The sequence below is a fragment of the Falco cherrug genome, chromosome 5 (assembly GCF_023634085.1).
Source record: "Falco cherrug isolate bFalChe1 chromosome 5, bFalChe1.pri, whole genome shotgun sequence".
Classification (NCBI taxonomy): Eukaryota; Metazoa; Chordata; class Aves; order Falconiformes; family Falconidae; genus Falco; species Falco cherrug.
Genome location: NC_073701.1, coordinates 24,670,996 through 25,243,103, shown reverse-complemented (window position 1 = coordinate 25,243,103; position 572,108 = coordinate 24,670,996). Strand labels below are relative to the sequence as shown.

General features: G+C 46.1%; 11 protein-coding genes and 4 long non-coding RNA genes across 51 annotated transcripts in view; 6 read left to right on the top strand and 9 right to left on the bottom strand.

Annotated features, from left to right (window-relative positions):
- LOC102055775 (zinc finger protein 501-like) overlaps window positions 1-28,242 on the top strand; it is a 46,470-nt gene extending 18,228 nt beyond the window's left edge. For 2 of the 12 annotated variants that reach the window (XM_055712923.1, XM_055712918.1), the window contains 2 exons: window positions 23,997-24,103; window positions 24,559-28,242. In XM_055712923.1, the coding sequence (XP_055568898.1) occupies window positions 25,393-26,811 (1,419 nt within the window). In that variant the 5' untranslated portion in view covers window positions 23,997-24,103; window positions 24,559-25,392 and the 3' untranslated portion in view covers window positions 26,812-28,242. Of the gene's footprint in view, window positions 14,519-15,439; window positions 15,520-23,996; window positions 24,104-24,558 lie in introns of those variants that run through there. The other 10 variants (XM_055712914.1, XM_055712917.1, XM_055712915.1 and 7 more) reach the window with 10 other exon arrangements.
- Window positions 28,243-28,317: 75 nt separating this feature from the next.
- On the top strand, window positions 28,318-47,173 carry DDX11 (DEAD/H-box helicase 11). Of its 4 annotated transcripts, none has more exons than XM_055712904.1 (26): window positions 28,322-28,605; window positions 28,822-29,064; window positions 29,429-29,515; window positions 31,085-31,242; window positions 32,377-32,422; window positions 32,973-33,080; window positions 33,635-33,722; window positions 34,196-34,398; window positions 34,972-35,124; window positions 35,230-35,276; window positions 36,081-36,160; window positions 37,447-37,491; window positions 37,614-37,681; window positions 38,217-38,255; window positions 38,722-38,845; window positions 39,373-39,510; window positions 39,972-40,084; window positions 41,407-41,479; window positions 41,855-41,958; window positions 42,757-42,906; window positions 44,864-44,932; window positions 45,110-45,210; window positions 45,635-45,719; window positions 46,307-46,382; window positions 46,561-46,715; window positions 46,836-47,173. In XM_055712904.1, exons 1-26 carry the CDS (start codon window positions 28,414-28,416, stop codon window positions 46,863-46,865), a joined length of 2,775 nt encoding a protein of 924 aa, XP_055568879.1. In that variant the 5' UTR covers window positions 28,322-28,413; the 3' UTR covers window positions 46,866-47,173. The 4 variants fall into 4 exon arrangements, with proteins under 4 accessions (XP_055568877.1, XP_055568879.1, XP_055568878.1 ...); XM_055712905.1 differs by having other exon boundaries at window positions 28,326-28,605; window positions 39,376-39,510; XM_055712902.1 differs by having other exon boundaries at window positions 28,318-28,605; window positions 46,561-47,173.
- An 871-nt stretch (window positions 47,174-48,044) lies between these two features.
- WASHC1 (WASH complex subunit 1) lies at window positions 48,045-94,895 on the bottom strand. Of its 9 annotated transcripts, none has more exons than XM_055712912.1 (11): window positions 94,764-94,895; window positions 80,741-80,894; window positions 59,577-59,707; window positions 58,721-58,867; window positions 53,659-53,795; window positions 52,595-52,730; window positions 51,272-51,476; window positions 50,614-50,778; window positions 50,098-50,256; window positions 49,383-49,451; window positions 48,045-48,826 (listed from the first exon to the last, which is right to left on the bottom strand). In XM_055712912.1, exons 2-11 carry the CDS (start codon window positions 80,784-80,786, stop codon window positions 48,675-48,677), a joined length of 1,347 nt encoding a protein of 448 aa, XP_055568887.1. In that variant the 5' UTR covers window positions 80,787-80,894; window positions 94,764-94,895; the 3' UTR covers window positions 48,045-48,674. The 9 variants fall into 9 exon arrangements, with proteins under 9 accessions (XP_055568887.1, XP_055568882.1, XP_055568883.1 ...); XM_055712907.1 differs by having other exon boundaries at window positions 59,577-59,688; window positions 94,764-94,893; XM_055712908.1 differs by lacking the exon at window positions 94,764-94,895 and adding an exon at window positions 93,566-93,697.
- Window positions 94,896-102,776: 7,881 nt separating this feature from the next.
- LOC114016302 (uncharacterized) lies at window positions 102,777-107,706 on the bottom strand. 2 transcript variants are annotated; one of them, XR_003560689.2, is made up of 3 exons: window positions 107,633-107,706; window positions 106,873-107,098; window positions 102,777-105,726 (listed from the first exon to the last, which is right to left on the bottom strand). It is a non-coding gene; the product is annotated as an uncharacterized LOC114016302 (long non-coding RNA). The 2 variants fall into 2 exon arrangements; XR_008732662.1 differs by lacking the exon at window positions 107,633-107,706 and having other exon boundaries at window positions 102,777-105,353; window positions 105,485-105,726; window positions 106,873-107,180.
- Window positions 107,707-113,986: 6,280 nt separating this feature from the next.
- IQSEC3 (IQ motif and Sec7 domain ArfGEF 3) lies at window positions 113,987-220,963 on the top strand. 5 transcript variants are annotated; one of them, XM_055712196.1, is made up of 15 exons: window positions 113,988-114,588; window positions 160,249-160,329; window positions 179,681-179,969; window positions 186,302-187,395; window positions 192,264-192,425; window positions 203,124-203,246; window positions 203,899-204,065; window positions 206,133-206,272; window positions 207,118-207,243; window positions 208,385-208,484; window positions 210,531-210,692; window positions 211,474-211,566; window positions 212,204-212,247; window positions 212,331-212,410; window positions 214,494-214,617. In XM_055712196.1, exons 1-14 carry the CDS (start codon window positions 114,101-114,103, stop codon window positions 212,403-212,405), a joined length of 3,144 nt encoding a protein of 1,047 aa, XP_055568171.1. In that variant the 5' UTR covers window positions 113,988-114,100; the 3' UTR covers window positions 212,406-212,410; window positions 214,494-214,617. The 5 variants fall into 5 exon arrangements, with proteins under 5 accessions (XP_055568170.1, XP_055568171.1, XP_055568172.1 ...); XM_055712197.1 differs by having other exon boundaries at window positions 214,477-214,606; XM_055712198.1 differs by lacking the exon at window positions 212,331-212,410 and having other exon boundaries at window positions 214,494-220,963.
- An 8,738-nt stretch (window positions 220,964-229,701) lies between these two features.
- On the bottom strand, window positions 229,702-266,254 carry LOC102050110 (sodium- and chloride-dependent GABA transporter 1-like). Its single transcript, XM_005440854.3, has 15 exons — window positions 266,025-266,254; window positions 256,734-257,077; window positions 251,849-251,980; window positions 251,054-251,154; window positions 248,696-248,805; window positions 248,159-248,291; window positions 246,815-246,949; window positions 244,852-244,955; window positions 244,423-244,547; window positions 243,491-243,603; window positions 238,032-238,163; window positions 237,196-237,298; window positions 236,673-236,773; window positions 235,727-235,894; window positions 229,702-232,908 (listed from the first exon to the last, which is right to left on the bottom strand). The coding sequence occupies exons 2-15, from the start codon at window positions 256,972-256,974 to the stop codon at window positions 232,804-232,806; spliced, it is 1,803 nt and encodes a 600-aa protein (XP_005440911.2). The 5' UTR covers window positions 256,975-257,077; window positions 266,025-266,254; the 3' UTR covers window positions 229,702-232,803.
- Window positions 266,255-278,238: 11,984 nt separating this feature from the next.
- Window positions 278,239-318,188, bottom strand: SLC6A12 (solute carrier family 6 member 12). 6 transcript variants are annotated; one of them, XM_027807700.2, is made up of 17 exons: window positions 318,011-318,092; window positions 312,084-312,202; window positions 309,593-309,704; window positions 308,606-308,802; window positions 304,868-305,002; window positions 303,361-303,501; window positions 301,721-301,808; window positions 299,987-300,119; window positions 297,005-297,139; window positions 294,796-294,899; window positions 293,151-293,275; window positions 292,745-292,857; window positions 291,283-291,420; window positions 289,814-289,916; window positions 283,393-283,493; window positions 282,141-282,311; window positions 278,239-280,940 (listed from the first exon to the last, which is right to left on the bottom strand). In XM_027807700.2, the coding sequence occupies exons 4-17, from the start codon at window positions 308,796-308,798 to the stop codon at window positions 280,797-280,799; spliced, it is 1,824 nt and encodes a 607-aa protein (XP_027663501.1). In that variant the 5' UTR covers window positions 308,799-308,802; window positions 309,593-309,704; window positions 312,084-312,202; window positions 318,011-318,092; the 3' UTR covers window positions 278,239-280,796. The 6 variants fall into 6 exon arrangements, with proteins under 6 accessions (XP_027663501.1, XP_027663500.1, XP_027663498.1 ...); XM_027807699.2 differs by lacking the exon at window positions 312,084-312,202 and having other exon boundaries at window positions 318,011-318,114; XM_027807697.2 differs by lacking the exon at window positions 309,593-309,704 and having other exon boundaries at window positions 318,011-318,094.
- Window positions 307,226-308,423, bottom strand: LOC129736124 (uncharacterized). The gene is made up of 2 exons (XR_008732315.1): window positions 308,303-308,423; window positions 307,226-307,834 (listed from the first exon to the last, which is right to left on the bottom strand). It is a non-coding gene; the product is annotated as an uncharacterized LOC129736124 (long non-coding RNA).
- An 8,030-nt stretch (window positions 318,189-326,218) lies between the features above and the next one.
- On the bottom strand, window positions 326,219-362,313 carry SLC6A13 (solute carrier family 6 member 13). 4 transcript variants are annotated; one of them, XM_055710714.1, is made up of 16 exons: window positions 362,230-362,313; window positions 358,866-358,930; window positions 357,112-357,333; window positions 352,517-352,651; window positions 351,388-351,528; window positions 350,693-350,777; window positions 347,604-347,736; window positions 343,554-343,688; window positions 334,502-334,605; window positions 331,494-331,618; window positions 330,792-330,904; window positions 330,508-330,645; window positions 329,273-329,375; window positions 328,527-328,627; window positions 327,918-328,088; window positions 326,219-326,725 (listed from the first exon to the last, which is right to left on the bottom strand). In XM_055710714.1, exons 3-16 carry the CDS (start codon window positions 357,326-357,328, stop codon window positions 326,606-326,608), a joined length of 1,821 nt encoding a protein of 606 aa, XP_055566689.1. In that variant the 5' UTR covers window positions 357,329-357,333; window positions 358,866-358,930; window positions 362,230-362,313; the 3' UTR covers window positions 326,219-326,605. The 4 variants fall into 4 exon arrangements, with proteins under 4 accessions (XP_055566689.1, XP_005440908.1, XP_027663488.1 ...); XM_005440851.4 differs by lacking the exon at window positions 362,230-362,313 and adding an exon at window positions 361,664-361,870; XM_027807687.2 differs by lacking the exons at window positions 358,866-358,930; window positions 362,230-362,313 and adding an exon at window positions 361,664-361,763.
- A 288-nt stretch (window positions 362,314-362,601) lies between these two features.
- Window positions 362,602-370,148, top strand: LOC114016297 (uncharacterized). The gene is made up of 3 exons (XR_003560684.2): window positions 362,602-363,743; window positions 366,721-366,896; window positions 370,064-370,148. It is a non-coding gene; the product is annotated as an uncharacterized LOC114016297 (long non-coding RNA).
- Window positions 370,149-372,626: 2,478 nt separating this feature from the next.
- KDM5A (lysine demethylase 5A) lies at window positions 372,627-422,407 on the bottom strand. Of its 2 annotated transcripts, XM_055710712.1 has the most exons (28): window positions 421,700-422,400; window positions 419,733-419,810; window positions 418,548-418,670; window positions 416,224-416,394; window positions 415,604-415,738; window positions 410,284-410,389; window positions 409,648-409,736; window positions 407,453-407,611; window positions 404,969-405,088; window positions 403,702-403,860; window positions 401,917-402,098; window positions 399,990-400,152; window positions 399,052-399,171; window positions 397,620-397,814; window positions 397,308-397,489; window positions 396,929-397,053; window positions 396,529-396,679; window positions 393,572-393,689; window positions 390,003-390,358; window positions 389,354-389,492; window positions 388,245-388,424; window positions 386,666-386,827; window positions 385,089-385,640; window positions 384,159-384,302; window positions 380,707-380,866; window positions 380,192-380,412; window positions 377,522-377,932; window positions 372,627-375,326 (listed from the first exon to the last, which is right to left on the bottom strand). In XM_055710712.1, exons 1-28 carry the CDS (start codon window positions 421,862-421,864, stop codon window positions 375,114-375,116), a joined length of 5,079 nt encoding a protein of 1,692 aa, XP_055566687.1. In that variant the 5' UTR covers window positions 421,865-422,400; the 3' UTR covers window positions 372,627-375,113. The 2 variants fall into 2 exon arrangements, with proteins under 2 accessions (XP_055566687.1, XP_055566688.1); XM_055710713.1 differs by lacking the exons at window positions 372,627-375,326; window positions 377,522-377,932; window positions 380,192-380,412; window positions 380,707-380,866 and adding an exon at window positions 381,907-381,985 and having other exon boundaries at window positions 421,700-422,407.
- Window positions 422,408-424,903: 2,496 nt separating this feature from the next.
- Window positions 424,904-446,030, top strand: CCDC77 (coiled-coil domain containing 77). Its single transcript, XM_027807640.2, has 11 exons — window positions 424,904-425,294; window positions 426,658-426,874; window positions 428,162-428,304; window positions 430,283-430,379; window positions 431,703-431,769; window positions 432,546-432,640; window positions 438,109-438,257; window positions 438,555-438,777; window positions 439,675-439,800; window positions 439,886-440,038; window positions 441,844-446,030. Exons 1-11 carry the CDS (start codon window positions 425,248-425,250, stop codon window positions 441,988-441,990), a joined length of 1,464 nt encoding a protein of 487 aa, XP_027663441.1. The 5' UTR covers window positions 424,904-425,247; the 3' UTR covers window positions 441,991-446,030.
- Window positions 430,390-431,555, bottom strand: LOC114016294 (uncharacterized). The gene is made up of 2 exons (XR_003560681.2): window positions 430,971-431,555; window positions 430,390-430,937 (listed from the first exon to the last, which is right to left on the bottom strand). It is a non-coding gene; the product is annotated as an uncharacterized LOC114016294 (long non-coding RNA).
- A 5,164-nt stretch (window positions 446,031-451,194) lies between the features above and the next one.
- On the top strand, window positions 451,195-521,320 carry B4GALNT3 (beta-1,4-N-acetyl-galactosaminyltransferase 3). Its single transcript, XM_055712533.1, has 20 exons — window positions 451,195-451,453; window positions 491,923-492,026; window positions 492,699-492,776; window positions 499,957-500,052; window positions 500,577-500,667; window positions 501,567-501,667; window positions 502,019-502,086; window positions 502,637-502,715; window positions 503,157-503,223; window positions 504,989-505,132; window positions 505,547-505,656; window positions 506,551-506,651; window positions 507,888-507,964; window positions 508,515-509,523; window positions 511,085-511,383; window positions 511,771-511,924; window positions 512,680-512,752; window positions 513,218-513,371; window positions 514,115-514,241; window positions 515,029-521,320. The coding sequence occupies exons 1-20, from the start codon at window positions 451,312-451,314 to the stop codon at window positions 515,135-515,137; spliced, it is 3,183 nt and encodes a 1,060-aa protein (XP_055568508.1). The 5' UTR covers window positions 451,195-451,311; the 3' UTR covers window positions 515,138-521,320.
- A 174-nt stretch (window positions 521,321-521,494) lies between these two features.
- Window positions 521,495-571,276, bottom strand: NINJ2 (ninjurin 2). The gene is made up of 4 exons (XM_005440849.3): window positions 571,142-571,276; window positions 524,248-524,479; window positions 522,707-522,891; window positions 521,495-521,823 (listed from the first exon to the last, which is right to left on the bottom strand). Exons 1-3 carry the CDS (start codon window positions 571,172-571,174, stop codon window positions 522,728-522,730), a joined length of 429 nt encoding a protein of 142 aa, XP_005440906.2. The 5' UTR covers window positions 571,175-571,276; the 3' UTR covers window positions 521,495-521,823; window positions 522,707-522,727.
- Window positions 571,277-572,108: the final 832 nt, after the last annotated feature.

The following is a 572,108-nucleotide window of genomic DNA, read 5'->3' as shown; positions in this document are numbered from 1 at the left end:
TCTTAGAGAGAAGGAAGCACATTCAATGCAGAGTGGGTTTAAGTCTGGTTTCCAAAGGAAACAAAGCTTTTCCAAGCACAACATTTTTGTTTGTCCACATTTGCTGCTGCTTTACCAGCTACTCCCTCATCATTTGTCCACTCGTTTACTCATTTAACCAGATTTGACTGGGGGAGGGTGGTACAGAGGGTATGAAGTCGTAGGTTTTGGTGGCTGTGTCACTGGGTGATATAATGATTGTACTTTTGGTAGATGCAAATGAGATCCACCACCGAGGGAAAGGCTTACGTTTTGCTGCTAGCCATTAGCTACTGATACATAAGCTGTACAGCCCAGCTCAAACCACCCCCAGCAGATGTGGTTTCTAGCCCAAAAAGGAAGGAAGGAAAGGCTAGAAGAATAGCAGGAAAGAGGAGGGAGCAAAGGGTGCTGTGAGTGATGTTTAGAGGATAGGACAGGGTTAGAAGGACCATATGGGAAGAGAAAGGAATGGGAATGATGTGACCAAATGGGAAAACACAGTTTCATTAACTGTGCTTTCACAGGTGCTTGCTGTTTGTGTCAGTGGCCCTCGGGGTGCCATTTCAGCTGACAGAAGTTGCTATGTTTCCAAAAGAAAGGAAAAGGATCAGATAATTTAGATTTATTTTCTATTTATCCTGAGACACATTCTGGCATCTGCAAATCTAGGTTTTGCTTTAAGCTGCCTTTTCTGCCCTCATTTTCCTTTTTATGAAGGTCTGCAAAGTGACAGAGACCCTTTACTTGCTGTCAGTCATTTCCAGGGAACTAACTTTCTGCTTCCTTGCTCTGTAAAGTCACTATTTTGTGTGTCCATTTTTTGGCATGTGTGCTACCCTCTGTCATTTTCTACCAGGCTTGTTTTATGTGTGTGTTTCTTTTTTTCTGTCTCTCTTCTCCTTTTCTATGTTCTGTTGTTCCTTCATTTCACACATCTTTTTTCTGCCTCTTGTCTTCCTGTCATCTGCCACTTCCATTTCAAAATGCCTCTCTTCTACCCACTAGAAGAACAAGTTCAACTAGATCAGGTTGCCAAACTGGCTTTTGAATTTCTCTAAGGATGGAGAGTCTCCATCATCTCTGGGCAACCTTTTCCAGTATCTGACCACCCTCGTGATGGTATTTTTCTTCATTACATCTAAGCAGAACTTCCCACATCACAACTTGTCCATTGCCTCTCATCCTGTCACCATGCACCTCCAAGAGCCTGCCTCTGTCTTCTCCGTATCCTCCAACCAGGTAGCTGCAACCAGCACTGAAGTCACCCCTGAGCCTTTTTTCCTCCAGTCTGCAGAGACGTGGCTTTCTCAGCCACCCCTCATGCCACAGGGGCTCCAGCCCCCTGACCATCTTGGTGGCCCTGCATTAGACTTGCTAGGTATGGCTATGTTTCTCTTGGAATGGGAAGACCAAAACTGGACGTGGTACCCAGAGGTGGCCTCACAGGCATTGTATAGAGGGGAAGGATCACACCCACTGGCAAGGCTCTTCTGAACACAGCCCAGGAGTCTGTTGGCCACCTTTGCTGCAAGGATGCACTGCTGGCTCATGGCCAGTTTGTTCACCAGATCCCCAGGGCCTGTTCTACAGAGCTCCTTCCCAGCCCATCAGCCCCAGGCTATGCTGGTGCATGGGGTCACCTCTGCCCAGGTGCAGGACCTTCGTTTGCTTTTGTTGAACTTCATGTGGTTCCTGATGGCCCGTTTCTCCAGCCTGAGCATGCCCCTCTGAGTGGCAGCCCTGCCCTCCTGCAGGGACTGTGCTACCACTATTACCAGCTCGATTTTGGACCAGGTCATCTTACTCCTTCCAGCATGGTGGCCCAGATGATTTTCTATTCAACCTACATCCTGCTTATTGAGTCCGTATCTCACCAGTTTTGCTGTAAGGACCTTGTTGAAAGCTCTGCTACAGTTAAGGAAACAGCATCAACCACACTACATCCACAGAAGCCAGTCACTGCATCACAGGCAGCAATCATAGACATGGTCAGGCTTTGGTAAGTCCAAGGTCTAGTCACCTTATTATTCATGTGCTGGGATTTGCTTATCAGCCTTCCCAGGGATGGAGGTTGTCTGACTGATCTGTCTGTCCCTGGATCACCATCATCCTTCCTGCTCTTCTTGACGATGAGTATGACGCTTGTCTTTTTCCCGTCACCAGGAACCTCCCAATCTCCAAGATATTTGATGGTGATGGAGTGGTCTCATAAAAATATTGGCCACTTCCCTCCTCATCCTGGGAAGCTGATCTTCCTTTTCTCATCTTTTACCCATTTTCTGCCTCTGTTTTTTGTTTTCCTATCTAAAATACCTGGGTTTTCTCCTGTTTTTTCACTCCTGCATCTACAAAATTTCACAGTTTCCCTGTTTAATTTCTCATTTATATCTCTCTCTCTCTGTCTGGGTTCTCTTCTCTTTTCTGTGTCTTTTCCTCAGGTGAATGATGACATCGAGCCATTCAAAAAAGAACTCCTACAGAGAAGTCAGATTTAAAGTTTTCATACAGGATTTTTCCTCACACTGGGCACTACTACACTCAAATAGTTGTTCTTAAATATTACCTCTTTTTCTCTCCAAGGAGCCATAACACGAAAAGATGTTTAAACAAACAGGCACCCACCTGAGCACCACTAACTTGGGCTTATCTCCCCGATCATACTTCTTTTTTAATGAAAACCTGCTGGCTGCCTCAAAAGATGTTTTCTAAACAAGAACAGAACAGCCCCTTAGAGAGATGACCTCTACAGTTTTATACACATAAATTTATGACTGCATCATACTTCTAAGAAAAGTTTTTCTTATGCTTTTCTCTTTTGCAAAGCACCCTTTCCACAGATTAGTTTTAAGCTTTCATTACAAAAATGAAAAAATCTGTAAAACAAGCAATAAAATGAAATGATCCTGATTTAGTAATGTTAAGGGGCATAGTCAAGCTATGTGGAATCTGATCTTCAAAGTCTAGCCATGGTGTAAGCACTTAAGAAGATCACATAAAAACAGGTGAATCAGGAAAAAAAAAAGTGAAATGAGGTGTGTGTTTAAAAGATTTGGGAAACACCATCATAGGGAGACATCAGCTCACCCAGCTGGAGACTCTCACATTGCCCCTGCTTTGAATGGGTAACAGGATTTTTTCTTAAGACTGGCTGTTTTCAGGGTAAGATTTGGGGTTCCACATGCACCCACAGTATTCTTGTAGCATCACACACACACCCCCACACTAATGCACCGCACCATCTAAGGACACTTTTGAATTTCTGCTCCCTCACCCAAATGGGAGAAATCAGAGTCCCAAAAGGAGCTCTCAGGTTTTAGAGGCTCTCAGGCTGGCCTAGTTGTGGGTAAGGTGCTTAGATGGAAAGTCAGCATTAAATATTTTCTCATCTTCAAACCAGTTCATCTCTTCATTGTCTCAGGAGGAAGACAGCTTTATGCCTAGCCAGAAAAAAGAACTGGGGATACCAAGTATCTGCACGTTTAAACGTTACCAGCCGTTTCCTCTAATTTGTTGCATTAAATTGCTGATGGAGGAAAAGAACAGGATTTACCTGCATAAACGTAAAGACTATTTCTGCTACTAACTTTTTTTTTTCAGACCTCTGAAGATTTTGCTTTCTTCCCTCTCTCTTTTCCCCATCCCAAAATCTCCCTTATTTCTCTCTGCATTGGCTTTGGCGTCGACTGTCTCTTTCATCTTTCATTACAACAGTGTTTTTTTTCCCCTCACCTGCTGGTTACTTCTTTTAAATTCCTTATTGCAGAGAAGAAAGTGGTTTTCATTTGGAAGGAACTCCAGCACTGAGACATCCAGAAGCTCCTAATCATTAGGATCTGCAACTCAGGTTTTTAGTTTTTTCTCCTGCTTCGTCTAAAGACTTGTGCTCTCCAAAAAAAGCACTGCTCCTATATGGGAATGCAACTTGCTCAAATGTCATCCAACACCACGCCGCACACTGAGGGTCCATAGGCAAGTTAGAGGCTGCATTAGAGTATATCTACTGCATTGTGCTGAGAGTGCCTTAAATACGAAAGGTAAGAGTTGAGACCAATTATGTTTGTGAAGTGTTGCCTTGGGTGTGAATTAGTCCTTAATAATGTTTCTATCATTTTTGGGAGGATAAATTCAACTTTTATTGTTGACTCAAAAATCTGCCCACTTTGTGGGAGTGTGGGGCACCCACAGCCCCCTCCTCTCATGGTGCCTCCAGGCAGTGAATAACAGAGCAGCTTCTCTGCAATGCAGTGATGGTTGCATGTGCAGGAGGTACTGCTGCAGATGGGTGCGTTATGGTCCCTTCTCCTCCTCATGGACTCAGAAGAGAAGAAAGAATAATGATACTGAACTGCAGAGCTCTTCTGAAGATACCACATATGCTCTTCTGTAGGGTGTACTTCCTTACTACTGTCTCTTGGCCTGCTTTCCCTCACCATTATGGTCTGTGAGCTGTTGTGGTAGCCTTTGCTTGAGGAGACCACCCCAGTTCCAATTGCTCAGACTCCCTCACTTCTGCAGGTATTTCACAGAAAGGTCAGGGTTGGAAGGGACCTCTGGAGATCACCTAGTCCAACCCCCTGCTAAAGCAGGCTCACCCAGAGCAGGCTGCACAGAGTCGCATCCAGGTGGGTTTTGAATGTCTCCAGAGAAGGAGCCTCCACAGCCTCTCTGGGCAGCCTGTTCCAGCGCTCTGTCATCCCCAAAGTAAAGAAGTTCTTCCTCACATTCAGATGGAATTTCCTGTGTGGTGCTTCGTGCCCAAGCTATTTGTAGCCTCTCCCCTTTTGGTTTCTGTGAGCAGTGACTCCCTGAGGGCTCCCAAGGTCCACGTGCTCAGCAGTGCTTTACTGTGCCGCAGAGTCCCCCCAGCTGTCACCGCTGCAGAGCAGCTCCTCCTCACACAGCCTTCCACAGCCCCGAGTGCCCTCACAGCTAGGTGGGTGCAGGCACTGCAGAGAGAGGCGAAGGAACGGGGGAGCGACTGACACCCTAACACAGGCAGGAATCGCTCTACAACAGCCCACCCTTCCCTGGGCTTCAGCAATAGCCACAGGCACACACCCCCCCCGCAGAAGGCATGTGCGGCACTGTGGGCACGCGCATCTCCGTGCTGGCTCCTCACCCACGGCTCGTGCTTTGCTCATCTCTCTGTGTGGAGGACTTCACGTCAGGTGTTGCTGCTAGAGGGGCTGGACTCAGGACCTTTTGTAGAACGTATCTCCTGGGAGAGAACATGGCTCTACAATGTCACCACATGGCAGGCTTAATATTGCTCCCTCCTTTCAGAGTAAAAACCTCTTCTATTCTGCAGTGTATGTACGCATCCTCTCCTCCCTCCTGAGACCCCATTCTTTTTCACCTGTCTTCCAGGTGAACCGTATCACTTTGGGGATGCAGGGGCACTAGGGTGGGTCCTGCCACCTGCAGTCACAGGGCAAAGGCACCCGTGTATCCGGAGAGATCCAGTCTGCCGTATTGCTGTAGCAGAGCACAGAGGGTGGTCAGCAAGCTGATGGGAGATGACTGTGGATCAGGAGCTTAACTAAGGATGCACAGCAGTAAAGGACATTGTTCTTCCACTGCTCTCTTTCTGTGGAGTAGGTGCCAGCCACCAGAAAGCTCTGTGTAGCTCTTTTTCAGTGCAATGCAAAGACAGGGTGTAGGTGTAAGTGTGTTTTGAGCATAGTAAGGTATTGCTATACAGCATGGCACTGCATGGCTAACTGGGTATAGAGCTGCTGCTAGCACTGGAGGAGCACCTGGGGATGTGCTTGTCATGTTGGTGGTGGATGCAGGCTTAGGATGCTTGAAACATAAAGCTGAACTCCAGCGTTGTTTGGGATTCCTGTACAGACATAGTAGCTGTGAACTAAATTGTGGATGGTTACTGCATGCCTTGGCCAGGATCACAGAAGACCTGAATGAGTGTGCGCTTCTCTGCTTAAGACCAGGATTAATACAGTGCAGACCCTAATTTGGATTCCAGGAGTGAAGGTCAAGAATCTATCCTTGCACAGCCAGGAGGGCTATTTGAGGCAAAAGTGAAACTGATTTGGGTTTAAAAGGGCTGTAAGGGAAGATAGGAGTAAATATGGAGAAAAATAATCTAAAATTTATTAGAAAGGAACCATTACCCAGCAGGCAGTAAACCACTAATATAGGCCATTGAATAACCATGAAAAGAAAATGAGAATGCTATGGTATATACAAACAAGAATCAGAACATTGCACTCCTGCAATGGTATTTTTTGCTTTGGTCCATGTGTCACTCTTTTGTGATCTAGGATTAGAAGCTGCTGTGAAAGACTAGAGATGTGCCCCATAACTTGGAAAAAACTCTGGATCAGGATCAATAACTATCAGAGGGATTTATACCAAAGTTCACCCTAGAAACACAGCACTGGGGACATATTTTAGGAGTGGAGTGCAAGCAGTACTTGTGTGGCAAATTACGTCACAGATACCAAACTGAAGGAAAAAAGATGGATTTTGTACTTGATGCTGGCATGGAAAAGCAAAATCTGGCGGTATACTTGCAATACCTGGAACATACGTGGCGGCAGTGGTTTTAATTACATAGATGGGGTTTACTGAATATATCAGTTTGGAGACTGTAGAGACATTCCCAAGGAATGGCTGTATCACAGACACCAAGTCACTGTACAAATTTTTACTATGTTTTTACAACTGTACGGTGGACTTTGCATCTTTAGTGACGTGGTCTGGGGATTTCTACTTGTAGTTCTCTGTTCAGCCCAGATTTGATACTGTATATAAGGCATATCTAACATGTGAATGAGAAAATAAAATGATCCATTCCACTTTGTCCTTGGAAATTTACAGAGGTTGTATTACCAAATACACCTGTGAACTCCTTAGACTTATGAATTAGTTCCAAGTCAGAGAAATAATTAATGTCTCACCAAGCTATATGTGAGACAATTAAATATTTTAAGAGTAAGAGCCTAACTGCTAGTTCAACCATTCAGCTTGGTAAGAATTCAGATTTAGAATATTGTGTGCAAACCTAAATATTCACAGAATTCCTGAGGGGAAGTGCTTTTAAGATAGCCCTCCTAACAACCAGGACGTTAAGCTTAATCTTGCACCCAGCTGTAATAATATCTACATTTCAAATAATTACATTGATGTCAACTGTTGCATAGGTAAATTATATATCAGACCTGCAATGCCATATAGAATAACTGGGTTTTTTACAACAAAGGTTTAGGAAAAGCAGAGTTTGAGATACTGCCTCCCTACCCCAAGGGGTGGGTACGGCTCGGTGTTAGTTTAGACCCTGGCTCGTTAGATGGTGACCTAAGAGGCAGGAACCACGAACAGTCCAAAAGTCAATGTTTTTTCAGGCCTCTTAAACAGACCTTCCTGTAACAGTGTGCTGTGGCACTTTAGGTGTTGTAAGTGGTACACATGAGAGTATCTAAGAACCCATGGCTTTGGTTTTAAGTAAAGTGTGTTCTCCATCAGCAGAAGTCAAGGACTGAACTTCTCTCAGACACTGGTGATCTCCATAGCATTTCATGCTGCTGCTTTATAGAAATGTGCTACAGGTTACTGCCATGTGCATTATAATAGTGAAGCAATGCATATCTGAATGTGCAGTTATGAACCGATATTCATAGCTGTTGTTCACCTCAAAAAAAAAACCCAATCTGCCTCGCAGCTGGATCCAGCCTCTGCACCTCCCCTGTCCTGCATGTTCCCATGTCAGTCATCTTCAGTCCATGGAGTTATGGTAAGTCTCTGAGGGGGACCAGCTTTTCGCTATATGAAGTAATGTGCTGCAGGGGGATGTGACTGAAAGAAAGGATGGCTTTACAAGCAGCTGGTGGTGTGGGATGGAGAAGCAATGCTTCTCTTTTGGAATTCTTTTTACTTGTGAGACCTTACGTTTTTCTTCAGTCCTTTGTGTCTAAAATTATGTGACTTTGCACAAGAATCTCAGCTTTCAGAAATGGGAAAATTATGTTTTTATTCAATATATATGCATATAGAGGGGCTGAGGAAGGAGTTTTGAAGGGTGTGCTGGGGACAAAGAGATTAGAAGGGCTGTAAAGAAGATGACATTGCCTCCTTCAGAGGAGCAGTGAGAGCAGGTCTAAGCAAGTTAGGCACAGATATATATATACTTCCCCTGGTCTTATGCTCTTTGTTATATATTTAGTTTGTTACAGCTGCTGGAAACAAAGAGCCACTATTAGGTTTGAAAACATGACTTGTATAAGATAAGGGAACCCAGAAATACAATGCACATAAATATGAGGAGAGAGAATTGCTTGCTCTCAGAAATGTGGAATAAATTCGCAGAGGCACAGTAAAAGATGAGAGATTATAAAAAGGCATTAGGGCTGTCACTGTAAAGGAGTCAGGGAATTACACAGCAAGCTCACATTACCAATTCAAACTGGAGTTTGCTGTGAAGAATGGCCTGGTCTTTAGAGGTAACTGAATAGCAGTGCAAAGTGCATTGAAATCTGATATTCTTTGGAGAATTCAGCAGGTTTATATGGGTATAGAAAAATTTAAATGGTAAGCATGAGCTGTGTACATGTAGCAGCTTCATAAAACCTCAGAGATAAAGAAAATTGTAAAACTGAGCTATTTCTTCAAAATATCAACCTAGAAAAGAATAGAACTCATGCTGATAGATTAGGACACATTACAGCCATGGTTTGAAGTAAGCGTAGATATATTTACACTTTGCTTTTCTGGCAGAGACTACACTGCAATGTTGGATCATTATTTGCATTTCACTGTGGTTGTGCTATAGGGAATGTAGCATTAGAGCATCTCCTAACACACATCATATCTGCATGTGCCAGGCAGAGAACCACAGAATGGGGCTGAGTAATGAGCCATGGTTCAAAGAACAGGAATTTCAACCATTTTCAAGGGCTGACAGGGGAGATTCCACTGTGTAACATCTAGTCCCAGATATCCTGTATTGAAAGGTCTACGGAAAAATAGATTTAAGATCCTTGAGATTTCTTTAAAAAGCTACTGGCTCTAAAACAGATTCTTTTGCTGATGAGCTTGAGAAACTGACTTTAAAACAGTCAGTCTCCTTTTATTTTAAAAGGTGGTTGACAACCAGACTTAATAGTATAGGACTAATCTGGGTGCTTATAAATATGGTTGAAGATATGCAAGAGTCATACCATTTTATGGGGAACAAGGATACTAAAGTGCAAGGAGACACAGCCTGCATACAAAACCAAGACTTTGTGGACTCGGAGAGCTCTGCCTGCCAAGGAGGTAACTTCTTTCTCCTTCAGAGTACGAATGCCTGAAGGACAGGCTTTGGGGAGACAAGAAGAATATGGAGATGAAGCCTGGGGAAGTAGCATCTTAAGAGACTGCTGAAATCAAGCAGAGAGCAGTAGAGCTCCTGAAATACGTATCTGTACGCTGTTAGAGCAGCTAATGCTATTTTATTTTTTTATTCTTTATAAGAACCATAGCAGGAAAAAAAGAAAAAGGAAGAGGGAGGTGTAATATGTGCTATTATTAAGAGGATCAGTGAGAACTGCTCTGAGAGGATCAGACTTGAGAGAAACTGGGGCAGAGAGGCCCATTCTGGTACTTATACTTGCTTACTGTATTATACATTTGTATTAATGTTCCCTACCATAAACCCTTCTTAAGGTCTGCCGCCCAAGAAACACAAACACTACTGAAATGGCATTTTGAACTTGTATGGTTGGGTGCTCTTGTGTCTGGTTTTCCTGTTTGTTTTTTTAAGCTGTGGTTCAAGGGTTTAAAGGGCAGCCAAAAGCAACTTCGCAAGTGTTTGCAAGCCTGTATCTTTCCACTTCTGTTAATGTCACTAACGCATCTCTAGCCACAGCCCTGTGCTCTTCAGCTGGCACAAGCACTGTCTCACCAGAGCTCCTGCCCTACCAGGTGGACGACAACAGCTCTCAAGTGTCTGTCCCAGTGGATGTGTGACTGACTCTAAGCCCCAGTTCTCCAGCTGGAGTTTCACCATGCTTGTGAGCTCACTTGCACTCGTGAGCAAATGCCCCAGACCTTTGGAGCCACCTGTTCAGGATCACTGCGTACCCTCTGCTGCTTGTGCTGCCTGTTGTAGGGAAAGCCCGTGTCACATTGATCTCCCCTGCCCAGAAGAGGGTGGTGATTACTAGCAAATCCTTCAGTTAACTCTAACCACACCCCACCTCCATGGCCATCACCTGTCTCACCTCCCCTGGCTTCTCTTTCCTTCCCTGGCCATTCCCACTTCCAGGACTCCCGCCTTTCTGCTCACACAGCTCAAAGGATGGCCAGAGCTCTCCTACGAAGACAAGGCTGCTTGGGGGTGCTGAAGCAAGCAGACACGGTGGGTAGGCAAGCTCTGGAAGGAGCAGATAGGTGTCGCGTTGGGTTGTGCACAGCACAAATGTGTCATCTTGGTAAAATAAAAGGACCGATGTTTTGGATTCTGTGGCAAGGTGTTAGGGTACAAAAGTCTTAGTGAACTGCCTGCTTACCGCAATGCTGAGAATGCATTTAAATTCAGTCTGATTTTTTTGTCTCATCTTTGGCTGTGACTGAATGGTGGCTTTGTTTATAGCACCTGTTTTCATGTACCAGTATAGCAGCTCATGTGGAGGTGATGTTCAGGTGAGAAAGGGTGAGTCTTTCTGGATGAGGAGGCAGAAGGAATTTAATGGGGATTCTCATGGTCAGAAAATTGAGTGCCAAGGGTGTATTGAACCTGATGAGACTTCAGCACCATCTCTGATCTTATTTCACTTTGGAGAACCTCTACAGAGAGAAGAAACTATGTCCATTTGTACCAGACTGTATTTCAAGGAAATACACTCAAAGGGTACCTTTGTTTGGTAGTGCTGAGAGATTAACTCCGTGAGAGATGAACAAAATGGGGATAAATGGGGGGTTTGCTGTGTTAGATATGCAACTCTAGTGGTGTGTTCAACTGCCCATTCTGTCCTGTGGCTTCTCTTCCTTATCTTTGGAGTGGTTACACTGCAATGCTGAAGGTACCCATTGCACCTCCACATGGGACCTCAGGAACCTCTGCCCTGCCTGCTTGTCAGTTGTTTGTAAGCTTTTCTGGAACAGCTGCACTTACTGATGTGAATACTCCAAAAGAAAGAATTTTTTTCCCCTCTTCCCTACTGTCCTCTTGCACTTAAAACTCTTCTGCAACAATTCTAGGAGACTTGCAGCATGTACCCATGTGTGTCGTATTCCTCCCACAAACAGCTTACTGACTACTTGCTAGAGACAACATGCTTGACTAGGTGTATCTTTGCATCTGAGACTTGTCCTCACACCTTTTCATCCTTATCTTCAAATTAAAGAAGGCAAAAATAATTTTGCATGTTACAGTTACACGTGAATATAAATCACAGATCTTTGGGTTAACTGCTTTTGAGTTGACAGGTTGCCTTTCAGCACCATTTTCTCTCACCTGTATGACTTCAGAGCCACGCATGTGGGAGGAATTGCTGCCTAGTTGGCTGCAGACACCTCTGTAATCGGGGATCCGTGGTCACCCAGGGACAGAACATAAATCTCTGACTTGTCTATGAGACATTTACTTTTCTATTACTTGTGAATGTAATGAGAGTCCTCAGCTACACAAATGGAAGTCAGGAAAAATGAGCCTGTTTATTTTAAGGCTATGGAAAAATAAACCTGACTTTCTCCCAGTCCTCAAACGTTGCTCTGGGAGCACAGTAAGGTTTTTGGGAGACTTTTTAACTGCAAATTTCAGTGGTTTAATGCTTCGTTTTCTTTGAAAGTTACCTGCAAAGAAACTAGTTTCTGGTTATTTCTTCCACGTATCTCTTGGTTTTCTGAAAATATCTCAGGTAACATACCTATAATTACAAAGTCAGATCTTTTTTGTTTTGAAAGGCTGTGCCTAATAGGCAAACAAGTAATTAAGATTTCCAGCCACAAAACTGTTCATTTCAGAGGGAGCTGGAATAACTGACTAAACTTTAGTCTGCTTTGAAAAACTTAAACAGTTGTTTCAGAATACTGGCAATAAAAGAAAATTAAATTGGACTCACTGAATCAGGAATTGTTGATTCTGGTTTCATGTTTGAGTTTTCAGAGTTATTTAAGGTATTCCTTTCTAGTATATAGTGGGCTGGGCTTTTTCAGCTCTTAATTAACAAAGAAGATTTTTTTAAAGACTTGAGTCCTTAACTGAAGGAATATGCTCTTAAGATGGGTAAGACTGTCAAAGTTCATAACCATCAGGGAAACTAGAAAACAGTGATCCTATTACCGCTGAGATTAAAAAAAAAAAAGGAAAATGAAGGTGAGGACTTGCATGACGAGCCTGTGAAATACAGTCTGAGCAGACTGACATTTTTGTACAGTCATGAAGCAAAGCAAGGCTTGTTAACCTTTTTCATCGATTCCAGTTTCCTTTACATTTAAATTGGAATTTGTAATGTTTCCTTTTTTTTCATTACTATGTATCGTAATACAGTTGCTGTTGTTATTAACCTTCAGGCAGACAGAAAATCAGTGAAGGCTGATGTGTGATACACTTTTATCTGGAATTAACAGCCCTTGCCCTCAGTTTCAGGGAAAATATTTTAAGACTTGATTTGTGATAAAAGTAGTGGGAATGAGAGGTAATGTGGCTCAGAAAAGCCATTTTCTGTTGTCTGATGGTGAACTTGACTTTTCTTGGTCACAGGTGTCTCAGTGCAGAGGAAGGAGTTAGAGAAAGCAGAGATAATTAAACCCCTACATAAGCTTAATGTTCCATAAATGGCACGCAGAGAAAGCACGGCAGTAGCTGCTTTTGAATCCCCAGTGAAGAAAATCTCCTGTTACCTGTGCAGGGGATGGGAGCAGCAGCAGATTGATAAAGATGTCATGAAACCTGCTTTGTTGGGCTGCGCTCTGCTGGGACCTGTGGTACGCGCCCCCAGTGGGACTGCTGCTGGAAATTGTGTTGAAAAGATGTGGACTCATCCTCCGCCCAAACAGGTGGCAAAATTTCTTTGTTATGCAGTGAGTTTTGTGGGCCTTAACATTCATTTGTAGGCAGCATCATCTGTGGGGAAAGAGATGTGGTTTCATGGGGCTAGTGAGTGGGATGACTCATATTTTCACAATTTCTGCTTTCATGTATGCACGCAGTGTCGTTCACATCATGTGGGTAATGTCTGTGGAAGCAACACGCTACACTGGGCTGCTGAAGATACAGCTGCCAAAAGAATTGTGCAACTGAAGTAGTATGAAACCAGGTTTATAGAGCACACTGGGGCAACAGATGAACTGTAAGAGGTAGGACCATTAGGTCCTTATATTTTGAGTTCAAAACCGGAGGTTTTCTGAATGGTGTTTAAACTAGTCAAGGCTATTTAGCCAGTGCTCTGGTACTACTATGGAAAATTCAGCTGCCAATTCTACTTAAGACACAAGCCAGTCAGGTACAGGACACTGACTGATGTATGCTTTCAGGAGCCAGACAACAACATGCCAATGAAAGGCAAAAATGTAGACAGGGTGGCACATTGCAACAGAGGCCACCGGTGATAACTGCACTTGGGTTCATAAATCATGTGGCAAACTCTGATAATACCAGTGCTCTTACTGTGGAATACCAATTAGCACAAAGTATTAAATCACAACTTAACCCTTTCATAATTTGCTTTTGATACAAAATGTTGTTGAAACAGATTTTTTCCCCTTAAAGTTTCCTGTCAGAGCTGAGCTGCGTGTGGCCTTTCACAGCACTCTCAACAATTAAAGGCAGAGGAGATCTTGCCCTGCCCGCCCATCAGAAATGCTTCCCCTGCCCTTCTTTACCTCTCACTGTTTGGACCTATGTTCTGGTAGCTGGACTCTTTGCACAACTGGTTTGGTTTCCGCTACCGGTGGTATTATTTTTACTTGCCTATGCTACAAAGGAGAGCATCTTCTTCAAAAGAAAGGCAGAGGGAGCTGGGGCAGGGCTCATAAGAAAGAACGTGTGATCTGTGCAAAGTCCTTCCCTTTGTGCAAAGTCTAGATTTGCTCAAGCTCTGTGTCTAATACCTTTGGAGTCTGCAACTGCATTGCTCAGGCGAGACTTGGTATCTAGGAATACCTCTGCTCTCTCTGCCTTTGGAAAAGCTGCTATCCATGGGTAGGAAGGGAAGGCAGTTGGGGTCGTCTTAAGGTGGAGACAAGAATAGTCTTCAGTGTTGCTGAGGGCAATTAGAAATCAAGAAATGGCCCAGTATTTACCGAGTTCTTGGATCATAAAGTTAATTTTCTTGAAATTACCTATGTGGCACGCTGTTGATGTTCTCTGCTTGTGTGATTAATGCTTTTCTATGTCCCAAGATCAGGAGGCTTCTGCGCAAGTTGGCAAGCTACCCATGAGCCACTGAGAAGTCACCCCCTGAAAAATTACGAACTTTTTCTTCAGCTGTATGCCTGGAGGGCCTGGTAAACACTTTCCCACCATTCCTCTCAGAAGCCTGTAGAAAATGTTATGGTAATTACTAGAAACTCATTGCCTCATACCTCATCCCCTTCCTTACTGCTGTATCTCATTCAAAGGCAACAGCTACTCCTGCATTCCACAGAGGGAAAAACACCTGGCTAAATGCCTGTGCATCAGCAGCACTTGCAGGATGTACAGTAACAGGTACACTTTGCCTGGGGTGGATGGATCCTTTGCTGTGGCATAAGCTGTATGCCTGTACGCCCTGGGATGTGCTGTGCTGTATCCAAACAGCAAAAGGTGGTGCGGCGACCAGCATCTCAGAAAAACCTTAGGCACAGTAGCAGAGTGAAGCCTCCTCACCTGAAGGAAAGTGCCCCCAGGGGAGAAAATACCACCCTGTCACCAAGAAAGCAGCTCTAGGCTTTAGCGTTGGTGCTTCCCTACCTGCCAGGGAGGCCGCAGGCGCGGTAACACGCAGCCAGTGCTGGGGAACGCGGGCGAGGAGCACTGCCAGCTCGGGGTGCGTGGTTCCCCGCGCTCTGGGTCGTGTTGTTGGCTGCTGGCTCAGGGGGGACCTGAGCGCGTCCAGCACGGGAGCCCCTCGGCCCCAGCAGGATGCAAACGCGCGCCCCGCCGCCTCCCTCCGCCGGCCTTGCCTGCTCCTCCCGGCGGGAGCCCCGGGCACCGGAGGGTGGCGGCGACCCGGCGGTCCCGCCCGGGCCCTGCAGCCTCCCTAGCCGCCTGGGGCGGGTCTCCGCTCCCCCGCCGCCTCTCGCATGGTGGCGAGAGGAAGCCTCCCTCCGGGGGCGGCCCTGCACAAGCACGGGGCAGCGCCGCCCGGAGACCCCCCGGCCCGGCGGAGGCGGCGGGGCCGCGGCCGGCGCAGACAGGGGTTAACACCAGCGAGCGGAGCGCACCGCACCGCCCCTCGCATCAGCGGCCCCGCAGCGCCGCCGCTCGGCCCCGCCGCCGCCCCCCGCCTCCCTTCGGCCCCGCCGCCCCCGCCTCGGCTCCGGCCCACCGCCGCCGCACACATGGCCCGGGCCCCGGTAAGTCCGCCGGGGGAAGGCGGCTCCTCCGCGCCCGCCGCAACAAAAGCGGGGCGGTGCCGGGGCGGGGGCGGAGGGGGCCGGGCCGGGCGAGCGGAGCCCCGCCAAGTAACGGGCCGGGAGCGCGGGGGTCTCTCGGGGCGGCCGCCGCGGTGGGACTGTCGGGGCGCCCGGGGGAGCGGGGCGGGGCGGGCACCCCGCGGGCTGCGGCGCTCGGTCGGGGCCGGCCAGGTGGCGGGGACCGCGCTCCGGCGGCGGGGAGCGGTCCGGTCCGGTCCGTCCGTGCGGGGGCGAGCGACTCCCGGCGGCCTGCAGCCCCGCCGTCCCGGTGGGAGGGCAGCCGGAGCGCGGCACGGGCCGTGGCGTCGTGGAGGGCCTGGCCGCAGCCATCTGCTCAGCAAAGCTCTTGCGTGCGGCTCGCTGAGCCCGGAGCCGGCACCCCGTGTGTACCGGCCCGCGGCGGGGCTGGCAGGGAGGGCTGCTGGCAGCAGTGCCCCGGCCGTGCCGCGGGAGCTGTCACTGCCCGGCGGCGAGAGGGGACGGGGGCCCCGGTGCCTCAGGCGGGGATGTGGCCGCTTGGGGAGCTTTCTGGGGAGAGGGGAACGCGCTGGTGTGGCAGGGTGAGGCCGGGGCAGCCTGCGGCTTGTTAGGGATCCCACCCGGCAAGGACTATGCCCGGGGCAGTCCTACAGGAAAGCAAGCAAGCACTCTTGCTCCAGGGCTTGCACGTTTCCCCTGTTACCTGCCTTCAGCCTTGGGAAAGGTTATGCTTCCCAAGACAAATGGAAGACTTTGAGATAGCCTTCCAAGTAGCTCTTCTAAGGATTTCCATCAATGGATAGAGACAGAGCCTGTATTTCGCTCACATGTGTTTGTGTCACTTAGGCAGCATAAAAAGAACAGGCGTCCCCAACTGTCTCCACGGGGATGTGCTTGGTGTTGTGCATCCTTGAGGAGAGCTGCCTTTGCCCCTGTCTCCTCACAGCCCTGGGCAGAAGAGATTCAGAGGAGGCTTGCGGGAGGAAAGGTGGATAGGGGATTCTCACTTTTAACGGTGGTCTCCTGAAAGCCAAAACCGACCAGTGCAGTTTAGAGCAGGTCTGAGGTAGCTCTAATTAATTCTGAGTGGAGATTTAGAAAACGGGAGCTGGTTCCTGAAGAGTTCCCACTCTGCTTTTAGCAGCGAGTGCTGCCTCCAGGTAGCTTCGCACTGTTTTACTTACAGATATAGCCAGTGTTTATAAAAGGAACAGCACTTCAGCCAAAGTTCCCATAAATCAGACTCTCTCATTTTCTGAGAGACACAAGAGGAGGTTCCTAATGTGAATGTTTATCCTGTGTGTTTCATAGCATCATTTCAGAAGTAGATGACAACCATGTGCAAACACTAACACAAGGAGAATGCTAGACTAGCAGTTCCCTTGCAGGGTAAGGCCTTCCTGCATTTAGAAAGCATGCCTTGTGTATATATGTATATATATTTATACATATATTCCCAAAGAATATTCTTCCCTTAATGCTTCTGGGCAGAAACACTTCTATTTGATTAAGAAAGGCCAGCGATCTCCCATGACATTCATTGAATGACACAACAAACCCATCTCTCTGCCGAGGACAGAGAGCTAGTCATGGTGACACAAGCAGGAAAAATGGATTATTTTTCCATTTTGCCTTGTTCAAGAATCGCCATTTCCCAAATTGAACAATAGTGAGTGAACAGTTTTATGGGAGAGGGCAATATCTCTTCAATGCAGTTATTTCCAAGCAGATAACATCTTTCTTATTGAATCCCAAGCAATGTTATTTCAGGTGCTTAGGTTTCCCCATGCACTTGGAAAAGATGGGTTTTCCCCTTGTTTCCCATACTGTTGGCATGGGGAAGCACTGTCGACTTTGACAGTGCCTCAGGCCTAGGAAGGAGGACTCCTTCTCTTGTTTTCATCTTCCCCTACATGCCCTCTGAAAGTGTATCTTACTCAACACCGTGTAGAAGAGCCACAACGGTTGATCCTCCTTTGCTGCTCACTTCTCTCTTCTGTTCCCTGTGTCAGCGCTGGTTGTCCACTGAGACACATTTGCATTGTTCAGGGCCATCAGCAGCTTCAGAGCAGCAGCCTGCAACTCTTCATCCCGTGCTGCCTTCCCCATGGTCAACAACTGCTGAAGTGTTTGCAGTGAACTCTGCACATGGGTATCTTGTAGCCTCAGGAGGACATCTTGGATGTCACTGGTGGACAGCTCTCCTTGCTGATGGCCACTGGCTGTCACCTCCATGGCATGTGGGTCAGAATGATTTAGTTGCATGCTACTTGATTGTGGCGTGCCCTTAGGTAAGGAGGTGGAGATCACAGCTACTCCTGTGTCAGGGCTGGAGCGGCCTGGCTGGGTGGTTGTGGGAAGTGTGGGGAAAAGGGGCTGGTTTCTGAAGATGCTGGACAACCCTGCATCACTGCTCGTGGTCATGTCATTGAAGGTTTGTGTGCTGTCCAGCTTGGCTTTGCTCTCTCCTGGGCATGCAATCCTCTGTGGAGGAGAAAACACACCTCTGTAGAGTCGGTGGTCTTCAGGAACAGGCACCCCCATCCTGTTCTGTGGGGTTAGCACTCACTATGTAATCCCATCTTTCCCACTCTCTACCAAAGATGAGCTCAAGAAAGGAAAGAAACCTTCTTTCCTTGTCAAGTCTCCCATAAGTCGTAAGTCATCCCCTGTGACTCTCAGTTGTCTTTACTTTCCTTTTCTTCTAGCCTGCATGAATCACCCATTCTCCTGTAGTAACCTAGATTGTCTCAACTTGTTTGGGAATAAGAGCTGGAGATATGGGCTGAGGTGATCCTCAAAGGTTCATTTTCTTGAAGAATACCTTCTGCAAAGTCTCCTTTTGGCATGTGGGTGCAGGTGCCATCAGTGTAAGCCCACCAGTCAGCTCGGTGATTGCCCCCAGAAGGCAGGCTGCCCATGGCTCTCTTCTATCCTCTCTGTCTTTCAGCCTACTCTTTTCCCACTTCCTCATTTTCAGGACTCTCCCTTTGCCCATTACTTGCCCAGAGCACACCATGGTCCTCAGGAAATAGCTGAATAACTCACCTTAATGAAATATCTTTTCCTAGTACAGCGATAAAAAGAAAAGGTGCAGAAGTTGGGGAAGGCAGAAATTCTTGGCAGTTCAGAGCATACGGGTCCTAGAAAGAGGCAAATAAAGACACAAACTTGGTGATAAACTATAGTGTTGGGGTCCCACTAGCCCTCAGCAATAACCTCACTGTTGAATGACATTGCTCCATTAAAACCCCCATGCCATTTGGGTGCCTCCCTGAACCCTGGTGAGAAACTCCACTGCTTCTTGGTCATCTCCATGACCCAAAGTGTGAGAGGAGGCTGGTCCTAGGGACATATGTGGATGCAATCAAGTGTGAGAGAGGATGCTCATGAGCAGAGGTGTCTTCTCCTCACTGCAGGACTCCTACCCACCCCTCTCCCCCACCAGCTTCTGAGAACCATCCCCACCCAGTGATCAGGTCCAGGGCTGGCCATGCAGGACCACCATCCATCTTGCTTGCCCTTGGGAGTCATGATGGCTTTACCCTCAGGGATGACTCCGTGGTTTTCGTACTTGTCCAGTCTCTGGACCAGGGGGTTCTGGCAGCCGTACAGTGCACGAAGGAGGCAAGCAGTGCTGGCGTGGCGGGCAGTCCGGAGAGACCTAAAGAACTCACGGTACTCTTGGTCAGAGAGTGGTGTTCCTGGCTGCTGCGCCTTTGCACCCCAAGGGCCAGCTGTGCAGCCCCAAGCCATGAGCACTGGTGAAAAAATAAAATGCAAAGAGTCAGAGAGAGAAGGAAACGCTAACCATGGCACATTCAGAAGAGCTGGAGGGCTGAACCTAGATCTCTGTTGCTTTCTCAGGGTGGAGGATCCAGCACAGGGAAAATGCAATAACAGGCTCAAGACAGGGGGTCCAGAGCTGGGGAAAACCTGCTCCACCCATGTTGAAAGGGTGTGGTATTTTGGGGACAATACATGGCTGAGAGCCCTTGACCAAAGCTCTGGAGATTAAAATCTTGAACTGGGAGAAATATCTTGGCAGTCATGGCTGAAACTGCAAATGTACCTCTGCTGTCGGGGCTGGATCAAGGATACTCTTTCCTTTCAAGATTTTAGCCTCTGCAGGTTCTGTTCCTCTGGGTAAGTTGGTCCAGACCCCCTGAGTTAATGGAGCGTGCTCCAGTGGACATGTGTATGCCCTTACAATGGTCCAAGCATTCACTGAACCATTATGCAAAACTTCAAGTCAGTTCTTCCCTGTACATTATGAAAGCTTGTGAAATCAAACCTTTGGAGGTTAGTTGTGCCCAAAGAAAAGCTTCATGTGCAATCATAATTTCACCTCCTCTTGCATACGCTTTTTATACATTTTTTAAATACACAGCAACCTACTCTTCTTTCCTAAAGACTTGGCAGCTCTTTAAGTGTAGAGACTGGACCTGCTCTGGCAAGGAATCAGTTTCCTAGGTTAGGCACTTACTATTTTCAGGACACCTGCCTCATTTCCCACAGCTTGGAAGGTGTATGGAAGAATGAATCAGGAAGACACTGGAAGGGCATGGATAGTTTTGTGGATACTCTTCCAACAAGTAGGTTTTATTTTTGGCTACACAACAGAGGCTCCTGTAGGATGCTAAACAAGTACCAGGTTTCGTAACATATTATTAATGGCATTTTCCTTTACCTTCTGGGTTGCCATTTATAGGAAGGCTGAGCTCTCTTGCAGTTTTGGAATCTGCATATGGTGTATTTTGAATGGCAAGTAAGTGCTACATTAACGTATGTACTCTGAGAAGCCAGGGCTGAGATATCTCAAACTGAGATTCTAGAAGTAGTGGATGTTTTTTACTTTAATCCCTCACTGACCTCATTTTGCCATTTGCAAAATCCCTATAAGCCTATTAATAGCTGTGAAGCTCTAAAACATAGAGTATGTAAAAAGTTCATGAGGAAATGAGCCATTCTGTCTATAGCAGAGTTCAGGTAAATAAATTGGAGTCAAACACTGAACAGTAAGGGTGACATAACGTACTGAATAAGCTGCTCATTAGAAAGGTGGTGTCCATCCAGGGACTAAAGAAGATAAAACCCATGTGAAAACAGTGAAGCCAGCTAATTAAAGTGCTGGGTTACTATGTCCATACATGACAGGAACAAATCTAATGTTCCGAAGTGACTGTGATTCAGGCATGCTCCAAGTTTGACTTTGCAACTTCTGTAAAAGTCTCTTAACCTGTAATATCTTTTTTTTAAAAAAAAAAAAAAAAGAAAAGAAAAGAAAAACTTCCTCGTGGCCTATATCTGGTTAACATCTATGCCATTTTATTAAGACCTATCCGTCTGTAGATGCAGCAGGGTTAAACAAAAGCATGTAACTTTCTTCCCAAGAGGACACCAGGGGCTGTCGCAGTGAGGCAGTAGGAGAGGACAGCACACCGCTTTGCCAGGTGACTGGGGGTGGGGGGTTTGCAGAAAGCAGGGAACGAGGAGACTGTGAGATGTGAGACCCCTCCATGGCCTCCTGATAGGATGTGGCCAGAGCAGCCTGGCCTTTCTATCCATTGCTTTCAGATATATCCCTTTCTGTTTGCCTTTACTCAAGGTCCTCTCTCAGATCCTTTTCTCCTGCCACCCCAGTTGTATCACCTGGCCAGCTCCTCCCTTCTGGCTTTGTAGGTCAAGTCTAATCTCTGCCTTTGTGCTCATGTCTGGTCAGCTCGAGCCCTCCTCCCTGGCTCCTGGGTCACTCTCTGGCCCTCCTCAATGAATAAAATACCAGCTCCAATGGGTGAAGACTGGCAAAATTTTAAACATCCCAGATCTTTCCACCTGAGGTGTTCGAGGGTGCTCCTGTCTCTTCCCCTTGTGTCCAAACTGCCAAAGCTGAGGGGTGATGGGGAGGGGTAAAGAGCAGCCAGGTCGGCTGCCCTTCCTCGCGGCCTGGCCTGACGGAAAGGCATTTCCTACTCACCAGACAGAACCAGACAGGCCCAGTTCGCCCACATCACGCCGCGTGCGGTGCCTGTAACAGCCTGGGGTCCCTGCCCTGCTGGAGGTGTCGCCTCTGCTGCTCGGCCCGCCTCCCACTGCCGCATCAGGTTTCCAGGCAGCGGGCGGTGGCGGTGGCGTTGCTGTGGTGTCACAGCCCCTCAGTGCCAGCTGTGCCTCCCCTCCTGCCCCAGCGCCGCCCGCTGGGTCCGTGCTGGGGGAGGCAGCGGTGGCCGCCTGCCTGAGGCTGAGCTCGGGCACAGGCCGTCCCCGGCGGGGTCTGCCCTCCTCCTCAGTGCCGCTGGGCCCAAACTCAAGATTTATCCGAGTTCGGTTTCCCCAGGGTGACATGCACTGCAGCTTTCTGTTCTCCATGTCTCTCCTGCTTCCTCAAGGCTTGCGGTGGTCTTAGTGGTGGCTCGTCCACCCCCGGCCAGCCACGTCCTTCATCCTTCACGGGGCAGCCCCTTGGCCTCTATCTGTCCATCTTCACAGGAGCTCAGCACAGCCCGTCACCTCCCTGTGCTGCTGGTCACCTCTCTGGTTCCTCAGTCGGCCTCACAAGGACTGGGTTACCTCGTCAGGCCTGGGGACTTGCCTTTGTCCAAACGTGGCTGCTCTGCAGGCTGGCACCTTGTCCCTGTCTGGTGCTCGGTGGTGGTCCAGGTTTCACATCTTGTTTAGGGACAGATCTTTACTACCTGTTGCACAACACGCTTTTCTGTTGTATCCCACAACTTGCCTGGCTCTATGCAACATCAGTCATCTCCTGCAACCATCTTCTGCCTTCTGTAGGTGCTCACCTACCATTTTAGGGTGCGTGTTGACCACGTGCTTACAGTGGCTCTCAAACAACAGCAGGACGGGACTGAACCAGAAGGACACATTTCCCCTAAAATTAGAAGGATGGTTCAGCAGGGTCAGGCTCACCTACAAAGTGGTACTGCCTTGTAGGTGGATGAGTGTTGTCTGGGGAGAGAGACCTCAGGCTTCCCTGCCTCTTACTTGGGATCAGCACCTGCAGCTGCAGCCTGCTGCTGGGAGGAGTGGAAACACCCTCTCCCCAAGGGATGATGCCCACCAAATCCACTGTGGAGGAGGCAGTGGGGAGCAGCAAGGACAGGACTCCAGGCTGAGGCAGAGCCAACAGAACGCCAGTTTTCCATTTTATCAGGAGCTTTCTTTTATCATGGTGGTGTTATGCAGCCAGGGAAATCTTCCCTCTGTCTTTGGGAGGGTCTGGCAACTGACGTCTATTGCAGTACTCTCCTCTGGTACACCACTGAGCAGCCAGTTCAGTTTGTTTCTCACTTTGAAAGGAAAAGATGCTGGTTTACATTTCTTTTTCTTATGAACACCCAGTCATGAATAATTTTACATTCGTTCCTAGTGGCATGGTGGGAATCCACATGACCAAAATGGTGCAACGCCATTGCAGAGCTGGCATTCACATGTGTAGGTTTTAAGCGTTTTCTTTGTGTAACCTGTACATTTCTAGGACATCACTGAGCCCTCAGAATCTTAAAAAGCCTCTGTACAAACACCACTGCACAAACGTAGTGCTAAAGCTAAAAATGGGTGACCTAATTTCCTATCCCTCAAACTGCCCTCCTGCACGGTGTACTTCTGCTTGAAAAAGTGATCCTTGAGAGGTGGGGTTGCATGTTGGTGGTCAAAACTGGCCAGAATAAATCATCTTGGTGTTCCTGCATAAACAGCTGTGTGTGACTGGGTTTTTTCTGCTCACTACCAGCCCTGTAAACTCCATTTGGAATGAGGCAGCCAAATTGCCAGTTTTCTGGAGCACAGGACTGGAAATTCTGCCTTTGGACTGCTTCTGTCAATAATGTGTGAGCAGAGCAAAACCTCTTCTCTTGCCCAGACCTGTGCGTGCTTAGCTGAGCCACTGAGACCAACCAAGCAAAATACGCCTTCAGTAAAGGCAATAAATGGGACTTTAGACAGACGCAGAAAACAGTCCAGTTGTGAAGGTGGCATTTTTTCTCCGGCTGCAGAACAGAACTGCATTAACTACATTATGTTCTCATTTAGTTCACTAGGAAGAAAGGCGATGGAGAGAAAATGGTTTGAGGAATCAATATATTTCTTATACAAAACTTAATAGGAGACATTTTTGGTCTGGAAGCACAGCAGGAGGAACATCCAGACACTTGTGAGTAGGCAGCAAACTGGCAGGCAGCTCTCCACAGCATGTGTAGTTGACCCCATCTTTGCTATGTGAGCTGGTTATGGGACCCAAACAGTGGTGTCACGGTGTGCGTGGCAGAACAGACAGTAGTGACCCTTACTCATCTTTCTGGGTATGATTTTCCTCTGGTCAAGGTTGCTTTTGTCTCCTAAATACTTAGTCTCCTGTAATCTCACTCTACAGCACCACTACTATGACGGGTATTTATTACATCTGTTTTCTTTCCTCTGATCAGGATCTGCAGTCCCTGACTTGGCTTTAAGCTCCTGGATGAAGTGAAGAGAAACAGCTTTGTGGCCAGAAGCAGCTAAACACCAGGACAGTAGAGAGATTGCTCACAAGGTAGGAAATTGAATAGAGCATGTCTGGGAAGGGAAGGGAAGAGCTGAATGCTGAAAATTTGGTGTGTACTGTGCTGCACGCTCCATACACACCCTGCCTCTTCTGCTCCTGTACTAGATAGATTCTGCTTTCGAGAAGATGCATAGATAGGATATGATAAAGATGAAACACACTTCTGGGGTACCTAATACCCTTTCAAAAAGACCCTATCCAAAATGAAATTAAATCCTGAGTATTTTTCAGCAAAGATTATACTCAGAAAGTTAGCAGCATAACTAACCACAGTGTGGCTTTTTCTTCTTTTCACACTGACAACATTTTTAATGTTTTACTGGTCAGTTCACTGCCTTGAGGTGCATGCCTTGGGCCAGTGCTATACCTTTATTTGTACTACAAATGTTTTTTAGCCCCGAGTGTTGTAAACACAGTGCAGTTGTGTCTTCCAAAATCTGCAGATCACCTGAATCAAAACCTGAAGGATTTATCCTGCTGCATTTACCTCATATTCTGACCTCCTACACGTAAGAGGATGATGTTAACTCTGTAAGCGGTACCATCTAGCTAACTGGCTAACCTCATACTCCAGCAGCCATTTCCAAGGTGTCTTCTCCATGAGTATAACTAACAAAAAATCAGGATCCTCTAAATGTTTCAGTCCAAATATTCATTCCCATTCTTGACTAATAAAATAGTTTATCTTTACACTCGCCTGTCTGTTCTGTAGACAAAACCTAGATACAATTTGCTGCAGAATATGTAGGGCTTTCTTTTTAAGGGAAAGGGCTATGACTATAAAGAAGAAAGAAAATAGTCTACTGGGCAGGGGTGGATGTTCCTGTGGTGTTGGCTGCTTCCTTCCTTGATCAAGCATGGGAACGCTGCAAGACGAGCGGCAATTCACAGGCAATAGGAAAAGAAGCAGCTACAGGGGGGTTGTTGAGGAGAGCAGTGGTGGTGCTCCTCTAACCTCGCTAGATGTAGGAACTTTGAGGACAAGCAAGTGACAAGTTTTGTCCTTTAGGGCTGTAACTTTATGATAGGGGACCCTCTTTGCAATCTGTGCCACAGTGGCTGCCCATCCTCGGATCACACTACCTTCCCGCACTCCTCAGTCTCCATGCCCTCACTCTGCCCAGAGAACATACTGAGGGGCTGGCTCCTTTGCTGTTAGCCAATGGGTGGCTGATGTGCAGCAGGTCTCTGCAGTTGCCCTGTTTGGACTTCTCCCTCAGAGAAGAGCAGGTTATTCATTGCTAGTTCCTCTGTTCGTTCCAGCAGGTGACAGGACCATGGGTGACACACAGAAGGGCGAGCTTCCTCTGGAAAGTCCTGTGAGAGCTGAACTGCATCTGTTCTCCTCCAAAAAGCTCAAAGGAGATAACCTCCAGGACACCGACCAAAGACAGGACCACAAGCAGGAGCTGGAGACAGAAAGTGAGGTGGAGACATCTTTTGGAAAGAGACAAGGAATGCTAACTCCCTGTGGGATGGAAGTTTGGGAGTGTGAGGACAGTGGCAGAGCCCACATCAGCAAGGTTATCCTTGCTGGGGACAAGCCACCACCCCTGTGTAGGAATGGTGCCATTTGGACTCAGCAGGTGGGAGAGAAAACCTACGAGTGTCCTGAGTGTGGGAAGAGCTTCAGCCGGAGCTCATACCTGAGCCAGCACCAGAGGATCCACCTGGCAGAGAAACCCTTCAGCTGCTCCGAATGCGGGAAGAGTTTCACCCGCAACTCGGACCTGATCAAACACCAGCGGATCCACACCGGCGAGAAGCCCTACCAGTGCAATGAATGCGAGAAGACCTTCAGCCAGAGGTCCAATGTGATCAGGCACCAGCGGACTCACACAGGAGAGAGACACTACCAGTGCAATGAATGCGGGAAGAGCTTCAGCCAGAACTCGCATCTCATCGTCCACCAGCGAAGCCACAAGGGTGAGAAACCCTTTAATTGCCCCCGGTGTGAGAAAAGCTTCAGTGACCGCTCTTCCCTGATCATACACCGGAGAGTCCACACCGGAGAGAAGCCCCACAAGTGCCAGGAGTGTGGGAAGCGTTTCCGGGACAGCTCGGCCATCATTCGACATCAGAGAATCCACACAGGAGAGAAACCATACGAGTGTACTGAGTGTGGGAAAACCTTCCGGCAGAGCTCCTCGCTGGTGACCCACATGCGAACGCACACAGGCGAGAAGCCCTACAAGTGCCCTGTGTGTGGGAAGGGCTTTAGCCAGAGCTCGGCGCTCACCACTCATCGCCGGATCCACGGGGGGAAGGTCTTGCCCATGTACCATGGTGGCCTCCTGCCCAACCCCTACCAGTGCACTGAGTGTGGCCGGAGGTGCAGTGACCGCTCCACTCTGGCCAAGCACCAGACCACGCATGCCGAGGAACGGCCCTACATCTGCGTGGAGTGCGGGGACAGCTTCCGGCGGAGCTCGGCTCTCAACGTGCACCTGAGGATCCACCGTGGGGAGAGACCCTACAAGTGTGAGGAGTGCGGAAAAACGTTCAGGCACAGCTCAGCCCTCGGTGCCCACCTGAGGATCCATGCAGGAGCCAAGCCCTATGAGTGCAGCGAGTGTGGGAAAAGCTTCCGGAAAAGCTCAACACTTAAAATGCATTTGAAAATCCATGCAGCCAAGAAACCTTATAAATGTACAGTGGGTAGGAGAATGCTCACGTCGTGCTCACTTCTGCCGTAAGGGCTAGAGCAGATGTTCAGAGCAGGAAGCAAAAGCAGTGTTTGGAGGTACGTGAAAAAGGTGGGTGATGAGAACCACGGTGGGAAGAGACTGACTGGAGACACAGTAACTCTGGGTGTCAGGGCTGGGTGCTTAACTCCAGTGGCACAAAACCCCTTGGGAGGTCTGGAAGCAGGGAGCTAGTCCTAAGAGCCGAGCACTGGTGGTTTAGGGAGAGTGCTGAGAGCCTGAGGAACGGGCACCAGCTTCTGGGTGCATTGGGGATTGTGAATTTGTAGTAGAGTAACAATTGGGAGAATCAGGTTTGTAAAATAACTTTACAGTTACAGAGGAGATCAAAATAAAAAGTTCCATGTTGATTCTGACTCAAAACTTTGGCTTGTTAGATACTGTAGTAGTCTTAGGAACTCTCTTTTTTATTACCTTCCCTTATTTTTCATGAATGTAGTAAGTTTACCCAGTGTTTGACAAGGTGCTTCCAAATCTTTTGAGTCTAAGACTTCGGAGCTGAACTTCAATCTACATGTCTCTTCTTGCTTTTTTCCAAATGTTACATGGGACAATGAATTCCTACCTCAGCACACAAAGCCTGAGTGACATGATAGCTGAGTAATGCAAAACTGTTGTGGCTGTTTCCAGAAAACATGGATGCGCATGTCCAGTTGGAATGCTGCCCGTTGTCTGTGGCAGCTTCTCCCAGATTTGTCCTTGCTGGTTTGAAACACCTTCCAACTCGGGACATCAACAAAACATGGGCAAAAATGTGGCCTTACCTTATTTAACCAAAAAAAAAGTACGTCCCCTCCCCTGAAGTTGTAGCGTGAATATGATGAATATGGTATATGATGAATTCCTACTGGTAATCGAGACTGTTTGCAATTTTGTAGCCCTTTTTATGGTGGAGTACTCTTCTTTAGCCCACTATTGTTTGTGAAGTATTGACATACAAAGTTCAGCGTTAACAGTTAGGAATGCTATATTTGCATTTATTACTATGCTACTGACTGTATATTACACAAACCTCCTCTGTATTGCTATGTTTTATTACTAGCTATGTGTTTCCCTCCTGAGTAAAACCTTTTTTCCCCCGCATCTTCCCGCTTTCTGTCCTTGGACCTGACGGGAGCGGAGTTGCGCCGGGGCCCTGCCCCACGAAGCCGGGGCCAGGAGGTCGCTAAGGCCGTCGGGCTGGGGGGGCGGCCGGGGCGCAGCCGGGGAGCCAAGGCCGGGCTTCCTCAGAGCCCGGGGCTGGCGAGCAGCCCCCGCCGGCCCCTGCGGGACAACGCTCGGCAGAGGCGGCACGGCGGTGCTGCTAATGCCGGGCGGGCGGCCGGGGCAGCGGGGCCTGGGGCCGCACCGACGCGGCAGCCCGCGGCTTCCCAGGCGCCGCGTAGCGGGAGGCACGGCCCGGCGAACGGCCGGGGGCCACGCTCGTCCCACCGGCACGGCACGGCACGGCACGGCACGCCCGTCCGCGCTGCGGGCCTTCCCTTCCGCCCCTTCCCTTCCGCCCCGCGCTGCCCGTCACCGCAGCGTCACGGGAAGGGCGGGGGCGGCTCCGGCTCCGGGCGCCCGGTTCGAAGCGGGGCGGCGGCGGGCGGGATGGCGAGCTGGGCGGCGGCGGGCGCGGGGCCCGCGTTCCCGCAGGCGGCGGGCGGCGGGGCGGCGGGCCCCCGGGGAGGCCGGTTCCCGTTCCCCTACACGCCGTACCGCATCCAGGAGCAGTTCATGGAGGCGCTGTACGGCGCGCTGGAGGCCGGCCGGGTCGGGATCTTCGAGAGCCCCACGGGCACGGTGAGGCGGGGCGGCGGCCGCCGGGGCCCGGGAGGCCGGGGCGGCGGGAAGGGGCCGGCAGGAGGCCCCTCGGGGTGGGGAGGGCCGGGGGTACCCGGGGAGGGGCAGGTCTGGGCCCGGGCCCGCTCAGAAGCGGGCTCTGCCACTGCGCGGGTTGTCCCTGTGGAGTCGTCACCGGCCACCGGCGGGGCCTCACTCGTTCTTTTTTTCTGTCAGGGAAAATCCCTGAGCCTTATCTGCGGGGCTCTGACCTGGCTCCGAGACTTTGAGGAGAAGAAGCAGCAGGAGGAGGCGAGAATTCTGGCGCCTGAGGCCAGCGGGCAGGAGGGGAAGACGCAGCCAGCATCAGCATCAGCCGGGTCAGGGCACCCCGAGAGCAGCGGCGCGGCGGGGGAGCCAGAGTGGGTCACAGCGTTTGTGCAGAAGAAAGAAGAGCAGGACTTGGTGGACAGGCTAAAGGTTGAGAAATGCTCATGTGCAGAGATGGGTAAAATAGCGAGGTGTGAGGATCAGAAAGGCTGATGTCCTGGGTGGCGATGGATGGACACAAGGCAAACTTTGGTGGTGGTCTTTGTCTTTCGTAGGACTTTGTCTCAGTTATGAGGGACGAGGCATTGCCTTGCAGGTTGCCTAAGATAGGAAACTGTATCGCTCTGAACATAATAACATGTAATAGGCATGCACCCCAGGAGAAAGGGACAGTGTACTGACAGTTTTGTTTCAGAGTTAATTTTTTACTATACCTAGGGCATAGGAAAGCAATTATACCCAGGATTTTGGACTAAATACGCTTCATCCTTCCTTCACTCTCCCTTTATTTTAGGAAGAGCAGATCAGGAGGAAAAAGCGAGAAGAACGTCTTGAGAGAATTCGCCATAATGTGCAGTTAAAATACGCAGCAAAGAGGAAGGTGAGTTATCTTGCAGAGATTAGAGCTTTCTCTTTTGGTTACCTCAGGTGTTTTTCACTTGATTTTATTGGGAACTTTACACTGAATTTCTAACCCATCTGTTTGGGTAGCTCTGTGTATTAGGTTGCTGAAATTGGCCATCCAAAGTTTTTGGTTAAATATGGAAAACAATCTGTGCATAGAGAATTTTCTGTGACAATGTGTGTGTGTGGATGGAGAGGTGGTGTGTTCTGATGGTCTTCTGGCCTTCTGCTTTTAACAGCTTTAATACTTGGAGTTATTATTTTGAAGGCTCTCCGTTTTATGAGCATATGTGAACACACTGTACTACTGTACTAAAACCTGTAGAACTATGATTAAATTCAAGGTCATGAGAACAGAAGACCCCCACAAAAAAGCCAGGTCAGGCTTTGGTTGTGCTTTGCTCACCACCAGGGAACGAGTGTATTTTGTTTACTCTTATAGCAAACATGATTGTATTATTCAGAAATGTCACTTTTCTACATATAAAAATTCCACATATAAAAATTTCACAGATATCTTTTCCTGATATTTAGGTGGGTGAGCTGGGCTCAGTACTCTTGCCTCTAAATGCTCTAAGGTGGTATGAAGCAAACTTCCCAGAAATACATACTTCAGGTCCCCAAACGGGCAGATTTATTAGGCTGCCAGGCTATTAGTTTTTAGTGTGCTCCATCTCAAGTGCTGTGCTGTGTTTTGGTCAACTTTTGTGAAAAGGATATGGCAGAAGTAGCAACAGTGAATGGCATATAAAAACAAATGGAACAAAGAACTTTTGTCTCTTAAAGAAGAATGAAGATCATGTGAAATGAAAGCATGATAAAAAGCTAGAAAGCAAGTGTGAGAAATACTATAAAGACTTGGAAAAGCAACTAATTCTTTTCCCCTGTTGCTCATTAACTGCATTTCTTCATAATGTCGTGGTGAAAAAAAGCTCATTGACTGGAAGATACTATTTTCAGATTAAAAAATGAAGTTTTCTTTATCAGAACACAAAGTTAATCAGAAAACTATTCTTAACAGTTTAATGGAGTTTTTGTAGAGGGGTAGACCTGTGTTAGAACAAGAACTGCATAACTGGAGAAAAAACAGCAAAAGTTTGGTGCTCTGCATTCTAAAACAGATGCTGAGTTTATCTTGGCTTTGGGTTAAGTGTGGATGGTGTTTGATTATGTCCTTACATGTTTGTTTACACACTTTTTTCTCAGGCAGATGTCTTTTATGGGCCACTTCAAGCAAATAATACTGGATTACATGGATACTGTCATTTCAAGATCTGTTAGTTCTTAGTTGCATAGAAGTTTCCCCTTCATATATGTCTGCGAGGGCAAGTCTTTGGTTGTTGGTAACAGCTGCATTCTGTAGGGCTGAACAGCTTCAGACACCCTGGGTGCATTTCTTGTCCTGCTGGGGGTTTAACCCAGCAAGCCATTCCCTTGGCTACCTGTGAGGAACTGTGCCGTCTTCTGACGTGTTGATGGCATAAAGTGATGGGCGTGCTACCTCTCTTTCTGTGTGAGAAATAATGTGATCACATGTTCCTTTTAGAGGTCTGAGGAGGATGAGACAAAGCGCCTTCTTCAGCTCAGCAAGGAGGTTTTTTCAGAGGGAGATGGAGTGGATGTTCTAGAGCAGCTGGATCACAATGAGGAGGAGCTGATTCTTGCTGAATATGAGAGTGACGAAGAAAAGAAAGTGGTATATAGGTAAGGTCAGGGACTGAGAGGGTTCCATGCCAAGGGAACATTTTCTGTATCATTCTTGGCTTGCCTTGATTAAAGAGATTTCACTTGTGATTGTGCAGATCTGGAGTCTCTCCCCCATTCAAGCTGTGTAAGGTAGTGGTTGTTCTGGGGGTTTGTTTGTTTAATTGGCTGTTTGGTGTTTTGGGGCAATTTTATTTTTGTTTGTTTGTTTTCTAAATTTTTGTTAGACTGAGCAGAGTGTCCTGAAGTGTTTTCTGAGAAAGTGCATCTTTCTTAAAATGTGTGGCAATGCCCTGCCTTTATCTATGTCCAGTTTCCCAAAGAACACTTCTGGTTGCTGAGTGAATGACTTGAGATCAAGTTCCTTACATTAGAAAAGCGAAAGGGAACTCGGGGCATCATAGAAAGCTGTCAGTCCTGTGGATTGGCACTGGCATCTTTTGATACTCTAAAGGGAGAGATGTTCATATTTCTAAAGACCAAGTCTCAGCACGAAAACCCCATGCACACTTCTCTCTTTCATACATTTGCTTTATGCAGAAAGCCAGAAGCCATACTTCAGCATGAAAAGTCAAATACATTTAAAATACAAATTTACTAATTAGTATCTAGACAGATCCTTCTGCCTTAAAAATTGCAAAACATTTAACTACTTAGTTTACATGTAGTTTATCAAACATTAAACTGCTGTTGCCTTTGAGGAACTCTATGGCAGCTGAATATCTTCCTGAAGCTTTTCTGTATGCAACAGCTTGAGGGTGGTAAATTGTCTCTAAAGGGAAAGTTTTACAAAAATAAATAAATAAGCTCACCAAAGAATAGTATAGCACTGATTAGCTTATGCCCAGGGCTTAGAAGCCCCAGATTTAAAAAATAAAAAAAATCTTGAAGTTGCTAAAGACACAGCCCTACAGATATTTTTCTTTTAAAGAGCAAGCTTGACTTGATTGTGCACACTTACACTATTCTTAAAAGGTCGATTTTTCTTGTACCTTGTCAGTTAAGATCTGAGGCTCTTGAGATGACATAACCATCTCTCTTGAGGCCTTTCTCTTGTAGTAGAGCATTGTTTGATTCTAACTGTCAGTGATCTGCTGAAAGGAAACTGAGAAACTGAGCTTTCTCTTCTCTTAGGCTGGAAGCTGACGACGATGATTTGGAAGAAGAGCATGTGACTAAGGTGAGATGAGGAAAGTAAGTAGTGCCACCTCATAAAACGGCATAGGAGCGAGCAGAATTATGGCTTCCTTGCACCCTTCCCAGAGTTGTGCAGTAAAGGAGGATTTAGGGACTAGCATCCAGTACCTGCCAAATGTGTTGGTAATAGCAACCAGTTCTGCTGTGCTCATCTCCTTCTGGACTGCACTGGCTGCCTAAACAGCTTGCTCTGCTAGCACTGCTGAATTTTTGCTGTGGTTTGCTGTGAAAGCATGCTGCAAGAAACAGTTTTTTATTACTCTCCAATGGTGAGTGCCTTTTTGTTTTTTTAATAGGCACCTTGGAAAATTAAATGTAAACAAAGGCAAATGCATAGGAGAAAACAAAGATAAGGCTGTTGGCCTCAGCAGTTGTAAGATGGCACTCAAACATGTGCCTTCCCTTGTGTTTTTGAAGGCTTGAGCAAGATTAACCTTGTTGAAGTGCTTGGCTGATTCCCTGCAGGATTGGTTGTAGGTAGGGGATTGATTTCCACGTTCTTCTAGTCTTCCTTTTGTTCTTCCTTACTGTAGATTTACTACTGCAGCCGCACTCACTCCCAGCTGTCTCAGTTTGTGCATGAGGTGCAAAAAAGTCCTTTTGGGAAAGAGACACGTCTGGTCTCCTTGGGTTCCAGGCAGGTATGTGGTATTGTTCACAAGTGACCCAGACTGCATGTTAAAGTTGATGGGAGAGACTTAGCCGAGGTGTGTGGGTTTGACACCACAGAAGGCATCTCAGGGACTGACTGAATCTCCCATTGAAAAACTAAAGCAGTCACGGGTTGTGACACAGATCTGTGATGTACATTTTTCATTTTTCTGTGAACTGTGTTTTGGCCATTTAACCTTTGGTGTAAATGCAAGAAAACTTTGGGGGTTTTTGTTACCTTTTCTGATGTGGAATATTACAGACATCTGGGTTACTGGGAAGGTGCTCTTAGTATTACTTCTGGTAGCATTTTTTAGAAGCTATTGTGTAGCAGTGAGCCATCTTAGTGCACCTTTTCCCATTTTTATTCTGCTTGCTAAGTTTTTATGGGTTTCAGGCATATTTGTAGCAGTTAGTATGCCCAATGTCTGACTGATAGACTATTCCATTTCTGAGATTGATTTGAAGAAATACTTTCTTGTACAGCAAAGGGGCACTCAGTTCTTAATTGACCACTTACCGCTTTGCTCTTTGCCTGCTAAAGAACCTGTGTGTGAACGAGGAGGTGCAACGCTTGGGGGCTCTCCAGCTCATCAATGACCGCTGCATGGAGATGCAAAAGAATAAACATGGTAGGAACACTTCTGGCCTGGGGAAGCAATCGCTGATAAAGCTGGTATGAGAGTCTGGAGACAGTGGGCACTGCCAGTCAGTTCTAGCAAGACAGTGGTAGGAGCCTGAAAATGGCAGGTTGGAGGAGCAGAGCTGGAGGTCCTCAGCACTTTTCTTGACGTCCAGTCTAGGATGCTGGTACCTGTATGTATTTTCTGAGTGTCTTAAGTTGGTCAGGCCTTCTGCAACGGAAGGATACTTGTCTTTGTAACTCACCACTAGAAACGTTGGAAAATGTCACGTGGCTAAATCTAACTGGTAAGAGCAGCGCCACTGTGGAGATGCAGATGTTACCGCTGAATAATTTTGAAATAGATGATAGGTCAAAAATACATGTGACAAAGCCTGCTTTGAAATCCAGGCGTTTCTGCAAAGTGGTTGTTTCAGGCTAGGGTGTGTGTTGCTCATAGCTCGCTTTGATTTCTGCTGTTAGAAAAGAAGAGTCATGAAGAGAATGAAGGGAAGAAGAGACGTGTGAGTCGCACTGTATGCCCATTTTATTCCTACGAGCAAATGCAGTTTCTCCGTGATGAAATTCTAGTGGAAGTAAAGGATATTGAGCAGTTGGTGGCTTTGGGAAGGGAGACCAAAGCCTGCCCCTATTTTGGGAGTCGATACGCCATTCCTGCTGCTCAGGTAAGGTGTACACAGTTTTAGCAGAATTAATGCCAGAGGCTCTAAGAATAAACCAGTTGCCTGCTCCCTCCAGTACTGTTAATCAATGTTGCCAGAATTTGTAAACGGGCTGTATTTCTGTCAGCTGTAGTTTTACTGAGAAAGCAAAGGAAAATGAGAATACCCACGTGAAGTTAACAGGGAGGCTGTGAGTATTTCTCAGCGTTCTGAAATACTTGAAAGGCTCAATAACTGAGGCGATACTGGCATGTGGGTGTAATCTTACTTCTTGCCACCACTCTTTCTTGCTTGGTTCTCTTATCAGAAGACATGCTTTCAGTGCTTCAAAGGAGAGTCAGAAGGTAACCTGAGCCAACAGGCAATTGTGGCATAACTTACCTTCAGTTTAAATGCCAGTGCCCCTCTCAAGCATGGGCTGTCTCTCTTCCTACCTTTGCCATAAGTGTAACTTACTTGACTGAACTCTGCAAGGCCATCTGATTTGGACCCTTAGTGAGTGGTTGGGGAGTGCCCTAAGTTTGTAAGGATCTAGTTTGTAAGCTAGAATCAGGGCGGCGTGTGCTTTTTCTGTAGCTGGTGGTGCTGCCCTACCAGATGCTCTTGCATGAGCCTACCAGGAGCGCTGCTGGGATCAAGCTGAAGGACCAGGTTGTAATCATTGATGAGGCCCACAACCTCATAGACACCATCACCTGTATCCATAGTGCGGAGGTCAGTGGCTCTCAGGTGAGTCATAGCCTGGCCTGTTAATCCTAAGTGAGCTCTGCATCCAGCAGAACACCCTTCTTGACTCCTGCATCATAACGGCTCCTTTTTTTTTTGTTCATGTAGCTGTGCTGTGCCCATTCCCAGCTGTTGCAGTACATGGAGCGATACAGGTGAGGATCTCAGAGGCAAATGGCACAACAGCGGCAGGCAGTGTGGATGCCATGGCTTGTCTCATGTCTGCAGGGTCTTTCTTGCTTTTCCCCAGTGGAAAGTTATTTGCATTAATACTTCTGCAGTTGAAAAGCCACTTGCTTCATTATCTCTGTCTAGAATCCATCTAAGCCAGACTCCTGGGGCTGGTATTAAGCAGTGAGAAGGGGGGATACCCTGAGGATTCTGGCTTTCCCTTATACTGTCAGTTCCTTTCCCAGTATCTATCTCCCTCTAATCGCTCCTGCTTTGTGATGCAGAGTTTCAAAAGATTCAGCCTTTCATGTCTCTCCCGGACCTTAGTCCTTCATGTGCTTTATGGCTGAGGCAATAAGCTCTGAGGAGGAGGAAGCTATACGTGGGTTTTGGCTCTGCATCGTGGGTTTTGGCTCTGCATCGTCATCCCTGCAGTGGTTGATTATTGTGCTCGGTGCTAATAAATCTGAATTTGTGGAGCATTATTGCAACAGGGACTTGAGACGTCACTGCCATTGTAATAAACAAACTGTAATTAATGTGTGAGGAGAACAGCAATGGTAGGAACAGTATGAGGTGCATGAGTGAGTTATCTGGGGTGACCTTAGGCAGGGTATCCAGAGGTCTATGCCTTGTCACAAATAGGGAGAGTGAGCCTAGGGGAAATCATTCTCGCTTCCTGTCTCCCCAAAATTAAAGGGAGTTCAGATGCTTGCTTCTGCAGCTCAGCTGCTTGAGTTAGTCCCTAAAGGCATTTTGGGGCCTAATACCTGTCTTGTTTTTCACAGGAAACGTTTGAAGGCAAAGAACTTGATGTACATTAAGCAGATCCTGTATCTGCTGGAGCGGTTTGTGGCTGTGCTGGGAGGTAAGCAAACCTATCTCTAGGGGTGCTGTTAGTCTCTGAGCTATTGGTGCTTCCTCAGGCTCTGTCCCCATTCCCCCTCTGCAGAGACTGTGGGGAAGTGTTGCTCATGTATATGTTCAGATGCCATCAATTTTATTTCTCAGGCTGTTTTGTAACATGGGGACGTTGACTGGTGTATGCCTGAACCCCTCTCTTTGATTAGCTGAGGAGCAGCAGATGACATCATAAATTGATAGAGACAGTTTCCTTCTTCTGTGTGGTTTTCAGATTTGATCTCAGTGGGGATGAGGTAGGATGGTAAGTGAGGAATACAGCAGATGTATTACAGTGATCAGATGGCATAAGAGCTGCACAGAATAAATCTCCTGGGTCATCTGGTAGCAAGGCCTCTATCCATCAGGCATGCCTCTGCAGAATGAGTCTTTCTTAAGTGGTGCTTTTCCTTTGTGAGAAAATACTACTTTGCTGTGATTTTTAAATCCGGTGGGATTTGCAGGGCTCCTTTCCTCTAATGACCTGTTTGCTAGACCTCAGTGTGTCTTGAGGAGAGCCTGTTGTATGTTCATAAAGAACTTCCTCCTTGCTTAGGGAAAATGCAGTAATTTGGGGCAAGGGCCTGGTGGTACTCTCTGCCTTTCTCGGAAACATATACTTTTCTTCCTGCTCTGTTCCTGCCCCTGTTCTCTTCTCCACACTCAGTTAAGTGCTTTCCTTAGAAAATGCAGCTTGTGTGCAGCTTCTTGATTGAGGCTGCAAAATGAGGTGTGAGGTGGGTGTTAAATGCTAGGGCTTAAAATGCGGGGAGTGACAGCAATTAATCCTGTTCTGGCTGTTGGGGTCTGGGCATGGAGCTGGCTGGAGGCTTTCCCCAGTTCCCAGTCTCCTGTCAGCCTATGCGCCTCCCAGCTCCCCGCTGCTGCATTGAGGAGGGGTGAGGGATGCATTGCAGTCGCTGTCCCTTCTATCTTTGCAGCATGATGACTACGTAGTGTGTGAGCATTTGTATGCACCCACCCTACCTCCTGCCTCCTGCTTCAGAAGGAATGTAGGTGGTGTTTCTTAGGATGCAGCAGCACAGTTGTCCTACAGTGCAGGACTGTCATACAGAGGAAATGAAAACTGAGCAGGAACTGATGTTTTGTCTGTAATAGCTGCATTTTGCAGATGTACAGTTATTTCTTGGGTTTTGTCCTGGTGTGGGTGTCTGTTTCAGCTCAGTTGTTAGTTTCTTGCTTTGTTTTAAGATGGACTCGTAAGTTTCTTTGAATCGGTTTCATGTTTTACAGGTAATGTGAACCAAAATCCTAGCTGTCAGGCAGTTTCACAAACAGGTAAGACTGGAGTGAACACCTGGGGTATGCAGCCATCAGTCAGGGACATGGTTGTGGGCAGTAAGGGGCTGCAGGCCCAGCAGCTAGTAATTTTTTTTCTCATTTCCCCCCCTTTCTTTCAGGGACGGTGCTAAAATCTATCAATGACTTTCTATTTCAGAGCCAGATTGACAATATCAACCTCTTCAAGGTAATGCAAGTGTTGTAGTCTTCTAGGGCACTCCTAGGTGGTGCTGACTTGTTCAAGGTTATCAGGAAGCGTGTGTGAGAGGTGGAAGTAGAGCCAAGGCCCACATGGTCGAATCTGCTTTCTAGCAGATTCTCCCCACCTCCCCAGTAGGTCGATCTCTTCTGCTGCTGTCTGGATAACAGTGCATTAGAGCTGGATAGGTGGTTTTGGGGTAGAGGGAAGCAAGCAACTAAACATGTACGAGCGCATAAGGTGTTTGTGGGCAAAGCTAAACTGTAAGGGTTGAGGATGAGGAAACTACTACTCCAATAACCTCAACCCATCCCTTGAACCTCCAAACACAGCATCTTAACACCATGTGTTTCCACTCTGGAAGCAATGCCTTTGTCATAAACTGTTGTCTGGGAGGCAACACTCAACAAGGAATGGTGCACCCCTCCCCAAGAGCACACCCCTGCTGGACAGGGATCAAGGACGGCAGGATGGGAGAAGGGGTGCTGAATGCCAGTTCGTTTTTCTGTCTTTCTCCCAACAGGTTCAGCGTTACTGTGAGAAGAGCCTCATCAGTAGGAAGGTACTGCCCCTGAGGCTTAATGGTCAACAGTTTTCAAGTGCAGTATCACACATTGAGTTTGAAGTGGAAGATGCAGCAGCTGGGTCTTCTCCACCCTGCTCCGCAAACAAAATGGTTCCTGCAAAAAGCACTATGTGGGCAGATTACCTTTTGCTTATACAGTAAAGAAATATACAACATGGTGTACCACGGTTTTCCAGTGGGTGCTAACACTGTGCAGCTTGGCCTCGAAACTGCCAGCCCGGTAGGCTGCACCACACTGGAGGAACAAGCATCAGACACTTGTTTTGGTTTTGGTTCAGTGGGTAGAGGAAAGTAACAGGAGCTTGGGGCTGTGCTGATAGATTGTGATTGGGCTGGTTTGTGAACACCTACCAGGGAACTTTATCTCTGGCAGGCCAGCAAACCCGTTCTTGTCTGGTTCCTGCTGTTGGTAATATTAGTCTTTCTGGCTTTTGCTTGGCAGCTTTTTGGGTTCGTGGAGCGCTATGGAGGCACTGCCACAGCTGTGAAGACCAACAAGGAGAACCAGAAGTTGGCTGGTTTGCAGAACTTTCTTCTAACCCTCCAGCAGGGACCTAATAAAGAGGGTGAGTTCAGACATCCTCTACTTGTGCATCTGCAGACAAAGTGAGGAGGTACAATCTGCATCTATCTGCATGGAGAAAGGGGGGAGGCAGATCTGAAGAATGAGAGACTGCAGAAGCTGTCCTGCACAGGTGTTTTTTAACATATCTAACTGGAGGACCCAGGCAAAGATACATGTGATTAGAAGATCTCCTGAGGTCCCTTCCAGGCAAAATGATGATGCCATTCCGTGTCTACACTGCATGCACTCGAGCTTTGCACTGCTGTGACCTGCTGGCTCTGTGACCTGAGCTACCATGGGTAGCTCTGTTCAGTGATGCTGAACAGCTACAAAAACAGATTCCACCCTGCCCGCCCCCAGCAATGAGACAGAATTTGATTTCTCACCTTTATTTGGTCTTTGTTCTCTGCCTGCCTACGTAGACCAAGCACGTTCCTGTGGAAAGGACTCATCTGTATTTCGTGCTTAGTCCCTCTGTTTAGAAGTGTGGCCTAAGTTGCCTGCCTGTCCTTTTTCTCTTCGGGCCAGCAGGTACTCCCCAGAGCCCTCCCATGGAGGCTGAGAGTGACCAGCTCCGAACTGCCTCTCCGCTGATGCAGATTGAAGGATTTCTGTCAGCCCTTACGAATGCAAACCAAGATGGTAGAGTCATTCTCAACAGGCAAGGTACTGGAAAGGGCGAGCTGGGGAGAGGTTGCATGAGTTGCAAGCAGGATGCTTCACTGGCAGGGAGGGAGGAGATCCTGAGCTTGGGGGGAGCCTGCAGCAACGTATCTGCCATCCGTGATGCAGGCTGGCAGGCTTGGTCTGTCTGAGGACGCTCATGAACCTAAACAAATTCTTAACCAAGGATGGTGGGGCCAGGGTTTGCAGAGCTCTGCTCCCACTTTGGATGTCAATTTTTGTCCTGCAAATTACTGCACCTCTTCTACAGCACCAGGAAGATTAGGAAGCAGAACGTAACTTCCAGGTTTGTGTTACCTGCTTCTGTCTCTGGCAGTGCTGAATAACAAGTCCTTGCTTTGAGAGGTGGTGACCTGCCGCAGTGCCCAGGGCAGGGGGAGAATCTCTCGTCTCCGAGTGTGTGTCACAGCTAGCTCCTGATGCTGTTTCTCTTCGTTTCCCAGGCACAGTTGGTCAGAGCAGCCTCAAATTCCTCTTGCTGAATCCAGCTGTCCACTTTGCCAAGGTGGTGGAAGAATGCCGTGCTGTAATCATCGCTGGGGGCACCATGCAGCCGGTAAGGGAAAAAAGATGCTATGCTGAGGCCTCAGGAGGTCTGTGGTGCTATCTGCAAGCAGATGTGGAAGGATAGCAGCTTGGCCCTCTGGAATGTGCTCTTCTCACTTCCAGTGGTGTGTGTGTGGAAAAAAACCTCTCTCCTACCTCCCCTTTTATCTCCCTGGTATGTTTTCCCTGCGTGACATGGGCACACTGCCTGTTGGTGCAAAAAGTTGTAGGTGCAAGGGCAGGATTAACCTTGTCAGCCTTGTCCTCGGGACGATACAGGCTGAGGCTGAGCTCATGGTAGGTTGGGACTAGCATGGGCAGCAGTCAGAGGACCTTGTAAAACCATATGACCTTCTAAAGGGACAGGGATCCCACAGGGACCATCCCACAGAGGATCTTTCAGAAAAAAATCAAGACTTCAGTACTGGTACGGTGGCAGGGAGCTGATCACCCTTTCCCCACTGCTTTAGTGTCTAAGGGGCAGTGTGTCTGCGTGGTACAGGTGCCGTGGGGTGTCAGATACCCCCGTTAGTGACTTTTATCCCGTTCTGGACATGAGTGTCCTGGGATTTCCTCTTTGCCCTTGTGGTGATGAGGGAAGGGGGTTGCAAAGCGCCGAACCTCCTTTTAGCAAGGCCACCGTTCCAACTTTGAGCCCTTCAGGCTGCAGCTGGGAGAGCCGATGGGTTGCAGCCCCAGCCGTGCTCCGTGCGGTGCTCGGGGGTCCTGGGCCCGGGTAACTCTGCAACTGGAGCGTGTGGGCCCGGAGAGGCGGGGTGGTTCCAGGCAGGGCACCTGCCCGGTGCAGCAGGGCCTCGGCGAGGCTCAGGACCGCGGGCACGGACAGGGGAGGCCGCCCCCGCCCCCACCCCCACGCAGCCTGTTGTCCTCGGCCGGGGGGGCCCCGGGGCAGAGCGCGGCCGCAGGCTGGGCAGCGCGCGGGGCCGGGCCGCCAGCAGGGGGCGCTGCCGCCCCTCGCCCGGCCGGGGCGCTGCGGGGGGCTGCCCTGCTCGGGGCCGCCGAGGCAGACGCGCTCCCCGACCGCGGGATCAGGCAGGCCCTTTCTCCTGCCTGCCGTGGTCTCCAGCACGCCTTTCAGCCCTGGCTTGTGTGCTCGGCATTCCCATGCTCTTGGGTTCCCTCCATGATGCGAAAGTCATCCCTCCTGTGGGATGGTTGTGTGCCATCTCATCATGCTGCGGCCAGCAACCCACCTTATGGAGCTGATTAGCTCTCCCCCGACATCGGTGCTCGAGAAGCAGTACCAGTGTTGCTGATGTAGCATCTTTTGGGACACTGGTACTTTACGCCTCTTTGGCTTGTGGTTCATAGGTGGCTGATTTCCGAGAGCAGTTGCTATCCTGTGCTGGTATGGACCCTGCACGTGTCGTGGAGTTCTCTTGTGGTGAGTGTGTGGGGGTGGCAGGGAGAGATCATCTGTCTCTGCAAGACCCGAGAGCAGCAGTTTCTTTGGTGCTGTTTTGTCAGCACTCCATAAGCAACATGGCATCTTTCCTAGAAATCGGGGCAACAAAGGGGTGCTAGTTCCCTTCCACTCTCAGCTTCCTCAGTGGTCTTGGCCAGTATCAGCAGGCAGTGTGCCGTGACTTCCTCCCAGGGGCGCAGGGAATGGAAGCCAGCGCAGCAGAGTGACTTAGGCACTTTGGCTTAGGCAGGGAAACAGGCGCCTCTGTCACTGCATGCAGATAAAGCTTTTTAGCTAGCGGGGTTTGTGCTAACAGCAGCAATGTTGACTCTTACTACTTGTTCTTGTCTCCAGGACATGTGATTCCTCCAGAAAACATTTTACCCATAATCCTCTGCAATGGTCCTTCCAACCAGCAGCTGGAGTTCACCTACCAGACGAGAGACCTGCCCCAGATGGTCAGTCTTTCCTTTGTTCCCTTCCTTGGTATCTCTTTTTTTGCTTCACGTGCTTATGTTTTGTAGGATAGTGTGCTCTCTGTTTGAAAGGTGAGCGGATCAAAAGCCATGGCAAGGGAAATCCATAGGATTTGGGGCAGGTGTGTTGCCAAGTAACTGGGAAAGAGTAGCAGTAAAAGGGGTTTTGAGCTGCCTGCTCAGAGATAGCTGTTGGAGATGAGGAATGCTAGCAACTCCTGTTTGGCTGTACTGAGGTCCTGCATTTGTGTGCTGGGTATCAGAAGGAGATTTGTGACTGTGCTTTGCAGTCTGAAGGGCTCAGTGACAGCGGAGTGTGGCAGCCTTGCAGAGTGCAGCCCAGACCACAGGGGCAGCAGCAGATGTTTCTACACTTTCTCCCTCTTCCTTTGGTGGGTCAGTAAGCACCCAAGGTCAGACACTAGATCTGCTCTGCCCCTGCTGAATCTCCACCAGATGTGCTAGCTAGCTCTCCACATCTGTTCTAGTGTGACAGGTCCCATCCACTGGGACAGCAGACACAAACCCTCCTTTCCTGAATGACCACTGTTCCACAGCAGGAACAGAAATCCTGGATTAGGCAGAGAGGCCAAGCTGTGAAGAGCTATTTCATGATGCCCAGCTCCCCTAGAGAGCTCTCTTAGACCTGGCATATTTCCCACATTTTCCCTCCCCTAAGGTATGTCACAGGGGAGATGTGATCCTGAGATTGAGCGCAGAATTGGAGCGGCATTAGTGGGAGCTCCTGTCAGCTGCAACATGCTCTTGTCTCTCTTACAGATGGATGAGACAGGTCGTATCCTTTGCAACCTGTGCAACGTGGTCCCAGGAGGTGTGGTGTGCTTCTTCCCCTCCTATGAATATGAGAAGCAGGTGTATGCACACTGGGAGAAGATGGGGCTGCTCACCCGCCTGGCAGCTAAGAAGAAGGTAATTGTGCAGCCAGGGGCAGTTGGTACTTTAAATGGAGGCTTCAAAAATCAAACAATTATCTATGCGTTACAGACCTCTCTTGCCGAGTTGTTCTCATACTCTGCACAGCAGAGCAGAGCGGATGTTTATCTAGCCAATCCCTCCAGTAATGAATAAATGATACTTCCCGGGCGGCTGATCACTGAGCTGGGATCTAAATTAGATTAAATGCAGCTATAGATTCTTTTAAGCGTGCAGTCTTGTGTAGTGGCCATGGTGGGAGACAATTCTCGCTTTCCATAACCAGCGAGCTTTTTCCCGTGTGGCTGAGAGGCTGTTCAGGTTGAGCTCTTACAGGGAATTTGTTTTTCCCAGGCTCAGCTTGTGTGCCTTGAACACAGACCAGCACAACAGAGGGCTGGGCAGAGTGGGACTAGAGTGCAGTTCATAGGACAAATGGTGGGTTTTTTCTGGTAGAAGTACAGAGATAAGAACTGAAAGAGTAGCAGCGGTGACTCCCATTGAAGAAGCGATAAGAAACATTAAATCGGGAGATCACTGCAAATATAAAATCTTTGCAATGACTCTCACACAAGTATTTGAAAGTTGGGTATTGAAGGTCAGGCAGTCTGTCTCAGGGTGTGGGGCAGGGATCTTGGATCACGTGCCAGGGGAAGAAAAAAGAATTACCTACACCCTGGTTGTGAATTCTGTTTACCAAAAGCTAAAAAGCTTCCCATGTGGCTTAGGAGAGCACAGTCCCAGGTATTTTACAGCCTCGGTGCAGGCATTCTGGCACCTGGGTATGCCTGTAGGTTTTTGAGGTAGAAGTATCATGCTTCAGCTTCTCCATGTGTTTGTACAGCTAACACTCATAGCGCCTTTCAGGTGTGTTCTGTCAGGGTCCCAACAGCCTGCCTGGTGCCTCCAAGGCTTCATGCCACACAGCTTGCTCTGCCTTCCAACTCTGGTTTGTTCTTGTTCAGCCTTTGCAGTCTGCAGCAAATTGGATATGCATTAGCAAGGCAATTTGGTCGAAGTGCCGCAAGTGTGACTTTCAGCTGCCCACACACAAGATCATATCATAGCAGAGGAAGGTTAAAGTCTTTCCTGAGGTGACGGGTGAGATCACACTGAGATTATATATAAATTATGCAGGGAAAATTAATTTAACTAAGAGGATTAACTAGCTACTGTTACAATAAGTTAAATAATTCTGGCTTATATTTGTAATTGCCAATTATTTTTCTAATGAAAGACTGATTCTGGCTGGTAAAATTTAATAGTACTTCTTGTTAACCAAGACAAAACACGTCCTTTTGGTTCTTCACCGTCACAGAAAAGACAGATGTTGCACCTCTTGTTTACAAGGAAAACAACTTGTGATTTAGGCCAAAGTGCAGCATCTATCAAAATGCTGCTTAATTAACTGCAGGGGCTTTCAGTAACTAATTAGGCATGCTAGAATAACATAAAGAAATACTACTTTATGTATGCTTTCCATAGAAAGCTAGTTTATTCAGTGGGCAAGGGGAGCTATGACATGGAGTGAACTGGTGATTTGAACTGATTGGTCTTGTCACTGTCCTCCAGGATCTTGCAGCTGCAGGGTCTCCTCATCCCACTGGATCTTTATTCGTGAGTGGAAGAGGTACACATTGCCTTCCTGCCTTTCAGCTCTCAGATGACTTGTAACTTCTTGCATAGTTAAGGCAAGCCTGGCAAAGCTGAAAGGGAATGCTGGAGGGGCAGAGCAGCTGCTGGTCCGTTCAGAGCCTGGTTGAAAAGTGCTGTAGTGAGCATGCAGTGTGTTTCCAGGGTGCAGGGGAAAGGTGCTGGTTAAGTTGTTTTTTCAGGCAATTAGTCCTTCTCTGATCTTAGTTCCATGTGCCATTTAATGGCATGGGAGTAAAATGATTTGCTTTCCTTAAACTGCTTCCCTGTTGCTGCAACTGACATGCTGTGCCTGTGACAGATCTTTCAGGAGCCGAAGAAAGCCAGCCAGGTGGAGCAGGTGCTGGTGGAGTATGCCAAGTGCATAAAGGTAAGCTGAGCTGGCAGGCTGGTGGGAGCGTGGCGTCCCAGCTGCACACAGAGTGCTGCTAAAGAGGGCACTGCAGCTTTTAGCAAGGGAAGAGGACTCCAGCCCAGGTGTGGGAGTGTTCCTGAAGCACAGAAATCTTCCCTACTCTGGTTTAAGTTGCTGGTCCCCCTCCTGCAGCGCTGCAGCCAGGCAGGAGGACAGATGACGGGGGCCCTGCTGCTTTCTGTAGTTGGAGGCAAAATGAGCGAAGGGATCAACTTCTCCGATGACCTGGGAAGGTAAGGTGGCTGTTCCTTGGAAGGTGAGCACCGGGCCTGCGATGTGGTGACTCCAAGCAGGATGGATGCATCAGTACTTGCATAGATAGAAAATCCTAGGGAGGACGTGGCCTCGGCTGATGCATAAACCAATGGGACCGAGTCTGCTGGGGGGTGTAAAACCGAGCTTGACCAGACTACTTGTCATGTGAGTGATGCAGTCAGGCTTGCTGTGCTAGATAATCCCTTGTTCTGGCAACCTGAATCCCTCTGCAGCTTTCCATTCAGAATATGCTTGTCAGACTGCTGTGCTTTAATTGCCGCCTTTGGTTTCCAGGGCTGGCTGTCTTTCAGGGATGCAGTGACCTCTAATTCATCAGCCTATTGGCAGGGTGCTCTAGGATGAGACATTAAGAATAACGCAGTCCTCCCTTGCCCCTTGCAGGTGTGTGATTATGGTGGGAATGCCTTACCCCAACATTAAATCTCCAGAGCTCCAGGAAAAAATGACTTGGCTTGACAGAACAATGGTAACAGAGACACGTACACCTCTGCCTGTTTCACTTCTGCTTTTCAGTATTAACTTCCCTCCCAGCACACAAGTCCCAGGGCTGCCTTCGAAGATTTTTTTCCTTTTTTTTTCCTTTGAGCTTGCCCTCATTTCCCAGTCTGTGTGGTACTGACAGCGCAGCCTTCTCCACACTGTCATGTGCAGGGGGCTCTAAACACGGGGAAGAAGCTCAGTGGAGGGAAACACCAGTGGGGCTCGCTGGGAACTCCTTGAGTTCCAAAGGGAGCAAGGTCCCTTCACCCCAGGAGGTAGCAGAAGTCCTCTTGACTCACTTGTTCTTTCTCCCTGCCCACTGGAGATGCTGTTCCTGGGCAGCTGGGGACAAGTTTTCTGCCTTTAAGGGGGCCTTGGGCTGGCTTTTTGTGAATGCTCAACATAGTTTTCTGACTGCAGCCTTTCTTCTGTTGCTGCTCACTCTCAGCTTGGGGATTGCTTGGCTGCCTGCTCGCTCTGCAGGGGTAAAAGCATGTGCCTCACTTTGTCATTAAGACTCTATTTTGCTTTACACCTGGCTCATGTTTAGTCTTACCTATTTCTCCTTTCCAGCCCAGAGCTGCCGGCCAGGCACCTAGCAGAGTGCTGATTGAAAACCTGTGCATGAAGGCAGTAAACCAGTCGATAGGTAATTCATCCTTCCTTGGACAGGTTGGGGGATACAAAATGTGACTGCACTGGAGTAGGAGGGTGGGAAAAGGGACATGTTACAAATCTATCTAAGTACAGATGACAGGAACATGAGTTTCTTTGTCTGAGAACAAACTTTTGACTGGGCCATTTTAATGTGGTTGTACACTGTACAGGCAGAGCCATTCGCCATCAGAAGGACTTTGCCAGCATCCTGCTCCTGGACCACAGGTACACACGCCCTGCCACCTTTAACAAACTGCCACAGTGGATCAGGGAGAGAACCCAGGTGAAACCTGCCTTTGGATCAGCGTTTGCAGAGATAAGAAAGGTCAGAACTTGTATCTTAGATACTTCTACCAAAACTGTTTCCCACTGTACCCATCTGTACTTTTCTCAAACCTTCACTTTAGAGTAAGGCCAGGAGCAAACTGGTTTTGTGTGTTCCTAGTTCCATCGAGGGAAGTTGGATGCTTTGTGACGAGGACCAGAGAACAGGCTGTAGGTCAACTCTGTGAGCTACGCCTCTGAAGAACACCTGAAGCAACACAAGTTCCTGCTTTTCCATACCAAGGAGTTTGTGAATCTCTGCTTCCTGCCCCCCCTGTAGTTGTTTGCTGTTCAATATCTGAGCTCTGTGAAGGTGAGACAAGCCTTCAGCAACATAACTAGGAGGGAAACTGGTTGTAGGCCTGAGGCAGGTAAAGATAGTAGTGGCAGGTTCCTATTTGTTTACAGCTGTTAAGGTTTTATTTAAATTGATTAAATATTTTCAACTCAAACACTTAAGTATGGAGAGTATCATTATTTTGACTGAACACATCTGCCTTTTCCCATCCCAACGGAAATGTAGAGCTTTCCATAGGGTTTGTGTCATGTTGGAATTAGACAGTCAGACTGGCAACTCTAGGTAATATTTCTTGTCCCCTTCTTTCTGACTTGCCTCAAGCAGTCGACAGATTGAAGGGAGAGGTTTGTTCTTTCAAGGGTAATAAAGATATGGCCATAATACAGCACAGCGCTTCTCCTTTGAACACTGTTTAACACAGGATTGCTCTGCTCTTTTTACTGCCTAGGTTTTTTAATTCGAAGTAACTTTCTGTGGAAAATAGTAAGTAAAAGTTTGGGTTTCTAAAGTGTAACCTTCCTGGGCTTCTTTCCTGGGTTGTGGGTCAGTGCTGGAGGGCAGCAATAACCAGGACAGCTCTGTAATCCCACAGCTGTCCTCAGCACTTTCTGGCATCCTGAGCAAGCCTCTTTCCAGGAGCTTCGTTTGCCTCCTTGCCAGTTTCAGCAGCTGGATGCTAACTCTCAAGGCTCTTCACAATGAAGAAAGCACTTATAATTAGATACAAAGCTGGTGCCTGCTCCCTATTGTTAATTAGCCCCACAGGGAAAGAAGCAGCTGCTTCTGAGAAACTTCTGTTGTGAGTCTCCTGCCCCTTCAGTGGGTGCAGACCCCACTGTCTGGCACAAGCTCTGCCTTCAGCAGTGGGCAGCGCCTGCTTGTAACAGCTGATGCCCTGCAGCCCTGCAGCAGCTGGTGGTGCTGGGATGTAAGGCTAGCCCCTGCCTGAGATGAGAATGGACAGCTGGGCTTTCCCTTAATGCACTCGTAATTGAGCGTGCTTCCTGCTTTTACGAAAGTGAAGGCTGCAAGGACCTGCTTCCTTCAACTTTATTGAAATTTTTCTGACAGCAACAGGCAAAGAATTACCATAAGCCAGGTAGAGAAAGAAACCATTGAGTGCAGAGGCACCAGGAATTAGACCTCTGTGAAGGGATGGGGACACACACACACACACACACGTTCTCTCTTCTAGCAACAACCAAGCAAACAGGAGCTTCAGCAAGCACGGAGACAAATCGGGCAAGGGCTGTTTGCCTGCAAGAGATGCTTTTGCAGTCATCACCAGTCACATAGGAAAAACTGAGGGCCCTTTAAATCAGGAGCAATGCTAGTTCTGATCCTCTGAAGCACAGGCTGCCCCACTGCCTGCCAGCTGAGGCAGGATTTATTGCACCAGCATGAGCCACAGCAGTATTTGAGGTGGAATGCAGTAGCATTTAGGGTGGAGAACAGCACAGAGCAGAACAGAAACCCTCATTGGTAACGAGAACTTCAGCAGCAGTTGGCTCCTGTTGTTCCTGCTTCTCTTCAAAAAGAAACTACAGGATCCCCGTGCCATGCCAGTACCCACCCTCTCAAGGGTACTGCCGCAGGCTGGTGTCTCTCAAAGGTGCTTATTTCAAGAGCCCTGGGATTTACACTGATGCTCAACTGACCTCTCTATGACTCCCAGTCATCCTCATCCTCCTCACCCGCGGGCTGCTGTGGGGGTGGGAGGGGTGGTATTGAGTCTGACATACGAGCAAAGGCACCAGCTGGACTTCCAGGAGCATCAGGATTTCCAGAGGCTCCTGGCCCTTTTCCTGAAATACCTGTGAGGGAAGGAAAATCAACAGTGAGTGACACCTGGGGGCTAGAGAACACAGACGCTTAGCAGAGGGGAGGGGGAAAACTGCACCTTGTACTCCAGCTCCCAGCACCCAGGTGACAGGCAACGTGCTTAAATGCTGCCACAACCCTACCTCATGGGCTCATTTAACTAAAGCTCCACCGGAGCAAGTCCATGCCCTCCTCTGCCAAGTGCCGAGGGGGGACACTGGCCCTAAGTGCCCCGGCTACCTGCTAAGGCCTCAGGGCAACTCGGGTCCCCCACAGATGAGGGGCCAAGCTGCCCCAGCACTGAATTAAGACACTGCTGTCCCTTCCTCACAGGTAGCTTTCAGAGTCCATCCTCTGCCTCAGACACAGCCTCCTCCTGTGCCTCCAGCTGGACTTGAGGCAGAGATTCCTCTGCTCACCCTCTGTAAAGACACTCAGGGAAGTGTCTCTGTTCCTGTTTCTAGGGCTATGGCTGACACAACGGTGATGCCAGAAAGTGCTCTCCCTCTTGCCTAGGTGGAAGGAGCAGCCCACCCTGCAGGACAGTACCTTTGCGCCTCAGCACCAGTTTGTTGAAGAGGTCTGACATCAGATCTCCACCTTGTCCTGTAGCTCTCACTGAAACAGAGCAAAACAAGTCAGACAAGAAGAAGCATCAGTCTGAACTCAGCAATACAGTGAAAGCATTCTCCTGCAATACTACCTTCAGTTTAAAGACAACCCCAAACTTCTAATCTTGTATCATACCCCTAATCTTTCCCCCAATAGTCCAGTTTCAGGTCAGGAAAACACCAGGCACCACAGGGTAACGGCATCTTCTGGGGAGATCCAAGAGCAGAATTCCTTGAGGGGCAAGAGGGACAAGGCATTTGCAGTCTCATGCTGCTGAACCAGCTCATCAATCCCTCCACACACACCCCCCGCAGCTACCAAACTGGCTCGGCCCTGTCCCTTTTGGCCCAAGGGTTTTTCTTTGTGTGTCTGCCCCCATGCAGCACACGTGAAACTTCTACCTGTGCCCTGAGACAAAGCGGGTCTCCATCAAGAACATGAATGCTCTTCTGGCCGCTGGGGTTTAGCAAATTCACGGAGCTTTGGCTGAATGGGAAACACCCGAGACCCACACCAGCCTGTGAGGAGGGACAACACCTTTCTGCTCTGTATGTCCACTGTGCTCCTGGCTTGCCCGTCTGCCCCCAGACCCACACCTCCCCAGCCTGGGGCAGAGAGAAAGGAAGATCAGTTCGCTGAAGAGCCTCAGCACCTTGTTCTTGTTCCTTCTGCTTCTTCTTCTCCAGCTTCCTCTCCTTGACACTGCGGAGGTTGGCCTTGCCAATGCCACCAGCCTGGCGGATAGACTCCAGGAGACTGGCACGCCCAGTAGAGGGGTTCACAACCTCCTTCGGGGCTCCCTGGACTGAAGCTGCAGGGACAGGAAGGACAGGCAGCAGCAGCCATAGGTCAGTGCACCAGCTACAGGCCCAGCCAAATCCCTGTGGAAAGGGCTGCTCCCATACCCCGCCAGCGCCTGCTCAGGGCGGTGAGCCAGGCCCAGGCACCTCTCGGTGATGGGCTTACACTCAGCCCAGCCAGCAAAAGCCCTGCCAAGGGGGAGCTGAAGGCTTGCAGCTCCCAGGCAGGCAGAGGCAGCTTGCCCTCCCACCGCAGCCTCCCTGCTCTGCCGAGAGGCTGGGAAACCACAGGGAACCAACCAAGGACATGGGCTGAAGCCAAGGAGTCAGATTCTGCTGGTGAAGCTGTGGAGATGCCCAGCCCTTACCTGCAGGCACTGCACTGCTGCTGTCCTCGCTTGCTGTCTGGGCTGGCTCAGAGAGGGCTGTGGGCTGGGGCAGGGGCGGTGGTGGCGGCACAGTGGTTGGCATAACAGGAGGCGGTGGTGGAGGTGGTGGTGGAGGAGGGGGCAGTAGCTCAGCATCTTGAAGGTCTGAAAGATGAAAGAAGTTGCATCTGAAGAGTCCCAGAGGACAGCACACCGACAGCTTCAGCTCAGAGCTCCGCATGCCGCAGTGGCAACAGATCAGAGTCCTCAGCACACACCGTGCAGCAGAGCACTCCCACCCTGTGCAGCATCTCTTAACAGCAGGCAGGGCCAAGGCAGTTTGAGACTCCCCTACTCTGCCCTCCTCAGCTGCATCCCACTTGCACAAGGGCATCCCACCAGGCTGCCACGAGGCCAGTTCCCGCACAGCACGCTCTCTCACCCCTAGCCATGCAGAAGGTGAGGGATGTAAGGGGCCCAGGAAGTCTGGCCAGTTCTTGAGCAGGTTGCAGCTTTGACTTGGGCCCAAGCACAAGCCAGAGGTATCTCCAACATCCATCACAAAATCTCTGCCAAGGGACTTTCTGCCTTGTCTCCATCTTCTAGCAAGCCCTGCCTTCCTCTTTCACAGTGTCCTGGGATCAGGAATTGGAAATACCTGGTTGCAAAGGCTCCGCCAACTCAGTGTTGAAAGTGGGCAGCTCTGGAATAGCACTGCTAGGGGCAGACGGTGCGATGCCGGGGCCCAGATCAGCACTGTACATGAGATCTGCGGCAATGCCAGGTAGGTCTGGCAGGTAGGATGGCACATCAATCTCGGGGACCTGGCCCAGATCTGGCACGTAGAAGTAATTTTCAGCTACCTAAAAGAAACCCAAACCAAAAAGATAAGGCAGTGACTATGCACTTGCTTTCCCTCGCGGCAAACAGGGGCTGTGCAGGCAACAGCCTGGGTGGCAGTCACAGCTCGGCTTGTGTACCTTGGCACAGTGGCTGCTCATCAGCTAGCCCTAAAACTGTGCTCTTGTCCTGTGGCAGCTTCTCATATGCAGAGGCCATCTCCTGCAGGCCAGGCTCAGAAAAGGCAGGCTGCAGAAGGAGGAAGAGCTGCAGGACTCGTTCTCATTTCTTGCAGGTGGACTCTCTTCTCCTGAACATCTCATGCAACCACCTTTTAGAGCCTACATAAGCCTGCCCCTTCTCCTCCAGAAAAGAATGGTGCCTGAACAGTTTCTGAGATTAAGACGCAGGAGAAGCACAAGCAAGTAGTTACGGAGGTTTGGTTTTGTGTTTAACACACTGGCAAAACAGTACTGAAGGTGCACTGTGAATAAAGGAGTGAGTTTGTTTGCTGTATACCCTGCTATCTTCTCTGGTCCAACAGGATGAGCAAATGGCTTCCAGGCTCCTTTCCCCAGCCCCAAACCACACATTCAACCACGTACCAGCAAAGCTCCAGGTATGGCCTCTAAAAGATGTCGAGTACAAGACCAGCCATGTGCTGGGGCAGATGGGTTGGTGCACTGCCTGCCCCATGCCCACGTTAAGCACAAACCCTTCACTCAGGCTGGCTGGCCCTTCTGTTTGCACCAGCAGGCATGACGGATCAGACCCCCTCCCAGGCACCTTCTAGCAGTGGTACCTCACCCTCAGACTCCTCTTGAGGCGCAGGAGTTAGCACAAGAGGGCTGATCAGGTGATGGAGCCTCCAAACAACTCCTCTACAGCCCTGATGTCAAGCAGCAAGGCGAATCAGTATCACATTTCTCACACCACTCAGCAAATGCTTGAGCAGAAAAACCTGCCAAGCTTGAGGGTTTTGTCTCACCCATCAAACTCACACCAGGACTTCAAGCACAAAACCAGGCAAGGTCCTTCTGATAAGTGAGATGATATTCTACAATCCCATGAGTTGCAGGAGCCTCTCCACCCTACAGGAGCCCTCTCCTCTCAGAACCGAGCGCAATCCTCTGCATCTCACCTGTCGGTCCAGCTGTCCCCTTTTGGTGATGGAAAGAGGAGCATCAAAGAGCTTCTCTTCTGTCTCTGTTTCCAGAGCAACATGGGTTTTGGTCACTGCTCCAGCCAGAGGATCCAGGAAAACATACTTCTTGTACCTAAGGGTAGAGGACGAGTATTTCAGTGATGCCACCTCGAGAGCCAAGGCCAGAAGAAACAGTGTACCCAAGGAGGCCTCGGAGGTGGAGACCTCCTGACTCACAAAAGTGGAACATGTTGGGCTTTGCAGTTTCTGTCTTTTAGCCCCATTTTCCTGCATTTCCTTCCATAACCAGAAGGCAATCAACTCCCCATCCTGCCAGTGCAGCCTCCACATCCATCCTAAAACAAAGCCCCACTGCACTGCCATCATTACCAAGCTCTCCCTACCACCTGGCCTGAAACCGGCCTACAGCCTGCAGCAGGACACCAGTCTTTCCTGGTGACTTGTCACTCAAGGTCCAGGAGGAAAGCAAGTGGAAATAGTCAATGGCTCAGGAGAAGAAAGAAAAGGTTCAGCAGCTGAAAGCTCAAGAAGGGCTTAAAGAAGCTCTTCAATATGAGCAGAAGGAGGAACCAGGAGGCAAAGCCCAACAGGAAAGAGAACTGCATTGAAGAGTGGAGATACTAAAGCAGCGAGATTGGTGAAGTGTTGCTGTGAGGAATCATCAGGAGAAGAGGCGGTATCTAGGCTGGCACATGGGGCAGAGAAGGGCAGAAGTGAAGGCAGCTTTCAAGGCTGGAGAGAAATTAAAGGAGAATGACAGGAAAAACTTAAGTCAGGGAAGGGAAGTGCAAAACTGGGTTGAAAGCAGGTGAGTGGAGGATCAGATGCAGACGAAACAACTCTTCCACACAAGGGAAAGAGTAGGGAGGAAAGGGTTGCTAGCTGGAAGCCAGTGGAGAGGTACCAAACACTGCCCTGTCAGGAGCCTGATATGTAAGACCCCCAGGAATCAGGCAGTTACTGCTGCCCCCAGGGAAGGGAAAGCTCCTCTGAGGAAAAGCAGGGGCAGGCAAGCAGCACAGCACTGCTCCAGCTCTCACAGGTTCTCAGTGGTGTTGAAGAGCAGTAGGGAGCTGAGGGAGCTGATGTTCCTGGGGAGGCTGCCAAGGCCTTCTTCTGCGTCATCCTCCTGGTGAACTTTTGTGCTCACGCACACAGGGAAGTACTTGAGCTTCTCCTGCAAGACAGATAACAGGTGGTAAGACACTAAAACTACAGCTGCTGAGACATCTCTCCCCAGCCACCACAACCGACACTGCTGAATCCACTGCATGGTCTGAGAACCCTACTGCTCCTTCTCCACCTCCCTTTGAGCGAGGAAGCACATAGACAACATTGCAACCCCACACTCAAGGCGAATCTCAGCAGTTCAGACTCAAGGCATTTGCTTTTGGTGCCACAGATGGGTCATATTGAACAGGTGTTGCTGTGGCAAGGATCCACCAAAATAAAACCACCACTCGGGATCTACAGCCAGAGGCAGGGATCAAGCACTGCAGTCTAAAAGGCATTTGTTACAGTGTCTCCAACTACTAGATGTTTTCATGCACGCAGAGTCCCCCAAACATCTCTATTACCTCCCCTCTGCTGCCTTGAGTTGATGTTTTAAGAAATGTGATCCCAGCGGTGGGGTATGCAGGGAAGGCAAAGGAAAAAGAGGTTAGATAAAAACAGAGTGCCTGCACTAGGCAGGAGATCAGGCAGAAGGGAGCGTGCAGGGTGGAACGTGTGCCAGATGGTTTTGCAAAGCCTGAGGGATTTGCAGGAGTTTTCAACTCTAATGAACTGAAATCTCCTCTTTCTTGGTTCTAAAACTTCATGCATAATATATAGAGCTCCCTTTAGAAAAGGACTTATTATATCTGAACTGCTTGACTTTTATAAAGCATGGGAATTGCCATCCCAGATCAGACCAGTGTTTCAGCTAGCGTGACAGTGCCCACTGCCACATCCTCCGGGGAATGAAGCTCAGTGCCCATAACATACTTTGCTGTAGAGGGAGGAAAAGCATCAGCTCCTGGACCCTGAAACAGCCTGAGATGAATAAACTTCCACCCCAGACCTCTCCTCAGCCCCTTCCCAGCTCCTGTTCTTTCTTCACAAACTAGGACAAGCAGCAGTCTGGCAGCTACGAGGTCGTAAGTGTTCATACCAGAAGAAATCAGAGCACTAACCAGGACAGCTTGTCAGGCTAAATAATTGGCCACACTCTTGTGGTTTTCTTCTGTCACCAGAAGATGATCACTGCAAATACCGTCCACAGCTTCCTACTGCCTCACTACTTCCCGCATCCCTGCTCTTATCCCATTCTCTGAGTCCTTCTACCCTCTTTGTACTTATATGGGGGAAATGGAGGCCACCGTTGGTTCAGTTTTAAGACCACATCTCAGCAGCACAAGCAGTTCCTGCTGATTGAAATTTCAGTCCTGGACTTAGTAACCAGAAATCCTGGGAAATGGCTTAGTCACAGCTCAGTTAATCCACTAAGAGTTTGTATGATGCTGTGAGTCTATAAAATGCTCTAAGAAAAGACTTGAGAAGTTTTAATTCCCCCCTCCCCAAATAATACATTCCAACTTGTGAAAAATACACTCAAATAAACATCCTGAATTTTTACAGAACCAAGTAGGCAAAAATATATAAATTGTTTTTTAGAGACTGTAGAAGCAAAGAGTCAAAAATAAAGGTTCTTTTGATCATTAATATTCATTTTCCAATGTTTAATTTTTTAAGCATGAGGGAGTACTGACGTTTTTGCTAGAACTATTCACACACTTAGCCCTCAAGTCATACATATATATTCTTTTAATTCTCTCTTTGTAGATTTCAATTAGCACTGGAAGACTGTGCATCACTTTAAGGGTGTAGTGAGAAACCAACCATTACCTACATTTACTTCTAAGTCTCATCTAAGGCAGTTATAAAAGGACTAAGCATATTACTCTGAAACGTGAGGCTCTACAAAATCCTTCTAATTTAAATGCCACCAAAGTGCTAGTCTTATTCAAGTACCTAGATCTGTTTTGAAATTTAGAACACCTACATACTGTCAATAATATCCTGCAACTGTGAATTCCACAAGTAACATGCCATTGAAAGATTAGTTTTCTTATAGAGACGTTAAGGACTTAAGCCAAAGGTTCCACAGCCTCGACATACTGAAGTCATGGGGGGTGCTTGAATGCTCAAACACCCCAGCCTGGGGTTTGGAACCTGGCAGGATCACACCCCTAAGGATGCTGCATTTCCAGGCATTTTTCTCCCTAAGAGCCTACCGTTAAAAATATATAAATTCACCCTAGCTCTTAAGTTTAATTAAGCACACACTATTACAAAGGGAATTGGCGTGATACACCAGAAACCCCATTCCCCCCATGGCAATGGAGTGCCGAGGCTAGCTCGAAAAGCACTTGAAGATGAGCAAGTGCCAAAAACCTGGTTTGGTCTCCCCATGCCCATGGTGGACTCTGAGGGAGGCAGAACTCACAAGGACACACCAAGTTACTGACATTTTTGAAGACTAATACGGTGACTCCAGCAGCAGACTGTAACTTTTGCTTGGACCTCTTCCCAAGCCCAGGCAGACCCATGTCTCCCACCCTATTTTCCAGCCTCCTGAGGGGCACTTGCAGCACCCAGACACAGCTCCCGCTGCAAAGGCAATGCCCAGCGCCTGAGAAGCCCCACTGCTGGACCCTGCTTAGCTGCTACCAGAGCAACGTGCAAAGCAAGTGACTTTCCAGGCTTAGCACAAAGACTTCGTTTCCATCAGTGCTTACCTTACCAACATGAACAGTGTCCTCGTACTTGGGGTGTGGAGGGGGAAAGGAAAATTTCCCAGGAGGGAAGCGTTTTTAAATAAACTGCAGAACCACACACATTTCCAACTCAGCTGCTTTCCCCCCAGAGCACAAGCCCTAAACATTGAGTACAGGCTGCCACCACATGCCCTCAAACTGACATGAGCAGAGCTTGCTTTCCTGGTGGGGTGTGCATGTGCGTGTGTGAGTGAAGTTACCAAAGGCCACTTCAACTGCTCCCAGCAAAGAGGCCTTTATTAGAAGTGAAAACAGGCAGTGAGCCTCTGCTGAAAGCCCTGAATAATTGAGGAGGGCATAAATGCAAACATTAGACTTCCCTCTGTCACATTTCATTACTGCAAGACACATCAGGCTCCGTGCTCCGCTATGGCTGAGAAGGGCCTGTCCTTCTGGAACATGGTCAGAGCTCGGCCGCTCCGAGCCCCACTCAGCACACCAGCTGCTCCTGGTGCCTGCACAGGGCCCCTCCATTGTCCATCAGCTGACAGCTACTCGCCAGCACAGCAGCGTCCCCCCACGCCACAGAAGAGCTGCAGGAGCTAGTGTCTGTGAGCTTGATCGAGCAAGAGTAACAAGACCACCACATGAGGTAGGGTCAGCAAAGCCAGAGTAAGATCATTAACCTCAAAGGAGGATCGAAAGATGGGTCACAGGAGGGGAAGAACAAATACAAACATCCCCCAGGGCCGGCAGCGAAGTCCCTGTGGTGATGACAGCCTTGGTCACAAAAGGCAGAACGTGGCAATGGTACAGGGACTGTCTGGGAGAGGGAAGTGGTGGCATCACAGGCAGATGGCAGGGGCTGTGGGGAAGGGCACGCAGAGCTTACTGGAGCCAGCAGGCCAGTCAAATGAGCACAGCATTTGCTCTTTGTAGGACATTGCTTTTTACCAGCTCATGCTCTTCTCAGTCCCCTCCCTGTGCAAGGGGCTGTACATTGGCACCAGCCCTTCAGGCTGGAAGAGTATCCTTCCTGTCCACTCACTGCCTGCCTCTGCTCCCCCACCATGCTCTGATGGAATGGGGCCACCAGCCAGACAGCACACCACAGCTGGCCTCCCCTGGCCAGCCAGCAGCAGGTCCCAGGCAGCTCTGCCCTGTACTACTGCCTAAACTCAAAGGAAGCACGAGCCCTGCTCAGGTTTGCCAGCTGTCCATTCAGCCAGCAATCCTGCTTCCTAGGCCTGCCTGAAATATTCATAACTAACTCACTGCGTGAGGTCTCAACACCATTAATACTCAGGAAAGTTTAAGATGATAAATTACTCGGTGGCAGCTTTATTCTTGGGCCAAGGCACACAAGGAAAAGGAAGGAAGTCTCTTTAGGGGTGGAGAGCAGGGAAATTGCCAGGTTGATCCCTAACCTAGCCAGGAAAAGCACATCTGCTACTCCTGGCTCAGCGCATACTTTTAAACTTCAAGTGCAGCAGTTCTTCCTCCTCTCCTTCCAGCCCAGGGATGTTTACCCAAATTGTTGGAGAATCCTTTGCTAGCATTTCCTGCCAAACCCACCACTCCTCAGACCGCCTTAAGAAAGCCCCTCTCTGCCACTAAATCCACAGGCTAAAAGGGAACTCAGTACTTCAGGACCTCCTTCAACACCACCAGCTGCAGACTTCTGTGCTATGGGTACACACGGAAGCCCCAGCTGTGCTGGGTGCTGAGAGATTCAGCCCCTCCGAAGGGCCTGCAACCTACAATAGCTGAATGCAAGGCAAAGGAGAAGCAAAGTGCAAATGAAGATGTAAAAAACCAAAATCATCTTTCTTCACCTAGATGTAAAACTTCGCTGGGAACCAGGGAGAGATAATACCTAAGCGTGATGCTTTCCTGGGACAAAAAAAATGCTCTAATGACTCCTTTTTCTAATGACACACTCACAGGCACTTTTACCTTTCTCTTCTCATCATCACTTATATTACAGCCTTCAGAAACTATTCTTCAAACAGTTATGACCCTGATCCCAGCTGCCTTGCTACGCATAGCTGAAGCCTAAAGCCCAGCCAGCAGCACCCACAGCAGCATTTCAGGAAATGAAACTACTCTGGAGAGTTGGCAGCCACCACCCAGAGCACTCAGCCACCCTGACATGGCCCTCCCAAACTGGTGGCTCCGCAAGCTTCCCAGCCTGATCTCACATACCCCCACCCACAGGCCAAGCTGAAAAGATTTTCTGCTCCCAGCCTATATCCTAAGCCCTGGTCTACTTCACCAAAGAGATGAACAGCCTCCTGGCTTCTCTTTGCTTGTTCATCTCAAGGTCTGTTCTCCTCCTCCTTACCTGCAGAGCTTTTTCATCCAGCATTCGGTGTTTGCTCTGAATCTTGTGCCTTGGCCATTTCTGTTTAGCTGGGTCTTCTGCACCAGCAAAAATTGAACTGTACTCCTGTAGCCGTTCAGGGGCCGGATACTTGGCACTGGAAAATACCTGTGGACAAACAAGGAGGGTCTAAAAAATCCTAACAACTAGGCGATCCTACAATAGAGAAATACATGGAGTAGAGTAAGCACACAATCTGTGCTGCCAGTGGGAATGGACAGCCTTGGAGTCAACAGGCTCCTAAGGGCTATCTGCACAGACTCAGCCACGCGTGGGCTGTCACTTCTCAAACGGGAAACGCCAGAGCTTCTCTCTGTGTGTAAGTACTAGGAGATCATTGTCAAAAAGGCTTCCACTGGCAGGAAGGGAGTTGGCAATAATGTATAAAATGGAGCAAGAATGGGGAAAGAAGGATTTTCACCAGTTTTACGTGGCTCAATGGGATTAAGATGCACTAAGGGGAGGCTCTCTAGCAGCAGCTTTCAAATAGCCAAAGTGTCTATGAGTCTGAAGTGTGAGGGTGTGGGGCTTCGCTCAGCGCATGCCCTTTTTCTTTCTCAGAAAGCAGCTGGGCCAGTGACCTATACAGGCCTCATAAGGCCTGGAGCAGTGTGGGTCATGGGTCTAAAAATCATCAGTTGGCTGAGCCAGGAAGGGGATTCTTATCACAACCCTGCTCAGCTGCAGGGCATGGAGAGGTGAGTGTGCAGCAGCCACAGCAGCCAAGCACCTGCTCTTCTCCAGAGCTCACAGCAGGAGTAAAGAGAGAAGGCAGAAGAAAGAAGGGAGGCCGTGCAGCCTTCACTGAAGTCACTACCTTAATAGCCTTCTTGCTGCCCTTTATCTTCTCAATCTTCGCTTGGGCGAGTGTGACTCTCTCACTGATCGCCTGAAGCTGTGCCCGGCTGGCCTCCACCCGCTGAGAGATCCTAGGAGGCAAGCACCTTTCTAAAAATGAAGAATACAGAGCCAGAGATTTTTTGGCAACAGCCAGTGCCCAGGCCCTCAGGGAAGGATGTGAATCTCAGTGGATTGGATTGTTCCACAGGGCAGAATAGCGCTGGTTCAAATATGCTTGTCTTGGTCCCATTGAGAGCTTTATGTACTCCAACATGAAGGTAGATCTACTCCACGACTCGCAGCACAACATTCCTGCAGCAGTTTGAGGCACAGTGCAGAAAGATGGAGAGCTGCAGCATTTTTGACACCAGACTACCACAAACCCTATGCCTCTCTGCAGGTACTGCTGACAAGAAAGCCACAGCCAGTTATCAACTGCCAACATATTTTTAATAAAAATGACTTGTTACAAATGAAAGGCAACACATTCTAGTGAGCAGAGCTCAGGACTCATGAGGCTTATCCTGTCCTCTACTATACAAGCAGTTTGTTGCACAACTTCTTCCATTTGCTTCACAGCTTTGTGATTTGGTTTCCGTATCAGTTAAACAACATTAGGTCCTCATTTGGTGCAATAAAGCACGCTAACCTGCGTAATTTTTGCATAACTAGATGTGCTGGTTTTGTCTGGGATAAGAGTTAATTTTCTTTGCATTAGCTAGTATGGGGCTATGTTTTGGATTTGTGCTGGAAACAGTGTTCATAATACAGAGATGCTGAGCAGTGCCTGTAGAGTCAAGACCTTTTCTGCCTCTCACCCACCCTCCAGCGAGCGGGCTGAGGGGCCACAAGGAGCTGGGAGGGGACACAGCCGGGACAGCTGACCCCAAGTGACCAAAGGGATATTCCACGCCACATGATGTCATGTTCAGCATATAAACTAGAGGGAAAGCTGGCCAGGGGCTGCTGCTCTGGGTCTGGCTGGGCAGCAGTCAGTTGGTGGTGAGCAATTGTTTTTCATTTGCATAACTTGTCCTTCTTGGGGTTTATTTCTCTCTTTTTAAGTTTATTTTCCTTTTCATTACAATGTTTTTTAAATTAATTTAATTTGATTTTATCTCAATTATTGAACAGTCAACCCATGAGTGCTGTCACTTTCACCCTCCCAATTCCTCTTTCTCCCACATCCTGCTGGCACGAGAGTCAGCGAGCAGCTGTGTGGTGCTTAATTGCCACCTGGGGTTAAACCCTGACACTAGATCAGCATCAAAATGCTTTGAGACTGAGTTGAAAAGCCTCTGTGGCAGCAGGGGATAGTGGTCACTGGTTAAGTACCTCTTCGTTCACCACTTAAGACACATTCCTTTCGCACCTTATAGCAGATACGTTGCAGCCAGGGGCATGACTGAAACTGCCAGGACATCACGCACAGTCACTACCATGCTGCAGAAATTGTCACACAGGTTCAACCAGAGGCTAGGAGGGACATCGGGATCGGGCATCAGCTACAGGTAACTATGCAGTCACCTTCTCAGAAGAGACCTTCATCCCCATGCATAACTAGCGGGTTCTCCCTGGCTTCAAGCTCAAAAGCTGAAAATTGTTCTGAATCTTCACTCCTCTGAAGAAGCCAGCAAAGAAAATTTTTATGGCTATGCAACCCATTAGGAGAGAGAGCACTCCACTTCAGCAATGTTTTGTAGTAATGAGTTCCATCGGATCATTTTGTGCCTGTAAAAATCAGGCTCAAGTATTGCCTTTAAATTTCATCAGAAGTCCCTCTTTGTTTTTGAGTAGAGAGTTCCCATGCTTTATTTCCACTCTGTATAACTTCTTTTAGTAACAAATTTGACATCAGCAGTGAACCGTGATTCTCATTCTCAAACTGTACCAAACCCACCTTTTGAAGCATTTTCACTCTGTGCAGCACATTCCCTATTACAGTACAGAAATGGACTCCACTAAAGCCCCCCCTGCATTGTAGGCAGTGAAAAAACCAGCAAGTACAAGCAGCTTATTCACCTGGTATCACTCTGAAAGAACCTCACTTCTTTCTCTGAACAGTTTTAAGTGTTTCTGACACTTGTTTACAGCCGTGCTCCCCTCTTCCTGGAGGCATGAAAATCCTTCCTCATGCAGACAGCAGGAGAGCACACAGCCTGTTTCTGCTTTGTTCTTTCTGGAGTGGGAGATGAGCAAAACTGAACCTCATGAGATTCTCCCTCTCGGAAATATCCTCCATTTCCTCATCCTTTTATTTTAAACACAGACTAACAGCTTGTATTTTGTACCAACACTAAGTACAAATCTGTTCATGATTTCCTTCCCACACCCTCCCCCTGTCTCAGTGGAGTAAGTCCACATCACTTACACACTTGATAGGTTCTCAAAGTAGTTTCTTTTGCTCCTTTCAGTGTGCATTTCCTAGCGCTTGTCTGCAGCAAATTTCATGTGTCGTAGGGCTGTCCCATTGCCTTGTTTTGTTAGAAGTGTGAGACACCTCTGAAAGACCTAAGTCTTCTCTAACTGGTCTCCCCAGCAAATTTTCCCACCTCACAGTTCACCTCTTTTCCAGATGTTTCATAATTGTATTGATGGACACTATTTCCAGTACTGCTCCTGGGGGCATCTGACTATTTTCACTTCCTTCAAAGCTGAAAAAATTGGTCATTTATTTCTGCTTGGCCACTCTCCCTCAAATCAATGATGCAATTTTCCCTCTCACCTGTGAGCAGACCGCTCTCCTAGAAGAACTCAACAAAGCCTTCCTGAAGCTCCAAATAAAAGCAAGGTATCGACTGCCTTTTAGATAGCACCCTGCTGACTTCCAGACACAATTCTCAGGGGCTGACAAGGCACATGTTTCTCTCCCAGAAGGAAATGTTAAGTTGTGCAAGCTCAGTCCTGGAAACCAGGAACCATTGTCCTCCCTTTCCATGGATGTGAGTGGGTCAAGTGAGGCAGTCAAATGCTTCCCTCACTGCCCCACGTTATCCCCAGTGCTTCACCAGGTATCAACTTCTTCCTCTCCGCTCCCACACTCACTCTTTTGCTAGCTATGAAGCAGCAAAGGAGCTTTTGAGGAATCCCAATTATCCTTACCTTTCACCCTTAACGACTTCCACATTTAACATCCATCCTCTAAGACACTCAGTTTAGGAAAGGAAGGGTGCCACAGCTCCCTTTACACCCTCACCAAACACAGGTAGTGCATGGGCTATTACAAAGCGCTTCTTGGTGCTAAGTATTAACAGCTAAGTATTAACAACACCAGAGGAAGAACAGAAAGCAAAGCACCTCTCAGCCTACCGTGCTGTACACATCTACATCTCTCTCATTTAAGGTTTGCTGGAACCTCTTCTAAAAGAGAAGCGTCCCTAAAAACAGAACATGACTGGCAATTACTGTGTCCTAGCTGCAACAGTAATGGTGCATCCAGAAGGGAACGAGGGAAGACTTCTACAGCTTGATCCATCCCTACTGCCCACCAAATATAACTGGGCAATTACATTCACCCATAAAAGGACAGTATCTGGCAGATGGCCTGCTCCCAGCACAAGCTGGGGAAGCTGTCCAGTGCCAGCTTGGGTGTTTCAAACCATGACGGCATCTGCTCTGAGGCACCCTGTACTTTCCCATGATCCCCTAACTCTAGGATTTGACAGGCCAAATCCCACTGACCTTAGGAGATCTGCCAAAAACCTTCACCTGAGGCGGTGTAGATGCAGACCTGCAACACAGAAGGAATACACACCAGTCTACAGAATTAATTCATTTGTTGCTGAGCAAGATAACGATGGAAAAAAATATTAAACTCCCTCAATCCAACTAATCCAAATTCCATCACATGTACAGGCTCCTAGAAGTGCATGACTGTTATGCCCGTACAGTTCAAGATACGGTTGCATATGTTAGTCAAAAAAGACAATATACCATATCGATACTGGAAAATTACATGGTAAACCCCCCTCCCCCCATGTTCAATTAACTCAAACAACTAGTATTTCTACTGCTGTGAAAACTGGACTTACCCCATGGATTCAACTGGTGTTTGTAAAGAAAGGAAACAGGAAGGGATAGAGAGGGTTTCAAGGGCAAAGTGTTTGAAGCAAGGTGGCATTCAGACCTCAATATTCATTTGAGGAGGAGCGTGTTACTGAGTGGTGTTTGTTTGAAAGGCAACTGCAATCAGAACAGGAGGGGTAAGTGTTAATAAAATGACCCATTACTGCCCCTCAGAACCCTGCGCTCAGCCAGCCAAAACCACCATCAGCATCTGAACCTACCCTGTGCTTATCCTATTAGTCATTTCTGTGTTATTTTGCTCTTGGTGCTCTTTTCTGCTTCAGAAACCCCTTCAGTTAGATCCAATGTGACTTTAGAGTTGCAAAGAAGCAGGAGATGTACAGCAACAGCCTCTCCCTTTGGGCAGGATGCAAGCTTTGGGACAAGTGAAAAGGGAGCCTGCTGAAGAAAGGAGAATACATCACCTGCTTTCAAATCCTGAGCACTGAGCCAAACCAACCTTCCCCTCCCAATGCTTTTCTTTGGGGAAGGAATACATGTGGCAGATTAAATCTGTCTAGTGGATTATCTCTTAATCCATACAGATTTTTATTTTTGATCTAAGCAGATATTAAAGCCAATCTTTCTGCTGCTTTGATTCGAGCTTTCACTTTCTCTTGTCCCTCTGAAATCTTTTTGCAGTTAAACCCCCTGCACCTTACACCCAATGTAGATCTTGTTTCTCCTTTCTCATAAAGCCCTCATCCTGCCGGATGAGAGACAACCTTCCAGAGAGAGGCAATTCTCTCCAACACCCACAGCAGGTCCCAGGAATACTTCTTCCCACCTCACTGCCTCCTTCACTAGCCCCGTATCCTCTGTCCCATTTGCAGCCACAGAGTGCAGATCACATTATTTCCTTATAACTCCTTTGATAACACTCACATTCAGGCAGCTACTGAAAGATCTCTTCTGCTGCATCTCTGTCTGCTTAAGGGGTAAATATAACTGCTCTCTTACTCACACAGGAAAAATATTTGAGGCATTACGAATCCAGGACAATGGACACTGCCTCTCAGTTCTCAGCAGTGGCAATACTACTGTATTTCTACGAGGGTCTCCAAGCACGCCACAGTGCCAAAAAAGAATTGTGATTTTTGTAATTTATATTTGCTAGGTATCAGACAGCATCAGAAAAAAAAAAAGTTTAAAATCCGAGCAGGTTTAAAGACAGGCTGACATTCCCAGAAAGCTAGCGTAGCATGATAGAACTGAGCTAGAAGGAAGCATCACAGCAGCAGGAGACCCTTTGCTGTCTATGTTGACGGTACACAACACCCCAAAGTGACAGGGATGACAAAATTCGGGAAGTGGGACAGAGAAGAAGCAAGCTCCCCACCAAGGTGAAGAAGAAAGGCGAGGAAGCAGAGGCTGGGAGCAAACATCTCTAGAATACCAAAGAACTTCAATTTCATGTCTGAAGTACAAAAGTAAGCAATCAACCAAGAAGAAAGAACATTATGGAGCAGAATGAAAAATGAAGTTGCACAGGAGAATAAGGCAGCCAAAGTATTAAATTACTTTTTCCTTAAATGAGGACTGTATACACCACAGCAAGTCAGGCTTCTGGTCTCCTCCCAGCTCAAGCTCCAGTCCTGAGAGATAGCGGGGGGATGCTTGGCATTGTTGTTCTAAACTTCAGGGTACGTACAGTAAATTTGTTCTGTAAACCCTTGGCTTTTTGCCTAAAAGTCAAGTTGCTTTTTTCAATAAAGCATGCTTTTATTAAATTCCTCCCTTACTGCAGAAGGCATGAATTAGAAGGGATGGAGTTTATGGTTTTGTATTTTATTACGTCCCCAGACTCTCCAAGTGGCTGGTGCTGGAGCAGGTTAACAAGAGAAGACAACAGTGCTGGCTGCCATTCATCTTTCCACAGCACCAGTGCCAAAACCAGCATGATACCATTACTCATGAATGATACCACTAAACCTCTAGGACATGTTTCAGTGGCTTTCCAAAAGTGAGAGAACCACTGCTGAGGTGAGAAGAGACTACCTCCCAGGGGAGGGGAGACAACATCCCATGATGAAAGCAGCAGCAGAAGGTCATGCTGGGAGAGCTAAATGTCCACCTTTCTCCTCAGGCTACTGAGGCCCTTCCTCACCCACTTCCTTCCTGAGACCCAGAGACACATCACTGTTCTCTTCTACTTGTATGCTGCGGAGAAAAGAAAATCTCAATTTCAAGTTTTAATTTGTCCAAGAATCATGAAAAAAGACCATGGGCTTTTATGGCTCCTCAGGCTGCTGAAGTGATGGGGAAACATCAATGCATTGCCCCTGGTACCCATAACTCAAGGCTTTGATGCACAATCCACTAGACTGAAGCAGGCCTAGAGAGCTAGGCTAGAATATCTAAGCATGTTCTGGCTGGCTAACAAAGAATAATGTTTTATGAGGCATTAGAGTGTGCTTTACAAACAGCCTCACCGCATGTGGATGTTCCTACACACTGCAGTGGGCCAGCTCAGAATCCATGCAGCAATGACCAGCACAGTCAAAAACAGACTGTGAGAAGCCCAAGCCCCACTTGCCCCCCTCCCATGCAGTGTCTCTGCCCCAGCAGCTGGCAACATAGCAGGATCAAGATGGAGAGAGCAAAAGGAAAGGCTGCTAAGACATTGCGGTTTACAGTGAACCAGGGAAGCACTCAAAGCCAGTTCACCAAGCGAATTCACCCCAGAAGTTTGCAAGGCAAAAAGCAAAAAAGCATGCTTTCATAAAAAGCCAAATACTTTTTAAAAGTATTTTAACCACTCAAAGAAAGATCAACTTGTTTGCTTTCTGCTCTTCTCTCTCCATATTTAAACAGTTTTAAAAGTCTTACTTCATGTCTGAGTAAGTGTAATCAGAAACTGTCATCATACACCATCTCTGACAGAAAGAAATCCCAAGTGAGACAGTGTAATCAACGTTCCTTCCTCCATTAAGGGTTTGGGTATTATACTAATTAATGTTTATCACACTTTGATTGCTCCTCGAGCCTGATTTGCAGGTGTTTCAGCATTCACATATTGCCCCGCTCCTGTGATGCTGAATGGCTTTGCAGATTAGAGGGTGATCAAGGTTGCCAGGTTATCCTCAGCAGGATCTGGCATACATCACTCTCCACAGGTCATGTTCTCACACAAAAATAATTTCGTTTTGATTTTTAATCTCTCATTTCACAAGGTGCTCTTGCTACTGTGAATTAAGTTTATGTAAAACTGGAAACTTAGAATTTTGACCTATCATCACAGCAACCTCCTCCCTCTTCCCTTGTAGCTTGTTCTCCTCCCCAAAAAAGCAGCTTATCTTTTTTATTTTTTCTCCCCGCCCATGCAAAAAAAAAAAAAAAAAAAAAAAAAAAGGTCACAAATAAGTTCTTCTTTAACCTTCCAACCTTTTTACTTGCCTCCCACCACTGACTGATCTGAAAGCAGACACGCTTTACTTTTTTTAGAAGAAATATCTACTACTAAGTGAAAGGTCTCTATATACTAAGTAGAAAGTCTGTTTGCAAATAAATTACACTATTAGCTCTTCTATTTAAACTATACAGGCTACTTTTGATCAAACTACTTCTCCATTAATAGTGTTAAGATATATAAACACAACAGTTCTACACCATCACGGTGACAACTTTTGAGAAGGATGCTCTAAAAGAAGTCATGGGAAAAAACTGGTTCTTCTACCAGTACTGCTAGAGTTTTGTCAGTGACCTTTTGAGCTCCTTTGCTGGCAGTGTTGGGGCAGATAATGACCACCACCACGGAACTGCTACCCAGAGCAGCAGCCACAGGAACAGTCTCAAGATCTTAGGCAGCAGATGCTGTAAGTATAAAATCGTAGAATCACAGAATAGTTTGGGTTGAAATGGACCTTTCAAAGGTTGTCTAGTCCAACCCCCCTGCAATAAGCAGGGACATCTTCAACTAGATCAGGTTGCTCAGAGCCCCATCCAACCTGACCTTGAATGTTTCCAGGGATGGGGCATCTGCTACCGCTCTGGGCAACCTGTTTCAGTGTTTCACCACCCTCACTGTAAAAAATGGCTTCCTTATATCTAGCCTAAATCTACCCTCTCATAGTTTAAAACCACTGCCCCTTGTTCCATCACAACAGGCCATACTAAAATGTTTGTCCCCATCTTTCCTACAAGCCCCCTTCAAGTACTGAAAGGTTGCAATAAGGTCTCCCAGGAGCCTTCTCTTCTGCAGGCTGAACAACCCCCCCTGTTTCAGCTTTTCCTCATAGGAGAGGTGTTGTAGTAACTAATACTAATAATGTAACTAGTAAAAGTTACTAGTAACGTACTAGTAACTGGTTTGTTATCTATAGAGTCTTCACTCATCCTTACAGAATTCTCACAAGTATTTACTCACTGAAGCTCAATCTTCTGTAGTAATAGCCAGCCTTAAGTGGTTGTGTTTTGGGTTTTTTTAAATCATTTTTGAAAAGAAGGCAATCCTATTTGGACAGAATTTTACAAGACTGTCAGAAGTAAATTTTCTTTCCATGTTGCTTGAAGCTATGGATCTCATTTGGCAGATAGCTTGAGAAGGTGTTTTGGCACCCTGTAACCTTACATTAATCAACTCTGTACACAAACATTAGGTTTCTCTTTCTCCCATCAAAACTCCTTTCTTAGAATAGCCAAAGATCTTCCTCCCTGTCCACACTGAACAGAAAATGTGTATTACTACACAGAATCACAGGTAACATAAGCAGTGGAGGTGACCCTGTGGTGAACTATATCTGGGGGCAAGGAGAGCTAATGCCTTTAAAAAGGTCTCAGATTCCTCTGGATCACCGAGTGTAGAAGAAACTCCCCCTTAGCCTTCATTTGGGCACTGTGTCTGATTCTACACAAACAACGCTTCTGTTATACAACTCACCCTTAATCAACATTACACTCTGCGTTTCCTATCAGCAGTAGTCACAGGAGACAGATCAGCCTGGATTTAAATGTCTGATCTGTGCCTTCTCCCAGCTGGGGTTACAAAACAAATGCATAAGCCACCAGCTTATGTTTCTTCTGAGCTTCACCTGAAGGCAGCAACAGCAGGAGACTAGCACTGACACGGAGCCTCCCCTGCCCTTTTAGCCTGTGCCTCACTTGAGCCAAAGATGCCTCGGTATATCGCCATGATAATGTGGGAATAAAGCATGACACTTGTAGAGCCTTCCTCCCCACTGGCAAGGCAGCCCACATCAACTCCATGCTCCAGACAAGAGGACAGCCTGATTTATAGCAGGAGATCAGGAAGTCCCTCTTTATTCCTGGCTTTCCCCCACACCTTCCAAGTGGTTATGAATCAGTTCTCTTGACCAAGGTATGTAGCACTCAACTGTGCACGTGTGATAAGATTTACTTGATTTATTGAATATCCCTAAAGGTTCTAATAAGCAGCTTGCCCTAATGTAAAGCTGAACGTACCAGGTAAGCTGAGCTCCTGCTCATTCGCTGAGATGGAGGCTTTTTACATCAACATGGCACATAGCACAAATGCTGTTCCTAGTCTGCTTATCTCTGCTACCAAAACAAGCCATTGTCACCAAGAATAAGAATGCTGATCAAAACACAACCACCTCCCGAGCGGAAAATGATTCCTTGTGATAGAACTTCAAACTCTAACCATTCTCCAAGGAAAGCACTGCTTTTCTTTGCATTTAATCAAATACCATTAGAACTTCATAGCTTTTCACTCAAAGATCTCTAAGCAATTTCCAAGCCTTAATTAAGTCTCGGTTGCTTGTGAAACCACAAGTGGAATCATTTGTCCCCCATGACAAAGGAAATCTCAGGAAATTCACAGTACATTCCAGCAGACTGGATTTTCAGTCCTTCATTCACTAGTTTGAATAATTTTTGCTTTAATTCATGGGAGTTAACACCTACATTTCAGTAGTTGTTTAATTTTCACTTTTACTGCATTTAAGACCTCCTGTGCAAGTATTTCTACACTCTTTGGTGCTTCCCCATCACCAATCCATCCCACTGCCAGTCTCTAGAATAAACTACAGCCAGCAAGCACTGATGCAAAACATTGACTATTCTCTCCTACACGGCTTCTTTCTCTGGATCCAAAACATATCCTCTGCCCGTATTTAAGACATAGTTTGAAGGTAAAGGTTTCTGCATTGACTTTGAATTTTCCCCACTTCCCAGTAACTGATGGCAATCACACAGAATTTGACTAGTGTGCTACCAGTTGAACCCTTCAGTCCCCTCCTCCATAACAGATACTCAAGAGCTATTATTTACAAGCCAGTACTCACACAACAGTCACTAACTAAAATCAGTCTCTATAAAACCAGCTGTCCTGAACAATTGGAACAATATTCAGGAGAAGGAAAGCCTAACCAAGAAAAAAGACTTGCTATCATAAAGCAATCTGTTTCATCAACAGTGAAACCCTCAAAGACAACTGCATTTTATCTCTTCTTGTAACTCCTAGTTCCTTTCTGACTTCTGCCACATAATAGGAGTCTGCCTCTGTGGTCTTTCCTCACTTTGTCCTGAACCTAATGAGGTTGTCATCGGATATCTGGTTACCAGCTTTTGAAGGATGACTTGGAATATCCAGGTTGTTTTGTTTTGCTTTCAATACTGTGTTTCTAATCATCATATTTGCTGCAGTGACCACTGTACTTTCAACAGTTTACAACTCAATCAAATTTCTTTTACTATCTTCCACTTTTCCTTCAATTACATACTTCTGACCATACAAACATTGCCACTCGCTGCTTCAGTACAGCAATGATCCTCCTCAGCATCACAGGAGGACCTATGTCAATTCCCAAGATCTCCCGCAAATTTTGCTACAATGAAAACAAGCCCACCCATATAAGATACACTTTCTCAGAAACAGTTAACAGCCTTTTTCTAGTTACAAAACCTCATAGCTAGCTACATCTTTTCCTCCTCTCACCCATGCTTCTAATTTGAACTTCCTTCTCTTTTAAGACGGGGCTGCTTCTCTTAAAGGGAAGATCTTGTTCCATTTTTTTTGCAAATGGAGCTTTTTATTTCACAATATTTGCTCTTCAGAAACAGAGGTTGTTTAGTGTTACTTATTCATTTTCCTACAATCAATTGCAGTGACACTCAAATCTCAAAAGGCACCTTCTATGATATGCCCATCAACAAGCTAATTTGAGCATAAGTGCTTCTTCAACAAATGAGAGTAACTCTTTATGACACATTATCCATCTAACACCTTTCCTGAGTGATTACAGCACTTTCTTACTTTCTTGAGGGAATCTGAGTTACTTTTCCCAAAAAAACTTTGGGCGTCAGGCAGAGATTTTTTTTTTAACAGCATCAAAGAGCAGATGCCTCTGCTTGGACTGACAGCTGGTCTGTCATTTCAATAAAACAGTCTGTGGCACATCAGTGATCAGGTATCACCTTTAGAGCAGTTCTAGACATACAATTTAATTTTCCTCACTGACCTTTAAAAACTCATCTTCCCCATACAGTGACTTGCAAATAGTCATTAAAAATGGAAAAAGCAGCTTTGCAATAATACCAGAAAAAACTTGTACAGTATACTTTTCAAACGTCCTTCCCTAGCCCAAAACTGCCTGGATCATAAATTCACAAATTTTAATAGCTTAACCACTCACCCTGTGACATACTCGCACAACAAACGTTCTCATGGACCAATGCCTCAAGTAGCACATAAACCCTTCATCCCAGCTAAAAGTAAGCATGAAGTAATGAAGGGCATGATTCTGGCTGTGGAGTGGTTTGTGTCTGTCGTCCCGTCCCGTCCCGCCCCGTCCCGCCCCCCCCCCCCCCCCCCCCCCCAAATCATACATGTGCTAGAAAGAACAAAGAAAACTCTGCCTGGTGCTCAGTAACTCAACAGGAGTTGGGAGCTTCTCACATTCCCTCCCTCAAAAAAGTCACACAAAGTCTGAATTTGTTCTGGAATCAAGAAAACCCAGGATGCTACTTAAAAAAAAAAAGTATTGTGGAAACAAAACCAAAGAAACCCAGTCATTGAGCCAAAGTGACAGAACTGAACTGTGGAGACCATGAACTTTCTAGTTTCTTGGTGCTGAGCTACTGGCACGACTGGCATGTTATATGTATTTCATAGATAATCGGAAAGGCTTTTCCTGCTGCACTAGCACAGAGCAGAAGTACAACAGCACTACCTCCTCATCTAAAAGGAATTTTCTATTATGCCTCTTAAGTCCATCAAGCATGTCTTCTTACTCAGCTTTGATGGTAGATCTAAAATAAAAGTCCTAGAAGTAAAATAAAACCAGGTATTTGCATTTTAAAATTTATCTTAATCCAGAACAAGGATCATATTCTTGGATAAATTAAGAATGGAATCCAACTCAGAAGATACTAAATTTCCCACCTGGGGTTTCTCTTCAACACACTTTACCAACCAAATCCTTCACTCCTGGCTCCAAAAATAATTTCTATCCCCTCCCCTCCCTAAATGGCATAGCATGGTAGATTCCCTCAGTAAAATGATTGTCTGGAGGATTTAGATGGAAGAAAACCAAGAATTCCTTCATTAGCATCTGCAAATGGATCTGCTGTCTCCAAAAGCACTGCTCTGTCTTAATTGTTGCATTTATACCCAAATTCTCACCTACCCCATTTGGAAAAGCCCAGCAACAGCACCACAGCTAGTCAGGAAGGATGACCATGGAAAGAGAATTTAATCCGCCAGTCAAGTGTGAAGAACAGTCCTTTGGCACTGGTGTTCCCTCTCACAAGTCCCTTCAGTGTGCACACCCCAACTTACATAGGAGGGAGCCTGTAATACACATTTCAAGCCACTCAGTGTTATTTTCCAGACAGTTTTCTCCACACTAGATCGCTGATGGAAGTCATGCCTGTAAAACAAAGTGACTTATTTTCATCTCTTCCTCCAGGGCTGACTGAGTAGACAAAACTCATCCACAGGAACAGAAAATTACTCCAACACAAGTGTAAGAGTCCAGCATCTGAAGCTGGTTGAGAAGGTAGAGCTATCACTTCGTGTAAGAAAAGAATGACATAGCAATTGTGTCAACAACAGTGGGAGTGGGAGAATCTGATAGTATTTCAAATTTGTGGGCTAAGAAACTAGAAAAAAGGGAACATCTCTTTTGTTGTGAGGCACACAATGACTTGTTATGATCTGCTCCTCCTTGGGTATTTCCAGAGAGTAACAGCCACAGCCACTTGGTGTATGGGCCAAAGGTGGTGGTGTATGGGAGGGAAGGAATTACTCTCTGGATGGGGAAGTGCATAAAACCTTTTCCAAATATCTGTTAATTAATAGCCACCTCCTGCCCTAGTAGTTTATAGACACTGCTGGACAAAATCTCAGCCACTGTATGTCCCATCAAGTGAATCTGAATCCTCCCAACCCACAGCCATCCAGTGTACTTCAAAGAAAGAAAGTTTATTTAGCAGAATTTCAGAGTTCCCCTGGAGAACCTTCTCAGGGCACCACAACTATGGGAAGACATTAAGGAAGCACATGTAACACTCCCATGCTAAAGGACTGACGCCATGAGACCTCTTTGCATTAGTCACTCACAGGTGTGGCTGGGAGATCAGTCCCACCTCTGCTCTCCAGGAAGCCCTCAAGGCCCAGGTCACCGCCTGGACCCTGGATTGACACTGACATCCCACTAACCTACCGTGGGATTGCTAACAGCCGTGGTGCTAAAACAGCCAGAGCTGCACTGTAGCCCAACTCGTTCACCCCTGCTCTCTAAAACTCATTTCCCTACCACAGCTTCCCACCATGCTCTCGCTAAACTGCTGCCTACCTCCAACCCAATGCCACCTTTAAGGCACCCCCAAACATTTCTGAACACCACATACAAGCGATACTCATGTTAACATCTGTCTGAATTGGGTAGAAACCCTGAAACAACACTCAAGAGATGAGCCTAGAAAAGGTGTCGACATGCCCACACAGCTCTGGCTTCAGAATTAACTGAAAATAAACATGCAAAGGTGGATGCTTGGTCCCATTGTGAAGACTTGCATTGCTCACTGGAACAAATCTTTTTGGCATGTGGTAAGGAGGACAGATCACCACCACTTCCACCTTCTCCCACTTTTTTTTACTTCTTTCTCAAAGGGCTCTCAGTGCTCTTGCTATGTAGAATAGCCTGCTTTAGGGTTCAGTGTGGAATTCTCACATACTTTTAGACCATTATGGATACATCATCACTACTATTATTTCTAGAGCATGAAAGTAACATATCCAGGATATTACAACTATCAGCCATTTAAAGCCTCACTGCATAATGCATCAGTATTTCTGAACTCCATAAGCCTTCACAAGCAACAGCTGGTTCAGACCCTGCTGCACTCAGCTTCAAAAAAGGCTATTTCACTGGAATTGCATGGGCTCTGGGCTATTCACACATTGCCTTTTCAGTCCAGAAACAGTTCAGTAAGCAAAAAGTTACATCTTGTCAATAGAAAAGAGGTTCTGTTGGGCTTCCACTTCTTCAAACAGTAAAAGCAGGGTTAATTACATAGCTGTACTTTTTGTTACTAGATATCTTGATAAAAGTTTAAACCAATTTGTAGCAGTTGGGGGGTATACAAAGTAATCCATCCTTCCACTTAGTCACAGCTCTGTCCTCAAATTGACTGTACTTTAAAATAATCCTCGATGAAAGAAAGCAATGTTTATAGAGATAATTACTTCTTACCTATACAAACAGGTCTAACATTTGTTTCTTTTGCCTCTTGCTGCTACAGGCTTTAATTCCGTAGATGATTTTGAAACTGGCTTCATCTGTTATGGAACACAGCTTTCAAATAATAAAGAATGGTAACTAACACATGTGCCATGTCCCACATTAAAATCTTATCTCTTCAAATGTTTTAGAAAAGTTTTGCTGAGCCACAGGGAGTCTATAGATGGTCGTAAATTGATTTTAGCCTACAGACACATGAAAATATGAACAAAAAGCAAAGACAATTAAGTCAGAAGTCCAATCACATGCAGCTCATAGTGGCTCAGATGTTTTTTGTTTAATGATCTTCTTCAAGATGCAAAGTTCTGCTGTATGAGCAGAGTCTGCACAGCAAGAAGTTCCTCTGTTATCAAGAACTCATTTTTATTAAGTGTATTAAGATTTATCACAGATTTTTCTGGGACACATCTCTTCAGGAAATCCGACTCTCACAGTTGTAGACAGCAACGTCCCTGTTCCAGATGATTGGCATTGCCCTAATCAATCCTCTAGAAGCTAAGGTGCAATTTCCCCTTGTTCATGACCAAACAAAGAAAATAAACCAAGTAACTTCAAAGCAAAGCCCTCCTTTACTGAAAACAGCAACCTTGCCTCCCTCTGTTCTCTTTTGGTATATCACTCCTTCACCCTTTGAGAAGCAGCAAATCCTCCTTCTGGGAACAGAATTGCAAAAGCAGAATGAAAGTTGTCCAGAGGAAGGAACACATTCAGGCTTCAGGATGGTCAAGCCGCAATGCATATTCTGCTGGGTATTTTTCTAGCTACTGAATTGCACTTGCATAGGTAGATGCATCTCACACTTCCTACTTTTTCAGGCAGTCTGTCTTTAAGGGCCAGGGAGAGAATTAGCTCACAAGAACTTGAAAGATGCTACTCAATATTGAATTTTCTCCAACAAGGCAACAACTACCCTGTGGGGGTTAAAAAACCACAAACTAAAATAAAACAACAAACCATATGTACCAAAGTTACCTACGTTTCTCCCTACTGTTTGCCCCTCCTACTGCACATATCAAAATAGATGGTCAAACCTTCTCACATTTCCACTAGATATTCCACTACCATGAAAGGGCCTGTAATAGTAGAGAGAATCCTCTGAAGAGCTCCATTATGTCTGAAACGGTTGCCTGCCTCCTTTTGCTAAGCAGCTCTGAGACCAATTCCAGAAGTGGGAGAACACTTCTCTGGCAACTTTTGCATTTTCCTTCACTTTTGTACTGTCACAGCAAATAGATGTATCAGCAGTTTAGCATGATTGCATCTAAACCACTAATTTTATTTTTAGTAACTGAGGGTACAGGTAAGGCTTGTATTTCATTTGTGCTCCTGGATGGCCATTTCAGCATCCTGGACACAACATTCCATCATTTTATTTTCAGACATAGAATCAAGCACTAAGAGCCCTTCCTTCCCACAGAATGTTTTCTGTAGGTAACACAAACTCATCTCATGCTTTGAGCAACATGTTGCATTAATGCCAGCATGGAGGCTTTTAGTTATTCATTAAAATGTACCACTATTTGCAGATCTGCAATTAGGTTTGAAAAGTTTGAGTCTGCTTGGAGGAGGTTATTGCAGGTGAAACACTTCAATTATTTCTTTAAGTTGCTCATTTTAAACAATGCTGAAGGTCTTGTTAGTGTACAGAAGGCTACAGCTCTCATACCAAGCTCAAGCCTGCCTTTCAATCACTTAAGGCAGAACAGATTGATCACCCTCCTTCTGGGGGAATGGGATTCAAAGATAAACAGACTGATAGATAAAACTGATGTGGAAGAGTTGTTAGTAGACTTAAGAGCAAGGGCTTAAGTAACTGTCACTACATTTCAATGACAATGCCATAAAAAGCATTTTGCTTGCAGAATCAGATTTAGCATTCTGTTCCTCTCCTTCAAAAGACACATTTAATTTGTGGAAGTCCAAAAGACAGATTTTCAGCACTGTCTGAGATGAGCAAGAATCCTGTCTTTGTCTGAAACAAAACTAGACCTAGCATCCTCTCAGATGACCTCTGGGACAACTTCAAAGTACCACGAGGTGACTTGTTGCTTAACAAGAGCTGTTATCACTCTCAAACTAACTGCAGAAAAAATTATTCCCCGTGCTACAGCCAGCCTCCTGGTGTAAACTCACTCGAATGGTGACCCATCACAATGGAGCCCTCTTGACAGCCCTCCTCCAAGTAAGATCAAACCCTTATAGCCAGCAGTGTCCAAGCTCCAAGCTGCATGCCATAGCCATAGTACATAACAAACAACACAGTATAGCTTGCAGCCAGACCCCTCTTTGCAAGTTTCCACGAATGTTTAATAATACGTTCCACAGACCTCCTAAATCAAGTACATTCTTACGAATACATTCAGTCACCCATTTCCATTACTGATCATCATGACTAATCACAGCAGTAAGTTTAAAACAAGGGAGGGAACACTCAAATGCACCTCATGATTAAGGTTTTGTCTGTATTTTCAATTTCAGGAGTACTCGCATCTCAACACTGCTGGGCTCTGCTGCCCAGCTGGCTACTCCTTACCTTCCTTAATCACATACTTCCCAGACTTCCACCTCATGCTTAGCAGGATTTCCACAGTGCTTTTGTTTTTGAACTACTGCTTTCAGAAGCGTGGCACTCTGTTAAAACTTTGTTTAATATTAAAGCCCTTTTCAAATATCTAATATGAAATCAATTTGAATCCAGCTGGGGAGGAGCAAGGAGGGTATGTCTGTTTAGCAAAATACTATTCCAGACAAGCAAAAGATGCTGAATAAAGATCTTTAAAAAGATCTACCCAGAAATTCTTCCATAAACTGAAAACAAGCAGCACAAGGATGAGATATTTTGTGTACTGGACAACTTGTAGGTGGATCACAGGCAAAGGAGACCAGGACCTTGTTAACAACATCCCAACCCCAAGTATTTGTTTTCTTTCTGCTGCTCTAATACTCCACGAGATAACTTGCGTAGGCAGTTTTCCACAAATCTGTTATACAAAAGCGTACACTCCTGAATAATGAACTGACGTATTAGCGATTATTAACATCTCCTGGCAACAAAAACTCTCAGAAACAGAAAATCCAGAGGGTAAGCCTAGCTGGCCAGGGGGCATCTCAGGAAAGCTAAACCTGTCACCTATCTGAAGTACTCATCACAACAACATTCCTGTAAAAAATTCCACAGCACAGGATTCCAACACAAGCTCTCACCCAGAAAAAGCTGGTAACAATGAAACTAATAGTTGAAAAACTACTGGTTAATTGAGTGTTTAAATTGGTCACTCTGCCTCCTGTGACCTGTACCAAAAGCCCTCCTTAAAAGTCCAGGAATTAAACTCATATAGATATATATTACATTGGATTGGCTATGTTAGAATATTTATGTTTAAGCAGTAATGACATGTATTAAAATCTCAGTAGCTACAGGCGATGAATCTGATCTTCACTGCAGCTTCCACAGCAGATTAATTACACAATTTCAGTTAACATACACAAGGTTAAAACTTCCATTACTCCACAAAAAAACCCTGGAACGTACGTGCAGCCTCTTGATCTACTCACAGTGCTGATAACAGGACCAAGAGGACGGGACTGTTGACAGTACTGACCTAAGACACCAACCTGTACTGCCCAGCAGCCGAGAGCCTGACCAGGTCAGTGCTCTCCTGCTGCACGATGAGGTACTTTGCTGTTCTCCGTGTGGAAGAGGCCAGATGGGTCCCTGCTCCCAAGGGTTAGGAATATGACAGAGGGGGATGCTGAGCTACCCCCTGCTCTTTCTTAGTGATTCCAAATCACAGTCCAGACGCACTGTTAGCAAGGCAGAGAGGAGGTTTAGCTGCTATGGGTTGCTAGACCTACTTTCCAGGGCTGTTGCCAGTGGGTCTGCTCTGGGTCTCAGACATAGCTTACTTGTTTTTTTACACCTGCACATCCCTTGATTCTCTACAAACTAACGAATTCCACGAAGTGCCTTATTCACCATGTGCCTTGCCACAGTTAATAGCAAGTCAGCTTGTTTAAGAGCATTTCGAAAGAAGACAGCTTGGCACAGACTTGTCTCACGGGTTATTTCCCAGATTCCCCAAACCAGGGGGAAGGGGAGGAAAGCCGCTTATCTTCTTTCTCTCAATTCTCCAAATGCAAATGTGTCTTTCTTCTGTCCCCTTCAGAATGAATCAATTCACAGGCACTTTTCACGACTTCTGCTTCTGCACAGCCACTAACTGGCCAAGCGAACAGTTCTACAACCACAACAGTACCACAGTTGCCTTCAGCCAGTTTCCAAACAAAGAGAGAAAAAGCACACCTTCCTTGCACAATGGACGGATGCATTCATTTTAAGAATCCACACTCAATTTTCATGTCAGCAACAACTCAAAGCAGAAGCTTTGATCAGCTAACATGGAAAAAAAGATTTAGTTGTGGAAAGAGTCCTGTTTCCAAAGAGGGATTCTTTCACTCCACCTTCAACAAATTACAAATTGGCTTGCCACTCTTGAAAGCACTGTACCCATCCAACTGTTCCCACAAAACCACCCGAGAACATCTGCATCTTTGTAGTACTGAAGTAATGAGTTTGACACACTCAGCTGAGTCTGCCACACTGAACAAGTTTCCTCTCCATCAACACTGCAAGCTGTTGTTTTGCAGAACAGAACAGGCAGCTTCCCCAGATAAGGCAGCTCTTTCCTGGAAACGGAAGGCAGAGCTGCCTTATCGCAGGAAAGGGAAGATAAAAGGTCACTCTTCACTAAGTGGCAAAGTTCTCACCTTGAAAGCTTTGCCCCTTGATTGGCATGGAACAACCAAGGTCATGGAACTTTTAATCAGACGCCTGCATAATTACTAAATCATTATTAATTATATCAGAGCACCGAGACCTCAGAGGAAAGGCAAAGCAAACAAAGAGCCTCCTCTGTTGTTGGAAAAAATTGGTAATTAAAAGTCATGAGTGCACCAAAGAGTGAGGGAACAGCATCACAGTCACTCTTCAGGACTCAGGAGTGACTTGCATGCAAAACAGCAGGCTTGTCTCCCTGGGGAAATTACAGGGTACTGCATTACAAAGCAGTGAGTAGGAGGGAAGAAAAAAAAACAAAAAAAGGAGACAGAGAAAGAACCACTCCTGCTTTATCAATAGCTTTATTTGCTCCACAGAGAAAGACAACACTGCCAACCAGTCCCAAGTTTGAGAGGTGCTTTCCACATGTTTCTGGCAGCTACAGACAGCTCCTCCCAGCCTTATATCATGAACAGTTTCCACACTAAGAAGTGCACAAAAGAATGAGACCTTGTGTTCAACCTGATCCAGCCTACACACAGCCCTTGCCCAGGAGGCCCTGCCCAAAGACTATTCCAGTGGAAATCCTTTATTCACCTCAACAATCTGAGCTCAGCCTTAGTGACTACTCTTTCCCCAGAGGCTGCCCTTCGAAGCATCACTATCAAAAATTGAAGAACTTAAATTTGCCCTTAAAAAAAAAACTCAAAAGAAGAAAAAAATGCCATGGTCCCACTCACACCACAATAAATCAAAACTTGGTTGTCATGATCCCCACCGAAAACAAAACAAGTGCTTTTGCTAATTAGGCTATGAGAAGATAAATGCTGATCTGTTCCTATACCAATGATACAACACACTATCTCACAGGGCATTGAGATATCAAAGATGGCATTGGATGAAAAAAAGCACCACACTACCTACCATCATTTGCAGGCAAACACAAGAATCTCTCTGATCTGCTATATAGATAGTCTTAAAGATCTAATCCTAAAGATCAGCATATGCAAAAGGTGGCAAATCTGGGCCAGATCCCTGAAGAGATCAGTTTAGATGGATTATGAGACTATGGTGAGAAGAACAGACACTCTAATGCACTCAGCCCTCCCAACATACAGAAAGAGAAGTACAAAACACCAGAAGCCCAAAAAGAACACTTTGTAAGTCCCAGAGATCAGAACAAAGAGACATTTTCTACTCCACTGCTTCAAGTGCGACAACTCAGAAGGATGTATCTTCAAGATACTCTAAATAAGAAAGTCTCCCATTTAAAACATGAGCAAGAAGGAATAAAAGGTAACTGCAGCAGAAGCAGTAATGCAATTTGTGGGAGTCTGTCAATGAATAAAAAATTAATAACAAACAGCCTCTGGCTAACTGCAGCCATTTCATTATGCTTAACTCTGACAGACCCGAATCCAATACATTTTTATTGAAGTGCTTCTGGTCCTTTATCCCTTTTCTGAGCCTCCACTGCTTGCCAACGCAATGCCCTTTCACTGCTGTTACCTTATCACAGCACTCTGTTTTGTATTGCTGAACGCTAAGCCCCCAACCCCATGTGACAGCATGTACCTGTTGAAGATATCGCCCGACACCTTTTGCAGATACTGAAGTGCATCCGCCACCTGCTGAACAGCCTCCTCCCTGCGTAAGTCCGGTTGGATCAGGGGGACTGAATACATCTGCCCTTCCAAAAAATGCTTCTGGGCTACTGTAGCCATTGTGCCTAAAGGAAAGAGCAAACAGGTCATTACAGTAGACACACTTCCATTTTATCACAGCTTTTATTCAGGGACTCCCACTGTCTGCTCCCCTGATTATTTTTGGAAAGTGTTCCCAACAGAATTGGTGAACTGAGGAGAAAGGCACAAGTAGTAAGGTTGACATACTGGATATTTAATAAATCCAAGGCAGCAGTGAGGTGGGAGTCTCTTGCTTATCTAAATGCCCTTGGGAACCATAATTTTATTTTTAGCATGCTACTTAACAAATCACTGCTCAGTGCTGTGCTGAAAACAAAGACCACACTTTGGAGCAAAGTTGGCTCAGGGTGGGGATAAGACTCATCAGAAATCACCCTGTGTCCTCCTCCTCCCATCTTCATATTCCAGATGGATAAATTTCAGGTCATTCAACCCCATTAGCAAAATGCAGTATTTCTTCTTACACTTCTGCTCCAAGAAACACAACCGCTGCTCCGTTCCAAGAACGGCAGCTATGAAATTACAGGGCATGCATGTGCACACACGCCCTTGCTCCAAGTAGGTTAATAAAGGTTCTTCCATTCTGAGACTCCCAGGAGCTGCTCATTGCTTCTGGTGACTGGATTTTTCCTTAGTAACTATCTTGAAAGCAGCCTCCTTATTTCAGGATCCTTTCATGTATAAAACCTAGATGGTCACTGAAAATCTTTCAGTAATGTTCAACACATGCACCAGAGCAGTATGCATGCTCCTGGATGCAGCCAAGACCATTGCTCTACAGTTCAGCCATGAGAAGGCTATGCATCACTCGTGTTTCCACCCTGCCAGCCTTGCTCACCGCTCCCCCAGCAGTTCCCAAAGGGTCTGCCTCCCATGCTTTTAGTAACAAAAATAGCAACGTTCCCAGACACAGAGGAGGTTATAGAGAAGAAATCCATTTCTCTAAGCACATTAGAAATGGTAAAGTCACAAATACATTACTGTTAGGCCAGTCTGATTAATGAACAGAATAGATTGTCCATAGAATTTTCTAACCCAAACTCTGCTGGTAGGCCTACACAACTCCCTTCAAACTTGTTTTCTGAGTGTCTTGTTCATTCAGACTGTAAAAAGCCACACTCTGCAGCTGCTCATTACAGGGTTTCATCACACAGAGCACTGTAGATCTGTATAAGAAAATATTCATTAAGCTGAAGAGAAGCAAAACAAAGGAGGATCAAAAAATAAGGTATTGGAAACAGACAGAGATATCTCAGGACACAACACATTCCCTCCATGGTACTTGGAGGTCTGCAGGAGCCTAGTCCAGGAAGCCCTGCTGTGTGCAAACTTGTATTCCAGCCTGTACAGCAGAGCAGGCTGAGAATAACATAGAAACACAGCCCATACTGGGGAAATTCACAAAACAAGAGCCTGAAGAGATAGTCACAGCATAAAACAGCAGCTTAATGGGTGAAAGTTAGAGGGGACTTCATTCTTTAAATTCCCTGTCTTGCCTCACAAATAGAAAAGATATCAGATTAGACTTGCCTGCAGCCACTCCCGTACATTTAAGAAACACCATCCACCCCCTCCAAATTTGTCCTTTCTGATCCTACCACAGCAGGCTAGGAAAGACACTCTGTAAATGGGATGTGGCTGTTGTGTGGGTTTGTGTTTTGTTTGTTGGTTTGTGTGGGGTTTTTTTGGTTTTTTTTTTTGGGGGGGGGGGGTAATAATGAATCATATGAGAGGTAAAAAGAGGAGGAAACCCAGGAGCCTTTCAGCAGATAACAAATTTGCAAAATCAAGCCCAGCCATCAGAAGACCTGGCTGTGCTGCTGGAAGCCTAGACCTATTCTGTTTCACTTCATGCATCACGCGCAGCCAGACCCTGTATCCACACTCTTTAGCAGCAATGTTTGCACACTGATTAGTCTTCTTGACCGGGCCTATTCATCAGGCAGGAAATTATTATTTAGAGTTGTAAAGCATACAAGTTAATCTGAGAGGAGTACAGCTAATTTTGAGACGGCATTTTCTGATCTGCTGACCACAAAGAAGCATGAACCCTTTTGCTTTCAAACCTACTATTTGACTAACAACGCCGAACAAAGAGACCAGCTAACATAGCAAGTGCGCAGTTAGGGGATACTTTGGCTCCAGCAGCAAAAAGAGTTTACAGTCCTCCCTGCCACTGGTCACAACTCTTCTGTTGCACCAGTGCTGCTGATGTTTGGGATGCCTATTTTTAACTCAGATCAGTTCAATGACCCAATTTACCGCAGCCAGATAAACAGCTGTAATTGCCCAGTCATGAAACAAAGTGGGAAGCAGGGGCAAGAAGGGGACTTCTTAAACTTGCTTCACTATCAAAACCATTACTGTGTAAAGGTAATCCTGCTCCACAGACTGAGAAAGCCAACTTTTCATCTCTTGAGGGCAGATGAGATTATACAGCCCCGGTAAGATTTCTCAGACTCTCACCAATCCTAATTATCTTAGTGACCTTTCTAAAGCCAAGTTCAGTTCAGCTGCTGACTGATGCTCACACTCAGAAGCAGTACTCCCCTAGCTACTACCAAACTGTTTTCTTCCCTGCAGGCAGAAGCTACAGACTGTCCTTCAGGTCCCACAACTTCCTCGCAAAGAGAGGAGCACACAATAGCAGGGCAAAGCAGGAAAAGCCCCCGGCGCTCCTGCTCCCACTGTCACAGTTCAGCTGTCAGTAAACTTCAGTTTCACGGGTTCTCAATGCAGCCTTTCAAATGAGCTCCAGATTCTCACCTTTCCTTAAAAAACACATTAGAGATGTGGCAGACTCTGTGGGAACTGCTGTTAGAGACAGATAGAAGAGGCAATTCTTTCTGTGCAAGGTAACAAAATTAGAGATTTATAGCAAGAAGAAAAACAGCAACAGCCTTTGAATGACTAGACTCAGACAAAATCATATGCTACAGCTGCTATTTATTAATTGTTGTGACCAAACTAACTGGAGAAACAAGCTAGTTTTACAAACACTGAGTAAAGGCTTGACCATACACTTAGGATAAAAGCAGAATTGCTTCACATTACAGACAGGGACTGCAGGAACAAGGAAGATTTTAATAGAGGAAATTGAAAATACTCCCAATAAAAGTCAGGAAGGAAAGCAAAGACTGAATGTCACTCAGGAAGACTGACTCTTCCTTTATCGTGACCTCCAGCGTAGTGACAAGGAAGCAGCATATTTCCTTGCCATGCTCCATTATCTGAATTGGGCATTACCTAAAATAAGTGTGCTGCAAATTAGAAATATCTCAACTCTACCACCCTGCCTAACAGATGCCAAGCCTTCATGTAGCATACACACTAAAGGTGCAAATAAACTGCTCATTATCTTACACATGGAGTCACTTCCAGCAAAGTAACAAACTGGTTCCAGTATCACTCCAGAATTACAAAAAAGGAGCAGGCATGTTTTAGCAGAAAGTACAGCATCCTGGAATTATGACAGCCAACATGAAATACTCAGATGCTACAGGGAGAAATGGACATATAAAACCCCAAAGCAAGTATGATTCAGAAAAGCATATGTCAGATCACCCAAGAGATTTAATCATTAGTGGTGTGACCACCTGTGGGCGACACAAGGCAGAAAAAACGGCAACATGGCAATTTTTTTGTGATTAAAGAGGCTCTGGAAAAGAGCTGCAGCCACTCTTTACTCAATTAGTTTTTCTATGTCAACTTTCATAATCAAGACAAATGTGCTCTGGTGTTACATAATAACCTCATTTGACTTACTAAATTGCAAACAAAGAAAAAAAATTTTTGTTTTCTCACTGCACCACCTGCTTATGAGTGTTAGACTCTGATTTGGAAGATTTGACTAGGTAGGGCTAGCAACTGCTCAGATTTGTACTTTTGTCTTAAGCTGTCTATGCCTTTAACCTCAAGCAAACTGGTACAAAGCTCATCAGGGCTGGTGGCTCTGTCTGCACCCAAAGCTGATCTCCCCCTTTCAGTTCCAACATTCACACTAGCAAAAGCCGAGCGAAATGCAAAATCAGCCTCCACCAGACAGTCTCACTTTTCCAAAAGACTTACAGCAGGATAGATACAGGCTGAGCATGCCAGGGTTCTCAGGTATCTGGAACCAACAACTGGTCATACTGCTCAATCATCACAGCCAAATCTAATATTCTGATGGCTATGTAGAGATTTGTAGCTCTGAACTCAAAAAAGAAAATATATAATTCACTGCTCTGGATAGGTAGAGAAACATTCCACCTACTTTGCTCACCTCTTGGATTACCTCCCCCTAGAGTAAAAGAGGTATTTTTACCTCTTTTTATTTATTTTAATTAATTACTTCTATTTTATTTAGAGTAAAAGAAGTATTCTTGGGGTACCTCCCCCCAAGAATAAAACTCTTTATGTCAAGGCTAAGCCCAAAAGACCTTGTTAAAAAGCAAACAGAATCTGTACACTCCTCTAACTTCTTTAGAAAATATTGCTCCATGGAGTATCAATCACTGAGATGATTATCAATAAACCAAAAAAAACCCACAATGTTAAAATATCTTAATTTTTTAAGGCAATGTAAACAAAGGCAACATTAAGAAAATAATTTGGCTGTCCTCAACACAGACAGAGACTGTAAAGCTATTTACAAGCACTTACCAGATGCTTACTTTGCTATGAAAATAAAAGGAAAATAAAGCAAATCACCAGCACCACTTACTTCCTTAACATGCTTCAAGGGATTAAAAAAGAGGGCTCAGGGGAGAAAAGGGCTTGAATACTTTGGAAAAAAAAAATCAGTGTGCATTCTTCAGAGACACAAGGGCTGCTTTAGCAATTACTATGCTGCTCCTTCTGTCACTGCACTGGAAAGGCAGCATGAACTAAAGGCCTCTAATTCCCACATGCAGTAACATCTCCAAGAACAAGTGACAGGCTCTCTCTAGCCCTATGTCTCACCTTTGTAGGACTCTAATAAAAGATCAAAGCCTTATAGCCACTGCAAGGATGCAAAGAGCAGCAATACACAAGTCTGCATATCCTTCACCACTACACCACTACCACCAGGATGGTTCCACAGTGGAACAGACCAAGTCACAAATGAACTACAGGTTAAGATTAAACACACTCAAAAAATGGAGTGGAGACAGGCCTTGGGCATAGCTCATCACAAGGTGCTATCTTCTCTGATAAAGTTGCATCCATTACTTGGTTCACAGTGAGAACTCATCCCAAATTCCTCACTGACAGTGATTTCTCACACATAATACTTTCTACCATGTTTATCTGGACACATGTTCTCCCATCCTGGCTGATAACAACAGACCTTTGTTATTCTCACTTTCCTCTGCTCCAATCTAGTATACAACATCAGCACATTGCTCGCAATACCTAAATGCAGCTTTTAGAGCTCAGAAAGCTCCCAGCTGCTACAATGTCTGTTGTGTGTCTCATCATAAACTTCTACTACTATACACTATACTACAGTACTTTGTCGTACTGTACTTAAAATACTACTACATCCTTGTTCTCTACTTTCCCCACAGGCTTCCCACAGAATTTCAAATCATGATCAAATCTGCTCACATATTCAAGTCACACCTTGGTGGTACTAGAAACTTGCCTAGAGGCTATTCAACAAAATATCAGAGTGAACCCTTCCAAGGAAATAAGGGGGGAGGGGGGGGGAGGGGAAGATAATTGTATCACCTTGCCTCCAAAGATAAAGCACACTCCTGGGAGTTTATGAGCTGCGATGCCAGGGAACACTATTTAAAAATGAGACTTAAAATGCTAGAAAAACAAAACATGTCATTGCATATGTTTCCCCTGTTAAGGGACAGGGTAAGGCAGCATGCGCACAGGCGCTTACACAAATGTAGACACACAACTGAAATGAAAGCTAGACGTTGCTTACACTCTGGTGGTAAACACAGTACAAAAGCGTAGATGTAAGTCCTATTTTATTGTGCAGCAAATGAATGCCCTGCACTGGCATTCAAGGGGTTGAAATTCAGTCCTCCAGCAGAGCAGACAATAGGCAGCTATCCTGGGTAGGAGAGCTGGTTGTATTTCTAGCAGGGAGGGGAGAGGTTCACCACAGTCCCTGTGCTAAGCCAACTTTACCTTTTGGGGGAGGGGGGGAGGGAGGAGGAGAGAAGCACTTTGATAAGTTAAGAGGATGAAAAGTCTATTTATATTTTTAATTAACCACATTCTACAGTGTTATTAAGCAGCAATCAAAGATGCAGATGGTACGGATTTCATTGGCAAGAGGTGCACTGTGCTGAATATTAAGGAACTCTGTCCCTTGTGCTGGTTTTGGCTGGGATAGAGTTAATTTTCTTCATAGAAGCTAGTAAGGGGCTATGTTTGGATTTGTGCTGGAAACAGCTTTGGTTATACAGGGATGTTTTCATTATTCCTGAGCAGCCTTACACAGAGCCAAGGCCTTTTCTGCTCTTCACCCCATCTCACCAGCGAGCGGGCTGGGGGGGCACAAGAAGCTGGGAGGGGACACAGCGGGGACAGCCGACCCCAACTGACCAAAGGGATATTCCATGTCAGCACGTCATGCTCAGCATATAAAGCTGGGGGAAGAAGGAAGGCAGGGATGTTTGGAGTCATGGCATTTTGCCTCCTCAAGTAACCGCTGGGAAGGATGGAGTGTGATGGATCCCTGCTTTCCTGGCGATGGCTGAACACCTGCCCACAGATGGGAAGTGACGAATGAATTCCTTGTTTTGCTCTGCTTGTGTGTGTGTTTTGCTTTACTTATTAAACCCATGAGTTTTCTCACTTTTACCCTCGTGATTCTCTCCCCCATCCCACTGCAGGGGAGTGAGCGAGCAGCTGCGTGGTGCTTGGTTGCTGGCTGGGGTTAAACCACAACACCCCTATAAACAGGCCTAATCACCATCTGAAGGCTAGAAGGTAGTGATGAAAGTAAGCATTAATAAGGCCACAATTAGGCCCTGCAGCAGGCTGTACTCCATCAAGGTGCTCATGTTTCTAGATGTTTCTTAGAGTAGGACCCTCAAATTCTGCTGTAGATGTTACTGCTTTGGATGTCAAGACCTCTAATAGCTATTTTAGGCAAAGCTATGACAAGTGTAATTTCTCTGTCTTTGGAGGGCCTGGCATCAGTTCGGATTTTACTTCCCAGTACCATTTCTGCAGCAAGACAGCCCCTCATTCCAGCTGTTACACCCTGCTCGCTCTCAACGACTGAATTAAACTGGGCAGCTGGTGCTCTCCAGGCAGAGAATGGCAAGGGGTGCAGGAAAATGAGAAGCTTTAGAAGCTATCACTCACTCTCCCTCCCTCTTAGAGCAGCAGAAGCACATCATGGCTGCATCTGCATTTTAAAGTTAACCTAGCCACAGCTATAAAAGCCATTTCGGACCCTCTGCACCAGTTTTAGAGAGATATTTACTCACTATCAACCTCATACTTTCAGCCTGTCTTTACACTATAGCGTTACTGCAGAAGAACAACAATAGAAAAAAGTCTGTGTAGAAAATGAATCCTACAATGCATCTCCTGCTACATGCCAATACATCCAAAAGCTGCTCATTGGTATGGGGTTGTCTGAACAGCCTAGAGCTTTCCAAAAGGAGACAGCCTGCCACATCACACCACAGCCCTGCAGAAACAGCAGAGCACTGAGGAGCCTGACCTGATACTCAGCAGGACTCAGGGGTTTGTGCTGCATCTCACACACTGCACATCCTGGCCTTGTGGACCAATATTCTGCTTGGAAATGGCAACAGTGGATTTCATCACTGAAACAGTCTCACCTCACATCCAGGTACCACAAGAGCATTGTATTGCAGCACAATGTCAGCTACAGTGCTAGGTGCCTTTTTGTTAGCTAAAACTATGTATTACTGATAGCCATGTAGTTCAACCCAATATACTCTGGGGTGTGCATGAAAGGTATCCCAGATTCATTCAACTTGAAATATGTTTTGCTCAACCTACTGGCTGCCAACATTGTACTAGAAAAAGGTGTTAAGGTAATGCTTTTTACTCACTTTTTAAAACAGCAAGAGACACTCTGGTATGAGGTTTGCATTTAAAACCCCAAAACTTCCCCGCCCCCCCACCAGTGAATTCCCTAAGTTGCAGAGGGAACACAAGAGTGGCTTACTAACACAGTTTCTGTAAACTAGGTGCCTGATAGAAGCGTGTCTCCTTGGACCATGGGCTGAGTCAGAGACCAACAAACACCCATTGCTACTTATGTGTTTGTCTTATCCTGCTTTTCCTGGAGTAAAAGGCTATCCATATGTGATCCTTCCTGAGCATTCAGAGCTATGAAAGGAAAAGCACTGGCCTGTCAAAAATCTACTTCTGAAAGTGCAAGCCCAGTATTTCATGTAGCCCCTTCTCAAGAAGCCAGGGCTTGTTAACAACTTTGGTGCAGACACGTTGCTGTGAAAGAAGCAGTAGCTATTGCAGCTACTAAAGACAGATGACATTATGAGCAATATGACACTAAGGCAAAGACATTACTGACAGGTAACTAAATGCTCATGAACTGGAGGATTTGGATTCCCACCAGCAGCATTGTCTCTTAGATCAAATAAGCATGGGTCTGAACCAATGGATCAACAGACTTGGTGACCATTCCCAAATGAAGACGGCCCCTTTCCCTAAAAACTACTCAGAGCCACTTAGATTTGTTGGTTTGTCACATTACTACATTGCCCTATTTCACTTAGGCTAAAGAGAAAGAATCAGAACTTGACATCTTGGAGCCCAGCTTTACGATAGCATACGGCAACTCCTTGACAAACTGCAAAATACCTGACATTTAAAGATGGATGATGTAAAATCAAAAGATATCAACTCTCCAGGAGACAGAGTGCTATTACCTTGAATCATTTTTTAAAGAGAATCTGAAAGGTAGAGACTTAAAAGAATGTAGATGTGCACTTCAATCCTTTCAGCTCCACAAGCAAAAATGGCTTCTGAGCTACTACTGTCTTCAGGACAACCTTGCCTCTCAATGAAGAGTTCTGCTTTGCAAAGCACACACAGCAACCCTCACTCACTGCCATGAGGCACTGAATTGCAAGCTGCATCACCTTGCTGAGAAAGCCCTGTCCTCTAAGCACAGACTGAATTTTATTATTTTTTTTCAGCTGGATATATAAAGCTCATTTTGATGGACAAATGTTGGTATCCAAAGTTAATCAGATAATCCACTCTGCAACTGTCACCTTTGGCTCTCATCATTAATGGAGATAATCAGGTACCCTAATGAATGATTGATCTGATTCTAAGGCAGCCATCTACAAATGACCAAAAGCACTGTGCTAATTGCCTGCCTCCCCTTCCTCTCACTATTCATTATAAAAGAAGTCTAAGCAAATAGCTTAGCTACACCTGCAATGCAGACATCAAAAGTAATGCTGAGAATCCCAGCCCAAACATTGAAACACAGGTCTTAATTTGATTTCCTAAATGGAGGTATGTTGGTTTTATATGCCTAAAGCAGACAGAAGCCACTGGCTAAGCCAAAAGTCTGTCCTTTGAAGGGCCATTTCCCTGCAGTAAGTTCTCCTAAATACTGGAGTTTCAAAAGCAGGCTAGCTGAAATGCTGCTGGAGAGCAGTTTGGTTCAGTAAAACGAGGAGCTGCTCAATCTTATTATCAGACCACAGCAACAAATACATACATCCAAACCCATGACAATTTCCTAAAAAAATTTTTTTTACAAAAATCCAGTTAATTTTCCCCTCTAATTTTCTGAGGCAAAATCAGCTTCAGTCTCCTGCACAGTGACCTTAGGTGCTGATCTAACCACTGCCATATTTCACTGCCACAAACCCTAAATAGCAGTGTTCTGTTTTTCACCTCCACATTCAGTATCCTCTGCTCCAAAGTTCTGGAGTTTTACAGCATTCACACTCCAAATGCACTGTATTACAACAGATCCCAAGATATTTAATGAGGGCAACAATCAAATCAAACTCACAACCAAACCAGTTTCTGCCCGTTTTATACATTGAAAAGCAAAGGGAATGCTTGCATTTCTGTATGACAGGAGGGGAACTCACTTACTGTGAGGAAGTGTCTTCCAGCCTGTTCAGGGTGGCCTGGATGACAGGAGCTGACAAAAAGCTGGGTCAAAAGAATGTCACCTGGGGAATCAATAACCCACTAAACAAACTGCTGGCTGAACTATTTTTTAGCAAAGGTTATCTTGTGAATAGGTCTAAGCAGAGTTGATTAGCTACAGAAATTGCTTTTTGATGATAAAAATGATTCCCTTCAGGCTCATACACCACAGCCCCAGGGAACAAACATCACAATTTCAGACATAATCCTCCTCTTCTTCTGCACACTACCTTTAATCTCAAAAAAAAAAAAAATTTAAAAAATCTGCCTTGCTTTCAGGCTTATCTCAGTCCTATTTTTCCCCAGTCCTCAATTTCTACCCTTCTCTTTTATTGCTCAGGCTAAGCATGCAGCAACTACAGCTACCTAGTATTACCAGAACCCAGAAGCCAGACTGCAGAGTAGTTCCCGGTGATTATTTGCTTTCAGTTTTCTTGCCAATGAACTCCTGAATTGAGAGAAGAGAATAGCACTTTTTATCTGAAGGAATGAAGATTAAAACCTCACTTTAAATATCCAGAGTGATAGAAGAAGGGCAGGCAGATGCTAAGACTAGCAGTCTGTTGCTCTGAGAATGCCTCAGGTGTTTTTCTGCCTGACGGCTCTTTGGAGGTGTGGCTGCTTCGCTCCAACCAAAGCATCCCAGGAATACAGGGTTTATCAGGCAGCCTTTACCTCCCAGCTTTACTATGCAGACAAGACAAAGGTAATCAAATATCAGGAGAACTTATCAGACCCTAGCTAACCTTCCTAAAAGAAAGTCTAAGGAAGGGACAGCTGACTGGAGCATCTCAGATTCCCCAGAAAACTAAAATGCAGAAGCCTCTACAAGGACATGCCAAAGTCACTTTACTTCCAGCCCTTGCCTCTGGCAAGAGCAGCACTATCCGCTCCACTTTCTTTCACTGCTCAAGGAAGGCTCTGTATTTCAGAGAATCAGCAAGAAATAGAGACAGTTTTAGCTTCTCCCTCATCTGCTCCAGGATAGGTCAAACCTGTCTGCAAATCACTGCTAGTTAACACCCACCACACAACCTAAATGAAGTAAATAGGTCATCTCAAGCAAACTCCTATCTGATATTTGCCTGAATCATGTGAAATGCCACAACCACAGCTGGCACTATCCCACACTCCTTGTTGGAAGCTGCACTGTAGAAGCCAGCAGTCAAGAATTAGCCTACTCTCCCTAGGGACAAAAAAGCCTCTCTTTAGAAAGAGGCCTTTGGGAAAATCCAGGTGGTATCCAAACATCCAACATTTGAACACTGGCAGGGGGGAATGCGATCCTTACCATGACAGGGCTTTTGTTGATTACTAAAAGAAACACTAACAATGATCATCACTGCTGGATGTGGATTCACAATGTTCACTACATCCATGAGCAGCTTATCTTCATAGGTACAGCTAGGTCTAGTAGCTCTGTGGTCTTTTTACTGCTGGCTGACTCATTATTTTGAACACAGAAAAACATTAATACAATAAACGCACCTATCACAACAGCATTTGGGTTCACTTGCAAACACTGACAATGTGGTTTTTATTTGACAAAACATTACAACAGCACAGTTACCAGCCTGGCAGTGAAGAACATGCCCTTGTGCAAATTAATCTGTATTAGAACTGATTTGCCAGTACTCCAGGTAGCAAACTGTTGATGTGCTGATGGACGAGAAGTTACAGTTTTTATAATCTGTGGTGTCCCTTGAGTTAGCTGATCGCTAATCGGTACTGAACACCCCCCTCCCCCAACTCCATTACAAGCCATTAGTTAACTTCCTGAGGAGAAGTTACATATCCCACATCCCTGAGTCCACTGACTTTCTATCTTGGACACCTTCTTCCCTTTCTCACACCTCCCTTCAGGCTGCCGCACCTAGCTGCCCATCCCTACGGGGCACCCAGCCTACCTGTGGGGATGGCCGAAGGCTGGGCCCTTCCCAGTCCCCAGAGCGCGACGCTCAGGCCAAGCGCCCCTACGGCATCGCCCACTCAGGCCTTCCACGCCTGCCTGGCAGGTTTTCCAACCGATGACGCGGCTCTCGGCACGGAAGCACCACGTAAGAAATGTAATAAAGGATTTTCTAAACCTGTTATCCCACCCGGACAGGTACGGTACTACGACTCCCACTGCACATTACAGGCCCTTTCTACCCAAGGCCTGGCGGGGTCCCCGACGGACAGGGCCTGCGGCCACCCAGAAGCGTTTCACCGGCGGGCGGCAGGCCGCAGGGCCCGCGGCACCCCACGGCAGGCGCTCACTGGGCCCCGCTCGGGCCGGCGGGAAGAAGGGCCCCGGGCTCCGGCTCCTCGCCGCCGAGCCCCACCGCAGCTGCCCCTCGCCTCGCCGTGCCGCGGGGCGCGCCCCACACCCGGCCCCCCCGGCGCCCTCCGCTGACCCGCGCTGCCCGCGGGGGCCCGGCCGGGCCGCCCCGAGCGCCGGGCACAGAACCGCAGGCGGGGGAGGGGGGGCGGAAGGGGAGGGGGGGGGGGGGGGAAGGGGGGGGGGGAAGGGGGGCGGCCCCGCCCCCCGCGGCCGCGCCGAGCCCAGCGCGCGCTCCCTGCCGCGTCGCGCGCCCCTCACCTGCCGCGAGCCAGCCACGCCCCAGCGCCCAGCAGGAAGCGGCTCCCGGCACCGCTTCCGCCCCTAGTTGTGCGTCACTTCCGCCCGGTTAGGGCGCCCCGCGTCTGGCGGCGAGGCCCAAGGCCGGGCTGGGGGTGGGGTCCGGGCTGCGCATGCGCGCAGTAGCGGGACGGGACGGGACGGGACGGGACGGGGCGTGGGGCGTGCGGTGGCCCGCGGCGGCGGTGGGCTGTCCTCCCACTCGTCCCGGCGCCGCTGGGCCTGGCGCTGCCTCGTCTGCACCACCTGAGTCCCTCCCCGGCACTGCTGCGCGCCCCGGCGCCGGCCGGCAGCGCGGGCCGTGTGTGGGCAGCAGGAGCTGGCGGTCCGCCCGCCCCGGGACAGGCCGCCCAGGGGCACCGGCGAGGCCCTGCGGAGCGCTGCTGGGTGCCGCGGAGGCGGGGGGGTGCTGCAGCACGCCTCCGCAGCTGGCTGCCCCGCCGGAGCTGCCGTGAAGGGGGCGATGCTGGCGCGGTCAGCCCGGCCTCGGCCCACGTGTTACAGAGCCACAACCAGAGAAAAGCCCGCAGCTGCTGGGTGCCGGGTGATCTGCGCAGCCCTGCTTCTGTGCTTGGCTGCTTCTCTGCTACCGCCTATCTGGTACAGAGCAGGGCAAGCAAAAGGGGAAATCTCTGCATCACACGCTTGCTTGTTTTCTCTCCAGTGTTCATGTTTAGAGTTGAGCAATTTAAAAATTGACTTCATAAAATAGTGATTTTTTTTTCTGAAGTACGTTCTACTGATTTGTTCTTGTGGTGCTTTTATATTCCCCTTTTTGCACACATTCAGGCAATCACATTCTTCCAGCACAAATGCTGATGAAAAGTGAATTTCGAGAGTGCATTTGTAAATATTAAAACCACATTTTAAAGGAGTATGTGCTACACATGACAGGTATTGGCACGCTCATCTGCTTTAGGATCAGAAACAATTTCTCAAGACTTAAGTAAACAGTTACAACTTAACACTGTCTGAATAGCAAATACCAGCTTTTGAATGCACGCAGGAAACATTTGTGACCGATAGGTAGCATTAAAAACAGTGCACAAGGAAAAAAATGAGGCAAACCTCTTCAAACAGTGAATGCACCTAAAAACATCAGGACCTGCTCATGCATATTCAACATGGGGAAAAAGGGTAAATCCATTACATAAATTACCTGTTGCATGTTCTTTGCTTTTTACTCCTTTGCAGTGGGAAGTGCTGACTGAAGCATCAGAGTGATGTTAGGCCTGGTGAAATTGCACAGGAGATCAGCAATCAGCAGCAGCTTCCTTGTTTCAGAGCCTGCAGGAGGGTGCGGTGCTTGTGCCCTGTGCCCTGTGATGTTTTAATAAGGGGCCTGGTAAGACCCATCAGTACAGACAGCATAAGGGCACAAGGCTTAAGAGCTAAAGATCAGGGTGAGAGCTACTGAAACTCTCTCTAAAAGGAAGAAGGTTATAAAGGAGTAGAAAATCCTGCCAAAAACTCCAAGCAGACAAAAAAGCAGATCTAGCCGAGTCTGAGCAAGGAGCATGTGTGTGGGTGTCAGGACCTGTCAAAAACAAAACAGGGAAGCGGATGTAAGAAGATCAGAATCTATTCTGATCCATTTATATTTATATACTACTGACGGAAAGCCCTCCAAACGCTTTCTGCTGCTTGGCTGAAAATCCAATTCAATGCATTTATAAAATTCAAGAGAAAGCAAGAGGTCATGGCAGACTGATGCAAGCCTTTCCCATATCCCCCTCCCAGCCACCCTGAGGAAGAGGAGTCAGCAGGTTTGCAACATCCATCATTAAAAGGCAAAAAGGGAGTTGACAGAAAGAGAAAGGGAAGACAGCTGGAAGGCAGCTCTGCAGAGAAGGACCTGGGAGTCCTGGTGGACAGCAAGCTGCCCATGAGCCAGCCGTGTGCCCATGTGGCCAAGAAAGCCACTGGTATGCTGGTGTGCATTAGGAGGAACGTGGCCACCAGGTCGAGGGAGGTGATCTTCCCCCTTTACTCTGCCCTGGTGAGGCTGCATCTGGAGTACTGTGTTCAGTTCTGGGCTCCCCAGTCCAAGAGAGGACAAGGGACTACTGGAAAGGGTCCAGCAGAGGGCTACCAAGATGACTGGGAGACTGGAGCATCTCCCTTGTGAGGAAAGGCTGAGAGAGCTGGGCCTGTGTAGCTTGGAGAAGGCTGAGAGGGATTCTTATCAACGCATACAAATACCATAGGGGCAGGTGTCAAGAGGATGGGGCCAGGCTCTTTTCAGTGGTGCCCAGCGACAGGACAAGGGGCAACGGGCACAAACTGCAACATGGGATGTTCCACCTGAATATGAGGAAAAACTTCTTTACTTTGAGGGTGACAGAGCACTGGAACAGGCTGCCCAGAGAGATGGTGGAGTCTCCTCCGGAGACATTCAAAACCCACCTGGACTCTGTGACTGTGCAACCTGCTCTGGGTGAGCCTGCTTTAGCAGGGGGTTGGACTAGATGATCTCCAGAGGTCCCTTTCAACCCTGACCATTCTGTGATTCTGTGAAGACAGTGAATCTTACGCCAGGTGGGCAGAGAGGTGATGGAAAGCAGGGATACAGTGAGCCTCATGTGAGAAGTGGTAGTAGGGTACAAGTGGACTGGACAAAGCACCAGGAAGACCCTATTAGTGAGTGAAAGGCTGTAAATCATAGTGAACTCCTGTGTAACCTTGTTGTATATCAAATGTCTTTCCTGTGCAGACAAGACCTATCTAACTGGGCACACGTAGGTGTGAATAACAGCACAGAAAGAGTCTGGAGGCAAATCAGGAGAGCAGCTGCTTAACACAGTGTTTAATTCAACATTAATTAGAGGCACTAGTCTTTGGCCAGCTGCATGTCTCAGCCCATGCAACTGGCAGGTGGAAACCAAGTAACACCATTCCCAGCCAGTGGAATAGTAGACACTATTTCTTCTCTCTGTGCCCGTGGAATAATGGTCACCATTTCTTCTCTCTCCAGAACAATGCTCACTGGCTACATCTCATAACCTTTCACTAGCTCATTTTCAGTGGTCCTGAGGAAAGGATCCTCTTACTTAAGAACAGGCTGTTTTGGGCGAACCAGCTGGCATCTGTGGCTGCCCAGCTCACCCTGCTGCTGCTTTGCATTGACAAGTTCCAGCCAACAAAACCAAACCCACGCACAGTATTTTTCTCCTTTAACAAAAGGAGCACTGCTACCCACTGTTGCCCAAGTACAGGAATGTTTAGACGGAGGTCCTTCTTCCCATACAGTCAGTAAGATGTGATTTTTCATAGGCTGCAAAAAGCAGTGCCTTGAGGCGTGCTAAGTCATGCGTGACAGCATGGCAGAGACTTTGCAGTTAGGAAGCACACTAACTGCTGGTTTGGAAAATGCCTTCTGGTTTTCCCAGAGCCATTGTACAAGATTATACCAATGGGAAACACTGGCTGGGGGGGCTGCAGAGAGATCCTGTTTATGCATGGTGGCACTGCCACTCTCAGTCACTTTGTTCTGCGGTGGCAAGGTAGTGAGCTGGACCTCCCCCCCCCAGTCGGAACCTGCTTTTGCCCTTGGCAGGTTGAATTAATGAAGCCAGATGTTTCCACCAATCTTCTTGTGGGCTGTACAGAGGCTTTGCATGCTCTGCTTTGCTCTCAGTTGCCAGCAGAATCCTGTAAGCAACTGGCTGATCCAAAGCAGCTCAGGGCACGTCAGGTTTTCTGTGCTTTTGCACGCCATTCTCTGGCTAACTGTCTGGAGTGCTTATTCTTCTGTTACCTTTTCCATCATTGCAATATTCAACCACTTCTTCCTTGCCCAGAACTCTTGCATAAAGACATCTTTTTCTGTAGGCTAGACTCATTGCAATTATCTATACACAAACTGATCACTCATCTGTAGTTGTGTCACAGCCACAAATTCATGTGCAAGAGTCAACCCTTTTAGATTCACATTATATTTGAACTAATTTTCACTTTTCTGAGACTGCATTTTCCCACCAGAGTGCTTTTTCTTAAGTGAAAAAAAAAAGGAAACCAACAAACCGAGCCTTCAAAACATTAGATTAATTTGCTCTTTCTCTTGCTGCAGTATCTTTTACTGAGCAAAGTCACCTTGGGCAAGTAATTAGTGCTTCACTTCCCTCACTAGAAAAATGGAAACAATCATATTTTTCCATCTTTGATATCTTTAGGATGGAAAATGTTGCTACATATTATTTATTATAATGTTTTACACCAAAATTTAATAACATAAAACTCAGAACCTGAAGGGAGAATGTAAAAAGCGAAGATGAGGAGAATACAGAGTGCTGCTGTGTTGTGTGTTTTGAAGATGCTGGAAATTTCTTGAAGTCTGTTGAGTAGTGTTTATCAAACATTCAGGCAGAGCTGGCTGAGTCGCTTTTGCACAAGGGGACAGGGCCAGAAAACAAATCAGGTCTTACTCCAGACATCCCTCTTGTTTTGCAGTTTTTCAGATCTGAGGAATGTTTTGCTACTGTAGTTGGATGTAGGGTTGAGCTCACCTAAGACTTGTAAGTGTTTGGATCTCAAGTTTTGCTTCAGATTTGACTAATGTTTTGCTGGTAGTGTTGTCTTAGAAGAACAGGCAGGATCCTCCCTGAACATCTGTCCCTTGTTCTGTGTCTGGAGACAATGGGCACCCCCTCTGAGTACATGCTACCGATGGGTATATGCTCACAGGATGTTGAAACTAGACATAACTAAACAATGTTCTGTCATTTGAGAGACAAAAGTAATATGCTAAGTACTTCCCTCCCCTCCCCGACATATAGATGTTCTAAGCATAACATTGATCTGTATTACCTCTGAGGTGCCCTTATTGCAGGGGAATAAAATAAGGGCCACCTACAGCCACCTGTCCTTCTGCACAAGCTTTCTTCTGAGTCAGGTTTGTGGACACTTTTTGCACAAACTTCCCCTAGACATGTGGCCTTCCTCTTGCCCTAGTTATGGGGATTTGGGGTAAGATGCAGTGGAGTGGAACAAACTAGAGCCTGAAGTTGACGGAACCACCCTATCTGTCTCCCTTTGTCTTCTCTGCCACTCTTGTCGAAGTCCACTCCTCAACCCCTTCTGGTTCTGCACTTTCTTCCCTAACATCCAAGCATCCTCCTCAGCCCTGAGCTGCCTCACAGCTTTAAACATCACTTACCAGCATCTCATCCCTTATTCTTTATGAATGCCAGAGCCCTTCTGACATCCTGTGCCTGCACTGCCTGTTGGACTGTAAGTTCTCCAGGGCACAACGTGCTGCCATGCTTTGCGTAGGGCTCAGGCTGTGGCTGGTCCTTAGGCAGTGCTGGAAAAAAAAATAATTAACAATAATAACGCAACTTCTTCATTGCATACATGAGTATCAATTACTATCATAGGTTAAAATGGTGCCTTTTTATACAGCTGCACTGAACTAGCGTCTCTTATTGATGCGCCTTGAACTGGTCTGTAAGGGAAGGCTGGATTGCAAAGGTCTCTGTCCTAAGTGTCACTGGGAAGACTGTTATCTATTAATTCCAAAATGCCATTTGTAGCATTACATCCACACAGTTTGGCACACTCATGGTAATTGCCTTTGCTGACAGGGAAAGGAAGAGCAGGGCAGGGAAGGGAAAAGAGAAGAAAAGAGAAGAAAAGAAAAAAGGAGAGGAAAGGAGAGGAAAGGAGAGGAAAGGAGAGGAAAGGAGAGGAAAGGAGAGGAAAGGAGAGGAAAGGAGAGGAGAGGAGAGGAGAAGAGAGGAGAAGAGAAGAGAGGAGAAGAGAAGAGAAGAGAGGAGAAGAGAAGAGAAGAGAAGAGAAGAGAAGAGAGGAGAAGAGAAGAGAAGAGAAGAGAAGAGGAAAAGAAAAGAAAAGAAAAGAAAAGAAAAGAAAAGAAAAGAAAAGAAAAGAAAAGAAAAGAAAAGAAAAGAAAAGAAAAGAAAAGAAAAGAAAAGAAAAGAAAAGAAAAGAAAAGAAAAGAAAAGAAAAGAAAAGAAAAGAAAAGAAAAGAAGAAAAACCTTGCATGTTTATGAAATGATTGTACATACAAGGGAAAAAAGGTAGACAACAAAAAATAGGCAAGAGACTAGAAACTCCCTGGAGTGGAGCATAGATGAGGATAGTGTTTCATATGCATGTTTTTATTCTGTGGCTCCTTTCCACGTCCCCACAGCACCCCTGACTCTGTGAGTCCTGAGCAGGGCTGACCTTGCTGAACATGTGAGATCTGATGAGAGTATAGCACACAGCAATATGGCTGCAGGCTAATGCTTTTATTTTTGTAACTGTATATTCCTAAGAGCATGATAACAGGAGTTAGGGATCAAATCCATGCTTCTTGCAGAACTGAACAGAGTATTCCTGCTAGACTACCTGGCAAGAGATGAAACATCCCATACCAGGCCTTTAAAAAAAAGGAAAGGAAGAAGTATTAAGAACAGCCATGGTCATAAGAGAAAAGCAACAAGTATTCTAAGGCATCCACTTACAGGCACAAATTACTTGTTTAATTTAAAGTCAACACATACAAGACTCATCGAATTTTGAGTACTGTCCTATTTGCCATGCAATCCCGGTTACCATTGCATATTCAAACCAAAATCCAGCTATCCAAACCCTCTCCACTTTGTCGCAGACATGAACCCCATTGCTGGCTGGTCTTCTATTGCTATAGTGAGGTTAGGAGTTGTCATGGACTGACTAATCCCACTCTGCCACGTGAAGAGGACATTAACCCAAGGATAAAGGAGCCAGCTACAACTACCACCTACCATGTTACTCAGTCAGCATGAACATCACTCTTCTTTTGATTCTGACCACCTCTATCAAGTTCCTTTAGAACAATGTGGGTGCTAAATATTGACACTGTTTCCAAAAAAATTGAAGTTTAATATTTTTTTGTCATTCTGAAAGGCTCAAATAAATGACAGGATTCTGATGAAAATTCGCTGTATTCCCTACCTGGCTTTGGATGTGCCTTTTTTTTTTTTTAATTCTTTGGGACTTTTAATTCCTAAAAGAAGAGAGGCAAGGGGAAATAGAGAGAGATATGGAATTTCCAAGAACATTTCTTCCTTGTTAAAAAATTGCTCTTTTAAAAATTAATATTTTTCAAATCACGTATATTTAAACCAGGAGCTTTTAATAGCATTTTATCAGTTACCTATATTAGCTTCACTGTTTTTAAATGTACATTTTAATGCTTCGAGACATAAGTCATTGCTGGATACAAATGAGAGGATTTCTGAATATATCTGGAAAGTTAATAAAAAGAGAAGCATGAAAAGATGCAAGACCCTACATTAAAGATTAGACTTAAATTTAACTGGAGAGAGAAAAAGATGTTCTATTAAAAGCCTACTGAAAATATTAGTGTATATTAAGAACCTGCAGACAAATGCTTGTCTAAATAGTGACAGCAGGACACTCAATACATTTTAGGACTGTCTGCTTCCAAACAGAAAAATGAGGAGTGAAAGCAAAAAAAACCCCACCCAAACCCCAAAACCTTTCATGAAATAATTAGTTTTAATTATTTTCTCCATCAGTTAGGACTCAGTCCTGCATCATTTAATTATGCTTTTGACATTGCCTCCTAGAAAAATATTTCAGAAAATGAAGTAACACATGGTAAAGAAAAACTTGCACTGAAAAAAATCCTTAAAAAAATATCTTGTTCCTGCAGAGTTAGTTTCAAGCTGGAAATGACTTTTCAAATATGAAAACTAAGTTACAGGAATCAATACTCCTTGGGAATGAGACTCACCCTCTTTGCTGTCAATGGCAAGCTCCTATTTTAGGATTTAAGTGGGTGTTCAAATGGTTGGACTGTGTGAATAATTGATTATTCGATTCAGTTGTTGAACCAAAAAATTAAACTCTGCTTTTTTCCAAAGTCAACCCTAAAACACTGTTTTCAGTGTATTTGGTAAATAATAAAACCTCCATATTTTTAGGGTAAATTATTTGCTATTTGTTTGGTTGGAACCAACTTTAGTTCTGCCTTTTTTTCCCAGGTATATGCAATAAAAGCAAAGGACTAGATTCATAGGAGAGCCTAGCCATCACTGTCAGAGATGGTTTTACAATTTCTACTCAGCTGGAAATTGAGTGAAAACTTGAAATCCTTCCCTGAAATATTTTCTTTGTGAATAAGCAGTGAAATACATGTTAAACATTTCCACTGACATTATTACTCTTGCATTTCAATCTTTCAAATGCTTTCTATTGCTGTTAAGTATTCACATGAAGTTATTTCATTTCAAAGCTTACCATATCAGGCTATTATAATTCCTCTGTGCTGCAGGCCAAATTTCCTGGTGGTCTTTAAAATTATGCCATATTAACTACCTTGTAATAACTGTATACCAAGATGCCATGTTAATTTCACAGGATTTTTCTCTAGAAACATGAATTTGTTTTGCATCTGTATTATAACATCAGGTCCCTACTTAATTCTATTTCTAAGACCTACAGCTATAATCTTTCTACTCATTTACAAAGTAGTAGGATATATAACTCCCACTTCAGCCTTTAATTCCCCCCTCTGTTTTAGAGAGATGTGAACAGGCAAAAATAATAGTGTGCAACACAACATCCCTTTTAACAGTATCATTGTCTTTGTTCCATAATAAAACCAGTGCATTTATTTAATAAATATTTCTAACAGTACTTCTATGTGCTAGCTAAACTGCATTGCTCATTCTTTAAAAAATAGTCAAGTTAAGTATCAATAACTAACTACTGCAGGTTTTAATTTCTTCCCTCTTCTTGGGAGAAGACAAAGGGTTTAGAAAAAAACCACCCTCAAAACTCACAAGTCTGGGGCGTTTCATACCAACTGGAGAGCAGGGAGGGAGTGCACCTTATGATCCCATGTTAAAGCCTCTTCTCTGAGAAATGGGTTACTTTGGTGCACCCCTCTGGCATGTGACATTGGATCATTCTGTCATGGTCCATGTGAGCATCCTGACTGGGAGCTGCTGAACAGGACAGTAGCTCAGTGATGGTGTAGGATTCACCTGTGTCCCCATCACCTTATGACTTCATCTAGGGCACCTAAACAATTTGTTTGAAAATACATTGAAAAGAAGCATTTTATCATTTCTATAATATTGTCCTCATTGTTTTAAATGTCCAAAATATTCAGTGAGTGCACCTCAAATTCACAGATTATTTTGCATTGACAGGATATTTATTTTGGCAAACAAACAATTTATGACAATTCACTACATCCATTTCAACACGGCCTTCAGTAGTAAGTGAGCATATCCATTAACATGAGCCGGAACCAAGAATTTTCATCAGGAAAGAAGACAGGAACACAGCCAAGTTCCTAACCTCTCAGCTCAGGCTGAACTTCAATCAGCAATGAAAGGTGTGTTCTCAGATCTGTACGGATCATGAATATGTCCTTGAATTTCCCATTGAATGCAGAGAACCAGGGTTGAGCCCAGAAATCCCTTGTTTGTTCGAGGGGGCCTCTCTATCTACATTTGTCCAAGTATTTTGCTGCCAGGCAGAGATGCTGAGCTGGATTGCTAAAGATAAGCTGCATCCTGCACTGAATGGTGAGACAGCACAGGTGCCCTCTGCCTGCAAAGCCTTGGGGTACTCCTGCCTTTAAAGCGGGTGGTTGTGGATGCATCCGTGTACAGTGCAGGGGACTTAGAGACTTGACCTTTCTGGCATGCAGGGAAGTAGGCTAAGCACAGAGATGGCCAGGACAGGTAAGTCAAACAGCATTAGGAGCAAGAAGCTGGCTTGTAAGGAAAAGACTCAAAGGATTCAGGACCTTCACAAAAAAACTTGCTGTGGGTGGGAAAGAATATCTGAAAGGATCCAAATATATAAACATAAAGGAAGAGAAGGATTTTTGGGGGGTATGTCAAAATGAGTAAGTAGGACTTATCAGAAGGCAAACGAAAATATAAAACCACCTACAAGAATATTCCTTAAAATTCACACTGGCCTGGCAGTGATGGCACTAGCTCCAGTAGGGAATAAGGGCAGCAACTGCCTCTTATGCTGGCTGGTATTTCCAGTTGAGAGTTCTTGATTTTATTTTGGGCTTTATTCCCTATAGCCATGCAAACTGTGGTACAATACTCTACCCTGTCTCTGTCACTGCAAAGTACTTCATATTCACCACTACCTCAGAACCACTAGAAAAGCAATATAGATGTCATGCAGGGTGAAATCTCAGCTGCCACTAAAGTCACTGTGAGTTTTACTCTCTGAAAGCATGTAGTGAACCCTTGCATTTAGCTCTGCTTAGCTTGACTCTTACCCGTAAGAGAGGGTTTTAATCTTTCAGGAGCTCACTGAACAGTTCGCTAGCTGTAGCATAGCTGTTTAAGCAGGACAGGTTCCAATCAGGGCTACCTACCAGTTCAGCCGAAGCAGCAGTGACACCGCTGGAAGTACCAGTAATGATGAAGAGGGTTAACTAGCATGTTGGGTGGTAAAAATGCCAGCACTTGCCAGAACATCTCCACTTTGGGTCCCATCACAATAGCTCCCTGGGTTTATCTCAACCAGCACTATCAGTGATGAGATAGTTTTTGCTCCTACTCCTCTTTGAAGACCAAGCCAGGACAGGCAGACTGTCACATTATGAGTGCCTCCTGTCCCTCTTTGAATATAGGCAGCAGGATCTTGGCATTGGGTATGCACCATTACTTTCATAGAAGGGAAGGAAATACAAAAAATTAGTTTCAGAACCAATACTGTCTCGGTCACATTCAGTATTTTATAGGCCTGTTTTTTCAGTTTGGTGTAATAATATTTATATCCTGAAATCTATGCTGTGAAACATACAGAATGTACGTTACGGAAGAATTCCCACTGCTGCTACAACCTCAGCCTCTCTGTTTCCAGAAGCTCAGGACTGTACATCCATCACCTGCACAATGCACTAGTATGGGTTTGCACTAAGAAACAACTCTTTTTATTTAGCTCATCCTGAAATTTAACTTTGGTTCACTTTTAAAAATGACTGGCTTCATTCTGCAACCACCAGAGTTGAAGAATAAATACTCTGTCACATTTTTTCAGCACACCAAAACTCATGCCATACCAACAAAGTGTTATCTACATCTGAAAGACTGGCAAAAGGAGGTAAATGGCAACTGCAGGCTGATGTTCCAGCTATACAGATTTTTCTGCTTGGCTTGAACCCACTGATTTCAAAATGAGGCCTCTTGCACCTGCTTGCCTGGAGCAGCTTATAGGATTGGGGTCAGAAATGCAGCTACCAGGGGAAGCCTCTCCCTCAACTGTGCCTTCAGTTTTTTCTTATCACCATCATGCTTATATCATCTTTAGTAGCACTAATGCAGCCTGATCTCTCTAAACTATGTCATACTAGTAGAAAGGGAAAAAAAATGCTTGCCTTCTCTCTTCTTCTTTGTACTCTCCTTTATTTTCTTCCCCCCTTTTTTTTCTTTTTTTAATTTGTGAGGTATGATGACCTCTGTGAGAGCGCCAGATTTATTTTGGCAGATTTGGCTGATAATACATATCTACTAGAACTGAGAGACATGATCTGAATTTGGGATGTCTCTGTATTAATCATCTGTTTGTTATCTTAATAAATATTTGTGAAATATTTATCTGACACAGATGACATGTTTATTATTACAAATATGCTTATTGGTCATGATTCAGACCGGTCTCTATTATTTTGGACAGTTTTCATTTATCTGTAGGCAGTTCATGCTGGTTTATATATTCTGTCACAGTTCGTTGTGTTTTGCCTTTTTGTGCTGATCCCTGTAAAAACACAGCACATAAGAAATTAAAAACCAATGAGAATGTTTCCAAAATCATCATTCTACCACATCCATCCAGCAGTAATTTAAATGTCTATGAAACAGAGTACAAACCTGAACAAGAGTACAAACCTGAACAGATGGGAAGCTTTTAAACAAATCGTAACTTAAGACATCAGCAAATAGCTCTGGGTCCTTTAGGATTCAGATCTGAAACTAGGACAGTCAATGGAAAGATGCATGTTGTCTTTTGACCAGGTCCCAGGTATCTATGTGCTCCTGCACAGTGACATCTTTGGAGACAGAATTCTGTTTCTGATGTGTCCTTGAACCCTCAGTCAGGTTTGTGATGCTGGCCTTGTACATGCTCAGTTCTGCACAGAAAGAGTGTTAGGTAAATACAGCTGGAGCAAAGATCTGTTGCTCCCTGCTACAGGATGATACGAATGTTAAAAATGCAGACAAGTTCAAGATGAGACCAGACAAAGTGACAGAACACTACTGAGAGTTCTTTTTTTTAATGCAAGGGTATCATCTCTGGCTCAGGAAGTCTGGTTGGAAGCATATTTTGGGAAAGTATCACTTTGTGCTGCTCTTACTGTAATTCTCTTTCCTAGGCAGCTGATTTTTGTTATTTATATGCTCTTAAAATCTTACGCAGTGGACCTCAACCTAACTTTCAAGTTCTGAGTCTTCCTTTTGACCATAGTCAGTGTGTCTTTATAACAAATACTCATGCATTGTCTTCAGTTTACTGAGAAGCACTTCAGATACCTCCTGCCCTCACACTTTCTGCCTCCTTCTACACATTCACTTTTATTCCACAACTTCCGTCTCAGTCTTGCCTGCAAAACAAACATCAGCCTTCCCCCTGCCTCCATTCTGCCCACACCAGCGACAAATAGCCTAGCATCCTCCGTTCCCTGCCCCCGGTCAATTCTCACCAGTCTCCCTAGGTATCATGCTTCCCAACACACACTGGTTGTCTCTCCCCACCATCCAGCCACTGTTACTGCTTCTGGCTTCTAAGCCCTTCCTTCCTCCAGGGGCAAGACCCTCTTATCCTTTGCTATTTCTCTCTCCACCTTCCCAAGGTGAGCACTGCGGAGTGCTGCAGAGGGAAGGAGTAACTGAACCGTCATCTCTGCACGGGATGGAGAGGAGAAGCAGTGCTGCTGTGAGCTTTTGGGAATTTTTCTCATTTCCCTCTTTTATAAATGAGTGTAGTGTTTGAGAAAATACTTCCGCTCACTATCTGAAAAGGTCTGCTAGATTTCTTTTACTTATGAGATGAGCAAAAAAGCTAGCTAGCTCATCAGCGGGGAATTTCTCTCCAGCCAAATTAAACACTCTGTTTCAACTGCTTGCCTTGTCACCAGATTGGCTTCAACCATTGCCACAATCCCATCAGTTGTGAAGAAATTCACAGGACAGAATGGCTTGCACCCAGATCTTAACCTTCTGTTAAGCTGATGCATGCAACACAAAAACTAGACCTGTGATCTGCCACCATGACCTACCTCCTGGTCTTTACATCTGAGTGTCCCAAAACAGAGTGGTCTTTTGTGCCCTTTGCCAGAGGCTCTGTAGGCAGAGGTTCTACCGTATGGAGCCAGTTGCAGCAATGTGGATGGTGGCAGCTGTCTGAAGCAATTCTGCTATGCTCCTCAAGGAAGAGTCTGGAGCAAGTTCTGTTGGTTTTGTGTCACAGGATCCTTTTTGTCTCTTCATTTGCTCCTTGAAATTCTTTCAGTCACCAAAATAGAACACAGAAATATTTACCACAAGTCAGCATGTCTGAGCACAAGGGATCCTGTCTGTAAGCAGATTTGAAGGCAAAGGTTAACCCAAGCAGAAGCCTGACCCCATAAATAATGATCAACAAGAGACAGGAATGCATCTGAGCAGCGACCTCTTCAGCAAATATTTGGCCTGCCTGTAGTTGGACCACACTGTGTATCATCAAGTCTGAAGGATTACCTCAAAAGCAAGAAAAAAAAACCCAAAAGACTTAAGTTTTAAAAAACTGCATTATTTAGAGTTGAGTCCAGTCCGTTTAGCTTGCTAAAAATAATACCATCAGGTGATCTGCCCAGTCACCTTCAAGGAGAGAAAAGCTTTAGGACTAAGGAGCTCTTTACCCTACTGGAGAATAGCACAAATACTCATGGCTGGAAAGCAAAAAGGATAAATTCAACTGAGAAAAATATTTCAAGTTGTCAACAATGACAGAGATTAACTATAGTGACAAAATGTCAAGGAATTAGACAAATTCTCTACCTTTCACGATCTTCACAGTGGTACCAGAGGCATTTCTGGAGATAGGTTTTTCTTAAACTCATGTTCCAAGCTGTATGAGGTTATATGGCATGTAGCACATCAGGCCAGATGCTTTATTGATTTGTCCTGCCCTTATTTTCCCTGAGAAGTCAGCATCTGCTTACCCCTGTTACACAACAGACTAAACAAGCCACACTTTCAAGGTGAAACAGGACGCCACCGAGGGCCTGTAAGCAAAGTGGGCTCTCTTTGAGTAAAGCCAAGAGGAGTCCTCTGCTGTCTTCATCCTTAGTCCTGCACCTAAAAGCCCGGTGGTATGGTCTGCAGTCCTACCTACATTCTTTAAACTGAAATCTGCAACAAGGTGAATTCCCTCTGTCGTCTTGGGGCTGTTGAGTTGTTAATTCATAGGGATATCACAAAATCAGAAGCACAGGGAAAATATCTTGTTCTATAAATGAAACGTATAGAGCTGAGATGTGGTAAGGACAAATACTTCAGATTCTTTCTATGTTGGTTTGGGGTTTTTTTCTCTTCAGTGGGGTATAGCTAGGTTGACATATAAATATTTTAAAACAGCTGCTCATCAGATAAATGGTATATTGTAGCCTTAGCTGAAATGTATCCTGTTTGCTCATGTTTTCTGTTTTCTTGACGGTATTTGATCTCTGACATTGCAGAAAAACCTTCTAGTTGGACTATGAGTTTAGATTTAACATTATTCCATTTCCCTCCCTCCCCCCCGCTTTTTTTCTGTGTAGCTTATGCAAGGTCAGATTACACAAACCTGTCCCATCGGAAAATCTCCATGTAATTCAGTAGAACTAGTAAGATAAGATTTAGAGAATCAACCTCATATTTCATTTTTTCATTTTACTGCAGTATTTACAAAGGACTGAACAACTGTCAGTTCAAACAAAAACATGACTGACTGAAGAAAATGTCTCTGTGTAGCTTTTGCTCTCTAGAATTAATCAATTAAGTGGTCAAAGCTTAATTTCATGAGAAAGACAGGAGATAATGTAACATTTAGCAACATTAAAAGGAATGTGCATTCTAAAGAGGGACCTTGATTCCTTTTAATGTGCAGTAAATGATGCAAGGCTGCCAATAGCACAGTTCAAATACAGTCAAGATTTTAAAATGTGTCAAAACTACACATCGCAGCTAAAGCTACAATACAGAATTTGTACCTTTTCCCTGATGAGCAGCTGTTTTAAAATATTTATATGTCAACCTAGCTATACTCCACTGAAGAGAAAAAAACCCCAAACCAACATAGAAAGAATCTGAAGTATTTGTCCTTACCGCATCTCAGCTCTTTACGTTTCATTTATAGAACAAGATATTTTCCCTGTGCTTCTGATGTTGTGATATCCCTATGAATTAACAACTCAACAGCCCCAAGACGACAGAGGGAATTCACCTTGTTGCAGATTTCAGTTTAAAGAATGTAGGTAGGACTGCAGACCATACCACCGGGCTTTTAGGTGCAGGACTAAGGATGAAGGTAGCAGAGAACTCCTCTTGGTTTTACTCAATGCTCACCTGAAGCAGAGAAAGCACTGCTGTTGATTCCAACAGTTTCTAATTACAGAGCCTCAGTGGCATCCTACGTGATTGTGGGCAACACACTTTACATGGTCTTAGCTTCATTTTATCCATCTGTTTAACAGGTGTAAGCAGATAGTGACTTGGCTTAGACTCAAGATGGTGAAACATCTCTCATTGATCTGAATAGTTTTGGATGAGGCCTCAAGTGAAAGAAGCGTGAGTGAAAGAAGCATTCAGGAGATGCAGATTTTTTTCCCCCATCCATGAATTATGCATGAGTACATTGTGATTGTCTTGATTCTAACCTCTATTTTGAAATTATTCATCTGATTCCTGCAGATTCTTTTTGGTCTGTAGGCTGTTTGCAAGCAGTTCTGAGAATCTCTACTGAAGCAGCTGCTAACTTCCAGGTGGGGCTGAAAACGCCCCATCTTCCCCCAGAAATCAGAATGGAAGGTGGCAACACAAGACTGTGATCCTTGTGTCTCTTCCCTCCCATCTTTAATTCTGTATTTTTAATATGATTTGTGTTATGCTTCCTTGTACATTTTTCTTAAGAACTGGATGAGAACACATCTGGTGGGAAACTCTGGCTATGGGGATTTCACTCAAGGTTCTGCCATGGTTTTGAGAGGCAGGAAGCAGGGGAGAAAATATTAGGTAAATTAAGGTGGGTTGACCAGCATGAAATCTGCCTTTTCTTGAGTACTAAGGACTTGACCTTGAATACTAATAATCTTTGTTGTATTTGGATATGCTTGTACACAATTCTCCTCCTAAAAGAAAGACAATTGAAACAAATACCTTATAGAAGTACGAAAAACCTTAGCATAAGCTCATAAGCTTATGACAAGAAGACCATAAAATCATAGCTGGGAACCTAAGCTGTATGCCCTGCATCTCAAACTGGTGGGAATTTGGATGCTGAATTACCAGGAGAAAGTTGTTACCTTGCACGGCCTGGGCATGGAAGGTGGAGGAGAATGGGGTCAAATGCATGAAGTGGGAAGAAGACTGACTGGATTTACTGTGGGGAGCTCCTGTCCAGAAGAGATAGAGCATAACTGAAAGGATGGAAGTGCCTTGAACAGAATTTCACGTGTTAAAACACGGGAAGTCTCTACCTGTCAAAAGGCTGGAGTGATTTGTTTGCATCATGTTTCAGTGAACTGTTGCAAATTAAAGTAGGATTAGGACCTCTCAGAAAATGTTACAAGAACACTCTGCAGTGAAATTTTTTCTGCAAATGAAATACGTGAATAAGGTACTACTTTCCCTATCATGTATGCTTATTAGTACACCCTTATTTATGCGTTCATTCTACTCTGACAGAATTCAATAGCTAAATAAATACAAAGTTAAAGCCTGTAGTATTAGACCTTTCCATTAAATCCTGGGGCCTGACTCATTTGCATTTTGTTTTGTTTTTATAATGCATACTTACTTTAATTATGACTGCTGCACTTTATTTGTAATTGTCTGTGCAATGCCCAAGTACCTTGCTAAGTGGATAAGGGAAGCACTTTATTCCATAATAACATACTTAATCCATTATTATTCATTAATTTTTTTCTGGAATGGACTGAAAAGACTCAGGACTTTGAAAAATACAATAACAACAAATTATCTATGGCAAAAATAATTTTTAACAGAATTCATACTTTTCTTATCTTCATCATTGTTTTTCTCTAGGTATCGTCTCTCCTAAAGAGAGAAGCAGCAGTATTTAATGTCCTGAAGATTGGGCTAAATGCCAAAGATGTTTGAAATCAGAGATACATCGTCCCCCAGGCTTCTTGCATGGCTTTTGACAAGTCATTTAACCACTCTGTGTCCTTATTGCCCTGTTTCTGATGGCTGCAATCCTACCATTCACCTTCCATAGAACAGTAAAGCTTACTTCACTAACGCTCAGAGCTTTGCAAATGATGGAGGCTAGGTATTGTAGCAGCATAATCGAAGGGACACAATGATGGCTGGATAAAGAGGAGGTGTTTCCTAGCTATGCAGGATTCTTGCTTATTGAGTGAAAGAAGACATTCAGTTTCTTGTTATATCCTTGCAGATCCCTCCTGAACAAATACACCGTCTTCCTTGAATTTTCTTATTACAGAGGTATTACCGCTTGGAGTTTTGTAAGGAGATCCTTGCACAGTCTCTCATGGTAGGCACAAAAGCATTCTGTCTCATTTTCCTTTGGCAAATGCTCTCTGTAGGAACCTGGAAGGTCAGCGCTGGTCTTACCATTTTGGTCCACCAGTCACCACACCCTCACAGGAAACAGGTTGCTTTCTGATTCTCCTAGCCTGCTTGTTTTTGGCTTACCAATCCATGGCTGTAGGTCTCTGTTTAATTTATGACAAAGATTTATTAGTAGAAACTAGGCTATTGAGGCTGGTCAACCAAATTAAAGGTGCAGAAACTGTGAATACATCACGTCTGCTCCATGGAGTGTGTCACATCTTCTGTCACATCTTCTGATAGGCATTCAAGACTTCCCAAGCTGTTTTGCCCCATCCCCAGTCATCCAAACCAGGATGACTTTTTCTTTATAGTTAGTATTCCCTTAAGAATACACACCCCAACCTGGCTGACCATACCTGGATAGGCCAGTATGATGTCTATCACCCTTATTTCTTCATCGCTTTTATCCAGCTGAGCTGGAAAGGAATGTGATGTCCACTGCAAAGATGAAACACTGCACAAGGCTTGCCTTAAGAGTTAAACCAGCCTCTTCTGTTCTGCAGGATAAAAAAATCTCCGCCTGAAGTCTGTCCTAATAGGGATGAGGTGGCTCTGGGTGTGTGTACGTACCTATTTGAGCATATTCATGGCCATCCCTTGTTGTTTCACAGAATGTATTATGCCAAAAACATGTTATTTCCATCGGTGTCCCTGTACTCTGTTTCTGTGAGGCAAGACTGAAATTATGCTGTTCAGTACTGCCTCTGAAAGGAGACAGCATACCAGCACAATTTCCCAAACAATCATTTCCCCAAATATAGCTTAGGTGTTTTCACCTCCCCTGTCTTTCTGCTTCTGCCTTTTTTCTCATTCCCCTATAACCATCCCTCTCCTTGCTAAATAATGCCAGTTCCTGCTCAGTCAATCCCCTGTCACAAAACATTAAGGCAATGACACACTAGGCAATGACATAGAGGAGGGTGTCTCCTAAAACTTTCCAATAAAATCTTAAGTGCGTGGGATGTGAATGCTCTTGCTCCTTAGAGTTCACTCTGGGGTCTTCCCCCAACACTCAGGGGACATATGGCAGTGTTTCATGATCCCCCAAAGCCATATCTCAGTGCTTGCAAGAGAACTGTGAATAAGCAGTTCTTTTTTAGGAGTTTGTGAACAGCTTCTAATCCTGGTGATACTGTTTGCATCAGTTTACATTCCCAAGGCTATCTGTGAACAGAAAAGACTGGAAATACACCTTTCAGCTCATCTGAAACAGAGATTCTCCTTTACATTTCTTGGTTCCTCACATCAGGAACTCTTTGCTATGGTGCAGGTTTTGCTGATCTGAAAAGGCAAAACAAGAGTAGTTCTATGTTCAAATTCACCTACTTAAAACCAGTTACTTTTTGTTCTGTGGCCTTGCATCTTTTGTGTGCTCAATCAAATCTACTGACATGCTTGCCTAAAACCAGGTCTGACTGCTCGTTACACCTCCTGCATCTTCAGCACCTGCAGTTGACTGGAAAGGAGACTGCTTTTTTAGCCTCTATGGAAATCATCAAAATTCTTAATGGATTTACACAGGAGCTCCTGAAAGTAAGTTTATTCCCCTTAGCCAGGTTACTTATTGGTGAATAATAAAAAGCACACAGATAGTTTCCCAGAACTAAGGTTGTAAGTTTGTGAACTCTGAAGACTGTGGATGAGGAACAGCAAGGGAAGGTATTTCTTGAGAAACGCAGGAAACATGCACGGAGCCTAACAACAAAGGCCCTGCCTGCCACTTCTGTGGTATTATATCCACAGCCCCCACACCTCCCAGCAAAACTCTGCAGTAATCCCTACTTTGCTTCCAAAGAGCCTAAACGACACTGAAGACTCAAAGGAGTGACAAACTTGCAAGGAAGCAGCAGACTCCTCCAACATCCATTTTCCCCAGTAACTCCTTCCCCCAGGTTCAGATTTAGCCCGGCCTTCCGCATGCCTTATAAGAGGTAAGGGGAAAACAGGACCGTTATCAACAGGGCGGACAAAACCAGCCACCACTATTCAAGCCACTTCGCAGAAAAAAACCCAAATCACTAAGTCGCCCTGGAAATAAAAAGAACAGCCGCACCTAAAGTGTCATTCGGGGAGGAGAGAAGAGCGGGTGCTGGAGAGGCCGCCCCGGGCGCCGCAGAGGGGCCTGGCTGGGCCCGGCTGGCACTGCCCGCACCCGGCTCCCGCTCAGGGCTCCCCTCAAGCACCGGCCGCTCTGCCGCGGGCGAGGCGGCACCACCCAGAGGCGGCCGGCGCGGAAGCGGGCGGCGGGACACCGTCACGCCGGCTTTCCCGTCACAAACGCCGGCTTTCCCCGCACAGACACCGCCCAGGCCCCGCTCCGGGACGGGACCCCCCCGCGGCCCCCGTCCCGCTGACCCCTCCCCGCGCCTGCGCGGCCCGGCCGGGGGGCGGAGCTTCTGCGGCCGGCCCCGCCCCGCTCCCATTCCCCCGGCCTCGCCGTGCGTGGCGCGCGGGGGCAGGGGCAGGCGCGCGAGCCGCTCCCCCCCGCCTCCTCCCGCGAGAGCGCGCGCGCGGCGTGCGAGTGAGCGGCCATTGGTCGGGCGGGTGAGTGCGCGCGCGCGCGCGCGTGTGTGTGTGCGCGTGGGGCGGCGAGGCGCCTCCCCGCAGCCCGCGCCGCTCTCGCCGGAGCGCCGGCGGCCGGGCAGGGGGGCCCGGGCCGGCAGCCGGGGCATGGAGAGCCTGCTGGAGAACCCGGTGCGCGCCGTGCTCTACCTGAAGGAGCTCACCGCCATCGTGCAGAACCAGCAGAGCCTCATCCACACCCAGCGCCAGCGCATCGACGAGCTGGAGCGGCGGCTGGACGAGCTGAGCACCGAGAACCGCAGCCTCCGCGGGCAGCAGCCGGCCCCCGCCGAGCCGCCGGCGGCCCCCGCGCCGCCCCAGGGCCCCCCGCCCGAGCAGCCCCCGCCGCCGGGCCAGCCCGACCCGCTCCAGCACCACCAACAGCTCCCGGCGCAGCCGCCGCCGCCGCCGCCGGGCAAGCAGGCACCGGCGGGCCCCGGCGGCGGCGGCCGCGCTGCCGGCCACCAGCACGCCCCCCTGCAGCCCCACCAGCACCCCGCGGAGAAGGACGGCCGGGAGAAGGGCTGCTGCGCCGCCCTGCTCCAGCACAAGACCCCCCAGACCATCGGCAAAGGCGTCCTGAGCCGGAGACCGGAGTGAGTGAGAGGGGCAGGGGGCGGAGGGGGGCAGCGGGCGCGTAGCGGGCGCCTCCTGGGCCCGGGTCCGGGGGCAGCCGGGTCGTACCCCTGCAGCCCTGCACCGGGAGGGACCGTGGGTGGGTGGGTGGGTGGGGAATCCCCCCCCATGCATGCTCGCGGGGAGCGGGCAGAGCGCGAAGAGGAGCCAGGATGCTGCTGCGTGCAGGAGGCGTTTGCCCCCGAGTTCAGCGCCTTCATTGCTCGGTACGGGTGCCCGGGGCCCGTCGGGCTGCTCACCTGCGGTGCTCGCACCCGGCCGTGCCCTCATCGGCTGTCACCAATAAATAAGTCTTTGATCAAAGATGAGTGCGGTTTAGCCCAGGCAGGAGGGAGCTTTGCAAAGGACGGCAGCGTTGTGGCAGTTTCTGTTTGCCTTAAGTCGCTGGTATCTGTCAAAACCCCCACATCATCCCTGGAATGAGCTGGGATTTTCCTGCCCGCCTTGATTTAAGGAGTCTAGGGTATGCATTGTATCGCACATGATGTATATATGTCCATAGAGATACAGCTGCTGTACATATGTTTGACATTTAGGATGCTTATTGCACTTGTGTGTGGGTTGTCTGCTTTTTTTTTTTTTTTTCTTCCTTCTTTTTTTGGTGAGTGGCACCTGACACAGATCCAGCTCTTCAAAAGGACAAAGTATTTTTTTGCTGGTCTTTCCTCTTCAGTGGAGAAAGCATGACTACTAGTACTGAATACTGATAATGCTTTACGTGCATGCATGTATAGTAAACAAGGATGAGCATTCCAGCACTATAGGTGTTGGAAGAGGCTACTATTGAAAGTAACATTTTCTTGGATTGTGTATCTAGTATATGCCATCGGTTCACCAGCTGGTAATTACAGCTGCAGGCAGTATTGTAATTTCCTTTGTTTAGGCACTTTGAAAGCAGGGGAATGTTTTCTGGTTGAAAGCCAGAGTTGGTGAAGTTAGAAGGAGAATGACCATATTTTCTGATGTGGCTTCTTTTGTGTAAGAAGGAAGCTAATATAAGTAGTGAAACTAGATCACAATTTCTTTCCTAGAATGAACTCTCTCGGTTATAGTGATGTCAAAACAAATTAAGTACACAGCACACTGGATAGCCCAAAACATCTTCCTTGTCTCTTTTGACAGTTGAAATAAAAGGGACCTTTCTCTCATGCTTGTTTTGAATACACAAGCATAGCTGCAACAGAAAGCTGGATTTTTCAGATGGTGTAAGTAGAGTTACACCACATAGTAACAGCTAAGCATCTGTCCCATGATTCTATGAAAATCAGGCAAGAAATTAGTATTAAAGGAATATGTATGATCTAGGCACACTTGAATCCCACAAGGTAGATACATATATCTAAAATACTGCGCTGTAAGACTCAATTTTGCAATCACAACTTAAAGGAAGTAAGGCTACTCAGAGAATTAATACAGGTAGTAAGCATTTGCAGGATCTGGCCCTTATTCATCATGCAATAGGTGGAGTTTTAAAAAGATGTAGGGCCAGATCCTGAACTTATGCTGATTGGTGTAAATCCAGAATTGCATAATTTAAGTCACTGAAGTCAAAACAGTAAGAAACCCATCTAAAAATGCATAATCAACCTCATTGTTTTTTCAATAGTGAATCCCTGCAGTGAAAGCTCTGTTAGAAACATCGTATCGGCAAGGGCTTTCCTTTCTTCTGAACAGAGTTTCTAACATACGTCATTACAGAGACCGAAGAATCAATTTCTATGCATAAGTCTAAATGCCTCCTCCTTATCTGAGCATTTTTTGTGGTGGGGTTTGATTGGGAGAAGAATTGTGGATTTTTTTTTTTTCCTTCATACCAAAATGCACAAAGAGAAGTGCATTAAGAACACAGCTGATCACTGGTATATCATACGATAATCTTTGTATTTCAGATAGATAGACGGATGGATGGTTGGAGCCTTTTTGTGGAAAGTCAGGGCTGCTGCTGGGGATAACAGAGCAATCCCTGCAGTGTTCTTCACTCAGGAAGATTAAAATAGACTGCTTCTGTTTCCTTCTATAGCTTAGGCAAACCAAAATCTTTGTATAGAAAAGGAAATATCAGAGAATGCAAAACAGTCTACATTTCTCACTCCTGCAGGTTCTTTTTTTTCCCCCCACTGATTGTATGTACTGGGTTTCATCCTCTCATCTCTGTTAGAAGGAAATCAAAGAGACTGCAGAATCTAACTTAAAGGCAACTTGGGTGGAGGGCAGGGAATCTTTCATCACCTATTGACAGTATGCCCAGTATCCCTTATGATCCAGGTCGCCAACCCGAGAGTTGTATTTTTGCTTTTGTGTGACACCAGGGGACATACTTTAATACCTACACAGAATAGGTATCTGCACTGTCTTCCTTCCTCCCTGTGCCTGAACATGTTTTTCCCTCTAATGTAAACCCTGAAATTCAGTGTTACCTAATTTTTTTTTCTCTTAGCCAAGAACATAGGAACTGGCTGTTCACTACAGAAAATGGCCACTCTAAACAAGAACAGAAAGGATATTTTAGCATGTCAGGATGCGGTGGCTGAAAGCAAGGGTTAAAGCGGCACCTGGGCAGTGCCCGGCTCTCGCTGCCCAGTAATGAAATTTCCTCTGCCTCTCATAAAACAGGAGGTTCTGGCAGCATGTTTCAGTGTACTTGTGCTGGCTCTTCTCACCTCAGACACAGCCCAGGGATTTTGCTCATTTTGAGTCAGGATTGAGGGTTTTTTCGCAGCCCAACTCACCTCAGTCCCTGGATAGAAGTGAAGACCTCAGCTTTTGGACACATGTGGCTATTCTTGTCAGCTGGGGCAGTCTTCTGTAAAGGGCTTGGAATTAAAAACAAATGAAGCATCTCAATTATTTTAAAGAAAAGTTCAGTCTTATTTTTGTCGTCCACCTTTTAAAAAACTGGTAAGTTTTCTTTCTTTAAAGCTTTTTTTTTTTTAAAAAGCGCCTAAATTTTAAAAGGGAACAAATCAAAGCCCATATCTAGAAAGGGAAGAATTCCTGAGTTATGAGGAGGCTCACTAATTGTTGCTGCATGTTGTTGTGTGAAAAAAGTAGCACTGAGCTTACCTGTGAAAGGAGAGGCAAAGAGAGATTTTTGCAGAGCTTCTCAGCAAGAATTAGGCTGATTATTATTCCGCGGCATCTGTCTCTTTCTACCTTAGCAGTCTATTGCATAAGCACCTCACAGCTTTAAAAACAAAAAAATAAGGTCATTCGTCATGGAATGTTTTGCTTCAAAAATACAGGTTGCCAAATTAGCATAGCTTAGATCACCCTTACTAGGCAGCCTCTTGTCTTGAGGGACCATCCCAAAGTGTCATCAAATCCTGTGAGTATAAATTTTCCTTCCCTTCTTTATCAAAATACTACCTTCTTTGCCAATCCCCAGTACCCTTTGTTAAGTATCAGGGAAGTGCCACAGGGTTGAATTTAGCGGATTAAGTCTAAATGGCCCAAATCCTGCTGTTTTTTATCAGTGAAACTCTCAGTAGGAGCTCTGCCTATGGAAGGACTTTAGCTTTTGAGCCCATGTATTACTTGGAAAACTCACTTTGATAAATACAATTAGAATAATAGGTAATAATCTGTTATAGTTCCTTCCATCAAAAGACATGGGTGCAATTTACAAACATTCTGTATTTAAGTGGCATTAAAGTCTTCTTTTAACCATCACTAACAGTGAAAACAAAGTGTAGAAACAGTATTTGTCTAGCATGACATAAAGAAACTAAGTGTTGCCTTTAAATTGTTAGTCTGTGTTTGCTCTACAAGGTATCTCCTCATGTAAAACAAACTTTTAGAATTCTTGGAGGAAATTTTCTAAAATCACATTTTCCCAGAGGTCTTAAAGTTCATTTGGATTTGCATTGTGCTGAAAATGATTTTATTTTGTATTGGTTTAGGACAGTATTTTTTATCTTAGTAAAGAGGGAAGTTTTAAAATGTTAAAGGGACAATGTTAGTCACTTAGTTGCTGTTGTGGTCTGAGGCTATTTGCTATATTTTTGTTTAATTTCAAAAGCTCAATTATATAAATTTAAAATGAATTGCATATGCAGATGTGCTGTTTTCCATAATTTTTCTTTTAAACTATGCATTAATGTTCTATTCTATGAATTATCTCCAGGGTAAAGGCATTGACAAAATCCCACTTATTTCAATGGATACTAACAATAACTATAAATATTATGGCTTACTATTAACATATTTTGCTATATTTGCGCATTGCACCAGCAAAAAAACCCACAACCAAAACACAAAAAACCCCAAAACCAAAAATGACCACCGGAACAACTCTGAATGGCTTATGTACCCCAGATACCCATTCCTTTCACTGTGGGCACACACAGAATGCTACATTTGCTGTCTGCTTTCATTCTTTCAGATTTCCCCCCGCCTGTCTCAGGGTTTAACTCCTTTGAGCTTTCATACCAGAAACAGTTTCATTGGTGCTGTCCTGGGTTCTGCAAAACCCTGTTAGCAATGTACCGTTTCAGCATCAAAAGTTATTTGGAGTCAAGTGCTGTAAGCTGGTTTCGAATGACAGAGGTTTGCATTGGCATAGCTACGTAGATGCTAAAGCCTTGCTTAGATGATTTTGAAATAAAGAGCATAATGAGAGGAAAAAAAGAAAGTAGACTCTGTGACTACATCCCATTTAAAGATATATCCATACTGGTTCCATTCACACTGTAATTGGCCTAAGACATAGTTGGACATGAACACACCTGTGTTGTATCTACATCAGGGCCAGCAAAATCCCAGGCAGAGAAATATGGAAATCATGATTCACAATAATATTTAAGAAATAACAGGTGAAGTGAGAGAAGGCAAAGGTCTCAGCTTAGGAAGGATTCAAAATGAAGTTCTAGGTACAAAATTGCTGAGTAAAGGTGGCATGAGGAATTCCACCCACAGGGATAGCACCCCAATGCGATGCTGTGTAAGGTCCTGGCCAGAGCAGCACAGTGTCAAGTCTGAAAATAATGTTATAGGAAATCTCACTGGTGGGATGGGAGCATCAGGAAGTAATAACAAGGAATCTGTGTGAAATACTGCCTAGTGGTGCTTTGGACAGGTATTATCTGTGTATCTGTGTCCTGAGCCCAGTTAGAGCAGTACCTGGAGTAACAAAGACTCATACCAATCGTTTAAACAAGAGAAATCAAGGGCTGAAAGCAACAGCAAAAAAGGTGAATGTTTTAATACTTAAATGAGGAGGGATGCAAATGCATTTTTTCATTTTTCTGATAAAATGGTGATATTTTTATGTCACTCAGCTATATGTTCTGTTGCAGCCAGGCTGCTCTTCTCGGTGGCAAGGGTACCTTTTTTCTATATGCTTCATATTGGCCCACTTGGTGTCACTTCTGGGCAGATCCAAGGTAAGGCTCTATGAGAGGGCTTTTGGAGCAATGAGCTCACAACGCAACACGGTTAGCATTCAAAAGAATTCATGCATGGCTGTTTGGAAGAGGTATAAATGGAAAAATGTCCCAAATGAATAGGTGTTAACAATGCCCTTGAGAATTCCTGCCAGGGACTCAGTGCCAGGTGACTGTTGGGCTGGCTGTCCCATTCTTTGCAGTATGTACAGTGTGGAAGGACATCCGTTGTTCTGAGATTGAAACAAGCAACTGATGCTTCCATGTCCTTCATAAAATGATGCGCACACAGGAATATACAATTTACACATGGTTCATACATTTTATGCATCCAGAAAGTGGCTACTTATATGAGGCATAGACTGTACACATTCCCACCTACACCATACTTGAAATCATTTGCACTTTTAGTCAGAGTAAGCCAGAGAAATCTAGCCTTGGAATGCAATTCTGGTCCTTAGATGGTGCCAGACCAGAGCCTGTCAGCTCAAAGACTGGTCTTCTGTTAATTATGGCTTCTACCTACTAATTAAAAAAAAGTGTTCATGTGATAAAATGAAGTACACTTCTGCAAGCCAAAATACCTTTAGACAAACAGACAGATTGTAGAAATTTCCCAGTTTTATTTTTTCCCTTCTGCCTTGCAATCCAAGTAAAAACAGTAAAAAAGAGCTACTCTCTTTCCCTTAATCTTTCTGTATGTGGAGTTTATTAATCTTCTGCTTTCCTGTTATTTTCCCTATAAATGCCTTGTTAGGTTGCCTGTTTTCTCCTTTCTTTTCTAGTTCAGCAGTGGTTTATTTCTCTTTTTCCATTCTCAGTTATGAAACCTTTTGTTGTCTCTCCCTTAGGAAAACATTATAGAAAGCCAGAAATGTTTCTCCGTTTAACAGATGGAAAATATTTCATTTGTTATAAAATTACCAGTAGCCTGTGATTGCTACTTGGTCTACATTCCATGGAACCATATAAAAGCAAATAAAGAAAAAAGAAAAGAGTAATTTTTGAAGACAGAGCCTGAAATGTGACCATTTTCCCTTTCTTTCTCATACAATTTTTAAAAATCAGATATACATCTTTTCCCTCAAAGAGGTGTATCTTGAAACAAACTAGTAATATTGTATTCGTCCATTCTAGAGTTTGTCATTTCATTTAGCTAAGCCCTAGGTGAGAAAATGAGAGTCTTGCCTATTGGATTTGTTCTGCCCAATGGCTGTTTAAGATCTCTTAGAGGATTGGACTAACAGTTTTAAGATCAAAGCTTAATTCCTCCTGAATTTATTTTTAACAGACTTGTGATGCTGGACAGTCCCTTTCATCTCTATGTATTTGAAGATCTGTAGCAAAGCAGTTTGAGATCTATTGTTTCAGATTAGAGTGGGCAGATAGATCAGGAACGACCCTTTTTATAAATTTCAGCATAGGAAGCAGCATAAAGCTCCTGTCATTATTTGCAATGTGTACTGCAAGGCAATATGCATATTTGTACATAGAAGAGAGAATATATTTGCATGGGCATTTGTCTACAGTAAGTGTCTAAGAGCAAAGTTGAAACAGCATCTAGTTTCTATGCTTTTTATATACAGCAAAGCAAATCGTCTGCTGGAGGAAATCAGTGTATCTTTACTGACGTCAATACAGCCACGACAATTTACATCACCTGAGGATCTGTACCAGATTTTGTGTCTCTGTCCTCACACACAAATACACGTACATCCACTAGTGTAAATGAGTGTTGACAATAGCAAGTCATCACAGAAATAACAGTGAACAATGGGAAAACCATTAAGCAACATTCTGATTCTTCATATAATAGGTTTGTAATGTTTTCTTACAGTATTTTAATATAAAGTGGTAGGAGTTTTGTTGCTGCAGGGTTATAAAGATATATTTGGTCTGTTTGATAATGTTTTTTCTTTTCTCTACCCTGTGCATGCACCCTCAGTCTGCGGCTTTACAGGTATTATTTTTATTGCTTTTGCTAAGATTATGCTCATTGATCAGGTATTATTTTCTGCTCTGAAGTTGCACTAGCTGAGGCAGATAGGAGGCGATCAATATTTTCCATAATTAGTCACACCTGAGAGTGGACACTTTGGTGTAATTAGAGTGATTTTGAATAAGAAATTACAAATGGCAAACCTTATCCTTCCTGCACTCTTCTAACTGAAAACAAGGGGGTCTGTGAGCTGCAGAGCTAATGAAGCTTGGCTTTGTGTCACGGTTATATTTTCTGATTCCTAACAAGACACAAGTTCTGATTTAGGCTTCACCTGGTGTTGAGGCTTTTGTAACATCTCGCTCCAACACAGAGATTTCTGTGTGGAGTGATAGCTTCAGTTCACATGCCAGCCTTACCCTCGGTGGAGAACCTAGAAAGTTCTCTCTGTCAGGCCACACCAGCTATTTTCATGGGACTTGTTAGAGGTTAGTATCTCTGGGGTCACTGTTACTCACTCAGACCTGGTTGAAACTCACAGTGGGATCTGCAGTTACAAAGTAGGAACCCACACAGATACACATCCACACAGAGAAAGTGAGAGACACAGATGCATAGAAGGAAAAGGGAAAAGATTATATGGTCACAGAAAACATATTTTGCTTAGGAACCCAGGCAATAAAGACCAAGCCCTAGATAATTTTTTTAATTAGGTCACCAGTACATCAAAATGGCAGAACTGTCCACTCCAGATCTGTGACCCTGTCTCGGAGCTGGTGTTCTATGTGTAATAGCTTCTTAAAAGTCTTGGAATATTAAAGTTACAAAGAATTGGGGAATTACTGAGGGCACCTAGGTGGAGGTTTTCCACTGGCAAATGGAGTCTCTTGCTCCTCTTGGCTTTTCATATGAAGTTGACGGATCATTTTAATCCACCTACCAACATGTGCATGGGCACGGGCTGCTGCTGAGACAGTAACTACTAGAAAGGTTCATTTATGTTTGCTGAAACACACTAAAGCATCTATGTCATTCTCAAGAGCAGTAGAAAATTGGCACTGAAATTGTTATGGATCTTAAGGAGGCTTGGGATTTTCTTCAGGTTTTGCTGTACTTTGGATATTTGTTCAAATTCTGACCTTTCTATTAAAGTTCAGGACATTGCTGTCAATCTGTTTGTGATGCCGATTTCAAGGCAGTCCTCTGAAGTGGTTCACACTGTCCTGCTCCAATGGGAGAGTTGCTCTGACAGCATCTCCTGCAGCCTCAGCATCCCGCATCTTGGTCTCGCTGTGGCTGGGTGGGCGCTGACTCCATGGAACATCCTCAGATCTGCCTCCTGGAGCAGTGTGGTTTTGGCCCTGAGGTTCTTAACAGATTTTTTATATGTGATAGCATTTTCCGAAAGAGGGAGTACCTCTCCAGGTACATAAAAGTTATTAATTTTCTTTCTCCTTCAGTTACAGAACCAAACTCAAACCTGTCTTTCCTTGCTTTTGCCCCTCTATCAGGAATACTGTTTCTGCCTCTGCTGGGCTGTTCCAGGCAAAGTTTCAGCTCTACAGTCAGTTCAGAATTCTCACAAATGTCCTTGTCTTTCATTTGCTGGTTTTTAATTTGCAAATCCATTCCCAGTAGAACACCAGTAAATTGCCTGTGTCTGCCTAGGTACTCACATGGCCCCTTTCACCATAGTAACCGAGTATCTGGATTTGTCCTGAGGGCCCATGCTGATATCCATGCACACTGGACCAGTAACCTTCATCTGAACTAGCAAAGAACCTGAGGAAACTCCTCCCTTTTCTCCGAGCATTCCCTGGTTCTTGTGCCAAAGACCTCTTTTCAAGCAGTTTTCTTCTACAATGTTTTGTGCCAATAAAACTATATCGAGTCAGACTCCTGGTGTAGATAGACTGCATGGCTCTGATCAGTAGTTTGCACTATTTTACAATCTAGGTAAGTCTAAGAGTTACCACTTCACTAAATCTGGGTGGCTGAACTCAATTATGTGCCTTCAGATTTGAAGAGACGTGAGGTAACGCTCGTACATGACTTCTGATGTTACAGATCTTCATGAACTGACTTCTGTCCCACCGCTAGAGCTACTTGGTTTGAGTTAGCTATTAGCCTACTCTAACTCTGTGCATACTTGCCATGGCAGTCATTTGGGATGGCACAGCCAACTGCTGTAATGTTTCCCCCAAGAATTCTTTATTACTCGTTTGGGAAAATACCGATCCCCATGTTAGCTGCAGCAACATCCTCTGCTGGTCCCTTGTTTCTGCCAAGAAAGGAGTGAGTTTCTCATCTTTGTAAAGCTGAATACAAAAACACTGACTTCACTAGACATGCTCTGACTGGAACTATTATGCCACCTTTATCACCTCATTTACCGCGGCTCTTATGCAGCTAAGCAGATAGGGAATACCAGGTTGTGTCCCTGATGGATAAAAAGTCTTGGCAAAGAGTTTGAGTCTCAGACATTTAAAGGTATTTAGCCTCCCAGAGGTGGAAGAAAGAATCTACTTGTTTTTAAGGGAAGGATCAGACTTCTGCCAAACTTAATTTGCTTTCAGCAAGTTATTTTACAGGTAGGCAGAAGAAAGGAAATACTGGTGACAGGGGAAGAGGGGAAGAAGAGGAAGAGAGGCATCTACAGTGTATCTTTACTTTCTGCTAAAGGCAACCTTCAGGCTAGTTTTAAATCAATATTAACTTACTCTGCAAATCCCAAGCCTGAAAGCATGGCTGGAGCATTGCCTCAGGATTACATCCCAGTGGTGTGCACATCTGCATGCTCTCTAAAGCCTCTGCAGCAGTTATAAGATAGTGTATACCATACTTCTGGGTTCTGCAGGGGTATGCAGCTGCATACTAGCTGGTGGAAGAGTGGACGGCCATGGGGAGGAGTTACAAAGGGAAGGGGAAAGGGCCCAGTGGAAACTATAGAATGCAGAAGGGCCAGGAGCCCCATAATCTTATCCTGCAGAGGCTGTGAAGTTTTTGAATGCCTAGTTCATTTGCGTGTGTGACTGTAATGATACTTTGGTGTAGCTGGGGGGAGGGAAGGAATGACAGGGCTTTATGTTCTATTTTTATGAAACCTCTTACTCAGGAGAAAATAATAATAAATGGCACACACTGATCATTATCCTGAACGGGTACCGTCTGGCTGAAGCCACCTCCCCAGTAGGTAACTCCTGAGCTTAAGGAAGGAGCCCATTACTGTAGCCCAAAGTATATGTGACTAGTTCTCATCACTATCACTAAGGGATGGGAGGTTTATTAGATCTCATAAAGCGATGCAGTTTAACCTGGTTGGGCAGTGTCTGGCAGATCTCCAAGAAATACCCAGAGCACTAGGAGAGGACAGTGGAGTATCTGCAGACAGCACCATTTTCAGGATATCTCTGCCTGGCATTAGCACCTCTTTTTTCAGATTAGATGTTGGGGACTTTGACCACCTGTGTCCCTTCACAGGACTTAAACACACAGAGAGTAAAGGTGTTATTCTTGTTCATGTGCTGGTGTAAATTTGTCATCCCTGCTTAATTGGCAACAGGCCCCATTCTTCATTGTCTTCTTCTTGTGAAGTTGTTTTCTTTTGTGTGAGATGGGTTTGAGATGCTAGCGAATCCTCACTGATCAATTTACATCCCACTACCTCAAGCATAAACGGTAGTATGATTTATAAACCCTAAGGAATCAGGGCCATTCTTCTGCTGCAGTTTTTTTGCAAGGCTTCATTGCAGGCTGTTATGGCCAACTCTCAGATCTAACACCAGAAACACCTGCATTTCAGAGATGAGCACGTATGTGCAGTAATGTTATGTTTTCTGAAGTGCTTTGTAAAGCAAAGCACTTATTCACAAGTGGAATACCGCTAGCCTATGTCCCTACCAAAGTGCAGCAAGTGTGTAAACTTTTCCTCTAGTACACCTTTAACCATGGCAAGCTCTTGCTGCAGGATGAATGACAGGAATACCATGTAAAAGTAGATGATGATGATGATGATGGTGGTGATGATAATAATAATAATAATAATAATACTGTCTCCTCTGCATTATTCTTTATCACTACTTCAGTGCCTGCAAAGGTAGTCCTCATTTTACAGAAGAGGAGAAAGACATGGAAAGTTTTTTGCTTGAGTTAACCCAGCTAGTCAAAGCTGAGAGTAAAACCTGTGTCCCAGGGCTCTGATCTGTGAAGTAGGCTACAGTGTCTTGAAAGGAAGAGACAAACAGGACAAGAAGTGTTAAATGTTATGAGGTCACTTCTATGGCATAAATTACATTGCTCTAAATCCTGAAATCTGATTCACTCCCTGGACAGCTTGATACTAGGAAGAGGTTTGTCCAACTGAAGTTCTATAACTTGGGCAAAAATCCTTAGCAGCTATTCATGATTGGCATCAGGTACATTAGAAAGAATGAGCAGTGGAGGCTGGAGGTAAAATTGAGTATTGAATTTGAGGAGGAATTGAGACATGTGGTTTCAGGTTGTCCAGTCTGTGGACGTGTATTGCATGCAAGTCCAGCAAGGTTTCCAAAAGCAGCTAGTCCAGTAAGAAAATATGTCAAAGCAAAAAAGTGCTATAAATGTGTTGGAGTAAAAAGACACAAGAAACCACACATGCATGCTGGAGCGTGTTTTGTTTCTTGAAGCAATGAACCCATTGTGAGTTGCACAGAATGATGAGGGGTAGTGAGAGAAGGTAGGTTAAGAGTCTATAGTCTGTTGTTTCAGTCTGGTTTGATGGGAGAAAGCTCAGCAGGCACATGGAAGACACCAAAAATATTCCTGTCGTGGGAGCAAAAGGAAAAGCCTCCCACAGAGGTAGGCACTGCATGTGAGCTAAGGAAGCGGAAAGTAATTATCACATCTGTGCATGCGAATAAGTTGACAGTACCTTCTCCAGAAACCACTGTCTAGCAAGATGTAGTTTCTTCCCACAGCTATATTTTCCCTCTCCCTGTTCTCCTATTAAATACAGAACCACACTGGGTTCTGCTGCCTCCATCCCCTCCTCCCCTGACACAATCACAGCAGTATATGCAATCACCAATTCACGCAGTTTCAGAGTCTTGCTCTGTCAGATTTTTCCTGCCTCATCCAAGGAGAACTCTTGCATGACTGATATGTGTGGCTTAATGGATTCTGGGCCGAGGTTTTAATTTCCAGTAATAAGAAGAGCATTTGCCTTCCCCCATCTGTCCTGTTTCTGGTACGGGACTTGATGGTGACGTTTCATCAGCTCAGTCTGAGGGGACATCACTTTCATAGGGATCCTCCGTCCTGCCTGTTTTTTCATTCAGTGTTGGAGCAGACCCCAGTGTTTACAAACCTGAAGGGTGCTCTTTGACACGCTCTCACGCATGTATGAGAGGGGGGCAGGCTCTGGGAATTCTTACACAACTTCAATACATTTCCCACAATCCAGGGGTACATTCAGTGTAGACCTAGGCTGCATTTGGTGATGACAGAGATGGCAAGGGAGATCTGGAACAAGGGCAGGAATGCCTTCAGGATGTGACTGTGCCTTGGATGTTTCTGGAATTCCTTTCTCTTCCCAGCAAGGAGCTATTTATGTTGGCTACTTTCTCCTCTCAGCTTGTACTGTAGGAGTATACTGATTTCCTCATTTGAAAGGACTTGGCGCATCAGAAGATCAGGACCTCATTCTTTCTCCTTTATTGCCCAGCTCTATTTTTTGTTTCTCCATTCTGGTTTTATTTACTGCTGTTTTGAATTCCCTGAGGTGAACACTAACCAGAGGCACAATTAGTAACTGTTCCCTTGGGATCCAGTATAGCACTAGTTGGAGATATGTCACAAAAAATCGCTAAAATATGACCAATTTCATGACATTTCCCTACTACCACTCCTTTTGTTAAAGTCATGAAGAAAAGTTAGGACCTGAATGGCTCCCGATAGCAGAGTGGCATTTGCAAAGATATCAGCAAGAATGAAACTAGCCTTCAGGAAAAGAGCTTGGAGCCCCTTTCCAAACTTCACTGGCTCCTTCCAGACAGCAGCTCCTATTTATCGCTACTTAGCTCACCCTTTTATGTCTTTCTCACTTGCAGTTACACCCTCTTTTTTTCCCCAAAAAACTTCCATTCTACAGCTCTGCTGGGAGTTTAGGTGGCAGCTATACCACGATGGCAGCATATGAATATAGCAGTGCTGAGAACAAGGCTGTGATGAAGGTTGCTGTCACTGGATTCCCAGATAGCTGTTGGGAGGATGAGGAGTGTGTAGTGCATGTATTGAATGGGGAATTGGTAGGGTAAAGTGGCATGTGAATGATACAGCTGTATCCTCATGAGGACATGTCTTCCTTTCCCTCTAGATATACATCTCTGTGTGGAAAAGTGAAGTCTGAAGGAATGAGGGGTTCAAATGTATATAAACATATACATTCACTCCCAACTGTCTGGGTGAACAGCTGGTGACTTATACAGGTTTCAGGAATCCACTGAATTAACAAAACCTGCAATAAGGAAAGATAGCAGGGAAGATTTGTGCAATTTTTTTTTTGAAAGAACTTAACATTTAATTGTTTTGTTTAGTGATGTATGGTGGTGATGACTACACAAAAAAATCAGTTCTTTTGACCTGTGTTTTGTGCTTCAAAGAGTAAGTGACCCCATTCTGAACCTGGGACTGAGAAGACTCCAGAGATAGTTTAGAAGCTCTGAAGTCATGCTACATCGAGCCTGGGAAACTTCTGCCAGCGTGCAAAAAGCCACAGGTGGGATTGCTCAGGAAGCAAGCAAAATACTGACTGAGGCAAGCAAAATGCTGTCTTATCTGTTACCCAGTTCCTGCTATACACTGAAACAAACAGCCATAGTTACGTATGCTACTAAAATCAAGTGCAGCCTTCCACAGTATCAACCGTCAGACCACAGTCCATGGAGCTAAAAGATGTATTAGCCTTTCTTACACGCTGTTTCTGAGCTCTTGTAGCAGACAGTGTGGCAGGTGCTACAAGATCGGCAGCAGCCACAGCTTTGTTTTGACACAAACTTTAGAGATGTACTTATTGATACTAACACCATAAGAGGATGCTCCTATTTAAATGGAAACAGTACATTTTGTCTACTACCACTACCCTCTCTGCTAGATGGGGAGATCTCTGATGGCAAGCAGTCCATACAGTAGCTATAACACCAGTAGGCTACCATGAGTCCGCCTTAAGATAAACTAGAGTGAGCTTAGTGGTTTGTTTATCCTTTATGTGTGTATTTCCCCAGGTGGCAAACTCATGTTTGCTCAGCAGAGCTGCTGTGCAAGTCCAGAGCTGCATTTGTGAGGTAGGAGTTGCTGGGCAGAACTGAGATGAATGCAAGAGGTCTGGATTTTCAGGAAGGGGCATGGAGAACTGGAGGAAGTGATGCTGCAGGACCCAGATGAAGACTGACTGTTGTGTGAAGGACTAGCAGATGCTGCATATGATGAGACAGGTGAAGGAGCAAGACTGGAATAACATGGGAAAAAGTAAGACAGGATTCTAGTCCATTAGTAGAGCTGCATGGACAATCACACTGGAGTAAGAAGCGATGATTTAGGCAGCTTTCTGCATCAGTAGCAGAGCTATATGGGTGAATAGGTCTGGGCTAGCAGGGTTTGGGTGTACTGGCAGCTGCACTGGTGCTCAGAACTAAGCTAATGAGGTGCTGCAGGTGAGCAGAAACTGCAGAGCTGCACAAAGGAAGGCTGCCTGCCCTCTGCTTGGCACCAAGCAGTTGGTATTAATCTTTCACTTCCCCAAGCACTGATATCCATATAAATCATAAAAAAAAAGTTCCTCAAATGCAGCAGGAAAGGCTCTTTAGCTTCATATTTATGAACTTAGATAAAAGAGAACTTGGTATGAATCTGGAAAAGTGACATCTCAGTTTTATCCTGCCCATCATGATGATGAGTGCGAGCATGGGTTGATAGCTTGCTACTGAGCCCTCCCTTTCCCTCGTCCTTTGTAAAGTTGTGTTTCTCAGGGAACTCCTTTTCACTGAACAGTTCAGGCTGTTCTTTGTCCTTATAGCCTTGTGATTTGCACTAGCACCAAGCCAGAGATTGCCTCATTTGCTAATAGGTATTCTTGTTAATAATAGCAAATCCATCCACTGAGGATATTTCTGGTCTGCTTTGCAAGAGAGCAATGCTGTTTTAATGGCATAGTGCTGGCACAGGAGTGGAAATGCTTGCACCCGTTTGTGTAGCTGTGTGTTGCACACAGTCTGTGCACCCCTGAGAACTTGTGATGCCCCATGTTGCTTACCAAACCATAATTATGACGGTGGGGAGGGCATAACAATTCCATAGATAGCTGAAAATCTCCTGGATAGAAAGACTTGCTGAATTTCCATGGCACAGGACTTCTGGGTATGCGTTCATTGGCTGTTTGGGGATTTAACTATGAAGAATACAAACCAGTTTTCTCAATCAGGCTTTTGATGTTGTTTTCATTATTAATTATGTAAGAAAAGGTTTTCAAGAAAAGATAGATCAAGCCATCTCCCAAACAGCATTCAAACTAGTCTCCAGAATGTGTTTTCTACAGAATGAACTATAGATCTAAACAAGAAAATTACTCACATATTTTCTTTGCTCCCAATGTCTTCTAGATGCTTAGTGTCTAATTCCTGTTTTGTTTACCTTGGCACAGAGAGTAACCATTGAAGGCAATGAAACCAATCCAGTGGAAGCCCACAGCCATGAACAGACAATAAGTGAGGAGAGCAGAAGCTCTCAGAGTTCTAATGGGCCTGCAGGCAGCAGATGCAGATTTAATTAAACTTTTAGTAGCTGGATTGAACAGTTAATAGGGAAGACTATTTCAGCCTTGGTAGAAATACAGACTTCTAACTGAAAAAATATCTTGAATAAGCAAATAAGAAGAAGGGTAGTGCTGTAATCAACAGTGGCTGTTGTCTGTAAGAGAACAATTGGCTGTAGTAATGGACATGGCATGGGTCCCAGTGCCACAGCAGCTGCTCTGTGCACTGCTGCGTATCTCAGAGTTCATGCCCATCCTGGTTCTATCACGAGTGAGAGAGATGCATCAAGAAACATTTTTTTCTTTTAACTTGCCTTTTTTAGCCCTAACAGATTTTTATTTTCCAAACACTGGAAGTATGAAGTCTTTGTTCCCCCATTTCCTTCTTTTTGTTGAATTCAGTCAAGGATATTGGAAAATCCCAAACAGGAATTTCACATGAAGCCAACACTGTCAGTACTTCTTTCCTTCTACACTCCAGTATTGAAATAAAAAAAAAAGGAAATCATCATCATTATCAAAACCCTCCCAAAATGGAATAAAAGTTACTCTACCTTTAGTCCTCATCCCATACTTCTTCCTTGACACACATTGTGATGACCAAAAGCCACAGGTTCCTTTCAATAAGGATCTGAAACAAAAGAAAAAGAAGGTAAGGTTGAATAAAAACTGTAGAGAGGAAAGGAGGTATGAAATTAAAAATACAGTGTAATATGAAGGCAGCCTTTATAAATGCTAAAGAAGCAAAACCCAAACCATTTTATTTTGCCTTGCATTTCCCCAGAAAGCATTTACAGGGGTACACAAGTGCAACAGTCAGTCTGTTGTAATAGACATGTAGTTTTTAGTATACTTACTCGGTTGCCTTAGTTTTTTCTCCTTCTTTAACAGACTGAGGGTCTTGGGGCAAATGCAAGCTCTCCCAAAGAGAGATAATAAAAACAACATTGATACAAGAACTTGTAAGACAAATGAGTTTCAGGAGAGAGATTTATGTAAAGGATCTTGTAATCACTCCAGCCACAACACTGCCTGATAGCAGTTGTTTTTATGAAGGAAGTTGAACATAAGAGTGACTGCTGCATAGTCCTCTCCTTCAGAAGGCTGGGCTAATTAAACAAAACAAAGCCAAACAACAAAACAGCCGGAAGGAGAAGATGAGGTAGTATGCTAATGCTATCAATTCAGAGACGTGTGCCACCCAGGAGTCACAAAGCCTCAGCACATTCAGCAAGATGGTGTTTGGTCATCAAAAGTTTCTGCTCCTGGGCCAGATGGCCTTGTTGCTGTTGTGTGTTGAGCAGTCTATTCTCAGCAGTGTTGGTTTGTAGAGAACTAAGGATGATGTGGCAAGTTTCCCATTCTCAAGTGTACTAGTATTGCTTGATCCTGGAGGTTCACGATTACCTCACAGCTTATTGTATTTCATATGGAGCCCATCAGTGCAGGAGCCTGCAGATTCGTCTTTAAGGGACAACTTCCCAGGTGCGTTTGAATTTTGGTTCTATAAGATTGTACAATTCCCTTTTTTTCTTTCTTTCTGACTGTATCCTCCATCTCCTTCCATTATTAACAATTCCATATCTTGTCTTTCATTGAAGCACTCCTTGGATTGATGTAAAAGCCCTAACTTAATTAGTCGCCAAGGCAGAGTTAGGATGCCCAAACCCCATAACACTCCACACCCACCTCTTGTACTTGCAACACAGTCTGTCTCTTTCCTTTTTTTGTCTTGCTCCTGGTAGGTTTTTCTTCCTGTGAATCTCCCATTGGTCAAAAATATCACATAACCAGAAAGACAGAGGGTTTTTATTTTGTCTGAGGTCAAACAATAAATGTAAGTGCCATACTCTTGATCTTTTTGAGATGCTGAGGCTGCCACAGTCTTTCCAAGCCATTACAAGCCAGAGAAAGGCTGAGGAAAGGGAATGAAGTGCAGACACCTCCTAATTTCATCTTGACACTTGGAGCTCTTAGTATCAGCTGTTACAAAGTCACTGGTGCTAGTTCCTTGCAGACAGAAGCAGCCATGCAGTAGATATCCAGTAACAAAAATCTGCAGCACTTCTATTATGTGTGCACTGCAGGCAACAAAACACTTTCCAACAAACTTGCAGCCTCTAGCAAAAGAACAGAAGCCAGAACTACAAAGTGTCACAGAAAGAGAGCAAAGGAAATCAAGACTATTACACAAGTCTTAATTATTGTAGAAGTGAGGTGTGGTAAGTCAAACTCAATGACCCTAGGAAGCAAGCCACGCTATCCGCTGGAGAGAGGGATGATTAGAAAATAATGATAGGCAGAGGAATGGCATGAAAGAATATGACAAATCCTTTGGGTTTAGAATCTCCCAGAAAAAATTAAAGAGAGTGGCACAGACTTCCATATACATAGTCAAACTCCTCTCTCCCCAACCATAACACCTCAGCAGCCCACAATTAAGGTACCCAAGTCTATTTCTAGGCACTCACAGAATTATGTTCAAAGCACTTAGCACATGAAAAAAACAACCTGTTGAGTTGGACTGAGATGGCCTGCATCTTTCATGTCTACACAGAGACTTCAAAACTTTGGGTACTATATAAAGGAGAAAAAATATAAGCCTTTAGAGATTCAAAGCACTGTCACTCATTTTCTACTTGCTAGCATCTCATTTGCACCTCCTGGCCTCAGCTGTGTTTTAGCTTCTAAAAGTTGAGGAGTCAGTCTAGTTACAGGCATACTATCAGAGGTTTAAGAGTTCAGCTCTGGGTTATGGAGAAGAGGGTAATGGGGAAGGACCCAAATAATTGTCTTTCCCATCTTAAGGATCACGAAGGGAAATGTAAGGCTATGACACTGAACTGCTGAGTAAAGAGTATTGAGGAATATCCTGCCAGCCTCTAGTATCTTACCCATTCCAGCTAGCTACTGCTAGATTTCCAGTCACATTACCAGAACCAGCGTAATGTGGAACTTTACATGTGAAAGTTCAGCTTGTCCCTTAGTCTTCCTGCTATTTAATTTCCCTAGGCAAAGCCTGGCATGCACTTCCCTTCTGTGTGTGGCCCTCAGCAGTGCCCAGCCCCACAGGTCACCCACAGAGCATCCCTTTGACACAGCCATGCTACACCTTCTGTTCCAAGCATGTTGTCAAGGTGCCCATGTCCATTCCAATGGATTCCCCTTCTCCTGCTCTACAGTCCCAATTCTATGGTCTGCTAGAGGCCTTGTTGTGCACTTCACAGGGGCCTTTACACAGCGGTACAATTAAATTTCCACTAGTTTCTGATAGTTGCATGAACTTTAGCAGAGGGGTTCTTGGCATTCATACCCTGCACTGAAGCACTAGCTAAAGCAGTTAAGAAATTCTCTCCCTCCATACGCAGCCCTAACGAGGCTTTTCAGAAGCATTATTCCCTTAGAAAAAAAGAGTTTGTGAATTAAGGAGTTCAGAGGATATGTAATTGGAAACAGTTCCATCAAATAATGGCTGTAGACTGGAATTCCCTTCTTGCCCTGAGAGATATTGTACCTTGTTTCCAAGCCAGAAGAGTATTAATTTCCATTTACAGAATCCCTCTTCTTTCTGAGCACTCAAACTGACCATTACCTGCCATGGAGACACAGCTGCCTCTGGGACAAAAGGCAACAGTCCCCTCTGATCAGAATTGTCATTTCTTCCACAAAATCTGTTGTGCTGAGGTGTTAGGTAACCAACTGAGACCAAGCCCTTACCTGGTGCATATGACCATAGCCCCAGTGATTTCTGTTAACCAAATGGAGCTTGGCAGGAGATTCCAAGTTTAGACATGCAAACATGGAACAACAACAAAAAATCTGTTTAATCTTACTAGGAGTTCAACTGACTTCAGCATTACACCTTGCTAGGGACACTGAACCTTACAGCACTATGCCATGGTACTGGCGCAGTGATGATTCAGAAGGAAGACTACCACTTACTTAATGCAGCACCTCCTTCAGTTTTTATTGGAAGCCTTCAGTCCAGCTGCATGCCTAGACTGGCTCACTTAGCTTATAATAGCTGACACAAGTGCAGCCTCAGGAAGCATAGCTGTAGGGCATTGAGTGTTGCTAAACAGACTTTTTCAACTCGCTGAAGGAGGTCTAGCAACTGCAGCGAGAACTTGTCACAGTCTGTCTGCTTTGGAGTCACCCTGAATCTAACTTTGCTATGAAATTTGTCATCCTAAACGCAGGGATCTCACTCCAGTTCTTTTTAAAGGAGAAAAACATACCCTTGCAGGTGGCAAGAATATGATACAAGCAATGTCCAGTCTTATTCCTAAAACATTTTTTACTGCCAGTCTTGAACTAGGTGAGCCTCAGTTTGTGCCTGTTCTCAGCATTTTCACATTTTTTCTTATATAAAGGCACCTCATGCTGCAGTTTCTACCAGTGAGAGGAAATTAAGCTATCAAACACAAGCAAAAGGGTTATTTCCCTTTTCGTAATCCAATCAACTGCAACTATTCAGTCAGAAGTGTGGAAAGGCTAGTGCAAAGTGATAAAGAATCACATAGAAACTTATGGATGGTCTAAAAGCAGTAGAATGAAATACTCTTGTGGAAACTCACATAATCCAGCCTGTACGCTTTAGGACAGCGGAGCAAGCTTAAGGAAACCAGGTACCTTTCAAGGAATGTTGGTTTCTACAGACACGCTGCAGTCATACGTGGGATCGTCAGGTTACCTGCAATCAAGCAGGTCAAGCTTGTCATATGCACTAGGGGCTATGGTCATATGCACTAGGTAAGAGCCTGGTCTCAGTTGGTTGATTGATTGTCAAGCAGGACAGCCCTCAGTTCCTTTCCAAAATGGCTTAGTGTTCTGAGCATTTATTTTCAAAAAGGGTTCAGTTCAAAGGCAAAGAAACTGACTTCTCAGGAGCTCATGGTGGAGCAGCATATCTCAGATTTGAAATCTGAACGGCAGCGTTCCTATCTGATCTAAATGACTTAAAAAGGCTGAGCCTGCCAAAGTCACCAACAGATTTCAGGTGAGTAGTTTCCATTATATCTCATGGAAAAGGAGCAGTTAGACCCTCCTAGGCAGACTTGAATCCCTAAGTGATCTTCCAGTATATTTTGCAAAAGAAAGGGTTTATTCAGATATCTATCCCTGGCTCAAAGCTCCTCCTTACAGAGGTCTATAGTATACTGACTGCCAGATCAAATCTAAAAGGTGGCTAGACATCAATGTCACTCTCACTGTTTCTCTGTCCCCCCTATCCCCGTATAAAGCACTTAGGAGATTAATGGAAGTATTAAAAAAGTTGCTTATTGTTCTTACTCATAACAGCTGCTCTACCTCAATTTTGCAAAAGATATTAGTAGTGCCACGGAGAGCAAGGTATCTTCACTGTCTTCTTTGGCCAGCTATGCCCCTCACACAGGCTGGGGAGTCAAGACACTTAAGTTTAGTGTGAAGGCATTAAGTTTTATCTCTTTCACATTTTCTCCTGCAATCAGGTTTCTAACATTTTTCCATCCCCAACATGAATGCAGTCACATATGTATCCATGGTCATCGCTACTGCATGAGAAAGAGCACATGCTGTGTCCCAGATCAATGAATAGCATTGCGTCCTGGTTTTGGCTGGGATGGAGGTAACTTTCTTAGTAGCTGGGAGGGTGCTGTGTTTTGGCTTTGGTGTGAGAGCAATGTTGATAATGCACTGATGGTTTTAGTTGTTGCTGGGTAATATTTATACTAAGTCAAGGACTTTTTGGTTTCTTGGGCCCTGCCAGTGAGAGGGCTGGAGGGGCAGGGGAAACTGGGAGGGGACACAGCCAGGGCAGGTGAGCTGAACCAGCCAAAGAGATATTCCATACCATGGGACCTCATGCTTGGTATATAAACTTTTAGGGTTAGCTGGGGCTGGAGGGGGATCATTGCTCTGAGACCGGCTGGGCCAGTGGGTGGTGAGCAGTTGTATTGTGCATCACTTGTTTTCCTTTCTCCCTTTTCCTTTAGATTTTATTCTTCCCCCCACCTTTCCATTATAACTGTTGTTATTATTATTTCCTTTTTATTCTCTTTAAATTATCAAATTGTTCTTATCTCAACCCTCAAGTTTTACATTCCTTTCCAATTCTCCTCCTCACCCCTCCAGGCTGAGGGGAGTGAGCGAGTGGCTGCGTGGTGCTTGGTTGCCAGCCAGGGTTAAACCATGATACATTGCAATGTCTTTCTCCCAGCTACAGCCTGGAAGCAGACTTTGTAATGCCAGTAGATGTGGTGGGTGGGGGAGAGGAGACAGGTGTGTCTTCATAAGTAGTTTTGAATTGTAGTAACACAGCTTTACAGGAAGGTAAACTTCACTTCTCAGGTGAAGTTCAGCCACCCTAAACTGAGATGGATCATGCTACCAAATGAGGGAGAAAATGGTGCACTTGGACCATAATGATGGAATTGTGCTACCAGAATAACAGCATGTAGTAGCTAGTTTCCAAGAGGACAGGTTCTCCATGTTCAGAAGTAACACAGATTACTTAGAATTCAGAAGCCGTTTCCATTGAGCAGAAACATAAGGAGTTCTTGTAATCTTTCTCTGGCACCATTTGAGAATATTTATGAATGCTAAAACTGGCTAAGAAACCACCCACACATTTTCAATGTATGGTAAGGTCTCATGAGAACCTGTATCTTTCAATAAAATGTGGTGATTAAGAATCAGCAAACTGTTTTTTGTTCCTAGATTTTCCATTGGAAGATCATTAAAAAAATTAACCAACATTTAAAAATCTTTAAGTGTTCCTTCTGGGCCAAAAAAGCACTTCTTGCCACTAGAATGTTTGGACTGTAGCAATTTTTGACCAATTGTTGTTTAATGAATTGTCATTCAGACAAAAACTTGAATGCTTTGACTTGTTTTGCTTCAACCAGAAGTGATACGGGTCATGGCATCTTTGGAGCAAGCTGTCAGAAAACGACTCAACAATTTTGCCTCTAACTGTACCCATTAACAGAGCAAAGAAACTTCCTACTCATTATTCCAAGAATAGCAACAATGCCTTTTGAAAGAGGATTAGCTGAAATTTGAAGTGTGCCAGTACTCCTCAACTCTGAAAGCTCTTCCATTGACGCCAAGCAGCAAGATTAGTCTGCAGGAGGAGGGAGCCTGCACAGCAGTGATGTGGTATTCAGGACTGATGACATCAGTTGCAACATGATGAAAACTCCTAGCTATTCCATATGAGCAAGCACAGTTATAGCAAGATGGCCTTCCTACTGGCAGGCTCAACGGAAGAATTAATGCCTGTGGGAATCTGCAAAGGCTAACAACCTTCTCTAATCTAAAACCAACGAGAAGGCACAATGCTAGGACAACATGGAAGGGGGAAAAAGGCTGCTTTCCATTCTGTGTGCATCATATGGCCCGTTGCTTTCATGTTCTTTCCTCATACTGGAAATTCCACATAAAGGAGTATGTGTTGGGATCAATCACAGAAGAGGATAAACTTCATTATGTTGGGGCTGCATTTTGTTTCTCTGTGTTGTTTGGTAAGGAGAGAATGTCTCAAAGGCTTATATGAAAGTTTGTTGGTATTTTTTCCTGTCTGCTGGCTGAGGCTTCCATTCTGCTGGCTCTCCATTTTATTTTTTTCCTTTGCTTGCAGCAGCTATTAGTGCCAATCAGTTAGTAAAAGAGATTTATTATTGCCTGTTAGGCCATGTTGCAACTTTTCAGTCTGATGATTTTATTGTATCAACCCAAATTAAGTATCTTGCTTATGCTGCACTTCCCACCTCCTGATACACCTGCCTGAATGGAAGCAGGGAAGGTGTGAAGACTCAAGTAGGTTGTTAATGTGTGCCTTGGGGAAAGTTAACATTTTTAATGATCCCATGAAATAGACCCAAGTTCTAGACATATCCTTTATCTTTAGTTTTCTCTGTGCATATGTGCCATCTGCTTTTTGTGGTGTAGTAGGAGAAATGGGGAATGTTTGGTTTAAGTAAGCCTGGAGACTGGAAGAAATAATCCCAATGATACCTATGCATTCTCAGAGATCCTCTTTTAGATCAAGCAGGAGAAGGTTCTTTCTCCATAAGAAGACACCAGGGGCTCCATTTCTCTACTCCCAACATACAAGCAGATGTTAAGCCAAGTGCTGTTGTGCCCATTTGTACACTGCTGCAAGACTTCTATAAGTTTAGTGGTGATTTCAGTGGAAAGGTGTGGCTGTTTGGTGTGCTGACAAATAACTAGAGGTTCTGATTGTGGTTTTGAGGCTATATGTTCCCTTCTGGAGAGGAGACTGGTCAAAATACTTGTAAAACTAGCCTATTAGTAACAACTGAGCAGTACAGGTCAGCTTTGCTCCTGTTCCTGTGGTTTATTAGTGATGTGCACCATTTCATTTCAGTTCATTTTGTGTTGCCTTTGCTACTTGTAATTAATGGATTGGTCTGCTGAGCCTGGAAGGACCAGGCTTATACTGCTCAGGTTCAAGGCCTTTTTCTGGTTATGTGAACTCATTTGCTATTCCAGTGACTGGTTACATAGCACCTGCAGCCCCATCAGAGCAAGGATAACACTTAGTTCAGATAGGCTCAGCACAGTGCTTCTGAGACAGACGTAGTCTGCTGGGACCACAGTTTAGGCTATGTAGAAGAGCACCAGGATTCAGATGCCATTCTTTTCAAGGAGAGGTGCCCAGTTCTGCTCCTTGGGGCTGCTATCCAGTAAAGGAGCTTTCAGTGACCTTTAGGGTAGCACTTGGACAGGTGAGCTACTGGGCAGAAGTGACTTACACTGTTGTCTAGAAAGTTTCTTCCTCATTTAAAAAGGCTTTTTGCTCTGGAGATTATCACAAATCAGGGCAGGGGGAAGCAGTATGGGAGGGCTAGATCTGACAACTACATGCTTTGGCAGTTCAGTGTAGGTTGTTTCTGTCTCTTGATCAGTACACATGTTCTTCACCCCTCAGCTTGTTGAATTCTTTGTGCTGGTTTCTTCCTCTCCTGTGAAATTAATTCTTTTGGCTCCGGTTCAATATGGTGTTAAGTACCTACTTAATCCTTTGCAGTAGTTTGAGCTACTGAATAGAAAGGGAGCTTGGGCTATTGCTTAGAAACCAGGACTGAGGTGTTAGAAAGGTAGAAACTTCATGCTACAGACAGCCTTGCTGTGTGACTGGGCAAATTGTATTGCCTCACTTGACTTTAGCAGTGCCCTGTGTGACTAGACGAGTGTTACTCATTTCCCTTGCAGGGGGTAGCACGAGGTGTCTGCCGGTGGGGTTTGTAAAGAACTTTGAGGATGCTGCCTTTGAAACATTAACAGTTTTGCTGCAGTGAGCTCTGGATGACTGGACGTGTTTGACAGCAATTTGTGGAGCAAAGAAATGAGTGGGACTGTGCATTATTGTCACAAAGGGGAGACAGCTTCTGAGACAGATTTTGAGGCTAAATTCTATATATCGTTTTAATGCAAGGATATGTTTTAATTTAGACCCAAGGCACCACAACTTCAAAAATCAGAGTGGAGGCTGAATCAGGCAGCTATACTGGAACATGCCTACTGCTGCCCCAGAGCCAGCACTGAGCTTCAGATCTTGAGAGCCTCTGATGGAGAAAGTCACATACTATGCTTGACAATTCCAGCTTTTCTTTCATTCAGGTTTGGTGGAGCAGTTTGAGGTACAGACAGTGTTCAGTGAGAGAGCTCTCAGGATGGCAGTTTTAAATTGCTTACCCACATTCCTATTTTTCCAGCACTTCAAAGCAAGCATAGTGCTTAAGACATAGGAGTGACAACACAACTTCCTATCCCAACAGGTGGAAGACAGACCCTAAAAAAAGGCAAGAGTTGCTTGGGAAAGCTCAAGGAAGACAAAACCAGTGACAGTGTTCTGCTAGTCTCTGACAAAGATTAACAAACTTTTTGGTATTTAAACATATTTTGATGATTAAATCTGTAGATGGGTGTGGCATTCCAAATGCAGTGGTACAGTTATGCTGTGTACTAATTGTACAATGATACTAAGAAAGAAATGTGGAGACTGAAATTCAGATCCAGCATAGCATTTTTGCAGGTAAGTTTTTTGGATTCAGAGCTCATTTGGGAAGGGAGAGAGAGGCATAGGTTCAAGTCCCTGCAGATTCAGAGCAAAGGTTTTCCTCTCCAGTCACTCTGAATTAGGTAGAAGAGGAACACAGCTCACTCAGTCTTCCAAATGCCATATGAACAACTGGAAAAGCCTGTTATGCAGGTTGTACACCATAATCAGAGGTCTCATTTTTGGCCTTCTGGCACACTCATGGGAGGATGATGTAAGGCATGATATGAGATAACTAAACATAGAGATCATTCCTGCTGCTCTTTTCCCTTCAAATGGAATTTAGCCCTGTGAGAAGTTCAGAACTGACGTTACTAAGGTCTAAGAATTCCTGTTTACCTCAGAAAACAAGCACAGCCCAGGCCATGGTAGCTCAGGCTTCCACAGAGTGCCTCAACAATCATCATCACCCCTCCCCCATGAGGGACCTGCCACAGGAGCATGGGGTAGTATCCTTGCAACCACCACCACGTCGCTCTTTCAAAGTGGCTTCAGCCCAAGGATCAAAGATCTTTCCAGACATTCCTAGATGATGTGCCTAGCATCCAGAAGAGGTTCACTGATCTCAGTGAGGAGATGGGGCAGCTAAGAACTACTGCTTTTTTTTCCTAAAAGCGAAGCACGCACCGCCTTCTACTGCAAGCTGTGTCTGCTCTCTGCATAAACTTAGTGGGACACAGTAAGGTATGTACAACTTTGTGATACTGGCACACAGACTCTGTACAGATAAGTGGGACAGTTCACACCTCTCTTGCTGTTGCTTCAGTCTTTTTGTGGCTTATGCTGGATCATATGTTGTGGCTTATACATGAGCCATAGATTTTTCAGAATTGCATGCCTGCACACATAATCTCACTCTAACCCCATGTTCAAGAAGTGTTCAGGAATCATTAGGGGCTTTTAAGATCAGGCTGTTGATACTGCTAGCCATAGAAAAATGCTACCACTTGAAAGTGGTTAGTTACAAATATAAAAAGATTGAAGACGGAGAGGACAACATAGGCATTGCTAGGGGAGGCTGCTGTGTGAGAAGCCATATTGTTTACTGATTGTCTCACTTGAAATGGCAATAAATGACATTTCTCATGTAACAGACACAAGGATACGATCTGTTCATAAGTAGGAAGAACTTTCATTTGAATGCAGATAGCATTGGAGTCAGGACAGCCCTTAAGAGCTGAATTGGCTAGGATTCACTGCATGGGACTTGAAATCAGATTATATACAAACTCAGTAGAAATACTGTTTTAGTAGGAGCTGGAGGAGATCCCAGATGAATAACAATCAGATTCCATTTCAACCCTTACTCTTGGCCAGCTGCTTCTGTTGTATGTGCTGGGAAAGATTAAGAAGTTTGGAAACAGTATTCATGTGCTGTCTTATCACGGTTCTGGGGCATTCTGTCTCTCTCACTGTACCACAAGTGCTAATAGTTTGATAAGACCAGGGTTTGGGGTTTAAGAGTATGATGTTATAGGATTACATATAGCCAGCCAGGGTACATTCTGTTTCAATCAGACCCATTCTGCCTTGAGAAAACTTCAAGGACAGGATGATTAGATGTAGAATTCATGCCTACACAAGCAAGTAGGTGGTCAAAGACATTACAAGCTGTATTTGCCCTTTTCTGACTAGCATACTGATAGCAGTTATTATGTTTCCTCTGAAAAGAGTAGAGAATTGCATGGAGGCCTCCAAATTCCTCCCCTATGTTCTGAACCTTATATGCTATACAGAGCCCTCCCTGTGCATCATTGGAGACCCTTTGGTCTTCTGGAACCCTTCCAGTCTTCTTGCTTATGGGGAATCTCTTACTGCGTTTATGTTTTTCTTGTACTAAGATAACTTATACTAGAATCTCTGATCCTGTCTCAGAACTGTTGATAAGTAGATTGCACGGAAACATTACCAGGGCACCTATGAAGTTCTCCAGTAGAGCTGGAAAAACTGATTCTAGAGTAAGAAATACCACAAAGTTCACTGAATATGTTATTAATTGATTTTCACTTTATTCACACAGCCACAAAGTGGATAAAAACAAACTATCAAATGACTCGATTATGGCATTTGCCTAGCTACTGTATAAGAACAGAATCATGCTTCTGCTGATATCGAGCTGACATTCCCATTAAACTTGTTGATTAGATAAGAGCTGCAAGTCTCCAAACCAGATCCATCTGTGCATGGGCCGCGTAAATGCCATTGATACCAACAGATTTACAGTAGGGTTGTGTTTTGCCTTAAGTGTCCTTTTAGATGATGGTTCTTCTCCACAAGATCCAGTCTCCCATTGATACCGTAATCTCACTGTAACACAAATTCACCCTGGGTTTGACTACTGATTATTTTTTTTTTAAATAGCCTTGTGTCTTGAAAACAAATGAACTAGGCATTTCTAGCAATGCAAGCTGCGAAAGCTGACTACTCCAGACAAAGTCTTAACAATGGTACCTGAGACATGCAATTGAATCATGGCATACAGTTACAACTGGTGGATGAAGCAGCAAAAGAACCCTATTTTTTTAATCTATTGATGTCTTTTATACAACTCAGCACTGTTTTGCAAAGAGGCTTGAGCTGTCCTGAGAGTAATAACTGAAATCTCAATAAATGCTAGAAAAGAGTGGCCTATTCCAAGTGCGGCCTAACCATGAGCCTCCAATCTGCAATGCAACTTGTTTTTCAAGATGGAAAATTCTGTCTCTGTCCAACTAAGAATGGGTCACTGTTTGGAAGTGAATGTGGAAATAGAATCCAAGTCCTGCTATCATAAGACCTGAAGAGAAAGACAGTCTTTTCCACTTAAGTTATTTGAAGAGCATGATTTTGGCAAGAAAACAAATAGCTACTCGAAGACCTTGCAGGTTCCAAAATAACGTCCTTCTTGAACATCCCAACATACTCTTCCAATGAGCCTTGTCTGTGCTGGGTCAAAACTCTGGCAATATGATTTTCACTGTCTTAGTACTGTATAGTGCAGACATAAGTGGTACACAAGAACAAAATTCTTAAGGCAGTGGTTGTTCCTAGAGATACAGGAATTAAAGTGCCTAGTAACTGAAACAGTGTCTGAAATGTCTTATGTGTTCCAGTTATTCTGTTAATTTACTTTGAAAAGAAGAGATGGTGGTCTTCAACATGCCTGGGTGGAAGAACTTAACTGTTCTGCACAAAGGTGCAAAACCCAAGCAAATGCCCTCAGATTCAGTGGCATCGATTACCCTGAGCTTGGGAATTTGGAAGATATGCTTCAAGTTATGGAGTAAAGCAGAAACAGATAAACAAAACACAGCCAAGTACGACATTGGCCTTTACAGACAGAGAGTCACAAAGTGTCGATACTACAGTTACCCAGAGGATAATTTTGCAAGGGGAAGAGAAAAGGCTTTAGAATCTGCCCTTTCCTTAAAGAGACAAACCTAATTCTTTGTTATGTACTTTCTGCCCCCAGCCCCTACACTCTGCCATGCTTCCTTAAAGGAGGGAGACTGGGAACAGCGGAGGGAATTCCACAGGAGCACAATTAAAAGAAGAGAAGCTTCCGACCTGCAAGAAAAAACTTTTTTCTGGTATTCAACTTTATACAAAATGCCTGTATCATAGGACTGTAACACAGTGCTTCTTTCTACCACATACAGACACACACCAATACCTTTAATGACATCTCTTTGGTCATTTTGTAAACATCACATAATGCATCCTTTCTTGCAAAAGCAAAACTTGGCCTGATAGAAACTGCTTACCAAAGTACTCCACCACATAATCTGTAGTGAGCACTGCTACTGTCCTCTTGCCAAAGTATCTCTTGCTTATGGTGATTCAGATCCCAGTAAAGGCAACTGTGTTAAGCCACATCCCAGTCATATTGTGGGCATAACTGCTGCCACACCGACCAGAGATTAGTCTGTTAGCATCGAGCTTAATTTGAAAATATGGTGGGCAGAAGGAGAAGCAAACACTTAAATGAAGTATGAGTTTATATGGCTCGAGTAAACACTAGAGGGGTGATGAAAGCAATCAACATTCAGCTGAGAAGCAACTGTTAGGTACAATGAGAAGGAGAATAAAATGCAATGAACGTTACGTTTAGACTTGAGCTGGGAGATTTGATGGGGAGGTCAGTTGAGACACACGGAGCTATCAATACAACTATTATCATCTAATCTGGATATGATTTTGGACATTGTATTGAAGTAATCCTGACCAGGGAGTAGACAGAGATAAGGGAAGTCCTGAAGAGATGCCTTTCTAGTTAGAATAGAAGACAAGTGTATAAAAGGTAAATTTGCTTCTCAGTGTTATTTCCTTGTTGGTTTTGCAAGCAAGGTGGAACAACTTTTATCTCAAAAATCAAAAGGATGCTCCTTTCTCACCCCATTTAAGTGTTTTTGTCAGTTTGCTGCAAGGATGGACATTATTCAGTATTACTTGCCCTCCACCATGAATCACCTTGAATTTTTTTTTTTTTAATCAGGTGACTTCTGACCGTCTAGCAATAATTTCACTTTGCAGATGGTCCCCAGATCATTGCCCAAAATGACCGTGGAGGCCTCAGCCTGTAGAGACTAAATAGTGGTCTGCAGCTGCTACTCAAATTCTGCCTTTCTCAAGGACACACAGGCAGGACCCTAGGGCAGCAGTCCCGCTTCTTCATAAATTTCAAGAGTATTTCTGCTGTGTGAACACCCTGGTCTCTGCTAACTGTGTAGGGAATCAGGTGCTAATCCTTTAGAGGAGTAAGTTGCAGCTCTGGGAAGACAGGAACTCTGGCAATCCAGAATCCAAGACACAAGGCATGAAGATACCTATTTCCCTGTAAGGTAGGACTAGGGTGGAGCAGCAGAGCCGCATGTAAACAGCATAGAACTAGATGACCCTGGAGACAGAGTACCCCACCTAGCACAGGAGGGAAGGTATTTAGTCTCTGTGGCACATTGAGTGAGCTCTGCTTCATCGCCATAAAAGAAACCCAGTGACTAATGAATCTCTGTTACAGTCTGTTTGCTCTGGAGTTGCCCTGAGACCAACTATAGTGTGTAGCTACTCCCTGGATGCAGGGGGCTGTGTTTCAGCTACAAGCAAGGCTGATCCTCCTAGCCTAGGAGTGTGATAATTGCTCTTGCCTATTCATACCTGTGCTTAGAGAATAGGAAGACGGCTGTCCTTTCTTATCCAGAGTTTTATGTCTGTGCTTCTCACTGTTTGACACTTGTTTGATTAAAATCTTACTTTAACTAGGTTGTTTTTCCTGTCAGAGGCCTCATTGTCTCTTCCCAATACCTTTTCTACATCTCTGGGATCTCTTCATGCAATTCACTTTTTATGCAGAACAGCAGCTGCCAAAAGTGGAATTTCCCCAACCACACAGCTTCCAAGGCTAAACTAGAGACCAGGCGGGATCTGTTCATCACAAAAATCAAGATTTCAACAGCTCCAAGTGCTAAAGTAACCACAGATGCAGATACTGCCACTGCTGTCGCCTCTTCCCAAGATGGGAAGTATTGTCACATCCCAGCATCTAGGGTCTGGAACCATCACTGATGTAGCTTCACAGCTGATGTGTGAAAGCACAAATAACACTGCCAGCTTATGCTGAGCCACATGGTGTCAGCTTATGCTACAGCCCTGTTGGCACCAGGGTACTGAAGCAAACTCGTTAAATCTCAGTTGGTAGAGGAGATTGCCCAGCTGTACGTACTGCAAGGTTCAGGTCTGCATCAGCCATCTTGTTTCAGGAGCAGAAACATAATCAGGCCCACAGGTCCTTAATCTGATTTCTAGTAATTGTTTTTGCAACTTTCCTGAAATATCTCTGTAGAAATCAGGCTCCTGTAGTACAGGAAAATCTCTTGTGTTTATGTTTCACATGCCTCCTTTTTTTTCCCAAGTAAAGGAAACAAAGGACTCCAGCACATCAGCACATTGTGAGAAGCTGAAAGCTTTATTAAGTAGAGAAGAGTAATGGATTTGTAAGTCAGATTCTTTAGCATGTTAAGGCTCCCCACAAGGCACAAGCTAGCTGCAATAAGGCACTACAGAGAGATCCAGTAGTATAGAGCGACATAAGCAGCTGATCTAATTCAAGGTGAGCTGTATATTTGGTTGCAGATGCAGGCTATATAGGTTCCTGTAGTCATCACGGATTGAAGCTCTGCTGTTTTGGCCAGGTATATGGTTGTAAGCTGACATACTTCATTTCTGAGACAGGGCATGGATGAACAGTTAGTGTATGTGAGGCATCAGGTTAAGAAATTATGCCTTCTCCATTCTTGTGGTGATTTTTTTCCCAGTGCTGCCACACCAGACAGGGAGCATAAAATAATCCAACTCCTGGGACCAAGACTAACCTAAACTGCCATCATCTTGATAAATTGACTTGGCAGTACATTGTATGTCCTACTGCTTTTAAATTCCAGGAATCATTGAACAGTTAAGATGGGGAAAGGGAATAACTTTCATAGCTTTTCCAAATCTTAGGATACCTCATTAATTCCACCTGCTCTTCTGCTACCTTAGCAAGGTTAGGAGTTTATGAAACCTCAAGGAACTGCAATCTCCTCTTAACTAAAGCCCAAGTATCTGTGATGGTCAAGTGCTGAGCATATAAGTTGCATCCTTTCCCCACTTGCATTACTGCCAAATGATACTTTCTTTCCAGAGCAATTACATATGCAAATTCAGCTGCTCTGGGTGTCAACCAGCTGCTGTGTCCACAAGCAGCCTTGAACACTGCCTACTTTCCATATGTCAAGGCCCTGGTGGAACCATGTGGGTGTGTGTAGAAGGGAAATGGGGAAACTGAATTTCCACTGAAACAATGATGACTCCTATCTGTCACCTGAGGCATTAGAGTCATGTCTCCAACTGGTCCTGCTCTTTTCCTCTGTTCTTCCCTTTCCCACAGCAGAAGCTCAGCTCTGAAGCATCAGAGAACAGCAAAATTTAGTCTTGTGTATGCCGCCAAGCAGCCTGTGTCTGGTTCTGCATTCGTAATTCTCCTTGTCTTGCCCAATTAGGAAACCACTCCACTTTCAGCTGTAGGTGTCATTGATACAACAGCCCCAGGTACCTGCAGGTCTGGCAGTAACTGAGTTTCCATAGTGAAGACCCCAAACCAAGGGCCTGAAGCAGCCTTCTGCAAGCCAAGCCAAGCCAAGCCAAGCCAAGCCAAGCCATGCCAAGCCAAGCCAAGCCATGATTTTACTCACTGCATTCAACTGCACCCTTCTTGCTATACTGTTTTGTGTCAAGCCTCAGCACACAGTAGAGTCTCAGCAGCTCAGTACTAGGCAGTAGGTCTTACCCCACAGAACAATCTTGATAATCTTTGATGAACATGCAGAATAAAACCAGTACTTAGATTTAGTGCATCAGCCCAACATGGTAGGAACAAACTTTTAAGCTTGTCTTTAAGAGCTGGTGCAGCTTGCTGTCATGCTACTCTGGTGTCCAGTGTTGAATATAGAGCTGCCTGCAAGGGCACAGAACTGCAGTGATACAAGCAGCAAATGTGGGCATGCATTTCCGTGCAGGAGCAAGTAAGTTTACAGAAGACAGTGTTGCTAAGGTGCACGAAGAGCTCAGTGGTGAGCCATTTCTGTGTATCAGCTAATTTGCATGTTTATGGGATTCTGAATTATTGAACATCACTCCTTCATATAGCTTTGTATCATTCTCCAGTGCTGAGGGACAGTTTGATTTTAGCCTCTCGAAAATTCCAGGACTTTCTTCCTGTATTAAGGGGTTAAACATGAGCCACATGAGTGAAAGGCCAGTAAGAAGTCTAAGCCTGATTAAAAACAGATCTAAAACTCAGTCATAACAAAATTCCTTTTACTGAGTCCAATTCTGACACTTGTTCAAAAACTGAAAATAATTTATTCTTACTCAGGAAGAGACCTAAATTCCATTTATATCTCATAGTCCCAGTAATTACAAAAAGGGTTGCTAATTCCACTTACACAAACCTTAGCCTTTTTGGTAATGTTCATACATGTTAGCCCAAAATAGGAGAGAAGAAAAAAGGTGTTTACTCTGCTGGCAGAGCATTCAGGCAGAGTGCTAGCTCTGGATCTCTTTAGGAGGACCACGTACTCATTGGTATTAGGCTGACAAACTATAATTATTATTTGAAGAACTGGAGGGGATTTGGAGAATGCTTATCAGTATAATTAAAAGTGAGCTTTTGCCAGCTATTTCCATTTTATGTAGTTATAAATCTATTATTTGAACAAAGAAGAAAGGGCCTTTGTGTCGTACAAAACAGAGGAGGTATGAAAAGATGTTTCAAAGCTACAGAAGGTCACTATCAGCATGCATTTGCAGACATGTAATTATTCCATTACATATATAACCTTTATAATAAATGATGATATTGAAGATAGTTGGAAGTGAGGGATACTGTCCTGGAAAAGGTCACATATTTTTGAAAGGTAATTTTGTATCAATGTACTGTCTTTCAATTAAGAAATTAATTAATACAACTTCTGTTTATGGTAATTATTTAATTGAAATTATTCCAGGAACTTACAGGAAGTCCCCCTCACACACTTCAGATTTACATAGCAGCTTTCTAGTTGTGATATCTGAAATAAAGTTTTGGCTACAACTTATTAAACCTCTGCTCACTCCCAGTGAGTGTTCCATGTGTCACTAGAGGATCACCTCCATGTGATTAGCTGTGCACATACACTTAGAATATCATATTGCTCTTTTATACAGTAGCTGTTTACCCTGAGTACCACTAGTCACCCTGTTGGCAAGTCAGAATAAATGGTGTTGTGACTTGTCTATCACAATAAGTCATCAACTGTTTCCACCATTGACAGAGGATCTAAACAAGACTAATGGTGCACTTTGGGCTAATGCATAGCCCAACATACAGCATTTCCTCCCATCATAGCCACTTTGCCGCCTTCTTAGTGCTTATAAAGGATCAATCCAATTAGGAGACAGCCATGCTCTATGTGGCTGATGTACCTCTGGGAGAGAGAAATACAGTTTGAGTGAATGGACTTCCCATTGACATGTGATTCAAAGACATTTCAGGAGAGGCAGTCCTCCCCAACCCCTCTAGCTGCTGACGACAAACTTTTCCACCCAGGAAGATTCTTCCTGGGAATTGCTTAGCAAGTACAATCATTTCCCTCATCCCTGTTCCTACTGTGCCTTAGGAAAGAAATTAATAGCAAGAAGAGAAGCTTCTGAGTGAATCACTTCCACTGGGCAAATATGACAGCATGAGAAGCATCCCCCATAAACTCAAATATTTCCTCAACTGGTAATTCTATAAGAGATGCCAACATAGCTACATCAGAGATACAGGTACCCCTTTACAGAGAGCTTTCAGCAATGCTAGCTTCTCCCAGGCCATCCACGTGTCCCAGATCTGAATGTTTTGTTCCATCCAAGTGGAATACTATTTCCAAATCTCTTCAAGCTGCTGCCTTTACTAAGGCACTGCATGTGTATGCAATACATTATGTTTACTGCTTTAAGGATCAGACTTTCTTTGTACAGTAGATACTTGATCTTAAGTTTCCTCCTTTGGATAATTTCTGTCACTTAGGCTGACTCTGGTTATAATGAATTAGTTCACAGATAATTGAGAATGACTGTATCATACTTAGTTCACCTTAAATCAGTTATTTTACCTCACTGTAGCTGAAGCACCAAGAGCCACAAAACTGCACAAAAAGTAATGCACTCTAGCATGAGAAATGCTGGAAGTGGGTCCAGAAGCTGGCCCCAGACTTTGCTTTGTGCTGTCAAAAGGAGATTATCTGGCAGACTGGACCCAGAAGCCAGCATGGACTCTCCCCCTCCAGTTGATTCCAGGGGCATGTTCCATTCCTTTTTTCTGCTCTTGCCCATTTCTAGCATGCAAGGGAAATCTGGCAGTTAGCCCAACCACTCCTTGTAGGCTTAACGGATCGATTAGATTTCCTTCAACTGTTTCTGGGTAACAAAATGGACTTGTCAGCAACTATTTTCACTAAATGCAGTAAATCCACAGGTGACATCTTTCCAGTCTTCCTCACTTTTGCTAGTGATATCTGGAGCCTAGATGCTTGGGTAAGGAAATTTCTGTCAAGTAGCCTGTCACCAACAGGAGAAAAGAGTGTCTAGGTCTATGGCAGAGGAGCAGACCCCACTGAGCCAGAACACAAGAGGCCACAGATCATTTTCACCCTCTCCCAGACACATTGCTGACTGACTGTAAGCCCATGAATGCCAGCCTCATACTTGCCTTCATACTCAGACCCTCTTTAGTACACATCCACACACATTTGTCCACCTGTTATGTTCTTTGCACTGAAGTTGGTGCAAACCACTCCAAATTCTTTGTGAATTCCAGGCAGTCATCTGCCAGTCATGCCCACACTTTTCTCAGACATTTCTTCAAGGTAAAAATGAGGGTGTATAGGAGAAATGCCTGCCACATATATGGACTAAAGTAAGCTGAGAAACCAACTGTGCAGGAAGGTATGGCGTTAATATCTCCATCCCTACAAGCAGATGGTGATAAATGAATGGCATATTTGACATATCTGTTATAGTCACCCAACTAGTCAACCAAAAAAAGATCAGATCACAGCAGCATTGGCTCAGATCTTTTTCCTCCAACACAGGAAATTCCATTTCCCCAGCACAGTGCCTTGTGCTTATCCTTCCAAGCTGTGCTGTTCTGAAGAACCCACAATAGCTCCAAGACACACACTTGCGTCAGCATGTCACATTGAATTTTCACTTTCCAAACAGTAGTGTATGCATATGGTATTTTGTACTACTGAGGTGAATTTGTTGTGAGATATTTTATAGGGTCTCTAAAATCAACATATTCTGGCAAGAAACTGGAAATATTCTGCCAGGGAGACCTGTCTTTATCCCATCCCCTAGCACTAAAACCCCAAATGTATAATAATACTATACAAAGGATGTATGACTTAAAATGCGTTTGTATCAAGAAACAATATGATGATTAAGCAGGTACTAAGTAGGTTTTAGAGGATGAGCTCCATTCTTTTTTTATCATCACATGTCTAGAGAAACATCATGGAAGAAGATACTCTCTCCAACACTCATGAGGTGTTCAAGGCAGGCCAAATTGAGTTTTCATTTTTGACAGGCAAGCAGAGGGAATAATGGTCCTGGTTAAGTTCTCCCCTCCTCACCCCTCCCAGCTTGACTTTGGGGGGCAGAGGAGGGAAGAAGGAAGAACTGAGAATGCTAAAGAAAGAGCTGTGGCATAATAGGCACTCAAATGGACTGAAAGAAGAGCTATGGGCATACATGTGTATGTTATACATTCATCCATCATGCTGACGCTGCCAGGGGGTTTCTTCAGCAAATTGTATTTGTAGGCAGTAGTTACACGCTGGCATCTAGACATCTTCTAGGCACATCTTCATTGTTTTCATACAACTAATTAGATATCTAAGCCTGTGAAGGGTTACAGGCAGAGCTAGACAGTCCCTTGTCTGAAATAAGTTAAGAAAATCTGGATGATGTAACTGGCACTCTACACATAGATGCATTATGAACATCTGCCCCTGTAGGCAACAGACCAGAAAGTCAATGACAAGCATGTGGAAGAAATATAAAGTGTTTCTGCACAGACTATAGTGGCACATGCAAGCCCTTTACAAATACGTCAGTGACGTTCCAGATAGCTAAAGGACTAAGGATGGCTACTGCCACTTGAGAGGATGTTTCTGATGAGGGAGTCAAGGCAATGATGACTTGGAGAGCAAAGTAAATCTATAGCCATAAAACCAACAGGTGTGAAGTGGCTTATAGGAAGAGGCAGATGCTAAAAAGTTAGAAAGGGGGAAATAAAACCAAAGTAGCCTAAGGTGTCAGTAAGAGCTTGCTGGGTCAACAGACACAAATTCAAAATCATCTTCCTGCCATCTTTTGCTCAATTCTTCCCCCTGCTTCATTTGTTGTAGTTTCATCCTCAAAAATCTACCATGCAAATCTTACTCCAGAGTGCTTCAGTCTCATTCTCCTCTTTGGAGATTAATACTGTGACATTCTTTGACTACAGGAGTCTTTGACAGTTTAGAGAAGATTACCAAATCAGCCAATTCCTAAGATGCATCATGGGGACCCTCAGGTTGGGATTGTTGTGGTTACTGGGAATGTAAAATAAAATTACAGTTTCAGCCCTGTTGCACTCCTACACTTCAGTATCTTGGCTACTAAGCCCCTTGCCCTTTAACACAGGATTTCTCAGTCAGATTTGTTAATCTGGTTTGTGTAGCTGTTTTTCAGAGGTAACCAACACCAAATGTTCAAAAGGGAAGAGCAAGAAGAGTCACAGTAGATAGCCATGGGACACCCATAAAAGCCACCTTCTAATGCTGAGAAGTTTGAGTCCTATACACTGGCTTTGGAAGGTTCTGCATTAAGTATTCTCATAGGGCAGTGTTTTAAATGTCCTGTTCCTCTCTGAACCTTGTCAAATTCTTGCCATCAACCATATCGCCTATCAATGAGGAGGCCACCAGACTTACAAGGAGTTACAGAACTTAAATTCCAGAAATTACATTGAATTTAGTTTTAATCTTACATGGTTTCCCTGCAATATAAAACTCTTCCCATACTCCCCTCCTTCCAAAACACCAGTGTAATGACCTACAATCAAGATGAGTAATTAAGACAGCTAGAAAGTTTTAGTGAGGGTATTTTGAAGTGAAGAGTGAAGAACCAGGGGAGAAACAGCTAGCTGCTAGAAGGTACTCTTTTGGAAACATTGCCTTTTTCAGATTTCACTTCAGCTTTCAATTCGAGGTTGACAGGAGTCAGAAGTAGATCTAGCATAGGAAGGAGATGATAGAAGGACTAAGGTCTGCAGCTAACCTTAGCTAGGTTGTGTCACAGCTCCATTGGTAGGCAGAGGCAGCATTGAGCTATACACTTTGGAGGAGTCAGAAGACTCTGCAGCTGGCCTTTCATAAACTTAGAATTGCTAAATACTTCCTGTTTGTGGTTCTCCAGGCCTCATCTTAGGAAAGATAATAGCCAGTAAAACTTCATCTGAGATGAATTCACTTCTCCTTTGACTCTTTCTGCCTTTAATCTTCCCCTTCTAGGCCATGATTTTCTGTGACTCAATCTGTTCTCTTGGCAGCTGTCTGAAAAAAATGCAAGATAAAGACAAGTAACAAAAGATTCCAGGAAAGCTGAGATATTCAGCACAAACAATGACTTTTGGTCAGTCAAAGCCTCTAGAATTTCTTCAAAAGGATTTTTCTCTTCAAAAAGAGAAACCAGAAAGGCTACGTGAGTTGGACTAGTAATTTACTGACAGAACATTGCTTGAGGGATCACCATTTGCCTTTCAGCATCGTCAGATTTCTAAGAACTGATGCACGCTTGGGCCAAGGGCAAGGCTACTGAACATGCAGGTCAATAGGGCCCAAGCACGAAGCTACAGAGGTTAAGCAAGTACTGGCAGTTGGACAACGCAGTGATCTTAATTGTTGTTGCAGTAGGGGCCACGCCAGCTATCCTGCATTACTGACCAGGGCAGCAGGGGTGATGCAGCATGTTAGAGAGAAGCATGCTCTGTGTACTCATGGTGAGACCAATTTTCATTCTTTCTAGTTTTGGCGTTTCTTGTAGTCTAAAATAATTCATGCAGAAAAACACAGAGCTACTCTTTATGTATGGGAACGGGCCACATTGGATATTTGTTTAATTAAAGCTGACTGCTGGAGAGGAGGGAGAACCACTGTTTTCCATATGCTGTCTGGGTTGGGAGTTTGCTTTTACAGGGGACAGGAGAAGAAGAAAAAGGCATTAGACTTGTTTACTGTAATACAGCTCAGCAGACAGGCATATCTGTTTCAGGACAGCTATCATTAGTGCTAAACTAAGCACTTGTCTGAAGAGAAGATACAGCATTAAGGCAATTTTAGGAAAGTTTTCACTCCTTTGGCCCTGTGATGAGCAATCTAGGTAACTACAGAGACTTTAAATCTTTGGAACTCATCTCTTGTACCCTCTACAATACTAGTTTTTAAGAGAAAAGAGGCTTGGCTCTTTGGGATCCAGAGCTGTAAAGACCAAGGCAGCATGAGTCAGGGGGGCCATCTGCAGCACAGTCCAACTTTCTAAGAAGCCGTAAAAGTAAACCTAACTCCTGAGCTGACAAGACAGCTTGTGCTAGCCAGGAGGTTTGGCACAGGCCTCTCTAAAGTTCATCACAGAGCGGAAAGTGCTGTGGCTGGACAGTTCATTCACAGATATCCCCACTGAGGCTGCAGGCAGCTGGCTGGAGGATACCTCTTGTCAGGAGCAATGTTAAAGACAACTGAGTAAAATCCAGTCAGTTGTCGTCTCTCAGAGGAGAGGGGGCTAATGTTTCAGTTGATGGCATGGGTTACTACTGGGCCAGGCACAGCTTTCTCTGCATTTAAGATAGGTCTGGTCTGTCAAATCCTTGCCTCCGGAGCATGTGTCCCAGCTAGATGGAGCTAGGCACTGACAGGCTCAGGCTGTTCCCAGACCTCCTTTTGCCTCTGTGCTTACCCTTGTGCTCTGCTGCTTCTCCACACAAAACTCACATACTGCAGGCCACATTTATCTCAACAGACACTTCAGCATGCCTTGCCCTCCCTGTTAGCCTCTTCCTCTTTTGTACTACCCAACTACTCTTCACTCCTGCAGAACACCTTTTCTTTCTGGCTTTTCACTTCCAAGCTTTCATCAGGGTGCAGCCCAAGAGATAATAATTTGTTTCTAAAGCAATAAATTGAAAACAGAACAGTTCAATGGTATCCTGACAGACAGGAGAAATCATCTCTCTTCACAATCACCTGCCTGATCTGCTCACAAGAGCATTTGTCTAGCTGCAGTCTCTGCAATGGTTTGCAGGTCTGAGGAAGGCAAGGTGGAGGACATAGAAGAAGAGACAGAAAGGCAAAAAAGCAGGCCCTGGACCTACCCTTTGAATTGGTAGACCAATGCCACCTACCTGAAGTATTTAAAAAGAAAAATATTACAGATCAGCTGACCCCAAAGTAATGAATCTGAGCCAACTGTCACTGGATTGAAGCCACGTTGCCTTCCTCCCTGTTTTTCAGAGGTAAAACAAACCTTATGCTTCTTGGTGTTTAACTCCTCAGAGGCTGCACATTCAAGTTTTGTGTAGCCTTTCTGACTTATGGAGTAAGATTTGTTTAAAAACAAAACTAAAATAAAGCACGGAAAGGAGAAAAAAAGCACCGTCAAAAGACTTACACTGAGTTCAGACAGATACTAAATATTTCAGAATGCACTTTAAAGCTATGACGGTTGACAACGCCACAGGGTAATGAAATCCAGGTAGCCACCAGCCATTACAACCCTGCCAGGCCTTCTTGAATCACAGCAACCAAAATAACATCTTATCTGAAGACTTCACAGAGTTAAGAAGACAGCTTCTTTCCTAGAGCACTTACTTTAGGCTTAGAAGTGATAGTAAGGCCCTAGGCCACTTGCCTTTTGCACCCAGATGAGAGCTGCTGTGTCCAAGTAGCAATTAATACAGCCTCTTCAGGGTGCAAAGAGGTCCGCTTCTTTCAAAGCAAGGTGACCCTCTCCCAGCTCCTATCTGGGCTATGCATGCTATGCTGCAAAGGTGAGGGCATGGATTTGCAAAATATCAGATATATGCAGGATCAAGAGATGGGAAGAAAGAGGAAAAAGGATAGTCTCCATGGTGGAACCCAGTCCCTTTGGTGTATGCCTGAGTAGCACAGAAGGAGAAGCAAGCTGTAAAAGAACGATGCAAATAGACCCAGAGCTCCAACTGCTTTTGGGCTCTGGGGAACTCTGATTTAATAGGAGTAATAAGATGTCCTTCCCTGCCCGCAGTCAGGGGAAGAGCTTTCAGCAATATCTTGGAATACACTTTACACCTCATATATTTACCTCCACGAGGCAGTGGCTGCTTCTCACTACCATGGTGGCTTCTCCATGGGAGTCATGGCCCCCAGAGGGGGACTCAAGGATCCCAAATGTCCTGGAGGCAATTTCTGCCTGTGGGCATGATCAGCATCTGGTAGTGGTATGTAAGGTGCACAACGACTCCAGAGATCTTGGGATCTCAGAGGTTCAAGAGGATTCTGGCTTGGGCAGAAAATATGCAGGTTTAGTGTTAAACGCCCATGAGAAATCATGAAAACCAGAGTCAACAGCTGGCTGTGCAGCTGCAGTGCTCAGAGCATACTGATTCTCTGAAGAGTATCTGTGAGATGTTTTTTCTTAAAACGCCCACAGGAGACTAAGCCTAAAGTCCTGTAACTTCACACCACTCTTCCTTTCCATGCTTCCCCTTTACTTTTCTCTGTGTGTCTATTGTGATAATTAACTAGTGAGGCATTCTCTATATACAGGCTTGTATTTCTCAGGTTTTTTCTGTCCTTGTTCCTTCCTCTTTTTCCCTGTGTTTTCCCTCCCTGTTGTTTGCTTTCTTCATGGGTAATTAGGAATTGGAATGGTGCATCTGCTGTTCCAATAAAAGCAGAAAGCAGTGTAGTTCATTTAGAGAAGTGCTGAGATGAGAAATGGCTGAAATTCGGGGTGTCTATTTTTTGGAAGATTCCATTTGGAAGCAGGTGAAGGGTCTAGAGAACAAATCTTATGAGGCTGAGAGAACTGGGGTTGGTTAGCCTGGAGAAAAGGAGGCTAAGGGGAGACCATATCACTCCCTACAACCTCCTGAAAGGATGTTCTAGCAAGGTGTGTGTTGGTCTGTTTTCCCAAAAAACCAAGTGATAAGACAAGAGGAAATGGCCCCAAGTTCGCCAGGGAAGGTTTACATTGGATATTATGAAAAATTTCTTCACTAAAAGGGTTGTGAAGCACTGGAACAGGCTGCCCAGGGAAGTGGTTGAGTCACCATCCCTGGAGGTATTTAAAAGATGTGTAGATGTGGTGCTTAGGGACATGGCTTAGTGGTGGACTTCGCAGTGCTAGGTTAATGGTTGGACTCGATGTTCTTAAGGGCCTTTTCCAACCTAAATGATTCTATGATTTAAAAGTATGTTGTTACTTTTATTTTGAACTAGGCCCTTTTTTCCCAGTGGTTCCTGTAGTGATGAAATTCATAGGAAATGCCAATAGATAATACTTCTGAATCCAGGCATGCTCCTCAGAATGAATGCCAGCTGTTGCTGAGTCAGCTGAGAGCCGTGTGTATTTCCATACTGCAGCTGATGATGTTTGTGATTCCAGGGCTGCTCTGCAGAGCTGACTGCCTTGACACAGGTGCTCCACACCTCTTGGGCTAGCCAGCTCCCAGCATTGCTGCTTTGGAAGTTGGGAAGAACAAAGAGCTGGGTGGAAAACCTAATGGCCTCCTTCCAAGAGGCTACTTGTATGGCACAGCTGCACTAGAGATGTGAGGTATGGAGCATGGCCCTCCAGCAGCCTGCCAGGCAGTCCAGGTAAAGCCCTGTAATGTGAAGAATCTTCATCAAACCTAAGAAGTTTTCACCAGGTAGTTCAAATTTGATGGATCAGTGGGTTTTTTGCAAAACCAAAATTTTATCAGAAAATTCATGATGGATTCAAGCTGGAAGGAGAGTGCCAAGATGTAGGAGCTGAAGTATTTGTGTGAGCCTGCTTGAACATAGACTCAAATGTGATCCCACCACTTGCTTCAGTAAAAAGGCAACACAAGTAATTTCTGGGCACACCAGTCAGATAGATACTTGCCACCTGAGAAGTTTAAATTAGAAATAACATGAGAACCAACAATAAGCAGGCTGGTAGAAGAGAAGTGAGCTGGGTAGTTATAGAAATGGAAGACTAGAAGGTGAATTTGATTTATCATGCAAAAATGTCCTCTCTTTTCCAGCAGGTTGCATGTCACAGGCAGGGACCAAGGGCACAGGCAGAGGTTAGTGAAGTAAAGATAATGCTTTTTTCTTCCCCCCGCTGTGTTGCTCCTGCCAGTCCTGTTGTTTCTAAGGAAATATTCCTTCTGTGAATGCATTGGAAGCCAAGGAAGTGGAAGAACTAAGCAATTTGTTATATTAAGCTAGCTGGGAGGCCAGAAGGAGGTGGCTGGGAACAGTATCATCATTGCCTGTAATTTAGGTATCTTTGTGGCTACGTCTGTCAGATATTGAGAAGGACAAAGATGATAAGCTTCACATTTCAGAGTGACAGAAAGTATGGTAGGGCCTTTGGAAGAATCTGAGACTCCATGACAAGCCAGAAGAATTAGCTTTACTGCTTATGTCTTGGTGAAGCTGCAAAAATATTTTTAGCAGGAGGTGACCCCATTTGAGCCCTGGGTCTCTGCAGTAGCACTAAGAACAGAGGTCTAAGTGCTCTTCCACTGACTTGGAGACAGAGTGTTCTTATGGCATCTGAGGATTCAGCCTGCTCTATTTCCTCTGCTTTTCTTCTCTTTTTGTTTTCTTTTCCGTTCCCCCAGTACTTTCCCCTTTTGACACTGTTGTCTCTTTTTAGTGACTTCTTTTCATGGATGAAAGTCAGTGTGTTCAAACTTGGCTGTTGATTTGTGCTGCCTATGACACCTCAAGGGCCTCCCTCGTGGTATCTTAAAAGAATCTCATTTTCAGAGGTGCTGAGCAGCTCTTCCTGGGTTCCAATACTGTGATAAGTGTGCAACACGCCTGAAAACCAGGCTCCTTACACATGTTTCCAAGCAAGGAACTCAAGAACAAGTCATTCAATATCAGTGAGCAGTTTTGGAAGTTTGGTTTAGGATTTCTTCCTTTGGATTAATTCTTCTGGCCTTCTTAAGTGATAAACCCATTTTTAGCCTTTTGTTTTTTCTGTTTTGCTCAGGTTTGTTACTTCTTATGGTTTTGCTTTTCTATGCTGTGATGTCTTCCTCTCATGGAAGTCATGATCTCAGTCCCCCTACTTGTGCTTGTCCTGTCAGTTTTCTGCTGCTGTTTCTGGTAATGCCCAGTGCTGACGTGCTGAGACCATTTCTTTGCTCTAGAGAGGTTTCAGGAGAAATGTCTGCAGAGTTAATCTAGCCACTGTCAACAAAAAAAGCTACTTATTTGTGTTACAATGTATAGGAGACATATCTAAGGAAACACATATTAGGAGATGTTTCTGTCCCAAAAGAAATAAAAGTTAGAGATAGGCAAAACTGTTTGTCATAGGATGTATGGGATCATGAGACAGATACTGATAGAAGGAAAACTTTTTATTTGGGTGCTTTTGCCCTTTTCTCTACAGCTTAACAGCAGCAGCAGGACAGGTAAGGTAAGGGAATAGAATTGTCAGCCCTCTTCTCTTTTGCTCTCCACCACCTCGGAGTGCAAATCATTCATGTCATAATCAGATTTCTCTTTCAGCATCACTGGGAGTCACTGTCCCCTTGGAACAGCCCTGGGAAAGGCATTCCCCCTTGAGTTTTCTGCTGAGTGAGCTGAACACTGACCTGCTATGGTTTGTTTTTTCTTACAGGAATGAAACCGTTTTACACCAGTTCTGTTGCCCAGCAGCTGATGCAGAGCAGAAGCCTTCATCTCTGGACTCTTCACCAAGGTGGGAAATAGCTGACAGCAAGAACTTTTCTTTTCCATCCCCTACTTCCTTATCATCCATCAGTAATCTTCCTATCCCAGACAAAACTCACATATTTTACACACCCATCTCCTCCGCCCTCCCTTATGTCCCATGTCCCCAGCACTGCTGTACCTCTCTTTTCTCTCCTAGAGATCACTGTTCATACCATCGTGTAATTGCCCACAAACCTCCTCTGGACTCCACTCACCCACACCCATGCACCTCCAAAATCATACTTTCAGCCTCTCTTCAAACATCTGCTTCCATCAACTCACATTCTTGCTTGTACCTTTTCTTATCCTTCTGCATTACTTTGACACTGACACACACATGCTTCAGTCTTCTGCTTCAGATTAGTTATCCCACATTATAAGGTGCCTGGACACACACCAGTATAATCCATAACCTTTAAGCTACAGCAAAAGTCACCAAAGAAACTCAGGGTTCTGTCTCACACCCTGAGAGATGGTGGGGGGCACGGTTTTACATGTGTGGAAATGGTCTGAGCTTGCCCGTGAAAGGCAGTTATAGACAGGTACTAATAACTATTCCAGATTTTATCCAGTGCAGCCAGATGTGGGTACACCAGCAATTGTCATAGCTGTCCCTCATCAGTGAATGACATCACTGCCAAGACCAAGGAGTTCAAGAAGCTTAAAAAATACTTGAGGTGCACATGCTGCATATAGCTTCCATGCTCTGCCTTGTCCCTCTTTTCTTGCCATCTCCTTCTCCTCTCACAACTCCTTGCACCTCCATCTCACAGGCCTATTCCTTTTTCTCAGGCCTCATCACCATTCTATCAACAGCAAACAGGTTTCTCTTCAAACATTTACCTCATCACACTGCTAGATTCTTACTGCTAGACTTTTACATCTGACCTTCGGCATCTCTGTAAGAATCCTGAGTTACTAGGGAGAGCTCTGGACAGAATTGGGCAGCTGAATTGCAGTAGTGAGGCTACAGCATTTTTAAGTGATGGTTCTCTTGTTTGTTCTGCTCACTGGAGCAGACAGTGGTTTCTGATTTCCTTCCAAGGAAACGTGTGGGTACTGGACAACTATGAAGAGAACAGGGGTGAATGTGTGTGTGTTCAAAAGTAGGGTTCAGCCACACTTGGAGACAGGGTAAAGAAGCAGGACCTCTCTTGCCCATCCATGTATGAAGATAGAGGGGTTAACCCCCATGATGTTTGTGCTGAAAGCTTTCAAGCTTTGGTAAAATTAATTTGACAGCCCCGTGGGACATCTACAGCTGGACCTCCATGGCAGATGGGGAGATGCTAGCAAGGAAGAGGAGACAGCAGAGATTTCTGTGGCAGGGACAGCCACCTCTCACTTGCATTTCTGGAGAGAGTTTTGGTTATGTGCTCTATTTTGTCTGAACTGAGGCTCAGTTTTGTTGTAGTGTTCTATTTTCATACCCTAATCCTTAATCCTGCCCCATTCTTTTCCCAGCCTTCATCTTATTTCTGATCAGTTCCCTTAGTTTCTAGCATTTTCTTGTCCTATAAAGCTGTCATTTCTACAGTGTCTTAAGCTCTAGGGTCATTGTTATGCTTTTTGTCAGGCCTTCCTTTTGTCTCAGTGACTCCCAAAGGTTCTACCCATCCCTTGAGCCTGAGTTTGCCTGCCCTCCTTGTGCTGGGTGCCACACTAGATTTCTCACCTGGGGTTTGGCAGGTAAATTGAAGAGGAAGCAATCATTTGTTGCAGTAATTTAACAACTTTGGCAAGTTGCATCCAAAGATGAGTCTGAACTAGGAAAGTCAGAAGTTGGGATGAATGACAATGACCCCTACAACATGTTGCATCTGAGCTTCCAGTTAAGGGGTTTCTCATACTGATGCCTGTCCATTTCATGCCTTTTGTAGTTTGTCCCATTCTGCAGGCCTCCGACTTTCCTTACTTTTTTCCCAAGGCTTTCTCTTGTCCTCGCCTTTTCTAATGCACCCAGACCCCAATAGCAGTCCTGAATCTGTCCGTGTGTGACACAATATTCTATGTGGACACAGATCGCTGAAGCCACCTTGGTTATTCAAAGGTGAGAAACAGGCATACAGAATTTTCGGTTTTTGAAACGGAGAAGCTTTTATATGCGATCTCTCTATGTGACTGTCTCAGGTGAGAAGAACATCCGTACTTCCCACAGTGTGCCAGAAGAAAGACAGAGCACATGCAAGACTATTGAACTCACCGATCAGCTTTATGCTGGTCAGAAAATACCTCCTAGCTTCTACCAGGTCCTGCAGTCAGCCATGGGCTTCCTTCATATCTGAAGTTACATATACAATACAGTGAGGAGGGCAAAAAAATGGCAGAGAAGGAAAAACACAGGGTCACCATGGAGCTGATGTCCATCGCTGATAGCTGTGCTGCTCTGGAATGACTCAGTACGCTGCTGGGAGAGGTTCATCAGATCATTTACAGAGCCTGTCACCCTGCTCAAATCATACAGGCTTCCCATTGAACCAAGGCAGAACAAAAGTCAATCAAGACTGAAATATGTGGGTCAGACAACCTGAATAGGCAATCAGTTCCTGGGTGAGCCAGGCATATCTCTAAATAAGCTCGTCAGGACTCCTGATGTGAGAGCCTGGGACACAGAGGCTCCCTGTGCAGCTCTCCTGAGCCCCACTGAATGGACAGCCAGTCACAAGCGGTGCTGTGGTGAAATGTGATAAACCAGCTCAGGTCTATTCTTTCTTTTCCCTCTCCATGATCAGGCATTTCTCTAAATGAGATAAATCCTGTCAGAACTGATGCCACTAATAACCATCAGCCGTCTAGTTTTAATTAGAGTTTGCTTCATTAATGCCCCAACTCGTCTCTGCACAGCAGATTAAATAATGTACTTGCAGCTCATTTACACAAACCCCCAAACTGCAAGGCTGAGCTGCAATCCTTTAATTAAACAGCCCAGCTGATCCCTACCGCTGCCTCGGCTCATCAGTCTAAGCCGATTAAAGAGAATAGGGACTAATAAAGAGCATAAACAGGGAAGTGACTCTCATTTCTTCAAGGGACTTGGAGACTCCAGTGGTGATCGGCTGCTTTCTCCTCCTCTACCAGGAGCCTTAGCTCAGCCCACATCACTTCCTCCTGGGACCTGCAAGAGTGGTCCTGCTTTCAGCCTTACCTTGTGGGACAGAAATCCTTTAGGAGACTGAGAGAACATGGGCAGCAGGAGGGCAATACAGCAGGGAAGGTGAAGGTAAAGAGGGACATCAATGCACTAAGAAGAGTGACTGCCTGACTGCAGCAGAGACCAGCAACAATAGCCATGCAGCTCAAGCATGGGGCGGAAGAAGGAAACAGGGCACAACAGTAGAAGGTTGGCAGTCAGGAACACTCTGGGACAAAAGTTTGTCTCTGCTTGTGGTTTGTGATGGTCATTGTTGTTTTGTGTGGTCTTTGCTAATGTTTGTCCTGCAAGATTTCTGACTCTTTCTTTGCTACCTGTCCAGCTCAAGATGCGTTAGCTTCACCTGGGTGGGGATGATTAGGAACATGCCTAGTGTCTAACCATTCAATAGAAGACAACTCGATGAGGCGGTTGCAATTATTCCCACTCATCGTTCTGCTTTGCTTCGAGGACTGCCACAAGCGGTGCTATCATCCTTTCCTCCAGCATGTGAATTCCCTGGGCGGGGGTTACAGCTCCATGAATTCAGCAATGCAAATTTCCCACCTGGTTGCTTAGCTGGGTCGCACCAGCAATCAACGAGACTGGTGCTGAGGCCATGAGTATTAGGAGGCAGATTTGATCCCAGAATCTGCCCCCAAGAAGCTCAGAGCCAAAGTACAGTATGAGGCGATGGCAGCAGCAGACAGATTCCTGTTGCTGAACTCAGGGCTTCCCCATTTCAAAGTACGGTGTAAATTCTGGACATGGACCACCATTGTCTCCACTGGATCTGCGCACCACTGGCTTCATGCCATAACCCATCCTGCAGGTCAGGCTTCCACTGGGGGTGCCAAAGACCGGGTTGAGGGGAATGAGGAGACTCCATGGATGGCAGTAGGAGCTAACCCTGCTTCTTCACGGAGGTGCTGATTAGACTCTGGTTTTAGCCAAACCCTATAATTTCATAAAGCAACTGCTCTTTTTTTTTTTTTTTTCTTGCTGGCTTCTGCCTGTTAACGGCAGGGTTTCATTCGAGGGATTTGAATAGCCTAGTAATTGCATTTCCCACTTCTCCCAGTCTCACACAGAGGAGACTGGCATCCCAGAACAATGACCTTAAAATGTGTCCAGCAGCAGCCCAGCTTTAACAGGATTACATACCATTTTCCTTTGTGTGGGGTAATAGGGCTGAGATGAGAAAGATTTGTTTCTATTAGAGTAATGAGAGGAAATGATGGAGTCACAATTGGAGGGAACAGTATATTCATTCAGTTGCCTTTCATAGGCTTTTCGGAGCCTGCCTCTGGCTTGCCTGCCATGCTGAATAGGAAATCAGCAGAAAATCACCTCTGCTCCAGTGGTGGGAAAAGTTCTATGTACAGTTTAAGTGCCTGGGGCTGGTCCACTTTGGCAGTGGACATGGGGATAGCACCGGAAGGCTAAAGGATCATGTCATGAAGGAGACTGGGTGGGACTGTGTGAAGGGCAGGATCAGATCCCAGATAGCTCTTTGGGAAGGGAGGATGTTCCACCTACATTTGTGGGATAGAGAAGGTCCTTCCTATCTGGAAGACGTGCAGATGAGACCTGACCTGCTTTTAAGGCAAAGGAGACAAAAAGTCCTCCCAGGAAGAGGAGAGGTCAGAGATCTGAACAGTCTTCTGGAAGGGCTTCTATGTGTACTGAGAAGGGCTGGTGTCTGAAGCATCTACGGAAACATCTATGGAAAAGTTGGGCAAGCTCTGCTCATATTTTCCCATAATTTTTCCTCACTTTCCAGTAGGGAGACTGCTGCTTAGATCAGGATTGAAACACAAATAGTGCAACTGGCAAGTGTTTATGATTATGGACCAATTAAATTGTAACTCAATATAGTTTAGACTTCAAACAGCTATGTACTCATTTCCAAAGTGCCTGCTGGATTAGTCGCTGTCACGGATTGGTTACTGCCTGGCATCGCAGCACCAGTTAGTGGTAAGGAGAAATGTAAGCCATTGGACACATCTCCAAGCCAGCCTTCCTCGCAGTTCTGGGGAAATTCCCTCTTGCCCCACTTCTGACTTACCGAAGTACTCAAATGGAAATATGTGTTCTTGTTGGGAGAGGTCCTTTAGGTGCTTGTTGCCCCATTTTTGTATGTGTGAGAGTGAAAAGTGAATGGACAGGTTTTGGACAGTTCTTTGAAATCAAACCTTCAAACATCTTTCTTCCCAGCTCTCTGAGCTGCATAAGAGTATGCTGCACCCTAAGCAACACATGGTTAAAAAGCAAAATCTTATTTCCTTTTGGAGGTCTGCTGTCTCTGACTCTTTATGTCTCTTTATGTGAACTTTCTGTTTCCATTGAGTGTGCATTTGTTCTTCATCCTTTGAAGTCACGCTGGAAGGCACTGGCACAAGAGAGTCATGAATATTATCCACTGCACATTAGCAGCATCACGTCCCTCTTTGGCTCCCCACTGCTGTAACCCAGGAGTATCTCTTCTCCTACTACAGCTCTCAATTTGCCCTTGGGTCACTCTAGGTCCACTGACAGTTAGATCCTCCTGAGAAATCCACAAGACTGCTTGGATTGTGAATGCAATACCCTTAAGGGTGAAGCCCATGAAGTTGATGAGAACCGCTCCCCAAGTTGATTCTCCTTTTAGATACCACTGAAGCATCTTGACAGACAGGTGGGGAATGATGATTTTCCACCAGTATCCATCACTCTTCAAGCATTACAGAAAAACAACTGAGCTACTCATCATTTTGTCTGAACTTGTGAAAGATTGACCTTGCCTTACAGAAAGAATGCAAATCCAGTTCATGAAATGGGAAATTAGCCTTTCTGGTTTAGGATTGCTCTCAGGATATTGGATATATAATCTGGAGGTCAGTGCTTCCTCACAGCTCAGAGGTACTCAGTGGCCCTGGCCCAGGTGTGAAACATGATGGTTCTAGTCTGTATCAAATCGAATCTATAACCTAACACACAAAACAGCATAACAACTCTGACTAACTGGCCCCCAGCTAGCAGTGTCAAGTGCAAGCTCTTACAATTAGTAGACCGTGGAGGATGAATTCTTCTCTGATTATTAATGCAGAACACTCCAGGTCAGGCTTACAGCACCTGGACATGCCAGTGCAAAGCAAGCTTCTACACCCATGGCCTGTGCCTTGTGTGCTCTGAGCACAAACAACTTTATATACAGAGTTCTTCAGTCTGACTTCTTTCATTCATGCTAAAGTCCTCCACCGCACTGTTTCTGAAAACACACAAGAGAAGTTTGAGCAACATTTCTGCTTTGTTAGTGCATCCTGTTTGTGCTCCTTTTCTCATTTATTTTCCTTATTGAGGTCACAGGCATAAAGAGAGGATTTTTTCTGCTTCTTAACAGCTCATCTACTTCTTACTCTTTCCTCCCTGTAGACTTAATAATCCTGTTCAAGATACTACAACTGGAGGTTGTAGGGATGCTGTAAACAGGCAGGGATGGGTCAGTAAAGTCCACATAAATATTCCCCAGGCTCACAGTTGTCAGAGTTTAGATTTTAGTCTGACACAGAGATGTGGATGAGTTGATGTCTAGACCCAGATTTGAACTCATCCTAAACTTGAGTGTGAGTAGATTCCTTGCTTTTTATGGGTGTTTTGTACAGTCTGGACTAGCAGCTTTAATTGCTTTGCAGGAGCCTAGGTCCACAACCACAAAGATGTTCAGTGCATGTAGATTTAGGGGAAATATGGAAACACAATTGTAAGCAAAAAAGTTTTTAGAGAATACCCTTAACATCATAGTTACCAACAACCTTGGGAATCTCTTGCAGGGAGGTATAGTTGGCAATTCTTCTGGTACTATGACCTGGAAGGAATGGCTCTGGAAGCTTCCAAAGAAACAGGAGGTGAGTTTCAGATGCAGTGTGTCAGTCCTCTAAAGGGATCCACCAGAACATTTTGGCACTATCTCCCACACAGGCATTTCTCTGCTCCTTTTCTCCAACAGCTGGTGCAACCACTTTCAGGCAAGATTGTAGAACATGAGGGTGGGGAAGTATAGTGAGGAATAGATGAGCTGTTCAACAGGGAAAAAAATGTGGCAGAAACTGGAACCACCTTGTTACATTGTTTGCTTTATTCGCCTGTATCAACACCTTTCTTCAGGAAGCAGGAAGACAGCAGAAGAGAGAGGCCAAAGAAAACCTGTCTGAAGTATCCGTTTTTGAAACTGCAAAGATACCTGTCAGACATATTTTCTGAGAGCCTGAAGCTGTATCCAGCCATTACATGGCCACATATTACGTCTTCCAGTCCTTCCTGTTCCCCTGTTTCTTCTGTTGTTTACATGAGTCCTACACTTGAGGAATTCAGACTTGGATTCAGGTGCTCTTCTCCCACATGTGGCAGTGCTTGCTTTTTCTTGGGCCACAGCACTGGTAATGTCAGTGAAAGACAATCAATCATGGCCAGGTTTACAGTTGTGGGAGCCACTTTCAGCAGTTATTGAGATCAGTTAGTTGCTTTAATACTAGGTGAATCACTCATGGCTTGCAGATGATCCTCACGTTCTTTCTCCTATATTGCAAAGAATTCCGTGCTGGTAACATGGCAACTTCTTGGTACTGGTGGAATGCAACATAAACACCTACTGTATCCTGTATTTTCTGTGAGATAACACCACAGAGATGCATGAGAAGAGGCTATGCCAGCTGTGGAAATAGTCCTGTATCTAGCACTAGAAAACAGGCACAGACAGTTGATGAAGTAATAGCAGATGGACTGTGGTGGAGCTCACACCCTTCATTCTAATCCTCTATTGATACCATCTGACCTGATCTGCATTAGTCAAGATGCACTCACCCCCAAAACTGGGTCATTGCAGATCTTTTGTACACTAAGGTGTGTTCTGTTGAACTGGACGGATGGTTTCTCTGGACCCTCTGTCCACACACTTGTTCATGGCTTACAAGGTAGAGACAGAGAAGGCAAAGAGATGGAAAAAGCCACTGAGAAAGAAAGGGATACAGACTCATCCCAATGAATAAAACAGTGCTACTGTAAGGAAAATGGATGGCAACCATGCTATACAGAGAAGGAGAATGACAGGAGAGGAGCAGGAAAAGCAGGAAGCTAAAAAATAGTGTAAATGAAAGAAGAAACTGGAGGGAACAAGAACATGTGAACAGGAGATAAATGAGCAGGTCCCTTGGCTGGAATATTCCTTTTCATGCCAGTATTCTTTGGCAGTGATAGCAATGAGGCTGTGACCTTTTATTACACTTTTTCTTGTAGTATGATGTCAATCCAAAGGCCTTTTATCTTTTCTGTGCTCTGCAACACTAACTCACTGCTATGCAGGTTCATCTTCTGACCACTCCCATGGGGCAGGCTCTGTGTTCAAATACAATAACCGCTCCTTTTGGAAAAACATGTCTGTGTCCAGAGTTCATTCTTCCACATGTGGCCCTGGCAGAATTTCTTATGCTCCAGGAAGAACTGAAGAGTCTGAGGTGCTGAAGAGGTGCACACTGTACAGCTGCTCAGGCCACTCTATCTAGGCTCTGCAAACAGCTAGATAGCTAAGAGAGAGGGTGTAAAAAAGTTGGAAGATTTTGAAACTGTCAGCTGGCCTGTTCAGAAACTGCAGAAGAGCTGGAAACCATGTCATCTTCTGTGAGAAAACATCATGCTGAAGAAAAGTATCAAAACATAAACAGGAGCTGAGTTCAGTAAGATTTTGCTTCTGAGACTGAGGAAACGTAACACTGGCCACACCATTTGGAAGTGTGTTCTAGTAACTTCTAACCATCTCTGGTTGGCACCTTGGTTCTTGGCACACAGAGATCGTACCGTCGTCCCACTGGGATCTGTATTTGTCTAGTGACTAGAGCCATGTGTCACCGATGTCATGTCCCCCACTGGTATGTTGCTGCTTTCCTGTAAACAGGTTATGACGCTGCTGTTTTTGCCTGTGTATCTGGGTTGACTGCAATCTCTCTCATTCCATCTTTTGGGGAAAGAGGGAAGATGGGGATAGGCTACCTTGTGTACACATTGCTGATACTCTATTGCATGTCTTTGGGGATGACTGGCGAGATACAACAGATGCCTGAGATTTCCCAGAATACACTAATGTGATAGTGCTAGGTCAAGATGCACAAAAATGGATGGTGCAGAATGGCATTGTGAAAAATATTGCTGTGCTGTTACAGCACAAGTGGATCTGATAAGCATGTTAGATTGTCTTAAAAAATAGCGTATTAGGCTAGATCCTCCACTGACTTTGGTGCAATCCACTGGCATAATGCCATTCAGCACCAGCTATAGTTTGCTCAAACATGTTGTAGGATTGGTTGTTTCAAGGCAAACTTCTATTTTTCTTAATGATCTTGCCCCAAAAGGTCCATGTCTGAGTATGAAGTATGGGAATAGTTTTCGTTCCTCATAGGGAAGAAAAGTTTAAGTGGCCCTAGGGGTATATGAGCTTGTATGACCAAATGTGTAAGTTACTAAGTCACCCTGTTTTCTGAAAGGGGGAATGTAGAAAAGGGAAGAAGGCCTCAGGGAAGAGAAGTGACATGAAATGGATCAGAGTGAAGCAGCAGTGACAAAATAGGTTAGAACTTGGAAAAGCAGATCTTTGTATCTGCTGCATAAGGCTGTGGGGGTGGCCACTGGATTGGAGAAAGGAGGAAGGAATGCTAACCATGCTGGTTTTGTTTTGGTCTTCTGCCGTAGGCCAACCCAAAATCCTAGATCTGAACATACTGCCAAAGTTAAAATCTGGATCATATCTGATTTCCTGTCTGGTGAATGGTGTTTGGACTGTCTATATGGAGGATGGTGATTTGAGGCTGTGTTACTCTATGCTGAGGAAGACCGGGCTTCCTTCTGCTTGGTTTGACATGAGCAGCGGTCTTCTGCTGGGCTGCGGTGATCATAAGAGATGAAACATCTGAGATACTAGAGAACAGAAAGAAAATTTATCTGGGTTACACAAAGATCTTCCTGTGAAGAAGCTCACTCACTGCCATCAGAAATCAATTACCCTGATCCCTTAGGGTAAGGTCCCTTAGGAAGGAACCCAGAGCTGCAGTCCAACCTAGGGTCTGTCACAACAGGTGGGAAAAGATGACCACAGAAGCCCTTGCCTAGGTCTATAAATGTCAAAAGTTGTGTCCCTCACCCGGCTCACAGGCAGCTGTAATAGGAGAGCAACGGGCTGAGGGGATATGCAAGGCTTCCTTGCCTTGTAGAGGTTCTGCTGCCTCCCAGCCCTGAATTCATCTCATTTTAGCAGTGAAATTCTATCTTCTGCATGATTGCACCGGCAGGCTTTTGTCAGCGAATTTGGTGATGTTCAAACCTGCCTCAGGGATGAGGAGCCAAGAGATCTGAGTCGAAGTGGCAGAAAGACTGCTGCTGAGAAGCCAAGTTTCTCTTTCCCGGGGTGCTGAGCAGGCAGTTACACTAATGCAGGATGCCATCTGTTTTTTCCTTCTCTAAAAGGTCGTGTTTACCAAACATTGCAGAGGCAAGAGAGGTCTGGGGTTAAAATGAAAGTAATTAAACCCTGCAGAGCAGGGCCCCTCTATGCCTTCACTGTCTGCTTGGTGCTTTTCACACCTCAGTGATAAGCACAGGTGCCCTGTTTGACACAGCCACATGTAACCCCCTCTGCAGTGGACAGACTGTGGGACCTCCTAGTCTAGCCTGCAGAGACAGAACAGCAGCCAGCCTGGGGCATCAAGTACCGAGCCCTGTGCTCCTGCAGATGGTGAAACAGGAGGCATGACTGGGAAGGGAGGAGGAAAGAGGGTCATGCCAGAGAGGTGACCCAAATGTCATTCTGAGGTGTCACCCAGACACATGTAGGAACTATAAGAAAAAAATCTGTGTGACAACCACACCACCCAGCACAGCCAGCCTTGTACCACAACCCCCACTTCCCATGCAGTGGGAGCTGCCTCGGCTGTTCCAAGTCACCCTCTGGAGGAGCCTATTGTGTCCATGAAAAAAGCAGAGATCCTAGGCTGCAGGTGGCTGAAGTTACTCATAAAGAGCCTGTACCTCAGACACGCAGCCAGCCCAGACTGACACCTGGATAATCATCTTTGCACTGTGAGGGCACAGGGTGCATCAGAAAAGTTTAGCTCCTGTAGTGCTGTTCTGTAGCAAAAGGCACAACAACACAACAATGTGGAAATTACACAGCACATGGGGATCATGTTTAAACACCAAATCTGAAGTGGAGGCCCTGGCTTTGGCGTGTTGGACTGTGCGGGACATGAGGCATTTGGTACTATTATTAAATTTTCTGTCAGCTCAATATACATGCCACCAAAACCACTTTAAGTAATGTTGAAAAGATGTTGCCTGGTTCAGTCTGTGCTAAAGGATGTTAAATATAATTGATTTCCAATATATTTACCTTACTGTACTGTCAAATCTATTTTACAGGTGTGTGTGCCAGCCTTTTTATGAAACAAATGATATGTTCTGGGATGGGTAATGAGCTTTATCATTAATTCCTCTCGGGTAAAACTAGTGTGAGAAGATGGCTTGATGCCACTGCTTTGCAAGGTGTTACGTGAATGTAGACAAAATCAGAATCGTGTTCCTATATTTGTCTCTGTTGGGGGAGACTGTCTGAGAAAGCTGCAGCTTGGCTGGCAGGGGATGATTTGCCAAGATCAAGTTCCAAGTTTTCTGTCTCTCTGGCAGGAGAGACTTTTGCCTTCCATCATTTTCAGCATGCTCCCAGAGAACACTGCCTCCAAGTCACTCTAAAACCTGAACTTAAAAGCAAATAAGAAGCAATTCTTTTGGACTCAGACCCCCAGCGTGTTAGAAATCTCTGAACCTTGCAAAGATCCCATAATATATTACCGAGCCTGTCTCAGCCATGTTCTTATCAAATTCTGATCAGCCCATTCACCATATGTTATGGGTATCCTTAGGGAACACTGAAATGAAATAAAAATAAAATAAACTGAAAAGGCACTTTGGAACCTGCTAACTCAGCAATTGATTTTATATTTTTTTCTGAGTAGGGAGAGGAGAAAGGACAGGGGAAATGCTGAAATGTCTTAAGACAGAGGAAGCACAGGTTCTTGCAGACTTGGGATCTGGACTCTGTTCTCTTGACATTAGCTAGTGACCTCTTTTTCTAATTCTCCATATGGCACTTTGTAAGGATTTTTTATCCTGGCATCTCTGAAGCTTTGAAGTCTCACATAGCTCTAAAGCCATGATAATACTAATAGCTTACAGCACTTTAGAGCATATATACAATAACCAACTGATCCTCAAAAGGACCTCTGTGAAACGGATTCATAAATTTTTGTGGTCCTTCACAACTAGTCCATGTAGTCTTTGCCTCAGTTACAGGTCACAGTCCTGCACACTGACCTTGAACACCATGAAGAAGGCATTTGGTAAGTTATACATACAAAACAGTGGTGTGGTCTTCTCCTGGAGTAACACAAGGACACAAAGAGGAGGTGAGACCAGCCTCTGTAGTACTTTTGCTAACACCTGACATCCATAGCTTCCTCCTGTCCAGTTAGCTAGATGATTGCATAACCACTATAGCTTCCAGCAGGGCATCTGAGCATCCTCTTCTTGAGTGTCTGATTTCTTATACCACTATCCGAGTCCAGAAGAGCCACTGCTATTTTCGTTACTCTGTTATTGCTCTTATTTATCTGCAATATTTTTTCTTGTAGGAGAGAAGGAGCAAAGAAATGAGTTTTGTGTCTTGACCACATGGGAACTGTGTAGCTCTGGAGTGATCAGTGAGAAGGCTGTTTTAATTTCTTACAGGACTAACATTACTGTCCTTGAGTAGTTCTCCTGGCCCTAGAGCCCTGTTTAGTTACTCGGCTACCCTGTAAACACCTTTCTGAGAGCTCTGAAAATTACTTGTAGACCATGAACTGAATCTGGTATTTGACAGTGGTGCAATGGAATGTAATGTCTAGAGCATCCATTTTCTGTTTTCTTGCCTACAGGTCTAGCTTGAAATTGTCTTGAAATATTTGGGGGATAAGGGGCTGCATGTTCTTTCTTGAGTCATCAGATATGGGAACGTTCAAGTTGACAGTCCAGATCCAACAGATAACCATGGTTCAGCAGGCAGTTAGAAGCACAGGTGTGTGTTTCCACCATCAAGGAGGTGGTAAGGAGTATGCAAGAAAGTGCACCATCCTGATGCTGTAGGAACTGAGAAGCAGTCAAATTTCTCCCAGGACAGAGTATGATATGACAACTCTCTACAGACTTGGGGAGCTGATACTACTAGGAATGGGCTGATGGGCTTCTCTGGTTTGATAATGTACTTACTATCACTGATTTGGGCTTTAGGTTTCCAAAATACCTGGAAGTGAGAAAAAAGGAAACAATAAAAAGACCTCTACATAATACCATTTCTCCTCTATCATCTCCCTACATCTTTCCCTCAGTGTACTCCTTAGAGAAAATCTTCCTGAGAAATCTGCACATAGAAGCTGAATATCAGAAATCTCACTTACCTATGCTGGACAAAAATATTTATGGGTGCCCAGCTGAATTTTCTCAGTGAGAGCTTTTTCACCATCCTGCTTTCTTGAAACAAACACTAGGGTTCAGTTCAGAACCCTGATATCCCTGTTTGGAAATGCTAGACTAGATACAGTGTTTTATATAAGTCCTGAGTTGGATTGTCTGTAGTTACCCTCTTTATTAACAAAACTGATTTCTGTCTGCAGCAGGCATATACAAGTCAGCAGTGCAAAAGTAGCAGGAGATACCTGAAACTTGAGAGATGTTTTCTACAGTAGATCACATCTATTTGTAATAATGACTAAGCTAGTTGCTATGGGTCATAAAAATAATATAGGAACATCTAGGAACAACAGAACAGCTGAATTTTTAGTTTTCCTTTTTTATCTGATTGCAAGTGATTTCCATTAATATTACAACTTCCAATCAAACAGAATTCAAAGACATTACAAACCTTCCCTACCTGATTGCATGACTAGCAGAAAATTGCTTCATTTATCATGCAGGAGTAGCTGTGAAAACTGTGAAAGATGGTGGTATATGATACTTTAGGACAGCAATTAAAGAACACTTATTGCAGTTGAAACTGCAGGGGTGATGCTGGGATGCAGAACTAAATTAACCTAGTTGCGGTTTGACCAGGACATTGGGACTCACACCTTAGATTCCGCATGGGACTTTTAATTATTACAAGTGGTTAGAGAAATTTTCTCATCCAAGAAACAACATGCAATAGCTCCATTCCCTTCCATTCCCTTCCTTTATCCCACAGCCAGGGAGACTGATTGGTCACTGGCCAAGAGAAAGCAAGTGGATTGCTATGATTTACTTTGTAACATTTTTTTCCGAGAGATCTTCCATGCTGTAATATCTATCGTTGCCCTACTTACTTTTCTTACTGTTGTTTTTTTTTTGTTATTATGATTATAATAGCTCCTGAGCCTTCACTTATCAACAAAATCTGTTGTCTACCAATGCACATCAACTGTGTCACTCAGGACAGAGGGAAAAAAACAGGTTCATTAAGATTTTAGCCTATATTTCACTGCAGCATCAGTTTTGATCGTTAGCAGTGTGTTTTGTCTCTCATATGGGGGCTTCATTTGTCACTACTACTGGACAACAGAGAAGAGGCCTCCCCGTAAGACTTCCTCAGAAACAAGTTCAAGATGGGAGTAAACCTGGGAGGGATAGAGGGTGCTAAGTGGAACCACAGGGCTGTAATGGTACCATTCAGGCTGCTAAGCAAACCCTGTCTTTACCCCTTTTTTCCATTGCTTTTAAGTCACTGAAGTTTACCAGCTGAAGCTGAAATTTCCTAGGTTTGGTCCCTTGCCCAAAGGTGAATTAGGTTTGTGTCCTGGTTTCAGCTGGGATGGAGTTAATTATCTTCTTAGTAGCTGGTTCGGTGCTGTGTTTTGGCTCTGATGTGAGAACAATGTTGATAACGCACTGATGTTTTTGGTTGCTGCTGGGTAATATTTATGCTAAGTCGAGGAATTTTTGGTTTCTCAGGCCTCGTTAGTGAAAAGGCTGGAGGGGCACAAGGTACTGGAGGGGGACATAACCAGGTCAGCTGACATGAACTAGCCAAAGGGATATTCCATACCATGGGACCTCATGCTTGGTATATATATACATACCTGGGGGGTTGACCGGTGCGGGCAGGCCATTGCTTGGGGTCAGCGGGTGGTGGGCAGTTGCGTTGTGTACCTCGTGTTCCTTCTTTTCCCTCTGGATTTTATTCTTTCTCTCCCCCTTTTCATTCTAACTGTTATTGTCACCATTGTTATTATTGTTCTTTCATTTTTATTCTATTGCAATTCTTAAATTTTTCTTGTCTTAACCCTCGAGTTTTACATTCCTTTCCAACTCTCCTCCCCATCCCTCTGGGTGAGGGGGAAGTGAGCGAGTGGCTGCGTCGTACTCAATTACCAGCCAGGGTTAAACCACAGCAGTTTGTCTTTTCTTTTTGGAGATTTTTTCCCCATTAAGTAAAACTGGTTCCACTTTTTTTTTTTTCTTCACAAAAGAACATGTAGAAACTATTCCCACTTCAGCAAGAGTATTTGCTATTGCTTTCCGAACAGCACAACAGCCAAACCAGCAGGGGGTTAAAAAATTTATATTTAGCATAGAAACATCTAGCTGAAAAATGCCTTTGAGTGCTTCAGTGGAATCTGGTTTTGATTTGACCGAATTTTGACCCTCAGAAAATTCCATGTATAAGCACAATACATTCTGTATGGTTGTATTCACTGGGCTCAGAGCATGCATGGAGGAGAAAGGCAAGGTTATATGTGTACGTGTTGTTAGCTTACATCCTTATCCTAGCACAGTGACTTTAGGGGCTTCAGTTATGTTATGCACTGTGAGCAGGAACACTGAGCTTGGTGGTGCTTTGCACACATCTGTGACTGAACGGGTGCGCTTAGTGCTTGCAGTCTTAGGGCCCTCCTGTGTCTTGAGGAATAACCTAAATGCCTATTGAGGTTAAAGGGGCTTCAGAGCATTTTGGGTTGGTCCAACGCCCTTTGCCTCATTGGCCAGGGTAAGAATCAGGTCCAGGGAGGGTTACCTAGGGTCCGACACAGCCCAGTCATCAATGGGTAGGTCCATGGTGATGAGGCAGGTCCAAGGTCAAGCTGGGGAGTCAGCCTGCGTGTCAGAATCCAGATCAAGTGTGTCCATGGCCATGCACAGGGGAAGGCTGTGGCAGAGCTGGAGACCAGCATTCTACAGCGTTGCTGAGGCAGGGACTGACTGATCTGGGCTGGGCTGAAAAGGGGGAACTGTGAGGGGATACTTGTGGGGACCCCAGGTGAGGGTGGTCAGGCCACTAAGGTCTACTAGTGCACTAAGGGCCCTGACAAGGCTTTCCAGAAAGCCTGGAGAATTTTCATATCTGGAGATATTAAAGAGTTGACTGACTGAAGGCCCAGATCAACCTTATCTGTCTTTGAAAATGGCTCTGCTTTGAGCAGGGAGTTGGAATAGACACTTCCAGTCTTCCTTCCCTGCCTAGATTATTCTGCGATCCTCCAAAGCCTGCTGGTTTTTCCTCTATATTAGCAGTGCATGCAGGATATCCTGTCACTATGAATGTTACGCACTTAGACTCCAAACTGTGTGCGACAGAAAGCCAAACAGGTAGCATATACTAGAGGTGATGTACAGCCTTACAGAGCAATGAGGCTGAACGCTGCAAACTCTTAGGCCCACACTTCACGTTCTACCATGAGCAGTCAGTGGAGGTCCTCAGAAAAACAGAGTTAAGCATATGTGCAAGTGTTTAGAGGACCATCATGTCAGGGAATATTTGCTGGCATTTAGAGTCCATTCATGCTCCAAGGGAAGTCAACTAGCTCCCTAGTCTACTGCCTCGGGCCCTGATCTGCCCTGAAGAAAGTCTGCATAGCACACCGTGCACTGTGGCCTTGACTCAGCAGAGCGATTTGTGCTATGTGTCTTGCTGAATCAGAGCTTATGTGTCTAGCTGAAGTTGCTTTGTAGGGCACAGTCTGTTTCCCACTGAAATACTTGTGAGGCTTTTGGCATGCACTTCAATGAAAACATGATCAAATCTATGTCACCTGGCCACCTCTTGAGCTGAGGATAAAAATTACTGCTCTGCTGGTTAAAATGAGAATGTATAGAACAGGGTCTGACAATAAAAATGTTACAGTGAGAGATGTAAGGGAAATGCCTTTTATTGATGTTTCCTGCAATGTGGATGGACATAGAAGAGATGGAGTTAAAAATGGGTACTTCACATGTACATCTTCAGGTGTAGCAAAAAATATTCAATTATATAGTATCAAGAATAGAACAAGGAAAGATTTTGTAAGGTATACTACCTAAAAGAAGAGTGTTATGGCTCATTTTAATGGTAGTATTTCCTGATTGATGGTTATGCAAATGTCATCTTAATATGCTTTGATAAAGTTAGTTATATAGCATTTATGTAAGAGACTGGTTTCTTCTGTGGATTTATTTTTTAAGTCTAACTGATGACTACATGCATGTGTATAAAAGGACAAACTTTCTACCTTTAAATCCTTCATCTTTCTTAGTTCTGAAGGTGTGGTACTGTCTTTGACTAATCTGATTTGGAGCCCTTTTAGAAACTGTGGGAATATTTCTAAATTTGATTGTTAAATCTACTGAACAGAAGAGCTGCCATTGGAGAGAATAAACTTCCTTTTGAAGTACTAGTAAGTATGCAGAAGTGCTCCGAGGCTTAGGAGGCAAAGTCTATTTACAGTTAGAAGACTTGGGCTCATAAATGCTTACAGCACTTTCGAAAATGAGACTTAAATGCTTCTAAAGTAATTTGGGCACTACAGAAAATCATATCTAATTTCCCTGATTTTGCTCTGACACCAACACCAATCATAAAATGATTTGTTATCTAGATGATAGCAGAACTGGTCGTATGTGGACCAAATCCAAGAGAAAAAAATGGGATTTGGAAGTGAATTAAATAATTTAATGGTGTTTAAATGTGGGAGGCAGTACATATCCTTGGTTTCAATGAAATTAAATGCATTGGTTCTGTAGTAATTATTTCCAAACTAGATGTTGCCGTCAGCTCAATACTCAGCCGCTGGAAACCAGTGGAGCTGTATCTGGTGTACACGGTGCAGTAGAACCCAGAGTCCATGCAGACTGGCCAGGACACTCTTGGAAAACATATATTATTCCTCTGCAGCCACTTGGAAGGAGACTAATATAACAACAAACAAACACTCTCATGGTTCAAACACTGCCCCAGAATACCAAAATGTTGTTTGAAATTGGATGATTTTGGAAAATATTTGGCAAGAGAGGTTAACGACAGGCTTCCTCAGGACTTCAATGGATCAGACCTACGCTAATCCCATCCTGCTTGGGGCAGCGTGTCAGCTCTCTTAGAGTGCACTGTTGTCAGGCCCTGGCTTCACACACTTACTGCTGTGGCTGACAGGAGAAAAGTGTTTTCCTTGCTCCACAAGATCTCAGTGGCACAACAATCTGTGGGTCAGAAAGAAATGGCTTCTTTCATGGAAGCTCTGCAGCCTGCTATGGCTGTGTTGCAGACATGCTTTGAAGAGTCAGGACCTCAGGGCTGGCTGGCTCTGTTGCATTTATATACCCTGAGCTCTGCAAGAGTTCCTCTGGAAACCCTGCAACGTTCAGCTGCCACTGCCCCAATTCCCACATGCCCTTAGAAACTCCAGGGGAAAACTGGATCCTTAGGATCCAGGCCCCATGCCAAATGGGACTCTGGGATGCACAAGGAGATGCTGGGCAGTAGGCAGCAAGGGCATAGGGGTGACTGCCAGCTGCTAGCTACTCCAGAGAGCAGGAGACATGTCCGTAGGCCATGACACCCTCCTTGGCTCCTCACTTCTAACTGCAGCACCTCAAGCAGAGGCAGCCGGGCAGCTCCGGGATTCACAGGACTGGTTCATGCAGTGTGTGCAGCTCAGGTGCCTGCTCTTAGGGAGAGAGGGACCAGGGCTTTGGCTGCATCAACCTAGAGTCCTGATCCATCACTGAGAGAGACCCCTCACAGCCCAGGCTTCCTAAACATTTAAAATGCAGCTCAGTGAATGACTGTAGCAAACAACAATAAACATAATCATAAACAAAACATAATAAAAACAAATAAAAAAAGCGAAACGTTGCGTTTTGTTCACAGTGACGATCCCAGCGGTTCCACAAGCAAGAAAGCCGGGTGTGAAACGGAGGATCCGAAGGAGGCCGGCAGACAGAGTGGCCAGGAAGGCAGGTCCGACACCCTGACGCTAAAAGCCCAGCATGCGGAGCTCCAAGAAGAGCAGGCAGCGGGGTGTTCCCCTCTGGTGCAGAAGGCGAGCCTCCACCACACGGGCTCCCCAGTGAGAGTGCAGCGCAGCAAAGGGACGGCCTCGTGTTCCCATGCAGCTGCCTCCGATTATGAGCTCTCCCTTGACCTAAAGAATAAACAGGTACAGAGGCTTCCTCCTCAGGCTGTGGGAGAAGGGGACGGGGTGGGTGGGACTGCATTGGCACTGTGGTGGGAGTCTTTCAGCAAATACTTCAGCCTTTTGTTCACCTTGAGCTTTCGCCCCGCCTGAGCAGGCCTGGCCCTTTGGCTCTGTGGGGCTGATGGAGGAAGTAGCTTCCCCACCTCTGACTGCAACACCCTTTCTCACAAGGCTCTGCTCCTTGTTGCCTGGGTTCTGTGGTCCAAAATGGACCCAGATACTCACTTGTGACTGTAGACTTAGAGACAGGTTGTGGGCAGCCAAGAGCTGCGGCATCCAGAGATACTGCCTTGCTCACAAGCGTACAGTACCTGTAGGGCTCACAGCAACTGATTGTCCAAAAGACCACCCTCATGGGAGAGGTCTCTGAGAGCCATCTTGCCCTCTTGGATCACGCTGGGCAGGCCCCCAGTGCAGTTCCACGATAGCCTCTTCAAAGCATGAGCTTTCAGGGGAAGTGGGGTTTACTCAGTGAGTATCCTGCGCTGTGTCTTATCATGGTATTTGTGTATTGGTACCATGACTGCCTTCAATCCAGCGATGGATGCTGAAGAGACAGGCAGGTTTACCAGGCTGAGAGAAAAAGATTCAGTTCTTGAAGTTGCAGGCCTTGCCTCCTGTGCCCAAGGCTACAGCCTAGCTCCAGAGCACAAGTGTATCCATCTCTAGATGCATGTCCTGATAGGCTCCCAGCAGGGGATCGCAGAACAGGGGCTAATAGCAGCTGGCCTCCTCACTCAAAGGCAATGAGGTGGAACATGCCCCTCACTACCCTGTGTCTCTGTAAATTACAGCCTAGGAATGCTGTTGTGCAAAACAAAACCTAAAGAATCGTTTCTGACTTCCCTGGGATGGCAGCTCAACCATAGGCTGTTTGATATGCAGACCCTGCAGTATGTGAGATGAAGAAGACAAGCAAACATTAGTGACAGTGTCCAGATTACTTTCAGTGGGAGGATTCAGTGGGAACTGTGCTATTCCAGATGAAGGGTCTTGGCTAATGAGGTTTCCACAGAAGAAGCTCCTGCTTCTGGAACATCTCTCTGCCACTTCCCTCAAGGCTTTGCTGCTGTCCCTAAATGTGCATGTCAGATCAATAGCCCAATAAATTCCCAAGCAGAAAAGAGACCGTGGCTCTTTAGCTCTGTCTTTCTCAAAATACTGCATACTCAATTCAGATGGAATTCTTGCTTCAGACCATGGGAAGAGACTAATTAACTGGCTTCACAAACTAATGCGACATATCCTCAGGGTGGGCGAGATCTTGGCTGCTATATATGGGCTAAGCCTTCTTGATGTCCTAGAGCTGCTCCGATTTGTCTTGGGGAGTGTCTGTCCTGCATTATTTTAGCTTTAAGGCCATGTTGTCCTATCACTGTTCTTGCAGCAGAGGCCAGACCTGCCCTGGATGCATGTGAGACAGAGAGACATGTTAACTGCTCGTTCATTAAATTCTAGTGCCTCACAGTACTGACCTTGCAGGGACTTAGCCTGTCGTAGGTGAAACCACTTTTCTCACAGCAAAAGGGGCTTAAAGTATGTGTGCTGTGTGCTCCTCCAGCCTGATGGATGTCCTCAGTGGATTGCCTCCAGCTCTGGAAGGGGAGATTTTCAAGGAGTGAAGAGTATTAATTCTTCCAGTCTTGCACTCTAGTATGTGTTTTCTTAAGTATTCCTATCAATCTACTTGTAAGGCAGTTCTCTTGAATGGGAATAAGGGTGATAGGACCCTCACAGCACTGTCCCAGTAGTTTCCTAGTCATAGCAAAAATTGTAAGACATTAATAGAACTTAGAGTAAGAAAAACAGGTGGAAGGAGACATTTTTAGTCTTACAGTGTAGTTGAAGTCACTTTTACCTTTTGGGAGAGGACTGGGGAAGGAGAATAGTGTACAGCCTCCTCTGGAGGGCTTGGAGGTGTAGGTCATCTACCAGCCATTGCCTCTCAGCATCATACTAGAGGGTTGCAGGGTGGGGAATGGCTCTCCTTGTTTTCTAACCCATGAAACAGAGCATGCTGACAACACACAGAGCAGAAGTACACTATGCTGGGAGGCTGGAGAGGAAACCCAAGTGCTGAAGTTCCCCTATGTTTTGACTCTTGTAATGTTGGGGAAATGGAGGGGATCACAGGAAAGAGGAGCATGCTTTCAGTCGTTACACTTCTGCAGTGCTGAAGGATGGTAGATGTCCCATGGATGGAGGGAAATGTCCCATTAACGCATGGCCCATATAGCAGTGTCCTTCCATTGTGAAAGATTGGTGGGAGGGAGAGGCGTTAAGAGTGGGTGATAGAGAACATGTATGCTCTGTATGTCTTTTTATTTTTTTATAATGCATGCATTGAATTGAGTGACTCAGATGCTGTCACTGAGCCTGATTCTTTCCTTGTTAACATGGTGGCATGTCGCCATGCTCAGTGGCAACCTGAGTGGAGAACCAGTGCTAACTGAGAATAAGATCAGGCCCATTCTCTCATGGCAGATTTCTGAATTTATGCCTACGGGCAACAAAGCCGTGGGGTGTGCACCTCAAATATTTGGCCATATCCAGGCCTGGCACTTTGGCTTGCCTTAGGCTGACCTTGTTAAAGCTCCTTTCATGTGCAGTCCCTCATGGCAATGGATATTTCCCAGCCATTTCTAATTCAGCCACAAGGCCTGAATTGCTCAGGCTGAGTGTTCATATTGAGGCCCAGAAATGTATTAAGCTAATTATTCTTTGAAATCTCCCCAGCCCCCCTCCTGCTTTTCTCTTGCTTTGGCACCGGCTATCGGATAATTCCCCAGAGAAGAGTAGCTTTAAGTAGGCAATTACTTGTGATTCATAGGGTTTATTAGGAGTGAGAGAAGGCCAATCATGTCTGGCCTTTCTCGCCTCTCGAATGGGAAGAGAAGGTTCCTCCAGCAAGCCAGACATACATCTCCATTACCTGTGACTGCTGTGGTGCTAATGGATGCCCTTTCCTCCTCTGGAGAGGAAGAAAACAGGCCACAGCTGTGTGAAATCTTTAATTCCTCTGGAGTGTCAGTTAGCTCAACCTGGTAGCATGTCTCAGACATCAGTAGACAGTAAATGGCTGGGCTGTATCAAGGAGAGAGAGACAGAGACCCACTCCTACCAAGCAAAGGTGGGGAGGGCACTTATCTGTGGACGTACTGCTTCTAGCCTTGGCAGTCTTCTCAAGCATCCTTTGCACCAGTCTCCGGTCCTTGTTATCCCAGCTGCAAGAGCTGTAGGACTGCCTTTGCTTTGGACAGGGCCGGATAGCAACGGACCACATGCCGCACATGTCCTTGCATGCCTGGTATGAGCTGGAGAACAAGCTAGGTTGGAAGTCCTCTCACTTTACATCTTGTTCTGCTCCTTAATGCCTTAGCCCTTTGGGAGGACTGAGATAATGGACTGCAAAAAGCTGGCAATGTTTCATCAAGGTACTGACAGCTTGCGCTGTTCCTTTAGACTTTTAGAAGGATCTCTCCTCTTAGTAATTATTAAAGTCTGCCTTTTTGGGAGCTGTTCTTGCATGAGATAAACTGGCCTTTTACTTCAGATAAGCAGTGACATCTTGTCTTGGCCTCTAATAAGATCAAGGTATATGAAATTCATGTTCTCAGAATGGCTGTCACCTCCTTGGAAACCTCATTTAATTGTAAGGCTCTTCCTTCTGCCTTATTTTGCATTTTACTATTATTCTGTCCCTCAGATACCTGTGTCTGTCCTTCCCATTTGTTCCTCTTTCCCTCCCAACACAATTAGCTCTACATTTTCATTAACCTGACCATTATATTAAGTGTTCATGGTCAGTTGTCAGTAATAACTGTCTGGGTTGGGCCTGTGCAGGTTACTGGTTTAATTTGCATTTATCTGCATGAGCCTTCCTCATGAAGGGAAGAGCCAAGGGATAGCTCAGTCTCTTTCCAGGGAGGCCAGCTCTGAAGAGATGTGTCAGGAGTGCTGGTTTTATGGTGGGATTTAAGATGGTCATTTTGGAAAGAAGGAAAAAGAACCCAAGTAAAACCCTTCTGCTTGCTACCCAGAATCTCTTTTTGTCCCTGTATTCCTCTTTCTTGCCACATCAAACTATGGGGATAAGCAGAGGCCTTGTTTATCCAAAAAACCTACTGACAGGTCTTGTGGTGAATGTACATGAATCCATGATCATTGTGTGGGTGATTTTTAGCACCAGTTCTGCAGAATGTTTCTGGGAGGGCTGCAGGGCAAGTACTAGGCCAATGTTCTTTAAACTGGGAGTAAGCAGAAGTCTGAGCCAGCTGCTTCTACAGCTGCACTGGCCTACCCCATTGCTAAGCAAATTGCTAGCATGTCTCACTGCTGGGCTTTGATGCTTGCTTTGGACAGACATCAATTCAAGGGCAAGGCAAACAGAAAACCTTACGTTTGAGTACAAGGCAAAGGGTTCCTACTTCATTTCCAGAGAGAGAAATATGAAAGGATGTGCGCTACTCTTCCCCCCACCCCTCCCCCCTCCTTCCAGAAACTGCAGCCTCCCATCCACTGCAGCAAGATCCCTGGACCTGTTGCTGCCTGAGGTGATGGGGTGCCTGTGGATAAGGCCTTCAGTACTTACTCCAGCAGCCATGACGCCAGTGCAGGGACAGAATGTCTGGGGTCATGTTGTTCCTCTGTTCCCATCATCTCCCAAGGTCATATTGTCTTCCCCTACTTCCAGAGGAGTTAGTACTGGAAAGATGCCAGAGGTGATTTGCACTTCTCACAGCTGTCATTCCAGGCCTTCACTTGTACGTAGATCACTCACTGATGGTTTTATCTGCAACTCATGTAGTGTTACAAAAAAAGGAAAAGAAGAAGGAAGCCAATGACATGACTTTGCAAGCTGAGGCTCATGCCTCAGTCTCACTTTGACTACAAAACCAGTTTGCACTTAAACTCAGATCTTCTGTGAGCTCAGTCCTTCATCCTGTGAGTACTGGGCCAGCAAGGCATAGCGAGGGTCAAGTTGTAGATCTGCTAATGAGCTCATACTCACCACATGAATGATGTAGTGAATCCTTTGTTAATTCAGGACTGATTTTACCAGCACTCTCAGTGCTGCACTTCACCTTTTTTTGGCTTTTCCACATCTGCACACACACATATATACACTACAGTCTGCGCATGTGCTTTGCCCTACAAAGTGCCAAAATGCAGAGTTTAGCTCATAGTTCAGCCAAAACCTCACTGGATGTAGTTCCAAGTTTATTCTTCTTTCGTCTTCAGTCCCATCATCCACCATCATCTTCACACTGTCCCCCTTGTCCTCCATCAGTCACTCACTGGAACAAAGTCATCTAACATTCTCCTGTAGCATGCTTGTGAAGGCCCAGCTGCAGAGGAAGAGTGAAGGGGTTACCAGGAAGTATAAATACTAGACTACGTAAGAGAAATTACCATACATACTTGCTTTGCTGAAGCCTGTTGAGGTGCTACTTAGCTGTGAGTCTATGTATTTACATGTGTGTTTGTGGTTATCAGCTCTCAGGAAGGAGGAAATCCTCCTTCTACTTCTTCTTAGTATTTTGTCTCAACATTTAAAATAATATTTTTTTTACCATTCAAAACTGAAAGTCTTTCTTTTCTTGGGTAGTTTTCATTTCGCTGCTGGCTGACACCTGAAAAACTCAGATATCAGAAAGGCAGGCACTTTGGGATTCAGAGTGCTTTTTAAAAGACACGGAACAAACCCAGCCTCCACTAACTTCTATGCAAGCTGGTGATTCTCAACAGTTCCTATGATCAAGCCAACATTTTCTGCATTTAAAAATTAACTTTTCTTCCCTTTTTCTGAATGGTTTCTCCTTTCCCTGAGAATATTTCCTAAGGTGACTAAGGAGTAGAGGAGCATTAGTAACACCCTGAGACAAGGGATGATGCTTGACATTACCAGAGCACAGCTTTGTCTTCGGAGCAGGAAGACACACTGCTGGAACACTGTATTTGCAGTGATGAGCTTGCCCTAAAGGCCAACAGAAGTGGGTCTACAAGGAAAGGGCACCTCCAGGCTCCAGCTTGTATGGCTGCCATTCTAGGAAGAGGCATGGTCATGTTACAGCTGTGAGGAAGCTCAAAGTACTGATGCTTTAGCCAGCCATGCCCAAAGGTGGGGGGGCTTCTGTTGAAATCAGGGACACAGCAGTGCAGGAAAAAGCTAATTCAGTGTTTGACGTTCCTCTGACAGTCATTACAGACTAATCAGCATAGGAACTGGGGTAACAGAAAGCCATCAGAAGTCAATTAGCAAAAAATAACATTCCTGTTTCTATGTCTTTCAGATCGAAATGCTAGAGCACAAATACGGCGGTCACCTGGTATCTCGCAGGGCAGCCTGCACCATCCAGACTGCTTTCCGGCAGTACCAGCTCAGCAAAAACTTTGAGAAGATCCGCAACTCACTGCTGGAGAGCCGCATGCCACGCCGCATCTCTCTGAGGAAAGTCCGGGTCCAGAACTCAGAGAGCTTCTCCGCTGAGAAAGCCCTGGTGGAGGGGTACAACTTTGTAGGCATCCCATTGGTGAGGTCCCCATCTTTGCCAGCCACCATCAGTGGGGCACTGACAGAGTTGGAGGACTCCTTCACGGAACAAGTTCAGTCCCTGGCCAAGTCTATTGATGATGCTCTCAGCACCTGGAGCCTGAAGACCATGTGCTCACTCCAAGATGGTGGCTCATACCAGATAAGGGAGACCTTCAGTGCTAGCTCCATGCAGCCAAACCAAGACTTAGAAGCTGAGCTGCAGGACAAGGAGAAGGAGGAAGGGCTTCTGCCAGATACCCTACCCAAGAGCAGCAGCACTCTCATGATGGCTTTTCGAGATGTCACAGTCCAGATTGACAACAAGAACATCTCTGTCTCATCATCTACCTCGGTGTCCATGGCAAACTGCCTCAGCAGCAATGCTCAGGCGGGGCTCTCTCAGGCTACCAAGGCTGAAGAAAGCCCAGGAGAGGGGGAGGGAGAAGCCAGTGAACCACCAGCTGCTCCAGAGAGCTTACCTGAGTCCGGAGCTCTCCAGAACAGCCACACTTTCACCGAGGTGAATGTCAGTACTAATGGCACAGCAGACAGCAGTGCTGAGCCTGGGCAGATAGCAGTGCAGAAGCTCCAGTTTGATGCTAGCAATGAGACGGGGCAAAGCAAAGGCTCTGAGTCTGAGAATGCAGACAACTCAGAGCAGCTGAGCAGCAGCAGCACCTCCACTTCAGCCAAGTCAGCCTCTGAGGTATCCTCAAAAGAAGCACTTCAGGCCATGATCCTCAGCCTCCCAAGGTACCACTGCGAGAACCCAGCTAGCTGCAAGTCTCCCACACTTTCCACAGACACCATGAGGAAGCGCCTCTACCGCATTGGGCTGAACCTCTTTAATATGTAAGTGTCCTCTTTTGTGTTCACCAGCCTATTTCATGCCTCACAGGAACAGGTGATAGCAGACTCTTGGTCTAGATCCATCTCCAGGAAAGTTCTTTCATATTCAAAAGTGTGACTACATGGGTGTGCAAATGGCTGCCTAGAAGCGTTTTCCTTAAAGTCCTCCAAGTGCTGTCTGGATCTTCTGCCCAACAGAGGAGCAAGCCTAGTACCCCATGAGTAGGGTCCATGCTGTCCTGAATTGCTGTTCATTTGGCATCCACCATCTGAGTCTGGGGTCTAGGCCCCTGTTCCACTCTGCTGCAAAGGAACAAGCATAGCTGGGACAGTAAACCCAGCCCTGGTTACTCAATATGGGGCATTTCCAAGTAAAGAGGGAGACAGAGGTAGAGCTGAGCTTAGTTAGCCCAGATTGAGTGCTCTGGCTGTCATTTTCATTCTGGTATTTGGGTAGATTCTCACCTGACAGACCAGGTTTAGTCATCTCAGTCTCTCACACATCTAGGTCTGATATCCTGTGAAAAGGCTGTAGACGTGAAAGCAAAAGCAGAGCAGCCCAGAGATTACCATCAGAAGAGGTTAACTTCAGGGGTCACACAGAGTCTATTTTGGATTGGCAGAAAGCAGCTGAACTCCTATAAGGAGCTTTAGATTTGTTTGTTGCCTTTCCATGAGACTTTTCTCATCTAAACAGGCCATGAGAAATCCTGGGTTTTCCTTCATCATCACACTCATCTTACGCTGTCTTGGCTTCTATTTGAGTCCCCTGATGAAGGTGCTGGGGATGTAGCGCACCCATACTAGAAGAATGTTTTGCCACACGTTAGCATGGGCCTTTTGGTCAGAGCAAGGACTATTATGCAATCCTAGGCAGAAGTTTTGCACAGACAAGGAGCTATGCACGGGATTTATATATGTGAACTATGGAGGCTGTGGGCTCCAGGAGGCAGGAACCTGTAAGAGAAGTTTTTAGGACTGGGCTCAGAACACATCCAGAACCGAAGTGTTATTAGAGCAGATAGGCTTGGCACTTTCACAGAACCAAGGAGCACATTTTACTAGCTCTGAGATCAGGCTGTGAACAGGTGAGTTCATGTGTATATATCAAAGTCATGTTCATGTGCATGTATCAAAAGAGCACACAGATTGCCTGATGAACACAAGCAGGCTGGAATGAGAGAAGGTAGGAGCCAGACACAGGTGGGGGTTGATTATGATAGAGATAGTTCCAGGTCCACACAGATATTCTGGTGTTTGTGTTGGGACAGGTGCACTTCTGGAGGGGGGACACAGCACTCATGTGTCTGCTGCTGTTTCAGTATTCTCAGCCATGCGTAGCAGGAGTCCCTCCACCGAGCGTGTTTTCCTTTGGTTCCTGCACAGTTGACGTGAGCACTGATGTGAAGATAAAGCAGGAGTGAAAATGTTTTTTCCCAGCATCTCCTCCTCCCTCAGTCTGCCTGGCACACACATTCATGTGATAGATTAGCAGCGCTAGGTCTGTTTTAGGGAAGCAGCTTTGCCATTCTGCTTCATTCAGTGACCTGGGTTCACTGCATCTTGCAGGTCCCTGTGGGATAGACTTACTGTGGAGCTCTGAAACACAACTTGCTAGCTAAGCCTCCCCTGCTCCCTTGAAACTAGCTGATGAAATCATGTGTGGTAACCTGTAATGCTCAGTTTTCCTGACAAAAAATTGGAGGACAGGGCAGGAAGGAACTGTCCTGTTAGCTTTGGGGAGTGAAGCCTTTTTTTTTTTATTCTCTGATCAGGATCTAAGGAACACATGGCTCCCCTTGTGACACCCTAGTGCACCTCCATCCAGAGGGAAGGCCGTTGAGCTTTCTGCAGATATTTAGTTGTTGGTTTCCCTGTCAATTTCTAGCAAGGAGCCAGTTTACTGTCACAGGGTTTGCGATGTGGGCACCAACCCACAGGGCATGGAGCTGAGGCCAGGCGTACATGTGCACACATCCTTTTTGCTGATCGCTCCCCTGAACCAAGAGCTGAAAGCCCCCAGTTTCTAGCAGCATCTACCATAGTCTATCTGGCCTTGTGTTGTCTTTTCAGAAAGCAGTGCTCCGGCTCGGAGCAGGCCCCTGGGAACACATCGATGCTGTGCTGCTATGGCACTTTCCCTATCCCCACTCCACAATGAGGGGGTGGAATCCCTGGAATGGAGAGTGCTTCATTATGCGGTGCTGCTGTAATAACTCAGTGTGTGTGGGCAGCTGGCTGTGTGGGCAGAGGGAAAGCCAGCAGGACGTGAGGAATCCCGCAGCATTTGCTGGCCGTGCTTAACACCCCTGCAACACTAAAGAAAACAGCAGGGATCAGGCTCAGGAGATACAGAAGTGGAGCTGTCTGCTGCACGTTTGGGTAAAAGCTGCATGCTGCAGTACATGGGATACACCTGCAGGTGTTCAGCAGCAGAGATGCTGTACTGCTATTGGGATTTGTGGAGAATAAATTGAATCCTGGGGAAAAGTGATGAAAGGCTGTTGTTAGTGGAAGAATAGTGTGTGCAAGTATATTTGAGTTACAGTCTAGGCAGTGCAGGAGGGCTGTCGTGGCTGGACTGTTTTATCCTACATTCTCCTGCATTGTGTGTGCCATCTTTACTGAAATCTGCACATTCATGCGAGTGTGTGAGCTGCATTTTTCTGGCCGCATTCAGCTCCCAGCTCCTCTGGAGTGAATCCAAAATCAGTCCAGTGGCTTTGGAGTCACGTCAGTGTAGCTGAGATCGTCCTTGTTCTGTGGACACCATACTATCCCTTGCCAAATACCAAAGTGTCCAGGTGGAGGTGCATTTTATGAATCTCTGTTGCTTAGCTTGACTTTAGTCCTGACCATATGACCTTTGCACTTAGCAGAAAACTTTGCCTGTGCTCTTCAAAGGTGAACCAGGAGATCTGTGTGACAATACAGAAGGTACACTGTTGGTTTTCCCTGAAGAAGGCCTGGGATTTTCAATATCAGATCTTGCAGCTCTCGTGCATAAATTTAATGGGCAGACTTGTTCTCCCAGCCACTCTCCCCAGGGATGCCACACTGCCCAGGATATCTTCTTTGTGACATTACAGAGTAAGCAGAACTATTTCAAGCCCATGTACTTTTTGTATACCCAGGAGGCCCCCGTAAGGAGCAGGCCATTCTCCTGAATGCTGATCTCCTTATAGCTAGACATAAGTTGCTCACCCACATCCTTCACCACCCGACAGTGTCACAGTCTGTGCCTGTGCATACCATGCATTCACATGCTCTGACATACCATCCTATCCTTTCCTCACCCCAGGAAACTGCCTGAGCAAACTCACTCCTGAGCCTTGATGGAGATCCTTGAATTTGTGTTAACAGTGGAAGTATGGCATCCTTTCATGGAAAAGCTACCCTCTTATCTCTCCCCACTCACCAGCTCAGAGAACCAAAGGAATATGGAAACCTTCCTGGGGTTGCACTAATTCCCGCTCAGCAAGAGTGCATCATGACAGACACCCGTCGTTGGGGCAGACTGAAATAAAGGAGGAAAACCTCCTGCACAATGCACACACACACTCATTCCCATCTGTACTGTGGGACAGGCACCACATAGGCTCACAGCCACTCACAGGATACATAGAAGCGTGTGTGCTTATAGGAGACATGAGAAGAAAGACAAAATAGGCATGGCTCTGTTGAACATGTAGGGTGCAAGAGAAATCTGCACGTACATAGACACACACAAACATGTGCTTGTTGTGATATGTCCTACCTCCCAAGAGCTGTGTATGTGGGCACAGACACTGGCACACTAACAAGCAGAAAATTGCTCCCACAACCAGGTAGTCAGAGTCAGGCCTTCTCAGCACCAGGCCTGTTCTCAGAGGGGCACTCACAGCCACAGAGGGAGAAAAACCCTCTGTCTGGGAGCTGCACACTGCTCTCTCCCAGCTCTGACAAGGCATTCTCCAGGTGCCTGCTCACATCCAGCATCCACCCACACAGTTTTCTGCTTGAGGGTGTGTATCAATAGGGAAGGAAGGAATGAACAACACAGCTAAGGGCGGGGGAAGTGGAGGAGCAGATAAGCACATCTGAGCATGGGATTTCTGTTCAGGCAGTGGGCACCAGGCTCAGGTGAGGAAGGTAGAAAGTGTCACTCAACACTGAGCACTAAAAATGTATGAAAAAGAGATATTTTTTTTTACTGAAAAAGTACGCACCTTTGGTTATCCCCCTTTGTGTCTTGAGCCTCATTTGCCTGTAGACCACAGCAGCAATGTCTCCTAAGTCTCCTCACAGCCATGTTTTGTCCTTTGCCTTTGCCTGCCCCACGGGAGGTGAAACCCCAACTCCCCTAAAGCAAAGGGTCACGCGCCCAGCTCTCACCCCTGGTCCTTGAGGACAGCTTTCTGTGGGTTGCATTTGGAGCAGCTGAACATACTGGTATTTCCTGTGCTATCTGTGTGGGGGACACGGTCTAATCATGTCCTCACAGGGACCCTAAACAAAACAAGCTGGGCCAGGGAAAATGCAAGAGCCTTTGACTCTGGAGCAGAAGGGTGGCAGGAGAGAGTCACTGATCTGGTATCCTGCAGGATCCTTTGTGACTGTGGGATGGCACTTGTGATTGCCAGGTGACAGCAGATGCTGAAAGTGACACAGCAGGTCCTGTGGCATCCTTTTGTCCTCAGTGGTATCTGGAGGGGAGTCCCCAAAGTCACTTTTCCCTGTTCCCACTGGTCCCATCATGCCACACATATGAGCTTACAGGAGCCCGTACACATACTGAGGGCTGTATTGCTGCAGGCTATAAAGTGAGCAAGAGGCAGTAATGTCTCAATGAGATCATGCAAACTCACCATGTTTCTGCCCTTCCCTTTCAGAAATCCAGACAAAGGGATCCAGTTCCTCATCTCCCGAGGCTTCATCCCGGACACTCCCATTGGGGTGGCACACTTCCTGCTCCAGCGGAAGGGCCTTAGCCGCCAGATGATTGGGGAGTTCCTGGGCAACAGCAAGAAGCAGTTCAACAGGGATGTGCTGGAGTAAGTGTGGAAACCTCTTCCCCTCCTTCCTGCACTGTAAAGGAATTGCCAGCCCACTCTGCCCCTAGCTGCACCAGCAAGCACCCTGTCCTCCATGCCTCTCCATTCCCCCTCTGCAGGAACTTCACCATTCCCACTCTCTGTCTGGCACCTCTCAATGTATTTCCCAGCAATGTGTTTCTCCCTTAATAGCAGCAGCCCTTTCATTTCAGTCTCTTCTCAGAGGACCTGTGATCATCGGGCAGGAACTCAACACTGGCAGGTGGTAGAACTAGTGATGCTGGGAGGTTTTGTGGCTGCGAAGTTCTAACTGGTGTCTCACCCCACCCAGATAAAGCACCTCTGATGCTTTCTGGCAAGTACTAAGAGAGGCAGAAGGGGATAAATATTTCCTCCTTGCTGTGAGACCAGCAGGGAGCAGCGAAAGCTGGCTGCACACCTGGTTCTCTTACTGTCCAGTTTTGAGATGAGTGGCCTATTCAGTTTGTACGACTGTGCTACAGGGATAATAAGAGGTGAGTTGGTCCTGGTTGTGGTAATGAAGAGGCCTGCGTGAGGAAGCATGCTGCTAAGGATTTGTCATTACCACTGCAGTCACAGAGCACTGAGGTACATCCCGACTGGAAAAATTCCAATGGGCTGAGCTGCGCCTTTTCTGAACAAAATCTCAAGTTTCTGCCCTGTTTCTGTTTAGTAGCTGCCTTTGATAGATTGTTCTTTTCAATTCTCTCACTGTGATCCTCTCCTGGTCACACAAGCCATACATCTCTCAGCCTACAACTCTCTCCTCTTTCAAGTCTTGCAATCTGGGCTGCAAAATCCTGTGAATACCTGAGACCCGTACTACCTCAGTGCCTGCCTGTTGCTTTGCCTTCCACGTTGTAACCATTGCTAACTTTTCAGACCCCAGCACCTCAGGAGCAGGGTCTGAAGTGTTGGGAAGAAAAACATCTTGCCTGTTGTTCTGAGCATTGTCCAAGATGACAGGCTTTCAGCAAAGACAGCCTGGGGAACTGAGATGAGTCTTTGTTTCCTGCTTGGTCCTGATCTACTTCAGGTGAGGGAAAAGGAGAAAACACAGCTCTCTTTATAATAAAAAGAGGACATCAGGAACAGGTGACACCACCTTTCCTGTCCTGAGAACTGCTACAGTGAAAGCAGGGAGAGTTTGCACCAGAGTGTGAACGTGAGGGCTGCCGTGGAGGGTGATGTGACCTGTGTAGTCAGGGGGCACCAAGCTCATTCAGAGACCCATTTCAAGGCATGACCAGCACTCAGCTGGGTCTTTATTAGGCAGAAGCACAGTTCTTAGTGGGAGCGGCCTCTCCATTAGGCAGTAAGTTCTGTGCACTGGATCCTTAATTATGTTTTCTCCAGTCTCCAAAATGTTCTCTGTCTCTCTCAAATTTTGCAGCCAAACAGAAACCATAAATCCACACACCATTTCTACTCCAGGGAAAGACTGGAGGATGCCAGCTCAAGAGCCAAATTTGGGCCCAGGTTTCAAAATTCATTCCTGTTGCAATTGCTTCTGCTTATTGCTCCAGGTATCTCACCTTTGGTTCAGCTCTTTCTTTAATATACTGTATGGGTATTGATTTGGCCAGCGACGAGACACATGTTCTCTCAAGTCTCTTCATGCTGAGAGCTACAATTAAAAGTAATTGCATCTTTTTCTCCACCAAGCAATGTGTGGGCTGCTTCCCCTGACAGATACTCTGCTGAAGTCCAAACCTAGCCTCTGCACAGACAGGGAAATATTACAATAGCAATAGGCTGGCACTTCCTCATAGTCCTAAATTTGACATCATCCCTGCAAACGACCACATTCTTCTGCCTCACATGTGACTACAAACTCTTGTGTCACAAGCTCCTGTGAACAGTCCATATTGCAAAGCTTGGTGCCTGCCTCCCAGCCTCAATGCCCAGGAGGTGCTATGTTGCGGTGCCTGTCTTATCTCTGCATCCTGCAGGAGGGCCATTAAAGCAGGTGGCCCTACTCCATCATGCTTATTACTCTCAGTTTCCACTGCACCTCTCAATGTAGCACTCTAAATGTTTGACGGAAGAGTGGCCCTGCCATCCAATTTACACATGTAGAAAGCAAGGCTCAAAGATGGGAACTGAGCTGTTGAAGCTGTGCGTACATGGACATATCTTGGACATGAACTGTGTGTCAATGGACATATATCAAGCAACCGAGCCTGAATTCAGGGTTCAAATCTGTGTCTGATCTCTCCAGGCACCAGACGATGTTCTTGCACTAACAATCTGTGCTGCCATCTCCTCTTCACAATAAATTGCTGATCTGTCTTCCTTAAAGGCAAAGATAAAAGTAGACATAAAATACACACAAAGTGTTCTAAAGCAGGAAGGAAAAACCACACACAATCAGCTGGTTGTAGCTGTGCTGTTTGCAGGTACTTTCACTCTCTTCCTGTGTCAATTCTGAGCTTGGGGATAGCAATGCTTGTTGGTTTTTGCCAGCAAATTTTCATCAACTGCTCATGAGAGCTGGCTGGGCAATGGCTGCACATCCAGTGGTGTGACGTGCATGGAAACAGAGCATTGCCGGGAGAAGTTCTGGCCCAGGATATTTTTCCTGTCCGTGCTGCAGGAAGAAGGCTGGCAGTGTAACACAGTGTGATGGTGTTCCCAGTGCACTGTAGCTCAAGGACTAGTCACAACATCTGAGCTGTTTGTGTGGGAGCAAGGGGCAGCTCAAAGACTTTTTGGTATTTTAGAACTGTCTGAGACCTAGTCTGGTTCTCATTCCTCAACCAGCTCCAATCAAACTAGCTCAGGAACACTGGCACAGGTTGGGAGAATGAACTCTGCAAGGACTGTCTCACAGTTCCCACATCTACTCACACTTAGCAAACTGGTTAGGGTACGTGGTATTCCCTGCACAACGCGTGGCAGCCACGATAGCTCCTACAGTGGCTTCTGCACAATTTGCCCATGTCACAGCCATTTCTGTGGGCCAAGTGGGCAGAAGAAGAACAGGCAGTGCTAGTCCCGACAAGCTCAAGTGCCCAGGCAGGGTGGCCATGAGCAGGCAGTAGTTGTTGGACAGGCTCTGATCACCTGCAGTGAGGAAGCATGTAGGCAGGGGGAGATGCCTTTGCCCTTTCACATCTCAGAGCTGGCCCTGGAGCCTTCCTGGCCCATCCTTTCCCTCCTGAAAGCAATTTCAATTATTGATGCTACTTGCTGTGTTAGTTTAGCTTTCACTTGATGTGAAAATTTGTGTTAGAATTGTGTATTGTAAGCATTGTTTCTATTGCAGCCAGGTTGAATTAACCCAACTGCATGAATAAATAATAGAACAGCTTTTAAAACATCTGCAAAAGTGTCAGCCTCCCTTGTGCGTTTGGAGACATGGCAGAGCTGCCCAGGTTACAAAATCCAGACTCAGCTGTAAATCCAGCCATAAGTCTGCAAACTTCTTTTGGCTTCCATAAGTATTGAAGCTGTGTTGGCTGGCAAACAAGCCAGCCGTTGCCCATCCCTGGAGTCAGGCAACAGAGCTCAGGAGTGCGCAGCGGCATTTGGCACTGTGAAGATGATCCCTCTTTACTACCCACCTAATAAATGTGAAACTCCGGAGAAGCGCCATGCTGGTTGCAAAGCCTTTTATGTACGTGGGCAGGAGGGTGAGAGTAAGCATAGTATGAGGCTTGAGCACTTCAGTATGCTATTTTGCCTTCCCACACCTGCATGCCCAGCACCTAAATGCCCTGAAATTATATTCTTCCTTCCATCTTCCTACTCTGTCTTTCAACCTTTGACTGATTTTCCTGGAACCCAGAAAAGGTGTCTGGATAACTCAGAAGTAATTATACACGCTAGCTAGAGGAACAAGTGAGAGAGCAGGAGATTTTCGACAGTATCTGACTGTAATTGGCACACACGCTTTGATAATACTAAACTGCTCAGGCCTGTCTGTTTAGGGAGATGCAGTATGTCATTTTCTCTTGCAGAAAAGGCTTCAATCTTTAGAAGTAGGATTTATCTCACCTATTGTTAGGCACCACCAAGTTTAGTGTCTTCTATCAATTTATGAATTCCTTTAGTCAGTGGAGAGATATAGTTCCCTCAAGTGTTGTTTTTCTCAATGTGCTAGTTTAGGCTGGACATCTAGCTTTTAGACATTTTATGTTACAGGGGATAAATGCCAGCTGTAACCAATTTTGAGCATCCCACAGTAACACCCACTCACTGTGATCCAGCATCCCACAGTAAGACCCAGCCTCTTCTCCTGGAGATCTGCTCCCACAACCTGCCCTGCAGCCAGCTGAGTGGAGTCACTGGGGACCTACCCCAGGGTTTCAATTTCTACTGGTCCAGGGAACACAGCTGTAGAGAGGTCACCTGAACCATTAAAGCTCTGATACGGTACTGAGCAGTTTTTATCAGATCTACTTGACCAGTACTGCAAAAAAATAATCTTATTACTTGGGAAAAGTCAGGCCCAAGGCATTAACAAATATTTTTAATATGAGACACATCATTCTTGCATCCTTTCTTCATTCCTTTCTTTTGTGTTACATGCTCAGATGTATTGTTTATTTCTTTTTGTGCACTCTTCATTCGGTGTTTATTTGTTGCTTTTGTTCTCCTTCATTCATATTTCCCTTCACTTTAGTTCATTCTTCCCCTCCACCTGTTTCTGACTCAGGAATTGCTTCCATTTATAGTACATTCATGAACAAGATAATGTGAGTGATGCCATGAATGGACTTGGCTGTGCTGCTGATACTGGATGGTTTGTGTTCAGGTTGTGGGACCTGGAAGTGCAGAAGTGTCTGTCCTGTTGTACTTACTGTCAGAGGAGAAAGGGACAGGGATTCAAGCAGAGGAGACATTGTGCTGAGTCAGGGGCTCGTTGGTGTTAGCCTGTAAGTTGCTGTTAGACACACTCTCCCTGTGGGTGAGCAGCTCTCGTGTCTGTCAGGCATGTGTTGCCTTCTCTTTCTCTCATGGGAAGTCAGAGAGAGAAAAGCTGCTCTTAGGAGTGTAAGTGCAGTACTGGGAGCCCAGCAAAGAGGCTGTCTCTCAAAGACTCAAAGAAGTACTAGATTCCTCTTGGACTGGCAGAGTGAACTTGACAGGTTAGCCCAAACTAGCCTCCTTTCCCCTTCTCACTGAGGACATTACAGGGATCAACAGGAGACTTGCATTACAGGAGGGTTTGAGCAGCACGGTGCTGCAGCTTATGCTGTGGAGCAATAGATAATGATGGAAACAGGACAGAGGGAGGAACGTGTTAGGCAGTTCTGACCTCCTGCTACAAGCAGAGCGCTGGCACAGATCAAACTTGTGAACAGAAGCAGCTTTCCCATGCCAGGCTCGCAAAGGCTGAAGGTGCAGCTTGAACCTGGCTAGGTGCCCAGGTAAACAGTGGTTTCCCTTGTCCCCTGGGGGACAAAGTTTCCCAGTGTCCTGTGGGGGGGAGGATGAAGGCTGGGCAGAACCCTCACCTGCATGGCCAGCGTGCCTGGAGTGGGAGCAGCTCTCCACCTTGCTGGGCAGATCTGGTGCAAAGCATGATGCACTAGGCAATTTCTTGCTTAGGAAGGAATAGATGCCCAAGTGAGGAGCCATGTGAGCTACTAACAACCCCGGGAGGGCAGGTAGGTGGTGACTTAGCCCCAGAAAAAAAACAGGCAATGCATGTAGTGCAGCATCTCCCAGCAAAGTAAGACTGGTATGGTCTCCATTGCAGACTACCCTCACACAAGGAGGGCATGGAAGGCAGTACTGGGACACATGCCTGTGCCTGCTGGTTTTAAGGAATCACTGAGTCCCGCTCATTCTTCTTTCTGTGAGCCTCAGTCAACATGTGCAGGGCAGCCTCCTCCCAGGGAGCTGAGCTCTTCCTCTGCAGTCCACCCTAAGCCTGGTTCATCTTCAGAAAGCTGGTAGGGTTAGGGAAGCTGGAAAGAGGGATGTTTCTTATTAATATCTTTGTGCCTTGTGGTTTTAAACTTTAGCTCTGGCTGCCTCCCCACCTTGCCCCCTCCCTGAGTATGGGCTACAGGTTCATTACAGACACTTAGTTGCAGCCCAGCTCCTGCTGCATTGTCACCTGAGCAGAAAAGCTGGAAAATAGGTCATTACGCTTGGGCAAGCAGATCTCAGCCCCACACGATACAGCTGCTTCCTGCCTTCCCTGAACCCTTTCACCACGCTTAGCCCTGGGCTAAATCCTTGCAGCTCTGATGCCACTATATCCACTCCCTTTTGCAGAGGATCTATGCCCCACAGCCTAGGAGACAATATGGACGCCACAGAGGTAATAGATGGGCAAAATGATCCAGCAGGGACCCCACCCTTTGGTTCTGTCACCTGGCACTTGGCAAGCAATTCTCTGCAGCTCTGAAGTGCCTGTCTGCCGAGTGCCCCAGGACAGACCAAGCTCCCCATGTATACAGGTGGCACATGAGCCCTAAAACTCCACCACCTTGTTTATGAGGCAGTGTGTCAGCACTTTGCCTGCTCACTTCAACAACATGATCCAAACATCCAAAGTCTTATCCCTGCAGGTACTGGGCTAAATGCATCTGTGGGTGCACTGTGAGCTCAATTCACATGGCTTGTTGCAAGTCCATGGGAAGGAAGGAATTGAAAGAAGAGTAGATTTAGAATGTGATTACTCTGCTCCTGCTTTGTTATCCTTTAGGCCTCCTGGTGGTCCTGGAACAGGCATCTCACAGGTGTTCTGCTGTTTGTGGAAAAATGAACTCAGCACTGGATTTGACACATGCGCATAAACTGCTGGATTATTCCTTGGATGCAGAGCACCATCCACTCTTAGCTCAACCTTTGTTTCTTACACTGGCAAATCCAATTCTGGGGAGAGACACCCCCCTCACGCATGCAGTTACACTGCCTTTTACATTGCAGCTCTGGAGACTGATGTACTTCCTGCAGTATACTTGCCAGGATATGTCAGCTTCAAGGTCTCTACTTTGGAAAGAAAATACCTCCCTGCTCTGGTTTCACAAAGAAAAGGTGCATTGCGTTCCAGGGGAGCTCTGATATAGGCACCACAGTGCATTCAGCAAGTTAACAGGAGTCTGTACAGGCATCTGAGATCAGGCAAGACAGCAAAACTTGTAGCCACCTAGAAGATAAGCAGGAACATGGCAGCCCAATAGCACAAGGCTCTTTGGCTCTTTTAGTGGACATTGCTGTGTGAAATTTGCTCACAAAAAAATATCAGACAACTATGATCCACCATTCTTTCTCTCTGTCTAGCGGCAGAAAGTAGTAGCGTACCTAATGGCTCCTCTAGAAGCTATTCCTCAGGCGTTTGGCACAAGCTTTGTCAGACAGATCAAATGCAAGCTCAGACTGACTTTGAGTCAAGCTGCCTTCCTAACCTGTCCTTTCTGCCTGGTCAACTTTCCTCAGGAAGCAGGGTGGGGACACCCTTCTTTGGGCTGAGAGATAAATGGAAGGGACTCCCAGGGGTTCATCTTAGAATTTACAAAGTAAACCTTCATCTGTTAGGCCATGAAAGAAACTCTCAAAGGAGAAGCCGAGCGTAACTCATCTAGCAGTGCCAGAGTTTGAAAAGAGCTATAAACAGCTGCCTTGTCCTAATTGTCCTAGTAAAGGTTTGTTGTTTTCTGTATCAAGGGCATTGACTTTATTATTTGAGATTTGTACACAAACGGGAGGACTTGTTAGAGCAGCCTGTGTGGAGGTGGAAGGAATGATCAGTGAGGGAGGGAGTGAAAGATACATCATTTAATGATGGTGGATTGGGTTTACTAGGGTGACCTCAGCAGGTCTCACCGGAGTGTGCAAGGACTCTGCTTTCACGCGTCTGGAAGCAGACAATAACAGGAAAATCATTGGGTTCAATGCTGAGAAACATCATCCATTGGAAAAGATTAAAGAATAATAACAGAAGTCCAACTGCAGAGATGGTTGCAGCTGTGAACACAGTAACAACTAACCAGAGAAAAACTTCTTCACTATCAAAGATAGACTCCAAGAAGCAGAATGCCTTGATGTCAACCCAGGGGACATGTGAGTATCAGTATGAGAAAAATAAAAATAACAAAGGGAAAAGGCAGTGGAGGAAGGTTTTGCTGTTGCCAGAAACCGTTTGTGAGTTTCTGCAGTCTACCTTTGGAGAGGAAAAAAAGATTTTGTGTATGCTTTCCTATGAGAGCAGCCCCATTGATTCTCTGCCTGTGCTCCTCATGAGTTGTTCCTACATTTTGATGATATGGAGTGTGCAGGGAAAGAGCCCATTTCCTAGTTGAAGTTGTAATGGCTCCAGCCTTAGAAGATACTGAACACTTTGTTCAGCTAGAGCTCTTGGTAAGTTTTTTACTACCTAATTCTGTGGATGTCACTCCAGTTAAGCAATGATATCTCAGCTCTTGAATCAACAGGGGAATAGAGGAATGGAGAGATGTCTCTGAGCATTTGAACCCTGTCCCTCACCTATTTGAGACATCATGCAATAGGTTTTTATTCTAGCAAGGCTGCACATGGCATTTGACAGCCTAGCTCACAAAACACTTCCCAACAGCTGACAGCAATCTGCAGTGCTGTAAAGAAGGCCAACAGACACATCTCCAGTTTATCACAGAAAGGAAGAAGAAACTGGTGACAGCACATCCCTTTATTAGCAGAGGTTTGCTTGGTAAGATTTCTAGACAATCCTAGGAAATGGAAGGATCCAGAAGAGAGCTAATCCCCTCCCCCTCTATTTTCCCTGTACTACTCCTCATACAGTTCCAGATAACCTGTCTTGGGGAAAATTTCCTCCTAATCTTAAATTTGGGCTCAGTTTATCCTTTACAACATGAGAAAGCAAACCAAACACAATACAGAGGATAAAGTAAAGGAGGTAGGTGAGAGGGGGAGATAGAATTAACATCCAAGGTATATAGAAGCAGAATGTAGGAAGTCCTTGGATTTTTAATACACTTGTAATGTCAAGGTGGTTGCCATGTGACTGAAGATTAAGAAATTAGTAACTTTGTATTTAAGGAAAGCTTAAAGAAAATGGGATTTTGGCACCTGTGAATTTCTTGGTCTGTCAGATAGAATGTCACCTTTGAGAATTTACTTATGGGAAAGAATAATGGCAGACAGGAAGGTAAATGGTACATACCAAAGCCAGTGGAGAGTAGATTATTTCAGTGTCTGTCTTTGTTAAAATAACTGGTTTTCTAGACAAGGGACGTGCCGAAGGTAATTCTAGACTTCAGCAAAGCATTTGACATGAGAAATTGTTAGTTGAGAGTGGAAAAGAGAGAAATTAGCAGAGGAATCACGAACAGGGGAGAAAATTGGCTGATGCAGACGTTAGTGCCTACATACTCCACTGAAATGGGAAGCTGGGCCTAAGGGAGGTTATGAGCAGTTTTCTGAGTCTAGTCTTTTGATTAATGCTTGCAGTAATGACCTGGACACCAAAGGTAGGACTATGCTAACAAAATGTGATGAAGCCACATGGGGAAGGTGTTGTCATTACAAATGACCAAAATACCATGCAGTAAGAGTAAGAACAACTACATTATTTGACTAATACAGACAGCAGGAACTGTAGTATTAGGTTTTAGAGACAAACAGTAGGGCTTTTGTAAGCTGAGAATGCTTTACTGGAAAACAAGACAAGTGGCATCCCCTGCTTTAGGTACCTAAATAGGCTATAAATTACCAGTGTGCAATCCATCACTGTGAAAGAAAAAGTGATACCAGATGTATGAGGTGAAATATTTCCAGCAGATTACAGAGAAGTGTGACACTGAAATGCAGTGGAAATGGAAAAGATTGTGTGGAATGGGCAGAAATGTATAAAATGAATAGGGGTTTGGACAGAATGAATTGCTGGGGACTTGTGGTGTTTGACTACATGGGCAGTTTTACCCAGCCTTGATGTTACAAGCCAGCTGATGTTGCAATGCTATTTCTGTACAACAGCTTCCATTTCCTATTTTCTCTGAACTGGTTCTGGTCTTTAAAGACATAATGAATGTTGTTGCTGCAGTGGTTGAGTGGGAGTGAAGAGTGGTGAAAAAGGTACGGGTTGCAAATGGAGATGTATACTGAACAGAATGGAAGGTGAGGAGACGAAACGTGCAGCAACAGCCCAGTGAATAGAGTTAAGAGAATGATGAATAAGCAGATAGTGAACAAGTGCATATGTTGAGAGGGAGAGAGGAATGGACAATGTGTGAAAGATTACCAGATGATAGGAAAGGCAGAAACAGATGGATTTATATCTACATTGATAATGGTATTGTTTAGGTGTCTAAATTTCTGTGTCGATATAGATGTCTAGATATCTCTATCTAGATAGCTAAATACCAATACATATAGATATATACTTTCTCTGTCTATGTATATGTGAATATACATGCTGTATATGGTATGATATGAAATATATATATATATCATGGTGTATATACACACACTTTTATTTCTTTCTATATACATATATATGGTTAGACACAGGAATTGCTCACCGGCTGTAGAATGCAGGAATCACTTGTCTGAAATTACTTCCCATTTTAAGTATGATCTGGGAAGCTGTAGTGATGTCTCAGAGCCTCTCTCGTGGTATTTCCCTCGGGGACTGAGCCTTGTTGGCACTGCAGTGAAGGAGCTTCCTGGTGTCCTCCATGGGAGGACATGCTGATGAAGGCTGTGTCCCCCCTCCCACAGCTGCGTGGTGGATGAGATGGACTTCTCAGGTATGGAGCTGGACGAAGCCCTGCGGAAATTCCAGGCCCACATCCGTGTGCAGGGGGAAGCGCAGAAGGTTGAGCGGCTAATTGAGGCTTTCAGGTAAGACAATGAGCCCTGCAGCCCCTCTGCTGCAACCAGCTGGAAGCAAAGAACCCACCCAAGACCAAAACCATGCAACAACCATGCACTGAATGGCCAGAGACCTCCCTTCCAAGAAAGGTGATCATGGAGGGGCTTCTGAAGCATGGAGTCCTCTGTGCCACGGCTACAGCAAAGCCATGACCTTGTCAGATGTTCAATGGGGGCACAAAGTTGCAGAGTGAAGCCAGTCCTGTCATGTCTGCCAGCAAGGGACTCCCTGTTTGTTGGTGACTCACAGGAGGAGCAGCACTGGGGCTTGCAGGGGTGCTGGGTTGCTCCCTCTGTGCATCCAGAGGAGTGCTTTGCCCTTAGCAAGGCAGGCTGAAGTAGACATCTCCTATATTACCCTTACATAGTGACACCAGCTGGAGTAGTCCTCTCTAGTCTCACTTGCTCTTTTGGTTGCTGAGGGCAAGAAAGCTGAAGTGTCAGTAGACTACTTCAGCCACTGGTGGGTAAATTTGCCTTCAGAGAGCAGTCAGTTCCTTCCCATTTATGTGAGAGGTGGAGTGAAAGGAGGAATTTTATCCACTTGTGATGAAGCCATTGCCACCCTGGAGTAGAGGACTCCCATGTTCGATGTTAAGTGTGTGCATCTCTCCTCCTGCAGCCAGAGGTACTGCATGTGTAACCCAGATGTGGTCCAGCAGTTTCACAACCCGGACACCATCTTCATCTTGGCCTTTGCAATCATCCTTCTCAATACAGACATGTACAGCCCCAACATCAAGCCTGACAGGAAGATGATGCTGGAGGACTTCATCCGCAATCTCAGAGGTGAGGGTCCTGCTTTAATTTTTTTTTGCCCTCTTGCTGCGCTGAATTCTGCCTAGGTGAAGGTAGCAAAAACCTAGTGAAGCTGTCTTTCTCCAGGGCTGCTGCTGCTCCTTGTGAGCCAGACATGGAGGGCCCTTTGATGCGTTCTCTAGGATGGTGGGGAAGGGGAAAACCTAAGCATTGTCTTCTGCAGAAAGCTGTCCAGCCTTCTCAGAAACCAACTGTTTTCCTTAAGAGATGGTTTCATCTTGTAACAGATCTCACTGCTTGGAAGCAGTCCATCGTATTACGTTTTGCTGTTGTCTCCATCCTTCTTAGACCCTGCTGGATTGTGCTAAACAAGCCTTTCCCTTCCTTGCTGCTTTGAATATATGAAGACATTTTCCTTCTATTCAGGCTAAATCTTCCCCTCCTTAATTGCTGGCAATTACTTAATAGTAACTGTAGGTGTGACAGAGTTCATGCATACATTACCTCTTCATAATTTCTGATACATCAGTTTCCCAAATCAATTTTCTTCTGTTTCTTTAAGGTCAGTCCTTCCCATCTTGGTAATAGGTTGCTAATAGCACTTTTTCAGATATGGTCACAACATACTCATATATAAAGCCACTGCCTCCTCCTTATTTTCAGGTCTGCTAATGCAACTTAGTATTGTTTGGCCTTTTTGACATCACATCTAGACAAATTCTTGTCTAATTTCCTAGCCATGTTCACTCCTGGGTCATCCTAGGTCAACCGTCTTCCATGTCTTACTGCACATCTGCAATTCACATGAAGCTATCTCAAAGTTTTTTCAGTGTAAATCCCTGTCTAGATTTTGAACTTCTATGGATTCCTTTGAGTCGTTTCTTTGTCCTGACTGCTGTTCAGAAAGTGTCATCTCAGCCTCCCACACCTTTCCTAATTTGTCATCCACTTCAGACTGGTATAATGTGACACTGAGGCCCTCTTTCAAGTTATTTTCTGAGATACTGAATGGGGCTGATACCTGCCATCATCCCCTTTGTTATTACAGCTAATAGCGCTAGCTCGAAAGGGTGTTTTATGTTAACTTAACTTACAGTTGCTTGAAAATCTGCCAGTTCACCTTACAATGAACTCAGCTAACATGAGGATCACTCACCTCCAGTGTGTAACACACCACAACTCGCTAGAGCGAGTGAATGTCATCCCACTACAGACAAGGGGAGACAGTTCATTAGAGACTCACCTTCAGGCCAATGCCCAGGACAGTAGCTTCACCAGCTTGTGTTTGAAAAAAGACAGAATATTCAGGCTGGATATTTGGAAGGATGTCGATGAGAGAGCCAGGAGATGACAATGCCTCTCCATTCATCAGCAGTTCCTCACCTGCATCACTCTACATCTCAGACCAGGGAGCTGAAGGGAAAGCAAAGAAAATCCATATAAAATGACTGAACTAATTCAGTTTAGCGGAAAGACTGACAGTTTAATTTGTAGTATTTGGCTTAGGGAAGGGTGAAAGAAAACTTTCCTGCCAGGCTCTGCAAGGGTCAGAGAGCAAAATTTGGAGAGTTGTTTAAGGAGAAGTAAAAGAGGAGAGGGACAGGGCCAAGAGAGATATTGAAGACAGAGTAACAAGAAAGTATTACTCCTAGGAGACATCACAGAAGCAAAATGGTGGAGGCCACCGAGCAAACAGGAGAGATGACACTTGCATTGGCAGAAGAAGCAGCTGAATCCCGTCATAGATCTCCTCCACATATAGCACTTCTGATGATATGAAATCAATGCAGGGATTGCTGCAGAGTGGCTCAAGATATATGAATGTTAAATTATAGCTATAAAACCTTAGGGAACACATGGAAAGGAGCCACCATGCAATGGAATAATGAAATACTCATTTGCCTTAGAAATGTCAGTCTCTGGTGCATTAGGTATTAAAGCAAGAAAGAAGACAGCCTAAAGCAAAGTATTGCTCTTTCCCTTCAGCCTTCCCACAACTACATGGTGCAGAGGCAGTAGTTGCCTGTCAGGGACCACCAGGTCTTCCCTTTCCTTTTCTCCCTGCCTAGTCTGCCCAACATTTTCTCTGTTTGGTAGGGGTGGATGATGGTGCTGACATCCCACGGGAGTTGGTGGTGGGAATCTATGAGAGGATCCAGCAGAAAGAGCTAAAATCCAATGAGGACCATGTGACTTATGTCACCAAAGTGGAGAAGTCCATAGTTGGAATGAAAACGGTGAGTACCCATAACCCCACCGGCACCCACTCACTCTTCTCACCCCCACCTCCCTCACTGCCCTCTGTCCTGCCTTTTTCCTCTCTACCCCTGTTCCTTTTCTGTAATAACTTCCTTGCTTGTCTTGACAAATTCACTCCTTTTTCTCTAAACACTTTCTTCCTTGCTATCTCATTCTTTCCTAATTTTAGGGATCTTCTTGGCCAAAGTTTACAGTATCTGGTGCAGTAATTGTTTGCCCAAGAATCTTATTGCAGGTCTTGACTGCCAGTGCAGGTCCTGCCTGCCAATGCTCCAGTGATAGCTCTGTAGTGTTTCAAACTTTCAGGCCTTGTGATGGTGTAGGAAATGGAAGGCAAAGTGATAGAAAACAATTTCACCCATCTGTCTCCAGTGAATTCCCTAAGGACTGCAGGGGTTAACAGACTCCCAAATGCAGAGACAGCTTCTTCAGCAATAACTGATCTGTCATGCAAAAACATACATATTGTGTACCCAAAAGGAGCAGAATAATTTCTCAAAGTCCAGGTAACCTGCAGATGTCCAGTGGGATGAGAGAGGATGAGGAGTCACCCAGTGAGTGGAAGCCAGAGGTATATGAAGATGGGATGTGTGAGCAAGAGGGTTGCCTATAGCCTGTCTTACTCCTCTGATTTATCGAGATCACAAAGGCATAGCTCTCTCTGCTAGTGCACCAGCAGGAAAAAGTGATGGTGAAGAGATGATCTGAGTGGGCAGAATTGACTTGTGCTGCTGTCACCAGGCAGGCTTGTGCAGGCTGAGGGTGGGGAGACTCACAGCGGCATCTCCCTCAGCCTCTGCATGCTCTTGTGGATCTTCTGCAGGTTCTGTCTGTGCCCCATCGCCGGCTGGTCTGCTGCAGCCGCTTGTATGAAGTGACTGATGTGAACAAAGTGCAGAAGCAGGCAGCTCACCAGAGGGAAGTTTTTCTCTTCAATGACCTGCTGGTGGTAAGTGTGCTCTGGCAATTAGGCATTGCGATGATAAAACTCACCCCGATTTCTATAAAGAAATTAAGCCCACTCCACAACACCCATTTCCCCCCTGTCCTAAAGACAGACCATCTCCTGGTCCATCAACATTGTAAGAGACAGCTCTGGATCCTTCACTGTTAAAAACCTATCAAAACTAAAACTCTAACCCTTGAAAAAACAAACTGTCCCATCCCACAGCCATCCAAGCAATGTCATTGCTCTCTCATGCCTTTTGTAGCAGGGACGTTCATTTCATGAAAGGGAGGTTCATTTCTTTGTCTGTTTGCACTATAGTAGACAGAGCCCTCCCATGCACTTTAAATCTTTTCTGTCAGACACTTTAAAACCACTGCCTTCTAACATTGCAAAGGCTGTAGGAGACTACGTATTACTTACTGGAGCCCCAAACGTGTGTAGTACTTTTAAAAGTGTCCTGCCCCAGCAACCTTGGAACTGAGTTCAGCCTGGCATAAGGGAGTCCAGAGGTACACTGAGACTGGGAGGAGGCCAAACAAGGTGGAAGTTCTCCTGTATTTAATGGGAAGATGAAACCGGATATTGCAAATGTAAAGCTACACACAAACACTTTTGTAGGAGCAGAGGACAAGAAAGCTTTCCCCACCTACTCCTCTGCACCCACGTGTACAGTTGTGAACCTGGGGAGAGGGTCTGCTCCTTGCTATCCCTCTACTTCATGGGATAAATCAGATCCATAAGAGCTGGTGCTGAGGGAGTGAGGGCACAGCAGCATTCACATATGCTCCTGTTCCCAGCTCTAAGGTATTTCTGACAGGCTCCCCTTCACCTTTTGATCTGGTCCCCGGTAAAGAGAATTACCCTTGCAAAGTCAGAAATGTGGTCATGAAAAAGCCAGCACCTCTGGGAGACAGAGAGCTGAGTGGGTCCCAGGGCTATGCATACAGAATTTCAGAAGTGTTGTTACAAGTGCAGCATGCCAGGCAGCTTTCTGGGCAATGACCCTGTCAGTCACCAAGTGTTACTCCCATGTACAATTAATAGAGCTTGCAAAAAGCTTTTTTACTTTGAGCAGTTTGCATTGTTCTTGCTTCACAGTTCCCCAGCACCCCGCCCAATGATGCTTCTCTCCCTCCAACAGATCCTCAAGCTTTGCCCCAAGAAGAAAAGCTCCTCAACGTACACATTTTGCAAGTCAGTCGGCCTGCTAGGGATGCAGTTCCATCTCTTTGAGAATGAATGTAAGTCCATTGGTCCTTGGTTGCCTGGAGTGGTTTGGCAGGGAACAGGAGGAGGGAGGGGGCTGTGTCACCCAGTGTGACTTTGCATCAGAACAGAGATTCCATCAGGGTTGAAAGTGGAGGGGAGAAAACTGAGGCTTGGTGCTGAGGAAGTTGTTGTGCAGGTAAAACATGGTGAGAAGAGGTTTCTGGTACCTCTCACTAGATATGAGCACCTGCAGAAGGACTGAACTTAAGCTCATTGAAGGATCTGGCTTGTCATGGTGGCAGGGAGAGCACTAGTGGGGAGGAACGAAGGAATCAATCCCCAGATACATCTCACTGAGCTCTCAGGAGCCAACCGCAGGTGGAGAACCTCATTGACAAAACTGCTGCTCATGCCCAAAGTCACAACTACCACCTCTGCCTTCGACATTGATAAAATGTGCTGCTGCAACCTCCCTGCACTGTGCCATACTGTGCTGAAAACTTCCCAAGGCAGAAGCAGAACCCTTGGAACAGCACCCACCAAAGCATGGCGAGAGGCCAGCCCTAGTCAGCCTGACCTTGATGGTCTGGGAATAGAGCCATGATGTGTCATGACTGAGGCTGGTTGTGCAGTGGAGGAGTTCCAGAAACAAGCAGGCTTCCTCCTGGTGTGGGCAGAGGGGCTGCACAGCAGTCCCGGGCAAACATAGCTGATGCCCACCAGGGTTTTTGTGAGCACCTGCAGAACATGTTGCAAGGAAGTAAGACTTAAGCAGCAGCACTATGGCTATACATCCTCCCTCTACCCTATTGGCAGCGTGAGTCACTCTATCAACACCCTGCCCTCTGCAGCGTGGGGAGGCTTTCACATCCCTGTGTGTACCGAAGAGTCATTCATAACAGAGCATCGCCAGGAGGCACCACCAGAGCTGGGATCAGCTTTCAGTGGTATGGTGACTATCCTGTGAGTGCCCAAGGATCTTCTGGCAAAGGCATCCTGTTGGGCGTCCACTGCAGAAACAGAAAAGCAGATGGCCTAAATAGCTTGTGATCTGAACAAATGAGAGAGATACAGGGTGGGAAAAGGGGCCTGGGACACAAACAGGGTAGCTGAGGGCTGACAGCAAATAGCAGGTTGGTTCCTTGACTTGTTTTTTAAAGATTGGTAAAGGAAGAGGGTGGAGAAGTCAGGCAAATGCAGGAGCAGTGGAGGAGAAGAGAATGCAGAATGGGAAAGGAGGGAAATTAAGTGTAGAGAAAGATGAGAGGGAAAGAGAAAAGGGATTGAAACCACTGGCCATTGAGAAGGTAGAGAAAGTTCGGTCACAAGTGTAGCAAGTTCTCTGCAAACTCTCATTCTCCTGCTTGTTGGCTGAATCTCCAGCCACGACCTCCTTGCACCCAGCCTGATCTTTAAAACACAAAGGCTTTTGCTGTGGTATTTTCACACTGTGCATGTCCTTTCATTTACATTCCCGTGTGTTTTGCCTGTTGAGGAGTACTAAGCAGAAGGCTACAAACCTACATCTTTCTCTTTACCATTCTCTCTGCACAGCACGATGAGCTCCCCACCCATGCTGTGCAAACACCCCTGCCGTGTTCTCTGCTGATGGAAGTAGAGACTGGGGAGTAGTCCTGCCACTGTGGATGTTCATGGCTATTCTAGCTTTGACTCCAAGAGCCAGCGTCTCCCGCTGTATCTCCCACAGGAGAAAAAATGTTGTTGGCCTCATATATGCTATTTATTCCTCCACAGATTCAGAAGGGCTTTACAGCCCTACCTCTGTGCTTGGGTTCCTAGAGCCAGTGTTGCATTAAGTGTAACTAAGAGCTAGAGTTTTCTGGGTTTGACAGCACTGTGGTGCTGGTGGCACTTGCCTTGCTGCTGCAGCTAGGCCATTCTGTTCCCGTGGAGGGCTGCAGTGCTGCAGGTTCCCATAGTTTGCAGTGTGACAGACTCTAGGGGTGCCATTCTTTGGACTCATGTTGGAGACTCTCTGTTCTGCAGAGGTACCAAGCAGCCAACTACTCTAGCAAGAATGCCTAATGCCTCTTTGTTTTGTTGACACATCTTTACAGATTACCCCCATGGCATCACACTGGTGACTCCAGTTTCAGGCTCGGAGAAGAAACAAGTACTACACTTCTGTGCTCTGGGTGCTGAGGAAATGCAAAAGTTTGTGGAAGATCTAAAAGAGTCAATAGCAGAAGTGACAGAGCTGGAGCAGATACGAATTGAATGTAAGGACCTCTAATGCAATTCATACTCCGATGCCATCACACTGCATGTCTACAAGGGAGAAAGGGTGAGGGAAATGGGTTCTTCAGGAACAGGGGGAAAGACAATGAACAGCACAAGTCTGCAGAGGATTGTTCTTGTGTTCAGTGACAGGGTAAAAAAGCAACCAGGCTCTGTGATCACCCACCAGCAGGAGAAATAGAAGAATTTAACTACTTATGATGCTTATGAAACAGGGGGTGTGAATCAGTGGCCTGGAGCAGTGAAGCTTGGATTGTCAGACCCAAAAGACTCTTCTCCATCCAATATTCCCTTGACTATGCAAATATGATCTGTAGATAACTAGGAAGTACAAGACTGGTCTGGTAGCCTAGCAGAGATTTCCTTCACTCAGGGAATGTCTAGGGGACAAGCAGTCTGTACTGGGTCCCTCTGTTGCCTGTCTTACACAGATTAGATGTCCATGTAGCCTTTGATGGCCTTTCCATGTATAAACTGATGAGCCAAAGTAGCTCAACATCAGTGGTCCTCTCCCGTGCAGCAATAATCTATTCTGTATAAATGCAGGTCATAGATGGATGTGTGGAGAGATGTAAATTCCTCCACATGTCAAGTCCTCTCCAGTTTCTGGTTTTTTTCTTGGTTGTTCCTCTCTTCTTTCTTGACACTCTCCTGTCATTTTCTTACATTAATTCTTGCTGACTTCCGGTATTGCTTCTTCAGTATGCTGGTGTCCTTCCATCCATCCGTCTTCTCATTCACTTCTGTATGTCTGTCTTGCAGGGGAGCTGGAGAAACAGCAAGGGGCAAAAACTCTCTCATTGAGGACCAATGGAGCCCAGATGGAACTGCAGTCTAAGCAAGGGTCTCCAACAGGTAAGAGGACACACAGCTTCTCTTGGTCAAGCAGTGCTGCCTTCACAAGTGTGTTTTCATTGACTCCTGTGAGCATAACAGCCAAGTGTTCAGTTTTGTATCCTTTAGCCTTGGGCAAATAGTGGAAATATGAGAACATACACATTCTTCAAATACCCTAGAAAAGCCGTGAAGTCTCATTACCCAGTCTGTAGCTGTAACATCTAGCAAAGAGGTGTTACTGATGGAGCATAGGTAACTGCTGGAGAATGTGGCCCACTTTTTCCTCCCTGACCTGATGCAACATAGTAACTGCAGCTTCTTCACCAGCACTTTGGACCAGCCTCTTTGTATCAAAGGCTTTGTGTCCATTCACGCCTGGGCTTGTATGGCAGCAAAAATCAAGTGCAGATGTGAGTGGCTACCAACTCACTAAAATGGCACTTGAAATCAGGACCTAAGGATAGGCCCCCAAAATGGCCTCTTCCTACCCCACTAAGCAGCTATCAGGTTGCAACAGAGTCTGGATTTTTCTTGCAGTCAAGAGTCTTGTTTGGCCCTGCACCTCTCCACTTAGCTTTCCAGCCCAGAGTATGAGGGCCAGCTGTTGACTAGACGTACAGACCCCATGAGTGAGGTCTTTCCTTTTATTTCAAAGGCAAGAAGGATTTGGGGGAGAAGGTCTCGGACAGCACAGTGGAGGTAAGTAGAGTGCAGAGCAGCTGAGGTAAGTAATTCTCTCTCACTTCAGCTCTTCTCACATTCTCTGTTGTTTCTTTTCTCAGGTTTTAATCAATGCCTCCCCAGCCAGACTGACAATTTTACCAATTTCCAGAGATACAATTAAAAGTTACTGCTAGGACGGGTAATACAACTTTCAAATCCAAACTAAACTTCAAAGCATTTTCAATCCGTTTTTATAACTGTAACATCCCTCATGGACCAAGCTCCCAAACGCTGTAGACTAACCCACCCCACTGCTTATGGGGAGACTGAGAACCCACTGAAGACTTCCCTGACATGCTAACTCCATGCAGCATCACATGCAAATTCCCCGCAGCCCAGCTTTCCTGCACAATCTCTGCAGCTCTGTCTCCCATCCCCACCTTGAAGGGGATTAAGCATGGCCTTTGTATACCAGAGACCTTCCCTAGAGCTTCTCTTTCCTTGGTAGGGAGCTTGGCTGTCCTGCGTACATCTATCTTTGCAGGGATGTCTAGCGTCCAGTGGGTTGCCTGTTTCTTCACAGACACCCATGCTCCCACTGCCTGTGAGGAAACAGGAAAATGCAGTCTTCACACTGAAAATCTTATCTACTACTTCCTACTTTCTCCCTGTCTGGAATATCTCCATTGTCCTGAATTTGCCCTTTTCCAGGGTAGTTCTTTCCCCCCTCATCATAGTATATTTACTTGAAGGATTCAGCTTCTCTGTGGGGAGTGGGTGCTGCTCCTTTTTCCTGAAGAGCGCCCTATTTCCCTGCAGACACCCCCTTCCTGGGAAAGGTGCCTCTCCCAGCCAATTTCCTATTCCTGTTGGGAGGAGTGTTTCTTTGTGGAGAACGGCTTTCATGTATCCTAATGTCATTAGCACTTCATGGCCCAGCAACTAGTTTTTCCTACAGCATGTTCCACTGCCTGAATAAATACTGAGACAATATTATGTCCTGCTGTGCAGTGAGTCTGAGCAACCTCCATGCTTGAGTAGGGACAGACAGCTCATCCTTGTTCCAGCATGGTAGGGAGCTTGGCCACTCCACAGCTTCTCCTTCCCAGTTGCTGGTGCTGCTGCCCAACATGCCAGACAATCAGGGCACCCCCGTTGTCCCATCTGCCCATCTGTACCCCTGCCTAGCTGGAAGTGCCATGCCAACCTGCAAGCACTTATTTCCTACTCAGTGTTTGTCATTTGATTGACGTTCTGTTTTGAGCCAGCAACTTTGCTCTAGTTTGAGGTCTCCATCGGCCCATGTCCTTGCCAGGAGGAACTATTACCTCATCCACCATTTGGGAAGCACCATTTTCCTGCAGTGTTTCCCCCACTAGGGACCTCTGGTCCAGTGCAGCTCCTCCTTTTCAAACTGGACCCAGTGAGCTCCCTTATTTGACTCCATTATCAGCATCTCTCTGCGGGGACCCTGATGACCTCCTGCTTCCCTTCCCCCTTTCAGCTGCCCAAGTAATAACTCTGCCAGCAGAGGAGCATTTCCATTTCTTTGAGATTATCTAATCTGCTACCATTTCATCATGAATTTCTTTTATCATTGTATGAGCTAGACGGACATTTTTTCTTTCTTTTTTCTTTTTTTGAAAATCATTTCCTTTCACTGACAAATCATCAAATGGATCAGAGCCTTTTGCTAGAGTATGTCAGATTTCTGCTTTTTCCTTTGTAAACAGATTAACCAGTCATGTGGTGTACCTTCCTACTCAGAAAGGCAGGGATCTGGGAAAGGCTTGAGTCTCTCTGTCTCTCTCTATCTCAGATTCAGCTACTGTCATTTTGCTGAAATGTACAACCTCGATTATCTGAAACCTTGCTGTCTGGTTCCCCTCTCCTTTTTGCTGGTGGGGACAAGGGCATGACCTCCGAGGTCTGTTCATTATCATGAGAATTCACGGACGCCTCCACTCCTAGAGTTGATTTGCGTTCCCTGTGCCGTTTGGATAATCAAAGTTGCACTGCATTTGGGAACGCTGGCCCTGCCGCCTTTGACGTGATGGAAAGGACAGGGGCACTTAGGCCTAGATGGGGGCAATGGAGCTACTGGGGGGGCTGTGCAGGCAGGGGCTGTGCCTTTGCTGTTTTTTTGAGGGAGGGAGGGTTTGATGCATGTGAGGCCGACTGGTGGTGGGGGTTCAGGGCAGCCAGTAGCAGCAGATGGGAAAAGTCTTGTAACATTTAATGCTTCTTTGGCTGTTTCTAAACTAGGTGTCAATTCACAACAGGCTTCAAACGTACCAGCACAACTCCGCCCTGGGGCCCGAGAGTGGAATGCAGCCCAGCACGCGTCTTAACATGCCACGGGAGCGGCTGGAGACAGCACTGGTGCCCTCGCACCCCGCCTCAGCGGGGACACTTGTACAGTGCCAGCAGATTGTCAAAGTCATTGTCTTGGACAAGCCGTGCCTCGCTCGAATGGAGCCGGCCCTCAACCAGACTCTGACACGCTACGTCACCTCCGATTCCTGCACCTCCACCCCCTGGCGTGGTGTGGGCAGTGGGCTCCCCGGGACCCCCATGAAGCTGGTCCATCAGCCTCCCCTCCCACCTCCACCACCTCCCTACAACCACCCCCACCAGTATTGCCCCCCTAGCTCCCTGCTTCAGAGGCGCAGGTACTCCAGTGGCTCACGCAGCCTTGTGTAGCCACACCACCAGCACCAAAACAGCACAGACTTCCCTGCTTCCCTTGCCCACCACCTCCCGGGGACCCTTTCGGCCTACAGAGATCTAGTTTGTGATTTATTTTTTAGTAAAAGAAGAAGAAAAGAAAAAAAAAGCCGACTGACCTAACTCTTACCCTGTCTCCCTTCAAGATGATGCTAATTGTGAGGAGCCATCTATAGAAACTGCCAACCTACACGCTCACACGTCCTCACACCCTGCCAGCCCAGCTGGCCTCCTGTGCTCGTGCTGTCCCCATGTAGCACTTTGCTGCCCTGAGAGGCTTGATGACCTGCTGCTTTCTAGGCACTGTGTCTTCCGTTTGCTACTCCTCAGCCTCCTTCCCTGCCTTGCATTTACCTGGCCATAGGTTTGTACTCACCCCAAAACTTTGCCAGCCTCGGAGAGAAATGGACTCACCTGTGCCAAGGACTCGCCTTGGGGCACTCCCGGGGGTGGAGCTCCCCCTGCCACCACTGCTGCCACCTGCTAAGCTGGAGCTGAGAACTTGTACCACTTGCCGTGCTTTCTCCTTGTTGCTCTTCAAATATTATCTGCTTGCAGCAGCCGGTTCCAAGCAAAGGAGTGCACGGGTGAAAGAGAGCTTGAGAGGAGGAGAGACTGTCTTGAGCTGCAGTACAACGCAAAGATGGCCTCACTCTGAACACCAAAACTCTTTCTGTTGTTATATTGGAGCATTGTACCAGAGACCTCTGCTGAGACCTAGCAGACCTCATCACATGTAAATACACCTGTATGGTAGCGTATGTATGGCGCATGCTTACTAAAGGAAACACCAAGTAGTTCTGAGGGAGCAGAAGGGAGGGATTAAGCCCAGGGATCTTCCTGGAATGGATAAATACTTTTCCAAAGAGACGGCACCAAGAGGTGCCCTCCCACCTCAACACATACACACACACACAAAGATTGTCTTCTCTAGCATAAAGCAGACCCACCTCTGCTTTCCTCCTTCTAGCTAGTTTTGTGTTTCCTGCTCACCTGCTTTCTTATATTCTGAAAGCAAAGCCAAATGTTAGGTTCACCTTCTCAGGTGGATGTTCCCTTCACTTGGGCACCTCCTCCTGTGTTAGAGGGAGGGGGCTTTTTGGAGACCACCCAGGGAGGTCCCATCTGTATCTCTTGCCTGGCTATGCTCTTGCCTCCATCAGCCCTTCCTGAGGGAAAGCAGCCCAGATACCAGATTCCAAGGCTGCTTCTCCTCTCTCCCTCCCTATCCCAGCTTCAAAGTAGAGGGGAGGGGAAGATCCTGAGATAGAGATGACAGCTCCTCTGCTTTATTGGGGACATTGATATGGAGGAAGACTGCATTAAAAATGGGCTATGGAGGTATTTTTAGAAAAAAAAAGTATCTCTTCAAGCAGTAGGGAGGAGAAGGTATTAATTAGCTTAAAGGCTTTGGTCTCACTCTGTCTCCCTTCAAGGCTTGAGAAGATCAACATTAGGATTTTAGAATAGGACAGAATGCCTTTTAGGGCCTTTATTTTTTTATTTTTTTTTATTTTAAGAGGAAAAGAAATAAATGCTTTTCCTTCCCATGCAAGGCTGAGACATGAGCACTGGGTGCTGATGACACAGCTGTTGGGTGAGGAGTGTCAGGAGTAGCTGGCCGTGGTGGGGACGTGCAAAATGTCAGGGAAAGGGGGGCAATGAAGATGGATGCAGGAAACTCTTCTTTTACTTCGTAGGGTAAAAGCCACACAGCAATTTCCCTAGGGATTGCACCAGTATGCTCATCTCTGGGGCTATTGCCAATGACAGCCCCCCCAGTGCATCAGGACTGGCTCCCCTCAGTGCTCTTTGGATGTCTGCTGGCTCTGCTGAAATGTTCCAGTGGAAGAGTTCACTTATTTAACCTGGGCATAAGCCCAGCTGGGGCTAGGGAAGCAGACAGGGGCTGGGGTGAAGGGTCTGCTGTGCTTGGCCAGCCCTCCAGAGCTGGAACCTGCTCAGTTCCAGGTCCCCTTAATTCTGAGCCTGACCCACATACCCAGGTATGCCAACAGGTCTGTCCAAGTTATTTGCTTAGATGGAGCAGGGCGCTAGGCTGCCACTTTTACACACAACAGCAAATGTACTGACTGGGAGCCAACAGGCACAGCCTCAGGGAGGACTGCAGAAGCAGAAGACAGGAAAGATTGTAAGAAAACCCTGATAGAAGCCCAGTCTCCCTTCACACCAGAGAAGCTTTCTTCTAGCCAGTCCCTCAGGACAGTGAGGATGCTCCACATCTCAAAGCTAGGCACAGGGAGAGGTCCTTAACCCCAGCCAGGGCTCAGCCCCACACCCTCCAGCCAGCTGTGAGGCACAGCTGGCCCGATCTGCTGCTGGCTTCCTCTAGGGTGACACCCCACTGCCTCATGGCAGCTGGGATCTCATCCGACCTGCCCATAGCTTCCTGGGAAAGCTTAAGTGTGCCATCTGCCATTGTCCGGCCAACTGTCCAGTCAACGTAGTGTGTGGCCGTTATTTTATTTTTCCTGGCTGCTGCAGTGAAAGGGGTGGCACCCAGCAAGCAGTGGCACTGCCCTCCCTTCTCAGTGGTTGCTTCACTGTCTGAATGGCAGTACTTGTTTGTTTTCTCCTGGAGTGCAGTGAGCTACTGAAGGTCTCTCTGTGTGTTAAAATAAATAAATTAGATTTTACTTGACATTTAACACAAACTGACAACAACAAAAGTCTAAGGTACTTGATGAAATAATTTTTTAGATAAAATATTTATGACAAATCTATGAAGTTCCTACAAGAGAGGTTTGCTGCTTTAATAATTGATTGAGAGAGCTACAAGAATTTAAAGAAGAAATAAGGAAGCTTCCATGAGACTACCTTCTTCATGCTGGATGAAGGGCGGAAGCAAATTAGCTGAAGTGCTGAGGTACCTGAGGCACAGCAGTCTCTCATGGCAAGTTGGCTCCATTTCCCTGCCCTTGCAAAGGCTAATGCTGGCCTTGAGTTTTGGGCAAGAGAAGCAAACGTAGATAATCTTGCTCTCTTCTAGCCTGCTAGTTACAGCATCTTCTGTTGTGTTTAGCTGGAGAGACACCAAACGTCTCTATTCCAGGTTGTCATGGAGCAGGTTGCTCCAGATTCTACTGTCTAACTGAGCCCTTCGGACTTCACTTCAAAATATGGATTATTTTTTTCTCCTTTGAAGGTTGGTCTCGAAGGATGACAAGCACTTTAAAGCATGTCTGCACCTCATCTGATCTATTGTATTGTCTGCTCCCACAGCTCTCCCACACGCAAGCAAGACACACAGACTCAGTGTAGCTGTAGAACGGTGAACAGACACCCTTGCGCACAGAGTGATTGTTGACAGGGTGCAGGCTAAAAGGAGCATGTCAGTGACAATGTAATGAAGGACAAAATGTGTACCACAGATCACTTGGAGGGATCGGCCCAAATAAAAATCACCAGCTCTTGACAGCAGTGATTCTGAAGATAAACCTAGCACAATCTTTCAGGTGGGGGAATCAGGCAGGAAGCTGCTGCAGAGATTAGATCGACCCAAATGAACCAGTGGCTTTTTGCTGCTGAATTCGTATCCTTCTATACTGAAAAAGGAGGAGAGGCAGAGAGAAAAGAGAAATCCAGTTAAAAGTATTCTGCAGTGAGTGTCGGGTAGTCAGTGGCCAAACAAGAAGATGGCTTTGCTGGATGGTAGAAGAGAACAAGGTGTTACTGAGGTCTACAGAGCTGTGTTACACAAACTGTCAGGCTCTGTCCTTGTTCTCTCTTGCTCATGCTGGTGCAGGTCCAGTGAAATTAATCTGTTTACACCAGTAGCAAAGGGATGGAAAACATGCGACAGGAGAATCAAGCTTTGTGCAAACAGTTTGGGTTTAATGCGGTGTTTGTTGGCTGCTGTAGTACTTTTAATGCCATAGTCTGGACCACCGTGGTAGCAACACTTAGTGCTTTCTGCAAGACCTTCAAAGCATCCCACTGTTCACGTTTTTTCTCCTCCCTGTAACTGAAAGGTGTAGGTATGGTCCACAACCAGGATTTCATCAATACTCAAACTTCTTCATAAAAAGGTACCACCAGATTTGGAAGTATTTCAGGGCCTCTGAGCTTGTAAGAATTTTGAATTTTGTTACGTGTTTTTCAGAAGGCTCAGCCTGCAGCTATCTGCACATGTTTGTGAGGTTTCCAAAACAAATCTGAGCCCTAAATCAAGGAAGCTGCTGCTTGACAGAGCCTCTGCATTGAAATGCAAGTTGCTGAGCAGAGTCCCCTGTCTCCCCCTCCACCAGCTGCCTCACTGTGCTATGTAGGCTCCAGGGACTGCCAGCAGTGTTTTGTGAGCTAGAGCTGTCCTTGTCCTTTCACAGCCATGCCTGGGACAGCAGCTTTGAAGTCACTCAGCTCTTCAACACTAGTCACAACCCCATCTGAATGTGTCTTTTTAAAAAACTAACAACAGAAGCGTTACATGTGTGTAGGCTTTTGAAAGCACCTGTCTGTCTGTACCTGTTTCCTGCTGTAAATACCATGAGGAAAAGCTGCCTTTGGGAACAGCGGTGTGGTCACACCTAGCAAAGAGTCCAAATGGCTAATATTTTGCAACAAAATAACAAAAAATAGATCAGAGGTATTTTATCTGTTCAATTAATAGAGTTTTAGAAATTATATTGAGATATGTCACTTGCGCGCTAATGTTTTCTTTGCCTCAGACCCCCCCCACACACACACACACCCCGTGTCCCTGGGCTCCAGTGACATGTGCAGGCACACGGGTGACACACCAAGGGGGTCCTCCCAGGGAGTGCTGAGCAGCATGGCTTCCTGCTGGTCTCAGGGGCAGCCCGCTGCGGCTACTGCTGATTTTTCATCAAATGCAGCAGAAGCTAGCTCAGTGCTCAGGCTCTCTGAGGATCAGATCCAGAGGAAACCAGGAAGAAATAATCTTGTCCAAGAGATGGCAACTCAATGTGAAATTCACCCCTGTAGTGAGGCAGAGAGGAAAACGGTGAGGGGGGGAAGGCAAAGCCCTTCTGCGCTGCAGCTCCTTCCTTTCCATGTTTCTGGCATGCAGCAGAGCCAGCCCCAAGCCCTCTGCTCATGTCTGTGTAGCTCTACACCTCTGTGGGAGGAGGCTTGCACACCCATGCAAAGCACATGCTGCTGTGTGTGCACGCTGTGACAAGGAGAGCAACTTCACAAGCCGCATGTGCCAGTGCATGTGTCGGACGCCAGCTGGCCACAGAGAAACTCATGCACCCGGAGACATCAGCACATACTGTGTGTTAATGCACACACCGTCTGCCAACGTGTAGGATTATATGGCAGATAACATGTAGGCACCTCTACTATCCACAGAGCTGAACACACCGTACAAAAATATCAGGCGTATGCAGCCGTGCTCTGCCTGAGCAGGACAGCTGTGCTGGCTGCAGTTACCATCACAGCACATCTCACAAGCTACGTAGGCTCAGGCTTGGTTAACATTTGGATGGGAGACATGTAAGGAAAATGACATTTCCCATGCAAATCAGATAAACATGCATATTTACACAAAACATAACCCCAAGGTTAATGAAACTGACCTTTGTGAACTTCTGCACAGGGATGAGAGAGATCATCAGAGGCAAACACGTGCACACAAAGCAAGCTCTCCTCTGCAGTGGATGGGGGAAGGCAACCTACGTTTTTGCAGTTGAGTCAAATAGATGCTGGATTCAGATTGCACCTGCTAAAAAAACCCTGTCTATAGGTTGCACATTCCTTGCTGGCTTCAAAGAATCTCTTAAATCCCCAAGCCCATGGTGAAACACTTGGGAGGACAGAAATCCCTCTGAGACAAGGAGTTTCCCAGGGATGCAGAGGCTTCCATTTATGTTTATGTGTGCCACGGATATATTATAAATCAGCCCATCCCAAACAGTCATTTTCTAAGTTGTTTTGAAACAGGAGATTATTGGAGAAGTTTCTGCCTGATGTTTAGATCGCACACCTGGCTGTAAAGATGAAAGCAATAAAAACAGATTGTCTATATGTGAAATACTCCTAACATGCTCCGATGTGCAGATACTATTATTAATCAGAAGATGGCATGTCCCTTTGGGACAGATACTATATAGCACATATAGGTAGTGCTGCTACAAAGAGATTACAGTCCAAAAAGCACGTTACCACAATTGTCACATTGCATCTGTACACCGTTAAATCTCTACAGTGTACATAATATGCAATAACATATATATAGCGTGTTCAGAGTTGATCAAAATACACTGCTCTTTTCCACAGAGAATTTTGAGATGCAGCTTTTCTCTGTAACTTTTAAGACGGACTTTAAATTAAGCACATCCCTCAAGTGCTTTGCTGTGAGTGGGTTCTACCTACCCCCATCAAGCAAGATGCAGAAGACTTGCCACCGAACTCAGCGCTACGCAGCCTGCTGCCTTCCTGCTTTGCAGATGTTGTCCCTGGGGTCAAGTACCCATCCCAAAGCCAACGCGGAGTGGAGCCCTCAGGGAGCAATGTGGTGGCAGGAAGGTTCCCGCAAACCCGAGGCTGCCGTGCCACAGTCCCTTATCGGGGACAGCGAGGGGACAGTGCCTGCCATGTCATTGCTGTGTGCAGGACACGACGGGCCCCTTTCCACCACATCTGGGGTACTCTGGAAGGATTGTGCTGGTGTCTTGGGGGTCCCTGGGGTGCAGGTGATCGCAGAGTCAGGCTCCACCATTCCCCACAAATTCAGATTTTCCATCATCAGCTGCTGGGGCAGAGGTGCCCCTCTGTAAAGTCACTGCTCGGATCCTGAGTCCAGCAACCTGGCATCATGCACATACTCCTGCCTGACCTAAGAAAGGTGGCTGAAATTAAGCGCATACCTCAAGGATGAGGACAGATGGTGGGATTTAACCATTTAGGAGCTCTGCCACACTTGGCTGGTCTTGGAGCATCTTTCCTACAGCTAATGAGTGTAACTGAGGTTAAAAGCTGGCTGAGAAGTTGTGTTTTCTGCCTTAATCAATACAAACCACAAGCCGGGATTGTTCTCCAGCATGTAGGGTAGGCTCTTATTTTATGCAACACCCATGCTCCAGCTGTGGGGTCTGACAGTGTGGCATAGTCGTTAGTGACTTCTTGAAAACAAGAATCCTGTCTTCTTAAGCCTTCCTCCTCATGAAGAGTAGGGTGTCCCAAACAATATGAAGTTAGTTTAAAAAAACCCAAAACAACAGGGAATAGAAGGGGAGAAGGAAGGATCTTCCTCTACAGAACTGTAGGGCCAAGAATTGTAGCAGAAAAAATGATTTAAGTGAAATATACCCATCCTGATATTCCATGTACACCTTCCTATTTCCTCACATTATGGAAGTTTTGACTTTTAAGTACATTTCAATTCTTCATCTCAAATGTTTAGAAGTCTCATGCTGACTACTCGTAGACTTGCTGCAATGTTAGCAACATGACAAATGGCCCCTCTCCTCCTCTTGCCCAGCTGCACACTCAGGATTTCCTTGAGCTGGTGGCCCATCTTTGCTACTCACAAATTTCCTAATACTAAATCAGATGCAACAGAGCAGCTTCCTCCCACACCCTGCTGCGAACTGGTGTCCACCCGCAGGTCACTAAAGTCACCCATGTCTTCCCAGTTGCCACCCCATGCCATTTCCATGGCTGGCTGAGAAAGGGCTGGGTCAGCCCAGGGTGACGCACTGAAAGGCAACGGCTTTGCAGGGCTCCGTGCTGGCAGCAGCCCTGGTGTCCCCTGGGTGTCCTGACGCTCCTCTGCAGGATGTGCAACTGCATGGTGCGGGGATGCTCGCCCCTCCCGTGGCCACCATCTCGCTGCTGGTACACCCCCACCACAGCTGTCCCCGCGCCCTCCTTCCTCCTGCCGCTGCCTGTGGTGGGGGAAGCGCTTCCCCCTTCCTCCCCTTACCACCTGTTTGAAATGAGCTATTCATTATATTTCATAAAAAACTTGGAGCAAAGTGTTCGGGCAGCAGAGGAGGACAACACATTCCCTGTGGGAAAAACACAAAGCCAAATATTCTGAGCAGAGATCTCTGTGCTGCCCCCCGCCAGGCCCGAAACAGCTAAGCCCGGCGCAGGCAGGCAGGCAGGGCACAGCGTGGGGGGCTGCCAGCCGGGCTGTGACAGCAGTTAGCTGGGCACCAGCCCTCCAGGGATGCTACAAGTGGAGCTTTTTCCCCACCAGGACAAGTGCCTTGGCAGGAGGAATAGGTGTAACCTGGGACAGCTGGTGTTACGACTGTTGTAACTACCCGAGTGAAAGGCAAGAAAAGCTGCCAAAACCCTCTTCACCTTCCTAGGGAGGGAGAAGTGAAGGTAAGGGAAAACAAAACAGCGAGCGGTGCCACAGCCCTGCTGTGCAGGGAGCCCAGACCCGCACTAACCCTCTCACTAGGGTAGGCACCACCAGACAGCTCCGTGCTAATCGCACTAAGTGTCTGGGACACTTGGCTTTGAAAACTTTTTAGAACCAAGTACACAGAAAGGCTGCTAAAACCAGGGAAAATAGTCTCTGCAGTAAGCCTGGTCATACCAGGCAGGGCCTGGTGCCGGTGTCTCCACTGAGGCATTGCCACAAAGCAGCTGGTGCCCCCAGCCTCCCCCTGTTTCCCTGGTCTTCACTGTCATGCAAAGGGAAGCTTTCCCCTTGCTCCTGGAGCAGGTCCAGAAGGTTCTGGGTCCTTGTACATCCCCTGCAGAGCCTGGGACACAGCAACAGTGTGGGGAAATCCCAGCTTTAGCTTTCTAAAGCAAAACCTGGCACATCCATCAGGCACACAAGGGCAGGGGGGCGCAGCGAGCCCTCCCAGTGCCTACAAGCTGGCTGCATGAACCGCTCACCCCGCTCAGCTCTCCAGCACTTGAGAGCTGCTTCTGCTCCAGAAAGAACAAGATCTCAGACATTGCAGCCTGCTGAGCTTTTGTCTCAGACTTCAAACAGGGTTTTCAAGTACAATGGCCCAGGCAGATCAGCAGTCAACAGTCAGCATCAGCGGATGTCATACGTGGCTCCGTGGTGCATCTAAGGCAGCCCCACTCACTGGCCAGGCAATCCCTGCCAGCGTTAGCTCTCCCTGTCTTCACAGTCACAGCCTGTGACCCTCCACCTACAGAAGGAGTTGCCTCCCCTGCACCCAGAGGGCCACAGCAAAGCCATGCAGCCCACGGCAGTGTAAGCTGGAGCACAGGTCAGTCTCTGCAAGCCAGGTTTCAGCTGGCACCATTGGGCTGCGTGCTGGCTTCAGCACTTACATCGACTTTCTGTGCACTTAGGAACTGCCCTTAGGACCCAGCATTTGACACAGCCCTTTTCAGCTCCTCATGGGGACTGGTTCCCTGTCACATCTTTTTGTAGGGAGGCAGAGCATTGCTCAGTAAGTTCAGTAAGCACCACATGAACTCAGGCAGAATTATTGTCCCTTTCTGAAGGGAAAGAAAAAAATGCACCCACTGGGATCTGATCTCAGCCTTCACCCTCAGTTCACATCTTCCAGCATCCCCGGTGAAAAGGGCAACCCATCCAGCATCTCAGGACACGCAGCCAGGAAAAAATGTGCAAGAGAAAAGCAGAAGCCCCTATTAAATAGCTTGTTCAAAGATAAAACCCTGACCATCTGTCAACTTGCCCTAGAAGAGGCACTGCTATAATAATTAGCAGAGGGAAGGGCGGCAGAGATGCCAGTGAAAACAACAGCAGTTTGCTAACAATTCACACAGGTCTGCCATGAGCGCAGCAGGAGAATGGAGCTGGGGGAAAAAATGAAAAAGAGGAAAGATCATGGTGCTTCACTTGGGCAGATGCTGCTGGTGGTATGGGGCAAAAAAGCCTCCTGGGGACTGCAGGATGCTTTGGCTGGTGCCATTTGGCACTCGGTATCCTAGGAGCAGATGCTGCCATGGGAGACAGGCAGCAGCCAATCCTTCTCAGATCCCGAGGCTTTGCCTTGCAGAGGAGTTGCCACACCTGGAGGGTTGTCCTGGGTTCTGTGGTGCTGCCGGGGAGGGGGGCAGCCCCCACAGGGCTGTGTACATGTGGCAGCCCACCAGACAGTGGCTGGGATGCTGCCAGGGGGACCAGGCTGGTGCGTACCTCTCACCATGGCTGTGTGGCCCACCCAGAAAGCTCCCATTTAAACAGCCATGGCTAATACAGACTCACTCTCCACCCCCAAAGAAACAGCCCCCTCTTTGATTTCAAAGCTCAAAGCATCTGGTAACCCCTGAAAATCCATCAGTGCAGGCTGACAGTAGCACCTGCCCAGTGCGCAGCTGACACACTCCGCAGTGCCGGTACTCAGACATGGGACCCCCCTGTACCATGGGCCCAGGGTACCCAGACCCCCTGCACACGTACCCTCTCCCCACTGAAGCGTTGCCCCACACAGCTGCTCCTGGAGCCCAGCAGGCACCACTGAGCCTCCGCTGCTGCTGCCCAAGCACCCGTGCTGGCTGGAGTTGTGACAGCTGCTCTGTCACCCACCTCCCCTAGGAGCATCATGCTGAAGTTCCCCTCACAGAGCTGAAAAGCCGCTTTAAAATAAGAATCTTTGATTATAATTCCTAATCCCCTCATTTGCAGTAAGTGCAGAGAGAGGACAGGGATGCTGACTCTCCTTCTCTCCCTCCTACAGGACCAAACACTTCAAAAACTGATTCAAGCGTTTGTACCATGGGCTGGGCAGGCAGCGACCTGGAGCTGGGACATCGTGGCACCATCGGGAGGGCAGGGAGAGGCAGAGGGGGATGTTGTCCACCTCCAAAAGCGTGCATCTCACTCCATCTCACATCCTTCTCCCCACCGAGGACTTTTTTTAAAGGCACGTCATTCAGCTCTGGCACATGTCAGAGGGGATGCGCAGAAGAGGAGGCGGCAGGCGACCAGGCTCAGCCACGCAGACAAGGGCAAGCTGCGGCCAAAAGGCACGTGGACTCCCTGGGGATGGGCAGAGAGCGGGACAAGGGGCCAGCGCTGCCTGCGTGCTCAGACACAAGGCGTGGGTGAGCCTGTATCCCCCCCATTGTCCCACAGGGCCAGCCCAGGGGCTGATGTACCTCCAAGAATATGTATGGGACTTTGGAGCCATTGAGCAGGCAGGAAGCGGTGCTCTTTAGGTTGATGGCAAGGGCTGAGTTTACACTGTAGAACCTCGTACCTGGACAAATATGGGACAGGTTTTATCTGGAGCTGGGTCACAGCATCAGCACTAAACTCGCAGGTGCTTTTCGTTGCGGGGGTATTTGGGTTTCCCCAAACAGCATGATGCAACACAAACCAGCCAAGAGCCTTCTCAGAGCCACACAGCCTCCAAAGGGAGAAAAAAATCCAGGTGGGCAGCCGTGCCCTGCTCTGCCAGCACCCCCTGGGGTTGCAGGAGATGCAGTGCCCGGGCAGGAGTGCCCCTGGGCAGGTTACCTGCCCCATGCTCTGGCTATGGGGCCCTCTGAGGCCAGTCCCCCCCCCAGCTATCATTACACCAGTGACTCAGGTGAGTCCCTTCCTGCTGGGTTGGGTTTCCTCATCTGGAAGCAGAACACCTGGACCCCCCCCAGGTTCCCCTGGAGAAGGGTTCTGTGGTGCATGAGTACGACCAAGATGAAACCCCTCCATAGCTGCTCTGCACAGGGCTGCAGATGAGGGCTGAGGGCTGCTGGCCCCCACAGGCTGTGGTGGGGACACATGCCACCCCGCAAGAGACTGTGGCTGGTCCCTGGGGCCCCGATGAAGGCTGGTGTCATTTCCTTGGCAGTGCAGCAGCAGCATGCCGGGCTGTCGGGAGGCATCTCCATCAGCGTCACGGCTGTCAGGTATCAGCATGGGGAGCACTAACCTCTCCTGAGCATCTCCAGACACAGGCACTTCCTGGCTGACGGCATTGTGAGGATGATGGATGCACGCTTGGCAGGAGCCCCGAACTGCCCTTGGCAGTGCTGCCTCAGACAGCATGGTGGTGTGGACACTGAGAGGCCACCCCATCCCTTGCCACCCCCTGGATGTGTGCCCCAGGGCCACCACCCAGGTATCCCCCATGGCCCTGTGGCTCAAAACCCTTTAACCAGCAGTTAACAGTCACGCATGGGTCCCAGCCCCTTGGGATGTGCCAGGGCAAGCACTAAAGCCGGGGCAAATGCCACACAGCATCACAGGCAACCCTCCTGCTGCACGCCACTGGGGCATGGGAGGGGACATGCAGGGACCTATGCTGAACAGGACACCTAACACTGGAGGGAGAGACACCAGCCCCAGGGGTTGCTCCTGGTGGGGTGAACAAACCCTGAGGGCCAGGGTGGTAATGTCACTGCTGCCATGCAGCTCTGAGGAGGTCCGATGCCTGCCTGGACCTCTGACCACAAGCACCACTTTAACATACTATTAAAGATGCGGAAAGGGAGGAAAGCTGTTAAAATGCTTGGAGTGTACAGTGCTTTGACTTTTGCTTTCACAGCATCTTTGTTCCCCTCCATTAAGGCTATGGAGGGCTGTCAGTAGGGGAGAGGAGAACGCTTGACATCCCCATTAGATGTCAACAAAACAGCACTGGCTTCCCATACCAGGCAGAAGCACTGCTAGCAGAGCCGGTGGGAAGCTCTGAGGAAGAAAGGAGACACAGACCCTGCGCAGGGGTGACTGGGTGAGCAGGAATGTGTCAGCACCTGAGCCTCTGTGCAGAGCCTGCCCCACCACTTGCTGCCAGCCTGCCTGCCTCAGCCCCCCCCCGCCCAGCAGCAGGCACACCTTTGCAGTGATTTGGAGCTGACAGGCCACTGGTGCCGAGCAGGGCTGAGGAGGGAAAAGCTGCCACGAGCAGGCAAGCCTCTCCCCAAAGGGGGAAGGTGAGACAGGTGAGCAAGAGGATGCAAAGCAGAGAAGGGGGGAAGGAGTGACACCTAAGGAGGGTTGCAGTGGCCCGCATGGTGGAGGGGGAGATGGTAGCCAGCCCTCATAGGAGCCTCCATCTTTCAACCCTCTCTTGACATCTCTTCTCTTTCCTTTCTATTAAGCCCTTTGAGGTGTGCAATGATCAGAATGGTCCCTGCACTCATTGTTAAGATCTAGCTCCCAGGTGTCATCAGTAGGTTTCAGAGCTTCCAGACTTTTTCTTCCTACCACTGAGCTGCTCAGTGGATTCTGACCAATAGCTGGAGCTGTACAGAGACAGGATCAGACAGCAGGAGAGGAAAACCATGCTGGGCACACCGCATGGCCTCTAGTGCTAATATTGGCATCCGAAGCTGAGCACTGTGTTTCATGCACTCAGCTCCTGAGGAAAGCAGGCAGTGTGCTCGGTGCAAGCTCCATCACCATGGGTAGGCTGGTAGCCTTCAATCCAGCAAACAACAGCAGACATGCCCCTTAGTGGTGCAGACCCCCTCCCTATTTCACCATCACCACCAAATGGAAACAGGGTCCCCCAATCCAGAGAGAAACCACACACACACACCCTGGGACAGGAGAGGGATAGAGACAAATTGCTCACCCAGAATGATGCCAGCTTTAAGGGCACCCCCCAATGCACAGCACACCTGCGCCCAACAAACACATTGTTTAATGGAGTTGTGGAGAGACTACAAGCTATGTGGTGGTCGGCTAGCCAAAGCCTTACAGTGCCACACGGCATGGGTATCGTGTTGTGGACATTGCACATGTGTTTTACAACCAGCTGCCAGCTGTTAGAGCACATCTGGGAGAATGGCAGCAGGAAGAGTTCCCCTCTCCTGGGGGAGAGGATCACACCCGCTTCTCCAGGGAAGTGGCACTTGAGCAGCAACGAAGCAATCCTGCCTTTCCCATCGCCCCCCTCAGCCCCCGCTGCTGTGGCAGAGGGTGGGGGCAATGGCATTTATTTTATTTTTCACAGCCCTCAGGAAAAAGAGGATTTCGGAGGGATTTGAGCACAGCTCCCTAAATAGCTCCTTAGAATTAAGAGGTTTCATGGGGGATTATTTTGAGCAGCTGCCCGTGGCAGGAGGGAGAGGCTGGCAGGTGCTGGGGAGGCAAGGGGGCAGAGCAAAAAAGGCAGGAGCACTGTGGGTGAGCACAGGGGAGTGGGATCTCCTCATCTGCAGTAGGGGGGAGAGGGGAGTGTGCACTCCTGGCCACGCACATGTCCTCTCTGTTGGGTGAGCCGAAAGGAATGAGGGGCAAAGTGGTGGTCAGCAGAAGTGACGCTCCCTGGGAACAGCACAAAAGCAGTTCTTGCAGAGGAATCACTGGCACTTTCAGCTGGAATCCGAAGCCTGACTTCAAAAAACCAACAGGCAGATATGGCTGCGTTGCTGGAGCTGCCCATAGCGACATTCCTGAGGCCTGGGATGAGCTCAAGGGGCCGTCCCCAGCCCTGTTTTCTTACTAGGTGGGAAACCTGCATGCAGTGAACTAACACTAAGGACAGGATGAGTTCGAAATGCTGGAGAAAAGGATCAGTCAATTAGACAGAGCTTGGCTAAGGGCAAATTCCTCCCCGCAAGACTGCAAATGCCAGACTTCGTAGATCCAAACATTCACAGTGGAAATAAAATAAAAGTGCAAAAACAGGAAAGGCCACAAAATCTTTCAGAACAGGCACAGCTCTGCAGAGACTGGTGGAATATGGGTTGAAATGTCTCTTCTAGTAACACCAAGAGAGAGCATTGCTTGGCACAGCACTTTCTGGTGCAAAAAGGAAGATAGCTGGAACTTCATTATAATTTTGGTATTGGGATGGAAATTGGTTCTTAGGGACCGGATTCTGCAGGAAGGTGAGCTCTTCCATGCCTCTTTCAGCAGGCAGAAGGGGTGAGTGTGTGCACAGTGAGTGGCTGAACCACAGGAGAGCACGTGAGAGAAGCAGGAGTGATGCTGGTAATAATAGAGATAGAAATGAGGAAAGAAGACAAAGGAGAAGAGAAAGGGGGGAGAGCTGTAATTTGACAGCGGTGAAAGCAAAAAAGCAGGAAGTACGCTGAGGTAGATAATTTCTACTGGATAGACATGGGGGAGAAGTGAAGCAAGACAACGAAAAGGAGCAGGGCAGGAGGGAGAGCAAATGGGAAGGTCACAGGCAGGGAACTGAGCAAATAGCTAAATCTCATCAAATATTGTTGTTGTTATGAGCAGCCCGCGTGCAGCGTAGCCACTGCTGCTGTACCTGGAGTGATGTGCGCCTGCCACACGCAAAGCCACAAGTCAGAGAGATGCTGGGATTAAATTCCCAGCAAAAAGGAATTGGAGATTTAGGCATATCCTCAGTCACCAGGGAAGGGACTTTGTTTTCTGGACCCTTCCTTCTCCACTCTCTTGGAGGAACAACCTGGACAGCCCAACCCTTTGAACAGCTCTCCCAACAACCAAGCTTTTTGGCCAAGAGTTTACAAAATGAACACTGATAGATTTGTTCTACCTCTGACCTGAGCTGCCCCAGTGAAGTTGGAAAAATCTGGGTCTTCCATGGTTTTAAGGCCTCACTCAAGAATGGACTTCTTTGGCCATCACTCACCTGCACAGCTCTCAGGGAGGTTATGTGACCTGGATGCAGAGCAAAAGCAGGTTTCTAGTAAAGATCATTGCTGCAACAATCAGAGGCTAACGTCTGTTTTCACTACAGATGTCCCTCTCAGAGGACATATATGTATATGAAGAGTGGTTTCCTTTGTCCTCTGGTTTATAAAAATAGGTGAAGTGAAATAGAAGATTTCAGCTCTACTGGCGCTGGCAATTAAGGGGCAAGGAAAGGCAAGCTGACATGTCTGTGACTGGCTGAGATTAATTATGATGAACTATGATTGCAGCTTTCAGTGTTTGGCTTTCGGCTTTACAAGATCAAGCCTGTAAATTCAGCGTTTCCTCATGTCTATTTAACAGCTGCAATTTTTTTGATGTAAACACCCAAATGATTAGATGTGGGAGAGGGTGTGATCTCAGCTCGTGGTGTTGGAGACCTCAAAACATGCACTCAAGACCTGGCAGCCACAACCACTAAGAGCCAGGACACAGCATGTGCCACATGTACAAATACAAATTGGTTATACATCTAAAGCAATGTTAATTGAGATGCATTGATGAGTTGGTAGGGAACCCAACCCCAAAGGTGACTGAATTCAGCTTTAAACAGACAACTTCTTTCCTCTTTACATTACTGACCCTGAGTCTGGGAGACCAGCAGAAGAGCAGGCTGGCCCCATGCACCAGAGGCAGGCAGCATGGGACCAACCTGCATCATTTTTCAGCTCCTATTGGAGTGCAGGGCAATTGCACACCGGCTCACCGCTCAGCTGGCACCTGTGGTGAGACCCACAGGGGACTTCAACATGGCACCTACAAGACCAGACTCTGGTAGGAAGCATGAGTGGGACACACCTTTTCCTGGGCACTTACTTATGAATTTGTTGTTTCTGAGCTGAACCCGGGAGCGTGAACAGACCTAGCAATGCTGTCAGGGTGCCAAGGGAAGGGAGAGACTAATCTGCACTAAGTTACACCACGTGTGCACTTCTATGACAGGTGCTCATCAAATACTCTGAGTACACAGATACCTCTGCTTGGGGTCACTGGGAAGCTGTCACAAATGGGAGCATCACTATCACACCTGCACATGGTGTTATGATGAGCCACCTCCTTTATCAAGGCTTTAGAACTAAGAAATACGCTGCTGCTTTAGGACTGCTCTGAAACACTTCCCAGCCTTCTCTGAGGTGTTATACACTCCTCCAGCATCGTCTGCAACAGCTCTCAGCCTCCTGTGATGTGTGTGCTGGGAGTCGGGACGTGCCAGCGCCAGCAGCTGTCTGCACAGACACTTCCCAAGGGAAGTCAGCACTGGTTCACAGGAGTGGGTTTGAACATGGCAGCTATGTCCTGCAGGCTCCCCCAGGAGCTCCTGCCTTCCACTAGCTGGGATTTAGGTGTTGCCAGTTCCTGCCAAAGGTAGAAGCTAAACCACCCATGGGCACTATGATGCATCTTACCGCTTCCCACCTGGGGACGCAGCCAGGGAGGGTGTTTGGCAGGAACTACCCTGCTCCGGCTTGGCTTCGGGGGGAGATTTGCACACTGCTGGAAAGTCTCTCCATCACACACAGGTCTTTAGCCTCTGCACAAAGCTGACTGCGGCTGAGAGTGGTCAGTATAGAAGACTTGACAGCCTCTAGCAAAGAGCCCTCCACTTATGTTAGGGTCAGGAAGCAGCTACTGCACACTGCTGCAGAGGGCAGGACACTCCGGAAGAAAAAGGCTGCCTACTCTGCTAGGCTCTGGCTCACAGTGCCAGCCCCAATGGATGCAGTGAAAAGGGCTGGAGACTGCACAGGGCTGAAACATGGCACCTGTGAGCAGCACACACTGTCCTGATGCCCTTCTCCAGTTTTAGAGCGATGTCCTACAGCTACCAGCGCGCTGGGCTCCTCACTGGAATCCCTCATTCTGCGATATCCCCTCCAGTTACACATTTACTAGTGTTGGTTTATGCTAGATCAATCGACAACTGGCTGGGATTTAAACGCGGTGTCAGCTGGCTCCCTGGGGTGACAGCACAGCTGTGTGCTATGGGATGCTTTATGGAGGTTCACCTGGAAAGGCAAGAAGAAGAACAGAAAAATGATCAGTGATCAGTTTAAGCTCTCTAGAGACATCACCACTTGTCATGAGGAGGAAGACCTGGGCACTGAGAGCCTGGACCAGGTTATTGCAGGATGAAGACAGTCACTGCTTGCGCAGAGCTTTGGTAAGCCGGGCTGGGAGGAAGAGATGTGAGAGGGTTCCGCTGCCAGCTCCTCTCTTTGACAAGTAAAAGCCACCGTGGAGCCAGGGACAGCGAGCTGTGCCGGAGAAGCTCAAGGAACAACGTGGCATGAGCATCTACGGGGCATGGTGAGGAAGTCTGGGCTCTTCTAGACGGCAGCATCCAAGACCCTCCCATTCAAGGATGTCTTCGGCTGGAGGCCATTGTTCTGAGCGTGCACCTCTGGCTTGGGCTGTGTCATCTTCTGCAAACGCTGCCCAGGAATGAAGGGAGAGAGCACATCAGCCAGCGGTGGCACCAGTGGGACAGCCAGGGCATGGCAGCAACTGAAGGTTGGGACCCCCAGCCTCAGAGGTGGCCCTAGTTACAGGGCCAGGGGATTGTGTATGTGGCAGGAGTTACTCCTCCAGCATCATTCAGCAACCCACTGCAAGTCACCTTTGCTTTGGTGCTGCGCACAGCACAGCAGCTCCTCTTTTTATCTGAAATACAGGGATCACCCTTATAACGTGGGCAAACTGTTACCAGGCAGTACCAGCTGCAAGTAGGAACAAGAGAGAGCTGTGATGTCACACGCTTCAGAGCAGACCCATTTTCCCATTTCCCCTCATTTTTCGAAGGGGGTTGATGATTATAAAGCGTTACTAACTAGCTAGAGCAGGCTAACAAGGTTACAGTTTGTGCTGCTGATGCAGATCAGACCCGTCCACCTGCACAGACCTTTGCACCAGCAGCAATTCCTGTCACCCATAGCTCATCAAATGAAAATTGCAGAGCCAAGTGAAGTGAAGCAAGAACCCAGAAAAATATATGGAGGGGCAAGTCATTACTGGAGGTGTGTGGACTGAGCAGAATGAATCACTTTTGCCTGTCAGGAAGGGACTGCTGCTGTAAGATGCAGAAGAGAAGGCAGAGGAGAACTGAGCCTGACCTGAATAGACATCACTAAGTCAGGAAGAAGCTCTTTCCAGCAAAGGGAAACAAGCTCCTTCTCTCCAATACCGCTGAAGTGGCTGTTGCTGGGTGAAGTCCCTGAAATGTTCACTGAGCTGCTTCTGCCATTCATGATCTTTTTTTTCCCCCATCACATTCATGCTCAGTAGGATCAAAATTACTTGTAATCTTTCCTGTCTGTCAAAATCACTTTATTCAGCACTGGCATCTAATTTCCCTCCAGCTCCAGCTCTATTACAAACTAATCCAGGATCTGTGCATATAAGAGGCCAAAAATTCTCTTTCTGATACCAACACACACACATCACAAGCCTACTTTCTTCCTGCTGCCATCTGCTGCTCACTCCTTGGTCTATAAATGATGGGGAGGAGGTCTGGGTCTCCTGATGTGTGTGGGCACTGTTAAAGGTAGAGCAAGCCAGGGAAGGTGCACGCCAGCCATCCACGCTGCTGACTGGTACTGCTGGCTTGCACAAGATGCTGAAGGGATGGGTGGAAACATGCTCATCAGCTGCCCTCCGTGCCCCTGGGGCAGCATGGGAGTCCCCAGAACCTTGGAAGTGCTGGTGTTGCCACACTTGCTACATATGTAACCAGCACAAGCCCTTGGTCAGAAGGAGTGGAGCTACTCCTGGGAGGCTGCAGGCCAACTTGGGCGCCCCAGATGCCAGGATGCACTTTCACCATCCCTAGTGAAACAGGATTGAGACTAAGTAAAGGGTTAAACCCATACCTGTATTTGCAGACTTCCCTTCTTCCCTGCCTTTTCCAGCTCATATAATGAGGGAACAAGAAACCCTGTAAACATCTGAGAAAGGATCTACTCTTGGAATTGCTGCTGGCCTTCAACCTAAAATCAGCCAGGTGCTTGGTATAACACCCTGGCTTGAGTCCTGCAGGAACGCCAATGCAGGTTTCAACACCAATGGCAAGAACCTAAACCCAACCTCAGGTGAGAGACCAGAAACTGAAAGCAGATCTGAGACACCAAACCCATCCAGTTCCCACATCAGAACCCATCCAAATGGAGACCTGGGAGAAAGAAAAGTCAAAACCACCTGCAACTTGACCTCAGAGGTGTGGAGCCTGAAGCTGGCCTCAGCCCAGCAATTCCAGCTAAAACATTTCTGAATTAAACATTATTCAAAATACAGCATCCATGAAGTAAACTCATAGGATTTAGATGGCATCTGGTTACTGTTGCAGCTGGGCTGTGAAAGCCATACATCAGCACCCCTGCGGTGCCTTCTGACACCTGTATCTTGCAGCAGACAGCACTGAGCCAGGGACTTTGTGCACAGGGCTCTCGAGACTGCTTGTCAACACTGTAAATAAAACCTAAACAGTAATTTCGAGGTATGACATACAGAGACCCATGATTCACTGCTACATAAACCCCTTCTCAAATTATTAAAGAAAATGTTTTAAATGAGATCGGAGTTGTGGGTATTGTGGATCCTGCATAGAAGTCTTCCTTGCTTCTTAACCCCTCATTCACTTAGTGCCCTTTGCAAAACACACGGCAAACTACCATTGTGTATGCCTGTTGCTAGCAGGTCCTAGCCCCAAGATATTTCAAGCTTTACGCTCAGAGGCTGCTGATCTCTCTGCTGAGAAGTGTCAAGTAACCATGCTTATAGCCAGGGACCACCAGGAACTGGGATTTCTCTGGGTCAAGAAACCTCAAGGATTTCTTCCCAGTCTCTTCCAGGTCTCCAGCCCCCCGCACCAAAGAGGTATTCATGGGAGAAGGGTTCCTGTTTTGTGACAGTGACAACACAAAGCTCAATGAGGGACAACAGACCTGAGGATAGACTAGCTGAAGGTCTACCCACTTGGCCAGGCACCGCCAGTCACATGCTGCCCAGCAGCACTCCTAGCCACTTAGACATGTCAGTGCTCAGTCATGCTAGCAAGTCCTCTCCAGTGAGCCTGTGTTGCCAGAGGCTGATCTGAGCCCTCCTGGAGGAGAGGGCGTGCAGAGCTCCCACCGCACCAACCTGAAGTACTCCGACAACTTTGTCCAAGCAGAGTCTGCTTGGCTCTTCTTAGGCTTAGTTCAGTGCTGGGGTTACTCTAAGCAAAGAGCAGAAGAGGAGCGGTAAAGCTGTTCATACCTGCCGGAGAGTCCCTGTTGAGGTGAAGAAACAGTACAGCATGTATCCTGGAATAAGTACCATGGAGGACAGAGCCATAAGCCAACCAATGCCTTGTCCCCACGCAGGATAAACGTATTTTCCCAGTGTCAGAGGGGTCATTTCCACCACGCTGAAGAAGAACACACCCTGGGAAAAGAGCACCAGTCATCACAGGTGAGGGTGTGCAAAATCAAGGTCCATCCATTCTTCCCTTCACTATCCTCTTAGATCCCAACAGTCTTACAGCAACCCAGCAGCTCCTTAAACTGGTCTAGATACTCTCAGCCCACCAACTGGTGATTTCATATAATTTCTTATTATCCTATGTGAAAAGCTGGAACTTGAACACACCTGAAAACCTGATTTGCTTCTTCACTACACTACTCAGACAAGCAGTGCCCCCACACCAGCTCCTAAGCAGGTTATCAGCACCCTCACAGCTGGCCTCAGGAGCCTTCCTCTTCCTGTCATTGACCTGCTCACACCATTCTCTGTACACTCCTGCTGGAAGCAGAGGAACCAGCAAACGCAAAATTGCTCGGCGGTCAGTTATACTGCATTTACTGATAGCTTGTGCTCTGACAAGCCTATCAGGGGCTGAGGCTGGAGCTAGAGTAGCTGAAAGCCTTCCCCAGAACCAATAATGACTTTTTAGAACAGTTATTTGCTTATCTTTTAGCAACTCAGAAAGCAAAATGAGGAACTGATGGCCTCCTTTATACTACAATAACCAGCTAGAGCTCTTTCTACAGGTGGTTTCCAGCAGGTGGAGTTACCTGTATTAAAGTACCCATCTCAAGTCTGCCTAGGACCACCTTGCACCAGATCTATACTGGGTTGAGAACATAGTGTTTCCCCTACAGCCCATCCAAACTAAGAGGCCCTTCTGAATCCACTCCTGCAGGTAGGATGCCCCAGGTCTTACGAGGCAGACAACAGGAGTGAAGAAGGCCCAGCAGATCTTCCACCAGATGCAAGGTCTGTAGCCAATCATTTCTTCGATGTTCCTGTAAAACCTGTTCACACCTACAAGAGGAAATGAGTATTTAAAACAAACATCCCATCTCAGCACCATGGTCATCACCTCTTCTTATGACACAGCACAGGCCAGCCACAGCAAGAGGGTGACAATACCCCGGCATGAGAAGCATTATCAGGAGTGGCTGGGGTACAGGGACATAAAAGCAAATTCATGTTAGCAGCTTCCATGTTCTTGGTGTCCTCTTGAAGGACCAGAGTGCAGGACCCTAGGCATCTGCCAGTTTGTGTAGAGGTCTCTGTGGGGGCCTGGAGAAGTGAGATGACAGCCTTCTGCTCCTGATTTTCTGGAGTTATCAGCCTAAGTTATTTTCAGTGGCAACATTTTTATTGGCTGCACTGTGGGAGACTTCTGAAATAATTCACCATGCCCATGGAGAAAACAAAGGAACAAGGTCTTTTGTGCTTACCGTAACACCAAGAAATTGAGACGGTCTCGAAGAAGACAAGAAAGAGAAGACACATGCCACTGGCTGAGTAGTAATCAAACAGCTTGAAGACATAAATGCCACCCTGAAGAGACAAAACCAGGGTCAGGGAGTTTAGTTATAGATTTTGGTCAACAATATCAGCCAGCTGCTTGGATTGCTACTGTCTGTGTTTCCTGGCTTTAATGTTAATTTCCTTGGACAGTAGAGCCGGCGTTGCAACGTTACCACTGGAGTCTGGTTCCCAGCAGCAAAACTGATGTGTTCTTGCAGACAATTAGCCAGCCTGTTCAGGCATGGCCAAGGGTAAAAAGGAGAGCAGAGATTCACTAGGATTTCTTAATTTTCTCTGTTCTAGATTGAGTCACTTAATTTAGTCTGCTCTGCCCCTCCTGGGAGCTTTGCTGCCTTGCCTCTTCATGAGCCTACAGTGCTCCACAGTCAGTCTCCAGACCACCCAACGCTAACCTCCACACATGTGAGCCTTGGCTTCAGCCCCAGAGGTTCAGGGCCCCAAAAGACTGGTCTTCTTTACGTTATCTTAACTCTTTGCACCAAGCAATCCCTCAGCTTGGGCTCTGTTGGCTTGAGCCCTTATTGCAGATAGCAAAAAGCCAATCCAGACTGACAACAGGATAGTAGTAAAAGTTATGGAGGCATCCTAAGTCACTTGAGGTGTAGCAGTGGTGAGCAAGCCCATTTATCCAGCATTAGGATGGCTCCTAGGATTGCTGTCACTTCTCCCAAAGCTTTGGTACTGCTGTGCTATGACAAAGTGACTAGAAAGGTGCCACGAATGGAGGTACAAAGCACAATACCTGGGTGATATTGGAGAATCCAATGAGATAAGAGATGAAACAGACTACTGCGATGAAGACCTTCTTCCTGGCTCTGAGGAGATTAGGATATTCATCCATCAGGGCTGTAATGAACCCTTCCACGGTGCAGAACTATGGGAAAAGGTATACACCAAGGACATACATGTAAGTATCTTAGCCTGACACCAACTCCACCTACATTTAATTCCAGTGTAGAGAATCTCATTGCTTTAAGTGCGCTCTGCAAATCCTAGAAAAGAAGGGGGCACCTCTGCACAAAGTTGGTCTGAACCACCTTCTGAAAATGCCTCTCTACCTCCACTGAACAGAGAGGGAGCTAGAAGCACTGGGGTTAAATACCTAAAATTAGCTGAGATAAATCTCTGCCTTTTGCCTCCCGTGGAAAGTCTCCTCTTTCTTCCCCCAAACTCTCTAGGGCTTCCTCACCACTGCCAAGCTCTGTCACAGCTGTGTGTCCATCTGCTGCTGGCACATGTGCAGGACCTTGCTTGCTCTTCCTTTCCCATGTGTGCTCTCAGCCTATTGCAGCAGTGCTTGTGCTGTTCAATGACCTAAAACACTCATGGAGGAGCTGCATTACCCACTGCCCAGTCTCATGTGCGTGTGCATAATAACATCTCTGACTACCCAGTCCTTGACTTTATTTCATTTCTCAAGCACGCTACATTAAAGGCATGTAGCACTTTAAAAGCCCGTCCTCACAGTGCATGGTCTTCCTAGAGCTGAAAACACCTGGATGGCTTGTGCAGTGCTATTCCAGGCACAGTATATTAATGCTGTCTGCACCATAACACATAAAGGAGTACCTGTGAGCATTACCTTCAAATCATTTTTCCTATTAGTTCTGCATGGGGACAATTTGACTGTATATATGTGAAGTGCATCCTTCCCTCCTATTTCTTGATAAATTGTGAGATTCACCTTTCTATATCACTCCCAGAAACCACTGGTAACGTAGAGATCATAGAGGGCACATGATGCCTCTAGAAAAAGTCCTGGGAAGTTTATGACAGCAGCAAGCTCCTAGCTTCCCTGGTCACTCTCAATAAATATACAAGCCAGTGCAACGAAAATGAGAGAGGTTTCATTGCTTTTGTATGTCAGGGATCTCCCTGTCCCTGGACGAGTGCTCTAGAAAGTGCTGGTATTTTTAGATTCAGCTTTGAATAGGGAGACAAGCAGATAAAAAAACCCCGAAAAAACAGGAGCAGAGGTGGAGGTACACAGACTAAAGAGCAGCGGAGGGCTGGAAATATGTGTGGAAGAAAAGTGGGGAGTGTAAGCCATGCCTATAGCTGGGCAGGGATGGTGGAAGAACTTGCACACTGCTAGCTGCTGGGGCTGGCTTCCATGTGGGACAGCACGAGAAAAAGGGTGATGTTTCTGCCCAGGGTTTTATATCCACATGGCACAGTGCAGAAAGCTGGTATTCCCAGAGCATCAATGCTCAACTGCTTCAAATCGAATTTTTAATGAGCTAAGCTTTTTATGCTGGACACAAGTGCTATTAAAGCATCTTTTGCCATTCAGGCATGGGTTAAGCTGCCTTTATTCTCATTGACAGCGAGCGCTTCACCCCGTCCCACCCAGCTCGTTGTCTGGAGGAGTCAGGACTGAGCTGGCACCACAGTGTGAAGAGCCAGCATGACAAAAAGTACACTGTCAAATGCTATTCCTTCCACGTGGATGTGTGGCCAGGCGCTGATGAAGCCATGGGCAGGGCCAGGCGGTCTGCCACCAGGCAAGGCAGGGAGGGAAAAGGGTTCAGAGGGGGAGACAGGGATGGCTGGGGGCACAGGGTGGATGAGAGGGGTGTCCAGCAGAGAAGTGAAGAAAAAGATGTCTCATATATTGGGAGGGAGTAAAACCGACAGCCCTTTTGTTCTGGAAGAGGGATCAAAGTCAGGGAAAGCACAGGGGGAAAGACAAGGAGATAGGTGATGAGGAACAGGGTTAAGAGTTGAAATCTCTTTGCCTCCTACTAAAATTAAGCTGCTGTGTAATCAGTGAGGTGGGGAAGCAAATGGTTGTACACTACTTCTTCTATCCATAAAAGGGGCAACTGCCTTCATACTATTTACTGAAAATTGCCTCATGCCAGCCTTAGGCTTCAGAGGTGATGCAGCCTGGAGGAGGCTCACCTTTCCAACCCTGGAGACCTCAGCTGCCTGACTGGCCTGGGGTCCACATTTCCCAGCCCATACACCCAAACTCAGATGCTCACACAAGGTAAGTAAGCACCCGAGTGAAAGCACGCTGCTTTCAGGAGCGATGAGGATCTGGTCATGGTGCATACAGGTGGATACACACTTCAATCTGCTTTCCAAAAAGTTCCATTTTTCTCACCAGTTGCCTCCAGCCACAATTTTTAGTCCATATTGTGTTCTTCATCTCGCCTTGCCCCAGGATATTGTTTCTCTCCTAAATATTGTATTTCTATTCACTTCTCTCTGTTGCATTTTTAACTCTTCAGGAGCGTAATCATTACACAAGCTACTGGATCCAATAATCTGGGCTTGGGAGTCAATATAGGTGGCACCTTGGTCTGAAGGAAAATCTCTCTCCTACCATCTCCCAGTGTCAAGGGCTTGCTATTCTCTCCTTGGCTATGCAGAGCACCCTGGCCAGGACCCATGGGCCCGTGGGGGGGTTGTCCCCAGCTGCCAGATGTGCAGCAGGGAGCCACGGGAGTGCATCTTACTGTTGGCAGTTGGAAATCCTCAGGAATAACCTGTGAGAGGCGGCCTCACATGGCACGGACACAGGCTTGCAGTCACAAGACTTGCTAGCTCCCCTAGGGAGAAAACGCCTGACCTGGAAACTGGTAGGTTAAAAGAAAGCATTAGCATATTATGCAAGAGGGTCTAGACGCAAAAAAGCTAAAGCCTGGATGGATCAGAGGCAGAGTGAACATTAAGGCACACGAAGCAGCAAGTGGGGGCACAGGAGGGAGGTGCGTGTCTATCGATATAGGTCATTCGTCCTGTTCAAGTAACTGCAGATGAGATGAGCATCCTGGCAGAATTAGGGGGCTGTAGCTGTGCTGCATCTGCAGAAGGCTCACTATCGAAGCTAATGGACGCGGGTGAACCTACTCCCGCCATCATCACGGGGTTGGGGCTTATTGCTGCAGCACAAACACAGATCTTAGCCCTACCTTCCTTCACTAGCCAGGCTTCTGAGCGCCTCTGCTGTGCTTGGAGCCTTGTGCCCCACTGGTGAAAAGCCGCAGCCCCAGCCCAGCAGCCCTGGGGGTGCAGGGTACAAGAAATGTCCTACCGCTCTGCTGCGCCTCATGAACTGGGCTGCTGACCTAAAAATAACTGCTCCTCATTTGCGAAATACCACAAACGATACTTAATCAGCACATAGCAAAACCATCTCTCTTTTTTTTTTAACTGAATGCTTCAAAATACTTGTGCAATTTTAGCTGTCAATGCACTCTGTTACTTGTTTTATATGCATAAGCTGCCATGCTGTTAATAGTGTGTTCAATTGTCAGAGCTCCAGCATGCAGACAGAAAGCGTCTTCACATGTATTTATCTGTGCTTTTTTAAAAGCTTGTTCTCCTTTTGGTGCTTCTTTCCACAGCCCCCTCCTCCTCCATGCAATGATAGCCCCCCATGGACTGCCTGCCCTGCAAGACTAGCTGTCAAAAGGGACCTGGAGAATTTAAAATGATATTTCAAAAGCAAATGCAGCAAATAAATTCCACACGGTGCTTAGAGAGCTTATTGTCATGTCTCAAACTATTTACCAGTGCTGAGCAAATAATCCATAGAGAGTATTTTTTTTCCCCTGTAAATGTAGCCTCTTTTGGAACATTTAGTCATTATTTGAAATTATTTGTCAAATAACATCTGTGATAATGCAGACATGAGATTTATGATATGTTTATGGGAGTGTGCCATAATTGAAAATCAGATTTGGTTGATTAGATTTTCCTGGAAACCAGGTGTGACATTTCAGGAATAGGTCTGAGCCTGATTATGAACTAGACTTGGGTTTATGAATGCTTCCTGTTATCCAGAAGAGCATCCATTTTGTACCAAGGGTTTGCCCTGCAAGGACAGAGCATGTGGGCACAAAGGGAGGATGTGACAGACCAAGCACAGGCTTTTGAAGGAGCCTTTGATTTTGATGCACTCAAAAGGGAGGGACGCTGCAATTCACTGCTTCACTGGGTGGCTACTGTTGTGCTGAATTATCAGGGGGAAAAAAAAAAGTATCACTGCTCATAAAAACACAGACTGTGATTTTTTTTTTTTGGTTTTGTGAGGCCTCGGGAGTGGGCAGGGTAGAGACCTTTTGCTACATCCAGCTGTTTCCTCCTCAAATATCTTGTAAGACTTATCTGATGGTGAAGCAGTCAGAGTACCCAGGCACAAGCCTCTCCCAAGGCATGGCTCTTTTCCTCTGCCAGGACCTTCCTCTGCTCACCTCTAAACCAGTCCAGGGTGTTTCAGCTCTGCTCAGGGCCACTTTTGTTAGCAACAATGCTGAAACACTGCATCAAACCACCATCCTCACACCATGGGAGAGCCTAATCCAAACACCACACGGCTGCTTTTCTCAGTGCAACCTGTGGATGCTGCACCAGAGCGCTGGGTCTGGCTGAAGAGTGGTACCTTGTGCAGAGGTGCTCCTCCCAGCTCCTGGGAGGAGAGAAGATGGAGACTTTCTACCCTAACCTATGACAGTAAGCTAAAGTAATGACATTTTCTTGCCTCGCAGGAAATGCAGTTTGGTCAAGGTGACACAGTAAGAAGATCCAAAGCATTCAAACTGAGCATCTCACAAAATACCAGGAGAGCTGTGATGACCACAAACTATTCCCATGCAGGCATGAAATGAAGCAATTAATACTTACTTCCCTCATTTCACCTATTTTGGGTGTGAGGCAAATAGTGTCTTACAAGAACAAGGCAGTTATTAGTTGAAAGAAATCTTTTTCCCTTGCCCCAAAGTATTTTGGCAGGGATAGTTTGCCTCTAGCTCTACTTAGAGCCTGTGAGCTCAGCTACCAGTGTCACCCAGTAAGATGGGGACATGCTGTGCCCACACAGCAGCACCAGCACTTCACTAGGGCCAAAAATTGATCTGAACAGAGAAAAGTTTTCCAAAGATCCTCTTCTCCTACAAGGAGGTGGTGACTGTCTTAAAAGGCTGACTGGTTCTTCTGGGCTGCTGGAAGCTAGTCATTACTCTTATTTTTAATTGGCAGCAGGAGAAGGGCTGGTGCATTGGGTAGTGGTCAGATACAGCCACGCTTGCAGTACATGCCTACATTAGGGAAGAGCACAGAGGTGAACGCCACACAGGAGATTTTGTTTCATGCAGCTGCATCACATCATGAAGAGCAAGAAAAGACCCTGCTCAGCACTATCCCAAGGTGCAGAGGGGGATGCCACCCCACTTTGTCCCTAGGTCATCTCACCTGACTGTCCAGACCCAACATCATCAGCATGGAGAAGAAGAGGATCGACCAGAGCGGGGAGAGGGGCAGCTGTGTGACAGCCTGTGGGTAGGCAAGGAAAGCCAGTCCAGGGCCTGCAGTAATGAAAAGAGGGATGAGCCCATGTTTATAAAGCATTTGATGGGAAGTCTGAGCTAAGGGCCACAGCTGAGCAGAGAAACAATGACTGCAGTCAAGAATTGCAGGTATTTAATACAGGAGCTAGAAACACCTGAGCCTTCACTGATGACACACCAGCCTGGTGGGGTGCACAGGGGTAGGATGGGGAGGCAGGAATGACTAGAGAAATGCTTTGCCTTTTCCTTTCTGCAAGCAAGAAAGTCATCAAATTATTGCTACCAAATGGAGCTGGAGCACTTTGCTAGAGAAATGAGCTGGTATTCTGAGCTGGTTATAACTTCCCTGATGTCTTTTTTTTTCCATCACACAATGCTTGAGAGAAAGAAACCTTGAAATAAAGGCTTTCTCTGGGAAGCCAGCAATTTCAAAATATGTCTTTGTGCAAAATGACACAGTCCCATCTTGGCTGAAAAATTATTCTGAGATTACCATTTCAGAATTTCACATGGAAAAGGGACTCCAATTTTTTATCATATCTACTGAAAACATAGGCAGTATCTATTCTTCATAGGAAGGTTTCAGAAGGAAAATGGCAAAAGGATGTGAAACTTCAGCACTAAAAGAAGGTGAACATTAAAAGCAGGTGGAGATGTCCCTTGAAGCCAGTGTGATGAACACCAGCCACAAGTGCCCGAGATCCACGTTGGTGGGAGGACACGCAAAGAGGGTTGTACACTTGGGTCCCAGTCAAGAAAGCCCTGGGAGCATCCCATGCTCACTGATGATTTTCTCTCAAAGGTTGCTGTTGCATTTGAACACGGGTTTCGGCTTACCTGAAGAGGCCAGCTCTGAGATCGACTTCTTCGTGATGTGTGACATGAAGCCAACAATAGAGAAAATAACAAACCCAGCAAATATGCTTGTGGTGGAATTTATACAGCAGACAATAATAGAATCTCTGGAAGAGAGAAAGAAAGAAAACACCTGCAGGTCCCTACCAAGAGGCCAAGAGCTAAGGGTGGGTAAACAAAAGTCCAAGCCCTGCCTAGAGCAGTTCCTGTGCCTTGGAGAGGTAGCCCAGGTGATGTGTTAAGTGTCCTGCAGGCAGGGGACCTCTGCTACAATGATCACCATGTGTCCCCGAGGCCACATGTTGCCAGCGAGGGGATGTCGGAGATCAGATACCCCAGACCCACCGTGACCCCCTACCTCACCTGTGAGCACTCCCTGCCACGAAGGCAGCTGGAAAAAAAACAACAGACCTGTAGACATTGTTGTGGAAAGTGTTGTAGCTCCCCAGAGCGATCAGAGAGCCCAGCCCCAGGCCGTAAGAGAAGAAGATCTGCGTGGCTGCATCCATCCAGACCTGTGGAGAAGGAGCGGGGAGAGTACAGCAGGAGGGACTGCATGCTGCAGGTGCATCTCCTACAGCACCCAGTGCAGGGCTAGCAACAGGGCTGGATACAGCTGGTGGGGCTGTGGACTTGGCCATACAGCCCACCGGGGTTGTCAGGACCTGAGGGCACCATGCCACTAGAGCCACAGGTGCCTGCAACACTGGCTGCTGACTCAAGCTCCAAGGAAATGTTTGGGGCAGTGGCTAGAAATGTCATAGGAGCCACCTTGAAACCTGTAGCTGTGTTACTGCCAGCTGGGGTGAACATGTCTGAAGAGCAGACATTTCCATGCCTTTCTGAACACCACCTATCTCCAGGGCGAGCTAGGGCTCAGAGATGGGTGCAAGTGGAGAGGAGAGTAACAGACATGGCGGGTGCAGCCCCGTTTCGCCCATGGGCTGGGGATGCTGTGCACGTGTGTCTCACAGACGTGGTCGGAGCATGCTGCCTCCTGGAGCCACTGCACATCCCACAGCTACGTAAGGCCAGCAGGGCCCCTGTGCCTCCCCACAGGGGAACCAGGCTGCCAGGGGTCTTTACCACAGGGCACTGAGTCAGGGACGTGGCATGTGCCTCTCCTGCTTGCAGTGTCAGGAAGAAGCGTGCTAGAGAGCAGTGCCTCCCCGAGGAGGAGGCAGAGGAGCAGGAGGTCTGCAGCCTTCTCACATGACAAGCACATCAAAAGTGCAGCCTAGCCCAGCACCAGATGTACATCCCCAGCCCTCCAAAACCTGTGGCTCGAGGCTGCTTCCAGAGATGGATGAGGATGGAGGAAGGGTCCTGCATCCCATTTTCTGGACTGTGTCACTCAGTTCTCTTTGCAGGTCAGAAAGGACTCACACATCATCTGAACTTGTGTGTGTGTGTTTGCTTTCCCACAGCTGCCCCCCAAGAGGTGCTGCTCCTCTCGGAGACCCACATCCCATGCTCACCCCCTCCATTCCTATTCCACTAGCATGTCTTTGATTTTCCAACATAGAGTTTCTTGCGCAAACAACTACAGAGAACAGCTTGCAAGGCTGGTCCTGATGCTTTACAGTCTTAAAGCCTAGAATGCACAAGAAAAGGGGGCAGAGTGTTCATTTCTTAATTACATAGTATTTAAACAACTCTTCTGGTCTTGAGGGCTCTGTTTCTAGCATGAGAGCTATTGCAGCTGGCAGTACAGTTACAGTGTGTGTCCTGCAAGAGGGATCATCGAGGCCCCTTGAGAAATGATGGGTGTCCAGTTGTCCCCACTCACATGTGACTGGTGACTCTGGAGCCATGGAAGCATTGCTGCTGCAAAAGGCAGGGTCTGTGTCTCCTGAAAATATTTGCCTTTGCAAACCTCCATGCTCTGCCTGGGTCCCGTCTGTTCTTCCACTGACCAAGGCAACATAACTGGCCACCACTCATCATTCAAGCACTACCAAAAATTGCTGCTGTGTGTGCTGTTGTGTTTGTGTTGCTTCTGAGGCCCCTATGCCAGTACGACTACATCGTCTTTTCTCTGCGACCACCGAATCAAGACCAAATCACCAGCCCTGGGACAGTCAGTGAAATGAGGCATTCCCAGCCCAGAGGGGACTTCCCTTCACTGGGGCAAGTTCTGACACCCTTGCCCATGGGTAACGCTGCTTGAGTACAGCCGAGCTGCTGCACAGGTTTCCACCCCGAAGGGCCTGCTACTCAACTCGGTCTGCACCTGTAAGGGTCATGGCTGCTTGAACAGGGAACGGTTCCAAGGGGGTTTTTAATACTTAAAATATTCAAGGGAATCACCTGGGGAAGACTAATGTGGAGAAAACCAGGAGGTAAGAGCTTTCCTCCACACTAGGCTACAAACCTCGGAGTTGGAGAGCTTTCTGAAGTCAGGCGTGAGGTAGAAGAGGATGCCCTCCTTGGCTCCTGGCAGGGTGACTCCCCGGAAGAAGAGGATGAAAAGCATGAAGTAGGGGTAGGTGGCTGAGAAATACACCACCTGCAAAAGACACCATGGGAGAGAAGCCATCAGCCCACCAGTGCCTAGGAGCCTTCCTGCCTGTGGTGGCATTGCATCCATCATGTGCCCCTGCAAGCAGGACAGGCTCCCCATGCACAGCCACTTCGGGCAGCATTTCCGTGTTGTTTCTGTTTCCCATTCCCATGCTAATAATGTTTCTGGCTGTTTGAGGTTTCTCTCTGCCAATGACACGCAAGGATGCACTAATCACAAAAGTAGCATGTTAAAGTCTGGATGAATTGCCCAAAGACAAGGGAATTGCACAGGGATAAATTTACTCCACCGAAGTAATCCCTTTAAGTCATCACAACCTTATTTTGCAGAGCTAAAGTTGGTGTTTCTCTAGTCCAATGCATCGAGCAATCTAAGTTGTCTTGACTCCACCGCTTCCTTCTCAGCACTTTCAGGGACTCAGGCACATGCCATCCCTCATCACAGGGTCCGTACCAGCCATCGCCAGGGCTTTGCTGCAGCTGCACACCTAACACCTGTCTGAGAGCCACTGGGGAGGTTAACAGCTTAGGTGACCTGTGCCTGAAGTGCCTCTTTCTGATCTCTCCTCTAGATTACTCTCATAGTATTGTCCCGCTACACCACGCTGTGCTCTAAATAACACATCTCAGTACCTCGGCATTGCTGTTTCACTAAACTAAGCAATTACCTCTCCACTGTGCTAGCCTGAAATGTTACACAGCGAATAACAACGTGCTTCTGATCTGAAGGTCTCCCACCAATGCTTAAAGGGCAGCAGGAAAAATTTCAAAGGAAGAGGTGGGGTTTTTTCCATCAGCAGCATTTTACGAGACTGTGATTTTCAAAAGGGGGAGCCTGGAAGAGACCTCACTCTCTCAAAGGGCTCTCCCAAGGTAGAAAATGTAAGAAATCTCTGAAGATCTTTTCCCAAGTCTATTCCCAAAGAGACTGAGCACCCAGACCCGTGACTTTAAAGGGAAGAGCTATTCCCTATGCTTAGAATGAAAATTACCATAAACACGGTAGCAATTTTTACAGCCGTGGAAGGTAAATGTCAGGAATTTAATAGTATCTATTACTGTGATTCTGCCTCGAAACACCATAACCTTAGTTATAGGCACTCAAACAAAATTGAGTCCAGAGGACATTCTGACAGCTGAGACCCAAGCATGGCAATGCAAGGCAGCACCGAAACCCTCAGTTCTTGCATCGTACCTTGCCTGTCCACTCCACGCCCTTCCAGATGGAGAAGTAGACCAGCAGCCAGGCCAGGGCCAGTGTGCCAGCCAGGGGCCAGCGGATGGTGCCAGGCTCCCCCAGGCCCCCAGACATCTGGTGCATGTTCCTCCTGGGGGGCAGAGGTGGCGTTAAGGAAAGAACATGTTAGGGGGAAGTCCAACCCTTGGGGTCAGAGGGACTGGAGAACCCAGAGGTGGCTGAAGGGCAAAGGGCCAGGTGCAGACAAGCACGAGAGCCTGCAAAACCCTAAAGGGACCTGAGGCTCATCGTGATGGGGTAAAGGAAGGAGAAGAGAGGCAGAGAGGCTGTTATCCTCTCTATCCATCTGACCTGCGGCTGTACAGAGCACCCTGTGTGCATGTCCACCTCAGCCAATGGCCGGCTCTGATGCCCTCCTGCCAAGGCTGTCCAAGGAAAGGTGCTAGCAGGCATGGCTGCAGCCCTGGCGAGCAGGCACGATGGCCTGGCCGCAGCAAGGGGGAGAAACCTGGTGTAGGGAGGCTGTGGACATACTCCCAGAACTCGGTGACGGCGCTGGTGAGATTGGTGGTGTCATCCAGGGAGTAGTTGGAGAAGCAACGGTTGGTGTTCCAGGCATTCCCGCAGCTCTGCCATGGCAGGTTCTGTGCCAGCACAAGGACAGCAAGGTTAGAATTAATGTGACATCTCCACAGGGCAGCGGTAAGAAGTGAAATTTTGCTTCTTTAAAACTGAAACTCCATTGTTTTTGCAAAGAGGATGGGAGGCTTCTCCGAATGGGCAGAAACCTTGCAGCCAAAAGCATGAAATGATTTCCCAAAATAATGATAAATAGTGACATGGATTTTCCAGGAAACAATATCATGACGTGATTAGGGCAATACTGTAGCTCTAATAAAATGGTAGCAATTCCCCAGACAGAAAGCCATTTCCAATTAACTGCTGGTAATTAATAGCTACTAATTAAAATAGCTACCAAGGGATATTGTGCTTATAATCATTATAGCTTTTGGCTAGCTTTATTCAACAAGTGGCTGGAATTCAGTGCACAAAGAATAAACAATGATTTGCTTCTTATTTCTCGTTTATACTAAGCTTCAAATGCTTAAAAAGCAATGTGGCATTGAGAATGGGGGCAAACAGTTTGCTACACAAATAAACTACTGTAACATAAGCCCAGGAGTAAATTTAAAGGGTAGTAGCTATTTCATGCTGTCCTCTGCCCTGATTATAAGCAGCACAAAGTGATTCCTGGGAGATGTTGACACTGTAAGTAACAGTGTGACAGCAGCACACCGCTACAGATTTATTACAATTGGCTCTGGCGCTGCAAGCAATGAAACTGCACTGTCAGGGGCTGTGCGAGCACACAGGGCAACTCACCCATGCCGTGTAGTACCACGGCCAAGGCAGCCCAACAAGAGCAGCTCAGATACGTCTCCATGTGCAGCAATCTCATTTCCCAAGTGCAGTGCATGTAGATAAATGCAGAACGGCTATTCTGGATGATTTCCCTCTGCAGATAAGACCTCAGGCTCCAGCTCAACAAAGCTTTAAGAAGATGTTTGTATCCATTCCTATTCATCCACAAACACAGACCCCCTTTAGAAATGTTATCTGTGTTTTAAGTGCTTTGTGGCATCAGTGCCTCTAAGTGCTGCCTTCACCCCCCGCTCTAAATCAGTTCGCTCCAGCAAATGATACCTCCTAAGGTGCACAGTGGCTTGGCAGAAGAAGGGCTATGGGAAGGGCAGGTGGGGACACCCCGGTGGCCACCCAGGCTGTTTGCACCACTCAGTGATTTCATTGTGGACTTGCTAATTGCACTGAAACAAATGCAAGGGCTCAAGCATTGCACAGCAGCCCTTCAACCGAGCAGTTTGCACATCAGAGATGCTGCACAGCTCTTATAAGGAGGGGCAGGCAGGGGGATGGTTCGTTGCTGCTCTATTTCCTTTGAATTTCAGAGGACAGAAACTGCAGAAGGCAGCTGGGCTCCTATTCATATTCAGAATACTCCTAGTCAAATTTAGGAGAGACAGGGGACAGGCATCAGCCTAGGTTTTTTATTCGCATCTTGGCTCCTTTTGGGAATCTGGAATTATCTCTGGTAAAAGGTCTTGAGCTGAACACCTGGAGCTGCTTGTGTAGATATGAGCACTGTCACCAGCTGGGTCTGTGACACCTGAATGTACCAACAGGTTTATGTCTTTAAGGCTGCTGGTTGCTCAGAGATTTACTTAAGGGAGCTCTTCCCAGCTTCTGGGCTGAAATAAATCATTCAGCTATCAAGAAATTAATGCAGGGTGTGATTCTAGCCTTCCAGACCCTCCTATGGGAGAGGAACCCACTATAAACCACAATGCCAAAGCATGTGTTAAGGGACAGTCACAAGCAGATGTCTAAATGCTTTCTGAATAATTTTCCCAGCAGAAAAAAATCCCCGGGATTTCATTTATCAAGAGAAGCGTAAAGGAGGACTAATTAAGGTCAATACCAAATCCTGGGTAATAAGAACATGTGACAAAACCAGTTGTGGAAATGTGCAGCTCATAGATTCGCACAGCTCTAGAAATAGAGCAGAGACACAGGCTGAGCTTTAAAGACTGATGTGAGTGGGGAGCAGTTCCCAGAAAGGGGCTGGGACCATCCCCTTCAGGGGATCATCCTCTCCAGAGGAAAAACATCAGTGCCCATCAGCACTACACAGCTTGCCTACAGGGTCGATAAACTCCTCAGGAAGGGTCCAGCAGGGTGCCGACAAAGGCTCTTTGCACAAACTACCAGCAGCTAGTGCATGTTTTGCAACTTGAACAACTCACTCCCCATAAAGCAGGGAGTAGGGACCCAGAACACAGCCAATGCCACGCTGTAGACATGCCTGTGACTCACCGCAGTGAAAGAGTTGAAGAGATAGTAGAGAGCCCAGGCAATGATGACGATGTAGTAGATGTTCAGCCAGAAGGAGAGAACCACAGCTGCCAGTCCCACTCCTGCAAATGAAGGCAGAGAGCAGCATCAATCCAGGTCTCTGGTACCCAACTGAGCTCACAGGCACCACAGTGAGCTTTGAGGCAGAGCCAGAAAAAGTGAATCAGCTCATCAACACAGCATGTGTTACACCTACACCGTGAGCTGGTCAGCAAGGGAGCCTCATTCCCTCACATCTCTCACCCACCTGTTTCCACTGGGTGAATAGTGCTACACTTCAGTGTGCTACAGAGCTCCAAGAAATCCAAGATCCAGTCACTTCCCTGGCAGAATCTCTTTTCCCACATCCAAGACATTTCTAAATCACCACTGGTTTTCAGAACGCAGTCACTCCAGACATGGCAACAGGTTCACATCTCCTGTCTACAGCTTTCCCATGTATAATTATTAAAGTAAACCTATACAGGGACACTTATGGCAGGTCTTCTGCAACCAGTGCCCCTCTGTCACAGTCCCTGCTGCTCATGAAGCAACTTGTCACCGCACAAGACTGCTTGAACAGAGCACAGCGATGTTAGTGACTGCAGACACCAGGGTCAAGGACAGCTTGATAAAGACAGAAGGCTAAAACTCCCCTTACCTACCACCCCATCCCAGTCCCCATGGATTTGCTGATTTGCTTCCCAAACCATTAAAGGGTTTTTCTCTGTAGTTATGTGCCATTATCTTCACCTTCACAAACTTACAGTACAGTACCTTTAAACATGGGTGCTAATTTCCAGACTCCCAGTCCGCCGACAGAGGTATACTGGCCCAGAGCAGTTTCCAGCAGGAATAGAGGAATCCCAGCAAACACCAGCGTCAGGAAATAGGGAATGAGGAAGGCCCCTGAAAGAAGGAGCAATGTTATCAGATGGCTTCCCCTTTTACCAAGAAATAAATGCTTCCAGCTGCTGTTTCTTGCTCTGCAGCACCCACGTGATGAGGAGCAGATTTGTTCAGAGGCGACAGTTTGCGACTGGAGTTGGTATGTTCAGTGAGTCGCCCACTGAGATTGCCACTGCCTTTCCCTTATCTGTTCACTATGGATATATATGTATCATATATACATACATACTGGCATCACTAGCTACGTGATGCCAGTCTCACTTCATTAGGTATTTAGGAAATGCTAAGCCAAATCTGACAACAAACCCAAAAGCTTGGACACCGACATTGGTAACTTGTTCTTGTTGATCTTTCCTATACTGCTTGCAGCAGCTCCCAGTTCTTCACCTTGAAGGAAAAAGCACAGGAATATCTGGCAATGGGCACTACTTTCTTTTTTTATAGCTATTTCAGTATTCTAAGGAAAGTGTGGTTAAGACTGTATTTGCTCTTGTAACAGCCCTATATACCTCCCCACCCTTGTTCTAGGCTTTACCCTTAAAATTCCTGGTGAAAGCATTCCTCTTTATGGACCCTGTGGAAATCATCTCAGCACTAGAAATGAGGTGGTGCAGCCATTCATTAGAGTTATTACTTGCACCTTGTAATTAGAAGAGCAAATAGAACAGGAGAGCCTCATTGTGTGATTTAAAGTCTGTACATGTTCAGGTCATCCTGACTTCTGGGACTTGGGACAAAACTCCTTTTCCAGCTTCCTCATGCATGTGCTGGAGCGTGCCATCATTCCTGAGGAGAACAAACTCCTGCAGAAGATGCTGGCTGGGGAGAGAGAGGGGACACTCAGTTTGCTCAGAAGCAGCTGGCAGTGTTTGGGACGGCACTGGTTTCTGCACTAGCTGGAGGGCTGAGCTGTCAGTCTGAGTCTTCTTCTCCAGACATCAGTGGGAAAGCAAACACAGATTCAGCAAGCAAAGCCACTCCGGAGAGCTGCAGCTCAGCTTGCACCTGGCAAAGCCAGGCTCCAGCAGCTGCTCTCCAAGGGCAGAGAAGCGGCAAGGCACAGCCAGGGATGCTGGCTCAGGGGACACCCAGCTGGGGATGCCTGCCTGCCAAGCGGGGAGCTGAGCCCAGCTGGGAGAGGCAGGTGCCAGCACCCGGCATGGAAATGCATGGGAGGCAACATGCAAGAGGAACTGGCAGCCGCTGGTGGGAAGAAAACACGCTCCAGGCCAGCAGCTTGATGACCATGAGCCTGAATCACAAGCTGGCGTGGAAGCACAGGCTCTCGGCTTCATCAGCAGCCTGTGGCGGAGCGAACAGCTTTGAGCATTGCTGCAGGAGGAGTGCTGCCTGCTCAGCATCCTCCCCTGCACTCGCGCTCGCTGCCGCAGCATACAAGGTCCAGCCCCCTGGGAGCCCTGCGGGAAGCCGGGGTCTGCTCTGAGGACACAGATGCTGCCTCGCTACTGTTGTGCCTTACCGTAGAGTTTGGACACGGAGCTTATCAGCCATCATAGTGCCTTGCTCGTTTCTGTGCAAGCAGCTAATTAAATTTGGCCACAGCCCTGATGATCCCGCGTTTTTTATCTATAGCAGGCCAGGAAGGTTTGTAGGTGAAAGATTTTATTAGACTGTTGAGAAAAAAACAAACTTTCAGACCCAGGTCATTTATCCTGGCTTAACAAAAATCCTCTATAATAGAAGAAAGTCTACAAACCAGACAAAAGCCTTGAACTGAGGGCAGTTGGCAATGACACTGCCACTCTGGAGAGTCAGCTCCCTGAGCAGGCAGGGATAATATCCCCGGGTGCTGTACAGCCAGAGGGGAAATCAGTTCTGAAATTTGTACCTTAAGTTTTCATGCCTGTGTCTAATCATTGGCACAGAAAGGGATGGTCTTTAATCTCTGGCCCTGGACAGGCTGCTGAAAGGTCTGGTTCAATTCCTGGGCCTGCTACAAATGATTGCGTGTGACCTTGGGAGAGCCCAAACTTGTCTCCAAAGTCCATGGGTCAAACGGGTAATGGCACCAGCCCCTGGAGGCAGGGAAGAATCACGTAGTGCCTGACACTCACTGTGCAGCCCCCCTGTCTGCCTTTAGTCTCCAGCTCCTAATGCTGTACAGCAAGCAATAATAATTAATCCCTAAAATGCTGAACACTGCCCACGATTCAGAAGTTGAGCATTACAAGCTGTTACATGCTGTTGCTTGGAGTCTCAATGTGTAAATGAGAAAAGCATGATGCTTATTTAAAGAAATGTTATTCTCTCAAGTTATTCAAGCTCAGGATCTCACAGACAATTTTTAGCACCTACTGAGCTGCATTTAGAGTCTGTTTAGAGTCCGGTAAAATTCTGTTGACATCAGGACTGCATGAGGTTAGAAACCGGTGTAGAGGCTGACGTGTTAGTCATAACTGGGCACATTCAGCTGTGTGCAGAGCCAGCAGGGAGCCCAGGAACTGCTCTGGGTAAAGCCTGCTCCCTGCAGCCGACGGGCCTTGCGCTAGGCTGCTGTACCCTGACCAAATATCCCCTAATTACGCGCCTGATTACAATGCCGAGCAAATCAGCCATGTGCCGATACAATGTGACAGCAGTAAGTGAGACGACAATATTTCCATTCAGTTCAATTTGCCAGTGCGTAATGGAAGCAGCCCACACGACCGTGCTCTGAGCAGCGCACATGCAGGACGCTAAAATTAGAGTCCCACCCACAGCCTGCTCCTCCGGAGGCACCTCCATCGGGGCACAGCCAAGATGGTGCCCACCCGACCGCAAATGAGACGCCGTGCGGTGCCACCCTTCCTCGCTGCTCCCCATCAGCTCCCGGTGACGCGCTCATGCGTCAGCTCTCCTGCCTGTCTCCGGCATAAGCAGCCTCCACTCGCTGCTCATTATTGCCGGCTGCGGAAACAGTCGTGCCTGCAAACAGCCAGACTGGGTAGGGGTGAGAGGAACAAGCAAGATACAGTCTGCCACGAATGGCACGAACCAGCCGGAGAGGCAGGGTGTTTGAGAGGAGGCAGGCGCTAATTCCTGCGTTTTGTCTGCCTGGTGCTTTTGCTCGCAGCTGGCTGATCCCTCTGTGTGCCTGCAGCTGCTGGGGCAGAGATCAACCTGTGCCATTGCTAATGTTAACAGTAGTGCTCCACACCTCTCCAGCAGCCTCTGTCCTAGGATCTCAGCTGAATTTATAAATAGAATTTATTTTAGTTTCCAAACACCCCTCATCTCATTATATTGTCATCCCCACCTTTATGTGTGAGGAGACAGAGCCACGGGCAGTGCAGATTCGGAATATTTCAGAAGGCGCGGCGATCACAGGGCAGAGACTGGGCTCAAAACCAGCTCTGTGGCTTAGCCATGGGGCTAATGTTGTTTGAGGAGGGCTAGCACAGTCAGGTGCCAGACTGTGGCTAAAAACACCAGCAGACCCTCACTGTGGTTCTAGCTATGGTGGCACAGGCTTCCCTAGGTAGATCTGATTGATTCCCATAAACCTCACCTGGCTCAGCCACATACTTGCGCCTCTGCACAAAATGACAGACCGAATTATAAATCTTGTCAAAATGGATGACTGTCTGGTCTCCCGCTGGGACTCACTCCACACGCTTCAGAGAAAGGGCCAAGATCCCCCTAAATGCTGCGGACCTACACGGATAGGCTGCTGCAGGGAGCTGGACCCCTCTCTTTTTTCCTAGGGTGAAAGGAGAAGAGCACCCTACACCAGCTACATCATGGACAGCAGAAGTGGGCTGGCAACATAAGGAGAAGTCATGAGAGCAAAACCAAAGTGGTTTTGAAAAAGGAATTAAAGGCAAAAGGAAAGGAAAAAAGATGTGGAGAAGAAGCATGAGAAGAGCCCCTCAGAGCAGTGTGAATGAACAAGGCACTGGGGACAGGGATTGAAGAGCTAAGAGGGAAGCAAAGGGCAACATGGGATGACTAAAACATGGGCAAAACTAAAATTATATATACAGCCTTAAAGGTGAGGCAAAGGGGTTTGGACTTGTATGGGAAGCCTGAGAAATGATTCAAGGAGGATCTCTTCAGGCAGGGAGAGAACATTATTTTAGTAACAGGCAAAAACAATGGGAGAGCTGGGCATGGCATCAGTGAGTAAAGAACCTCTGTTCTACAGACACCAAAGCAGCCCACAGCCCCCTCACTAAATCATCTCCCTGCAAGGCTGAAGAAAAAACACCATTTTGGAGGGGTGCATGTATACATGTACATACATATGCATGCTTGTATATGTGTCTGCTTGGCCCTGCTATGGTCCATGCAAAGCTTCTAATCAAAACTCCTCAGACACATGACCCAAATTCAGATGCAAAGCTGTTACCCCTTGAGAATACACTAGACTGAGGAGAACCCCACCATTAGGAGATAGAACCTGATTTCCCTGGGAATGCCCCGGCATCCAGCTGGGTGCCTATGTGCATAGCCCTCCTTGTAAATAAATGAGGTCCCAGACACTCTTTGCTGCAGCCCTGAAAATTAGTACTGGAGAAGCTTGACAAAACTCGAACTCTGCGTTATATTTCTTTGGGCTCCTGCTTCCCGTTCTGCACTTGCTAGTAAAGCCCACAGACCATGGGAACTAGTCGCCTGGCAACTTAATAACTCACATCATGAGGGAGAGCTCTCAGCCAGGGGACCAGCCACTTGTCCAGACCTACACTGAACTGAAGCCCGTTCATGGGAAAAGGCTGCTCAGGGATGAGCGCAGGTGCTATGCGTTTCTCACCTCCTCCGTTCTTGCCACAGAGATACGGAAAGCGCCAAACATTGCCCAGACCGATAGCATAGCCCACGCAGGACAGCAAGAAGTCAAATCTCCCCTTCCAGGAGCCCCTGTCTGGGATCTCCTTCTTCTTCTTCTTAGTGCTCACAGCCTCGGGGGCGATGGGCTCTGACTCCTCCAGAGCTGCTTCCTTCACCTCGGAGGGGGAGCTCAGCTCCACGGAGGTGTTGTCCATCTTGCCCATGGTGACTTAGATGTATGGCCACTCTTGCTCAGGGGCAGGAGGAGCAGGAAGGGCAGTTTCCACCCTGGCTGACCACGGATGAAGTAAGTGCTGGGCAAAGCTCCTGATGAGAAAGTAAAGAAAGAAGGTATCCTGTGTTAGTGTAGCAGGTTTAGGAGCTTTGCTGGGTTTTAGCTGGACTCACTGGATAGACTGGTGCACATCAGGGCAGCCTATCCATGCCTCCCTGCTTTCCCCAGAGAGAAAAAGGAGGGTAATTTTGCCTTGCTCCACAGCTACCATTCTGAGGAGCCATGGTCACATAGGCTGCTAACAACAGGCTCAGACCTGGTTGTTACCAGCACAAAGCGAACGCCTCAACTCTCATCTTTTCTCCTTTTCACCCCAACACCTGTTCTGCAAGAAAGGCTCCAAGACCAGTATGCATGCAGGGAAGTCACAGCCTGTGGGTGACCCACCACAGAGCAGTCCAGGCACAGAAATACATCTAGCATGTATCAGCAACAGTGCAGAAGGGCATGATGGAGGTGCCACATCCCCCAGGTCTGGGGCCCAAAACTGAGTACACCAGCTATAGAGCCATCTGAGAGGTCATGTGGCCCGGCCAGCCATGCATGGCTGTGACAGCATAGCTTTGCAATGGCACCTCTGGTACGGACATGCCCCACATTGCAATCTCGTGCTCTAATCCCTTGTCATGCAGCAACACAGCTGTGATCACAGCTGTGCACCTGCAATGGCTGGCGAGGAAATCACTGATCAGCTCAGCACCCCCTTGTACACCATGTCGCATGTGATATTGTAATCACCATGTGTATTCAGGTGACGCTCACTAGTGACTGTAGCCAGCCTGTGAACCACTGAAATCCCATGACATCAGGACTCCAAAGTCCTGAAGGTTATTTGGATGAGTCTGACTAAAAATTTAATGAACATTTCCATTGATTTTAGGCCCTAAGAAGTATATAACCAACACACCAAAAAAATTTAGAAAGAAAGTGAGAACAGGCTACGTTGTGACACCAGTGTCAAAACCAATATAGCACTCATCTTAAAAACTAAGTGCAGTTCTCCCTTCCCCTTTACTGAAGATATTGCAAAGTCAGAAGGCAGCATGGAGAAGAGCTAAAAGGATGCTCAAATGTGAGGAAAAGGATAAATTTATCAGTATCATAGAATATGAGTATTCACCATTTCTGCCACAAGAACTATGGGCAATTAAATTAAGACAACAGGTGGTAGGTTCGAAAAGAGCAAAAGGTGATACTCCACAGGAATGTACAGCCATGGAGCGTCTGGGACTGGCATAGCAATGGCTCTCACCCAGTTCTCAGCCCATTTTACATAGAGCTGAATTTAAACCTCCACCTGGGGCTATTAGGGCGGCCAGTGCTACAGTCTGCCAGAGAAGTTTGTTGACAAAAACATTCCTAGGTGTATGTTTAAAAAAAAAAAAAAAAAAAAGAAGAAAAAGAAAAAATGAAGGGCTATATCATGAAACAAAGCAATGCTATGAAGAGGAGGCATGCTCTAGCTGTTAAAGCTGGTCTTGTTTCAGCTGCTTACTCTTGGCAGTCTTGTCTCCTAAACAAACAGTACCCATTTGCCCCATGGGGTGCTTGGGGCACTCATTGACTGGTATTTCTAAAGCATACTGAACAGAGATGGTCTTTCAAGCCCAGGCTCGACAGCAGTATCAGCTCCTGCTTACTATAGTTTACACCCCACAATTAAAGCAGATGGGTTTCCTTCCCCCACAGAATTTGTCGCTGAGGTTAGAAAAACTGTGTCAACTGTGAAGGGAATGGGCGAACTAGAAAATAACTAATTCATTCTGGTACGTCAGTGGAGAAGCCAGAAAACTCCTTGCTGTGGGATGAAGGCTGTAACCAGTCCTCTGAGCTACATAGCCAGCCCTGAGCCTCACGCCTGTAGGCCGAAGATGGTTGCAGGTAAGCCCAGAAGTAAGTGGCAGCACAGAAAAGCCTTCTGGGGAGAAAAGACTGTTGTTTCACCTTGCCCGGGAGGCAGATGCCAGAAGAATGCATTTCTGGACACTTGAAGTAAAGGCTTTGCTTAAAAGATCCCCTTTCTATCTTACACCTTGTGACAGTACTGTCACACCAGCTCCTGCTCCTCAGTAAGGCAGGGAGCAAAAAGATTATACAGAAATGTAGGAGGAAAGTAAAATAAAGAAAAATTATAAATCAAAACAGAAGAAATAGCACCAAAACCCCTGGGAAGAATTCAGAGCTGGGCTAAGTCAGGATAATTAGCTATGCCTGGAGACATAACAAATTAAGCTCAGCAGAAGCCATTTTGACTTACTTTTTTTTTCTGAGACAAAAAATGGTAGGTAAGCTGCTATCTTAAAAAGTATGTATATGTCCTGCTCTCCCTGCGCTCTTTTCCTTGTTCTTGCTGCCACAGTTCTGCAGCGATACTGCAGCTAGATGGTCACACCTCGTATTTCATGTTCTCGGGGCAGAATGGCAGAGGAGCAGCAAACTGTACTGGCGGTTTCTTCTTACCTGAGAAGTGAGGTCCTTCATCTCCAGCTCAGAAAGAATAAACTAGATTTATAGGTGTCTCCACAGTCAAGAAATAGAAAAACAGTCAAAAGGACCTGCTGAAGGTTTATCCCACCTACTGTCCTGTCTGCTACAGTGATGGATGATTAGGGCAGAAGGGCTCATACATGTCCTGCAGCCCAGCCACACCATGTCCTTCCCTGGACACGCAGCTCTAACCAGGAAAAGTACAGGCATTGGTCGCTCCAGGCTTAGTGTTTGACTCCTATGTTTAGACATTAGTTCACATGCTGGACAAATGGTCCTTCTGGGACAAAATGCACCAGCCCCTCTACATATCCACATGGGCCTCCTCCAGCACGAGGACAGGGCTCTGCCCTGTACTGACAGCCTGGAGAGAGGAGAGTTGGTTCAGCAGCTCTCTGTCATGTCACATTATTTGTTCTGAAAAGCACACAGCACTTTGAGCACAGCAAAATGCCTGAAGGACTCAAAATGATAATCAATAAGAGCAGAGCTACAAGCTGGAGGTGGGCTCTGCCTTGCAAGGACTTGAAAACAAGGTCAAAGAGTTAAAACATGACACTGTAGCAGGTTCCTCATCCAGCTTCTTCCAAATACATCATATTCTGAAGCCAGGACTTTCAAAACGATCAGTAAAAGCTAGGTTCATAAATCCCTGCCAGTAAAGCAGTGACCCGAGTTTCACCGAGTCGTGCAGAAGGCCTGGTCTGCTGCTGCTCAGGTCAATATAAACAATTGTGTGCTCCCCAGCAGGTGCAGAGCCAGGCTGAAATGCACCCTGGAAAACAGCCCTTCCCCTCCTTTTTTTTGAGGAACTCCACTGCAAATAACAAAATAGACCTGGAAAAGTATTATATCCACTTGAAACACTGCCTCCTGAAGCTGCTAACAGTGGTGACCTTTTTGCTTTCCCCTGCTTCAGTGTGAAATATTAACAGACTCCTCAAACTGGACAGAAACCAAAAATTTCAAGGCCATAAAATTGCCTGAAACGAAACAGCAAAATTACCTGTGGAAACACACGTAAGAAATACTTTCACACCTTCCCACCTCTCATTTGTCAGTGCTTTAACAGCCACACAAATCAATTCTGACCCTTGCAGGTAGAGCCAGAATTAGTTTAATTACACAGCGCAGGCTGCTGTTCAGTCAATTAGACTTTTCCTTCCATCCACACCATTTTAATGACAACAAAGTAACCCCAAGGCTCTTGCGTCTTGCTTAGAGCTGTGATCAGGGCACAGCAGACTCTTGGCTGATTTTCTGCTCACTGCAGTAGCAGCATGTGCTTGAGCTTCCCACATCCATGGAAGCTGGAGGGTCTGGAGAAGACCCCCTCTGTGGGAGCCTGAGGACGCTGGTGGGTCACAGGCCACACCTGGAGCCCACTCAGGGCTGGAGCATTGCTGTCCTGCCCAGCTGGGTCAGGAGGCCAGGGCTTGTGTTTCACAGCCCTGTCTATATGCTGCCTAAGAGGCAGCCAGTGCAGCCTCCCAGCTTTTCATCTCCCTTTCCCTGAAGAGAGGTGACTGCTTGGTTACAGGAGAAATCAGTGCTCACAGAGGACGTGGGCAGAAAATAAATCAACTCCCCTTTGTGATGAAACTGCGAGGTGGCCTCCACCTCCACCCCCCTTTTTGACACTCCTGCATGAGATGTGGGTTGATGTCCAAGTCTGACCTGCAGCTGTTGCCCAACCTCCCTCTTCCGCCAGCAGCCCTGACTGACCAGCATCGCTCCAGACAATTGTGGGAGGTGAGGCTGGCACCACACCACAACCCTATCTAGATACACAGAAGGGGCAAGAGGGTCATGAACCATGTTTCATAAAATATTAAACAAACAAGACAGCCACATGGGGCCAGAATACATCTCGCAGCCCCAGGCTGTGATCCCAGGAGGGCTGTGGCAGTCCCTCATGGCCCTGAAAAAAACCAGGTAAAGAACCGCTGAGCTGCTGGTGCTGGCCACAGCCTACTGTGTGGTTGCTTTGCCAAGCTGCACCTTGATGTTTGCATTATGCACACAGGAGGAATTGGGTCAGCTATTGCAATGCCCTCTCTGGCTACGGATGCCCACTTGAATCTCCTCTGTTTCCTCATCCCTCAAGGGGAAGTAGGGTTGGATCCTGCTCCAGGCCACAGGCTGTGCTTCACCTACCACGGCTGCTCTGACCTCAGTGGCTGGGGCCACCTCACATTGTCTGAAAGGAAAGCCAGGGCTTTGTGTCTTTTTTTGAATAATGCAAATGATGCACCCTCTGAGCCACTGTAGTGCTGTCATTTAAGGTCCATTCTGGCACCTGAAAAGCTTCCCTGGGAAGGGGAGAGCTGGCAGGGCTCTTCCTTGGCTCCCAGAGACTGTCCAGACCTGGCGCGAGTGGTACTTTCACCCATACTTGAAAAAGGAGCACAGCCCTCAAAGACATCAAGTTCCTCAAGAAGCAGGGAATGGAGTGAGGGAAGAGACTCAGGTTAGTGCTTCTCCCGGGGAAGGGCGGTGGGGTGACCCCACGAGTGCCCCACTGCGCATCACCACCAGCCAGCCAGCCTGCACGGGGCAGGGAGGAGGGAGGCAGCTCCTAGGAGGGCAGCCTGGAGACATGGGAGACAGGCAGGAGCACTGGGGATGGGCTGGGGGGGAACTAGAGAGACAGCAAACACTGCCGTCAGGGACCTGTCACGACAGGTGGAGGGACAAGGGACCTTATGAAGATAAAAGCAGGTATCATTAATTCTGCTGAGCAAAAAACCACCCCAACTCACTATTCCTCCTCTAGGACAGAAGCTGATGTTTTGCACATATTTCTCCACTTTTTGTGTACACACAGCCCAGGAATAACTTTCATTGGCCTCCCCTGCCTGCCTTGTTCCTTGCTAAGGGATGATCTCGCTCCAGGGAACCTAATGGAAAAAACCTTCCAGCAACTTCACCGAGAACATCGCTGGGGCAGAAGTGCCTAAAAATGATCAGACAGCAATTTCAGCTGGAATTTCTCACTTATCTTGTACCTCCTGTTCCCTTTTCATTACAGCCCAGCATGACATACAGGCACTGCCACCGCAGTGTGGGTGGGCATCCCTGCTGGCCCCTTCACTTTTTCCCCCAGGAAGGCTGCAGTGTCACAGCCCAGCCGATGCAGTGTGAGTTACTGCTCCCACCAGCCGCTACCTTACAAAAACTGTGCCTCTGAGCTAAGATTTTAGCTCAAACCCTGAGCTGCAGCAACATCCTCAGTGAGACTGTGGCCTTCACAGGGGTGAATTTCCCCATCTCGCCAGGAGTCACAAGTACTTCATACTTGCAGAGCTGGATTTGATGCACCTCCAGAGACACTGTAACTAATGTCAGTGGTTATTTGCTGTATTGGCCTTGATATGTTCTGGTTTTTTTTTTTTTTTAGTTTGTTGGGGGGTATTTTATGAAGTCATTGAACAGAGCAAGTTGGATGAAATTGGTCTTGCAATGGAAAGGGACGACCTTCACCTGAGAAAGTAATCTTGGACTTTATTGTCACAATTTAATAATGAAAGAGTGAATAAAGAAAAAAAATTACATGGAAAGAGCAGAAACAAGTGTGAGAATGACCCAGAGACTGCCTTGAAGTGTCCAGCATGGCAGGGAAGCAATCTTTCCTCACCTTGCATGGCAGAGGAAAAAAGGACTGGGCACTGCACGTCCCCTGCGGCCGGGAAGCTTGCAGCTGGGGACATGACCCACCTGCAGGGCACAGGTGAGTCCAGCCCATGCCACACTGGACAGCACCTGCTGCTCTTGGAGTAAGATGAGCGGGTGAAAACCTGGCACTGCCTCAAAAATTTCTGCTACTGCATTCAGCTGAAAGCACAAAGGGGAAGATAGATGGGAGAAGGAGGAGACAAAACAGAGACTTCTGCTTCTTCTGGGCAGGATCACAGCAGCTAATGAGCACTACATCAAGTCACCAAGAGCTCAATCAAAATGTGGCACCTGTGACACTGCCTGGTGCCACTCTGGCATGCGTATCCAGCTCCAAGAAAGACCAGAGGCTCACCACACAGAACACAATATCATTTTCCTGCTGCAGCACAGCCAAGACAGAGGAAAACTGTGTCCTGCTTTCAGATGCCAAACTCTTTGTTCTCCTTCTCCATGAAACCAGAGACACAATCATGCCCCAGAGCCCTGAGGCTACTGCAAGGCTCCATTTGTTCATATGCTTTTTTGGGGTGGAAAATACAGAATGGCAGAGCCAACTCCCTCTGCAGGAACCACGCATGAGCATTGCTAGCTGGCAGCCCCTTGGCTGACGTTTTCCTCGAAATAGCCCAGAAAATGTGCTCATTACCCAGTAAGGGCACCGCTCCCTGCCGTCTAGGATCAGCCTGCAACTAGCTGGGCACTATTATCTCTACTATTTTAACACTCAGGTCTTCTTCTCCTCTCCCTACTTCTTGGGCTAAGCATGATACAAGTGGTGCAGAAGGAGCATCTCTTCCCTTAGGGCTTGTAATATCAGGAGATAAGACAGATGAAGGAAAAGCTGTTGTCCCTGTTGCCTTGGCTAGAGACCTGAGCCACAGCTCACACAGCCAGTCCGTACTGGGGTGCAGACTGACCCTCCAGGGCCAGGCACAGCCTTTACTGCACGAGCATCTCCACAAGGGCTAGACATGGCACATATTTGCTCTATCCCCAGCAAACAGACAGCAGCATCATGGGGAGGTCCACCCCCAGTATAAGCAGTTCTTATATCAGTCGTTTTCAGTATTTCAGTTGTTTGTTCCTTGTGCCCATTAAGTTTCTCCAGGAGAAAACACATTTCCAGCTGCATGCCTTTGGCCTGACAGAATCTCAAACTGTCACAGAACTTCCCTTGGAGGGAGAAGAACTGAAATTACATGTCCTGGAGGTGTCCACCAAGCATTGGCAGAATTGCAGCAAGGTCACCAGCAAACTGGGGAGCCCCTGATAGCCAGGCTGTGGCTGCCTCTCCCTCCAAGCAGCACTTACAGGGGGTAGGGAGCAGGGTGAAGGTAGGAAGGGAGGGAGGGAGGGGGTGAATGAGTTTGACCAGTTCTCCAGTGCTGTGGAGACAAAGGAGGGATGGGGAGGGCTTCACATAGGGCATGAGACACCTCCTTCAGGGTCAGTGTCTTGGAGATAGAATCATATAGAATCATAGAATCATTTAGGTTGGAAAAGACCTTTAAGATCAAGTCCAACCATTAACCCAGGACTGCCAAGTCCACCATGACCCCTAAGCACCTCATCTACGTGTTTTTTAAACACTTCCAAGGATGGTGATTCCATCACTTCCCTGGGCAGTCTGTTCCAATGCCTGACCACCCACAGGGAGATAGGAAGGAAACACCCCAGCAGCTGTACAGGCAGGTAAGCTCAGCTCCACTGTCAGAGACAGCCAGAGCTTGCAGGACCTCTGTAAAGGGATGCCAAGAGCCTGAAACACGGTGTTTTGGGCTGATCCTTGGGACTGTAACACACAAGGTGGGGAAGGGCTGTCCCAGCCCCAGGGAGGGGCAGCTATACTGATCCCTCCTCTATGCATATCGCCTAGCCCACCCCTTGAGCCCTATCCACTGGAGACCCTCTGCAGGGAAACTTGCCTGGGGTTTCACCTCAGTGCTGTTTCAAGATCTTTACTGAGCCATTATTTAAGCTCACTACATCTCCCCCCAGCCCACAGGCACTGTGAGAAGCTTTTCAGCTTTCAGGCCCCCAACAACACTTTCTGGTGGTGCTGCTGTGGGACAACTGTCCTCCCCTTCAACCCACCTGGCAGCACCAGCTCCCCGGAAGGCAGTGGGGGGCTGCTCCCCCAGCAGGGCAGGGAGCAGCACCTGCAGGTCCCCCCCAGCAGCACAGTGTGTGTGGGGTGGTGGCTCGTGACCTGCTTCTACACTGCAGCAGAAACACCCTCCTAGCCTGGGCTTTTACTGGGGGTGAGAGGGGTTTGAAGTGGAGGTTGGTTGCTGCAGCTGCCTGTTAACACCAAGGGGAATCCAGTTAGCTCTGTGTAGGAGTGACAGACGGGGAAGATGCTGCCTTCCCAGTAACTGGTGTCTTTCTTCACCAAGGGCACATTGCAATGGCAATGGCAATGGTAACCGGCAGAAGGAATTTAGGCACAGCAGTGGTATAGCTGAGGGTGAAGCATAGACAACGCCTGCTCCTGCTTTGGGCAGCATGCCTGCTTCACACTGCCCCCATCTGAGCACCAGGCAGGCAGACCTGCCTCCATTTGCTCACCTCTACAGCACCTTTCAGGAGGCAGAAACCATCCTTCATCCTGCCTTGTCCTCAGGGTGCTGAGCCCCTCATCCCCTCATCCAGCCCAGCTGGGATGGAAGAGAGCTCAGCACCTGCAGCAGCCCTTCCCCAGGGATGCTCATGCAGGCAGGCAGCTGTCCCCTACCACCACTGCAATGCTCCTTTCTCTGACCCCAGCACTCATGTCCCAAGACCAGACAGTGCTGTCCCAGTGGATGCACCTACCTCAGGGTGCTGGCCAGTTGAAGGTCCTTGGGGTGCGCAGAGCCGCTCACGGAGACACCAGCCCAGAGAGGCACATACTGGCCTGCTTTCCCACACAGAGGGTAGCTATGAGCCCCTCCTGCCTTGGGGCCCCTCTACCCCTGCCTCACCCCACGCAGCTCCTCATCGCCTGTATCGATGAGCCCTTAATGAGCTTTGAGCTCACGTCCAGTCAAATCAACACCCTGCATGTCGCGGGTGTGGTGCGGGGGGGATACCCAGAGCCACTGGAAAAACACACGTTGCTGGGAGAGAGGAGTCTCCAAGGGCATATGGGCAGGAGGGAGGGCAGGAGCGCCGGCAAAGGGACTGATGCTGAAAAATGGGGAAGGCAGCAGGTGAGTGGGTTGCATGGCGTTGGTTGCATGCATGTTGCTGCAGCAGTTCCTGCAAGGATGGCTGCAGCAGCACTTAAGAGGCCATGTTAAAGGTGCTGTGCATACCCCTTGCCCTTCGTGTTTGCAGTCAGACAGTGGTCTCCATCTTCTCCGCGAGCAGGGTTGGCCGCAATCATGCAGAGGATGCAGAAGTCCGGCACACCATGCACAGCAGGGAGGCTGGGTCTCTGTGAGCCTCTTCTGTTTTCACACAGCCCTGCCTGACACAGCCCTTGCACAGGGCCAGGCTTGTAAAAGCGCAGTGCTGCAAAGGGGCAACAGGGCAGGCAGGGCTCAGAAGGAATAGTCCCAAAGGACGCTACAGCATCACCAGTCAGGTGCACTACTGGCTGTGGGTCAGGCTTTTGGGGTGAAGGGGGAAGGCAGAGGAAGAGGGATACTCCTCATTTGAAGTGTCTGGTACCAGCCACCAGCCAAGGGAAGGAGCCACACATGAACGACCAGTTGCTTAGTGTGTAAATCCTGTCTTTGGTTCTAAAAGGGGTTGCATGGAGCCTTTATTTCCCTTTTCTTCTTCTTTCTGGGGCCCAAGACAATTTGCATCCACCAGGAACACAAAGAATTCTCTTTCAAAGGCAGCATGCAGGAGCTGCTGGCTCTGCAAGCATCACCTCATTAGCAGCAGCATTTTCAGAGGTGCAGGGGAAAGAGCCCAAGTGAATTAAAGTATAATTCTCCCCAGATGTCACTGGCAAAAATAACACCTTCTCACTTACCAGCTCCTCTCTTTGTGTGAAAGCAGAGCTAGGTATGCTTAAATTAGTGACAAAAGTACACTTAGTGGCTTTCAGCGCTTGCAGAGACAATGCAGCCAGTGACCTGGATTTCCCTGTGTGCCCCAGCCCCTACACAAGGGCTTGCTTCACCCCAACCATGACCCCATACCATCTCCCTGGGTGCTCAGGTGGGCTGAGGATACACCAGCAATCCCACACAATTAGTTTTGTTAATTTCTCATTAGCAAAACTCTCCTTTGAAGGTCCCTCATGCCTCCTTTCCTCAGAGACAGCAATCACACCCATATCCCATCACAGCTAAACCTAATGCAGTTCATCTGCTGAAGCCCTTACCCCGTACAGATGGGAGGGAAAATGTGCTGCCTCACATCTTTGCTGAGATTGGTGCTTGTGGTCCCATCTACATCTGCACTAATATCCTACCAATGGATTATATTTAAAAATCATGTTTCAGGATAAGGCCCTAGAAGAGCATGGGGGAGGCAGTAAGACCCCCCACCAGGTTATCTCAGCCATTAAAAGAGAAAGATGGTGTTGCCAGGAGGGCTGTCCAGGCTGGTGAGAGGGACAGTGGAGAAAGAAAATTATTTTTTCTGGGTAAACCCACGAGGGTGTGAGAGCTGAGTGGGAGGATTGCACACAGGCTGGAAGCATCCTGATGAAAAGGCATCTTCCCTGAGCTGAAGCAAATTCTGTGAGCAGGAATCCTTTCTGGGAGTGAGCTGTAGGTCTGATAGAGCACCCCAATCCCTCTCCTCTGCCAGGGAGCCTGTGTTCCCCATGCCACTCTGTGAGCTTGAGTACCTCTCAATTAGCAGCTAACAAAGTTAAAAGAGAGGTAAACTACATCTGTCTCAGAAATCTTTTCTTTAGACTTTTGTCTGGGATAAAAAATATTGTGCTGCCTTTGCTGCCTAGAAAACCTATTCTGCATTTATGCAGCCTGCACTGCCCAGACCTGCAAAGGCAGGGAGGGTGAAGTGCAGAACAGGGAATTCATTATCGCCTGTTGTGCCACGGTGCTCTGCTGGAACTGCTGCCAGCTGAGTCCCCAGGAGCGAGGTCATGTCCCTGTCTGGTAAGCCAAGGCTCACAGTGTTTCAGAGAGCTTCCTCACAGCTCTTGGTGAAAGCAGGACCGGAGAGGTGCGCTCCCCCTGTCTCCTGGGGCATGCATGGGCACAGCCCTGGATGTGCCAAACCAAGCTCTCCCTCGTCTTCGCTTTGCAGCCACTGCGGAGTCCAAGCTGGGAAACAGGCTTTTTTAAAATGCAATGCCGTATTACCAGGTCAGATTTGCTTCAGCCAGACAAACCAAATTAGAGTAGGTACATGCAGATGGTAGGGTAGTTTCAGCGGGGAGCCAGCAGCAAAGCCCCTGGCCTCCTTTTGTCAGAGGGAATGAAACTTCAGCCACCGAGATATCGTAACTCACCCTTTCCTGAGCATGCCATGCCTAGCGTTAACCTGTCCATCATTGTTCCCTCTTGGTCTTCAGTCTCTCCTCAAGGCCCATTGCTCATATGACACCTCCTAAAATAAAAAGACAGAGAGAGATGGTAGCAGTTTGCTTGCAGGGGCAGGTGCAGATCTCAGGCCTGAAGGAACCAGCCCGTTACATGCATTTTCACAGCTCCCCACACAGTCCTGGCTGAGGAACACCAGAGAACTGCAGTGGGTCAGCTGGAAACACCAGTTGCCATAGGCAAAGACATTCACTCCTGTCGCTTGAAAAATGGCAACCCAGTCTCCCTACCTCATGCACTGCTGCTCTGGAAAGAAAACAAGCCAGAAAGCAGCCATTTCCACTGAATGGATAAAAACTGCATTTGAAAGCAACAAAGGTTTTCTGTATAATATTTGTTGTGCAAGTTAGAAGCAGAAGCAGGCAATGAGTATTGAAGGCACTGGGAAGCAAGTATGTCTCACAGCATCAGTCTGAGCAACGCCTTCCTTTCCCAGAAGAAAGGAAAGTGGGACCAAGAAAAGAAGAGGGTACATGGATATTTCATAACTGGCTAGAACTAGACACGGACGGGTAAGCTCAAATGAGTTTGGGAGCATACTTTAGGAGAGAAACAGAATTTGTTTGGAAGGGTGGGATTTGGAGCTGTTCTGTTGGTTGTTGTCCATAAACATTCATGAGACTGAATTTTGATTCACCAGCGTGTTCCCAGAAAATGGGAGTTTGGCAGATACTTAGACAAATACCCGCTGGCTTGAGTATTTGCATTTGAAGCGTTTGGGCTGCCACCTCCAAAGCTTTCGTTGGCTTGGGAGGTATCCAGCAAATGAGCCCAACCCCACCATATAATCTAGGTGAGTAAACACAAGTGCAAAGAGTGTTTTGTGAATAACAGCTATTGGATGTGATGACAGCAGTAAAAGCAGCCAAATAATCAGGCTAGCCATCTCATGGTTTAAAATTCATTTGCAAAAATCATTAGCACAATCATTGTAAAATAAGCAGAAGCAGAATCACTCGAGGATAATTTGCAAAGAGGAATAGGGCTGCACTCACTGAAAAGAGCTGCTACTAGCTGTGAGGCTGCCTGCCTTTGACTAAGCCCATCAAGTCCACCACCTTGAAAGGGAAGCACAGCTGGCCAGCACAGCAGGTCCGGCAGGCACTGCTTTTTTGAGCCCAGTTCTGAGGCATGGCCTTCACCTCCACAACCTCAGGGATCCTGCCAGCCTGCAGCTGGGGCAAGGTTGGCTTGCCTCCTTCCTCCCTGAGCAGGCTCAGAGCTCAGGTCTGGTCTGACTTCTGCCACCCAAGCCATCCTCCCCCAAACAGTGGTCAGTAGGGTATATTCAGGGAAAATGCATAAGACCAGGGTAGGTAAGGCAGGACAATTCCTGTGCTCAATCCTCCCAGCTTCCACCCACAGGTGCTATAGAGGACTCCCAACCCAGGTGGCCTGTTGAAAACTCCCATGGTGGAGTCTAGGGTTGCTTTGCAGGCAGTGGATGGGCTGTCAGTACTCGGTGCATACTCACCTCCCAGCCTTGCTGGCCTCATCTCCCCAGGAAAGCTGCCAGAACCCAGGCTCCTCCTGATCTTGGGCACCTTGTGCAATCGCCCCCAATCAAGGTGGGACAAGCCAGTCCTAGGGCATAGGGAGAGGTCTCGCCCCACACATTTAGAGTTCTCCACAGGCTGCCAGCCATGCTCCCAGGGCACACAGCTTCTTTGAAATACCCTTCCCTGGGAACCTGTCCGATACTTTCCACAGCTAGCACTTTTATTTACAGTTGCCTTCACCCATAGGTCTTAAATCTACATCTATCCCACTTGCCCCTGCAACTACTAGGAGCCCTCGGGAGCAATTTCATCTGGAGATCACTTGTTTCAAAGTCTGGGCATTTTTAAATCACTTCCACGGCCAGCAGCACAAACAAAGCACAACATGGTGGAGGAACAAAAAATGTTAAAGAAATACAGTAAGAACAAAACTGAAAAATAAGTACGAGAAAAGAAAAGGAATTTCCACCCTGGAGGAGGTTAAAGGTGACCTGCAAAAGAAAAATAGATTGGGTTGGAGCACTTCTGTTCAGGGCTCGCCTATTCATTTTATTCCCCTGTAATACTCTGGAGACAGGGAAAGCTAGTGAGATAATGTCACTGGAGATATGGGCAGTAAGACTTCATCAGCTGTGAAACAGCCAAGTTATGTTAAGCTCAGTGTTTTCTCTGTTGTTTGTCCTATGCACTTCACCTTAACCCATCTGGCTGAAAAAAAACTGTGAGAAAAACTTCCTCTGCTAAAGACTTATCAGCACCAAGTTTTGGTCAGCAAGTGAGACCTGAAGGATCAAGAATCCTCCAGCACAAAATGAAGAAGATCAATCTGACAAGTCCTAAGACATGTTATGCGACGAGGGGCATATTAGGTAGAAGAGAAAGAAAAGGCCACTAAAATATAATCCGTGCATTCAGAGAGGTCAAAATAGCATTTTCCTTACTCTGTCTTTTCAATGAAAGCCTTCACCTCCCGTTTGTTTGGGTAGAGTACTTCTAGGGGTGTGACCAGTTTTTCTATTTGATTGAAATAAATAGGGCTGTGTATGTGGAAGTTTCTGAGGGGAGAGAAGTGCACTGCTTCACACAGGGTATCATGCCTGTAGCTTTTGTTAACAGCTAAAGCACAGTGAAGGCTCAGGCCTCTGCGCCGTCACAACATCTCCTTATGTCCTTCCCTGGCTGCAGCAAAGCTGGCCGCAGTGCTTGCAGGTGCCTGGTACTCATGGGTAGCCCAGCCCATTTGCCTGGTTGTGCTGATAGCTATAGCACCGCACTACGACGCGGGTTCAGTTTCCTGCTGGGCAAAGCCAGACCTGAGTTGCCCTCCCAAAGTGCAAGGTTTAATTACCAGCGCCTGCCTTCCAGGAGCTGCCAGAAGGCTCTTGAGCTGATTGCTGGCCCTTGGCATTCTCCAGAGATGCTCCAAAGGCCAGAGCTCCTGGGGTGCAAGCATGCCTGGGGTCCAGGTGACACTCAGACGCTGGTGTTCCCAGGGGTCCCAGAGGTCCCAGGAGGCCATGTTCCACTGATGTCCATGGTGGGATTTGGGAGCAGACCCTAAGCATGTCAGAGTTTCCTCTTGTCCCCATCTTCCCAGATATCTTCCCTGCCACAGGGATATCTGAGTGAAACTGGGTGTCCACTATCCCTATGCTGTACATCTCCTGGCCAGCACACCAACAAGCGGCATAAGGCCCTGGGAACCAGAAGCAAGAGGGATCACGGACACCAGCCACAGGATTTCTGCAGGGAGAAGGGCTTCTTGCAGGACTTCCTTAACAGCAGGGTTACGGTGCAAGGAGCTCTCGTAGGTCTCGTCTACACTTAAGCAACCAGCATTGTCCATTTAAATCAAAAGCAGTTAGGCTAAATTAAACCAGAGCAGCCTACTTTGCAAGCATGATTATTCCAGTTCAAAGACCATTTGAGTGACAGGTGGACACAGTCACGTCAATAAAAGTGTGCCTGTGTCTGCAGATTCTTTTGATAAATGTAGATAAAAAACCTGCGCATCTTTCTGTCAGTGAAACTGCTCCCACAAGGGACTGTGATGATTTAGCTCTATTGCTTCTAATCCATCCAAAGCAGTGTGAAAAATAACACTGTGTTCAACTTAGCTCAAACTTGATTCTGATGGACTTAATATAAGTTAAAATTAGTGTGAATGGAACATAAATAGAAGTGTCCTCAAATACTTTGGCAGATTTGACTGAAATCACATACTGTGTTAAACCAACCTAACTTTAAAGTAAATGTGCCCTTAGGTCATCTAGTTACATCATTGGTACAGCTCTGACAGGAGAGCATATGATTTTTTCCGTCTTTATTAAGAGGCTTATGCTGATAAAAGCTCTGAGGTATATGCTTTAAATCAGCCTAAGTACAGTTATACTGATAGAGCTTATGCCTCTTCCCAGTACAACTGTATGGCAGTGCTCTTCTATGAGAAGAAGCCTTATTGTGCGGCTGTGTTTGACCTCAAAAGCACAGGGGTATGGGGAAAAATGTGATAGCTGTGGAGGAAAAAAGAGGACAGATTTGGGTATGCGATGCAAGCCAGGGCAAGTTAACAACAGAGGCAGTGTAACCGCTGCCCACCACAGGTGCTCCATCATGGTAAGTACTCAGGCCTTGGGGACAAGAGGAGGAGGAAGAGCAAAGCCCTGGCTCCTCTATGAAGTGCCATGCAGGTGCAATCTCATTTATCACCACATAAGAAGGGACAGTGCCTGCACTGTGAGGGAAAATGTCTCCAGCCTGCAGCCTTGCTGCTGCTTGCTCATGTGATGCGCACAACCAAAACAAGCCCTTGTTTGCAGCAATCGTGTTTCACCCCCCGGGAGATTTGCTTCTATCGATAGAATCGGATGGTGGGAAATTGCTTTGCTGTCGTTCGATGTGCTGTATGTCAGCCCGACTGAGGGACTTTGGCCAAAACAGACAGAAGGTGCTGCTGGTACCTCTGCCCATGGTCAGTAAAACACCCTTCCCTTCCTTCCAGAGAGGGAAGAAATTTTGGAAAGTTTTACCAAGATTACAAACTACATTTACTTACAGTCAAGGTCCAGAGGCTCACAAACTCAACACGCCGGCAGCAACGTGTTTACTCACCAGTCTGTCACAGCATGGACATTAGTGGTGTAATTAAGAAACAAAAACTACCAAAGCATAATTCTCCCTTAGATGCCCTGACACCCCCGTGGAGATGGGCAACATCTGAGATCAATATCTCTAACTTTCTGAAAGGGACTGGCCCCCTTTTGCCTTCCTCCTCATCCAAAGCCTTGAGGGTGCCTCAGGACTGAACAGCAAAGGTTTTGCTGCTGCCACCCCTGACTGCAGGCTGTGAGAGCTGCTTGGAGAGAACCCCCCCGGAGGTAACTGCAAAGGTCAGCAGCCCCTGCCCTAGCAAAGCCCAGCTCCACCTGCCTGGAGACCAGGGAAGCAGGGAAGTGGGACTGAGCTCAACCACCCCTAAATGCAGGGGAAATGCCACGTCTGTCTTGAACTGCAAGAGGCTGGGATAAGGGTCATGCTGAAAATTACATTATGTAAAATTTGAGGCATCAAAGAACTTTTAAAAGCTGGATTTTTTTTACTTCTGGCTACAGCAGGTAACTCAAAAAAAGAAAGACAGACAGAAAGAAAGAAAGAAAGGAAGGAACGAAAGAAAGAAAGAAAGGAAAGAAAGACAGAAAGAAAGAAAGACAGACAGAAAGAAAGAAAGAAAGGAAGGAACGAAAGAAAGAAAGAAAGGAAAGAAAGACAGAAAGAAAGAAAGACAGACAGAAAGAAAGAAAGAAAGGAAGGAACGAAAGAAAGGAAAGAAAGGAAGGAAAGAAAGGAAGAAAGAAAGGAAGAAAGGAAGGAAGAAAGGAAGGAAGAAAGAAAGGAAGAAAGAAAGGAAGAAAGAAAGGAAGGAAGAAAGGAAGGAAGAAAGGAAGGAAGAAAGGAAGGAAGAAAGGAAGGAAGGAAGAAAGGAAGGAAGAAAGGAAGGAAGAAAGGAAGGAAGAAAGGAAGGAAGAAAGGAAGGAAGAAAGGAAGGAAGGAAGAAAGGAAGGAAGAAAAAGGAAATTAATTCCTGGCATTTTCCCAACTAGTCACTGTAAAATCAATATGTTCTTAAAGTGTTCAAATATCCTTATCCACAGACTCTGAAAAACCCCAGCCATGCCTGACTGCACTGCTCACCCACATGCAGACACACATTTCCATGCTTGGGCTCCTGGACAAGGAGCTTTATGGGACAGGACAACTGGAGGCTGCCCCTGGGCTCCGGTTTTACTTAGCCCAGTAGCTTAGGCTTCAGCTAAGCAGCAGGTGTAAAGCTGAGCCCTACAAAAGCAGCTGGGAAGGGGAGAGCCCCGTGTTGGTGACAGGACAGGCACCCATGGGACAGGGCTGCATGGGGCAGTCCTGTCTCCCTGTTACATGACTGACGTACACATCACACCGGTGCCAATGGGAGCCACAGTCCCCCAGCCTGGCCAGGGAATTCATACCTCATCCAAAAGTGTAACACAGAAAACTAACACTGCCCAGACATGTTTTCCCCAAAGGTATGAGATTAAGCCTCAGCACTGTTCCAGTTCCCATTGCCAGGCTGCCTCCTGCCACCCTGAAAAGGCTAACCCAGGGTTTCTCATTTACACCGCTGTGTCTTGCCACTGGTAGGACTTCTCTTCAGTAGCTCTTGGGCCCACCTGTGTGCTACCTGCAGCATCCCAGCACAAAGCCCTCTGCTCCTGGAGAGCCTCGTCAAGAAACACTGGGCTCCAGCTCTCAGATCATCCCCGCTTCAAAGGCTGTGCATGGGGAGGGAGGCTCACGTTGTATGATGCAGTGATGGCCCCTCTCCACAATACGGGAAAGCAACAGGTTGCTTTTTTGTTTGGAGGTGGGTCTATTTCTCCATGAAAGAAAGATGATTGTTTCATCTCCTGTTGAAATACAAGGTTGACAATAGCACTAGACTTCCTGTAATCACTCATCCTTCTCCAGAGACCACTATCTACATCATAACACAACGAAAGGCTCAAACTCAATAAAGCATTGTTTGGAAAAGTCTAGTGGCCACTGGCAAATAACAAATGAGTGTGTGCATGCCTTTGGTCCAGAGCAGCCATCCTAGACAGCTAGTGGGGTAAAGCTCCTTGTCCAGGCTGTAACCCAGGCTGGGCAGGAAACTATTCCACAGCCTGTGAAAACAAACAAACAAACAAACAAAAAAAAAAAAACCAAAAAAAAAAAAAAAGAGAGAGAGAGAGAAAAATCAAGAGACCATTTCACGGCATGGTCTTGGCATGTCACCAAAAGCAGGACTGGATAGAGTTGCCCATGACTGGCTTTTCACTGCCATTGAAAGCACTTATAATCATAGAATCATTTAGATTGGAAAAGACCTTTGAGATCAAGTCCAACCATTAACTCAGGACTGCCAAGTCCACCACTAAACCATGTCACAATTTCTCCCTGGGAATCCCTTTCCTTTCCACATAACTTTCCAAGCACAGGCTTGACAAAGCAGAACAGACAGCTCCAAAAATACATGTCCTCCTTTGCAGATTCAGTCATGGGTCAGGGATTCAATACAGAGCCAGGATTTTGCTCCAAGAACAGTCAAGGGGCCAGGCTTTATTCTGAGTTTAAAAACAAAACAAACTCCCTACCACCCCTGCAAATGCTGTTAGACATGTTTCTTCTTTTCCCTTGGTCTCAGCAAGATATTCAGGAATACAATCTTTGACTTTAATGCCCCAGCTCTTCCCTGCAGCCCTGTGGAGGGAACTGGATAGCAGCATATACACATCTCCTCAGTCTCTCGGATCTTAAATTTTAATCCTTACTCTTTGAAAGCTTACTTTATCTTCTCCTTTGATGAACATTACTCCCTCTTACTCTGTTCAAACCAGACTTAGCTTATTAGTAAGAGGTGACCGTATGTAAGCGTGCATAACCTAATAAAGCAAAGAACAGCAAGACAACCTGATGCTCTTTATACCCTCATGACTGCAGATTTTCCTGGCCCTTGCATGCTGTACTCCCAAGTCGCTTGGCTACTGTCTCTTATTTCTACCTGGGCAAGGCTCACCTCCCTTCAAGCCCAGGAAAGCGCCTCGCCAAACCTTCTTGCCACACACCAGGGAAGCAAAAGCCCAGGAAAGGCCCCAGATGTAAGCACAAACCACACAGCCTCTGCAGACACCCATAACTCACACAAGGCACACATGACTTAAGATCTGAGAAACCAGCCTTCCCTGCTCTTCTTCCACAAATAAAAATGTCCTGTTTCCTCCAGCTCAGTCCCTACTGCCCTGTGTCCTCCCTCTCCTGGCATGCACAGGATCAAGGGAAAATCAAGAGCTTTGGTCGCGACAGAGCTGTGGCTTCAAGTGTAGCTAACCCCTGCACTAGGGCTGTCACGGGCATAGCTTCTCTCCACCCAAAAAGCTAAGATGAGGGCTGGAGGGAGGGCACAGTTGCACCTCCAGATAATTGGGATCTACAGAAGTTCACTGTCCTTTGCCTGAGAGCTACCATGGTCACCTGGGGCAGGAGAAGGTTTGGGAACCAAGCTCCAGCCAAGATGAAATGCCACTGAAATTCTCCTCCCCCCAGTTCTCCTCCCCCCAAGAAATTATGTTGGGTGTTGAAGCCATGAAAACTGAAGATATCCTGATGATGAGAAGAAATACATATTACTTTATGCTGGACAGAGGTAGAAGTGGAAGAACTGCTGTGAGAGTCCTTCAGAGCTTGGGTGCACCCTCCGGAGCCAGGATGGGAAGGGCTTCCCGGCCAGTTCCCCAGGGTCGTGCAAGGGACACCACAGTGTCTCCCCACCTGACCAAGTGCAGGGGGCAGCAGTCCAGCCAGACCAGGAATCACCCTCATTCAGATGAGAATCTAAGGGAAGAGGCTCAAGAACAACACGTGTAAAAGAAACTTGCCAGAAAGGCATGGGAAGGGGCTCTCTTGATGCACAGAGGGATGGACATATCCATTCTGGCTGAGAGGGTGGATGAGTGATGGGGGGAGCATGTCAAACAAATAACCCTTAACAACTTCCTTGGTTTGTTTGCCATTTGTTTTATCTTTCTTTCATTAAATATTGTCCAGTACAAGTTTTCAGCTATCATCTCCTTTTTTTTTCCATTTGCCACTGTCAAAGTAAGAAGGGAGGGAAGGCTGAAGGGAAGGGAATGGGGAAAATGAGAAGAAACAAAAGAGAATGAAGAGAGGAGGAGGAAAATACAAGACCTTTTGGCTTGATTTTTCTTTGCTAACAAACTATTTTCCTGACTTTCCTTTCTGGAGAGAGGGGTGCAAACGGCCTTTTTAATGAAAAAAACCCTGAAAAATCAAAAGTGGTAATTGGGAGCCTGGCAGATGTCTGTCTTTTCCTCTATATACAATGTTTTTCCTCCACCCAGGAGGAGAAGCACAGTATGGCCACCTTATAACTTTCCTTGGACTTCAGCTTCAAAAACATTGTGTCTTGGCATGTTATCAACAATTACAGAGGCAAAAAAACCTTCTCTCTCCTCTCCGTACCACTCCTTTGATAGTGTACTTACACCCTGGTGGTATGCAGGAAGGGAGCAGTTTCCCATCAGACTCGGAGATGTCCAGAAATGCCCACTTCCAGGGGCTGATGGAGACCTGTCAGATCTGTTGTATGCACACGGCGATGACTGAGAGGTTTGTATAAGTTCAGCAAATCATTGCTTTGTCCCTGACTATGCCTGCACACCGAGGGTCTCATAGCAAAAGCCAGCCATTGGTGGCATTTTCTGCTGTTCCCCCAGTTGGGTGCACTTGGGTCACTGAGCTTTCCCTTAAACTTCCTGAGACTCTGTCAATCCCATCCAATGCATCTAGATTAATTTCCCGATCCGGGGAATTTTGTAACTGCTTTCAATGGAGACAGCAATACCTCCTCTGACTTTATTAAAATACGCTGCTTCCTGGCAAAGGTGAGATGCTACTATCAGATCATACACAAGCAACAGAGGAACCAGTTCATGCAGTATTTATTTTTGATAACACAGCTCCATGTCTGTGCTCCAAACTGAAGAGTGATTTATTTCTCTCTGGGATTTTTGCAGTGTTATCCAACTACCTCAGAAAAAGGAGTGAACACATCTCCAGAACTTCTCTGGTAGTAGGAGACTACCTCACATCTTTGAAGGCATGGTAGCAGGAGCAAAGGGGTCAAATGTCCTACCAAGGGTCCTACAAAAAACCTGTGCTAATGCCTAAGACTGAATGTGAATGGCAAGTCCTGGTCCTTTAACATTCCTTTCTGTTTCTTGAAGAAGAAAAGGCAGGTTTCCTTCTCAAAACTCACACCACCATTTTGACCACAGGTAAGTGCAGCCCATGCCTGAAATCAAACCTCTCGTGCACAGCCCTGCCGCAGCTTCAAGCACGGGGAGGCAGCCACAGAGCACCCAGCAGACAGCCAGCACTCCCGGGGCTGGTGGTTCCTCCGGCTAATCTGGATCTGCCACCCTGGCACTGCTGCTCCTTGGTGGCAACCACTGGCTTTTGCTCCAGCTGCATGCAGAGACCTGCTGCAGGTAGCTGCTGCCACCACCAAATCGTGAGTGACACAGCTGGGAGGGAGAGGAGAAAACACCAGAATACTTACCATGAGACCTGACTGCAAGCCTCTGGATGTTAAGCTCTTCCCACAATTATTGTAGTAGCGTGACATTCAGTTCTTTAAAAAATAAAAATAAAATAAATGGGACCTTACGTGGTGCTGCAGTCCTTTGCAGGAAACAAGAATGAGCTTTGTCAGCTCTCTCTGCCTTTTACAGTAAACCATCTGCAGTCAAACGGTAGTGTCCCGGAGATGTACAAATTTTGATATTTGAATTTCAGTGTTCATTTCACCAACAGTCTTTAGTTTTTAAAGGAAAGGAAATTAAGTGGGGGAAAGATTTTCCTATGCTAATTCACCAGTTAAACTCACAGGAAGCTGCAAAAGATAAGGTTCCCATAGTAATTGGAACAGGTACTGCATTGCACAGATGAGGCCTAATTTTCCCACTTACTTTCAGCGCTGGTGGTTTATCTCCACATAGCACAGGGAAAAGCAATTACTTGGAATGAGGAACAAAGGAAAGGAGCCTGTGGCATCTCTGATTCTTTTTAATGGCTATTTGGCATGGTTTGATGCACCACTATTGAAACACAGCCATGCACCAGCGTGTACCCTTGACCATGGCAAAGCTCCTGTGGGGGATCCGGCCACTGGCTTTTCCTGTTTTTAACTGTGAAGTTCTGATGGGTATTCAAGCAGGTTTTGGCAGGGAATTTTACAGCTACAGCCTCCACAGGACAGAGCTGTCTGGCACAGCACCAAACACCGCATCCAAGCGCAATCCTTCTCAGCCATCGCCTCACGTTCATGACTACCCTGGCAACAAGAGACCTTTAATTTGCATTATCTGCTTCCGATTAACCCATCTTACCTATTAATTACTGCTTTATCTTGCCTGAGCTTATGAGAATCGCACCCAATTATGTCTTCCTTATCCCCTGAGCAGTCATCTGCAGCAAAGCAGAGGGAGCACAATCCTTTGCCCACCCTCACCCCAAAGCTACTTTGCAGCACAGAATCATGCCCAACAACTCCTTCATTAATTCATCTACAAAATGCCCCAGCAGTGCAGTTACATCTGTGGGTGTGCATTCCCCAGGGTCTCATTTTCCCCTGCTGTGCTGCAGCTCAATTTTTACCAACTGCTCTGGGACTTTTCCTGCACTCCATGAATTTTCTGAAAGAATTGTCAAATATTCAGCTGTTTCACTCTTGGATGCATTTTCACTGGGCTGTGTAGTTTTGACCAAGAGTGAGTCCCCTAGAAAATTATTCTTCACCCCCTTTCCAGCCTGAAACTGCCTTGAGATCCATCAATAACTATGATTGCATCAAGAATCCTGTCACTCACTTCCCTTTCAGTGACAACTGAGGCTATAACTACTAATGCTGCAGCCTCCTTTTATCATTGCCTATGATACGTTCCTGGCTCCCTCTCCCTCGTACGTAGGTGACCTAGCAATGCACTTTCTTTTGTCATCCTCTAGCTTCTTATGTACTTCCGAACCAACTTACTTATTCCCCATGCTAACACCTCATCATTTTGTGCCTTTGCATCCCTAACTTTGCTCCTGCACACCTTTATTTCTCTGCTCTCTCTCACCACTGTGGTTTCCTTTCCTCCTCCCAACAAGATGGCTGGGTTTTTTTCTTTTTTTTTTTTTTTTTTTTTTTTTTTTTAGTATGTTGTCTTTCTCTTCCCCCCAGTGTCAGTACTGAAGGACACTTTTGACAAAAGTGTGTTGCTCTCTTCCCAGCTGCTGACAGGGAGAGTTGTCCCCAGGATGTCAAAAGAAATGTTGTCCCCAGTGGGTGCAACCAGCTGGCTGAAAGGAGGCAATGTCCCGGATGCTTCTGTCTCAGATGTGAAGGAGAGAAGGGAAGAGCCCAGGAAAGAAAAGAAACCACTTCAGGAAGGAGAGAGCGCATCAGTCCGGGGTGTGGAGGAGACATTCCCAGTGCCTCAGAAGTGGGTTTCTCTCTCTGTGATACTGAGCACCTCCTGGACTGGAGGGGACCATCCCTTGTGCTTCAGTTCGGACAGCCCCACCATGTGCTTCTTCAGCTGCGGCAGGTCCTCCGCTGGGGAAATCAGCTGTGTTAGCCGCTGCAGAGAGGAAGTGTCTGTTAATTAAGCTGGTAAACAAACTGACACCCAATAGTGATCCACAACCATTGCTGGGGGCAAAGGCATCTGGAGAGCTAACTGTCCCAGCTCCTGCTCCCCTCCCACCGAACGGCTGTGAAAGGGAGAGGAAGGAGAGCAGGCTCACTTTAACTGCTCTCAGTGGCAATTATTCCACTCAAACCTGGGCCATGGACTGACAACCCGACAAACAGGGCTCCTCACAGACATGTTTCTGGGAGGAGAATGAATATTCCCTGGCTGTGTTGACAGTGCAGGGTCCTCTTCTCCACGACCCCGCAATGTGACTGTCACACCTACACCACAGCCACAGGGATGCTCCCATCCCCTGTTCACCTGCTCCCTGACCCTACCAGCCACAGATGAGCCTACAGCCAGTGAAGATGGGGAAGGACCAGAAAACAAATTGCGCAGAAATGTATATGTACTGTACATCACTCAGGCCTTTCTTCATGGATCAGGTGGGGTGTCATCTCCATAACACCGTCTTCCTAGACACCATTCTTCCTAGGACAAGGACAAGGTGTCTGCACTGAAAGAGGACAGACCTGGGCATGGCACAGGGTAGGCCTTTACAACTCTGTGAGCATGTCCTCTTTAATAACCATGGATAATTTCTTCAGAGAAAATAACATAGTCCTGACACAGGACTTAAAGGGGAGCAGGAGCAAGGGACAAGAAGTAAGGCAAAACAGATCCTGGTTTTGTACCTGGTTTGCACTGGCACCAGTCAGTAACAAAAGAGCAGGCAAAGGTGGTGGCATGCCACCTTTACTTACATGACCGGTGGGCCCACCTGAACCATAAACCAAATCAATCAGCCTGTGGCCTTGGGTAGCCCACACCGAGGGGGTCCTCTGCCATCCAGTGCAGCCAGCGTCACAGACAATCTGCATATGTCCATGTATTGCCCAGGGCATGGTGGTTACAATGTCTCATGAAGACTCTGGACATTCAATGATCCCCTGGGAGCTGTGCTGAGACTCTCCAGACCCTCCAAATGGCCAATAAGAGCTGCAGGACATTCTGGGCAGGAGCCACCCTCACCCTCCCTTGCCTTCTCTGAGGAGAAATGTGCCATGTGCACCTTCCCTGTGGCCCTTCCCACAAGCTGCCTGGGGGAAGAAACAGCAATTCACCCGGTGGCCACCATTCCAGTACCTGCTTCAGGGGTCCTTTGGTTTTCAGGAGGATGAAGATGGCGTAGAGAGGAATGCAGACCATGGAGGAAAGTGCCATCAGCCAGCCTACCACGTAGCCCCAGGGTGGGTACACATAGGAATTGTTGTATTTCAAAGGTGTGTACTTTATCAGGGAAAACAGGAAGACAGCCTGAGGAGCAGAAAACACAATATAGCTAGAGCAAAGGGAGCAGCCAAGCCAGGCAGCCTGGCCACCCTGTAAGCACCAGCATATGCAAGAGCATACTGTCTTGCATGAGATAGCATGGACCTTGTTAGCTGCAGTGAGGCAGAGCCTGGTGCCTGCTGGCTGTGGAAGAAGTTATCTTAGAGCCAGGGCCACACTTCTCCACAGTGTAAAGCCTTCAGGCTTCCTAAAAGTTCAACCTAAGTAAAGTTGGCAGCAGCTTTGAGGGTTCAGCAATGTTGAGACAGCAATTTCTTCATATCAAAGTCAGGAATTGTTCTCCCTGGCAGAAGCCCTTCAGAACTACTACACAGGCACAGAATTACCCCTCTTGGGACTCTCTAGCCACAGAGCTCTCAGATGATTTGGGTTGGATCAGGCTTGCTTTGAAAATTTCCCTAATAGTCAACTCCTGCTGGAGCCCGAGGACAAAGGACAGGAAATTTTTTGTAAGCTGTAGCTATAGATCCCATCTGTTTTCCCACTGAGGTCAAACAAAACAACCCTCAACATCAGATGCAGGAGCAGAATGTGCCTCGGAATTCATGTAAAAGTCAGTGGAGCAAGACTGGACATAAACTCAAAACAAGCAAGAACTTGCCTGACTTAGGGTGCATTTTCTTTAAACACAGTTGTCACAGAATTTTTAAAAAAGATTTAATAACATAGAAGGCAAATGGCTATGGAAAGGTATTTCTGAACCATGGGAGGTCACAGGAACACAGGCTGAAGCAAATATTTCAGAACAGGATAATTCTCACTGGTCTTCTATTCAAAAGTAATTTGACCAAACCTCTCCAGAATTAAGGATACATTTCCCTTTGCCTTCAATTATAAACAAGTGGCTTTTCAGGCTCAATTAATTTTTCAGACAATAGATAAAGCGTTATAAAGGAAATAAATAGCCACCTCAACTATGGACAAGATTTTGCTATTCCATAGCAGTTTGAAAAATTTACAGCAGCACCTTGAAGACAAATCAATGTTTTCTACTGAGAACCCAGGGACCCAGAATAATATGCTGCATTGTCATAATTGCACTTACCAAGCAGAGACCCGGAGTGAACACCAGCCAGCATATCTTGATCAAGGGCCACGGACGGAAACCAATCATGTCCTCAATGTTGTCGTAGAAGCGGTTGGCACCTTGGCCACCAGCCAGCACAGAGACAAAGTCCCAGGTCAGTTCGTTGTTGTTTCCTTCAACCACTATTCACACCAAATCCCCCAACTTTCTTCATTCTCAGTGTTTACTCCTTGCAAAAACACGGCTATCCTAATAATATAGCGGCAGGTAACAGGCTTTTCTGGCATTGAAAAGGCCCATCTGTGGCTAAATACAGATGGAGCTTTTTAACTTCAGCCACAAGCTATCAGAAAGCTTGACCTAGAAGAAATGCCCTGTCCCTCAGACAGCAGCAGCTGTAAGTGAGTGGGTGCAGCCAGCCCATGTGCCACTAAGAGCTGGTAAGGACCAGCACAAGACACAGAGGGGCAGCTGTTTTATAGGTCAACAAGGGAAAGCTCTTGCAGGTTGAGCACATGGGATTGTGTGAGCCTCAAGTGCTAAAAGGAACAAAGAGCGTGGGGGACACCAAGCAAAACCTTCTCTTAGTAACCAGATCGGCACCCTAGGGAAGTCGTGTCGAGAATCCCCACTGAGCTGGGTATTTCCCCTGTCACCAGGAGCCTGCTTTCCACAAAATGTTTTATTTTTGGCATAAAGCTGGACGACCTGGAAATCCATACTCTTCTGGAAACCAAATTTTCCCTCTGTAAGTGCTGCTGTACTGTCATGGGAGCTGTCCTGTAGGTGCCCAGAGTCCTCCTTCTCCCATTAACTTCACCTACTAAGTGATGTTGTTCACAGTATGTGGAACCCACCTGAATCTCATGGTGCCCCAGAGTGGGATACACCTCTGAATAGCCTCTAAAAGTCCTGCCACTGGCCAGACCCTAACCATTGACTCTTCCCAACCCAAAGCACAAAGAGGAAATACATGCAATGGTATAGAGAGGAGACGATGTAACACAGACGGACTTCAGCAGACCTTGTATTAAGCTCTAGGATGTCTTCAAAGATCAAACACCTCATGTTGGCCAGAAAGAGATGTAAAATGAATCAAAAAGTCATTCATAAGATAACTTATGAGTTAACATAATCTTCCTAACTAGAGCTAACCAGAGGCACCATATCAGGCTGCCTCAGGTAAAATAGGGCAAAAATATTAGACAAAAAAAATATGGACCTAGCCTGTCCAGGAAAAGGGTTCCCTGATCAGCACCTCTGGGATGAAATAATACTGTATTTGCATTATTGAAGTTCTATCATGGTGCTTAGCTGATAAAGAAGGACTCTGCTGTTAGGGGTGTTCATCTAGCTGTGAACTCATGGTCATGCCACAGGTCCCACCTGCAAGCAGGATGAGACCTTGCTTCTTTGCATCTTAACATCAGAAGGCTGGGCTGGGCAAAATACATCTTAGAGGACTGGCAACACTTGCAGGTGTTTGAGGTTTGGTGGGTTTTATTTTGGTTTGTGTTTTTTACGTCTTAGAATTAAATTTCCATATTATGCTTCCTTTAAATATACAAATTCTACAAAGGCACATTATGTGTGCTTTTCTTTTTTGTGATTCTTTCCATTACTTTCTATATCCCATGACTAATGTTTGCAGGAAAGCTCTTTTAAACGCAGCTTTTTGAAGTATTTAGGCTGGCGGGGGGCAGGTTCTTTGAACATCTCATGGTTCCCATCTTGAGTTGGCAAATTAAAACAAGTAGCCTCAAGCAAAGACAACAAGCTGTGGCATATCAAGGGACAGACAGCCTTGTGTGGGAGCTCAGCCTACACCAGAGAACAGAACCCTAAAGCTTCCAAGCTTTAAATATCATGGGGCTTCAGATAGCATTTCTGAAAATATACTGGGGATGAAAGGGAGATGGTATAAAAAAAAATTGTTTTGCCAAAAAGCCAAAATCATCCACCGGATGAAAAAAAGGGAAAAGATATAAATGACACAATTTGCAGTTTAGAATACAAGCATAGCACAGTCTCTTATACCATACAGTGTTTCCACAGAAACACACTGTGATGATACATGATAGATAAATTAATTTGTAATACAACTTTGTTGAAGTCAGAGTTTCACTGCAAATTTGGATCTAGGATCAAGTGGAAGAGACATAGCAATTAAAGAAATACAAAGATACTAGACAAAAAGAATGACAGAAGAAACACCTATCCTCCAGCAAGAAAACATCCCAAAACTTTTGTTGTTAATTACGGTGTGCCTCCACCTGCCCTTATCACTATTTTCTGTAGTACAACGATCAGGTACCGCATTTCCATGTCCACTGTGGCAGTCAGCAGGTGATGTGATGAAACACAATGGGGACTGACATGAATGTCCTCAGAGAGTATATGAACAGGAGGTTTTACATGTTCTGTGTTTTGCAGGCAGATGGAAAAGTAATCAAGCTTAAGAAGTCAGCAGTTCAATCACTCAGCATTGGCTTTTTGAGCAAATTAGAAGCTGGAGGATATGTGCAGTCTCCTTTCCTTCCCAGCACATTAGAAAGATCAGCTAAAACTCCTGCAGAGAAAATCATAAAGATTTCCCCAAAGACATTTTTTGTTGGAATGAACAAAAATGTTTGCTGTTATCCCCAATATCCCAAAATAAGGAAGAATGTATGCAGGCGCAGGGCAGTTATCCATGCGTGCTGGTTCCACTTCTCTTGCGCTGACCAATCCCATATACCTTCCAAGATGTTACACGCTTTTCTGGCAAATCATTCACTTTTCCTACATAATTTTATGGGAACAAACTTCACATGAACCCAACCAGATATTTGCCTACATCCTTACATCTTGTCCTTATGGAGCCTTTTTCATTTTATGGAGCTTATAACAACTGCAAGTAATACTCAAACTGAAACAGGCAAAGATTCTGTTTTATTTTTACAATATCCAGAAAGAGTGAGTTTCACAGATCTGCTAGTTTGGAATCTATGAAAAAGCCCTCCCTTTTAAATCTTTTCTCCCAAGCTGCATTTTTTTGCATTCATCTATACCAAATTTCATCCACGGGATTTCAATAGATGATGACCCTGGCCATAACACTAAGCTTATATCTACTTCCTCTCTGTTTCAAACCTGCAGCATCAACGCCTGTGCCAAACCCGTGCAAAAAAACAGCCGCAGAGGTGTTGTGGCACTGCAACAACTGCGCACACCTTGGGTATCAAGTGCACAGAGCAGGGCCCCTTATGGTCCATAAATAAGCATGTAAGATTGCCTGTAGCCAGTGCATCTGAAAGGATAAAGCACACACAGCCAGAGTGAGCCTGACAGGCAGGATCCAGGCAGAAGGAGGCTGGTAGCCATGCTGCATGTGAGCAAAAGAGTGAGAGAAAGATTTATACCAGCACAACATGGGTTCACCCCAGGGCCACCCACAGGTACCCGCTGGCATCATTTTGCTTTAGCTTTGTAAACAGTCCTAATGGTTTCAGCCTTACTCTCCCGCAGTGATGGAGGCACTCACTTTCTCCTGGAACAGCTAATCCTAATGTGCCTGCTGTGTCTGACTGGAAAATATCCTCCCTGCAGCCCACTTTGGTGGCATCACATTGTGAATCCCAGTGCTCAAAACCTATGCCTGCTTATATGAGGGCTGCCTGTCCCAAAGTGGAAAGGAGAGGAGAAGGGCGGGCGGGAAAAACCCAAACCCTCTAACACTCCCCTCTAAGGAAAGTGATCAGCAGGGCCGATGCTGCACAATCCTTTCACAGGCAGAGTGCAATACGTGAGGAAATCCTCAGATCTTTGCGAGAGCAGCCGCCTGGCAGCAGAGGGAAGCTGCCAGGTGGTGGGTGGTTGGCGTATGTGCTGCGAGAGGGGAAACTCGTAACGCGTATTTGTGTTAGCAAAAATGCTGTAATTCTTCACAATGTAAGCAAGAGGCTCAGCTCTGCCAATTCTGAGGCTGGGGAAAAAGAACAGCAATTGGCACCAGACTTTTTTTTCCACTAAAATGCCTCACCTTGACACTCTGACTACATTTTGGACCAGAATCAGGCCAATAGATGCAAAGCAGAACACCAAGAGGGTAAAATCCTGCTGTGTGGAGTGGGAAAAATGAACTAGTGGTGGTAAGGGAAAGGCCATTTCTCAGTCCTGAGCTGCTCCGTCCCCCTTTCCAGGCTGCTGGGGCAGCATCACCTCATGCTGCTCATGGTCTGCCATTGCTCCTCCCCATGGGTTGTCAGAAAAGGCATGTGGCCTGTGTGACCATAGAAATGGCAGGGGAGGTCTATACATTAAAACATAACTCAGTTTAATGTAACCAAGCATGGTGATGATGAAGCCCTGTCACAGATAAATGAGAATCTCCATCTCCCTGTAAACCCCACAGGGACTGGGTAGAAGGCAACTCTAAATTAAAATGTGGCCAGGGTCTGTTATTCCAAGCTCTGAGGTGAGCTTCCCTTGCAGCGCATCCCTCTAAAATAAATCTCCCTTTCAGATCTGCTTTTCTTGCATTCCCTGGAGGTAAAGCCCAAGCAGTTGGACCTGCTACCATTTCAGTAAGAGAGGTGTCCATCCAGACTAGCAATTGGCTCCTGCTTACATGAAGCATTTGGAGAAACTGATAACCCCTTCCTCAGCAACTGCACTGTAGCCCATGCAACCACGATAAACCTGTAGGCACCAAAGAGAGCACAAAGGGACTGACTGTTCACAGGCTCTTCTTAAGTAAGACAAAGGTGGCACCAAATGAAATTAACATGTGGCATTCAAAACAAGGAAAAGAAAGTGACTCCTTCACACAACACCTGACCAAGCTATTGATCTCTTTGCTGCAGCATTTTGTGGATGATAAATGCTTACCTGAGTCAACTGAAAAATTAACAGAAGAGAAATAAATAGATTTTACTTCAGGCTCTGGAAATCCCTGGGCAACAAGCTGAGTATTGCACCTGGCTCTGGGATTCCCAGCACAAGAAAGACATGGACCTGTTAGAGCAGATCCAGAGAAGGGCCATGAAAATGATCTGAGGGCTGGAGCATCTCTCCTGTGAAGAAAGGCTGAGAGAGTTGGGTTTGTTCAGCCTGAAGAAGAGAAGGCTCTAGGGAAACATTGCTGTGGCCTTTCAATATATAAAGGGGGGCTTGTAAGAAAGACAGAGAGGCTTTTTACTAGGGATTGTAGTGACAGGACAAGGAGTAACAGTTTTAAACTGAAAGAGGGTAGATTTAGATTGGGTATAAGGAAGACATTTTTTACTATGAGGCTGCTGGGACACCGGAACAGGTTGCCCAGAGAAGCTGTGGATGCACCATCATTGCAAGTGTTCAGGTCTGGTTGAACAGGGTTTTGAGAAACCTTATCTAGTGAAAGATGTCCCTGCCCACGGCAGGCAGGGTGGACTAGATGACCTTTAAAGGTCGCTTCTCACCCAAACCATTCTATGGTTCTATAATAAGTTGTTAGAAGCTGGAAGAATATTTACAAAAAGTATTATTGCTAACTTTTCTGCTATTATACTCCTTCCTGAGCATCCACTCCTGGCCATTGAAAGAGGCACAGTGTGATGCCTGACGTCTTTTCCTTAGGTTAGGATGTCCATGCTGCTTGGCATAGCTAGGAGCCAGCAGATTTGTGGTTGTGAAGTGTTGAGGGTCTGGTCTAAGCTGGTATCTAAGATAGCATTGCACTACCCTTGCAGGTACTGAGCCCCTGTAGCTCCATGAAGCTAGGGAGAGAGAGCAGCTGCTCTGCATCACACACATCTAGACCCTTTGCCCCAAAACCACCAGCCCCAGGGTACGAGCTTCAGGGAGATGAACTGCAGCCTGCATGCTCAGGAAGGGATCTTCCATAGGATATTGCAGGATACTCTTCTTACTGCCCAGACTAACAAGCAGTTGGTTTCCTTCTGACAGTTTGTGGAGCTCAGTTTAATGCTGGTCTCAAGTAGTTTAGTTACAGACTTCGCTGAGAGCCATAGCATTCCCTCCCATTTCTTTTAAGAGTGCTGTCACAGCCCATGCAAACAGGAAGCATGTATCATCACAAAAGTAACGCACAGCAAGTCTGCATCCCAGCATTTTGTGTTAAATTAACTGACATGGCTAAATTAAAGGCATAATGTAAGCAGACGGTAACAGAGACCAAAGAATAGCTGTCAGTCCTCTATAGCTGATTTTCTAATTCAAAGGGCAGATGGGAAGAGCAGCCAGGTAGTTCAACATGTGGAACATTCAGAGAAGGAAAAAACTTTCATACTCTACATGTGGAGCAATTAAGAAATGTTGTGAGTAAACAGTGGAAACCAGACAAGAGGGTAATTATAGCATTTCTTTGCCCCTTAAAGATCTTTTCTATTCACTGCCATTTCTCAGCCCCCCCCATCCTTGCCTTGAGAAAAAGCAACATAGTTTTTTGTCCTTCACTTACCATATACCCATCCTACACAGATGACTTCAAAAATGGCCAGGAAGAGCAGGCACGTGCCGCTGGCAGCATAGTAGTCAAAGAGCTGGAAGATGTACATCCCACCCTGTTGAAGAGGTAAAGAAAAGAGAGTTATGGCGAAACTGTTCCATGTCAAGGAAAAATGACTAAGGCAAGTAGAATAGCAGTAGAAACACTGCATCTAGAGAAGTGGGAGAAAGAGAAGAGCCTTCTCTTGGGCTGCCCCCACTCTGTCACAAAAAGGCAGTCAGGCCTGGCTGGTTTCCATAGGAGCAGGATCCAGTTTGTTTGCTTGTTTTCAATCAATCAGCAAGTTTCAAGCATCATTTCAAAACATCACATAGCAGTGGAGAACTTCACACCCAAGAAATTTGAATCCTGAGGATCAGGACATTTAGGTACCTCATGTAAGCTGCATCCATCTTTACATATTGCTCAAGGTCCAAGCCCTGCAACAGCAGAGGCATGTGGTTTCCCTGCTGCCTCTGCCTTCAAGCTGAGCCCTGCATAGTTGCCATCAGCTGCCTCTACAGGTCAGTAGATGACTCCCCTCTCTTACTTTCATGTATTTTCTCAGAGACGGCTTCTCCAACAGGAGTCAAACAGATGCTTTCAAGTAGTGCTGAAGGGCTCTAGACATTGCCAGAGTAGAATACCCTTCATCCTACCACACATGAGGTGACATCCTGCGATGGTGGAACTAGATGCCTCCATGCAAGGGGGCATGCAAAAAACATGGGAACCCTTAACGCAGTTTCACTTAAAGCTCTCTCAATGGCAGTGGGAGGTGCCTTCAGCAAATATTTAGCCAGGATCCTGTTGGAGGATCATTCGGCAGTGCCTAAGAAGTTTAGCAGGAATTACCTGTCACTTACAGAACATAGAGGCAGAGGGGTGCTGAGACTCCCACCCAAGTGTGTGGCACGCACACACAGCGCAGCACACCACTGTGAGGAAGAGGTGCTTGGCTACTAGCTGCAGAGCAGGACAAACACTGTGCACTTAGCATCGTACCAGCACAGCTCTGCTTCTGGTCCCAGGGATCACAGGCTTTCCACTGGTTCAGGCAGGGTTATAGTCCAGCCATTGCCCCCAGCCTTCCCTGCTGCTGAAGAGCTTCTTGTGGAAAGCAGCTAGCAAACAACCACTGCCCTTAGAAGAGCTTCTGCTTGTGCAGCTGAGCTTGTTTTAGTCACCAGGCCTGGTATTTGCATAAAGCTGTATGTCAGGCAGCCTCTTTGGGCTGAGGGACCATCTCTCTGGAAGGCTCAGTTAAGCAGTGAGTACACTAGCATTACACAGGGTAAAAGCAGCACCAGCTGTGAAAGACACCAGATAATGCATCAGAAATTAAGGACAATTAACAGCATCAAAGATTACCTTGCTGTCTCTACCCAAGTCTAGCAGGGTTTCTAGTGTTCAGCCTAATACCCCAGCTACTCTTTTCTTACCTCAGTGACCAGCAATAAGCCCAGCAGGTAGCATGTGACTGCAATGGCCAGGATCAACAGCTCCCGACGCCCCTTCTTCCGAAACACTCCCGGGAACATGTCAATAAGAGCTGTCACCATGCTTTCCACACAGACAAACTAAAGAATAAGACAGGTCAGAAAAATCAGTGTCTCCTCTTCCCCAAGCACGAACTCCTTCTCACTGCCCTTTCATGCTCCAGCTGCCTTATTTTTTTGTTTTCTTTTTTTGTCTGTCTTGCTTCCACCAAGGGCCAGCTGCAGCTGCTAGGGACCCAAACACAGCCTGATACATCAGTGAGGTCTCCTATGGAGTAGACCAAAGGGTCAAAAGTACAGTCCCATGCTGGACGGGTGAACTGTGTAGAAGGAACTGCCTCAAACCAACAGATCATGCTGCAGCACAGCAGGAGTGACCAAGGAATGGGGAGGCAAGGAGCAGACTGTGTCCCTCGAGCAGGATGAGGAAGCACTTGAGGTGGCACAAAGAACCCTTGTGCCAGAGGGGAGCTCCCCCTGCCATTGTGAAGCTAAGGGCAGCCAGGTGACTGTGGGGCACAGCTCAGCCCTAACATGAAGCACACCCTTTGTACAGCAGCACTGGCTGCAAAATACACCACGACTGCCTGGGACAACCCAGTAAAGCAGGTGGTCATGGGTCCCACAGGTGAATTGCTGCCTTTTGAGCCTGCTCATCACCACATGTATGGCTCTCAGTCCCACAGAGCAGGTCACCCATGGGGTACGTAAGAGAACATCAGCCACTGCTAGAAAAGCTCAGCCAGCACAGAGTCATAAGCAAGGTGAGGCAGGAGGGGACCTCAAGCCAGAGAAACAAGGGAAAGAGACCTCTTTCACCAGGTGCAGGGGCTGAGGTGCTGCAAAGTGGAGCCTGAGCAGAGCATCCTGCCTGGCAGACATGCCAGAGCATCCTCTGCTCTCCTCCTTCCAGTACCAGGGTTGCATGCTACGCTACGCAGGGTGCTCTGCTGGATTTTGCTCCTGGCATAACAGGAGTATGGGAGGGTAAGAGATGGGCACAGCAGTGAGGAGAGCACACAGGGCTTGCTCTGGTGAGATGCACCTGAGAGAAAACAGCCTCATTCCCCTTCCCATGCCAGGCCTCACTCCATGCCAGGCCTCACTCCACGGTGTGCACGGTTTCGGTGCTGGCACAGAGGTTGGCGGGGGTGTTGCTGGGATACCCTCATGTACACACCGGGAGAAGGATGCCAAAGAGAGACACCAGTGCACATAACCACAGGCCTCCCGTTGGCCCTGATTCTGAGCTCCCACTGTGTGAAAGTGCTGTGGACAATGTGCAGAATGTGTTTAAGGAACCAGCAAAGCATATAACCATGGTTTTTTTCCTCATGGCCTTGAGGAATGCTCAGGACGGGGACAGGCACCTGGGCATTAGACAAGGAGGGGTCATTTGCTGTACCTGGCTGTCCAGTCCCAAGAAGATCAGCATGAGGAAGAAGAGGCAGGACCAGAGCTGTGACACAGGCATCATTGTTACTGCTGTTGGATATGCTATGAAAGCCAGGCCAGGACCTGCCAACAGATCACAGGATGACTAGGTATGGCCTCTCTACCACCACTGCCTGCCACCACCACCCTGCAGCACAGGCTGAGGTCACATACTGCTTTAAAGATCATATCACCACAGCTCCTTGCCCACACAGGGCTGAAAGCTATGTCAGGGAGCACTGGTCCTGCAGACCTCACTGCAGACACCCATAGCAACAGAGGATGTAGATAATAACCTGGACTTCACTGCAGAAAAGTCCCCTCCCCTTCAGGCTTTCTGTTTTGCCTTGGCTCTGAAATCTCCCAGCAAAACCTACCTGATTCAGCTACTTCTGCAATGGGTACACCCTGCTCTCGAGCCATGAAACCCAGCACAGAGAAAATGGCAAAGCCAGCAATGAAGCTGGTGGCACTGTTCAGGAAGCAGAGCATGATGCAGTCCCTGCAGGGGGGAGACCAGAGAGAAATCAGTGTTTCCCACTGCAGAGTGGGTTCACTTGGGATCATGTCTGTACTCAGCTTCCCCGGTCGGACAGTATGGACCAAGGAATATCGATGCTGCTCTTGAGTTCCCTCAGAAGTAAAAAGCTCAGAAGAGATCCAAAAATAAGCCTACTACCTTGTACCCCACTGTTCAGGAGTTATAGGACTACACGTGGCACAAAGAGAGACATAGGACATCACCAGTGGGTCGTGAATAGGATGCCAAAATGATATATGCAGGGACATGGCAACAAAAAAGTTGACAGGAGTCAAAAGAATAAGAAAAACAACAGAAGAAATGAGGAAAACTGCAAATTAGAGAAAGAAAGAGGTCACAAAAGTAAACAGAGTCAAGAAAGAGGAGAATCTGAAAGCATGAACATGTTTAGGTTCAGCACAAAGACTAATGGGTGAACAAAAATCCTCACCTGACAAGGGTTGTGTCTACACTGCGTTAAGTATACTCAGCTGGAGGCTGGAACACACTATACCACTTGTCCTGAAACATTTGTGCACTTGCTCACTCTGAAAACCGGGCACCAGCCTGAGCCAGCTAGGCTGGATACCCCACACCCCGGGATCCTGTCTGGGCAGCTGCCAGAGCTGAACCACGGCATCAGCTGCTATGGAGCAGCGTAGACACCCAGCACATTTGGGCCACCCAGAGCTAAGCTGCCAGTCCAAGGCACCTAAAGCTTTAGAGGAAGGCGTCAGTGCACCAGTCCATTGGTGACAGATACATTTCAAGAGAGCCAAGGGGAAGTATTAATTGCCTGACCAACAACCGTGGCAGCACCTATAGGAGAACACAGGAAGAGGAGCGATGATTGATGTCTCCCAAGTACCATTACATTTTCCCATTCATGCTGGAGCAATACATGATGGAATAACAAAGCTTCTGCTCCTCGGGGCTCTGTGGAAGGTGTCAGAAATGGTCCTAATGGCTTCACTGAGCTCCATGTCAGGCCATGGATAAAATAGATCTGTAAACCAAGGGCAAGGAGGAGTCCAGACAGACTTGATTAATCTTCTTGATAGGATCGAAATGCCACTGGCAGTACATTACCTTGATGGAGACAGGGGCCGCAGCCATCACCTTTGTACCACCTCTCCTGCCTAGCAAGTGACAGCAGAGCTGGCCATGCCACCCCTGCTCACTCACCCTGTCAAAATAGCCCATGGTGTCTCCACAGTGGCTGGAACAACATTCCATTTTCATTCCTCCCCCTCCTCCAATGTCTCCTATTTCCAGGCTAATTCACATGGGAGTGCACTACTAAAGCCATTTTCTGGAGCTCCTATGTTCTCTCAGCCACTCCCCATCCCTACGCTGGCTGAGTCCTCCAAGCAGCTCCTTAGACAAAGCAGCATGACCCAAGGCTGCCACCTGGGACAGACAGACACTGCCTCAGATGCAGTTCTGTGATGTTTGTCTCTAAGCAAATTTCCAGGATGCAAGGAGTCCAGGCTCCTCTTTACCTGTAACAGTTGTTGGTATATTTGTTGTAGCTGCCCAGAGCTGTCAGGCACCCCTGACCGATGGCATAAGAGAAGAGGATCTGAGTGCCTGCATCCATCCAGACCTAGAACAGAGAAAGTCAGTGGTCTCCAGACCTGGCAATAAAATAAACAAATGCCCTGTCTAGCAGCAATCCCTCCACCCATGCAGAACAAACCCCATGAGACTGAGAGGGACTCAGTGAATGCGGAAACTGGGATACCTCTCTGGGAAAACTGAGCTATAGGACTGGAAGTCCTCTAGGAGAATTCTGGTGGGACTGTTATTTTCACATCGCACTCAAGGTAACACAGCTTCTCCACCCTGTGCCTTTGCATTCTGGGTGAAGACAGAATCCCTGATAGAATGGCTCTGGCTGCAGTTGACACTGCAGGTGTCTGTGGTCCCTACATGGCTCAGGATCCGCAAAGCTACTGGTGAGTCATCCCAAATGAAGGCCAGTGAGTCCTTTGCTTGATCAATGTACTCCCTTCCCAGCTCCCCAGCCTACTTTCCCACATCCCTGAGGCCGTGGTGCAGCATGAATGGCAGAAAATTCCTGGGCTGAGAGATTTCAGGGGTGTCATGCACTCAGGTGCCCCTTTGATCTGGTATTGCATGGGAAAAGCTGAGTGGGCTTGTTCCCCGCTGCTCCAGCCCTCTCCTCCATGGAGGAGTCCCTTTGCTCTGTGTGTTGTGGGCTGAACTGCAGCTCCATTCTCATGCCCTGCCAGGGGTAGCCCTGAGCTGCAAGTTAGCAGGCAGGCAGGAAAACAGCCCACCTTTCTGTTTGTCTGTGTGCTCCTTCTCATACTCTTTTTCATCTAAGCCGTACCCAGTTACAAACATCCAGGCACCTGGAATTTGGCAGCCTTCAAAAAATCCCAGCCCAGGCATTGCTGCTTAAATTCACACGGACGTCTCACAGATGGGCATGTACGTGGGACCCCTTCAGGCACAGGCACACATCCTGCTTTACAGCAAAGCCCCACGTTCTGCCTAAACTCAGCAGCAAGATCTCTCAGTCCTGCTATGCTGGATTGCAGCAGCCTGGAAAGACCATGTCAGCTTTAGTTAGGCTGTGAAAGTCAGGGAGGTTTTCAGTGAATAAGCTCCGACCATAAATAAAACACTCAGCCCCAGTCATCCCCCTGTTATTTATTTTGATATTAAAATGCCATTTACATTCAGCTGGCTCTTTGCATTTAGCACACCACAGATTTTGTACTGACAACACATAATTGCATCTGAAAGCCATTTGGGGGAAAGCAGCGTGCTAATGTGTTTAGCAGCTGGTTTGGGAGCATTTGGGGCTATCTGGGAAGATGCGGGAGGTAAACTGAGACTGTGGGCTAAGCATATTGCTTGGCTGCCTCCACACAAAGATTCAGTGGTGGAATGATCAGCAGCAGTGTCATTTAAATGCTCTTCCCGGGGTGGGGGTGGGGGTCTGCACTAACACCTCTCTGGGATGGCAGAGGCAGCCTGCATAGTGTTGCTGAGCCGATGTGGGAAAGGGAAGCAACCTGCTGCTACAGAAAAGTGCCGGAGCAGACACCCTGGGGGGATCCTCTAAAAAAGGGTCCTCCTGCCTGCCCTGTGCAGCCCTCAAAGGTGCTGCCCACCTCCTGCCAACCTGGGCTACTTTGCAGGTGCTGGGCTTGGCTGCACCCTGTGCCCTCATCTGGACTTAGCCTCCCTGGGTACACAGCATCCTCCCTGCCAGAGTGCAGTTTCCATGGGTTTCAATGAGCGGTGGCAGGGGCTGATCCTCTGGGCAGCTCCTGACCCAGGCAGATGGGACCAGCCCCCAGGGTGGGTGAAGGGAACCTGCTGCCCAGCTGGGGCACAGCCCATATTACCTGTGCACATGTGGTCTCTGCAAGCACAGGAACCCTGCACTCCCCAGGAGGGCCCTGTTGGAGTCAAACAAAGTGCTAACCAAGCCAGAAAAAATTGTAAGTGGTAGATTATTTCACCATTCCCACTTCTTCCTTAATTATTCACATTTAAGACCCAGCAAAACCATCTGCTACCTGCTGAATATTTCATATACTTTTCTGGTTTTGCTAGCCCATGAGTGGAAATGACCTAATATGCCCATATGCTATAGGCACACGAGCAAAAAAGTTGTGCTGGGCAGGGGGACTGGAAACCTTCCGTGTCAACACTTGCTTGACACCCACCCACCTGCGGGTCTGCCAGCCTGGAAATGTCCAGCTTCAGGTAGAAGATGATCCCCTCTGCAGCACCCGGCAGCGTGACCCCTCGCACCAGCAGGATAATAAGCATCACATACGGGAAGGTGGCAGTGAAGTAAACAACCTGCAGGTGCAGGGAAACAAGAGGAGAGAGGGTCAGTGGGGAGGGGGTGCAGGCATCATCTCATCTCATCCACAGGCCCCCACCCCAGCAAATGTCCCTGGACTCTGCTGTTGGCTATAGCTACTACTGCTATGTAGAAGATGGGTGAGAAAGAAATCAATCAAGGTTACATCTCACTGGTGATTTAGTTAATCTGCCCTTTGTTCTTCACCCAAGACTCTGCCACTGGTTGCTTTGCTTTATTTTCTTTCCAGTCAGTGTAATTTCCCTGCTTTCCAGCTGTTCTCTTCATCTTTCTAGAGCTGAAGAAGAAACCCAGATCTCTTCCTGTCACTGAGTTTTAATGAGAAGTTATTAAAATGGTCCTATTCCCAGCAAGAGTTCTCCAAATTAAATAGCAACTTTTGGTGCCCAGTTTGAGATACCTCTAAAGGGGCCCCATTTCCAGGTATGCTCATGCGGCACTCTCATCCCTTCAATACCTCTGAGCTCACAGGTGAAAAATGGGGGTACCTCAAAGCCTTTAAAGAAAATGTAGACCATTATTTTTGTAAAATCTTCTTTTCATTTCTTTTTATGTAAATAAATACGACAGTAGAATTAATCATCTCTAATCCACTGCCTAATGTAACTTTTTTTTTTAATTTGCAAAATATCCATAAGCAAGTTGCAACTTCCTAACATTTATTCATTATTAAAATTCATCCAAGGAATGTGAAGGCTCGTTTACTCTATGGATTCATAGTGAGGGGCCTAAAATTACATTTTTTCCTGGTTACTGATAATTGGTCGAATAAGTCACAGTACGTGGTACTTTTGCTATTCCCCAATTGAATGAGAGTGTGAATGCTTTTGGCACAAGTACTAAAATCTATCTTCAGAAATCACTTCTGGGGAACATTTATACACATCAGCTGAATGCACCAAGGAAAGGAAACATAGAAAGAGCACAAGGGTGGGCAAAATGAATAAAAGAAAAAGGCTTTTAAAGAAAATGAGTCTTCACAGAGTTATTTGAAATTATTTTCCTGAGGTCGCTATTGTTTCTTTAAGTTTGAACTCCTTAAATCACAGAAGCATAAACACAAGGGTCTGGCAGGTCTATCCAGTTAGAGCAGCCCCTCAATCAAGCACAACGTCCTGTTTGCTCTGCAGCTGTTGAAGAAAATTATGCACCTACTCATAATTCCTGGGACCTCCCTACTGTTTATCCTAATCTGTAGTCAGTGAGGAAAAAGAAGGAAGGAGCTGATGTTTTTGACAGTGCCCCTATAGAACTCAAAGTGACAACCTGCAGAGAAGGCAGCTGGCCTGTCTGACCTGTGGTATGTCTCAGGACAGAAAAATCCACCCTGCATTGCTGCACCATGTCAATAACACCTAGCTGGTAAAAAGTAAGCCCTGTATCCTAAAACTTGTGATGGAAAAAACTTCTGTGGTCCCAGGAAAACCATTCCAGCTACTACGTACACTCACTGTTTCCTGTGGCTTTCTGGTCTGATTTTGCCAAACTCTATCAGCCCAAACAGCCTTATCGAACTTCTTTAGCTTTCTCATTGTGCAGGCAAGCTCTCCATGCTGGGGCAGCACCAGGCAAAGGAAATACTTGGTGGAGAGGGCTGAGAGCTGAAGGGAACCTGTGATGACTTAATTACACTTCCATGCAGATCAAACAGCCTCTCAGACCCAATCTCCCAAGATGATACCTCTTGTGAAGATGGTGGTGTGATATTCAAACCAGGGAGCATCAGAGATTTAAGTTTTAAAAGGCAGAGCATCCCCTCTCCCTGTAGACGTGGAGTCTGGCTCTCCCTCCTTGAGAAATAGTAGGCAGCAGGTCAGCACCACCAAGAACCAGAGTCATCAGCAAAGACTGGGAGAAACTTAGTGCACAGACCAAGCTATTGTCTTACTCTGTTAAAACGGGTGCCCAGTCTGGTTTTAAGGTGGGAGATGGGATTTGACACTGAAACATGTGTGTCCAGTACAACAGGGAGCATCTGCCAACAGGAAGGATACTGATTTGAAAGTCTGTTGCAGAAATTGGTTCCCCTCCCTTTGCTATTGGGACATCCCCTGGATACCCACAAGACCCAACCATCACAAATGACCCACCCATCCCACTGCATCTCCAGGAAGGAAGAAGGTCAAGGACATAGCACCATCCCTAAGACCGACCCCAAAGCATCACACATTCGTTCAGTCCAGAAGGATAACCAGTCCACCTGATGTACAGGATCAACATCAGGAGGAAGCATTGGCTCCAGCCTCACCAGCAAAATGCAGAAAGTGATTTGCTGAGCCAAAACCCACAGAGCCGGGGAGAGTACAAAGGGAAGCACAAAGACATGTCTCCCATCCTAAGTATTTTGCAGGATAAAGAAGCAGGAGAGATTCATTATCTATTCACTGTGCTGGTTACAGGCAGCAGCTTGTCTATTTTGCTCCAGTGTTTAATTATTGCCAGAGATAGGAAATTTGCCAGTGTAGAGTATCTTGTTAAAAACTCCAGCAAGCCACACCAGGACAACACACTGGTGATTAGATGATTTCTAACAGCACTTGAAAGGTATCCATCAGCCACTGCATTTCTACAAGGCAAAAGGTGACCCAAGACTCCCCTCAGTTCCCTGTTCTCTTCTCCCTGTTTCACGTACCCTTTTATTCTTCCTCTTATGGGTCAAACACAACTGGTGTAAATCAGTGTGGCCTCACCAGGTTTTAGGTTTGACTTTGGTGCAGTGTGTCTCCTGCCTCTACTTCATGAAGAGGGAAAAAAGATCGGGGAAGAAATGTAAGATGGGTACAAGGAGGCTTATGGAACAGGAGGACAATCTCCATTCCTACTTTGCCTGTGGACTTGACCCCCTTCCAGATGCAGAAGTAGCAGATGATCCACGCCAGCAGGAGACACAGAGCCAGCTCCCAGCGCACAGTGCCCAGTTTGTGAATACCATCCGTGAGCCCCAGGACTCGCTTCCTGCCGGTGTCCAGGGACATGGAGAGAAGCATTAACACCCCAGACCGCACTCATCCATACAGACCTTTCCCATATTATCCCATCCAAAGATTTAACAGACTATCCACGATGCATCTGCCCAGGCTCCCAGCCTTGCAAGTCACCCCAGCTCTGCCTTGGGCTCCCCGTCTCTCATTTCTGCTGACACTGCTCCACCATGTCCTGTAGCTGGCCCGAGCCCTCCCACTCTCCAAGCCCACGGTGCTGTGCCCGTCAGACCTATGCAACACAAAATCACCATATGTTCCCCATTGCTCCCCAACCCTGGCAGTTGCCCAGTGGACACCACTCAATCCAAAGTAGGCCACCAATGCCATCATCACCCCTTGGTCACTGCTCTTCCTCTGGCCTCCCCATATACTATGGACACCCTATATGTAAGCATAAATGGCCTTTATGATTCCCATGCCCTTCAGCCTCATTCCCTGAAGACTCACTGTCATGAAGGTGGGCCACACGAAAGCTCAGCACTGCAGCTCATGCAGTCCACAGAAGCTCAACTCCACACTTAGGAGACCTTTGCACACCCATCTCCATACCAGTCCCCTCAGAGTCTCCTTGCCCTTGCAACCTCTGCAGAAAACCTGAACAGTCATTTCAGATGGGCCACAGCTCTCACTAAATAGTATGGTGCAAAGAATAGGGCAGGAGATGGGGTCCAGCACTGTGCAGACTTTCTGCACCCATGGACACATGTCATCTTCTATGTGCCCTGTGGTGGCTGCAAGGGGCAAAGGACACTCAAGCTTTTCAGAGGCACTTCAGGAGCCATAAATGGGGAAAAAAATCCACCAAAACTGCTGAAGCTGAGCTCCTGGCATTCCTCTTCTTTGTGAGACCTTCCTCAGTTGAGTGTGGAGGTGTAGTGTGGCCCCAGCAGCCATTTCATCCTCTCCAGGCTGTAGTGACGTCTCTCTCTGGAACACCATCTGGCCTGATGCAGGACCCCTCAAAGGTGTCTTATTGCCTCCAGCCCCATGACCAAACCTCCCTGAGCTCCTCTTTGGCATCTCACACATGCACCTCAGACCCCTGCTCTCCAGGGAAGAGCCTGAGCAGCCTGACGGACCACTTCCTTTAGACACCAAGCAAGATGTGGTCAGAAGAAGAGAAAAAGCAGTTTTGTTCCTTTCTGTTTCACTGTAAAGGACTGGTCAGTCTGCCTCGGCCTCTCACACTTTCCTGCCAACAGTAGCAACACCCAACACAAGTATCCCCTGCTTACAGCAAGTCCTCATCTTCTTTTGGTGCCTCTTTCTGTGGCCACTCTCACCCACGCACCTCAGCGCCAGAAAGGGAACATGCCACACGTGTGTGTGTGCACATGAGCACCCTTGGGCAGGCGCACTGTGAGCAGCCTTCGGGGTGTATCTGGTCCTCATGCCTCTGGGCTCTGTGCTGATCTCCTCGGCAGCTCAGAGCATTGTGCTGCCCGTGTTTGTGTCTGACATGTGGCACCTCGGTTGGTCCTACAGAGACGCACAGCCCTCTGCCCGGATACTCCTACAGCTGCAGCCTTTAGATGAGAGAGGAGCCTGAACAGAGGGAAAGCAATCACGTACTCCCAAAACTCAATCATTGGGGAGGTGGCGTTCGCAGGCAAGGTCCTGTTGTCCAGGCTGGATCTATTCAGAAATTCCACACAGAGATCTACCAAAAGAAAAGGAAGCTGATGAGCCAGAGAAATTCTCCAAGGCTCCTCCATGATGGGAAGCTCCTTCCCCTCTCTACCCTAACCCTCACTCTGGCAGCACATGAACCCTTCACCCCGTGCTATAGAGGATCTCATTAAACTGTTGCATCTCATTAAAGCATCTCGTTAAACTCTGGCTCTCCCCAGCTATGAATCCCAATCCAGTGGGCTTCGGGAACAGGAGGGGGACAGAGAGAGTAGTTCCCTGCCAAATGTAAACCAGATGGCTACAAAACAGAGATTATTGAGGGATAGCCACTATGAGTAGCCAGGATAGAAAATCCCATACTTCTCCCACAGCACACACCATTCCCTGTCTACACATGCATGCATATGTTCACACACACCACAGATGCCTTCACGTTCCATTCTGCCATCCCCAACCCTATCACATAGCATGAAATTACTAAAACCGGAGGAGATGCCACGCATCCAGGAAATGTGCCTTATCCTGCATCTGGCAAGCAAAAGACAGTCCACCAGAAAACTGAGCAAGCCCAGCTCTGGCTGGGATGCTTCTGCCTGTTTAGAGAATATCTGTGGCTTTCCTCTCAAAGAAACCCATGCTGGGGTAAAAGGCTGGTCACCTCTGCTGGGATGAAAGGGCAGAGGAAGCTGTGAGTGAATGGCCCATGGGGTGGAGAAATTGAAGACATCACAGAAATTAATCATCTGACCAAAAGAAAAAGGGAGGGTACTGAGCTGCTGCCAAAGTTGTTTCCAGTCTGGCTTTCCACTGAGAGCAAAACGACCTATTGAACATAGTAAAAAAGGCCTGTCAAGGACATTAGATCCATGAGGATTACCTCACATCTACTCCGTCTTCCCAGGCACAGCTCAAGTGCATTAAATAAAACTAAAGCCAGGTCTTCTCTGCTGGGCACAGTTATGCAAATTGTAGGCATGATGAGATGAGACCCCTGGCCAGTGTAATGGTATAGAGGCTTGTATGGTTGTGATTAGACCAGACAAGCAGTGCCTTTAGAGTTTTGTGTTACTGGTTCCTGCATTGGGAGACCTGTACTGGCAAAATCCTCCAGCACAGGCTTGGCTTGATTTAGCCAAAAGCTGAGTGAACGAACGAAACTACTCAGCACACGGCAGCAACTGTCCCAGCAACTCCAAAGAGACAGTAAGATAAATTATTGTACCAGAGCTAATGGAAATCTCCTGCCATGTGAGGAGAACTCTAGACAGGCTTGAAAACTCTCCCAACTCACCCACCTCTTCCACTTGCCAAAAAATGCAGATCTTTCAGTGAAATCTCGACACCCAAAACATCTCTGTGCAGAAATAGGTTTACTGTCCCCTGCTGCCAGGCATAGGGTCACACCACTCAACCTTCCTGACACTCGCCCATGGTGAATGAAGACAGTCACCTTGGCTGGAGTACCAAACCACATATCAACTTAGGAGAGCTTTTTTTCTGAATAAAAAATATTTTCTACAAAACCCAAATAATTTCTGGGAATTGGGAAGGAGCTATAAGCTGACCAAGGGAAGTTGTACCTGTGTTCCAGGGGTTATTACAGCTGGCCCACGGTAGCACTGCAGTGAAGGAGCTGAACAGGTAGAAGAGTGCCCAGGACAGGATGATGATGTAGTAGATATTCAGATAGCACTCAATGACTTGTGAGGCATACCCAAGTCCTGTGAAGGAAAGCAGAGGAGGTGAGGATGAGGCTGCCAACCAACTCCCAACATATCAGGCTTAACTGCAAACAAAGACATAGATTGTGCCATGGTTAGAGGGGTGCAACACCAACCACACAGTTCACTAGAGAATAGGGAGAGAGAATTTTGTGACTGTACGTGCAGACAGGAAACATTGATGGTATCTCTAGACAAGTCTATGATGGAACAGAGAGAAAACCTTTCACTGATGGAAAAATCTTTTTCTGACCACTACCATAGTACTGCATTACACTACCTCTCCTACAGGAAAGCCAGCTCTAGCTTTTAAAGAAAAGAAATGCAGGTGAGTTTCTTCCTTCTGGAAACACTCAGGCAAACAAGGTTCTCACAGCTGATACACATCATGCATGAAGTACTGTGTCAGAGAAAAAATACAGATTTAGGAGCTGAGCTCTGGACTTGGATCCTGCTTGTGCCCGTCACTCGCTGAGACAACAGAAAAGGAATCAGGTCAGAAAGGCCCAATTTATTTATTTAAAACTGGTTGTCAGTGCCCTTTGAGATGCCACTGCTGTCCACCTCCAGGCGCCGTGCCAGAGCACAAGGGTTCTCCAGTGCAGGAGGTCCTGGACTCCCCAGGGAATTTCAGATAGCACTGCACACCTGCGCCTGAGGGAACGAACCAGGCCTTTAATCTGCCTGAGCACGGGGTTCTCTGTCTGATAAACGTGGGTAACGAGCTCTCCTCTGGACAGGAGAATTGTGGATGTTAAATTCATTGACATATTAATGTCATTAAACAACCTTCCTCAGGGCCCCAGGAGTCCTGGTTCTTACACCCGTGCCTTAGCCACAACCCCAGCCCATCTCCAGGCTGTCAGACCAGTGCGTGCAGTGTGATTCCCCCCAGTTCGCAGGACACCAGCCTGCAAATGCTGCCACAGCAGCCCTGGGCACAGCGACGGGCAGGGAAAGTGCCATAAGCCAGCCAGCCTTCCTCATCCTCTTCTTTCTTCAGTATTGTCCTGGACTACATGCAAGTGTTTGTGTATTGACATTTCCATCCTCCTCCTCCTGCTTGCTGGCCATCCTGCTTCTCCTCTCTCCCAAGCTCCGAGCATCTCAAAGCAGAGACCCTGGCTCGGCTGGACCAGCACAGCCCCCAGCCAGCACCACACACCCTCAGTCACCTACGGGGAGGGAGGGGACAGGGCACTGCCCCCGCACACACAGCAGTCACCAGGAGGGATAACAAAGCTGGGAGAGAGAGGAAGGGAGGGAGTATAAAGGAGAGAGAAAAAAACAGAATAACATTTCCAAAAAAGGCTCTGAGTCTTAATTGTTAGAAAGTACTGCCAGTAATGCCCATAACTTGACTGACCTTCAAAGATGGGACAGATCTTCCTCCAGGCAGTGACCCCTCCCTGGCTGGTGTACTGCCCCAGTGCCGTCTCCAGGAAGAACAGTGGAATCCCGCAGGTGAAGAGGAAGATGAGGTAAGGGATGAGGAAGGCTCCTGTAGAGAGGGGTAAGATGCTGCCCCAGAAACCTCTTTAAAAACTTATTCCCATCACCCCTTGCCCGGTACCTGGGGCCACAGCTGGAATCAGCTAGATAAACACAAATATTTCTCTGAATTAACTGTGCAACCTCTGTTCAAAAACCAAGGTCTCCATCACCATAATTGCTTGGAAAAAAGCCCAAGGATGGTATGTCTTGTGTTACTGCAGTACTTCTGCATTTGGTCTTAGCCAAATCCTAGAAGTAAGGAGTAGTCAGGCAAGGGGATAAAAAAAGGCAGCACTGTAGGATTTTTCCCTGCTTCACTCTCCTGACCTTGTTCTAACTTTCAGCAGGAGTCGGGCAAAGCAAAAGCAGTCCTTGTTTCACATAACCACATTTGTTCTGCTTTTCCTGGGAGTCACAGCAAAACTCCCACTTGCCCAGAGGATACAAACCTGGAGGCTGGTGACATTTCTTGATGAGTAATAAATTTACCGGGATATAAATTTGCTTGAGACATATTTTACATCAAATTTGAAAAGCAGTTTGCACCAGAAGAATGGAAGTAGGGGAAGGGCAACAGAATATCTTTCCAGCATTTTCAAAATGGAAAAGTTTAACTTCTCTCTTCAAATTCAATTTTTTTATTAAAATATAGAGAAATGTCTTAAGATAAATCAGCCTGAAATAGCTCTCAAACTAACCCTTGATGAAATGGAAGAGGAAGGGGAGAGAGAACAGGGTGGGTTGTTTTTTTTCAGAAACAATGATCAACAAAAACAAAGCATGAGAAAAGACAAACAAACAAACAAAATAGGAAACAAAAAAAGATTTAATGCCCTGTTTAAAACTGTCTGAATCTTTTTTCCTTCTTTTCAGTTTTGCAGCCAAATAGAAACACCCAACATTTTCACTGTTCCGCTCAAAACTGCCTCTGAGATCTATTTCACTGTTGACCTTCCTTCTATCACCTCAGTCTTTCTCCCCATCATTCGTGTAGGTTTTCACACTTTTACTCCCCTCCAAACAGGCCAAGGCAACTGCCTTCCTCACTGGAACAGCTGTCGAGGTTTTGCTATCCTATAGAGTAAATTTTTGGTCATGAGTACCTCCCGCTGCCACTGCCAGAGCCGAGCCAGACATTGTTCCCCAGGCCCTCTCCTCCCCTGCCAGCACAGGCGTTTGCACTGGAATTCCTTCCCATGACAATTAGCAACTAGGAACGCTTTCTTGTTTTTAAACTTGGGTTTAAGCCAATAATGTTGCAAATACAAGGAACATCTAAATTCCCCCTAAACACAGCTGTGCCACAGCTACAGGGGACCTGTGGCTGGAAGGAGGGAGGCTGGTTCACAGCGTCGTCCAGCCTTGCAGAGCAGGGAATGGGAGCTGCATATGCTGAACTAGAGGCAGCTGCTGCTGTTGGTGCTGCACGACATCTCTCTGTGTGCCAAATCTACAAGACAGTTTTATTATCCTGCACACACATGGGCCTTTCAGCAGGTCCCATACTCTCTCCTCTGTTGCCATTTGTCCCGGAGGCTGATCCATTTTAGTTTCTGAGTAATGAGGGCTTTCTTACATCTTTATTGCCTTGTCGCTCTTAACCTTCCCAGAGCAGTTACCAGCTGAAACTCCATCTGTGATCTCCCCCGTCTGCTGCTCCACTGGAGGACACTCAGCCCAGAGAGAAGCCCCTAAAACAGACTCTCTTTCCTTAGGAGTCAGTAACAAGTTCAGGATGTTGAGCAATTAGATCAAATTTGAAAGGTCAACCACAGATAAGTTTACACTTGGTTGCTTTAAAGCAATTTAGCACAATTATTTTTATGCCCTCTGTCTTTACAGCTTTATATCCATCTCAGTATGTCCAAAGGTGGAGAAAGGTGACAGGACAGCAGTCTCCAATTTACCAGGAGGGTGGCACAGGGACACAGCATTTATAGGTAGAAAATGTCTTTTTTTGTAATTTGAAGGACTTTTCCAATGGTGACAATATCTTTGAGTGTCATGGGAAAGACAGTGCCTTGTCCCATACTAATTTGTTGGCCACCTTGTTCCCTAGAGCCTGAGAGAGAGAGAAAGGTACCTTCTGTGTAGTAGCATGCTTTCTGCAAAGGCCGTGTGTGAGCTGTGAGGGAAAGACTCTCCCATCCTAATCTTTCCCAAGCCTAGCCTTGTTGGCTTCTGAATCACAGCCTTAGATATTCCAAAGGAGTTTAATTATATTTAAAAAAAAAAAAAAGTTATTCAGTAGATATCTAAAGTGAACAAAAGTAGCCTTTTCACTTACACTAATTAGCATACAAATTGCAAGGACTACTGAACTGGACACCATAGGCATAAACTATGCAAAGATATCATCTGAGCTCAGGAAGAAATTTTCCATGCAAAACCCATGACTTCTCCCAAAGCGCCACTGCAGAATGGGCTGTTCAATCAGATGCACCACTAGTGTTTACTAACCCGTGCTGGTCTGACTTGCTTTTGGTGCCTCCAGTTCCTACCATCAAAACCTCAGAGAAGGAGACTGGCGGATGTACTAAAAACCATCCTAGGTTCAAGAAAAACTCAATTCCATTTTCTTTAACTGTTCTTTTATCCAGCCTCCATTTGGTGCAGAGAAGATATTGTATTGATTCCTGTTTGATTTGGATTAACTCCAGTAACAGCACAGGGGACAGGAATCTGGGAGTCCTGGAATGAACTACAGCTGAATCACTCATCCATTGGTGAAAGCTCACAGCACCTTGGGAAAGAAAGGCCTTTGTGGCATGGTCTGCAGAGAAAGGAAGTTTAAAGTGGGGGGAACATGCAAGTCCCAAAGCATTATTTCAAGGTGTCTCTAGAAAACAAGAACAAAAGAGAAGTTATTGCTGTATTTGACATGTAATTTATTATTCCTTCTTTAGTTTTATATAGTTAGATTTTGATTCACCAAGAAAAGTTAGTGACAGTCAATTATTCCCTTCCTCTGTCCCAGTTTCATTTTATTGTTATGAGAAAGTTTAATTTTCAACCTGTAATGATCTTACTGCAGTGTTATTGGAAAAGGAGAGTCACACAAGAAACAAAAGGGAAGGGGAACGAACCCTCCCTGGGGATGGGTTCTCCTAGCGGTGGGTTGCCCACTGGGAGAACTGTTCCTGGGGAAGAGGTAGCAATGTCCTTCTAGGGGTATCAGGCCTTGGCAAGGATACCAGCACCACCAAACCCTTTCCTAACAAGGACCTGAGAGAGGTAGGGGTGGCACAGAGAGTAAGAAAAGGGAATTATGCCGGAGGATTTTGCTGATAGTTTACTGACCACTCACAGCATTTGGTGGTTTTGGAAGATGACTTGTTTCTCAAGATGTCCAAGAGCCTTAAAGAGTTACTAATGTTCATTTTGGCATCTGAATTTGGGAGAGCTGCTTTAAGAAACAGTACCCGCTAGGGAGCTGGATTCACCCCTCAGGTTTTTTTCCTCGTGGATTTTGCAGGAGCTGATTTGCTGGAGGAAAGAATAAGGGAGTGCAGGTGGGGGCACACGAGGCATAGGAGAAATGGGTCAGGCATCCATGTATCTCTTGTCGTGCCTACAGACCTAGGATAACTCATGCATGCTATGAACTTACCACCGCCGTTCTTGTAGCAGAGGTACGGGAACCTCCACACATTACCCAGACCAATTATCTCCCCAGCCACAGACAGCACAAACTCCATTTTGCTACTCCACTGGCCTCTCTCTTCCATTTCCTCCTTTTCTATCTCTTCAGGGGCTGCAATGGCCCCATTGGCCTCTCCTTCCTTAGCCACGGCTCCTGTCATGGCTCTGTGGGACAGAGGAAAGAGACGACATGGGCTGTAAGGAACCACTGTAGGACATGCTGGTGGGAAGAGGAGGGAGGGGACCCATCTCCACAACAGATCTGTTCCTAATATCACCGTGAGGTTCCCTTATCCTCTGTAAAATGGCTTCTTTAGTGTCAGCATGAAGCATTTTCACCAAGTTAAGTCAGTGTTGAAGGGATGGAGGAAAGGTCACTGGTCAGGTGAGATGGGCCCACCTGCACCACCCCTTCATTGGACTCACCCCTGAATTCACCCTTCCACCCCCCACAGCCCCTTCCTCATCCTTCCCAGAAGACCAGCCTTAGTGTACCTCCATCTGCCCCTCCGCACCCTGACTAAACCGCTCTGCGTCTCCATCAGTGCTGGAAACTTGGCTGGAACCTCGGAAACAGCAGTTCAGAGGAAAAGAACAGGAGCTGGAGCTGAAGCAGGGCCTGGTGGCAGGAGTTTCCCTTCCACACGTGCTTTATACAGCAACTGTCTCCTTCTGGAGTGGTTTCAGAGGGCCGGATAAAAATGTTACAAATGAACTGTCTGAACAAGAATGGACAACCTGCCATCTTACTTCAAGGCATTGCCAGGAGTGCTGTCTTTGACCCCCTGGACACTACATTACACTACCACACAGCCTGCCACTTCAGCAAAATACTTATTTGACCCAGGGTCCCTTCAGTAACGGACACGGGCACCAATCCTCCACCTTTGCTCAACCGTGCAAAGAATACAGAGCAAGGAAACGAAGCCATGAGATGAACAAAAGGACCTCATACCTGTGAGGTGTTTCAGGTCTGGGCAAGGAGTATTGAGGTTAGACAAGCTCAGTTACTGCAGTGGAAATGTTGGTAGGAAAAAGCCCAGCAGTGGAAACACGGAGTGAAGTCACTGTTGGAGGAAGCACATCGAATGTGACCGGCCCTCTAGGGTGGTATGAGGAAGACATCCTCCAGTCTATACAAACTCTTGAATTATGTTTAGCATCATCTTGATTAAGCAAAGTTGGTGGCTGCTTGGTACAAGACACAATTTTCTATCATGTACAAAGTCCTTTAATTAGCTAGGTAATTTACTAGGCAAAATTCACACAGACCAGACTGAATGTTCTTTTTCACAACATCTTCGTATTGTTTACAGGCATTTGATTATGAGAAGAAACTAAAGTGTGAAGAAAGCAAGCTCCCTTTTACTTAGCTAAAAAAAATTCTCCTCAAAAGCTTGCTGTGATGAGTTACGCGAGATAGGATGCACATGTGAGTCCACCCAGAAAGCACAGACCTAACACGAGCAGGGTAGCCGGTGAACTGTGCCAGGGAAGTCCTAACTCTAGCCACATCTCACTGGTGGCATTACTGAGCAGAAGCTCAAGGGATACACATTCCCATACCAGGGTTAGGGAACTACACTACAAATCTCTCCAAAGCCTTTCCAAAGCAACAGCATCTCTGCTTCCATTCCCTCCAGTTAAGAGTACTAAGAAATCAGGCCTTTGTTGCTTCACATCAGCTTACAGCCTTGGTTTGCTGGTGGTTTGATAGGTTTTTTAATAGCACAACTATCATTCCTTATGCGCCTCCTAAGGGGACATCCCCATCTCCAGGGAGCAGCAGGGACAGCAACCTGCATCACTCACACTACTTAACTCTTCTGCTGCCCTGGACCACTTCAGCTTGCTCTCTCCCAGGCAGTCCAAGTACAGCTCTGGAGGTGGCTCAGGCCAGGGACCGTTACCAGTCAGCAACTCAGTGGTGAGCAAGACCTCATCACCCTTGATGTCATGTCCTCTACCTGATAGGACCACCAAACCTATCCATCAACCTTTTACACCAGGATGGTGCACCAGGAGCATGACAGCTATTCCCTCCCTCCTTGTACCTACTCTCTCTCCAGTCATCTCCCGCTGAACTAGCACCAGGGCATGAGCCATCTCATGTGAGTAGGGACTACCAGGGAGTCTGACCTAACTGGGAATAAGGGTGAATGTAGTCCTAACATCAGACTGGTCCAGCAGCCTAGAAACATCACGGCACCTGATTTGGTGTAATTTTCAATGGGGCAAGGGGGAAGCAGGAGCAGGAACTGGTTGGCCATGCTTGCACTTACTCCACACAAGGCAGCATCATTATTGCCATGTCTCATTGGCTTCTGTAAGTGGCCCAAATTAAATGATTTCATGAACACTAACCCTCTGGATATATCAGACCCTGGGGCAAAGAAAGATGTTTGCATATGATAAGACAAATTCTACTGAATGTTCATAGCAAAGCAAGCCATTTTTTTGCACCAGGCATGTTGCCTCCCTTTGTCAGTCAAGTAAAGAAAGGAAACCAGATCTCACACTTCAATACACCAATTGCTCTCTAAACGCCCAGGGAAACAACAGTCTTTGTTTCCCCACCTGCCTTCCTTCTGAAGGCCCCATCCTATTACCTTTGAAATTAGAGGCAAATTTCCGTGGACTCCGAATGCAGAGGGCCAAATCCCATGCAAAGGATTAACACTGCCTTTAGTAAAAGGGGCTGCAGCAAGAACAGGGGAGCATAAACCACGGAGGAGAGCAGTCAGGAATCATTGAATGCCATCCTCCAGGCTGTGGAGCTGCCTCTTCAAAAACATCGCAGAAAGATTCTGCTCCCCTATTAAATTTGAGAGGTTTTTTAAGTTTTTTTTCCAGTAAGGGCTTATATATGGGCAGTACCAGAGTGGGCACAGCCAGCTTCAGTGTCAAATGCAGATGCACCGGGGGCACTAAGGAAGCAACCTCCCTTTTTTCGCTAGCCCTTGCCCTTTACGGTACCATATGCTGGAAAGCACCTATTGGCTGGCATTGCTTGCACTGCCCCAAACCCACCAAGTCCTACAATATGTGTGGATCTACACCTGAGTGTGAAGTTGAATCAGTTCTCTAACAGGCTTGTACAAAACTCTAACCCGACATTTAAAGAAGGTAGTGCAATCCAGAATTCAAGGCATGCACCCTAAATGCTGGCTGGTGCAGAGCCAGCACAGAGGTCCTCCCAGTCCCAGCTTTGACCCCTTCACTTAACACCTGCTGGGTTGGACTGGGAGGTGGAAATACCAGGCCCTCCCACCAGTCTTTTCTCAGTTTCTAAAGCTCAGGGAAGGCTCCTTTCCCCACTGCCTGCTTGCAGCAAGGCTTGCCAGCTGGCTAATCAGTTCATTCAGATGCTGCAGCACAGCCTCCTCATCTTTGAGAGGAGCAGAGCTCCACGCACTGTCAAATGTGAGAGAAAAAATAACACATACTTAATGAAACGTGTTTGATCTGCCACAGTCCTTGGCACGTTCCAATTTGCTGCAGTCCAGGGCACATTATCAAGTACGATGATGCTTAAGTCTGGGTTCATTGAGGATGTCATGAGAAGCTGACGGGAGAAGGCTTAGTTAATCCTTTGCTTTTATTCTTCTAATGCAAGGTGGGTCCAAGAGCCAGCCTATTCCTACTAGCATTTGTGGTTTACCTGCTTTTGTGTTAGACCTGTTTCACACATGGGAGTGGAGGAAAATCACAATCAGGGAGTCACCTCCTCTCACCCAACAACAGGAAGGGAATGCCCTGAGTGCCAGCCCACAGCCTCAGCCCTGTCACCAGCCTCCACCTCAGGGACACCTGGACCAGGGCTTTGACTTGGCACCTCTGAGGTGCTCAGTGCACCTCTCCTCTGACTCCTGAATAGGCCACCGCCAAGGACAGAAGCTGGAGTGCTGCAATGGGGAACAGGGCTGGGACAAACATAGACTGGCAGGGGAGATACGGCACTTGTGGCTTCATTTTCCTATTTCCAAAAGGGGGAAAGCACCCTGGTTATGAAATGGAACCTTTTCAACTGGGAACAGGTGGTAGATTAAACCAGTGCACAAAGTTTTGGCCCCTTGTGCCGTGACCTTCAGGCTTCTCCCTTCCCAGACAAAGCACAGCATTACACATCCCCACTGCTTCCCTTTCTGCTTTGCCTGCTGTTTCCATGAGAAAGCCTATTCACACACCTCCTGGCTCTTTTCCTGAACATCTAATCCTACTGTGCTCCTGCCCTATGTGTTCCCAGGCCAGATGGGGATTCAAATAACTTCTTGTTTCCAGCTAGGAACAATTTGGCTCTCCCACAGCAGCCACAGCCACCCACTGTGTTACACCGTCCCCAACAGGCAGACATCTTCCTCTCCCTTTGGATGCCCCTCTCCTTAATACATGAGTTTGGAGAAAAGATTTTGCCCCTCACTGCCTGCCTGCACTTTTTCTGCTGTTTCTTCACCAAAGTTTGGAGAAAAATCCTCTGACTCCCTTGCTCCCAGCCTCTTTTTTCCCTCTGCCATAAAGTTTCTCCAACTGTTAAGACATCACCTGGCTTGGTCCACAGTCTACCCCTCTCCTGGACCCACTCAGCCACCACCACCTTTCCTCCTCAGTTCCCTCTGACATTGCCAGTCTCTTCTCGAGGTGCCTTGCTGTCTTTTCAACCCTCAGCACTTTAAGGAGGTGCCTTTTTCAAGGCCTGGAGTATCCTTTGCAGACATGACCCCTAGCCTGTTGTCTTCCCACAGGGAAGAGGGGGCTTCCTCTGTGCACAGTGCAACAGGCAGCTCTGCATGAAATCGTACTGGGCTTCATACTAGGCTTGGTGCATGGAGGCAGCCACGTTTTCCTCTACAAGGTTTATTGATGAGAAAATAAGACTACACCTAGGTTTCCCAGGCACTGGAAAGAGAGCAGGCAGCATGCAGGCAGCCATAAACACAGACCTCACCAAGTTCCCTTCTTCAATATTTGAATGAGGTAGCCCAGTGTCCTTTTGGTCACACATTTTGGGCTGTGTTTGTCCCACACCTACCAACATGAAATTCTTCAAGTATGGCCACAAAAGGCAAGGAGAGCCCAGGACACCTCTGAAGCGCTGTGGACACTCACCAGCTGGGTCTGATGGACCAGATGCATGATGTGAGAGAACAGCATTTGTCGGCTTTATTTGGGAACAAGCTGCGACTAAAGGGGGAAGGCAGGAATGAGAAAGAGGACAATGAAAGTATCCTTTGAAGGTAAAACATGGTGATATCCTCAGCCTCTCCCAGGGCAAAAAGGGCTTATTCAGGGCTGCTCAGGTGAGACAAGGAACAAGAGAGAGATGGGAGAGACTAGAGAGAAGCCACCTTGGGTTTTGGCATCAGAGGAAGAAGCCATTAGAAATGCTCCTAAAGCTTTTATTTCCACAAACTTACTGCCTGTTCCTGAGTGCTGTCACACAGGAGCTCCTACTGCTGGGACGTTAACATCCTCTGCTTAACCTCCTCTGCTGTTTTATCTTAAGGCAAATGGGAGAAGAACAATCTCAAGAGCAAACAGTGAAACAGAGTGAACAGCAAGCAGAGAAGTCATTAAAAAGCAGCCAATAATACTTATTAGAGGGAGCACAGTTTTAAAGCACCTTTGGACACTCATAGGTGCTGCCTGAGCTGCAGAAGGCAGAATTGCAGGTGATGATGCAGACAGCTGCACTGCACTTCTATTTCTTGGTTTCCTTTTGAAACAAGCAGCACCAAGCACGTAAACTGCAGATTAAGGTGGGGAGGGAGGAATCAGAAAGCAAGCAGACCGGGCTGTGTTACAAAAGAAGGAGCAGGAGGACACATAAAATCCTCTGGTTGCACAATATGAGCCAGCAGTTAGTCGGCAGCTGAAATCCTGCGTCGCATTTCGATGACAGGAGGCGGGGGCGGCTGTGGGGGCAGAGACACAAAATCAGGGCTCAGTGAGGAACAGCAGTGCCAAGGTATGGCTTAAGAAACAAACCTGGTTAGAATAGAGCGTGGGGGCTGCTACTGGAATAGGTCATATCTGCAAGATGGACAGGAAAATATTAGCAGTAGAAGTAAGTGCTTTCCAGCCAATCTAAGAGCCGCTACGTGAGCAGGGATGGCTGCTTCAACCACAGCTACTTCCAATCCCGAGTGCTGCTGGAGAACGGCTCACTCCAGCTGCAAAAAGGAGAATGGCAAGGGAAGATGCAGCAAGAGAAAGACTGATCAACTCCAGGACAGCAGTCAAAATTAAAATGCCTTTCATTTCAAGCTGTTGGAAGCTTGTTGGCTTCTTTACACTTTCTAATTAACTTCCAGCTTGTGTGGGCTGCAGGGCATTCTCGAAGCATCTGTTCAGCAAGGTTCATGGGACACAGGAGGCTGTCACAAGGATCAGATCCTGCTTACATTGTCTCCAACGTGAAATAAGAGCAACGCTTCTGCAGTCAGTGAGTTTGCTGCTTACTGAAACCAGTAAGAATGAGATAAGAAGTAACTGTGAGTTTACTAATGACATGTACATCTGTGATACAAGCTGCAAGGATTACAGAACATCATCCTTCAGAGCACACGCCCTCACGCTCAGGAGGGGACAAATGGCTCCTGCCCTGTCCTCAGCTGCCAGGACAGGAGAGCCTCACAAGTACCTAGTGGTGGTTGGACTTTCCTGAGGATCAGGAGCAAATCCCCTGCTAAAAGCAGTGTAAGCTGTTGTTCTTAGTGCCAGTTCAGTTCAGTCTCTGTTGGTGTTTGCAACTCACCAACCCTGCTCTGGGCTACAGAGACACAGAGGTGGTTTCTTGCTCCAGCCTAAAAAAAAATGAAGACTAATTGATGAAGTGCATAAATGGGGTGTAAATATGATCAGAAAACAGCCTTTGCACCAAGGTAGATACTCTTCAAGACCTCCGCTCAGTCCATAGTCTGTATGGTCCATAGGTTTGTATTCTACTGCCACATAGCAGGAGCTTTAGCAGCATGCAAACACAGCAGGATCCTTCTTACAGAGCATCACAGAGACAGATCTCCTGCAAACACAGAGCCAGGCTGGCCCCAGCCTGGCCCCAGTGGAACCCCTAGAGCCACCCACCCACTGGCTGGAGGTGTCTGGCTGAAGTCCCACAGCTGCGTCAGGCTTGCTCAGAGGTGCCCATGCACAGCTGAAGTGTGGGGACAGCATGGCTCCCCTTACTGGCTGGAGGAACGGAGCAGGTGAATGGCACGCAGGGTGAAAGCCGCACTGCTCCAGCACCCGCTCTGCAAACAGGCACACCAGGGGCACAATGGGGCAGTGACCTTTAGGGCAGCCTGGAGGTGCCCCACAGGAACAGGGCAGAGTCCACAGGAGGAGACACAGTGGCTACAGGGCTGCCACTTCACTGAGGCAGCAAATTCATGGAGCAAGACACGCCACTCCACAGTCCTGGGCAGATCAGGTGAAGGGAGGGAGACTGCCAGCCCCCAGCACTGCGGCTTGGCTGCCTGCCGCTCACCCAGATCAGCCGGGTCTGGAGGCTGAGGGGTTAGGGAAGGGTGGGCAGCAAAGCGGCAGGTGTGTGAGGGTCTGCACAAAAATCCTAACCTCTGCAGTGCCTAAAATATGAATCCAGCAGTTACTTCCCTGGGGCTACTGCTTCAGGGCAGGAGAGCAGAAGACCCAGTGCTCCTGGCAGCCAGTGTCTCCAAAAGTCTGTGGTTCGGAGGTGGGAGAGCACGGCAGGGGATTTGGCATCACACTAGGTAGGCACTTCTAGTTAAACTCCACCAGGCAGGCACACCCTGCCTGACCTCCCGAAGACACAGCCTGGGGACACTTGCTATCAGTGATGAGAAATGGGGAGGATGGAAAAAGAGTACTCAAGCAAAACTCTTCTGAAAGGCAGGTGAGGTTATGGCATGACACATTACCTTATGCCTCCCAGCACAGAGGATGAGGGGAGCCAACAGCTTATTTGGCAGAGCCCCGTGCCTTGGCACAGATGCGTGCGCAGCCATCGCAGAGCAGTGGAGCAGCGCTGCATGGGCTCCCCTCAATGACCGTCCCTGCATCAAGCTCCCTGTTCAGCCCTGCACAGGGAGCCCAGGACGCTGCAGCCTGCTCAGGTGCAGGCTGGGGATCTACCTGGCTGACCCTGGGAAGGCTCATCCATCTCTAGTTGGTACATAGGACAAGGCGCATCTGGTAAAACTGGGACAGGCAGAGGTGCCTGCGGGCTGACTCTTAGCAGCGCCCATGGTAATGTCACATTGCAATGCGATTGGGACTGCATCTCACCTGCACCCTCTGAGGGCCAAGCTATCTGCTCTCCAACGTGGGGCACCAAAATGTTCCTATAGCTCTGCCCAGGAGCATGGGCAGGTAGAGACAGAGTGCAGGGCCCATTAGCCTGCCCTCTGCAAGGACCACATCTGCACCCACAAATCCAGCAAAGTCGGGCTGTTGCAAAGCCGCAAAGGTCAGGTCCAAGGTTCGGCCTTGTGTATCAGCAGCTGTCAAAGAAGAAAAACTGGGGCAATGGCATTTCCAATGGCACTGGATGAAAGCCCTGATTAGTAGTGATTACTTTAAAAGCATTGTTGATTTAAGGAGACACAGATCAGGTGTTACGAAACCCCGATGTGTTCTGCCTGGGCTTGCTCACAAATATGCCCACAGACCCCTAGAGTTTAACATATGCACAGACTGTGCTGTCTCTCTGCCTCACCCTGACACAGGAACAAATTTGATGTAGCCTCTGAGGCAAGAAGAACAAGAAGCACACTCCCAGGCACTTCGTTTAGAGCTGCAGTTCCCAAGTCAGTGTTCCAGCCCCAGCACCTCTGCAGAGTGGCACAGGAGGAGAGGGAGCCACTGCCTTGTGTTGCAGGAACTGAAATGCCTACAAGCCTACCTCACTCCTAACACTTTTCCTCGTGTACCTGTTATCACCTAGCCATTGTTACCCTTCATCCCCACCCCTGTCTGGCCCACTCTCAGCTCTCTTCTCAACTTCTCTGCTCTCCGAGTCCTTTTCTTTCTCTCTCTCTGCTGCTACAACCTTCAGTACTAATTACCCATCTTTCAGGCATCCCTTTGCTCTGCAGCTTACCGGCAGCCTCCCAGCATAATTGCTGCATGTCATCTCCTATAGGAACCACTGAAAGAAAAACTCTTCGCTGGGTTGATCCAAACTGATTATTTTCTCCCCATCCTCCAGCTCTCTCTTCCTTTGCTTAACATTAGGAAGCTTTTCCCCTTGTAGTTTTGCTGGCCCACTCCCCAGAGCATGGCAGACAGCTAGCATGCAGCAGCTGGCTGCAGGAAGACCAGAGACACCGGCAATCCCAGTGTGACACATGTATCCAGCCAGATCTGCTCAATGAGCTAACACCCAACTCACCTGAACACAGCACAGATCTCCCCCAGGCAAGACTGTCCTGTCCCGTCCTGTCCTGTCCCAATGGAGTCCAGGCAGAGAATCCACCAAGAGCCAAAGAGATACAGCAACAGTTAAGGCAAACACTCCCCTCTCTCCTCCTCCTGTCCCTCCCCCTCCACCACATCACCCCACCAAATTATGACCCAGCTTCTGTGTTGGATGGCAGGAAGGGAGGTACATCCAGGCAGGCAGGAGAACTTTCTCCCCAGCTCCCTTACAACATATACCTCTCCAGACCTTGAACTGTGGCCCTGACAGGAAAGCAAGAAAAGAAAGCAGTCATGGTCAGGCAGGGTAAAGGCCCAACGTTTGCAAAGATCAACCACAGCCATCAGTGGAGTGACTCCAGCTCCACTCGACCTCAGCAGGAGGGAGGTCTCCGCTTGCAGACCCCGCAGTATGGCCCAGGCTGGCTGCCACATGCCTTACTGCTCTGGGGCTCCAGCACTTTCGTGGGATAGTGGCATCCCTTAAAGTCATCCTGCAAATATGCAAAATTTATTATCTCCATCTCCAGAGACCACGACACTAAACCTTCTTCAGTGGCCAAGCTCAAGACTCGCCAACACCATCAGGCAGATGGAGCAAAAGGCAGAGAGCAGGTGGAGGGGGGACCTTTGTCTCGTGCTCACACAGACCCCTCCGTGCCTGCCTGTGCCATACACTGCAAGTGCAAACACAGCTCATACGAGAGAGCTCTGTCAGCAGCGAGAGATACTGCTGGAGCCTTGGTTTCTGTAGTGTCTGTGGTCACTAGAAGTGAGTAATTCTGCACCTTTGCCCTGGCAGCTTTCTTTGTACCCACCTCAGCCCCGATGCACTTTTCCAGGGCTTCTCGTGACCAACGCCAGCAGCAGGCATGCCAGTTATGCCATTTTTCTCAAGACAGTTCAGCTCACATTCTTTTTTTTTTTTTTTTTTAAGGTTACGTTTAATGTTATTAGTTTTGTCTTTTTCTTTTTCCGTTAGTGTGCCTGCCAAATTCCTATTGACCTTTTCAGGTATCCACATAGTCAAACCACAGCAGCATGCAGGACTAGAAGCTAGGACACATCCAGCACATGCTCCAACCTGCTCACCTGTGTCAGGGCTCACCAGATGAGCACCCCCCAGCCCCCTCAGTAGGAAACCTGGGAGCTGAACAAAAGCTCTCACTATAGCAGAGTGGGAAGGCGGTAGGTTTATGTTCCTGCACACTCTATAGATGTAATTTGTAATGTTGTCTCAAAAAATTCCTCCATGGGTGCCAGAAGCCAGTGAATCAGATTGCATTAGAGCACACCCGATTGCCCTGGGGACAGGCAACGCTGGAGATGTGCATGAAGGGAGTCACCCCTGTGCCTGGCAGCATTCTCAGGATAAACCACTGAGGACAGCGCTGGAGACAGGAGGGAAAAACATCTCCTTCTACTTTGGGAGTGTTTACTTGCTACCTCAGCTGACACTGCGGGAGCCAGTCTGGGCCCATGCTGCTGGGCAGCACAACGCGGCACAGACCAGCTCAGGGTGAGTGCTCGGGGATGTCCCCAGGATGTCCCCGGGCTGGGGAGCTCTAAGCCAGCCCAGCCCCATCCCAGAGGCCCCAGCTGGGCATGGGGCCATGAGGGCAGAGAGCTGGGGTCACAGTTGGAGCCGGCAATGCCTCTTCACAGGCAGCCAAAGCGTACCCTGCTTCCAGGATTAAACTTCCCAAGCATGCCGTTTTTCAAAGCCCTGACTTTCACCTACCGTTTGGGCTGGTTGAGTGGGTTGGTCCCATACCCAAAGAAATACAGGCTGATTCTTCCCTTGCATGGGTGGCAATCAGAGGGGCCAGGCTCCACCATCTGCCTTTCAGGGGCTGTCTCTGAAGTCCTGAAAAACCACAAGATGAACATCACGTGCTGGCTACACGACACGGGCACTACACTGCCTCTGTCCCTGCTAACAAAGGACAGGGCCACTGCCTGTCCTGCCATGGAGAACTGGTGTGACCCGGGACAGCTAGGGAAAAGGTGCAACAGAGGTTATCTACATATGAAAAGGGGATTGAGATAAGCCTAGGTAAGCAGAGCTGACCTAAAAATTTGATTTATCCACATTGAAGTGTTTCACAGGAGCATCACAGTTTTCTTCCAAAACCGTAGATGGGAAATGACCTGTGTGACATTAAGGTAAAACAAGAAGAAAGTCAACCTAAATGAAAACTTTATCTATCAATGTGTGAAAGTCATTTTCCAGCAGGAAAAAAGGCTGCTAGTTCTGCTTTCCAGCCCAGAAGGTACACTCAGGTTTCAGAGTTTCCCACCAGGCATTAATTCACTGTGTTTTTAAATCCTGCTACAGACATGGGGCACCTTTCTCCCACTGCAGCAGCCTCCATGCAAGCGATTGCACTAGTGTGATGTCCCAGACTGAAAACCAGAAATCACCTTCTGACCAGTCCAGCTGTGGAGATACGGACTTGTGCTCAGCCCCATGCCAGGAGAGTGCAAGGAAAGGGGTGACGCACTCCCTGACCACTAATTGCCACCTTTACTGGCAGAGACAGCCCCTGGGCAGGCGCACTGAGCTGTGCAGCTGTGTAGGTAGGACAGCACTGATAAAGGATGTGGCAATCTGACTGCAGGTCTCCCCACGGCATGGGTTCCTCCTCCGCCACTGCCACGGGCAGAGGCAGCTTCCTACGGGGGCTAGCAGAGGGACTACGTGGCAGGACACAAGCCCAAGGAGAGGAGCCACAGCCAAGGCTCATTTGGCACAGGGGACAGACGTGGGCAGGGATGAGCCCTAGGAGCTTTGGCAGGGGTGGGGGATAAATGCCAACCCCAGGAAAGGAGTCTTGACACAGGGTATGGAGGGAGCTGGTAGGGGGAGAAGCAGCTCTCCTGGCAGCTTGGACAGGGAGAGTGTGAATGAATCTGCTCTTAAACATACTATCCCTGAAGGGGAAGTGCTGCTTGCAACAAAACCTGGAAACATGCAAAGCATCCTACCCCCCAGGCAGCATAAACCCCTCTCAGAGCTGGGATCCCGCAATGTGCGGCTCCAACACCAGCAGAGCCTTGGTCTCTATAGCCCTCCCCACAGTGCATCACGAGGTGCGTTGTGAAGGAAGAGATGGCAGCGTCTGATTTTGCAGGCAGCAAAGCCAAGGCAAGAGGAAGCGCCATCGCTGTGCCCAAAGATGCACAAGAGGAATGGGAAAGCACTGCTGTCCCACCACACAGAGGGATCTGCTCCCTCTGCAGCTGCCAGCCCAGAGCCTGCAACATGGGTTTCCACACCCTTCCGTCAACACAAACTCTCTGCAAAACGACCTGATTCCCTCAGCGTGCCAGACCCAGGGTGGCTGGAGACCAGGACTCAACCTACTGCACCAGCCTTTGCCCTGACGGATGACTAATCCCAACCTCAGAGATGTCCTGCACCTCCACAAAAGTCTCCCCACCCCCTGCCTGCAGGCTAGCAGTGCACCCTTACCTCCCTTTTTACCTTCCCTTTTCTTCCCTCAGAGCAAGTGTTGGCTTTTCCCATTATTCGGGTCTCCCCACTGTTCCCTCCCTTCCAGCCGGCTCTGACACACCTCCCTGGCAGCAGCAAGCCGCAGGCCCCACCATGGTTCCCTCTTCCACGAGCCACTGAGACACACAGGGCTTCAAGCCAAAAGAAGTCCACTTCTTCCTGGCCCAGCTCCTGGGAGAAAGTCTGTCAGCGTGACACCCTGTGGCTGCATGCTCCTAAATGTTACAGGCTGGGGAGGTGGGCGCTGGGGGTTGTTTTGGAGACAGAGAGGCCTGCAGCCCTGGTCACCCTCCTCTCTGGGTCACCTGCAGGAGAAGCCACCACTGTCCGCACTTGCCCAGACTAATTTACCTTATGACTGACACCTTTCCTAACAAAACAGGAGAAACACTGGTTCTCCTGCCACTGCTTCTTTGGTCAGGAACTTGCCTAGCTGACTGAATGCTATGTTTGTGGAGGAGTTTCCCCTAGGCATTCGTATAATTTATTTTTTATGTTTATGGATAATTTCTGCTTAAGTAAGCCTATGACTTCCTACAGTAGTTTCACCGTAACTAATCACAAGTGAACATAACCAAAGTCACAAGTGCTAACAAGGCCCCTCAGAACCAGGATGGGCTCTGGCAGCTGCAGCACTGCTCCTGTGCCAGGCTCCCAGAGAAGATGAGGCTGTCAGGAGCCTCCATCTTTGGAGGTATGGGCAGGGTGAGACATGAGCTATTTCACAGCATCCCTGGTGGGGGAAAGGATGAGGCAAGGGCAAATGGCTTAGGAGCCCAACGTTGACAATAAAGGTCGTCAGGAGCAAGGATTAGCAATGCTAGGGAGACATCTGTGGTCTAACAGCTTCTCTGAGACTAACCTCAATGCTCACTGTTGATCAGAGACCAGGGAGGACCATGGAAAAAAGGCAGGCAGAGGACACGTGGGTATGTGCCTATTTGCTCCTGCTTTCCCTCCCTGCTTCCTCAGGGCAGTTGAGCTTGTTGCGTGTGTTGTGACAGCAAACACCTCTGATGCACGAGACACGAGGACACAAAGGACAAGGTCATTCTGCAGGGACAGAGAAGCGCATGTTACTGCCCAAAGTGACGTGACTCTGGACAGGTCAGGTGGAGAAGGGGGTAACCGAGTCACTGGCAACTTTCAGAAGCAACAGCTTCCTGGATCTGTCTTTGTGCTTCCACATGTGTGCTTCCCTTATCTGCACCATGCAGATCCCCATCCTGCAGGCTGCTAACCACGTTAGCAGACAAGGGCCCAGCCAAGCACCCTGCTCTGAGGGATATGCTCATTTGCACTGGCCTGAACAGATTATTTGGGGATCTCTGCTTTGCAGGATTATGTATTCCACATGTTAAGACATTAATCTTCCTCTGTTCTCTCCGTTTATGCACCATGGCCTGTCTTCTCCCAACACGTCCACATTTCTTGTCACCAAAATGTGCAACACAAGTCACATTACATGATTCTTCAATAGCCACAGAAAATTATTTTGTATTATCACTAGAGGCAAAGGAGAAGGACCTCTCAAGTTGGGCATCTCTTCGAACAAGCTGGGAGTCCCAGTGTTCGGGATGCTCCCCACAGGAACAGATGCATCCAGGTCCACAGGTCCATCCCTGAGATCTAAAGTCTCTCCCCTGCCCTGTGTGGGCATCTCCATCCATGAAGGAGGACTGATCAGGGGGCTGAGACTCTTTCCCAGGCACCGCTGATGCAAGCACCACAGGACGGGAAAAACAGAGCCTAGTTTCTGCAGACAGATGAACAGAAAGGTCCAAGCACTAATGACCTGGGGCAGAATCTCAGGGACTTCTTTATTTTGATGTGAACTTCTCGTTTGAAACAAAACAAAATCAAAACAACAGAAAAAAAAAACCCCAAACATGAAAAAAACCTGGGTCTTTAATCTCATCCCCATTTTCCTGCAAATACTGAGTTGAATTCTCAGGCTAAGTAGCAGATTTTGGATTCTGAAGGTGGGAGATTTCCAACAGCCATGCATCCCCTGTCTAAAGGGACATCATTATCTCCCCAGCTGAAGAAAGTATGAGTAGGCATAAATTCCACAGACTGCAAGAGGAATACTGCGCTGCTCTTGAATGCAATGAAAATCTCTTTCACCATATTCTAAATCATGAACAATCACCATATGCCAAAATCACCATATTCTGAATTTCACCAAAATTCCCTCTAACCATGGGATTTAAAAAGTGTTGTGAAAAACGTCATGTCTGGAAGCTTCAAATACATTAATTTCCGATTTAGTCTATCAACCTTCTCAATAAGCAATACAGAATATACTTGATTCATATTTCAAGCCAGGCATCCCAGGTTCTAACACTTTGTCTTAAAGTCCTATGAGAAATAAGACATTTATTTAAGAATGTCCAGGAAAACCTTTGGTTTTCTTGCTTATCTGACCTGCCTAGCTCATCCAAAGCTTTTACAGCAGTTGGGTCACATAGGAACACACGCTTGGGAGGTTTCCTGGCTCATATATAACCAGATCGATAAACCACATGCCCTGTTCACTGGACACCAGACTATTTTGAAACAAAGCCCCAAACCTTTCACCAGACTCCCACTTTGCCTACATGCAGTTGAGCAGACTTTTGGAGATAGCTGTGGACAATCGCTATTTTCTGTTATGGTTAAAATAGCTTCCCAGTGGGCCAAACCTCTTAAAGATATTACTGGAAATGAAAGTATAATTCTGTTTAAGATTAGAATTACATGAATAAAAATATCTCTTGCTGGAGTGTCTAATATGATTCACACAAAAAGCCAACAGAAAAAAAACCCTTCTGTATTGAACTCCACTCACTCATTTCTAGAAGGAATTTCTACCAGCTAGTACTGTACCCAAGCGGCAAGGCAACTGGATGGCTCCATCCTCCATCACGCTGTGGGTCTCTTCCAAGAAGGGCTTTCCTGGGTTTCTAAGCCTTTTCCTACCCTCAGCTCACACGAGCCCCATGAAGCACTGTGACAGCTGGGAAACCTGGAGCTCTGAGGCTTTGAGGCTGCCCAGGAAAATCGTGACAGCCAGTTCAGCCCAGACCTCCCGCTCCCCAGCCTCATGGCTCCAGCACCCCCAGAGTTCTCCAGAGGCAGGGATCGAGGCGTGAAAAAACTCAGTGGCTGAGATTTTGATAGGGGAGGTGGCAGGGCTGGCCACAGAGGGTTCACCCGTGGTTGCATATGCAGTCTAGCAAAGGAACCTGCCCGCCCCAAGGTCCTCATGGAAAATAGGCTGGGGAAAGGGAAAACAGGCTGGAAATGAGATGTTACTTCCACAGCCACTCTGGAACAGAGCCAATGAAGCCCCAGAGGACCACAGATCAGCAGGCTTTCCCTTGGAGGTTAAACCTGCACCATCCCCTCAGTGCTTGGTGCCCATCAGAGTTTCCCAGTCTCAAGGAGTGAAGTCCGCGAGCCCTCAGCACCACCGGCCTGTCTCCCATCTCGGATCACCCAGCTTCAGCAACACTAAACTTGGGCAAACCAAGCTCAAGAAAACCAAGCCCAAGATCCCGCTGTTGCCTGGAGGTCTCAGCCGGCATGTGCCGGGCCGCGGCTGCCGGGGGAGGCAGCTGCCTGCGGAGGGACCCTCCGCGGGTGGCCGGGGCACGGCGACCCCGGGAAGATTTCTCCCAGCCCTACGGCCGGCGGGCAGGCAACCACCGACCCTGCGCGCAGAGCCAGCCACCCAGCCCAGGGGGCCTGGCCAGGCGGGGGCGGCGGCGGCGGGGACCCCGGCCCGCTGCGGGGGGCGCGTTGCCCCAGCCCGCCCCGCAGGGCGCCCCGGCCCGCGGCGGTCGCTGAAGCCCTGGGGCCACCTTGCGGCTACCGGCGTGGGCTGCCTCCAGCCGCGGCACCGCAAGCCTCGGCCCGGCGCGGTGCCCACCCGCGCCCGTGGGCTGCGGGCAGCCGAGCACCTCCGGCCGCTCGCTCAGCGCCGCCCGGGCTCCAGCGTCCTCGGGGTTTGCTGGGAGCCATCCAGCTTCCCGGGGTTACGTGTCCGCTGGCTGCCCTCCTCGGATGCTGGGGCTACAGCAGTTAAAACACAAGCTCTTGGATTTTTATTTTTTTTTTTTTTACCCAAACAGCCTGGAAACGAGGGGCCCTGTTTGTTGACATAACATGCAGATCCCACTCCAGCCACGCAGCCCTTCTTCCTCACTCAGGAAAACCAAAATGACTGGCATTGGGGCACCTGGAAGGCAGTCGTCACAAAAAAGACATAGACCTGCAGAGAGGAGGGACACTTCCCCACAATGCTTCATTTGTATGAAGAAAACACAGACCCACGCGCTTCTCCCAGACCCCGGGAATAGCCCAGTGACTCATCAGCCAGGTGACTCTCTTGGCTGGGAGCTGGAGATGGCTCCGGCAGAAGGTGGCATTGCATTGCCCTCTCTACTCCACCTAAGTGCCCCAGGCCTACCACTTGATGGGGGCCTCCAAACTGGTATTCATCCCCTTTTTTCCTTCCTACCTTAACCAAGCTGCCCTTCCTCCGGCCACCCTCCCGTGCCAATGTGCCAGTGCAAGAGAGATCCAGACCTGAATGCCCACCACAGCTCCGCTACCACACATCCCACCTAACATGCTGTGAGCAAGGGATGTTGGTGAGACAAAACTGAGACAGAGTAGGTCTAGAGGGGAAAAACAAGGATTTAATGGAATGAATGGAGAAGCTCCCAAAGTCTACACCGGAGCCACACCTCTGCGACTCTCTGCCACTCTCCACTTCAGGATCAGTCCTTCCTTTCTGCCCACAAGAAGCTTGGGGATACTCAGGAACACAGGTGCTTGATCTGCCCCTTCAGAGCCCTCTCCAGGGAGGGGGTTAAGGTGCATTGTTAACTCCATGCAGACCATCTCCACAGCAGCCTCTTCCTCAGCCCTTCAAATCTTCCAGAGAAGGGAGCTCAGCCCAGAAATCCCTCTCTCCTTGGCAAGTGAAGAAACCTTGTGTTATCCAAGGTGGTAAGGGCTGTACAAAAACCATCCTGGGGGGTGGGAGGGAGAGCCACACTGATCCTAGCAATGAGATTCTAGCTCTGTCAGCATCAGGAGGTCAGCTCTGGTGGAGGGAAGGTGCTGTCCTGTTCCAGGCCTGGAAGGCAAGTCCTCAAATGGGCAGGTGAGCTGGCGGAGCCTCTGGAAGGCAAAGGCAGGCATTGAACACAGCTGCAAAGACAAAAGGTGACCTGGGTCCTCCCCTTCCAGTCATGGGTATCATTCAGCCAGTCAGGCCAGGCTGCAGGCCTGGTCCCTAAATGCCAGGGATGTCCCAAATAAGGACAGTTGGCACATCAGAAACTGAGGGGATAAACTCATCTTTCAACCACTTGTTTCAGGACAAGCACAGAGCACATGAGAGACAGTAGGAAAGCTCTGTGCTCCATTTGCTCCAGGCCAGGGCTAGAAAGCAGTCCAAAGAAAGGCTCGTGCCCAAGTACCTCCAGGTCATCCCCTCCAGCAGCACAGGCTGCAAAGGGAGAGCCTGTACACACAGGTTTGTCTTTAACTGGGACAGCAAGGGCATAAGGGGCTACCCTCTATGTCACACAGCATGGTGCAGACCATGCTCTTGCAGCTGTGCCCACTCCTCCCTGTCTGTACTGGACACACTGGTCAGGGACCCATCGCTGTCACAACCCATTCTTGAACACTTACGGGAGTGCTCCTGGATGGTATCCTGGGAGAACAGGTAGTATCCTGGGGTTTCAGGACTGTTTGTGAAACCTCCCCCTGAAACCATGAGCCATGGCAGGGGCAGGATGCCTGTCTGGAGCAAGGTCTGTTTGCCAGCTCCCTGCCCTCCCAATGCTCATTCAGGGCAACCAGCAATGCGTCACAGCAGCTCTGAGAACTGGGCAGGTCCAGGGCACTGAGACTGTGATGGAAACTTCAAACTCCCAGTGATCCCTTCCTCTCTATCCCTATGGCCTCAGCACAGACTGGGGAACTCAGCTGCCCACAACACTCATGGGATCTGGAGCTTTCTCAGAACAAGTCTTCAAAGCTCAGTCAAGGGCAACCTCCAAACTGGCTTGAGGCACTGGGGATCATCTTTATACTCTCCACTGAATGAACTTTTTCCCAATGGTGCTTGCAAAGAGGCAGAAGCACTAAACAAAGGGTACCAAGAGGCAACAGCCACCTTGGAGCAGCCCTCCAGCCAGGCAGAACATAAAAAAACTAAGTCTGTTATAGCAATGGACTCATTCAATCAATTTATTCTAGGCTCCCTGCTAATTAACTTGCAACTCACAAATCATCCCCCTGCAAGGCTGGATTTCAATACAGAAGCACAGCGCATGCCCTGATCCCAGAGCACCAGCCTCACCTCTCTGAGGGAGCCTTTGATGGTGGAGAGTTTGTAGACGATCCAGAGAGGAATGCATACCATGGAGGAGAGGGCCAGCAGCCAGCCCAGGGTGTCTCCCCACCATGGGTACACATACTTCTTGTTATAAGTCAGTGGTGTGTATTTGATCAGAGAAAACAGGAAGGTTGCCTGGCAAGGTGGAAGAAACCAAGAGAAAAAGATCAAGAAAATCAACAACATGAGCCAAGAGAGGTCTTCCTGGTGAGTCCACATCTGCACAGAGTCTCAAGGTAACAAAAAGCTCCCTAAGACAGCAACAGAGGGCACACCAGTCAAGCAAGCTTTGCCGGGACAGCCCCCATGTGCAGCACTGGGCATGGCAGCAAGGAACTTGCCCCACCAGCAGACACCTCCATCACTGCTGAGCCAGGCCCCTCTCCCTGTTGTTAACCCCTACGCCTGGCCCCCAGAACTGCAAACACACAGAACAACAGGGTCCCATAGTACAGGCCACACAACCCCTATACATGCACATCCCTCTGTATATATGTAGGTATCTACTATATCTCAGAGCACCCATCTCTGCCCAGCTTCCTCCCCACAGCTCCCCTTCCTGTGGGCCCTCACCATGCAAACCGCCGGGGTGATGAAAAGCCAGCAGTATTTGATGACGGGCCATGGCCGGTAGCCGATCATATCTTCAATGTTATCATAGAAACGCTCAGCACCTGCAGAAGATGGGAAGGATGCCTTGCTGCTACTAAAGAAGGAAAGCAGCAGGGTCTGCATGTCCAGGATCCTGCTTCATGACTGTTTGGATGCTCCCCAGAAGATAAGGCAGTAAATTCAGCATAGCTGACAGCCCTGTTGGGGAGTTTGCCAGGAGTGTGGCCAGCTTCAGTCTTTGTCCTGGATTAACATCCTCCTGCCCCAGAGTGGATGGGTCAGCAGGGCCAGCCTCTCAGCATCTCCCAGGCTAGGACCTGCACCCAGGCTGAGACCTGAACTCAGGTTTTACCCATCTCTAGTGAATGTCAAGACTGAGGGAGTTCTCAAAAATGTTTGAGGGTCTCAGACTCCTCTATACACACACTGGGAGATTTCCCAGCCAGCTCCAAGTCCCCAAGGAAGGAGGGCCCCAAAAGCAGGGGCACGTAGGAATGTGCTGGGGATACCTGGCCACACAAATCCTCCACGGTGTTGCTGTGAGGAAGCCCTCACCAGCTGAGTCTAGGGGCACCAAAGCAAGGGTTTAGAGGTCTGCCTTGCGCTGTGAAGCAATTGCCAAGATGAGCTACAGACCAGCATTTTGAGGATGGACCAAGCAAAAGCCTGAGAGACCAGAGCTGGGGACCCCCCTGGTTCATACTCACCATAGACCCAGGCGATGCAGAGAGTCTCGAAGATGGCCACAAAGAGCAGGCACATGCCACTGGCAGCATAGTAATCAAAGAGCTGGAAGACATACATCCCACCCTGGGAAGAGCCAAGTGGGCAGCAAGGCGAGGTGGGGAGGGAGAGAGAGGAGAGGAATCAGGCACAGGCAAAGAGCTCCAGCCAGAGTAGGAAACAAATTCAACGTCTTCCCCAGAGCTGGAAGCACCTTTCTCTCTCTGGGACAGGGCTTTAGCCAACAGCAAAGGCCACATCCCTTGTGCTCAAGGCCTGATGAAGACATGCAGATGCCCTGCTCTTAGGAGTCTCTGCAACCCTTCATTCCAGTGCAGAGCAGGGGAGGGCAAGTGACTGCCAGAGATGGTGGGGATATTTTAGAAGATAGACAAAAGCAACTCTTGTAGCTGAAGTGAGGTTGGAAACCCCCTTAATAGACAAAATGCGTGCAATTTACTTTAGCATCCTAATTTGCAAAGAGAAGTTGCTGTGCATGCAGTTTTGCAAGCACCTGTTGCTGTGGGCCCAGAGGCTGGCGGCCTGGCTGTTTCACCGCCCGGGTCTGCCAGGCTGGCTACGAAATGGGCCGCAGTTACATCCACACATAAAGCTGCAGGTACAACTTCAAAGGCAGCTTTTTCAAAATTGTGCCCAAATGGAAACAGAAGATGCAGAGCATCATGGCAGCATCAATACACACACACACACAGTGCTAGGAAGAATTAAAGGTTTTAAACTAGAACAGTTTAACTTTCAGGCAATTAATCAGAACAAGGGAATATATAGGAAACCAGTGTAATAGATACAGGGTGCACTCAGGCCCACCAAGTTTCCTTACACGAAGTGTTCGTGTAGCTTCATCCAGGAGGAAAAAGGACAAAGGTGCTCCCCTCACCATGCAACAGGCTACAGCTGTAAAGGTTTGGTTCATGTAAAGATAAAACTATAACCAAAATATGGGCTGTCCAGAGCTCCAACTATCAGTCTCGGCAGGAGAAGTGTCAGGACTGTGACTGGCACAAGGGGCGAGGGCTGGAAGGGAAAAGGTGAATACCTGAGGGAGGGAAGGGCAGCCTCCCACAGGCACTGTGCAGCAGGATGGGCCTCACCAGCAAGCTCTCAGCCCAGCATGGACCCCCCCACCCACCAGGCCCCCTCTGCCGGGGGGGAACTTAGACCCAGCAAGCACCATGCAGGTGGTCTGAGCCCAAAATACCTCTGTGAGCATCACCAACCCAACCAGATAGGAGAGGATGGAGACCAGCAGGATGAGGATCTCTCGGCGGTTCTTCTTGCGGAAGATGGTGGGGTACATGTCCACAAGAGCTGTAACAAGGCTCTCCACACAGACAAACTGCAAAAAGCAGAGATCCCACTTCTATCAGCCTGTTCTGACTGGTTCCCCAGCCCCACTGCCACCCCCTCAGCCAAGTTCATGCCTGTCCCAAAGAGACAGTGGCTTTTGTGTGGAAGGGAATTGCCCTGCACCTGCACCTTTACCTGGCTGTCCAGTCCCAGCAAAACAACCATCAGGAAGAAGAAGCATGCCCAGAGTGGGGAGAAGGGCAGCATGACCACAGCCCGAGGGTAGGCGATGAACGCCAGGCCAGGCCCTGGGGGGAGAATGGTTTTCAGAGTGGGAATCGGCATGGCAGTGGCACAACACAGCTGGTGCAGAGCTGCCTGAGGCAGCCACCCAGCCAAAGCACAGTCTTCAGCCATGCAGCCTCTCACTCCAGTTATAGCAGTGCTGTGCATGAAACCCAGGCTCCTCGAGGGGTGGAGGAGCTCAGCAGGAAGGGAGGGAAAGGCGACACAGCAAACTCCAGCTGCATCACCATTGCAAGAGCTGGGAGCCAAGGAAAGCCTCTGAGCCCAGGGGAGCACAGGACAAGCCTGGGCGTATGCCATGCAGGCACCTCACCCCCACACCAAGAGACAGTAGCTGCCTAACACTAACCCTTACCCTTAGAGGCAGCTTATATTAACCTCAAGAGACAGTCATTACATCTTCATATTTCATGAGTGTGCACTCGTTTCTGCCTGGTTTTTGGAGGCAGAGAGCAGAGCTGCCTGCCAGGATGGGAACCTGCAGCTGCAACACCCATCACCTTAAGGTGGGTGCCCAGCAGGCATGCCCCTGTTTCCGGGGTGCAAGCAGCAGCACCCCCACCGCCCCATCCCACCACAGTCCCCACTCACCCGATTCAGCCACTTCAGCGATGGGCACACCCTGCTCCCCTGCCATGAAGCCCAGGATGGAGAAGATGGCAAAGCCAGCCACAAAGCTGGTGCCGCTGTTGAGGAAGCAGAGGGCCACACAGTCCCTGGGAGGAGGGGGCACAGCATCAGCCAGGTGGGGATCCAGGTACGATGCACACCTCGTGGCAGCCCCCCGGGGCAGCACACACTCTTCTGCCTCAGCCACTGTGCCCGCAGCAGAGCCTCTCTCCCAGCATCCCCACAGCTCAGCTCAGCACCAGGAGCTGCAGGAAGATGCCCCAGGGTGGGCAACACAGCAGGAGCCTCCCCCCAGGGAAAGCCTTCTCTAAAGACAGTGTAAAGATGCATTCCTCACCTGAGCTTCTTGCTCATGAGACAGCCTTGCTACACATCTAAATGCCTGGAGTTTAAATTTTTTTCCTTTCTCTCCCCTGGTCCCTCCTGTAGCAGGCAGTACAAGATATTGTTTTTGTCTGGGAAGGGAACATGTTTTTTTTTTTCCTCAATAGATTTCTCAGACCATTTAAAATCTTCTTGGTTCTCACACTACTAGTTATCTCCTGGTCCTTGCATCATGAGAAAAAAAACGAACAGAGCCATCCACTTTATTTTCACTGATCTGTTCCCTTTTGTCTCTGTTTCATCTCATTCTCACCCATCTACTCTTTAAACTAAACATTTCTTATCTATCCAATTCCTCTTCATGCTCCAGTCTCCCTAGTCCTCTTCTGACTGCAACCCTGGGGACAACAATAACATTTGCAACATCTTTCCAAGTTATTCAGAACCAAACTGAATGCACCCCTTCTGGCATTTCATGGCCTGCTCTGACTTTATTAAATTCTACTCTGCAAATCCAATGTGATTTTCTTTAGGTATCTAGCATTTGGGGGGGTTCATGCTCCTCCCTGCATGTTAACTAGATCTATTCACAGTTTGCAATCATTTCTAGAGGAAAAAGTACAGTTCACACAGAGCCCCTATGCCATACAAATTCAGAATATTCCTTCCAAAGCACAGCTCTTCATATTGTCAAGGACTGTACAGCACCTAACACCATTGCTCTGCCTTTGCGCTTGGTTTCTAAGGCAGGAGAGGCTGAAAGAGGCCAGCAGAGTGAGCCCCAGCAAATCTCCCGGCTGGTAAGGAGGGTCACGCTCCACCAAGCTCAGCTAACCCAATGAGAAGCCCATGCCAGAACCCAGTTTCTCCAGTTGCTATTAACTGCCTGCTCTCTACTCAAATTATATTCTCAGACATTTTATACTAATTACCGTTTATCTCAAATAGTTCCTCTTCCTTTCCCCTGTTTCTCCCTCTTTCCTCTGGATGTATGCATGACAGGTCAAACCCTCCTTGGAAAAGCATGGGCTGGAAGGTGCTCTCCAGTCACCTGGCAGGTGGGAAGGAGTGTTGCAGTGGAAGGTAACACAGGGAGCGGCCAGAGCAAAGAGGTCTCTCAAGATTTGCACCCAAAAGGGGGCCAGGGAGCCCTGATGATACCCCTTACCGGCCCAGGAAACAAGAAATGGTCTATGCCGTTTGGTGCCATCTTGGACTGCTGCCATATGAACATGTTCCCTCCTGCCCACATCTTTTTGTCTTCCAGGCCAGCAAAGGTTACACCTGGCCTGGGATAACTGAGTAGGGCATCATGCTGGTGTCCCTGTGCCCTGTTAAAGCCTGGTCCTGTCTTCCTGTGCAAACCAAGGCTGCAGAACACAGGACCAACTCATTAAAATGAGTCCATGCCTGGGAAGAGGCTGGTTGGAGATTTGACTCCAAAACAGAACAATTTCCCTAGCAAAACCAAATAACATAAAAGGTCTGTGTGCAAACAGCCATCCCTCCCCTTTCTGTAGTATCTTCCAGCTGCAGTTATAATAGCTCTTTACAACCTTGCTGCTAAGCAGCCCCTGTCATCACCTCTATGCCACGCATCTAGACTGAAGATGCAAAGAGGTAATGCCCAAGGACATGCAGCAGGCCAGAGACAGATCCGTTATCTCTTCTTTTCCTGCAGCTTTTTTTCCTCAAAACTGTATATGGAAGAAGGGACACGAAAAGGAAGAGGAATCCAATCCCAGCCCAGCTGATGTTGGAGAGGTATCCCTACAGCAGGGGTGAATTTTTCCTAAGGTGAAGAGAAAGATGCCAAGCAAGAACCATGTAGCCAGTGGTCTGTCTGGCCCTTCCATGGCAACAACCACAACTTTCAGTTTAAAAGAATGGGGGAGGACCCAGTGCCAGGAGTAACACAGTCAGCAGAGGAAGAGTGGGAAGGAAGGTGGATAGTTTTATCTAGAAGTGGCCTCTTCCACTCATGCTAGCCTTTTTACCCCTGGGGATACAGCTCCAGATGCTGGATACATCTACAGCAAAATGAGTTTATTTTCACCTGACCATTTCAACTTGACAGCCTGATTCTGTTCAGTAACCTGGCCTATCTCTGTTCAAGGGCAGTGCAGCATGAGGAGAGTGCGCAAGAAACAGAAGTCATACCTGCAGGCTATGCAGGTAGACCACAGATAGCATATAGGAACCCAGAGCACTGACAACTGTGCAAGACACTAGGTCCAATTGGACCAAGGAAGGATAAATCACCACGTGAAAAGACTTCAGTCTAGAGCCATTACATCTCACAGCTCTGCTCCTGCTGTGGCTACTTATGCACCCATGTAATAGGGGAGGTTGTGGTGTGGGCTGGGGTCACAAAGCTGGCAAAGAGGATCTGACTTTGCTGGGCCTCATCTGGTGTGGAAGAGGGGATTTGTCAGCCATGGCACGGGCAGAAAGTTCCCTTGGGTAGGCAGCACAGAGAGCTGGATCTAGGGAGAAAACACCTGGAAAGAGTTTTCTTATGCCTTAAGCAGAAACAGAAAACATGACACTTCAAAAGGCCAGTAGCCTCCAGCAGTTCACCAGCTTATGTACACTGATGTTCAGGGAAGGAAAGGCTCTAGGCAGCAGAGCCATGCTCCAGTTACCTGTAGCAGTTGTTATGGTATTTGTTATAGCTGCCCAGAGCTGTCAGGCATCCCAGACAAATGGCATACGAAAAGAAGATTTGAGTGCCTGCATCCATCCAGACCTGCAAGGAGATGCAAACATAGGTGAGAAGATAAGGCCAGCACAGAGCGCAGACACTGCATGGATGCGAAGCCCCAGGGGCTGCCATAACCAACAGAAACATCAGTGACCGGGATGCTGGCAGTACCCAGCATTTAGACAAGCCTTTTCTAGGGGCAGGTTATACAGAGGCAGGAGTTATAGTGCTCAGTGAGACACCCAGCGGGATGTTAAAAGTGCCGAAGGGAAGGGGTGCACCATGACTGTTGCAAATCCACAACACATGTAGCTCTTCATCATCATCCCTTTCTTGCTTGGACAAATCTACAGAACTCCGTGACCTTCCAGAGCCTCTTAGCAGTGAGAGGCCCGATGAGCACTTTCCACAAGAGCTGAAGGAGCCCTCTGCTAGCTGAGGAGGTGGACTTGATTTGGGCAAGCCTGGACTCCCACTGGGTGGCATGGGTACATACAGCTTCTGGTGGTGGCCCTTCTCTCCAAGACCTAATTTAAGAGCTCCAAAACTTAAAAGAAAATTAACTGGGGAGGAATACTAGAAATAAATAGAGTTGTTTGCAAAAGACAGCTCTTAAAAGAAAATGCAAGAACGCTGTTAGTCCCATGAGGCAACTTTGAACTCCGCCTCGCTCTCACTGTCAGTAACATGTCCCAGTGCTCCAAGGCTGACATTTGTCAATGCCAAATTTGATCTGAAAGCCTAGCTGTGTGCTGTCACCAATGCAACCACTGCCTTCTACAGAGAACAGCAAAAGCAGGAACCAACGGTGAGAAATGAAGCAATGACAAAGATTGTTAATTAAACCCTCTTTTTTCTAAGATCTTTCTTCCTAAGGGGTTTATAAAATAGAGATAAGACAATTATTCAAGTGAAGGGTAGACACATTCTAGAGACAAAAGAGAAGCTAGTCATGAAAAAAAAGCAGAAGTAGTATGGGGACAACTTTAATGAGTGAAGTCTCCATTTGGCTATATCCTCCTTCCCCAGAGTGGCAGTGCTGGTGAGCCTCGGACAAACACCAGCCTTGCCCTGGATCCCCTCTGAGAAGAACAGAAGTCAATGGAAAGCACCACAGCAGTTTTGATGGCTCCAAATCACACCCGTACATGTCAGCCGAGACCTCATGTCCTGGGGCAATGGTCAGCCAGGCAGAACTCGCCTGACAGCCCCTGTTGCTCAGGCCACCCTCACCAATGCATGATTCTGCCTTTTCTCTTCCATACTGGCCAAAGAGTATCCATGGGGAGAGAGGTTTTGTTTCATATTTACCTCTTCTCCCTCCTAGTCTGATAGGCCTTACAAAGGGAGGTTACAATCCCATCAGCTGTGATTTTCTGGAGGAAATTCCACTTTTAGCTCAAGGGACAGCTGCACAGAACAAATCTTCACCCTGCCCACTGCTGCAGGACCAGCAGCACAGTCTACAGGGAGAGAAAGAAAAGTGCTGCTAGGGCTAGATTTGGGAAAATTGCTCTCCCTGACTGTTCTGCAAGCAACTTAGCTAATATCCTTAGCTGCAAGCAACTTAGCTAATAACAGCCCCACTATCTTCTCTTCAGTCCATGGAAACCCTGCTCACAATTTCATAGGGAGTGAGATCAAACCTCTGATTTGTAGAGAAATATCCCAGGGGCAGGAAAAGAACTGGTGCTTTACCAGCCATGGTAGAAGCCAAATAATCGAGACACCAAGCTTCATTAGCTCTGTGCCTTATGAAGTGGCTCATTTCTAAAACCCAGTGATACCCTCGACTGTGCAGCGGAGACCAGCATGGGGTCTGCGGGCTCCCCATTCCGCTGCTTGCTCTGCCCAACACAGAGGTGCGCACTGGGCTGTGTGGGAGACCAACCCCAAAGGGATGTTTTTAGGGAATATAGGACCTGCCTGAGCATATGCTTCCCTTTGAAGCAAGGCAGCCCCTGGCTGAAACTGTAAATAAAGCTAAGCTTGGCTCGCAGAGCTTATGATCCTGCTTAGTCAGCATGACTGTGAGCAACAGCTCAGGCTGCGTGCACTTTATTTCCCATTTTAAAAGGTTACTGCAGCTCATGGGCCAAAGACCAAGCCACCTTTACGTTCTTCCTGGCCCCCTGGCAGTTCCCAAGTTGCCTGGTGGTCAATGGACTGCAACAAGACTGATGCCAGGGTGCTCCTGACCCACTAGTGAGGGAGCCAAGCAGTAGCAGCAGGTCCCAGGACCACAGGATCACTGGGGTCAGAAGGGGCCTCAGCCCATCTGTGCTCCATCCTCCTCCTCAAGCCCCTCACAAGAAGCACTGCTGCCCACCCAGCACCATGGGTTCATGGGGGCTACATAGACCACTCCAGAAAACAGCAACACAAATCTTCCCCCCTCCACCTGCTGACTGTGCTCATTTCTCTCCCTGCAGTGACTCAGAGTAATGTTTTTTTTCAACCCTTCCAAAACCCTTCTTTCCCTCCTGTGCTGCTGATCCACAGCCTTTCATTATTTTAATATTTCCATTCTGACTAAAGAGGCTCGCTGGGGTCAGGCAGGGCTCTCTTTCCCCCAAAGATAAAAGCATGCTGCTGTTCTCTGGCCACTGCTCCCAAAGAGGCTGGTAAAGTTTATCCTGTTCAGAATTCGCTGGCACATTGGCAGCATGGGCATTTTGATTTGATTGTTGTCTGCTGTTTTCTAAGCCACCCAGTTTATTTAATTCATAATTCAATTTCCTTCAACATGTTTTTTACTGCAGTTTGTAATAACCTCCTACTCTCTCTTTTTAGCCAAAGCCTTCACACCTGAGCTGCAATTATCCAAGATGGTTAGGGCCTGTAAGAGGACATGTTCTTTGCTCCTTAATTTTCTCAGCAATATTTGCTTTATTACATGTACTGGAATTTAATAGCCCCCTGTACTGAAACAGATCCTTCCTTAGGAAGATCTCAAAGCATTAGAAATAATAGTAAAGACCATTTTTGAGCAAAAAGTTATTGAACTCCAGTGTATGTCATACATCAAATACAGGTGCCATGCTGAGAAGTGCCGAATTGTCCCCACCAGAAAGCAGAGATGATGCAGCACGGCGTGGATACATGCTGCGTGGAGAGTCATGCTTGGTGTAATGCTGAGCAGAGAGCAAAAACCACCCCAAGTCTTGAGCTGTGATTCAGCCAGCATTTTTTTCACTCTTGGCATCACAACTCACGAGTTGGCCTGTGGCAGAAGTGCTACCCACCAGCCACCCACTGCACCATACAAACCCATTGCTTCAGCCCAGCCTTAAAAAAGGAGATCCTGATTCCTAAGGTTTCACCTCAAGACACCCAGGGCACAGTTTCCAGATTATTGTCTTTCCTGCTTCATTCAGGACCGGCCCACAGGCCCTAGCCCAAAGACCCAGTCCATGTCCCACAGTACTGCAGCGGCACAAGGCTGGGCAGCCCTGAGGCCCTGCTGCAAAAAGCGCACTGCCATGCTGCACAGCCCCAGCCAACGCTTTCCCTCATCCTCTTTTACCTCACGAGGGGTACGAGTCAGTGCATTGCCATTTCTGTAAAGTATTCACGGTCCTTCTGGCCACCCTATGCCCAGCCAAGCCTCATGTTCCCAGCCCTAAGCCCCAGCTGCTCTGAAAATACACCCTTGGGCTCCTTGCAAGTGTGGGACAGCAGTGTCGCTCACCAGCTGATCTCCCTATGCTGGCATTCCGTGCCCCCGCAATGGCCCGCCAGAGAGCACCAACCTCCTGTAACTCACACACCTTGGGGCACCTGCCAACCCACAGAGACATTTTACACCCAGGAGGGCTCCCCTGCTGCTGGGGTTTCTTTAATCACATCAAGAACCATAGAATCATTTAGGTTGGAAGAAAACTTTAAGATCAAGTCCAACCATTATCCTGGGCCTGCCAAGTCCATCACTAAACCGTGTCCCTAAGCACCACAAGTACATGCTTTTTAAATACCTTCAGGCATGGTGATTCCACCACCTCCCTGGGCAGCCCTTTCAGTGAAGAAATTTTTCCTAATATCCAATTTAAATGTCCCCTGGTGCAACTTGAGCCATTTTCCTCTTGTCCTGTCGCTTGTTACCTGGGAGAAGAGACCAACACCCGCCTGCCTACAGCCCCCTGTCAGGCAGCTGTAGAGAGCAATAAGGTCCCCGCTGAGTGTCCTCCTCTCCAGGCTAAACCACCACATTTCCCTCGGCTGCTCCTCCTAACACTTGTGGCTCCAGACCCTTCACCAGCTTTGTTGCCCTTCTCTGGACACACTCCAGCACCTCAGCATCCCTCTTGAAGAAAACAAACAGCTTTCTGGTTCATCCCGAAGAACACAGCTGCCTGACCCAGCGTGATGCAGAGGGGCAAGGGATGCTCCGAGGGATGCTCCTTGCTACCTGGGAAGCTGGACTTTACAGTCCTCCCTGCCCTGATGCTTGCAGACAGAAAGAGAGCTTTATTCCTTCCTGCTATGTCAGCACCGAGGTCAGACTCAGCAGGACCGCATGGCTGCAGCCAGCCAGCCACCCAGGTCCCATGCTGGCAGGGCTGGTGAGAAGCGTGGGAGGAGGAGGAGGAAGCCCCAAGGTAAATACAGCTGTGGTTCACCCCATGCAGATGCATTGTTCCAGCAAGGCAGAGGAGAAGATGCCAGCCCCAAGCCCCTTCAGCCTGCTGTGGGAGCTGCAAGCTGTCCCTCTCTGCTGCCCGGTATCTGCCCTCCACTCCCCAGGCAGGCCAGGCAGCGGTGCCTGGGCTCGCAGACCTTCTGCCGGGGCTGGGGGGCATGGGGCCAGGCTGCAATGCTGCATGGCAGGAGCCAGCTCAGCATGCCAGCAGCAGCCCCGCCAGCGCACGCATCCACGCACAAGCACAGTGGGTCACCCTCCAGCACAAAAACAAACATGCTGGCCTTCAGAAAGGGGAAGCAGGGGGCCGGCAACAGCACAAACCGAGCACACAGGGTCAAGTTAAAGGCTTGCTGGGAAAAAAATAAATAAGGGGAACAAATAATATTTAGCAGGCCTACAGTCATCCTCTCCTCTTGCTGGGAAGCAGCAGCTCTCACGGGCCGTGGAGCAGCAGCAGGGGGGACCTGAATTTGGAGAGGATCTGGGGGCTTTGACCCCTTCCCCAGCATGGCTACAGGGGTCCATGGTTAACCCAGCAGGTCACAGTCCTGCAAGATGCAGGCACCTCCCGTGCTCCCTGTGGTGGCCAGAGGGCTTATCCTCAGCGCAGCCTCAACAGCAAGAACTACTCCGGTGCAAACCATGAGCCAGACCCTGGCAGCCCCCCGTCCTAGCCACAGGACACAGCAGACAGCCCCACACAGAGCTTCACCTCTTGCCTCCTCTTCCTGCCACATCCACTGGGAAGCAGGAGCCTGTGGGGACTCTGAAGGGGCAAATGCTGCTCCAAAAAGCAACCAGCAGGGAAATGGGTGAAAGAAAATGAGAGGGATATAGCGAAGGTTATTTGAAAAGTAGTGCAGATGAGAGGGAGAGACAACAAGAAGCAGAGGCTGGATGGAGGTAATCTCTGAATTTAGCTGTGCAAAGCAAGTCAGGCTATCCCAGCATGGTGTTGTACAGGTGCAGCAGTGGGGACTGTTTACAGGGTATCTGCAGAGCTGTGGGTTCTCTGCTGGTCCTCAGCACCACCAGTGCTCCCCTGCCCCTAGGACCAGGGGCACAGCCCCCGCCAGGGCCTTCAGCATGTCTAGGCTGGATGGAAAGTGGCTCATCACACAAAGATCTTCCTTCATACAAAGACTGGATAAAGTGCAAGGACATACAGCAAGGTGGTGGGTTTTGGGGAAATTTCAAGAGGAAAACAAGAGTGGGAGGTTTTGAGAAACATTTGCTGCTTTTTCCAGAGAAGGATATGCTCAGGGGCTGCTGAATTCAACTCCTTCTCCATCTTCACTCATTAAATCTAATGAAATTTTAGCTAAAACTGCTTGAGACTTGATACCAGAGTGAAGGGAGACCACTCTTCCCTTTAAAGCAAACACAAACACACAGCTAGCACTTTCTGCATCAAGCCCACCAGTCCTCTCCTTAAATCAATCTGTATATTAAAACAGTGCCTGGTCGTGGTATGAAAGCATCAAGCAATGGACAGCCTGCCAGTGCCTGAGAAAAGTTCTAATGGCAAGTTTCCCACACTTAAAACCTTATTTCTACTCTGAATTCCTCTCATTTCAACTTCCTGCTAGTGGATCACACTGTGCATCCCTCTCCTTAATCACATCCACAAATCTCCAGCGTTATCTACTGAAATAAACAATTGAAAAAATTGTCGCAAAGATAATTGCAAAGCATGGAGTGATCAAAAGTGGAAAATGGTCAACAACCCTGAAGACCCCCTTTTGGTCAAAACACAAGTCTCGCTATGGAGTAAAGTGGAAACCTCCTGAAGCACAGAAAATGCAATCAAGGAGGGGAGGGAAATTTAGGTCTAGTAATGGCTGGCACGCTAACAACGTAATACTGAATATTATGCAAATAAAAAACAAACTATGGGGTTCCTATTTTGGGTGTTTTAGTTTGAGGGCATACAGTTCAAAATAGATTCTCTGGCAGTTTTGCTGTTAACTGCTTGTATTTGAGCAGAAGTGGGCTTCACTATTCAAAACCTTTGGCAGTTTCTCTGTATAGTCTGATCTACCTATCAAATGCATTTTATTTATCATTCTAATTACAAGCATTTCATAGATGTAGAAAATGAAGATGCAGGAAGATCGTAGACTCCATGAGCATTGTAGACTTCATGGCCAGAGGAGACCGCCATCAATCAGCTAGCCTGAGCTTTCATAGGCAGGATTTCCCAGTTCTGTCCAAGGTCATTTGGCAGGTAAAGAGCAATGATTTCCACACACCAATCTGATATTCTGACACTTAATCACATCTCAGCTGCTGCTGTTCCCCTGGTAGAATCTGCCAGATAATTCATCTCCTTTTTTCACCTAGTTTTTCATGCGCTTTAAGGGAGTTTTGATTTTATCCCCTTGTATATTGTTTGCCCTTTGTTTAAACCTCCCCTTGAGATGCCTTACCATAAGGCTTAGACTGGAGAAGGTATTTTGAAATATTTTTATTTCCAGAATCCCTTTACAGGCACTAAAGAATCTTCCATTTTTCCAGGCAGTGCAGGATTGCAGGTAAACAATTACAGCTCATGACCCTCTGAGCACAAATCAATTATAATCAACTTGGCCCGATGCGCTGGCAGGACCCGTGCCGTCCCTGCACAGAGAGAGGTGGGCACAACCACGGTGTGTGGGGCTTGGGGCACTAACCCTTCCCTTCCCTCTCTGATGGGAAAATGCAAAAGAAACCTCAAGCTCTGCTACAGGGTTCAATAGGATGGTTAAAGCACTCTGGAGGAAGGCAACCACTGCTACCAGCTCCTGCTTTTTTTCCTGTGGAAGGGAAGCATTCATTGGGGAGTGATGGTGTTCGGAGCAAGTTTTCCTTCCCCAGCCACCCTCTTGCTCTGAAGGGTTACTCTGCCTTTGCACCAGTGCATTAGCATTTTCCAGGCTGGAAAGAAGCTGTGCTTCTAAAGCTTGGGCAGTAATTGGAAAAGTTTGCCAGGATGGACCTAATGAGGACACAGCTAGTACAAGTAAAACCCTGCCACGCCTGAAGTGGTTTAATTCAGTCCCGTGGGCAACACAGCCACAGTAACAACAGGACTTTTCATTAGTGAATGAGCACCATTTAAAAATGTTATTACGTTTCAGAAGTCTCTGGCACCTCATCAGCACAAATGGAGCCCCAAACACAGACCTGTCCTCATCCCCTTCCAAGCCCTGCTGCACCTTCACACCGAGGTACCAGCTGTACCCACCTCCTAGAGAGAGCAAGAGAGCAGCCAGCACTGTGAAACAACGCTGTTCACCCACTGCTCAGGCGCAGCCTTGACCAGAGAGCAACTTCCAGAAAGCTGAGCAGGAACTCTGAGTCCTTCCCATGATAAAAACCAGACCGCCTGGAGCTGGAAACCGGACACTCGTGTTTAGCTCCCCAGATCGGAAGCCGTAAGTCAAACTGATTGCACAGAGCCACGCAGCACCAGTGGCACAGGCAGGACCCAGGAGAGTCCCACAGTCCCTGACACACTGCTACCCCCACCCACAGCAAACAGGGATCCTCTGTCCTCCATCAGGAAGGGCAGGATCAGCCATAACCATTCCTCCTCCCACACTTATGCCCCCCATCACAAAATTAATAACCAAGGCAGCACTGGGACCAGAACAGAAAGGGTTAATGGGGTTATGAAGGGTTTTGCTGGCCTATTTTCCAGGCAGGCACCCTTTAATCTCCTTTGGAAACACCTTCACACAAAGGCTGGTACAGCAGCTCAGCTGGAGCCAGGATTTAACATGGAAAAACTTGTCCCAAAGAGATTAAAAGCAGCAGTTGGGCACTGACCCTCCTGTCAGACAGGCAGGAATTTTTCACCAGGGACAGGGAGGCGAGGAGGGTGGCCAGGTCCCAGGGACTGCTGCTGCAGCATGCCATGGCTCCCTCCATCCATGCACCTGGCATGCTTCCCAGGGAAGCCAGAGCACGAATGCCAGGTGCGGGGCTTGTCCCCATGAGCTGGTGGCATGGTGAGAGTGGCACCCCATGCACTGGCTGCCTCCACAGCAGTCTCCTCAAGAAAGGTGGGGGGCAGCTGGTGCCACTCGTGATGAAGGGTTAAATTCCACTGCCCATATGCCTGGGCACCTCAGATTCAAGTCAGACTAGAAAACACAGTAACAGCACAAGTGAAAACTGAGGGTGAGAGAGAGCTTGGGGACTGTCAGGGTACACACCAATATCACAGCCCTGCCTTATACCCACAGAGGGGAAAAACAGGAGAAAGAAGAAATTGGAAGACAAACAGTGAGAAAAGGAAAAGGAGAGGGGACAGCCACAGGCATCCATGCGAGCACAGCTCAGCCGTTCAGTCACCCCTCCACCTTACCTGGGGGTCCCCAAGGCGACTGAGGTCTGGATAAAGGTAAAAGAGGATTCCCTGGGATGCCCCAGGCAGGGAGACTCCCCTGATCAGCAGAACAACCAGCATGAGGTATGGGAACGTGGCTGTGAAATACACCACCTGTGAGGAGGACGAAGGGACAAGTGTAAGTGAGCAGCAGGGGCCAGAGCACACAGTGCCGGCACCAAACCCCAAGCCTGGGGAGATGGGCAGCAGCAGGAGACCAGTCAGGCTGCCTTGGTGAGCACCTTGATGTCACTTGCAGTAGAAAGAAATGCATTTTAAAATGCACCCAGGAAACTTGTCATCTGCCATGGCATGTCTGCAGCCAGAGAAAACCTTTCTAGCCCTAAGAGCAATCCAGACCCTGAGCCAGGCTGTCACCAGGAGTCAAAGCAGCTCTGCTGAAGCCAGTGGTGTAATATCTATGTGCATCAGAGAAGGAGCTCCCCCCGGTATCCATCTGTACATCCCTACCCCAAATAGAGTCTGAGTCAGACACGGAAAGTCTCTTCTCCACAGCATTTAGTGGCAAGGGCGAAGGGATGTGCAGATAAGAGATACACCCTGAAACGTGATTGCTACTGAAGAACCAGCAAGGACAACACTGGGGGTCCACCACTCAGGGCTGGCACTAGCAACTGACCTGTGCCCACCGCTCCCCACAGCAGTGACTCACAGGCGCTGCCTCTGACTGACGCCTGTTCAAATACCCAACACGGGCACTGCATGCAGAGCAGGGCAGCACATCTCAGACTTGCCATCAAGGATGCAGACCTAAACAGGACCTTTAAATCTACCCTCTTGCTTTTTATGCCCCTAGCCCCGTAAGCAATGCAGCTGTACTCGGGTAGGGTTAAAATCCCTTCCTTCTAGCAAAGGAGCCGTGTTCCTTGGGGGAATGCTGCAGGCCAGTGTCAGCTAATACTTTCAGGGACTCCAACCTCTGGTAAATATAACACTCAATTTGGGGATTACCAGGGTACTTTCAGGACCATTCAGGCTAGTTGTTGTAGCATGCCTGTGTTTCCCACACAAACAAACTGTTATCAAGAGCTGGTGCAGCCTCCTCAGCAATTCAAGTAGTATCATTAATCCCTTTGCATTGATCCTGCACCTTCAAGACTTATTGACCACCTTGAAAAATAGTTGTTTGGTCTGTTGTATCATGCTAGGCCAAAAGAGAAATGTTGCTCCTTCAGCTTTTTCCCGTGTGGATGTGCTGAGTGATGACTCGCATCAGCACACTTCACCTGAATGCTACCCTGCAGCCCTTCCCTCAGCTTTGGCTGTTATGCACCAGAGCTAACGCTCATCTCTGGAGGAACTGCAAAACTTAATGATGTGAAATGATCTATTTCTCACACCTCCCCATCCATCCAGAATGAGCTGTTTCAAAATCCACCTAAAGCCCACCACCCCTGAGCAGGGGTCGCAAGCTTTGCCACAGCTATAGCAGCTTCTGCATTAGTGGAGGTCCTACTAAGAATGAGCATATGATTTCCCTGGACAGTATGACCACTTTTGCTCTGCCCATGGGTAATCCTTATGATTTGAGCAGTGATTCAAAAAGAGATTTTTTTTCTGGATCCACTCCTATGTACTCTGTCTGAATAAAGCAATGTCCAAAGCACCTGATGCTGCAATGCAAGCCCCTCTCTAAGTCAAGATACACACACTCCAGTGATTCAGTTTTGTGATGTGGAAAGGCAGAAGGATTTGAGAGTTATCCCATCCTTGAAAAACGAAACTATTAGACAAATATCTCTGCAGCTCCAGGTTTTCTATGCATTTCATGTGTTGTGCTCTGTATATTACGCAGTCTTGCATAACACCACAGAGGTCAGTGAAAAATACCTCCTTGCTGGGTTTTATGATTGCCTGAGATGTCTCTGTGAGCAGATCCATCCCTGTACCTCTGAATCTGCATCCTGAATATTGAAGAAACCCAGGGACAGTGTTCTTCAGCACAGACAACCACCATTATTTCTTTCATTCTCAAATTTACAAGAAGTCCGATGTAGAGCTTTTTCAGTGACAGTTAATCAAATATGCAGATCCCACGAGTTTAACAATCACCCGTGTATAATCACCAAATCTTTCCTTCAGGAAAAGCCCTGGTGCATGTTCTTCCAGGATGTCAGGTTGCACATTCTTGGCTGGATCTCTAAATAACATCAGTTTTAGGAGCTCAGAATAAAAACTGCCAGTTGTCTGGCATATGATTTGGATTTAAATTTTGGGAACATCCTACGTGCTTTACAGTCTGCATGAACTAGCATGTGAAGCTTTTCACTCAGCGGTCAGTCACATCTGCACTGGGACCAGAGGTTTGAATTTGGAGACTGTTTTTCTGGATTAAGAGTGTCAAACTTCTATTTAACAACAGGAACATCTGGATCCAATGAGATATTACTCAGTGCTTGGCTCAGACCCAATCTTTTTATTTCTTGGGCATTGTTAACACTAACTACATCACTAGGAACCTTGCCGGGATCAGTGTGATCATTCAGTCACATGCTGGTCAACAACATCCAGGGTTTTATTTGAATCTGATCCACATGCCTTGGTAAAGTGGTTCCATCTGTGACAACCTCCTGCATCTGTAAGTGCTCCTCTGGGATGGACAGTCCCTGCATCGGAGGGTGCGAACCTCGGCTGCTGTTCAGAGTAGGGTCATTTCAGCTCATGGCATTTGCCCCTCCACAGGCAAATCCCCAGAACCAAGGTATATCTCTTCTCCAGCAGGGTTGTATTCCTACAGTCATCATTTTAGTTGAATTATTAAGTACACAGAGGGTTGATAAACCTATTGACACTGTTGCTTTACTGAAAGAAGGTTTCTGTTCTCAGGAACTTAAGATCTCACCATCACTAGTCCTTTTTGCTAAAAAGCACTTGCATTTAACCTAGAACTTGTATCTAAAATAAGATGGAATTTGTTCTCAGCACTTCCCACACTATGTTTGCTGTATCTTAGTATCATATTTGCTGTTATTAGACTGCCTCTGCTTTCTTTTACCAGGCCACCACAGCAAGCAATTGCTCTTTTCTTCTAATTTTACTCCATAGAAACCAGAAAATATCATCTCTGCAAGCTGCTTGATTTCCCTGTCATGTTTCATAATCCCAGACCTTTCTGGAAGCAGGGGAAACTGCTAACATCCATGCCATCAACTTGATGGAAATGGATGCAGCTACAATTTACACCCCATCACACACGATGTCTTGTTCAAAGCATGCAGAGAAGACACCATTTAGATAACATACTAAACCTTGTCATTTCCATCTGTTCTTGCTGGCTCCAGACAAAGCTGGCTGGGAATGGGTCAGGAGGCAGTAGCAGAAACTAAGAAATGGGGTCAATGCAAACCACAGTGGCACACTCTGCAACAGAGGGAGCATGGGATGGAGGCTGAACAGTTCACACCAACCCTTCCCAGAAGCATTCAAATAAATATCTCTGTGATGACTATCGGGGGAGGGCGGGGGGAGAAAGGAGACCTTTACTGCTGGGGAATATGAGCAATTGTAGGAACTGCTGGGATGAATAAGAAGAAAATAAAAAGGAACCCACCCCCCCCATGGTGATGAGGCAGAGAAGGCTTTGAGGCTATCAGAGCTACCTTCGCTACTATCTAATGAAATTGAAGATTTCCCAGCTGCACTTGCCAGCAAAGACAAAATCATGCTGCTTGCTCACACTGTGGTGGGAGGCAAGGGAACATGGAACCACCCCATAAATAGGAAGACTGCAGGGTCTCCTGGGCATGGGGATGCAGAGGGACCAGATGTGGATATACATCTTGGAAGTTAATGCTCGGAGATGTCTCAGTGCTCCCATCCTTTCCTACCCAAAACACAGAGCCTAGCTCACACTCCTGCTGCAAGTTGAGCCCCAGAGGCTCCTGCCAGCTTATTCAGAGGGTGGCTCCCAGGCAATCCCTAGGACCTCTCTGAAAGTACAAAAAGTGAATAGATCAAGTGCTCCAGCTGTGATCAAGGGAAGAGGCTTGATCTAAACCGAAGACTCACCTTGCCCGTGGACTTGACCCCTTTCCAAATGCAGAAGTAACAGATGATCCATGCCAGCAAGAGACACAGAGCCAGCTCCCAGCGCAGGCTGCCCAGGTGCTGGATGCCGTCGGAAATCTTTAGCACTCTCCTTCTGCATTGGGGGGGAGCAAAGGAACATCCAAGTGTCACTGATGTTGGCCACTAACATTCCCAACACCACAGTGCTTCTCACCATACTGACGGCTCTGGGGAGAACAGCTGTCTTACTAACAAGGCCCATGTCTGAGCTGCAAGCCTCAAAGCAATCAAGCAGTGCTCCCCTCTTAAGAGCACTACCAGCCTGGCAGATCACACATGGACACTTGCTTCTCTGCTCACTCCAGTGCTGGCCTGTTGGGCCAAGACATTTCTTCCACTGTCCTCCCACCCTTCACCTACCCTGTCCTCCAGGGCAAGAGCTCTCTCCCTGCAAAAACATGCAGCACTTTGCACACGCAAGCTCTGCCCTGGCCTTTTTCATGCACATTACAAAGTTCACCTACATTTCTGACATGCTTCACAGCTCAAAGTGAATGATACATTGCACTTACCGTGCAGAATCCATCAGGACCACCCAGGAAGCAATGCTGTCCAACCCCTTCTCCATAGCACACTTCTGTCTTTAGCTACGTAATTCACCTTAGAAGCCAGAGTAGCATAGCATCCCATACCATGACTAAGACCCAACCAAGACCAAAATAATCCCCATTGCACAGTCAGAAGAGGCCACCCTGGGCATCCTCTTTAAGCCAGTATAGAGGTAGGATCCTGGGCTAGATGGACCTCGATTCAGCTAAAGTCTTATTATCTCACCCTGGTCATATAGCAGCTTTCCATGCTACGTGTATGTCAAGTCTTCTTCATCACTTACAAAAGTAGGGACTCACCCTCCTCCATCTCCTACACTGCACAGATGGATCTGTGTGTGAAACACCATGGTGAAGTGCCAAAACCCCAAGCCTGAGACAGGCAGAGGGAGACATGCACCACCCTGGGGCCCAGCAGCAGTGCCTGCCCTGCTGTGAAAGACAGCAATTACCACAAAATAAAACTCACACTCCTGGAGAACTGCAGCCTAAGACACACTGCTTCCCTTCCTGCCCCACAGCCTTGGGGCAGATTGAGAGGATGAGAGCGGGGTCAGAAAAATCACACTGTTCCACCAGATGCATTTCATCATGCTGCTTTTTACCTGCTTCTAAGAACATGGACTCTGTAACTGGTGGGGAAAGGGTGCCAGCGGACTGTAACTAACTGGGCACTGTACTGCAGCCAGTAGAGGCCCCAGAAGCATGCCAGCAGCCCACTGGAAAGTCAGTGCTTCTTGAGGAAATGGTGGCCTCCTACCTCCCTGCCCAGGGAGGGCAGGAACAGGTGCTGCATCACCAGCAACGGACAGTGGAAATTTCCATTTCCGTGTGCTTATCCCCCAGTAACACAGCAATGGTCACAGCAGTGAACACCATCTTTTCCAGCAGCCAGTCTCAGAAAGAGCAGTCTAAGGCCACCATCTAATCACATGTGAGCAGCAGACAGAGGGAGAGTGGAGGCTCAGGGAGAACGCAGGAGACAAAGAAAATTGTTGAACTTTGAAGTTCAAAGCCAGCATCCCTGTGCTGAGCCGGGGATGCTCTGGAGGTACTGTGTGCTCCGTGCGCTGACAGCCCCCGCAGCGCTGCTGAGGGCAGAGCCATCCGTCCATCTAAATTCACAGTGGCAGAGAGGGGTTACTTGCACAAGTCTATTAGCCAGGGCTCAGTGCTTAACTGGTCCCGTTCTCCCAGGAGATGCTGAGGATCATCAGAGATCCCAAGACAACAGGGCTATGCCTTCCTGCCAGAAATAAAACTACTCTGCTCCTCAGGATAACTAATACAAGGGAATAAAACAATGAAAATGAGGGAGAAAATTTCAGTGTGAAGTAAACTGACCCTAGCACTTCATTTTTATTTTGGTGAGCTTCTCTCCTCAGGATAGCTTGCATATTAGTCACTCTAAACTGAAATCATCACCTCTTTTTCTATTTTTAAGATGATGACTAGCCCACATACAGAAGTCACCACCCACCACACCAGATCCTCCTCGGAACGTGCTGATATCACACAGCAGCAGGGTTTCAAAGGAAAGAGATCACCTACTGCGACACCAGCATGGACTCCTGCAATATGTCACAGGTCTTCAAGGTCTCCTCTTCAACAGCTGAACATGCTACAGCTGGCAAAACATGCAGACGAAAACCCATCGCAGAGCTGCTGCTTTGTGGATAACGACAGATCTCAATCCACTCCCACCTATAGTCTTGGCACCCATGTCCTGAGCATGGTTACGCTGGATGCGGCCACCAGGCAGGTCAAGGACTGCATGGAGCAGACTGGTCTGAACAGAACAAGAGCGATGGATAATCCATCAGGTATATAAACTGTAATCCAAACCCCAGAGTAATGGCCACTATATCCTGAGGGAGTGTCACTGGTTTTATTGAGGTTTGCACCCTGGGTAAGTCTGATCCAAAGTTTCAGGATAGGGAACGTGCAGTCAATTCACCTACGTTGCAGGAGGAAACAACTGTATAAGGAAGCTCACAGCTGGCAATGAAGAACAAGGGAGCTGGCAGGGAAAGGAGCAGCACAAAGGGAGAAAGGGAGAGTGCAACAGCAGAGGAGGAATAAGGGAGAAAAGGACAATAAATGAAATATCAAGGACCAGAGGAGGAAAAGCATCAGTGAGGTAAGGTCTTGCACATTCAGCTAGCCATCACGGAGGTCAGTGAGGCTGAGAAGCCCAAAAGGTCCGAAGGGACAGGAGGAACACAGCATCAGAGAAAGGCAAAGCCAGATGGCGCAGAGGCATGCCAGCACAGCTCCAGATAAATACCACAAGCCTAGCAATGTTACCCTTGACTGATGGTTCTGTCCCTGAGAGCCTTCACTCTGACCTGTCCAGCTGCCTCTCTTGTGTCCTCTTTTGGCAAGGATGGGTTAACAGAATGTGCCACTGCAGGGTTTGTTCCTTGCCCAGGAAGGGTATGACCTGGAGGAAAGGGGGGTACAGGCCTGTCCTTTACTTACTCCCAGAACTCGATGACAGGGGAGGTGGCGTTTTCACTGGTCACATTGAGCGTTGAGTTCGCCTTCTGGAGCTCCATGCAGTTCCCTGCAGGAGAGGCCCAGGGAGAGAGGGAGTGTAAGCAGCAGTGGCTGGAGTACCAGAGGATCTGAAAAATTCCTCCCTTTCCATCCACAGTGTCAACACTCGTTGACATTGACTCTGAGACAAATTTTGTGTAGTCCCAAAGATGCACAAAAGGAGTCCCCTCCAGGGTAAGGCTTGGAAGGAATCTAGGACTATTAAGACAATGGCGTTTAATTTTTCCTTCCAGCGGCCACCGTGAGCAGTCCCGATCAGCACTGGGTCTGTGGCTAACATACAACATAGGATGACTGGAAGATGCCAGGAAGGAAGGTGCCCATGGTGGCTGAAGCCCAAAGCAGAAGCCACCAGGGAGGCCACTGCTGCATGGCACTGGCTGGGTGCTGCAAGTGGTTGGGCAGTGGCAGCACTGGTGGCCTTTAGGAAAGACCCAGATCAACTGAGCCTCTTCCCCAAAAGTACCAGCAGCACTGCAGCAACCCAGACTCCCCACTCTCATGACCGGTGGTCACACACACGCAGGAGTAAACCACTCTCCTGAGGTTTGGCCCTGGGCAACAAGTTTCCCTCAGCCAGCATCTGGTGGAGGACTGGGAGGGGGCTCAACACCCACCTGTGTTCCACTCATGGTCACAGCTGCCCCAGGGGAGGTCGATGGTGAATGAACTGAAGAGATAAAACAAGGCCCAGGCCAGGACAATGATGTAGTAGAAGTTCAGCAGTACGACGATGACCTGTGAGGCGTAGCCAATTCCTGCAGAAAGTGAGCCCCGAAGGCAAGTGACGCACGTGCCAGGGGATGGGAACAGGACTCCCCTTGGGAGGTGCTCACCCAACATGTACATCTGCTGCTCTGCCTTTTGACTCTGCTGCTGGATGAATGCCAGTGGGGCAGCCACCAGAGCCATCACCTCCTTCTCAAAGCCCACTGTGCTGCATCAGTGGGGGTCCAAGCCGGTGCCCCAGGGATCCCCTCTTCCTGGAACCCCACTGCAGCCTTCCCTGGTGAATGGGTAGTGATGGGAGGGAGTCTGGGTAGGGGATGGTCAGATTATGGTTGGAAAGCCACCCAAAGGGACAGAAACATATGATGGCACTCCACCTGCTGAATAACACCTCTTCTACCAAAATCCACTTTTGTTCATTCATCCCTTTTCACTTTTGTTTGGGAAGCATTTGTATTAACAGCACACTCCTTCTCTGAGACGTGCTGGAGGAGCATCTAAAAGTTTTGGTACATGTAGAGGAGACAACCGAGACCTTCAAAGGAATCATGGAAAGTAGCTTGAGGCTGGATGACTGTGCTGAAACAGTGCTAGAAGCAGATCTGACTGCTGATGATTTATTAAGGCAGTTGACACCTTTCACCACTAAGGTTTTAAGCCATCTGCAAACTCAAAAAAATTACATAGCATTAACCTAAAATAATAAAAATATGTTTTAGGTTCCTTATAACTGCCAGAAGCATTTTCATGATTTAGCTCTCGGAGGACAACCTTGATTAGGTGCAAAGCTCCTGGCCAAAACCGTGGCCATGAAGGAAACCAGGGATGCAATGTAACGATGGGAACTGTTTGGCGAGAAATATAATCAATTTTTTCCAGGGTGATTTTGGAAAAGGGGCAGCCAGTGGCCCTCCCAGGCTGTGCTCCTCAGCTGTGGGGAGAGGTGTCACTGTTCATCCCCCCAGGGCCCTATGGTTCCCCCACCTCACCATGCCCTCCCAGGCTTACCCCACTCACCTTCAAAGAGGGGGCAGATCCTGCGCCAGGCTGTCACCCCTCCCTGGCTGGTATACTGCCCCAGCGCTGTCTCCAGGAAGAAGACAGGGATCCCACAGGTGAAGAGGAAGATGAGGTAGGGGATGAAGAAGGCACCTGGCAGATCCAAGCAGCAGATAGGAAAAATAAGCCCCATGGAGTGACTGGGATCAGGCCATCTCCAACCGGGCACCAGGCAAGTTCCTCCCCGGGGAAATGACACTGCATGGAGGGGTTGGGGGCTTCAGGAACAGGAAGACCACGGACAGGATACCAGGAAAAAGGGATTTTTCTCACTTTTCACCTCCCGGAGTGATGTGATCGCATGAGAAACTCAACATTCAGAAAAGATAGAGGAAAGGAAAGTTTCTAGGCCTGATTTTTATGCAGAAAAGAGTGAAACAAGTTTGCAATAGCTGCACAGAAATACAGGAAAACACTCTGCTGTAAAACCATTGTGACTTTTAATCAAGTTGGTGATTCCTTTCACATTGAATAAGCTGACTAGCTCATGGATGACAACACCAAAGCACCGAGCAGCACATAGAGACTGACACCTTCATCCAGCCTGTGGGTTTTCTCAATCATTTGCTCACCAAGAAGCAGCAGATGCGCCAAAAAAATTCAAATAGTGCAGGAAAGTATGCACCTCATGTCAACAGCCAGGGCTGCCCTCCTGCTCAAGCCCTGTCACGAAACCAGGCAGGGAGAGATAAAATGCATCAGGCTTTTGATTACCCCAGGCTAATGTTAAATGCAGTGATGGTTTCTAGCCCATGGAGCACAGGATACAGCCCTGCAAGATGGCCCACACTCTCTGCTGCACTCACGCACCACCAAAGCTGCTCAAGCCCTGCTGCAAAGGCAGGGACATGGGTCAGGATGGGGGGCTGGCATGGAAAGGGGTACCCCCAAGCAGAGAACGGCTGCTGGGCTGTGGTGGGCTCAGAGAGGTGTGCAGCATTGGAGGTGGCAACCAGCCAGCCACTGACCGCATTTTCCCTGCACAGGCCTTTTCTGGGCTGGTGAGATGCTGACTGGTTCTGGGGTCATGTTGGTGGGGGTATATGGGAAACAACAATCCCAGTGCCCAAGTAGACTCAAAACCCAAGAGATTTCATTAAGAAGCTTAGCTAGCATGCAGGGGCAGGGAGAGGGAAGGGGGGCTTTAGGGACTGGCCAGAAGCCCCAACCCACACTCATCCCAGCTGGGGACAGAGCCACAGCCCTCTCCTTCTTGCAAAAAAATGCAAAACAGACAGGGAGAGCATCTTGGCAGCTCCCTGTGGGCAAACAGCAGCTAAAGGACTGCAGATGCTTGGCAGCCCTGGGAGAACAGAGAGCATCTGCCCGCATGCTCTTGCTGTACCAGGAAATAGAAGCTGGTGGAGAGCAAAGGACAGGGAAAATAGTTGTATCAACACCATCCCCTCAACTCCCAACATGTGTGCAATCTTGTTATCATAAAAGTGAAGCCTATTTCCAAGAGGGATTATTCTCACATAAAAGTTTGTATTTAACTAAACTGCAGCCAGGGGACCCCAGGGGAGGTCTCTGAGGTGGGAGGCTGAGCTGTCCAGCCTCTTTTCCTCATCTGCAGCCTGCGGTCTGGTCTCCCACCTTCCCCAGGTTATCCGTTTCTGGCAGGTTACACCCTTTGGAAGTCAAACTGAAGGGTCCGGACATGCAGGCTGTGAAATAGTGCAAATTTAGGCTGTGATTTGCAGAGGCATGTTTGGGCGAGGGCTTGTGGTCTGCCCCACTCCCCTTGCTCCCCAAGTAGCGGGTCAGGCAGGGTGGGACGACCCCAATGCCAGCCCCACCATCACTCCCCATCTTGTTTCAGCTGGCAGCGGGCTGCTGTTGCCTGCACAGGCAGGAAAGGGCAGCAGGCAATGCGGGATGGCCTTCGGGCAGAGCTGCCCTGCACAGTGACTCTGGTGAGGAACCCGCAGAGGGGGGCTGTAGCAGGGACAGGGGTCCATCAGCATGCCTGAGCACCCCCAGAGCTGGCTGACATCCCTCTGGTCCAGCCCTTATGCCTGAACGTGAAGGGGGAAATGCCGCTACACGTGTTCTCCACCACGGCCCCTTCACCTGGCGCATGCGTGGGCGGTGGGCCCTGGGGGCTGCCCACTCCGGGCCATGCTGGGGAGGCACCAGCAGCCACACCACTAGACAGGCTTCCCCAGTATTTCCTAATCGGCAGGGCCAGCCTGCCCAAGGAGGGCCTGACCCGCCACGGGAGGCGAAAGCAAGAGCGAACAGGAGCAAAAAGAACATTTTGTTGCTCTTGTGTTTTCTTCCCCTCCACTATGGAGGGCGTTGGTATCAGACACTGAGTGCTAAATACGTAAGAGACTAGGATTACTCTTTCTTTGTTATGTGGAGACATCCCTAAAGAAAGTAAAAGTGACCAGCTGCCCCTTTTTGCGTAACTCAGATTTTGCAGATACCTTTTTTGTGAAGAGCCTGATATTTTGGCAAGCAAAGCGAGGGCTGAGAGCTGTTATCATGGCTGCCTACACACAATTCAGTGTGGGGAAAGAAATAGTCATCCAGCACGGCAGAGCTATTCCAGCCAGAGGGTAACACTGGCACAGGAGCTAGTGGTTGTAGGCTGGCCATGACTGACCTGGAACTGGAAAGTAAATAAAGGTCCCTCACCTTGACTGAAGTAGCAGGGAAGCAAGCGCTTGGACCAGCCTACCCAAAGGAGTACAAGACAAAACCTCTGGCAGCTTTTAAAATTCTGGCGTTACAAGGGATTTGATACAGCAACGGCCACAGTAGGCTGGGCTCCACGAGGCAAGAGGGAGCCCCGAGTCCTGCACAGCCTCGTCACACTGCCCTGCCCCAGGAGAAGTCACACAGCAAACGCTTTCCCCTCTGCACAAGAGTTTCAAGCCCCATCCTCGCTCTAACCTCATGGGAAGAGGGCTGGAGATTAAAAATTTGACTGAGATGTCAAACTCTACATCGTCTCTGCTGCTTCATGGGCCTTTGCCTCAGACCCATTTTTCGGGAGGAAAGAAGGCTGAGAAATCAATCCCTTTTTTGTGCCTTTCCCCTGCTGTCCCACCACACACGGCAGCTCCCCTTTTCCCAGAGCTCTCTCCTGGCACCCAAGGCAAGGGGTGCCGGGACAAGGTCCCAGGTCCCCCTCCCCATGCAGGATGGCAGCTGGGAAGGGTGCAGCAGTGGGAGCAGACATGGCTCAGCAAGCCAAGAAACGCTCCCTGTGGAAAAAGAAAACATGAAAAATCCTCCTTTTTCAACAGAGAAAGAAAATGCTTGACCACCTGGTGAAAAGAAACAAGTGCTGAGCAAGGCACGGCATGAAAGTAGCTAAACAGCAGTTAATCCTCTTTTATGCCACTGGGATGAAAGCAGTTTAGTGAGGCCCATGAGACTACCCCAAGCTCAAGCTAGGGGATTTCAGCCCTGGGTCCCCAGTGCTTGCTCCCCACCAGCTCCCAGCCAAGCACTGTTTCCCCTCTCCCCTGCCCTTCCGGAGAGCTTAATTAGCAATTAATCACAAGACAGGGAGAGCAGCTCTCTCTCTTTACATGCCACTGAACCAAACTTGAGAAAAGCTTACAGGCTTCTGGTTTTTAAAGTAATTTCTCCCTTAAAAGGAAGCCACAAACACCTGTAAAAGCCCACAGCAAACCCCACCTGCAAAAGCGAGCCCAGCCCAGCCTCGCAGGGGACAGGCCAGCAGTCACTGCCGAGCACAGCCTGAGCAGCACCGGTGTGCTGGCACCTCAGCAGTAACAACACTCTGCTCCCTCTCTCCCCATCAAGCACATCCATCCACACACCTCACAGCCCTGCCGTGCGGCTCAGAGGCAGCAGTGCCCTCTTCCACACCCTTGCAGCCCCAGCAGATGCCGGTGGAGCACAGGAGGGGGGCTGTGCTTCTGCACCGAGGCAAGGAAAACCCCTTCACTCTGCCCTGTCCCTGCCACCCGGCTCCAGCAGCTGGGGGACATCCCTCCACGGTCAGACAGCAGACCAGGACCTGTGACTGAGAACCCCTTGGAGGCCCCCTGAGCCTCCAGGAAACGCTGCAGTTCCTCGCAGTGCCTGCAAGGACATGGGTGCCCCACGGCCTCCCGCACTGCTCCCTGCTACGCTGCCAGGACCCACCGTCTTATTTGCACAGGGTGCCTGGTGCAACTCAAGGAAGAGCTGCCTGGGGTGAGACATGCTGCTCAGAGCCGAGCCCCCACCCTGCTCCCCCTGCCTCCCCCTGCAGATGGCCACCCACCTCACCAGCAGGATCAAGGCTCCACATGCCTCAGCGAAGCACGGCTACAGCCATCAGAAACCCCCGGACATTGCCACTTAGTTACCCACATCCCACGGTGTCAAAACAACCCCTGCTTGTGGCACAGATGGCACTGTCAGGTTTGGCATCCTCCCTGCAGGCTCGTGACTTGGGCATTGCTGAGAGGCTGCTGCCAGCAGTAAGCAGGACCAGACACGGATGTCACAGAGGCAGGAGAGACCGCAGAGGAACGCTGGTGACCAGGTGCCCCTGGGGCTCGCCGGGGGGCCAGGGCTGCACTTACCTCCGCCATTCTTGTAGCAGAGGTAGGGGAAGCGCCAGACATTTCCCAGGCCGATGATCTCCCCAGCCACAGACAGGACATACTCCAGCTTGTTGTTCCACTGTCCTCGCTCCAGGGTCTGGTCCTCATCCTCATCCTCCTCCTTCTCCTTTTCCATGCTGGGGTGTGCGGGCACCGTTTCACCATTGCTGACAGCACCGGGGACTCTATAATCCATCCCACCTTCAGAAGGAGTTTCCTTCGTTACATTCAGAACAAGCCATGCAATGAGCCAAAAATTTGGGCTAGAGGAGGCAAGAGAGGGGAGAGGACACGTGCACGTTGAACTGTTCCTTTCTCACTCCTTATACTGATTACTACTCACAGCCAGGTGCTAAAAGCGTGCATGCACTATCGTTGTTCAGTCCAAAACGACTCCTTAAAAGCTCCTATCAGTTTCATTATTCTTAACTGACTCCTCTCAAAACACTCCTGATTCTGCAAATCCATCCTCTGAGCACAGCATCACACAGAGACCCAGCGGCTCAGCCAGGCTGGCACTCCCACTGCAGCCAGTACAGGGAACAGACTTAGGGCTGGAGGGGAACAAGAGCGGGATCAAATACTTGACAAGATATTTTATAAGAGTTTCTCTTCTCCTCTGTTGCTGCTTACCAAAGTCTGGTTTTAAAGACCATGCAATGAAAGCCTTAGAGTTTTAGATGCAGGAAGAAGACTAACTGAAACAAGAGGCAAACAAGTTTCTGCCTTTGGTGGTGGCAACTGTTGCTGGCAATCTACTAGTCTGTGAGAAAAGGTGATTGTTCAGAAAGGGTCTATCCTTCTAACAGCAGGAAAAGAAAGGGTGCAGATGTCACGGCCATCTGGGATCTCTCCTCTCACAGGGTCTGCCCCTCCGAACAGCTGCCTGTTGCCTGCAGAGGCTCCCCACAGTACCACTTTCAGGAAGCTTTGGCACTGCAAGAGCTTCTCCCATCTCTAAACAAATGTCTACTGAGAAAAGATTGGCACAGAGTAAGTGGGCACCTCTCCTGCTGTCCCACTTTCCCCAAAAAACCTCTGAGAGGAACACCTCTCCTCCTAGGAAAGCCAGGGCATAGCATAAACGGCTGTTGGTGCACAGCAGATGCCTCAGCACAGCGAGGAGATAGGTACGGGCAGCACGGGTGGCACCAGCTCTGCTGCAGCCATTTAGGAGGCTCAGGGGTGTTCAAGCCTGTTCCTCACAGGCAGACCCCCTGGCTGCCGAGTTCCACGGAGCAAGGAGTGAGGACCGTCGTTCCCACCAACGTGGGTTGCTGAGGACCTTATGCCAAGGAGGACACCTTCTTCCACGTGGTGCCAGCCCTTGAACCTGCTCATGCCCTGCATAGGCAGCTCCCCGAGCCCCAGCCTAACGCTGCCATTCATTCCCGCCTGCAACTCCCTCACCAGGAGAGCAGGAAAAGGCACTGGCAGCAAATGATATTCTCCCTGGATCCAGGGAGAGGAAAAAAACCAGGGCAAAGCAGCACTTTCAACCTCTCCCCTCCCCCTGCACAGTCCCCTATAAAAACACTTTGGGACATGAAGAGGAGCAAGAAACACTGGCAGGCATTTGACAGCGGCCACAAGGAAGGACAAGGAGGACCCCTCCACGCTAGAAAATGATTAAACAGGCAGAAAGCCACCGTGACCTCTCATCCACGGCAGCCCCGGGTGGGTGCGGGGCACAGGGGGAGCAGGGCAGAAGGAAACGGGGGCAGAGGTGTTACCTTGCGACGGTGCTGTCGGGGCGGGAGCCGACGGGAGACGCGAAGGCAGGACTGAAAGGTGCTGGCTATTTAAAGTGTGGAAAGAAAAAATTCAGCGGTGGTGTAATCCTAGACTTCGCCCAACCCACATTCCTTCCCCCACCCCCCAGGGCTGGACAAAAACCTACACATGACTGATTTCATGGCCAGTGCAAAGGGGCTCGTTCCCCCCGCCTGTGAGAAGGGCTCATGCTGCCTCCACCAGTGCCCTCCCTCCCCGGCCGGGGACTGCTTGGCTCCCACTCTCCATCACCTCTCTGCCCAGCGCTGTCCCTGGAGGCACAGGAAAAAGGGGAGACCACCACACACAGGTGCCTCCACAGCTCTGCCCGAGGGAGCCAAAGCCCCAAGACCTACTGGGACGAGGTAAGAGATAAAATACAAATTCACAGCGAATTCCCATCACGGGGTCTCTCCTTAGCAGAGAACACATGGGCACAGGGCAGCGTCCTGCATCGCAGCCTGACCCACCCTGCCCAGGGAGACGGCTGGGCTGTGCCATGGCTGCAGCAGTGATGGGCAGCAGAGCCCCGAGCTGGAAATAAACTCTGCTCAACTCTCTGCTGCTTCTTACTAGGGGCCCAAAACAGCCTTATTCAGAAATTCAGCAGACTGCAAACTCTCTTCCCTCACACGCAGGGATCTTTGCCACTGATCTTTCCCAGGAGCATCTCTGCCCCATCCCAGGGTGTCACTTCAGAAGCTGCAATGGGCACAGGCAATCACGCAGTAGACAAAAAAAAAAAAAATAAAATAACAATGCAGCAGGAAGAAAACAAGCTCCAGTTGTGCATACCCAACACTGAGCTGCAAAATCAGCTGTGGCTGCTGGGGAAAGAGGTTTTGGGATTACTGCAGGTAATGATGACATTAGCTCCATACTTTGAAGCCATAAAAAAGGCAAACAGAAGGGGATATTGTACATGGTAGATGTGTTACAGCTGTGATGGTCCAAGGATGTAAGTGAGGCGAGGTTGTGAAATATTTTTATTACATCTGTTGATAAATATCTTGGGCAAGAGAGAACAAAACCATCACACTTTTGGTTTCAATGTCTCTGTATCAGGCCTGCAAAGCAGCAGAAAAACCTGAGCTGTGTACAGGCAGTTTGAGAAGGTATTAGGGGAACAGGAACAAAGCAGTAAACTCTGCGGTGTCACATGTTAATCTATGGGGTACCCACACAGCACTGGCCTTCCTACAGGAGAAACAGGGAAAGGGAAGAGGGATGGGCAGAGATAAAGAACCGATTCAACCAAAGAGTGATCAAATGTATGATGACTCCTCATGTCAGGAAGAGACGCTTAGGATAAAAAGAAGGGGACAACAGAGGTCTAAGAAACAAGGATAAGACAGAGAAGATGAATACATTGTTCACTACATCTCATGGTGCAACAACTAATAGCATGTGATAAAATATTCAGATTTAAAACAAAAGGAAATACTTTTTCCTCCCATTGTGCATAATTAAACATGGTACCTGTGGCCATTGCCACAGAATATTGTTTGGAAAGGAACTAGGGAAATTCACAAAGGGCTGCTCCGGCATAGCAGCGATTAAACAGGATGGTCCAATAAAAGCCAGCTCCAGTCCTCAAATTGCGGGTTGCTGGAAACCAGAGATGTTCCAGAGCAGGAATTACACAAGACTGTGAGAAGCAGGGAACATCCCTGTGCAGAAACCATCTTACAACGAATAGTGTAGTTGTTAGATAGTTAGGCTAAGTATACAGGGATTAAAAAAGAACAGCAAAGTCAAATAATATTTTGCCTTATGCAACAGATTGGTGTAAGGAGATAGGAGACGGAATAAGGAAACATTTCTAGACACTCTCATACTGCATGCATCAGCATTGCTGCTCAAATACCCCTGGATAACCACGACCACTACAGTGCACTGATGGCAATAATCTTATCAACAGGACAACAAACTAATTGGCAGGAACTAATAGACTATGATAGGAAACAGTGTAATCAATAGCAAACTATTTGACTTCTGCCCAGTGAGATGAGACTGCACTGAACACAACAATAAGTTGAAAATGAAAACAAATGTTCAGTGTAAACATAAGCAACAAGGGGAAATATTAAATCTGCAAGTGTAAAAGCAAGCTGGAAAATCCAAAACAAAGCATATTTAAAGTAAAACATCACCTTGCAAATCTTCTGGGGTGAAACAAGAAGTAGTCTATATGGCTTTGAGAGATGTTACTTGAGAGGTTAAAAAAAAAACACAACAAAAACAACACCAACCAAATCTTTTGACTGAAGATAGGAAGAGAACCCGCAAACATCACAAAGGATCAGTTAAAACTACAGAAAAACGTATTTTCAACAGACATTTTTGAAACTGCAGAAGGCAAAGAAACTGGGAGGGACTTTAACTGGCCCATCAGAGGCAATGAAAAGCTAAAGGGAAAAATGCAAAGCATGACATCTCAATTTTGGGTCTTAGTAGAAGAACGGGGACAGTCAGAAACAAAACCTTAGGAAACAGATTTGCAAGAAACAAGTAAGAGAGATGAAAGAAAGTGGATTTTTTTTTAAAGAAAAGAAAAACAAACAAAGGAACAAGCCAAGATAACATGCATGCTGTAAGAACAGGAAAATAATTTAATCCTGAGAAATGCTAAGATAATGCCATTTTAAAATATTTGGGTAGGTACACATACATTTATTTTATTCACATGAATAAGAACACCAGGGAAGGACTTTTGCTGCAGCATGTGTCACCCAGAGCTGTGCAAGCTGAACCTCACCGGGTGGCTGCAGAGCATCTTCCTCCCGTTGCTACAAGTGCTGGCAAGTGTCAGTGCTGATGCTGGTGCCTGTCCCACACACCACCCCCCAGGATGGAACAGGGGGGTTATTTTGCTGGCGGCCTCCCTTGCCGCAGGTAAGAAATGGGAGGCTTTTTTAGTGACCCCCCAGAGCACAGGGCTGAAGACTGTGCCAGCCGGAGCAGCTGTGCTCCTCCCAGCCCAGTCCCAGGTGGCCAAGCTATGATCTGACGTTTATCGGGACAGCCTGCGCTGGAGCAACGCCTCCCCGAGCGGGTCCTTGAAGCAGCTTCCAGGCCTGGGCAGGCTGCCAAGCTGCCTTGCTGACGTAGAACAGCGCGGTACTGGTGCACGGGGCACGAGTGGTGTGTGGCTGGCTCAGCCACTTCTCCCCAACACCCAGTTTGGCGAAAAGCAAGAGCTTTGGACCAGGGGGGCTCTGACAGTGCTCTCACACCTCAGCCAGGACAAGGGCTGGAAAATCCTGATCGTAAAGGCTGTTGATTCCTCTCTTGAAATTTATGCTGCATTTTGCTCATCTTTACCTTACAATATTTGCCAGGATTTCTGTCTTCAGCTTGGTCCCACTCTTCCACCAGCAGCTGAGGCTGCACTCCCAGAGAGGTGCTCGTAGCCCACAGAGAGCAAGCCTGGAACGAGCTTCCTCTGGAGATAATGAGGTACTTTGACATTTTCTGGGTCAGACGTGCACAAGAACTGGCCCCAGCTCACCCCATCCTGCATGGGCCACACACAGGAGCAGTGACCCTGCATGCTTTAGTAGGAACCACAGGATCTACTCCCAGGTCTGGTCTTGCTTCATGTCTACGTCTAGCTCAGTAGGGAATGAGTGCTAATTAGATTTCTCTCCTCCAAAGCACCCAGCCATCTTCAGCCACCTGGAGAGGTCGTTCAGACCTAAAAGGAGCAAGGATTCAAAGGGACACGCTTAGAGGAACGATGAGGGGGAAAAGAAGAGAGGGAAATTGTTGCTAGGAGGTATAAACAACCTCTTACTGCTCTGCAAGCGGCAGCAACTTTTAAATGAACATATGTTCCTTTATCAAATGAACCAAAAGTGCTTTCAGGACACTGGCCAGGGCACAATTGCTGCCACTGCTTTAGCATTGCCAATGTGAAGAAGGCATCAGCCATGTCTGACCTTTGCTAAACACTGAGAGCAGCTATGCTCCCCACTTCCACCTCCCCCTCCACTCCTCTGTCACATGTGACAAACTGCTTCAATGCATTTTGGGGCCATGTAATCTTGCAAGCCACCTCCCAGCTTCCAGGAACACAATTTGCCGTTATATTATCTGGGAACCAAAGGCCAGAGCAAATAAGATGCATTTCCTCTATCTGATAACCACCCTGCTACTGGCCTTTTTAACCTGAAAATATTATTCAGCTGAAGTGACCACAGCTGGAGCAAGCAAAATTGTCACAAATATGCACAGAAAGGAGGTAAATAGAGGCTGATACTGGCTGGCACATTACAGGAACCTGGAGACTGCTCAGCGGAGAAAGAGGCCAAAGTAAGCACAGAGGATTGACTCTTGCTTGATCCACTAAGCTCCCTCCCAGAAAGGCACATATATTTTTAAACAACAGTGGCAGAAGCCAAAAGCCACTGCAAGAGCCTGCATTTCCTGCAGTGGCAGAAGGTCCTACTGCAGCCATTGGACAGCCTCATTCAGATGCAGCCTCCCCAGTGAATACCCGTGTCCAAACAACCTGAAAGACCAGAATCCTGAGGCGAGAAAAACCCCGTCATCACTGGATGCCTGCAGAGTTGCAGAGGCCTCACTTTTGTGCCCAGGCTGTTTGTGGTGCAAGATACGCCTGTCTGTGGACACCGTGCTCTGCATACAGAAGATAAATAGATGACACTCCTGCACTAGCCAGAGCTCAGGGACCAGCTTGAACGCAGGACAGCACACTTGCAGTGCTGGAGAACTCTTTCCTGCAGATATCGCTGCCATACCCTCTGCTCCTCTGCACGCTGAAGCTAAAGGTGATGCTTGCACCGTGCTCAACACATAAGCTTGACAACATGCTGGTGAGTCCTTCTCTATGCACCTCCGATCAGAAGCGGTAAAGCACAGAGGAAAAGAAGTTGAAACCAAAAGGACTGTGTCCCCAGACCTACTTTGGCTGTAACATGAATTCCTAGCCACAAAACAAAGGGACAGCAACAGAGCTGTCAATTCCCATTGCCAGTGTCTCAGCTGTGTCAAGAAACAGGGTTTTTTTTTTCCACTCAGAGTTCAAAAGTATCCCAAATTCATTTAGGGACAAAAATGAAAACACTGCAAGGTTATGCAGTTATAAGCACATATGTATAAGTACCTATATATATGCTTATAACATAAAATATAAACAAGAGTTGAGTAGCAGGCAAAGACTCCTAAGCCTGGAGGTTTCAACCTTTTCAGCATCTCCTCCTTCTTTCCCCTCAACTCCATCAAGTACTACCAGTTTTTCAGGGCTTTTCCCCAGTTCCACTTTGCCAATGACAGGACAGCCTGAACAAACCCTTACAGAGTAACAGGGGAAACAGAGCCTGAGCACATTTTAGAGAGAGGGAAGAATCACCATTCCTCCAAGGATTAGTTGTTGGCCTCCTGATGTGAAAATTGATAGTTTGCATCAAGAAAAAACTCACCAGTTTCTTCTTGCAGCCAAGGAGCTATTTAGAAGGCATTTTCATATCAAGAACCATATGCCAAAGGAAATGAAAATTTAAGGCTACTAATGATAGTAGTATGGCTTAAGCAGCCATCAAGTATGCAATTAGCAGACTGATTAGGTACAGGGTAGATTGGGGAGGGGGGCAAGAAGAAGCTGTATATCAGCAGGATGATGGTCTTTCCTCATCCTGCTTCTCTGGGGTGAAGATATAAATCTGAAACAGCCCGTCTGCAGAAAGAATTAAATCAAAGCCATTGATAAGGCTGGAATTCTGGAATTTACATGCCCCTGCACTGCCTGCCTGCAAGGGGGATGTTCTGGCAGGAAAAAGTAAAAGCTTTTCTCAGAGGTGAGACAGGGTTGCACCCGCTTAACTGATGCTTCCACAGAAAACCCATAATCTGGTTTTAAACAGGCAAGGTTTGGGCAGTATTCTGAGAACATCTGTTCATACTTATTTACATACTCTAAAAAAAGTAAATGGATACTTTTTAAGTTAGGAGACCTACTGGGCTGGTAAGTACTCAGAATACAAAGTTTCCATTCTGGGAGACAATCCAATAGTTGGATAGTCACGTGTGGACAGAATGAGAGAAAGTTTTTAAAAGCTTCCGAGAAGTAAGTTTTCTAAGTTAAGAGATGACAAAGTGAAAACTTTGGTATTTCAAGAAACGTCAATAAGAAATAAAACATGGGTTCAGTTTTTCCAGCTTCCAAAAATCAAAAATACAGCAGATTTTTAGAAAACCCCTGCACTGCCAGGAGTTGTTACCTCTTCAAAACAATCCAGGCAGCCTTCACTTCAGCACAAGGAGTGTCCCAGCCAACCTCCTGGGCCAACACAGCATGCAGGGATGCTGTGCTTGGAGAAGCACCACCTGGGAGTCCAGAGCTCATCCCTGAAACGCTACCTGGTCAGAAGCACCCCTGCAAGGCTCTGCAGAGCATGCCAGCTCCCAGCTCCTGCTCATCAGCAGCATTTTGTGTGTCAAGTTTTGCTTCTGCCATCACCGGCAGACTCGGGCAGGGCAGGCAGAAGCAGAGGGACCTGTGCTGCCCATCCTCTCCAACCTTCCCCTGGGCCACTCTGCTGAGGTCCCTGCAAGGTCAGTGGAGGGAGGTGCTCCAGGGCGCCGTTACCTCTGCAGAGCAAAAAGGAGCTCATATACTGGCAACGTGGTCCCTACCACTCACCTACCGAAGTGGCCCAGTGCTTAGTGGGGCTTTGAGACATAACACGAGCAAGATCTCAAGCCTTTAGACATCTTCCCAGGCAGATGAGAGAGATTCTGCCTGAAGAAAGCTGCACTCCGAAGCTGACCTGTCTACAAGTCATTCCTGTTCTGGTGGTCAGTTGTAACATATCATGGCACTGAGTCTCTTTCTTTCAAGCTTAGACATTTTTTCCTCAAAAATTTAGGTGAAAAGTCATTAGCGAATTTTGGTAACTTAAGGCAATCTTACTTTTCTGTTCATGAGTGCCAGAGATTAAAAAGCTAAGCCTCAAATTAGATCCACTGATGCCTGAAGAAAGCTAACCCTTCCAGTGGAGGAATGGCAGCAGAGCAGGGGCTTCATGCCCAGGCCCTAGGCACAGAGATCAGGGCCAGATATATTGCGTCTGGCTGGGTCAACCCACCACACACACACTAAATAAAGAAGGTGGCTTCCTGGCACTGCTTGAGTGCAGCCTTCTCCAGAGGGAATGAAAGGGGTGCTGCTGCTCATGTGCTTCACTCTTTGTAATTTTTTAATATCAAATTCGAAGCCATGCTACCCTCTTGTCACCAGGAATTCAAACACTGATGCCCACTTGAAGTAAAACACACAGTGGCTGACCTGACCAAGAGGTCAGAGGGAGAGATACATACAAACACAAGGTACCTCCACCGTGAACATGAATTAACTACTTTCTTTCCTTCAGCCAGGCAGGCTCAGAGTATCACTGCTTTTTGATGGAAGACACTTCATTCCTGGCCACTGCAAGCTAAGGCAGAGGGTCAGGCACTGCTTGCCAGTCATCTGATGAGTGCTATTAATGTGGTTTCATTAAGTCAGACACAGCCCAAATGTAAAGTTTTCATGGTGATCAAAGAAAAAAAAATGCAAGCATCCATGGTGATGCATCCAGATGCAGGAAATAATTAAACCTTTACTCTTGGTATTCACTGTAACTAGGATCCAGGAGAAAAAGGAGACTAGGTTTTGATATACTTATTTATCCTACAAGTTTCTTATCGCAACATTTGAACTGTGTAGCAGTATCAGCATCTGCCCTACTGCTAGAACAGAAGCTGTGGATTTACACCAGAACAAACCAGAAAACAGCTCTTTTTTTATTGCAGTCCAAATCTGGTCCCAACGATGCTGATGAACATAGCACTGAGGGAGAAAGACAGAAGCCAGTGGGACCGCAGGAGAGAGGAACTCAGCAAAGAGATAAACCTGAGCTTTGTCTGTGCAACCACAGTGAGGAACACAAGGAATGCCCTACACAGCCCACTGGCCATGGGCAGCACAGGTAATAGCTCACAGCTGCTGTCAAAAGTAGTCTGAAGATGCACATGGCCCCATGCCATTCCTAAGCTCAGCCTGGGGCTGCCTGGAAGGCTGAGCCACAGAGCCTCTCCACTTCCAGCAACCAGCTGGTGTAGAAGCCGCAGGATCAGCCAGGGCTAATGGGACAGCAGCGAGGTGCTAGCCTGCATGGAGATGCGCCAGCTTGGAGGTGGGAAATGGCAGCTCCATGCTTCCCTGTCATGGGGTAAGGAAATACTGAGCTTCAAGGTAGGAAAGGGTGTGGAGAGGCAGTTTGGAGTCCCACAGCTTCTCTGCAAGTAGACAGGCAGCCCTAGAAGGGTGGTAGGTGAGACTTCCCCTAACAGGAAGGGAAAGCAGTTTGGGAGGAGCAGAAAGAGCCTGCAAAGGGAATTTGTTCCGATCTCCTTTGGCCTCACTTCCCTGGGAGCAGAGATTTCCCAAGGTGTAATGGGAAGGCCCCAGGGGAAGAAAGCAAAAAGCACAGGAAGCAATTGTGTTTGAGGACACTGGAGCAGAGACAGAAACAAGGACTTGGAACAGATGTTCTTTAGAACAAAGCAAAGCAAGTTTGGTTTTGCAGAAACCTCAGGTGTTGCTTGTGCAGCAGCACTCTCTGCACACTCTGTAAACAGCAGTTACATAAAGAACATGTCTGCTTTCTGCTCCAAACAGGAATCTGACTCGTCAGCTTCCTAGACTTGCCTCACTCAGCAAGATAAAAAAAAAAAAAAGCCCCAACCTTTCAGTTGTGAATAGCTTTTCTGATGCTGTACACTCTCTTCCAATATATTTGCTCAATTTTGTGTATTCTCCAATTTTTTAACATCGCTAAATCCTAGGGCATGACCATTTCAAGAATATTCCTACCAGAGGCCAGGGGAAATCAGTGCTCCAGCCTCCAATTCGCTGTGCACACATGCACATTCAGGAACAGGCCAGGATCCCTTCAGAGCACTCTTATTGCATATTTACTTTATAATCCATTACAAGTCACCCATTCCCTTCTAACAAATGCCGCTTGGAAAAATATGAGAGATATGAAAAGCCACTGAAGTATCACCATCATAGGAGGCACACCCTTAAACCCTTAATTCTTAAAACCACTAGGATCTACTTTCTTCTGCACCTACGTTCCCTGCAGATGCAGGGAGTGATAGTCCAAGGAAGGGGCCATCATCGCTGGACCATGTCACGTTTCTTTTCCCTTTCTTAATCAGCAGGTGCTCTACACACACGTTCATTACCAAGGAAGTCCGTCCACTCCACAGGGCAAAGGCTCCGGCAGGCTGCTCCACAGGTCTCCTTTCATGCAACAGTAACTGTGTGAAAGAGCAGCCAGGGCTGATGATCCACCAGTCTCCCTTTAAAACTACAGAGAAGGCTGCGGTGCGAGGGAACGCCCTGAAAGCAAGCAACCCAGCCGTCTTTAAACCTTACCAGCACCGATACAAACCTGGATAATGGTTTAGAGCTGCACCAGTAGATCACCACCTTCTAGCAGCAGATGAAGAACAGAGGTACCACACACTCACCTGGGGGTTCACCAGCATTAGGTAGGGTTGCTACCAGATGATTCCACTTCTTTACCAGGTATTCCAAGACACTGGTGTGCAGGGATTGTCCCTCCCCAGAATGTTTCTAGGCAAAGCTAAAGCATCTATCTATCTCCTGCTTCCCTCCTGCACAAGATAATCAGGAAAGCTAGCAAGGAAATAATGGATGCAACACTATCAATACACTGACAATGTCCAGATTTTGACCTTTACAGTATTTTTCTCTGATAATGCCATCACAGAGACACAGACAAGACCTGGCGAACTAAATTTCCAGCTGGAGAAAGGCAAAAGCTAAACCATCAGCTGACAGAAGTAAACAGAATGTGCTACTCATATCACATCCCACTAAAATCTGAGCTATTTCTCAAATTCGTTACTTGGAGTTGTTAGGCTCCTCTGCTATTACCACGTAACAGCAGTAGCAAACACCTTATTTCTCTGGGGAGCGACGCAGTTTGCCCTTGCCTGGCAGGTGACTCGGGTTGCTGCAAGGCTGCATCAACATGGAATCAGACGCAGCAGTTTGATATGCTGGCACATCACCCATCCGTTAAAAGCAGATGCCAGGCTGGCTAGTGACATCAACTGTCTCGGGACGTGCACGTTCAGAGATGGCTGCTCTCCTCAGGTATTGCTACCCACTGCAGCTCCCTCTGGCACTTGGCTGTAAGTTTTCTTGGGCGGACTGGAGAGCAATATACAGAATGCCAAAAACTGGCCTCTGAAAAGCCTCCAGCTGAGACTCAATGCCCCATCTAGGATTAAAACTTGTTAACTACAGCAGGGCTTTTGTTTCAAAGGCATTCAGAGCGTGTCTCCTACCAAGTATTTCCATTTTTCAATAAATCCTTGCTACTTTCATTGCCTTTACCTTGCAACTTAATTTGTACCATGCCATCTCGTTACATAAGGCTCGATGCTCTCAATGTCTTGCTGTGCAGTTTCCAGCTGTCCTATGCATTTATCACCCTCCCAAAGCCAGTGTGGCTAGAATTTTGATAAGAGCTGGATTTATTGCATCTCCCCGCTGCCTCGGCGCTCCAAGCGGAGTTCCTGTTTGGTTCAGGCAGGCTGACCAAACACATTCTTGGTGACTGCAGCTGGAGAGGATTTGAAGGAGCTCCCTGCTTTTCATTTCCATCTAACTCCAGGAAGCCTCAAATCTTGCTTTTAGCAGACCACAACTCTCAACTTCTTACAGGGGCATTAACAGTGATTTCAGGAATGATTTTAAGAAACTTTTTCCACCCTTTAAAAATCTTCCTTTTCCAACATACAAAATGACTGCTAGCGTACAGTGGTTCTTTCAGTCACTATTTTTAAAGGTATGCAACATGCACCTAGAATGACAGCAAGGAATGTCCAATAAGCAACGATGCATATTGAATACTTTGTTTTACTTTGCTAATAACTCTGTGTTCAACTTATTCCAGTAACTTATTAGAACACCACAAAAAAAAAGGTGATAGCTCTCCTTGGACAACTGCCTGGTAAACAGCTTACTGTTGAATGATAACGGCTGTAGACTGTTTCACTCCTAGAAGAAGAGATGCCCCTGTTCACAGTCATTCTTATTACTTCTTTCTTCCAGTGTGAAGAACTGCATGCAAAAGGACCAGGCATCAGTAACACTGACTTCCACCAGACCAGCTTGGACTTGTATCTACATTTATAGGACTGACGTAACTGCTCACCAGCCCACATGGAGTTCAGGTGTGAGGTATGAAAAGAGCTTGGTTCTGCCATTTAGTTTTCCATGCCTTTTTTAAACAGCAATCCAAATAGCCTGGGTTTTCTCTTTCGAATCTTACGTGCCACAACGATGAACAAAGCCTAGGCAAACATCTGTATGGAATATCGCTTTCTTGATGGATTGTGATAAACTGCTGCAAGTCATGCCCATTCACCAAAGAGGAGGAAATGAGGAGGATGCGGGGAACTACAGGGCAGCTAGCCTTACCCTGGTCCCTGGGATGATATGGAACAAATCCTCCTCAAAGCCACATCCAGGCCCATGAAGGATAAGGTGACTGGTAACTCACCACTACCATTTTAACCCAGTCTGGGTGCCTTCTGTGATGAGCCCTGCGAACAAGCGGAGAGCAGTGGATGTTTACCCTTTACAGGAAAAACACAGAGTGGATGGACAACCTACAGTGGGGGTGAAAAACGGGGTGGACTGCTGTGCTCAGACTTCAGTAGTCAAAGATTTGAATCTAGGAGGTGGCCAGCTGCAAGCAGAGTGCCTCAGGGGCTGGTACTGGAGACTACTGTTTTATCTTATCCACCTGGGCAGTGGGATAGAGCACATTGAAATTTGCAGATGACACCAAACCATATGTTGGAGGAGGACAGCAGCAGGACCACCCAAAACATGAGAGGAGGGGGCTCCCATTCAGTTGGATCTTGACTGGCTGGAGTGATGTGCTGATGGAAAGCGTGTTAAGTTCATCAGTCCCACACCTGAGAAATAATAAACCAAGGGACTTGGGGCTAACAATGGACACGAACAGGAGTCAGCAGTGTGTGCCCCTGCAGCTGTACAGGCCAACCCTGTACCCGGCTGCATAGTAAAAGCATGGCCAGCAGCTTAAAGGAAATTCTTCTTCCACTGTATTCAACACTTGTCAACTTCATCTGGAGTAACACACCATTTGGGGGTTCTCAGTACAAAAAGAGACACTGACAAACATGCAACAAGTCCAGCTGAGGACCACCAAGACTTTTAGAAGGCTGCAGCTCATGACATGGCTCAAGGGAGGCTGAGCTGGGTTTGTTCAGCTTAGAAATTAAGGCTGCAGGACCCACAGCCTCCAACTGCCTCGTGGATGGTTACAGAAAATACGGAGCCAGTCTCTTGGCAAGCTACAGCAAATGAATCTGAGTGTGCATTATACAAGTTTGCCCTGAAGACGCTACAAACCAGAACATGAAGCCAGAGGTGTTGTCAAATGCCCATTCCTAGCAATATTCAAAATTTGATTGGACATGGCCCTGAAAAACTTGACCTACTTTCAAAGTCAGCCCTGCTATGGTCAGGAGGTTGACCCAGACGACCTCCAGAAGTCCCCCTCAAACTAAATTATGATTCTAAAAACTGAAGAGGTCAATGCCAGTTTCACAGTGTGGCTAACATAACACACAGACAACTATTTGTTATCTTACGCTGTGTGACCATATTCCAACCCCTTCAGATAATTTCCGTAATACCATCAATTTTACCTTAAGCCCTCACTACCAAATAGTCCAGGCTGCACAAGCATTCAGCTACAGATGATCTGTCAAAAGCATAAATTCTAATAGTAACAGTACTGAAGTTTAGGAGTGACATTTACCTCTGTGCAAGTAAAGCTGCCCAATTCCAGGCCCTGGTTCTTAAAAAAAAAACAACAAACTTGAAACCACATGGTTTGTATAAGACACACAACTCAAGTCCTGACCATTTTTAACCCCTCACAACAGCTCAAGTAATTTCTTTGTGTCAGATACTTGAAGTGAAGTAACAGTAACAATGGCTAGCATCCTTTGTAGAATATAGCACTAAGATAGATACACATGAACTATTATTTTGTGTATACTGAGATTTTGTCCCCAAAGCATGAGATTTTTCCTACAGCTGTAGCAGACCCGTAAGAAAATTATTTCCTTAAACTTGCTTCTTTGCATGTTTTTTTTATAAAGATTCAAACCTCTAAGATCTAGAGACAATACCACAGCTGCAGCTTTAGCTTTTTCAACCACTAACTACATATCTACAGATTTTTCCAAAAGTTAACATTTATTCATAAGTTCACACTATCAGCAATCCTTTGATAGGATTTATGCTCTTAAAAAAAATAAGCTTAAACAATAAGATGTAAAACTAATAATGGTCTTCAGTTTATGAACATCTTACCCGAAAAGCAGATGAGAGATCCATAACTAGAAAAAGTGTGGCAACCTCCTTTCAACAGTGTAATAAAGAGCCTCTCCATATGATAATATGAAAAACAGCTACTAGAAGTGTGACCTTCTGCACATTTCATTCCATTGTTTACTCTTCTATGCTTGTTATAAGTGGCATGATTGACCATTGCATGGTATAGCGGTTTGCTTTTGTCTCATTGTAACTAGTGCTACTGTTAACATTCTCCACCACAACTTCTACTCAAGAGGAACAGGAACACTCAATGCAGATTTACTAAAGGATCTCTTTTCCAGTTGATGGTAATTACATGTAACAATGACTTTATCACGACAGAAAATGTAGGAATGGTTAAGAGGGTATGCTCAGTGGCTAACAGGATATGCTAACCATATTTTCCCTGTTGTGTCATGGATTCTAGGAGTCAGGAAAGAATACAGAACACTGGGATTCTTTAAGAAATCTTGTACTAGTCTACTTCTGGAACGATTAAACATCTGTGACAGATAGTCTATCCACTCCATATAGGGAAACATTTATGTAGTACCATCAGTTAAAGCTTGAAGGAAAGTAACATCTGTTTAAATCAGTTTACCAAAACTAAGCATACATTGAGAAGAAAAAAAAAAAGTAACTGGAAGCAAAAAGAGGGTATGTCTAGCTATAGCATAGACTCCTTCATAAATAAGTAAACAAATAATACTCTTGAGTTCGCTAGGGTGCCCATTCAGCCACATGCTTAATCACTGCTTGTTTTCACTTTTAACATCACATTAGCCTTCAAGGAGCAGGAATTAGAAGTCTGTGCCAAATTTGCACTCAAAGCTCCTAAGACCCTGTTGTCTTCTGCCTTCCATCTTAGTTATTTTCCTTTTTACACATCTTCCTCTTCCCAGGTAGCAGGCACAAATAAAAGAAACCAATAAAGTTCGTCTACCTGAGCTGGATTTTTTTTTTTTGGATGGATAATTCTGCCAGATAAATAAACTTCCAAATATTAGAGAACAAGAGAAGGGACACAGAACAGTCAGAACAGTCAAGACAGAACACTTGTTTTTGTCAATATTTCTTTAAATCCCAATCCAGCTCCTAGTAAGACTGGACACTACTTACAACACTCCTAGAACTGCAGAAGAATGGAAACACAATAGGGAGCGAGTGGAGAGGGGGACAAGACAGCCAAGCGGCTGGCTTCAGACATTCACATACACAAAGCCAGCATCCACTGGAGTTGTTAAGGCCCAGATGCCCCACTAATAGGAACAAACCCAAACACAAAGGTAGCACATGAAATGTATTTACCTATTTAAACACAGGCAGCTGGTCAAGCTAGAATGGGGAAGGTAACTGCTAATTCCTTGTACTACAAGGAAGGAATGGAGTAAAAAAACCCAAGCCCAGGGGCAGGTTTTTGCTTTGTGAACCTCTGTCTGTGCTGCTGGTTAACAGTGGTAAGTATAAAAAAATCAAAGAAAAATAATCTATTTATAGAACAAGTCAGTAGTCTGAGACATTTAGAAAAAAGTAAAAACAAGTCCTTCTTTAAAAATGGATTTACTAAAACAACTGTCACCCAGGATGACCCCAAGCCCTCTGGTCCTCTGGCAAAGCCAGGGGCAACTTCAAACAAGAACTGTTGCTGATTGTACACTGGTACACATCCAGCAAAGCCAGCAGGGAGGGGGATTTGCACTGCGAACAGTATCTGCAGACTGCTTGCTGGTATTGCTTGAGGCCATGCCCGTAGCCTGGTGATACTGGAAACAGTTGTGAGTGAAACTTTTCACAGAAGCACATGTCAGTGTAACCTCTGAGGTAAGTGGGCTGTCTTCTTTTCTTCCCATCCCTCAGTACAGATCACAGAAGCAGGTGCCCTGCGCGCTGTACCTCCTTGCCAGCTCCATCCTGCGCGAGACAACTTTAATGTGCAGGAGTGCATAACTCTATGCAAAGCCTAGAACAGGAGAGGGCACCCCTGTGGGAAGGGAAGCACTCTGCTCTTTCCAAGCTCTGATTTAGCTAGACATTATCAATGATTTCTGGCCCTCCTCAGGACAGGAAGATCAGATGCTCCCCACTAAGGAAAATTTTGCTTAGTGGAGTAGAGTTGGGTTTCTTTTTTTTGGTAAACAGAACCTTTGCTGATTTCTGAGATCATGAGCTCCTCTGCCCTTTAGCTACAAAAGAGAACTTAAAAAAAATTCATCCACTTGCTCCCATCCTTATAATGTAGTGTTAGCTGCCTGGATATGGAGGCAACCTACCTCTCCCAAGACACTGCCCTACTCACTGGGTTGGCATGGGGAGGCAAAAGAACTTTCCTAAGTTACCTCCTTAGGGTAACCTGGTGGGCCTAAAAGCTCCAGCCTACACCCACCAATTCCAGGCCAGCTCCACTGCCAACATATACTTCTAACACCCTGAAGTGTCTAATCTAACAGCCTCGGGTTTGCTCAGTCTCTAAGAGCAAAAGCCACACTCAAAGATGGAAATACTCAAGTCAAAAAACACTGGCTGGAGCTCCTAATCAGGTGGTGTCTGCATAGATGAGTCAGTACCACTGTGCCTTGACATCCCCGTTTTATGAAGGAAGCCAGCTGTAAGGAAGGGACCAACTCTGCTGCAGGTCTGTACATCCCTGGAAGTGAAGCTCAGTGGCTACATTAGCTTCAAACCCTTTCTTTCTGTAGGGATTCAGTGGTCCATTTCCCAACAAGTTCCAGGCATCGAGTAGCTGCTAACTTGCCTCCTTAAGATCTTCCATTGGTAGTTTGTAGCTCAGTAAGAAAGGAGGTGGTGGTGCATGAGCAGGGCTACTTGGTCCCTGCATTGGCTTCTTTGCACAGTTTATACAGATGTAATCCTCGTTCTCAGCCATTTCTGGAGAGACACCAACACAAACTTGATGAAACCACTCATCGCAGCCACCATCACACTGCACCCAGTCTACCTGCAAGAGATCAGATCAGCAACACATAGTTTATTACAAGGAAAGGCAGACAGGCATTGTTTCTATGAAGAAAATACCTTCTATTAAACCCACCTGATACACCTAGAACACAAAAGCTTTTGGCACAAATCATGCCCTACAGAGCTTGTTTTAACAAGCTGCCTCAGTTTAATAAAAAATAACACACTTCCAAAAAACCTTGCTTCTCTTGCATCCTTAGCCTGCAACAATACAAACACCCTACTACTGTTGAAGAAGATGACACTCAGCTCTCCTCACATGAAAGACACGAATACTGGAACACATTTAAAATAGTAGCATGCTAAAGGACAGTTATTTCAGCATAGAGAGTCTACAAATACACATCCTAAATCATATCCCCTTACGATGCATTATCAAACAGTACCTTCTGCAACCTAAAAATTGCAGAAAACAGACGAACTTGAGTAATGTTTTTGGCTAAAACAGCCACATGACATCAGCAGCTTTAATACTTTTCGACCACCTGAATATTGGGTATACAGCTGGCCACCAAATGCCAAAAAAATGCACACAAAGTGTAACTCCAAAGTGTCAGAACGTTTAAGCTAACATATTTCAAACTTTGACCTGAACTTGCTATAGAACAATTAGAAAAGGCATAAAAAGCAAATTAAAACTTAGGAAGGAAAAAAGATGAATTAGATTTCTCTAGCTCCCTGAGCAAAAGTACATGTTAATTTGAGTCAGTGGGCAGAAAGAGATCTGCAGGATAAGGAACACAGATTCTTAATTTTAATGGCATGCACTGGTAGAGCTATGAAAATTGTTACTGCTGTAGTTCTGCTTTGACCTTACAGGGGCATGTGAAAATGAAAATATACTAGAAAAATGACAGTAGTGGCAACCTATCTAAAATGAAGAAACATTACCATCCCAAGATTTTACTTTAGTTCATAGGAAAACTATTGCTGAACTCATTTTTGAAAGTGACCAGTAACAGACACTAACAGCTGCAGCTTCAGCCATCACATTCTTACAGCTGCCATTTTTTCTTGTATGGCATTCACCTGTCAAATGTACAAAAATACATCCAATCTCACAGCAAGACAGTCATTCCATTAAAAGCTTTGATTATACAACCAGGAATTTTACTCAGTTTCATTTATGGAAATTTGACAAATATAGTACAACCTTCTTTATAATATGAATTTAAAGGCACTCTCCTCCCTATTGCAATCTCAAATTCTGTAAAAATGTACTAGTATAAGTTAAGTATCATCTGTGAAGAGAACAACGGTATAAATACTCAATCTTCTTTAGAGCAACTGAGGGCAATTTCTAACCCTGGTCTAAGTTTAAGACTTAACTTTTAAACTTAAAAAACTGGTCTTTTAACTGGTCTTTTTAAGTATTCAGATGATTACTTCAATTCCATGTTTCAATTTTGCAAAAAAAGAAATAAGTTTTTCATATTTATGGTAATAGCTACGTTCTTGTGCAAGCCAGCACAGTAGGGTGTCAATCCCAGCTTTCATTGAGAACAAATTTTTTTCTTCTAAGAGACAGGAAAAAAATTCCAACACTAACGTTTTTTTCATCATCGATTAGTCCTTGTTAAAAGATGACAATCAGGATAAGCAGTACCACAGCCACAGGCAGATAAGTTTCTTTTGTAATAATTCAGTTAGGTCTAAAATCACTGATTATTTATCCCCAACAAGAAAAATTAAGTACTGCAGCTTGTAGATCACTCAGTCTGCAGCATCACTGTTCAGAGACTGTATGTAAGAAATACAGAAAATTTACTTCATTTAGGAACACTGCATATTCCACTTCTGCTCAGAAACACAATGAAGTCAGGAACATTTCTAGTTGAGTCAAAGAATTAATCCTTTGAATCAGCCAATGCATGTTCCACATAGCCAGCAAAAAAAAATTACACAGCCTGGAGAGGTTAAACTTCCCCACTAACACCTTTTCCCAGATTCTAATTTTCCATCATCTTCTCCTGTTTAAAGTACCTAAGAGAATTAAGAAGTGCTATAGTTTTTCCTACTAGGTCTAAGTACCTACCCAAGTACTACTCAATTCTCTCTCATTTCTAAATCATAACACTTTTGTTACTTGTGCTATTCAACATAATTATTAAACTGCATTAGGGTTTTTGACTTTGCATGGAATTGCCCTATGACAGTACTAAGAAAAAAACTCACTTTGTCCTTGCAGGGCCTCTGGCAGTTCTGTGCAGCACACACAGCGTTCTCATCATCTGACTCTTCTGCTCCTGACCAGTCATACTTGGAAGGAATATCTAGAACCTTCTTCTCTCTTTTTTTCTCTGTGCTCTCTTTTGCTAGTTCCACCTTTGCAACAACTGCCTTCTCTCTCTTCTTCTTCCGCTCCTCTTCCTTAGCCAGCTTCTTTGCCAGCTTGTTCAGCTCCTTTGTCTTATCCATGGTGAGTTTTAGCTTCTTCTTCTTGGGTTTTTCAAGTTTCTTCAGCTCTTTAGATTTTTGCTTCATATCTCCAAAGAACTGCTCTGCTCTCTCCAGCTTTCGTTTCCGCTTCCTCTCAGAAGAGTCTCTCCCTCTCATTTTCAGTGGTTTCTCATCCATGCTGTCATCCTTCATGGAAAGGGTGAGAAGAAAATTTTTTTTTAATGCAAGTTTTCATATACTGCAAATCTGTGATTTGGAAGATGTACTTACCACCCCAATTACCATGACATGATATGAAGAAACCTATTCAGCAACATACTGTTACAAATTCTAAACAAAGAGGGCCTCACATTTATTTTCACCATACTAGGAAAAAACCCAAACCCTAAGTGGCATGAACTGTTTCAAAGTAAAATCAATCAGAAATGTCCAGTGGAAAAAGAAAACATCAGCAAGGGTAAGGATGCAGAATAAGCAGTAATTACAACTCCCTTCTCGCACAGCTTTTTAATAAAAGTTGAGAAGATTAATCATTTGTTAGATACTCTTGCTTATTTTTCATCCTAGGTCAGTCTTGCCTGTAATTATTTTTGAGAGAAAGCAATTGCTATTCTGGAGATTAAGAAAAAGCAATGGGTGAATTTTTAAAATGTATCATCAACTCAAGCAAGAGAAGGGAAAGTAACATCCATTATTTGAATAGCTTCCAAACTGACGCACATCGTAAATATCATTAACAACTCTTACATAGCAGATTCAGATCAGAAGCGAGGCTTAAAATTGGCAAATTCTGTTGCTGCAGGTATCATCCACAATGACAAGACCTATATATATCTGGAAGATTCACATGTATAGCTCCTTTTTTACAAACAGGACTGACTCAGTTTCAGTTAATCCAGCTATATACTGTAACCTTCATAATTATTAGTAGATTAAGGACATACTATAAGCCAGTAAAGAAAGACTCTGTTTATTGTAAATTACTTAGTATAGCTCCTCCACCCAAAAACAAATCCTCTGAAGATGATTTTACAGAAGTCTACCTGTTTTCCGTGTAAGTAGAAAGGTATTCCATTAAAAATGAGCAGTACTGGTCAAACAAGCGTTCATAAGGGTTACTCAGAATATGTCACTACGCACACACCCTCTTAGCCCCCTTCCCTGAATAAAAAAAGCTGTGCTTAAAACTATTAATGTAACAGTCTGGCATGCTGTTTATAAATTGCTATGTGCTGGCATTCAAACTGTTCTTCAATGAATTCCATGCCTAAACCACTATAAGAACTTTAAGCTTATGAAGCACCTCGCTCAAAACATGGTAAAGCAGACTACTTTGGAGGCAGGGTCTGCTTTATACTACTGTCCTAACTAATGGCAGTTTGGCAACACTGACTTTGCCATTGTATAAGGATGGCACTGAAGAAAATGAGACAACTGGTTAATATGCACATCTGACCTCATTGCTCACAGCATGTAACCATCTTACATTGACTGTATACTACGAAAAAGTCAAGAAGGAACCATCTTCAATTCCTGTGCAGTTCAGTAATCCAAAAAGCCATCATATACTCCCTAACCACACATGGTCAAACTGACCCCTAACTTCACCTGACAGATGATGAAGGATGGGTTCCAGTACAGCTCTTCAGCACAACAGTTGACCTTCTCTTCCAGCACACATCCTTTACCCACCGCATGAATGAAGCCAAGTGATTCTGACTGGACCTCAGAATCAGCAGATAAACCTGCCTCATTCACTGTCAGCCGAGCAAAGTGATCAGTGCATCTGAAGAGTATATTAATAAGAAAATTACTATGTCTATGTTATCCTGAGGAATAATAGGAATCTTACTACCTGCATTACCAAACCATGTTTTGTTGAAAAAAAATGTTCTTTCCCCAGTAACAACAAAAAGTTCAGTAACATACAGGTCATACAAGCTAAGTGTAGACTTTCCATCTTCCTAAACGTTTCTTGTGTCTTGTGATTTTTTTTTTGCAGATCAGTTCTGGTTATATAATCAAGAACAGCATTTCCTTCCCTAACCTTACATTTCCTAAAATAAGGTTTGCATATGGAACTGCCTGAGAAAACTGTTCTAAATACGGTTAATTGTGGAGGACAGTGCTACGGTATGAGTGATCAAGAACTGAATTTTTGGATCTCTTAATTATTTTTTTCTGGAATCTACTAGTCCCCAGTTGAAATCCAAACATGTCAAGTAACTAAGCACTCAACTACCCAGGATGATAATAATAATAATAATAATAATAATAATAATAATAATAATAATAATAATAATAATAATAAATAATAATAATAATAATAATAATAATAATAATAATAATAATAATAATAAATAATAATAATAATAATAATGAAAAAAGAAAAGAAAGAAGTGGCTGGGGCTTTTGCCATACCAAAATATTTCTTAAGTTCCATACCTCCATGACATGAAGGAACCTGTCCTCAGAGGGTGGATGAGTAGCCTGTAAAATCCGCCAGATATGCTGAGTCTCATCCAGTGATACCTCTAGTAGATCTCCTACCATCATTAGATCTTCTAGCTGAGCTTTCGCTCCAGGTGACAGCTCCAATACAGGGGGCTCCAAACTGCGAGGTACCAGTGGACTCTTCCGAGGCTGCTTCCTTGGAGTGCTAGAACCTTTTAGACAGGAGGCAAGTCATGTAAGGACAAAAGCAAGAGACCAAACCCAAAAGAAATTGCATACTTTCTACAGCAACAATCTAAGTAGGGAGACAATTCCAAGCAAAAAACATTGACAAAGGTTTATATATCAGACATCAGGAAAACTAGTTGCAATGTAACTCTACTGTACCTTCTCACAGGCAACATATCCTCTACAACTAGCCAGGTAACATAGCGGTTCCCCTCCTCACTGACTGCTCGTCCCAGCTATCTTTTTAATTTTATCTCAACGTATACAAAAGCAAATACCTTGAGAGCAACTTTTAGAAGCAGATGAATATGCATGTTCGGCACAGAATGAGGGAGCCGTCCACATGTGCGTCACCACTTCCTCCGATTTAATGGGGATTTCCTCATCACAAAACAAATTGGGCTCCAAGCTGCTAGAAGATTTTACACTGGCATTGTCCTGAAAAAGACCCACAGAAAACATGCAACATCTGGATCCAGAAAATACCTACCTCAAAGTAAATTCTAAGACTCATCAGTTCACTGTTCCTAAAACCCTACAATTTGAAGCACCCCACCAGAGACAACAAGACCATGTGCAAAAGGTACAAGTTACATCCCTACTTAAATAGTGGATGAACAAAGCAACTACGGAGATAGGTCAATAGGTTTATAGCTACTGCATGAGAAACGCTTGACAAGGTTCCTCACTCACCAGTCCCTCAAGTATGGTCTTCAAAAGTCACGGTAATGAAAAAAGGCTTACTCTTGGCCTACGTAACTTTTTTTTCTTGAAAAATTTGGCTGCAAGACCACAATGAGTGGTATCTTTAGTAAAGCAGAAGTACGCTGAGTAAATAATAGTTACTATAGGAAGAAACAATTAAAGATCTTATGGAAGATGAAAAAACAGGGTGTTCCAGCACAAATATCAACATAATGGCAAACAATCAAACGTTGCCCTGGGATAGGGACTTTTACAGCAGTCCTGAACCATATTAAGATAGAACCAAACAGTGGGAGGAAGAGGGCTGTAATATTTGACACTGTTTCCATGAACAGAGTAGCGATGGCATTGACTTGCACTCAGCTCAATGCATTGTGTAGGATGGGATGCTTGACTTTCTAGATACATCACACACTGAAACACTGCCTTCAGGTACAGGTGGATCCATTAAAGAAGGGAGATTAGAAATCTCTTAGCAGTGGGAGAAGCTTTGTTTGACTTAAGCAGAGAATCCAGAAGGCACAAGCCCATCTCAGTAGATTCCCTGACACCTCCTAGTACTAACTTCTCCCTCTTCTTCCTCACCCCTGCAGGTGAAATTATTAAAGATAATCTCCTCAACCAGCTGCCTGTTTCCACAGCACTTTCCAGAACTTAGATGCCCCATTACATTTGTGATGAATCTGGCCAACAGGTTAAACACCTTTAGCATGCCGTGTAAGACTGAAATCTTTCACAAAACAAAAAACCCAAGAAGATAAAGGCTGTAGAGCAGTTATTGACAATATTTACCTGGAGATTAGCTGTGTGGGTCCCAAAATGGCCAACTCAGGAAATTGTACCACCCAGACACTGTCATTTCATGACATAAAAAGGGAGTTTAAGAATGGTAATCTCTCTCTGGCTTTCAGTTACATGTTTAAAAGGAAGTGAAGTGCACACTAATGATTTCAGTACAGAACTTGAATTGGGAAACTGAGATTTAAATTGCCCAGATGAAGAGGCAGAATAAGTATATTCAGAAAGAGGAAGATATTTCCCCCTACAAAGTAAAGTTTATATATCATACAGTATCTTGCTCTGGATATCGTATTATACTACATTAAAGAAAATTCAGGAGCAACAGACCAATTAATAAAAAAATATCACCATTTGGTGGACATAGGCAACAGGTGCAAAGGAACGAGGAAAAATATGTGAGAAATCAAAGCAACTAAAGGTGAAGAAAATTTACATTAAATTTGATCAGTGAATCAGTCTGCTTGGAACAAATCTTACAAGTGTCTAGCTATTGCAGTCATAACGAAGTATTTGATGAGAAGAATCATGTTTTAATTAGAAAAAGCACAATATAATCAAACAGGCCTTTTCACACCTGTTTTTATAGCCACTGTTGTACTTGAGATGTCCAAGACCATGGGTTTTGAAATAGCCTATGGACCCTTAGGGATCCAAGGATTACTTCTGAAGTTACTGAGAGCAAATTCATGAGGCATCATGGCAGGGTTTTGTTGTTTGGTTGGTTTTTGTAAACACATTAGTTGACTGGAAAATGCTTATAGATCATAAACTGGAAAAAACTCAGCCCTTGAAAGCCAACAGTCTAAAAATATGCAAAGTTTCTCAGAGTTTAATATTTCTTTTGAACATTGCTGCTCCTAGTTTAAACCTGACAAATCTGGTTGACTGAAAATTTGTCTTTTATTCCAACCATGTTAGTTGACAAAGGACATTTCTGGTCCCAATCAGCTTTGCTTCGACAGATTTTTACGTTCAGGTTTGGTTTTTTTACAATTACATATAGTAGTGGGCACCCAAATCTAAATGGTTAAGTAACAGATTTTGAAATCGTGACAGCAGAATCATTAAACAAATGAAATTACACTCCTGCAAAACCCTCATATCCTGACAAGCATATGCCATCTTTCTTGACATACGCTTTATCACAGCTTCAGAAAATACCACATCTTTCAGAAATGCTTTATTATGACACTGATGTAAAGAACAATTTGGAAATTACTGGGATTTTTTAATATAAAGCTAATCTAATTAACAGCAGTTAACACCCAATTGCAATGTACTCTTGTTGGCATTTCACATGGGACTGTTAAGACAAATGTATGTATTAGCATAAAGCTCCTTAGAAACAAAATACTAAGAACAGGAGATTGAGGCAAATCGTATCTGGAAAATTTACTGTTCCTTTATAAACCAGAAAATCTGCTTTAGAAGTTACAAATTTTTTTAAGATAGACATGACACTATTGCTAAAAAGGAAACACTGTACAGGAAGGAACAGTGGCACTGCTTTTGTTTCTACATGTATCAGAAGGATATTTCAGAAGTTCTGAAGTGAAATACATCATATTGAAAACACTTGGTTATCTCTACAATTGCATTTTCCTCATGACAGTTCTTCTCTGGTTAAAGTATTTTAAACATTTAACTGCAATTAAAATTTCTGAACTGAATCCAGACATCTAGTCCTGAGTTATTTCCACACATCCGAAATTGAACACATGTACCTCTTCTAAATGAGGGCTGAATGAAGAGAAAGGTATGAAAACTGGCACCAGGAAACATCTTTTAGGCACGTAGTTTTCAAAGACTAATTTTTCACTGTAGCAAAAGCTGTTTTAGAGCTCTCCATATAGACACTTACTCATATTTATGACTCATGGTATCTCTGAATGGGGCAATTTAGGCAATGTTCATCCTCCCAAGGTATTATAAATACAAATCCCTTGAGAAGTGTATCCTTTTACTTAGCACTAAAAAGCACCTTTTCAAACTCAAACAGGACGTTCGGAAATTTTGAATAAAAACATTATGAAACTTCCCAACAGTCCAGAACTGAGACAGTCAGATAAAAATCAAAGTACCACCTCTTCTGCAACAGGAGCCAGGGAAAAATGTACATAGATAGCTTAAGATAGAAAAAAATAGTCTGAAATAAATTGAATTAATAAGAAAACCAGGTGTTCCGGATTAATTCTATGCAGACAAACCACACTGGATTACTCACCTTTATGTCATAGCCATATGTCTCCCTGATGTCTTCATCAGAGTCTGTCTCTTCATCATCATAATCCAAAGTCTGCCGTGGGGATGAGGAGACACTCCCTATCACTCTGTTAAAGGCTGATTGCTGGAAACTAGTCAAGTGTCCCTAGAAGAAAAATGGAACATGGGAATGAAACAATAAATTTTCAAGAAAACAATCTATAAAAAGGCTAAAGAGTTACTAACAAAGAAAAGTTATTTTGGCCTGAGGGTAACTGCCTGGGCAGTCACAGAAAAGCCTAGTTACAGCAAGACATGAAGACAGACAGGGAAATACCCAAGGAAAATGTTCTAATTTTATTTCCATGTTTTTGAATAATAGTGACTAGAAAGATCTAGATACTGCTGTTCAGTGCTACCAAATTATAGCCTGTGGTTATACAAGCTCCTTCACCACAGCATCACCTAATCTCAATCTCAAAATGAAAAGAAATGAAAAGGCCACCTCTGGAAGTACCAGTGTTTGCCTACAGACCTCACTGAAATTTATTAACAAGACACCAAATGCCTAAGAGTGACAATCCATGAGGAATTACAGACTTCTGATTCTGTCAAGAGGGAAATGGAACTCGGACACCAAACTAGCCACTGCTTTACACATCTTCAGGTCTTTAGCCAGCTGCTATGTCTGAACTGACATTTCTTGCAAGCACCTTCAGCAGTTGCTATTGACAATGAGTACAAAGCAACAGACCTGTTCCTGGCACAGCACATTAACTGAAGCCAGCCATTGCCCGAGACTGAGGAGCACCGAACCACACAATTTTGACATGTCTAACTCTCAGCTTTTAACTGCCCTCCCTCTCCTCTCCCCCAAGCTTCTCTAAGAAAGAGAAGGTTTTTCAACACACCAAAGAACAAAGCAGCACAGTAAAGAGCAAGATATCCCTACCTGCAAATCTGGGTTAGCTGCTGCTTTCTGTAGCTCTGCACTGATTATTTTCTCTGTTTTCTCCCGTGCTGCCTGCTCCACCATTCGCTGGCTGAGCACAGAAAGCTTAGCCAAAGCAGAGGACAACTCATCAGTGGCCAAAGCCTGCCGTGCTCTGTCCTGCCAACTCATGGCACGTTCTGTCAAGCACTGCAATGCCTCCCCTTCCGGCAGCCGTACGGGCAGCTTCTGCAGGGACACCAGCAGAGACAGTATTGTCTCAAGTCTTGGCCTTCGAGAACGCATGCAAAGTGGACACAGAAACTTCACTTCTTTGGCCTGCCAACTAGAGCCCTTCTTCTGAGAACTTGTTTTTGGAAGGGGCACACAGCCACTATGAAACCAGTCTTTGCACAGCTCACACTGTAGCATGAATCCACTAGCTGTTTTGCGGCAGATGCAGAATTTGACTTCTTCAATTCGATCCACCATAGTCATCTTGGCCAGGTTAGCTGCCCGGAGAGCATGCATAGCTTCAATCTCCTTCTGTTCCCGTTCCTTGAATACGGCCACCTACCCAGCAAAGGCAAAAAACAGTTCATGACTTTCACAGCTAAGAGAGATTACATTTTATTAGCATTCTAGGAAAAGAAAAAGACAAAAACATTATCAGGGGATCTTCCTAGTTATATTAGCCCAAAATTTAGGAATTGTGTGATCTAATTAAAACTTCAGCTAAAATACCTTCTCCTCAATTACTCATTACTCCCCTGAGTCCTTCTGACAGATTTTGTGTAAACTTTAGAAAAGCTTCTTTGCATCTACAATGTTTCTGAAGTTCATAATTAAATCTGTCATAAGGCCACCTGAAGAACGCGTTTTGACTCCAGGAAAGAAGTCAGAATTGGTTCCATCTATTTGTCTACCAAGAAAATGCAGCTGAGCATTGTTTCAATGTTGACTCAGCACCAGGAGCATCTGAGTGGCCACATATCTCCTGAAGCACCTCGCATTTCCGCAGGGTCTCCATTCAAGTAACTGTAACAAAGCATACTAAGGTAAACCAGACTGTGTGTAAGCCACGTTAATGACCCTGCTTATACTTTCTTTGTTCCCAGAGAAAGGGCCGCCAGATGACAGCAAATTCTTCTGATAAGCTGCATCAATATCCTCCCAACAAGGAGGAATCAAATAGAACATTCCCCCCAGCCCAGTTTCTATGGCCAAGCGTTTACAGGCTGCCCTCAAAATCAACCTAACCAAATATACCTTGGTACTGTTCAAGAGAGTTGTCCCTCATTCCACATTATTTTGATGAGATGTCAATGAGTGCCAGTAATATCAGATGAGCAGCTACACATATTAACACAAGACCATTTAAGTCTTACCCATAGCCCAATACATTAAATACCAGCACTTACTCTGAACCGTGCTTCCCTCTACTTTCACTACAGCTAAAGCTGAACTATATTCTTGTGTCAAACATCATATTTTTTTCAGTGAAATTAATTTATCAGTTCTTCCATAAGATTTCTCCACAGATCAGAGACAAATTAAATCCACGTTACCAGGAGGCAATACTTTTCACTGCTCCTTACCACAGCTGCGGTATCCCTGGCCTCCTCCAGCCCATCCTCCAATTCACTTAGGGATTCCAAGTCAAGATCTTTCTCCTTTTCCTTCTCCATCAACTCCTTTGCCCTCTTCCGTCTGTTCTTACTGCTCCCATAAACACCAATATCAGTCCGAGGGCTCAGAACCTGTAACCACCAAGCAAACTTATAGCATCAGAATCAAGGATGCCAAGAAGAGAAAAAAGTTCTAATCCATAATTATGGATTTCAGGGACATATATGAGAACATCTACTAAAGGAATTACAAGAGAGTCACCAGAGAGCAAAAAATACTCAGCAATCTAACACCTTTGATATCTGTCACTTAATGCTAGGAAGAGCAGAAAAACAGAAAAAGATACAACTATTTCAGAAGTATAGAATTTGTATGTAATCAGCATGACGTGGCAGGTCAATCTGAAAGCCACTGTGTTTTCATGATTAAATTAAAATATCTATTAAACTATCATACCTATAGCTAACTGAAATACTGTACACAGATATCAGTAGTTTAACATTCACTTCAAGCACCTTCATCAAGTCTTAAAGATCTGCCACGATTTGTATCAGAAATTTGGCTGATGTAAAAACTAAAAAAATATGCTATAAGCCTTTTGGTATCAAACATGAGAGGCTGCAAAGCATTTTTAAGAACAAGAATTAAATTTTAAGTCATCTTGATTAGTTGAAAGGCATACTTGAATCAAAATCTAACAAATTAAATTCAATATAGTAAAGTTCAAAATGATACATTTAAGAAAAACAGTCAAATGCAAAACCAGAACATATTAGGCAGAAGAATACAGCAAAAAAAATTTGGACCTGGAGGGCATCACAAACTGAGCAGAAATAAATGTGATGTTGTAGCAATAGGGGCAGATCCCATGGGAAACCTTAAACTGCAGTATCGCCTTTGAGACACAAGATGCAATCACTGCATTTCATGTGGCACTAGGGAAGCCACAGTGAGAGGATTCTGTCTGGTTTTGGACACCACACCAACAGTGAAGACAAACCACAGGAAACAGCAATGAGATAAGAGTATGAAAAATACAAACTACAAGAAAGAGTTGGAAGAACTTCAATTGTTTTCCATAGAAAAAAGGGAAGCTTGTCAAGCAGATATGATAAATCTTCAAACACATGAATGATTTTTATTAAAACAAAGACAGTGACTACAGCTTATAAAATATCTAATCTATTCTCCCAGAATTTAAGCAGTGGAACAAGTTAAAATATTCACCTGTTAAAGACAGTTTCTATGACCATTTCAGGCCTCCATTTCTACAACTACACAAAAAAGATAAATCCTTTTCTTTCCCTCCCAAAAAGGAGAGTTTTAATTTGTTTCTGCAAAAGTAACAGCTGAGGTTGTCTATAGGTAAAACAAGACTAGCCAAGCAGACTTTTTCACCCCTTTCACCTGAGAACAGCTGAAGTTTATTATATTCTATTCTCAAAAGGATCTGTAATCTACTGTAATTGAACCAGCTGCTCCTTCCAGACCACAGAGGGCCATTAAGACCAGTTTCTGAAGGCTGATACAGAAGTGTCTGTTGCTCACCTGTAACAGGCTGTAGCTTGAGTTCTTCTTCAGAAAGGTCCTTCCTGTGCGCTCCCGCCAGGCACGTGCTGCAGCTACCTGTGATTCCAGCTGTGGCAGGGCATCAAGACGCACTGGTATTGGGCGGCCTTTTGCAGACAAGCTCTCCAGTTGCTCCAGGTAGGCATAGTTGCTCCCATTCTGGAGTAAAAGAAATGTTTCTAAACCAACAATTCGTCCATTGTATCAGTAGCCAGCTTAATTTCAAGCCATACACTATCTTGTCACTGACTAAAATAAGAGTTGCATAGGAAAGGAAAGGAGGGCAATGTTTCAATCTTACTGGTATTTAAAAAAACCCATCTCATACAGTTTTTATTTTAAAAGTCATTCTGACATGGCCAGCTGGCTTAGTGAGTAAGATAACATTCCATTTCTAGATGGCTGCCTTAAATGCTGTCTGCTTAACAGCAAGCTACTATATCTGAGAATTGTACAGGGACTGATGTGAAATCAATTGGGATTCTCACTTCAGTTCCCAACAAATACCTTATATAAGGATAGCAGTTGCAGTCCAGAGATCAACACCTGTAAGTATGACAGAAGCCATGTCCCTTTTGGATCAAGTTAAGTGGGTTTACCGATAGAAGGGGAGGCTACTGAACTAACGATGTCATAACTTTATTTCAGATAGAAAATTTCAGCCATCACTGCCATGGGGGAGAACACCACAAACAACAAACCATTTCCATAGCCAGCTCCAAAGCTGAAGATCTGTGAGCAGAATGTCTTCTGCTGCAGCCAAGTATTTTCAGTGACAGTACGCATAACAGTTTCAATACCACATACCCACCCTTTAAGAGTTACATTTGTATCATAATGAATTTGCGGGCTTTTACATCCCCCATGAAACGCATAAAAGGAAGGAAAACAGAAACTGGATAGCCAATGGGGAAACACAAGCACAAAAAGAAAGAGAAATTCAAGCACATGAGCTACGGTAAGCACATTCAACAGCTATAGCAAGGCTTCCCTTCAGGTCACCTTTTGTGAATGGAGGGGCTAGGAATAAACAACATCTAAATAAAAGGATGCAAGCAGAAGATTCCAGTCCCGGCTGTAACCCCTACCTGAATGGCCTCCACTTTAGCTGTCCAGTCTCTAGCCCGCTGCAGGGCTTCTTTCAGTGCCAGCACATTGGGCAGGTAAGCAGGGATGTTCTTTGCTTCATTCACAATGCCCTCCAGAGCAACCACACTTTGGCGCGGCCTAGGGTAAGAAAAACCCAATTCCAGCCTTCTCTCAATATGTCAACTACATCCATATGAATTTGACAGGCTGGTAATGCAACTTCATCACTATACTGCAGTGCAGGATACCATGGCTCTATTCTTCAAGGGTGCTACTGGCTACCAAAGAACAAAGAGGTGAGAAAGCTGACGGACTTTGCACAATCAAGTTCAAAAGGGCACAGCATCAGAGCTCCTTTAACATTGAGGAAGCTGCCTTGTGTAGCATACTCAAGTGTTTTTAGTTGAGGGGGATGAATACCAAAGACAGCAGCAACACTCACAGCCTCCTAGCACTGTGCAACATGATAAGGAATCAACTCTTCTGCAACTCATCAAGTCCAACTCTTGAGCAGTTAAACTGCTGGAAGGTAAAAAAACCAAAATACACTAGTTTCAAAGCCCCCAGCTTCTCAGCACACTCCTCAAAAGAGGCTGAGAATCCCAGAAGTGTGTAACATATAAGAACAGTTTGCAAAGGAACACTCACCTGGCCTGCAGGCAGACTTTGGCCTTCTCCTCCCACCTCTCCGAGACTGTTAGCAGCTCCTGCAACTCAGCCATAGCTTTCTCTACAGCATGGTGCGGTGCCAAGCCCACACCTGAGTCAATCAGCTTCTTCATCACATCTAGGGTGACCCTCTGGGGATCCAAGAGGGTGGATCTCACCTCATCCAGCCACCGTGCCTGTTGCAGTTCTTGCTTCAGCCTTGGCAATTCAGGAAGTTCTACATAAAGGCCAGAGCCCAGGTCTATCAACTCTTGCAGCTTGGAAGAGTCTGGGATCTCATCCATCATAGCTTCTTGAGCACGCTCATGAAATTCTTCTACATCATCAAGCAGATTCTGAAGTAACAAACAGTACAAATCAACTAGAAAAGAAATGTCCATAGAACCAAAAGGGAAAGTTGACTGAGGGAGCAGTCATCTGTGAATTTGTATGTGATCATCACATAATCAGTCACAGCTTCTACACACAATGCCAGCTAGCTGTCACAAGCCTGACACATATTAAGTAACAGACCCTCTAAACTCATTCGGTGGCCTGTTTCATACACTAGGCACATTAGCTGCATCAAACCCTGCACCTAAAATAGTACGACCGCAACTGCCTACAGCTCCCAACAAAACAGAGTATTAAGTGTTGTGCAACCAACGTTAATTTCAAAATAGTGGTGGGAAAGCGGACCTCTGCAAGCAGATTATCCTTTCAATCTAGCATTATGACATTACAGTAATGATGGTAATACACAACAGAACAACACATGCTGAGGAGAAAGAACACACCAGAGTTGCACACGGACATGAATACCAGAAGATCATTAAAATAATGATGGTCAAATTTGTAATTACTATTTCCTAAAGCAGGCCCACCACTTAAGCACATCAGGATTTTATTGCACAAAAGAAAGAAGTGAAAATGCAAAATCCTCTAATAAAAGGAGACAATTTCAGAGAAATCCAACTGCACTGCTGCAGTTGTCCCCATCCTCATGTTTTGGCACTGCAATGATAAAAATCAAAGACAGCAAACAGACAGGAAAATCTCTGCAGGAGATTCATTCAAGGTCATTCAACCAGTATACTCAATTGATTAACTCCTGAGTCTCTTACAAAGTGGCAGGTATTTCTCATGGCTAGTCAATGGCACAATAAGGAGCAAAACCTGCATTTCCTAACCTAACCCTTAGCTTTCTGCCCTTATTGTCTGGTGTTGTTTTTTCATGACTGGAAACCAGAAGGCATTTACAAAAAAGAACAAGATCCACATTATAAAGATTTTGATTCAGGGAACATATGCTGAATGCTTTATAGTGACAAATTATTAAGTTTAATAATTATAATGCCTTTTATGTTAGAAAATACTCATCATCCAACATGACAATTATTTTGCAATTCATAATGATGGATAATTGCATTCAAATGCCATGCTGAAAGTTAGTGAGTGCTTAGGCATAAATGATCATTATCTGACTTCGTTCAGAAACTAGGAGACTATGGTTTGTAACCAGTAAAATGATAATATTTATTTTATTGGCTAGTGATTATGTTGAAGCTTCAAGAACATACACATGCACAGAATACTTCAACAGAACCAGTTTCCTAAGGCTGAGCAGCAGTGGGAAAAGAGAATAGTTGGGAGAAAATATTTAGACAAAAACACCAATTAAAACTGTCAAGAGTTTATTGCATGTCCACAGCTCTGTCATCAAAGAATTATGTCTTAATTATAAGAAGGTTTTAAATACATTAGAAAAAAAAATCTCCTTTGAGAACAATCGTATAGGTCTATTAATAGATGATGATAAAATTTCATGAGTAAATACTAGTAAATATTTCTGGTTTGTATGTGGAAAGAAGTGTAGTAAAATCATCCTATCATATGAGGATAACAACATACTTTCCACTATTAGCTGCTGGGAAAAGATTATCATCAACAGGCCTGGAAAATCTGTATCCTGGAGTCCTACAGATTTCTGAAGGTACTTCTTTTCAGCAACAACATGCCAATATTGTAATGACAAGAAGTCCAATATAAAGTCTCTCTGTGACACCAACATTGAGTTACCATGGAAAAGTTAATACAGAATTCATTAATTAAGATGGAGATAATTAACACTAGTAAACACAGAAAAGAGGCGTTCTCAAACAAGACTAACATTTTTAAACTGTATGTTTGGTTATTTAGTAGCTGCTGCAGATATGGTAATGTTTAGAATTTTAGGCCCTCAATCTAGCACAATAGAACATTCTTCTTGAAATTGTTATTGACAGAGAACATGTGTGTTAATAAATGATTAACATACATCAAGAACCATTTCTCAAGCTGAAAAATCTTTATTGTTTCTTGAAGGAGTTTTCTAGAACTTGGTTAGTAGGTGAAACACTATTTAACATTTCATCATCAGTGACAGAGAAACAAATTAAGATTGCTGCTGAAAACACTTGCTACGATACAGACTGCCAGAGTGATAAATGATAATAGCAGCCAGGGGAATCAGTACGATCTGGATTACTTATTAGTCTAGATCCATTCAAAGACAGGTGCAAAGATATATACATGAAGGACAAGAAACACGGGCTGTGCATACAGATTAAGGAGGCTGTAACCTGGAAAACAAGGCTGAGAAGTATTTACAGAACAATTGCCAATGTGGTACTGCTTTCCCTCTCCCCTAAAGAAACACATCAATGTAATCTTCAGAAGTTTCCACAAAAAACATAAAGGGTAGGATTTAATCAGGAATTCCACCACTATAGAGAGCATTAACAGTGCTGGAATAGGAGTAACTGCTTCAGAGAGATAAAACTGGGCCATCTGGACAGTGACAGGTGGGAGGGATCTTTTACCTTGGTTTAACTGAAGTGAGACCACTACATCTGACAATGCCCATTGCAACAGGCAGCTTAGAAAACGAATGCATTGTCACTTAAAGTGCTCTGTTTGCTTGCCTAAATGCCGACTGCATGGGCAATACCCCATCAATACCCCACACTGTCTGAGACTGCTACACAAGAGCTAAGGTATTCTTTGAAGATGGCAACAGAGGCCAGGTGAAATACTTCAGAGTATCTCACAGGGCACTAGATACCCACGCTTAAGGTCCCAAATTTAGCCCTACATATTCAATGGTATGACTATACTGGCATGAAAGTACAAATGCTGTCATTGCCCACTTAGCGACATGCTTATAAATGAACTGGAAACGGATGTTACCATTCCATTATGGACAGGCAGCAACATCATCAGCAAAACTCCAGTAACACCAGCAAGATTACCCAGTAAAGCAGGGAGACACTGAGCTACATCTTTCCAGAGTCTTTTACTTTCTTGAGGCCAGGGGTATCATTGCAAAGCAGCTATCTGCTTTACATGAGAAGCTAGACATTAAACACCCCACTCAATCCACCTCTGCCAGTGCACAACTGATTCTTAAAGAAAAAAGCCTTTCATCCTTTACACCAGGCAACGTTATCTGTTTAAAAAAAATCTCAAAACCACAAAAACAGAACAAAGTAAAAAGCACGACATGATCTGAGGAGCAGATGCAAACTTACCTTCACTTGTCGGGCTTGGCTGATAACACAGGGCAAGCTGAACAACTGTTGTACGAAAGCTTTAAGCTCCTCCATAGTTAGCTTGGTCCGTGTCCTTCCACTATCTTGGCTCTGTCTGCTGTATGAATGGACATAATTAAACAATATTAGGTGAAAGTTAAGATTATAATCCCTGGATTTACTCCCAGTGACAAAACTAACAAGATTACTGAGAAGTTACAAAAAAAAAATTCATCACTTAGTTTAAAGAAATCAAACTCCACAAGTATTCCAAAATCTTGAAAACTAAGTCTAACGTAATTCCTCTAAGCATCAAGAGAATTTACCCTGCTTTTCAGATGTAGCATTGTCTTTCAAATTGAGTTTGTTCAAAAAAGGTAGAACATAGCTCCAAAAAGCCTCCTTTAGGCAGCTCAAGAGGTTGACTGCCATGACAAGCACTGACAAGACATCTGAGATAAGTAACAGCAACAAGCTCTGAAAGTAGTGTTATGTTCTAGAGTGCTCTCTCTTGTAGCCAGAGAAACTGGCCTTGCAAGAGGAGAAGACTGCTACTGAGTAGGATGTGCTCTGCAAAGACACTTCCATTAAGTATCACTTGAATAAAGTATAACAAGCCCGCTCTGTGTGGTAAAAGACTTCCAAGTGACACACTGCACAAACTAAACATTTGGTATACATATCGCTGGCAGGCACAACTTCACAACAGGACAGATTTGAAAACACTGAAGAGTTGTTCCCTGCTAGTGAATCCACATTTTATTACTACAGAAACATTAAAGAAAAATAAAACTCCATCTTTCAAACTATGGACTTACATGTAATTGTAAAAGTAAAATTTAGATTAATGATTAAATATAATTACAGCCTATCTGAAACTCAGAGGGGAAAAAAACACTGATGACAGACAGGATGGAGTAGTAGCTGCGCTGAGCCTGCTGTGCCTCCAATATTCCTGCAGAAGAGTGAATGGTGTGGTGCTCCGAGACACCACTGTAGGAGGGCACCCCTCTGAAACACTGCACTGGCGTTGTGTCCCTAATCCAACCATGGACTGCCACAGCACAAACAAAATGATACAACTGTCCCTGCCTATGGAAACAACTTTCAACAGTGGAGAGACACACAGAACTGGAATATTGGATACATCTTCACAGGTACGCATCACCTATTTTTCAGGTTAATATATATTATCAGATGCACAAGGAATAGATTTTCTTTTGCTACATTTGAGCATGAGTTTACTGCTCCTTTAATCCCTGCCAAATTGTTCTGTTTGAGCACTCATTTTTATTTTGCTTTTTTAATAACCTTATCCTCTGTGTAAATGTGATCCTTCTCAACGCATTAAATACGAACACAAATGTTAAAAGAAGCTGAACATGATCTTATATTTAAATTTCCTAGCACTGTTCAAAGATTTCAAAAATCTTTCTCAAACCTCCATTTTGTAACATGTTGCTATTTGGCATACAACAGCCCTCAGATGTATATAAAAGTCCTTTTTTTTGCCCCACAGAATTCTCTCAGCTTTAGATAAGACACAGCATTGAAAGTCGTCAGATCTTTCCACCCCTTGTGTTTCTTGGGGTAGTGCTGGAAATAATTAACTGAAGGCAAGTCTGTTGAAAGAAGGCCAACAACCACAGCAGAGGGAAGAGCAGGCAGCAAGAGAGCAGGAACACCTGCGAGCTACCAAAAAAGTTAAACCACATTAGGAACAGGGTAATGCAACCCCTGTAGCACGTTTCCCTCACCCAGACCAGTATTTTAAGTGACCGTACCTCCATGGTAGTGGAATCCTAACAAGCAATAAAAACCAAACAGGACAGCCTTCCTTTCCCTTCAAACATAGTAAAAATGCTTCTCTCTTTTATAATAGCCTTCCAATCATATCAGGTATTATACTTGGATCTGTGGTGTAACTCTAGCATTTCAGTGTTCAAGCAATTATGATATGCGTTATGTTTTGTGTAGCAAATTTGGGTATTATAATTAACAAGGTATTCATTTAATGGGACTTCTATTCAGTGCACAGAACGTGTAGGAGAGAAGGAAGAACATGTTGCTGAAGGCTCATGAAAGCAGAACAAAGGGACACATCCAGCAGATTGCTGAGGTAGGGTCAGGGGACAGAGTAACACTGACACAGCCACAGGCTAGGCAGGCAATACAGAGAACCAAGGGAGTCTAACTAAACTGCCCAAAGTCACTGAGGCAAGCCACTACTTTCAACCACACATCACTGCCTCCCATGGTCCTTCCCAAGAAGTAAAAGACTAGCTCAAACTATGAGGGCTTTTTGCTCTGCTACACTGCTCTGCTCCCCAAGATCCTCTTGTTCCAGTCAATGCTGGCAACCTTTGCATCTTCCAGTAACTCCATCAGCATCACAACATGTTCTGCAATTTGAGAACAGCTGGCAAATTTATAAGTATTTTTGAGAAATGCTGTACTGTAAGATACAGCTGCACTTGCCTTATCAACCATAACTGGTATTTCCTAGTTCTCAAGCATTTTGCTTTGCAATCCAATGTCTTAACAGATTTTCTTTCCATGGCTTTAAGCTATGTACTTAGCCATGCTACTTAAAATATATTCATGTCAAGACTTCCTCTGCATTTTTTTCTCTAGTCTTTTCCTACAACTCTCCCACACATTCAGAGAAACACCTGATCAGTGATCAAACACAACTCCTCCAAAAGCTTTCACATTTCAGTACCCAAGTCAGCTGAATATGTTTAACACATTCCAACCAAGTCCACTTTTTTGGCCCCTTGTGTATCTGCCTGCTCCACTGTATCTGCCTCCTCTACCTCTCAATGAGTCAGCACTGCAGACAGGAAACACTGACAGAAGTTAGTAGGCACTGACACCTCAGGATTCTTACGTTTCCAGATCCAATCAAGTAACAAAACAGACAGATGGAAACTGTTGGAAAAAAATGCCTGTCCTACCTGTGTTTTTGCTTTTTGCTCAGAAGCAGCTGTGCTACTGAAGCACAGGTCTCTGCTTCTTTCACAGCATCTCTGAGCCTGCGGAAAAGATCATTCTCTGGATATTTCCTGTCTTCAGCATCCTCCAACATTACTCTCAGCTCAATCACATCTGTAATAACAGTACAGAAATAATTTGTATGCAAAAACAAAAGAGATTTTAGACTGCTTTAAAGGCCTTCAATCAAGGTTCCAACTCGTTCAAGGCTAGTTCAATTTGAAACACACAATTAGTTGCATTACACTCTCAGATTAGCTCATTTCTTTTTTCCACTAAACAATACACAGCATTTATCTCATTAAATGTAACACAGAAGAAATGTGTTTCAGGACATCCTACTATGAACAACAGAAGTCTGACCTTTCTTGTGGTTGAGACTGGCAGACAGAGCTTCTGTAACTCTACTGACCCAGGTGTCATAAGACTGTGCTCTAACTTTCACTCCATACAGCAAAGAAGGAAGGTCTTCTAGTGGGTAACGGTACCTGGAGATATGGAAGGAAAATAAAGTATTAATGCCCGTACAAAAGCCAGGATATTGCTTATATTGCGTTTTTCCAGCCACAACCAGGCCAGAAAGACAGAACATACATAATACCTGTGGCCCTGGAATGAAGAAACTAAAGAGGATAAAAATACTCCGTAAAGACAGAAGTGTGGCCAAATGTTGTATTTGGTCACTGGTCTCCAGCAAACTACTGAATATGGAAGAAAAGCAGGGGAAAAAAGTTCTGTGTACCTTAGACACTTCTTCTGCATGGGACATGGACATAAATCAGACGGATGGTATAAGCATACCAGACGCTCAGGATTACAGGAACATGTAAGAGCTGACAAGAAGCATGTGGTTCTGCAAGCTGTGCACTGACGCTCATCATCTGGAACCAGTTCAAACACCTCTTCTTCAGACATCAACACACCCTAATAAACAAACAGGCAAGACACTTGCTATAAAAACTCTAATCCAGGGAGGGGGGGGGGGGGGGGGGAGAGCAGGAGGGAGCCAAAAGTTCTTTTGCAAGCAAAGTAAGAGTTGTCTATTGTTACTCACCATCTGTACAACAGACTCCCTTAACCGTGTCTCTTCCTCTATCATTAGAGTCATCTCCTTGCAGACCATGGCAGCCAGCCCAACATCCAAGCACTCTGGATCTGCAGCCATCTTGAAGATCAGCTCTTCATGGGAAAAAACACAATGACGTCCTAGCCTTCGGTAATGACTCACACACTGACGCCCAATGGGAAGCTACAAAAAAAATCCCGACATCTGTCATACTGGGAAAAGACCTTTCAAGATGATCTCCTTTCAAGTTGATCTCTTACCTCCCACTTTCCTTGCTTTGACAAAATCTGAGAAAAGACTGAGACCAAGAGACATATCTTATGGGACAAAGCCAATTATAACAACCTTAAATCATGTTACAGATGAGGACAAACAGGGTACCCATGTTGTGGGGGCATCTACCGTATTACGTGCCTAACTTTCAGTCACAAGTGTAAGAGTTGTCCTAAGTTGTTTTTACTCCCAGTCCAAAGAACTAGCACCAAAAAGGAGTCATCTAGTCTATGCTAAGGTGAATGCACTGCCCTCTGGATATTACACATGGACATCAACATTTAACGCAAGATGCCTAGAGTTAACCAAAATCAATATTACTTATTTTGTCCTTTTAAAATAAAAAATATAAATTGCTACATGAATTTGCTATACAGATTTCTGGTTACATTTTGCATAAACAAAGGGAACTTCACACAGTTGGTGTGAGTTTAGCAATTTTTCACAGAAGTTATGCACAGATTACATCATGAGCACAGGAGAGAAAAAGAACACTGACACACTGTCAGTCCTGCAGATAACTTTTCTGACAAATGAATAAATTTCTCTGATTAAGGACTGAAATTCCCATTTGAAAGTAGCAAAATAGACATTAGAGAGAGATAAACTACAAATGAGATCATAACTTCAAGCTGTAAGCCCTGGACAGTGATAGGACGCACTTTTGACAACTTAAGAGTCCACATAAGCTATGCTCTGATGTGGCACAGCTATTAGAACAAGAACTAACACGATTAAAATGTACAATGAGCTGGCACAGAAGGAGAACAAAAGACTGTTTTATGCCTACCTCCTAACATTCACGTAACGACTATTCAAGATAGCACATTAATCTGTATCAAATTCAGAAAGAGGCATCACAGAAGGACTAGCTAAAGGCACTGTGGGATGTCACTTTTTTGCTTAGATCAATACCTAAAATAAGATCACATGCCAAAGTTTCAGCTTGAAGCTGCTAAAAATTATGTGCTTATCAAAATTATTTTGCATAATGCAAACTTACATCAGTCTTTAACCATTGTACCAGGAACTATAAACATAAAACATGCTATGTGAGTTAAGACTGTTCTTCAGATAATTAAGTCACTAACACACTTCTTGAGAAGATCACCACGGAGATACAGCAAACATATACAAAAGAACAGACCCAGTCAGCAGTGCAGAAGTTCACAGCTTCAGCAAAGTTATATCCCTGGTTAAATCCAGAGTGATAGGCACGAGGAAAGGTCACAACAAACTCGCCAGCACACTGATTGGTCCTGTATACCTAATACAAGTGAAGAGAAAGGAAAAAAAACCATGAAACTTACAACAGAGTTTAAGACATAATTACAAGATGTTTGAACACCTCTTTCTTCGTCCTATAAAACACCATAGGCAATACAGCTACACCAACAGTGGTAAGAAGACAGAACCAATCCTTGAAGTGAATCCTCAATTTATAGCCTTACTCAAAAAAGCTGAATATATAAGCCAACAGTTGAAAATTTTCTTTACAAATCCCCAAAAGGATGTTTCTCTATCATCATTCAGTCCATTGCACTACAAAGTACATAAGCTTCTGGAAACAGTTTATGGTTTGCTTTGTTGGGGTATTTGCCAGGGGAACAAATTTATATTAAGACAAAAGCAAATGATAGTGACTGCTGCTTAAATAAGGTCTGCAGTCAATTATGTTTGGTCAGGAAAGCATTTTGTAATGCTGAGATTTCTAATGAACACAAGACAAGTATTTTACTACCAAAAGATATTAAAAGCATTTCACAGACAAATTTTCTGCTATGGTGGGGTAAGGGCTTTTTTAATTAAAATTTAACACACACATACACTTGTTCTGTAAGATATTTTATGTAAGAAACTTGGCACACTCACTTCTGATATAAGATAATATAAATCTTGTGGTGAGTCTAGGGAAGACGCTAGAAAACAGCTTGAAAAAACACCCTATAGCTAATGAACTGAGTATGTATAAACGTCCACCATAAAAATTCTTCAGAGTATGCCAAACCATTGTTACATGAACCTGGCACAGAATGAAGAGTGCATAGGAGTACTTATGTAAAAAAATGCTCATGTGCTACTCACTGGTACACCATGTTCCATCAGTACATTTGGGTTCATAATAGTGACCAGCTGATGCAGGAGATCAGGCTGGGATTCAAATAGCTCAGGAGCCAATTCCTTCATCACATCTTCTAGCTGCTCTGCTGCATGAGAGGGCACACCATACCATGTCTTTGGCTCTCCCCTAATAAAACACAACCACAGTAATAAATATATTAAAGGAAAGTAATAATGCCATCCAACTGCAAAGTACACCTCAAACCTAGCACCACTGTCCACACAAGCCAAATATTTTGCATATAGACAGAAAAGTTTCTTTAATCAACAAACATCATCTTCAGGATGTATTATTCTGATCTGAAAAATCAATTACACTACAACACAATTCTCAAAATACCTGACAGTAGATTTGCCATGAAAAGCCTAACATGGAAGATAATTGTCATTTACCATGCTCTACACAGACAGAATGGGCAATTATTTTCCTTTAGGAAGAAGAAAGCAAGCTTAAACAAAACCTTGGCCGTCACAGCTAACATTTAAGAGAAAAGAGATCATGGTACTCCTCCACTCAGGCTTGGAGTAGTAACATTCCTGAAACCAATGGAACAGTATACCAGCTAAGCAGAAGTGGAAAGAATAAAACACCAGACAGCGCAGTGAAATAATCCTCCTAATTTACATAACCGATTACTGAAAACCAGTGGCCCACTGGACTCTTAAGATAAAAAAAGAGACACCTAAATGGTTGATCTTTTTCTTCCCTCATACTTAACAAGACCAAAAATAAACACAAAATTACTTGAGAACATACTATTCCAGTCCTGTCTTAACCAAAATAAACTGCAATAATCTAGTATCTATAGTGCTGAGGTTTATTTTATTATTTTATTAAGAAGTACTTTTATTAAGCAGTAGTCTGCTGAAATATCTGAAACCATTTACATAGCACTATTTAACTGTACTAATAATCTTGTCACTAACCATCCCACAAGTTCGATGAGGCACGGCACAGCGTTTTCTGTGCTTCCTACAGGCTTCAGTGACACCTGCTGGTAGACAGTGGTTTACAGCCAGTAAACTCCAGTGAGTAATTACTACTACTCTGCATCTGGGCTGCTGGAACTCACCAGCTGACATAAACCCTCACATACTAATCTAGTTAACAGCATGCTGAGGACAAGAACTGAGCTCAAAACAAAATTAATTCCCCGCCAGAGTCTGTGGATCAGATCTTGCTAGAAAACATGCTTCTCCAGAAACGTGCAATCACAGTCAAAAGACTATCAACTCATCTTTACCAGACATACAACAAACTGTATTCTAAAAATGTGCTTTACACAGCTTCTCCGCTCCTTCCCCCTGCTCCATCCACTGTGACCGAGCCTGATGAACTGGGAAGACTGCACTGCAAACAGTTACTATCTTTCAGGATTCTTTTCAAACACAAAAGCTGAATACCACAACACTTTTAGGATTGTTCTGAAACTCAGAATTACTTTCAAATTTCTCTTCGCTTGGCTAGTATTTCTATGTATAGATAGATCTGTTGCGGAACTGTCAGCTCAAATGCCTGTGTAAGCCAGAAGTCTCTATTTCCAGCATAGGAGCATACCAACTTTAAATCATAAAGCAGTGAACTGTTAACTCAGTTCAAAACCAAAAGCTTCCTTAGAAAAGATGTGAGCCTGTACAACATGATTTTATAGTGACTCTGGATTTTTGGCAACATAAGAATATTTAATCAGTTAATAAAAAACACTGGAATGTTTAAACAGTATCTGTATTCACTTTTAATAAGCCTCAGCTCAGAATATGGACCACTCATGACATTTAGCTTTTTGGTTAAAAGCGCCATCAGCATGCATAGGCACTTTGAAGTAGAACTAAAAATTTAATAACAGCAAACAGGGCAGCGTAAGGTAGACACAGAAAGGAGAGCCCATACCAATGCAAGTAGTTGATGGAATAGCTCCAGTGATCTTCAATATGCCAGCAAAATGAGGAGAAGCACATCCCTACGTACAGCCAAGGTACCTTCATGCCAGAGATATCTGCATTGATGTGAGCAAGGACTGATTGTTCTAGAATTGGCATATTATTCAAGTTCCAACCAGACAGCGCATAATCCTGCCAAAAAAAGAAGAAAATTAATTCTGAACAAATAAGAAGAATGTAAGGACACCAACTCCAGAAAAGGAAATTACAAAGAAAGAGATCAGCCTATGCATTTCTATAGTAGATAGTGGGCAATATTCTGCAACAATGAAGCATCAAAACTAGGAAATAACTCCTTAAATACCTTAGCAATTAATCAGACTAAGATTTAAAGCCAGTCCTAGTATTTCAACATGCTTAGCTCATCTTCTTTGCACCAAGGCTAATAAACTCAGGCTTTGATTCCCACCCCCCAAGTTTATAGGTTTCATGGTTTTCTGGTGGAACAAAATGCCAGCAATGCTAGTAGCAGAAGAACGAAGGATAGAAGTCTTCAATGAAATAGGATAACTTAACATGCTAAACAACACAGTGAAATTTATGTTATTATTTCAGCTTTTTGAAGACCTGCTTTACTGCACTGCAGTTTATCTTATCTTCTTTATATATTACTTTAGAAAGTTTTCTCAAAAGTAATTCCTACACACTCATTTCTGAGAAGACAGCATCACTAGTCAAGTGATCCCACCTTACCTTCAAATACACACAATTTGTACCTAAAAAAATGAGAATCCAAATAGACTGCCTTAAAAGCTCACAACTGTGCTTCAACATTAGTCTGCTTTCCACCTTAAAAAAAGCTTTTAGCACAGATTCACAGTCATCTTAGGCATATCCCATAGTTGCCGAAAGGACTGGTCACACACTCAGCCACATATTCCTGCTGTTTCCTTTGCTCTGACACTATAAAGACAATGCAGTGGCTCAGATGACTCAAGTGATCTGGCTAGAAAATACTTTTTTTAATTACTGCTTTCATGCAAGTAGATCCACAAGCAGTTCTGACTCATTAAGCAGCTACACGATCACTGTATAGCCAACAAAGGTACAGGGAGGAAGATGCAGGTATGGACGGAAGACAATAATGAGCAGGATTACCTCTTCCAGTAAGCAGTATAAGTTGATCTGAGGCTGTGCAATCACAAAACAACAACTTTGCTCTCATTTTGTCTGAATTTAAAATATATAAGCAGCCATAAAATTGATATGCTACAGTAAGGTCTGAGGAGAAAATAGGTAATATATTTACCAGATGTTCTGTATAGAATTTTTCATAATAGGATGCTATGTCTACATCTTTTCATTCTTACAGTATACAGAGACAGAAGCTAAATCCAATTAGTTAGGTTTACCTACTATGAACCTCCTAAGGAGGCAAGAATCCTGTTTCTGTAATCAAGTATGTAATGAAAAGGTTCAGAACAAGAAAAAAATAAATCTTATCCACTCGTACATGAACATACTGTAACAACTTGCACATCTTTGCCTGCTAAGTAATACAAAACAGGTGTGACATAAATCATGAAAAGTAGCTTATCTATCAGCAACCAGATCTGTAAAAGAACCAAAAATATCAGGTTAATGCCCAACCAAAAAGGAATGTCGTTAAGTGCATGCAACAGCCTTAAGTAATTTCTTCATGAAAAAAATCCACTCTCATTTCTGACCTAAATTCTTCCTGTGAAATCTTACGAAGAGCAAAGAATGGGGTCAGTTTGCATATCCTGTTCCTCACCTCCTCCTCCGGCATCAGCTTTCGTCGGCCATCCTTCACTGGGAATCCACTTCCAAAGTCCTTGGATGAGATATCAGCCCCATATTCCACAATGACATCTTCTTCTATGCTGCTCACCAATCGCCAGAATTCTTTTTCCACAAGTTCAGTGGGAACCATCTGAAAGTGGAAAAGATGTCAGTGTATGTGCAGGTAAGACCCAACATAAAAGTTATCATTCAAGCAGTAAATCACTACTAATCGCCCAGGAATTTTCAGACACCAAGGCCACTCCCTCTCCCCCTTCCATCTCTTCAAAGTCATACAGTTGAGTCTGTATCCTTAGTGGTAGCTGCAATACAACAGAAATAGGATGCCACGTCGTAAGGGATATAATGAATAAAACAAGATGGGGTTACCAGAAGTACAGCTAAAAAGAAGGGGCTAAGGAGACAGCCAGCAGAAGCCAAGCAGCAAACAGAACGAACAGAACCAAACTACTTCAGAGGATAATTATCAGAACTTCTGAGTAACAGTAAGGAAATTCAGATAAAGCACTGTGTTCAAGAGTGTAGTCTTCATATAGCTTACTACAACTATGACCTATACTCATTTATGAAGTTTATTTGTAAAATAAGCTTTGTTCCTTGGTTTCCTCCATGTCCCAAAGGTGTGTCAGAAACTGGAGTCCTTAAAAGGTAGAAGTTGTAGCACGAATGCCCATAAATTACCAAAGAACCCTGAGAGGAGAAGGAGCTTGGTGTTAACATGCAATCTACAGGACAGTGGAATCATGGAAGTGTGCCAAAGCAGAAATGCTAGTTTTAAAAACAGTGCTAAGATGCAGAACAAAAAAAAGTGATTATCAGACAGACTCAGTGCATTGACTTGTCTACAAGAAAACACAATGTATCAAGGGAGGAAGACAATGATTTATCCTCTGAACAAAATAAACCAAAACAAAAGCCACAGGAAGGACAGGAGGAAGACCCCTTTGCCAAACAAGAACAAGATACTTGGTTCAATTAATCAAAAAGGGCAAGAACTTAAGAATACAGCTAATCAGGCATACCCTAACAAGAAATAAAGCTATCTTTTCATTACAGGAAAAGGGTGAAATGAAGTTGAAATGAGACCAGATGCCAGAAAGCTAAATCATTTGTTTACATGTTTGAAGCTTATGGTGCCTTTTTAAACAAAGCTAAGATGCCTCAGCAAAAATCCAGGATCAGCTGAAACCTCTTCTCTTTTTCCCCTACAAGGAATCACAACAAAAGTTGAAACTCACATGGACCGGCATGTTGAAATAATCAGACTTGAAGTTATCAGCCATTTCACCAAAGCTCTGGAGAGTATATTCCCTGACAGCTTGTTCAAATCCAAAGGCCTCACGGGGTTTGTTGCATTCCTAGGAGACAGAACATAAAAATACTGTTCCCTGCAGCACATTATGACACAGTTACATTTTGAGCAAAAAACCCCTAGTGTCCATCTGAGTCCTTACCAAACACAATAAGCTATCAGTTTTGAATGCTTTTCTCAGCTGAGGAAGTCCTGCCACAACAGAAACAGAACAGAATTAATTGTACAGAAGCTAATCTAACACGGTAAACCCCAACGCTACACACTTCTGCTTTCCTGTCCAAAACTAAGTTTCGTCATCTACTGCTGCCAGCCACAGAGTAAGACAGCACACAAGATGCTTAGACAACCATAAAACATTTCTTAGATGCACTGATTCAAGCACCTGCAGAATAACTGCACAGGAACAAACCCTGCAAGTGCTTCGGTCTTATCAAGTCAGCAAATCATCTACGGATTTAGCACTGTGAAAGCATGCAGGAGGAAAGAGGAAGAATGAAATTAAAACAGTGCAACACAGCTAACAACAAACATGATCCACTTGACAGAAAACCTCCGAGTCTTCCACTGTTCTGTTCCCATTCATCCCAAGAGCACAACAAATACTTGTTCACATTTCAGCTACTCTCCCCACCCATTTCTACAGTGTCCTTTTCAGCTCCTTTGCATCTGACACAATGTGTATATATACAGGACATTTGAACACAAACATGAGACGTAGCTATCTGATAGTCAGCTGTTCAGTCATAAAGAAACAGGACTGGAAAGAAATTCAAGAGATCAGTAGTTTCTTTTTCTGCAAGAGGAACTATACTTAGACTATGCCCAACATTTATCAAAGTAGTTCTTAAATGGAGCCTGCAACAGAATCTACATCTGTTAACACTGTCAAACAATGTTGACCTGAATACATACAAAGAACTCTTACCCTATTCTTCCTAGCTTCTGTTTCAACACCCTGCTAACATTGTATTAAGCATTTGTGCACAATTACCATTTAAAGACTGACACAAAAAGCACTATTTCAAACATCCTGCTGCTGTTATTTATTTACTCTCCACTACATAATATAGCTATTTTTTTCCCTTCTTCCTCTTTCAATGCTTTTCCACAATTTTTCAAGTACTTCCTGTATAATTTGCTAGTAACAACTTACTTGGCACCTTAACTTTCCTGATTTTTTTCCCTACATGCATATTTTTCCCTTGGGAACAATCTATCCCTGTTTTTAGTAGTAGTAGTAGTGAGATTTCTTGTGAGTTTCCACACTTTTAAACCACTGCAATCACTATATTTACTACTATATTCTTTAAATTAACTCAACATTGGATTGCTGTAATTCGCTAATATTCCTTTATTGCTCTCTCAAGGGAACAACAAACAAGCAGCTTAATCCATTCTGTTAAGCCCAAAGGGTTAGTTGCATCTTTTCCCTTGCCTGTTAACTACGAATTTCCACCTCTCTCACAACAGCCTTTGCCTGAGTTCATCTGACAACCTAATCTCTCTTGGTGAAGGGTTAGAGAGCAGCGAGCTCATCCACCTCACTATGCGGCTGCACAACTATTCATACATCACTATAAAAAAAAATAGCAGAAGCCTACAGCCGGGAAGGGTGTGGAGGATGTGGGGGGAAATGGGCATAATATACACGTGTGCAACTGCCACTTCTGAAAAAAAATCTAAAAAGTTAAAGCCAGTTATGAAATCACAGATTTAGAAACAGTAAACTTTCCTCCTCTGAATCCTACATCTACCGATTTCCTGAGCTTGCAAAATTTGTTTTCTTAAGACAAATACCAAGCCCATCAAATTATGTTTGCTGCCTTTAGGCTGTTGATCAGTTATGTCTTGGAACTTGGTAGCAATCCTTTCTTGAACAATGAAATTCAACTGGTTTACACTTTCAAAGCTTCAAGAACTCCTTTTTTAGTTTAAACCAAATTTAAAATAGCTACAAATTTTTAATTAGTTCTTTCACTTTCTGCTACAAGCTGTTCTGAACAATGCCATAATTACTTCCCAATAATCAAAGCTCTGTGTTACGCCCAAATGACATCCTTTGATTACTTCATAGTTAACAATGTCTCATCATTATGCTGAAGCACCTATCACAACCCAGTTCTCACCCTAATTTCCGACTACCAGCTCTTAGCAAAGGCCATAGTTTTAGCTGTCACATGGCTGTATAATAAACAGAGGTTATGCCCAAGCTCTAGAAGGAACTTTTCTCTCTCCTTATGGCTCATCAACCAAGAACAGTTGGAGATTCACCCCTTATTTAGACAATATTCCAAACAAAACTACAGCTTCTACCCAGATGGAACAGCTATATGCTAAACTATTCTTCTTCTGACCTTTCCAGGAACATAAGCATACATATAAAGCTTGAGCCGTTCTTTAACTGTACCTCGGCAACACACTTTGGACACCTCCAGTCACCCTTGGGTACATCAGGTAGAGGAGGAATCAAGCAAAAAGTGTGATAGCTGTCATCACATCCATCACACAGTAGCAGTTTGTCCTCATTATTTCCTCTGCCACAGAATAAGCAAACATACAGATCAACCTGTGGAGAAAAAAATAGGAAAAAAGTTACAAAAGTTTCCTCATCCAGAACCTGCCTTCCTTAAACTAAGGAAACAAAGGATGTAATCCTGAAGTCAGACATCAACGCAGTCTTGCCTGGTTCTTGAGTAGCACTGATAATGAAGGATGTGCTTTTCAGCTGATTAGGTTCACATAGCTGTGTTAAATACTTGCTGTCAACCCCATCTCAGCCACACTAGTCTAGTTTAAGTATGCTGCTTCCTAGCTATGCAGTAATATACTAAAGATTGCTTCAGGTCTCTTAATTTTAAAAAATAATGCAGTTCAATTAAGCAACATATCATTTTCCTTTTTTAAAAAAAAATCCACAAACTCACCCTCATGAAATATCATGTCTAAAACACCAAACTAGTTGGGTTTTGTTGCAAGTATATATACAGGAGGGAGGATACCTTAGCAGACATTTTCAGGTTCTCTTCTCAAAACTAAAAATGCATTAAAATGGTGATCGTAAGAGAAGGCTATTCTGTGACACTTGCTAGTTATCACTGATAATACCTCCTCTCCAAATTCATATTAACATATGCAATCTTGACGCTAGCCTAAGTGATGATCTGTCAGATACAAAGACTGCACTGAAATATATTCATAACAAGCAGATCCGCAATTATGCAATAACCACAAATAAGCCTCCTCGTCACGTAATAAAACATGTAAGTAAGATGTAAGTAAGACTATGATGATACTATCTGTATGTATCAACTGTATGTATCAAGAGGGGAGGAGATAAAAAGTTGTACTTTATTTCACAGTTAGCATTTCACAAAAAGATAAATGATAAATATAAACAAAACTGTACCGCAGTATTTTTCAGACAAGTTATGTAAGGCTAATGTATCACCTGTGCACTTCAAAGACTTCTTTCCTTGACGACCTCTCATCCAAGTATTAAGAAAGTGTGCAACCAAATAGTACTAAGTCACAGAATTACACAAGATGACAGCAATACAATTTGAAAACAGCAATTCTATTGCTACAGTATTTTCATCTTCTCTTACAAATATGAGTAAATGGAAAGAGTAAACAAATATAGCTTTCTATTAAGAAACAGAGACTAGACAAAATATTTTAACATTAAAGTACTTAAACAGAATGGTCACAACACATAACCTAGGAACACCATATACTCAGATGTAGTAGCACAATTAATCAGTCAAGTCACAAATTCTAACTTAGTTGCAACAGCATAATGATCTGTTTTTTAAATATCCAACTTCTCTCACGTTTTTTCCCCCAGGAGGCACTTCCACATAGAAAAATATGATTACTAGAGACTTTGGGTTGCCTTGGCCTTCTATGGTTGAAATTTAAAATAAGCTCTTGTAAGCGTTCTCAAGCTAATAAAAAAAGAACAGCTGAATTATTACTGAAGAGACTAGTTCTTAAGACATTAAAAGCAAGCATATCCATTCATGGTTGCTAAATTATGACACTAACAGTAAAAAAAGTCATGTGCTATGGAAGACGTTAAGAACTACTATACACTGCTTTTCCATGGTCACACATCAGAGTGGTAAAGATTCCGTTTTTCCCCTTAGGGGTTTCTCTTGCATAGACTTCTGTAACTACTTTCAACTCAAAAGACACAAAGGCTGGAATTGCTTTAAACAAACTGAAGTACTGGAGCACCTCAAAATACGGTTTAAGGAAGCAGTATTGTAACTGTTCTACGAAGGAGAGCTCAAATAGTAAGTGAGCTATTGAAGGCATGCAAGAAGTGTGAAGCCTGCGGCAAAGCAAGCCCACAAACCCATGATCAGCAAGTATCTTCATGTTGCAACACCCTCCCTGTCCAAAAGGTTAAAAAGGAAACCTAGAGCATAGATTATTTTTCAAAATACTGTTTAGTCTTCCCATAACAGTACCATCTGCTGCAGTTTCCATCCTTTCATCTATTTGGGGTGGGGTGGGAGTGGGGGATGTTTTAAAAAAAAAAAAATCTTCGTAAATTCATGAATTTCTTATCAGAAATCACAGCAAAGGAATCAAACTTACAAAGTTGACAGAAAGAGTTCCTTTGCGTTGCCTCATCTGCATTCCAAATGCTTCTGATCTGGTTCCCTTGCGTCTTCGTGTCACCTCATCTTGAAGTAAAATAAAGTTGAATTGTATTAATATCACGCAAAGGTGGACTTTACTTGCAAAAATGTAGCTATCCAGCCTGGTACCCTGCCTTTCATATCAGCAACTACCTGACAGTCTAGAGAAAGCAAAAATGCCTTGTTATACCTGGCCAGTCTAAAATCAACAGGGATTAGGAAAACTTATTTTGCTAATCCTCACAGGTGATCCCAACTGCCTCACAAAACAGAGTGAATTAGACCCGTAATTTGTGCACTTAGCTTGCAGGATCAGTTCGAGTCTTGTCAAATTCTGTTTTCCCTTCCAGTCACTCAGCTCATGCAACAGCTGCTTAATTGTTATTGTTACAATATAATACATAAAGAGCTGAAACTCTGCCAAGTTACATGAAGCACCCTGTAAATCTTTCTCATGAATGAAACCCTAGAACACTTAGCTTTCTTTTTCCAGTTATAATGATTTGCTTACTTCTTAATGTTGTCTCTAGAGACAGTCAGAAAGATTTAAGTCTCATTACTTCACAAAGCAATGAGCTCAAGATTTAATTACCCTCTTTATCCTTTGCTCCCAATGCCAGTCCCATCATCTTGGGTCCAGCTCCAAATATCTGCAGCTTCTTTAGTTCAGTATTTCTACTCATTTCTCCTGTCTCCGCCTAAAAATAAAAATAAGACCACATCAGCACAAACCATCAATATTTCCCCTCCAGGTCTGTTCATAATTTGTTTATATTCCACTCCCCTCCAACATCTGTTCAACAAAAGAAAGGAAACAGAGGCACAAAGACATAATTTTCTGTTGCTAAAACCTACGAAAAAATGCAAATGGAATAAAAGACAGCATTTTTGACCCAACTTCCCAAATTATTTCCCATTTAGTATTACAGCTAAAACTACAGAAAGTCACCTACACAGCAATTAAGAGAACTAGGTTTGACATTAAGCAAAAAATAAGTAAGAATGCCACAGCAGTGTTTTCTAAAAATCACCATGATTCAGTAAAGTGCTTGGATGTTAACATATACACTGTTTCAACAGGATTTTTTTATCGGCTTCCTTGAGTAGACACATACACATGACACTAATGAGTTCCAACCTACTTCCTTAAGCTTGGCTGCTCCTGGGTTTATTTGTGATGAGATGTTATAAATACAACTCTGAGATGACAGCTACTCCTGCTGCCCTTGCAACCTCAAAATCAGAGATGAAAAGACCCATTAGGTGACAGCTCCATGCCCCTGCCAGTGCTGTTTCCTGAAGTGATCTGTTCAACTGAACTTCTTCCTGTTTTCCATTACCGACCTACCTCATTTTCCCATATGGCTGCCACTAACCTAACAATAAAAAGAACCTGCATCTTCTATTTTTATCTACAACACAAACACATCACTATTTTTCTTTATGTTGCCTCTGAACTCTCCACCATTCGCAATCCTCCTCCTGAAATTCACTGACCTTAAAAGACCTCAGCAAATCTAGCAATATTGAAGGCAGATATCTAATTCTAAAGAGGTTATTCTTCAAGTAACTTCCTGATGATACTTCATCTTTTATTGTCCACAGTTATGGCCTGATATATCGTGCATGAAACAAGCTTCCTTGGGGTGACACACTTTCACAGTTTTTAATCAATAAACAAAAAAAAAACTTCCAAAAAAGCATTTAAGTTCAAATGCATTTGCAATAAAGCAAAAAACTAAAATTATTTCCACATATTCAGACTAAATCAGTTGGCTTTTTTAATGTGATCTGGAAACAAGAAAAGAATGCTGATTCCTAGGCGTGATTACTCTAAGGAATTTTTAGTGATATTTAAGAGTCCCTGTTCCCACTGAACCGTGTATGCAGTGCGCTGGCATCTTTGCAAACTGTCTATTGCTGATATCCTAATTCTGAACATTAAATAATTCTATTTTGCTATTAAATTAATTTCACTTCAGATCTATGTTACCAACTTTGTAAGCCCAGTCAAATTACACACTAACTGCAAATTTTTCTCATAAATTCCTCACTTTTTGGCTAACAAGTCATAAGGAAACACTGATGTTTTTCTGTACAAGAATGCCTACCACCTGGAGACTACATAGTCCCTCAGATCCCATTTGAAATTCATTAACAGCTCATCCATTCTCTCAACTAATAGAACCTGACAGAATCAACCCACATTACACTTCTCAGCACAGTACAATTTTTCATCATTTCAGCAACATTTATGAACAATCTCCATAATTTCTCTTTCCCACTATTGTCCTAAGACAATTTTCTCAGTGATAGCTGAAAAATAATTTTACCATCATATTTACTAAAAGTAAATCATTAATATGCAGCAACCTCTCTCCAGTTTTACAGCATTGTTTGAAAATATATTACCTAAATGTATTTTTCTAACTCCGTTGCCCGTATTTACTTGGATTCCACTAAACCTAAGTGGACTCAATCTGTTCATGCTCAGGTGGAAAAAACTATACAGTTTTCAAGAAGAACAGATTGCATATTGAAATGGAAATAGTTTTTAAAGATCAGATTCCTATAGAACCTTATGAACACTGCCAGGATATTGTTAAAGGTGTAAATACCAAAACCATTCAGAAGCCTCATTGAATCACCTTTCTGTGGTGTCCTTTAAGACTGTATAAACCCACCAAACTTAAAACTGTGAGCATATGGAAGCAGAAACCTTGCATTCCTTGCCATTTTCTCATTGCTAACCAACACACTTTTGCGTTATATTGTCTCCATATAAGTGAAATGAACTTGATTAAACCACTATCTATTCTCGGCTCCTCTTCATCCTGAAGGGTGCAGGCATGTTTTTGTTTCTTTTACTTTCTACACTGAAAGTCCAGACCTAAGGCTTTTCTCATATATGGGCAAATCCTAACATGAACCAGCTACCCTGGCTTCACACACTACCTTTTTCTGTTGTCCTACCCTCACCAACTTTGGAACATTTGCATCCCCACTCCTGCACCCCCAATGCTCAAGACCAGAATAGTTACAACAAAGAATCAAAATATTTACATGTTTTGGGCATTTGTCAGCATCTCCCAGTGTTCTTTTGTTTCACACAATTATTCCCATGGAAGGAAATCTTTCAAAGTAAAAAAATGGAAGCTTATTTTATTAATTGTTATTCTGTAATCAACAAAATTTGTAAAAAAAACTTGAAAACTGATATACTTAGAATTTGTTTTAGTTTTTCAGAAAATTCCCTGGTTAATATCCTTTGAAAAGACAGCACTTCATCTTTTTCATTATCTTTTTGTTACAGTACTGCATTTCTCTACCAGAAATCATGATGATGTAACCTCACTAGACAAATCCCTTGCCAGTTAAAATATACCCTAACATATCATCTATGAAGATATACTGCTTTTTTCTAAGGAAAAAGTATTCTTCTAAATTTAGTATTTCCTTAAGGATATTCTCTTTTCCTAATCTGAATTCATCCTACTTTTTGTTGCCATTTTCTTTACAAGCCTTTAGGAATTCAGTTGCCCTTCTCCAGTATTTATTTGTGATAGCTTTCTTCAGAGAAAAGAGGAAGTGAGCAAAACATTAAAGTTTTTTTTTCTTAGCAGGATCTCTCATCACCAAATTAACCTCTTCCTATTCAGAGACAATTTATTCAAATGACATTTGATTATAGCGGCCAAAAATTCCCAATCCATCTTTCATAAAGAAGAATTCTCATTCCCTGTTCTCTTCCATTCCTCACTTTCTCTAAAACTTCAAAGACTTGCTTTTCAAAAGTCTGCCACACCCTTCTACTGCTAAGGATCTTCGTTTATTTCAGTAATTTCTGTTTACTCTCTTTATGCTTTTTTATTTATCACCCATTCTTAGGTAACTGATCTGCAAAAAGATGATGCAGAGCATTTTTGGAAAGTACTTTTAGCACTTGGGAAAAAGTCTACTGAGTTGCAGAGGTCAGCGTAGCTATCTGTGCTCACTAACCCAGGCACTGGACTACAGGGCACACTACACACAAATCGTTCAGATGTTTCAACTAGAGCAGAATGACATTTATTTAACAGGTTTTTACATTACTTGCGTATTACCTGTTCTCTGAAGACAATCTCTGGTACAATTCCAAGTATACACTTCAAACAATGACCAGAGTCCTGTCTACAATAAGGAGCTGCACTGAAATCTGAAACAATTTCTCAGCATTCCCCAGATGTTTACGCTTCTACTGAAGACAAATCTGTTTCTAAATGCAGTTCCAGAGATTACTTGAGTTACACATAGCTTCAAACACAATCAAAAAATACTTCTCCTGGCTTTGCAAGTAGGTCGGTTTTCCTGTATTAAAGCACCTGTTTCAGCCATTTTAGTAACTGTAACGTTTAAAAGACAGCACAGCTATAGGCCTAATAAAAGGCATTTAAATATGTATTTACTTTTTGCATAGTATCCAAGTAAAATTGTCTCTCTCATTTTGGAAATGCAGCCCCCTTAAATGAAATTAAGCAGCTACAGCAGGCCAGGATCACCACAGAATCATTTTTCCCGCAAGGAGAAATGAGAAGTACCACTATTCTACTGAAATCAGCAGGAAAAAAGATCCCACAGGATCTTAGTAACGTGGTGACACTTCTACACCATGTACGAGAAAAAGGTCATACTGGCATCTTCCAAGATTCATTCAAACGCAAAGCACAGTTACGTAAGTCAGCTCACTAACAATACACAATGTGAGAGATCTGTTAAGATCACATCCTGGGACTGTTTGTGTGATGCATTGTTATATGGCTACAACAAATAATGTCAAGTCAGCTTCAGTATGTTGAGAAAACAGACTAAAAAAAGACAATTCAGTCTAAATCGATCATGACATCAGAGAATAACATGAAAATTTATAAAGGATACTCAAGTATCTCAGTGACAAGAGAAAGATGGATTTGAAAAAGAGCAGTTTAAAAGCATCTGAAAAAAAAAAAACTTTGTGGTGTTTAAGTCTAGAATGGCAGGAAGCAAGTAGTAAGTTTGTTCCATATTGTGTTATCCATGTTGCGCTGATGGGCCAGCAAGGAGTCACTAGACCTCAACAAGACCACCTTTAGGATGTTGCCTGCAACAGGTATCTTTGACAAAGGGCACAGGCCTGCTTTAAACAGTGCAAGAGAAGCAATGGAGCCATTAGGACAAGCCTCCAACATTGTTTCTAATAATAGAGATTTAAAATGGTGATGATTCAGTTTGAATTGAGATTTGGGGGGAGGGGTGGGGGTGGTGTTCTCCCAGGATTTAGTATTGCCTAGTAGAATACCAGAAGTTCCTAGAACACCACTAATCCAGCAGAAAGAAACTGCTTTTCAGCAGACAAACTGTAGAAATCCTATACAGCTCCAGCAATCACTGATCATCCCCCTACATATCTATTTCATTTCTTCACAAAAACAGTCTGTCCAGCTTGAGGTAATCAGTCCCAAGTGCAATTGCCACAATTAACAAAGACTTATCTATATACTACTACATTTGTATTCATGTAACTAAAAGGCATATTTGAAAAAGTTTTAGAAAACTTTTTTAATTTTGCACAAGCAGAAGGTTCAACCACCATTTCACAGATGTCTTCTTATCTGTTTAGTTTTCACAGATAAATTCACTACCAACGTACCCAGACCCACTTGCCAACAAACAAAAAACAGCTTTAAAAGTTTTCAGATAAATAGTGCATTCACCATAAGCAAACCAGGCCTCAGAGAGAAACCCTTCTCTGGGTTTTATTTAAATGAAGACAGCTCCCTGGTAGTGCTTTTCAGCAGACTTCCACAACCAGACAAAGGCTGTTGCACAGCCAATGCTGCTGTGCTGGTGGAAGGAGTAAGTGTCCTCTGTCCGTAAGAGCCAATTAACAGGGGTACCTGGGATTTGACGCGCCTGGTTCTCTTCAGCACGACATTCATCCTTGAAGCCTGCTTTGGGGAAGCCTGGGCATCTGAGCTGATGTCCTCAGCCTCCACTTTTTCCTTAAGGTCCAAGTTTGCCTTTTGGATGCCCTAGAGGATCAGAGCACAAGACACTGGGTTGACTGATCAGGCAGTGCCAATCATCCCATGCTCTGTGAATCATTCTATTTGCTAAGAAACAGGACAAGTGAAATCCCACAGCATTACACATGCCATTTGACAAGAGGCCAATTAATCCATGCATCCTTCAAATAAGGAAACTGAATCTCAACTGCCAGTTTATCCGGAAAGACACCTTTCCAATCAACTCTATCATCTTTTGCCTTTTTTTCCTTCCCAGTAGGGTTGGCCTCAGTCCTATAAAGAAATGGCTACCAGAAAATGACAACACAAGGTCACATTACAACTTCTAGCACTACTGTGTCACAAGTAAATACTGAGGGTGGTTCTAGCTTTGTTTACGTAGTTAAAGCTTCTAAAAGTGTAGACACTATGTTCTAGTTTTGTAAGCAATAACTAGCACTCTATATGCAGTCTGGGTCCCCTATTCACACTGTGAAAGAGAAGCGTCTCACCATAAGGCTGACCCCAGATTGGAAGAGTTCATAGGGGTATAAGATTCGTTCATAATGAGACTTGAGTAACGACCCTGTGCCTTTTCCTGGCAGGTAGCCAAGCCGACTTGCCACTTTAGACCACTTCTTCTCTTTAGTGACAACTTCAAAGCCTCCTTTGCTGGCAACAATCTGAAACACATAAATAAAAAAGTTAAGGCTTTTGAGCTACTCTCACCACCTCACATAAACCAGGAATCCTTTAAACCAATTAAATGTTAAAAGGTTCTATTAAAAAGTGACAGAACTCTGAATTAAGTTTTTCTTTCCTGAAGGACTAGTACTTTAATAACTAAGCACTTACTTGTCCTCATTACTTAATATATTTAACATGACAATTTTCCTAGTAAATGTAAATTGCATACTGTCCTAGGCAGGAGGAGTCCAACAGTTAAAATTTATGATGTGTTGGAAAGACTACAAACCCCACCATCAGAATGAACTGAAAAGTTAACTCTCACCAGACTTGTACTCTGATGCAAAACACAAGTCTGGCCAGAAGTGAAACCCATTCTAACAGACCCCAGGCAGAAGGAAACTCACAACTTCAGAGTTACAAAAACTCTCACAAAGCCCTGAATGGAAGAGACTATTGTGAAAAGAGGAGAAACTGAATTTACCTTTCAATTAACCCGGTCCAGTTTTTACACCTGACTTCAATTGGTTTGAGTCTAGTAACTGGCATACAGAGCTATCATTGCTTACACGTAACTAATACATACATAGAGTGAAACAAAACAGACCATTTGCCTCTAAACAATGATCATAACAGCCTGAGTTGCTTCCTCAGAAACACCGGCCACATTTCCACTGCCTCCATTCCCATTACAGTTTCACTGCCAAGTAGATTAAAACCCAAATAGATTGTAATTTCAATTATGTTATTGTAAAACTAACAACATTTCTGCAACCGTGTAGTTTTGCATTACATTTTTTACACAAGGACCAAATTTCATGCTTAATGTTTCACAGACTGTTAGAAACCTCAACGCAAAAACGTTTTGTTACTGCAGTGAAATTTATGGCTTACTTTTGAAGCTAAGGTAATTTCAAAGTTTAACTGTGACAGTGACAAAAAAACTAGTTAATTCTGGTTCCTCCTACAATCAGAGATACCTACACTTAAATAAAATATTATTGATCACTATTTTTCCTCATATTTACAGTAAAGTACTAGAAGAGCCATTTGAAATGAAACTATTCCTAAATCTCAACTTATCTTCAAAATGTCCACAAAAAAATAATTTCTGAAGTTATCTATACATGAACATTGGCTAGAGAAGTCACTAAGTAACTAAATAACCTTAGATCTACATTATCTGTGATCAACTAATATGTTCCAGTTCATAACAGTGACCCAGGTATTTCCCAGTACCACTATTCCCTATATTCCAGCAAACCACCACAGACATAAAAGAAAAATATCTTTTAGTATTTTATCCCTTTTCTCTGCATTTTTAATTTCAGACTGTCCAAAACACAAAGACTTCTTTAAAAATAAAATTTACTCAGATCTTTACATTTTTACTTACCTAAGACAAAGACGGGGAATGGAAACTGATGCTCTAACCTAGAAGCACTAAAACTACCATATCAATTCCTTACGTTGCAGGAAGAGTTCTACCTATTCATATTAACAATCCATCCTTAGCAGGTAAGCTTATAATAGTACACTTCCCAGTGCAAAAGCAAATTCCAACAGATTTTATTTGTGTGCAAACTTTGAAAAACAACACAAGGAACTGTAGTAGTATAAAGTTCTAGCCAGCCTTAAACCTAGCCTGTTTTGGAAATAAAAGTAATTATTCAGAAGCTGACATTATAAACTCTCAATGGTGCATGTTTATGTAATGTGGAGAACCTCTGTTGGGAGAGAAGAGAGTGCAATTACAACAATTTATTACAGAATTGCTAGGTCAGGAGCTGAACTGCATGCAAGTATACCACTACCTTCTCAGAAACCACCTCAAACTCCTGCAGCTCTACCATATGTAAAACAGAACTAAAAAGCAAGCGGTCAGCTGACAGGAGGATGTTCAAGCTGTATAAAAGGTAACAAATGCATGCTGTATAGAATAGAACCAAAGACAACCGATTTAGCTGTCTGCCATGTCTGCCACAACCATTAATTTAGAAATTTTCTTTCACTGTTTTTTTTCCCCACTGTCATTTAATGAACATATTAATGAGATTAATTCTGTAAAACAAGTCCTCCCTGTTGCTTGGCTTCTTGAGCTTGAGCAAAAAATGAGGTCCCTGTCTGACTAAGGCCCAAAATGGCTTACCTTGCTCAGAGCATAAAGATCCAGTATTTTCCTCTCTACCACAGGGATTTTTAAATTGGATCCTTGGAGTTCCCAAAATTTTGCTAACTGATCCAAGAAGTCCAGCTTCACTCTCGTCATTGCCTGCAATCAATAAAGGAAAACAAATACGTATGTCCCAGAGTAAATGTGACAATACCTTACAGTCCTGAGAAAAAACATGACAAGTTTTTATAGTGTTTACATTTTCAATGTGCCACTTGGCAAGTGAGGTATTTCTTAGTCATGTAAAAAAAACCTTAGAAATACAAATAGGAAAAAAAAAATCTTTACAAATAGGAAATTGTATATGCTTCTCTCTCCACATTTAAGGCCCTATAAACCAAACGCCTACCTAACAACTTCTTGGTTTGAAAACAAAATGCACAGTCATGAAAAATCAGCATTCCAGGGAGAAACACAAGAGCAATTATTAAAATATACATTGCAGGGGGGAGGGGGAGAGTTACAAACAGTTTTTATATATGCCTTAACCATGCAGAAGGGCCTCCTCTCTTGAGTATTTTTGGAGTACTCAAGTCACTTTCCATAAGGAGACCTATTTACAAGCCAAATGATACGTGACATTGTGGTATATGAACAGTGCAAGGCTTTGAGAAATGTTGTGGGGAGAAAAAAAAAAAAAAACCATGAGAAAAACAGGACAGAATGGAACTCATACTGCTTTCCAGAAAGCTCCCATACATTTTTGAATCATAAAATTAACCAATTATAATAAACTTATTTAAAAGTCATTCATTTTAAGGCTTAAAAGGCATTACTAAGACAGTATTAGGTACCCAGAGGCTTCAGAAGAGCAGCAAGTATTTTAAGAAAAAAAAATTCTTTGCCTGTGGAGCTCTGAAGGCTAGATACTGGCTGCTCTTACTACACAACATGGTACTTGGCATTCATTGTAGACATTTCCAGTTGAATGTGAAAAACTTGTGGTTATTTTGGGTAATAAAATAAAAACCAGACTTTTCTCAAAGTCATGGAGAGTTATTTCATATGAACTCTGTCACTGCCAAGTATAAACACTGATGAGGTCTATGGGTCTCTATGAAGTCTCCCCCATCCAGAACCTGCCAAGACACAAATCTCAAGCAAGGAGACCTACTGCTTTCAGTGCAAACACAAAATTCTATCAGCAGTGGAAAAGCTCACCTCCAGTTCATTCAGGCGCTGAATTCGTGGAGTGAAACGAAAACTTTGTACTTCACATGCAAATGGAGGCTGCCAGTCCTAAACAGAGACAGAAAGACATTTTATTGCTTCCAGAAACTTCTCAAAAAATGCACAAAACAGAAGACACTAACAATGCGCAAGTAAACAAACTCTCAACAGTAAATGAGCTTCTCTGTACAACTGGTAATACGCTTTTCCCACTTTATGACATTCTTGTGCTTTTAATACTCTTCCCACAATATTTTTGTTTGAAGGAGGCAATCCTCACAAATTACAAATATAAAAGAAAATATGGTTCAAAGCATTTCAGTATGCACTATCTCATACTGAGTTTAAATGAGATCACCCTGTAGCTTAATGATTATTTACTTTTTTAAAGTTCCATATATCTTGCACATTGCAAAATTCTCACCATCAACAGCAACAAACACGAAATACAGCACATTATTACACATCTAACTTTTTTCATGTTTGTCTACAGTCATTTCAATAAAGGTAAGACCACCAGTTAGGAGTCCAGTTCTTAACAGAACTGCAGCCTTCAATGGTCACTTTCTCAACCCAGTCAGCAGTCAGTTCAACCACAAGTGCTTCCTAGCCTCATCTCTCAAAACTGTTACCACATCAAAATAAGTATAATTCAGCTTTTTGATACTTGTTAAGAAACCTTAAGTTATAGCAGATTGTGTTATCTGGCAGAAAACACAACTAAGGACACCACATTCCAAGTGGACAAGCCACACAATGTTTACTATTTGCACTGCTGCAGCATAGAAAAGCTTCAAGCACAATCGTAAAATATTTACAGCTTCTAATAATGGAAAAGAATGACAAATCAGTACAGGTAGTATGAAGTGTCTGATTTAGTCATTATTGCAGGTTGCAAATCAACCTGACGTATGCATCCTGCAAAACCCTGCAATGCAAACAGCTAAGCAATCATGGAGAGATACAAATGCGCTCAACGGCCAGGAAAGTTCTAGTTATTCTCAATGAACAGGATCTGGATCAGTTTCTTGTGGCCTCTCAACCTAAGCCATTCTGCTTATTTTAGAAAGGGCAGCCCCTTGGAGGTCAAGTTTTCACCATGTCATTAAACTAACTAAACAGATTCCAGCAACCCAGACGGGTCAGGAGAGGAAGGATCATGAAATCTAATCAGCAACCCCTGTATCCAAGTTGTTCTCAGTTACACGCTTGCTTTTCAGGTTTTGTCCTCTCTCAGTATTTTCCAACTCTCATTTTACAGCTATATCTAAGGTTTATTTATACTTTAACTATTAAGCGATCTAACCACCTTTTGCCAAATTGCCTGATGTTCTCCTCTAAACGGTTTACCGGGTCACAGGGCAAGCCATCATAAAATAATGATCAAGTCACAGGAGAGATTAAGCTTCTACCTTCTAAACTGCTACGCATAAACATCACTGCCCTGCACAAACAGGTTGGCCGCACTTCTATGAACAGTTGAAAAATTATTTTTAGAAAAATTATTTTTATAAACAATGACCCATTAAAAAGAGATACTCTTCCTCCTCCCTGCCCCCGCTCCTGGAACAAACGCCTGATTTCACCTACAATGTTTTCACAGGTTTTTCTAAGTAGGCTGTTGGGGTTTTTTGAAAGTAAAAAGAGCGTGAAGTCCTGGGCACCGCTGTGCACTGCTGGCTTCTCACCTGCTCCAAAGTAACCTCCACACAGCCCAGCTCCAAGATCAAAGGCCATACAGGTTCCCTGGTGTCCCTGGCGCGGACACCGCGGCCTGGGAAAGGCGACACGCGAAACCCCAAGCGCGCCCCGGCCGTGGCACAAGGGGCTGCCCGGGCCCCCACCGCCACCGCGCTACCACCGAGCCCGGAGGGACCAAGGCACACGGCAAGTCCCCCCCGGCCCCCCTGCCCCCAACCCCCGCCCTACCCCCACCCCAGGCCGCAGCCCGGCGGTACCTTGGGGGGCCGAATCTTGCAGATACCGGTTTTTTCGGCCAGGCCGCGGATGCGGCCGATGAAGCCGAGCGGGTCGCTGAACTCCTCCCAGCTGGGCTCAAACACGGGGCACTCGGGCGGGGGCACGAACTCGGCCGCATAGCGCGACCCACCGCCCCCCGACATGGCCGCAGGGGGAGGGCGCCGCCGACGGGGGGAGCGCACCGAGGGCCGCGGCGGGGCAAGGCGGAGAGGTGCGGCCGGGGGGCCCTCAGGGACGGCCGGCGGGGCTGGGCCGGTGGCCGAGGCGCATCCTCCGACGCTGGCTGCCGGGCAGGACGGCTGCCGGATGAGGACGGCGGGGCGGCCGGGGCAGCCCCTACCGAGTATTGCTGTCCCGTCCTCCGGGGCTGCCTCCCCCCGCGCCGAGCCCCACTCTCTCGCGTTCCAGCTCGCAGGAAGTTACGCGTCCTTCTTTGAGCCCTCCCCCGGAAACAGGGGACGCGTTGCCTTCCGACCCAAAAAGTAGTCCCTCCGCCACTCTTCTAGCGGGGTGGATCCCAGAGCTGAGGAGCCGGCTGCCTCCTGGGCCCGCCGCTCTCGGAGACACTCCTCCGACCGAGCCGAGAGCGAAACTGCTCCGTCCGCCACCCCTCTGGGCACCCTACGGCGCGGCTGGGCGAGGAGGCGGCCGGGGACCGCGGAGGGCGGGGTCGCCTCCGCTTCCGCCGCGGAGGAATGTACGACGAAACTCGAGCCATTCACTTCCGATGCTGAAGGGCCGTTTCGCCCATTGTCTGAGCCGGACGTCAGGAGCAGGGCCGGGAGCACCGCCCCCACAGACCCCGCCCCCTCCCGCAGGCCCCGCCCCGCCGCGGCTGTTGGGCTCGGGGAGGGGGAGGGGCGGGCGGCCGGGCTGCCCGGGGAGCGCTGCCCCAGCCCTCGGGTCGTGTCTCCCGGCAGCTGCTGCCCTGCAGCGTACGCGGACTCTTCAGTTTTTCATACAAAATCTTCCACTTTTTCACTCCTGCAGAAAACGGGCCGCCAGCCGCCCCTGGGGCCCCCGCCGGCTGCCCCCCGCAAGGCCTGCCCTTGTGACCCCGCCAGGCGGCGGCCCGGGCCGCTTCGGCATTTAATCTCACTCGGTTACCAACACCCGTTTCTGTTGGCAGCTCTACGGTCTCTGACCCAGAGCGTCCCTCTGGCTGCCCCTCCATTACGATCTCAGAAGCCCCGTCAGTAGTTAATAACAAGGCGGTGTGCAGTACGCCGCAGCCAGCCCCAGCCTCTGCGTTACGTACAGATGTGCTACCGATCTCCCCAGACAGTGTTTTCTTCCCAGCGTCAAGTACTCACAAGCTGGGACTGAAAGCTGGGACTGACGCCATACCTCAGCACTCATACATTACAACACAGGCTTCCAGAACGATACTGCGTGGTTTTTTTAACCAGAACCCTGCCTTCAGCACTCCCCGTACTCCACATGTCACTTGATGCTTACTGTTCATTCCAGCCTTGGTCCTGGTGCCCTATTTCAGTCTCAGAAAAAGTTAATTTCATCCTCCTGTTAGCATGAGGGTTACAAGACCCACTTCAGACTAATAGATTTATCTGCATTGCTTCCCTGCCAGATTGAAGAGGTGTTGCCCACATTGTGCATAGGGGAAACAAATGGCTCCAATGCGAATGGTTAATTTTGACAAAAGTTATAGGTAGGAGCAAACCATCTTCTAAAGCCTTGAGTGACTTCACCGGTGATTATTGTGTTATTGAAATGTGTTCTTACATTTTGCAGGGGGTTCCTGGCATGCTTGATACTTTTATGGCTGTAAAAGCATGTGGAATGCAGATGTTTCCTTACCAGTATCTAGAAATTCTATTTCTACATACTCCTTTTTTTTTTTCTTTAATTATTTGGTTGTGTGTCTTTTCTGATAAGCTTTACTAGATTTGAGGAAATGCATCTGTATGTGTATGTTATGTGTATCTGTATTCTATTCCCAACAGCAGAATCACCAATGTACCCAGTTTCTAAGATAAGTAGTAATTTAGCTAGGAATGCTAGAGGCAAAAAAACCTCTATGGTAGAAATGACCTAATTCATTAAAGAGCTTTGTTTTGGGAACCAGTCTTTTGCTGATTTCCTTTTAGACTGCTCAAGGCTGTTTCAGTTTTGTGTTAGTGTGTTTGGGCTAGCAGAGGGTTCTGGAAGGTGATGCTGGGAAGGGTGAAGGTTTTCCCAAGAGTAAAAAGCTGAAAATCTCAGCCAACCTGTGAGGGGGCATTTTTTCATTTTATCAGAGCTGCAAAATGTCCTTTTTGAAACAGAATTTCACGCTTTTCTCCATTGCCTCCTCTGGTTTGGGAGCTGTTGGCCTCTGAAATACTGGGCCATGCTGGGACTTGTCAATCTTAATCCTTTTTGGTCATCTGGAAGTATTTATCACTTCCTTGAGAGAAAACTTCAGCCCTTTGTACAATATATTCAGTTGCTTTATGAGTAGTGGAGAGAGCAGCTAGTCTAACCAAGGATAACAGCAGCCTCTCTTCGGGACTTTGCCCAGGACGTTATCTACCCTCCTCTTTTCTCAGTCTATTGAGAAAATTGATTTGAAGAACCTCATAATTTTGTAAGTAAGCCTTTTTTTTTTTTTGGTAATATGAAAAGTCCATTTCTTCAGACAAGCCGCTGAGAAAAAAACTTTACTTGTTAGCATGCAGGTTTTTTCCCAGCACATTTAGAAAGTAAATTGGGAATTCACGTATAGTGTAAATTGTAAGACTACTCCTAAGCACTGCTGGATATGGGAAGATACATAGGGGAGGATGAAAAGGTGACCTAAAAAATACACCTGGCTATTCAGCCAGAATTTGAACCAGAACCTTCTGGTGGCTGCTTTGCAACCCCTCTGTTTCCTGCAGTTCATTTTCGAAGGGAAGTGGGTATCTGGGCGGGTTTCTTGCCGCTGTTGATAAAACGAGTTCCCTCCACAGGCTGCATTTATTTTGCCCAGAGCCCTAAGCCCTGTCGTCATAAAAACAGGGACACGAAGCCAAGACCGCACACGCCCGCCCCCCGCGGATGGTCGGTATGGCGAGGGGCCCCCTCCGCCGCGCACGCGCAGCGCGCCACGCCACGCCACGCCCCGCCCCCCGGCGACCCAAGGGCTAACAACTCCCGGGCGCACCCGCGCGGAGCCCCTCCGCCCGTGTCGCGAGCGCTGATTGGTAGAGGCGGTCGGCGCCGCATGGAAGGCTGCCTGTGATTGGAGGAGGCGGCGGTCGGCCGGTTGCCTCGCCGTTTAAGTTGTGGCGTGGCGGTTAAGGCGGTAGTTTGGCCGTTGGGGGGTTGCTGCGGCGGTGGTGCTGTGTCGTGGTGCCGGCCCCCTGCCGCGCTGCCTCGTCCCTGGGTTGTTCGCCAGGGGCCCGCGGCGAGGCTTAGCTCGTGTTTCTGCCGGGCACCCCCCTCTCCGCCAGCCTCCCGGGGTACCCGGGCCCGCCGCCGCCGAGCCCCGCCTCGCAGCTCCTGTCCGTGCCCGCGGTGAGCCCGGCCGTTCCGCAGCGGCGCCATGAGCGTGACGGACCGCTCTGCCGGGCCCTGCCCCGGCTCCAGAAGGTAGCGTGGGGCCGCCTCCGGCCACCCCGCGGCGGGCCCTGCCCCGGCTCCCGCTCCCCCTCCGGCGGCCGGGCTTAACACCGCCGTGTGCCCCTCTCGCAGCGCTCTGCGGCTTCAGCCTTGGGCCTTTCCGTTTCTGCTGCTCTCTAGTCCGATAATAAAGCGTTCGCTTTGTGTCTCCGTTACCCGTTTCCTTCTCTTGCTCTTACTCATCTTTCCAAGTGTGGTGTTTAAGACGTTTCTGGGCGCAGCTGGTGGGAAGGTTCCTACACGAAGCGATCCCGGCGTGGCTGATACTTGCCCGCGGTGAGTGCCAGGGCTGGAGGAGCTTGGCAGGTGGCCCTGGCTGCCGCGCGTTGCGGTTGGGATCTGAGCGGCTTTGGTGAGCTGGCCCGTGAAGGTCACACCTGCCAGGCCACGCTGTGTCAGGGCTCAGGCACAGGCTCCACGCTCAGTCCTGGGCTGTGTTTCTGTTAACAGATCTTCAGTAAAGAGGCTTTTTCTCTTGAATGCTGTTAGTCATGCTACCACTTAGCCTGTTTGTTAGATCAACATAAATAATGAAAATAATTCTTTCCAAGATAATTTTGCAGTCTCTGTGCAGCGCTGTTGCAAATTTGGTGTTTGTTTGAGCAGGTTAAATGTCTGAATGCAGGAAACATTGCTTAAAAGAAATATGTAATTAACATGCGTATTCTTTTATTGATTTATGTAATATCAGTGTGTTTTCCATCTAATACCTCAACCTAAGATTGAAGAACTTGGAATGTTGTACTTCACTAACAGGGGTGGACAAGCTATGTGGATAAGAACATTAAATACACCCAAAAGGAAAGCATGTAGATTCCTAAATGCACACCTTAAATTATGATGGCTGGTGCATCAGCTAACATGAATTATTGTCTTTATTCAACAGTCTTTCTTTAGAAAGTGCTTTTTTTCTGGATATCAGGTAGTGATTCTGTCACAGATATGTCTTGCTGTTTTTCTTAGAGGGGCTGCTGCTTTTTTTTGCTGCACAGCAATGGACTTTGACCCCTTTGTTCTCTCCTTTTCTCCTTCTTTTCACCTTCACCCTTCCCAAATATCTTATGAGACTTTCCTTTTATAACATTTTTCTTTCTCCCTTTTCCATCAGTGGGCCCCATATCCACAGTATAGTAAGCATGCAAGCTGTTCTGTATCAAAGCTCTTGTTTCTCCTAAACGCCATGATCTCCTGTTGAACCCACAGCACAGACAAGCTAAACTGTGTTTGGAATTGAACCTGTGTTAAAATTGAAAATCTACTTCTAACTATTTTGGAAAGTTTTCTTATTTTAATGTCTGAAGCTTACATGTCATTAGAAACTGTTTCTGTCCAGGCTGGCAACCCCCCATGTCTCATCCAGATACGCTAGTTCTCAATCACCAAGTCAGGAGGACTTCACTCCTCTCCCTTCGATCAGTGAGCGCCTGGCCTTTCTCCATCCCTCCCGGGAGCTGCTGGAATACTACCGCAAGAAGATTGCTGACTTTGATGAGGAACATGAAGATCTGATAAAAAGGCTGGAGAGATACAAAGAAACGTATGATGAGCAGGTTAGGAAAAGAGGTTTTGAATGATGATGGATTATGTATCCTTACAGAAACTTAGTATTTTTCTTCAATTGAAAACTAGCACAGATGGTCTTGAGATTTACCAGTAATGTGGTAAGAAGAAATAAGGAGATGTCAGAGTGTGATTGTAAAAATCTAGCTGTCTGTCCTCTGTCAAAGCAAACTGAAACATGCCTCCAGGATATTCTTCTATTCTTAAGTTATTACAGTTTGGTTACATCTTCACAGTGGGTTATTTGTTTCTGGATTTTTTAAAATTAAATCCTGAGTTTAGATGTTCAGTTCCCATGTTGTTCAACTTTTTCCCCTTGATTCTCATAGTGAAGAATGAGTGCTCTTCTCTCCAAATTGAATGGGCTTTGAGGTACAGATATAGTTTGTGTTTACTGCAATGAAATTCATAAGCTTGGCCATAGGCTATTAAGCTGTATACTACACAGCAAATAAATGTGAATTTAAAAGAAACTCCAAAATCTAAAAATCTTTGCCTTTTAAGAGGAGGAAATCTTACAGAGTATGTGTAAGATACTCAGTGCTCTGATACACCTTTCAGCATACACTTGTCTAGTAGCCCGTCATCTTTGTAATTGTGAATAACCCTTTGGGAATAGAAAGATCACTTCTGAGGTGATTGAAATGCCTCCTTAAGTACTGGCCATGCTTGAAGCAGCCTGAAAAAGACCTCAGAACATACATGGCCTACAAGTTATTTTCATTCAACATGGGGAAAAGGAGCAGGCTCCAAAAATAGTGCCTTTGATGCTGCGGGAATGGTTTTCTAAAAGGTTTGTTAGTTTTCCACACCAGGTAGAAAATCATTAATGAAACTTAGTAACTAGCCAGATTTCTCACAACTAAACCATACAGATATTTTAATGTTTATTCTTCAGTAATTAAAATAAGTGCTATTACAGAGGCTTTGCTAGGTTTTTGTTGATGTCAGACTCCCATACCTGTTGCCAGTCTGACTGTCAGTGCAGAAGTGCAACAACCACTGGAAACTGGAGACCTTAGCTTAGGCCTTATTTGGCTGTTGTGTAGTGACAGTGATTCCCAGGGCTCTGAACTCCCTGCTGAAACATTTCTTTTTTGAATAATTTTTCCAATAGTGCCCTCATCTGGTCAAATTTTGTAAGAGAATAAAATAATTCACTTGAACTAGCAGTTGTTCTGTACCAGTTACAGGCGCTCAGGGCACAAGCAGTTCGAAGTTTGTAAGTGTTGCGCAATGTTCTGTATCATTTCAAGTACCTCATTCTCTCTGTTTAGCACAAATTGCAATGGGAAGTACGTCAGCGAGAAGAGGAGATTGCAGAGTTGCAAAAGGCTTTGAGTGATATGCAAGTCTACCTCTTCCAGGAGAGAGAACATGTCCTTCGTCTTTACTCTGAGAATGACCGGCTGAAAATCAGGTGCTGTCTTAGATGGTGGGCTGGGTCACTGGCAGTAGCAATTGCATGCATTATGTTCTAGTTCTTATCCAGATCTGGAGTCTTCAGAGAAGCAATTATGCCATGCTTCCCATGGAGAGCTCCAATGGAGTTGTACCAATCTTGGAGGTGGAATGCAGTCTGTTGGGCTGCTAAATATGTTTCCATTTATTATTCCTCCTATTCTGCTGATAGAAGGAAGAAGTTGCATATAGATTCGGTTTTGAGTTGCCAGTTTGAATATGGAAGTTCTGGTTTAAGCAGAATGTGGTGCGTTGACCTTGGCTGGGTGCCAGGTGCCCACCAAGCTGCTCTGTCACTCTCCTCCTCAGCTGGACAGGGCTGGAAAAATACAATGAAAGGCTTCTGGGTCAAGATAAGGACAGGGAGATCACTTGCCAATTAGAGTCATGGGCAAAACAGACTTTGGGAAATTAAATTATTACCAATCAAATCAGAGTAGAATAATGAGAAATAAAAACAAGTCTTAAAACACCTTGCACCCCACCTTTCCTTTTTTCCCAGGCTCAATTTCACTCATGAATTTTCTGCCTCCTCCCCCTGAGCAGCACAGGGGTTGGGGAATGGGGGTTGCAGCAAGTTCATTACATGTCGTCTCTGATGCTACTTCCTCCTTGTTTTGTTCCCCTGCTGCAGTGTGGGGTCCCACCTGTGAGACATAATCTTCCATTAACTTCTCCAACATGGGTCATTTCCACAGGGTGCAGTCCTTCAGGAACAGACTGCTCCAATATGGGTCCCCCAGGGGTTCACAGGTCCTACCAGAAAACCTGCTCCAGTGTGGGCTCCTCTCTCCATGAGTCCACAGGTCCTGCCAGAGGAGCCTGCTCCAGCCTGGGCTTCCCACAGGGTCACAGCCTCCATTGGGCATCCAGCTGCTCTGCTGTGAGGTCCTCTATGGGCTGCAGGGGGGCAGCCTGCCTCACCATGATCTTCACCATGGGCTGCAGGGGGGATCTCTGCTCCAGCACCTGGAGTACCCTACTCCTGCTTCACTCACCTTGGTGTCTGCAGTTGTTGCTCTCACGTATTCTTCTGTCTTTTCACTTCTTAAATGTTATCACAGAGATTCTACCACCATGGCTGATGGGCCCTGCCTTGGCCAGTGGCGGGTCTGTCTTGGAGCCGGCTGGCATTGGCTGTGTCAGACGCAGGGGAAACTTCTGTCATCTCACAGAAGCCACCCCTGTAGCTCCCTCCACTACCAAAACCTTGCCACGCAAACCCGATATGCAGACCTTGTACCTGACTGGCAAAACTTATTCCCTCAGCCCTAAAACCACTTAAGCTCAAATAGAAAATACAGATCAAAGTGAATAGTTTTCCCTGGCTCTGAGATAGTGTTGACAGCCACTCCTTTTTATTGCTATTTAGTTGATGAACTGGAATATAACCTGCTGTACCAGACTAGGTGCCATTGACAAAGGAGTTTCCAACCTCTTTCAGAACATTCTGGATGATAATACCAAGTTTTCTGTTAAAGTTTTAAGAACTTAAGTCAAAATGTGTGTTGGTGTGTTCTTGCATTTCTCAGGAGTGTGATGGAGTATTTGATACAGTCCTCAATGTAGTTTGCTTTAAAAACAATGGATGCTTATAATCTGTTCAATGAAATAGCTGAAAAGATTTTGGGTAGTTTGTAACTCTGGAATGCAAATTCTTTACCACATGTGCTATTGCTGTATCAGCCGATGTAGTGTTGTGATATTTGAGAAGAGGAATGCTCCCTAATGCCAGCAGAAGTGTTGGTGGTGGTGTTATATCATGGTGTTCTATCAGTAATGTCTTGGGGAGTTTGTTTTTAAAGCAGTATTCTCAAGACTGCAACAGTTTGGAAAACTTGTAAGCATTAATGAGTAAATTAACAAGAAGGACTGTGTCACAATGTCTTGATGTAGTTAAAAATAGCAATGTGCTGTCCACTTTCTTTGAATTCCAGGGAGTTGGAGGATAGAAAAAAAATTCAGCATCTCCTGGCTTTAGCGGGAACAGACAAAGGAGAAGTTACGTATTTTCACAAGGAGCCTCCAAATAAGGCAAGTTCCATTTCTCTGTAGAAGTCTGCTTTTGATTGTAATATGAAGATCTGTACCCCAGAGCTGACCACAGATCAAATCTGTCCTGCAAGTCAAAAATTTCTAAATGAGCTGAAAGCAGGAGGGATCTGTAGCAACATCAGGTTTTAGTATAGCTGCTGACAGGTAAGTAGGAACGAGCACACTGGAAGTAGGTCTTCTTAGCAGCTGTCACCTTGTATCTTCAAAACATACTTCCAGATCAGCCTCCTAAATGTCAAGTAGGAGGAATCTGAAGCCATCTGACAAATGGTCGTTGAGAAGTTGGAGAGAACACTGCAAAGAGAAAAAGAAAAAAAGGAAGTGCAGAAAATGCCCAGGTACAGTGTTTGAAAATCAGCTATCTCAGAGTGCCTACCTGTTAGTAAAGAATAAAGCAGCGCTGAGGTTGCTGCAGCTGAGTTTTCTGGCCAGAAGGCTGCAGAAGAGCCATCTCCTCTAGGCAATATTGTATCACATACAGTGAATAATGTTGAATTGATTACATGGCATTGCAGGTGAAGTGCAGTGTAGTTGAACCTACTTAAGTCACGAATCATGAATGATTTGAACTTACAGAGACTATGATGGAATATAGGATTTATCTTAGAATAAGGTGCAGAAAAAGGCTGAAATATGCTATATTGTTTGTAGTTGCTCTGCCCTGCTCAAGCAGTTAAAATCTTGCAGAAGCTTTAAAATTCCCTGATATAGGGTAGCTCTAAAATTAAGTCTATTATATAGCATCAACCTCAAGATAAGCATTTGGGTTATAACCTGCTCCCTCATGGCTTCCTGGTTTTAAGTGGGTTTCAGTTCAACTGTTGAGTTGTTTCAATAGTTTTATTGGTTAGCTTTTATTCCAGGCTTGTTCAGTAGCTTGAGTGAATGTGCTGATGAATGAAGCTTCATGTTTCTCTGTCTTGCTAAGGCAAGGAGGAATAGGAAAGAAGGAAATAACATCATCTTCATCGTCACCTTCCTCTTCTCCTCTCTGTCCCCAAAATGCTGCTTTTCCTGCTGAGGGTGCTGATTTTCATCCTAATGAAGCCAGCAAAGGCAGGATTACTTTCCAGTTGTTTCGGTGAAAAAAAAAAAAATAGAGGCAGCAATGGCAAAACTCAGCCATGATAAAGGAAACTTTTCAACACAAGACACTTGTGAATGTCTTCCTTGTCTTGTGGTAGAAGTAAGGTAATGCTGTTCTTTTGGCTATCTCATTTTACTTTTTAAGATTTGTTCCTGACCATTGCAACTTTGGAGAATTCAGATGTTCAGCGCAGATACCTAATCTTGTTTCTACAGGTTACTGTTCTGCAAAGGCCAGCTAAATCCAGAGAGTCACATGAACGAAATGATGCTTCTAGAACAGGTACCGCACCAAGCTGATTAACAGCAGCTCAGCTATTGCTACTTGTTTCTCTGTGTTTGGTATACCAAAATAATTCCTTACTGTGAATGTTTTGACATACCTCCGTTAAGTTCCCTGAATGTATCCACGTGTACATACATAGACATGCACTACTCCTGGATTCCTTTCAAAATCTTCCTTTCAAAATCCTTTCAAAAAAACCTTCAACTGGCTCTCATGTCCATGATCTGTTCAGGTAAGGAAGGGGTTGGTATGACCATGGAATGGCTGTTCTGGAACTATGCAGGTACCAAATGGACTGGCATCCTTAGCCACAGCCATTCCAAGGTGAGGTTCTGCCTGCCTTTATTGCAGACAGTAGTGTGGGTCTGTATGCCTACTTAATGATTTTCTCTTTTGAAAGAACTGTCTCTTCCAAATTGACTGAAATTAGCTAACAAGCTCAAAACTCATTCAACGCTTGAAGCTTGTGCAGCTGTGTCATCTACCTATTCATCATTTATCTAAGAAAATTTGTTTGCTTTCTGTATATGCTAAGAAAAGTAGTAGGTTGTCTAAATACAGTGGTGTGATAGCATGGGATAAAGGTATGCGATCACTATATGTTCTGAAACTCTTCTTCCAGCTAGCCCTCCTAGAAGTCCTTGTCACTGTAGCAGTGGCAAGCTTTTTCCTGTTCTTGTAAGCCTGCCAGAACATACACTATTTCATATTTGGAAAGATACTGTAGGTAGATTGCAAAAACCTTTCTAACTTCTGTTAAATTTCTGCAATAGGTGTCAAGAGGAGCACTTCAAAACCAGCAGCAAAAGGAGAGAAACCAGCAAGTCCTGAGAGGTATCGGAGAGATAATCAAACACTTCTACTTCAGGTAAAAACAATTGTTAATGAATGGACAAAATTCCTGGCTGTCCAGGAAATTACGATAGACCAATATGCTGTCTGCTTAGATAAGATGTAGACATACCGATTTTATCAGTCGCCACATCTTACTATGGATTCCCACTTTCTGTCAGTAGGCTTAGATTTAAGAACTTGGATCTGATTCTGGAAGCTTTACATAAGCATATGTTCCAGTAATGTCAACTGGAATGTGTCACCCTTAACATCGATCACACATTGTCTGTTTGTTTCCCATAATTTGATTGTGGCTATGAATTTAGATTAAGCCCACAGAAGATCTGCAGGGTTGGGTATTTTGTGGAAGTCTTTTTTGTGGAAGTCAGACACATTGTCAAAAGCAATGTGTCTGAGATGAAATAAGGCAGTTCTGGTAAGAAGCAGTACTACAATGAGATGTTCTCTTTACTAGACTTCAGTGTAAGATAAGGGTGTAGATGGCATGACAGAATGAAAGATAAAATGTACAGAATATGAACTGGGGAAGATACCAGCAGGTGTATGTAAAACATGAGGAAGAATGAGTGAAGAAAAGCAAATTAAAGAACACACTTAGGCAACAGATAGATGTGTTTTGGTTTGTTGGGGTGTTTTGGGTTTTTTTCCTTCAAGGGCAGTGGTGACTGACCTAGTGGCCAGTTAGCTGTCTAACAACATTTTTTCTGGAGCAAAAGTGTCATACAAAATTGTCATAAAAATAAGCAACCTAAATACGTGCCAAATTTTTTTCAGATAGTTTCTTACACACAGGCCGGATGCGCATTTTTCAATTACTTGTTCCAGTCTGTCTCACTGACTCTGTGCCCTAGATCAAGATTATTTGCATCCCTCTCCTTCGCTCATTATCTAGCTTACATTTAGTAATTGATTCCAATTGAGTAATGTCTTTTGTTCAAGATTGGTGGACTAGCTGCCTTCCTAGAATTTAGGTATTTTTATATCACCATTTCACTGGAAGGTGGTGGTATAGGGACAAAACCATCTCCACATATTGCACCGGATATGTCATATCCTGTGTGGAATTTAAATCTTTCTAATATCTTCAATCTATTGTTGGTGCTTTTAGTATGCCTGTCTTGCCTGTAGTGTGTTTTTTCTTATTAAAATATTTTAGTTATTTCAAATATTTATCATTAAAACAAAAATTAAAATTTGAGAAATTAGAGCTCTCCAAGAGCTGCATTCCACTGGGTGAGTGTAGAGACTTGAGTACACGTAACCCTGCGATCGGGCACAGTTCTGTGACCATCTGCACAGGTCAAGGACACTCATCCTACCTGCCCCCCAAAGCAGAATGGTGGGCACCCATCTGAGAGCAAAGGCTGCAGCTCTGGCTGGGGGCTTGGCACCATCTACCCCAGTGGTGGCCGATGCCTCCACCCAGACGGAGCTGCTGAAGGGAGAGGCCGCAGTGCAGACCTCAGGCTGTGGGAAGTGCCAAGACTTTTGGGCAGGGACAGGCGGCAGACCTGCCTGCAAAAGGTGTGCCCAGGTGGAGGACCTCCTGCAGCAGGTGGCTGAAGCAGTGAGAGGACTGCATAACATCAGGGAGACTGAGAAGGAATTAGTTCGTTCCAAGCACAGTCTGCAGTGGACTCACAGCCCATGGCCAAACAGCTAAAATCTTCCCCAATGGCACACACAGAAGGGAGGAGGGCCAGTAATGCAGAAGAATGGACCTGCAAGAGGAAGAGACTTCCCCCAAAGCCTGAGGCGGCCTTGCAGAACTGCTGTGCCACTCTGCAGACTGAAGAGGAAAGACCCATCACATCAGGAGAGACACCGAAGCTGAGTAAGGCAGCCTGATCTGCTCCCTGTGTAACAACCAGCACGACTAAGAAAAGGTGATGGGTGACAGTAGTAGGCGACTTCTGAGAGGTACAGAGGCACCCCTTTGCCAACCTGACGTGCTCTCTGGGGAGGTGTGCTGCTTACCGGGAGCTCGTATCAGGGGTGTCACCAAGAGACTACCAATCCTCATACAGTACACTGACTGTTACCTACTGGTGGTGTTTTCATGTGGGCACCAGTGATACAGCCAAGAGCAGTCTGAGGCGTATCAAGAAGGATTACAGAACCCTGGGAGCAGTAGTAAGGGACTCTGAAGTGCAGGTATTTTTTCCATCAGTCCTCCCAGTTAAAGGAAGGGGGATTGAAAGGTCTGGTCAAATCTGGCAAATCAAGAAATAGTTACAGGGCTGGTACCGCAGCCAGGGGTTCGGCTACTTAGACCGTGGGAGTCACTTTGAGAAACCTGGTCTACCAGGGCCTGATGGGGTCTGTCTGTCAGAAAAGGGGAGGAGCATCTTTGGTCATGGGCTTGCCAAGCTGGTGAAGAGGGCTTTAAATGAATTGCCAGGGGAAGGGTACCTCAGTCCATCCACTCCTACCAGTCTGATGCCAGTGCCAGCAAGAGCTGCCCAGAGCCTGGAGGGGGATCGCAGGTCAGCAGGAGAGCACTTGAAGAGCAGGACAGAGAAGTTCCAGCTACTCTAGCCAGTAAGTCAGGTTCACTGGGGGCCCAACTTAAATTCCTTTATGCAAATGCATAAAGGCATGAGGAATAAACAAAAGGAGCTTTGTGCGCACACCTGCAGGGCTTTGAACTTACTGGCATTGTGGAGATGCGGTGGGATGGCTGCAATGGCTGGAGTGTTGGAATGGAATGATACGGGCTCTTGAGAAAGGACAGGCAGGGCAGATGAGGAGGGAGTGTCATCCTCTATGTCAGTGACCAGCTGGAGTGCATGGGGCCCTGCCTGGGGATGGATGAGGAGCTGACAGCTTATGGGTCAGGATTAAAGGGAAGGCAGGGACAGATGACATTATAGTGGGGGTCTTCTACAGGCCAGCAATCAGGAAGACCGAGCAGGTGAGACCCTTGATAAGCAGATGGGAGCAGCCTCAAGGTCACAGGCCCTGGTCCTCATGGGAGACTTCAACCACCCTGATATCTGCTGGAGGGGCACACAGCAGGGCATAAGCAATCCAGGAGACTCCTGGAATGCATTCACAACTTCCTTCTCCAAGTGATAGTGGAGCCAATGAGGAGAGGTGCTGTGCTGGACGTTGTTCTCACCAACAAGGAGGGGCTGGTGGAGAATGTGATAGTCAAGGGCAGCCTTGGCTGCAGTGACTAAGAAATGCTGAAGTTTAAGATCCTTAGGGCAGTGAGAAGGGCACACAGCAAGCTCACTGCCCTGGCCTTCAGGTGAGCTGACTTTGGCTTCTTGAGGGATCTCCTTGGTAGAGTACCATGGGATAAAGCCATGGAGGGAAGAGGGGCCCAAGAACGCTGGTTAATATTCAAGTATCACCTCCTCCAAGCTCAGGAGTGATGTGTCCCAACAAAGAGGAATTCAGGCAAAAGTGCCGGGAGGCATGCATGGATGAGCAAGGAGCTCCTGGATGAAAATACAAAAAAGAAGCCTGTAGAGGGTGGAGGCCGGGACAGGTAGCCTGGGAGGAATACAGAGAAATTGTCTGAGCAGCCAGGGAGCAGGTAAGGAGAGCTAAAGCCCTGATAGAATTAAATCTGGCCGGGGACATCAAGGGCAACAAGAAAAACTTCTATAGGTACATCAGTGATAAAAGGAAAGCTAGGGAAAATGGTGGCCCTTTCTGGAAGGAAACAGGAGACCTGGTTACCTGGGATATTCAGAAGGCTGGGGCACTCAGTGTTTTTGTCTTGGTGTTTACTGACAGGTGCTGCAGCCACATTGTCCAAATTGCAGAAAGCAAAGGCAGGGACTGGGAGAATGAAAAACTGCTCGCTGTAGGAGGAGATCAGGTTTGAGAACATCTAAGGAACCTGAAGGGCACAAGTCCATGGGGCCTGATGAAATGTGTCTGTGGGGCCCTAAGGGAACTGGCGGATGATGTGGCTAAGCCACTATCCATCGTATTCGAGAAGTTGTGGCAGTCCGGTGAAGTTCCTGCTGACTGGAAAAGGGGAAGCATAACCCCCATTTTTAAAAAAGGAAATAAGGAAGACCCAGGGAACTACAGGCCAGTCAGTCTCACCTTGTGCCCAGCAAGATTATGGACCAGATTCTCCTGGAAACTATGAGAAGGCACATGGAAAATAAGGAGGTGATTGGTAACAGCCAGCTTGGCTTCACTAAGGGCAAATTGTGCCTGACAAATTTGGTGGCCTTCTACAATGGGATTACAGCATTGATGGTTAAGGGGAGAGCAACTGACATCATCTACCTGGACTTGTGCAAAGCATTTGACACTGTCCCATGTGACTTTTTTATTTGTAAACTGGAGAGACATGGATTTGATGGACAGACCACTCAGTGGATAAGGAATTGGCTGGGTGGTCACAAGAGTTGTGGTCAATGGCTCAACATCCAAGTGGAGACCAGCGATGAGTGATGTTCCTGAGGGGTTGGTATTGGGACTGGTGTTGTTTAACATCTTTGTCAGCGACATGGATAGTGGGATTGAGTGCACCCTCAGCAAGTTTGCTGATGACATACTGGAGAGAAGAGGTGCCATCCAGAGGGACCTTGACAGGCTTGAGAGGTGGGCCTTTGTGAACCTCATGAAGTTCAGCAAGGCCAAGTGTAAGGTTCTGCTCATGCAGAATCCCAAGCACAAATACAGGGTGCGTGGAGAATGGATTGAGAGCAGCCCTGAGGAGAAAGACTTGGGGGTATTAGTTGATGAGAAGCGCAGTATAACCCAGCGATGTGCACTTGGAGCCCAGAAGCCAACCATTTCTTGGGCTGCATCAAAAGAAGCATGACCAGCAGGTCAAGGAAGGTGATTCTCCCCTGCTGCTCTGCTCTGGTGAGACCCCACCTGGAGCACTGCGTTCAGCTCTGGGGCCTTCAACATAGGAAGGATGTGGACCTGTTAGAGCAAGTGCAGAGGAGGGCCACAAAAATGATCAGAGGGCTGGAGCACCTCTCCTGAGAAGACAGACTGAGAGAGTTGGAGTAGTTCCACCTGGAGAAGAGAAGGCTCTGGGAAGACCTTATAGCAGCTTTCCAGTACCTAAAGGGGGCCAAGAAGAAAGCTGGGGAGGGACATTTTACAAGGGCATGTAGTGATGGGACAAGAGAATAATGGCTTTAAGCTGAAAGAGTGTAGATTTAGTTAGCTATAAGGAAGAAAGTCTTTACTGTGAGAGCAGTGAGCCACTGAAACAGGCTGCCCAGAGAAGCTGTGGATGCCCCATCCCTGGAAGTGCTCAAGGCCAGGTTGGATGGGGCTTTGATCAACCTGGTCTAGTGGAAGGTGTCTCTGCCCATGGCAGGGAGGCTGGAACTAGATGATCTTTATGGTCCCTTTGAACTCAAACCATTCCATGATTCTATACTTCTGTGATTATAGACTTTGATCTGAATCTTGAAATTTAAGAGACTTGCAAGGATAGGAGCAGAGCTGCTGTGAGGTCTTATTCAGTAATGTCTTTGTTTGCTTTTTCAGGTGGAAGCCCTGCAAGCTCAGATAGAAGAACAGACACGATTATCCAAGGAACAGGTTGAGGCACTACTAGAGGACAGGCGGATTCACATGGAGGAAGCCCAGGTCCAGCATCAGAGGGACCAGGAAAAGATCAAAACTATAACAGATAAGTGAGTGTGAGAGAAGGACCATGATGTAGTCATGAGATGGGAAGACAGGGGAATAATATGCAGCTGTCTGTCTGGTAGTGTGTACGGAAGAAAATTAATGGATTAATCTACATATTAAAAGTTCTATTTCACATTGGAAGAATATCACTTATTTCATTAGATGAGAGGAGCTAAACTTGTTAGGAAAGCACCTATCTTTATCTTCCATGCTTCTTCCAACTTGCAGTGATGACTGAAGAAATTAAGGTAAAAACTAGGAAAGAAGTTAATTAACTCCACTGGGATCCCTTTTTACAGACTCCATAAGACCCAAAATCTCTTATATGAGAGTACCCGTGACTTTCTCCAGCTCAAGTTTGATGCACGAGCCAATGAGAAAGCATGGATGGCAGAGAAGGATGGTCTGTTGAGGAAACTTGACAAAGATCTGGAGCCAGGAAGGGAAAAGAAGCAGAGAGATACCAAGAAGATGCTTCGAGCAGATGATGGAGCTTGGAAACGCCACAGCAGAGAAATAAAGGTAATTTTTTTGTCATAAGTAGAGGGTCTTTACAGTTTTTGTCTAGAAAATTGCAAGCATCTTCATTTTGCCAGGATAGGCAGTAGCTAGTACCTGTTTCATAGCTGTACTGGCTCACCATGTTATGTTGGGTTTGGCACTAGTGTAGAAAAAAACCCTCCTGCCTCAAAATCAACATTGCTTTCAAGTTTCAGATAAAATGTGTAGTTAGGATTTATGGTAGCACTTCACTGTCAAGTTTCTTTTATGCCTAAAATAAACCCCTACTTCTGCAAGGCACGTGATGTGTGGGCCAACAGTTCTTAACCTGCTTGTTGCACATGACTTTCTTTGAGTGTAAATGCTCTCAGCTCATCGACTTAGAATGGCGTCTGTATCTTCCTTGCTGCTGTCAGGCGAAAGTAAGTCCTTTCAATTGGTGTCCCCCCAGCTCTTCTATAGTAGTTAAGATATTTATTCCGCTTCTAGCATACTTTCAGTGAGAAGTTGGGAGATCTTAAGTGGGTAAACAGGCAATAAGGAATTGGACAGTAAACAAGCAATAGGGAATTGGTTTTGTCTACCACTGAATGCAGATGCTTCTGAAAAGCAGTATTGGGCAAGCAGCTGTGAAAAGAAAAATCACAGCAGTAGCTGAATATTATTTTTAAGGGGAAGAGCTGAGAATTCTTTAACTGATGATGAGCAGTCATACAGAACTGATAACCTAAGTAAAATGTTTTAGTAATGGAAGTGGTGTTGGGATATTGTCCTTACTAATTTTGTTAGCTGTAGCTCCAGTTATTTTTCACTTGCCTGTTATATTGTCAGTCTTATCACACTTCCTTTTCCAGAGCAGGGGAAATTTTCAGAGCACTGGCTTTTGGGTTGATTCTTTCTGTTCCTCCTATGTCCTAGTCACTACAAGAACAGCTAATACAGGAACAGCGCCTATCAAACATGTATAGAGAGCAGTGTATAACCCTGGAAGGTGAGCTGGCTAGGATTCGTGAGGAGGGAGATGTTGGCAGAGAACTCTTCAAGGTAATTCATCTGTAATCATCTGGTAGCAATGTGATGGTCTTGCAGCCTTTGTTTTGTATACCCTATTGAGTTTTCATCTCCGTAGGAACGCTCAGAAAAGATGGGGAAGCGCCTGAAGCTGATGATGCAGCGATATGAGGCCTTGGAAAAACGTCGTCGTATGGAAGTGGAAGGCTACATGAATGACATTAAACAGCTTCGGCAGAAGCTGAAAGATGTAGAGAACCAGCTTTTTAAGGTAAGAGTCAAGCATTTCCAAGGCAGACTATTACGGGCTTACCCTACAGAGGTGTATTCTCAGTATTTAAATGCAATCTTTCCCTAAAGTTAAGGAAAGAATTTATTTGCTAAATGCTCCTTTAGATACCAATATTTGACAAAACGTGCCCTCTTACATACTTTATGAAGCCAAAGATTTGTCTTTGTTAATCAGTCAGGCATCAAGCTTGCCAGGAACTGTCCTGTATATATTAGCTGTGTATTTTTGTTGCAACTAAGTTCATAGCTGATACTGTAGCTCACTTAGCTGTGTCAAAATCGCAAGGCAGTAGTTAGTTTCAGAAGTATATCCAGCAAAGTAAATGATGGTTCGTTTTCTTTCTAGGGGTCATAGTGTTTGGCTTTGTTCCAGTAAGAGGTAGATCATTGACTTGAGTATTGTGAATATTCTGTTTATTGCTTCATTAATCTCTCGTTTGTACCTCTGCAAAAATCACTGCAGAAAAACTGGCTGGAAGTTGAAGCCGTGTGCTCTGGGGTAGCTTCCAGCTGTTGTAAATGAGCATCAGAAACAGCTTAGAAGAGAAGCCACAGCCTTGATGTCACTTGCATTTAGGATGAGATACTTATCTTAGACATGCTTGAGAGGATGATCTTAGGCGTAGCTTTTGTCCAACTGACTCTCTCTCAGTAGTCCAGCAGTACCACCAATTCACTTGTTTTCTGTACTTCTGGCACACAGTTCAGTTTACTTGGAGTAACGCATTTGTCTTCACTAAAGGCTTCTCTTTGTTTTGTTTTTGGGTTTTGGCTGTGGGTTTTGAAACTTCATTCTTCAAGTACTAATCATCATATTTGAATGGGGGGAAAATTGCCTATGATACCTTTACCACTACAGGCCTGTATATTTTGTATCTGTGAGTGTGCTCTTAATTGTACTCTGAATTTCTTTATGCTTTTAACCACAAGAGGGCAGAGGAAGAAAACACTTGCTAGAAGTCTCCGGAGTGATCTTTCAATCCTCATCATTTGAAGTGAAAATGACTACAGATGACTAGGTTTTCTGATTTGCATATTAAAATCTTTGAACAAGAACTACATGATGACAATGAGACACCCTAAAGAATCGAGAGAAAAGAGGGCTTTGAGAGCAGCTTCCAAGGCTGTGCTGCTCTGCCGTTGAGTGACTGGGCTGGCATGCTATCCAGTTCCAGGGTGACAGGGGATGGCAGCCCTGGCTAGCTTGCCATCAGGAATTGTGATTATCCAGCAGCCTTTGTTCAGTTCGATATGGGCCATATGGCATGGCCTGAGACTACACGTTGCACTTGAACTGCTTTTGAATCATTTGCAGTTCAGAAGGCAGCAGGCTGGCCACAGCAGTTGGACCACCTCTACCTCTAGTAGCAAAAGATGACAATATGTCATCATAGGAGGTGAGGTACTTGGAAGCAGGTAAAAGTTAGTTGATAAGTATTTTAACTTGCTTTTTTTTGTTGTGGGTCTCTAAATAATACAAGGCTTAGAAAGGAGTCAACAGGTTATGGGTAAACTTGATTATATTGTGTCCAGATTTCCAGATTTTTTTCCTCGCCAGTAATATAACACCGTAATGTATGCAAGCTTTGTTCTTGATTTTTGGTTCTGGAGTACCTTTCTATTGGTGATATGTATTAGCTTAGTGACATTAGCTTAAGCATCCTCTTTGCTAACTACAAAGGTTCTCCTTTAGAGTTCTCTCCCTCATATCCTCATCATAATACTCTCTAAATTGTATTCTGTACAGCTTTGTTTTTCTTCATCTGTGTTTCTTTTCCTTTTTAGGTGACTCTGAATATTGGACCAGACCAGGATCTTGCAATTCTACATGAGGTCTGCCAAGGAAACAGACTAACCCATAAAATTCAAGGAGAACTAAAAAACTTAAAAGCAAAAATATATGGCTTAGAGAATGAACTACGGGTCTGCTGAAGCTGGCGTATTAGCTGGTATTCTAGTTTTAGGAATGATACATTGCTAGGCTTGAATAGTCATGTGCAAGAACAGGTCCTGCCTGTTTCTTGGCATCCAGTGACAAAAGGCTTGAGGAAATCTGCAGTTAATGTCACAGCATTGTACATGAGCTGTTTCTAATGTGCCAGATTATATTGCTGTTTCAGCTGGAAGATGGCATCTGATAAGACCAGCATAAACAGTACATGATGACCAATATATCAGGAATATGCTTATGACTTCATCTTACCTTCAAATGTGTGGTAGGGGTCAGTGTATACTGGCCTTCACCTTTATTTGGAGCGTACTATAAACCACATATATGGTTGTAATGAAACTAATCACAGAAGGATCTAGTTCAAGATCTGAATTGCTTGACTGACCTTTTCCTATGTGAGAAGCAGCTTTTAAAATGGTTTTAATGATTGCTATTTTAGTGCTTAGGCACTTCAGGGTGTAACTGGAAATTTTCTTTGAAAAAGATTGCATGTAGAAAGTATAGACTAAAGTGTTATTACTTCTCATTCTCCCCTTGACAGTATAATTATTTTTAAATGGCTACCATTTACTTGGTTCTAACCTAATTGGGACAAACCTGGCAGATCTAATACAGTGGAAATAGATAACCTGTTCTAGAACTCATCTGTGAGAACCAGCAACATCTACACTTGTTTTGAATGTTTACGGGGGAGAGAAATACCACACTATCTAGTGTCATCTTCTTGTCCCCTTTCTCCCAGTTTATCTTAACACACAGAGTAAGCCCATAATAAAAGTTATCTAGCATCTTCCTTAACCACCATATTCTCTATCTTTGTAGCTTTAAACAATGTCATGGTTATGTTCCAACACACCATGGTCAACTTTTGCTACAGCAGTTGTTGCTACTGAACTGTAACTAAAATAGGGGTGGAAGAGCAGGTGCCTAGTGGCTCTGTGAGAAATATAACTCTGGCTATATGGTGATTATCTTCATACCAGATATCAGGACATGACAATTCTAGGAAACAGATGAAATCATAAAAAAGGTTTACAACATGGCTTCACCCCAGTTTGTGATTGCAGGTATTTGTGCTTTTAATGTAGCATCAGCAAATCATGTCCACCTTGTAGACTGAGAGCAGGTCTGTGTTGGGAAAGGGATTTCAGGGCCTCTGTTTCCTACTGTACCTTTCCTACCTTGTTAGACATGACAAAAGTGGAATAATACTTTTCTGAAGTGTACACCTAGAGGCTTCCAGCACTTCCTTTCCTGTTGAAAAGAACTTAGTGCGTGAAAGCAGGCAGTTTCTTTTGGACGTGGTAGTGGCCATGGAGTTCCTCGTTCAGAGTTTGGGAGGGGGAGATACGCAAACGACAGTTTTGTGCTGTCAAGGTTTGGAGAAAGAATTGGTTTTATTCCACTAGCTAAAGCAATGCAGGAGAAGAAATTCCCTTAAGAAGTCCATGCCCACTTCAGTTATGTATCCTTTTTGTGACAAGCTTGCTGTCCTTTATGGTCCTGTACTGTGGCTTTTATTTTATTTGTATTCTTGAGGTCAAATTCATCACAAACAGGCTTTAGTGGGGGTGGCTGACAGTCTGTACCTAGATGCTCAACTACTACTACAGCTTACAAGAGGCTATTTTAAAGTACATTGCACTGATTAGTTTAGCTGAAAATGCTGAACTGCTCAGAAACTGACTGATGAACAACTTTGGTGCTGATGCTACATGGACAGTTGAGGAAGGTTATTAAATAATACTATCCTTCATTTAGTCTCACTCTTTCTTAGTTGACTAGTACTTTCTCAGGTAAGTCTAGCTAATTAAAGTGAGTTTGTATTTGAAATAACATGCTGCTGGTTTGAAGATGAGATATCAAAGTTATCACAGGTCCTGGAAAACTACTTCTGAAAAATGCTACATAATGAAGTAATAGCCACTTATTCAGTGGGATCCATCTACTTACATTCAGCTGATGGGAAGCTAGCAAAAAGATCTCTTGAACCTATATCAATAAATGGGTTTCTGTTTATTTTCAGCTTTTCTGAGCTAAAGAATTGCCTATGAAAATTACACTTTCCTCACCTGAAAGCCATGAAGCGTGTCTGGATAAAGCCTATAGGCTTTGATAATCAGGTTTGTAAGATTGGGAGGAAGTATTGGGGGAAGAAGGATGTAAATGTTGAATTTCCTGTCTTCCTTACCAGTGTTCTTTATTACATGAAAGACTGAACACAATAAAATGACAGCATTCCTAATTTATCTGCTGGTGTGTCAAAATCAAAGTGCAGCTTGAAATTTATTCTTGATTTGTCACTAAGCTATGAACACTTCCTATTCAAGGGGGTGGTGGTAGAGAAATGATGGTAATACTGATCTGAAAATCCATTTTCTTTGGAAGCTTGAATTTTTGTCCAAGGGCAAGAAATGCCAAGTATTGTACATGTTCTTTCTGTGTGATATCATGTGATCATGTGAAATGTTGCTTTATGTTGCCAAAACAAATGTGGACCTTCAAGCCAAGAACTGCTTTAGAAAGCCAAGTGCTTTCTACCACTGACAACTACCCTTTAAGATGTCAGTAAAGAATTACTGGCATTTCCAAAAGGGTTTCCTGGGAAAGGTTCCAAGACCTATATTGGTCAATTTTCTTCCACAGTTTGTGGAGAAAACAAGAAATGGCATTTACTCCAAAGACTGACTAGCTTTTTTTGCTAATTTAAGTTAGTAGTGTGTGATCTGTATCCTTTCAATACAACTAAATGCCAGGTTATGTATGTAGGAGCACAGAATTTGCAAGATCTCCAGGGTGACTAATTCTAGGAATACAGAGACTGTCCTACAGAGGATTAAAGGTTAGAACTGGACAAATGTTCTTATTGTGAGCCAAGGTACTAACGTGTTTCTTGTGTAAACAGGAGAAAAATGAGCAGCAGAATAAACTTTATTGTTGTGTAGCCTTATTTAGGTAAGGAAGGGAGTGCATGCATTTCAGAAAGGATGTTGAAATACTGGGTAAGGCATGGAACCACAGCAGAAAAGGTTGTGCAAGCACTCGTATTGTAATACATTAAGAAGACTGATTAATATACATGTATTTTGAAGATGAAAAACTACCGAAGGTCTTCTATCCCAGCAAAGTCTTAGCAAGAACGAGTAGCCTGAACCTGAAGTTGATAAAAAAAAGGACACATTTTTAACAGGAAGATTGTGCCTTTTTTCCTCATTATAACAAATTATTTGTGGGGTAACAAATTTTCCATCTCTACCTTCAAATCAAAAAATGATTGCACCTCTGGAGAAGGTGGCTTGTTTTAATAAGTTACTGAGTTTGACACGTTAGAAATTAATGAAATATAATGACATGAGTGAACAGGAAATCATTTAATAGTTCCTTCTGGCTTTAAACCTATGATTTAATTAGATGCAATATTTGTAGGGGTTTTTCAGCACTTGTGCAGTTGCCTTAATTATAGGAATGTATGCTATGTCAGCTCACCCTACACAGCAAGGTTACACAAGGTAAGAAACCCAAGAAAAACCAAAAAAAAATCCCTCGTGATCTTCCTATACCACAACTTGCAGTAATTCCCAAATTGATAAGACGCTGTGACTGCACTTAAAAGGTGGAATAACAGTAGCCACAGTTCTGATAGCTGTCAGAATAAATGTGAATAGTAGTATATTATATACTTGTATGCAATAGCTTATGTAAGTCGTATCAATTCAGAAACACACACATTTTACCAGTATGGATGGACTCTGTGGGCAGCCTAATATTCTGGAATTGTAATGTCTGGGTGTGTAGGCCAAGAAGTAATTATCTGTTAATCAGATACTTTTTTGAGACTAGCTGGGAGCAACATTCCTGTGTATACTTTGTTCTGGAAGATCAGTTCATATTTATGAAAAGCTATGTCATTTAGATTTTTAATTACAGTGCTCAAACACCTTTAATACCACTACACCATGAATGTATTTGTGCCTCCTCAGTCAAAATCCTAATAAAGATGTCTCATTTGTCCCCATGCAAAGTGGCATCAAAGGTCATTTGTATCTAAGGAACTTAGGAGCTTTCTTCCTAATTTATCCACAATGTTTTGCATTTATCTTCCCAAGTTGCTTTGAATTGTAAGAAATGTCCCCTTTACTCCCTAAACAGTTATTCTTAAATGTGCAAGTCTAGCTGTAGAAGTACACACATTTTTTAGCATGTGGACTGGGATTATGTACCAAAACGTGCTTAGATACAGTGCAGAAGGCGAGAGAGGTGAAAGCTGTGATGATTCCTTTTGGTTGCTGTATTCATAGGACTTAGGCACAAAGAACAAAAAGTTTGTTTTGATTCTGATGCTCCATTAAAAGTTTTAGGACTTTTTCTGAAACAGGCTGTTCCTGGAGTATTTGAGAAGAGTGGGGTGGACTTTGGATATTTCCCATTTAGCACCAAATGAACTGTTTGGAGAAAGGGTATCTCTGAATACGAGTTAGAGTGGCAGCCCTTCAAGTAAGCTCCAAAAATACAGTTTTATAAACAGAGCCCTCAGTGCGGTTGACTATTCACTTACGCTACATTGCATGTTTTAAGACTTGCGATGCTGTTGGATTGGGGACAGATTGCAAATGTGTAAATATGGATTATTTGTTTTTACTTCAGAAAACCTAGAGAGGCCTTCAGCCCAGAAGTGTTTCAATGTTAAGACAATGATTAACTAGGCAGGCATGAAGGGTTTCATTGTTGAAATGGGTTTGATCTGAATGAGGCACTCTGGATTTACCCTGGTGGAGGACGTCCAGGATGGGCTGGATTCTCCTGTATTGATGCAGAGATCAAATTGCCTATCACTGTAAACGTTTATCTCGGTATAAAGTCACTTCTAAACTGTCCAGTAAAACAGGTTTTTTCCTCTTCAGTGCTGGGGTTGGTGGATAGAAGTCTGCCCAGTGCCATCACAGGGAGAGCTGCTTGGATTTGTATTCTGCAGTGTCCCTAATAAAATGACTGTGACACAACTTTGGAACTTTGTGAACCATAAGGATTATGAGCACAGTCACTTAAAATATGAACTAAGTACTGGTACCTTTATGATAGGGGAATGAGGAAATTTAGGCAAAACTTCAGTCAGATTTGAAAACATAGATTTCCAGAATGTTCAAATATGTAGATATATCTTTCATTATGGTAAATGTCTAAACCCTGAAAGGTCTTTTGAAAGTTTACAACTTAAAATATTTTTTTTTTCTGGAAGTGCCAATGTGTGCTTTAGATCTTGAGAGATTGTTCTGATGTGCAGAAAGCAATTCAGGCCAATTTGTGGGGCAGGACCTGCAGTAGGAAGGTGCTGCTAGAGGTACTGGGTGGTGTTCACGTAAAAATGTGTTGTCTTTACAGCTGAAAGGGTGGGCAGCAGTTTCTGTGTAATTTTATCTGGACAGCTAGGGCTTGAGAGCTATGAGAAGAGTTACACAGTGAAAAGACAGACTCACGAATTAGGCTTTCCACCCAGACAAGTAGGTTGTAGGAGAGTAATAGATGTGACCATGGTGCTGTCAGTCAAAGTTGGAGCTGAGGGAGCATAGCCATGTGAGCAGAGGACGTCTCAAACCCCAGCTCAGGCCAGTTCACACAAATGTTGGCAGCATAACTACTGGTAAAAATCCCATTGCTGATTAATATAACCATTTTAGCAAAACACACCATATCAGCACAACTTAACTGGGCAAGAAGGTCCTTTTGCTAGCAGTTGTTGTGGGACCGTGCCGATTCCTTTACTGTGGTGTTAAACTGCAGCACTGACAGGGACGTTTCTGGGGTAGCTCCACCAGTAATGCCTTTTAGAGCCCAGTCTGTTCCTGAGGAGCCAAAAAGGGAAATAATGGGGAACTGTGTCTTCAGAGACTGCCTTTTTCTCTTAGAAACACTTCTGCCTTTGAGCCGTTTCGATGATGAATGTTGAGATGAAGTCATTATTTGTGCTTCAGAGCATGGCTGAGGTCAGGAAGAGGGGTATGGAGCCACCGGGGTGGTGAAAGCTAGGGACAGTTGGGTATCTTTGGTGTGGAGCTGGTAATTAGTGTTAAAATTAAAATTACACAAGAAGAAAGAAGGGAAGGAGCAAGTGGCAGATAATTGAACCTTTGGGGAGCCTACAGAGAAAGGATGTTGGCACAGAGCTAAAAGTAATTTACAGAACAGAGAAACAGTTGTTAGATAACTAGAAGCAAAGCATAACAAGAAGAGGCAGGGATGCACAGAGATGGAGCTAGACAGGGGAGCCGGGAGGGACAGGAGATGCGCATCGTTAAGTGCTGCATTCATATCAAAGGCTGCTTTTATCATGAGGAAACGTAGCCGAAATACAAAACAAACAGAAGCCCCAATAAAGCAAAAAATACTCCAGTTGGCACATCTGGCAAATAGTTTCTTTGAAGCGGGTATTTAGGGTAGGCTAGGAGAGGTGTATCCTGAAGCAAGCAGCAACCTGTCAGATGTTCAGGGATGGTCATTGGGGCCATCAGCAGTGTCGGCTCCCTGCCTGAGTCATCTAAATATGGCGCAGACCCTATTCCTGCATCACTTGCTTCCAGCTCACTTGTCGTTTCCTTCCCTGACTGGGTCGACTCCAGCGTATGGCATGATTGCATGATGTGGTTTCCACCACTACTGTGTTGCACCCAGTGAAGATGAGAAGATGTGGAGGTCTGGGCATGCACTTGTGTGACTTGGGATGCTTGAGAAATTGGGAATACAAGACTGCTGGTCAACTTGGGGTAAAAGCATCTATGTGAGGTGTTTTTAAAACATTACTGTGAATGATTTTACTCCTGGGCACCACTGCTTGCTGCAATGAGTAAGTGGTCCAAACTAAGTTACTTCAAGTACAGTGTAGGGCTAGTCAAATTCCTCATTGCACAATTTATTACATCCAGATTAATTTTCTTCCTTAATATTGTTCTATTGTAACTACATTGTAACAGAAATCAACATACCACACTCACTTCCTTAAGCTTTTTCTCCAGCCAGAGGAGCTTTTCTGTGTCTTCATTATAGCATAGTTCTATCAGAAAAAAGATTGTTTAAGAGTCAACAATACTGCTGTTAGCCTATAATTTCATTTTCCCCTCCCCTCTATTTTAGTACCATGTTCACAAGAGAAAAATGTGCTTTCTTATTTTAGTATTTTAATATCCAACAGTTTCAACCAAGTGCAGTTGTCATTTTTCAGACTTAAGGTTGTTCGTTTAAGAAATGCAGACAACTTCCAGCTAAGAATACATCATTCAGTTCTCATTCTTTAAATGGTAAAGTTTAATTTAGATCTATAGTTATTATAATTTTTCCTAGGTTTTTTTTTCAACAAATATAAAAAACTCGGTTTATTTTTCTCATGCTGAAAAAATCACAAACCAGCACACCACCAAAAAAACTCGAACAATGAGCGTCATACCCTTACATGAGATTTCTGCTGCACAATGATTAAATTGGTGCACGGCTTCAAGTTTTCAGTCGCATGGGCACTGGTGGTGGCTGGGCACTGGTGGCCCTTGCTGTTTGCACTGGAGGAGAAGGCACCTTGATTTGTGCTGGGACCAGTGCCACAGGCACCTGCAGCCTCTACCAAGGTAGGAAGGAGGAACACAATGTGTTGCATCTTTGAAAGCTGCAGAATGGACCTTGACCCCAGGGAGGCAGGGGAGCCCAAGGGCAGAGCTGCTCACCGGCCTCCCCCACTACAGGATGTGTTTCCATCTTGACAAACGTCACTGTCTTTCCACCTCCACATGGAGGTATAAAACTCTCCAGATATACTTTCCCAAACCAAGACAAATCTGTCCAAAGCAAAGCTGAAGGGAGATGGCTCTGAAACCTTTGTGAGACATTCAGAAGAAGGAAACCTATTGCCTGTCTGTCCATCCCAATGTGTGACAGATAATGGCAGGGTCTCTAGGTGCTGCTTGGACACTGGGAAGAGGGTGTTCAGCACAGCTGCTGCTCCTGTCGCTACCAGTACAACATTGGATGCCGGCACTCTGCCAATGTCGGTCTGTCCCAGCTGGGACTCACACTGCTCTCCCATAGCCCTCCATGCCATTTAAAAGGCTTTTGGCACATTTTTCAAGGCTAAATAATGATGAGCATCCTTTTGCACAGCCTCCCACTTCAGAAGGCTACTGCCATGAAAGGAAGGTGGACCTTCAAAAGAAGGTGTATCATCATTGCACACGTTTTAAAAATAAACTTCAGCCTGAGGGTTTCTCTTCACGGTTGCATAAAGTACAGGGGCTGCATCAGTGCAGGAGCAGAGCTGTGAAGGGCAACAGCTGGTGCCAATGATCCAACACCTGTGCCATACGTGCTTGGAAGGAGGGTAATCAGGACTAGCTCCCCAGCCGGACACATTACATGCATCCCAGACAGCATCTTCCAGCTTCTTTTCACCCAGGAGGAACCCAGTTTTCATCCTCTGGGACCATTTGGCAATATGAACCAACCAACAGCACAGCAGGGGTCAGCTGGGAGAACCTCTTCAGAAGCGTGCATGAGGTGTGAAATGAAACACAAAGCACACCCAAGGAAGGTCCCGGTTGGTCTTCACGTGGGTCTCCAAGGTCCTCCCTCTGGGAGGTCTGAACGGTGTGATGCTGCATCTAGCCAGCTTGCTTCAAAAAGCGAGTGTGCCCCGTTCCTCCTGAGCAAGGCACGCGGAAGTAAACGCACTCGTTGCACGAGGTGCAGGACACGTTAACATGGATGCAGCTGTGCGCAGCTGTGTGAGTTCGAATCGCCCCTCGCGTCCTGCTTCCCTCCACGCACAGGAGCCACCATCTCCCGACCTCCCACCGGAGGGACCCGCCAGCGCTCCCGCCGGCACCACACCGGCTTCGAGCAGGACCGGGCGCCGGGGCAGCGTGCCCGCCGCCGCCCTGGCGCAGCTTTCCCGTAGCCTTGGCGGGAGCGGAGAGCCCTGGCAGCGCTGCCCCGCGGGACGCCGGCGGGGACGGCCCCGGTCCGGGTCCTGGTGCCGGCGCCCGGCAGCGCCCAGAGCGGCCGGAGGGCGGTGAGGGGCGCAGCCCGCGGCTCGGCCCCGCGGGGCGGAGGCAGGTGCGGGGGGCGGTGGCAGAGCCCGGCCGGGAGCTGCCCCGCGGGGGCGCGGCGCCGCCCCGCACCTGGGCCCGCCCCGCGGAGGAGGGGGTCCGAGGCAGCGGCGCCGTGCCGTGCCGAGCTAGCCGAGCCGAGCCGTGCCGAGCCAGCCGAGCCGGCGGCGGGAGCATGCCCCGGGGCGGCGGCGGGGGCCGGGCGCCCTGAGCGGCGCCATGCGGGGCCGGCTGCTGGCGCGGCTGCGGCGGCGGCGGGTGCTGCGGCTGCTGCTGGCCCTGGGCGTGCTGGCCCTGGGGCTCTGGGCCGCTTACCTGGAGCTGGTGGCCGCGGCCGGCGGCGGGGCAACCCCGGACCGGAGTGAGTTACCCCGCAGGGCACCAGGGGAGGGGAAGGCGGGGAGGGGGGTCCCGTCCCGTCCCCGCACCCGTCCCGTCCCCGCGCTCCCTGGGGAGCCCGGCGGGTGCCCGGGGCTGAGCGCAGCCCGCGCAGCGGCGGGCGGGCGGGCGGCAGGGCGCTGCCGGCGGGCGGGAGCTGCTCCCCGGGGAGCCGTTAGGGACGGCAGTGGGTCCTGTCCCTCGGGAAGGAGGCGGGTGTTGGGGGGGTTCGCTTTTCAGCCTTCGGTCTGTCGGCTCTCGGCCTCGTCTCGGTCAGGAGAGCTGTCAAAACGCGACCTTGCTGGCATTGCAGAGCCCGGAGTCATGGCTTTGTGGTGCCTCTTGTTCTTGGTGCTAACCTGGAAGGCAGCAAAGAGTCTTTGAATATTGCTTTGATGAGAGAAGTATGCAAAGGAGGAGGGAATGCGTACCCTGGAGATGCACACCACCCGCCTCGTAGCGGGTTCATTACATGCACGCTTCTAGGAGTACAGCCACAGCTGATACCAAGTGCGGTTAGCTTCTTTCTTTCCAAATCAGAGGAAAACAGTTATTTCTGTCAGCATCATGTAGGGTTTATACTTCTCTTTTTTTTTTACAGCCACAGGAAAGTTTTGAATGGCCCAAGGTTGTGTAAAAGCCTGGGATGTTGTTGCTGCTGGTTTTAAAATAGTATCAGTGCTTGGTGCCAATCTAACTTGATATTGTTTTTTCAAATACATGTCACCATTTAACTATTAATACTTCTCAGTACCTTGATCCCTTCACAACACATTATAAACCCCCTGACTCTTGGTGCCATGAGTCGGGCTTGGTTTCAGCCTTAAAGTTTAGACTGGCTGTGCAAGGAGCCCCATGAGCATCTACTCCTACAAAGTCCATTACAGGACTTCAGCTTGTCCATTTGTTCTGTATTATTTGTGATGTTAAGGCTAAAAACACATTTATTGTTCCAGCAGCAGAAGAGATCTGATTTCTTTGGTTAGGATAAATCCTCTAATGATAAATCTTTTTATGCCTGGTGGATTTGGTTGGGACGTGAGAAGGTGGGTTGCACTATGAGTCTGCTTTGTGTTACGTCTTTCAGGCAATCTAGCCGTGCCTCTTTGCCAATACCCCCCTAAAGATCCTTAGAGGAGACCGCAGAGGTATATAGGGGAGTCGTGCAGTGCAGCAAGGGAGGAAACAAACCACTTGGAGGTATTTAAAATAGTGGTTATAAGGAGAGAGGGGCTGAGTCAGGTGTTTGGAGCTGTACAGCTGACAGTCCTTTCACTGCCAGCAATGCAAAGGGACCGGGAGGGGATGGGAGAAACAGGCAGCGAGCGTGAGGATGGAAGAGATGCACAGGAGCAAATGACTTCTCTTATGAATTGGGTTCTTCCTCTTTGCTTTTAGACAAGGTTATTTTTACATCTCTGTTGTAAAAGCCATTCTCTTTTAAGACTGAAACTGGAAACAGTGACATGAGTGTGGTCACCACCAACTAAATCAAGATAAGGAAAATAATTACATTCTATGACAGTTCAATTACATGGAAGTCCAGGTTCTCCCAAATCCACCAGAGACGTTGCTGTGCATTGCATGTGGAAGGTGTTTAAACACTGCTGGAAAGGGTGGGAGGGTGAAACCCTCTGGCAGGCATCTCCTCACAGCTCTGCATCATGGAGGGAGAGCAGCTGTGCCTGGGGAGCCAAGGCTCTGCAGGCGCGCCGGGCACTTGGCATCATGTTTTCCCAGCCTCGTGGCCAGAATTCTGGAACCTGCTAACAGGAGGAAGGTTAATCTGTGACTCTCCCCACCCTTCCTCTTGCCCCTGTACCTCTAAAAGCCTGCTTTGTTTTAAGAGAAATCAGAAGTCTGAGTGAAAGACAAATAGCATTTGTTTTCTTTTGGCTGTTAAAACTAAGTAATGTTTTCTTCTCTGGGGACTGGGGCGGCTGTGTTTGTGACTCCATGTGGTGACTCTTTCCAGAGATCCCAGGGAGCTGATGCAGGAAGGAGTGGCTCCCAGAGCAATTAATACTTTTCCCCTCTTCTTTCTGCATTGTTTTCTGTCACATGTCCCAAATGGGAATACTACTGTAAGTCACACCTGGGACCAATCGAGAGCTACCACCTCATCTGATGCAACAGCCTCCCCAGTTGTTAATGATAAAATATAAAGGCTGTTTATTGGGTAATTTTTCTGGGCAAAAGGCTAAGAGGCTCCATCCACTGAGGCCAGAAAGCGGAAGAGCTGCTGGGCTTTGAAGGAGATCACCGTGTCCATTCTCTGTGTCTTTAACGGAGTTTCTTCTTGCCTCCCTAAATGGCGTTGCAGAACAGCCTGTGTATGGAAAGCCAAGTATGTTTTCTCTTTCCAGAGAGGTGAGCCCTCCTCTTGCAAGGTTGTAAGGAGTCACACAAAATCATCCCATGCATGGTGTAGAGGAAAGGGATTGAGCACAAGCTGCTGTGATGCCCCCATGCTGCCCCTGCTCCCAGGTCCGTGCCTTAGAGCAAGTCTTCAGGCATGGTCGATCCTCTCCAGCTTTATGCTCCTCTTCCCCCACCAGAACAGTGTGTGGTGGAGGAAGCAAATGTCAGGTGGCCGGGGTATGGGTGTTTGAGTAAGTGATGCTTAAAAATTGAGGCCCGGCTGTCCTCCCCTGATGTATATGAAGCTCAGCTATGCAAACATATAAATAAGTTTGGGTGAAAGAGAATAAAGGGCCTTGCTAATCATTAGTACCCGTTGGCTTCCATGGCACTGCGTCACTGTACACTGGGAGAGGCTCTGGCTCTGAGGGTCATTTTGCTGTAATGTTAAAGTCAAAGATTGAGGGACCAGCCTGAGGTGCAGAATTCTTGCTTGGTATACCCCATAGGTTGGGGCTCATGCGTGGCCAAGTTGATCTGAGCCCTTTTCTAGCTGTCTGAGAGGTTTGCGTTGGACTAGACAGGGACAGATCATGGTATTGGCTGTCATGAGTTGGAGCGGTCCTTTGAAGGTGATGCTGATATGGTCAGTGGGTCTAGTCAAAAAAAAAAAAAGATGTGACTGCATCAAGGTATTCCTGCATATTCTTCCCAGGGGGCCCTACTGGCAGGACTGTTGTATCTCATTTCTGTTGTTGTGAAGCTTGCTCCTTTTTTTATTTTTTATTTTTTTTATTGAGCATATTTTTGTTGCTCTGTTGCCCAACAGGTATTTATGGGAATCTTAAATATGTTTACAGCTGAGTGAAGAAAAACAAGCAGGCTGATGTGAGTTGAAGATGGGCACAACTCTCCTCACGTGAAATGTGGCCTGTTGTCATCCAAAACAAGTTGTAACAGGCAGGACACTGCCTCCCTGCCAAGAAATCCGAGGAGCTGGAGACAGTCTCTTTACTTCCACTGCTGAGAGGCACTAACCTCTGTGGAGTGGGCTCTCCAGTAGAAATGTTTTTCTCGTCTTTAGTAGCTGCTATACAGCACGCTTTGCTCCCACAAGTGAATGCCGGAGGTGGGAACCTCTCCTATTTCAAGGGTAAATGAAGTGTTGGGGAGGGAGAAAATACCAGTAAAGCACAGAGCAGCCAAATCTGGAGAGCGATTCCTGCACTGTGCCTTTACTGCTGTAATACTGTTGGCTTGGCAGCGCAGCTGGAAGGGGCAAGGGCAGGAACAGGTCTCCCTCAGGGAGGACTCCTCACCCCAATACCCTGCCTCTTCCAAGAGCTGCCGCAATACTTTGGATGGAAAATCTGGTGGGATGGGGATCTCCTGCTACCTCTGGTTTTCCTCTTCTGTGCCCAGCAGTGCCTCATCTTGCCCACCCATGCAGAAAGGTGTGACTCTGAGGGAGCAAGCCTGGCATCAGCGAGCCATGCTTGCAGGGAGGGAGGATGTGCAGTGATCCCCCTTTGCTTTAAAACGTTGTGTCAACATAGTAAAAGCAAATCCTGATCCCTGCAGAAACTTGGAGGTGAGGTCATTCCCAGCCGTTGCTGTGCAGACTCTTGTTTTTTCTGCTGCAAAGACCATGGTATCTTGGGAGGCGATAAATCACTTGCACTGATTTCCTTTATACAGGTGTGAGAGTCGCGCTGAGCCAGGCGCAAGCAGGGTGTGCATGATTAGATTAGAATTCTGGGAGGTGCAGCTTGTAGGAACAAGGGGTTCAGGGGAGGCCTTCTTTAACCTGCCTCTCGGGCTGCTTCAGCCTGTCCCTGTTCCTCCAGACGTTATTGTTGCGTGTAAATAACAATGGGAGTGTGTTATCTTTCTATCTTGGATTGTGACAAGTGGTTTCTGTCCAGCTTCTCGCTTCATGGACTGCCACTTTTCTCACTCAGGAGCGTGCAGTCCCACTCTCTGAAGTGGGAAATAGGGGTTCAGAAGAAACTATGGAGATGAGCAAATAAAAAAGTCCTTATGGCAAGACTTCCACGTCCCCAGTATTATGTACCTCTTTAGTGTCCCTTTCCTTCCCCAGAAGATTGGTTTCTTACACCCCTCACCATGGTGAGCTCTCTCTGATCTTCATGCACCCAAGCTACTACAGAGCAGCGTGAGTTGCTTTAAAACTGACCTGAGTGTTGGTGTGAATGGGCAGGTGCGTGTGTTTGTCTGAGGAAAGTAGCTGGTAGAAAGCTGAAGTTGCTCATTTAATGTAACTCATCGACTTCCTTGTGTAGCTTCCCTGCCCAGGATCCTCAGCAGCACCTATGCGTAAGGGTGAGCACACCTACACGTCCAGGTTCATTCATATGCACGTGGGCTGACCTTAGCAATCGCTCACACGCAAGGTTACTTGCCTGTACATGCACAGTATTGCTCTTTTGCATAGCTAATTGCACCGTAGGTTACTGAGTGCCCATGGGGAAATACTGGACCGTGTAGCTCTCCTGTGGCGGCTGAAGTATCTGCTTCCTCTCTGTGGAAACTGTTGACCCAGAGGAAAAGTTAAAACCAGCTGTCACCCCCAGAGCACCTCATCCTGACTGAAAAAATGCGTTGACAGCAGGGGAACATCTGTACCATGAAGTTTGCATAAGATATTTCTGGGCTTTTGAAGACAGTAGTGAGACTAATTCATAGGGACTTGTGCTGAGCAACACCGTTCCCCAAAGCACGTTGTGGGCTGCTATAGCTATGGGCAGAAGGATGGGCACTGCAGGTGGGGCAGATTTTTCACTTCCAGGTGGTCAGTTTGGTCTCCCTGGCCAACGATCAGAAGTGCTGTCACATCTTGCTCTGCACTGGTGTATGGGAAGGGAGTCAACATCCCTAGGCCCATAGTCACAGCAGAGAAGCCAGGGCCACTGAGCCGTTTGGATCGTATGCTGGCTTGGTTGTGAGGTTCACTGGCATCGCAGCCAGGGGATGCCTCATGCTAGCTGTGCCACACCTGTCCGGGGCCAGCATGTCCTTTCACTGCTGCTGGGGTGTGTACTGCAGGTAGCTTGTGAACCTGGCTTTTTTTACTTCTTGACTTGAAGTCAGGTGGGGGTGGATTTGCCTCTTAAATAACCTTTTTGCAGAGCGGCACTGAGTGCCTGGGTCCCTGTGCACCAGGTGAGAGTTGTGAGTGTTTTTTTCTTGGAACCCAGCTTGCAGTTTGTCTGGCCACTGAAGATCCCCGGATCGTTTCCAAACATTTCATATTATCATTATAAATAAACTCTTGCACCATCCCTTTATCCGTGACAGATTTGTGTAGCGGTGTGCCAACACTGCATGTATTCCTGTACCACACCTTCCTTTTTTGAGTCAGTCTGGATTAGGATGACCTGGATCTCATGGAGTGGTGCCCTCCTGTGCATCTCGTCTGCGCTGTGGGTTGGTCGAGGAATGCTGTTGTCTTCTGGAGATGCGTTTCTGCATATGGTATAGTAACATGAAGGCTCTGCCTCCTTTCGCCTGCAAGCTCAGGCAGGTGTGAAGGAAGAGTGGTGCTGGGAGAGATGATGGACATAGTCTTTCATCTGGCTGTTTGGAGTTACTGACATCCACAATATGGTAAAAGGCAGGATGTTTTCCTGAGGACAGAGGTCGCCTTGTAGGTTATGGCAGTGGGGAATGGAGTGATGATGGGGTTCTTCCTCTAGTGTTTACAATAGCCTCAAGAATTGATGGGGTTATGTATTTCGTTGTACTTTGACCTTTCCTTTCCTATTCATTGTTGCTGTGCATTGATGTTCCCTTTTCCAGTCCCTTCCCAATTCAATTGCTTTTTTTTCAGGCTTGCAGTAATAGCTGAGAAGGGCTTTCCAAGAAAAGGAAATAAGCTATCTTATATAGATGTGGTTTGAGATTTAAGAAAGATCCATGTCATGCCTTGGGTGGAAACAGATGTGAACCTGGTCCTTAGATACTTGTGCTTTTCATGATGTTAGAAATTCATAGTCTGTGTGTAATCAGCCAAACCAAAATACACTGGGATTTTGACCAGAGCTCCTCTGTACTTCTGTTTCCCTGAGAAGACTTTCCCATGGCAAAGCACAAAGGCTTTGATATTCCTGATCCGGAGAGAGCCCCCTATCCTTTGAGATGCTAAGATAGTCTGGGATAACATTGCTGTTAAGTAAATCAGCCTTCTCCAAAGACGTCTCAGAACAATAATTCATGCTGGCATAGTAAAGAATTTTAAACAACTACACAGAATAATAAGATGCAATTACTCTTTGAGATGCCGGATGTTTCCAGACAATCCAGGTTGTCAGGTAGACCTGTGAGTCTCCCTGAAGCATCAGTGCGCCTCTCACAGGGTCACTGATTCTGATTGTATAATTTTCTAAGGCTTAGTTATTTCAGCATTCTGTGACACTTTCCCATTTGAGTTCGTTTTTGAGCGGGAGAGAGGTCAATGTAGCTTCTTAACCCCTTTGTTTTTAGAAGCTGGAGGTGCTGTCACCTCTTACTTTCCATTGTAGGGCTATCTGATACCCTTACGTGGCAAAAGTATTGCATCTTGTGCTAGTCTTGCTTTTGTGTCACTGTTTTTCATCAGAGATGCAAATGGTAAGTCCCGGGCCTTTGCATCATCCACGGAGGTTTTCTCCCTTCCTGGCTTCCATCTCAGTGACCTTGATGTTGATTTCAGGCAGTCTAAATATTCTTGGGTTTTTTCCAGTTGAGCCAAATATGAACACTTGACAGCTGGTGCTACTCAGTTAATGTAAAACCACTGAATACAGATCAAACTTGCCTATGGGGCCTTCTATAACAGACATGTTTTCTCTTTTTAACTTTGTTTTCTGCTAGCCCTCTGGACTGTGGGTATTAGGAACTAGGAGGCTTATATGGATGCCAGTGTTTCACTGAAACACGTGTAAATTCATGCACACTAAACAGTAGTTCATTGTCAGGTGTTATATCCCTTTTACCAGTAAAAATATTTGATCTACATCATCACCTGTTAGGCTGCAGAATTGCCTAGTAGACCTCTCTTGAAGTGAGGATAATCTACATAAGCGGTATGTGTATTTTTTCCTGCCATTCTAAATCAATCTGTTTCTGCCTTGCTTCAAGAGGCTGCTTATTTCCATGTCATTAGTGTGGGCTGTTTGACTTGGCCCGTCTATTTGGTGTTGGCAACTCCAACAGCTTCCTCTGTGCTGCCGTTCATTTGAGCCTAGTTAAGATATCTCCAGCCCTTCTCGTAAATACTTCACTTCCTAAATTAGTTTTATTTATATTTCGTAATGTTATTTTCTGTAAAATTGTAGTAGTCATGTCTGGGTGCTATTAACCCCATCTAAGCCGCAGAACAAAATTTATAACAGGCTGAGAATATCCTGTCCAGACCACCCTGTACTAATAGCCTCAATTACCTGCTGTGGCAGCTCACTCAGCGTTAGCTGCCACAGTCCATGTTTTGTTGTAAGCAAGCCGGTTGGAAGGATTTTACTTGTTTTCAATCAAAAATGCAAAAGAAACCAACACTCTGATAGGAGACATTTTTTTTTTTTGGAAAACCTGGCTGAATTATAATTTCCAGAGCTGTACCTTGAAAATCAATTGTCTGCCTAACATAAGGAGTAAATATAAGAGGTCTCGTTTTGCAGTTGCTATGTCTTGAAAACATCAGTGCACTGTTTCAGAGGAAATTTTGCAAACAGCAATTATGAGCCATAGTCTGTACTCTCATACCAATGGGAGGGGGTAGTCGCATCTACTTAGAAATTCAAATTGACGCCCGAGCTGAGAATGGGAGTGTTATGAAAGTCTTTCCCAGGTCATATGTTGCCCCTTTCTTATTGGGGAAAACAAAAAAGAAAAAAAAAGTGCCAGCAGAGCGACACAGGGCCCAATCCTTCCCTCTCCCTCAGGGGTTTGGTTGGCGGAGATGACACCTCTGCACACTCCACGAGCAGGGCTGGAGGACAGCAGAGAAGGAACCACACAAGAATTGGCTTTGTAACAGCTTTATGGTGTGGTGGGAGACCTTGTGCGTGCTGGCTGTGCCTCCCTCCTTGCCAGCAGGATGTCTGGAGGCTTCACCCCCTTACAGTCACTGCTGAATGTGGGAGACTGAGTTTTTTGCAGGGAGCTGGGTGGGTGCAAGGTCACTGAGGACCCTCAGCCCTCCTGGGACATAGTCTTGTCCAGGGGAGCCTAGGCATGGGATGAGGAGGGGGCTGGAACTGGAGCCTAGGGCACCTGCGGGAAGGTGGAGAGCAGTCCCTGTGCCCAGGGGGTAGCAGAAGCGTGCAGGGGAGTGATCCCCAGGAAAAGGGTCCCTTAGCCCCCAACTCTCCTCCTCCCACAGTAGGGTATCTTTCAGGCCACAAACCCCCTAAGGTCCAGAACAGCCATCAGAATGTGATGAACATACCAGAATGTGCGATGCCACACGCATCGCTATCAGAATGGCCTCATGATGTTATAAGCCACCTTGCTGCATTTTGTGCCAGGCCTGAGAAACTGGCACACAGTTTGCAGAGCTTCAAGGCTCACGAGGTCCAAAAATGGTTGTAAGAAAGAGGTGCCACCATATCAGGGTGAGCCACTACCCGTGGCTGCATGGAAGAGCAGGCAGGTGATTGCAGGAGATACAGAGGAAGAGGAGGCAGCATCAGAGGCGTGACGCCATCAACCAGGTAGTAGCAATGGCCATTGCTCTGGTGGCTGATGGTATAGAGCCCGTGGAGGTGAAGCCACCAGAAGATCAAGAAGAACTGATGGAAGTGGATCCACCTGCACCATGGCTCACCAGGCACCAGTATGCTGTGCCAGGGCTCCCCACCGTGACACCATGGCAGTGGTGGTACAGGAGCGGTCAGCCAGCATCCTACCACCAGCCCAGGCTCTGCACCCAGCGTTAGCTGAGAGGCCCAGCCTCTGCTCCTGGCTGTCCTGCGGGCTCACCTGTTCCATCTTCTAGCATCAACAGTTGATTGCCATGGGTTGTGTGAGCCCTTATTTCCCATCCTCCACCCCTCCTGAGCAACACCCTCCTGAAGAACTGCCATCCGTTGTGCTCTGAAGGAAGCTCCTGAAGAAGCCATCTGAGCCCTGAGGAGAAGGGATGAAACAACCTGGCTTCCACCAAGCCGCTGTGGCAGGGTGACAAGAGGGCTTCCTCAGAGGAACACACAGGTCCCCGGGGCCTGGAGATGCCGTCTCTTCGGTCTGAGGAGGGGAAGGCTGCCCGACGGGTTGTTGAAGATGAAGCCAGACCCTCTGTGGTGGTGCCTAACGGACAGCAATGGATCTTTTGAGAGGCGGAGAGATGCCTGTTCCTGTGGAGCAGCAGGAGACTGCAGCTCTGCCAGGAGAAAGCGCTGCCCTGCAGTGTTAACGTCCCTTCTATAATGTTCCATTAAAAAAACAATAGAACAAGAAAAAGAACAGTAAAAATGTTTTCCTTCTCTCTCTTATTTGGTACTTTGGCAACTGCACCTGGACTCCCCTGCCCCCTCCTGGCCTTTGCTCATCCAGGAAGGACACTGGTGCATGGGGTGTCATCCCAGCCCAGGGCCTTCAAGATGGTGAGGGGTAGGGGCACACGAGGGCGGGCTGAGGGAGCCGTCTCTGGTCATGAGGGTGGTGAGACATTGGAGCAGATTGCCCAGAGAAGCTGTGGCTGTTCCGTCCCTGGAAACATGCAAGGCTGTGTTGGATGGGTCTTTGAGCAACCTGATCTCGTGAAAGATGTCCCTGTCCACGGAAGGGGGTTGGACTAGGTCATCTTTAAAGGAGGTCCCTTCCCACCGAAACCATTTGATGAGCCTGTGAGACAGGCCATGGTATAATGTGCTGCTGTGCTCGGTTCCCCTGTGTTTCTGTGGTGTGTGCTAGCAAGCGTCTGCAGTCGCCATCTCTCTCAGGCTTGTATTCAATTTGTGAAACAGGCTTGTGCAGCAAAACCAACCGACGTGTCAGCTGTGGAGCACTGAATTACCGCTTATTCTCAAAACACTAAGCTTGCATCGTTTCTTTCTCAGTTTCTCGGCTGAAATTTGAGCCCTGTGCCTGCCTGCACAATGCTTGAGCTCTAAAGGGCATTTTTTTTAAAGCATTTATTATTTGTCTGATACAATTCACTGTTCTAAGACTTGTTGTGTCCCTTCCTGCTGATTTTGAAACGGGCACCCTGACAGCAGCCTCAGCATTACTGTTGCCAACTGCTTCACCTGTTAATTTTAATTTTCCTTTTTGCCACGTAAGTTACGTAGACCCTTTTGTTTAAGCCCAGCAGGTCTAGCTTTGCCCAAGCCTCGGGTGGTGATCCTCTAGGACTGTCCCCTGCCCTGAGTAAAAACCTGTATTGATCGAAGTTTATATGGGTCCTAGGAAGGGCTTCAGTGCCAAACAGCCCAAATGGTGGTCTGTGGGAAAATGTTTTGACGAGTCGATGCTTGGTTTGTCTCCATGCTCTGGCCAGACCACCAGCTGCAAGCACCTCAAGCATCAGAAGAGGTTTGGTATCAGCCATCATTCTGCGCTCCCCTCACAGGCAGGGGCAAAACTCTTCATAGAAGTGTTTAATTCAGGGCCGGAGCAATCCCATTTGTGGGAGGAGGAGCATGGCAGGGGTTGCTTCATTACCTCTTTCTGCCCAGATGCCTGGGCTGCTCCAGCTCCTTCGCTGATTCCTGGTCTAGCTCTTTTGCAGCTGCTTCCTCAGGGTGGGAAGAGCTTTGTAAGGTGTGTGAGTTGAGGGACAGTTGTACTGCTCCAGGTTGTGCTCTGTTGGGAGCTTGTTTATCCTTGGACGGATGTATTCTAATTCTGTCTGCTGTTTTGCTCTCCCACCTCTTCAGGGAATTGGACGTGCTTCGTGACACCAGGGTTTGATAGATTTTACATTGGTAATAACGTGTGTTTTCCTTTCCCCCATAGTTCTGGGTGTATCTGATCCCATGTGTTTACTTGTCCACGTTGTCCACCCACTCCAGTAGTGGAGCCAAGATCACCAGCATTCAGCCAGAATTTAATTTACTTTTTCTGCTAGTGCTTTTTCATCCATTGGCACTTTCTCTGTTGCTGGCATGGTGCTACTCACCTGCACCTAGTCTGCACCTAAGAAATGCCTCCGTCTTTGACGTTCCTTTCCTTTCTTGCCGAGCCCTTGTCTTTACCCCGGCTGCTACTCTGAAGAAGTCCTGCTGCTGCTGCCACCACCATGCTCTGCACTTGCAGTTCTTCTGAACATGCTGCCTTGCTGGTCTTGCAAGTCCTTCCCAGGTGCGTTGCACCACTTGCTGCAGTGGGGAAGAGGGTCTTTTGTGTGTGCTGGTGGGGCAGGGGAGGGTGCACTCCTTGAACTACTTTCCCCCTGCCTCGGTCTGGCAAGTAGTATTTCAGTTTGTCTGCGCTGTCTGCTCGCTGTCTGCATGCCATCAGCTCCAGCCATGCAGCCGATTTCCTTTGCTGCACAACTTGTAATTGCTTTGCCAATTAACTCTGGGTCTTCCAGTACTTGCTCATGAATGCTTTGTCCCAAAACCTCGTGTTTCCCAAGTGGCACAATTAGTTGGGTTTTATTACCTAAATTTAGATCTTTGCAAATTCTGTTTTTGCCTTTCTCTTGTAACTCTGTGTTTAAATACCCGACACAGGCTCATTAAGGAGGGGAAAGAAATCTTTGAGCAAGTCCTGCGGTTCCTGCAGAGGTAGAGAAAGAAAGAAAAATTAAAGCTGAGACAAGCAGGAGCGAAGAGGCAGCATCTGGGATTATAAATGACAGGGATTGTGTAACCAAAGTCAGAAGTGGCCAGAAATGGGGCATAGTGAGTTGAGTGTCAGAGCAGAGTGATCAGGAAGTGCCGATGGTCACTGAAGAGTTCTACAGGGAAAGGAACTGAAGGCTAAGTGAGAAGCAAATGCTTGGGATTTCAGTAGAGCTGAGAGGCTGGAATTTACAGCCTGGAGTGTAAAGATCAAAAAGAGAGGTGATACAGAAAAGAGTCAGGGGGCACAGAGTAAATTATTGGCTTAAGAGTTTTAGAAGCAGTGAAGGAAGATGCAGGGTATAATAATTACAGAAGCTAGTGGGGACCATAAGCAGCTCTACTGAGGTGGTTAAGAACGTATTTGGGTCATAAGGGTGTTTGGTGCCTTGAAAATTAGTACCACGGTGGCTTTCTACTGTAGTTCATGTCTGCCAAGGCATCTGGTTTCCCTGTGTGGAGCATTGTGCTCAGTGCTGCAGCTGCTCCGCTTGATTTGCAGTGGGGTTACCTGTTTTGCCTTGAATGTCTAGCAAACGCTCAGGACTTTGCCATTTATTTCTCTAGCAATAGGATTTGCTAAGGTAGACAGGATTTTTTCATGGGTCCCTCTTTATGTCTGAGGGATGTAAAGTTCCTTTTCTGTAGGTATAGCAAAAATCAAAGAAAAGATGCCAGATTTGTGCACAGTCCTATGGTCCATGATCAGGTAGCATTTAATCTAGAAACTCTGTGGATTTGCTGAGGTTCATGCTACCTCTGCTCCTTTCATAATCCTCATGGCTCCCTTTCTGTCTTTCTTTCCATGCCCTTTTGGAGTTTTTCCTCTTACAGAGAGGGACAAGCATTGTTTGCTGGAAGCAGTGCAAGTTTGCATCCAGGCACAGGGGAAAACTCGCCCCACTGAACTCCCACCACAAGCACTGACTCCCACAGCAGACACTGCGGTGTTACAGCTGTCAGCCTCAGCAGCGAGGGCATCCTGCCCCTGAGTAACCATTCTGTAGTAGGCAGCATGGTGGAGAACGGACCATTACAGGAAGGAGCTGGACCAGGCTCTTGCACGAGTGGTGTTTGCAAAGTGGTGTTTGCTTCTCATGGCACGCTGAGGTGCACCAGCTCCAGATCTGTCCAAAACTATGTAGAACGCGTAGGATCCCACTGCGAGTTAGCAGCCTAAATTGTCCCTCTGGGCAGAAAGTGAGTCCTGTGAGCACTGCCCGGGTCCGGGAGCCGATCCCCTCGGGAGCTGCAATTTGTCCTTGCTCCATCTCTGGGCAATGGAGGAGGGATTTGCTTCAGCCCGAGTCACCGTGGCTCCCCTTTGTCCACCAGTGGTTTATATTTAGCTGGCAGCATGTGGCCATTGGGCTGTTTGAAGGCAGTGTCTCCCAGCCCTCACCTCGGTGCTGCCCAGCTTTCCATAGCGGTTGAGCTGCTGCTGCCTGGGTGGAGAGCTGGAGGCTAAAATTAGCAGGGAGCTCTTCCCTTGCCAAATGCTGTGTCTGACCCAGCCAAGCCTGGCAGGGGGGAGAGGAAAATGAGGTCTTACATCTCCCCACGCAGAGCACCCAAAATGCCTGCCAGCTTCTTGGGGGTCTCGTTGTGAGGGGTGGGGATGCCTTGCCAGCGGGTCCTTGGGGAGATGCTGAAGCAGTAGGGAGGGCAGTGCATCACCGGAATGGCCTCGGGACATGGTAGGAAATCCTGATCCTCAGAGCTCTGTTTCCTTCTCAGTCTCCCTTTTGAATATCATCTAAACAGTCAGGAATGCCAATTCTCACTCCTGGCTGTCTTCAGAGCTGCAGGCGTCTCCCTGCTTAGGGAGAGGTTTTCTGGGCAGATGTAGGGTTTGTCTGCCATAAGAAAACTAGTGCGTATCACTGCTTCCACCTCACCAGAACAAGCTGCTGAAGATTTCGCTGCTCCCGGTAGCTGTCTGCTCTAAATGAGCGCTTGTTCACTCTGTATTACAGAGTGGGCTCCCGGGAGGGCGGGCTGCAGGAGGGGCCGTGGTATGATGGTTACAGTGCAGATTTGGGCAAGCAGGGATGCATGCCACCCCTGTCTGCTGCTGAGCAGCTGAGGTTTCAGAACAAGCTGCTTCAGTTAGCCTCTACGGCAAAGATGTCAATGGTAATTGTTATTTATCCTTTCGAAGTACTTAATATCCAGGAGTAGAAGAACATTAACTGGGCTCCACATTACTTCTGTTCAATGGGAAAGAATGTTGTTTCATTATTGACTATTCTTCTGGACCCAGCCTGCCCTGCTGGTACAGTCCTGCTGGTTTAGCTGCCCCAGGCATGTTGCTACCTTGTCTTTCGAGAACCAACTTTGCTAGCGTATGTAACGCAGTAGCAGGAACTCATCTGGGTCCCCAGAATACAGGTCTTGTCTCTAATCTTTTCCATTCATTGCACTTTGCTGAACTACACAGCCCAGGGCAAGAAATGGGTGGAAGGATGCCCCTGAGGTGGGAGCTTGGTCCCTAAACCTTATTCCTTTTATCTGTGGCCTTTGGAAAGACCCATCTGCAGTTTGTGCAAGGGCAGCACAATGGTAAACCATGACCTTGCAGGGAGAACTGCTGTGGGTTTTGCACGTTACCAGTCCTGACAGCTCAGAAGGAGGCAATCTAAGTGGCACCATGGGTGTGGTGGAGCAAAGCAAGCACCCCATGACAGCCTAATAAGGTTCAGAGTAAATATAAACAAGGTTTGCAGTGAGATTTCTGGTGTTTCAGCAAGGGTTGCCAGGCACTGCTCATAGGGAACGCTGGGTCAACTGCAGGAAGAAGAAAAAAACCCAAGAAGGCATGTTCATGGTCTGCCTGATAAATGTTTCTTCTGAAAGGGAGGTGAAATTTTCCTTTTCCTGTAAACAACAGAAGAACAAGAGCAACTGGGATGGCTGCACTAGCTGCATCTTACGCATTTGACCAGCTAACTTGGAAAGTGACCTCTCTATTTGTGTCTGGAGGTGTGTACAGAGGATGTGTACTAGCCCTCTGCCAGGTCTCCATTACGTTAGGTGTACAGGAAGGACAAAGCTCCAGGAACTGGAGGGGATGCGGCACTGGCAGGGTCTGTCCTTGCTCCTGTCTCAGCTTCAGGCACAGGTGAGGTGCCTCCCTCCTGTCAACATGGCTCTGTGGTTTTATTCCAGTGAAGTAAAGGAAACAAAACTTGCAAGTGAGTCCCCGGCTTCCCTTTCCTTTTCCTTGCTGGAGGTAGAATAAGGAATGTCTATGTGAAGGACATCAAGCTATTTTTAGCATGGGTAAAGAAAGGCAGAATATAAAATATTTGGGAAAATATGCCTCCTGCAGCTGCAAGAGGAATTAGACTCTTAGGTCAAACCAGCTCAGGGCTACTGGTTTTGCTGGGAAGGATTTATTTGCTTGAAACTCAGCAAAGTGAAGAAAGCACCACCAGCTGCGGACTTAGTGGGAGGCGGCGGGAGAAGGCGGTTGCGTCTTGCTCTTTCCCCTTGACACAAATCTGGCAGGTTCTGTAGTACAAGATTTCTTCCTGACGCTGGCAGTCCGCACTCCTGGCAGTTCCTGGCTGACTGTGCTGGCACCAGGAGTGCATGAGGGCTGGGGCTGGAGTGACCCTGTGGGGCACTGGCAGTGCTGGGGCTGGGGGCTTAAGCCAGTTGTGTCGCTTTGGCTCACAAAAAGGCTGAAAGGCTGGACTTGTCTTTTTTCCCAGTTGAATGCTGTTCTGTGATGGAAAAGTGGCTTTTTCCTGCACTTGCTGGTAACAATGAGAGGGACCTCCTTGCTCTTAATAATCGTTTACTGAGGGGCGGGGGGGAATTGTTCTTCCATGTCCTCTTCCCCTCACTGAACTCTGTTCTGGTGTTGACTACTGGCAAAAATACTAATTTCTAACCAGCCAGCCGCTTGAAATGGCCTGCCTTTGCTGTCTGAGGCTATCCAGGAAGCATCTGCCTTCCAGCTGCAGCACTGGGCTCCTCTGTCCATGCCAGGCACGCTGTCAGCATCCCCAAGGCCCTGCAGAGCTGCTGGGAAGATGCTACGTGACAGAAAGTGCTTTAGTTGCCGTGCAGTGTGGAGGTGCCCCCACGGCCCCAGAGAAGGCATTAGGAGGGGGCTGGTGCTCCTGTGAAGCTGGGGCAGCTTGCATTGTCAGCACTTTGCCAAAGGAGGGAGGGCTGGAGTATGGCTTGGAGGCTGCTGCCATGTCCCTGTGCTAAACTTCTGCAACCAGTTTAAAATCCACCACTGCAATATTCTGCTGCCTCCCCTCTGCAGAGCCGGGCATTTGCAAGGTCTGCTGAGATCTCTTCTCAAAGTCAAGCTGCTAAAATCTGCAGAGAAGCCTTTCTTGGCCTCTGCAGGGCGGAAAACTGCTTATAATTTTTGTCTCGGACCCTGAAATTGGAGCGGTTCAAGTGGAGTGGGGGTGACCTGCCACTATTTCCCGAGGCATTACCAGGCTGAGCAGGAGCCACATAACCTGTAGCATTAGATCTGGATGTGTTTCTTTATTGCTGAGTGAAACCGTGCAAAGGCAGCTTAAGGCTTTAGTTACTGAAAAGCTTTTTTCAGGAGAATGGGCCTTCATACATTGCTTGGCTGAGGGTCGATCCCCCTGGAGGGAAGGCAGCTTGGGTGAATGGTACTGGGCTGGTCTCAATCTGGGCAGTGCTGGGCGAATTTCCCTGAGCAGGCATGTTCATGTGGGAAAGAAAAAGAGAGAGAGAGGATGGGAGAGAAAGTGTTGTTAGAGGGGAAGAAAGGATTTGAGCCACCTCTTGTGCTGGTAGCAAATGCTCAGGCCAGTCTTTGGCCAGCCCTGGCCAGCTCGGCAGGTCCAGCAGAGCTGCTCTGCTCTGAGGGCAAGGCAGAGGCATGCCATATTGGTTCTTTTTCTCATGAGCATAGTAGGTACCTTTGTACAGTTGCAGGCACATAGGCTACGTTTCTTCTTCCATGCTTTCAGATTTTACCAGCTGTGTCTGTTGTGAGTGCTTGGGATTTGTCATCTCACTATATGGCTTAAATGAAACCATACAAATCCCTGGTGCATTTATTTGCATTCCTTTGTAAATAATCCTGATTTTAAAAAATTATTATTACTTTAAATATATGTAATAGTACTGGCTGGATCTGTAGCTTTGTAAAGAAATAGTTGTAACTTTACTCTCTGCAGGTGTGTGTATGTCAGGTTCTAGAGGCATTTCCACGTGTAGCATTTTCCACATATAGAGGGTCTCTGTGTGCTCCAGGTACTACCAAATCAGCCCAGAGTCCAGAAACTAGCAATTGAATCTCCCAAGAAAACAAAAGTCTAACCTAATTTTGCATTGTGTGCTAAGATAGTCTCATGATAGTGCCTTTGAAGTGGCCTGTGCTTCTCATGTTTGCTGAACCCATCTAATCAAACCCGTTTGCTCTGGGTTAAGAGCAACTGTTTCCCAGCAGAACTGCATCACCTGCACTTTGTGTTGTTACAGGTGGCCAGGGAATTTGATGCTGAGCTCCATTGCGTGGCAGACAGCTGGGCTAGTGCTAGGGCAATTTTACATACACTTAGTTGACCTGAGGTGGCCTGCATGGAGCTGATCTTACTAAGGATATAGTTGCAGCTCTTCCCTCCTCCCTCCGAGCTGAGGTGGCCACAGTGTAGAGGTGAGGGTTTTAGCAGCTAAGCAGTGTGCTGCTGCTCCTGAACAACCTGCTGACAATGTTAAGTGCATTGCTTTATAGACCAGAGGCACGTCTTCCACGCTACTATTCTGCATAAAAGCCTTGCAGGCTGCAGTGGTTTCCTTAGTACACAGCCAGGGCGTGGGAGACTTCATTACACTCTACCCTGATACTTTAACATTAGGTTAATGTTAAGACCCAGCTTGGGATTTGTCAGATCACAGACTTTGATGTTGTGTTTAAACACCCTGAGTGATGCAGGCTGCATGCTGCAGTTGCCGTTAACCAGAGAAGCAAGTGGTTTCAAGCACTGTTAAATGAGCTTTCTCTCCGGTGTTGGTCCCTTGTCAACACCAGGTTCTCTCTTGTCTTCCCCGTACATGGTGATATCCAGGGATCCTCTCTGTGTAGGATATGCGTGCAATGAAAGTGCCATGGGTGAGGGACTTCAGTAAATAGTATTTGTCTAATAGGCACTGCTGTCTCCCATGTAAGTGTCCTAAGGAATCATTGTACATATGTAGGCACATCACAGATGTGTGCTGCATTTCCTGTACCTGCTCCCTGCCCAGGGGAATTCAGCAGCACCTCTAGTGTTTGCATCAAGGCTTGCAGCACATGCTCACTCCTGTATGCTGCTGCACCAGTTTTCCTCACCTCCTGGCTTCCCCACCTGCACCGGCATGGAGGCATACCCAAAGCTCTGCTTCTCCGTGCAAAACAGCTCTCCTCCCAGCAAAAGGCTCCATCGTTTCGTATCTGAGGCTGTCCACCTGCCTCATCTCACAGCTTCACGCTCCTCTCTGTGCTCCCTGGTCACATAGAAGTGCTCCCCATGTATTTACTCCTCTTCGTACGTACCTGCCCACTCCAGCATGCGAGTACCTGCATGTTGCTGACCTTGCCTACTTAGTGCTCTTTCATAGTGCTCCCATGCATGTTTTCATGACCTTGAAAGCCTTGCTCTCTTCTGCCAAGCTCCTGGGATTGGATGGCTTGCTACGTGTTACAGAGGTTTTCCCTTCTGGTGTCCTTTAAGGTGGAGAGCAATGTTCATGAATGTGGTAGGTCAGATCCTGGAATAAATAAGGCATGACATGGCCATGGCACTTGCAAGTTTCCTTTCTAGGGTTGCAGCCGTGCATTTCCATTTCAAATTCTAATACTACCCCACATCGGCTCCTTACCAACTTGGTCTGTGCACCGCGGAGAAGAATCACTCCCCCAGCAGAGCTTTTGCCAGTGCATCTGAATGCAGGCCAGCAGTCCCCTCTGCTGTTGTGCACCTGCCCCCTCTCCTCCTCCTCCTCTGCACAGGCCACTCTCTTTAGTCCTGCCCTTTCCCACCATTTACATGGTTACCAATGCATGTGCTTGTTTGCGCCACAACATGCGTCGGCTGCAGTGTGCTAACCCAGCTGAAGTAGTGGGGCTGGAAGAGGGTGGGAGCCTTTGTGGCCCCCTGAGCTGCCCAGTGCAGCTTGCTCAGGGCTTTCACATGGCTTTTCCTCTCCTTGTCCTGCAGCACTCCTTGCTCGTCCCACCTTGGGTCTTTCCATACCACGTATGCGCCTCTGCAGACCGGAACTGTACCCGGAGACACATACGTATTTAGAGCCTGTAGTTAATCGGGGAGTGTACCAATGTACCAGGTACAATCCTGTTCCTTAGTTGTTTTGAAAAGGATTTCTTAATCTCATTTTGTTTAATCAAAGCTGCAAGACCTTCCTGTTTCTCTGGTCAGATATTTCTTTAGTTTTTAAATGCTGACAGGTATGCAAGTACCTGAAGGTGTCGGACACCTTCATAAAGAAAACACAAAGAAACTTTTATATCTCAGCAGAAAGACATCTTAGAGCAAAGGCTTGTCACTTGTAGCTCACTAAGATGAAAAGAATATTGTTGCTGGGAAAAAAAAAAGTTTAAAATTCTGAAAAAATAATTCTTAATTTCTGAGTCTTGTTTGTGATCCCATTAGTCAAGGTAACAGATACTACTAGTTGTCCAGTTACTACAGGGCTTTCCTAGAGATTGACAGGGCACAGCAGCACACAAACAGTGCCAAGGCGTTCTGTAGGAAATCTTGAAATTTCAACCCTGCAACAAATTCTTCCCATTTTTCTATATGAAACTTCACAGCTGAATTGTATCCTTCTGCCTCAGTGATGGATGTGGGAGGGCCAGGTCTGCCTTGTCCACATCTGAAGGTAACTCATGCAGAGGGTCTCCTTGACAGCCCACATGCTCTGTGGCATTTGCCGGATTTCCCATCCCGAGACAGCCCATCAGTGCCTGACTCGGTTGCAGGAACGTTTGTATGGGGAGTTGGTGGAGGTACTGCATGTGGCCTCTCTGCTCGCTGGGGAAGGCTGTGTGGCCTCCCAGGAGCAGGGTGTCACAGGGAGCCTTTCTGCCTTCCAGCTCACGCACCTTCCCTAAGCTAAGAAATTTAGCTTTAAGAATTGAGGATAAAAAGAAGCAGGGGTGCTTGTGAATCTGTCTAAATGCGTGATGTCAAAACCCCTCTGCCATTCGTTGTGGTGCTGGAGAGGAGGCTGAGGCGTCATGGCCGAGGGAACTGGATGTGAAGTGGGTGACGCTGGCTGAGGATGGGTGGAAACAGGGAAATTGTGGAGATGAATCCAGACCCTAGCAACTCTCCTGGCTTAGGGTGAGTTGCTGCTGGTCTCTGGGGCCCCTAGGTCTTCTAATGACCCAGAGACAAGTGCAAGTGAACGACAGACTTGTTCCCATAAGACCTGCTCTTGTGGGAGCCTGTTACCTGCTCTTACCTGGTCCCCAGTTCATTTCTGCCACTGTTCCCACCCAGCTTGTCCTGGTCAGAGCTGCCTCCTGGACCAGCTGCACATGGAGTTAAGCTACTTCTGTCACAAATAACAATCATGTGGGCAGTGCCACAATTTAGGATGCTTCTTCTTGGCCATGTGTGCATGGTTGGTTTTATCATTCTACTCAATCTGAGGGCAGATGCTGGCTCTGTCAGGTCATCTGGGCTTCGGGGCAACTCTTAGAAACCTCTTCATGTAGCTATGGACTGCTTGTGGCAGTAAGCAACAGTAACCCTGAGGCACTCCACCACATCCCTGGCCTGAGCAAGTCATCTACAGGAACTCAGGTAACAATCCTACGCACTTTGCTTGGGAATCTGGCAGTGGTGGAGTAAGAAGCTGGGTAGTGAGGAAGGACTCAGTATGGTAGAGGCTAAACTGTGATATGAGAAAGGGTTACAGCTAGACTGGATGCCAGCTTAAAACATCCTATTTATGCATTTCCAGGCACTTATGCATATCCTTCAGCGAAAAAACAAAAATGGTTTTCCTCTGGAGATCAGTGGCAAAAATCCTATTGACTTCAAGTAGAGCAAGATCCATCATACTGCAGCTGATTCTTCACTGCCTTGTGTGAAGGGGAGGTGGTGGGTAAAGCAAAATGGAGGTCTTTTCTTCCCCAAGGCTGTGCTTGGCTGCTGCTAGCACAGACCATCAAACCTGCAAAAATCATGCCTGTCTGCGGGGCAGGCCTAGTAGTAGGAACATTTCAGTGCTGCTTACTTTGAATGAGACCTGTATTCAGATGCTTCAGTCTGATGCTGTTGTAGTTGCCTTGTTTGGGGTGGGGGGGAAAGGCTGTAGGTGATACAGGTCTCTAACAAGTGAAATGGCTAGCAGCGCTGATAGGGAAGTCAGAGCAGGTTGCTATGCTTGAACTGTGTCTCCTGGAAGGACTGCAAAGGGAACAAGACACAGGGAGGCCGAGAATCAATGGGAAATAGCCAGAGCATGAGTTAGGATTAGGGCTACAGATAAGCATCCAAGGAAACCACAGAGCAGTCAGGATTAGTGGGTAATGGAAAAGACTAGGACTGGGGCATCTGAGTGGCGTTAGTCAGAGGCAGCAGGTCAACGTCATCCCTGAGGTGGATGAACTAACCCCTGGCACCCCTTTTGGGATGGGATGCTGGTGAGGAGCAGTCTGCAAGCATGTTTGTACAAGTGTATTTCCTATATGAGTGGCCAAATGCCATTGGTTGCTTCCAAGAACCTCATGTAGTTTCCAGACATTCAGAAGGCCCATACCTCAGCCAGACTCTTTGTGGTGCACAAGGACATGGTAACAGTCAAGCAGTCCATGCTGCTTGGATGTCTGTATGAAGACAGCACTGGAGTGGCAGGAAGATATCCACGCAGCAGCAGCGTTTGGCAGTGTCGTGCACTGCAAGGACAAGAAGGTGCATGGAACTGCTCATGGGTCCTGTAAGGCTGTGGGCCAAGCACAGCTCTGATTTGAGCAGGTGAACCTTGGCTGGGATCCTCTTGTACGTGCTAGCACTAAACTGAACCCAGGAGTGCACCCAGCTTCAGCTGCTCCACAGCAGGACAACATTTACCCTCCTGTCCTTCACGCTGTCAAGCTGGCTGAAATGCCTGGGTTTCCCAAGGCATTGGCTTTAGGCAAGCTGGTCTCATCCTCAGGGGCTTGTACAGGAAGGGAGCATAGGATGCCACAGCAAAGTCCTGACTGCAAGAAGTGTCTCGCTTGACATGGACGAACTTGCTGGTTTTGGGGCACCTGGGTTTGAAATCTGAGCCCTGGAAGTCTGTTTTTGCCCAAAGCTGCTCTCCTGGTTGTTCACCGATCAGCCCTCGCAGGAGTATAGAAGAAGGTCAACACTTCACCACAGGGGCCAAACACTGTTCTCAAAACTCTGCTCCTCAGGGGAGTTACTCCAGATTCACCACGGCATTTCTGAGATCAAAACCAGGCCATAAGGAGCTAATTAAAGTCAAGCTAGTATGAGATTCGATACAGTCAAACCAATACATCCTTCATCTGCATAACTGGATCCCTCTGAGTTGCCGGAGTTCTTTGGAAAGGCTGCAGGGGAACCAGACACTGTTTACCTGAAACTGAAAAATCCCAGCAAACCTCTTTGAAAAAATTATCACATGGGGCTGCTCAGAAGGGTGAGCAACCTAGGAGTCACTCGCTAGGCTGCATGGTAAAAATTGGCTAAGCAATAACGCTGTCTGCCTTGCTTGCTGCAGCTAATCAAAACCTAAGCAGAGTGAGGGCCAAGGGCTGGATCTAAGCCCATGGAAGCCAGTGGAAGGGATCCCACTGGGCTGAAGCCGACATGGTCCAGAGCAGCTGTGTTTTAAAAATGGAAGAGAACATAAACAGGCATGACTGAGCTCTGACATTCCTTTGAACAGAGATACACCTCCGTCTGGAGCAGAGCAGCTAGTCTTTGTGCTTCCATGCTCAGAGGTCTGAGAAGGACCAAGGCTAAGGAACAGCAAAGGTGGCTGAGGCAGAACACTCTAGTTGTGACGGGATTTACTTGTCTAAGATACCTGTGTCTACCCCCTACCCCAAAGAGAGAAGGGTTAAAGCTGGTCCTACAGCAGAACTGAAAGCGGATCTAGGAATGAGATCAGCCTCTTGGTTTCCTTTAGCCCCATAGGCCATGAGGGAGTTGCGCCATGAAATGAGAATGCATTGTTTGTAAAATAAGTGTATTGTGTATTTGCTGGGTAATTTCAGCATATTTAATTAAGTGCTGCAGGAGCCAATGATTCAAGTGGGGTGGCTGGATTTTTCTTTTTAAGGGTTGGATAATTTTGTGACTAATAGTAATACTTGCCACTACGCATGGTAAGAGAAGGATAATCACAATTTATGCTGCAGGGCATAAGCTGTTTGCATAGGTCATGAGGACTTTTTTTTTTTTTTTCTCCTCTGTAGAGTAATACAGCTAAAGGTACTTTTGAAGGTTGTTTTCTTCTGCCTTTTAAACATTAGATGTTGGCTGCTGGTCAAAGGCAGATTATCTGATGGGATGAACCAATGGTCTGATCTGCTAATTACTAAATTCCTATGTAAGGCTTTTATTTCCTGTACAGGGAGGTACTGTGCATATGCTACGCCTTTTCAGAGAGACCTTTTTTGTAAGATGGAATTAAAGCACCAGGTCTGGTCCCTAATTGAAACCAGCAGCATTCAGTAAGTTTGGACCACATCTGCATGCTGCGTAGCCTTAGGCGGGCCTCCGTGGTTTCTGTTCCATGCTCTTAAGAGTTGAGTGAAGAAATTGCAATAAAAAATCTGCCATATTTATTTCACTTTGTGTGTTTGCTCATGGAACTTCCAGGAGCAGATCAAAATCTCCTTACGTGTATTTGATGTTGTTTAGCAACAGTTCATTACATGGGCATTGCTTTTCTTTCCCTCCTGATTTGGCTAAGGCTAGCTCTTTGATAATCCAGGCCTGTTGTGAATGCTTGTAAGAAGTGAATTAAAAATTGGCCCTCTCTGAGTAAACAAAAACTCAGGTTGAAAATATGTTGGGGTTGATTCATCCAGGGTGGTTCAATTGCCCAGAAAACTGGGAGAAAGCTACCTTAATTATTGGGAGGATGAGTGGTAAAAAGAGTCTTTTTAATGTTGCTGGTTGTGGCAACTTGGTTTTAATCTACTCCTTCCGCTCCTATAGCTGTGCAGCTCCATACAAATTGTTTACAGCTGTGCACACACATGAGCAGCTGGGCAGTTTTGACCATTGGGCAAAATCCTTGATGGGTGGTGGTTGTTTTTTTTTTAAAGAGCAAAAAATAACCTGGCTTGGTTTTTCAGCTTGTGGTTTGCAGCACCATTGGTTAGAAAATGTCCTTTTGATTTAAAAACTGAGTGAACTGGAGCAAGCTACTAAAAGAGAGGAAATACAGGATACTGAGATGCTGTCCTGTATCTTTGACTATACCTCTTTGACTGTAACTGCATTTTGCTGTCTCATGGGTTTTGATTAAAGCCTGCACATCAGGTTGCTGAGCAAGGGTGCTCTGCTGCAGCTCCTGCCTTGCTCGTGGTGTGGAAGCAGTCAGGATTTCACTAGGGATTTAATCCTCTGATCAGGTTCACAAGTACCAGGGTCTCCCCAAATCCTGCTCCCACCAATCCATTCAAGTTCAGCATTACATCTTGTCAGACTAGATGTGACCCTACTGTGTTAGCACTAAGGGTTCCCCCCAGCCCTTGTAGCAGGTCAGGAGTCAGCAGGGCTGATGAGTGTCCATCACACCCAGCCCTTGCTGGGGCTCTGGGAGTCTGCTGGAATGGTTTAGTTGGTTCTTTTCTCATCTCAGACGGGGAAGTCTTGAGCAGGAAGAATAGCTTATAAATTTTTCTCATGTGACATTCTTTATCTCGTCATTGCTTGTTTTCTTAGCTTTACCCTCAGGTGAGCAATGACTCATGAAATCTAATGGGTTTTCATGAGAGGAGGATTGGGCACCGAGCAGGGAAGGACCAGGGAGCGGCAGCTGATGTCTCGGGGGCTATGACGGAGACACGAGCTGTCTGCAGCCTCCAGATGAAATGTGGTAGCCCCTTGAGCTCTGATGGTGTGGGAAGCTGCTGGGGAAGCCCCCTCGGTGGAGATGTCCCCCAGGGGGTGCTGGGCTGGATAGGAGCCCTTGTCCCTCAAGCTGGACCCATTAGGTCTTCCCACCCAAGGTGCCAGCAGGAGGCTGGGGCAGCTGAAGAGAGCAACGCTTGCCTTGCTTACCAACCTGCTCAGGTAGCAGCCTGGCTGGAGTCACCCTGTGGCTTGACATGGCAACGCCACAGCCTGTCCCAGGCAGGTGCTTGCTCATTGCCTCGGCAGCAGGCAGATTGCTTACGGCCAGAGAAAAGGAGATGAAAGGGAGGGGAGGGACCAGCTATCATTTATTAATGCTATCAGGTTGCATTTCTTTCCAGTGCTGTAAGGCTGGGGCAGGACTTGCAGGCAGCTGATGAAAGAGGAGACAGAGCTCACCAAGAAACATGAGAGAACTTGAAGGAGGAGTCTCAAGAAGGTCACTGGGAGATAGGAAGGTCTGGGTGCTCCCCAAAAATTGTCAGAAGCTGGAAGGAGTATGAGAGGGCAAGGGAATGAGGGGGGGGAAAGAAATAAATTAAAAGCATGGGGAGGCCAGCTGAGAAGAGATGGGAGAAACTGGACAGTCTTCTTATTTGTATATTATTGCAGTTAACAAAAAAAAAATCCATGATTTTTTTTTTTTTCTCTTCTGTGATGTTTCCTATTTGTTAATAATTTTAAGATAGTGTTATGCCTGGGGTGTCTTTCCTGTCATTTGAGCTGTTGCTGTGTGAGAGCTTGCCTATACAGAGACTCTAGCATGCTGCTAGCATAAGCGAACTCAGGTTTTACGAAGAAGACTCCATAGGAGTTTCTAGGGTTAGCTATGGGGCTCAAATTTAGAAGCACCCTAAAAATTTTTATAGAGTTTCGTGGAAAATTGTGCGTGCTCTGCATGGTTTTGTAACTTTGTTTAACAGTCTGTAGTAGGGATAAAGTTGTTAATTAAACTCTTCTTTCATTTTAGATGGCCCAAAATAGTTAAGAGATGTTAATAAAGGGCATTCCTCCACAAGGGTCGCTTACAGCAGCTGAATGCTTTAGCGACCAGATTTCACCAAGGGTCTGGGACATGCTGTGCATCTCATCTAGTTTTGTGACAGTCATGCTTTTGATCATATGTAAAGATGCATAAAAAAACGTTACTGTGACATTTCCCAGTTATGCAAAGTTAGAAGCATTTGAAGTTAAATCCAGTGAGGCTTTGCCAGCCTCAGAGCTGGAGAGATGCAAAGATTCCTATACAAGATTTTTTTTCTTATTTCTAGTGAGGATCAGAGTGCCCAAGGGCCTGAGTTTTCCAATTGGAGCAGCAGCATTCCTGTAACAAGTCTGTGTGAGCCTGAGTGCACAGACCATGTGAATCAGATTCTCTATCCTTGTTGGTTTTGGTGTTTTAGAAAGTGAGATAATAGAAACCCCCAGTACTCTGGGAAGCAAACATATTTGTGTTACTCTCACCATCAAATGGTGACTGAAAAGCAGTCGAGAGCAAGCCAGCATCCTCCACATGCCCGAATTTCACCAACTGTGTGAATGCAGCTGCCTTCATGGGCTAATGCGTCCCTGTTGATACTGGTGCAGTAACGGTTTGTACTGTTCACTTCACACTGGTCTTTACTCTTCACGATGTTTGTCCTGTTACTTTATCAGTGCTGCCATTAGGATTACTGAATTTTCAAACATCAATGCAACTGCTTTTCAGGCAGGGTGAAAGCCCTGTCTTTGCAGTAATGAGATTTCAAAACCAGTGCTGAACGAACACCTAGTATTTCAGTCAGTATTGCAAAAGAAGCATGATAAAATTCAGTCAAGCAGCCCAGATCCTTAAAAGCAGATAAAATTCAAGTGTGTGATAACATGTTGTGCAGTGTCACTCTGGGTGTTGGCTAAAACAGTGAAGGCGTGAGAGCCTTGTCGGACTGTTCTGAAACGGTGCTGTCTCCATTTCACGCGCTATGCTAGCTCTTCCTTCTGGCTTAACTGTCACCAAGACCCAGGGCAAAGAAAGGAACCTGGCAGAGCTGACCAGTTTTGTTTGCTTGCCAGTTTACCTGCATCACAGCAGGGCTTTTTTGGATGGATAAGCTCCCAGACAATAGGCTGCTGACAATCCCATTGCATCATTTTGGCATCAATCCTCCAAGTAGAAAAGCATGTCTAACAGTGGCAGTTATGTGTATTATGAAATATAATAGACAAAGCCCTAACATCCTGCAGCAAACAGGATTTATGTTCTGCTCCAAGTTTTCTAAATCCTGTGAAATGCTGATGTGGTAACCTGGATATTATTCTGTGGTTGCTTTATTTGAATGAAAAAAATTGGTAGCTCATTAATATAGTAGGGACATGAAAAATAAACTTAGCTTACAAGACTTCTTATTATTCCTTCTAGCATTCAGTCTCTTCTCTTTTGTCCCTCTGTTCTCATTTTTCAGGGTCACAAAGATTTTTGATCACAGACTTGAAATGCGCTGTAGAGAAGGTGGCTTTCTAACGGGGAGGTGGAGAGCACAGAAAGACAGACAAAGGCTCACAGTGATTTTGCAAACTCTGTAGTAGTTAATTGTATTGCCATTTTAGGTTGGGCTCTAAAAAGGCACATGTGTGGCTTGGCTTAAATCCCAGAGCTTTCCCTTGGGATTTCTGCTTCCAGGGTATACTTACAGGCAGATTTTTCAAAAGCAGTGAAGCTGTAAACTTTTGGTGTTCAGTGTTACCAATGTGTTTAGATGACTGGCTGGTTTAAAACTACTTTCACAAATTATTTTTGCCTCGTGTGATGAACAGACTGGAGTTAACTTGGAACAAGGCAAATAACAGCCCTGGATTTCAGGAGAGCAGACCTTGCCATGTTCAGGGACCTGCTTCAAAAAATCTCATGGGAGACAGTCTTAGGAAGCAGAAGAGTAACCCCATGCTCTGGTACAGGCAGCTTTGCAGGACAGGACCTTGGGATCCTGGTGGACAAGAAACTGAACATGAGCCAGCAATTTGCCCTTGCAGTAAAGACCTGCAAGCCTCCTGGTCTGCATTAGGTCAGATTGAGGGAGATGATTCTTCCACTCTGCTCAGCCCATGTAAGACATCTGTAGCGTCGTGTCCAGTTCTGGGCTCTCCACATAAGAGACATGGACATGCTGGAGTGAGTCCTGCCAAGAGCCGTGAAGATGCTTACAGGGCTGGAGGATCTGGTATAAAAGGAGAGAGCTGAGAGAGATGGGGCTGTTCAGCTCGGAGAGGAGGAAGCTGAGGGAGATCTCATCCATGTGTATAAATACCTGATGGGAGGGAGTAAGCAATAAGGAGACAGACTTCTCAGTGGCATCAAGGGAAAGGACAGGAGGCAATGGGCACAAACCAAGCCAGAGGAAATTGTGTTTAAACAAAACCCCACTTTTTTAATGTAAAAGTCAGCCATTGGAACAGGTTGCCCAAAGAAGTTGTAGAGTCTCTGTCCTTGGAGGTATTCAACACCTGACTGGACGAGGCCCCGTGCAACCTGCTATGTGATGGTGACCCTGCTCAGAGCAGGGTCCAGATGATTTCCAGAGATGCCTTCCAACCTCGGCAACTTTGTGGCTTTGTATTAGCGTGCAGAAAAAACAGATTAAAAGAGCAATCAAGAATGGACTGCCCTGGGCTATTTGTGGAGCCTGGGAAGTCATAGGCATGCACAGTCCTGAGCTCCATCCCAGGAGACACCACGTTAAGAACTTTTCCCATGAAACAGTGTGTGGCATGTAAACCGTACTCTAGTGTTTCAGGGCGCTGGAGCTGAGGTCTGATGCTCTCCTAAGCTGTGTAAAACCTGAAGCTTTGTGAGTTGCTGGGGTCGGAGGCACACAAAGGACAAGACGATGAACAACTAGTCCTTCAGCAAAATGCAGCAGAGAGGCCAGCTGCTTTCACTCGCCTTCGGTTTTGGCAGAACATGCTATACATGTATATTTTGACATATGTGGTTAAGTTGTATGAGGCGGCACACTCGTACCATCACGGAAAGGGAATGAAATTGAACAAAGTCAGTGGAGCTCAGTTAGGAGTCACACCAGGAGCCAGTGGAAAAGGTCAGTAAAACTTAGCAAAGAGGCTGAGAACAGAGTTTGGATGAAATCTCAGGTCAGCATGTAATAATCAATGTCAGATGGCATTTTCATTGGATATTTATTCTGGAGCCGATGCAGGAATTACTGTGTGAGTTTCCTGTACTGAATTACACAAGAAGTGGATTGGACAGTCATTAAGGTTTTGTTTGTCCTTAAGTTCATTAGGCACTTGCTGGATGAGTGCTGGGCAATAGGAACCCCTCTTCCTTGACTTATGGAAATTTCCAACATGCTGGAAAGAAAATGAGAATTTTGTGATCAGTTCTTGCAAGCCACCTTAAGCAGTTGGCACGGCAACTTGAACGCTCTGGTAGAAGTAGCACAGTTAAATATTCCACTGAAACAGGATAGCCTGTAAGGCGTTCTGGCTGAGCTCCAAGGCGACTAACCCAGCCGTCTCCTTCTGGGTGAAGGATCACCTCCTGGAAGCCCTCAGGAATGCCTGCTGGTGGCAGGGATTGCTTGTGGGGAACGGGGGCCCTGCAGCAGCGTTTGGCTGGCTGGCCCCTGCAGTCTGGGCTCTGAGACGTTCGCTGCGTCTCAGCTTGTGCATGGCTCCAGGTTTGTTCTCTCCAGGACGAAGAGTGGTTTCTGTGAACTCCTCCTGGTCCCCACTTTCTTAATGATTTTTGTCAAGTGTATTGTACAGGCTGGTTTGAGACCCAAAGCCAGACACAGACATGGGATTTAGTCAAGAAAGAGGAGAAACAATATTTCAGAAGTTGGTATTTTGGAATTATGTCACTGGGTTAGAGCTCTATAAAGAGAGTTTACATAACCCTAATTCTTCCCCATAGCAACTCATGTTGTGTAAATAAAGCCAGCCCAGAAGCAAGTGCAGCCCTTCCCATTGCACAGCGTACATTTGCTTGGAGGCAGAATGCCCGAAGGGAGGACTGGTGGCTTGTTTTGCCCACATGGATTTTGAGCCTGTGTTGTGGAGGAGCTTGAGCATGATTCCGTCCCCCTAGTACTCTGAGGCTTGATGTGGTTTTTAAGACATAGGTATATGGGATTTTCCATAACATATCGAACAGTTAGTCCATCTTGCGTGTTTGTCGGCCCTGACTAGCAGTCATATTTGGTATGATTCACAGGAAATCAGTGTTAGAAATTGCACATTTGTTAAACAGAGACGGTGGTGGTGGGTTGAGAGGCTTATGCAAAGTTCTTCTGCAAAGAGAGATGAAGGCTGGCATTTAGGGTTAGAGGCAATGAAGCTTTGGGCTTAGATTTGGTGTCATTAATATCTGATGAGAAATTTCAGACATTCTTGAAGAACATACTGAAATATCAGTTGCTTTTTGCTGCTGTTTTAAACAACATTTGTTCATATGTAAACCTGAACCAGAAGCTGTAGTTTCAAAATTTGAATTGGGATCGTGGAAGTAAACTTGTACACAGGGATTGCATCCAAGTTCCTGAAATTCTTGGACTAGTTTTAGAGCCTCATCCAGAACTCATTAACATTAATAAAGGATTTCATCTGACTCAAAATTCAATCATTAAATTGTTTCTAATCTGACGTACCTAGAAGGCAATACCAAAGTGGTACCTCAACCACTGAACTATCAGTTCCTTTTTGTTACTTAGAAGACTTTTTATATTTCTCTGGTTTTGATATGCATCAGCATGCCTGCTTTTGTTTCCTCCTCAGCCTAGTTGTCAGGTAACTGTTGGGTTGTCTCACATTTAGGGGTGTCTCTATGTTCAGGACTTCGTTCAGCGTCAGAGCAGAGCATCCCATGCAGAGCCCTGGGAAGACCAGTCATTCGGCTACCCTCAAGAACCTAGGCAAATGAAAATAGTTTAAACAAATGATAAGATATTTTTGGAGTGGCCTTCAAGAGTGCTGGTTTAGCCCTTTTCCTTGCCTTGAGGTTGGGTCAACACTACCTGCACCATTTCTGGTGGATGTTTGCCCAGCCTGTTCTTTATCTTAGTTACTCTTTTCCTTTCGTCTGGACCCTCGACTGCCTCCAGTCACCACTGAAACTGATTGTGTAGGGTAGTAATTGTGTTGCAATGCTCACAGAGACCGTAGAAACAAAACATTTCAGCAGGAGTGGATTACTGCCCTTGAGGTGAATTCAGGGGAAGAAAATGGCTACAGCAGCTTTGAGCAAAATGGCAAATAGAGATGGAAAGTAGAGAAATAAATAAGGTGTGGGGATTTTTTCAAGGAAGAGTAGATGACATTTTCTACAGCACAGCGTTCTACAGAAGTTGAGTGATTTAAGCTGCAAGCAGATATTTTGGGACTGCCGCATCTACATGGAAGTAGCAAGCTGTTGAGTCTTTAGGAAAATCCCCATCCAAGATAAAAGAAATAATGCATTAGCTATGTTCAGTACAGCAACAGCAAATGCTGAATTGAAGGTCTTTTGCACAGCTGATGTTCAGCTTCACATCCTAGACAGCTCCTGTATTTAAAAGAAAAAAAAATAATCTTGGAAAGCTCTTTGAGCAGTCTGTGTGCTGCAGTGTTTGGATCAGTTGAGAAAAATACACTTCCCAGAGCTTTCTGAAAGCTGCATGGATGACCTTGTTGAATTTCCTCGGGCAGAGTCTTGTTGCAAGAAGAAACACAGATGGCAAAGACTGCTGAGCATAGAATTGCCATTTTATTTATTTACTTATTTTTGCAGGTACCTCCCTGTGCTCAGGGGAGGGAAGCCACATATGTATGTTGCTTCTTATTCGTTGCGTTTATTCAGATACCATGAACATCAAAGCAACGGATCAGTTCATGGTTGAAAGCATTTAGAAATGTGCTTCTTTTTGCAAGAAGTCCTGACTGCTGTTAATGATGATGCTGTACATATGAATAAAAGTGGGCAGGAAGCCTCCCAGGTCTGTCTCTGAATGCAGTGCATATGATTTTTTCTGCACTGAGCTGGTGATACATGGAGGGAAATACTAGCTTTAAACTAATTTGTTACTGCAGTAGAGCAGGCATTTATTGCCTTTTGTGTCTCTAAGGGCACAGCTTCCCCGGTGCCTCCAGACCAAGGGGAGAATGTCAGGAATACCACTTTCAGTGATCATAACTAGGTGGAACGTCTGCTTTTCATGCTAGTCACTTTGAAGGCCAGATAGGAATTTTTTAAGCTGTTGTTATTATTTTTATTCTTTTTTAAAAGGCAGACTGTATGCAGAGCTGCAGAGTGTGAGTCAGCAGTTGAGGATGTGGTCACTGGGAGTGAATTGGTAGAAACCCATGTAGATGTTCCAGGATTAAAGGTATTTTTGTTCCAAAAATAATGTCAGATGTTAGAGTTTACAAAAAAAAAAAAAAAAAGGGAGGGGGGGAAGAAAAGAAAAGCATGAAACTGGAGTCCATGAGGTATCAAAGTTCTTGTTTTGAACAAGAAGTTTGAACAATTACTTTGAACATGAAAGAAGGAATAAAAATCAAAACTTAGACTTGTATCAAAACACCTGATTCTGTGTACTTCTGTCAGCCTGCCAATTTCTCCAAGCACTGCAAGTGTTGTTGTTCAAGCAAGCCAAACATCTTGGTCTCCCATCAGTAAATGGTCTGATACAAATCCCATGTTTTAAAGAGAATGACTGGCAAAAGCCTTGCTTGGTAAGTGTGATACCGTGATGTGAACTACTCAAATGCCCTTAATCTTGGTATGACTGGAAGCAGCTGTTTTTAAGACCATCTGTGGCTGTTTTGAGAAATTTGTTGCTGTGCATGAAGAATGTAAAAAGTGAGAGACTTTGCTTTTGATGGCAATATCTTACGAGGAGGCAGATACAGAGTCAGCCTGTGTGCAGCACGTCTCGGGGACAAACACACTATAATTGCAGGACAGCTGCCACGTGTTCTGTAAAGAGTTGAACTTGCCAGCAGTTAATGATTTTAACTTCACAGCTATTATGGCCATAATGTTTAAAACATATTTTATTATTTAAAAGTTTCTACACGTGCTTTGTGTGGTTAGGGTGACCCATGGGTTACTGTGAAAGAGTAGCAGAATAGAAAGCATTTCTCATCCTTTTGCTGTGGAAGTTAGCAGTGTCAAAATCAAAGCCTTTATCTTCTATTCCCAAAAGCAGCAGTAGGTGCCCTTCCTCTCAGGCTTCATTTGAGTCAATGTTGCCTCCTTCCCCTGAAAAATCAAGTGCCCTGCTCTTTCCCCTTCCCCAATCTAACCTTCAAGGCTCCTTAATGCAACTTTGCAGAGGCGGAAGGGAGGAGGGTGAGGAGGTATTAAGTTGCACGTCGGAGAAGTGAGCATGGGCAGGAGAGGATGCCTCCATTGCTCAAGGCACAACTGTTGGCTGTAATAGCCCCGGGCAGGGGATTACAGCTGCACAGCCAAAGCTGTGCCTCTGTGGCCAGGCACCGTGGCTGGCTGCAGGTCATAGCCACCCTTCCATGCTGGCATCTGCTCCTGAGCCCCCTCAGCCTTCAGCTTGGCAAGTGCAGATGGCAATGGTTTGCAATTGTTTTACTCTAGCACATACTAGGTTGAAACAGGGATTTCTGGAGCTGACTTAGGAGTTCAGCCCCGTAATTTTGAAGAATAGTACAGCTGGCAGCAACATCATGGGCTTTCTCACTCAAATCCAGCAATGCATCTCCACGCACACGCCCTTGCTGAGCTTTCAGGGGGCAGGCGGTATTTGTGGCATAGGTAGATTTCATGATTTAACTAGGGCAATGGAAAATTTTACTGGCAGAAGCAAGATTTGAATTTGATCTTCCACAAAACAGGTTATTGCCCCAGCCATTGCTTACCAGTTACTCCCTTCCTGTATGAAGTACATTCCCTATACCTAGAGGGCAACAGCAGTAAGGTATTACTCGGTGGGTGAGCGTGGAAGTAAGACTGCATGAATGCCCTGGGTAGATACGTCTGGTCATTTTCTTCTCATTCCCGAGTGCAATGCTCTGCCTTCTTGTCCGTCATACTTCATGTACTTTTAATGTTCTGTAGCTTATTGTCAAGACAGGAAAGCCATGCAGTTTCATGAAGTAGTGTATCAGACTTGTAACTGGAGGAAGAATGGAGTAATTTATGTCTGCACACGTAGTCCCTTTGATTTATCCCTGGAGGTCAGCAATAATATTTGCAGAGTTCTGTGCTAAGCAGAAATGGAAAGGTTTGCAGGGTTCCCTCTGTAACAGCAGGTTTCATAACTTCTTGGATCCTTTTAACTCCAAGAGTGTTGTTCTGATCTTGGTCTGAGGGCAAGGCATTTACTCTTTTCTGCCTATGCATTTTGACTTAAATAAGTACCTAGAGAGCCTTTTGGCCCGGCTTTACTCTTGAATGATTTTTTTGGTAGTTTCTCTGGGTCTGTGATTCATGACTTGACCTAACCTTCATTCACCCCCATGGCCAGAAACCATTGGCTGTTCCTTTTTACTTTATCCTTCCTCACACCTCTTGTTTTTAGAAGGTCAGTTTACACCTCATCTTTGTGCTTTGTACGCTTGGTGTTGTAGGGTTGCGTACGTGTGTGTGTGTGTGGTACACCAGGAGGTGGATGTTGCTTCCCCTGCAGCGTGGCACTAGCAGTAGGGGTTTGCTCTGGTCAGGGTGTGTGAAAGGCATGTCACGCTCTCTAAATACCCTTTTCTGCAGAACATGATGCCAGCACTGCCTTGGCCAGGTGACAAGGAGATGGCCACTACCAGCCTGCAGCCATGAAACCATGCTGCCTGGGGTGCACAGCACAACGTGGCAGCTTGTCTCCATGATCTCACTATTTGGTTGTTGGACAAATCCTCACTGCCTGTGACACCCAGTGTCACGTGGCGGTGGGAAGGCACCCCCAGTGTGATGAGTGGGGTATAAACTGTGAGTAACTGGGGCGAGAGGTGGTATTGAGGTTCATGCTCAGGGCAGGAGGCTTGACGCATATGATTGTGAGTGACTGCAAATAACTCCTTAAGCTGACTTTCTATGTCATGTTCAGTTTCAAGCAACTGTCTCCAGCATCTTTTGGACCAGTATGTTTGCAAGGCACCTAATGGTAATATTTAGGAGTATTGGTTTCTGCACCTGCATACCTGTTCAGCCAGGAATAATCCTGGGAAAGACCTCAAATCACATTGAAGTCCCATGGGATAACAGCAAGCTGAAAAAATTTAACAGGGGTAAGAGAAGTAAGGCCATCCAAGAGAAGGTTAAAACATCACACCACGCTCAGGGGTCTGTGGGCACTGCGGGTAGCGAAGAACAAAACCCTGCTTCATACCTGCCAGGTTTTCTTGCCCTGTCCCTGCAACAAAGGAGGGGGGGGATGGTCTCTGATCAGAAGGAGGATGCTTTTTGTGCAAACCAGCCCATGGACCTGCTGTTTCCTGAGGCTGCTGAGTGAAATCATTTAGCAGGGTTACAAAAGGGCTGGATAGCATGTGGGCATTAATAGCATTTGCAGCTATGTAAGCAGCAGTAACAACAGCGAAGTAATCAAATCTCATTCTTCAGAGGGGAAGCTGATCACCTGAGTGGGTCTGGGATTTCCCCCTTGCAGGATTGCCAGGTACCTTCACAGACTAATTGAAACGTCAAGTGCCCTCTGGGGCCAGGGGCATGACAGTGGCTTGGTGGATCTAATCTCTGAACAGACAGAGAAGCTCTGGTCAGCTCCTGCCCCGAGGCCTGATAGCTCCCTGGATACTGCTGTCTGTTATCTCTGGCTGTGGATTTTTGCTTTTTAAATTTTTTAAATTTTTTTTTTCCTTTCTTGAGACAGGCTTCAAGTGCATTGCTCTGGCAGAGCCGTAACTGCTGGACGGTATCTCCCCATCTCCACTTGCTGTTCCTGCAGCTTCCCTTGCTGACTTTTAACCTTACAGCAATAAAAAGCATAGCTGAGAAGAGGCAGGCATGGCCCTGGGCCCTGGCCAGACCCAAGGCGAGAAACATCTTCATCTTATTTCCTCTTGTTACAGGTTTTCTGGCCTTTAAGGGTTGGGCCGCTGGCTCTGCAGGCAGCTGGCTCCAGACTGGCTGCCTCTCATGGGGGTTTCTGCTGTAGGATGCAGCATCTGTCTCAGCCTCCTCTTCAGCCTCTTTTCCTTTTCTTTGTGTCCACGCACCTCCATTTCCAGGAGCAAACTTAAGTCCTGAGGGCTTCCCATCTCAAATCCAGAGGGGCAGCTGAGGATCAGCCCCAGTGGCCATTTGGATCCTCAGCAGGCAGCTGCCAGCCTGCGTGATGGGAACAGGGAGTAAAAGGGCCCCTTTTCTCTGAAGAGCCACCACCTTCACGTTGCTGAATCCCCATGGCTGATCCCCTTGAGTCTTGAACCATGGACCACTGGTGCACAAAAATAGAAAGAAAGGTGGATCTCTGCTTGTAGGAAGGAGTTCAGCCAAGTGTCTGGTTGTAGACATCAGGAGCATGTCCTGGAGGTTGGAGTGAGGATAAAAAATGCCATTGGGGTGTACTGTGCACAAACCCCCTGTCATTGCCCTTCTGCCCCTCCGCAGTGCCTTCGAGAACATCTTCCATGCTGCCTTCCTTGGCGGTGTTTGAGGTGAAAAAATCACTTTGGAAAACAACCAGTGTGCTTCAGGAGGTGATGGGAGGTGCTTCGGGAAGTGATGCCCGCAAGAGAAAGGTCAGGAGCTGGCTGGTGCATCTCTCTGACGGGCTAATGGCAACGAATCTGGCCTAACATCTTCAGCTGTTGACCTGGCTGTGAGATAGGCTTTTCCCAAGCCTTCCCTTTGATTTCTGCCTTCACAGGTTTTTGCCTTTTCCCATCCTAACGAGAACCATTTTGTAGAGGGGCTGGTGCAAAACCATCAAAGCTAATAGTTCTGGCATTCCCTCTTAGTTCCCTCTTAGTAATACTGAAGTGTTTGGTGAGGTATTTTAGTTCCTGCCTGCTACTTTTTTCCAAGCGTATTCTTGTTGACTTTAAATAGCCATCAAGAAAGTGCTCCAGCCAGCTGGGCTGCTGAGCAGTGCTCATGGAGAACTTGAGAACCGGCTGAATCTGTGGTAGACCACCTCACTCTGGTGCTTTTGAGACAGAGCAGTGATCGTAGCCACGGGGCTCTGTCACACAGGAGGGGATACCTGCAGGGCAGTGTCTTGAATCCTGTGGCCCGTGCTGGGGAGAAGACTTTGGTCAGCAGTTGGCCTTGGCAAGGTCTCCTGGCTGCAGGGAGCTGGAGGAGCTATGTCTCCTTTCCATAGCTCCCTCCCTCCTCCTAGCGAGGAAGCATGGACAAAGCCAGGTCCTTCTCCAAGGGCGCACCATAGAGATCCCCAGGGAAAAGCCAGTCTTTTAAGAAGGAGCTGCAGTGCCAAAAACTTTCTCTGAGAGTTTATCCTATTATTTCTGAAAATCATTTTCTGCCGTGTTAGGGAATTAGCCTGCCAAAGTACAAATTACCTAGCAAGGAAATGACTACCTCCAGATTAATTCCTAGCTGTTTTGTCTCTTCCATGTTTGGCTGATCTGTTAGGTAAATATTTGTGCAACACAGAGAATTGCTCCCATTTCTTCTCTTTTCCAAGGGTCAGAGAAATGTCAGCTGTTGGCACTTGTGTACAGCCGGGCTTCTGTGTTTGCTGCACGGCGGGCTCCGTGCCAGCTGTGTGCAGGAACTGAAGTGCAGATGAGCCCAGGAGTTGCCACGGTGGAGCGGCTGGCACGGCTGGCCATGGTGGCCAGCATCCTTTTCTCAGAAGAGGGGGTTTCCCAGCGCTTCATCCTGAGATTATTCTGCAGAGCGGTGAAGTCCTGAATTTAAAATGAAGCCAAATAATCTCTCCCCTCTGCACAAAAGAAAAAAACGCTTCTCTTGGTGTCCTCCCTTGGTGAATCTCTAGGAGTGAACTGACTTTTGTTGCTGTTTTTTAATTTTAGTCTTGTTTTACTTGGTTTCTCTCTAATTTAGCCAGTCCCACTCTTCTGAGTCTCTCCTCTGAAAAAAAGCGTGCTCCCCTCTCCCACTAGTGCAACGAGCCCTCCAAGCAGTGAGTGCTGAATTTCATGTACACTACCAAGTCTGTTTCAGCTCTGTTGCAAGTGGGGCCATGTGTCCAGCTGCAGGACGCTTGGGAGCAGTGGATCCTGCCTTGTTGCTTTGAACGAGGTGAAAGCTCACCAGTTACATGTTATTTTATGTGAAAACCCAAGAATTTCTCCTTCTTTCCTATGACGGTCAGTCCTTGAAGCACAATATGTGTTTAGCTGCCTTAATCAGTGGCTTACTCACTGAGACTGACGGAGAAATCTTCCGCAGAGGATAAGTGTTGATGTTGGTATTTTTACTCATAGACTTAAACCCATAGTTTCAGATCAGAATCCGAGGTGGGAAGACCTAGATTTGTGGCTGTTCAGCATCTAACAGGGCCTGAATGAAACCCACACATCTAAGCCAACACTCACATTGGGGAAGCAGAACTTCCTAATTGCCTCTGAGTTTTGTCCCTCAGTTGCACCTCTGACTAACTTCCACATCCACATGTCTTGCAATTTCTTTTCATTAATTGCTCCCTTTTTTCACCGCATTGTAGGAGGCAACTTCAGCATCCTTGCTTTCTGCTCACCTCTGCCAGACCCTGCAGCACTCAGATTTCAGCAGCAAGTAGATTTTGCAACCTTGCTTGTAGGTGCAATAACAGTCCAAGAGCTTAGCACAGCCCAGGAGGGGGATCTATCAAAGGGTCATGTGTGAATTCTAGTTCCTGGGATTGTTTTGGGTTTGCCTTGGCCTCTGCATAGCTCAGAGATGTTTTGGAGCTGATCTAATTCATGTGGCTTGTAAATGCTTCCTCCAAAGCAGACGGACGGGCCATGCTCCTACTTAAGCCACAGTGAGTCTCCCATGCTGCTGGGTTGGGTGAGCAGGGTGAAGATGGGTATGCTGGCTCCGAAATAGTAATGGTTTCCCCAGCAGTGGGCTGTGCTGCCCCCTCAGAGCACGTCCCTGCTATTCCTGGCTGAGGGCTTGGGCCGTTCATCTCAATGCTCAGACTTGAAGCTGGCAGGGTGGCTCCCTTTATATACCAAGGCAGCCGACATCTCGGGGGCTCCTAGAGCTTTGGGGGTGATTTCTGTTTTACTAGAAGAAGGGCGGAGAGCCTGGTACATGGGTATTGAGCTGGTTGGCCACCAGCCTGTGGGAAGCAAGTGCTCGTTCAGGTTTTGGCACTTGTACTCTTCACAATTAAAACTATCGTGCGGTGTGGGCACAGCGCTGAGCTGCTGGCGGGTTGGTTAGTTTACTGACTCAATGCCAAAATGTTTCACAGGTCTGGAAACAACCTAGTGTGAGATGTTGTAACACTGCTGGGAGGCGTGAGCTCTGCTCATCAGCACTGTCTCGTTAGTGATATGGATGGTGCTTACAGAGAACTACAAGGTCATGCTATATCTGCTCGTCTTTGTCCCTCCTAAGCCCAGGAGGCCAATGGAGTTGTAGAAGAAAGCCAAAATTGATCTTGGATTGAGCAGAGTAGGAGGGGAGAGGGTGTCAAATGAAGTTGCTTTGAACCTGGAAGCTGACTGCAGTTAAATAGCAACATCCTTAACCACATCACTGCTAATATTTTAGGCATTACAGCTGAATGTCCCATCAGATGTATTCTTTGCCATTGTTTCCTTCAACAAAAGAAGATTGAAAGCTTTTATTGTGTGCAAATAGGTGCATATTCAGAATAATATTCTTTTAATGGTTAAACTTATTAGTAATATGATAATTGTCTTATTTTTCTTTGGGTTTGCTAGTTAAAAAATATTTATGTTCTTTAGTTTGACCAATGGGATTATCTGAGTGATCTACAAGGAGGTTCCCAGTCCTGTGGAGATTAATGAAATCTCTGACCTGTTTTAGAACTGTGCTGAATCTTTAACATAACAAATTAATACAAGGAGGGGAAGAGCTTTTAAAGAAGAGAAAGGCAATTTCTTTCTCTGTGTCAGTCTGCCAACTTCAAGTAAAGTAAACAACTCCTGGTCTCTGCTGGACCATTCCAGAGTGTAGAGGTATCTCAGCCTCGTAAAGGACCAGTTTATTCTAGTAACCACTGCAGCTTCTTTTTTTTTCAGCCTGTACTCTGACATCTCTTTCTCTCTCTTCTGTGCAGGATACGAAAGCTGGAGGGAGCTGGCTAAGGCTCTGGCAGACACGCATGTCCCAGGTGGGGACCCAAGCCTTCAGTTTTACTATCTGCAGAAGCTGGGACACCAGGTGAGGAGGCTTGGGATGCCATCTGAACATTTAGAAGAGCAGATCTTCCTTTCTGATGCTGGCCACAAGAGACAGCTCTCTCTTCACGCAGGAAAGAGAGCATGCCATAGGGCAAAACCCGAGCTGACCCACAGCAATGTGAACATACAATAACTCCACTGTAGTCAATTAAGTTGTTTTAGATGGGCAAAGCTGCAGCGGTGAGCTGAAGCTGGCTGGGTATGTGTCACAGGAAGGTAACACTAAACAAGATGGGAGCAGAAATGAAAGGTCAGGAAAGAGTTTATAGCTCTCTAGTGAAGCATGTCCTGGTGCTGTTGCCTGAAAGAAGTGTTGAAAGAACTATTGCTTGGACCTTTTTGAAACAAGGTTTGGGGGTGGGTGGGAAGGAAGACTGACCTAAGTTTTAACTCTGTGCTAGCAAACAGTTATAAAGTGCTAGTAACCTTTCCTCTCAGTAGCTCACCATGAAAATTTGCTGTCAAAAAAGCCAGGGAGCATTTTCATCCCCCATCACAAGGCCGTGATAATTGGCTTGTCCTTCAGAAAGGGAGCTTGGGAGCTTGTTTTTTTCTCACATCTTCTTGTGACCAGGTTTGAGACCTGTTATGCAGGTGTCGGTGCTGGGTCATTTTATCAGGTAATTTTGACTTTCCTCTACTTGTATTTCAGAACCATGAGCTGCAAAGAGGTGGGAGGAATAAATCGAATTATGCAGCTGTGGACAACCCTGTCCAGTGGGTGCCAGAGGTGGGTGCCTTTCTCCATCATTTTGGGTGAGGGAGGTATAGCTAGAGACCTCTGCAGCAAGAATGGAAGGGAGGGACCTCTGCCTGGAAATTAATTTGCTTCAGTAGAAATCCATTCCCTATCACCTCTTCCTGGCTTAATGACACTTACAGACCTGACTAATCATCTGGAAAGACAGGAGTGTTCAGATTCCTGATAATTTGGTGTCTCTACCAGCCATCAAGGCACCAAGCACCCACCCACAGTTCTCTGAGAGCAGGCAGCTTACTACCTCCCTGAAAGGTGAAGTTTGTTCAGGGCTGAGAGTATGTATGACCAAGCGTTCAACAAGCAAATACACGACCGTGGCATGCAGAAGTGTCACGCTCTGCTCTGGCTCTGGCATTTGGTTGCTATCCAACCCCTGTGTGTCATACACAGAGATTTCTCCACTTCAGTGAGATTTCTGATGAACAGAGACCTCCTCTGGTGACCCTTGAAGACTGGGATAAACATTCCTTTTGTCTCCTTTATGCCTCATTTATTTTTTTCCTCCCCTGTTCCCTTATCTCACCATTCCTCTTCAGATAAGGGAGCAATGCAGCCTGCTTTTGACGAGAGGGACGCCAGCCAGGGGGCATTTAGCTAATGGAGTCAGCTCACTAAATTGCTTAAGGTGATTAGAGACCTGCACAAATTAGAAGGGCCTCTGTGGATCCCTTGGGGAAGGAGCAGGCTGCTGTCCCTGTGCTCAGGGCATGAGATGATCACTGGTCAGCAGAAGGAAAGTGCCTCCCTCGAGCCATTGCACTGAGCAGTTTAGGTCCCTGCAGCATGAGTTACAGCTTTCCTGGAAACAGCCAGCACCAGTCACCCTTGAGTGCCCAGAACCAGACCAGACCATTGATCTGTTCTGCTGCATTGGCTTTGGCGAGTACCAGTCCCACCTGGAGCCTGAGGGCTTCCTCCAGCTTCAGGGCTGTGCAGGCAGCGTGCAGGCAGGGCTGCCTCCCAGGTGAGCAGCTGCTGGCAAAGAGCCAGTGGGATGTCAGGGCTCACGCTGCTGCTGTGCGCAGGGAACGACACAGAGCATTTACTGCTCCCCTGTCCCACAGCACCAGGCGATACAGGCTCTGCATGGCATCCCCCAGCTTCTCTGAGGCTTTGCCCGATGTCTCTGATCCCCTCCCTGGTGATTTCTCAAAAGCATGTTAGTCTTGAAACCTGCTGGCTGTGGTGTGCAATGAGCCTTTACTGTATCAGAAATGCAACTGGCCGGGTACGCGCTGTGGCTTGCGTGAAGATATATGTTTAGCACAGGGCTGATACGCAAAGTCCTCTGCTTTGCTGGTGGGGCCGCTGCACGCCCTTGCTTGCCGCAGCGCTGAGCAGGGCACCCACCAGCCTGCAAACCTGCCACCCTGGTGCGGTGCTGCCAAGGGGCGAGGAGCAGAGAGGTGTCCTGGCCAAGGGGAGGGGGTAGGACGTGGGGTCTGCCGTGTGGGATGGCCCCATGCCTGGAAGGGTGCTGGCTGCCTTGAGGCAGGAGCCTTGTCCTGCACTGATCCTGTTGGGAAGGAGAGCTCTGCCGGGTAGCAGGGCTGTTGCCTCAGGCCGGCTGCGTTGGGAGTTTGTAGGTGCCCGAGTCCGGGGCCGTGCCCTGTGTCAGGTGCTGTGCAGCAGATTCACTGTGAGCAGACTTTGAGTCTTAGGGTGTACAGACACCAGGCTGGGGAGTTGGTTTGGGTGGCCTTGCCCCATTCACATGCCCTGCTGTTCTCCCCCACCAGCCCTGCTCTCTTAACACTGCTCCTGCAAAGTACCCACCCCCTTCACCCATTTTCCCTTTGTCTCTCTAAGGCCTTTCCGTGGCCCTGTCTGTACCTCGAGGGTCAGCAGAGCCACCCTGACGGCAAACCCAGGCCAGTGGTTCACCAGTACCAGTTGCAGGAGATGGAGAGGGATCCACAGGTACAGCTCTGTACAGAGCTGTTTGCTGTCCTCTTAACCACCAGCTAAAATTTCTCCTGGCCTGAGGATTAAGTTTTTTCTGTAACTCTGCCCAGCTTAATTACCCAGGGTCTATGATCCCATTGTGCCCTCCTTGCAGCATTTCTAAGAACTTAATTGCAGACTGATTCCTGGGGCGAGGGGCGGCAGGTTGCCTCCCACAGGTCGGAGAGCTGGGCTTTGCTTGCATAGAGAGGTATACACCTGACAAACAAATAATTAAAAGGGTTGCGGAGTGAGATGGCAGCCAGCATGGCCAAAAAAAGAGACAGGTTTCAATTTTCCTCTTTCAGAAGATGAAGTCAGTGGTTTAGGTCTTCAACCTTGGATTAGTGGAAAAGTGTGTGCATGGGAAACCCTTAATGAGGTTATACCCTGTGTATGGGGGAAAGGAGGGTTCAAGCCTCATTCCTGGCTTCCTCAAGGTGCTCGTGCACATGATCCATAACCTCACTGTCCCTTCTAAGCACCAGAGCTAAGTCTTCCAGCTCCCAGTGTCACCCTCTGCTGCCTCAGGCTGGAGACATGTGCGATCTTTTGTCTCATTGATTCAGAAAGGTGCCTGGGGGAACCTGTGCTGTGGGACCGTGAGTGTCACTCCCCATTTGGTGCTGCTGTAAGTAGGGGGGTAGGATTTTCAGAAATGCACCTGCTTACCCCAGTTGTTCTCTTTTACCTCTGCAAAAGCATCTCTGTTCAGCTCTGAGAGGAGAAAGGCCTGGGCAGTGCAGGGGGGCATTTAAAACATGTGAGTCCCCTTCATGTCTGCACAACTTCAGGACTTCCTTCTTGCTGGAAGGTGTGAGGGACGTCCAGAGCAGAGCCCCTTGCAGGCAGTGCCTGTATAGGTGCTGCACAAAACCAGAATGTTGTGCTAGGGCATCCTTCTGCTACCAAACCTGTCCTAAGAGGAAGTATCCTTTCCTGAGAGGACTGAACGACAAAGCTATTACTGCTTGCTCTGTCCCTGGCCATATCCCTTCCTTGCCCGTTTGCACCCATCAGGTGTCAGGGCTTGGTGGGACAGGGGGGCTTTGTTGCAAACTTGTCTTGATGGATTCCAGCAAGTGCCCAGTGTGGCAGAGCTTGCAGCAAAGCCCAGCTGCTGGCTGCTGAATGTTACGCAGTCAGGGGAGCTGGGCCAGGCTGGAGGAGGGGCCATGGCCACTCAGCAGAGACAGAAGAGTCTTACAAACTCAGGAGTTTCCAGTTGGCAGCACAATGTCGCCTTTCTTCCCTGGCTCAGGCCCTCTCTGTGCCCCGTTTATCATCCCTGGCGCCATGCATTCCCTGGGTTGCACTCAGCTACGCAGCTGATTTGCCTTCATGATGCCAAAGCCGTCCGGGATTAAATTAGGAAAGACTGCTCTTCTCCGTTCTGCTCCAGTTGCATTGCAGCAGGTCATGTCTCTGCCGCTGCAATCCTCCCAGCTTTGCTGCTTGCCCCCAGCCTCTGCTGCTGCTTTGCCTTTCTTCCCTGGGTCTCCTTGCTCACCGGGACCCCCTGGGCATCTGGTGCCACCCCTCTGGGTGGTTTTGATATGACAGGGTTTGGGCTAGGAAGAGAAGTCTGTGCGTTCTGTGTGTCTGATCCTCCCTTATGGTCTGTTTTCCTAGGAGGGGCTGATAATCTAAAATTCCTCACTAGAAAGAAGCGGAAATACCAAAGTCTCTTAATACAAAGCCAGGGCTGCAGGCGGGTGTTAATTCAGCACACTCAGCAGGAAGGGTCAGTGCTGGGGCTCAGCCACACTCCCAGAGCCTTGGAGGCTGCTGCATCAGCACCAAAGCAAGGGTCTGTCCCAGCTCTTGCCTCCCTGCAGTTGTTAAGGCTCAGCTCTCCCTTCCCTCAGGCAGCACTGTTGCTTTGTGTCTGTGGCGTTGTGCCCAGGAGGGTATCAGCCTGCCCAGACCTCCCTGGGAAGAACAGCTCTCGGTGAGTGCTCCCGGTGCTCGTACTGTGCTGACGGTGCCCTTGGTGCGCGACCTGTACCTGTTTTGTGGCCAAGCTGGGTTTTTGGAATGCTGCTGTTTGAGCAGGGTGGAGATAAGCAACTGGGAGGCCGGGTTGGGATGAGGAGGAAGCCAAGGGGCAGGAGGAACCCTCAAATGGCAAGGCGCAGACCAGCTCCCATTGAAAACCCAGACTCTTGGCTTCTCTGCCTGGTTCTGGCCAAATCAGCCTATCCAAAATTTTCAAAGCAGATGTTTTTAGGGGGAGAAAGGGAATGTAACCTGTCACTTACCAGGTGCTAAATTTCCAGCCCTTTGAAAACGATGGCCAGGTAGTTCCAAGCTGGGAAGTCAAACGCAGTAGCCGTGTTTTAGAAAGTCCACCAACATTTCTCAGGGGCTGTGTGCATGAATTGGGAATGATGGTGCTATTTATCTATTACTGAATCTGCACAAGCCCCAAGCAGGAGATTTTCACTGCATGTTCCAGAGGAGACCCAGATAGGAAACAGAGAAATTTCTCAGTTGCTTGCGATGGGCAGCCATGAATTGAGTTGGAGGGACAGAGGTGATAGAGTTTCAAAACAGCTGCTGCGCTGATGACTTGTGAGGGCCTAAAATTAAAGCCTGGCTCAGTTTTCAGTCCCAGAGCAGCACTTCAGGCAGCCGGTATTTATCTGTCAATAATGTTCTTCATGTCCTTTGTTTCCCTTTCAGAGGAAGCAGAAAGTTAGGCTGCTGTAGCTCAGGATAAAATCTGTTGCTTTAGAAAAGACTCTGAAACCACATGCAAGAAATGTTTATTATTTATCACTTAATTATTTCTAATAGCTGTGAGTGCAGGAAAGCAAAGCAATGTCATTAGCTCCTGCCAGAATCTCCTCTCAGGTGGCTTTGTAATGACTTTAGAGACAGGAGTGTCATGCTAGAAGTCTCAGGGACCATGCCTTACAGAATTGATGGAGTACCTAGTACAGTGGTGGCTGCCTTATTTTTTAGTAGGCTGCCCTCTCCCGAATACTGCCAAACTCTGCAGTATCGTATTACACTCTGCCAATGTTTGAGCAAGTCTAGCTGCTCTTGTGGGAGTTCCATCATAAAGATCTGTTTTGGCATTTGAGCAACTCCATGCCAAAGCCAGCCCAGCTCCATTGCAGTCCTGAGCCTGCGGAGCTTCCCCTGGCTCTGTCTTTGCCAGGAGGGGACTGCAGCGCCAGCCTCTCCACAGTGTGGGAGTGTTGTGCTACATTTGACAGAGACCTGAGCCTGCTGTCTGCAGTGGGCAAACGATTCTCTAAGAAAAAAAACCAGCATGGCTTATGGATAGCAGCAGACTGCCGCAAAACTTCGTTTCTGGCAGTGACGCGCAAGGGAGCCCAGCCTGTTCACCTGGCTTCACGTTCCACAAGCAACAGCAATTGTTACTGTTTGATTTGGCTGAGAAAAGTAGCACAAGACCCATGGGTGTGAACCTGGATTTGGCCAAGGGGCATGGGACTGCCCAGCAATTACGTTCAAATTCAGTGTTTGTCACACTTGCAGTGATTTATTGGTATGGGAAGTCCCTGCAGAGTCCCACGTTTCTCTTGGGTGCATCCATCACCTGAGCCCTTTGTGCAGTTCCTGTCTGATTTTGTGCAGCATCGCTCTGGGGAATTACATCTGTTTTGTCTCACTGCTTTTCCTCTTGCTTGATGGGCAGAATCCGGGCTGAGGGATGTCAGCAGAGGAGGAAAGAAGAGGAGGTCATAGTGGGGAATGATAAAGGCTTGCAGACATCAGTCAAGCCCTGGCAGTGAGGAAACCAGTGAGAGAGGCTAAGAGACCACTCAAGAACAGCAGTGGATGTGAATGTGTTTTGCCTGGCACACAGAGATGGTTTTCACGTGCGTGACTAAAGCCCACAGCTCCCAAGGAGCATTACTGCATAAGCTGGTGCCAGGCCAGTTCTGCTCCCTGTCCGTCCTTCAAGCCATGGTTTATTACAGGATGAAACCCCAACCCGCTGTCCTAGGAAAAAGAACTCTGTGAAGTGGTTTCTCTGCCAGGAGTGCTCGGAGGGGTTGGGCCCTCCTGCACCGTGTAGCAGGACTCCCCAGCAGAAACTAAGAATTTGCTGCCATCTGTAGACATTTGGGTGCTGTTCAGGCAGTTTCCCCAGCCCAGCTCACACAGCCCTTATATAGACAAGACAGCCCCAGCAAAACCACTCCGATCCCAAGGCAACCTACTCCTTCCTTCAGCATTTTGCCATCTAAGGTAGCTTCTACAATCTGCAGCTCATATATTCTCCACTCTTGGATGCTGGTCCTGCGAGCAGGGTTTCAGCATCCAGCTCCACTGGTTGCAGAGAGCTTGGACTTTGCTGAAGGGCAGCCAGCTCCTCCCTTCTGAACCGGCTCTGACAAAAAGAAAGTCTGTCTGTTGAGGAGCGTATCGCTGAAAACCCACAGTGGCGAGCAAGTTTTTCCCAGCAAAGCTGTGCTCCAGGTCTCCGTTGGGCACTGACAGCCTCTCCTGGCAGGGCTGGCTGGGCAGCATGGACAGCCACCCGTACCTACACTGCACACCCTCCTATGCTGTCCAGGAGGAGACCCCCGCTCCCCTCTCTGTCTCCGTGGGCACACAGAGGCCATGCTGCCCACTGACCTGCCTGCACTGCCGCTCCCCACCCTGCTGAGCCTCTGTCTCCCTGTCCCCACCACCCTCCGTGACCTTTACCTTGCAGTCATGCTTTGAGAAGGGGATCTGCCATCTCCCTTCCCTAGGGTGTCCCTTCTTCCCTGGGTCAGGAAAATAGCCCTGAAATGGTGAAGGAGTCCAAAACATCTTCTTGGAGGACCTAAGACCCTACACTCTCTTTGCTGGATTGTGGGGGGCTATTGCCACCCTACAGTGTGTCCCACACCATGGCCTCAGAGCACAGCTCTCTGGTTAAACACCTCCTTGCTGGAGAAAAATGTAGTGTACCACAGCCACTTAGCTGAGATGTTCTGGGCGTTATCACAGTTCCCTAGTGCTGCTCAGATGTCACCTGTGCCAATACCAAACCCTCAGCAGATGAGAAATGGGAGTCTGGGACCCATGTCTCCTGCAGACCAGCCCATCGCAGCAGTGGCGTCTTCCTTCAGTCTCACAAGCGCTCCAGTGCCGGGAGCCATGGCCAAGGTTGGCAGAACAGGGGAGGGACACAAGGGAGCGATGCAGCAATTCATGGTGCCCTACTTCTGCCCCCCAGTTCCATGGCCAGGCCAATCTGCATGTGTTCGAGGACTGGTGTGGTGGTTCCACTGAGCAGCTCAGGAAAAACCTCCACTTCCCCCTCTTCCCCCACGTGAGTAAGACTACAATGCACTCTGTCCCATGCTTCCCAGCTGGATCACCCCTACTCCCTTCACACCCTGTCCTTATCCCTGTTCATCACCTCCTCTGTCATGCTCCTGAGCATCCATCACCTCCTCTGTCCTGCTGAGGGAGCAGGAGGCTTTCACAAGAGTTCAATGGTAGCAGCTCTTCTGCTGCACGGGGAGGCTCATTTCACCCGTGGTGGCTTGCCAGGCCTCAGACAAAGGGTGAAGGTGCTCTCCTTCCAAGTGGCTAGTGAACACCACGTCCCCTGTCCCCATGATCTCACCAGCATCCTTCATACAGAACTCCTCTCTGTAGCAGTACTTGCTCCAGTTCGTCTCTCATCTGGCCTGCTCTTCCCTACTGTCTCCATCACACTCCTTGCCCCATCCTCCTCCCAGAAAAAAATCTCGTACTTCACTCTGCCCACCTGTCCAATGGTTTTTGCATCCCCCCCTTGTTCCCATCGTATCTAGTTACTATTATTATTTGTTTCTTCTTCCACTTCAGACACGAACTACACTGAAGAAGCTGGCTGTGTCTCCAAAATGGACTAACTATGGTCTCCGGATATTTGGCTACCTGCATCCTTTCGCTGATGGTGAGGGCTCTGAGGGTGCTGTGCTGCTGCTTATGTCTCTTCTCACCTCCCTTTCTGGTGCTGAACCACTGGTGCCCTCACCCTGGCAAGCCCAATGCCAGGTCCCTCACGTAGGCGGCCCAGCTGGCTGTGTGTGACTGGCCATGGCCTTGGCATGGGTGAAAACACATCTGCCTCCCCAGTAGGGTGGAAAGGAAAAGCACAGAAGAAAACAGATGGGAAGTGCTAGACAAAAAATAATGCAGTTGTGAATACACAACCCAATGGTGCGTACGTGGCCTGAGCAGTCCCTGAGCTTTCCCTCCCTCGCTCGCATGCACAGGACTGTACGTGACATCATTTATGTTCCTGCTGTTCCCTGGGTGTATGAATACCATCATGAATACCATGAATACAGCAGCTGACATCTGTATCACCCAGCTGCCTGCTTCTGCCCGGAGCAGCCTGCTAGCGCTCACCCACGTCTCCTGGTCCCCTGGCCCTCATCTGCCATTCCTATAACTCCAGCCAGAACAGTGAGACTTAAGCACCTCTGTCTCCTTTTGTGGCTCCATGTGCATGTTCCTCCATCCAAACACGCTTTTCACACAAAAATTTGCTCTGAAAATAAAGGAGGGGGCAGGGAGACGTCGCATATACTTCTTAGCTTTCCAGGTTAGATGTCAGGTGATGCCAGTGCCAGAGGGATAATGAACCAGTTGTATCTGTAAAGTTTTGTTTTCAATCACAGCAGAGTTAGAGAATTCAGAGAGGTTCCAAGGGGTGGGGGTGGTAATAACGAAAGGGAAGGTATAGTCTCACCAGGAAAAATAGTGAAGACAGCATTTCACAGGAGCAGAATTCATTCTGTGCACAAGCCTTACCTCAGAGCCCTGCTTACTCCCTCCATCTCTCGACAGGGGAGTTTCAGTTTGCCATTGCTGCGGATGACAATGCTGAGTTCTGGCTGAGTCCAGATGAAAAGACCTCTGGTCTCCAGCTGCTGGCCAGTGTAGGCAAGGTACAGTGCATGCTGCATGGCTTCTTCCATCAATGCTTTAATGTTTCCTTGGGGATGGAGACCCCTTACATACTTCCTTGGGCTGCTCAAGTTACTTTTTCTTCCAACTACAGACACCACCATCATAGATGCCACATGGGTATGACATGACATACCTTAAGCCAGTTACGTATTGATAGTGCTGTTGGAAGCCCCACGTTCATGACTAAGGGATTTAGGTCTGTCCATGGGTTATGGATCTCACAGACAACTTACCAGGAAGAATAGCTCAATTTTCCCTCTTTGTCACTCCCAACACAGTAACTGGGGAAGAAACTAATCTGAATTAGAGCATTTTCTGTCTCTTCACAGACAGGGAAGGAGTGGACTGCGCCAGGGGAGTTTGGAAAGTTTCACAGCCAACAGTCAAAGATGGTGAGGTGAGTGAGCAGAGCCCCTCGCTCCCAGCCACCTCTGCACATGGTCAGGAAATCACAAGAGCAGGAATAAAGAGCCCAGGCTTGTTCTGAAGAACTTAGCAGTATAGAGAAAGGGATTAGTCTGGGGTATTGCCAAAGCTGAAGTGACACATCCACATCTGTGCCAGTTGCTTTGCTGATTTATTGCAGGAATGCAACACTAAGTTTTTCTTCCCTGGAGGAAGCAGCCACCAGCAGATCCAGACTCTATCTGAACTGTATCCCAAGCTTCCTGCCTTGGAACAGGCCAGGTTTCCTGGAGGCAAAAGCCAACAGGCAAGACTGAAAGGGGGTTATTCAGAATTAACTGAGAAGGGTCTGGAACACTCCAGGTGCACCAGAGAAGCTACCTATCTCACTGTCAGCATCTGGATTTTCTTGGCAGTCCTAACCCCGCTCACCCTGAGAATTAGGTTGTTCCATGGGTGGGGTTGCTCTCTGCTCATTGTTTGCTGACAAGCTAAGAAATGTTCCTTAATGCTTTTGGTGACAGACACCTTGTTCTTCACAGGTTGTCAGCTGCAGGCAGGTACTATTTTGAGGTGCTGCACAAGCAGGATGACAAAGGAACAGACCATGTGGAAGTAGCAGTGAGTCTGTGCAAATGGCTGTGCTGTATATGCGTCCCTGCAGAGCTCAGGAATGACATTTGTAACGATTTCCCTCCTTTCCCAACCCCCAGCTCCTCTTTGCATGAGATGTATCTGATCCCTTCCAGAGCCCTTACCTACTTCTGTGTGGGATAGTCCTGGCCACGTGTCAGGCCCCTTTCCTCTGCTTGCTTGGGATAGTTCTGCCCTCTCCGGGCTCTTGTTGCAGCTCTTTGTCCTTTCCTGCTTTGGATGTGCCCTGGGGGATCTCAGCTCATTCCCAGTTTTTTGCTGCTAGGTAAACTCGGTCATGGTAAGGAGAAAGCAGAAGCTGTGAGCCAATCTGGTGAAAAAGCATCTTGTGCCTGTTCCTTTTGTTCAGTCTCAGATAACTCCATAAGCAGTAATTTTAACACATTTTAATGTGTTCCTCTGTTCCAGTGGAGACTGAACGACCCAGAAGCGAAGTTCAAAGTCATTGACTCCCAATACCTCTCGCTTTTTTCTAGTAAGTATCTTTACCACAGGTTTCCCTGAGCATCTCCCCATGCTTCCAAAAGGTATCAGCGGCATTGCACCATCAGTCATAGTCTAGCCAGGCAAATACCATGTGTACAAATCATCACAGGAAAGAAGTGGAGACAGGTCAGGAGAGAGACCTCTGGGCGAGACTGTGACTCATTATTAAATATAGGAGAGTTGGACATAGAATTGGAACGTTATTTCAGGGAAATCTAAAGGCAGCAAGAAGGGGCAGAAAGTAGAGTCTGCAAGGGTGAGAACTGTTCCAGATGTGAAAGTAACATGGGATGGAGGTTACTCACAGAGAGAAAGAGGGGACTTGAGGCCCATAACACGGGAGCTGTGGGGATGCGCTGGCAGCTGGACACAACCGGGGAGAAGGGGCCTCTGTGGCTTTTCCAGAAGGTTTCACTCTGGGTGCTGGACACAATGGGATACACTAGTGATACTGGGGGATGCTGCTTTCTTCTGTCAGTCAGCCTCGGGTGTCTTCAGGTTGCTACTGGATTGCAGCAAGAACATCAGCCCAATCCCTCCTGTTTTTTAAACCCTTCTTAGTGCATCAAGCGATGCCTTTTTCAGTTAAGGAGCTTCTTAGTCCTGGTTACCCTTATTTAGCTTTGTCAGCATCACTTTCTTTTGTCAGCATTCCCTCTTCCCATATCTACCACTCTCGCCTTCCAACATCTCTGGCCTTTTTTCCATGCCAACACTTTTGCCTCTAGAAGACTCACTGATGTAGTTGAGACATCTGTTTGCCGTGTCTTGAACTGCAGCCTGCTGCTGTATTTTCTGAAATGAGGACTAGGCTTTCTGATAGGTCTTCTGTCCCCATCCTTTTTCCTTCTGCTCTTTTCTTCTTATTAATTCCCTGTAGAAGGGAAGACTCAAATCCCAGAAGATCCCTTTGCAGTGAGGTACAGTGCTGCAGTCTCATCTTTGTCTGGCACCTTCTGCCCAAACGGTGTTTCCCTCTTCCGTATCAGCACGTGGCTGTTTCACGTGTCATCCCATTCCTTCTGGGTTCCCGTGTTGTTCAGTCCCCAAAAGTTGCTAACAGTAACTCGTGCCCTTGGCAGTGTGCTGCCTTTCCCTCCTGGATATTTATTGTTACCCTTATCTCAGAGTGAGATCGTGGAGATAGAAAGTCCTTTGGCAGCGACACCCAAGAAGAAACATAACCAACACCCAGTCTTGAGTTTAAACTTCCCATTGCTTACTGGCTTACTGTTGGGTCACTGTTCCCCAGCTGGAGTACCATCCTTGGCCACCAAAGGCCTCGCCCCAGGGTCCTGATCCTTTTCCAGTCCGGGAGAAAGCTCTGCTCCTCAGGTTTCTCCTCCCATTCATCTTTTCTATCTCCTTTTAAAGTACATTTAGTACTAATTCAGAAGTGTCCAGTAATTCCTGCCAGCATGGGGCTTCTTCAGCATACCACTGCTGGTGTGTCCAAGGCAGGAGGTCATTTTCCTCCATTACTCATCACTGCGTTTATTTTCTTTCGGCGGTAGCCATGTTCCTACCCACAGCTTTTGTGTTTCCAGCTTTCTGAGTCAAAGCCTTTCCTTCCCACAGTGTCTTTGCAGTGAAGCTCCGGATCAGCACCATTTAGGCGTTGCTACGCCAGAGACAGCATTAGTGCCGTGGATGCAATGCCATTTGGAAAGGGCTGAACACTGGACAGGGGTGCTTACTGAGACAGGGGATGAATTAGCCCTTCCTCCCCCTTCTGTTGTCTCTCTGGTTTGTAGATGAGACGCTTTTAAAGATGGATGAGGTTGGGCATATCCCACAGACGCTGGCCAGTCACACGAGCCGTCGGGCTGACAGCACAGGCAGCAAGGCACACCCAGCTGACATGTTGAAGCCTGACCCCCGGGACACTCTTTACAAAGGTAAGACTTGCAAAGCGGTCGAGGAGGTAGCTGCAGCCTGTCACAGCACGTGCAGTAGCACAGCTGAGAAAGATTGCCCTCCTACACCACGGTTATCAAAGGCCACACTTTTTTTCTCCCCAGTCAGAAGAGAGGGGCAGCATACAATATCAGTCACGGTAGGAGACAAAGCACAAACTAAACCCAGCTCCTCTTTCTTGGCATCCATCTCACACAACATCCCCAGGCATAATACTTACATGTAAGTGCTGTAGAGGAATGTAAAGAAATGAGCTGTGCAAGATAGTTTGCTTTATGTTTCTGTTAGTATTTCATGTGCATAAGTGGAAACCAGGCACAGAAGCAGCTAAGCTGGTGCGTTGGTTGCAGCAGGGCTCCCCCAGCAACGCTTGCCTACGTGTTTCTTCTTCTCAGTGCCTCTGCTCAGCAAGTCTCGTGTGCGCCGAGCCTTGCCAGACTGCCCGTACAAGCCCAGCTACCTGGTGAATGGATTTCCTCTGCAGCGCTACCAGGGACTCCAGTTTGTAAGTTTTATTCCTTAAGCAGGTGCTTGCCCAGGGGAACACAAGGAGGAAAGAGGGAGACCCCATTAACCACGGGGACCTCTCCACTGATCTGAAGCTCCTGGGCAGATTTGACTGTGTGTCCCAGTACATGCCAAAGGACAATACCAAGAAAAGGGAGATGCTCACAGGTCTCACTGGGGTACAAGTGTGTGTGTGTGTGTGTCTTACAGAGCCCCTTGGACCTCAAACCAGAAAGCTGAGCTTGCCTTCACACAGAGCCTCACAAAGGCCAAGGATTTTATTCTCCACAGGGTGAACTGTAGTCTGTGTGAACTACTAAAGCCCCTGACAAGCTTAAAACTAGTCTTGAGGCCGAGCTCACATTTGTGGGGCATGCGACATATCAGGGATTAATCCCCTGCATAGCAGAGCAGGCTCTGAGGTCTGCTGGGGACAGGTCACCTGCATGGTTTGCCCTCCCTGGATGCCAGTGCAAGCCAGCATTCCCCAGGGGGCTCACAGCCAGGGCAGCCCCAGCTCCCTCAGCTTTGCCTGGAGGTCTCCCCACATGCTTCGTTGGCTCCTGTGATCCCCTGCACCTCTTCAGGAGGACTTGCCCACCTCTGCCCCAGCTAATTCTTGCTCTGTTAGAGGACTTAAATGCACAATTACAGAGGTGGACAAACAGATGGCGAGAGAAAGAGAAAAAGGCACACCCATGCACACATCCTAGCATGCTTCCTTCTTTTTTCAGTTCTTGCACTCTGCTGCTGGGTGCCTTGGAGAAGCAAATAGTAAGCAACCCCTGCTCCCTCAAAAGAACTTGTCACCCTGCAGCTGTGTCTTGGTCACCTTGTGACTGATATGCGGCATTTATGAGGATTTTACTGTGTTTTCCTTGTTTCTTCCCAGGTTCATTTATCCTTTGTTTACCCGAATGATTACAGCCGCCTGAGCCACATGGAGAAAGACAACAAATGCTTCTATCAGGAAAACCCTTATTACTTGGAAAGGTAGGATGCTGCAAATGTGGGTTTCTAGCAGGGGGGGAGGAGATGATTTGAAGGCTGGAATTGAGGTGGAATTTCATACTCACTTCTGTAGGACTCTCTTAAATATCCCCTAAGCCTTGCAAAACATTAAGCATTTAGTTTCTTTCAATAACTTAGGCTTCCTTTAAGTGAAACTACATTTAGGTCTCAAGGGGAAGCTGCCATGCTTCTCTTGCTCTATTAACCCAGTAGCTGAGTCAGAGCATGTTTGTTCCATTACATCAGGGATCCAGCAGCTGGAGCCTCCTGATGGCTGTCACTGTGAAAACCAAACCGTGCTCACCACCAGGCATCTCTTTGGGGAAAGAAATGCATGTTGTTCATCTTTTTACTGGGGTCCAGCTCCCAGCGGTGGCCCTGTGAGGGAGCCATCACTCGTGTCTTCCCCCGTGCAACAGGCAGACACCTTGTGTGAACACTCTGCTCTGTTTGGGAGGACTTGTTTGCAGGATAAGGAGAGCCACTTTTCCAATGAGATAACTGGTGGTGGCTTCCCCATGCTCAGGATCTTCTTCCTCCTCCAGGACTATTTTGAGGGCTGGAACAACACACCGTATTGTAGGTTTGGGAGGGAACTCCTGGGACTGGGGTTCATAGTGAAGGGTGGAGAAGGTGGCTGCCATGGTCTGGAAGGTGCTACTCAGGTTTATTGCTTTGGTAATTATTTTGTAGTGTGATAGGATTTGGGAACTAGGGGGCCCATTTTGCTTGGCTTCAGTGCACATGGAGGAAAACAGTCCTGGAAATCCCTCCCAAAAGCTTGAAGCATAGGCATATGAGGACAGCACACACACAGTGGTGGTATGAGAGAAGAGAGGGAGTTCATTGCAATTGCCTGCCTTGGCTGCTTTTGCAGCATGATGACTTGTGTTGGTGAGCGCTACATCGTAAGCAAGCTTTAAGGGAGGCTAAAGAAGTGTTTCAGGGTACTTATACTGGGATTTCCTCCTGCACTTACGAGAAAATACCGGAGAGGCTTGAGGTGATGAGCAAGGTAAATGGGTGTCTTTGACGGTGCAGAGTAAGATCTGATTGCACAAAGATATGAAAGATGGTGATGGTGATAGGAAAAGGAGGATCTAGAGATGCTGGGTAGATGTATAATAATGGACCATCACCTCTGAAGCAGTGGCCGTAATTTATTTGGAGAGGGAAAAGTAGCTTTCATCCAACTCGTGTTTTGCCCTTCCCTCTCAGATTTGGATTTTACAAGTACATGAAAATGGATCAGCCAGAGAAGAGCCTGGACTCTGGAGAAAATATAGACCAGCCAGGTAGGGGCCCTAATGTCAGAGCCTGGAGGATCCTTTTACCTGTCATTTTCGTGTGTGATTTTCCAGCACCAGCTTAAAGAAGCTGTTGACTTTCCGTACAAAGGAGGTCACAGCCATTCCCTGTCAGATTGCTGTGGTTGGGAGATTTTTGCTGCCAATTCCACATCTCTTAAGGGCAGGCTGGGAAGTCACCAAACGGTGGCCAATACCAGCAAAAATGTGGGCAGAAGCAATGGAGCCAAAGGTGTGCGGCATGGCAGCTTATACTTACACCTGCCCTGCAAAGCTGTGGCCAGACAAACAGCTAAAGGCAAAGCCAGACACCTCCACAGCGTCTGGCAGTGCTGGCTCATAGGGTGCTGAGCAGGTAGGTACCAGCAAGAGCACAGTGCCTGTGTGTGAGAGCATCCCTGTCCCTCTCACCCACTCAGCAGGAGAGGCAATGCTGAGGTGAGGTGAGAGTAGCTGCCCCCAGCAGGGTGGGTGCCTGGGTCAGGATGGGGAAGGCTGCGGGAGGGTGCCAGAGGTGTAACTGCAGTTACTCCCGCAGGCTCCCAGGAGGGGAACCTGGACGACCTGCAGTATGCGGAGCAGGACATGGAGGATACCAGTCCCCCCAAGCGCCCCAGCACAGGGAGAGCAAAGCTGGCAGGCAACGATCCCAGCAGCGTGGTGGGCAGCGATAACGTTCGTGAGGACTATTCCTTCCGGGAGCGCCGTCGGCTCCTCTCGGTGGTGGATGGTGGTGTAGGAGAGGGGCTACGGAGGAGAAGGACAAAGAGGTCTGGTGTCAAATCAGCCACACTGGTGTCTGCCAACCAAAGCCTTAGCCAGGCTGCCCTAGAGGGGAAGCCAATAATGAAGAGACCCCGTTTAAAAGCTGGTGTCAAAGACAACTCCAGGAGCCCTCCACAGCACGCCAGGGTCATCCAGGGGAGAGCGCCTGTTAAAAAGGCAAACCCTCCTTCTAGGACCATGTCTGAAAGGCAGCAGCCTCTCGGAGGCCCTAGGGACTCAGGGGTCACAATTCCCAAAAGGATGAGACCTCGAGGAGACCTGAGCACCGCTAAGGATGGGCTGCAGCCAGAAAGCACCGTGCCAGCCAGGAAAGGAGGCCCAGTGTCTGGCAAAGCTGCTGGGCGCACAGTGAGCGCTGCCAGCCCCGGCCCGCAGCCTGGGCTGCCGCAGTGGCTGAACCAAGTGGAGTCCTACATTGCTGAGCAGAAGGCGGACAATGGTGAGGACGTGGGCAAAGGAGAGGCACAGGTGGCATCTCCTGTGCAGGGCAAGTCTGGACCTGTGCCAGCAGAAGAAGAAGAGGAAGAGGCAGATGGGGAACCAGAGGAGGAAGATGAAGAGGATTTCGATTACGTACCAGTGTTCGACCAGGCGGTGAAGTGGGAGCAGACCTTCAGCATGAGCAACCTGGACTTCCATATGCTGCGTACAGACTGGATTGACCTGAAATGCAACACGTCAGGAAACTTGCTGCTAAGAGAAAGGGAAGCCCTGGAAGTCACACGTGTCTTCTTGAAGAAGCTCAACCAAAGGACGAAAGGGTAAGGCACAGTGTAAAAACCAAGGGGCGGTGTCCCAGAGCTGGTATACGATGCTGCACGGGGAATACCTGTTGTGTAAGGAGCTAGTGGGAATCAGAGGGTAAACTAGATGTGGAAAATAAAGACTTCAGGCAAGGATTCTGTGTAGAAACCCAGGCTTTAAATACCTCTTTTGGCTGAGAAATGGGAGTTGTTGGGCACCAGACCATGTCTGGGGGCTGAATATTGCCCTCCAGCAGCTGGTGGCAGTAAACATGAAAGATTGGAGGTTTTCATCGAGCTGGCATCACTGGCCTTTTGCTGGCTTGGGTAGGTGTTGAGTGCACATATGAGCATTTTATCAGCAGGAGATTAAGAAACCCTGCTGATATGAAGTAGGACTGGAGCTCCTTGTGCTTGTGCTTTGATGTTTGCCACATCTCAACTTGTGAATCACTTGGGACATAGGACCAGAAAGGACTTACCAGATACTGTGGATCAGTACACTGACCTGAGAGACAACCAAGTACCCTACACTGTTAGCTGAATGTGTGCACCTCCTTCTTAAAACTAGCTAGATTTCTGCATCGTAGTACTGATTTGGGAAGATGTTTCAGCTCCTCACTTCTTTGATGACCCACTGGAGATCAGCTTTTGCTGGTACTCTGTTTTTACATGGTCTTGATATAGTTTTCTTTCTTCTCAAGACACCATCTTCATTGCCTTTGTGGCAAACAGATGTACCTTCTCTGAGCCTCTAGAAGCCAAACAATCCAACTCCTGGCCCTTCTGTTGAGATGGCCTCAGTTTCCATAATTTTCCTATCTGTTGTTCTCCATGCAGGTTTCAGTTTGAGTTAGTTTTCCTGTATATAAGTGACCATTGTCCTGCATGTTTTATAGAATGGGTCTTATTAGTTCCCAATCCCTGCTGGAAGTAGTTCTAATGCTACATCTTAAGATCACATTTGTTTTTTCAGGGTCACATCAGTCACAGTCACAATGTGACTGATCAGTACATACACGCTTTTCTCAGCATTTTTAACTGATGAGCGTCCATTTTGCAGCAGAAACTCTTGTTACGATCTGAAAGGCCACGACCTGGCATTTCATCCTGTTTTGGCCATTCTGAACCTACAGCTCACCCCACTTTTTACTGTATGATTGCTCAGTCCAGCTCCGTGTTTCTGGCTGATCAGCTGCTATGAGCCAAATTCACTAGCCCAAACATACTCCTTGTGCCAAGACCATTGTAGGAGGTGTTGAATACACTCACTATTACCAGCCCTACGATCATTCAGACACATTTGTTATTTTCTGTGTCACCTTCATTTTGTTTCCCTTGCCAGCTATTTTCTCTTGGATGGAATCCCAGGTCTAATCCCACATGCTTGTGGATTTAGGAAACAGGTGCTAAAGCTTCCCATGGGACTTCGGAAGCAGTGTGGCAAAGCAGGGGGAAGCAGGGGACAAAAAGGTTTGCGCTAGCTGGGAGGAAAGAGCCTAGCAGAGCTGAATGGGCTGGAGGTGGGAAAGGGGCTGGTGTACGGGGAACATGCCCACCCCAGCTGTATCTCCTGCAGGCGGTTCCAGCTGCGGCGTATCGTGAATGTGGAGAAACGGCAGGACCGCATGCGGGGCAGCCGCTACCTGCTGGAGCTGGAGCTGCTGGAGCAGGGAGAGCGGCTCGTCCGCTTCTCCGAGTATGTCTTTGCACGGGGCTGGCAGGGCATTGGTGGCGAGGAGGAGGAGGAGAGGAAGATGAGGAACCTGGCATGGGGTCGCCGGCGGCACCTGATGGCTGTGGCAAATGAGCCAGAGCTGTGCTGGCCCCAAGGCTTTTCCTGGAACCACCGTGCTATGGTTCACTTCGTGGTGCCAGGTAAGGGGGACCTGCCTCCCTGGGACATCGAGGGATGGCACGGTGGGCAGTTCCCGTGAAGGGCAGTCCTGAACAGTGGGGCTGGGCCAGCCTCAACCGTCTTGTTTGGGTCACTTCCAACTTCTATTCTGTCCAAGTTAAACCCCCTCAGAAACATGACAGGGCCCAACCTCCTATGGCTTATAAGCGCAAAGAAAACTCCTGTCAGGGAAAGAACCCACACTGATTTCTGGGCATTTTTGTCCAGGTTTTCAGCCTGGGCCCATTTCAGCATCCCTGCAAGGTTAGCAGGGTTTGAGGGGAGGCAAGAAGCCTTGCCTATTGAGAAGCCACACCATTTTTGAAATAAGTTTTGCTTTGATTCTCTCCCTCTTACAATACAACCAGTGAAAAACCAGGCACGTTGGGTGCTGCAGTTCATCTCTGACATGGAAGAGCTGTTCCGAGTCACTAAGGACTCATACTTCAACATCATCATCACAGACTACAGCAGCGATGACATGGATGTAGAGAAGGCTCTGAAAAGGTCTGCTTTGCACAGGTGAGAGTACTGCTTGGTCATGAAAAGCTGCTACCTGCACGTGCCTGCAAACACAGCATATCTGCCCGTCTCCGTGTATTGACCAGCCACAGCCTCCTGCAGCTGGAAACCCAATGATAACATCCATCCAGACCTTGCACATAGACATGAATATATTGTTGTTATAATGTACATGGACATATACTGCATATAATAGTGGTATAAAACTGTAAGGCGATACTTGTTGTAGTCATCCATCCAGATGTGCCTCTTTTCTCCTGGCTTTTGGTCAAGTTTGCCAGAGAGAAGAGAAAGCAAGGCTCAACAGTGATGGGGCAAGGGGACGGCAGAGTAGATAAGCAAGCTGTGAGAAATGGGACAGAGAGAGTGGAGGCCTCTGGGGACTCTGCTTGCTGGAGTAACTCTCTGGCTTACTCTACTCTGATCTGAACCATCCTTGGCTGGTCATTTCCTTTATGTGCCAGGGGTTCCCAGTAACAGGTCTAGTCCTAGGATAGAGCTGGACTAGAGATGAGGAGACTTTTGCCAGGGACTGCCCTATCCTTGCTGCACAGGGGGAAGACCCTCAGGGCACACTGGGAACGGGAGCACTACTGAGCTTGCGCACTCACACAGCAAAGGCTTTCCTCCTCGAGAGGGTGCACGGCTGCAAGGGCAGCTCCACAGCATGATGCCTGCGGTGTACCACTCCAGTGCTGCTTTCTGTGCTTGCCAGCATGCGTGCACTGAACTTCTCTTTCCCATCTGACCCTCAGCTATCGATACTTGAAGCTGACAGGAAATTTTGAGCGTTCTGCTGGGCTGCAGGCGGGGATAGACCTCGTGACGGTAAGCCTGTGGAGGGCTTTGGGGTGGACAGGGAATTTTTTTGTACGTGTCTGGCTCTGCCTCTGCCTTTCATACACTGGTTTTTAGGGAAGAGAATAGCCTAGCAGACCAGAGCAAATGTAGGTGTGTTTCCTGTCCCTCCAGAGTAAGGGTCTCCCCCTTTATTCTGAGGAGCCAGTTCTTTTTTTGTGGGTTCTTGGTCCACTTGCTGGGACTATCAGACAGGAGGGAAATCAGCAGTAGCAGCTTTGTGATACTGGTTCTGCCAGGTCATAGTCATAGTATTTCATACCCATCGTTGAATAGCCACTCAATGGCCTTTTTGCCAGCCCTTAGGGTCTCAGTTTCTGATACAGCAATGAATGGCTCTTTAATTCAACTCCCATATCTCTGTCTTCCTGCCCCTCAAGAAAGACTTACATAAAGTCAACCTATTTTTTTCCCAACCGGCGTGGTTGGTTCCAGGACCCACACAGCATCATTTTCCTGTGTGACCTCCACATCCACTTCCCAGCTGGAGTCATTGATTCAATCCGGAAGCACTGCGTGGAAGGCAAGATGGCCTTTGCACCCATGGTCATGAGGCTGCACTGTGGCATGTCCCCACAGTGGCCTGACGGTAAGAGGGAGTGGAGCCTTTTTGGCTCAGACCCTGGGGAACGGGGAAAGAAGGAGGGTGCCTGCCACCTCTAGATTTGTTCCTCTGGTGCTATTGAGACCTGGCACTTAAGGTACTTCCAGGGCCACTAGGTGAGAGTGCATTTGAGATGGAATGGGGTTTAACAGTGTCAGGTTTTTGGAATCTGAGATCAGATTGCTAGCAGAGCCCTTTATATGACATTTCTCCTGGTCATTTCCTGGGGCTCCCTATGGATTAGAGGAATTTGGAAAACCCCACCTTTACTCCTTTCTGTCCCTTTCTCTCTTTTCTTAGGGGCCACAGCTTGTCCTGAGGAGAGCTGGTAGCCCAGGGGTGAGGGAAGCCAGCCCAAGTCAGGGGGAGGAAAGTGGCACCGACCATCTGAGTAGGATTTCCTGTAGACAGAGGTGGCCATCCTGAGCCACCCAGGCACAGGGACGACCCTTTGAAGCTGGGGCAGTCCAGGTACATTAGGTACTCCGCTGCCAGACAGGGGATGTGAGAGGCTCTGCTAACAAGTTCACAGGACAGCCCATGCTGTCTGTCTGCAAGCCTTTTTCACTTCCCAAGGCTTTAATATGGTTGGCTCTGCCTTGGTGCTGTTGACTCTCTGGTGTCAACATCGTGCTAAAACTAGCTTGAGTCTCACTCCAGCAGCCCTGCTGGAGTCATCAGTGGTTCAAAGTGCCAACATACCTGTGTGTCTTTTGTGCTGTCCTCAGGCTACTGGGAGGTGAATGGGTTTGGTCTCCTGGGCATATACAAGTCTGACCTGGACAAGATTGGAGGCATGAACACAAAAGAATTTCGGGACCGCTGGGGAGGAGAGGACTGGGAACTGCTGGACAGGTAGGCATCCATTGTCATCACTCATTTGCGGAGGGGAAACCCATTAGGTTCTGGAGGACCAATGGCCAGGGGACTGGGGATCTGAGGAGACTGAGGTGACTAATGCCACCATAAGTTTAGTCAGCGAGGGAGAGTCTCTGAGCATGTCCTGACCTCAAACCTAGTAGGCGAGTGGACAGCAAGAGCTGTTTCCTGGTGCCTCCCAGCCACGCTGCTGGCTGGCCACGGGCAGCTCAGGCGCTGGTGCTCGTGAAGACTTTGCCCTCTTCAAGCAGTGTGGTGCACAGTGGGTCCAGTTTGGGTCCCTCAGACTTCCCGTACGACTTACAGCAATTATGCAGAAGAGCAACTGTCAGAGAGACATTTAAAGATCACAAGGTACAGTTGCAATTTCTGAGAGGTTTATGATGAGGGATCTCTGCTGTACAAATCCTCCGTCTCTGGGTTTATAGTTCTACGGTTTGGGGCCTGTCCTGTCTTTTCTGTCAGATGACTGCAGAAAAGACTAGCATCCTGAACAATCCCATGTTGCCAACTGTCTTTCCTCCTAGCCTGGCATCTGCAGGACACTCCTGACCAGTCCTGCTCCAAAGGGTTCACAAGCGTTCAGCAGGTGTCATTAGATGCCTGTTTAGGCATGTGAGATACCCCTGAGCTGTTCTGGACTCTCTGGTTTGATTGCAGTCTCTTGACAACAGCACAACTTAACACAGATTTCCTGGGGCTGAGCCCCCCAGTATCTGTGTGACCAAGTTTTCCCTAAGTCTGCCCTTCTCCTTTCTGCTAGGATCCTGCAGGCCGGGCTGGAGGTGGAGCGTCTCTCCCTGAGAAACTTTTTCCACTGGTTTCACTCGAAGCGGGGCATGTGGAACCGGCGCCAGCTGAAGACCCTGTAGCCTTCAACCCCAAAGCTGCTCGGCAGCACTGTCCACCATCTCGTCTTGACGTGCACTTTATCGAGGCACCCAGCCGAGCACACAAACTCTTCCTCTGCCTCCAGAGCCCTCTGATGGGATGGCACAGCCGAGGAAGGGATGGTCAGGCTAAGGGAGCGGGAGCTTCTCTTGTGAGCCATTGTATCCGAGACGTGGGATCCGTGTCTTGCTGGGAAGGCATGTGGGCGAGACGTCAACACGTGAAGCAACCAACTTGTGTTTCCTGCCATGCAGTCTGGCGGATGGTGCAGTGGGAGAGGTGCCATGTGTCCCACCCGTTGAGTCTTGCGTGGTGCAAACCAAACAAACACAAATCCCAGCTAAGCCCAGAATGCTTTATTTAGAGTAACACAGCTTCTCTTTCAATACCTGAATGAAAAAAAGATAAAAAAACCCAACCTTTCCCTTTTCCCCTCCTTCTCCCTCTCTCTGGTATCTGTGCCTTTGGACAAGGGACCAAAGTAAGTTCTCTGAACTGTGTTGTGTCCGCATGCCCATGTGCTGACCCAAGCAAACCTGGATGTGGAGGAGCTGATAGGCACTTTAGGCTGCTGGTGCTTAGACGTTTCTCTGTGCTTTTCACTTTAGTAATTTTTAAAAACTGTGCTCATATTCAGTGAATTATGGGCCATGGATGGAGATGCAAGTACACTTCCCTTATGAGAGCCACGTTTGCCTGCAGCTGGGTGAGGTGGCAGGGGTTGATGTTACAACTCCACCTAAATTATTGATCCACTGCCTGAGGATAGTGGAGGGGTTATACAGAGAAGCTAGGAGGGCATCTCAGGAGGAATTTTGCAGCCTTATATGACAGACATGTGTGTTTGTCCTAACAATATCAGGGAAACCCTAGCAGGGAAGAAGTGGCAATATTTTATTAGTTGAAATATTGTTGTTTTGTCAGAAAAAAGAGGAGACAGAGTATTCTGCTCTCTAAATCCTGTACATTTATGCATCATCTAAAGGTTAATTTAATAAGTTATGGCCTCACAGTTATGTCTTGTCATAGTTTGACTTTTATGTAAAGAGCAGGCTTCTTGATTGAAGAACCAGCACAGCTGTTGGTGCTTCATCGCCGGAACAGCCTTGGGAGCTCTGGCCCAGTACGGAGGAGGTGTCCTCAGGCCTTAGCACGTGCACTGGGTGCAGAGAACAGCAAGGACAGAAGAAGATTGAGTGAGTAAAAGGATGGGCAGACCCATGCTGGCATTGACCCAAGAACTGTGGGAAGAGCCCCTGTCCACACCTGGCCTGATGCTACAGGGAATTCTCATCCCCTAAAACTCCTGTTAATGTAAGGCAAGATTTTTTACCCCTGTAACCATTTTACAAGACTACAGAAAGTCAGAAATCCCAGCACAATCAGTGCCCTGCACTGGAGCTTCAGTGTCCACATACCTTGCTGAAAAAGCTGCTACCAGTCTCAAGCTTCAAGGGAGAGCATGACATAGGATGCTGCTCACGGCACCTGGCTCTGTGCGGAGTTGCTGAGAAGTGAGTAACGGAGGTATGCAGGATACAAGCAATGCTGACATGCTATTAGACTTGTTTGTGTTTTGTGCTGATAGAGTGGATGCCATTTCAGAATAGGCATTCGTTTATTAATTCTGTGGTGCTTGACAAGTCCATCAGATTGCACTATTGCAGTAGAAAACTGAACATGCAAGTTCTGGCACGTGAGATAGAAATCTTGTCAAATCATCTGCTTGCCTCAGTCTGGGTTTTGTGACTGATGGAGTCCGAAAAAGTCAACTAGATTTCAGGAAGTTCTACTGTGCAGTGTGCAGCTGTGGTGAGAAGTGAAGAAACGGCTGTGTCTCTGGAGCCTGTGACAGAATGCAGACACTGAGTATCTCAGAAGAGGCAGCCTTAGCCTTTTGCCCAAGCCAGAGCAGTCTTTTTGTTGAGAAAAAGTACGTTACCCATGTGGAGACTAAATGAAACACTGCAGCTGGGGCAAGAGGGAAGAGGATGACAACGGTCAACACTATTATTTCTTTTTAGATGTGTCATAGGAGTTGAGGAGGCCAAAGCCCTGTGATGCAACGTTGCAATAAGCTCTGCTTCTGCCTGGAATGTGCAGTGTCAGTCATGCTCTCGGTGCCTGTTGGAGCCTGTGCTTCATGCAAACACAGGCACAACCCCGCGAGTGTGCAGGTGAGCTGCTCTCCAGGCTTTGGGACTGCGCCTCCGCAGCCTGTCTGGGCTAGCTCTGTCACGCAATCCCTGTGGAATGGGGAGAGGCTGGCAGGGAGTGTGAGCACTGAGACATGGTAAGGCGTTAGCAGGACCCAGCTGTTTGGCCCCATCGAGCAGAGAAAGGCATGATGCCCATTTTGCAGATGGAGAACTGGTAGATTCAATGGTGGCCCTTATGTCATGCACAGGAAGGATGGGTTATTTGTACCATGTGCTTTCACATCTGGCTTCAATGTGGTCTGCAGCACCTAAAGTTAGCAACTGGTGTTCATCTGCAGACTCTGGAAAGAATTAGGTGCATCCAGAAGGTAGCTCACTTGGCTTAAATGATATGAGTAACTCTTCCTCCTCACCAAAGAGCATAGTCAGCAAAGAGTGAACTGGAAAGGAGGGTGCAGCCCTCACTCCAGCACTGCCAGGGGAATGTGAGGATTTCACCTTCTTCCTTCCTTCATGCCTTGTAACCCAGGCCAGTGGCAAGCAGGACTGGTTACCTGGTGAAGACTCCTTGGTGGACATGTAAGGAGTTAGTAGGTTTCAGCCTAGTTTCCTGATGGCCAGTGAATCCACTGTCAAAGTTGCCATCACGAATATCTTTCCCTTTCTAGCACAGTGAGGATTTTTAGTTGGTATTTAAGCATTGCGGTAGTAAATGTGATTAATACTAATTGGCATTAGTTGGCAGCCTCCATGGAGGAGCATGGAGGGAGCCCATGGGGGCAAAAGCTGTCTTCCAGCCTGCATGCTCAGAAGCTGTTGTGAGTTGTAGGGAGAGAAGGGGCTACACGCTCCTCGACTTGCCAGCCAGCAGCAAGTCTTGCAGAAGCGGCACCGGGCTTTGCTCTGAGGCTGCAGCCCCTCTTCCAAACCAACCGCAGTTTTTCTCCCCAGACAGAGTCATGAAGAGGGAGGGAGCAGGGAGCATGGCAGGAGCAGGTAGTCCCGCAGCCATGCAGTGAAAGGATGTGGTCATCCAGGGCAGTGGCCAGGCCACTGCGGTCCCTGATCGCCAGGTGTTTTGTCACATCATTAAGTGTTGCGTGGCACACACTGCTGCTGCAAGGAGGGCTCATCCCTGGGTCCAGCACAGCTTCTGAAGAGCAAAAGGGAACGTGGCTTTGCCGTGGCCAGGAAGCTGACTTCCCCCCCAGCAGTCAACCTCATTTCTGTTACTGGGATCTTTTTAGGAGCCTGAGTTTGCGGTGAAGTCTGCCCCACGTTTCTGGCTTTCGTGCACATCCTGGCTATGTCCTGCCTTGATGGCAGGAGGAAATCAGTTGCATGGGATTTCCTGTGCAGCAGGCAGGCAGGCAGGCAGGAGGGAGCTGGGGACAGCTGGGGAAGCGATGGGCCATGCTGCAGAAGAGACTTTTCCTGGGGCAGGATGTGGCCAGGCTGGGACCCCGGGCCCCCAGGCACAGGTTGCACGGCAAGGGGGCTCTACCTACAAATGCCGATACCATCTTCAGGACCGAATTGTGGGGCTGAGGATTGTTTTGCAGATCAGCAAGGGAAATGTAGAAGGGCTAGCTTTTATTCTGAGAGAAATGTATTGTGTGAAAATTATGGTGTGACTTGTTTTGTCCTTGTCTTTAATGTTTGCCTAGTATGAACATCTCGCCTCTCCTCATCGCCTACAAATGTCTGAAGTTGTTTTTTAGATACCGATGCCTTGTGTTAAAAATCTTAATAGTACCTTTGAACTATCTGCCTTAAAGTGGGTCTGTGCCTTCAAGACAACTCCTGGGCCACCTCTCTGTCGGAGCTGGGGGTTACACTGATTCTCCTTCATGTTTTATAAATACATTGTCTTTCTACAAGAGCTGAGTTCCATCCGTGTGTTTGTTACACCCATGTCACAGGCATTAGAAACCAAATGTTGCTCCTCTGGCTTCATATGACCAAAGGTGTAGGCAATACCAGAGAGACAGGTCACTCTCTGCCCCAGCCAGTGAGAGCTGTGCTGCAGGTGGTGGGTAGGTGATGCAGTGAGCAAGGTTAGCCAGGAGCGAGGTTCATTTCAGTCCCCACTAGGGCTGTAGGAAGTGGGATGGCAACAAAACAGTTTTTCTCGTGTCTTCCTGGGTTCATGTGAAACAAGGTAGAAACATTGGACAAATAAGTGTCCCTGCAAAGCACAAGTGCGATGTGATCATAGAGAATGCGGAGGAAAAAATGGTCTCTCTCACAAGCAGGGGACGATTCCTGGAGAAGACCACAGGTGAGAGCCTAGACCTGAGCTCAGTACTTGGCACGGCCTGCACAAATGGGAGGTCAGCTTTCATGGCAGCTGCTTATTTACATTCAAATTTGGCCCCTTTTTGCTTCAGATGTGCCTCCTCTCAGTATAAAAAGCTTGGCAGGAATGGGACTCAGACATGGCGAGGGAAGAAGGCAGCCAAGGTTGCTAATGAGTCTGCTTCCATTATAATGAGAAACTGTTATTAAAGGTGGTGGAGGGGGAAGGCATTCCAGCGCACTGCCAGCACTCTGCTCTCCTGGGCTGGGCGACGGGAATCCCTCTCTGATCAGGCAGCCCTGTGTGCCACTGTACCTGACCTGGCAGCTCTTTGAGATGATGATGTTGAAGTCTGGTAATGAAATTCCCCTCACTGCTTCTTTCCCGGCTGAAACTTTTCTTTTTTTCTCTCTCTTTACATTCAGTCATCAATGCTAATTGCTTTGCCTCCTGCTCTGTGAAACAATGAGTCACAGGATTTGGGATCTGCACATGGGGTGTGTAATTTTTTACCTTTTCATGAACCCAGCTGGCCAGTAGTGGCTGAAATCCCTTAGCTGGTGGTTTTGTGTTGGCTAGAACTAGTTTTGCAGCCTCTACAGTGAAGCCTTGTCCTAGAGGAGAGTAGAATAATGGAGGCTTCCCAGAAACATTCACCCCTGTTTGCTGTCGGCCTCAGCAGAGACTGAGGACCCACAAAAGCAGCAAACGCGGTGTCACTCCAGACCCGCCATCCCCCAGACAAAGGGGAGGATGGGACTTTACCTGCTTCACCAAACAGATCCCAGACTGTGCGCAGGTTTGCTGATTTAAATTCTGGTAAATATGCAACTGGCATTTTCCACCCTACTCTTTCTATGCAACTTTCCTTCAGCTGCAAAAAAGCTGCTGTCATTTGCAGCTAATAGCTGATGCTGGCCCATAGCCTTTGCCCACAAGATCATCCACACCCTCTCCAGAAAAAAGCACCACCCATGACTTACACAGAAATTTAGTTCTTTAAAGTCAAATGAAACCTGCCTGTATCTGGGTTGTTTAAGTGTCAGACACTCCAGTAGCTCTTGAAGACCAGTATGTGGACATTTTTGTAACATTTCTTTCTCAGAGGTGGCAAGAGTATACAAAATGAAAAATCCATGTTGAATTCTAATTCTGCTGTACAATGAAGAAAATAATAGTCAGAAGAGCATGCCATTATTTAAATAGGCTTACACCAGGCTATTAAAATATCAAATTTTTGGCACATTACAGAGTTACAAAATCTAGGATAAAAAATTTTTACTCTTTCAAAAAAAATCTGAAAAATCATTACTTCAAAGACTTTCTTTTTTTTTTTTTATGGAAACAAATGGTTCTAGTACAAGAGAGTTCCCAGCATTGTCAATATAAAAATGATATATTTAAAAACATTTGTGGTAGTGATAGACCTTAAATTATAATGGTGATTTTTTAAATAAAGTGATAAACTATGCACCTGTCATTTCTTATTGTGACAATAAGTCTAGAGTGGTCTTCCTATGTATAATGTTTCTTCCTTTTTTACTAAATATTGTCAGGCTATTCTGACATCATTCCTGATAGGTCCCTGGCGATGACTTCAGACTTTAACAGCTATTTTCTGTCATTGTTAATTTTCCAATGCCGAAAATATCTGATTGTTTTCTTAACTGTGTTGCCTTTAATTTTAAACAACTAGGAAAACATTTGAACTGGTTTTAGCCTCATTAACATACACACGCTTTTCTATCCTTCCATAAGAACTTTTGTTTGTTTGTTTGAAAAATCCATTCCAACATTTTGGAAGTAAACTATTAAATAGCATTGCTTTAAGTATAGCAACTTATGCTTGAGACAAAAAAGCTGGACTTTTCTTGTTTATTTAGCCTACAAAGTAAATCATTCAATCTTCTTTACAAAATGTGCCAATACTGAATATGTGAAGCAGGCAACTAAAATAAGAGTTAAGATTTACAGAACTGTGCTTTGAAATTGTATACCTGCTGCTGTTCCTGCAGCTTTCTCTAGCAAAGTATGCTCTAGCTTTGAAAGGGACTGTTTTCACTCTGTCGGAACTGCAAAAGCCTTACACAGTGAGGGGCCGGTATACCATAACATGCACATGGTTTTGGAAGTTTAACTCAATTCTCTGGATTTGTCGATGGGCTCCTGCTGAGGTCAGACTTTCCCCACCAGCCATGCTGCTCACATCCTGCAGGGAAGACAAGAAATGCCAGTAAGGTTGCAGCAGGGTCCTCCACACTGCAAGGGCAGAGTGGAGCTGTCATGGCATACCAGGTCACTCAGCACCGCGGCCACCCCTATGGGTGTGGGGTCCTGCTCTTCAGCACTTGCACCCTTTCAGATCCCAAGCCAGCTGTGTTGTTATAGACACTTGGCTTTTGCATCCTCCCTCATTGTATCATGTGTCCATCAAGCTTTCTTGCTGCCTCTTGCCCCAGTATATAGCATTTAAACTATGTTTACATGTTGCAGGTCATGTAAGCAAGAGATGTGAACTTTGCTTCTTGACCTAAAGCACTTTTAACCTAAGAACATGTCGTTGCCTCATTGACCTGACATGGGAACCCAAGCATTTGGTTGGACTCTTACTCACAAGAGTATGTCTTGAAAATAAGAGGTTCTTAAAATGGCCCTTGCCAAACCACACTGGCTGTGAAGAGCTCTTTCACCCCCACCTTGCCAGCACCATCCTTTTCTTCTGCACAGATAATGCTGCCATCTTTGGATACCTCCCAGAACACACCTAGTTTTCTTTCCCAAATTTAGCTCCCATCCACAACTGCCATCTACCTAGCACAAGGTCTGCAGCCTTCTGAAAACCACTTGCAGCTGATAAATCCCAGTAGTTGGGATGTTTGGTATTCTTGCTTTAAAGACCAAGCAAGGAGAAGTCCTCCTCTGAGGGAGTTTGTTCAGTGGCCCCAGAAGCTCATGGGACAACAACGTGCCGCTGGAAAGGCTTTGTTAATTTGTGCAGTTTCTCCTTCTCCTTCTCCACCTTGCAATGGTGTTTTCTGAGACTGAGAGCCCTTCCAGGGGCTGGCAGTGATGGGAACTTACCCCTTCCTTACCTGACCCCATTGCCCCATGACTTAGTAAGGTCGAAAATTCCTGGTAGGATAGAGGCCGGTCTTCTGCACCCCAAAGGCTGTGATGAAGATGTTGAGGATGACTGTGATAAAGATGAGAGCTGTGGCAGCGTTGTTGAGTATATTCAGGCGGGGTTGCTTTGCAACATCATTCAGGTTCAAACGAGCTGTGCGATACAGTGCAAAAAGAAAGGGAGATTTTTAGCTTGACTCCAAGTCCCCCAGACCCTGCAAGCCTTCCCTGCCTGGCAGATGTCCATGGTGCCCCCAGGCAGTGCAGCCACAAAGCTGAGGGAATAATCCCAGGAACCTTACAGGGGCCATAGCTTGCCCTAGGCTGATGTACAAGGACAGAGCAGAGGAAAACGTCTTTTTTTATGTCATGTCTTTGCTTTGCCATGGAGGTTCCATGGCCTTCCAACGGGCCAACCCAGAATAGCCAAATTACTGCTGCATGCTAGCCAGGCATGTGCTGTGTGACCCCCCCCCCCCCCACTGCATGGCCATGGGACATGGCAAGGGATGGCTGGGTGACATGGGGCACAAGGTCAGGAACATTGTGCTAGAGTTGGGAGGCCAGTTCTTCCTTGATGCCCAGATCTCACATATGTGCTGACACAGCTATCAACCCCCTCCTCACCCCCCGGGCCAAGAAGTATCTGGGTACATGAATGGGATCAGCTGTAGCTGATGGGCCTTGATCAGTTCGGACACGGGAACACCCTGGGTTACCGGGGCTGTCTGGCCAATGAGCCATGCAGATGGCAGCCTTGTGGCTTCCTGCCCTCAGTTGAAGTCCCCTGTCCCCCTTCTCCTCACAGCTGGCTCCAGCCACCGTGGCTGCCACCAGGAAAGGCTGTGCCATGTGGGGCAGGGGAACAAACACATCACAGGACTTCCTGTAGCCTGCCATCCTGCGTCTCACATAAAAATCCACAGAGGATATACAGGAAAAGTCAGTGTCCTGCAGACTTTTAATACTGGGCATGTGATGGAGGCTGAAAATTGCAACTGCTGTATTAGATGGAGCACTGGGCAAGCCTGTCTGAAATGCTGATGTTAATGTACTGTCAGTATAGCACTAGGAGAACTGTGGGACTGGTTTAATGTGAGATGAATATAGGGAACACCTCTGCCTAAATTATTATGTCTTCAGCTTGAGTGAGGTGAAAGCTAAAATGTAGTATCTGCAGGAAATGCATGAAGGGGCACATTACAGGATGGGCAGCAAGAGGCCCAAAAACCAGCTCTATCCCTACAACAGGGATTCAGCAGTGGGGAATTGAAGGACGTGTAGTGCTCAGAGCTGTTGACCAAGAGAAAAAAACCAGCACACTCACCACTTTGAAAACCAGTGACACAGACCTCCCCACCACCCATGTCAAGCTGTCCTCAGTTCTCCCACAGCCCTGGTTGGAGCTAGGGGGAATGATTTGGGGGAAGAGGCTTCTCCTTTCCATCCCCATGCCAGCCAAGCCATGGGGTGCCCTGCGAAGTTGCACATGCTTTGGTGACCACCTTACCAGTGATGATGAGGAGAATCCCTATCATCACCTGGAAGAAGAGGGAGATGCTGATCAGCACGATGAGGGTGGTGTAGTACTGGAAGGATGTCCCCTGCTCCAGCACCGCTTTGAGCTGCGTGACGTTTGCCATGAACAGTGCCACGTCCAGCATGCTCTCTGCCACGCTCTTCTTCGTTGCGTAGTGGTTGATGTTCATCGGCCCGTTAATCCGGAGCTGAGGATTCACGCCCTGGGGAGACAGGAGAAACTGCGTGAACTGGTGCAATTGCTAAGCTGACAGACTCATCCGTGCTTCTAGAAAGCCTGGGAAAGAGTCAGAGTTGCGTGTTTTAAAAGTGTAGAGAGTGCCCACGTTCCCCTCACAGTTGCCTCATGATATTAATAGGCACAAGACACTTGTGGTGATCAAGAGGTCAGCAAGGTTAGAAAAATACTGGTTATTTTTATGGAAAACAAACTTGTCCAAAGTTACAATAATGTAGATTACCCAGAGCCAGGGATTTTGCAAGGAATATTAAATTCTCTTTCCTTCAGGGCACAGACAAGCCTTACACTTACAGGGGATTAGATCTTCCATTTGGGTCATGTGTTCAAAGGCCAGTTCTGTTTAATATCTTTATCAATGATCTGGATGAGGAGATTGAGTGCACCTCAGTAAGTCTGCAGATGAGACCAGGTTGGGATGAGCTGCTTGAGGGCAGGAAGGCTCTGCAGGGGGATCTGGACAAGCTGGATCAGTGGGCTGAGGCCAATTGTATGAGGTTCACCAAGGCTCAGTGCTGGGTCCTGCACTTGGGTCACAACAACCCCACAGAGCACTACAGGCTGGGGCAGAGAGGCTGGAAAGCTGCCTGGTGGGAAAGGACCTGGGGGTGCTGGTCAGCAGCTGAACATGAGCCAGCAGTGTGCCCAGGTGGCCAAGGAGGCCAACAGCATCCTGGCTTGGATCAGAAGAACTAATGTGTCCAGCAGGACAAGGGGAGTGATTGTCCCCCTGTACTTGGCACTGGTGGGGCCAAACCTTGAATGCTGTGTTCAGCATTGGGCCCCTCACTACAAGAAAGACATTGAGGTGCTGGAGCATGTCCTGAGATGGGCAACGGAGCTGATGAAGGGTCTGGAGCACAAGGCCTATGAGGAGCGGCTGAGGGAACTGGGTTTTTTTAGTCTGGAGAACAGGAGGCTCAGGGGGGACCTTATTGCTCTCTACAACTACCTGAAGGGAGACTGTAATGAGGTGGGTGTTGGTCTCTTCTCCCAGGTTACAATCAATAGGACAAGAGGAAATGGCCTCAAATTGCACCAGGGGAGGTTTAGATTGGATATTAGGAAAAAATTCTTCACTGAAAGGGTTGTGAAGCATTGGGACAGGCTGCCCAGGGACGTGGTTGAGTCACCATCCCTAGATGTATTTAAAAGACGTGTAGATGTGGCACTTAGGGACATTTTTTGTGGTGGACTTGGCAGTGCTATGTTAACAGTTGGACTTCACGATCTTAAAGGTCTTTTCCAGCCTAAACAATTCTATGATCCTATGACTGTCAGTGGCTGGGCTTTATATCTTCTCCGAAGACTTTTTGCTGGCTACTGTTTTAGACAAGATGCTAGAGCAGATGGGACAGCCCACATTTTTGTTTCTGAAACCAGGAACACTATTTCTTCAAAACATCAGGCACTGAAACCCACCAAGACAAGGGGTGGGATCCATCACACCTGACTTCAATCATTCAGGCACATTTATTGTCAGTGGAAAGAAACAGGTATTTACAAGGGGTAAATCACCTGGTAGCCCTTAACCTAATTGCAAACTGTATATCTTTTGGCTGCTTTTAGCCATCTGTTTTTTCGTCAATCTTTGTTGTTAATTGAGTTCCCCTGTTAGCTGTCTTGACCCAAATGATGGGGAAAAAAAAAATAGAAAATGGGATGGTAGTTTTCAATTCACCCAGAGTGTCATCAGCTGGTAATAAAACAACAGTAAAGGCAACAGTTAACAAAAGATTTGGATATATCTGCAGCAAGCTATGATCTTTTTTCTTAAAAAAAAAAAAGAAGAAAGAAAAACAACACTTCAGTATAGCAGACAGGCTTCAGTTCTCGGTAATCAGCCTCCTGTCAACTGTAGTGAAGACCAGCAGCCTTGCCTTCAGCGCTGTCTGATGGATAACCCTTTAAATCTGGAGATAAGGGCCAGAGGTGACCTCTTTCATTCAGAATGGTGGAAGAGATTTCTCTAGTTGCCTACTGAAGTAGGACTGTGCCTACATAAAATGGTAAGTCCTGATTTGGTCCTTTTGTACCACATAAAGTAAAAAAATGTAAATTTACCTCCATGCTCTGGGCATGACATAGAGAAGGGCTATGGATAATGCTTTGTGCTGCTGTCTCTGATCTCTTTGTGTGTCCCTGGGTTTCCTCTATGCCAGGGTGGGAGTGTGAGCAAAGCCAGTGATCCTGGGAGAGCGCTGGATGTGGTTGTGTCTCTGATGCTGAAACTGGGGCTGGATTTCAGAGGGGGATTGTAGCCTGTGCCAGCAATCACCTTCATGTGGGGAAGATGTGTAGTAAAAAGTGAGCAGGAAGGCATGTGTCCAGTTTTGAACTATTGGTGAACTGTGATCCCTAAGAAAGGGCTGGCTTGGGTAGAAAAGTGCTTTGGGGGATTTTTTACTTTTTTAAAAATTTTTTGATCGCTGAAAGCATGTAATTCTTGTGGTTTCTAAAAGTAAAGTTACTGTGGTTAAGTGGCCCCTTTGCAAATCCTGTATTTCTTGCTGTGGAAGATAGAAGCTAAAGGATACTGGAAGGAGATAAAAGTAGAAGTCTATAGAGAGCTACTAAGGACTCAAAGGCAATGTGTACGTATTCAAGACTTATTAAACATTGCTGTCTGGTGTCTGGGGAAGAATAGAGGTATCTCATGTCTTTGGGAAAGGAGGCCAGCAAAAGATCCAATCCTGGGAACATGCTCTAAAAAACAGTATTTAAGTACTGCCCTGTCTCAGCTGGCTTCAAAGCAGGTGATTCTGTTGCAACAGAGTGGTACCCATACCAAGTGGTGCAAGGTTTGAGATTTGACCCTTTCATGTTTTTTTTCTTATCCCTAAAGAGTCAGCCCTCCTCCCTGCAGTGTCACAAAGCTGAGCATTGATAGTTTATCTCTGCATAAGGATGAGTTAAGGGTGCAAGAACAAGGACGCTATACAAACAAGACAGAGCTTTTGTTAAATGAGGGACTGGTACAAGGAGGCTGAGACATCTGTTCCCAGTCCCTTATATGGAGACAAATAAAGCAAGACAGGAGGTCTTGTTAAATGAAAACACATCTTCCTTTTGGGCTGCCCCCACACTCCTTTACCTGCAGTGTGAAATGAGGTAGAGCTGCAATGTACTGAGTTCTGTGACCCAGACAACTGGGCAATGAAAATAGACAGCTTTTACGTGGGCTTTTCTTGTGTGAATGAGCTCAATGGCATATTCCACTGTTTGAGACATGATGCCACTGATCTCTGATGCAGAGTCACTGGATCTGTGAAACACTTAAACTGAGCAATGAAAAACTGTGATTTCTGTTTCAAAGTTCTGTCAGCCAAACCTTAGTACATCCACAAAGGTGGTCAAAAGGTTGCTAGATGAAGACAGATGGTAGACACCAAGCTTTCGTTTAGGCAGCTAAACAACCAGTTTGCAGGCATCCTTATGACTCAGGTGTCCTTCTTAGTTGATCCAGCTCTTCTGTGGATTTGGCCCTTACAGAGTATTTGGACTAGTCCAGCAGCTAGAAATGCAAGCCTGGAGCCTCAAACAACAGGAGACTTAAACCAGGAGCCTTCAGAGACCTGGCATTTCAATTAATGCCAGAGGATGGCTTTGCTGGGGATGCCTGGTGCCATAGCTGTCACCAGCTAACTGCTGCATTTGTGGGGTATGAATGCATGGCTGTGAGTTGTTTTGGTTTTGAGCTGCCACAATGCATGCACAGCCTTTCAAAGTGGGATCATTTCTACTTTTGCTTTGTGTTAAAGTTGAGTCCTGTAAACTGCTGTGGCTCACAAGCAACTCTGGTTTCCCTGCAGTAGGATTGCCCCAACAGCGGGGGTGTGTGGGGGGGTGTGTGTGTGTTACATGGGATACTGGCCAGATTAAATTATTCCTTTTTGGCAAACAGAGCCCTAAGTCAAGTCACAGGACATACCCGAAGGCTTGTCAAAGTGATTTATGTCATCAGGCTAGAGCTGGTGTCTTTCTAGACACTTTGAAAGTGTTCTCCTTCCGAGAGTGAGAATTGCTGTGAGAATTGCTCCATATTGCATCAAAGAGAGGAAACCTGGATCTGGCAGTCAGACACGAAGTTCATCTTGCAAGTGTTGCAGAGCCAGCATGTCTGCTGGAAAGCAGCACCTACTAGTATGCAGCACTTCCCCAAGGTGGGGGTGTATCACTGTTGCCACTTCTTAAGGGTAGGGAAATTAGAAGTACAGCCCAGTCACACAACAGTGCTGGCTGAACTGGTGCTGGAGCTTGGCTCCTGTGTCCCATCTCTGAATGTTTTTGCTTCACATATGAGACAGCTGCTTTCCCTGCAAACACTCTGCTGGCTTCAGTCTGACCTCAGGCAAATCCCCTTTCTGCTTCCTTTTGTGTAAACGTGGCACAGCGATACAGATCCCTACAGGGGCTGAGTGAGGCAGCCATCTACTTATCCAAGTCAGAAGCTTTATTCTTACTCAAAGCATACAGACACATGCACAAATATTTAACTCTCACTTCTATTGTTGTTTTTAATTTTTGTAGGAATTCTTGTAGAAAGGAGGATGACTATCACTACAAGCATGGGATTGATATTTTTTAAAATTATTATTTATTTTTTCTTTTTAAACTTGCTCTCTGGTTTTGCTGTAGAGAGCTGGCGGGCAGCTCACAGGGCCTGTTAAACCTGGCTCTGGCACCAGAGGGCAAGCTGAGCTCCACAGCTCACTGAAGCTACCTGAAAAATTTCCACTGAAATTAGTTTTCAAGGGAAATCCTTTGCTTTTTATTATGCATTTATTTTTTAAAAAAATACATACTTCTGAAAAATTTTGGAGCAGGTTCATCTAAATATTTCCTCCAAAACTTGGAGATTGCGGCTGAGGGGGGCACAGAGCTTTCCTAAAGCTACTTGGACAATTTCTACAAAACCTACAGTTTCTCTTGTGTTTTTTCAGGGCAGGAAAAAAAAAATAGAGAGCAGATCTAATTGTGAAGCTGTGTACTTTGTGGGTTTTGTGACCCTATCCCCAGGGGAGAACAGGCTGAAAGAGACAGTGGGACAGCATGAGGCTTGCAAGTATGAGAATGATAATCCTCTTCATGGGAGCACTCTGGCAGAGGGGGATGTCTGAAAAGAAACTATATTACTGGCCATTAGTTCCAAGGGAAATGCTGGAGGATGCCAAAGAAAACAGAGACATGAATGCAGGCCGTGCACTCGGAGGGGTAGGTGCGGAGACGCCCACCACAGGGATCCCGGCTGATAAACAGCCAGCCGCACACAGGCGGGCACACACACAGCATCGGGCACTGGGGAAAATCTTCAGGTATTTTTCCGCAGTATTTGCCAGTTGGCAGTTTAGCTTTAGAAGTACTTTGTAAACATCAGTTGATGGAGGTTAAAGACGCACCTTGCAAGGTAGGAGAGGAGCGGATTTCCCTGAGAGCAAGCAGAGAGGTTAAAGACCCTGCGCTCAGTCTTTTCCGGGGGACCTTGCTGCCTGCAGTTCCTGACCACTTCACTTGGGTAAAGGGAACCGATTTTCATATATTTTGCCTATGTGCCATGCCTAGGCACAGACAGTGTCAGTGGCAGCGCCAGGAACAGCAGCAACTACCAGGTCTGCCCACCCCATGGGTCCCGCTTCCCCTGCAGAGCTGCGTGTGTCAGCATGCAGGTGGGGAAGCAGGTTTGTGCACCGCGACATGAGTGCAAGAGAAGTGACACACAGGGAACGCTTCGGTCAGCACCAACTATATTATAGACTCTGTGTGGCAAAGGCTTTTTTTTCTCCAATTTGGCACAACGGAAGCATCTTGGCTGTGTTCCATGAACAGAAGTAATAGTAAACCTCGTCATGGATGCTTCAAGCAGAAGGAAAACTGAGTGTTCAGGGCCAGTCCCCTGCTTGAGTCTCTGTGGAGGCTCTCGGATAGTCCAGTTGTGCTTAGGATTTTTTCCTTTTAATACAGCCATCTGTTCTGCTCACTAGGGGTCCTGTTCAGAGCCAAATGGTTGTGTTGTCTTCAATTCATATTGAATAAATCCTAGAAAACAAATTGGCGATGCTTTCCTGTATCTCAGGCTCTCCCCATGTATGGGACTGGGCCCGATGGAGTTCTTTCTCTGAGGTGTTCCTACACTTCTGAGGCAGGTCACTGCTCAGCGTAACAGAGAGCTCACTGACCCTAACTGTTTGGATGAAAGAGGTCTCTTAACAAAAAGTAACTTCCAGGAGCTGAGAGCCTGTGCCTTTTCAGAAGTGGAAGCCTAGGCAAATGGTAGGCACAAATCCCGTGTCCTTGCTAATCACGGTTCCTGTTCTCTAGACTCACCAGACTCCCACTCTCCATTTGCTTTATCCACCTCCTATGTCTCATCTCACACCTGTGAGCAAACTTGGTGAGCTTTCTTGGCAGAGATGTTACCGTGGTGCAGCACTTAGGGCCTTCATCCCTGAGCTAAGGGGAGCCAAAGTAGACACTACTATCACTCGAGGGAGGGAAGTGCAGTTGGGTGACGCTGCCAGCAGAGCCTCTCCAATTTATCCATGTTCTCACTACGGCTTCCCAAAGCAAGGCCATGCAAGAGCAGGAGACTAACAGCAAAACGTAATGCCATGTAGAGCTGAAGGGTTGGGAGGGGGTGGGGAAGCTGGGCAGCCCCCCGGCTGTGGCTGGCAGGGGGAGCAGACGGAAGGAGCTGTGCTGAGTCATGAGGCAGCAGAGCCCCATGAGAGACTGGGTACCTCTCCTTGCCCTCGCTTTCTGTCCGACAGAGCAGTCGGTGCCGCTTCCCGGCTGGCTGCAGCACTCGCAGCCTTCAGAGACCCGCTTGTCACATCAAGCGTGCATGCTCTGCTCTCTGTTTCTCCCTTTCCAAGCTTCTCATCTCTTATTCATCCTGCAGACCCTCTCTGCCCCCATCTGCATCTTCTGTTCAGCTGTTCCTCTCTCCTTTCATCCTCTTCTTCTATTCTCCATTCTGTTCTCACCCTCTGCTTTTCTTTCACACTTTTTCCTGTTATTGAGCTCTTCTCCTCCTTCATGTACCCCCTCCTTGGGTTTCTGTCTCCTCTTTCTTCTCCGTTCTTTTCCCCCTTTGGCATGCTGTGCTGCTTGCTGTATGGCAAGTATCTTGAATCTGTTCACTCTCAGATGCCACTCACGGCTTCCTATGCTACAGGGCAACATAAATTATGTATCGCTCAAATAACTGTCTTACCAAATCTATATTAAACTCCCTCGTTAAGTGTATTTATGAAACTGAATTGGAGGGATCCAGGAATCAACTGGCAGGCTGTAGGGCTGAGCTGGAAGAGAAGATAATTTTTCTTTTCCAGGTAGTTGAGCTGAGAAAAAGGTGGGAAGAGCAGTGACACTGGTGGAGGAGCCTCCATCTATAGCTCAGAAACAGTTAGTGGTTTGGGGGGCTCAAGAACTGCTTGGCACCAGCAATTACAATGTGCTGATGCATCATCTCTGATTGTTGAGCAGAAGCAGTTGGGTGTGTATGGGGGGGTGGGACATGACAAGGGATGACACAACAGCTCTTTGTATGTATGGAATTGGGAGTGCACTCAAAAGGATTAGTGGGAACATTATTTCCAAAGCCAGGGTACAGAAGCTGGGGCCTATTCAGGTCACTAGTGTTTAGCACCCAGAGCTGTTTTATCCCAGTTTGTTGGTTTTGGTTTGTGGGTGTTTGGGGTTTTTTTGTTGGGTTTTGTTTGGTGTGGGTTTTTTTGCGGGGGGGAAGCAGGGGAAGACTAAAAACAGCTTTACAAGAAAAAAATATTAAAAGTAGGTTAGCAGAGAAAATGAGTTTATAAAAAATGGAAGAGCAGCCGGGAGGCATAACAGTAACTACTGCATGGTGCTTACAAAGCTAAACACGTTAAGATGAATAAATCCCCAAGCTGGATGGCTTATGGCCCAAAATATTAAGAAAAGCTGGGCCTGATTGCAGGTTCCTGCCAGATCCAAAGAGCAAATGTGTTCATATAAATCATTTTAATACAAAACATTCCTAAAGCAAGGTCCTAAATTCGAATTTCTTCCAAGCCTAAGGGTGTTTGCGTCCAATGCTGAAGGGTCAGGTTGATTTCTAAAACTGAGAGAACATACCAACAGCTGTACTGGATCAGACGAAAGGTCCAATCCCCCTCTGACTGTAGTTTGTAGCAGATGTGTAGGGTAAAAAAAAAAAAAAAGTCTTAAAATGGAACAAGCGTATAGCAATGGTCCCATGTGCTCTGTTTGCCCAGTGACCTGCAACTCTGTATACAGAATGACCCCAGCCCTGGTCTGATGTTGCTTTTCATGTGAGGAAGCCCAAGGTTAACTTGTCATTTGCTGTGTGGCTTAGGGCATCCTACTTGCTCTCCCTGGATCTTAGTTTCCCCATCTGTAAAATAATGATAATGCTCACATAGGTGATATGCAGGGAGAGAGATGGCCAAGATTTACTGTAGAAATGTGGTATGTCCCTGTGTTGCACGTACAATACACATAGACTGAATTCATCACGCATGTAAGCCCCTGAATCTGATGAAATTAGGTAGATGATTTTCTTATTCCCAGGGGGCTTTACATCTTGCAATATTTACCAGGTAAACCTCACTCTAAGGCACTGGAGTTTAGGTTCATCTGCAGATTTTGACATCTGTGTGCCCCTGGTCACTCTCTGAGTGCTCGGGGCTCTCTACGGAAGGGAAGCTGTGATAGTCCAGGTGGAAAAAGGGGAGAACATTACTCAGTTTCAACAGAGGCAGAGCTGGTGAAACCACATCCATAAACAGTGAAACTCAGGAGGTTTTGTCCCTCTGTTATTTGTATTAAAATAACATAAAAAGTGCATTTTTTCCAGTTTCACGTGTACTAACACTCACAGTGTATTTGTCCTGTGGGTCACTGTCTGTCTCCTATTGCAGGACTTGCCAGCATCTCCAAACAGACCCAGCTGATTTAGTCTCACCTGGGTGCATAGTATTCTTTCTTCAAAAACTGCCAGGCTTATCTTCCTCCTCTGCCAGGAAATTGAGCCAACCTCTGGATCGAAAAAGGCTGAATCTGCCGATTTTGTTCAGAACTGAGACACTGAGTTGTGTCAGTTCGCAGCTGAGCATCTGGCCTCATGCCATCAGAAGAGGTAAAAAAAAAAACCCAAGCAAATAAATGAACCGACCAAACAAAAAAACCAACCCAGGTGCTATTGCTGATCTAATCTTCCATAAGTCCTTAATCCCAGTTGTTTGTTTGATGATTTTTTTGTATTTTCATTCAGGGCTGGCCAAGCTAAATATTGAATACAGAAACTAGTGAGGTGGTAACTGGGGTTACAGCGGCAGATACTTGTAGTCAGCAATGGACTTCAGGGTAGGGAAGATTGCAAGAGCAGCATCTCAGGTCTGTGCTAGGCTGCTTGGGAATGACAAGCTCAGAAACAGCATCAGCTGTGGATGGAAAGATTTTAAACATGTTAGGAGTGCTCTAACAAATGGCTGTTGCATTTTCACATGAGAAAATGCAAAGTGATGCATGGCTATGGCTGTTCAGATTCAATTAGTGTTAATGCCCTTCCATTAAGCTCTGGCTTGCAGGGCTGCCTCTTGCTTGGGAGCCTGCTGTGCCAAGGAAAGCTGCTACTGCCTCGCCAGGGCTGGGGTGATGGGTAACTGGGAGAGATCTGAGGTGCCATGCTTGAAAGGAGCATAGCTGTGTTCTCAAGGGCATGTGTGGGAGCATCTCTATTACCACTGAGTGCATCCATGCCATCTTGCCGAGCCTGGCTGAAAAACGATCATGTTTGTTTGCTCTCAGTTGAGTATTGCTTTGTGTGGGGTGAATGCATTAGCTTTTCTGCTTGTGGTTTGGTTATTGTCTGACTGATTCTTGGATTAATTATGGCAAGTCATTCAGCTACATTTTAGTGGGTTTCACTGCTGCTGTGGCTAAAATGGACAAGAATTGGGACTGTGTCGATAAAGGCACTTCTAGGAGTTGGAGAGCTCTGAGCTTGGCTCTAAGTTGTTGTGTAATTTCTGTCATGGATTCTTTGTGAAAATGGGGATAAATCTATTTTAATTCTTATGTGTTAAGAGCTTTCCAGCCCAAGAAAATGCCATTTTTATTTGTGGTTTTTTTTTCTAGTGTGTACAGTAACTAGCACAATGGAGCTCTAGTCTCAGTCGGAACATCTTATCCCAACTGTTAGGGATAAAAAGGTAGGAGGCTTCTCAAAGTTAAACTGTATTTTTAATAGGATTGATTGTTAGCTTCTGCAGAGCATTTACACATGTAACTATCACCCATATTTTATTAAGTGAACCAGCTAAGGAGCCAAAAGGCATCACCTCAGACCAGTGAAGGATGGCAGAGTACAGAATGAGACCAGTGTCCTGCCCCCGAGTCTCTCACGTTCACTACAAAGCTACACCTACATGACAGCAGTTATGGATGGCTACCAACAGCTAGAACCACTCTACTTTTTCAGGACAATATATGAGCATAGCTAATTTCTAAATTACTCAATACAGGGCTTTTCTGTCTCCTGCGCTTGCTATATTAACCCTTGAAGGTGTATATTCAAGTGTCTTAATTTAGTATGGATTCATTGGCTTAAATTGTATTTCTCCTTTGGGTGGCAAAGCATTGAGCGGTTTAGGCATGTGTTGCTTCAGAAAGGGTCAGTATGAAGCAAGGCTGAGTCAAGAAGACACTTGAAAGAAATTCCCACTAGGGAAGGCATCTGTTTTTCACCTGTATCTCATGGACCATTGGAGATGTCTGCTTCTTAGGCATCCTCAAAAGGCAACTAAGAAAACTGAGCTTATGTATGCAAGACAGATCTTGAACATACAAGTGGTATCTCTGAAACAGTCTGCCAATCTGATAGGAAACATTTACAGGCTGAGAATTTTAAAGCAGTGGAAAACACCCAGTGAAATGCCTTATATAGGCCTAGAGGCATTCCCTTCTAAGCAGCTATGGTTAAGCTTTTGCCCCTTTGAAGCCTATAAGCGGGTAAGGTGTTGAATACAATAGCTCTTTACTCCTCATCTTCTGGAAAAAAATGTCACTGTATTTCAAGTCAGGAAGGGGATACTTCAGTTGCAGAAACAAGGGATATGTCCCACAAGGAGGAGATGCTATTATTTTCTGATTCAAGTGACACCCAGACACCTCATCACATCGTGGGTATCCTGTTATAACAGGCACAAATAAACTTGCTTAGAGGCAGACAGACAGCCTGCAACAGAAGTAACCCAGAATTTGATCTAGTTTTCTGACAGTTGCAACATTCCATCCCTTCTTTCAGACTACAGCTTGCTGAGTCCTCATCAATTGCTGGAATCAAATCATCCCACCCTTTGGCTCTTCCTCAACAATTTTCCTCTTTTGCTGGTACATCTAGTGTCTTTTGTTTGGGGGGCACAGACATTGTTTTGGGGATGATATTGTGAAGGAAATGCTCAGGCTGCCCTGAAGTCCTGCTGCTGTTAGCTGAAGTTACATGAATCTGAACCAACAGGAAAATCCAGATGGGGTCAGGGTAAGTTTTGTGCCAGAACCTGTTTTTTGGCCATATGTGACAGAAACCTGAAGCAGTCAGAACCTTGAAGTGGAATCTCCTCACATCAAAAGGCAAAAAAAACCCCAAAAGCCTCCAGTCTGTAAAACTGGAGTTATGAGAACAGTCTGTTAAGCTAAAAAAAAAAAATAAAAAACCTCTTTAATTAGAGAAATTGTTTGGTGAGACACATTAACTTTTAAAAAGAAGCGTCTTTGCATGGTGAGTCTATTCTTTCAGTCTTAGTTTCCCTCCCAGCAACTTCCACAGACTACCTGGTGCGTATAAACCTACTGGTCTCCCTGAAGTCCCTGGGAGAGCTTTCTCCCTGATGCTTGCTGAATTATTTGCCCTCTTTCCTCTGCATTGCCCTGTGGCATGTGCTCTTCCCCCTCTTCTGGAGCCTTCTGATGGCCAAAGGAATAACAGCTGCCACAGGGAAAATGGGCAGCTGTCCTCCCACACTATCCCCAAGTGGGAAAGTGTGTCCTAGCCATGCCCTTTTTCCTGGAGTGTGTAAGTTACAGTCTCTATATACTAAATTGGAAGCAACCAAGCTAAGCAGTTATGCCATCTGCTGCAATTAGTGTTTGTGGAACTTCATTCTGGAGGAATTGAACCCTGTGCAAGAACCAGCTCCCCTATCCAAGCTCATGTACCAACCCACATGGCAATTCCCTTTGCAGAAAGGCAGCAGCACATATCTGGGATATTCTTGTGTCCTATGTAAGTCCCTGGAGGTGGCTGCTTCAGAAGGCTGACCTTGAGAGTGGGAAAGAGTGAAGGATTTGGAGGCAGCAGAAGGATTCCAAAGAGCAATTTGTTTGTGGGGGTTTTTTTTCCTGGTGCGAGTTTTCCAGACCATACAGACCCAATGAGATCTTGAACAATGTCACACAGAGGGTCCAAGCTCTGTAATTAAGCCCCTATAAAAGCTCAGCCCTTGCAGGGGCCCTGGTGTTCCCAGGCAAGGTGTTGTCATTAGAGAGCAATGGAGCCCAGGGACACAGCTAACTGGGTCATCAAGGGAGCCCTTCTTATGTTTGGAACTAAGGAAAGATCCCACATAACATCCTTAAAAAAACCCTTGGTACAGGAGGAAAACCTGAAATCGGCGTCTGTAGTGTTGTGTTGGTTTATATGGGTTTAACAGCTTGATGGATCTGAGCTGGGAAACTTTGACCCTATTGTTCCTATTAATCAATTAATTGAAAGCTGAGCGAAGGCCCTGCCTTAGGATGTACAGTAAAGCTCAGGGAGGAGGTTTAAGGTGGTTATAGAGTGGAAGCTTTTCTTTGGTAATTAGAAATATTAAGTTTGGCTTCCCCTTGTCTTCCTGGAGGAATTTCAAGGGTGGGGTCATCCTGTTGTTTGGGTTTGTAGCTTGCTATGTTGACAGAAGGATTAATAGGAAGTGGCTGGTTTTCCTTTTTCTTTCCATCCTTCGGTGCAGCTTGATGGTGCTATAACAGCTAGCCATACCAAATTCAGAGCAGTGACACAGTGGGCCATTAAAATGGCCATTGGTATATCAGTATGTTAAACATACATTGTGAATTACTGTTGGGCAGAAATCAGAAGTGAAACAGCTGGTGGCTGGTAATACCTCCTTTTTCCTAAAAAAGGGTACTAGGGCTTCCCTGTCCAACTTCCACTGAATTCAATGGAAGTTAAAAAATTAAAACACTTATCTTTGGCTGTCTCAGCTAAAGTTAAAAATGTTAAATTAAATTATACTCCAACAGTTTGGCTCTGCAAGCAACTGTGCTAAGATACTTTATAAGATCAAAGTAGCAGAATTAGAAGTGCCAGGATCAGAATTTTTTTCACAGCAGTAGATAACAGGCCTGTTCTTGGCAAACTGGAGTAAGTAGTTAATGTTGAACTGAGGTCACCAGGTCACTGGCACAACAGAAGAACTAGGTGAGAAAATCAGCAACTTGCATTTCAGCTAGGGGATGCTGGAGTAAGGTGAAATCATGTGTTCCAGGAGAACTCAGTTATAATGGGGAGGATGAGGCGCACGGGAATTCAACAGAAAAGGAAAGGACCTCTGCTGCTTTTGCTTTTTATTTGCGAGTTGCTTGCTTTGTGTTGGTTTCTGAGACAGAGTGGGGAGTGGATGCAGTGAGGAGGGCTATTGCCCCGCTGCCCTCCATGTTAGGGGACTGTGGAGTTTTTTCTCCTTCTGGTGGCTGCTCTGGCTGTGGCGTCAGAGCTGCCTCCACCTTCGTGACTTGTTGAGTTCAGAAGCTCAACTTTGAAATCTCAGGTCCCAGCTGTAACAGCTACATCAGTATGTCTTCCTAAATTCTAGATATCCTCTCAGGATTTACTGGCAGGAGAAACAGCCAAATTAGGTGAGAACCAGCAGGTGGTGCTCGGTTGTAAATGCAAAGGGTTGCTCCATGTTAAGATGGTAGCAAGCTTGCAGTGCAGTTGGTTATCCTATGCCTCTGCTAAAATACTAGCTTCCCCTCGCACCACCACCCCTCCCCCCACAGTGGATTACGTATTTGGGTATAACTATTACTAAGTGGGTTTATATGCTTTCTAGACAGCCTCCTAGGTTAGGAAGCATTGCAAAAATGCTTTTTATAATTTGGAAACTTCTGATGACCAGCTGCAGAGCAGGGCTTGAAGTCTAAGAGCAAAGAGCTCAGAAAGCATAATTATTTGGTCTTCAAAGATGCCTGATGCAACTTATTTGAGAGAGTGCTGCAGGAATCCACACATTAAAAGAAATATGTGGTAACTGTAGAATGCTCTCTCTTCCTTTTCCCTCTGTTAATCACCTAGTTCAGTTTTGTGCCTTTATGTTGTGTTAAAATAATACAGAAGACCATGGACAAAGTTGTGACTGGAAGATAATAACGAGTAATGTTTACAACAAAGCTCAGGAGGGAAGCTTTTTACAAAGAGCTACTTCAGAAGCTGGTCATGCATGTAAAACTGGCTCTTATTAAATCTGATATATTATTTTTAAATGGTTGCTATAGTCCTAGATTGTATTCTTTTGAATATTGAATATCAAGCACCTGACACATAATTCCAATAAAATTTCTTTGGTTAAAACTGTTTCACCTGCTTTAACACTACGTAGTCTGAATGGCAATAGTAGCCTCCTGAAGTCTTAAATTTCCCTGCACCACAGGAAGGACACTGCAGTAGGACTTGGAGAGGTATTATGTTTTGGGCTAGTTTCCTCATACAGCTGTTGCTGTGGCTCTTCAGTTTTATATAAAAGCAATACTAAAGGTCAGATTAGATACCATTTTAGAAATAAAACTGGCCTTGGCCTAAATCCTGTGTAACCTCACTGACAGTGCACAGAATGCAAACAAGCATAGACTGCGTTCTCTTGTTTCAGTTTTTAAAACAATGATTTAAAGCAATCATGCTCTGAGGGGAATGTTTCTGTATAGCCTTAAGTGGTGAAGGTCTACTTGTCTCAAATCTGGCAGAAGGAATATACACCATCACTTTCCTCACGAAGACATAGACAACAAAGTTCAAGCAACAGTTTTTAGGGTTTGATCCTTCCAGAAGTGTTGAAGGCTTTCTAGATTACTGAATAAATGTGTTGGTTAGCATTTATAGGCTATTAAGGAAGCTCACGTGGCTGAAGTCATGCTTGTGAGAAGGCTCTGCAAACAGCAGGTGTTTGTGGGGAGGCAGGTCGGATTGCTGGTCCCTGCCTAGCTGGTAGACCCATGGTGGTCCCTATGGTTTTGTCTCCGACCCCAGTGGTAGGGCACAGCAGATCTTGTTGTTGTTACCCATCCAGTCCAGCATTCTGTTTCAGATTCATGGAAGCAATAACTGACTTATAAATCCTCCACTTCAAAATTAACAGTGGTCTCTCCTAACCAGTAAGCTAAGTGCTGCTCCTTTTAATGAACCTAACAGGGCTGGATCTTCTAGTATAACCAGTGGGAACTTCTCAGGCACAATACTTTGCTTAGGCAGCCGTTCCAGCCAACAGTGCAGCAAAATACTGCTCTCTGAAAATTATACTGTCTAAGGTCTTTCTACTCACTTGAAAGAAGGTTGATGGAAATAAATTCTGTGCTTCATTATGCTGATATTTCTAAAGTGTCACAGGAAGTGCTTTGCATCAGGGAAGCCAAAGCAACATTTAAGCAAATGGCTGTGTAATGGCCTTCTGACTGCAACTACCTTCAGCCAAGGACCTGTTAGACAGGTATCTGACTTGGCCAGCTGTGTTTCTACTGAAAGCTGTGGGGAAGAAAGCTTCCACTGACCTCCTGGGGCAAACAGTAGCAGGCATTCAGTGGGCAGTGTTGGGGTGTGGGTTTCTGTCCAAGGGTACTGATTAATAACACTGATTAATAAAAGGCTTTGGTGGATTTGGCACACTCAGCATTTCTGCAAGTCAGACTGGGTTTATGTGCATGTGAGGCAATCTTTTCTAATGCAATTAATTAAGAAATATGCATTTAATTAGGCTGCAGAAATAAATGAAGAAAATCTGAGCCCAGTTTAACTGAAGCTGTACTTGCTGTGAAACCAAAACAATGCCTTTGAAAGAGTTTCCTATGAATTAATCTCATCAAGAAGTTTCCCTGTTAAGCATCCTTGCTGATGACAGAACTGTCATCTGGGGGAGGAGTGTTACATCAGTACATTGTAGAAAGAGGAGGGGGAAAAAACCCCTAAACCAAACCAATCAAACAAAAACCAAACAAAAAAAACCCAAACCTCCCATGAGATTAAACAAACAGAGAACTGTAACTTGGGCACTGGACACACCTGGTAGTCATGGGAAGTTTAGGTAGTGATGCCTAAGATTAAGCAGTGACTATGGATGCTCAAACTGAATGAAATTGTCACTGCTGACACGCCAAGAGATGTCAGGTGGACATCCAAATTTGTCATAGAGGTTGTGTCACTCGGATGCATCATATCTTTCTGTGGGAAGTAAGATGAAAAATTGAAACCGTGGCAAGGAAGGAGTTCAGAAATGGTCATTGTCTCTAGCTGTGCTGTCAGCTCCACTCCAGCTGCTGATATGGCACCTGCACTTTTGAATTTGTATTCTCTTATCACTGACGTACTCAGGGGTTTGGCAGGTGATTAATGTATGCTGATTCACAATTCATCCTGTGTAAAGTTTGCAGCAAAAGGCATTATCTTTGGTGTTGTAAACACAGGCGAAAAAACACAACCCACGATCAGATTCTTCCGTAGCATAAATTTCTTCACTGTGACCTACAAACTTCTGCCTCTGAAGTTGAAATTGAGATTTTGTTCTGGCAACTTACACACCGTCATCTCTCACTTATCTCTGGGTGGTTTATTCAGGTTACGGATTAACAGAGCAATCATTTAGCAACACCCTGCATTCTACTGCTTCCAGTCCAACTTGGTACAGCTGCATGACACTATGTGGGGCTGCACAGACTTACTGACTTGGCTCAGTACTAATTTAAGAATCTCCACAGCCTGCTGTCTGCTGTATTGCTGAGCTTTCTTTTCTCCTTTATACTTTCGGTGCTTGCTCTCACAGCCTGGACACAGTAATACCCTGCTACAGCAAAACAGCAGTTATGATAGTTACCTAGAAAATCAGGAACTAGGTGTATCAGTAAACAGATTTATTTTTTTATACTTTTTTTTTTTGTGGGAAGCTTATCTAGGGCAGGATATCTCAGCAGCTTCTCCCTTTTCAAACAGTTACTTTTGATGGAAGAACTGTGGAATGACTCCCCAGGAGGAGGAGATGGCCTGCAATAATCATCACCTGTCAATCCAAGGACTTCCAAGACCAAACCCAGCAAAGGTTCTCAGCAGTTCTCAAAGTGCCAGCGCAGTTAGTGGCTTTGAAATGCCAGCAAGAGCTGTGCTGGGACATCCTCCGTACTTTCTTACAGACACCAGAATGAGAGCCACAGACCTCTCTGAAGGGACAGAAAGGTCCACATATCAAAAATGCTAGTTTTGGAGCTTGTGTTTCATGCAAGAAGATTGCCACAGGAGTGGCATTACTGTCCTATTCTAAGCTTTGAGCTGCTGTGGGACTCGTACATGACTGCTCAGGGCCCCAGCCAGACTCCACCAGCATTAATGGAACATATAATCGATTTTGTGGTGAGGTAAAAATGCATCCTGCAACCTTGTGAGTAAAGAAAGGCCTGTTCACTTAACAAGGCAGGATTCAGATGCGCACAGTCCTAGAGTACCTCAGAATGATCAGCCACTTTCCCAAAGCCAGCTCACACTATCATTCTGGATGTTTACCTTCACAGTACAAACAAAAAAGAGGTGTATTTATTGACGGGCTAAACAGGTACACTTCTCTCCAAAGAAACCAGTTTGTTTAGTCAGCCTGGGTGTTGACAAGAGGTGGAAGGAAATCATTAAAAGAGACTGCATAGTAGGTATGATGATTAGCCATGTGGTTGGTACCAAACAATAGAGGCTTATGCAGAGCCTAGGGAATGCAGAGAGATAATTTTACCTTTCCAAACAGGAGGGCATCAAGCTGTGCTTCCTTGCCTGGGAAGTAGGTCAAGAGGAAGTGCACTTTCAATTCGTGTTCATCTCATAATTATTTCACATACTGAAGAACAGCATTTCTGTCAAGGGGAAGATGCCTCTGTGACCAGTCTTATGGAAGAACACTCCTCCACTCAAAGCAACAGCATGCATATTTGACACTTTCAGCACCAGCACCGCTTTCCACATGAGTTCTCATTGCACTTCTGCTGTTAGTTCTGACCTTGCCAAGCTCCACAGTCACTCCAGACATCACCAACAGTGGATCCAGTGCTGGATCCTAGCATGAGAGTGCACCGCTTCACATTTGCCAAAGAGACTCAAATCAAGATGTGATATGCTGATGCTTCTGGTACTAAAGCCAGTCATCTTTCACTGGCACTATTGCAGAAGCAAGTGGTCCTGGCAGAAGCATTTGTATGAGGATGCATATGTTAAACAGGAGACCATTTAAAATGTCTCTCTTTTTTGATTCTTAAGAGGGGAAAAGAGAATACCTTAACATGTACTTGCTAATTTCCATATGTAAGAGAGGATAACTTAAGTTGGAAAGGACCTTTGGAAGTCATCTGGTCCAACCCTTTGCTCAAAGCTAGGTAAGTTGTGAAGGTACTTAAGGTTGCTCAGGGTCATATCACTGAAGTGTTAAATGGATTGAATGTCCAAAACCTCTCTGAGCAACCTATTGCAATGTTTGATCACTATCATAAAGATATTTCTTTTTCTTAGTGGTTTCAAAAGTGCATTTTAAAGATGGATGTCAAAGGTTAGGTAAGGATAAAACTGTATTAGTCTAGGTAGAGAACTAATGTGGTATTATCATGTACACTACCTGGTCTTAGTTTTTTGACGTACAAGAGCTATGTTTCTGAAGTAGAAGAGAGCCTTTCCCAGGTGGTGGTGGTGGGGAAATCAAATACTTATGTTCAAAGCAGATCTTCCCATGAGTTGAAGGAATGCATAAAGGAACAGTGAAGGGAAAAAAAACTTAAAAAGCCAAGCGACAGTGTCTTAGAGAAGGATGACAACACGATGGCTCTAATTTAGCATTCAACTATAGAGAAATGTAAACGTGAGCCTAAATACAGCCACTCCAATTGGACAAATCATCTTTTATATGTTGAGAAACAATATACATAGGGCATGACATACTACTGTTAAAAAGCACATTGCTTTTAACCTGCAGTGTATAATCTCGGCATATGCCACTTACTAATATTTCTTAAAAAAACCAAATGACCTAATTTTAAAAAAAGAATTGGATGTAACACTGAAACCCAAATCTGTTGCACCAAACTGTGTATGTTCCAGATCTTTCTGTAGCAAAATATTTAGGAGCTAGTTCTATTTTCTGCCGCAGATAAACAATTTTTAAAAAAAAAATTTTCATAGAAGTTTCTTGGTTTCACCATAACTGAGAAATGGTTGCAGTATTATTTCATCGTTTTCAAGATAACTAAATTGAACTGCAGTGAACACTGGTTTTTATTTTAGTCTGGGAAGTTGAGACTAATCCTTTATGTTAATTTTTTGCCAGCTAAGGAAGGCAGTAAAGTCAGAAATTTCTGAACCTCTTCTTATCCAAGATTCCAAATTTAAACGTAAGCTAATAAAAGGAGGCTGGTTTTGTGGGGGGAAAAATATAATCCAGTTTTTTATTCCTCTACTGGAATTACTTCTCTTGTAATACTATACATAAAACACAACGCAGCCCTTGCATCAGTTATATTGCCTGAAGTAACGCTATAAATTCAGACATGCCTGGGATGAATAAGTCTTTTCTTAAGGTTAACAATTGTCATTTTCCTTCTGACAGACCCCTGACTTTGGCATACCCCAAAGCCCTGATTTTCTTCTGCTATATTTTTAATATTTCCCTGCTACCAGCCATTTTTACCTGTTTTCTGCTATAACTATTCTGTTTTCCTCACAAATAGCAGTACTAAAATCAAGTAAGTAGCTATAATACTGTAGCAAAATGTGTATAACGTTTATTAGGAAGACTACTCTCCCAAAACTTTTTTCTTCTTTTCCCCTTCCCTCTAGCTATTGCAGTAGATCTGATTTAATGAAAAAAAAAAAAAAAAAAAAAAAAACACAAAAAAAACCCCCAAAAAAACCAAACACAAAAAAAAACCCCAAAAAAACACCAAAAACCAAATCCCCCAAACATACCTAATCAACCAACCAACCAAAAAACACATACAACCCCCACCCCCCCAAAAAGCTATTTAGCAGTTGTGTTTATACATGGTTAGATGCTCCTCTGGTGTGTTATCATACTTACCCTCAAAGAAAAAAAAGTCTACCAAGAATTAACTTTATATTCATACCACATCTTTGCTAAATCAATGCTCAATTGTAATCAAGATTCTAATCTCCTAATCATTAGCCCTTTCAGTTCTAATGAACTTCTGTATCATCGGGAACAGTTGTTCCTTGCTTTCCTGTAATTCTCAAAGAGCAGCATTTAACAGGAAGGAAAAGCATCAACTAGGCTACTTCATTCATCTGTTCTTAGGTTTTGGGTACAATGTGCATTTTGCATCCCTCACCAAGGTAGTCCAAAAAATCTGGCAAGCTAATGCTATGCCTTAGTTTTTTTCCCCCAGGACTCCTCAGTCTAACACAGCTCACTAACAGTACATTTAATCATCATTACTGTTAATAAAGCACAAGCTTCTGAAAGGCTTAATAGGAGTAAGTACTCAGTATTTTAATGCTGCTTTGAACTTCTAGTCCTTTTAATCTAATTTTCCCAGTAGCCTCTCATTTCTTTGGTAATAGTACCTATAACAGTTTTCCAATAATTTTCAAGCTGAGTAAAGCTGGTTAACTCCTAGAAAAGAGATTGCCAGGGTAAGCCTACTAACTTCTGCTTGTAACTAAGTAATGAGACTAAATTAGAACAGGAACTGAACCCTAGTCCAGCATATTCTGAAATGATGTTGAAGATAATCTCCTTTTTTTCTTAGGATTTTAAACCAAGAGCTTTGCATCCTGCTTCTAACCTGCCCAAGCAAAGACAGAACATTTACTTTCTATTATGTTTACTATATCTAGTCGTGTATTTGTGCTCCCAAATGGCTTGTTTCACAAAGCAACCAGGAAAATGATGAATGAAAGTGGTTGGGAGGAGGAAGTTGGACAGAAATAGTGAGATTTAAACAAGAAAATGTGAATGAAAACTGGATATTATTCTAGGAAAGCTCACTAGGTGACTAAACACCACAATTTCATAATGGTGAATAAGGATATCTTCAGTTAGCGGCACCTCTTTATTAAGTGAGGAAGTGAAGGCAGCTATTAAAAATATATCAAATAAATGAGGAAGAGGAGAAGAAAGAGGAAGGAGGCAGCAATTATGTAAATTAGAGACTGTGGAAATATAAAGAGGGGAAAGACTTGAGAGGGAGCAAAAGAAACCTCTGCCTCGCAGCCTAAGGACAGTAAGGCATTTTAAAGGATAACAGCAATAACATAACTCCTAGCAATAGTATAGCTCACTTGCTGGCAGGAGATTCAGGAAGTCTTAATCATTCAAGAAAGGCAGAAATAACCAATAGTTCTCTTTTGTGTTTAGAAAGAAGCAGGATGATGTAATTGGGTTTCATGGGAATGCATAAGTACCTTCAAACCCTTCCAAGTAAATATGAAAGATGATAAACAGCAACCACAAAGAATTAAAAAAAAAAAATAAACCCCAGCATGCCTAGATAGAACCAGATAAAAAAAGAGTTGTGTGTAGCCTTCGCTTGCTGACTTGTAATAAGTCTTCGAGCACTAAAGAAACTTTTGAGTCTAAAGGAGAGTTAACTCAAAGAAAGGCAAAGCAAAATGACATGGATAATCCATGCCCAACTTGTTTGATAGTGGAGGGCAAATACTGAGAAAGCTTGATATGAGATTTAACTAGTAGAGGAGGAAAGGGAATATATCATATTGTGCCCAGTATAAAGTGAGGTTTGGAATTTTTTGCATTATTTTTTATTTCAGAAAATACTATTTGAAAATATTCCTTGTGTTATATGATACCTTGCCGGGTTTGTTGCCCTTTAACAGCCTTTAGCATCCCCTGTGATGTGCTCTGGTGGCCAGAATTAGTTGGTGCTGTAGCTGGATTTGGGACAGATGTTGAGTGCTAGGGCTGGAACCTTCCAAACTAGGATCAATTTGTTGACTGGTGCTGAGACAGTTCAGTGTTTTTATCTGTGTCATTTCTTGAGCCCAAAGCTGGCTTGAAGTGTTATTAAAAGACCCTTGCAAGCCTAGAGAATAGAGTATATGAGAGGTAGCCTGTGACAGAAGGCATGTGGACCATGAGGCTACAAATGTGGTTAAGGAAGCATGTAAGACTAGTATTTTTTTAACAAAATCTATTAATTTTTGTTTGTGGAGATAGGGAAGGCAAGAGAAGATCATTTAACCAGCCTTGGCTGAATCAATACGGGTGCCTTGATTCTAATCAATATGGTCATAGGCCAGGTAGTTTTGTCAGGCCAGTTTGCATTGATTTGGCATGCAATAATTGATAACGGTAACTGTAACCTGTTTTATATCTAGTCTTTTTATTAATTGCTAGGTACAGTATGAGTGAAGTACAGCTTGTGAGCATTAAGAACTGGAAGGCAGTGATTCGGAAATGGATTTAAACGTCCTAATGGAAATGGAGCTGAACATGAGCTTGCTGTGGGACATGGCAGTTCTACAGTGATGACAGGAGCAGGGCTGTATTCATAAGATTCATTAGTTTAATATCAGAATAATGAGAAACTCTCTCACAGCTGAGAAACCCATAAAGTCTGAAGAGTGCATGGGAGCAGAACCGTACAAATTATGAAAATACTAATAAATGCCTTCTAAGGGGAAACTGAAAGAGATCCAGCCGTCCTGCTTAAAAGAAGACTTGAATCAGCCTTAATAAGTAGTAGAGTCTACCTGGTACTAAACCAACTTTGTATTATTGCTGGAGAAAGCATATTAAAAAATCCTGTAACAAGAAGCTGAATCAAGGCAAGTTTAAATTGAAAATTAAGAGAGTAGGATAACTTGCCAAGAGAGGGGGCAAATTCTCCATCTCTTGAAACCTCCAAGATGTGACAACTTCATATATTCTAGTAAAATACCAGGTACTGGATTCAATGCAGAAGCAGCAAAGTGATAGAGCATCAGCCTTACACAGAAGGTGGCACTGAATAATTCAGTGATCCCCAAGGACTCATGAGTATCTGTTACCCTTCCTAAACTTTTGGAGCGTGTCGCTGTACACTGGTAAACTTGAGTCAGCTCTGGTGCTGATACAGCAGTTATTCTATCAATCTATTAACACTGGAGGTAAAGTTAGACTTGGTCAATTCTTTAGTTTAACCACATAACCTGTGTAACACCTTTATTCAAACAGCTCTGCGGCATCAGGATATTGATACCAAAAAGTTTAAGTTCAAGAGATTCCAAAACCAAGAATGCTCATAGGGACTTTGCCATGTGATGATGGCAAAGTACATTTCTCTTAGTGCTGGGTTTTTATTTTTTTAAAGGAAGCTGTATTTTCCCTGAAGCAACTTCTCTGCTTTTGCTTAGTTTCCTGCCAGAGAACAGCACACATTCTAACATCTCTCCCATATATCTGTATCTTTTATTATTTTCCTCTTTATAAATAATCTAGCATGACTTGAAATGACAGTAAATTGCAGAGTTAAATAGACAGTGAAGGCAGTGTATCATTTAGATCTGATTATGTCCTGACATCAAAAGTTTCTTTTATTTAATTGATTCACTTAGCTTTAATGAAATTCCAAAGATGTAAATAGGTGGTCAGTAGGATTATGCAAGGCTTAAACAGATTTATGTCCCTTGAAAAGGCTGTGGAACTGTACTAATACTATTGTAGTTGCATGACAAGCTGGATGGGTATTGAACCACCTGAAGGATCTTCCTGTTTTGTCTTTTTCTGTAATGGTTACTTGAACAGAACACAACTATGGAACAGCACCTGAAGGTGGTGGTGTGTTTAGCTCTTGGCCTCAGCATTGCATGACTTTCTTCAGGATCTTTCAAGTATGTGAATAACCAAGAGCACCAGAGGGGTGTCATATGTGTGGCTGCAAGAGCATAGTAATTTTTTCATGAACAAATAACTACTTGAGAGCCCAAGGCATACCAGTACATGTCACATCTTCCTTTGGCGAACAGACTTCAGCACACAAAATCCATCTGGCTGCTGTGCTGCAGCTAAGCCTGCCCTGCCAAACCGTAGGTTACAAACTTCTACAGAGATATCTGCGTATCTGAAAGTAACACAAAAACACAGCAGCCATAGACATGGCCACTATCTAAGTCAAATTCTGAACCAAAACAATCCTCTGCTTGCTTTACTTTTCTATACCAAAGCCATCTGAAGCAATGCATGAATAGGTTAAACTTTTGAGAACAGATTAGGAAGGGATTGATTCTTGGTATATGCCAGAACAGCTTGAGCAGTAGCTGGTTTTGTCCAGTAAATATCCAACTCTTTCCAGGGTTTATCTGTTACAACCTCAATTACATGCTCTAGTAATCATCATTGAATTTCTTGTAGCATAGTTAAGATTAGAGAAAACCTGCATCTCAATCAACAGTTATATATAATCAATAATTACATAGTATGTTACTAACTGCTTTCAGCTTTTCCTCTGTTTTCCAAGATCAAGAAAGGTCAATATTTTATGCAGAAAATCTCAGTTCTCCATGCAACAGTCTCATAAAATATGAACTCTTCCATTTTATTGATCAGTGTATTATAAGTATGAAGTGTTTGTTCAAGATACCTTCCTACAGAGTATGGAATTTGCTAAGACCACACACTCAGTGGGTTTTACAGCACTAGGATTACAGTTGTGATAGCCAATGCTTTGACACTGAAATCTTAACTAGAGAATGTCCAAAGCTGAGTATGTGAGTCCCTGCAGCCTGAGATGAAGAGACAAGCTTTTCAGCAGAAAGTTGTAACTGATCCAGATCTTGTGTGGCTCTGATCCAGAGGAGAGTGCGTAATATGCCCTGATTACTTGGTTACATTCAGTTTATTTTGTTCTGATCTGGAAGGATGGTGCTAAGTGTTTCAAAATTGTCTGGGAAAGAAAAGTCAAAGGGAAAAAAATATATATTAAGTTGAGAGAAAATGTTTTAACTAATCCAACAATATTTTAAATGTTTTGTAACATGAAATACCAGGACAATCAAATCCAAAACAAAGATCTATTTCAAAATGAAAAGATGAAATGTTTCTGAAACATTTAGGTAGAAAACTTTCAAAAAATTTAGTGCTGTCAACACAGTTCTGAAAAGATTTATTAGAACTGTCTTTTTCTCCAATGGAAAATTATTCCATATCAAGATTTTTTTTGACTAGAACTTACAGATAAGCTGTTATATTGCTCCAAGTAAATGTTAGCAATGCTTGTTCAATATTTCATTATCAGCTCTTTCAGGACACTGAGCTGCCTGGGAAAAAAACCCACCAAACAACAAAACAAAACCAACCCCAAAACAATAACCAAAACTTTCTTGTGAAATTTGCTTATGTCACAGCTGTCAAACTGGCAATAGCAACACCAGCATATATTTGGAAAGATGGACATTTTTTGTTTCAAGAATATTCATCATTCCAAAGAAGACTATAAAATCATTCCAGACTAGATTGTCAAACCTGGAGAGAGGAAGAAATGGCTGCCTATTATGACTTGCTTTGTAACAAACCCAATTGTGCATATGTGTAGCCCCACCTGACCATGTTAATCTTCAATGATTTACAGTTCATAACCAAAAAAGAAAATGGAGAATCACTGTTTAAATAGCAGCTGCTCAGGAGAATATTCATTAATTTAGATCACGACTCAACAATGTGGTTCAGAAAACATAGTTCAGCAGTTGGAAACACACTAGAAATGGTTTAAATATTTTCTGGTTTTTCATCTTGGCAAATATATCCATAGAAAAAAACCCTACTGGCTAATTGCGTAGAGACATTGAATGCATGCCACTGGTGAATAATAGCATATATAGTGGACACAAATTCCAAAAGAAATTTTAATCAGTGCTCAGCTATCAATTTATACTCTGGCAAAAGCTGAAGTGGTTAGTATCTTATATTTTGTGGTCAAATGATGTCAGTCTCTGTGGACCAGCTGGGTCTACAGGATGAAGAATTAAGGGCTTGCTATCAAAAATACCCTCTCTGAATAATCAGTTCACTGGAATGTTAGCAAAATCACTGTAGCTTTTCCAGCTACAGCTAGGGTAAGAGATGGCTACTACTGCTAACAGATCATAAGTGCTTTTAAAACTGCATTTAATCCCTTGGAATACATCTAGAAATGGAGAGGAAAACAGAGAAGGCACTTCTTACATCAGCTATAAATTTGACAGTTAAATGAAGAAGCAGCCCCATTTGGACTACCTAGTGTTTCTGGACAGTTGGCAAGTCTGTACTTTCTGGAATATATCCTTGAACTGAGAAATCACTGCATTGTGGAAATGACATCTCCATATGTAAGAAGTTATTGTAGCCACCTGGAAAATGCACAGAAAGGACCTTCCTGGCAATTCTTTTCCTTTGGGAATCCAGGATCCCACAGAAAGAAAGACCACAATGAAATCTAATAGTAGCATCCAATACAAATGGTTTTCATTCTATTCACTTTTTTCTATTCCAAAGACGCCACCCACCCCCCAAACAGTTTCTGCTACCGCAGCATGGGGCTATGCAATGTGCATGTCTTGCAGATGTACCTGAAAGTCCCTGAGTAATAAAGTAGACTCTGCCCCACGACCATTTCCCCCCATCACCCCTACATACCACAATCATCTTTAGAACGAGTTTTCAGTCAACGTGCTATTGTGTCTTGACACTGAGGAAACAGAAAGAGTAGACCTTTCCAGTGTGAATGCACTGAAGATGTCCCAGCTGAAATGATTTAACTATCTACCTTCAGAATCCCTTCATCACAGTCAATAGGAAGAGAGTCATGTGGTTCCCTGTGAAACCTCTCATGATGGGGACATGGTTGAATATGCCTAATTTGCCTAATGTCTGCCCTCAGGCCTGCCCCAACTGGTGCTGTGCTCCTGTGCACATGCTGCATTCTGCCACTGCCTCCAGGGTTCTCATAGCCTCCTCTTTACATCTCTGCCACGTTTTCTTGAAAGCTTTGATTTAGTACAGCAAGTTATCTTGTGTGCTTTTAATCCTTTTTTCCTTCCCCCTCCCTTAAGAAAGGAATTCTGCACTTACAAAGGGATTACCAAGTCTTGGTAGCATTAAAGGAGTGAACAAAGTGAAAGTCTGGGGAAAATTCAAGGCTATTGATGCAACTGAATCAAAGTTGGCATAAAATTTCATAATTCAAACCTGCTATCAAATCCAGTTCAGGTTCAAAGGAATCAGGAAAATAAAAAATTTTTATAGAGCACTGAAGTAAAAGTTAATCACATATTTTTTAATAGTATATGATCAGAAGAAATGTCTTAAGCTAAGATGATGTATCATCCCATGATGCCAGCCATTCAGAAACACTATCAAACTCCACTCGTAAAGGACTAGACTAACATCCAGTAGATGTGGTGGACTGAACCTTGTAAATTATCTTCCTTCTACTATAAGAGTAGCTTTATTGGGATTGACAAATGAGTAATTGAGATCTACTTTGGAAATAAAAAATGAACTATTTTTTTTTCTTAAGTAAGATGCAGAAACCATTTTCTTTTCATCTCAGTTTACAATAGAGAGTGTCTCAAGATCTTTGGGAAAACCTACATGAACTGAAAAGCAAGAGTACCTGTTAGGTACTCCAGTGAAAGTCCAAGACAAGACTTCAAATGAGTTCAGAAAGGCTTTGTAAGTGTCAGCTTCACATGTCTCTGGAGTACTTCTTGCTTTGCGTCATACACAAGTCATAGGAGGGAATGGATAATTTCAAGCTAAAGCTCCCTCAGTGACAACAAATAGAGTCAAAGGGTGAATCTGCTTTGTACCCACAGGAGAGGAGTCCCTCTTTCATAGAGTGGAGGTTGGTGTTTGAAGAGTTCCAGATGTCCTCCAGGTTATAGGTTGAGGTACTGAATGTAAATCATGCCTTTCTTTCCAGCCTCTGTCGGTTTGGCTGCAGATGCAAATGTCCTTGCTATTTCACACCTCAGATATTTAGAAACATTTCTCACACTCGAGAAGTTTTAAATCAGCAATTCAAGAACCTAAAAGAAGAAAGGTTAATATCCATGTTGTTCTTAATTAGCAAGCCACAGTTATTGTGTGTAACTAAATCAGAGCCTGGAGTGTGAATTTTGCAGGAGTTATAAAGTGATGATTAATCCCTAAATGAAGATGCCTCCCCTGTTCTTTAAACTCAGGGATTGTTCTCCCTGTTAACAGAGGAAAGGACTTTGCTAAATTATGTCTGATGAATCTTACTGGCAAATATGCTGGCTGGTAAAGACAAAAGCTGTTGTGTTATTAATGCATCAAAATTAATTATGCTAGTATAACTGGTTACCTTTGGCACAAGTACAGAGCTTGAGGGACCAGACATAGTGCTGCCCTATTTGTTACCATGGTAGATGATTATGAAAGGAGTACAGATCTGGACTTGCATAACTCAAAAGCAGTTCTGAGCAGATAGTAAATTTCCAGGTTAGGAGTAAAAAAAAAATACTGCTTTCTCAAAAGCTGTCATTTAGGACCCAGAAGGAATCTGAGCAACTCACAGGGGAAAAAAATACAGTGTAAAGAACTATGATCAATGTTGTACTGACTAATGGGTTCTCACAAACCACTCTGGAAAATGTACTTGATGTACCCTTAATCTGGTACAAGGCAGTAAGAACGGTTTAGGTGTGGCACCTATTTTTACCTCAGACTTCTCTGGCCGTATCTTCCATAGTTGGGGCTGAATGCACAAGCAAAATGGTGAGCAGCTTCTGTGAGACTGCAATAAACTATTTGATCTGAATAAGATGGTATAACTACTTGCTGCTTTAGGTAGCTGCTTTCCTTGAAATTGGAGTTTGGTCAAACTATGCAGTAAGCTCAGGAACTGTGATTGCTTGTAAGTACTGCTTCAAACTTGAGCAGGGTAAACAAGTAACATCTGAGATACGGAGATAGTTTTCTACTTCCCGAGAATGAAAAGCACCTATTTTGATAATCTCATCAATGCAAGGCTGCAGAAACTTCATCAGGAAATGGCAGGCAACAGTGAGCATCTTTGATACATAAGAATATTAGCAAAACACTCAGTAAGGTTTTGTGTCTCCTGACTACAAAGAAGCTTTTTCAAAATTATCTGCAGACCTGAATGCAGTCCAGTAGTTGAAGCACATTTAAAGTGTGCCAAACAGTGTGTTCTTCGTGTGTGCCAGATGTAAGCAAGCAGTGATTTATGTGTGCAAATGCCTCTGTGCATACGTGCATATTAGCTCAGCTGCAATTTAGCACAAGCACTTTTGAAAACTTGAATTCTGAGCTGCACTTCCCCCATTATTTGTTCTTTCATATTACAACAGGCTCTGCTCCTGAAAAGATAGAGTGGAAGTTGCAAGAAGCTGAGGAGATAAAAGTTTTAGCTCAGTAACAAATGGAGGTGAGTGCTAGTGAGTCATCTGCTAAGTCTGAGGGCAGATGGCTGGACGAGAAATTCCAAACCATTCTTTTAATGCTACAAAAATCTCTCTAAATCTCTGACTGTAACTATGGGGTTGTTCAAAACCAGAATCTGGAAAGATGAGAATAGTTCACTTTCTCAGAACTTAGCTTCCAAATACAGCTGTTAAGACCAATTTGTAAACCTTTAACCTGTGTCCAATGATAGCAGTTACACATCTCTGTGCAGAAACTGAGTGATGAAAGGAACAAATGCACACGCATCTATAGGGAGGTGAAGACATTCCACTGGGGGTGGAGTTGAAGATTCTTTAAGGATTCTGACAAGGTGCCCTCTGGGTCCAGGGCAAGCAAAACTGGATGGAGAAAATGGACTTGAATTCTGCAGTGACTCATGATGCTTAGTGTGCTTCTGTATGTTTTAGCCCAGTGATAGATGCTGTTTCAAACCACAGGGAAGACATGTGGGTATATCTGATAGTGAGTAAAGCATTGTGCAGCTCTTGGTGGCTGTGATGCCTTGCCATCATGGTATGTTCAACCCATAAAAGCTATTCCAGTTGTGTGTCATCAGTTCTAATTGCCCCTCTTCATTCTTTTGTGGTATTGCATGGCACAGCTCTAAGAGGCCAGAATTATTCTCTGTTCTGCATTTGTACCCAAATACAGCTTCTGAATTACACCAGTTATTCTGCTAATCCCCTTCCTGATTTGACCAAATTATGTTAGAAACTGGCTATGGTCATCTATACGAAAAAGTGAAGCTATCAGCAAGACAGTGTCTTCCGCATAACTCTGAGGGTTACACCTTGTAGCTATGGTGATCTAATAAGAGTCCAGAGTAAATGCTCTTACTACGAGCCTTGTGTTCTCTTGTACTCTTGCTTTCATAAGATTCTGTTCTGAGCCAATTCAGCTCATTAAGCCAAGATAAATTAAAAAAAAAAAAAAAAAAAAAAGAAAGAAAAATAGACGATTTTCTCCAGCTTTAATGAGCAGAATTGTTTGTGAGAAGGGTTTGGCAAATGCCAGTGCAAGGGCAAGGTGGGATGTGTCTCTGGGAGCAGCAGATAAGGAGGAGCAAAGGGTCGTAGGCTGAAAAGGCTCAGGGCCTCCCTCTTTTGGGAGCAGCAGGCTATTAGATCATCCTGATATCTAATCTTTCTGGTTGTTAGTCATTGTCTTAGACTGGGGGAGTCATGACAAAACTTTTGTTGCTATTGTTGTTACCCTTATGACACAGAGGAAACATGACTTATTTCACATAATTTCCTTCATGTAAACAATGAGTAGGAATTCTGTGTGTTTGGGACACAATGACTTCTCAACAGCTTTTGCTGTCTGATGAGAGTGCTGGGCTGGGAAATAAGGGTGATGTTGACTCTGGAAATGGCTACAAAGAGCAAGATGTAATCCTCATATGAAATATACACTGAGAGACCCTGAGGAAAGGAACCACTTATCTCAATATATGTTGTCCTCTTAAGGTCACTTAGGTAAGGTCAGTGTAGCAACATTTGATGATATACTTGTGCCAAAAACTCATTAGCAATCCAATTAAGCCACACAAGGGGTTAATCATGCAGTAGAAGCTGTATCTCCACTGGAAGTTTTGCCACTGTAACACCACAAGCATCAACTTCACAGTATGATATACGAAGTATAGGCTGAGGCTTATATGTGGCACAGAGTGATGCAGCATCCTGGGTTTTGTGAAAGGTAGCCGCACTGTGGAATGGTTCCCCCAGAGACGGACTAACAGTGCAAAGTATGGGTCTGGATCCAAAACTTTTAGCAGTTCACAAGTGGCCCGCCCCAGTCTCTTATTTCTAGTCCCTAACTCTTCATATACTTGTACATGGTTATACATATTTTTAAAGTCCCAGACTGGTCTCAGAAAACATACAGGAGCGTGCCAAGCAGGAATTGCTAGCATAGTATTTAGAATTTCACATTAGAGTCAAGTAGCTGTGCACGAACTCACCTAGTACTTTGTGTATTTTCAGAGTGTAATCTTTGGTTACCTGATTTGTGTACAGGTGCTCAAATTGTGTATGTGGAATGTCAGCAGCTGATTTACTGAAAACATTAAAAAATAGGTTACTATGTCTATGCAAGTTCACTACGAAGAATGCTCCCAAGCTTGCCTGTACATGTTAACTCTTTTCTTTCTGTACCCTCTAACACTGTACACAATAACCTATCTTCTACATCAGTGAATCAGTGGCAACATCTACAGAGCATCAGTTTCATTTACCCCTCCTCAAGGAGCTCTTTCACCATTTGCTGAAGCCTTCTTGTGACCCTTAGATGAAAGACACTTCATCTGTGTAAAATATTATTATTATTGTTGTTAGTCTAGTGTTTTCAGTGGGTTTCACTGGAACCTGATGTCCTGCCAAAAGTAACACCCTGGGAATCTTTCAACAACTGTTCCTGGGTGTTCTGTAGATTACTGCTGTTTTCTCATACACTGTCCCTGAGAACTGCATTCTCAGATTAGAAAAAAATGTCAGTCCTCTTCCCTCTGTGAAAAGAACTGCTGTTCGGTCTCTATATTAAAAGATTAAGCTAGTACTTTTTTTCTGGTGACTGACTATTCCGGCTGTGTTTTGTTTTCTCATTAACCCCTTTGGAAAACAAGTTCAAAATGTTAAATAAGATGGATGTGAATGATCTTGTAGCATTATGCAAACACTTTGCATAGCTGAGACTGGCCAGTTAAAGGAAGACTGCTGGAAAATTGGGCCCAGACATTCAGTCAGCAACTTTCAACCCTGCAGAGACAAAGAACCTTTAAGAGCTAACTTTATAATGAGGAGCTATAGTGCAGCATGGCAGAAATTAAAGGGAGGCCCAAATCCCCTTAGTGACAATTGTGTTTTTCAGAGATCTCCTGAGCAGACATTGCTTTGGGAGACCTTTGGGAAGGGGTGTAGCAAATGAGGCCTCCCTAGGAGACTGTGTTGGGGAAGCAAATGCCTCTGGGCCAGAACAGAAATGGAAGGAGATTAAAGCAGAATAACCATTTCTCTGACAACTGAATGCCCAAATTCTGCAAATGTAGTCTTCTTCTGAAACACATTTGCATTCAGCCACTGAACATGCAAGTTTCTGGAGCTGGAAACAAATTTTTGCAGGAACAGACGTTTCTTATGATTCCTTTGTCACTTTATCTGGTGTTTATCCTGTAGTTTCTCATTTCAAGGTGACCAAGGGACAAAAGATGTGGGAACCGCTAACGCAGAACAAATGCCCTGGATTTCAAGTGAGGTTCAGACATGTTTTGTACTGGCACTGGATTCTTATAAGGAGTAGCCAAAAAGCTGTGTCCAAATGAACTCCTGAATGTTTGAGGAGGATGGAAGAGTTAGGGGAGAAGGAGGGGGAAAAAACCCTGGACCACGTGGGGCAGACTAGGCACTGGATGCCTGTGTTTGAGGCAGCATGGTGGCTGTGATGGTCATTAATTGGTATGAGCTCAGAGAAGCAGATCATATTAGCTCTCAGTTTTAGGTGTATGTTGAAACAGTTATACATACCTAGCATGAAGTGATGGAGGAGCTTATTCTTATAGTTTATTCACTTTTGATCACACTTTTCTGGTTTCTGCCTCCTCCAGCAGAGCTCACTGTCATTGGAAAAGCTCAGCTTTATTGTCAATGTGTTGTGCAATAGCCCTGTGGAGGGGTTTTGTGGTGCTTTTCTGTGCAGTCACTACAGTCTTTTTCTGAAAAAACACAACCAAATGCCAGTCTTCCCCTTTTTTCTTATTCACAGTTTCTCATATCTTGTTTGGGCACCCTGATATTCCGATGCTGCTGCTTGATATGACCAGAGAAGATGGGCAAAAGAAACTTCTTTCCACTTATTAATATGATCATCATCACCACTGACTCTTGTTCTATATTTATCCCTACTTGAGAAGAAGATAAACATTTAGTGACATTGTTACAATTGTTCTCCTCAGTTCTTGACCCTGGCACCAAATATTCTTGTTTTCATTGGGTCTTTTGAAAATGTCTTACCTTGTAATCTACCTTCTGAAAATATACTGCCTCAAAGGATACCTCTTCAGTCTTCCACCTTGAAGGCCTTCATTCAGCTACACCCACTACATTTGAAGGCAGCTGTGAAGACTTTCCTCTCCTTCCCTGCCCTCCCTACCTTAATTTCATACATCCTTCTAACACCTTGGCTGCTGCAGTATTTGAGTACAGAATGTGAATTTCCCTTTGCTCACAGGTATCAACATGTTAGCGTTGATTGTGTACGTAATACAGGTGCCTTGGGCAAAAGGCAGACTGAATGCTGCTTGGTAACAGATACAATATTCCCACAGTTTTGGGCCCACAGGATATTATCTATAGCATAACCAAGAGGAGTCACAGAGTCCTACCTGCCCTTCACAATGCACCAAGAGGAGAAGGCAGCCTTCAAAGGATATAGATCTTTCCATACAAAGATTGTGATCAGTAAATAGCAGTGTTCTCTTAGCCTGTGTATTTTGCTGGTCCTAAAACAAACGTCCCACAAGTGTTGCTCTCATTTCTGCTGAATCAGCCTTACAATTATGCCTACTAAGCAGATGATAACAAATGAAGAAGTACTTTGTCATGTGCCATGTGTATGGAAATGGCTGATACAGCTGGAGGAGTTAGTCCTCTAGGCACTGTCCCTTATTTCTCAGAGAGGTCAAGAATAGTGCTAGAGATTGTGTCTTCTGATTGAAGGATAGCCACTGAGAACAGTATCATTTCAGATTGCTCCAGCCAGAGCTGCACCAGTATATACCCTCAATGTACTTCATAAACAGATTTATCAAGTCCATGGACATACGTGGTTAATTGTACAAGGCTTATGGTAAAGCTCAGTGCTACTTGCTTTTGCATAACTCCTTTGAGGTTTGGTTGGCTGAACTTTACTTTTCATAAGTCATCTCATCATACGTAAAATAAAAAAATGGGAGGAATATAAAAATTATGTTAGGCACAGCAATAACAGACAGACTAGGCTCCTAGCTGAGAAACAAATTCTCGTCAGATAGGAAAAAACAGGGAGGGGAACAAAGGAAAAAAAAAATTGCTTTTGGATCAGAATGGAGAGGAATGTATTGTTATCACTTGCAGCCACAAAGTGATGCATCTTTTTATTTTTTAGCTAGCTGTTGGCGGCTACAGAGACACCTTTCCCTGCAGCTGGCCAAGCATCTGAGTCAGTTGCTCCCACAGGAGAGATAATGTCCCTGTTTGTATATTGTGTGAGTAAGGCAAGAGGAAGCCTTTAAAGCGACCCTGCCCCACCCTGGCTGTAAACACCTGAGTTCACCACCATGCTGGCCCTCATCCGAACCCTGAGCCTGTTCCCCCACCTGGGAATCTGTAAAAGAACTGCCATTTTGCCATGGCCCAAAAAAGTGAATACTGTAAAACTGACCGAGTCCAATAACTCAGGGATATGCCTGGAGGCTTGTGGCTGAAGGTAGCACAGAGGGGGTTGGAAATAAAACAGTGGGCTGCTCAGCTCAACATCGCTAACCAAAAGCTAACCTAATTAGTAGCCACCAAGACCTGTTGCCATCTGCTCTTGAGCTGCCTGTCTAAACCTGGTCCTGAGTTCAAATCTCTGTGTAAAGATACAGATCTACCGTGGGCTTGCAACGCTGTCAACATCAGAGATAGCTTTAGTTATCTCTTTCTTTTCACGGTCTCAGCAGAATTATTAGTATTAGTATTATTAGATCAGCTCAGATGTGAAACGTATCTCTTGCTATACTTAGTTGCTCAGGCTAGGATGAAGTGGGGAGTTCCATCTTCTCTGGTTTCTTGGAATGGAGACCTCCAGGACTCTCAGTTCTCTGTATCTGTAATCCCCCTTTTGCTTACTAACATTCATAACCTGTTTTGTGGATCACACTTCACTGGAGCTCTCTTCTGGGGCTGCACTCCTGGTTTGGTTTTTTTTTCCTCTCCTTCATTATTTGCTTCCTATACTGAAGTAGTCGGGTTTTGGTGTGTTTGTTTTGTGGGTTGTTTTTTTTTCTTTTCTTTTTCTGGCACGATGAAGATACTGGCTCCTCTGTGCATGTGTTAGTTTTTTTATTTTGGTAGGCCCCTATCTCTTTTCCCCAAGATTTGTATAGCTGCACCTGGATAGGAGTAGTCTTCTCCCTCAAACTCTGTTGCATCCTGGATCCTCATCTGAGAAGGAGGGGAGAGGGGCTTTTATTGTGCTGGTGGACTTTGCCATCCCTGTCTGAATCTGAATAGGCCAGCATTATTTCACAAGTGCTAAATCCACTCACAATGGTTTTAAATGGTTGAGCTGCTGAGCCAGCTGAACAGCAAACACCAGAGGGGAAACCACATTTCGTGAGCGTTTCAGATTCCTTCAGACTGTACGTGGAGCCATTAAGAGCAAAGCAAAAGCCCTTTGACACAACTCCCTTCGGCAACTTTTTCACAGCTGCATGCCAAAAATGGGGGCTGGCTAAGGAGCTGGTCCAGAATCAGCTCCCAAGAATCTAGCACATGAAGATGGAGTTCAGATCTGTTTCTGTTAAAAGAAAACAGCAGCATATTATATTTTCTTGTAGCATATTAATCCTTTGCTGGATGTCTCTCTGATCAGTGTGGATTGCCAGTCAAGGTATCACTATGGACAAAAGATGAAAAAAACCCACGTTTATGTTACGAAGGAATATTTTTTTATTGTATTTGTGTTTGTTTTCCTTATTCTTCACATCTAAGTTAAGAAGAACCCAGATTGTGTATCTCATGGTCTTCTGATCATCCCAGAAGAACTAGATCTTCAGCTAACATGACCAGCCAAGATCCAAGTATGCAAACAATTATCCCATTGCAATAAGATGGATGAAGGCCTATCTAAATGAGCTGCTATTTCTGTCTCTGTCCAGACTTGTGAAGTCAGGGGACTTAATTCTTCCTTAGAAGATTTAATTGCATATTCCCTAAATAAGTTCTTTCACAGTGTTCTGGATTAGTTTAGACACTTTAGTAATGGAGGGTTCCTAGCCCAGACAGTCTTGATAGAGTGATTGAGCAGTTACACTGAGGCAGCAATAATAATTGAGAGTGGTGGTGAAGATGAACCTCCCCCCTCCAGTGCTTCAGCTCCAGTCAGCAAAATATGTGTGACCACAACCTGAAATCACACAGGGATGTGCACGAACATTTAATCTTGAATCAGCTAAGAAAAGGTGCAAACTTAAAGTAGAATAGTTGCATCAAGAACCTGTATGGTCATTCTGAGTCAGAATTTATGTTTAATATAATTTAGTTTGTTTTGCTTCGGCTCTGGGGTTTGCTTCCTATACCAACATGGCTGAGCATGACTCTAGCTCCATCAAGAAAGAGGTGCAAACACAGCTATGCGCCTGAACTTTGGAAAGTGTGTCAAAATTTGTTTCCAGTTGATGCTGAAGTACATTCAGCAGGGAAGTAACTGTGTATCATCTCTTACTGACAGCTTCAGTTAATGTTCTTCTTTACATTGTGTGAAGTAACAGAGTGATTTCTGATGACTAAATAAAACAATATTTAACAATTTCTTCAAAAAAATAGTGGAGATTAAGCATTTAGTCAGTGAGAAGCAGAGATGAAACCACAGAACACACTGCTGCTCCATGGCAATCCACCCATCCAAACACAGATGCTCAGTCTTTCATTCCTGCTTCTGTCACTCACTTTCTACTTGTGTGTCTTTGAGTGCATCAGTGGTCATTTAACCATCTCTGTCTTGACTTAATATCTGTAAAATAGGTAGGAAAACACCTCTTGCTCCATGTGGGGATTGTGAAATTAAATTCACTGATATTTATACAATGCTTGGAGAACTAGGGACAGCAGAACTTTGTTCTCACACAAGTCCTGTCAGAGTACAGAGTATTGTTGTGTTGTTATTTTCTGAAGAAACATTCCTTCAGCAAAACAGGTTACAGAAGAATGATTGGTTGCTCTTTAGCTCTTGTTAGCTTGGTAGGAGCAGTTATTTTTCTTACATAACTAAAGTCTGTGGTGAATTTGGGACTTTTTTTTTTTTTAATTCCCAAAAATATTATTTGGAGTTGTGTGAGTGCAAAAATAGAACTGCTGAAAATATGCATAAATATCCACAAAAATTAAAACCCTAAATTAAAAAAAAAAGAGCCTGAACAATCCACATATCGGTACCTCACCTCATTTGCTTGTTCTCATTTCTCTAAATCTCCTGACAGGATTCCCCCAGAATTTCCAGCACTCGATGAACCTTGACCAAGCAGCTTCGTGAGAAATTTCTTCCTCAAGGGTTATTTTGAATAGAAAGTTTTAAGATCCTGAGTATAATGGTTTTCACAGCTGTAATTAGAGAGTCACACATCTGATTCATATAATTTGACAAGGAATTATAACTCGCCTGGTTCAAAGGAGTATGTCAAGGTGTATGGTAACTGGTGATGTGAATCTTGCAGCTTTTCCATCATTCTGGTGTCCAATTCAAATGTTTCTGTTATGTGTTTACATACCTGGGGCAGTCTAGATTACAGTAGCGGAGCTCATTTCTTGTATTGCCTTTTCTCAGAGAGAGTTTTATAAACATTTGACTCATAAGCCAGGGATGGGGAAATGGCAGTCAAAATGCTCATGTACCCCTTTGTACTTGGAGAAGCTCATAATTCTGTGTGTTGTTATTGTATGCATGGAGCATCGCCCTTTTTTGGTTCTCAGAAGAGAAACAACAAATTAACTCATATTTTTCAGGAAAGACTAAGAAATGGTGACTTGAGCTGAAAGCTTCCATTTTAGTGGTTAAATGAGTGGAGGTGCTATACCTGTTTGATAGCTGAGGGTGAGCAGTAAAGCAGGTGCATGGTTCAGTCCTCAGGCATGGGCTGGAATGAAGCTGAGGGAGGCAACTTTTTGGCAAAAGACACAAAAATCCGTTTAGCCATGGTTTAATGGGTACTTCACATTGCAGAGGACTCCCACTCACAAAGATGCCTCAGTGTGAAGTTTTGCTGTTGGCCAGCCAGGAGAACTGTGTGTTGCCACCACCATAATCAGGTTTATAATTACTTACTAACTAAAAAGCACTCCTTGTGCACTCAGATCTGTAAGATGCAGTGTGGGTGAGATGTATCTGTATCTCAATGTGTAAAAGAAGTATCTGGTGAGAGATGGTGCCCCTAAAGGTTGTAGCTGAGGAGAAGATGGTGGAATGAGGGGACAGGGGTCCCACTGGTGGTGGATATGCAGGTGTTGTGAGCAGGACAGGCCAAGCTGGCGGTGCAGCATGGGGGCGGCAGGAGGGTTGTCTTGGGATGGTTTCGTGTGGCTGCTGGCTGACCTTGTCCTCTGAACGGAGTGTAGCCACACTGACTTGCTACCACTCTCAGTGGGGTGTGGGGCCCCTACCGTGGAAGGCCCTGAGTGTCCCTTCAGCTTCTGGCGCTGCACAGGCACCATCTTGTTATCTCAGATCCTGTGGCACTTAACCCTCTTCCCCACCCCTGCAGGGAGACCATGTGCCTCCTGGGCCTTGCTCCCTCTCTGCTCTTCCTGCTTCAGTCGTATGAGCTTTATAAAGTAGGCACAGAAATCTGTTATAATTAATAAACTTCTGTAGCTGCCAGCCTCTGGGGTCCTCTCCCCTTACCTCAAGAGAGGTGGCAGCACCCCCCAACTCAAGTGACTCCTGCCCTCCCAATCTCCTCTTCAAAAATGTCTGGGCTTCCTCAGGTAACTTTTATACAGCCCATTTCCCCTCCCTTGCAACTTTGAGCGTTTCTAGCTGTGACCAGAGCTTTGGCTCCTCTGTGGTTATTGGACATGGAGGCAAGGTGCTGTGCACTCTGGTCTTCAATGAACCAGCCCTACAAGGCAGTGGGGGAAAATGTCCTGTTATGTACTGTTATGGCAGCCCCAGGTCTGAGTGAAACTCCTATGTCTGGTGCCACATGGCCTCTCATGCAGCCCAGGGAGGTCTGGGCATGCCTCATCCCTGTGAGGCCAAAGAGGTGGCACCACTCATACGGCAGCTTCGCCCTCAGCAGGCCCAAGGCCTGAATGATCTGCAGTCAGTGTCCTCTGGCAGCACGGCCTCTTTTCTGTAGTTTATAGCACTTGGTGGGCAACTTTTTAGATATATCTGAGGAAATGACTGTTCTAACAGCACATCATTGCCTTTTTTTTCTGCTGCAGGGCTATCTTAATCCTACCTTAACCCTGAACCCAGTAGAAGAATCCCATTTAACAGCAGTCCCTTGTATTCTTCTGTGGGAGGACTCTTTTGGGAGGAAACTATTGTTTCAGTGAGAGCGGATTCACTGCCCAATGGGTCAGTCCAGCTAACTGACTATATGATATACTCTCTATCAACAGCCCCTTTCTCCTCTTTCCCTTCTTTACCTTCACATGCAGGGTTTCGCCATGGACATGGCCTGTCCAGTACACAGCATGGTGCCAGGCTTGCTCTCTCCGAAAGACATTGATACTTTTCTTTCACCATCCCTCAACAAGGTGGGATATGAGGGAGCAGACCAGCCTCTGGTGTGAGGCGTCTGAGTTCTGTGGGATAACTCCAAGGATATATGTGACTCCATATGTGCCTCATTTTCCCCCAAATACCCTAAAACCTGTGGTCCAGTTCCTCAAGATGAAAAATACCATCCCCACGTTTGGGAAGGGCATAAGTGAATGTTCACCCGAAGTGGGAAGGCTGGCCGTGTCCAGGTAGAGCAGGCAGGAGGAATGTATAGGGGAGAGAAAAAACACTACATCTGACTATAGAACAAAGGACCAATCAGTACTGTCTGTAAGGAAAAGTCTCCTTTTCAACATGTTGTGATCACACTTGTCTGTCTTCTAGTGTGTGTTACTGGTTCCTGGGACCAGCACAGGTAATGCTATCAGACTTGCAGGTCCCTGTGGCTGGGGGAGAAGCGCATAGGATCATTCTTGCTCCAAAGCATCATATCCTGGTTCACACCTGCCTTTTAACTAACTATGGCATAGTGAATCTCTTGCCTAAGCCTCTAGCTAGCCCTGCGAAGGCTTTACTCTCAGGTAGCAGTCCAAAATCTTGCAGTCTGAGTGATATCCGCTAATGAGAGCAATCATCGCTACTGTTCGGGCCCTCCCTGCTTCTTCCACTGGCTAGACCCAGGCTTGGACCTTCATCTAACTCATCTGAAGCGAGGGGTAGCTGCCACTGAAACGAGAGATCCTGCTGCCTCTGCATGCTCTCATGGCCACACAATCTTAGTCATTGGCGGTTGTATGATTCACTGCAGGACAGCAAACCAGAACACTAACCCTGCCAAAAAGTGGTTAGTTTCCTCCGAGTTTAGCTCTCTCAACCAGCTTTACCAGGGTCAAATGAATGCCACACATGGTGTAGTGCACCTCTGGGAACGAGGAGTGGGATCCTGTTTGAGGGGCTGTAGTAACAGGGTTAGTTTAGTTAAAAATACAGTGAGACAAGTTCCTTAAACTCTGGATGGCTGAGTTGCACACACCATACAGGCATGTCACAGGAGCAGCTCTTTTGTAAGCACTTGAGATTTTCTTTCCAAAAGGCTTTCTCTCTCTCAATGCAGACTGTCAATATCCGGGCCAAATTACAGAACCCAAGCAACGCTACTGAAGTCCACTGGGGCAAGGACACTGCCCCATGGTTGGTGATATCAGACTGACACTGTTCTAGGAAATCACTGAAGGAGAGTAAAGGTTCTACAGCACTGGAAAGCACAAACTGGCTGTTGCTGCAGAAGCCAGCAAATAAAAAAAACCAAACCCACAAAAAAACCAAGAACCTGTAAGCACATCACAGCCTCAAGGCACACATTAAAGCCACAAAAAAACACAAACTCCAAAGTCTAACCCAGTTGTTAACACACTTCTTGCATCCCCTCATTAAGCCTAGACTGAAGGTGGGATGTGGGAGATGGGATTTACAGTGGTAAGTGGGACTTTCCATTTGTTTTGTGGGTATTTCAGAAAAGTCCGCACTGTCATGCCTATAGCTAGCTCTATTTATCTGCCTGTCTAAAATCTTCCTGCTGTAGATCTGGTAAAAAACTGAGCACTGGAAGTAAACTATCCAATTATTTTAAATCTTTTTTCCTTGCAAGTTGCTTGTAAACCTGTCTTTATTTCTGCAGATGTATTTTGCATGCAAAGTATTCACCAGTTTCTGCCAAAAATTTTCAGAGTAGGGTCTGCTTTCCAGAATGATTATTTTATCTGTTTACTCTTTTTACTTTTGATGTATGAATGATTCCCTAAATGGTGAGGTATTATTTTTGCTTCTCATCCCAGAGGACTGTAAATTTTTTTATCCAAAGACTAAGAAACTACAAAAAGAAAGACGCATCATACAATATATAGCCTCTTTTGCAATACAAATATGGATGACATTCATCTGGTGCATGTCCCTTAAACACCCATTTATACAGAACATAACACCCATGCATGAATAAGAAAATATAAAACTACAAACCTAATAAAACTCTGGAGCCATTTCGTGTCAGGCCCAATCTTTGCTCTGTTCTGGAATATTCATCTCGGGGTCTGACAGACTTAGCCATAGCAATAATGTGTGAGTGTTACTGATTTCAGCCATCCTCTGACTTTCCCCTGGTTACTGCTGCCATGGTGGGAGTGGTGGAACGGATGTTGTCTCAGTCTTTCCCATTCAAAGTCTGGTACGTTAGCTTAAATCACCGATGAAACGGGGTTGTGTTAAGATGCCAGATCATGAACTGCAGCAGCTGAGGTACACAGCTAAACAGATTTTATGGGTCTTTTGCTACTGAAAAGAACTGTCCTGTATGGCTCCCTCCTCCTCTCTCCCCCCCTGCAAATCTCTATGGAAGGGTTGGAGGCGAGAGTCAGGGGAATAATAGCATAAAGAAGTGCAGATAAATCAGCCAGAGTGTGACTGTCAAAGCCATACTTCTTTTCTAATTTGTAAAGCTTTATTTCCTGAAGTTAAAAGAAATTGGTGATGGGATCTTGTTGGGTTGTTTTATTTGTTTCTATCCCAAATGTGTTTTTCTGATCCCAGCTATCTCAGGAAGCACTCTGTTATATCTCATCAGGTTACTGGTCTGCCTGCCTGGTTTCTTTTTAATGGCAGATGCTTAACAGGGGAAGATGAAAGTTTCACTTTGAAGCCACAAATAAAGACGTCTGGGAAGAAAAATGCATAATTCAAATTAATTGACATTGAAGTTTTATTTTTTTATAGGTAAATTAATCTTTTTAATTAAAAGATTTAAATTCAAGTTTTATCTTTTGTGCTGGCTGGCATAGATCTGGTGAGGCTGCTCTACAGCCTTGTGGCTTGCTTTTTCACTTCAGCACAATTTCCTTTCTACATCTTTCTGTGCATAGTTTGAGGTTTTATTGGTCTTCCTAGAAGTCACAACTGGAAAACAAACTTCTTTGAAACACACATAAAAGAGAATTTTTGTGAGGGAGAAAGTGGATTAACAGGAGATACTTCTTACTGTTAAAAAGGAGTCCTAGGTCTCACTTAGAGACAATTGGTGTATAACTTCCCTAATGCACGGTATCACTCGTAGTCTGGTCAGCAATTGTGCCGTTGCCTGTAGGGAACTGAAAAGCATATTTATTTTTATCCTGCTATTGGCTTATGGGATTTAAAAGTACCTTTTTTAGCTTGCCTAACTGTAAATATTGTTACTGGACCTCCCGACCTCTTCTCAATGTTTGCTCCAACATTTGACCTTCTAACTTCGTCCAGGAGATGGCAAATTTCACAGGCTGATGACAAGCTGGCTGAGGGAGTGTCTCCTGTTATGAAGACTTTCAATTTTGCTAAGTGAGCTCCTGTTCTCATGTTTTAGAATAAGCAAAAAAGTTGGGGACTGATCAGTTCTCTTTAGAGCCTTCTTAAATCTTGATTGCCTCTTCTAGCTCTCTCCTATGCTAGGCCAGAGAATCACATTGTTTTCATTCTGTTGTTACTTGTTTAGGGTGGCCACGCACATGTTGTATAAGAAATGCCAGCAGGTACTGTGCAAGTGCTTTGGGCACAGGACCCTCTTCCTATACATAAAAATTCCTATTTCTGTATTGTATCATAGTTAACTCTCATGACTGCTCCTGCTAGTCCACCCAGGAGCTTTCTGAGGAGGTGTGAGTCATGCGTTACCACCCCAGAGTGTGCAGTGCACATTCCCACAAGCTCTTCATAAACCCACAGCTGGAAACTTCCAAGATGACACCTGCTCTGCATTCAGTGCTCAGAGCAGGGACTCAAAAGAGGCTTTTAAATGTACTTTCAACTGAAAGACTTCTTTTTTTTCTCCACCACTAATCACTCCTCCCACCACCTCACACTAGTCAAGTCACGTCATTGCCAGGACCCTCTGCTTGCCTCAGCTATGTGTTGCAAATCCCAATTTAGGATCCTGATGATTATGCCAATCTGTTGCAAATGGCTGATTTAGATTGCTTAAAGAATCACCATCAAAGCTATTAGCGAAACTGGTTTTAATACGGTGGTGTAAAAATGCAACTTAACAAAGTTCACTGGCAAGGTTCACTCTATTACTGTACGGCACAATCATCTGAACAGTGATTCAAAACTACCAAGGCACAAATCAAAGTTACCAAGGCACAAATCAAAGTTACCATACTACAAGGTTATGCATGATATCAATTGCTTACCAAAGATCTGTTGTTGGTAAAAGGTGTCTCTGCCTCAAGAAGCAACCTTGAGAAGCATCTCAGCTCAAGGGGAGATTAGCACCATGCAGCCAGGCTGCTTAGCCAGGAGAGCTCAAAGAAGGCTCATTTAGGCTGTCACATTTATGGAATAAAGTGGTTGGCTCGTAGTCAAACTGCATACAATGGTAAAGGTACGCATGAGACACCTTGTACCCCCAACTTTCTTTGTTCCTTGATAAATGAGTCTTGGAAAAGTCACCCCCTATTCATGTATTAATTGCATGATCGGTGTTCCAAGCCCATATGCATCAATGCTTTCTGTGTCAGTCTGCTCCTCTGTGAGTTTTCAGAGAACTGATTGAATCTAGAGGAGTTCATAGCCTGTTTATGGCTTAGGCCTTTACCTTCTTTGCAGCCTGAATCAAACTACTATTAGTTTGGTTAAGGGATTGAGTACATCCATCACATTATGTGGTCATATGTAATGCTTTTTCCCTCCCCTGCTAGTGCTGTGTATTTCCTGGTCATAAGCATGCAGGAATCGGTGTGCATTCACCTATATTTTGTGCTGTCTAGTGACTTCATGAAATCCCTGTAAGGTGTCACAAAGAAAATCTCTGGTCAGTAGCAAGATTTTTCTTGTGGCAACCTGTGTAGACATGGATAGAAACACTCCACATCTTCCTCCTCTAAAAACAGATAGGTAGGCTCTTTTCAGTTTTGTAACTCAAGGAACCTTTGACTTTCTGGGCTTATTTATTTGACTATCATAAAGATTGAAGATGCTGAGAACCACTTTCGGGTCTTCACTTAACCTCAAGATGGGTTGAAAGAGAAAAATTTAAACCTCGGATTTTTCAGAAGTTTATGAGCATTTAATTGGTGAAGCTGATTTTTTCATCTATGAAACCTGGGCTTCAAATCCACAATAGATCTGAAACTTTCTATTGTGTGGAATGATTTAGTATTCAAGGAGTTAATGTGACTTTTATTTAGCATAATTTTCTTGTCCCCTGCCCTTTGCCCCCAGTTTCTGGCTTACTGATTCTGTATTTTTCTCCTTATTATCTAGCTCCAGGAAAGCCTAACCTCTCTATTCCCCAGTCCTAAATAGAGTGCATTTTCACCAGCTGTCACAGCTACCTGTGCCACGTCTCTTATCTGAGCATAATTGTTCCTAGGTCTTCAAAAACTGCTCTGTACCTCATTTCTCAGTGGAGATACATTCTGCAGGATCGCAGTGCCTGAGTCCTCCTTTCTAGTTAAGCATAATTGTACTGATTATTTCCAAGGGCACAAATCTTTCCATTTCAGTTTCTTTGACGTGGGCCAAAGAAACAAATATTGAACCCCCAGGTAGACTTCCCCACTTTCAAGTCTAAGGATGGTTAAGATCATCACAGACAGAAAAATCAGCTACAAAATTTGTACCCTGCTGCCAGCCTGCTCAGGGCTGGAAGCTGTGCCCTGGCCAACATTTCATGTTCTTCCCTTCTCCAGAGTTGTCTGAAGTGTGGATCTGGACTTGAACTTCTGAAGTTTGATGGCTGTTTGTGATCTGGGCTTTTGATTCCATTTCATCTCTAATAGTTTCTTTTTCCAAACCCTTGGGCAGTTGCCCTTGCCTAGAACACACGCTGAGCACAAGAAACAACCTTCTTAAAAAACACAAACAGTCAGAAGTGGAACACAGAGAACTGAAAGAGCTTCACCAAGAAGTTTTGTTTCCCTATAAACTCTACATAGGAAACTCTGGCCTCTGTGCTCCCTCAGCATTTGCTGTATTTATTTCTTTTCCTCCTCTCCAGATTGGGAGCACTTTGTGCCAAACAGAGAAAGGCTTTGTGAGATGAGGAACAGCTCAGATTTTTGCAGCTTGTAAAGTATGTGCTGCCTCCTTCTGAAAGCTGAAGGCTAACTTCTGCCCCTGCTGCCTCTCCTTCCCCCAAAAAGCAGCTCTTTTTAGTAATACCTCTTCTCTTACCCTCACTCTTTTGGAAAAAGGCTCATAACAGCTCCTGGCAGAACAGTGCAGAGATCCTGCCATTACCTTTTCTTCAAAGGAGAGCAGAGGAAAAAAGCATCACTGAGTTTTCAAGGGAAATTAGCTGCCAAAACTGAGGAGTGAATGATAGGAGCGGTGGATTTTTTCCCCAAAACTGGGGATCTTCCCTCCCGCTTCTCCCTCCCACGGGTATTTCCCCAAGATGGACTCACTTGAAGATTGATGTTCTCTCCTTCTGAGGCCATCCTTTTGCCCCCAGCTCTCTTCCTCTGCAGACGGTACACGGAGTGGGGCACTCTGTGCTCCCAGAGACTCTCTTCGCTGGACCGGGACGCGCAGCTGCTGGAACAGACCTACTATTCATCTGCCAGCAGCCGGCCGGCCGCCTTGGCATCAGCTGGGGGGCGAGAGAGGGGGTGGCACGCCAATTCTTCATTGTCCAGGCAGTCCATGGAACAAGTGTCCCTCTTAGACTTTCCGTGACAGTTGTGTTCATTACGTGTCTGTGCTACGTCTCCGAGTCCAGCTGAGCCTCATGAGCTCACTTGGGCTGGGACACGGTGATGCAGCCAGTGTACCAAGAGGTTCCTGGCATGGGCTGTGTAGCTGCAGCAGCGATCCCGATCTCTCCATCTCTCAACCAGCATGCAGCAGAGCGCACGGAAGAAAAACTAATGGTTGAAGAGATTAGGTCCAGAAAGTTGTGCCTGCTAGCTACTGCTGCTGCTGCAGATATTGTTATATCTCAGATAAAATTCGCACTTTGCTCTACAGTCCCTTCTTCTCATTTTTCTCCCCAGTCAAAATGCCCTTCCTTTCCCCTCCACAACATTTCATTTAGTTGAATTTGATATGTCTGTTCTTAGCTGAAATTAAGTCTCAGTTTTCACTTAAGCAAAAGAAAAAAACCCAAAACAACTGTAACTGACAGTGGAATGGAAATGTATGCAGCCAGAATCAAGTCACAGTGCAGAAAAATAAGTTGTTATCATTATGTGGAATCCTCAGGCAGAAAAATCAGTGTAATTCTCTAGATTTTAGAGAAACTCTGCTACTCTGTACTACCTGCCGATCAGGTAGGCGTGTTTGGCTTTTGAAAGACAATTTCTGTAGTTACAGTAGCATGGAAAATTTATGGTAAGTAATATATTCTGTTTAAACAGTTTAGCCAAATGCATG

Bases quoted from the DNA above. Each gene is read 5' to 3' on its own strand.
- DDX11 (XM_055712902.1), top strand. From the start codon at position 28,414: ATGGCGAGCTGGGCGGCGGCGGGCGCGGGGCCCGCGTTCCCGCAGGCG. The intron at 28,606-28,821 runs GTGAGGCGGGGC...TTTTTCTGTCAG, and splicing joins TCGAGAGCCCCACGGGCACG to GGAAAATCCCTGAGCCTTAT. The intron at 37,682-38,216 runs GTAATGCAAGTG...TTCTCCCAACAG, and splicing joins ACAATATCAACCTCTTCAAG to GTTCAGCGTTACTGTGAGAA.
- WASHC1 (XM_005440856.4), bottom strand. From the start codon at position 80,919: ATGACCTGTTTGCTCTTTCCTTTAGGCACAATGGCTACAGTAGCCCAG. The intron at 58,868-59,576 runs GTAGTGACTTCA...GTTTGTCCACAG, and splicing joins GCAGCAAGAAGGCTATTAAG to GTATTTTCCAGTGCCAAGTA. The intron at 48,827-49,382 runs GTACTGTCCTGC...CTTCCCTCACAG, and splicing joins ACTGGTGCTGAGGCGCAAAG to GTATTTCAGGAAAAGGGCCA.
- IQSEC3 (XM_055712193.1), top strand. From the start codon at position 114,101: ATGGAGAGCCTGCTGGAGAACCCGGTGCGCGCCGTGCTCTACCTGAAG. The intron at 210,693-211,473 runs GTAAGGACCTCT...TCTGTCTTGCAG, and splicing joins GGAGCAGATACGAATTGAAT to GGGAGCTGGAGAAACAGCAA. The intron at 212,248-214,476 runs GTAAGTAGAGTG...TTTCTAAACTAG, and splicing joins TCTCGGACAGCACAGTGGAG to GTGTCAATTCACAACAGGCT.
- LOC102050110 (XM_005440854.3), bottom strand. From the start codon at position 256,974: ATGGGCAAGATGGACAACACCTCCGTGGAGCTGAGCTCCCCCTCCGAG. The intron at 244,956-246,814 runs GTTTGTAGCCTA...CCTTCTCCACAG, and splicing joins GAAAGCTCTCCAACTCCGAG to GTCTGGATGGATGCAGCCAC. The intron at 237,299-238,031 runs GTATTGTGCTTT...TTGTCTCTTCAG, and splicing joins GATTCTCCAATATCACCCAG to GGTGGCATTTATGTCTTCAA.
- SLC6A12 (XM_027807697.2), bottom strand. From the start codon at position 312,196: ATGACATCCTCAATGAACCCAGACTTAAGCATCATCGTACTTGATAAT. The intron at 308,803-312,083 runs GTATGTGTTATT...TCTGTCCCACAG, and splicing joins GATCAAACACGTTTCATTAA to AGCCATGACAGGAGCCGTGG. The intron at 282,312-283,392 runs GTAAGTGCAATT...TCTGCTCCTCAG, and splicing joins TCACTCCGGGTCTCTGCTTG to GCTGTCTTCCTGTTTTCCCT.
- SLC6A13 (XM_055710714.1), bottom strand. From the start codon at position 357,328: ATGGATTATAGAGTCCCCGGTGCTGTCAGCAATGGTGAAACGGTGCCC. The intron at 343,689-347,603 runs GTGAGTCTTCGG...TCCTCCTCACAG, and splicing joins GGGTCAAGTCCACGGGCAAG to GTGGTGTATTTCACAGCCAC. The intron at 328,628-329,272 runs GTGAGTATGAAC...CATCTTCTGCAG, and splicing joins CTGCATCGCCTGGGTCTATG to GTGCTGAGCGTTTCTATGAT.
- KDM5A (XM_055710712.1), bottom strand. From the start codon at position 421,864: ATGTCGGGGGGCGGTGGGTCGCGCTATGCGGCCGAGTTCGTGCCCCCG. The intron at 407,612-409,647 runs GTAAGTTTGATT...TTTTCTCCACAG, and splicing joins GAACTCTTTCTGTCAACTTT to GTTGATCTGTATGTTTGCTT. The intron at 397,490-397,619 runs GTGAGTAACAAT...TTTGTTTATTAG, and splicing joins GGGAGTCTGTTGTACAGATG to GGTGTGTTGATGTCTGAAGA.
- CCDC77 (XM_027807640.2), top strand. From the start codon at position 425,248: ATGAGCGTGACGGACCGCTCTGCCGGGCCCTGCCCCGGCTCCAGAAG. The intron at 430,380-431,702 runs GCAAGTTCCATT...TTGTTTCTACAG, and splicing joins ACAAGGAGCCTCCAAATAAG to GTTACTGTTCTGCAAAGGCC. The intron at 432,641-438,108 runs GTAAAAACAATT...TTGCTTTTTCAG, and splicing joins ATCAAACACTTCTACTTCAG to GTGGAAGCCCTGCAAGCTCA.
- B4GALNT3 (XM_055712533.1), top strand. From the start codon at position 451,312: ATGCGGGGCCGGCTGCTGGCGCGGCTGCGGCGGCGGCGGGTGCTGCGG. The intron at 503,224-504,988 runs GTAAGTATCTTT...TCTGGTTTGTAG, and splicing joins ATACCTCTCGCTTTTTTCTA to ATGAGACGCTTTTAAAGATG. The intron at 513,372-514,114 runs GTAAGAGGGAGT...TGCTGTCCTCAG, and splicing joins GTCCCCACAGTGGCCTGACG to GCTACTGGGAGGTGAATGGG.
- NINJ2 (XM_005440849.3), bottom strand. From the start codon at position 571,174: ATGGCCTCAGAAGGAGAGAACATCAATCTTCAA. The intron at 524,480-571,141 runs GTGAGTCCATCT...CTGTCTCCCCAG, and splicing joins GAGAGAACATCAATCTTCAA to GGCGTGAATCCTCAGCTCCG. The intron at 522,892-524,247 runs GTAAGGTGGTCA...TGTATCGCACAG, and splicing joins GATTCTCCTCATCATCACTG to CTCGTTTGAACCTGAATGAT.